The sequence below is a fragment of the Ornithorhynchus anatinus genome, chromosome X1 (genome assembly GCF_004115215.2).
Source record: "Ornithorhynchus anatinus isolate Pmale09 chromosome X1, mOrnAna1.pri.v4, whole genome shotgun sequence".
NCBI lineage: Eukaryota > Metazoa > Chordata > Mammalia > Monotremata > Ornithorhynchidae > Ornithorhynchus > Ornithorhynchus anatinus.
In genome coordinates, this window is record NC_041749.1 from 83,126,243 (window position 1) to 83,684,116 (window position 557,874).

Here is a 557,874-nt window from a genome sequence, read left to right on the forward strand (position 1 = left end):
TCTTTAAAGCCCTACTGAGAGCTCACCTCCTCCAAGAGGCCTTCCCAGACTGAGCTACCCCCTTTTCCCTCTGTCCACCCGCCCACCCTCTGCTCCTCCCCCTTCCCCCTACCCCTCCCCTCAGCACTGTGCTCATTTGTATATATTTTATTACCCTATTTATTTTGTTAATGAGGTGTACATCCCCTTGATTCTATTTATCTTGACACTGTTGTCTTGTTTTTGTTTCGTTCTGTTTTGCTCTGCCGTCTGTCTCCCCCGATTAGACTGTGAGCCCGTCATTGGGCAGGGATTGTCTCTATCTGTTGCCAAATTGTACATTCCAAGGACTTAGTGCAGTGCTCTGCACGCCGTAAGCGCTCAATAAATACTATTGAATGAATGAATGTACACATAGTAAGTGCTTAACAAGTACCATTAAATAATAACAACAACAAAAAACCCAAAATGGAGATTACATTCTACAAGGGGAGACAGGCATGAATATAAATAAATCACTTTTAATGCATGATTTAAATAGGGGCATATAAGTGCTGTGTGATGAGGGTGGAGCAGACAGCAAAGGCCCAAAGATCCAAGTGGGTAAAGGACTCAGAAGGAAGGGAGCTCGGGGAAAGAGGGCTTAATCCGGGAAAGCCTCTCAGAAGAGATGTGACTTCAATAAAGCTATGAAGGTGGGGACAGTGGTGGTCTTGTGAATCTGGAGGGGGACGGAGTTCCAGGCTAGGGGAAGCGTTTGCAGAAGGGGTTGGCTGGGAGAGACGAGATCTCCCTAAAATCTCCCCTGCTCTTCTTCAGTTCCCTCCCTCCTCCTGCACCTTCTTCAACTCCCCCATCTTCCCCAGCTGTGTTTCAAGAAAAGATCTCCTGCCTTTTATCAAAATCCACCCCCTCCATCTGCACCTCTGACCCCATCCTTTTGTGTCTTATCAAACCACTTGCCCCCTCCCTTCTTCCCTCCCTGACATCCATCTTCACCTGTTCGCTCTCCAATGGCTTTGTCACCACTGCTTTTAAACATGCTCATGTCTTCTCTAAAGAAAAAAAAACACTTAACCCAAAGGCTCCTGCCAGTTATCACCCCATTCCCCCTCTACCAGTCTTCTCCAGATTCCTGGAGCGAGTTGTCTACACCCATTGTCTCCAGTTCCTTGCTTCCATTTCTCTCCTTGCCTGCTTCCAATCTGGCTTCCATCCCCTTCGCTCCTATCAAAAGTCACAAATAATCTCCTCCCAAATCCAATGGCCTCTACTCCAGCCTAATCCTAACCTGTTAAGCGTTTACTATTGCTAAACGCTGGGGTGGATAGAAGCAAATCGGGTTGGACGGTCCCTGCCCCACTTGGGGCTCAGTCTCAATCCCCATTTTACAGATGAGGTAACTGAGGCACAGAGAAGTTAAGTGATTTGCCCAGGGTCATACAGCAGATAAGTGACAGAGCTGGAATTAGAACCCATGACCTTCTGACTCCCAGACCGGTGCTCTAACCACTACAGCAGGCTGCTTCTCATCCTTCCTGTCTCAAAAGCCCACAACCTTGGCGTTATCCATTACTCACCTCTGTCAAACAACCCACGATCTGTCACTAAATCTCGTCGGTTCAACCTTCACAACATCACTAAAATCCGCCCTTTCCTCTCCATCCAAACCGCTACCGCATTAATCCAAGCATTTATCCTACCCCGCCTCGATTACCGTATCAGCCTCCTTGCCGATCATCCCGCCTCCTGCCTCTTCCCACTCCAGTTCGTACTTACCTGTTTCTGTTTTTCTACAAAAACATTCAGTCCGTGTTTCCGCACTCCTCCAGAACCTCCAGTGGTTGGCCATCCACCTCCACGTGAAACAGAAACTCCTTTCCATCAGCTTTAAAGCACTCTGTTACCTCGCCCCCTCCTACCTTGCTCTGCTGCTCTACTACAACCCAGACCGCACATTATGCTCCTCTAATGCCAACCTACTCGTTGTACCCCGATCTCATTGCAAGACTGAGCTCCTCATCTTCCCTCCCAAGCCCGGTCCTCTCCCAGACTTCCCTATCACCGTGGATGGTACGACCATCTTTCCCGTCTCTCAGGCCCGCAACCTCGGTGTCATCTTTGACTCGTCTCTCTCATTCACCCCTAACATCTGATCCGTCACCGAAACCTGCCGGTCTCACCTTTATAACATCGCCAAGATCCGCCCTTTCCTCTCCACCCGAACGGCTATCTTACTGGTACAGGTTCTCGTAATATCCCGGCTGGATTATTATGTCAGCCTTCTCTCTGCTCTCCCTTCCTCCTGTCTCTCCCCGCTCCAGTCTATTCTTCACTCCGCTGCCCGGATCTTCCCGCATCTTCCCGCAGAAACGCTCTGGGCATGTCACTCCCCTTCTTAAAAACCTCCAGTGGTTGCCTGTCAACCTCCGCAAGAAACAAAAACTTCTCACTCTAGGCTTCGAGGCTCTCCATTCCCTTGCCCCCTCCTACCTCTCCTCCCTTTTCTCTTTCCACTGCCCACCCCGCACGCTCCGCTCCTCTGCCGCCCACCTCCTCACCGTCCCCCGTTCCCGCCTATCCCGCCATCGATCCCTGGGCCGCGTCGTCCCGCGGTCCCGGAATGCCCTCCCTCCTCACCTCAATCTAATTCTCTTCCCCTCTTCAAATCCCTACTTAAAACTCACCTCCTCCAAGAGGCCTTCCCAGACTGAGCTCCCCCCCTTTTCCCTCTGCTCCCTCTACCCCCCCCTTCACCTCTCCGCAGCTAAACCCTCTTCTCCCCCCTTTCCCTCTCCTCCTCCCCCCTCCCCTCCCACCCCCTCAGCACTGTACTCGTCCGCTCAACTATATATCTTTATCGCTCTATTCATTTTGTTTAATGAGATGTGCATCACCCTGATTCTATTTAGTTGCCATTGTTTTTATGAGATGTTCTTCCCCTTGACTCTATTTATTGCCATTGTTCTTGTCTGCCCGTCTCCCCCATTTAGACTGTAAGCCCATCAAACGGCAGGGACTGTCTCTGTTGCCGACTTGTTCATTCCAAGAGCTTAGTACAGTGCTCTGCACATAGTAAGCACTCAATAAATACTATTGAACGAATGAATGAATGAATGCCAACCTCTCGCCCGCATCCCGCCCCTGGCCCGGAACATATCTTCATATCCCAGATTACTCTCCCCGCCTTCAAAGCCTTATTGAAGGCACATCTCCACGAGGCCTTCCCTAAGCCCTCGTTATCTCTTCTTCCGCTCCCTTCTGTGTTGCCCTTCTTTTTGGATTTGCTCCCTTTGTGTTCACCCCTCCTTCAGCCCCACAGCACTTATGTACATATTCGTAATTTATTCATTTATATTAACATCTGCCTCCCCCTCTAGACTGTAAGCTCGTTGTGGGCAGGGCATGCATCTACCGACTCTGTTATGTTGTACTCTCCCAAACTCTGGGAATCTAGAAAGGCTGGGGTGGGGCAGTAGCTGATTGGACAGAAGCCCCACGGGGCCCCCTTCAACCTCCTGGCAATGAGTGGGGTTAGCAGTCGTGTTGGGGGCCTGCCTTGCTCTCCCTGCCTGCTGGCCTCATTTCCGCACCCCCAGGTGACCCCCGCCCTCCCCGCAGCCAGGATCCCACCTCCCAGCTGTCAAGCCCCCACCCCCTCACACCCTTCTGATAGGGAAACAGGAAGGCAGTCGCTCAGGGCAGGGGGTTGAATGAAGAATTTCCAGATCTTACGTGAGAACTGATGGGAACATTTGGAGCAGATCAAAAGTCAGGTGACCGCTTTGGAGCATGTGCCTATCTAGAAAGGATAAGGTAGGGCGGGGCCGAGGATTAAAGGTGGGAAACGGCTGCCAGGAAATGTTTTATTCTTCATATAGATGACATTCGAGGCAGCCTGGTCTAGCGGGAAGAGCGTGGGGCTGGGACCCAGGAGACCTGGGCTGTCGTCCCAGATCGTTCCCGGCCTGCTGGGTGACCTTGGGCACGTCACTGACCCTCGGTGGACCTGTTTCCTCATCTGACAAATGGGGAGAGTAGCGATGACTGTCCCTCCCTATCCCACAGGAGTGTTGTGAGGATAAAATGTAGCCACTGATGTGGAAGGGCTTTTGGGGCAAAATAAAGGCCCTCTGAAAAACCAGGTGTCATTATTTTAGATAATGCATATTTATTGAAAATTTTCTCCACCAACAATGGTGAAATCAGGACCCAAAATTACAAAACATCATGACATTTGGTATTTATAAAAATAAACGGAAGGATTATGTCTCTGATTTGTGCCGTTTTCCCTCAAATCTCTGTGTCCCTTTGACTTTGTAAAGGAGATGGCTATAAATTCGGTGGCTCTTCGTGTTATACTATTAGAAAATGGCATGCCATCCCCCCAGAAGAGAATATAGTTTTGCCTCCAAATAGCACAGGTCCTTAAAGTGACTTTTCCAACAATAAATAGAGAAAATAGCCTTTAACAAACACACTCCTGCGTGGTCAGTTTGTGAGTTTCCTTCCAACAGCCTCTGAAAGTCCGCGAGCCTTTGCCGACTTAGGCTGCTTCAGATGGAGTTTGACACCCATCCACCTGTCCGCAGGGATCCAGTGGCCACTAGACAGTACTACAAGGGAGTCACCACCATCCCCAGGAAGCTCATTCAGTGCACCGTAGATGAACATGGTGTATTCTCAGAGGGCCACCTTGTTCCCGGAATCACTGATGGGAGTAACTTCCTGTCCCCTGGAGCCATCAGAGAAGGCTGTTTTTGGTGCGGGAAGGGAGTGGGGTGGGGGGCTGGGCCGGTCACACAGAAGGGGTCTTTGGTGGGTGAACCTGCTGCATCAGTTGGGGGCGTTTTACTCTCGGTTTCCGTCTCTTTGGCCTGCTTTTAGCTTTGTTGATCTGTACCACGAAAAAAGCCAGAACCACCATAGCTCCCAGGAAAGCAAAGACAGGAATCGTCTGTCCAACATCTTGGTTGTAGCGACCGGGCATTATCCCTGCAAACAAAGGGGCAAATGAAGAGTTAGCCACCCTCGTGACAGAGACGTGCTTACGACAACGTTCTACAACAGTCTCAGACATTCTTCAAGAGCCGCTTGCCTGACAGACGGACCAAGCATGTGACATTCCTGGTCGCGCCACAGCGTCTAAGCAACGCTCACCCCGAAGAACAGGCGCACTGCTGTGTCATCGCTCCAGCGTGCGGGTGACACTCTCTCAGTGCAATTTAGACATGTGCAGTTACAATCGGATGGTCAGCGGCACCTCTTTCGGCTCATTGGACAACTCTCCTATTTTCATCAACACCATTCACCGAAGGGGAAGCGATACCTAACCACTCATTTCTTCTTCTCCTTCCTTCTTGCTTTATCAGGGGTCACTCATCCCAGGCTTTGAATTTAAAGCCATCTACTTCAACGGAGTTCTACCACTGGGAGGTGAAATGTCCTATTCCCCCACACACCCCGTCCACCCCAGTAGGAGATAAAGAGATGATTACAGTCACTTTGAGAGAGCAACCCTCTTAGGCCTGAAAAGCACGAGTCGAGGGAAGAGATTTTTTTTTCCTTCGGCCCTCCCCACCTCCAAATAAATGTTCAGACCTCCCCACTCTAATCACCAAGATCGTTATGCCCTAGGAATTTTACCATCATCACTTATCAGGAGCACCACAAACCTTGCCTCAGAGCAAAATAAATTGACCTTTTTTCCCACTAGGAAACAAAATCTTCACTCACCAGTTTTGAACAAAGGACCATCTGTTGTGAGGGGACACTAAAACCTTTAAGCCCTTACCTCCAGGAATGTCCCAAGCCCCGCTTTCTCCAGGAGACAAGGGTCTTACTTGGGGTCGATTTGATCGAAAGTTGGGCAAAGCCACTTTATCCAAGTCAACTGACAGGAGCTTTTGATGTTTCCAGAGATTGCTGGAGGAAATAAATGCAAAGCATAAGCAGTTACAATGGTCTGGGAAATTGAACAAAGAGAGAAGCAGCACGGCCTAGTGGCAAGACCATGGGCTTGGGAGTCAGAGGATGTGGGTTCTAATCCCGGCTCCACCACTTGTCTGCTGGGTGACCCTGGGCAAGTCACTTCACTTCTCTGAGCCTCAGTTCCCTCATCTGGAAAATGGGGATTAAGACTGTGAGCCCCACATGAGACAACCTCAATACCTTGTATCTACCTCAGCAGTGCTTGGCACATAGTAAGCTCTTAACAAATACCAACACTATTATAACTACAGAGAAGCGACATGGCTTAGTGGAAAGAGCACAGGCTTGGGAGTCAGGGGACATGGGTTCTAATCCCGGCCCCGCCACCTGTCTTCTGGGTGACCCTGGGCAAGTCACTTCCCTTCTCTGTACCTCAGTTCCCTCATCTGGAAAATGGGGATTAAGACTGTGAGCCCCAGGTGGGACAACCTGATTACCATGTATCTACCCTAGTGCCTAGAACAGTGCTTGGCACATAGTGAGCGCGTAACAATAATAATAATCATCGCATTTGTTAAGTGCTTACTACAAATACCATAATTATTATCATTTAGAAATTCGCTGTAAAACAAGGAGGCCCAACCCCTCAGCTGAAATGCAGCAGGAACAGCTAGGGATTATTAGGACTCACTTCCCAAATTTCAGTCCTATTTGTGAAAGACAGTGATCTAAGACGGGACCTCTCATCTGTATTCAATAAATACTACTGAATAAATGAATCTGTCTGTACACCCCTCCCCCCCTTTTTTTTTTAAGACTCCAGTTCCTCAGGGAGCTGGCAAAAGGGAAAGATTGCTGTTGGCAAGTTCTGGTGCCTTTGTCCTGCCAACATCTACTCAAGGGTCAAACCAAACACAAAGCCTAGCCTGGTAATGGATGCACTAAGATTGGCTTCTTCCTGAAGCCAACCTCCCACAAAGCCTGACAGAAAACCATTACTCATGATGCAGGGACATCCAGCCAAATTTAAGCTCTAGCTGCAATCCAATTTAGAGACCTCGCTCACCAACGGACACCCACGGGGGAGCAGTGGGAAATATTCACCTGGGTGCGGTTTCATTTAGAGGCTGTGGTTTGGCCCAGGACAGGTGGGGGCAGGCGGGAAGTGGACGAGGTTTGGGATCTCCCAAATGAGCCTCCAGTACCTTTGAATAACGATGGAGATGATTCCCTGTGAGTACAAGCAAAAAACACAAAGAGATAAAAAGGAGAGCTACTGCGACTTCTATGACTCTGATGGTTGTTGATGTTGTTGCGGAGTACCTCAGGAAAGAAAAGATCAGGGAAAAACCATCCCCAAGAAAGACTAATTAACCCTTCCTCAAGGACACCAACACACCCACACCCAGACACCCACACACACGACCGACCGTATTTTCCGGCTTCTGTATCAATAGGGAAAAGCCAGAGAGGTTTCATATACATAGCAATAGCCCCAAGGATGCTTACAGTGGCCCGGATCACTTCTGTTCGGGGGTTATTGTTAAGATTATTCTGGTAACAACATATTAAAGAGTTATAACAGTTCCAAATGATCAGTGGGTTCAAGAATGTGTAAACACTGTGATATGATAACCAAAAAATGGAGCCACGAAGGACTTCTTGATTTTAAAAATTTGTCAAGCACTGGGTAGCTACAAGTTAATTAGGTGGGACATTCAGGTGGATAAACCAGGAAAAACTGGTTTCAAGACCTGATTCGCGTATGGACCTCTCGCCGTGTCAGAGGGCTAAATCGAATCCTAATTCCACATCCAACCTAAAGCAGGCAATCACCCTACTCACCTTCCATCCGTTCTGGAAGAGCAGAGCCAGCTCCACTTGGAGGCCGCTGCCTATTTTCAGAGTGGCTGAAGCTTGGAGGAATTACACCATAAGCAGTGTATTGGAGAAGTGAATCCAGAAGCCAGAAACAGTCTGGGGATTTAACAAAAGGAAATATCATCATTCACTCTCTTCTTAGAGGTCGATTTTGAGCTTAAACAGTATGTGCTAGCTACAATTCCCCATTTCAAATCTGTTGCAGGATGGTGAGCCTGTTTCAGATAAAAATAATCGCATCTTTTGAGTTTCAAGGGGTAAAAACTAGGGCTTTGAAAAGCAGGGCTGCTGCATCTTGCCTTCACCCTTCTAAGTTTCATCATCCTTGGTTGGTTCCTGCCCTCTCTTCACCCAGCCAGCTATCATTCCTCCTGTCCCACCTTCCCCAAGGGACCTCTTCCCTGCGGCTCACCTCTGCCAGAGCTGTCCTAACCCCATGAGTCGGTTACTGCGGAGGCAGCTGTGGGACACCGGTTGCTCTGAGGGATCGGAAGTGGAGCAGAGAGGGGTCCTGACCCTCTTGCTCCGGCCACTGCCTGGCCCCACAGCTCTACTGCTGCCTCACCAGTGAGTGGTGGCCAATCTTTTTAAGTCCGAATAAAGACTTCCACGGAGGGCCGTCCCCAAACTATCCCCAAGCCTCTGAGGAACAAGGTCGCTCCAGCCTCATCACGGACAAGGAGGGAGTCCAAAAGAGATGGCAAAAACACTTCAGTATTCTCCTAAACACACTCTCTAATAAAGAAGATAAAACTCCGCGAAATACAGAAAATCCACCAACCCGCGAAGACTTGGCACTGGTCTCGACTACTGAGGAAGTGTCACCCTGGCAGTCACCCTGAAAAATGGCAAAGCACCTGGATCTATTGGCATGCCCACTGAGATCTTCAAGCACGGAGGGGAGGCACACGCCAAACTTTAACACTTGCACAGACTTTTCTTCAACACAGGGAACTCTCAGGATATATCACAGGATCAAAGATGATAGCAAATCACTGACCCTTCCAAGAAGGAAGGTGAGAGGACAGACTGTGGCTACTATCTAGGCATCTCTTCAGGCTCCCTTGCAGGAGAGAGCCTTCCCAGTCAAGTTCTAGCCCTGCTACTGAAGATTACTGTTAACCAGGAGGTTGTGTGTCAAGAAGAGAAATCGTCACACCATTCCTCCAAGCATCCTTTGGCGACACTGCTAGAGACAGAATTCTGGGCTGGATGGATCCTGGATCTGATCCAATCTGGCACTGCTTCTATTCTTAGATTTTTTCAGGCCCAAAAGACAAGACTTGCCTTTTTTTTTTTTGGTGAGAAATTAGAGATTCTAGGTTCTACTGGCACCTGCGATTTCTTCACTCTCCACTCCGGCTGCTAACTGCAAATACCATCAACCCTAGTCACAACCACCAAGTACTTTCTGCTCACTCAAGAACACTCACCACTGTGCACTTATAGCTTCCAAGGCCCCTAAGAACTGCATTTGAACTCTAAGGAGGAGTATAATCTTTGTTATATTTCTAACAAGGATCGTTCTGGAGGACTTCTCCTCTCAAAGTTCTAGTTGGTGGAAACGAGGAACTAATCGTCTTAAGATGGGTGCCATGAGGCCAATCCTATTCTACTGCACTTGGCAAGAGTTATGAGATAGGTCGTTTAGAGGGTATACAGTTTGCCGCTCTATAGTTCAAGTTCTACTACGGTTTTATTTACGTTGAGTTCTTGGTACCTGGCCCAGAGCTTTCATTTCTAGTTGAAACATTTCGGCTAATCAATACCCTATTGTTTCCCTAGAGGACCAGGAACTGAGCACACTGAGACTCACCATAGGGCAGTGGGCTACAAAACCCACTTTCACTACAGAGTCTCGCTGGGGAATATTGCCCTCCTTGTACCTGGTAGGGCTAATGGACAAGTGGGGTTGAGTGCCAAGGGTGAGGGGACGAAACCCAAGTGATGGGAAGGTAACCACAGGTGTTTACCCGATTTTCAAGGCCTCGAATGCTGCCGGGAACTCAACGGAACCGAGTGCTTGGGAAATGATCATTTAAACCAATTCTTTGGCAAAGAGCACTCGTTGCTTACCCTTTTGACGGTGACTGTCGTCCAAGCAATTAGAGTCTCCGTACAGGACTAGACGGCCTCCGCCTTCAGAGGGGATCTGGTAAAGTCCCAAAATGGGAACATTTTCAATAACTGCTGTCTCCTGTCTCAATACTTCCAGACCTAGAGGAATAAAGGAAACGGGTTTGAAAAAGCAAGCTTAAAAAACTCTTGACATTTAAGAAATTTTGTCTGTGAATGCATCATTTTGCAACTCCCTCTAACTGGCTCTGATTTTCAAATGAAGTCATGGAGCCTTCAGAAACGGGGCTAGAGATATTCCATTTCAGGAAGTTCCTTTCCCCTTTTCGGTCCGAGAAAGCCTCATTTCCTTCAGCTTCTGAGTGTTGCGCAAATCCCAGTTTTTGGTTAATATGGACAGGCCCTGGTGTGTGAAAGTTTGTTTCTAATTACTACAGTTTTATTTATGTTGAGCTCTTGTTCCTAGCTCAGGGGCTTCATTTTTATCTGAAACATTTTGGCTAATTAATAAAGGGAACTATAAATGATTAAGAAATGTATTGCTTGAATATTATGGTAGTAAGCCTAGAGACCTCATGGCCCACTTGGGTACCTGTGCAGTCAGGGAATCACCACAACTTCAAGAAGTGTTTGGGTAAATTCAAGGATGATGGGCCCATCAGAAGATATTAAGAGGAAAAGTAAAGCCCATCAGATGGCTCATCTAGAAGCATGAGGATCATCACCCCGTTCCTCCAAGAGACTTCGGAATTATGCCCCAGCAACCAACAGTGACATAAAAATGGATACCTTTGTTAAAGAGCCAAATAAGGACTTACCCTACAAAGAGGAACAGTAAACAGCACTGGAAGATTGTGGGCATTAATTCTGGCTGCCAAACATGACTGGGAGTTGGGGGATGTTGTATTAATGATATAGGAACACATGGCCCCTGAGATCGAGAGCCAGTTCGCAGGCCCGAGTGGCACCGTAGCACAGTGTCTCTGAATTCCCTTCCACCCCAGACGCTCCCCCATCGCCCCCCCGGGCCCACACGGACTCGGGGAGAGTCTGGTTGTAATCCACATTTCCCACAGGGCCAACGGAAACCCTGGGATGGCCTCCCGGCCCTACTTCCTCACCCAGGGCTGCCCCTCCTGGGCATCCACCCGCACCTGAGAAGCCTCAGTCAGAGGAAGACGCTCCCATATGAGGGTCATGGGTCCCCCAACGCCCCCAGGGCCGATTCCAGATGCTGAGAGCGAATCCCAGTTAAACTGATGGGGATCTGAGGTCCCTAGCTGTTGTGACAGCCTGAGGTGCTTGGTCAGTGTTTCTGCAGAAACACCACAGCCTTCCCATGGGCTAGCACTTTGGATGAAATCCCCTTTGCCCTCACTGCTGGAGTGCCTACCACATAATTTTCTCTGTCTCTCATGGCCTGGGTGACTTAAGACGAAAAAGTACTATACCTTGGTCCTTAAAAGTCTGTGCAATGACTATGCCATCTTCAGGAAATTTTGCAATGCTGCAACCTGATGCATAGTACACTGAAAAGTAATTATTCACAGAGAAAAAATTGAAATGTGATCAAAGAGAACAGAAAATGAAATGAAGTATGCTCATAGACTCTGTTTTCCCGCCCCGGCTACGTCACCACAACCTGCCCACCGGATCAGAGTAGTGAACGGTTTTCTCCAGTTTACATTAGGCCTGGAAAAACATGCACTAGTTAATAAACTCACTGTCATGGTTTGCCAAGGTAAAATCTCCTTCATAAAGGCCATCACTGAATCCCATGTTCCAGACAGAGAGAAGATCATTTAAAGCTGGAATATTAGCACCGCCAGTGTCTGGCATCCACCACTGCCTGTAAAGGTAAGAAGGCAATCCATGAGGATGCAGCAAACCCACACGGAATGGTTTACATCTGTAATAATAATAATAATGGTATCTGGTAAGTGCTTACTAGGTGCCCAGGCACGTACTAAGCAGTGGGGTAGACACAAGATAATTCCGCCTGAGGCTGGGGGGAGGGAGAACAGGTATTAATCTCCATTTTACAGATGAGGAAATGGAGGCCCAGAGAATCAATCAATGGCATTCATTGAGAGCTTACTACGTGCAGAGCACTGTACTAAACACTTGGGAAAGTACGATACAAAAGAATTAGCAGACAGGTTCCCTGCCCATAATAAGCTTACAGTCTAGAGGAGTTAAGTGATTCGCCCAAAGTCACACAGCAGGCCAGTGATGGAGCCAGGATTAGAACCCAGGTCATCTGACTCCCAGCCCTGTGCTTTTTCCATTAGGCCTTGCTACTGATCTCCTCAGCAAATCCTTACAACAATTTGTTCATCTAAGAGAACCATCCTCTGACATTCAGAATTTGGCTCCGCACCAACTTTTCAGAAAGATCTGTTTCACATATCAAGAGTCACCCAAAGTCTATTTTAAGGAGTAAGAATCAGTGAGCACTTTAAACCAAATATGTCTCACTGGAGAGGAGATGCCTAAGATAATACAGCAGAATGTTAGTGTCCCGTTGGCCAAGAACGTGAGATTTCAGACATCATGTTTCTAATAAAAGAACAGAATTTTACTAAAGGTCAAACAACCACTCGATTATCCCCAAATCAAAATTTATACCAAGCATGTCTGGTTAGCAGTTCAAATGTCAATGTAATAATAATGTTGGTATTTGTAAAGCGCTTACTATGTGCCGAGCACTGTTCTAAGCGCTGGGGTAGATATAGGGTAATCAGGTTGTCCCACGTGAGGCTCACAGGTAATCCCCATTTTACAGATGAGGTAACTGAGGCACAGAGAAGTGAAGTGACTTGCCCACAGTCACACAGCTGACAAGTGGCAGAGCCGGGATTCGAACTCATGACCTCTGACTCCCAAGCCCGTGCTCTTTCCACTGAGCCACGCTGCTTCTCTATACAGTGCTCTGCACTCAGTAAGTGCTCAATAAATACGATTGGATGAATGAAGATACAGATAATGATAAAGAAGTCACTCAAGATGTAGAAACAGAGGAAATTCCATCCTAATTTGGCATCTTTACCTCTCTTTCAAAAAGAAATAACAAGTGGAGAGCAAATGAAGACTCACGCTCAGTTAAGAGGGTAAACGGCTTGAGAGTCTGAGGAAAGATCCAAGTGATATTTTAATAAAGAAGATCTCTCAACCTCTTACCACACGACTCGGTTCTGGGTCCCCTACTCTTCTCACTCTACACTTGCTCTTTCGGGGACCTCATCCGCTCAGGAGTCTTCAATTATCACCTCTATGCTGACAACTCCCAAATCTTCCCCTCTAGCCCTGAACACTCGTGTAATCTACAAACCCTCCTAAACTCCCATCTCCTCCGACAAGCCTTCTTCACATTTATTTACACCCATCCTTAGCACCAGTATGTCTATTCAATTCTTTATTCGGATTACTCTCATTGAAAAGATATTTTATTATCCTTTCTCCCCTATTAAAAGTGTAAACTCCTGTGGGCCGGGAACTTGTCACTTTTCTGTTGCACCCAAGTGTACAGTACACTGCAGTATCCTACTCCCTAAGCAAATCTTTGGATAATCACATTTTTATTAGCATAGGCTCTTCCAAAGCAAAAAAAAAAAACCCAAAAAACCCTAAATACACATCTCAAGTATTTTTGTTTGCCACAGTTCACCCTCTTTCCATTCGCAAGTGCATCAGTACCTTGTATTTTCATCATAAAACTTGACTTTTCTCATAACTGAAGTGTTGTACCAGTCGCTGAACACGATGAGCGAAAGACCATTATCAACATCCCTCCGCAATTTGGTGATTTCTTCAGGAAAGTATTCTTCTTCGCTGTCTACCATTAGTAAGGTTCCTGCATGAAGCAAGTTTCATAAATGAGAATTAGCAAGTCTGAATCCCTGGATTCTGACCACTATTATACAGAAGCAGCGTGGCTCAGTGGAAAGAGCCCGGGCTTGGGAGTCAGAGGTCATGAGTTCGAATCCCGGCTCTGCCGCTTGTCAGCTGTGTGACTGTGGGCAAGTCACTTAACTTCTCTCTGCCTCATTTACCTCATCTGTAAAATGGGGATTAACTGTGAGCCTCACATGGGACAACCCGATTACCCTGTATCTCCCCCAGCGCTTAGAACAGTGCTCTGCACATAGTAAGCGCTTAACAAATACCAACATTATTATTATGGACTTAAATAGGTAAATATTTGGCACAAAATAGTACCTTGACACAGCACAAAATAGTACCTTGACTCATTTATTCTGTTGTTCCCAAAGAACGCTATCCTTACGCAATACCGGTGATCAATCGAAGGTATTTAACGAGGGTTTACGGTACTAAGTGTTTGGGAGAGTACACAAGAGTTGGCAGACATAATCCCTGCCATCAAGGAGATTACAATCTAGTGGGGGAAAGAGACATTCATACACTGGATAAGGGGAAACGGCAGAGTATAAGGACATGCACAGAAGTGCCGAGGGGCCGGGGAGGGGTATCAAAATGCTTAAAGGGTACAGTGGACCTAAGTGCATCGGCGACCTGGAAGGGAGGGCGAACAGAGTGGGGGGGAACAGTCAGGGAAGGCCTCTTGGAGGAGGTCTGGTTTTAGCAGGGCTATGAAGGTGGGGAGAGTGGCAGTCTATCAGATACGTAGGGGGAGAGAGTTCCAGGATGTGAGCAAAGGGCTGATGGTGAGAGAGTCGAGAGCGAGGTACAGTGAGTAGGCTGGTGTTAGAGGAGCCAAGTGTGCGGGCTGGGTGAGAGTGGGAGATGAGCAAAGTTAGGTAGGAAGGGGAGAGCTGACTGGTGATGGGAATAGTAACCAGTTCCTCTGGGAACAGTCCTACTGAGTCACTGGCTTATTTAAAAACCTGCATATGGTTGAGGCCAGGAAGTCTGCACAATCTACAGAATCTCATGGGCACCCGCAAATCCCATCACTGGTTAATAGTCACAAACGGGGGTTATTATGGGTTGTATCATTATTTGTACATTATTTGCTAAACTGACCACTCTATTTACACTGGAAAATATCCTGACTTCATAAGTTCAGACACTTACACATTGAGGTTATATTTTGGAGAAGGTGACTCTACCAATCAATTTGAAACCAGATCCTAGATTATACCATCCTTCCAATCAGGAAACTTGTTTTTACACCTACCCTGCACTTCTCTTCCTACCCTATAAGTACAAACTAAACGTTAACCAAGTCATTCCATTACATTTGACCATCCTTTCAAAGTGCAAGTAGGAGCACAATTAGAAATAAAAGAGAACTTTTACTCAAGAAGCATTTTGTTTCCAGTTCATATTTCTTTATATTTGCCTGGCCGCCTCTTCCACTTTGTGGGAAAAACGTTTAAAGCATCAGAATTGAAGAAGAGACCAATCTTTGTCTGGCCATACACTGTTTTGGGGGTGTTTTTTTATGGTCTCCCCTTCTGTAAACATTATCGGCATAAGCGCATGCTCCATTGGGGCAACGGGAGTTTTCCTAACTAGACTTGCTCATCCCAGGACTCTGACAAGGCCCGAGGAATTCCAATTGGGGCTGAAAAACAGCATGGCCTAGTGGAAAGAGCCTGGGCCTAGGACTCAGAGGACCACGCCTCTAATCGCAGCTCTGCCACCTGTCTTCTGTGTGACTTTGGGCAAGTCACTTCACTTCTCTGTGCCTCAGTTACCTCATCTGCAAAACGGGGATTTTAAGACTGTGAGCCCCATGTGGAACATGGACGGTGTCCACACTGATTAGCTTGTATCAGCCCCAGAGCTTAGTACAGTGCCTGGCACATAATAAGTGCTTAACAAATACGATTTAAAAAAAAATGAAAAGTCCCCAGATGGTGGCTTTCTGATTTATTGACTCTTCTACCCATGACCCTGATCATTTGTGAATGTAAGCACTTTTCTGTTTAGTTAAAAATAACTGATCACAGCATATCCCTATCCATGATCCTCCTTGTTCAAATTTAGCAGCTTCCCTTTTAGATACAGGGAAAACAAGCTCAATATTTACTTACCATATTGACTGGCATCAAAACATGTGAAGGGAGAGCCAAGGACCTCAACAAAATATCCCATGCTTCTCAGATGCTGGTACATGTCCCTGAAGTTTGTGTGGATGTGATCGCCATTCCTGAAGAAAATACATTTACAAATGTCATTTTAGAAACTGCTTAGACAGAATCCAAATTAAAATCTAGCGAGCTACAAAAATCCCTTGAAGACAAGCTGTAGCTCTTGTACCCTAGAGATAGCATGTCTCACGATGAATTGGAATACAGTTAAAGACAAATTGCGATTAAAATGTCAACTGGATTGCTTAATCTATTCATTAAAAAGGCATCATTTCTATGTTGTAGAAACCGAGACTGAAATTTTATTCTAGGTTCCCATCCTGGAATTGGCCTTTTAGTTATAATAGATAGTCCTTTTCCCAACAGTGAAATCTACGTCAGGAGCTGAAATGGGGAAAAAAAAGAGAAAAACAAACTCTACTTTACTTTTTCCGATACATCAGTGCTCTTCATGGTGTACACAGATCTGCTGACAACTGCTGAATTTGGCAGTCAACAGGGACATGGTGACTGAGCAAGCCATTGTTCCCAAGACAGAGATAACTCAGAGGGGCTAGGCAACATGTAAGTGAATCCCAGTACCTTCTCTGGGGTTTAATGCAATCTTCCTCTGGATCCTTCAATCCAGTATCATTAATAAAGTCTAAACATTTCAATTAAAGGAGGGGGTAAAAAGAGATGCAGGCAGACCACAAGCAGGGTTTAATGGCAGAAAATATTAGCAGGTGGCACCCATTCATTCAATCATATTTATTGTGCTCTTACGGGGTGCAGAGCACTGTACTAAGCGCTTGGAAAGTACAGTTCGGCAACAAATAGACAATCCCTATCCAACGGGCTCCTCTTCTAAGCTTGCCAAAAGCCCCAGTCTCGACTGAAAATAGGAAGGTACTAAGTCCCTCATTACATACAAAGTGGGACCACCATTCTCCACGATAAATACCAAGCAAGAGGGTGCCGTGTGTCCTACTTCATCAGTCTCCCCAGCCAAGAAGTATATAATCCCAAGAAAAAGAGGGCACACACCAGTCCAGGGGATCGTTTTTCATCCTCAGGTTGTCCCTGGGGAAGTACCCTGGTGGGTAGCGGAGATTGTGATACTGATCCCAGAGTACTCGCTTGTTTCGAGGAGGAGTAGGAATAATCTTCACTTTAATTGGGAGCTTCACAGTGGAAATCTGTTCTGCACCATGTTTATCCTGGAAGAAAAAGCCCCAAAAGGTTAGGAGTTTCATTTTTGATCATAAACGTCAATCCCGGATACTTACTCCCATCGAATCTACTGAATCTCAAATATCAACACTTCCAATTCCACTGCCAGCAATAGAGATGAAGGATTGTATTCAATAAGTTACGCTGGCAAACTCCATCCAAAAGCATTCTGATCTTCAGAGATTCAGTTTATTGAAATCACTAGCCAAAAAACTCATACTTTGGGAAGATGCGTTAAACATACGGAGACAGACCTGCTGCCTTAGCAACACCCTGAAACCACACCACCAACTTACATTACACAGACACTGAGGCCCACAGAAATTAATACTCGGAGTCCTCCTGTTATAACACAACTAAAATACTGTATCGGCCTCCCCACTATGTCTATACTACATACAAGAGAAGCAGCGTGGCTCAGTGGAAAGAGCACGGGCTTGGGAGCCAGAGGTCATGAGTTCGAATCCCGGCTCTGCCACTTGTCAGCTGTGTGATTGTGGGCAAGTCACTTAACTTCTCTGTGCCTCAGTTACCTCATCTGTAAAATGGGGATTAACTGTGAGCCTCACATGGGACAACCTGATTATCCTGTATCTACTCCAGCACTTAGAACAGTGCTCAGCACATAGTAAACGCTTAACAAGTACCAACATTATTACATTCTGCTGCCCTGCACTCAATCTCTCCACTCCTCAAATCTCTTAGTGGCTGCCCGACTCCCTCTGCTTTAAGCAGGAATTCCTCACAGTTGGCTTCAAGGCTCCCCACCAGCTCTCACCTGCTACTCTGTAGCTCACACTCCCTGCTCCTGCCAAGTTCACCATCTCTTTGTACCCTGCTCTCAACTCTCACGTCCAACCCACAGTCACTCCACACCCTTGGCTTGGAACTCCCTCCCCCTCCAAGAAGCAGCGTGGCTCAGTGGCAAGAGCACGGGCTTGGAAGTCAGAGGTCGTAGGTTCTAATTCCAGCTCCGCCACTTGTCTGCTGTGTGACCTTGGGCAAGTCACTTGACTTCTCTGTGCCTCAGTTACCTCATCTGTAAAAATGGGGATTAAAAAAAAAACTGTGAGCCCTACGTGGGACAATCTGATTACCCTGTATCTACCCCAGCGCTTAGAACAGTGCTCTGCACATAGTAAGCACTTAACAAATACCGTAATTATTATTATTATTGTTAATCCCTCAGACTACAGCTCTCCTCAATCGTCAAAGCCCTCCTACAATCCCTCGTCCTCTAGGAAGCCTTCTACGATGAATTCACTCTACAAGTTGCATCAACCCAAGGGCCTGTGCATTTTATTCCCATCTTTAACGTATCTATCTGCAATTCTATATTCTGTTATTTATCCAGCTATTTCATCTGGACATATTCACATCTTTTATAGCCCCGCTCTTCCTCCTGCTCCTACTATTTGGAAATCATTTTTGTCTTTCTCCCTCATTAGCCTCTCAGCTCCTTGAGGGCAGGGAATGCATGTCTTGCCTCTCTTGTCCACTCCCAAGCAATTAGTACAGCGCTCTGCACATGAGAAGGTGCTCCATACAGTGCACTTGAAGTGAGTGGCTACAAAACCCCCGGGTTTTTAGATGAATAAAGCTTTACGGCCCAGACCTTGGACACTATCAATCAAGCTGAGTTAGTGCTTTCTGTGTGCAGAGCACTGTACTAAGTGTTTGGGCAAGTACAATATAACAGCATAACAGAGCTGACAGATACATTCCCTGCCCACAACAAGCTTAGAGAGGACGAGCTTACTTCCCTGTCCAATTTGAATGGCATCTCTTCGGGGATACCAAGAGCCAGAGGGTTTGCCAACATAAGCAATCCTTTCTTGGTAAACTCCTGAGGTGACGGATGCTTACTTCAATTTCGGCTGGCGATGATACTGTGATCATGACGTGCCCCTGAGCAATACCTTCCCAAGTGGCAGCTTTCTTTGTCACAGAAATAGAAATTGCAAGGTACCCTGACCAAGGCCATAACACAGAAGAATAAGAGAAAGCAACTTCAATATTGTCTCCATTCTGTGGTAAATAAGGTTGCCAGTCAGGCTGCAGAGGAAAAGAAAGACGGTTAATGTAAAAACAATATCTGGGGGACAATATTTCTAAGCAGATAAATTAATCCCAACTCATAGCTTGCCCAAATAGCCCACCGAACCTCTCTCAATTGTTGGAACTCATATCGTAAAGCTAAGTACAACTGAAAATTGAAACTGGGTGCTCATAGCTAATGAGCCTCCTCTCCTCCAAATGACTGAATGCCCAGAATTGGAACAGAGTAAGCGCTTAAAAAATACCACAATTATTATCACCATTACTATTACACTCCTCCAAAGGCCTGGAATGAGTCTCTCTGAATATGCTAATGGGAGTGGGAAACCATCACCGATTCATAAAAATAAAGCTTAAAAAAAACCCAACAAAACAAAACAAAAAAAAAAAACACCCTCCGCAGCAAGAATAATTTGCTAGATCAGGCTTAAAACCATGATTTCCCCAAAGAAAACGCAGGCACGCAGGCACCACTCAAGAATTCTGGAAGCAAGATCAGTAATGAACAAGTAAAACGTGTTGACTGTTGGAAAAACTGAAGCCCAGCAAGATTAAATGGCAGATCCAAGCAACCATCAGGTTGGCCAGAAAACTATTTGGGTTCACCTTGTCTACAATTCTCCCTGTGACTCCCATGCCGTTGAGGATGGTAACGTTAACAATGGTTGGCATTCCTCCATAGTATATGGGTTGGGAGCAGTATGGCCACATATAGGGACACTCAGTAAGATCAATGTAGCTTGGACTCAAACTGAAAGAAAAACATTCAACCATTAGAAGACCTAAGGAAAAGCAAAGGAATACTGTTATCTTTCCACGCTGAATCTTGAATGATGCTCAAGGCAGAAAAAGCAAATTCAAATGAACAAAAGGCAATTATCTGGTGAACACACATACACTTCAGACAGGATGAATACACCTGCTTGTAAGAACACTTACCCTACGAAAAGACTGGGCCTCATTTAAGTGAAAAATGTGACCGGACTCTACCCCTACTTTGAGACAAAAAGGACACTGGTCTTCTAATGAAGACTAATATACATCACACATTAGCTATGTGTTCTGAAAACAGCTCTAATTATAAAAACAAGGAAAATGAACTGATTCAATTTACAATCATTTACATTTCTGAAGGCTTTCAGCCAAGCATTTTCCTTAAATGATGCTTCCATTTGGGATCTCTGCATTTATTTTGGCCGGTGAAATAACTGAATCCACAAAAGAGAGGGACTCATTTACCCTCAGTTCATTTGGCTATTTGCTCATATTTTTCAACAGCCTGTTACTGAAAACACAAGACCTAAAACAGCCAGGACAAGAAGCTAAACATGAAGAGACTGTTCTTGATATATTTTTCTCTGGCTCCCTGGACAGATATTAAAAATAAAGTTAGATCATTTGCTTAGCCCCTGATTCAACAAAACTCTAATAATGAGGAATAGATTTGAGTTGGAGAAGTTTACTAAAGTAATTCAAGGCCCTTAAAATTTATAGGTCTAAAAATCTAAAATCTATTGGGCATTTTACAGGCCTAATTTTTAAGTGGCCTGAAATCAACTTTGAATTTAGCTCCAAAATGTGCATATCCAAGTCCTGCACATACGAACCCCGACAGGGGTTTGTGTGCACAAAATCGGTGGCCATGAATGAAAAGCCATCCCTCAAATGAACAGGACAAAATCTGTTCAGCCCCCTACAGACCTCTTAATATACTTTTATTTGAGATGCTACGGGAATAGTAGAACTGAGATTGTCACAGGTGGAGAAGATCGGGTGGGAGGAGCAGACTTATGTGGCCTAGTGGGAACGGCGTGGAACTTTAAGTCAGCAGTCCCAGGGTCTAACCCCAGCCGTGCCACTGGCCGCTGTTAAGTCACAACCTCCCTGTGCCTCAGCTTTCCTCACCCGAAAGGCAGCATGGTCTAGCGGAAAGATCACAGGTATGGGAGTCGAGAGGTGTCTTGTCAGGAAGGCTAGCCCAAAATGGCTTGATTCTTCCTTCCCAGAGACATGAACTCTCTCCACCCAGTACTCCAAGTCCTTTAAACGCTACCTCTGTTTGGTACTGAAGTTTGATATTATCCAGATCATCTGGCTCCTCCATTAGCACTGATAATCAAGGGTTGAGAGTAATAATCAACTCATAAAGAAGGAAAACCAACCTTGCTTGTGGTTTGTAGCTATTAAGGATCTGATAGGCTCTAAGAAGATCAAGCTTGCCATGTCCTTGCTCAAACATATTTACTCCAGGAAGTCTGCGTGCTGACGCAATCAAAGCCTGCTTCATGCTGGCTGGATTCACCATTTCACGCTTCTGAACGGTGCTGAAAATCAAGTTTTTGCTTAGTAGATTCCACTTATACAACCTCATGCTAGAAAGAAATGGTGTCTCGAGACATCCTAATTCACCCACTGTAACAGGTCAAAAGTGGGCAGAACAATATGCACCCACCCCCCTAAGGGTGGTTAAATAGCCTCGGTGAGCCATTATGTCTAGCTGTCCGCTCCTACGCAAGACAGGACATCCGCCCGCACACTATCACTCTCTTAACCATGGCCCAAAACCACAGCCTCAGCGCACCACGAAGGGCAGATCTTTGCCCTCCTTCTTGCCTCGTATTTCTAAGAGCCACGCTAGACCACACAGAGCACCTTCGGAAAGGGGGATGGCGAGGGGGAGATAGAGATTTTGCTCTCAACCTGCCAGGTTTTGAGGTGGCCTTCAAATGGTGCTGTGTGTATTGGGAGACGCGAGGTAGATGGGATGAGAATGGGATACGAATTCACGGAAACCCACGGAGGTCAGTGGGAGTTTTGAGTTCTCTACCTACTGAACACCTTTTAACCAACACAACCGCCCTTGGACTCTTATTTTTGACATGTGCCTGTATTTTGTTAAGCTGTTGAAAACTCACCTCAGTAGCAAAGTTACAGCACCTGCAACCACCGGAGAAGCAACACTTGTTCCTGAGAGAGAGCGGCACCCACCCTTCATACCAGAACCTCTCACTCCAGAACCATAGGTGACAATGTCAGGTTTCACTCTACCATAGCCTCCTGGGAGTTCCTATAAACACAAACAGTTCCTTTTTCTAATGTAGGCCTTGTATTAGAAAACTTGGCATGGATGGTTAATGAAGCAATAAGCATTTGTGCTCATCAAAAGAATGTGAATCTGCATTAGCTCCTTGTGGGCAGGGAACGTGTCTACCGACTCTATTGTAACTGTACTCTTCTAAGTGCTTAGCTGCAGTACACGGTAAGCATCCAATAAATACCACCAATTGATTACTGAACATGCAGTGGGTTTACATGCAATCAATCAATAGCATTTATTGAGTGTTTATTCATTCATTCATTCCATCGTATTTATTGAGTGCTTACTGGGTGCAGAGCACCGTACTAAGCACTTGGAAAGTACAATTCAGCAAGAGAGAGAGACAATCTCTGCCCACAACGGGCTCACGGTCTAGAAGGGGGGAAACAGACATCAAAACAAGTAAACAGGCATCAATAGCATCAATATAAATATATTTATATTGATATTGATATATACACATCAGAACAAGTAAACAGGCATTAATATAAATAGAATTGTAGATATGTACAAATATACACAAGTGCTGTGGGGCGGGGAGGTGGGTAGAGCAAAGGGGGCGAGTCGGGGCGATGGCGGGGGGGGGAGCTGAGGAAAAGGGGGGCTTAGTCTGGAAAGGCCTCCTGGAAGAGGTGAGCCTTCAGTAGGTCTTTGAAGGGGGGAAGTGTGAATGGCGGATTTGAGGAGGGAGGGCATTCCAGGCCAGAGGTAGCAAGTGGGCCAGGGGTCGACGGCGGGACAGGCGAGAACGAGGCACAGTGAAAAGGTTAGCACCAGAGGAGCGGAGTGTGCAGGCTAGGATGTACAGAGCATTGTACTAAGTATTTAGGAAAGTACAAGATCCCTACCCTCAAGGAAGTTAGACACTAAAATAAATTATAGGTAGGAGAGAGCAATACAGTACGAAGACATGTACCTAAAGTGCTATTCGTGTGGCGGGGGGGAGGGAGTGTATACCAGGTGACCAAAAAAATCACTTCAGAAAACTAGAGGTTTTAACCTAGAATTTATTTATCCCAATTCTCTAGGATTAAGCTCTAAGGAGGTATAGCTAAGGAATGGTCCTGGAGCCCATCAGAATGTGAGCCCCTCAGGGGCGGGGACTGGGTCTAGTAGTAATATTGAGTATAACACACTGTACTAAGCACTTGGAAAAGTATATCAGAGAGAAATGCACCTTCCCTATCCACTAGGCGCTTACACTCTAATGGTCTGGGACTCCTATTATATGTTCCCAAAGTGCCCAGTACAGTAGTCCGCACACAGGAGATATTCAACAAATGCTCTTCGAGATGATGATGATGGAGGAGAGTGGAACCTCTCTGCCCTTCTCAATCGGTGGTATTCACTGAGTGCTTACTGTGGGCAGAGCATTGAACTAAGCACCTGGGAGACTAAAATGCTCCAATTCTGTGACTGAAATGTATGCATCCACCTACTGCCAGTACTTAATCGCCAACCTGGGTAGGGTCACTTGACACTCTCCCACACTTCCTAGCTACGGCTGTTTCGAGGGAGTGCAAAGGCCTGACTGGAATCCTTGATTTAAGAATACCTCAGGCCTACCAGAGAGCTGGGGTGAACTTGGGCCAGAGCACCCGAGTCCAGCCTTGCCTCCAGATGAGCTTAGTTGTGCCTGTTACCAAAACCACTAGCTTGCTCACTGTGCCTTCATCTCATCTATCTCACCGCCGACCCCTTTTCCCAAATCTTGCTTCTGGCCTGAAACTCCCTGCCCCTCCATATATGCCAGACCACCACCTCTCCTCACCTGCAAAGCCTTATTAAGGCCTTCCCCGTTTAAGTCCTCTTTCCCCCTATTCCCTCCCCACTCTGCGTCATCTATGCACTTCAATCTGTACCCTTTAAGCACTTGACATTCACTCCATCCTCAGCACTTATGTACCTATCTGTAATTTATATTAACGTCTGTCTCCCCCTCTAGCCTGTAAGCTCGTTGTGGGCAGGGAACATGTCTATCGATGCTGTAGTACCGTCCTCTCCCAAGCATTTAGCATAGTGCTCTGCACACCATAATGACTTAATAAATACCAATACCAATGACTGATCAAAATGAGGAACTCATGCTTCCACCTGTGAACAGCAGACACAGTGGCCTTCGCTCACGGTCCTAAATCTCACCACAGCAGTCCAGGGCAAAGTTTTTGAAGCAGGGGTAGTTCAAAGGGCTGAAAGGGATTTGGCTGTTTTGGCAGCGGCATCGGCTCCTGCCTCACCCAAGGTGCTTCTTGGTAGACTCCAGGAGAGACTGGGGACCCCAGCAAGAAGCAGCCCTGGCAGCAGGAGGGAGGAGGAACTGTTCCTGATGCTTCTGTCTTTGGAACTCCCTAGAAGCACCAACTGCCGGGAGCCAGCAGCAAGCAGCCACCCCACTCCCTTGTCTCCAACTCCGAGGAATATGTCTGTGTGGTACAGGCGTGGCTGGGTGGTGAGGGAGGGCAGGAGAGGAGAGTGAGGGAGCTAAGTAGCTCAGGTCAGATCTCAAGACTACAGGGCTAGAGCTTCTAAAAAGGTCCAAATAGCCTGGTCACGTTCACCTAAAGACTGGATTACCGCAGTCCCTTCTCTGTGAGACTGCAATAATCCAATTCAATGGGAATGGATTGGGAGAAACCAATGGGAAGTTTAGACTGATGAAAGATATTTCTGGTTGTCTGCTTATGGCTGCTGCCCTCAGGAGCAAGTCACTCCAGCTTGACTACCCAACTGCTTCTGAGTGTAATTCCTAGACTGCCAAATCCCTCAAATACAATTCTCGAATCTGGATTCAACAGAAAGAGCCTCATGCTTTTCTACCAATGGCCCCTAGAACTGTACTCTGGGAAGTCCAAAGCAAGACACTGGCCACGAAGATAGGGAACCAGAAGAACTCCCAACCCATTTTGGCCTGAAGGAACCCATGTCTGCCCAACCTCCTTTATCAAAGTGTTTTATTGCTGTTAAATATTAATGTCCGATAGCATGGCTTATCATGTGGCAATTAAAACACCACTAATGCTTATGGCTTTATAAATTTTACAACTGGCATTCTTAAACTAAGAAAGGATTTTTTTTTTAAATGGGGAAAGAGTAAAGAGACACTTACCCAGGTGGTCATCCCCCTAGAAGAAAACCGAGCGATATTATTTTCAAAGTCAATTCCACCAACTCCTATCACATCCATCTGATCCGCAGGGTTATTAAGTGTGCTGAACAGGAGTACAAAAGTGGGAAGGGAGGGGACAAAAAAGGGAGAGCAATCAGAAAATGAATATTCTCTCACAGCAAAATCCCACCCAGAAGACCTAGAACCTCATTAAGGTTCACAGCCTACCACAACCTTCCCTGGATTGGACAGTGTGCTAGGCCCTTGGCAATTATTGCAATTGAGCTGCATTTCCCCAATGTTTTCTGTCATACGGAAGTTTCAGGTACAGGGTGTTTGGTGGGGCAAAGCTGTGACTGTCAAGGGGCAATTTCACAAAGCTGAATTTACACACCTTTTAAAGTAAGGAATATAAGACTCCTAGTCTCAATAATGATTTTGGGACACACGGACCTTATCTAAAGATCCAGAACAGCCCCCTTAGGCACCCCAATCGTCCAGATATCTAGAGGCCCATCTACATTAATTGTATTTTCAATACAGCCAAAGGAAATGTCCTGAAATCTTCCCAACCCCCACCTCTCCCTTTGGAAAGCTATAGCTCAATGGTTCTGGCAGTGGACGGTAGTCGTCGTCTTATTTACTGAGCCCCTACTCAGGGATTTGAAAGGCACTCTTCTTAAACCCTCAGGAAGTGTAATGTTAGAACCATTTCCTGCCCACCAAGAGCTTACACTCTAATGGGGAAGACAAACCTAAAGATATTTACAGATAGAACAGTAGGGGTATATGCAGCTTAATTTACATCTTCCCTGCATCCAATATGCTTCTAAGAAATGTCTCTGACCAATTTGTCCCAGAATATTAGTGAAGCGGCAAAGATCACTGATGGGAGAGAAAGAGAAGGTAATGCAACAAAGAGAGGTACAGGATGGATGTGGGAAGAACTGAGTGAACAGGAAGCACTATCCCACTTCTTCGGGCAACCCCAGATCTGCTTTTTACTCAGTTAGTTTGGAAAAGTGTGGTTTTTACTTGACCACCTTGTAAAATGGTTTCAAAGTGGGTTTTTAGGACTTTTAGACTCTTGGGCTCACCTAATAATTATCAAACTGGCAGCATCTTTACTACTATATCACTTCTCAGGCGAAGATCACAAAACCCCTTACTAACAATTAAGTCTGATTAACCTACTTGACAAGTGAAATGCTGAAAAACAGCAAGTCTGTGATTCACCCGGAGACACGCAAATCAGTAAAAGAATTGGAAAAATAATCTGGGGCTTCAGACAAATCTAATTTATCCTTCAAGAGCAAAGAGACTTCGCTTGGTTTGCTGATGTTTTGAATGGGAAGCTGCCCGAGGTTACCAAATCAACAAGATGTGTCCAGGTAAACAATTCAAGAACCTGGTGTTTTTGTAGATATATTTTCCTGTCGCGTCACAAACTGACAAGAGGTAATAGCCAATCCATGTGAAAAAAAACCCTTAACCTGAATATGGGGGCTAGCCTATAAACTGATTATTTTGGGCAAGAATAAGGTATTTTCCACGAAAACAGCAATGTCTGTGGAAAAAAGAAATGACCATTTTTATGACAGTTCTCAAGCTACTTACCCATACAGAGGCCCATCATTGCCAATAGCAGAAACCATAATCACATTGTTAGCTGTCAATTCCCACACCTGCAAAATTGGCAGATACATTTTGATGAAATTTTACTGTAGCTTTAATAGGCATTGTAGATAATTTTTCAAGAGCACCAACACAAAATTAAAAAAAAAATAACTAGGGGAAAAAAAATACCTGTAGACAAATCATGATTTCGTGATTAGTAGTCCTAAACTAGGCTGGTAAATGGATGTAATTATATCAGTGACATTCAAGGTGCCCTACATAACCCCAAAATTGGCTCTGCCCACTAAGCATCTGTTGGAATTTGAACGCAGGATACAGATCCGAGAAAGACACCAGAAAAGAATGGTATCAATGTTGACTTAATATCCCCTAATCCCTATTTTACGTATTTCTGATATGTTGAATGTATAAAATGCAGGACACTACAAATTAATTGAACTGAGCTTCCTTTTTCACAGAGTAGTGGCTTCTCAGCTGAGAAACCACATGCCGCTCTGGAAGAAGGACCAACGGTTAAAAGAATTATCACTGCATTACACGTAGTTTCTGCTAGATTTATGCCCACCAGGATACATAGCCATAAAATAAGAAATCTAGGTACTGGGAGAAGACCAAAGCAGTATCAGTATTTAAGAAAAGAAGGTCTTGTAATTGTGACAACCAGCCAATTAGTCATTACTTAAAACATACTCAGTGACATTTGAGGGAAAATCTAAGAAAGAGCAGAACAACCAGCAAACTCTGAGGCTGGGTAGACACAGGATCACCAATATTCTATGAAGAGTCGATTGCCAATTTTCCATGCCAGTGGAGGGAAGCAGACGGCACGGATCAAACACGCTTCTTCGCTCCACTCCAGTGTATGGCCTAAGCCTGGTAGGTGTGATGGGAGGTCAGCAGGGACCCAGCTGGGTGTATTTGGAGAAGGGAGGAAGGGAGAAGACGGGAAAAATATTCCTTTCAAATGCATCCCAGAAGAGGCTGGCCATGTTCATTTACCTTCCACATCCTCTCACATCCACTCAAAATAAACAACGATGAAGAGGAACTTGGGAGACCGATGTTCTAAGGTGGGTGGACACTGTTGTCTCTCTCTCTCAACTCTTTATGGATCCTCCTCCTTCAGCTCACAACCTTCCATTTATCTCTTGCTATACAGTAATTATTACTGCCTACTAAATTTACTTTACAGTGAAAGGAGCTTTATGTAAGATGCAAAAAGGCTTAAGGAGCAACAATACACTTTGCTTTGGAATTTACAGTCGACATTCTGGTATAAATTGCTTTGGGCATGGCAACTTGTGGGGGCCTGGACCCAGATAAGCAGCAGTGAAAAGGGTTAGGGTCCCCCTGGGGATTTCCCAGGGCCGACTGCCTCTGAAAAGTCCAAAGAGGAAAAGATGCTATCCTACTTTTTTAAAACCTGAGCAGAAACCGATCAGAAATATGGATGATGCTAGAGAACAGAATAGAGCCAATGAAACTACAAGAGCAACTGCAGGCTGGGAAGATGACCTACAGGGAGGTATCGCTGAACAGAGATGTCTGGATGGCCGACAAGAAAAGGTGGTGGGAATTGATCCAGAGTAGCTCTAAAGCCATCACGGCATGATGGGGAAGTCATTGTTTCTTCTTCACAAACCTTATCAACGAAAGGATGATCCATGAAGTCGGGGCCCCCAATACTGAGGTTTAACACGTCAATCTTCTTTAAAATAGCATAGTTGAAAGCATCCAAAAACCAAGATGTATATGAGACCTGTTTAAAAATCAAACCCCCCCCCAAAATCCCTTTTAATATTCCAGCACGGGTGTAAGAGAGCTACAACAGAGCTTAAAGAACTAGAACACAGAGGGACAAAAGGATAGAGCATCCACAAGGTTCAATGGAATTTTTAACGCTTGCTGGGATCTCGATATTTTACATTTGGAGAAAGAAGGCTGGGTATAGCTAACTGGAACAGAGTCACTAGACTAATAATAATTAAGGACTGACAATAGAAAGCAATCTGGAAACGAGTGCACATGTTTTATAAACGAAAGAAAGTTTTAGAGAAAGCACATCAATGGTAACAGGAATCTTATAACCCCAAAGCTGGGCCATTTCCTAATAGCTTGTATTAAAACATAATGATTTTTTAAAACCTCAAAATATCTACCTGATTGTTGGTGAAGACCCTGAAAATATGCAGTTCTGCATCTGGAGCAAATCCCTGGCATTCCCTCATGCTGGCTATTACACCTGCTACAAATGTCCCATGGCCCAAACCTGTTGCCCATAAGTAGAAATAAGAAATTAAACAAAAAAATTGGTTATTTGTTCCCCCAAAAACCAAACATTTCAAAAAGGAAGGAGTTTACACAGATTCCATTTCCAGAGCCCTTGCTTGAGCACTTCCCATGAGTCTTTTGTGGGCCAAAAATCGAGGGCCTGATCCAGCCTAAAAACTGGCCATGCCCTCAGCCTATGGACCGTCCAGGTGGGGGAGGTGGGGGGGGAAGGTCTGGGGATGCCATCATGCATTGCGCATCCACTGTCATCCCGGTACACATGCAGGCGTGTCCACCCATGTACAAAACAGCGCATCTGTGGTGCGGTGACCCAGCCCCCAAGCTTGCCAGGAGCCATGATACCCCTTAATCGAGGTCCTAAGAGGCCCAAAACAGGGGAAATGAGGGAGGAAGCAAAAGAGAGGGAAGGGAAGAAAGAGGGAGGGAAGGAAAAAGGGAAGGAGAGAGGGAGGGAGGAGATAAGCAGACCATCTTGGCCCAAGTCTGGAGCAATCCTTTCTGTTGCCTGGCCCTGGGCCAAGCAAGGCTCTCTGGCTTAATGCCTCACTGCCCTCTGCAGAAAGCTCAAATAGCTGACGAAGGGCTTCGAAGAGAAACCACACCTGCCTATAGTACCTTTCCGATTTCTCCCCTGAAGCATACGAATGACCTCCCTCTAGACACCCCCTACCTCTCCTTCTCCTCCTCCTCCTCCTGACATCAGCCACGGCGTCGCTGCCCCTCAAGCTTCCCCACAGCGTTCCAGGAAGGCCTCCCCAGCTAAATAGGACGAGACAGTGCTGTCTGCCTTTGACCCTATCCCTCCTCTTATATCCAAGTCAATCAAAAAAGCATAGTAAAGCATCATCCGCAGATCCTTACTATATGCTTTTTTCCCTCCTGCAAAGAGGAAGCCTGAACCAAAGTAAAGCTGAAGACAGTCTTAAGTGACCTCCGCAGCTTTATGAAAGATGGAGAGCAATGAATACTTTCACCCACAACGGCCCTACGCAGAGCAGCCCTGCAGCCCAGTAAGGGCCTCAGCCAAAGGACTGGGAAATATGCTTCCCTGGCATTTTTCTGGATTTTATTTGTGTTGGAAGAGCCTTGCACGGGCCCCAAATCCTGGGGTCCAGTCTGATCACCACAAGAGGGGACACTCATCAGCTCTAAACCTTGGCTGGAGTTACTACCACTTCTCGGTGGGGCAGAGCCATGCTTGCACAGGGGCAGGGGGTGGGGTCACTGAAGGATGCTGGGGCTTGAAATCCCAACAAGCTCACAGAGACTTCTGCAGAGAAGCAGGGGAGACCAGGACGGCAGCCATCGTGTCTCTGGGGAGTCAGCTGACTCCAGCAGCCACACCCTCTCCCGTCCAACTGGGGCACCCGGGCACCCGGGCCAGCCGGAGCCCAACCCCTGGCCATTCCCCAGCCCGATTTTGGCAAAGGTTCTGTTTGCTGGCTCCTCTGTCTTCCACCCAGGACCTTTTTTTGTGCACACGCTGCGTGTGGTCCGGAGGCCGGGGCTCTTGGTTACCTGGAACCATTCAGTGGAGAGCCTGGCTTCAACAGCACCTGAGCAATTTTTTGGTTGCAGCCAAAGAATTCAGCAAGAAGTTGAAAGCGTGTCTTCTCCCTCTTCGGTTCCGAGGGGGTAGACTGCGGCTCCGCAAGTGGCAACCGGGGGAGAGATTCAAGGTCGCTGATGCCTACTGAGCGTACGGCACTGCGTTTGACGCTAGGAGCTAGAGAGCGTAAATTGGACTTCATCCCGGGACTCGAAGAGCTCACAAACCGCTGAAGGAAGTAACGTGAGCAACATAAACAGACCACGTAATTACAAGATTGTGCCGTGGAGGAAGGGAATTTGAGCTTGAGGGTTGGTAGTGGGCTGATAGAAGTCAGAGAAAGTTTTCTGGAGGGGAAGCGAGTTGCAGCCTAAGAAAGGGATCGATGTGCCTTGGAGGATGGGAGCAGAGAGGAAGTTGGACAAATGAGGAATAACCTGAACAATGGTTTTATTAGGTGGAAGAGGGAGGACGTTAAGTAGGGAACTTCAAGAAGGCTGACCTGGAGTGTGGGGTGGGCGGGGGTGGGCTTGGATTTAGCGAGGAATAAAAACTGTTAAATAAAAGCAGTTACATGGGACACAGCAAACTGGAACTCCCCATCAAGAGTGTGCATTTGCTCTCAACAAAACAAAGAACTTGAAATGTAAAAAAATTACCAAAAAAAAAAATTACATGCGGTCCATCATGTTTAGTTCTATAACAAGCTCCTAAAGAGCCGGGATGGTGTTTTGACCTTGTTCTGGACCAAGGCTACATGCTACAAATGATCCAGCATCAGAACATCAAAAATTACAAGTAACTGGGGTCGGGAGAGACAAATTTCAACACCTGGCATCAGACCGAAATATCAAAAATAGACCATCTGAAACCACGCGCCCCCTCTATTTCCAAAATTTTGCTTACTCAACTTACCGTCATCTAAGGTTCTCTCATTAGTCCAGTTGGTTCTCTCTTTGACATTTTTGAAGTGAGGGTGCTTTTCGCTCAGCCCAGTATCAAAAACAGCAACTCTTACACTAGCACCTATTTCAGGGGGAGATAGGAGAAAGATATTTACTTGTCAAGAAATCACTTTCTTGGCTTGGTATTAGTATGGGGTAGCTTTTCAGTGATTATGAGGAGTAGGCATGTTTCCAAAGTAACATGATGGTTGCCCTTTGTTTGACCTTTCACCCATCTATCCGACTTCTAATTACCTGACATCAACCTTCCCCAACAGGACACCGATCTCTAGTGGGATGATGGCAAGCGAACTTATCCACAAGACCGAAGCTTATTCTTTAGCATCATCATCGAAAAGGTATTTAATGGGTCCCATTATCCTCTCCAAATCCAGGAGGCCCTGGCTAAAAAGCCCTTTGAGCATGGAAGGGAGACCAAGCACAAGGCTTAATCCTGGATGGAGAAACCAGTTCAGTCTACAACAGAGGGAAGCACGGCCTCGCCTAAAACAGCCTAAACTCTCCTGGGAAGGAACTGCCACAGATATGATTCACCCTACCTGACATGCCACTCCCCTTTGCGTTCGTGCCCTATATAAAGGGAGGAGGAAAGGGGAAAAAGGCTCCTCCTCTTCCACGTCAGACACACGAGGATGTTCGGGGCAGCTTTATGAGCCACTTGTTCGGCTTTAATACCCTTATGGGACTCGATAGAACACGGGCCTGGGAGTCAGAAGGAGCTCTGCCACTTGTCTGCTGTGTGACCTTGGACAAGTCACTTCACTTCTCTGTGCCTCAGTTACCTCATCCGTAAAATGGGGATTAAGACTGTGAATCCTGTTGGGGACAGGGACTGTGACCAACCTGATTATCTTGTACCTGCCACACAGCAAGTGCTTAACGAATACCATTTAAAAAAACAAAAGGGATGAGTTTGGCCAGATCTCTCTCCCCGCTGAGCTTGCCACTCCAACTTCTCTCCTCTTTTTTCATCCGCCAAACCACAATCCTCTCGCCTTAAGATTTATTTCCTGCTAACTAGGCAGCCCTGCTATCTGTTGCAGCGGAAAGAGCACAGCTCTGGGAATCAGGTGACCCGGGTTCTGGTCCCAGCTCGGCAAGTGAGGGAATGCTTGCTGAGGCTCTGCTGTCGTTGGTGAAGGTTTCTGACAGACGAACCCCTTAGGGTATCCAAGTAAGATGGTCAGGCCCGGAAGTAATCCTGAAAAATAGCTAATGTGGGAGGTGGAGGATGCAGTGACTCCAAAAGCTGGGAAGCAGCGTGGCTCGGTGGAAAGAGCATGGGCTTTGGAGTCAGGGCTCATGAGTTCGAATCCCAGCTCTGCCACTTGTCGGCTGTGTGACTGTGGGCAAGTCACTTAACTTCTCTGTGCCTCAGTTCCCTCATCTGTAAAATGGGGATTAAGACTGTGAGCCCCACGTGGGACAACCTACCCCAGCGCTTAGAACAGTGCTCGGCACATAGTAAGCGCTTAACAAATACCAACATTAAAAGCAACCAAAAGTAATAATAATAATACTAATAACTGCAATATCTGTTAAGTGTTTACTGTGTGCCGGGCACCACGCTAAGGGCTTGGGTAGATATAAGATAATCAAGTTGGACCCAGTCCCTGTCCCACACAAGGCTCATAGTCTAAGTGGGAGGGAGAACAGGTACTGAATCCCCATTATACAGACAAGGAAACTGAGGCACCGTGAAGTGACTTTTCCAAGGTGACAGAGCAGGCAAGTGGCGGCGCTGGAAGAAGAACGTAGGTCCTCTGACTCCCGGGCCTGTGCTCTTTCCGCCAGGCCACGATGCCAGTTATGGCACTCTGGCATGGCATTGGCACTGTGCTGTGGTCGCTTAAGCGGTAAATGGGTCCTACGTGGAAAGCAATGTCTGTAAGCACATACAATGTGCTGCACGCCCTGCTCATCTACTCATCTGCTGCACTCTACTCCAACAGGAACAGAGCTGGATGGGATGGTAGGGTGCAAGTGGAGCTGTGAAAACTACCGGCACCGTATTCGACTCCTTCATGCGAGTTCTCGGTCCCAAGAGCTGAAGACCAAGGCCTGTCCACAGCAAAAAACTCAATTCTCATCCCATATTACCAGCCTTCGGCATAAATTCAAACTAATGTATCTTTAACTGTATGCGATGAAACGCAGCGTAGCTCAGTGGAAAGAGCACGGGCTTAGGAGTCAGAGGTCTTGGGTTCTAATCCCGCCTCCGCCACCTGTCAGCTGTGTGACTTTGGGTAAGTCACTTCACTTCTCGGTGCCTCAGTTACCTCATCTGTAAGACTGTGATTAAGATTAAGACTGTGAGCCTCACGTGGGACAACCTGATGACTTTGTATCTACCCCAGCGCTTAGTACAGTGCTTGGCACATAGTAAGTGCTTAACAAATACCAACATTATTATTATTATTATTATTTAATAAATGTTAAAGGACAGCACAGCCTAGTGGAAAGAGCTCGGGCCTGGCAGTCAGAGGATTTGGTTCTAATCCTGGCTCCACCCCTTGCCTGCTGCGTGATCTTGGGCAAGTCACTTTTCTCTACCTCAGTTTCCACATCTGTAAAATGGGGTTTCAATACTTGTTCACCCTCTCCTTTGGATTGTATGCTCCATGTGGGACAGAGGCTATGTCTGATCTGACTTCATTGTATCTACCCCAGAGTTCAGTACAGTGCTTGGCACATAATAAGCATTCAACAAATACCACAATCATTATTAGACTGTAGAATCCCCCTCCAGTCTGTAAGCTTCTCCTCTAGATTGCAAGCTCTTTGTGGACAAGAAACTTGTAATACCGTTATACTGTACTCTCCCAAGCACTTAGTACAGTGCTCTGCACACGTAGTAAGAGTGCAAGTACCATTGATTATTATTATTATGGGGTGGTGGAAGTGTGGCCTAGTGGACAGAGCACGGGCCTGGGAGTCAGAAGGATGTGGGTGCTAATCCCGGCTCCACCACTTGTCTGCTGTGAGACCTTGGGCAAGTCACTTCACGTCTCTGGGCCTCGGTTTTCTTAACTGTAAAAGCGGAGATTAAGATCGTGAGCCCTACGTGGGACAGGGTTTATGTCCAACCTGATTATCTTGTATCCACCCCAGCGCTTAGAACAGCACCTGGCACATAGTAAGTGCTTAACAAATACCACAATAATAATTATTACCCATTATTATTATTATTAAGTCACGGGTGATAAGACGGAGGGTTGTTAGACGGACTATACGTCAAAATGTGTAAAATCTGGGAATAAGTTATCAGTTAAGAACGGCACTCAAGTAAATAGCTTACCTGTATAACCCATTTGCCAGAGCACATCGGCCTGCAGTGTTTGAGCAACTTGACGAGGGATGGCTCTCAATAAACGCCTACTCGAATGCCTTCCTGTTGCATGCCAAAACCCAGAGCCAAGGGAGAGACTCGCTCTTCTAAGGGGGCGTGATGATTGCCATTTCTGTGTCCATCTTGTCTCGTTGCAGGGCAATGGAGGATCAGCTAGGCAGAGAGGAGAAATATCAGGAGAAAAGAAAACCCTCAAGGCTTTAAAGAACGATACCTTTTCGTTTCAAGCTTCTAAATGTACACGATGGACTAAATAGAACCGTATCCTTTAGCTGTAGTCCAAAAGTGAACATCGCTGACAACGGAAAGGCTGTTGAATGGCCTCAGTCGGCAAGTCAATAAACCCAAATGTACTGACGCACTGCCAACCTCGTGAAGAGGTTTATGAAATTGAACTGCCCAGAGGTTGGGCCTCTCCCTCTTTACAACACCCCTTCAGGTGAGAAGCCTGTTAAGTATACCTGTCGTATTTGTTTTGGCTCCGGTTGCATTTGCAATGTCTCATTTTATTGGGCAATAATTGAACAACTCAGAGATTTCTATGCATTTTAAGGTATGTGGTAGCTAGTGGGTGGCTCTAGGACTAAAAATTCAACCTCAAAGCCTTTGTTGGTTTCAGAATTTCGAGGGAGTTGAGGTCTCGAAAAAAGCAAAGTCGGTCAATCAGTCAATCGATCGTATTTATTGAGTGCTAACTGTGTGCAGAGCACTGTACTAAGTGCTTGGGAGAGTATAATACAACAATATAAGAGACACACTCCCTGCCCACAACGAGCTGACAGTCTAGAGGGGGAGACAGACACTAATATAAAGAAAATAAAATCACAGATATGTATGTAAGTTCTGTGGGACTGGGAGGGGGGATGAATAAAGGGAGCAAGTCAGGGTGCTACATAAGGAAGTGGGGGAAGAGGAAAGGAGGGTTAGTCGGGGAAGGCCTCTTGGAGGAGATGGCTACTCTGGACCAGGCCACTCCCTTTCGTCCTGGGTACCCTGGAGGGCAGATGCTGTTTTTAAATCCTTCTGGGGTTTCCAGGGAATATAACTGGACACCTCACTTGGGCCCCTCTAAGCTAAACAGAACTTCCAGGGGCATCTTGGAACCAAGCCTCCATCAGGGGTTGTTTGGACTTGTAGCAAGTCTGGAACAGATCCTTTAGAGGAGGCATGTTAAACTAATTCCTGTGGGTGGATTAAATATGCGTGCGTGTGTGTGTATATGTATATATCTATATATAGCTTTTTAAGAATGTGGCCCTATATATATATACACACACATTCTTAAATTCTTAAAAAGCTAAAAATAACTAAAAATAATTTGTAAAATCAGCATCCTATTATTAAACAAAAGAAAATGAGGTTGGTATCGAACAGACAAGCTTCCATGGGGATGGGGACAGTGCTTCCAAATTAGGGAAAAGTGGCAGAAAAGAGAGACGAGAGCCACAGAGACAGATGGAGAAACAGCAAGAGAGATACAGAGATGAACCACCCGCAGACATACGCACACAGACGATTTTCCTCTGGTCAGCAACAGCAGGAGAGAGAGAGGATTGCTAAAACCCACCCTTTTCTCTCCATCCGAACTGCTATCATGCTGATTCAAGCACTTATCCTATCCCGCCTTGACTACTGCATCTGACTCCTCGCTGACCTCCCGTCCCTCCCCACTCCATGCGAAACCTCACTCTGCTGCACAGGTCATCCATCAACAAAAACGTTCAGTCCATCTCTCCCCACTCCTCAAGAACCTCCTCCTGCCTCGCATCTCCTCCTGCCTCCAGGACGTCTCCACCTGGATGTCGGCCCGCCACCTAAAACTCAACATGATTAAGACTGAGCTCCTCATCTTCCCTCCCAAACCCGGTCCTCTCCCAGACTTCTCTATCACCGTTGATGGCACGACCATCCTTCCCGTCTCTCAGGCCCACAATCTCGGTGTCATCCTTGACTCGTCCCTCTCGTTCACCCCATGCATCCTATCCGTTACCAAGACCTGCCAGTTTCACCTCTACAATATCGCCAAGATCCGCCCTTTCCTCTCCACCCAAACGGCTACCTTACTGTTACGGGCTCTCGTTATATCCCGGCTAGACTACTGTGTCAGCCTTCTCTCTGACCTCCCTTCCTCCTCTCTCGCCCCGCTCCAGTCTATTCTTCACTCCGCTGCCCGGCTCATCTTCCTGCAGAAACGATCTGGGCATGTCATTCCCCTTCTTAAACAACTCCAGTGGTTGCCTATCAACCTCCGCTCCAAACAAAAACTCCTCACTCTAGGCTTCGAGGCTCTCCATCACCTTGCCCCTTCCTACCTCTCCTCCCTTCTCTCTTTCTACCGCCCACCCCGCACGCTCCGCTCCTCCGCCGCCCACCTCCTCACCGTCCCTCGGTCTCGCCCGTCCCGCCGTCGACCCCCGGGTCACGTCCTCCCGCGGTCCCGGAACGCCCTCCCTCCTCACCTCCGCCAAACTGATTCTCTTTCCCTCTTCAAAACCCTACTTAAAACTCACCTCCTCCAAGAGGCGTTCCCAGACTGAGCTCCTCTTCTCCCTCTACTCCCTCTGCCATCCCCCCTTTACCTCTCCGCAGCTAAACCCTCATTTTCCCCTTTTCCCTCTGCTCCTCCACCTCTCCCTTCTCATCCCCACAGCACTGTACTCGTCCACTCAACTGTATATATTTTCGTTACCCTATTTATTTTGTTAATGAATTGTACATTGCCTTGATTCTATTTAGTTGCCATTGTTTTTACGAGATGTTCTTCCCCTTGACTCTGTTTATTGCCATTGTTCTCGTCTGTCCGTCTCCCCCGATTAGACTGTAAGCCCGTCAAACGGCAGGGACTGTCTCTATCTGTTGCCGACTTGTTCATCCCAAGCGCTTAGTACAGTGCTCTACACATAGTAAGCGCTCAATAAATACTATTGAATGAATGAATGAATGAACCCCCAATGGCAGCCCATCCACCTCCACATCAAACTGAAATTCCGTATCATCGGCTTTAAAGCACTCGGCTCGCCCCATCCTACCTCGCTCATCTCCTACTACATCCCAGCCCACCCACTCCGCTCCTCTAGCTCCAGCTTCCTCACTGTGCCCCGACCTCGTCTATCTCGCCACAGGCCCCTTTCCCACGTCCTCCTCGAAGCCTGGAACTCTCTCTCGTCCATATACGCCAGACCACCACTACCTCCACCTTCAAAGACCAATTAAGGTCACAACTCAATAACAAATACATTATTATTATTGCAACCCCTCCAAGAGGCCTTTCCCAATTAAGCCCTCTTTTCTCCGGCTCGCTCTCCCTTCTGCGCCGTTTATGCACTCCAATCTGCGACCTTTGGATCCTTGATATTCGTCCCACCCCCACAGCACTTATGTATATATCTTTAAATTAGATATGATAAATTATCTAGTCACATGAACATCTGCCCCCCCATCTAGACTGTAAGCTCGTGGTGGGCGGGGTATATGCCTACTACTTCTGTTGTACTATACTCTCCCAAGTGCTTAGTACGGTGCTTTGCACATATTATGCACTCAAAAAACAGGATTAAGAGAGAGAGGAAGGAGGATGGAGAGACAAAGTGAGGGCACCCCTCCCCTATGATTGCTGGACAGAGTGGCTCCTTGTTCGGGGCTGAAGATGATGTTGGGACTGCCTGTCACCATTCCCTAGACTTTCCAGAACTGCGCTGTGCCAGAAGGGATATGGGAAAGAAAGGATGGAGAAGAAAGGGCCGGCATATGGAGCCATCCTAGAACCCCCAGAGATTAGCATCTCTTGATTCTATTTATTCTTGATTCTATTTATTTGCTATGGTTGTAATGAGATGTTCATCCCCTTGATTCTATTTATTGCTATTGTTCTTGTCTGTCTCCCCCGATTAGACTGTAAGCCCGTCAAAGGGCAGGGACTGTCTCTATCTGTTACCGATTTGTACATTCCAAGCGCTTAGTACAGTGCTCTGCACATAGTATGCGCTCAATAAATACTATTGAATGAATGAATGAATTAGCAGGAGTGGCTCCTTCGGGCAAGTGAGCCAGAAGCTGAGCTGAGCTGCCAGGGGGATGGGACTTGGGCAAATCACTTCACTGTGCCTCAGTTACCTCCTCTGTAAAATGGAGATCAAGACTGTGAGCCCCACGTGGGACAGGGACTGTGTCCCATCCGATTCGCTTGTACCCACCCCAGGACTTAGTACAGTGCCTGGCACATAATAAGTGCGTAACAAATGCCACAATTGTTATTAGGCGACTCCGCTGTGCCATCCTCCTCCTCCCCCCACTATCCCACTCTCCTGGGTTTCCAAGGATCTCGAGTGGCTCTGCAGACAAGGCCTCGCCACTCTGGAAACCCAGGAGAAGCAGAAATAGCAGCTGCTCCCTCTGGGCTACCAGAATGTGGCAGCAGGCCACAAGCAGCTCCCAGCCCGTGAGCGTGACATGCCCGTCTCCGGGCATCTGTGGGTTTCCTGGGCCCAAAGCAGTCCTAGGAGACTCTGGAGTTGCCCTGGGATCTTGGAGAGTCATAAACATGGCTATGCTGTTCACCAGGCTACAGGGAATTACAAACTCCCCAGTGAGGTTCTTTGGGTTTTCACCAGGTCACAGGCCAAGATTATTAAGGGGTAGAAAAAAGGTGGAAGAGAAAAGGAGTAAGGAATGAGCTTCATCACTGACGCATCTGACACATAGAGAGGTAGCTTGGCCAAATGGAAAAAGCGGGGGCTTGGGAGTTAAAGGACCTGGGTTCCAATCCCAGCTCCGTCACTTGCCTGCTGTGTGACCTCAGGCAAGAATAATAATGCTGGTATTTGTTAAGCCCTTACTAGTGCCAAACACTGTTCTAAGCCCCGGGGTGGATAGAAGGTAATCAGGTTGCCCCATGTGGGGCTCACAGTCTTAATCCCCATTTTCCAGATGAGGTAACTGAGGCACAGAAAAGCAAGTGACTTGCCCAAGGTCACACAGCAGACAAGTGACGGAACCGGAATTAGAACCCGTGTCCTCTGACTCCCCAGCCCGTCCTCTTTCCACTAAGTCATGCTGGACCTCAGTTACCTCATCTGTAAAACAGTGCTCTGCATACAGTAAGCGCTCAATAAATATCACGGATTGATTGACATCAAGTTTCTCTTTTGAACAGACTTCAAAGTTCAGTTGCTCTTTTGAAGCGGCGTGGCTCAGTGGAAAGAGGACAGGCTTAGGCGTCAGAGGTCATAGGTTCTAATCCCGGTTCTGCCACTTGTCAGCTGTGTGACTTTGGACAAGTCACTTAACTTCTCGGTGCCTCAGTTACCTCTTCTGGAAAATGGGGATGAAGACTGTGAGCCCCACGTGGGACAACCTGATTACTCTGTATCTACCCCAGCGTTTAGAACAGTGCTCAGCACATAGTAAGCGCTTAACAAATACCAAAAGACATTTAAAAACATAAAAAACTGATTCGGTAACTTTTGCTTTTTAAATAGATAATTCCTCTTTTTTGAAGGAGAAAAGAATCACGATAACAAAAACACATTAAACAAAACCAAAAAACCTAAATCGGAAAATATTTCAGATAGACTGGAGGTAATAAACCTACTACCGTTGGGTTTCCGATTTGATGAAAAGGGGAAAAGGAAAATATTCATTCATTCATTCAATAGTATTTACTGAGCACTTACTATGTGCAGTGCACTGTACTAAGCGCTTGGAATGGACAATTCTGCAACAGATAGAGACAATCCCTGCCCAGTGACGGAAAGAATCAATCAGTGGTATTTACTGTGCAATTACTGTGTGCGAAGCATTGTACTATGTGCTTAGGGGAGTAAACAGACTAGCAGGGGAACCAGACAGTAAAATAAATTACAGATAGCGGAAGCAGCAGAGTACAGAAGTGCTATGTACAGAAGTGCTGAGAGGATGGGGTATCAAAGTGCTTAGCAGATCCTCCTCCAGGAGGCCTTCCCAGACTGAGCCCTCCCTTTCCCTCTGCTTCTCCTCCCCCTGCTCTACCTCCTTCCTCTCCCCACAGCACTTGTGTATATTTGTACATACTTATTACTCTACGTTATTAATGATGTGTATATATCTATGATTCTATTCATCTATTTTGATGGTATCGATGCCTGCCTATTTGTTTCGTTTTGTTGTCTGCCTCCCCCTTCTAGACTGTGAGCCCGCTGGTGGGCAGGGATTGTCTTTATCTGTGGCCGAATTGTACTTTCCAAGCGCGTAGTAATAATAATAATAATGTTGGTATTTGTAAAGCGCTTACTATGTGCCGAGCACTGTTCTAAGCGCTGGGGTAGATATAGGGTAATCAGGTTGTCCCACGTGAGGCTCACAGGTAATCCCCATTTTACAGATGAGGTAACTGAGGCACAGAGAAGTGAAGTGACTTGCCCACAGTCACACAGCTGACAAGTGGCAGAGCCGGGATTCGAACTCATGACCTCTGACTCCCAAGCCCGTGCTCTTTCCACTGAGCCACGCTGCTTCTCTATACAGTGCTCTGCACTCAGTAAGTGCTCAATAAATACGATTGGATGAATGAAGATACAGATAATGATAAAGAAGTCACTCAAGATGTAGAAACAGAGGAAATTCCATCCTAATTTGGCATCTTTACCTCTCTTTCAAAAAGAAATAACAAGTGGAGAGCAAATGAAGACTCACGCTCAGTTAAGAGGGTAAACGGCTTGAGAGTCTGAGGAAAGATCCAAGTGATATTTTAATAAAGAAGATCTCTCAACCTCTTACCACACGACTCGGTTCTGGGTCCCCTACTCTTCTCACTCTACACTTGCTCTTTCGGGGACCTCATCCGCTCAGGAGTCTTCAATTATCACCTCTATGCTGACAACTCCCAAATCTTCCCCTCTAGCCCTGAACACTCGTGTAATCTACAAACCCTCCTAAACTCCCATCTCCTCCGACAAGCCTTCTTCACATTTATTTACACCCATCCTTAGCACCAGTATGTCTATTCAATTCTTTATTCGGATTACTCTCATTGAAAAGATATTTTATTATCCTTTCTCCCCTATTAAAAGTGTAAACTCCTGTGGGCCGGGAACTTGTCACTTTTCTGTTGCACCCAAGTGTACAGTACACTGCAGTATCCTACTCCCTAAGCAAATCTTTGGATAATCACATTTTTATTAGCATAGGCTCTTCCAAAGCAAAAAAAAAAAACCCAAAAAACCCTAAATACACATCTCAAGTATTTTTGTTTGCCACAGTTCACCCTCTTTCCATTCGCAAAGATATGTCGCCAAAGAAAGCCATGGCAATTGTCACCTTCTCTTAAATTTCATAAGTGAAAATTCTCTAATTTGACATTAAGAGTTAAAGTGTGGGTGAATTTCACTCCCATGTTAATTATTTAGCGCTCCAATTCTGAAACTAATCACTATAATCTCATTTGAACTTTTCCAGGCTAAGCCCCAGAGGGTGTGGTGACACTAAAAAAATACCATAGTATGTACTCATGTCAGTTTCCACTAAAGAATTATTTACATAAATTGGGATTTTACTTCATTAAAATGCCCACAGTGATTCTTGGTGCTAAATTTGGATTTCGTATTGAAAATGAAACATTCTGGATGTCCCGAAAGACCAAAAAAAGCCCCATGTAAGTGTGTGATCTAGTAACATCAGCTGAATTTGGATCTGGTTTTCAGTTGTCACTCTTCAAATGCTGAGAAAATAAAGAAAGAAGAACAGGCTAGAAGATAGGGCACAGAAGTATCTAGGTAACTGAAGTTTCATAACCGATTTCCACATTTACAGGAGCAAATTATTTAACCTATAATTGGTCTGAGCTTCCACATTTATATGGACAGAGGATCTCAGTTTGGGTGCCTGGTGGACAACGGAAGAATGGAAAGAAAGGAATAATTTTTTTTTTATTTCACCATGAAAACCTTTGATCTCTCTAGGGGTATTGTCATTAATATATTATAAAACATCTTGTGTTCTCAGAAGGCGCTGGAGTGTAAATTCTCTTCTTAACCCACCTAAGGACACCCTAGATCTGTGTCAATCTGAAAATGAGTTCCACTGAAACTATCTTCTTTCAAGAATACTTAGGCCCACTTTTCAAAATGTAATTTGGTTAATTAAGCTCGTTTTGGGCAGGGAACTTGTCTACCAACTCTTTTGATTTGTACTCTCCCAAGTGCTCAGTACAAGTGCTCTGCACACACTAAGTGCTCGACACCACTGATTGAAAAATCAGATTTGGCCACAAACACAAGATAGAATTTTAGGGGAAAAGTCATCCAAATCAAACCTACAATTTATATGGCAAGAAGGAGAATGATGAGCTGAGAGCACAGAGAGCTGGAAGCCAAAGAGTGGATGTATTCAGAGCTCCTCTAATCCACACCCTGGACAGCTGTGCACATACTGTTTCATCGTTCCTGAGGCTGACCTGTCTGTGGACTGGTTAACTCCAGGAAGAGGCCAAAACTGAAATAAATTGCTTTTTCTACAATAAACCATCTCTTTGAAGCAAGGACACAGGTGCAAGGAGAACTCAAAAGCATTTTCAAGTACTATATTTGCTGCGCCGAGAAGTTCACTGGTGCGTTCATGGGTGAAAAACGCTCTCTATGAAACTCTTCGGAAGAGCAGTGATTTTGTGGAATCCGAACACAACAAAGCCTCATCTAAAAACATGAGATACATGTGAGTCTAAATGAACTCAGTTGTACTTCCATCTTAAAATACTCACATTCAGCATATTTGAGAGAACGAAAGACTTTCCTTTGGGGTGTTACTCTTTTGATGGTTGGGTGATCTTCAAGTGTCAGCACTCCAGCTTTCTGGTTCTCTTTTATCTGGATTACCTCAAAGTCGCTAGGGTAGTCGCTGGCTGGATTGTTGCGAGGTACAATCCTCCAATTTTCTATTTCACGGCTCTTCAGTGCACTTGAAATAAACTTACTTCTAGCTTTGGCTGTAAAGTATCCATTGAAAGCCACGATATATTCTGAAATCAAACACAATAAAACTAAGCATGCCATAATGTATATAGGAGCTAACTACAGAGTCTGAATTTCCATGTTTACCCCTTCAATCCACTGTATTTATTGAGTGCCCATGTGCAGATCATTGAACTAAATGTTGAGAGAGTACAACAGAATTAAAATCCAAGATCCCTACCCTCACAGACCTTACAAGAGAAGCAGCATGGCTTAGTGGCAAGAGCCCAGGCCGGGAGTCAGAGGCCACGTGTTGGCTGTGTGACTTTGGGCAAGTCACGTCACTTCTCTGGGCCTCAGTTACCTCATCTGGAAAATGGGGACTAAGATTGGGAGCCGCACGTGGGACAACCTGATTACCTCAAATCTACCCCAGAGCTTAGAACAATGCTTGGCACATAGTAAGTGCTTAACAGATACCATCATCATGATTATTATTATTATTATTATCTATCCCTTTCACTGCCAAAAGTAATTCCCTCAACACAAAACCAACCAAAAAATTCTGGACTTTATCATGAACAATAGAATTTATAATTTATACTGTTCTGGTGGGGGGTACTAACTCAAACACAATTTATGAGCCCTGTATTCCAAAGCAGGCACTCGTGATACTAAAACATTTTCCAATCGTGTTAACAGTGCATTTGCCGCTTACAGTAATAGATCTAAAATAAAACTGCCTTATGGGAATATGTGGTGATGAAAGGGAGCTAGGGGGAAAACGTTAATTTTTCACAGGTGAGAGCTGGTACCGAAAATATTACCTAAAATCCCTGCCTCTCTCTCTTTAGAACATATTCAGCTTAAAAGTGAAACTCAGCAAAGAATCAAGGTACTGATAGCATTTATTAATGTAAGTTTCCTTGACCACTCACACTGGCTGCACTCAAAAAGAGGTGGGGGGGAGGGGGCAACAAAAAGAGGTCATTGGAATAGCATGGTACTATGCACAGGCCTCTGCTAATTTCATTTTTGCAGTTAATATTAAAGGAGCAAGGTGGTACCTTTTGGCCAAAGCTACCGTGTCAGTTTAGAAAAATGATACAACTCTGCATTTTCAATCTTTAAAACAACACCATTACCATGTTCCACAACTGTTGAAGAGAATTCCACCTTCAAAGTCAGGCGGGAACAGCCTGGGCACAAGTTGGCCTCATGGGAGGTGTTTTCCAGTCGGCTGCCCAGGTGCTTTTTGCCACAGAGTAAAACCACAATCAGCAGCAACCAGATGTTTGCAAAATTCATGTTCATAAGAGGATATGGCCTCAAAATGCCATAAATACAAATCAAGCCTTTCTTCCTGGTCTATTAGTTCATTTCGGTTTCAACAAAATGTTGTCATTCCTGTGCTGTTCAACTGGATAATCTTACAGTTTTGTCCAATGTAAATAGAAGTTAAATTTCATGGTCTTTTGTGCTTTAGCCTAGAAAAAGGCTATCATTTCTTTCTTCGCTTCTTCTCCATTTTGGACTGAAGGCTTCCCTCACGCGGGGTGTGACGACTGAGTCCTGTACTCCATTTGTTTGGGGGAAGCAAGACACCAAAGAAGAATCACCAAGATGTCTGCACACCAAGCTATTGGGATGGGAAGGTAGAAAAGAGAGGATGGAAAAAAAAGAAACAAAAGAATCCATGACACATCAGTAGTCAACCTGACAAATTTTAGATGTGTTTCTTACTCTAATCACAGAGAACAAGATTGGAAAGGAAACCTTATTCATTCATTCATTCAGTAGTATTTATTGAGCCCTTACTATGTGCAGAGCACTGTACTAAGTACTTGGAAGGTACAGTTCGGCAACAGATAGAGACAATCCCTGATGGTGAGAGTCAGGGCTGGGCCTGGACATATAAGCCTGTGATTTTGATTTTTTTTTTGCTTCCACCCTGCTTTCCTTCCCTTCTTTTCCTCCTTCCCCCAACCCTCCCCACTTATTTTGCACCCTTTCCTCCCCAGTGTGTTTTTGTTGCTGTTGTTGTTTTTAAAAGAGTGTTGTGCTGCCAAGCTATCAAGCAATACTTGGTGCAGGGAGAGGAAGGAGAGAGGGGCACAGATGGGTTACCCACATCTGCCTTAGTTGGGTTATCCCTCTCCTCAAATGTCCACCTGCCCTTTTCCATAGCAGTGGGGTGTAGGATATTCTTCACACTCCCCAAACGCACAGCAACTGCTGCAAAACTGCACGCTCCGCATACCACTAGGATTGACTCTGTCAGGAATGATTTTACTTCTCTCCAGGGAGAATACACAGTTCCAATCATTGAACTCGGATGCGAAAGCCGCTAAAAACAAGTTTATTGGAAGGAGCTTGTTCCAAGGAGTGCCAAGGAAACCCTGGCTCCCTCTTGAAATTCCTAATCCCAACCATATCGTCTCCAGCTCAGGCTCCGACTCGCTCAGTTCCAATCCCCAAGTAATCATATCTCACCCACAAATCCTGAGCCCGCGCAACTCAAAAGTGGCCACACTGCCTCGAACTTCTGTCTTGCCTTATCCACAACTGCTTTCCGGGCCATCTGTGTGAACAGAAAACCTTCGGGATAATTATAAGCTCTTCACTGAATCAACGTGTAGCCCAGCTCTCCCGGATGGCATATGTACATTCCTCCATACCCAGAGGTCCCACTGACCTCAAGTGTTTGAAGATAAGCACTGCTATTAAAGCAGCCAACTTCCTTACAGTGTTGACTGATTTATCCTTCCAGAGACAAAGGTGGGGTTGATCAGGCTGGAGTATTATCACTAGGCTTGCACTGATGATGTGTGTGTTTAGCACTCAAACGGTCTCAAATACCAGACCCTACCCTCAAACAACATAAAATCTATATGAGACACAGATAGACACTCCAAGGGATCAGAGAAGGATGGTTAGTAATATGCACAACCTAGGTTTAGTTATACTTCCAGGCAGTATCTTACATCACTGGGTGGCCCCACTGCAAATAATGATTTACCGATGAAATCTATTTTCCTCTTGCACGCCACTTCCCCTCCAAACTGCGGAGGGTCTGATCTTCTGTGGATTTGGAGAACAACCAATCGGTATCCTCTTCACAAATCCCTTCATCTACTTGAAAGTAGCTAAGTCATCCACTGCCTTCTCTTCTTCAAGCTAAACAACTCCAATTCCTTGAACCTTTCCTCTCAGAACCCATTTCTCATCATATTTTTGTCACTTTTCTGGCCCCTTTCCAGTTTCTTCCTAGCCTTCTTAAAGGGCAGTGACTAAAACGGAACACAATATTCCAATAAGGCTCTGAACAACACAGAGAACAGAAGGATGGCTGCCCAAACTGTGCACGTCACGCTCCAGCTAACACATCCCGGTAGCATGTTGACCTTTAAAAAAACAAACGAGGGGGAAAAAAAAACCACACACACACAAAAGAAAAACCAGCCACATTGTAGGCTCACACTCAGATTTTGGTCAAACTGCAAACCCCGAATCCTTTTTTGCTGCATGGGTGCCTATCCTCTACTTGTCTATTTGTCCCAGTGAATTTCATATGGCTTCTGTTGAAACAATTCTTCCTGTTAAATACAGGAGTTTTTTGAGCTTTGTTTGCATCTGCAAATTTGAGCCGCATATGCTGAATTGCCAAATAGCTAACAGGAAAAAAATCAAAGTAAACAACAGACTGTAAGAATTGTAGGTTAGTTTACTGATTGGTCTCTTATTCAACCTCAATTACTTACAATATTTTAATAGTCGAATGATCAAATTAAAAGATGGGGACTAAATTCTGAAAAATGAAAAAATTTGAAGACATACTATTCCATAACTACACTACTTAAAAAAAAAAAAAAAGGTCTTTCCTTTTCTGTCTGTTTAGGAACAAAATCAGAGACCCTAAATTAAACTTTCCTCGCAGGACATCTTGCTCTGCAGTAGCACTTACATAAAGTACGTATAACCACAAATCACAGACTTACTCAGACTGGGCGTGACTGCACAGTGTAGTTAGTGGCTAATGGCTACTTGTAGTTCGGAATACATTACCCTTAAAATTAATGGTGGCTCATTTCAAGGAGATCAAATTTCCTGTAATCTCGTTTTAACTGGGACCTTTATAAATCCAAGGTATTTCTGTATTATTACGGGCGGATCTCAATTCTACAGATGACCTAGGAGTATATCCAAGCTGAAGACCTGGTGATCTGGGACCCCAAAATGCAACACTAGCACCCTGGACATCCCCACAACTCTCCCCAGGCCATGCCACCTCCCAAAACAGCAGGAACAAGCAGGGCAGCAAACCTACCTGCTGGCTTCCTGTGGTCACCAATGCAGGTTTCTTTATCCCTGTAGCTCCTGCAAGACCATAAAAACACAAGTAATCTGAAAGTGGCGCCATGAAAGCTTGGGGGAGCTGTGCAGTTTCTCCTAGCGTCCTTGTCAATAACCCCTGCCACTCCCTAAGGAAGCATGGGCAGGAAAGAATGCTGGCTGATGCCCAGGTCAGCAGGATGGCTCCTCAAAGCTCTCAAATTCCAGTTTATTCCAGGTCCCCAGCTACACAGAGGCTTCCAGAATCGGTGCCACTAACTCAGGTATTTTCCACTCCCCCGGTCACATTCATGGTTGCCCAAAGGGCACTGGGAAAAGTGGCATGGATGGATCCCAGCTGCTCCCAAAGTATTGCTTACATTGATTTCCAACCCCTGATTTAAAAAAAAAAACAAACCCATCCTGGAGTACAGTCTAGGTAAAAGAACGTCAGAGGTCAGTAAAACTGAGATCCTATTTTATTTACAGTGATTTTCTTCCCAAGCATTCAAAGCTCTTTCATTTTATCATCACAACATCCCACTGAGTAGTCAGGGCTAGGAATTGCTATCCCCACTTAGAGAGCCACTTAGCACATACCAATTACTGGAAAACAAATCCAAAGATAGAAAACTGGAACAAACCAAAGCTTTTAGGAGATTACTTACACTAAGACCAATGAAATTCAACATGAGAAAAAGCATGGTCTAGTGGAAAGAGCATAGACCTGGGAGTCAGAGGACCTCGGTTCTAATTCTAACTCTGCCAGTTGCTGGCTATATGACCTTGGGTGAGACAACTTCTCTGTGCCTCAGTTCTCTTATTCTCCCTCCTACTTAGACTGTGACCCCAGGCGGGAGAGGTGCTGTGTCCAACCTGACTTGTATCTACCCCAGCTCTTAGAACAGCGTTTCACACCCAGTATGTGCTTAACAAATACCATAAAACAAAACAGAACAAACATGAGCTGTACCCGAACAGGATTTCTTTTAGTTTTTTTTCTATATGTGATGCTAAAAGCAAGCCATAGATGGTTGCAATCAAAATGGTGAATAATAGGATGCAAATGGCATTTTGAAGATAGATCAAAACAGTTGAGGAAAACTGAAAAGACCCAGCAACCCCAAGGAAAGGGCTCTGGCAGAAAGAAGAGGCAAGTAGACAAAACAGTAACATTGTCTAGTCTCACTTCCAGATCACACCTAATGAGCAAAATAATTGTGTCACTGGCTCATCCTCAAACCGAAGCATGTGTCTATTTTACAAAACTGGACTGTGAAGGCGGTATATTCATGTCCCATGTACGATCACCACACCGTATTGCTGAAGTACAGTACAGTCAGCTCTGCTATAATGTATGTTTGCACTACATCTTTTGGATAGAACACAAATGCAGAATTAGGATATGTCCTTCCAAAAACACGCCTCTTGCCTGGAAACGGTGTGATATGCTGGTCAGAAAGAAACTTGTGTATGGGTGTGGCATCAGACACTAGGTATGACAACCTAAGTCTATTTTGACACCGGTTTCTGCAAAAATAGAGCTCTCACATTATAGGAAAACTATTTTTATAGAGCAACGTGCATGATAGCCATGTCTATATCAGCAAAACAGTACAGACTGAACTAAGTACACTGTCTTGGGCGGGGGGGGGGGGGGGGGGGGTGTCAAAACCCACAGCAATTTGAGTTTACTAAACATACAGCATGCTGTCAGCTTTGCAAGAACACGGGCTTCCAATACGCACTTTGGGTAAAATGCTGTTGAGGAATTAGGGGATGCTTTTCAGACAACAGGCATCTATCTAGATGAAACATGATGCGATGTCAGAATAAACAGCTGGCATCATCTGGCCCGTACCACCAGTCAAGGCATAAGTAGGATGGGATTTCTCCTTCCACAAGGTTCCTTGAGATTGCATCTTCCGGGTCAAAGGAGAACTTAGACGGTGAGCCCCAAGAGGGCCAGGGACTATGCCCAAATTGATTCTCTTGAATCTACCCCAGGGCTTAGATACAATGCCTGGCACGTAGTAAGCATTTAGTAAGTATCATTAAAAAAACCAAACAAAACCCAAAACACCTGACTGTGTAGTGTTAGCCCCACATAAATATGAACATATTGTTCACTTGGGCTTTGTAGACAACACAGCTAAAGAATCTCAGAAGCCCTAAAATGAACTATTGGCCCAATACAGATTCAGTTCTAATACATAATAGCATGATGAGTGCTCTGTACACAGTAGGCATGAATGACTGATGACAGAACATGGCATCCATAAAATGTCATTAAATCACTTGCTTTAATTACAAAATTTTAAGAGCTAACACATTTTTAATGCATTCTGATCCTAAAATGACAACCTGCCAACTTGAAGCGAGAGAGGAAATCAATAACCTTTTAAAGCAATAACCTGTTTTGAAACTGAGGCTTGGGGAAGTTAATCACTACATGAAATGATTATGAACTATGTTATACAGGGCAACCGAGATAACTACTAAAATTTGATACCAGACCCTACCAGGAATCAGACCTCGAAAAGATAATTTGTTTTTAAAGGTCAAGGCTAGTTTGTTACGCTAAGATAGGGTTAAAGTCTATTAGACAAGAAAAAGTTTGATGTTTAAAAATCTACTGACTCATACTGGCATGCAAAGAATCAGATATAACACATTACAGAGAGAAGACATTACCCAAATCCAAAATAGTTTATTATGCTGCTCTCATCACATTTTTAATAATAATAATAATAATAATAATAACGGTATTTATTAAGCACTTACTATGTGCAAAGCACTGTTCTAAAGCACTGGGGGGGGGGGTACAAGGTGATCAGGTTGTCCCACGTGGGGCTCACGGTCTTAATCCCCATTTTACAGATAAAGGAACTGAGGCTCAGAGAAGTGAAGTGACTTGCCCACAGTCACACAACTGACAAGTGGCAGAGCCGGGATTCGAACCCATGACCTCGGACTCCCCAGCCCGGGCTCTTTCCACTAAGCCACGCTGCTTCTCATGCATCTCTGGCAGAGACTGGATTAGCACTTATTGAACATCGTATAGTTCTCCTACCGAGGTCACACTTGCCAGAGGCCACTGCCCAGGGCCCAAGGAGGCCTGAAGCGGGAGCTGAGGGATACTGCGGATCACTTCCCAATAGCCGCGGAGAAGCAGCGTGGCTCAGTGGAAAGAGCCCGGGTGTCAGAGGTCATGGGTTCTAATTCCGACTCTGCCACTTGTCTGCTGTGTGACCTTGGGCAAGTGCCTGCACTTCTCTGGGCCTCAGTTACCTCATCTGGAAAATGGGGATGAAGACCGTGAGCCCCACGTGGGACAACCTCATTACCTTGTATCTACAGTGCCTGGCACATAGTAAGTGCTTAATAAACACCATCATTATTATTATTCCCAGCCCCGGCTGAACCGACGCATCTGAAACGGGCCCACGCGGGGCTCCGGGCTAAGGGGGTTATAGGAGAAAACCAATTCTGCCATGCAGGCCTAACTAACCTCGGGGTTTTAGCTGCTCAAAAATATCTTTCCTTAGGATTGGACCGGAGGTGATGGGTCGCACTGCGTGTCACACTCTGCTCTGAAAGATATCGCAGGTACATACCTAGATCCAGACATACAAAGCTTCCACCTTCCGGGTCCCTATCTTGCTCCCATTGTGGCCCCTCTCTATTTCTCCAAGGCTTTACTCCCTGCGGACCCGATCCTCTAGCGTAGCTTAGTGGAAAGAGCCCGGGCTTGGGAGTCAAAGGTGGTGGGTTCTAATCCCGGCTCCGCCACTTGTCTGCTGCGTGACCTTGGGCAAGTCCCTTCACTTCTCTGGGCCTCAGTGACCTCATCTGTAAAAATGGGGATTAAAAAATGTAAGCCCCACGTAGGTCAATCTGATTAACCCGGATCTCCCCCAGCGCTTAGAACAGTGCTCTGCACACAGTAAGCGCTTAACAAATACCATAGTTATTATTATATGCCGCTCAATATTCCCACTTTCTCTCCCCTTCTAAAAACAACACGTTGTTGGGCACGGATCGTCTCTATCCGTTGCCGAATTGTACTATTTCAAGCGCTCGGTACAGAGCCCTGCACACAGTAAGCGCTCAATAAATACGATTGAATGAATGAACAACTCCTTAGATTGGGAGCTCCGCGGGGAGCAGAGACCGCGGTCCGATCTGAATTTCTCAGCGCTTAACACATTGCATATATTACTAATAATATGAAGCCCCCCCCCCCAACACACACACACACAACCCTCTCTCCGCAGCAGAACTGTAATATCCCGAACTGATCCGGCGTTTTTCTTCCCAGCGCTTGGACCCTCCCAAAGCCTCTCTGGCAAAGGACGAACTTGGGAGTCTAAAGGATTAAGAGACACGAGACATGGACTGCGTCTCAACCGATTTGCTTGGATCCACCCCGGCGCTTAGTACAGTGCCTGTCGCATAGTAAGCGCTTGACAGATGCCCCGATCACTATTATTAGAGACGAAAATGCGCCAGGGGTTCTCACTCGCACCGACTCTCAGGTCCCAGATTTTTCCTCAGCAGACCGCACTCCCCCCCACCCCAACCCCCGCCAGGCCTGGGATCCCCGGAACCGGGAGATGCTACCTCGGGGGAGAGGAGGGCGACCGAGGGGAGCGGGAGAAAGAAATCGGGACCAGGGAGGACAGCCCGGAGAACGTAGCGAAGTGCAGGAGGGGGAGGATGCGGTGGAGACGAAGAGACACGGAGGGGCAACACTGACAGCTAACACCGCACGATCCTTTTGACCCTCCCCCCGCCCCCCGCCGCACCAACCGCAGGCCCCGCTGCGGGACGGAGCGGCGAGGTGAAGGAGACAGCAAGCCGGCCGGCGTCGGCCACACATTCCACGGGGGGGGGGGGGGGGTGGAGCTGGGAACGGCCGGGGTCGAGTGGAGGAAGGCGTACCTGCTGCTTGGGTCGGTGACCAAACGGCCCCTTTAAGCCCCGGCCCCCCGGCCGCGGGCTAACGGAGCGGCGGCAGCGCACGCACCTCGCCCCTCCATTTTGGGCTGTTTACGACCAACTCTCGCGAGACCCAGCGGCCGGCCGAGATGACACAGCGCCGCCGGCCGCTCGGGGCCCAGGGCTCGCGACGGTGCGCGCGCCCAAAGCCGGCGCCGGGCACGCCGCCCTCGGCCGACTCACGTTCTCGCGATGGTCTGCGTCAGGAGGCAGGGCCAGTGGGGAGCTGCCAAGTGGATTGGGAGAAGCGATCGGGCTGGGGTAATTGGCTGCCCTTAATAATAATAATGTTGGTATTTGTTAAGCGCTTACTATGTGCCGAGCACTGTTCTAAGCGCTGGGGTAGATACAAGGTAATCAGGTTGTCCCACGTGGGGCTCACAGTCTTCACCCCCGTTTTACAGATGAGGTAACCGAGGCCCAGAGAAGTGAAGTGACTTGCCCACAGTCGCACAGCTAAGTGGCAGAGCGGGGATTCGAACCCATGACTCTGACTCCCAAGCCCGGGCTCTTTCCACTGAGCCACGAAGGAGTGGGGCTCGTTGCTGCTTTGGCCCCAGCACGCTCTTTTCCCTATGAGACACCTCCAAAGTTAAAGTCTAACATCCCCCCCACCATACACACTTCTGTACCTATCCTCACGGTTGCCTCCCCTACCTGTAACTTCTTTTAAAGTCTCTCTCTCCTTCTAGATTGTAAGCTCCTTAAGCGCAGGGATCATATCCGCCAAATTCTGCCACTTGGCTGCGTGACTGTGGGCAAGTCACTTGACTTATCTGTGCCTCGGTTACCTCATCCGGAAAATGGGGATGAAGACTGTGAGCCCCCCGGGAGACAACCTCATTACCTTCTATCTACCCTAGGGCTATGAACAGTGCTTGGCACATAATAATAATTGTAATGTTGGTATTTGTTAAGCGCTATGTGCCGAGCACTGTTCTAAGCACTGGGGTAGATACAGGGTAATCAGTTTGTCCCACGTGAGGTTCAATGTCTTCATCCCCATTTTCCAGATGAAGGAACTGAGGTTCAGAGAAGTTAAGTGACTTGCCCACAGTCACACAGCTGACAAGTGGCAGAGCTGGGATTTGAACCCATGACCTCTGACTCCCAAGCCCATGCTCTTTGAGCTATGCTGCTTCTCTAAGTAAGCGCTTAACAAATACCATCATTATTATTCCATTGTAATTTCCTAAACAATTAATCACCGATATTTATTGGGCCCTTATTTTGCACAGAGCATTGTACTGAGCGCTTGGGAGAATATCGCCAAAAGTCCTAAGGTCCCCTAGTGAAAGGGCTGGAGACAGTAGCCAAGACCCTAAACAGGTCTGACATAGTCCTTACCCCCCCCCTTTTACAGATTCATTCATTCATTCAATAGTATTTATTGAGCGCTTACTATGTGCAGAGCACTGTACTAAGCGCTTGGGATGAACAAGTCGGCAACAGATAGAGACAGTCCCTGCCGTTTGACGGGCTTACAGTCTAATCGGGGGAGACGGACAGACAAGAACAATGGCACTAAACAGCGTCAAGGGGAAGAACATCTGGTAAAAACAATGGGAACTAAATAGAATCAAGGCGATGTACAATTCATTAACAAAATAAATAGGGTAACGAAAATATATACAGTTGAGCGGACAAGTACAGTGCTGTGGGGATGGGAAGGGAGAGGTGGAGGAGCAGAGGGAAAACATGAGGAAACTGAGACCCAGAGAAATAGGAGGGTAGTAGGACCTATTGGAAAGAGGATGGGCCTGGGAGACAGAGGCCCTGGGTTCTAATACCCACTCTGCCATTTATCAGCTGGGCAACCTTGGGCAAATCACCTTAAGTTTTCTGTGCCTCAGTTCCCTCATTTGTAAAATGGGGATTCAATACCTGTTTTCCCTCCTACATAGACTGTGAGCCCCAAGTGGGACCTGATTACCTGTATCTGCCCCAGCACTTATTACGGTTCTTGGCATATAATAAGCACCTAACAAATGCCATTATTATTATCATTATTATCTGACTTGGTCAAAGTCACACAACGGGCAAATGTCAGAGTTGGGATTAGAACCAGGTACTCTGATTTCCAGGCCAGTGCTCTTCCCACTAGGCCATGCTGCTTCCCCTTCTGCTCCAACTTTGCTTCAGTGGGAACTGGCTTAATATAGGAACTGTGTCATCTTTGAAAAATAAAAGATTACATGATCTTTAAATGCAACCTAATTTGATGTCCAGTGTTTTTGTTTTACTTGTTATATACTTCTGAATTCTATCATCGGGCAATTTAAAGGTGTGATTTAAATAGCTAGTTTCACCTTTAATTGTATTGTTAAAACAGGGAAGCAGCGTGGCTCAGTGGAAAGAGCCCGGGCTAGGGAGTCAAAGGTCATGGGTTCGAATCCCAGCTCTGCCTTGTCAGCTGGGTGACTGTGGGCAAGTCACTTAACTTCTCTGTACCTCAGTGACCTCATCTGTAAAATGGGGATGAAGACTGTGAGCCTCACGTGGGACAATCTGATTACCCTGTATCTCCCCCAGTGCTTAGAACAGTGCTCTGCACATAGTAAGTGCTTAACAAATACCAACATTATTATTATTTTTAACTTCCAAATGAAATGCAAGTTGTGAGTACAGTGAGAGCGTTGGCAGGTAAACCCCCAACACGACTTCAGGCCAAAATGAAAAGAAGTTTTCCAAGGCTGAGAAAAATTTCATACCACCCACATTTTACATAGTGTGTACTCAAAACCCATTCTAAAAACTTGTTAGCAGGAAATGAATCCATCTCCACAAGACAGTACAGTAATACCTTTCAAATTAGGTATCAGAACTAAGAGTGGTCAGAAACAATGGGATGTTCACTTAGGGATAAAAATCCACTTCGTTTATAAAGTTGAATTGTAAAAACATTAAATCACTAAGTAATCAGCTGGTGTCATCTTACATTTTAAGCTTGTCCTCTCGACTTTAGACTCCTTGTGGACAAGGAATGTGTGTTTATTGTTGTATGGTACTCTCCCAGGCACTTAATACGGTGTTCTGCACACGGTACTCACTGAAAAAATATGAATGACTGACTGATTCCCACAGCATTAAGTTTCCAAATAAGATTATTTAAGATCTGAATCAGAAACATCACCCATTGGGCATCAAAACCAACCTGGTCTTAAACCAGGTTTGTACTGAATCACCGTTTTCGCTCCATTTACTCTCGGAATGCATTAATCACACAAACTCAGAGTATGCTTCTAAATGTTTATTTCAGACAATACATTGACACAGTGATTCCATATTTTTAGCTCACTAAATAATTGTGTTTATGCCAGAACCAAATGCTACTAGAATAAGCTACTACATAGAAAACTGACAAATTACAATAAGGCTCAACTTCAGTTGTAAAAATCGGCTGCAAGTTGAAATTACAAGTAACAGAAGAATCGGGTAAAAGAGACGCACTCCTTAGAATACCTCTTTAACTCTAGAAATGAGTGTTAACTACATAGTAATAATACCGTACAGAACAGATAGATGATAACGTTAAAAGTCTAAGGGTAATGCTAGCTATACAAAATTAAACGGGATTGTCATCAGTGAACAGAATTTAAACATCTTTAACATTTAATAAAGCTTCATCTTAAATTACTTTAGAGTTATCTTTTTAAATGGATTTACTAATAAACAATGCTTCGGATATATCTCCCAACTTCTTAATGAAATATGCATCTTAACATTTAAATACAACCCTGTAAACATAAGGAAAAACCAAACATTGTCATCTGAAGGGATTCCTACAACAGAAGCCATAAAACAATTTTTAAAATACATTCTAACAGCTTTTCCAGCTGTTTCTGAAACCCCAGATTACTCAAAGGAAAACACGTGATTTATCTTAAAAGAAACAAACACCTAGAATACAAAGATGGGACCTTTAGCTTACTTCACTAAAGTATACAATCAAACTGAAATGTACTGTCTTCGTTCACAGCACAAAATAGAAACCCATTCAACTGCTTTAATATTTTACAGAAAAGAAAGAATTATTACAGGCTGGATTTCCTGGGTCATATCCCCCAAATAATCAGCATTTCCTCCGGTGATAAACTGTAGACCTGAGTCAACTTTAGATATTGTCAACATTCTTTAAAAGTACCTAGTTTCCCCAATAATTGATTAAACAACATGCTGGGGGATGAATTAAAATGACTGTACAACAAAATGCAAATGAAGTTCTTCCAAAGCTCTAAATACTGTAGGCTGCAGTAGCTGAATTGGCAACTTCCTAGATGATATTCACGATTCACAATCTGTGGGAAAGGGCCTCCTGACGCAGTGAACTGTTGAGAATATTTGCTCCCCACACCCAGAGCCATTCTGGCATGTACTGTGCAAAAATAAACTAAAAATGGAAGGAAGAAGTTACTGTCAATATTAAAAGAGATGGAGCTCTTTATATATATACCACTTTAGTTTTGGAAGCACAACGTATTTTCTACTCAGCAAAATGTCAATATATAAGCCAAACCACACCTCGCCACGGGGAGGGGGGGTGGGGAGTGAAGCAGCTAGAGGTAAGGGAATGCCTCCTGGTGACAGGCCATAAGTATCGAAGTTTCTAACTGAAGAACTACCTAGGACATTTCCGTGTGGTTCCTGGACTCAGCAGGGATCCTGAAAACAGCTAACACAGGTAACACAGGTAGGAGGCTACCCCGAAAACTGCCTGCTGGTCTACGGCACAGAATCAGCCCTATGTAGCATTTACTTAGGCAATATATGGATTTTCTATGTGAAAGGCAGAGAAGCAGTGAGGATTCAGCATGGGCCTGGAAGTCAGAAGGACCTGGGTTCTAATCCTGGCTCTGCCACTTGTCTGCTGTGTGACCTTGGGCAGGTCGCTTGACTGCTCTGTGCCTCAGTCACCTCATCTGTAAAATGTGGGACATGGACTGTGATCAACCGGAGTAACTTCTACCTACCCCAGTGGTTAATGCAGTGCCCGGCACATAGTAAGCACTTAACAAATAACATTAAAAAAAATATTCCATGCTGGCCCCAGCTGGTTCACGACTGGCAGGGGTAGAGCCTGTGAATAATAATAATGATGGCATTTGTTAGGCGCTTACTATGTGCAAAGCACTGTTCTAAGCGCTGGGGAGGATACAAGGTGATCAGGTTGTCCCACGTGGTGTTCACAGTCTTAATGCCCAGTTTACAGATGAGGTAACTGAGGCACTGAGAAGTGACTTGCCCAAAGTCACACAGCTGACAAGCGGCAGAGCCGGGATTTGAACCCACGACCTCTGACTCCCCAGCCCGGGCTCTTTCCACTGAGCCACGCTGCTTCTGCACCAACCACTAGTCCCTTAAGCAATTCCCTTGCGCAGGTTCGCAGTCCTAAACCTGGTCCATTGTTTCCAGTGGGAGATTCCACCACCGAAAGGTCTATCCCAGGCTACGACACAGTGATGTTACTTGAAAATGGAATGCATTTGCTTATAGACTTCCAGGCAATTACTTAGGAGCCATTCCAGAACCAGCCCCAACACACTGACCAAGTACTGCCAGTAATTAAAAATTGCATTGTACATCCCTCTCCTTTCTGTTCCCAATGACTTTTCTGCCCTATAATAGTAGTAATAATTACAAATTATGGTATTTAAGTGCTTACTATGTACTGTACTAAGCGTTGCCCAAACACTATCCCCCCTGGTTTTCCCCTCCCACTCCAGTCTCAAGCACCTCCTGTGTGGAGAGCACTGAACTGAGCCTTCACATTCATCCTGCATAAGTATTACTACACCAGATTCAGTGCTTTAGCCAAATCATTGGAGGGAGTCAGTCTGCAAGATGGCATTACAAATTCCTCTCTAGACTTTAACTAAGCCTTCAACCTTACGCAGCACTTGGAAAAGTGCAAGAAACCTACATAAGAACGCTGAGTTCGTTTTTGTTACCTGAATGGAATGGGACCAGTATCCCGTAGTCCTTTTGGAGATTCCAAGAGTTGAAACTGCATGCTGGGCATAAACTTTAGGTGAAGGCACCAACCACGGGTTGCTATGCAGAAAGCCACTAAACGTGTTCATATTAGTAGCTACATAGAATGGGATTAGACTTTGGACAAAGATTCCTTTGGAAGCGTATTCATACTGTAGTGCTCTGCTGAAGTGGTCCAAATAAGCCTATTAAAGTATATGCCAAAAGAAACAGAAAAACCAAACTTAGGTTTCCAACTTCTGCACTGTTATTGTTTAACCAAGAATATTAGCCACATGTTCTTTTTAAAGGGGACACTATCGACACTGTATTTTGCATTACCTTAGACGCCGAGTATGCAGTCATCTGTGGAGTCGGTTTGCAGCAAGAACCAGAAGAGATATTCACAATTGCACCTTTCTTCCTATCTACCATTCCTGGCAATACTATATGAATCATAAAATTCGCTGCAGCGATATTTACATTAATAATATCCCACAGTTTGTCCTCAGGCACTTGGGTAAAATACTGTGGATAGGGGTAAAATACTCCTACATTATTCACCAAGATTCCAATATCTTTGTCTCTCAGTGCTTCTCTAATGGGTGAGTAAATCTCACGACCGTTGCTGAAGTCGGCAACAATGATATCGGTTTCCACTTTATAGACCTCAGTTATATTTTCAGCGACCTTTTCCAACTTCTCTTTGTTCCGGCTGATTAGGATAATATTAAGACCATGGCTTGCTAACTCCTCAGCATAAGCTTTTCCAATACCATCTGTGGCACCTAGAGTAGGAAAAAGAACGGGAAAGGAGTTGCAACAAACACTGTAAGGATCCTCGTTTATCCTCTAGACTGTGAGCTCATTGTGGGCAGAGAATGTGTCTACCAACTCTGTTAGATTGGACTCCCCAAAATGCTTAATGCAGTACCCTGCACACAGTAAGCACTCAAGAGATATGATTGGTTTGGCTTTTTACATTGGTCATTTTTACTTTGAAGTGACATTTCCATGTGTCAGTTAAAAAATTAACCCCTTCTTCAATAAACTGATCTCCAATAGCATTAGAAGTTAGTTAAAATGCAAAATGGGAATCCAAGCTTGATTACACTGCTGTATCAAAACAGACACTTACTGGGCGACTCTAGGAAACAACCTAACAATTGTATTTATTAAGCATTCACTGTGTGCAGAACACTATTCTAAAGCACTTGGGAGAGTACAATTTTACAGATTTGGTAGACAGGTTCCCTGCCAAGGAGCTAGTAAATTAATCTCCCTGAGTTTAAAAGCTACCACTTGGGGAAATTAAAAAAAAAACCCACAAAACATACGTATGCTATTTAGTTCACAAAGATGTTGTACTAATCATTTGATAAAGAACTTATGATGATTTGCTTTAAAATCCTTGGATGAAAGGCAGCATACCTTAAAATTACCAATCTTTGCAGGGTTTCCTATCTATTCTCGTAGTGTCATTGGCTAAAGAGGTGTCTTTCCCTGAGTCTTCCTCTCACTCACCTTCTCATAGATTCACACTCAAAGTACTCGTGAAAAGAGGTACGCAGTGGCACAGGGGAGTGAGTGAGGGAAAGGATAAAAGCTTTTTCTGGTCAGGTGGTGGCAGGGGGTGGGGGAGAAGGGGAAAATTGGGCTTTGGTTGTGTGCTGGAGGCTGGAGGCCATAAAAAGACTGAAGTTTTTTTGTCATTTGGGGGATGGGATGGCTGTTGTCACATAAGGGGAATTTTGGGGAAACTTAATAATTCTACCTTGGAATATCTTCACAAAATATCAGTGCCATACCCGGTTTCAGTGGGTAGGAGGGCTCTTTCCTAACAACGATACATTAAAGAGACACACTGAAGGTGACATTGCCAAACTCCAACAAGTGCATTTCATTTTGTGACTATTAACTATTTTAAGGAATTCAAACAAGGTCCTCTGATAGACTAGAGTTATGTACTGTGAAAGGATCAAACAGTAAAATCAAAGGCCTCCAAAAGGAAATATTACCACTTCCTAAAACAAGAAATACTGAGCAGCAAATGCCATTTGGGTTCTGCAGTACCGTGCTGACATTTCAGGTTCTTACCGCTTACTACTGCCCATCTTCCATATTGCTTGATGAGATCGGCCTTGCTGACCAGTCTAGGAATGAAATGCAACCTGATCAAGCTGTAAAAATCATGAATAATGGTGATGCTTTTTCTGGCCGTGTACCATGCTCCAACCAAAGCTAGAGCCTCCAAATAGCAATTGCAAGACCGGGCAATTTCCCTGTACAAGAAGTAGAAACTATCAACGGCAGCCATGGCCAATAGCAACCTAGAAAGCAAAAAAAAAAGAAAATAAAAAAGTTAGGTGTTAAAGAAAGTACATTTCTTAGCAGATTTCATATGTGCTACAGAACAGAAAAACAAATATACCTGCCTGAAAAAATACAAACTTTTACCCTTTTGCATCTGTCCAGTAATGGTGCCTTCAGAGTATATGAAATCTGTGAGGTCCATTTAGGTCTCCCAAATATTTGGAGACACTAAATGTTTTCCCCCCAGAGAAGTAAATGATTAAAATGGATTAGAGGGAATTCAATTTAACGAAAATCCCGGCTCACAAAGTATTTACAATCTGGCCAGGAAGGCTGGCACAAAAAAAATAATATATACAATATAAGCAATTTTCCTTCTTTCCTAAATTACCTCAAGGCTTTAAAACATAAAAAATAGGGGCTCAACAACTAGCATTGATGCTTTTTCCCTGACTTCTATGGCACTGGTCTTATTGAGGCATCATCTGTAGGCCTTCTGTTTCAACTCATCACATTATGAGACAAAAGCATGAAGTGGAGCATCGCAAGCAGGATATTCCCAAGGCACAAAGTCCTCGAGCACACCTCCCTCAGGTCTCAGGTGGCCACCTGACGGTAGCTGCTGTCTCCCTGACAACCCACCTGGTCTCTGGCTCTGCTCTGAGATTTTCAGCAGGATGGCAGTGAGGTGAGGAAAAGTTGAAAGGTAAGGAGATGCTGATTCCTAGGGCAAGCTTGAAGACACGTGAAAGGTGGCCTTAAACATTAGTCCTGACTGCCTGGCTCAATCACCATTGGGTCGGTGCTTAGGGTTAGTAGAAACAGAAATAGAAGTAAAAGTATTTAAGGAGAATCTACTGACTGTGAGGCACTTTACTACGCCCTTGGGAAAGTACAAAGCCAGCAGAAGTCATATTCCCTGCCCAAACAAGCCTACGATCTGATGTGCTGGGTTTGTACTGTGCACGTTTGGATCCTGAAAGTCACTTTCTAAATGACACTTCTCTTGCAAAGTTACACCCTTGTAAAAATGACCAACTGCGTTCTTAAAGGTGCCTTATTTTGAATGTAAAATACAAGTTCTTTTCACCTTCAATAGTTATTTATCCTATTGACAGTTCTGAAATGCAATCTAGCCTCCTTAAATTGAGTTTTAATTGCAAAAGCTAATAATCTTCACTTCCTGTTCTAAACTCTCACAACATCACTTATAATAATAAATCCTAAACTGCAATGTTCACTTGAAGAATTCACACTTCAACGGAGTGAATAGATCAATGTATTATCATCAGTGGCATTTCTGAGCCCTTGCTTCAGGCAAAGCGCCAAATTTCAAGATAGGAAATTTCAAAAAAAAAAAAAAGGACACTAGGCACACAAACATATTCAGAGTCATTAAAGCATTTTGGTGTCAAGTTCACATAGGAATGCTAATTAAGCTGTGATCGAAATCATCATTTCCACATGCAGTCATCTCTCTGATTATGTTCAAGGAGGTGAGCAGCAGTGCGGAACATTTTTAAAAGTCAGGAAATATGAGATGTGAGCCGGGCAAGTAGTTCCAGAAATGGTGTGGGACCCGGCATGTGCCCAAACTGCAGCCAGAGGCTTCAGTGCCAGCCAGGATAACTTGATGTGCTCCTCTCCCGCGCACTGTACTGGGAGTTGCCGACGCTTAGCAGAGTGTGTAGTATTTGCCATGTAGTAACAAGCATGCATAGTTTTAATGCTGATTCCAAGCAAAAGGAATCAAATTATGGAAAACTGTGAGATCTGTCACAGGATCTGTCAGGGTGATGGGGAAGGTGACTTTGGGCAGGGGAGAAGCTCAGAGAAAAAGCACACTGGCAGTTGATGAAACTCTCAAACTCTGCCAAGGAGAGCGCACTCAAACTCTGCCACAAAGAACACAGTCACAGATTAATGAAAATGCACTAAAACTTGCTTAGCAGGAATTCTCAACCCCCCTAGATCTCACAGTTTTCCACAATCCGTTTCCTTTTGCTTGGAATCAACATTAAAACTATGCCTGCTTGTTACTACATGACAAATACTACAGACTCTACTAACCACTGGTAACCCCCAGTACAATGTGCAGGAGAGAAGCACATCAAGTTATCCTGGCTGGCACTGAAGCCTCTGGCTGCAGTTTGGACCCACACCATTTCTGCCACATCAACCCTCACTTCTGGGATAACTGTCACCACTCTGGTGTAGTGCATCACCATCCAATGGCCCCTGCCATTCCCCTCTGATTATCCTCACCTCTGATCAAGCAACAGTGGGGGGGGGGGGCCTAAGAGGGCAGAATGGAATCCCAGAGGAGAACCTGGAAGTGGCAGCATCACGATCACAGAGCCCACTGGGAAAGGAGCACGTGCCCCTCCTCAGCTCTATAAGGAAACCCTTCCCCGACCCTCTCTTTTCCTGCTGGAACAGAACTAGAAAGAGACCCACAACTTGCCCGGGTGACAGACAGGCACACTTGGGCTGGGAAAGGCCCAGGAAGGCACGCACGCAAACACGCCCGCACCACCGGGGATTCTGGGAAGGAGAGATTGGTGATTCTCACTTTTATACCTAGAAAATGGTTAAAATTGATCATTAGGTTTAGGATCAGAGAGCAGTGAGAAAAATAGGATTCTAAGGGACAGGCGACAGGGTTTCTGAAAAGGAAATCGGGCCTCCATCTAACGGAATTCTCTAAATGAGTCAGCAAGCACATGGGCGGGGGAAATCAGTGGACATAACACATTTAGATTTGAAAAAGATCCTTTGACAGTTCCACACTAAAGACTTTTTCAAAAAACTAAGTGACACGGATTTGGTGGGACTGTTGTCGTGAACAGCCAACTGGCTGAAAGATAGGAAATAAAGGGTAGTGCCTGTTAAGGGCCACTTAGAAAGGAGAAGTGGAAATGGTGTAGTCCCCCCGGGGATCAGGGCTAAAACTGGTTTGATTTCACATCTTCGTAAAAAACATGTAGAAAAGAGTGTGGGACAAAATCTCCAAGTCTGCAGGAGTCACCAAGCTCGGCGGCAGTGAAATGCCCCACAGATGAGGGTAACCCTCAGGAAGACATCATAAAGCTGAATGTGAGGAACAAAACCATGGCAGATGAGCTTCACCAGGAGCACGTGGCAATGTAAATGCACCTGGTGGAAACAAAAAATCCAACTGCAGTTACACGATGATGGGCTCCGAGCCACGGTCATGACTCAGGAAAGAGATCTTCAGAGTCACTGTTGACTGCTCCTTGAAATTACCGGTCCAAAGTGGGGCAGTGGCCAAAAAGGCCAGCTGAATACTGGGCACCATCAAATCGGGAAGGGGACAGAAAACACAACAAAAGTGCAGTTCTGCTGCTCAGTATAAAAAAACATGGTATTCCCACATCTCAAATACTGCAAAGAGTTCTGGCCATTATATCTTAGCAAGGACAAAACAGAGCTGAAAGAGATACAGAGAAGGGCAACCAAGATAACCAGGAGAATGGAAATGTTTCCATCATCAGCAGTAGACGCATCAGCGTGCAGAACACAGTACTAGGGGCTTGGGAGCATACACCCAAAGTTTCTGCCCTTGAGCTTACAATCTAATGGGATAAGCGGACCAACTTGGATGGTATCTATACAATGGGAATAAAAGGGCACAAGGATACAACTAGTAACAATGAAAATACGCAAAAATGAATACGTGCATAAATAAATCAATATCCACAGAAGTGCTATGGGTGACTAACGGGATGACCCCATCAGAAAGGTAGTAACTAGTCAAGGAATGCCTCCTAGAGGAGGTTTTCCAGTGGAGGAATATGAAGTTGGTTTGCTTCGGCAAATTGTGGGGACGGGGGAGGAGGATTCCACTTACGGGGTGTAACGCAATGGGACGGAGGTGGAAAAGACAAGAGGACCTTCATATAAGTTTGAGGGTGGCAGTCCAAAAGGAACAAAGAAATACTGCACAGAACAGGCGGTAAGCAAATGAAATTTGTTACCACAGAAAGTTGTGCAGGTCAAAAACATCAGCAAGTTCAAGAGAGGTCTGGATAAATTTCTGGACAAGAGGTCCATTTTAATGGGTTGGTTACTAGAGGGCAAGTTAGGACTGTAGAGGGAAAACAAATTTAGGGATGATAAATGGTACATACCTATCCATTATGATGGATGTCAAGGAGAGCAACCATCACTTGGTTCCTCCAAGCATCCCGCTGTTCAAAGACGACTCCCCTGATGGTGAAGTTTACCTATGGGTGGGTGCATGTGCCTGAAGAGGACCATTTGAGACTGACAGGTCCATTCACACCTTGCACACACCAAAATCATCTTTTGGTGTGCTGTCGCTTTTGCTGCTTGCAGATCTTGGTGTTGTTTTCTCTTCTATTTCACGGGTCTCTCAAAGATTCTGCTCAAAAAGAGCTTCCGCCGATTTCTTCACTGCAATGTGCCATGCTGGCCTGTCGGCTGAAGCTGTCACTCGGCTTCCAGGTGTGAGGCCATACTGACTGAGACTACACTTTACTCCACTCTCAAAGTTTCCTCCACCTCCTCTTGCTTTCAGGTACACCATTTCAGTTCACTACACAGCAGTCAGTTGTTTTGATATCCTAAGGGTATCCATTCTCCTTGCCCGCCCATCTAGTGAAGCGGTTTTGAGTTGAGCATCGCTTCAGCGCTATTAGATGTGTTTCATTCCAGGACCATTCATCCCACTTTATGTTAAGAATGGACAATAAGCAACAGTGATCAAACTGTTCAAGGAGTTGGATGGCTATGGTGTTTGTGATGGGTACAGGTTTCAGAGAGCACTACAGCTCCATAGATCTTCAGCTTAGTCTCAATCTTGCTAATGCTTTGACATTACGGTCTGACAATCTCCCACAGGATATACTGGACTCATTGATACAATATTTTGTTTCCTTATCTATCACTGTACTGTTGGACAGTGGACTACATAGGTAATGACAGTGTGATGACAATTTGGTTCCACGTTGCCAAGGCAACATGGTCGTGGTAGGGCAAAACAGTCTCACCACCAGCAGCGTTTTCTTCAAACTGAAGGACAACCCTACTATTAATACTATTAGGGCTTCCACGCTGCAGGCTAAGCTACCTTGCATTTCTTCAGACTAATCATCAGTCCTTAGCATCAGGCTGACTCTGTGAAGGAATTCATAATCATCTGCATGTAATTGTGTCACCTAAAACCCAAAGCTTGTCATCACGCCTTAGTTTATTTAAAAAAAAAAAAGTGGTCTCATTTATGTAACGGCACCACTAAGGCGAGTTCACTTTGCACCCTATCCGGGCTGCAATGTTCAAATAGATTGAACAACACACACTTGAAAAAAAAAATATTTACAAGTACAGCCAGTTCTAAAACACTAGGGTTGAGTTCACCAAACCCCACAATGGAGAGGCCTGTATTGTAATATTCACACGGTCTATCACCATACTGTACACCCGAGTCATTTTTCCCAAACCCTGACATCCTATATTCAAACAGGATCCCACTGCTGGGTGAACTTTCCCTAGTTCCCTAGCCGAATTCTAGCCACAACACAGAGTGAAAACCCATAATTCTGGCTGAAAGGGGTGTACTTCATATTAATTTTTTAAAGTTGTGGGGCCCTTTTTTTTTCCTGAAAAATTGCTAACCCACCTCATCTTGGAAATCTGCTCTAGGGACCTGTAAGGGTCACTGAGAAATCTGCCATTATTCTTGTCTATGTGCCTCTAGAATATGGTTAACCGCATACAGCTCAAATGTCTGTCTCTAGGATTTTTAACGATATCCCTAGCCGGTTGTTGAGAGAGTTTCGCAACTGGCTAGGGATATTGTTAAAAATTCTAGAGACAGATCTTAGAAATAGTCTACCACCAGCTTATTATATCCTCCAGTGTGGATACATAGAATGCATTGAACAGAACTGGGCCTACTACACGGGTGCTGGGAAACTGCTCAGATAAGGGACATCCACTTCTGCCGCCGTCACTCATACTGTCTCACGATTCAGTCTCCAAATCTTGATGAAATTTTCCGGGCAACCAGATTTACTAAGCTTTTGCCAGAGCCCCGATTTACTGATGCTTTGGTGAGGTCTATGAAAATTGTCTAGAGGTCTTGGCGCTGCTCTCTGTACCTCTGTCTGATGTGCTGCAAAGACCAAATCTGCTGGACCATCCTGAGGTCTGAAGCTGCACTGTAATTCTGGGAATGGGTAGATAATCCGATTTTTCAGTAGCCGCTCCAGAAGTCCCCCGGTGCGGTTCTTGCCGCCAATGGAAAATAATGGGCTGCCTCGAGAGTTGCCACGGTATAATTTTTCACCTTTCTTCTTAAAGAGGATGATGATGGCTGAATCTCCTCAGTGACCCACAGCCAAAGCGATTGTGTCAGGAGAAGACAGAATTATGACATTCCTTTAGTGCTTAGATAACATCATCAGACCCTTATGCCTCTGGGCAGATTTGGAAGGCCTGATTCCTGTGACTGTCTGAAAGTGCCCCCGACAGCCACTCTTCTGAAAAAGGAAATCTTTTCTATACGAAGATCTATCCGAGACCGCTCTCTGTAAGTGGGCCATCATCAGGTAGTCTAGTGGCCAGTTTATGTGCCACGAGTGCATTGGTTCTGTAGTTCTTTCTGGGGAGCGACAGTTCTAATTATGTAGGGTCTTGAAATCTGTGAAACGATGGTCATTTTCTTAGCGCTAAATCTTGTCTGTATTTTCAGCGTAAGTATAAAGCTCTTCAGTGGTGATTTACCCAGTTTGGATAGGGTGAGGCAAGCAATTTTTAGGGACACGTTTTCTAGCCTCCTTCCCCATTCAAAGAGAGCAATGCATTCTTAAATTGTGCTGCTTCTTCAGAGAACAACCAAGGACCTGTACTGCCTACTTGTGAAGGACTTTTGTTGAGGGTAGCATACGGGACATCCCCCCACCAAGAGGACACGCGTTGGAGTAAGTTTTTCCGAGAGCGGTGATGGGTTGCACTGAGCCATTCACCCACTCTTGCCCGGTCCCCCGTGACCAACAGCATACATTGTGAGGTAGTCGGTTTGAGTAGCCATGCAGTTTCTGTTCACCCACTTCAGGAGCAGACACTACTATGCGTTCATCCAATTTATAAACCATTGTTGCGTAAGACACTCACATGCAAAGTGCTGGAATCTTCACTGAGTCAGGTTGTTGGAGACAGATTACTGGGACGGACGGACGGACTATTGGTCTGATCCAGGAGTGGCATTTCTTATGCTCTTATACTCTTAAACATTGTGGGCCCCTAGGTGTCTCTATCTTCTTAAGGGATCTGGAGTGTTTCACACTGTGGCTCACTCTCCAGACAGTCCTTGTAGGTTTCACGTTTCTGGAGTGTGGTAAATATTTCAAGTGTACCTTTAAAAAAAAATCTAGAATTTCAAGAGAAGAAAGCTCATTAACTTGTCAAACTCCAATCATGTTGAAAAGATTCAGTACATACAAAAAGGCTAAAGTGTTTTCACAAATGATGAATTATAGCCAAGAACAGATTCATCCAACCTAGAGTTTGAAAGAGGACTGAATGCCACTGATCACCCTAGCCAACGTGCACATACAGCGAAGTCTCTCCCTCACTTCCGGTTGACTCTGATGTCCCCCAGCCTCTTCTCTACAGGTGTACAGAGAGAAAGGTTCTTGACTTTCACTAATGTCCTCTTTAAAAGTACAGAATCCGATCACTGGCCATCGAAATCCCACCCAATTTAAGTCCTGAGGCAAATTAATATCTCGAATAACTGCCAGCGAATCAGAAGTCCCTACTTCCTTTCATTCATTCATTCAATAGTATTTATTGAGCGCTTACTATGTGCAGAGCACTGTACTAAGCGCTTGGGATGAACAAGTCGGCAACAGATAGAGACAGTCCCTGCCGTTTGAAGGGCTTACAGTCTAATCGGGGGAGACGGACAGACAAGAACAATGGCAATAAACAGCATCAAGGGGAAGAACATCTCGTAAAAACAATGGCAACTAAATAGAATCGAGGCGATGTACAATTCATTAACAAAATAAATAGGGTAACGAAAATATATACAGTTGAGCGGACGAGTACAGTGCTGTGGGGATGGGAAGGGAGAGGTGGAGGAGCAGAGGGAAAAGGGGAAAATGAGGCTTTAGCTGCGGAGAGGTAAAGGGGGGATGGCAGAGGGAGTAGAGGGGGAAGAGGAGCTCAGTCTGGGAACGCCTCTTGGAGGAGGTGATTTTTAAGTAGGGTAGCTTCCTTCCCAAGCTCTGCCACTAATTCATTTTGTGAACTGTGGGCAAGTTTCTTTGGTTTCCCTTTTAGTATTTGGGGGTACAGCTATTTGGTATTACCCTCCTTTTGTGCCTAATAAAGGTAATTGAAGGCATAAGTTCATGTTTTTTAGGCACCTTGCAGTAAGCACCATGGGGAACCAACAATTGATCATTCTTGAAATTGTGAGGCAGAGATAACAGACAACTTCTTTGGAACATTTGGGCAAAGCCACAGGAAGCAGTCACCTATGCTGTGCCCACTAAATACAATAGTGTCCCTAACAACAAGCTACTGATTCTTCTGTTACATTTCTCAGTTCTGAAATAGGAACTACAGCTACTAGAGAATACATACATCTAGAAAAGTTAGGAGACTATGAATAGAAAAGACTAGAACTTATGAAATGGGGGGAGAGCAAAGAGAAAAATGATCTAGGTTGAATGGCAATGATGGAGGAGAAGGAAAGGAAAAATGAGCAATAAGTGGACAGAAAGAGAGTACACCTAGTACTGCAGGGTAAAAAGAGATGTACACAGCCAGGTGTTTCCCCAAACTCCTCAAGCTAGCACTACATTACACAGATTCAAATTGAAATCAATAGTTAAGGGTGAGAACGGTACGAAGCAAGAATAGGAATGGGGGCTGCTCTCAGTTTTACCCCCAACTTCCACTGAGGATGTCCAGGATAAAAGGGGCAGGGGAACCACTCTGTAGTCGGAAGCCTTCCCCTAAAGATTTGGGGAAGGTTGCTCCAATGGAGTTTGGTCCTGCCCCTGGGGATGGGGAAAAAAAAAGAGAGAATTCTCACTCCTGCCTCCCCAGGCCTACAGCTACTTAGGCCTGAAGATCCTTAGGAAAAGGATCTAATCTGTAGGCTCATAGAAGGAAAAGCAAAAGGTGGGGGGGAGGGGAGGGAACTTAACCCCTGCAAGGACCAAAGAAATGGAGGCTGAAGTGGGCAGGGGAAGGAAGAAGAGAAACTTTAGACACCCGTACCTTGGATGAACTTGAGCGGGAGAGTTGAAGGGATGGGGTTTTGAGGGGGAAGGTTGGAAGGAAGAGGAGGACGGAAGAGAGACGTGGGAAAGCAAAAAGGAAAGGGAGGAAAAAAAGGAAAGATGAGGGGAAAGAGGAGGTGGGGAGGGAAGAGGAAGGGAAGAGGGTACTTACCCTCCACTGCTCCGCCTTCTCTTCCTCCGCCGCCTCGGCTGCCATCGCCAGCCACGCGGCACCAACTCCAGTGGCTCCAGGCTGGGAAGTGGCACAAAGGGTGGTGCCGACTGACCCCGCCACCGAGGCCAGAGTCCCAACACCCACCTCGTTACCAGCACTTTCCCCAGGGAGTCTATCAGTTAGGGATGAGCCACCAGGTCTGTCCCCACTGGGCTCCAGGGCTGGGGTCGAGAGCGCCTCCGGCTCAACCCCAGAGCCCCGAGAAGTTAATGGGAACCACGCAGGAGCTGAGCCTGGGATAAGAAGTGAGGCATACATCCTGGCTCCACTTCTCACCCCTTCCCAGCTCTAGGGCACTGAAGGGGCTAGCTAGCTCTGGCTACCCACCCGGCCCAAATAGCTGTGGGGACAAAGCCATTAGTTTTGCTCCCTTGCCTTCCAGTAAAACAGTCCCTTCAAGCTCTATAGTTATGAATCTTCCAAGCATCTAGGAACAGATACTCCAGATATCATCTGGCCCTTATCGCTCACACGGAAAGAACTCTCGGCACAGCAACTGTATAAAGCAAGGACAAGATGAAGGGACTATTAGTGAGAGCAGGGGAAAAGGCACCATAAAACTGAAGCAGGACCTCATAGATAATGGCAAGGCATGGAAAGGAGAGAGAAAGGTCAGAGGGGTTAACGATAATTGTGGTATTTGTTAAGCACTATCAATATTCTTGTTTTTGTTTCCTTCTGTTTTGCTCTGCCATCTGTCTCCCCCGATTAGACGGTGAGCCCGTCACTGGGCAGGGATTGTCTCTATCTGTTGCCGAATTGTACATTCCAAGCGCTTAGTACAGTGCTCTGCACATAGTAAGCCCTCAATAAATACTATTGAATGAATGAATATGCCAAGCACTGTACTAAGTGAAGGGGTTGATACGATATAAGCAGATTGGACACAGTTCCTGTCCCATATGAGGCTCACAGTCTTAAGAGGGAGGGAGAGGGAACAGGTATTGACTCCCCATCCTACAGATGAGGAAACTGAGGGCCAGAAATTTAGTGACTTGCCCAAGGTCACACAGCAGGCAAGTGGCAGAGCCAGGGTTAGACCCCAGGACCTGACTCCCACCCCCGGTCTCTTTCCACTAGGCTTCTCTGCTTCTCACACTGCTGTCAAACAAAATTAACACAGTGTTCTGAATAATGGGGTCAAAGCATCTTTTCGGAAAATCAAGGAGTGTTCACCCCAGGCATAAATAACGGCACATTATGACTCAATCAGCAGATTTAGCTCTTATTTTTAATATCTATTTGATTTTTGAATATATGTATGTGGATAACAGGCAGGGGGAAAGCTTACGGTAAAAGGGAGGAAGTGTGAAGGGTAAGAAAGTATTTGATCAGTACCCAAAAGAATGAAAATAAGGTTTCAGGAGGCCTAGATGTTGGGCTCAGCTCCTTGGACACCCTGAAAAAGTAGTTGTGTGGAAATTTGATAATTGGGATAAAACAACGATTTTTGGTACCTTTTTCCAAGACTGTAAAACACTTCATATTTACCATTTATCCATCCAGGTTTCAAGGAATAAATTCCAAAATCCTCATTTTCAACACCTGGAATCTGAGACCATGGGGAGGTTAAGTGAGTTGCCTCAAGTCACAGCTAGTCAGGGTCAGTGTCCAGACTATGTTTCAAGACCACCTTATTCCCAGCCAAATGCACTTTACATTCCCTTCCAGTAGCATACAACAAACACTTTTGATTTCAACTCAAAATACACTGAGCTTTGGACTGCTACTTTTGCCAGAGACAGTGAATCTGAGGGTACAAATCAGAAGGAAGAACATATTACATTGTTGTGTACCCAAAGCCACACCGAGTCAGTGGACCCAAAGATGAAATGAGAACACACTATCAAATATATTGTTTAGCACACTAAGATAAGCTGGCAGCTCCATGAAAAAATCTCAACACCTTGCTGCTGTTAAAATATCACATAATGGGCCTGACTGTTATCATCCTGACCTTCTTCAAGTCATCTTGAGGCCAACCCTCAAGGCACCCTTGCACGACAACTCTAAGAGCCTGAGTTGGTTCTGGAGCCATGCTGGTCCAAAGCCACTTGGGAAGTTCAGGTTCAGTACCCAACTGGTGGCAGTGGCCTAGGGATCCCTAGGTGCCCAGAATGAAACTCTTCAAAATGGCCTCAGACCCAACGCTTGCAGTTTGGGACTGGGCTGGAATTTCTTAAGCACCCTCCCCCGGGACCCAACCCGAGTTTGGTTTCACACTTCTGAAGTTGTCCAGGAAGAGACACAAACTCTAGGGCTATTGGGTGATGAAGTCTGAACATCTAATGTGTATCAGGCAGTGGAACACTCCTTTAGCCCAGGAGTTGACCAGTATATGCCACAGTGGCATAAATTGGAACATTCCAGCTCCTACTGGAGTTCCAACAGCTCAGGCTAATTTTTTGAAATCCTTTAAAACTGGATGCAAAAGCAGAAACAAGAGAGCAACCATTTACTAAATATACATTCAGGTAATAAGGGCATGTTACCTTTGGTATTACTCTTTACCTCTCCTCCTTGAGATGTGACTGAACCGCTATATATGCTATATATGTCAATTGCCCTAAATGGACCTGGGAGCTTGAAAGTATAATTGGACATAACGCAATTATTCATCCCCGGCACTAAACTATTGTCTATTTTAATAGATTGTGTCAGAGGGTCCTGGAAGCAGAGAAGCAAGCAGAATTCCACCAGATTCCTTCTCTTCTCTCCCAAGGGAGATCCTAATTTAAGATTCCAAATCCAGCAGGGCTCAAACCAGTTCCGTGTCTTTCTTGGTCTAAAACTTACAGAAGACTGGATCAGCTCTAGGACCTCTCAGGGAGGTTTAGATCTGCTGCCCCCTCCAGCCCAGGGATGCTCTGTAGAAGTGACCCAAACACCCTAGGAAGGTCCCAAAACTACCCCAGTCCTGAGCACCTAGAATGGACCACAGCTGATCTAGAGCCCAGGCCAGGGCCCCATCTAAACCCATGCAGTTCATGCTGAACCAGACTGGCCTCTAGACTGCTGGGAGCCAAGCGATAAGCCAAATGAAAAGCATTCATATCTCTGCTTCTGGCTACCAGTCAGTCAGGCTCTGATTAGATTAAGTGGCTTTTGAGCACACTCCAAAATAGTGGCTGAAATGCTGTTTATTCTGTAAAATACACAATAATTTACAGTGTCCCTTTTATCCTAAGCAATAAATTACGGCTCTAAAAAGATACATGGTCTAAACAGGGATGCAAGCTAAGAAAAACTCTAACCAGAATGCTGGGGGTCTCCCCCCTCCTCCCTTCTTGGCCACCCCCTTCTGCCTCCACAATCTCCATCGCCCCAGAACATCCATTCACGGACTTTTCCTTATACCGGGGCTGAGATCAGGCCAGTTCCAGCTTGCTTCCAGCACTGGGCCTAAAGTAAGGGGAAATACATGGCTTGCCCAAGGCTAACTCAGGCTTGCCAGAAGGCTTAAATACATCCAGTGGTCAAAAACAAACAAAAAAAACCCCAACTCCCCCAATTTTAAAAAAATCTCTATTCAAACCTACTATCACGGTACTGACAAGTAATACCCTGAAAACATACATTTCTAGTGATAAGGTCTGTATTTCCTACCTCTAATAAAAGTTTTCTTAGCCGCTCCCTGATTTTTTTTATAAGCACTAGTTTCTTTTAGACCCTGATAATTTGCACAGCTGAACTAGATGAAATGACATCTGTAAATGTCACACACCTTGAGTAGAATGTGCTATCGTAAAGGAAAATTGCTTTTGATATATTGCCCAGCAATGTTTAATGTAAAAACCATTAAGGTTTCTAAAATCCCACCTCCACAGGAATCTTGCCTTAAGTTTCATCCTCCCTATCAACTCAGCATTCTCCCTTGCTAGACTGTAAACTCTTGTGGGCCAAGACCATTTTTTTTTCTTACCCTCCCTCTAGGCTGTAAACTCGTGGGCAGGGACATGTCTTACCAACTCTGTTGTACTGTACTCTCCAAGCGCTGTGAGTTCAGTGCTTTCCGCATCGTAGGTGCTTAATAAAAACGACCGATTGACTAAAATCATTTTCAGTCCCTTACCATTTTGTGAACAAACGCTTTCCCGGCCACGACATTTACCATTATGGAAAAAGTCCATTATATTCATTGGAAAAAATGAGACCGTTTTAAAAAGTCATCCATCCTCAAAACAGAGCACGTAAGCAAAAGCAAGCAACCTTTAAGGAGGGTCTCGAGCCAAATCCAATAGTCTGTAAAGACTAATGGAAAGAGCTCCCGGGACTGACCGACATTGGCTAACTTTTGTCCTAAAGCACGTCCCGACAACTCTCCAGGTGCCGAACTTACGCAGTCCTCAACTTCCAGATCTGGAAATTGAAGGCCACAACTTCCACTCCCGACCTCTGGAGAATACGGGGAGGCACTGAGGTAATAGCTATTAAAGCTGAGCAAAGACAGATTATTATCGCCATTATGGGCTTTCAATAATTTAACCCCGCCAGGAAACACGGCGTGCTGAGCGCAATTAACAATATTCACTACCCCGATCGACTAACCCACGGTATCAGCCCCCAATTTGCCTTACACACCCCTTCCCCTCGCACCTATTTGCGGGTTGGGGGTTTGTCTTTTTTCTAACGATCTTACGACCGGGGAAAAAAGGGTTGAGAAACAGGGGGGCTCATCATCTCGTCGTTCACCCAGCCGACCCAGAAGGTGAGGGATCACAAGATACCTGGGGGTTAAGGAGGGGTGGTGAGATGCTGAAAGGGCGGGGTGAGGGGGTGGGGGGGATATGGCGGCGAATCACACAGGAGGTGGTCGGGATGGCGCGTGGAAGGGGAAGAGGGGCTCCGAGGGGAGACGGGAAGGGAGCCGGCTTCCGAGGGAAAGTCATGGTGGTGGGGGGCGGGCCCTGGAGGGGCGGGAAGGCCCTGAAGGGGCGCGGCTAGAACCGGGGCGAGGCCCCAACTGAGGGCGGAGGAAGGAGAGACCCCGCGGCGGCAGGGCCCAGGGCGCCGAGGGCGACGGAAGAGAACTATCGAAGGCCGGGGGGGGTGGGGGGAGCGCAATACCTGCAGAAGCGGCGGCCGCAGAGCCCGGGCCTCGCGCGCGCCCGGCATCCGCTGCGTTGCCGACGCCGCCCCCACGTGACCCGACGCTCCGCGCTGGGTGGAGCCGTTGCTTGGCTCAAACGTCCGGAGGCGCGCGGCGCCGGCGTTGCCGTGGCGACGGAACAAAGCTTTGAGCGCGAGCCGTGGCGCCCCTGGGCCACTGAGCCAGAGCCGACGGCTGAGGCGGTAAGGCGAGCGGTCTTCTCCCGAGGGAGCCCGGCCTCCCCTGAGGATTGAAACCGAAAGGGCTTTAGGGCTCGGGGTAGGGCTGAGGAGGTGTATCTTAGTGTGTCTTCCCACTTTCCTCATCTCCCACTCCCTTTTGCGTCGCCCTCACTTGCTCCCTTGGCCCTCGCCCCCACCCCAGCCCCAGTGTCCATAACTGTCATTTTATTGATTGATAGTAATCATGATGACGATGGTATCTGTTAAGCCGCTTTACCGCGTGTCGAGCACTGTTCTAAAAGGCTGGGGTAGATCCGAGGTCATCGGTTGTCCCAACGTGGGGCTCACGGTCTTAATCCCCATTTTCCAGATGAGGTAACTGAGGCCCAGAGAAGTGAAGTGACTGGCCCGAAGTCACACAGCTGGCAAGTGGCAGAGCCGGGATTGGAACCCACCACCTCGGGCTCCCAAACCCGGGCTCTTGCCACTGAGCCACGCTGCTCTCTCCCTTTGCTCTTCCCCCCTCCCAGCCCCAAAGCATTCATGTACATAACTGTCATTTATTTATCCCTTTGCTCTTTCCCCCTTCCCAGCCCCAAAGCCCTTATGTACATAACTGTCATTTTATTTATCCCTTTGCTCTTCCCCCTGCCCCGAGCCCCAAAGCCCTTATGTACATAACGTCATTTTATTTATCCCTTTGGCTCTTTCCCCCCTCCGAGCCCCAAGCACTCATTTACATAACTGTCATTTTATTTATCCCTTTGCTCTTCCCCTGACCTGAGCCCAAAGCCCTTATGTACATAACTGTCATTTTATTTATCCCTTTGCTCTTTCCCCCTCCCAGCCCCAAAGCACTTATGTACATAACTTTCATTTTATTTATCCCTTTTTTCCCTCCCCCCACCCCTCCCAGCCCCAAAGCACTTATGTACATAACTGTCATTTATTATTCCTTTTCTCTCTCCCCTTCCCCCCGCCCCCCCCCCCGACCCCAAAGCCCTTATGTACAAATCTATAACTTTATTTACTTGTACTGATGTCTGTCTCCCCCACTCCAGACTGTGAGCTCATTGTGGGCAGAGAATGGCACTGTTTATTGTCGTATTGTACTCTCCCAAGCGCTTAGTACAGTGTTCTGCACACAGTAAGCGCTCAATAAATAAATTGAACAAATACATTGGCTGTCCCCAGCACTCCCTACCCACCCCGCTTCATTCATTTTCTCCCCCTACCCTCTTCACAAAGGCTGGCCAAGCCCCTGTTTCTGCTGTCTTGGTGGTACCAGAGGTAGTTAAGTTATGAGTAAGCTCTCAATAATGTCTTTGAAAATGTGAGGATGAGTATACATTTACTGTTCTGGAAGTAATTGTTCTTTTTATATATATATTACACACACATACAGTTTAGGTAGCCTAAGCGGCTAAATGGTGCAATAAAAATGGACCCAATATTAAAACGTGACGAAGGAACCCCAAACCAACGATGTGACCTCGGTGAGGAGCCTGAAAGTCCCCAAGAAGCATGGAACTGGGACTGCAAAAACAAACACTGAAGGTAGGTTCCATAGTGAGGAAAGTTGACTGAGTAACTTCACCTGTGGGATCCATAACCACTGCTAAATTTACTTTAATTTATTGAATTACTAAATCTTTTGACTGGTATGAGTTTCGCTGTCTATCTTCTTCCCCAGCCTCCCCTAACTTTGTAGATGGCAACCACCATCCTTCCTGTTTCACAAGCCTCTAACCCTTGGGCATTATTCTTGACACCTCTCTCTCATTCAACCACATATCCAATCCACAACTAAATCCTGTCGATTCCATGCTTCACAACATTGCTAAATCCATCCTTTCCTCTGCATCCAAACTGCTACGACATTATTCCAATCACTTATATATAATAACGCTATCCGACCCCACCTTGAATACTGCAGTAATAATAATAATGGTATTTGTATCCACCTTGATTACTGTAATAATAAAAATGGTATTTGTTAAGTGCTTACTATGTGCCAGGCACTGTACTAAGTGCTGGGGAGGGATGCAGAGCAAATCACATTGGACACAGCCCCTGTCCCACATGGGCTCCAGTCTCAATTCCCCACTTTACAGATGAGGTAACTGAGTTTATAGCAGACACGATAGGTAGTGGAGCTGGGATTAAGAAACCATGACCTTTTGACTCCCAGGCCCCTGCTGTATCCGCTGTGCCATGTTGCTTCTCATCAGCCTCACTTTGCTGACTTTCCTGGCCTCCTGTATCTCCCCACTCTCCCACCCCAACTTCACTCTGCTGCCAAATCATTTTCCTACAAAAACGTTCAGGCCATGTTTTCCCACTCCTCAAAAAACTTCAGTAGTTGCCCATCCACCTCCACATCAAATAAAACTCCCAATGGCTTTACAGCACTCAATCACCTTGCCCTTCCTACCTCACCTTGCCACTCTCCTACTAACCCAGCCTGCACACTTTGCTCCTCTAATACTCACCTTCTCACTGTACCGTCAACCGTGTCTATCTTGGAAACTCTCCCTCCTTATCTGACAATTAACTCTCTCCCCTTCAAAACCTTATTGAAGGCATCTCCTCCAAGAGGGCCTTCCTGAAAAGGCCCTCCTTCCCTCTTCTCCCCTCTCCCTTCTGCGTCACCTTGACTTGCTCTATTCATTCATCCCCCGCTCCCAGCCCCACAGAACTGATATACATTTCTGTATTTACTTATATTAATGGCTGTCTCTCCCTCTAGATCGTAAGGTCATTTAAGCAGGTAATGTGTCTGTTTATTGTTATATTGTTACTTTCCCAAGTGCTTAGTACAGTGTTCTCACAGTAAGCGCTCAAGAAATACGATTGAATGAAAGGTGTACATGAGCATCACATTAATTTGAGCAGTGAAATAGCCAAACTGGGAGGTAGCAGAATAGAAAAGTAAAGCAGCGTGGCTCAGTGGAAAGAGCCCCGGGCTTGGGAGTCAGAGGTCATGGGTTCTAATCCCTGGCTCCGCCAGCTTGTCAGCTGTGTGACCTTGGGCAAGTCACTTAACTTCTCTGTGCCTCAGTTCCCTCATCTGTAAAATGGGGATGAAGACTGTGAGCCCTACGTGGGACAACCTGATTAATAATAATAATGTTTGGGTATTTGTAAGCGCTCACTATGTGCAGAGCACTGTTCTAAGCACTGGGATAGATACAGGGTAACAGGTTGTTCCACGTGAGGCTTACAGTTAATCCCCATTTTACAGATGAGGTAACTGAGGCACAGAGAAGTAAGTGACTTGCCCACAGTCACACAGCTTGCCGTATATCTACCCCAGCGCTTAGAACAGTGCTTGGCACATAGTAAGAGCTTAGCAAAAGTAACTAGCAAACATTATTATTATTATCATTATTATTATTATTATTATTAAAGAAAGCCATACTGAGATTATGGCAAATACGGCCCTCACCACACTCTCACACTCTCAGGAGGCAGTCATGAAGCCTCCATTCCTGGTCAGGAAAGCCCCCAGCTCCATCCCATTTCACGAGAGGAAGACAAGAAATGAATAGCCCAACCCATTCTAAAATGGGCCCTAGAAATGCCCAAAAGGGTGTGGCCCCTTCTCCCTTCCCTAGCAGAAAGCTGGTAGAGGGCATGGGAGAAGGTACTCCCACTTGAAGGAGGCCAACTTTGGAGCTGTCACATAAATGACAATAATTACGGTAATCGTTATGCCCTTTACTATGTGCCGACCACTGTACTAAGTGCTGCGGTGGTATAAGATACATGTGGTTCAAGTCCCATTGTTAGAGTACATTGGACCTTGTGACATAGGAAGGCAAAAGCAAACGCACTAGGCAATGCCAAACAGCACAGCACACAAGGGACAGCCTTTCTGAGGTCACAGTGAGGCTGGGACTGGTGTGGGGCAGGGGTGGGGATGGGGCACAATGGCTTTTTAAGTCACACATACACCCAGAGGGAGATTTCATAGTCAATGACATCTTCAAATAGGCAAGGCAAGTATACACACATTAGGCCTGGGGAAGAACAGAATGGACTGCAGGAGAAAGGATGCGCAATAGGAGCTTCTTGCCCTTTCTAGGCAACCAGAGGCAGTGTGGGCTAATGGAAACAGCATGGGCCCAGAAGACAGGAGACTAGATTCTAATCCTAGCCTGCTCTGTGACACTTGGACAAGTCACTTAGCCTCCTCTGTATAATGGAGCTAAGGTAACTGTGCTCTTCCTCCTCCTCAGATTGGGAGCCCTGCGGGGGACACATAGTAAGCAAAAAATAATAGAAACAGACTCCCATAAAATCAAGACAAAAGAAAAGAATGCATTTGCTGTATTTCTTTTAGGCCTAGTGTTTAGTTTTGTGGCCATTATTTTTTTAGGTCTACTGTTTATTTTTGTGGCCATGCCCTATTTATTTTAGGCCCGAGGTGGTTATTTTGGAGGGCTGTTTTAATCCTAGTTTTGAGATATTTTTTTTTCCAGAATACAAGATCGAGAGGCTGGCATGAACAACGTACTGAATCCCAAGTACCCCGTTAAAAGTAGAATATAGAATCTAATTTCCTTTTAAATGGACACACTTTAACTTGTTTCTGCAAACGTTATTTTAGTTCTAAAAGTTTTGAAACCCAAAATAGTAATTTTAAAATATACTTTAATGGGAAGTTTCACAACAACAAGCTGAAGAGTGATCAAATTGAGTTCATTCAGGACTCTTCAAGGAACCCTTACTCACCCACTCAATCTTCAAACCACTCCCCATGGGTTACTTGAACTACTGTTGGATGGAGACAGGCATTTTTCTGAATATAGATTTTATTCTCACTAAACTTCAATATGCAATGTCCAATACTCCCATAATTGCCCTCCTCAGAGAGCTATAACAAAATAAACATTCACATGCATAAAAGGCTTATTTATCCCATGACTATATGGCCCTTATGATCTGAATTTCACCCCAGCTATATCACTCCCCTCCTTCAAAGCCTTCTAAAAAGTCATCTCCATAATGTGGTAATTGAGGTTATTAATGAGATGATAATTGCCTGACTGATTTACCCCCCTCCCCCCACCCTGTATCAGCCCTGCCATTCTCTCAGCATGTGGCATTCAAATATCTCTTTTTGAACTTGATCTGTTTCTTATTCATTTATCGTACTACTTGTGCATTGTATTTTGAATCTGTTCTAACGTTCTTTAAGAAGCTAGCTGCACTGCCAACCCAAGATGTAATTCCAGAAAGAGAGAATAAAGGCAAAGAGAAACCGGAAGGCAAGTAACTAGGCAAAGAAACCCTACCGTTCATTTCGTAAAACAGGTACGCAGTGGAGAATAGATTGTTGATCAGAGTACCTATCTTCCTAGTACAGTGCCTCTTACCCTATTGATGATATGGTGGGAATGGTGCCATACACATGGACTGCAGGAGAAAGGATGTGCAGTAGGAGCTTCTTGCCCATTCTAAGCAACCAGAGGTTAGTGTGGGCTAATGGAAACAGCATGGGCCCAGAAGTCAGGAGACTAGATTCTATCCTAGCCTGCTCTGTGACCTTGGACAAGTCACTTATCCTCCTCTGTATAATGGAGCTAAGGTACTTGCTCTTCCACCTCCTCAGATTGGAGCCCTGCAGGGGACACGTAGTAAGCAAAAAGTAATAGTAACAGTAAAAGAGAGAAAGAAGAATGGGAGGGAGAGAGAGAAAGCAGTTGGGGGGCGGGGGGCAGAGAGGGGGTAATTCACCTGGCCACAAATGTTACCAACCTGGCCATCACTCTAACTGAACTGACCATTTCTGAGAGAAATATATTTTAATCAAAGACTTCTTCAGGACCAAATATCTGATTGCCCTTGTATCTACCCAGCCTTTAGTACAGTGCTTGGAACCAGTAAGTGCATAACAAATAACATTATTATTATTTTTGTTATTAGCATTAGTAACAACTACAATAATATGCAGTGATTGATGATACTGTGTATTATTATTGTTGTTATTATTATTGATAATAAAAACTACATAAGCGTCACCTTAGGTGGGAAGGGGCATTGCCAGGGAGAAGAGAAAAGAAGGGGGGAAGTGGGCAAATGGAAGAAAGGGGCATAAAGGCAAAGGAGAAAAGTGGGACAGAGAGAGAAGGGCAGCAGAGTGGAAAAGCCCTCTCCTGCTTCCTCTACGGCCCTGGTGAGCAGTTCTTTCTTTCTTGGGGCCAACACCACTACTTCTGCCTGAGATAAGGGAACGACCATGCTAGCCCTGGGGTAACTGACCTGTGTTGACTTCTAACACCCCTGGATCTGCGGGATGGCTCTGGCAGTTACAATCCCTGGCAAGCTTCAGGCCCAAAGATCCAGAAGTTACATAACCCTAGGCCTCTGGGTTTACTGGACCACCCTTCCCTGTTTTGTTTTTTAATGGTATTTGTTAAGCGCTTACTATATGCGAGGCACTGTACTAAGTGCTGGGGTAGAGACAAGCTAATCGGGTTGGAACACTCCCTGTCCGGCACAGGGCTCGCGGCTTTTAATCCCATTTATAGATGAGGTAACTGAAGCACAGAGAAGTTAAGTGACTTGCCCCAAGGTCACAACAGCAGACAAGTGGCGGAGCCGGGATTAGAACCTAGATCCTTCTGACTCCCAGGCCCAAGCTCTGTCCCCTAGGCCATGCCGCTTCTCCCTATCTTCCCTCACAGCCCCTTCCTCTCTCCACAGTAGTAGTAATAATGATAATAATGATTGTGGGATGTGTTAAACCCATCTGTGTGCCAAGTAGTGGTATTAAGCACTGGGTATGCAAGACAGTCGGGTCCCACGTGGGGCTCACAGGCTAAGTAGAAGGGAGATAAGGTATTGAATCCCGTTTTGCAAATGAAGGAACTGGGGCACAGAAAAGTTAAGTGACTTGCCCAAGAGCACACAGCAGGTAAGTGATGGAGCTGGTATTGGCTCAGATGGGCACCCCCTCGATCAGCCATTTTTATTTCTTTAGGTTTTATGGAAACTAAAATGGCGTTCTGAGAACCTAAAGCAAGGTGGGACACACCTGGAATTTCAGGTCTGCCCTGTCTAACTCAGAATATCTAGTTAATAATGTTGGTATTTGTTAAGCGCTTACTATGTGCAGAGCACTGTTCTAAGCGCTGGGGTAGACACAGGGGAATCAGGTTGTCCCACGTGGGGCTCACAGTCTTCATCCCCATTTTCCAGATGAGGGAACTGAGGCACAGAGAAGTGAAGTGACTTGCACACAGTCACACAGCTGACAAGTGGCAGAGCTGGGATTCGAACTCATGACCTCTGACTCCCAAGCCGTGCTCTTTCCACTGAGCCACACTGCTTCTCTACCTTAACCTAGTTACAAGGAGTAGCAGAAACAATTTAATATTTCTGTAATTTAGCTTTCTCCTCTCCTTGGAACTGAAAATACTTCCACTGAATTAAAAAAAAATCCAAAAATATATTCTAAGTGTCCTTTTCTAAAAGTACAGACATTCTACTCTTTTAGAATTGGAGAAAGTTTCCGGTGTACATATCTCACCCTCATTGCTATATTTTCTTTTTTTTTCGTCCACTTGCAAATGTAAAGGACTTGCCACTGAAGAGAAGTCCAAGTATCCTATGGCTGAAAGTTGCTCTTTAACTGAGCGGAAGTATAGGTACGTTCAGCACCCAAAAAGTATGCACCAAAGGAAAGCCACGACAGTGAACAGCAGAGTTCCTCCCTAGGTAATTGCTTTATGAATGCCTTTTTCCGCTTTCATTTAAATGTAGCCCCAACGAGGTTAGAGCCAGGGGATGTGGGGACTATGCCTCATAGACTATGGACTATTCCCAACGGGGACGGGAAGGAGGGGTGACCTTTCTGCCTCTTCATGGCAGTGCTAAGGCATGTTACAGAATTTTTGGAAAGTCCCTTGCAAATAGTATAAATGCAATAATAGCAGTGACACTGGGGAAAGCTTTAAAAGCCGCAATGCAGGAAGAAGTTAAACGCTGCCTGTTATCAACAAATGATATTTATTGAGCACTTACTGCGTGTGGAGCACTGTACTAAGCGCTTGGGGAAAATGCAATGCAATTGAGTTGGTAGACATGACCCCTGCCCACAAGGAGTTTTCCAGTCTCGAGGGGGAGAGAGATATTGAAATGAGAGATCAGCAAGGTAAGAGAGGAGCGGGAGAGCTAATTGAGTGCCTTAAAGCTTTTGGAAAGGAATTTTGTTTGATGCAGAGTTGGCTGGGCAAACCCTGGAGGTTCTTGAGGAGTGGGGAAAGGTGAACCGAATGGTTTTTTTTAGAAAAATGATCTGGGCAGGAGAGTAAAGTATGGACCGGAGATGAGAGACAGGAGGCGGGAGGTCAGTGAGGAGGCTGATGCGATACTCATCGCAGGATGTGATAAGTGCTTGAATCAGCGAAGTGGCAGTTTGGACGGAGGAAGAAAGGGTGGATTCTAGAGATGTTGTGGAGGTAGAACTGACAGGATTAATTTTGGAGTATGTCTCTGAACTTACAATGTTGAAAATAATGTAATTGTTCATACTTTCTCAATATTTCAGAATGACAAAGGAGTTCCTGCGAAGACTTTGCAGAGAACAGCAGCTGTATATGACACCATCGCTGAATGATAACCTTTACTTACACTACAAAGGTAAGGCTCACAGATAGAGTATGGAGGCCATACTATTCCAGGGTAGCTGTCTACCAACTCTGTTGTATTGTTATATTGTACTCTCCCAAGCACTTAGTACAGTGCTCTGCACACAGCGCTCAATAAATATGATTGATTAATTGGTTGATATCATGCCAGCAAGACTCTCTCAGTGTGTTGGAATTACGCTTTCGGATTTTCTGGAGGCCATGAATTTCACTTCTCTTCGGGAGATGAAGGTGGAAAGATGAAGGCGGAAAGTGAAGATTTCACTTTAAGCAACCACCCCTCCCCCTTTTAAATGTATTCTACACTGAATTTGATGGAAAGATGAAATTGAATGAATTATTCTCGGGCACACCAAAATTTGATGCATTCCTATCTGACCTATGCATATCTAGCGTATTTAGTTATGTGAAATAAATGAAATTTGGGGTACCTGGCTGCTAAATGCCATCATTATTATTATCATCATCCAGTAGATCTAGTAGATCCAGTAGATCTAGTAGATCCAGGAGATCTTTATGGTGGTCATTCTATAGCTGTGTAAATGCATAGGTGAAGCATGGCTGAACTAGATGTTGTAAGGCATCGTTCCTCCACGATGTAAGTCATCGTGGGTCCGCTAGTCTTTGACCACACCACTGCTGCCCCCCGCCGTGAAGACTTTGACTGGCCGAAGGAAGGTTTCCCCCTCCCCTCTCAATCCATTCCCCGTAGATGAGTCCCTCGATCCCCTCGAGGGAGTCTTGTCTCGGTTCTCAGGCTGATAAGTTGAAGAACCACTACTGTAAGTGATGTGACCCCAGTGGCAGTGAGATTAGTAGACAGAGGGGAATAGAGGCCCACGTGAGAAAAGGCTTGGGCTCAGCTTTGGCTGAGGCCTGGTCTCTCTTTCAATCAATCAGTCGTATTTATTGAGCGCTTACGCTGTGTAGAAGCTGTATAAACACTTGGGAGAGTACAAAATAAGCGAGTCGGTAGATAACGTTCCCTGCCCACAACCTTCACTCTGCTCTCTCTCCATCTCTGACATCTGTGGATTGGTGTGCTTGTATGCGTGTGTCTGTGCGAGATGGCAGGGCCGGGGAAAACGTGTCTTCTGCAGCAGCAGTGGTGCTGGTGTACATGAAAGGTATATTACCTGTGCATTTGTCCCTGTAAGAGAACGCTCCTCTCCCTGGAAGTAAGATTAAGACACCCACCCGGGCCCCCAGCCCCTTCGGCCTTGTAGGGGGTTGGACAGTGCCTGGGTTCAGAGGTGAGGTTCAGCTGTCAGGGGGCCAGTCTAACCAACTTGCAACGACTAAAAGTAGAGTACTTGACTGGTGTAGGTCAGTTATGATGTTAAATAGACATCACAGCCCATACCGCTCTCCTCCAAGTAAAATAAGGTTACGAGCAGCTGAAGTAATCCTTGCATTTTATAGCCATCTTACTTCCAGTGATGAAATAAATATAACCATATCTGTATGGAAAAACTCAGTCCAGGGTACCGTATCTGTGTATACTAGTGACCCTTTGCTCAGGATTCTGGATCAATGACTTTTTACAGAAGAACCCAGTATTAGGCTAGACTTAAGAGAAACACAGTTGGGATTACCTGTGAGTTGGTAGGTCCACCAGGCAATCTCCTGTTGGTGTTTTTATGCCATGGCCCCCTTCCTCGACTGAAGGCTGCTGAATTGCACCCTTGCCCTCCATGAGAGCATTTTATAGCCGGGAAGAGTTTGACAAGGCCAGCAGGGCCAAACGTTTCCACCATGGTTTTCATTGAGCCAAAAGCCTACTGTGAGCCCTTCGTTGGGTAGGATTGTCTCTATTTGTTGCGAATTGTACGGTCAAGCTCTTGGTACAGTGCTCTGCACACAGTAAGCACTCGATAAAGACGACTGAATGAATCTATGGAAGGAAGTATGGCATCCATTTTAGCTCACCGAATATCAGTGACCCCTTTTGACCTCCTGGACTTCTCACTCCCTGACTTTGTAATGGAATTCAATGAGGTACATATTTTGCTTCTTTTATTTTATTTTTAATTCTTCGAATTCTGTGCACTATGTAGAACTCTTCTTTTCCTCATTGGCCTTTGCACTGCTTTGATATTTCCTGCTCTCTTGAATTCTACTTTTAAGTTTATTTCCCTCCCCCTATTCCCACTGTTTGTTCTCTCTAGGTTTTGACTATATCGAGAATCTAGAAGAGTATACAGGGTTACGGTGCTTGTGGTTGGAGTGTATGGAATACAGAAATAAACTAATTTGGATGCTCAATTGAATTGCGTTGCCTTTACCTGCAGTTAAATTTAATTCAAAAGATTGAGAACCTTGATCATCTGAAAAAATTGGATTCACTGAATCTCAGCAACAATAGCATCCAAACCATTGAGAATCTGTGTAAGAATGCTCCGTGTGCTACATTTTTCCATGTACATCTTTCTGGGCTTTCTCTCATGGCTACTAGACCTCAAACATTTGTGGACCAGAAAAGAACCTACATATTAATTGTTTAATTCTCTTGTCATTGTCTTTCAGCGTGTCTTCCCGCTCTAAACTCATTGCAGATTGCTCACAATAATATCGAAACTGTCGAAGATATTCAACACCTCAAGGAATGTCACAGCATTAGTGTTCTGGATCTTTCATACAACAACTGGAGGATCCGCACATCTTGTCTGTCCTGGGGTCCATGCCAGATCTGGTAATAAGCCAAGTTTTCATTCATGTTAACTGCGGTAGACTTAGAACACTAAATCTCTCTTACAGATCCTCCAATAGTTCTAGAAGATATATATCTGTCATACTAGCTTTCAAACTTCTGCAAAATGTGTCTGGAATGGAAAACCTTGGGTTAATGTGGCTCGGCAGATAAAGTGTATTTCTCCACATGGTTGGTTTTGCTCTTGTCTAGAACTCCTCTGCCGCTAACCTCCTCACTGGGCCTCGTTCTTGCCTGTCCGCCCGTCGACCCCTGGCCCACGTCCTACCACTGACCTGGAATGTCCTCCCTCCTCACATCCGTCAAACTAACTCTCTTCCCCTCTTCAAAGCCCTACTTAGAGCTCACCTCCTCAGGAGGCCTTCTCAGACTGAACCCTCCCTTTCCTTCACCCCTCCTCCCCTCCCCATTCCCCCATTCCCTCCTCTGCTCTACCCCTTCCCTCCCCACAGCACTTGTATATATTTGTATATATTATTATTACTCTATTTATTAATGATGTGTAGATATCTATGATTCTATTTATTTGATGGTATTGATGCCTGGCTACTTGTTTTGTTTGCACTCTGTCTCCCCCTTTTAAACTGTGAGCCTGTCGTTGGGCAGGGATTATCTCTGTTGCTGAATTGTAAATTCCAAGCGCTTAGCACAGTGCTCTGCGCACAGTAAGCGCTCCAATAAATACGATTGAATGAATGGATGAAAGAGCGGTTAATACCGTTCCAGAAATGTGGGAGGCAATGGGGAGACATACAAGAGCTGTTTGAGGAAAGATACAATCGGTCATATTTACCGAGTACTTACTGTGTGCAGGGCACTGTATTAAGCGCTTGGGAGAGTTCAACGTAACAGAGTTGGTAGAGCACGTTCCCTGCCCACAATGAGCTTACAGCTAGAGATTCAAACACAGGGAAGCAGCGTGACAAAGTGGCTAGAACAGCCTGGGTCCTGGGTTCTATCCGGCTCCACCACTTGTCTGCTGTGTGACCTTGGGCAAGTCACCTTAACTTCTCTGGGCTCAGTTACCTCATCTGGAAAATGGGATTAAGGACTGTGAGCCCCATGTGGGCATGGCCTGTGTCCAACCTGAATTACCTTGTATCTACCTTGGTGCTTAGTACTGTGCCTGGCACATAGTAAGCACTTAGGAAATACTATTAAAAAAAGGAGCTGCTCTCTTTCTCCTCGCTGAGGCTTGAATTCGTTCACAGAGGATCAAGAAGACTCAGAAGGAGTAGCACTCCAGACAAGTGGGAAACTTCAGGCTTTCTATATTAGCAAATTTAGCCATAGCGTCAAGTTAGTTGGGAAAAAGAAACGATGCCTCAGCAGGGCAGCGGGTTGAAAAATGTCAGAGAATTTGTAGCTCTGCGCACAATAAGTGCTCAATAAATGCGGTTGACTGACAGCTCATTTGTTAGCTAGTTCATATTAGAGGAATTTGCTGGTCTGATTTTTTTTCACAATTCAGTGCAAGCTGTCTAAAAGTATTAGGTTGAGATCAGGCTGAATCTTTTTTCCATAAGGTAACATCCTAGCAGTCAGTCATATTCATTGAGCACTTATTGTGTCTAGTGTGTGTCTCCCGCTAGGGCCAAGGAATATAAGCAGGAAACAGTTGATTCTTGGGGATACTACCTCCCTTTATCCTGTCACCAACCTGCCTGGGCTCTCCCTTTTTTTAGGGCTGGGAAGTGGAAAAGCCCAAATTCTAGCCATAGAATGACACACATGTGCTGCTATCAAGATGCCCACAGCAGATCTGAGGTCTTCAAAATGTCTGTTCTGTCTGCATTGCACACTCTCCACCACTGTTAACTTGGCTTGCACTATTAAGCTTGCTCCATGGAGAGTTAGATGAAAGCAACATTTTCTATGAAAATTATCTTGAAAAAAAATGATTGACCCTTGTAGACTTGGTCAGTGTATGAATCAGACATCAGATTGATTTCAGAAGACCAGTTTGGAATTAACACTCATAACAACTGTTATCATTTTCCTTTGTGTCTTTTTGCCTTCTCATTAGCTTGTAATCTCTTAAGAGATGGGGACTGGATCATCTGGGGTAATTTTTGTATGGGGCTGGTAACATGAACACTTTATAGTAACTAATTATCAAATGTGGTTCAAAATAATTGAAGGAAATAAAAAATGATAGTTGTGGAATAAACAAATATTGTCCAGTGGTTACTTTGGAAGCAGGAATCCAACATCAAGTCTATACACCCAAATTAAAGTGGAGGTTTGTTCAGATATCTTAATAATTCTGGCAGAAAAAATGCACTTTTGCATCTATTATCTGGCATTAAAGTTTTTATGCAAATGTGTTTCATTCATTTATTGATTGCACAGTAGAGGAAAAGTGTTTTCATATAAATGTTATTCTAATACTTTCTTGATTATACTTTTTTTGTTTATAGCGGGTACTTAATCTCATGGAAATTCCGTCGTCAAGAAAATTGCTAATTATAGAAGAACCGTTACATCTGCTTAAAAGAGCTTACATACCTAGATGATAGACCCATTTTCCCCAAAGACAGGTAAGGAGTAGGAAGGCTTTTGGATCAAATTTGAATAATTGAGCCACAAATGATGATGTTTGACTAATGATATTTTCATATTTTCTTAGATGGACTATATCTCAGCCTAAATTTGATTTCTCTGTAAGCCTTACTACTGTACTTTTTTGGTAGTTGTCTTCATTTAAATATTAACATTCAGAGCTTTGTTTTCCTTCGTTACCAAAGAGGTCCTATGCATCATAATATAGTCTTAAATTAATTTCTTTGATAAGAAAAAAGGGCAGTTAAGTTTGAGAGGAGAGAAGCAATTTAGGACAAACTCCTGATACAAATAACTGGTGTAAATACTAAGTCTTCAGCTGAGCTAGATAAAGGCTGAGTTTTTCCTCTTTCTCACTCCTTTTCCCCACACTTTTGCTCTTTCTTTTCCTTTACTCTCTTCTTGTAACCTGTCCAACACTTCTCTCCCTGCCAACCGGTCAATCTATCAAAGAGGCCTTCCTCGACTAAGTCCTCACTTCCTCTTCTCCCTTTCCCTTCTGCATCACCCTTGCCCTTGAATTTGCACCTTTGATTCACAGTAACCGTCCACAACACTTATGTACATATGCATAATTTATTTATTTTAATATCTGTCTCCCCTCTAGATTGTAAGCTCATTATAGCAGGGAACATGTCTACCACTCTGTTGCTTGTACCTCCCCAGGTGCTTAGTACAATGCTCTGCACACAGTAAACGTTCAAGAAATATGATTGATTGATGGTATCTGTTAAGCCCCCGCCGTGTGCAAAGCACTGTTCTAAGCTAGAGGCCAATTATATGAACCCTGGCCTCAAGGACAGACCCAGAATAAATTACCAATTGGAGGAAAAGAAGAATGGAAAGCTAGATAGAACGAATAAATACTTAAGACAGTAGAGAAGGTCACTTGATAGGCACGAAAGGGCTAAGGGTGGCTGGGATTGCCTACATGCTGAGATAGTAGTTGGGAGGAAGTGGAAACAGCGGGTGTAAACAACCTTTGGAACTTTGGACCAGATTGGGAGCAAGGAGTTGAGGTGATAGAGGATGTGGGGGATCCAGGCCCAAGAAGGGTCCAGGAGCCCAGAAAAAAGTGGAGCAGCAGTAGCAGGAAAAGGTACAAATTCCAAATAATGCTCTCACTGCCAATACAATGGCTGCCATGGCCAGAATCCTCTTTCAGGGTCTGCTCCAAAAGAGAAAGACAATCCTCTTTCACGTCATCTGCTTGGAGTGGGGGAAGGGCAGATAGGAGAGAGAGAACCTTAGCTGACTTCAACAATGGGGAGAGGGGAGAGAGAAAGAAAGAGGGAGAGCCTTAATTGAGCCTAAAGTTCAGAGGAATAGGAAAGGGAGGCTCCAAATCAATGAATCAATGTTATTCATTTAGTGCTCACTGGGCGCAGAACACTGCACTAAGCGCTTGGGAGAGTACACTATAACAAGTTGGTAAGCATGTTGCCTGCCCACAACGAGTTTACAATCTAGAGCTGGGGAAAATAGAAAAGGGGCTGCAAAGAAGGGATGGGGTGGTCTTAGTAAAGGACTTTACATGCAGATAGAGCTTAATAATATTATTACTAAGGAGGCAGGAAGGCCATGAATTAATTTGGAGCGGGGGATAGATACAAATGATCGCGTGGAGAGCGAAACACTATATCGTATTCGCCAAGCACTTAGTACAGTGCTCTGCATACAGTAAGCACTCAATAAATACCATGATGATGGTAACAATCCAACAATATTTCATCAAGGTCTGGAAATTTGGGGGGAGTTTTTTTTGGAGGGGTGATGCTGCTGGGTTTACCGGCCTCTGCCTCCGCCTCAGAACTTTGTGTTTCTTTGGGGTTTTGCCACCTTAACAGTATTTCAGGAAAATGATCACTAGTGGCAAAGGGCATTTTGCTAAACGGGGGAATAATAATACAGGACTTTGTACACACACAAAAAAAATCCATCATGATAGCATCCTCAAGCCACCTACCCTCTAGACCGTTAATTCCCATTGAATCAGGGTTACTATCAGTAAATCAATCAATCAGTGGTATTTATTGTGTGCATACTGGGTACAGAGCATTATACTAAGCACTTGGAGCAGCACGCGTGGCCTAGTGGAAAGAGCACGGGCCTGGCAGTCAGAGGACTTGGTTCTAATCTTCATTCTGCCACATGTCTACTGGGTGACCTTGGACAAGTCACTTCTCTGTGCCTCATTTTCCTCATTCGTGGAGTATATAAAGGATTTGACAGTCATCTTATAGTATGAATGCTTATCTGCTTTAAGATTTTGAAGAGTGTATTCAGTCAATAATGGTTACATAATGTCTTCAGAGCCGGTACTCGTAGGCATTTTTAGATGAAAGATGATCAGGTGCTCACATTCGGGAGTAGACAAGACTGAGTGGGGACTGAATGTGATTCTTGACATTGGTGCTTTTGATGCCTGTCTTCTTGTTTGTTTTGTTGTCTGTCTCCCCCTTCTAGACTGTGAGCCCATTGTTGGGTAGGGATTGTCTCTATTTGTTGCTGAATTGTACTTTCCAAACGCTTAGTACAGTGCTCTGCACACAGAAAGCACCCAATAAATACGATTGAATGAATGAAGAAAACGGGAATTCGATATCTGTTCTCCCTCCTACTTAGACTGTGAGCCCTGGGGGGGGTCAGGGACGGTGTCTGACCTGATTAGCTTGTCACTTCCCAAGTGCTTAGAACAATGTTGGATGCAGGAAGCGCTGAACAAATACTACAATTATTATTATTACTATTACTAGCGAGGGTACAATTCAGTTGGTAGACCTGATCTCTGCCTTCAAGGAGCTTACAGTCTAACGGGATTTTCAACACAATTTTCCCCATACATTACACAATGGTCTTTAAGAACATAACCCTCGTGTGATAGAACTAGTGATTTTCTTTCAGCTAACAGATGTTCAGGCCGCTCCTTATCTAGCAGCAGGAATATTTGAGAAATTTTGATTCCTTTTCTCTTCAGAGCATGTGCAGAAGCCTGGGCTAGGGGGGGCTATCAGGCTGAAAACGAAGAAAAAATGAAATGGGAAACAAAAGAAAAGAAGAAGATCGAGGACAGCATTCAAGCGTTAGCTTCAATAAAGCAAAAAGCTGAAGAAAGGAAAAAAAAAATAAGAGAGCAAGGTATACTATATTATTGGAATGAAAAATTTCAGGAAAATGCTTGTTAGAGTTATGCTGCTATTTGGCTCAGTTCCTGTAAAAACCCAGGGCTTTATTTTTCCTGTAAGAATGCACAGGAATGGAATTTTTAGTAGCTCTGGTAGTGGAGGAAGTGAAAAATACATCGTAGGTACTCAATAAATGTCAAAAGTCACAACTTGGAGAGCTGCCTCTAGCCTGGCAAAGATAAGGGAAATGTTTTAGAGGTTTAAAGGTCTCTCCTGCTCTTTCCTACCACAGAGGCCGCGGTTCATTCGCGCCCTCCCACTTCCCCACCCCCCACCTCCCCGGCCGGTGTCCAGACCTAGTCCCAAACTCTGGTTCCACCTACCCACTCGTGGCACTCCATGCCCCAGTGGAAACATAACTGGCAGAGAAGAGAGACTGTGAGTGGTGCTGGGCAAACACTAGCCCTAGAATCCATTCCTCCACATGAGTTCTCAGTTCTGGAATCACAGACAGAGGCTCATCCATCGTTCTCTAAGGGAGACTCCATCAAATCGTCAGTCTCTTACATCCAGGCTTGAACCTGAACCAAGGCATAAGAATTCTCATTATAAAGTGCCTGCTGAAATACCACCCATGGCTGCATTTTGAAAATGTTATATGCTTTCATTGTGCTTTTTTCCTACCAAAAAACCCCAAATCCCAGAACTGAAACTCCCGGGAGTAGATTTTATTTAACTTTAATGAAGTAATAGCAAAGGACATGAATCTGCCATGTGGCTCTCTGGCTTTATTTTTTAATGATCTTCTATTTCCCATATATGTGGGGCCAGCTATCTAATTTAGATTGAAGGCACCCAAAGGAACCATCCCCATCCCTAATTCACTTCTAGCTTTCTTGCCCTAGAACTATTTGTCAATAACCAAAGTCATGTTATAATTTTTCATTATTTCCTCTATGAATCAGGCCTTTACATGTTATAACAATACAGTCAGTTCTCCTCTAGCATGGGGGTTGTGTTCCTGAAGAATTTTATGTTACAGAAAACTCATGTATTAGCACTCTTGCCATGTCCAAGGCACCCAGACAAAACCATTTCCTCCGCCCCCACATCGTGTGGTATCCAGACAAGTGGATATTGTCGGAAGAATATTCCCCAATTCTACATTAAGTATTCTGTAATACACGTACTGAAAACACATGCCATGGCAGACTGTACAGGTTCTAGGCGGGTACAATTTAATTGTCTTTGAAAATGGACACTCCTGGGTATTTGACAGCTAACCAGAAGTCCCACCTTTGGAACTGAGGGCAGCGTATAAGGAATTTCCAGATCCTTAAAATGTTTAACTAGAGTAGGCGCATACACCTCTTTCACCAAGATAAAAATTGACTTGACTTGGATGTATTTCAGTCTCCATGTGCATCATCTTGGAATATTTCTGTGTAGTGGAAAAGTAATATTAATAAGCCTCCCTGCATCCTTAAATTCATTCAACAGCAAAGTATCTGGTCGGTTAGCCAGAAGTTCTTTGCCTGTTAAAGACCACTTTCAACACATGTTGGGTTAATTATTATTATTATGGTATTTGTTAAGCTCTTACTATATGTGAAACACTGTTGTAAGCACTGGCTACATTGGACACAGTCCCTGTCCCTCATGGGACTCACAGTCTAAGTAAGAGGGAGAACAGATATTTAATCCCCATTTTACAAATGAGCAAACTGAGACAGAGAGAAGTGAAGTGAGTTGCCCAATGCCACACAGCAGGCAATTGACAGAGCTGGAATTAGAACCCAGAGCCTCTGACTCCTAGGCCCGTGCTCTTTCCATTAGGTCCCACTGCCTCTCATTTTTCTACTCTGGTGTTCATTCATGCAAATGAGGGCTAACTTTTCATAAACAATATTAGCATATATAATATAAATAACCCAAATAATAGTAAGTTGTATTTCACAAATGTCAATTTCTGATAAAAGCATAATTACAGTTACTGCATTACAAGCAGTACACATTAGTACATCAAACTATTCTACCAGATCAGAAGTTTCTCTTGATGCCACTTTAAGCGTTCTTTATATCTATATATTTGTGCATATATAGTCATACACATACCCATTCTGAAGATACTTTCCAGATTCACTCTTAATTTTTGCTTGTTTTATTTTTGTTTTAGAGATGTTACTGAAAAAGAGTGGGAAAGGCGGCAGGATAGAAATGGAAACCGTTTTCAAAGGTATGCAGAGATTTTCTTGGAACCCCAAGGAGGCCTTTGTCGAAGACAACTCCGCAAGTACAAGTGAGAAAAAATTTTCAGTGCTTGATGTTACTGAAGAAAATCTGAACGACATAGAAGAGATTGATATGTCAGTGAAAACAGGTAATGCAAGCCAAGATATTTACACATCAAAGCAAAATAGGATAACTTTGTGGTACTTTCAGAGAGTAATGTCAAAATATGCATCATCTAATGGTAATTGTTTCAGTGATAAAGGAAAAAGGTAAGATTTTTTTTTCAATCAAATGATCTCTTCGTGGTTTTATAATGTGAAGTCCATGCCTGGTTTTATCAGTCTATAAAATTAGCAGGCAATGTCTTGAATAGAAAGCCAGGTGTGGGTGTGGGGTGTTTTTTTTCTAAGCAGACCTGAAAAACACCTGCCTTGTTCTACATTCTGGTAAACAAGGTACAAGGTGGCTTGGAGAAGCTATAGGCTAACACTTTACTCCCCCCCTCCCCCACCATACACATATACACACACACCCAACTCAATTTTAAGACTTGGTGCTGAATGTGTCTCCGTTTTGGAAAGCCTGGCCCCAACCTCCTGTCAGTTCACCACATGTTGCTGAACCTCCCAAGGGACCTCACTTGTGGGAAAAGCAGCAGCTGCTCTGGTCTCAACTGTGTCTGGCCAGGAGCAGCTCAAATCTGTCCATGAGGAGGTGGTGGAGGTGAAAGGTTCTGGAATACAATATGGACTATGGAAGGGAGGTGGAGGTAAGTCAACACAAGGCGAGGAAATCTGGAGATGTAAACAGTGAAAGGAGTTGGAGAGAGTCAAGAAACTTTGCTGTGAAGAAGAGGGAATGCCTTAAATAATTTACCTCCCTGTAGTTTGCAACCAGTGCAATCAGTTTATGTCCTTTTAGTGCAGAGGAGACAAGTGAAATGTGGGTAGGTCGACAGATAACTCCAGTTAAAATGACTTTTTGTTTCTTACACCTAGGACCAGAGAAGATGGTTACAGATGACACAGTGCTTACCGACTTGGATGAAGTTGAAGACTTAGAAATTATTTCATGGGAGACAGAGGATAAGTTGTTCATTGAGGTACGTAATATGAGTGCACTTGGAGATTAGTAATGTTTATATGAACATCACAGTTAATATCACAGAGATGGGAGTCATCTAGTATAATCCTGGTCTTCAGGCAGAGGGATAGCACCAGGAATTCCCAGGAGGTCTCCTCTCCAAATACTAGTTGAATCTGGGGGTGCATTGCTTCCGAGATTAGAAAAGATGAACCTCATTCAGGCCAGTGATGGAAGAATTCATTATCCCCACATTCATTCCTTTTTCAATTTGCCCAGGAAACTGTCGACCAGATTTATTTTTCACCTCCAGGTAGGTTTTGTCACCAAGTTGAAGGCAGCCCTCTATCTAGACTGCCACTGCCTTTTTCACTTGTGTGTACAACTCGACATGTTTTCCATCCCTCCTCTCACACAATGTGGCCTAGCTGCAGACCCTGGGAGACAACAGTAGTAGTCAGACCAGGCGAGAATGCTGCAGCCTTTTGTGAGCAGAGGTTTTGGGAAGGTCAAGATAGAAAGAGACAAAATCAAAGACGGTACCAGACACTGTAAACAGCCATGCAATGGCAGTGGTGGACCTTTATGGGTGCAGAGTAGAAAGAACTGAGAAGCAGCAAGGCCTAGTAGAAAGAGCCCGGGCCTGGGAGACAGAGGACTGGGTTTCTAATCCCGGCTCTGCCACGTGTCTTCATTCAGTCAGTCAGTCGTATTTATTGAGCACTTATTGTGTGCAGAACACTGTACCAAGGACTGGGGAAAGTACAGTACAACAATAGACAAGTGACATTCCTTGGACAAGTCACTTCATTTCTCTGTGCCTCAGTTGCCTCATCTGTAAAATGGGGATTAAGACTGTGAGCCCCATGTGGGAAAGGGACTGAGTCCAACCTGATTAGCTGGTATCTTCCCCAGCTCTTAGAAGAGTACTTGGCACAGAATAAGCGCTTAGCAAATACCATTTTAAAAAACGGTCAATCAGGTATCCCTCTTTTCAGGCACATGCACACACAGCCTGACCGTTAGTAGCATGAGCCTGTATATTTTTGAGAATATACCTGAAGGGCTCCTCCAAACTCAAATTCAGTAGTTTCGTAGATGAGGTTCTGTAAGGTCTATTTCCTGTTGGGTTTTTTTAATGGCATTCGTTTAAGCACTTACAAATACCATTAAATGGTAAGTGCCAGGCACTGTTCTAAGCACTGGTGTGGATACACACTAAACAGGTTGGACACAGTGCATGTTCCACATAGGACTCACAGTCTTAATCCCCATTTTCCAGATGAGGGAACTGAGGCCCAGAGATGTGAAGTGACTTGCCCAAGGTCACACAGAAGACAAGTGGCAGAGCTGGGATTAGAACCCAGCTCCTTCTGACTCCCAGGCCTGTGCTCTATACACTAGGCCATGCTGCTTCTCATCTACTGCTATCCAGTAGGGACCCAGGTTTAAGGTTACTACAGACTTCCCAGACAGTGAGGCCCTCTCCTCCCAAAAAGAGCTCAAACTCTTGTTCACACTGGCATTTATATCCAGTCTGCCCTTTGTCTTACTCAGTAGCCCAGCCCAAGTCCTTTTGTCCTTAGGGATGGTTCCTGATTGACAAGAGCACTGGGATATTCACATGCTTTATTTGAGATGATATTAATTTATAATTTGGATTAAGTTCTGGGTAGAGTACTGTATGATTTCACGAGTGAAAAATGTTAATCGCGACTCATTAATTTCCCCCATGGTGCAAAAGAAAAAATTATCTTATTAAAGTAACGTTGACATGGATTTGCAGCCATTTGTTTTTGTCCAATGTTAATGAATTTTGTAATTGGATTTCTCAGGACCTGCCTGAGTTAGAAGATGTAGATGATGAAGAAGCATCAGCAATGGAAGATGTCGACACACAAGTGAGCTTTCTTTTTTAAAGTACTATAATCTGTCCTCAATATCGAGCCATGAATTCTGTAACCTGATATTAATCCATAATTCTGAAATTCATCTTAATTTAGTCTTGTTTACTTCCAGGTATGTTTCTGAACTATAGTATAAGGGCAATAAAACACAGGTCTATAACTTTTTCAGATGTAGCGGTTTTTGTAAATTAATTAGTTAAATATAAATTCTTTGGGGGCCTACTGTAAAACAAAAAGAAATGTGACCATTAGTTGCTTCAAAGTACAGGTCTTTTATAATTTTAAAGTTCTTTAAAATAATCTGAATGAGCTATTTGGGGTTCACAAGAAAGCATATTGCATCCCTCCTGTATTATTTCAATGCATGAAATATTGTAGAAAATTATATGAATGTTCATTGAGGATTTCTCCAAAGATGATCTGACAGATAATATTAGCTCTCTGGTAGTCAAACTCCAGGTCTCTTGTGAGCTTAGATTGTGAGCCCCCAAGGGACAGGGACCATGTCTAAATTCCCACGTGTATATTCTTTCCTGCTGCTTAGTACTGTCCTCTGCACACAGTAAAGACTTAATAAATACTAATTCTACTATTACTATTAGTGCTAGAAACAGCAATAACTTTAGCACCTCTCAAAAGCCCTCCTCCCCACCCCCCAAGAGCAATTTCCCTCTTCAGCAGATCAAGTTCTCCCAACTTGGGGAATGGAATTCATATAGCAAAATAGTGCTTTGTGGATCATAGAGCCAACTTCAGGATTCTAAATGTAGGTCTTCTCTAGTGGTTTGAATAAAAAAGATGCATTTTTCCCACTCGTTTGTTGTTGTTTTTTCAGAAACCCAAGATTGAAGTGATTGCAGAGGCAAGTAATGCCCCTGAACTTCCAGTGGAGGACAAGGCTAAATCGTCGACTCAAAAAGGAGTGAAAAAAGAAACGACAGATTTCCTATCAAGTGTATTTGCCCTGTTCAAGGGCAGTTCGCAGAAGGCAGTAGGAGCTGTAGCAGAAAAACCGGATGTGAAGCCAAAAAAAAATTGGAAAATCAGAATTAGGCAAGCAATGGCTTCAAAGCCAATAATTCAAGAAATTAGTGACAACAAGCCTGAAGATGAAGGCAACAAACCTGAAGATGAAGACAACAAACCAACCTCTTCGAAGGCAAAGGCAGCCAAAGAAGGTAATCTACTTTCATTCAATTCACCCAATAATTATCATCATACGAAACTTGAGTATATGGTGGGGGTGTGGAAGGAAGATGGGATAACGACAAATAAACCTCACATTTAACTTGGGGAACAATGTCAGTCTCTCTGAGGATCACTTTTGGCCAGTGGTTGTGGAAAGTTAATTCAGTATGGTGAGCGTGCCCTCCTGAAAATTGGAAACATATATGCAGTCATAATTTCAAGCTGCAAGCCAAATTCTGAGCCCAGGGGCAGATTTTGGACCTGGGAATGACTATAAATATGACTTCTTTCTACATTTTGAATTTATAATATATAATCAGCTAAATACTGATGATATGGGTGCTAATGATCTGGTTTCTGAATGATCTGAGCATTTATTTCTCTTCCTTCCTTCTACTTTCTGCCTTTTGGTTATTTCTAGAGTACTAGAGCATAAGCAGAATTAAAAGCTGAGAAAGTCAAACACTTTGGCTAGTTGTAGCACCCCTGGTTAAAGCTGGGCTTTTTTTTTTTTTGCTTTTTTTTTTTTAGCAATGACTTTTTTAAAAAACAAAGGCAGACAGATCCAGTCCAGCTCAGAATGTTGTCTTAGGAGCCAAGCCTGTTGGAGCTGGAGGGGTGTCATGTTTTCTGACCTTAGCAAGACATAGAAGACATGTTTTTTGCAGCTCATCAGCTTCCAGTAAGAAGCAGGAGCATGACCAGGGCCTTTTACACAAGTCTTGAAAAGATCTTCAAAGACGCTGGAAAAATTTCATTGCCCACCATTTTCACCAATCCCTTCCACTCTCACCCACACTATCCCACCTCCTCCTCCTGGGTCGATTTGGTTTACCATCACCCTTCCAGCACTCAGTGAGGCAGGGTCTCCCCCTTGCCCCTTTGCCGAAGTCACTGGGAGGAAGTTGGGTACCTAGGGAGGCTTGTTCACCTTTTAAAGCTACTGCTGTATGCAGCCCCAAATCTTCGGTGGCAAAATGAGAAACAATGACTGCTTCAGCCGGATACTCTGTAATGGTGCGTTCCTGGACAAGAGGAAAATACTATGAATAAGATACAGATGTTACTGAAAATGGAGGGTTTGCTTTAAAATTGTAAATATTCATCTGTCTCTTAATGGGAAGAAAACCAGATTAGAAAATGTAGAAATGTACCTTTTATTTTTCAGTAGGTGACAGACTCTCACAATTTTATGTTCTAGTGGAAGCAAAAAGTGATAAGCAGAACAAATAAAGTGCAGTTTTAGAAGCCAGAAGACTCACCTGATGTGGAAATCAAGAAAATAGGATTTCAACTAAATTAAGAAACAGAAGCAGACTCATCACCGGTTATCATACCTCTGCTAACCAGCCAAATTGTCAACTCTGCACTAGGCCATTGTGTTACCTTAAGCTGGCTTCCAATTTAGCCTTAATAAAAACTGCTTGGTTCATTCAGTCGTATTTATTGAGTGCTTACTGTGTGCAGAGCACTGTCCTAAGCACTTGGGAGAGTACAATACAATAGTAAACAGACACATTCCCTGCCCACAAAGAGATTACAGTCTAGAGGCGGGGAGACAGACATTAATATAAATAAATAAGTTACAGATATGTACATAAGTGCTGCGGGGCTGGGAGGGGGGGATGAATAAAGGGAGCAAGTCAGGGCGTCACAGAAGGGAGTGAGAGAAGAGGAAAGAAGGGCTTAGTCAGGGAAGGCCTCTCAGAGATGTGCCTTCAATAAGGCTTTGAAGCAGTAATTGTCAGCCAAATCTGAGGAGAGAGGGAGTTCCAGGCCAGAAGTAGGACATGGGCAAGGGGTCGGCGGCAAAATAGGCGAGATCGAGGAACAAATGAGAAGGTGTTGGGCTGAGTGAGAATTTATTTCCTTATGTAATCCTATTCATTCATTCATTCATTCATTCATTCAATAGTATTTATTGAGCGCTTAATAAGTGCAGAGCACTGTACTAACCGCTTGGAATATACAAATCGGCAACAGATACAGTCCCTGCCCATTGACGGGCTTACAGTCTAATCGAGGGAGACAGACAGACAAAAACAATACTAATAGTGTTAACACGTGTGGAGCTAATGATAGTAATAATAATGATAATGATTGATTCTACAGGCCTAGATGAAAGCACACTGAGACTAGACATATTCCTTAGTAATGTTTGATAAGCGTCACAGATTTTATGGAAAAGTCTCTGGCCTAGAGAATTCACAGCTCTCCAATCGTGCTGCAGAATAGCCCTCTCTTAAAAATGGGAAAACTATCTGTAAGGCAGAGTTAATAAGAATAATAGTGGCATTTGTTAAGCACTTACTATGTGCCAAGCACTGTAATTATAATAATAATTATAGTATTTGTTAAGCCCTTATTATGTGCCAAACACTGGCACTGAGGTAGATACAAGTTAATCAGGTTGTCCCACGTGGGGGCTCACAGTCTTAATCCCCATTTTACAGATGAGGTAACTGAGGCCCAGAGAAGTGACGTGACTTGCCCACAGTCACACAGCAGACAGTGGGGGAGATACGAGATCATCAGGTTGGACCAGTCCCTGGCCTATGTGGGAGGGCTCACATTCTATGGGAGAGGGAGAGAAGGTATTTTACAGGTGAGGAAACAGGCTCAGACAGGTTAAGTGATTGCCCAAGATCACCCAGCAGGCAAGCAGAAGCTACTTGGAAAAAAGGGACTGACCAATTTGGAAAACTCTGAGTCGCCTTCAAACCCAGAGAAGCGGTATGATGTAGTGGATAGAACGTGGGGTTGGGAGTCAGGAGGTCATGGGTTCTAATCCCCACTCCGCCACTTTTCTGCTGTGTGACTTTGGGCAAGTCACTTCTCTGTGCCTCAGTTACCTCATCTGTAAAATGGGAATTGAGACTGTGAGCCCCCTGTGAGGTAGTGACTGTGTCCAACCTGATTTGCTTTTATCCACCCCAGCGCTTAGTACAGTGCCTGGCACATAGTAAGTGATGAACAGATACAGGAATTATTATTTTTCAGCTACCATTTACTCTGGCTGTAAAACTGGGTCCTTCATCTCCCCGAGTTTCCTGTTGAGTCTGCAGCCTACCTAGTACTATACTTAGGGGCAGTCAGAGTACTGATCTTCATGCACCCCCAAATCGTCCAGAGTTATCTGGGACATGCTGCTCTGGCTAGGAGAGTAGGGGCATAATATCTGAGGCAGAAAAACACTTATAATATTAACGCCACTTCCCTCCTCACTCCCTCAAAATGACCCCTGTCGGGTCGGGGATATAGGAGGAAGCTCGGGTGATCTGAAGAGATGGAGTGAAAGCCTCATCTTGGTAGAGTCAAGATGCTCGCTTGCTTGAGAAGCAAGCGTGGCTCAGTGGAAAGAGCCCAGGCTTGGGAGTCATAGGTCATGGGTTCAAATCTCCATTCAGCCGCTTGTCAGCTGTGTGACTGTGGGCAAGTCATTTAATTTCTCTGGGCCTCAGTTGCCTCATCTGTAAAATGGGGATGAAGACTGCGAGCCTCACGTGGGAGAACCTGATTACCCTTTATCTACCCCAGTGCTTAGAACAGTGCTCTGCACATAGTAAGCGCTTAACAAATACCAACGTTATTACTAGAACCCTGCATAGTCCCAGCCATGGAGTGATGGAGCTAGGCACAGGCTGGCCTGACTGCTCCCATTTCAGTCCCCCTCCAGGACCGGCATTTTTTGGCAAGGACTCCCCCTCCCACCCCCATCCCCAGATCCTGTATGGCCTCAATTTGCACCCACTGCATGCGTACACAGGCACCCATAAAACTCACTCTGACCACAGCCATTGGAGGCGAACAGGCCTAGGGCTGAACCCATCCTGGCTTCTCTGGGGGTTCAGCAATGGCCCAAATCGGCTGGGTTTGTCTTGCCTTCCCTTTAGCCGTCCAGTCGTTTCTGACCCATAGCGACTCCATGGACACATCTCTCCCAGACCGCCCCACTCTCCATCCAAAATCGGCTGGGCTTGTACCTGGCCCTGCAGTAAATACTAATAAAGTATTATTTCTCCAAATAATGAGCTTTGTGGCTCAGTGGAAAGAGCTGGGCTTCGGAGTCAGAGGTCATGGGTTCGACTCCCGGCTCTGCCACTTGTCAGCTGTGTGACTGTGGGCAAGTCACTTCACTTCTCTGTGCCTCAGTTACCGCATCTGTAAAATGGGGATTAACTATGAGCCTCACGTGGGACAACCTGATTACCCTGTATCTACCCCAGCGCTTAGAACCGTGCTCTGCACATAGTAAATGCTTAACAAATACCAGCATTATTATTATTATTATTATTATTTGTTAGGAACATACTAGGAGCCAGGGGCTGGGCTAGATGCTATATAATCGGATCAGACACAGTCCCTTGTCCCCCATGAGGCTCACAGTCTAAGGAGGAGGGAGAACAGGCCACGAACCCCCATTTTACAAATGTGGGCCAGACAAGTGAAGTGATTTACCTGAGGTTACTCAGCGGGCAAAGCCCAGAGCCCAGGTCTCCAAACTCCCAGACTCTCCTCTTTCTACTAGGCTCCACTGCTTCTCATTGGACCTCCTCTGGGCGCTAGCAGCAGTAATGACACTGTAAAATCCTGCCAGGAAGAACTTAGGGTCTTGTAAAAGATTACTGCCTGGAGGGCCAGAGGAAAAGTAGAATAATCTATATACGAGTATTTATATGTGAAGCAGCATGGCCTAGAGGAAAGAGCACGGGCCTGGGCCTGGGAGTCACAGGACCTGGGTTCTAATCCTGGCTCTGCCAAATGCTTGCTGTGTGACCTTGGACAAGTCATTGAACTTCTCTGTGCCTCAGCTCCCCCGTTCTCCCTCCTACTTAGACTGTCTCCATCTATGCTCACTCCCTTGGTGAACTCATTCACTCCCATGGCTTCAGTGATCATCTCTACATCTCCTCTCCTGTTCTCTCTCCCTCCCTCCAGGCTCCTATCTCCTCCTGCCTTCAGGACATCTCCACCTGGATGTCCGCCCGCCACCTAAAACTCAACATGTCCAAGACTGAGCTCCTCATCTTCCCTCCCAAACCCTGTCCTCTCCCTGACTCTCCCATCACTGTGGATGGCACTGCCAACCTTCCCGTCTCATAAGCCCACAACCATGATGTCATCCTTGACTCCGCTCTCTCATTCATCCCACACATCCAATCCGTCACCAAAACCCGCCGGTCTCACCTTCACAACATTGCCAAGATCCGCCCTATCCTCTCCATCCAAATCGCTACTTTGTTGGTACAATCTCTCGTGATATCCCAACTGGATTACTGCATCAGCCTCCTTTCCGATCTCCCATCCTCCTGTCTCTCCCCCTTTCAGTCTATACTTCACTCTGCTGCTCTGACTATCTTTCTACAGAAACGCTCTGGGCATGTCACCCACCTCCACAAAAATCTCCAGTGGTTGTCTATCAACCTCGGCATGAAGCAAAAACTCCTCACCATTGGCTTCAAAGCTCTCCATCACCTGGCCCCTTCCTACTTCACCTCCCTTCTCTCCTTCTACAGCCCACCCCATACACTCCGCTCCTCTGCGGCTAAACTCCTCACAGTGCCTCGTTCTCACCTGTCCCACCGTCGACCCCTGGCCCACGTCTTACCTCTGGCCTGGAATGCTCTCCCTCCTCACATCCGCCAAACCAGCTCTCTTCCCCCCTTCAAAGCCCTACTGAGATCTCACTTCCTCCAGGAGGCCTTCCCAGACTGAGCCCCTCTTTTCCTCTGCTCCTCCTCCAATCCCCATCGTCCTGACTCCCTCCCTCTGCTCTACCCCCTTTCCCGCCCCACAGCACTTGTGTATATTTGTACAGATTTATTATTCTATTTATTTTATTAATGATGTGTATATATCTATAATTCTATTTATTTGGATGCTATTGATGCCTGTCTACTTGGGTTTTTTTGTTGTCTGTCTTCCCCTTCTAGACTGTGAGTCTGTTGTTGGGTAGGGATTGTCTCCATCTGTTGCCAAATTGTACTTTTCAAGTGCTTACTACAGTACTCTGCACACAGTAAGCGCTCAATAAATATGATGGAAGGAAGGAAGGAAGGAAGGAAGGAAGGAAGGAAGGAAGGAAGGAAGGAAGGAAGGAAGGAAGGAAGGAAGGAAGGAAGGAAGGAAGGAAGGAAGGAAGGAAGGAAGGGACATGAACTGTGTTCAACCTAATTAACTTGTATCGATCCCAGTGTTTAGAATGGTGTTTGACAAATAGTAAGTGCTTAAATGACATAAAAAATAAAAATAAAAAAGGGTGTAGGTGAAGAGTCATTGGGGCCAGGTCCTGAGAAGCAGTGTGGCCAGGGAGTCAGAAGGACCTGGGTTCTAATCCTGGCTCTGCTATTTGTCTGCTGTGTGACACTGGGCAAGTCACTTCACTTCTCTGTGCCTCAGTTTCCTCATCTATAAAATGGGGATTAAGAATATGAGACCAACATGGGAGAAGTAATAATAATAATAATAATAACAATAATAATAATGTTGGTATTTGTTAAGCACTTACTATGTGCAGAGCACTGTTCTAAGCACTGGGGTAGATTTACAGGGTAATCAAGTTGTCCCATGTGAGGCTCACAGTCTTAATCCCCATTTTACAGATGAGGTAAGTGAGGCACAGAGAAGTTAAGTGACTTGCCCACAGTCACACAGCTGACAAATGGCAGAGGCGGGATTCAAACCCATGACCTCTGACTCCCAAGCCCATGCTCTTTCCACTGAGCCATGCTGCACTGTGTTCCACCTGATTAACTTGGTAGATACCCCAGCGCTTAACACAGTGCCTGGCACATAGCAAGTGCTTAACAAATACCACAGTGATTATTATTAGAAGATAATCCCTAGATACTTGTGCCTTGGGGACTTGGCTTCCTACACCTCCCAACAGGATCCTGTTATTCCAATCCCCTACCAAGCAATCAGTCAATCAAGTGTATTTATTGAGCACCTCCTGTGGCAGAACACTATATAGAGTGCTTAGAAAAGAAATAAAAGCAAAAGACATTACAGACTAATGAAGGGAACAGTTCCAAATTGTTTCCCAATTAGCAAAAGTGCCCAGTGTTGCCTGGCAAAGATTTGCTTAAAATATGGTGCGTGGAAGAAGATGACATAGCAGGTGAGGCCCACTCTCTGCATAGAGTAATAATAAGAATAATTAAAGTGGTCTATGTGCCAGGCACTGTACTAAGCATTAGGGTGGATACAAGCAAATTGGGCTGGACACAGTCCCTGTACCACACGGGGTTCAAAAGTCTCAATCCCCATTTTACAGATGAGGTAACTGAGGCACAGAGAAGTTAAGTGACTTGCCCACAGTCACACAGCTGATGAGTGGCAGAGCTGGGATTCAAACCCATGACCTTTGGCTCCCAAGCCCGGGCTCTTTCTACTGAGCCACGCTGCTTCTCGGCATGCTTAACCTCTCAGTGGCCCAGTTCCCTCATTTGTAAAATGAGGATTCAATACTCATTAACTCTCATACTTAGAACATGAACTCTAATTGGCGTAGGGACTGTGTCCGACCTAAATACCTTGTATTAACCCCACTGCTTAGTACAGTGCGTGGCACGTAATAAATGCTCAACAAATACCATGCTTATTGTTATTCTGGAGCTCACAGTCTTAATCCCCATTTTACAGATGAGGTAACTGAGGTACAGCTCTTTCCATTCGGCTGTGCTGCTTCCCCTTCTCTGTTTAGAAGCTTCTGCTGCTCTGGCATTCATGAGCCCAACGCCTGGCTCTTCAAGCCTTACATCCCTTTGGGAAGCAGGATAATAATAATAATAATGTTGGTATTTGTTAAGCACTTACTATGTGCCGAGCACTGTTCTAAGCGCTGGGGTAGACACAGCAGAATCAGGTTGTCCCACATGGGGCTCACAGTCTTAATCCCCATTTTACAGATGAGGTAACTGAGGCACAGAGAAGTGAAGTGACTCGCCCACAGTCACATAGCTGACAAGTGGCAGAGCTGGGATTCGAACCCATGACCTCTGACTCCAAAGCCCAGGCTCTTTCCACTGAGCCACGCTGTAGTCTAGTGGAAAGAGCAAAGACCTAGGAGTCAGAGGACCGGGGTTCTAATCCCGACTCCACCACTTATCTGCTACGTGACCTTGGCTCAGTCACTTAACTTCTCTGTGCCTCAGTTCCCTCATGTGCGAAATGGGGACTCAATGCCTGTTCTCTGCCTCCTATGTAGACTATGAGCCCCACGTGGGACCAAGCACTGTTCTAAGCGTTGGAGTAGATACAAGATAATCAGGTTGTCCCAGGTGGGGCCCACGGTCTGAATCCCCATTTTACAGATGAGGGAACTGGGGCCCAGAGAAGTCAAGTGACTTGCCCAACGTCACACAGCAGACAAGTGGCGGAGTTGAGATTAGAACCCACGACCTCTGACCCCCAAGCCCGGGCTCTTTCCACTAAGCCACGCTGCTTTGCTTGGATCCACCCCAGCGCTTAGTACAGTGCCTGGCACATAGTAAGCACTTAACAAAAACTCCTCAAAGCAGTCAATCACTTTGCCCTCTCCTACCTCACCTCACTACTCTCCTGCCACAACCCAGTCCGCACACTTTGCTCCTCTAATGCCAGCCTTCTCACAGTGCCTCAATCTTGCCTACCTCGCTGCCGACCCCTCGCCTACCTCCTGCCTCTGGCCCGGAACACCCTCCCTCCTCAAATCCAACAGACAATTACTCTCCCCCACGTCAGAGCCTTACTGAAGGCACATCTCCTCCAAGAGGCCTTCCCAGATTAAACCCCCCTTGCCTCCTCTCCCCCTCCCTCTGTGTCGCCCTGATTGCTCCCTTCGTTCTTCCCCCCTCCAAGCCCCACACTTATGTACATATCTGTAATTTATTTTTATTAATATCTGCCTCCCCCCTGTTTAGACTGTAAACTCATCATGGGCAGGGAATGCTATTATTATTATTACTATTATTAATTATATTTATAGAGCGCTTACTGTGTGCAAAGCATTGTACTAAGCACTTGAGAGAGTACAATATAACATCAAACACATTCCCTGCCCACAACGAGCTCACAGTCTAGAGGGGGGAGATGGACATTAATATAAAGAAATAAATAGACAAATAAATCAAATACAGATGTATACAGATATGTGCCATGGGGAAGGGAGAGAGGATGAATGAAGGAGCAAGTATGAGCGGCATAGAAGGGAATGGAAGAAGAGGAGAGGAGGGCTCAATCAGGGAAGGCTTCCTGGAGGAGATGTGCCTTTGAAGGCTTTGAATATGGCTGTTTATCGTTGCATTGTACTCTCCCAATTGCTTAGTACAGTGATCTGCATACAGTAAGTGATCAATAAATACGACTGAATGAATGAATGAATGCCACAATTATTATTATTTCTGGGTGGGCATCAGCTTGGAAAGTGAAATGCTGCTTCCAGTCCCCAGCTCCAGATGCTCACCCCAACTCTGAGCCGAGGCCAGGAGCTTCCCACCCCCGGCTCCAACACTCCAGTGGGAGCAAGTCTGCAGGACAGTGGGGTGGGGTCGGCCTCCGCTTGCAGCAGACCACAGCCCCCAGGGGGAGTCTCTCCTTCTGGTCACCTCCTACCCTGCAATCCTCACAGCATCATTTCTAGCAGGAATATGGAGAAATTTATAATAATAATAATAATAAAAAGCTGGTATTTTTAAGTGCTTACTCTGTGCCGAGCACTGTTCTAAGCACTGGGGTAGATACAAGGTAATCAAGTTGTCTTACGTGGGGCTCACAGACTCAATCCCCATTTTACAGATGAGGTCACTGAGGCCCAGAGGTGAAGTGACTTGCCCGAAGTCGCACAGCCGACAAGTGGCGGAGCTGGGATTAGAACCCACGACCTCTGACTCCCAATCCCGGGCTCTTTCTACTAAACCACGTTGCTTCTCCTAATTAAGAGGTAAGTGATCTAAGAAGTACTGTATATAGATGGATAAATACTTAAGTGCTAAATATTGTCAAAACATAAGTATCTGGGAGGAGGGAAAAGCACCAGCTGGGGAATAGCGGGTGAAGAGAGCAGATGTGCAGCAGGTAGAGAGAGCTGATGAAGAGCCTGGGAGCCAGTGGTCAGGATCGATTATCAATCAGTGGCATTTACTGAGTACTTACTATGTGCAGAGCATTGGACTAAGTGCTACCAAAAAAATAGAGTTCGTAGGCACGATCGCTGCTCACAAGGAGCTTACAGTCTAAAGGGGGAGACAGGTATTATGATTAATTACAGTTGAGTGTAAAGATAGGTGCATACGTGCTGTGGCGCTGGGGTGAGTATCAAAGTTGTTAAGGGGCACCCAGTCAAGTGCATAGTCAACTCAGGGGGAAGGTGGATAGAGGAAATGAGAGCTTAGTTGAGGAAGCAGCATGACCTAGTAGCAAGAGCTTGGGAGTTAGAGGTCATGGGTTCTAATCCCAGCCCCACCACTTTTCTGCTGTGTGACCTTGGGCAAATCACTTCACTTCTCTGTGCCTCAGTTACCTCGTCTGTAAAATGGGGATTAAGAGTGTGAGCCTCACGTGGGACAGGGACTGTGTCCAACCTGATTACCTTATATTTACCCCAGCACTTACAAGAGTGCTCGGCACACAGTAAGTGCTGAACAAATACCATCATTATTATTATGTGATTTTAGGAGGGTTTTGAAGGTGAGGAGATTGGTGGTTGTTGGCTATGAAGGGAGAGAGAATTCCAGGCCAGAGGAAGGGTACGGGCAAGGGATCAGTGGCAAGATAGATGAGATCGAGGTACAGAGAGTAGGTTGGCCTTAGGAGAGCAGAGCGTGCAGATTGGACTGTAGTAGGAGATCAGTGAGGTAAGTCAGGTAGGAGGGACGGCGCTGATTGAGTGCCTTAAATCCGACGGTCAAGAGTTTTTTTGCTTTGTTTTATTTTTGGATGCCATGGGAAATGGGTAGCCGTTGGACGTTTTTGAGGAATGGAGCTATGTGCTGAATAGCAATGTTGGAAGATAACCCAGCCAGCACAATATAGTATAGACTAAAGAGGGGAGAAGCTGGAAGAAAGGAGTCCAATGAGGAGGCTGACACAGTAATCGGCTCGGAAGATGACAAGAGCCGGAAGCAGGGTTGTGGCCTTTTTAGTTTGAGAGGAAATACCGTGGAGGGAAAGTCAACCTGGTTTAGTAATAGACTGAACATAAGACCTAAAAATCTGCGAGGAATCGAAGTGACAACTAAGACTGTGGACTTCTGGGACAGAATGATGGTGGGGCAATCAAAGGGGAGAGGAAAGGAGGGGATTATGAGTTCAGTTTCCAATCCAGTTCTAGCTCCCTCTGGTTTTGGACCTATCTTCTCATGCAGTGTTTGGAGGTGTCACAAGGAAGAGGGTCAAGGCCAGATAGAACTGAAGAAGAGAGGAGGCAAGAGTAAAGGTCAGAGAGGGTTCACCCCTCCACCCCCACCCCACCTCACTTTTGCCCCCTGAATCATCGCTTTGCTATATCTAATTCTGTAGTTACACCACACCCTTTCTCTCAAACAGCATGCCTGCTCACTACAGCAGGCAAAGGAAAGCTGAATTGCTGCAATTCTGGTAAAAGAGGAACAAGACCATAAGGTCAGAACACAAGAGCTAGGAGAGCTCAATGTAAACCTTGTGCCCCATTGTCCAGCCTTCTTTGTTTGCTTGCCCTGTGGAGCTAGCCCCCAATTTCACAGGCCTTAATACTGCCCATTAAGGTAAGCTTAGAGGTCTGGCCCATAGAGCTTACCATCCATCCGGAGCCAACCCCTGTAGAGGTGGGCGGTCTAGAAGTCTCCCAATCCTGCCCCACACCCCAACTGAATCTGGATTCCTCTGTTTCACCACAAATTGAGACTTCCTTCTTCTGCCCTGCATATTTATGCCCTGGAGAGACCTCTCAGAGGTTACTCCCTGACCCTATCGACCCAACTTCTCCTACTTCTCCATCGATTAAGCAGAGGCCCCAAGCTCCATATTTTGGGCCTAGGTCAATGTACCAAGTTCAGCAGCTGTTCAGCTTCCAAATGTCAAGGAAACCTGAATTTATTTTTTAATGGTATTTGTTAAGTGCCAGGCACTGTACTAAGGCTGGGGTAGATACACGATAATCAGGTTGGACACAGTCCCTGCCCGACTTGGGGATCACAGTCCTAACCCCATTTTACAAAAGAGGTCACTGAGGAACAGAGAAATGACATGACTTGCCCAAGGTCACACAGCAAAGGATGGGGTCGAGCTTAGAACCCAGGCCCTTCTGACTAACAGGCCCGTGCTCTATCCACTAGGCCATGCTGCTTCTCTGTGTTGCCACTGTATAGGAGGGGTGGTTTGGGGTTACGGGGTCTGATCAATTCTCAAACAAAGAAGTATCTTGAGATCTGGGAAGCTATCTCTCTGCCACCAGGGCCTCCCCAGCCCCACTCCCACTCCTCTTGTCTCCAATAACAATAATAATTATTATGGTACTTGTTAAGCACTTACTGTGTGCTAAGCACTGGTGTAGACACAAATTAATTAGGTTGAATACAGTCCCTGTCCCTCATGAGGCTCACACTCTTAATCCCCATTTTGCAGATAAGAGAACTGAGGCCCAAAGTAGTTAAGTGACTTGCCCAAGGTCACACAACAGACATGTGGCAGAGCCAGCATTAATAATAATAATAAAGATATTTGGTAAGCGCATACTATGTGTCAGGTACTGTACTAAACACTGGAGTGGATACAAGCAAATCGGGTTGGACGCAGTCCCTGCCCCATGTGGGACTCACAGTCTCCATCCCCATTTTACAGATGATCTGAGGCCCAGGGAAGTGAAGTGACTTGTTCAAGGTCACCCAGCAGACAAGTAGGGGAGCTGGGATTGAGAACCCAGTACCTCTGACTCCCAGGCCCACGCTCTATCCACTAAGCCCCTCTGCTTCTCCAGTAGGTTTGAAAATAGTAGTGCTAGTGCTATGTGCAGAGCACTGTACTAACCGCCGGGAGAGCATAGACAAGTGGGAATTAGACATGGTCCCTGCCCCTCGGGGGGCTCTCCTAGTATAACCCACCTTGCTCTTCAGGAGCTTCCTGGGGCTGGTTGTAATTGGGAGGAGCCGTGGGCAGGATGTGGAGGGGACAGGTAAGCCGTCCAAGCCCCTGAAGGGCAAATAAATGGGTCTTGTGGTGGTGGGGAAAGCCAACACCTAAGGGGGGGGAGGGGGCGGGGGGGCGAGAGTAAGGACTCACAGTCTTAATCCCCATTTTACAGTTGAGGTAACTGAGGCCCAGAGAAGTTGAGTGATTTGCCCAAAGTCACACAGCTGACAAGTGGCGGAGCCGGGATTTGAACCCATGACCTCTGACTCCCAAGTCCGTGACAACCTGATCGCCTTGTAGCCCCCCCCAGTGCTTAGAACAGTGCTTTGCACATAGTAAGCGCTTAACAAATACCTTCATCATCATCACTCCCCAGCCACCTCAGCATACTCTGCGGCCAGTTCAGATAGAGGACTGAGAATGAAGTTAATAATAATAATAATAATAATGTTGGTAACCACTAAGGGCTTACTATATGCCAAGCCCTGTTCTAAGCGCTGGGGAAGATACAGGGTAATCAGGTCCTCCCACGCGAGGCTCCCAGTCTTCATCCCCATTTGACGGATGAGGGAACTGAGGCACCGAGAAGTGAAGTGACTTGCCCAAAGTCACAGCTGACAGGTGGTGGAGCCGGGATTAGAACCAAGTTGCTAAGTGCAGCGGCAAGAAGTAGCGTGGCCTAGTGGAAAGAGTCGCGGGCATGGGAGTCAGAGGCCCTGGGGCCTAATCCCAGCTCTGTCACTTGCCTGCCGAGTGAGCTGGGGCAAGTCCCTTAACTTTTCTGTGCCTCAGTTTCCTCATCTGTAAACTGGAGATTCGATGCCTGTCCTCCCTCCTACTTACAACGGTAAAACCCATGTCGGGCAGGGATTGTGTCCAAACTGATTATCTGGTACCTACCCCAGTGCTTGGTGCAGTACTTGACACAAGGTAAACGCTTAACAAATTACCACGGTTAGTAGTAGTATCATTAGGATCGAGAGAAGCAGAATGGCCTAGTGGCAAGAACATGGGCGTGGGAGTCAGAGGACATGGGTTCTAATCCTGCTCCGCCACTTGTCTGCTGGGTGACCGTGAGCAAATCACTTCACTTTTCTGTGTCTCAGTTACTCCATCTGTAAAATGGGGATTAGGACCGTGAGCCCCACATGTCACAACCTGATTACCTTGTATCTACCCCGGCATTTAAAACAGTGCTTGGCACATAGTAAGTGCTTAACAAATACCAGCATTATCATTATTATTATATCTACCCCAATGCTTAGAATAGTGCTTGGCACATAGTAAGTGCTTAACAAATACCAGCATTATTATTATTATTATTATTGTAGCAGCGTGGTTTAGTGGAAAAAGCACAGGCTTGGGAGTTGGAGGTCCAGAGTTCTAATCCCGGCTCCGCCGCTTGTCAGCTGTGTGACTTTGGGCAAGTCACTTAACTTCTCTGTGCCTCAGTTACCTCATCTGTAAAATGAGGATTAAGACTGTGAGCCCCACGTGGGACAACTTGATTACCTTGTATCTCCCCCAGCGCTTAGAACAGTGCATGGCACGTAGTAAGCGCTTAAATACCAACATCATTATTATTATTATTATGATTATGATTAACGGGGCAGTGAGGAAACTGGCCGCCTCCTCCAGGGCACTTCTCCGAACTCCCAGCAGGTGGCGCTCGGGAGACCTGTCTCGGAACGCTGCGGCTCACGCGCAGGCGCAGAGCGGGGGGGGGGGGGGCGCGCGCGTTGCCGTCTCCATGGTGACGGGATGCCGTCCTAACCGTCCGTTAGCTTCCAACCGTCTCTTTCCTCTCCCCTTCGCCGAGCCCGTCTTCGCCTAACTTCAAGGACTCCCCTCTCCCCCATCCCTCCCCATCCCCGAGGACTTGAGACATGGAGCTGTTAGTGCCCGGAGAGGCCGAGGTCCTAATCCAAAACCTGCGGATCTTCCGTCTGCGGGATACCGGCTCCAAGGAGTGAGGAGGGCCCCGGGGGTCGGGGGGGTAGGGACAGAGACTACGCAGGGTGGAGGGGAAAGCGGTTAATTGGGGAATTGGGGAGTTCGAGCGGGGGGGGGGGGCGCGGAGAAACGGCTCCTCAAGATGAGGGGAGAAGTCGGATAGGATCTTGGAAGAGGAAGAATCCCAGGATCAGATTTCCAAGTTGTGGGTCCCACTCGGCAATTCTCCAAAGTCCGGGACCCTGGTTTAGTGGCAAGAGCCCGGGCTTGGGAGTCAGACGACGTGGGTTCATTCTTCAATAGTATTTACTGAGCGCTCACTGTGTGCAGAGCACTGGACTAAGCCCTTGGAATGGACAATTAGGCAACGGATAGAGACCATCCCTGCCCAAAGACGGGCTCACAGTCTAAACGGGGGAGGGACAGACGGCAGAGCAAAACAGAATTTGTCCATTCCAAGCGCTTAGTACAGTGCTTTGCACATAGTAAGCGCTCAATAAATACTATTGAATGAATGAATAAATGAGAACAAAACAAAAACAAGACAACATCATCAAGATACATAGAATCATGGGGAGGTACACCTCATTAACAAAATAAATAGGGTAATACATAATATATACAAATGAGCACAGTGCTGAGGGGAGGGGAAGGGAGAGGAGCAGAGGGTGGAGGGAGGCGGGGGGCTCTAATCCCGGCTCCGCCACTCGTCTGCTGTGTGACCTTGGCCAAGTCACTTCATTTCTCTGGGCCTCAATTACCTCATCTGAAAATGGGGATTAAGACTGTGAGCCCCACGTGGGACAACCTCATTACCTTGTATCCACCCCAGCGCTTAGAACACTGCGTGGCACATAGTAAGGGCTGAACAAATACCCTATTTTTTTTCCCCAACAGCTGGATGAACCTGGGTAGTAGTTTCAGTTTACCTCTTTTCCCCCTCCCTCCTTTTGATCAGGTGGTGCCGACAGCATGAGTACATCGAGAAGCTGAACATGCAGGCCATCATGGATGCTACAGTCAGTCAGGGGGAGCCCATCCAGGAGCTGCTGGTCAACCAAGGCAAGGTACACGAAAGAGCTACTGAGCTCAAAGGCGGCGAGAACATGAGATCTAGGCACATCCTCTTCCTCTTCCTGTCTATACTACACTCAGCTGCCTGAATTATCTCTCTAAAATAACGTTCAGCACACGACTCTCCTTCAAAACGATCATAAATTCCTTCATTCATTTAATCGTATTTATTAAGCGCTTACTGTGTGCAGACCACTGTACTGAGTGCTTGGGAAGTGCGATACAATAAACATTGACAATCCCTGCCCACAACGAGCTCACAGTCTATAGGGTATTACCTTTATCGAGTGCTTAGTCTGTGCAGAACTTTGAACTAAATGCTTGGGAAAGTACATTTAAATTAGTAAACGTGATTGTAGACACGATTCCTGCCCTCAAGGAATTTACAGTCTAGTGGGGGAGACCCACTAAAATAAATTACAGATTTGGTGAAGCAATGCATTGTGAAGAAGTGTTAGGGGTGGGTGGGGAACGAATAGCCAAGGGTTTAGGGGCTCAAAAATCACAAATAGCTACCCATTTGCCTCCACTGCAAGCAGAAACTGCTGACCATTGGCTTCAGCGCACTCCATCAGATCTGTTGTTTTTATCGGCTTTCTCCGACTGCTACACCCCAGTTCACATGCCAAGCCACACCCCGGTTCACACACCACATTCCAGTTCACACCCCACACCCCGCCCCACTTCACACTCTTCACTCCCTCCTAAGCGAGTTTTATCATTCTACCTCGCGCTCAACTCTCCTACCTCCATCTAGTTACTCATGCCTTCCTCTTGCCTAGAACATCACCATCAATGGTATTTGTTGAGTGCAGAGCACTGTACTAAGAGCTTGGGAAAGTACAGTACGACAAAGTTAGCAGACACGTTCCCTGCCCATAACGAGTTTACCCATAACGAGTTTACAGTCTAGATCTTCCCCCACCCCTTTCAAATTCACCAGACCAAAGCTCTCCCCATTTTCAAAACCCTCCTGAAAATCTGCCTCCTCCAGGAAGCTTTCCCCAGTAGTCATCTTCCCAAGTCATATCAAACAGCTGCCCTTAGCACAATATTAAGCATTTATGTATATGCTGATTTACGTGAATTTATTCACCTATTTATCCTTCCATGCTCCTGCTATCAAGAACTGGATCATTAACCTTTCTCCTCTTCCCACTCTTTGTAAATAATCTGTGACTGCTTGTAAACTGGCTTGTAAACTCCTTGAGGGTAGAGACTGTGTCTTTTACTTTTGTCCTACTCTACCAAGTGCTCAATACAGTGCTCTGCCTGCCACCGGGACTCAGTACTACTGATTGACGGATTAATCGATTGGTCTCCCAGGGAACACCATTTATTCATCTCCCAGGGAATGATGGGCCGTTCTCTGTCTGCTCTTCCCTAGCTGGTCCAACATATACCATTTGATCTTATTTCCTTACTATCATCCAGCTCCCTCCCCCCGAATTCTTTTTCCTCCTCTGACGACTTGGTAATGTGAGGAGTGGAACAAGATGTCAGTAGTGTGTGGAAGCACAGGGCCGCGGGGGTGGGAGAGGGCAGTAGGATCGTCAGTGTGGATGTTGCAGTCTTCAGGGAAAGAGAGATGAAGAAACGGGGGTACAAGAGATTAGATGATTTGACTCAGTCATCTGGCAAAGCAGTGGGGTTGGCGGGGGGAGGGGAATTGAGCCCAGGATGGCTAAATCCCACCCAGACATGTGCTCTAACCATTTACCTCTACAGCCTCTTTCTTAGGGTCTCATGGTACTGAAGAGTTTTCCTTTTCTGGAGTCAAACTCCTCAAGATGGAGATCTCAACCTTCCTCCTCTCCATTTTCCCTCTAGATCCCGATACTGATCGAGGAGCTGATCTCAGTGGAGATGTGGAAGCAAAAGGTGTTTCCCGTGCTGTGTCAGCTGGAAGATTTCAGACCCCAAAACTCCTTTCCCATCTACATGGTGGTGAGTGCAGAACCAACCCCAATTCCTCCCATTCTACCTGTCCTCTATGCCTGGCTCAGGTTGTCCTGCAAGGCAGGGCCTCTGTGCTATTAAGCGTGGCAAGAAGACTCTCCCTCAGAAGGCTGAGCCCATCAGCCCATCAGGGGCCTTGATGCTTCCAGGGGCAAAGATCAGATCCTTAGAGAGCAGGTAAGGCCGGCTCTGCTACAGTAATAGCCCAGCTCCTTCCCAATCCTAGGTAACAGTGCCGTTTCCCCTCTAAACTGTAAGCTCCTCGTGGGCAGGGATCCTGTCTGCCAACTCTGTTGTTTTGTTCTCTCTCGAATGCTTAGCAGAGTGCTCTGTCCACGATCAACACTCAGTAAATACCACCGATTGATCAGGACAGAGACCTAGAAGCGACCTTGCAGGATATACTAGGATTCCTCCTCAAGGGGAGGAGGTTGGGGCGGTTGGGAGTACCAACCCGGACTCTCCCCCATACAGGTGCATCATGAAGCTTCTATCATCAACCTCCTGGAAACTGTCTTCTTCCACAAGGTGAGTCAGCCTTGCAATCCCCATCCCACTTCCTGCCCAGTCCCTGAGAAGGGGAAACACTTGGTCCAGGTAGCCACCATGTGCCTGGGACTTTGGACCCAAGTTGAGAAGCAGCATATCAATCGATCGGGCGTATTTATTGAGCACTTACTGTGCAGAGCTCTGTACTAAGAGCTTGGGAGAGTACGAAATAACGGAGTCGATAGACTTGTTCCCTGCCCACGACGAGCTCATTAGACATTGATAGAAATGAAAATAAATTACAGACATGTACATGGGTGCCGTGGGGCTGAGGGAGGGGTGAATAAAGGGAGCAATCCAAGTGCACGGGTGATGCAGAAGGGAGTGGGAGAAGAGGAAATGAGGGCTTAGTCAGGGAAGCCATACAAATCATGTCATGAAGATATAAATTATAGCAGAATAATGATAATCGTGGTATTTAAGCACTTATGATGTGCCAAGCCCTGTACTAAACACTGGGGCAGATACAGGAGATGCAGAGCCAACACAGTCCCTGACCCACATAGCGCTCACATCTAAGGGGGAGGAAGAATGAGTATTTCATCCCCCATTTTACAGATGAAGAAACTGAGACACAGAGAAGTAAATTGCCCAAGGTCCCACAGCAGGCAAGTGGCAGAGCTGGAAGTGTACAGTGCTCTAACATGGTAGATGCCCAATAAATGCTCTCAGTGGAGCTGATGATGATAAAGATCATATGACTACCACATGGTGCTTAGTGTTCTGCTTGGGTTCGGGGCCTGGCTAAGGAGAGACCACTGACAGTCAGTTGCCCCTGGGGTTAGGCCCTCCTCACTTTGCGTCGGCTGGAAGAATCGGCTCCTTCCCCTCACCCTTCTCTCTTGCCTCCCAGGAGATATGTGATTCAGCTGAGGACACCATCCTGGACTTGATTGACTACTGTCATCGAAAACTTACACTGGTTGTGGCAGGAAGCACCAAGGCGGAAACCTCAGATCCCAGGGAGTTCCCTGATGAGAAACCCATGCAGGTTTGGGAAGGGAAGGGCTCTCTGCATGGCACAGGCCAGCAGAAGAGGTCTGGGATATGTAAGACTGCTAGGAGAATATTAAGGTAATTCTGTCACTCCACCTGGGTGATTTTTTTTAGGATCAAAGGTGTAGCCCTGTAAGTAATGATAATAATAATAACGTTGGTATTTGTTAAGCGCTTACTATGTGCCGAGCACTGTTCTAAGCTCTGGGGTAGATACAGGGTAATCAGGTCGTCCCACGTGAGGCTCCCAGTCTTCATCCCCATTTTACAGATGAGGGAACTGAGGCACCGAGAAGTGAAGTGACTTGCCCGAAGTCACACAGCTGACAGGTGGCGGGGCCGGGATTAGAACCCATGGGGTTCTAAGTACCATAGGGCTGATAACCAGGTTGAGGTGGGCTTTGTGGAATGGACTACTGGGCTACCCCTCTCCAGCTCACTCCTTGGGAGCCCCAGATAGAAAAGCTCCTGGTGGAAGCCCCCCACGTCAGCTCTGGCGGTAATTTCACGGGGACCTGGGTTCTAATCTCAGATCTGCCATTTGTCTGCTCTGAGTCCTTGGGCAAGTCACTTAACTTCTCTGGTGCCTCAGTCACCTCATCTGTAAAATGGGGATTAAAACCATGAGCCCCATGTGCGACATGTCCAGCCTGATTAGCCTGTATCTAGCCCAGGGCTCAGTACAGTGCCTGGCACAAAGTAAGCGCTTAACAAACGCCATACAAAAAAATTCTCTGTGGTCACCTTCAAGGCCAGGGAGGTCTGAGCCCTAATGGGCTAGTTTCAGGACTTAATTTGAGCCGGGAGTTTATCCTCTCTGGGACCTGTCCTATGGCACCTCTTTGGTTAGATCCCAGGAGGCTGTTGCAGGCAGCAGTGGGGAGGGTCCTGGCCCGGGCTGCAAGCTGTGGTAATGGAGGACAGTCACCAGTTGCCAGCCAAGCTGGAGCAGGAATCTGGAACCACCAAGAGGAGTTGCCTGGACCCCTCCCAGCGACCCCCACCCCCTGAGAGCTGAGTGATAAAATTAGGGATTATGCATTCAGCGCCAGGAGAAGAGGAGCTTCTGCTCTTCAGGCCCCGTAACCCCTCCCCCCCCCCCCCCCCCCGCAGGCTGGTCTGGGGAAGGTCGGATTGGGCAGCAATGGGAGAACTTCTGGTATTCAGTGACCCAACACTTTTCCCAGCACAAATTTAGCATCGGCTTGTTTCCCTCAGGAACTGCAGAAGCAAGCTCAGGTGATGGAGTTTGAGATTTCATTGAAGGCCCTTTCTGTACTGCGCTACATCACAGACAGTGTCAGTAGGTGAGTGATTTCAGACCTGAGCTGAATGGATCAGGAGCCCCGTGGGGGACGTGGACGGGGTCCAACCTGACTACCTTGTGCCTACTTAGTGCGGTCCTTGGCGGATAGTAAGTGCTTAACAGATGTCATTATTATTATTATTGTTGCTGCTGCCATTTGCTGGAACAGTGTCTGAGACACAGCATCCTGCAGTGGGGCATCCTTTCGCCAAGGAACAGTACATTGGATATTGGGTTGCTGTGAAACTGGACAGAGGTGGAAGCGTCCCCCTTGATTTGCCCTCTCCAGCTTGCCCCTGAGCGCAGTGACCCGGATGCTGGATACCCACAATGTGCCCTGTCTCCTGGTGGAACTACTGAGAAACTGTCCGTGGAGCCAGTGGGAAGGAGGTAGGGCTCAGCATGATAAGTCACATTTCCAACCAGAGTACGGTTGGATCTTTGTCGGACGGGCCCACGAGAGGGTGGGAAGGAGCGTGGAACAACTGAGGTCTTTCCTATGGGGTCTGAGGATTCTTTCCGGGGGAGGGAGCCTCTCTGGCCAGCTTTTTGCGAGGGTGCTTTTTCTCCCCCCCAGTTCACGCCTAGTGATGCCCCACAGCCTCCAGGATACACCGACCGAGCCATCCCATCCCCTTCGACTCCCTTTAACCCTCTCAGTTGCCCTTTTCCTCCAGGCAAGCTCAAAAGGTTTGAGAATGGCCGGTGGCAAGTCATGGCCCCAAAAGACCAGCAGAAGATATCCAAACTGGATGGGCAAGTGTGGATCGCTCTGTACAACCTGCTTCTCAGTCCTACGTGCCAGCACAAGTACAACTATACCAGTTTCAACAAGGGTCAGCTGCTCAAGGTACCAAGAAGGTGTAGGGCCAGAGAGCTGCCTTTCTCCAGGTGGGAGGAGGTGGGGTGGGGGACAGACCCACGGAACAGAGAGCCTCGAGGATTGAGGCATCACCCTCTGGCTCCCAACCGTGGGAATACCCAGCCTGGATTCTTCTCTCACAAGGTTTCTCCTCAACTTATTCTCAGCTCCGGGCTCTCCTCAATGATGTGCTGCTTGACCAGCTGCCCAGCCTGGGAGAACTGCAATGCTTCCTGGGCCATTTGGCAATGATAGAGCCCATTCCGCCCAAGAAGGACCTGGTGTTGGAACAGGTATCCTTCGTGTTCGACCCCTGGGATCGGGCCCTCTGAGCCGGTGACCCGTCTATGTAGGCAGCACACCCAACGCCCGAACCCTACCCCCATGGACCAAAGGCTCCCCTCCCGGGGAGCAGAAGCTTCTCAAGGGAGGTTAAGCAGGCCCTGAGCAGCCCGACTACTTTGACAGTCAGTCATTAAGCTCTGTGTCTTAAACGTGACACTGAAGGAAGAGACGTAGACAAGATTTTGAGACACCAAGGTTTCACCTGACTCCCCCGTCTGTTCGCCACCTAAAGGTTCTCAAGTATGCTTCCTCCTCAACACCTCCTCTTCCTCCTCAGACCCCGGAAACCAGAATTTCTATGTCACTTTCATCTCAGGCCCCCGTTTCCCCTTCCGCCCCCCGCAGTGACTTTTTCCCCCTCCTCCGGCTACCTCCACAGATCCCAGAAATCTGGGACCGCCTGGAACGGGAGAATGAGGGCAAGTGGCAGGCCATCGCCAAGTACCAACTGAAGAATATCTTCAGCCTCTCGAAGCACGACCTGCGGCAGCAGGCACAGAGGTGAGGGCTCGGGGGCAGAGACTCAGAAACCTCTGTCTGGCCCCCAGGCTGGGGCAGGCAGGGGCAGACCCGCGACACACACTTTGTGCTGTGGACCGGCACGGCTTTTGGGGCTGCCAGGAGGCTGGGATGCATCCTAGCCAGCTCTCGGACTCCCTCCCGTCACAGTGTTCAGCCCAATGTGGTTTCTTGCAGATGGGCAGACACCTACAAACTGGACATGCTGGAGGCTCTGGCTCCTGAGAAGCCCAAGTGTGCTCTCTGCAGCTTTGAAGCCAACAAACGTTGTTCTCGTTGCCGGAACGAGTGGTACTGTAATCGGTAAGAGCCCGCCACGTCTTTCCTCACCTGTGCCCTAGCCGCGGGCATCGGAAAGCCGGTGCGAATACCCGCTCCCGGCAACGGGCCACGGCTCCAGCTCCGAGCCCTCGGTCCTGGATCCCGCCAGTTTCCTCAGTTTCCAGAACAGAACCGCGTCCTTCCTCCCATCACTGGGATTCATTCCCCTCCAAGGCCCACTCGGTTCCTGGCCGCTTCGCTAAGAGACTCAGCCGATGCTAGCCGAGTCACAGCCCCCGTCCGCTCATTTCATTTTCAGTCTTTCCCGACCGTACCCCGATTCAAGCCTCTTCCAGGCTCGGTCCTGAGCCTTCAGGCTTCTCTTTCCTCTCCTCTGCCCAGGGAGTGCCAAGTGAAGCACTGGAAGAAGCACCGGCATGCCTGTGATATGATGGCGGAGGCCCTGACCAATTTAAAGGAGGAGCTCAAAGTAGTGGAGTCAGAAGTGCCTCAGCATCCCTCTTCTGAATCAGCAGCTCAGCCATAGGGGCCCCCAGCTAGCAAACCCCGGGCCCCCAGCTAGCAACCGCCCCCCCCCTTCCCTAGTCCTGCCTGAGGCCTCTGGCCATAAATGTTCCAAGCTCGGCTCTGGGCCTCCTCACTCTTTCCATTCCCTTCTCCCGCCACACCACTGCCACATCTCCACTCCCACTCAAGGGAAAACCGTTCAGTACTTTGCTCGGCTGCCACTCCCACAGTCCATCCTTCTCGCCCAACCCAGGTTCCCTCTACCTTCCTCCCCCTCCTCCTCCTCTCCCTCAAGGGCCTCCTCCCGTAGCCACCTACCCTCGTTGAGTGGATCGGGGCCCCCGCTTTAAGTGGTCGCTGACGGCTCCTCACCACTTCCTCTCTCAACTCTCCGTGGAGGGGGCCAGCCTTGGGGGAGAGGAGGGTGGATGGCGTCGCTTAGGAGAACTGCGACCCCCGGGCAACGGGAGGGTGCAACTTCAGCCAGAGACGACGACCCTTCTCTCTCTGGGGGAGATTCCTCTCCGGGATGAAATCTGGTCAGCCCTCTAGGGAAGGAGACTGGCCGCTGGGACAGAAGAAGGAGGGGCCGGATGTGGCTGATGGGTTGAGTTGGGTAGTATGGGGATGTGGCTCTGACTCCCTTTGTGGTACAATAAACCATTTCCCTTGAGAAAGAAGTATTTGTTTCGATTGTTTCTCCCCCACAGCCCTGCCAGGGATGGGGCTCAGTGTCCCACCGACTCCGAGCCAGGGGTGGGGCCCGGATTTGCCGATGGAAGACGTGTGTCATGCCGTCCCGAAGCCAGAGGCTGTTCGGCTCCAAGGGAGGGAAGGGGACTTGGCTCTCCCCACTCCAGAAAAGCAGAGCAGGTCCTCCGGGGCCCTAGCGAGAGCCAAGTTCAGGTTAGAAGTGCAGAGGCACGGAGATCTAGGCACAGAAATGAGGGGCGGTTGGCAAGGGGTTGTTCCAGCCACCGTGCTTTCTAGCCTACTCTCCCCGACTAACATCTCTGTCCCAGGTGGGATGAAGGAATGACCTCTGGTGTCCCGCATGACTCCCACGCATACGCCTGTCGCCTGGGTTTTTTGCTCCCTCGCGCCGGCCTGGGCTCAGCCGGGACGCTGAGACCCCCACCCACTTCTCTTTCCCTCCCCGCCTCCCCCATGCAGCCTCTCTTACCTACGCGTTTTCTCCGTCCCGAGACCCAGACCGCGACCGTCTCTGTGCCTCTCTCCCCGCCCCGTTCCCCTCAAGGTCTCGAGTTTCCATTGCGCTACTCTGGCTCCGGCTCCCGGGTCCTTCCGGGCGCGGAGTCGGGCTGCGGGGCCACGTCTGCAGGGGTCCCCCGATCCCCGCCCGCGCCCCCCCCCCCCGCCCGGCCCCGACCGTCCCCACTCACTCCACAGCTCGGGAGGCCCCGGGCCGTTTCTCCTCGGCCCGTCGGGGCGGGTTGCCCCGCCTAGGCTCGGGCCCCGCCCCGCTCCTCGGATCCCGGCCCGGGACCCTCCGAAAGGAGGCGGGAGCTGCAGGTCGCCCCCCGCCTCCGGGCTCAGCTCGGGCCCGACCCCGGGGGAAAGGGGAGATTCCTCTGGCCGATCTGGCTCCTCCGCCGCGGCCGTTCCGGGCATCCGCTCTCCCAGGACCGAGCGGAGTCGGGGCAAAGGGCGGACGGAGGGAGAGCCCGGCGGGGAGGGCCAGGCAGCCCCAGGCATGGACGATTCCGACTGACGGAGCGCGATGTCGACGGAGCCGGAGCTGATCGAGCTGCGAGAGCTGGCCCCGGAGCGACGGGCCGAGCTGGGCCGGGGGCCGCGGGGCCCCGGACGCCTGGAGCGGGCCAACGCGCTGCGCATCGCCCCGGGCCGCGCTCTGGACCTGCTGAGCAGCGGGGGCCAGGTCCGCCTGCCGGGGGGCCATGGCGACCCCCGGCTGACGGCGGGCCCGGGCCGCGGCCACTCTTTCCGCCCGTCGGGGCCCGGCACCCAAACTTGGTGCGACTTCTGCGGGGACTTCATCTGGGGCGTCATCCGCAAGGGACTGCAGTGCACCCGTGAGTACCGGGGGCGGGGAGGGGACTCGGGGACCCTAGCGGGACCCCCTTCCCTCTCCCCCTCCCAGCCTGACCCTGGGGGCCGCGGGTAAGAGAGAGGTGACGGGTGGACACGGGCCTTGTGCCCGGGTGATGCAGGCCAAGCCCTGCTCGGGAGAAGCGGGCCAAGCCCTGCACGGGAGAAGCGGGCCAAGCCCTGCACGGGAGAAGCGGGCCAAGTCCTACACGGAAGAAGCAGGCCAAGCCCTGCTCGGGAGAAGCGGGCCAAGTCCTACACGGAAGAAGCAGGCCAAGCCCTGCTCGGGAGAAGCAGGCCGGACGCTTCACAGCGGGCACGGTCACAGCCCCGGCCCCGACTGAGTGGAGGACCCCCGAGTTGGAATGAGTGCAAGTGTGTGCGTGTTGGACGGATCGGTGGTGAGAGAGAAACACTCAGCGCGGAGTTCAGCACATAGTAAGGGTTCAGTAGAGACCGCCGATGACGACCGTTAAGCGAGGTGCAGCACGTGAGCAACCCAGGGGCCTCCTGCGGGTGTTAGTGTTTAGGTGTTCATTTGTATGCCGTGCACGTATGCGTAAGAGGGTGCGTGGTGGAGAATACGCATGTCAGTGTGAGTCGGCGTGAGCATGTAAGCGAAAGAGAAGGCACATCTCTCGATGGCAGATTCTCAGAGGGCAAGGACCAGGGATTTTTCCCTCCGTGTTTCCTCGTAGCGTCCAGTATAGGATTGTGCAGGGACATCCGATTCGTATCCGGGTGTCGATACGCGTGTTTCTGTCAGAGCGAGTACATCCTTACGTGTGCGACACGAAACCACGCAAATGCGGCGAGAGAGGCCTGCTGTTTTTATTCCTCTCTCCACCTACTGCCCACCTATCCGATCGATCGCTAAATCCTGCCGATTCTCTCCCCTGGTCCATTCCTCGGTCCGCCCCCTCCCTCTTCATTTCCACAAACGCTGCCTTGGTCCGGTGCCGCCGGGGAGTGAACCCGCATTCGCTCTCCCGCCGGGGCCTCTCGGTCCCACGCACGTGCTCGCACACTAAGTACTGTGGCCCGGTGGATAGAGCACAGGTCGGGGAATCCAAAGGACCTGGTTTCTAATCCCTGCTCCTCCACTCGTCTGCCGTGTGACCTTGGGCGAGTCGCTTCACTTCTCCGGGCCTCGGTTCCCTCGGCTGGCAAATGGGGAGTTAGACTGCGAGCCCCATCTGGGACATGGGCTGTGCCCAACCTGATTAGCTCGCATCTACCCCAGTGCTTAATACAGTGTCTGGCACATAGTAAATACTTAAAAAATACCATAAAAAAAAACCCAAAGACAAAAACAGAAGCCTTGTTGCCTGACTCCTGGTCAAACGCCTGACTTCAGCCTCTCCTCTCCCCACTCCAGTCTACCTTGCGGCTTCCTCAGCTCTCAGTTTAATCATGCCCATCCCCCTTTGCCTAATCCTAAACAGGCTAAAAGTCGCATCGACTTCTAGGTCCTACGTTAATACCTAATACCTGCCGTTATTACACCTCCCCAGTCTGCATTCACTCTCAATCCCTACCAAACCAACCTGCTCATCAGCTTCCCACAATAGACACTTTCATTTTTCCATCCACCGTTCCCCCATCTAGCGTGCCCTCCCCTCTTCTCTTCACCAAACTATGTCCTTTCCTTCCTTTAAAATTGTTTTCAAAGCTCAACTGCTTTTTGAAGTCTTCTCAGACTAATCCACTGTAGCTTGGATCACACCAGTCTCCCTCAGCCCTTACATAAATCTCTGTACTAAATTGTTTATATGTTTCTATCACTTAGGTTGTGGTCATCTCATTTGGTAGAAATATTATTTTTGCTTGAGTTGGGGTGGGGGGGCGGGTCTCTCGTGCCTCTTTCATTAGACTATGGCAGGGACCATTTCTTCTTCCCCTGTCACTCCTCACACAGCACCTAGTTCAGGATTGTGCAGGTAATGGGTGCCCAGGACAGACTGCAGGGAAGGCCCCCGAGGCCTCCAAAAGGGCCCATTTCAAGGATATGTGTTGGATACAGGCCCTTATTTGGGGTGCTTAGCTGGTCCCGTGGCTGGGTATGTAGGTATCAGTGGTGTAAATGTGCGTGTCCTTTTGTGCGTCTGTGCCAGGATGTGTAATGTCAGTATTTGCGTGAGCATGGGTGTAAGTGTGCTTGTATTAGCCTAATTTGATGCAGTCTTTCCCCAATCCCTCTAAAATTTTGTTTCTGGCCAACCGGGTCGTCAAGCTCATTGTTTGTGCCAATAACATGGTGAGCAGTTGACCTGGAGAGTAAAAGAGTCTAGCGGGCCACCCACCCTTCCTAGCTCCCTTCCTCCATATTTCTTCCAGCCATCCACTGGAGGGTCCCGTTCCAGGATTCAAACTCCCCTCCTCCCCCAGCTCCCAACCCCATACTCTAGGGGCCTCTCTGAGAGGAGAGGGGAGATTAGAGTATGAGGAATGGGGAAATGGAGTGAAGGATAAGGGAAATTTAGAAAGCGAAACCCCCAAATATAGGGTGGTTGAGTCAGGGGGAAGACATGAGGTCTGGAACCCTCAGAGCAGTCGGACAGAGATCTTGTCCCTGGGTCAACTTATCAACGTGTCAAAATTGCAACCGGTCCTCATTGCGCTAAGATCCCGATATGCAGTGGACAGGAAGGAAGCCAGATTTAGAGTGTGTGGGTGTGGGTGTGTTTGTATGTGTATACTTGTGGCACCCTCCCCTCTTTCTCTCCCTTCTCTCTTCTAATCCTTCCTAGGCTCAGTTGGTTCCCAAGCAGTATTCCCGCCAAGTTCACCAGGGAAGCACATCAGAGCTTTGAACTCAGAGCTGGGTTGGGATCCCATGTCCATGCTTTGGCCATGGAGGATGCTGTTTGCCTTAGTGCTGCTTCCCCCTTTCCCCAGACTGCAAGTTCACGTGCCACTATCGCTGCCGTGCCCTGATCCGTCTGGACTGCTGTGGCTCCTGGGACCCGGGCTCTGAGCCTGCACTGGAGAGAGATACCAATGTGGTATGGGCACCTTCATGGTGGGCAGTGGGCAGGGGAGGGTGAGTGAGGCTACCCACTCAGGGGATGAGAGACAAGAGGGACATGGGGACTCTCTAACGTAGCAGCAGCGGAGCAGAGAAGCAGCATGGCGTAGTGGACAGAGCACGGGCCTGGGAGTCAGAAGGTCATGGGTTCTAATCCCGGCTCCGCCACGTGTCTGTTGTGTGACCTTGGGCAAGTCACTTCACTTCTCTGTGCCTCAGTTACCTCATCTGTGAAATGGGGATTGAGACTGTGAGCCCCACATGGGACAGGGATTGTGTCCAACCCGGTTTGCTTGTAATCCACCCCAGTGCTTAGTACAGTGCTTGGCACAGGGTAAGCGCTTAACGGATACCATCATTATTATTATTATAGCTCAGGCTTACGTTTGGAGGCTCCTAATTTCAGGAGAGGAACGCTTGGGGTCTGGGGTTGGAGTAGGAGCCCCATAATCTTTGCATTAGATAGTCTTTGAATCAAAATGTACGATTCTCCGGCCAGGATGCCTTCTCCCTTAGGTACACACGTATATTCATCCACACACAGTCGCCGCCTCCAGCAGCTATGGTGGGAAAGAAGGATGGGATGGACGCACTGTAGGATGGTGGGACTCAGGCCTGCCCTTACTCAGGTGTTTGATCAGATCTTGGGACTCAGGACAGAGAAGGGAGAAGTTTGCGGTGCAGGGCTTTCATTCATTCAGTCAGTCATTCATTTGTATTTATTGAGCACTTACTGTGTGCAGAGCACTGTACTAACCTCTTGGGAAAGTACAATACAACAACGAGCTCACAGTCTAGAGTGGGGGAGACATCAATACAAATAAAATGACAGTTATGTACAGAAGTGCTTTGGGCTGGGAGGGAGGAAGAGCAAAGAGATAAACAAAATCAGAGATATGTACATAAGTGCTTTCCTAAGCAGGGTGCCTGGTCCGTTCTCCCCATGCTCCTCAGAGGACCAGGTTGAACATTCTGTTACCCCATGAGACCTCAATAGCTGAGGGGATGAGTTTTCTTTTGGGGTGGGGGCCAGGCATTTCTCCGACCTCTGTGGACTATGAGAGTGAAAGCAACATATTGGCCTACACCCTTTCATTCCATTCATTCACTTGTATTTATTGAGTGCTTACTGTGTGCGGAGCACTGTACTAAGCCCTTGGGAGAGTATAATATAACAGTAAACAGACACAGTCCATGCCCACAACAGACTTACAGTCTAGAGGGGGAGAAAGACAGTAATGTAAATCAATTACAGATATGTACGTAAGTGCTGTGGGGCTGGAAGGGGGAAGAGCAAAGGAAGCAAATCAGGGTGACGCAGAAGGGAATGGGAGATGAGGGAAAATGGGACTTAGTCTGGGAAGGCCTCTTGGAGGAGATGTGCCTTCAATAAGACTTTGAAGGGAGGGGGACAGTAATTGTCGGATTTGAGGAGGGAGGGCGTCCGAGGCCAGAAGCACGACGTGGGCAAGAGGTCAGCGGCGAGACAGGTGAGATCGAGGCACAGTGAGAAGGTTAGCACTAGAGGAGTGAAGCATGTGGGCTGGGTTGTAGAAGGAGAGAAGCGAGGTGGGGTAGGAGGGGGCTAGGTGATGGAGTGCTTCAAAGTCAATGGTGAGGAGTTTCTGTGTGATGCGGAGGTGGATGGACAACCCCTGGAGTTTTTTGAGGAATGGGGAAACATGTCCTGAACGTTTTTGTAGAAAAATGATCTGGGCAGCAGAGAGAAGTATGGCCCGGAGTGGGGAGAGACAGGAGCCTAGGAGGTTGATACAGTAATCAAGGCGGGAGAGGGTACGTGACTCTATTAACGTAATAGCAGTTTGGATGGAGAGGAAAGGACGGATTTCCTCCTCATCCTTGTCCTGAGCCAGGTTTCTGGTGTGAGAGAGTGACGTGCCACTTGTCCGGGTGGCATCAGGATTCAGCCCGGAGCCAAGTGTAGCCAAGAGTAGCACAGAGAGCGTAGGGAGGAATTGAGCCCAGCCCAATTCTCCCACACCACGCTAGCCGTCGCCTCAGGACTCTCTGGTGGGAAGGCCAGTAGGTGCTCCAGCCTCAAAACCCTTCCTACCCATAACCTCTGAAGCCCATGAGCCAGGGTAATGGGGAAGACTTTGGCATTGCTTGGGGGTTTGGTGGGTGAGATGGGACCTGGGTGAATCTGTGACTTGAACCTGCCAGGGGGCAAGGGAAAGTGGAGGAGAGGTTCTACTCAAATAGTTCAGTTCCTGACAGATATAGATGTCTGTTTACCTTCTGTCTGGGAGGGAGCGGGTTAAATGGCCTCTTGGCTCCCACGGTCAAGAGCGTGCTTATACTGCTACGGCATCATATACACCCATGCACGCTCATATCCATGCAGCGTGGCATAATGGAGAAGCGGCGTGGTGTAGTGGATAGAGCACAGGCCTGAGAGTCAGAAGGTTGTGGCTTCTAAAGCTGGCTCTGCCACTTTGCTGCGTGACCTAAGGCGAGTCGCCTTACTTCTCTGTGCCTCAGTTACATCATCTGTAAAATGGGGATTGAAACTGTGTGACCCCCACGTGGGACAAGGACTGTGGCCAACCTCATCATTCATTCATTCATTCATGCGATCGTATGTATTGAGCGGTTATTGTGTGCAGAGCCCTGCGCTCAGCGCTTGGAATGTACAATTCGGCAACAGATAGAATCAATCCCTGCCCAACAACGGGCACACCGTCTAAAAGGGGGGGACCTGATTTGCTCGTATCCACCCTTGTGCACAGTACATGAGTATATGAGAAGCAGCGTGGCTCAGTGGAAAGAGCCTGGGCTTGGGAGTCAGAGATCATGGGTTCTAATCCCGGCTCCGCCGCTTGTCAACTGTGTGACTTTGGGCCAGTCACTTCATTGTGCCTCAGTTACCTCATCTGGACAATGGGGATGAAGACTACGAGCCCCATTCATTCATTCATTCAATAGTCTTTATTGAGCGCTTACTATGTGCAGAGCACTGTACTAAGTGCTTGGAATGTACAGATCGGTAACAGATAGAGACAGTCCCTGCCCTTTGACGGGCTTACGTTCTCATTGGGGGAGACGGACAGACAAGAACAATAGCAATAAATAGAATCATGTAGACAACCTGATTACCTTGTACCCCCCCCCCAGCGCTTAGAACAGTGCTTGGCACATAGTAAGCGCTTCACAAATGCCATTATTATTATTATTATTATTATTACAGTGTCTGGCACCTAGCCAGCACTTTACAAATACCACGATCGTGATGATGATTATTTGTGCACGCATCCTTCCAGTCGGGTGCATCCCGACTCTGCCACCTGTCAGCTGTGTGACTGTGGGCAAGTCACTTCACTTCTCTGGGCCTCAGTTCCCTCATCTGTAAAATGGGGATGAAGACTGTGAGCCTCACGTGGGACAACCTGATGACAAATACCAACATTATTATTATTATTATCCGCAAGCCCTCCATGTGGGCACAAACCCCCTCTTGTCGTCTTGTCGATAGGTGTTTGGTGATTCTCCCTCCTCCCGCCCCGCCCAGTCGCTTCTCCCGGCCTAATCTTCTCCTCGCCCCCACCCCCCCCCCCCCCCGCCCCGGCGCACGGGCATAGCAGCCCTCCCTGCCTCCCGCGCGCACACAGCCTCCCTCCCCCTCGCGCACAGCAGCCCTCCCTGCCTCCCGCGCGCGCACAGCCTCCCTCCCCCTCGCGCACAGCAGCCCTCCCTGCCTCCCGCGCGCGCGCGCGCCGAGCTGCCGAGGGGATGAAGTCAGCGTTAAGCGGGCGGAGGCCTTGAAGTGGGTGGATCCCGGATGCGAAGCCCTTCCCCGCCGCCGCTCCTCCCCCAATCAGGTGGGCGCTGGAGAGCCGGCTGTCGACGTTTCAATCCTAACGGCTGCCGGCTTGCGAGAAGTGCTCTCCACGCTTCGCGGCACTCTCCCCGGCCCGACCGGCAGACGGAACGACTGACCGCCACACCCCCCCACACACATTCAAGCGAGGCCCGGGAGCCGGCTGGCACCCCGGAAGGAACGCGGCCAAGTCGGGGCGCGCGCGCCCTTCGGCTCGAGCCCCGTCCGGCGCAAGCCCGCCCGCTCCCCAAGAAGGTTCGCGGCGGCCCGCTCGGGGGAGAGGAGTGTGAGGGGGGAGTTAGGAATGAGCGAGGCAGACGTGGGCACCCCGTCTTTCGAAATGACCTGGAGCAGCACCACCAGCAGCGGCTACTGCAGCCAGGAGGACTCGGACTCGGAGCTCGAGCAGTACTTCACCGCCCGCACCTCGCTCGCTCGCAAGCCCCGCCGCGACCAGGTGAGGCGGGAGGGCCCGGGAAAGGGAGGGGGGGCCGGCGAACTGGAGACTGAAGGCCCCCCCCCCCCCCCCCCCCCCCCCAAGCCCGTCCCCGGCGGCCGAAGGGTTAAGCCGCCGGGTCCGGGCGGCCGACAGGGAAATTCCTGCTCCTCCCTCTCCCCTCCGCTTCCTGCCTCTCGCTCCGCCCGGAAAGGGGGATGGGAGGCCGGGGCTGACCGCCGTGCCCTGCCCTTCGCTCCCCCCTGCTGGAGCCGCCCCGGGATCCGACCGACTCTTCCCGGACCCTCCGGGGGACGGGGACCCTTTCGCCACATGTCACCAGCGTAGGCTCGCCAGCTGCTGCCCGGCCCTCCCCTCGGGGATTTTGCTTTGCCACGCAGGCTGGCAGAGCTATCAGGCAGGAGAGAAAGTTGCTGTTCGGGAACAGATTCGCATTGTGCCGAACGCTGAGCCCACCTTGTCACACGTGACCCTTCTCCCCTTTAATAATAATAATGATGTTGGTATTTGTTAAGCGCTTACTATGCGCCGAGCACTGTTCTAAGCGCTGGGGTAGATACAGGGTCGTCGGGTTGTCCCACGTGGGGCTCACAGTCTTCATCCCCATTTTACAGATGGGGGAACCGAGGCCTAGGGAAGTGACTTGCCCAAAGTCACACGGCCGACAAGTGGCGGAACCGGGATTAGAACCCATGACCCCTGACTCCTAAACCCGTGCTCTTTCCGCTGAGCCACGCTGCTTCTCTTAAAGGGTCTCGGTGACCCCTTAGGTGGTCCCCGATTCCTCTTCGGGAATCTTGCAGGCTTTTTCTGCGGAGCCTTCTGCCACTGGCCCTAGAAGGGCCATCTGCCTCTACCCGGGCACCACGCTGTAGACGCTGTCCCCAACTTTCAAGCTTCCCACCCTCAGGCGCCAGGATTTGTGTATTTTGAACGTGTCTTGTATCATCCCCCACCGGGATGCCCTTTAGGATTGGGGTGGACATTTTGCATTCCTGGGTTTTACTGAAACTTTCCAGAAATGGCAGGAAATAGAGGACCCCCATTAGGAATCGGGGATTGGAGAGTGTCTACGGGGCCTCAGGTGTTGAAGGACCCTCTGGAGAAATAGTGTTGGCGTACGACTGCGGCAGACGGATAAACCCTGGCGTTTTGATGATCATCCGCGCTCATAGCTTCAGCAGCACCACCCTTCTTTCAACTTGACACAGCAGCTGCCGGTTTTGAAGTTATTGATGCCTTCCTTAATTCTTTCCCTAACCAGACAGTCAGTTGCCCTCTTTGATCCCCGCTTTGATCCTTTTTGTCCAAATCTTGGACTCACCGCTGCCTAAAACTTAACTAGAACAGCCAGTTAATTGCGTCATCAAGGTCACATAAGGATCTTAGCTGGCCTCCGAACATGGGAATCGGCCACTGGAGGAGTAGGAGGAACTGGTTATGGCTTGGCGGCTAAAGACCGGGGCTGGAGGGAGGAGTCGGTGGCCTCGTTGGGTGGTGTGGGCAGAGTGAAACCCTGATTTAAAGTAGGGGAGTGATGGCAATCTTTTGTTTGCTCTGCCAGGAGACCTCGAATTCTGAAGCTTGAAAGCAGTCCCATTCTCTCTCTTCTCCCCCACCCCCAACACACACGCACAAGACCAGCCATCCGATGTCCCTCATGTGGATGTAATGGAGAGGCCCTGGTGGCCTAGGAGAAGTAGACCCTGAGGACGTGGCTCTAGGAGCAGACATGCTTATTCATCTGTGACTAAGGCTGACAGTGCTGTTGTAACGCAACCCGCCTGGGTCCCAAGAGACAAGGAAAGAGTGAGGAACAGGAAGGGGGGAGAAAGCTGAGAGAGGATGGGACTGAGAAATGTAGGGAGAAGAATGTAAGGCATACAGAGAGAAGAATGCATCGGAAAAAGTAAGGGAGAGCCGGGAGTAGAGATGCAGATCAGGGTAGGCGGCAGAGTAAGGGAGAGGCGAAAGTAGAGATGTAGATCAGGACGGGAGCACGTCGGCTAGGCTGCAAGTTGTTTTTCTGGCTATTAGTTGCTGGGCTCCAGTTAAAGGGCTACGATTGATATCTCATATAAGGAAAATTCCAAGGTGGTGGTTGAAAAAGCTAGAGCGAAGCCGCGGATGTCCACTTTTTCCCCGAATCGGGTCATGCCTGTGCATTGGCCTATGACCAAAGGCAGCAAGTGAAAAATAGCGTGCCCAGTGGTTAGAGCTCAGGTCTGGGAGTCAAAAGGATGGGTTCTAATGCTGCTTCCATCACCTGTCTGTTATGTGACCTTGGGCAAGTCACTTCTCTGTGCCTCAGTTCCTTCTACTGTAAAATGGGCATTAATACTGTGAGCCCCATATAGGACATGGACTTGGTCCAACCTAATTAGCTTATATAATAATAATGTTGATATTTGTCAAGCGCTTAATATGTGCCAAGCACTGTTCTTAGCGCTGGGGTAGATATAAGGTAATCAGGTTGGCCCACGTGGGGCTCACAGTCTTCATCCCCATTTTACAGATGAGGGAACTGAGGCACAGGGAAGTTAAGTGACTTGCCCAAAGTCACACAGCTGACAAGTGGCGGATCTGGGATTAGAACCCACGACCCCTGGCTCCCAAGCCCATGCTCTTTCCACTGAGCCATGCTGCTTCTCTATATCTACTGCAGCGCTTAGTACAGTGCCTAGCTCATAGTAAAAAGGCCAAGAAAGTCCAGGTTGAGAGGCATGGTTAAATCCTGAGTCCCAGAAGGCTACTGTGAGGTCAGTTCTTTCAGGGACTATTTCTAAGCATTTCTGTTGTGGAAAACAGTACTTTTTTTTCCCAGATATATGGTTAAAAGTAATGGGTTCAATGGAAATTTGGCGACAGAACTAGGTGAAGAACAAAGTTTCCAATAGTCAAGACACTAGACTACTGATCTTCTTCACTAGAAGATCTTATAGCATTTATGGAAAGAACCAGTCACTTCATCTTATATAAAGCAAAAGATCTAGTCCAAAGTGAATCAGCAAGTGTCTCTGGGACCCTCATTACCCAGTGTCTAAGTTTTCACCATTTTCCAATGTGGAAAGAAGAGAACCACAGAATTGTTCCAGCCAATCCAGCAAAATGACTCCCAAGCCCCAGTACCAAACAGCCAACTGCAGCTGAGGAGAGAGTAGGGAACTCCAGAAAGAGTGTGAGAAAGGAAGAAAAAAAAATCTGTTAATCCAAGGAACAATGACCTCTGAACTGGGGCTCATGAGAAGGGAAAAGTCTTTCAGAGCTAATTCTGATTGAGTTTCAGGAACAGAAACGGTGAACGAATCACTGATCCGATTGCTGTTTCCGGCTCCCGATGATGTAACCAGACTGAGTTCCTGTACAGAAGCCAGAATTTGCAAGCTGATATATACAACCCCTGTTCTCTGAGAGGATCCCAAACTCTTTGGGTTCGAGTTGGGATGGGCCTGGCCTGGAACTTCGGGGGTGAAGAAGGGAAAGATGCAGGGGAGAAGCCTGTGCCCATTGATAGCTGATCCTGAGCTCTTAGTACCATGCTCTGCACAATAAGCGCCCGGTGAATACGACTGATTGATTGGTTGGGCATTCGGACCAGTCTGAGTTCTTTCGGCTCAAGGGAATCCCCAGATGAACCAGGCTCATGGAAAGAAACCCCGATCCAGGATTGTTCTCTGTTCCTAACAACAGAAGTCGATGCCCAGGGAGAGAATTTTAGCAGTGGCAGGCCAATCACTGATCTTCTCACTATTTTCTATGGGATGCCACAGTGCAGGCGAGGCTAATGTAGAAAAGAAGCGTTCCCCATTCTTGGGGTTAGCAACATCAGGGAGGATGGGTAGGGTTTTGCTCTGAGGTGTTTGCTGTCAGAGAGAAGGTGAATTAGTGCTGCTATCCTAGGAAAGTCTGCCCCTGCGGCGCTTAACTGAACAGTTAAGAAAGTTTCCTTTGTTCTGTAAAACAGGATGCTGCTGTCTCCTGCCTCTAATCTTAGAATTCTACTCTAAGCAAGCCTGGCATTACATTCTGTCCTCGCTGCTTCCTGCCTTCTTTTTCTGAGAATCCCCCAACTTGCATTTGGTATCTTGGACAACCCTTGGACAATTCTCTCTCTCTCTCTCTCTCTCTCTCTCTCTCTCGCTCTCGCTCCCTCTCCCTTTTCCTCTCCCCAGTTTCTTCTTACTAGTTCATCCCATAACACCCAATCTTAGAGGATCGACACATGGTACTCTCTCCTGCTTCTTGAAGCCTGAGGCAAATGCAGTTCTATGTTCATTCATTCATTCATTCAACGTTTGCCAAAATGACCTCCTGGGAATTCTTGGGCAGTAATTGAACAGTAATGCCCCTCCCCCTCATATACACACACGTGCGTGTGCACGCGCACACACACTCTTACACACTTGTTTTTTTCACCCCTAAAAGGGAGCCGCTTCTGGGGCCGAGTCCAGCTTTTTTGTAAAAATACAATTGGAAACAGGATGTGAAGGGGGTGGAGCGTCCCGTAAACCACAGTAATTGCAAAGCCCAGTGTGGTATATTTGACCCTAAATCGGAGCAGCCCTGCTCGGGCCCCCTCTAGTCCTTTTCAGTCAGCTCTAGAGTCAACAGCTCTAGACCTTCCCCCACCCCACTCTGAGCTGGAGGTGAGTACTCTTGGTCTGCAAGTTAAGGGACTGCCTGGCAGTTGTCACCATGCAGTATTCCCCTGTGGGAGTCTGGCTGCCCTTAATGCTGGGCCCTAGCGGTGCTGCTGTGAGCCGAGCTGACCCGATTCGATCGTGGGGCTCTCTGAGGGACGGGAAGGGAGGTGGTTCCCAGGATTCCCTTGTGGCCCAGGCTGACATTGGCTCTTGGTGATCTCAGCTCTCCCTGGTAGCTCCCCCCAACCCTGCCATATGGCCAGGGTCTGATGTCAACAGGAAATAAGACTGATGCAACCAAGTGCAAGAAAGCTTGGTGAAGGCTAATTCAGTGCACACTCTCGTTTCTGCCCAGATCTCCACCCTTCTGATTTTAAAAAGCACCAGCGGTGCTGAAGGAAAGGAGGAACTGGCTGACTAGCTGTTAGTGGACAGGGATTGGCTGGGTAGACTCCAGGCTCTTGCTCCAGGCTCTGGAGGACGGGAAAGGAGAAAACTACATCTGGTGCCCAAAGCTTTGGCGAGTGTGGGGAGGGACTAAGCGCTATTCATCTGGTGTGCTACCCACCTACTTAGTGGCGAGCAGGAACCTGGGGAGTTGGAATAGCTCTTTGACTGGAAGAGGATCCTGATTTCTCCCCCCGGCCCCACCCTACTTTTCCCTCCCCTCCCAGGAAATCATTACTCCTCCCAGCTTTCTCTCTGGTCCCTTGAAGCATTCTTTTGTCAAATGTGGGATGTTGGTCCTCTGGACAGTGGCTAGGTTTAAGTCTGCTTTCCAGTAATTGAGATGAAGAAATGCTTGTAATGCATGTCAGGAGGCTGCCCTCCTCTGGCTAGATGATTCACACCGCTGCACCCCTAGTCACTGCTATCCCAGAAGCGGCCGGGGTCCACGCCTCCTCTCCCTCCCCTGCTTTCAGCGTTAATAACAGGATAGTGGCCACCTGCTTCCCACCCCCAAGCCCCGAAGTGCGTCAGAAGGCCACCACCCTTCGACATTGCTTCTTTCCCAGGGAGGGTTGCCGAGTGAACTTTGGTTTGCTTTCATCGTAAGGGACACACCTTGCCCTACCTTTAAGGAATCTCTCCCAGTTGTTCATCTCCCACTTGTAGCTCAGCAGTGAGATCATCAGGGTGTGGAAGGATGCCAGCCTCGGGGAGGTGAGCTCACCTAGCCGGGGGTTGGGATTGGGCAGGCCAGTGAGAAAAATGACTTGATTCAAAACGCATCCTCATGTGGCACGCACACACACACCCTACACCCTAACTCCCCTGGCCTCAACTCCTTGCTGGCCTCAATTACTGACTTGAACCATTCAGACAGTGCTACCTGGCCCCTGGGGCAACCTAAGTGATGTCATTGTGAACTAAGTGGGCCTCAGAGATCAGCATCCCTCCCCTCCCTTCTCCACGGAGCAGGAGAGGAAGTGGGTAGGGTTGGATTTGTTGTCGTCCTGGGGCTGAATGTCATTTTGGAAAAGTTGTAATGTTCAGGGTTCCACTGGGCCGTAGGGAAAATCCAACCTTCACCGTCGAGAGCCAGATATGGAAGAAAGAGATGATGATGATAATTGGGATACTTGTTAAGCGCTCACTATGTGCCAAGTCCGTTCGTACGGACTGTCTTCCGGGGGACAGTCGTGAGTTGGCGAGGAATTCTAAATGTCTAGATGAAGAAATTAAGGCTGCGAGAAGGGGAAGTGGCAGTCTTGGTAATAGAATCTTGGAGCGCCGCCAATGTACGTCAAGAGTGTTGCCTGTTCCCCACCAAACTGTTTGCCTTCAGCGTGAAGCAGCTGCTGGACCGCCGCCGTGTTCCTAACGGGTTTTTTTTTTTTAACCCCTCCCAGGATGAGCAATTGGAGTGCGAGAAGAAGGAGGAGAAAGAGAAGCCGGTCTTATCGCAAAAAGAGATTGAGCAGAAGATCAAGGAGTACAACAGCCAGATCAACAGTAACCTCTTCATGAGCCTGGTGAGTCATCAGGCCAAAGCCAAGGCAGGCGGCAGGGGGGAGCAGGGAGGGGGTGGGAAAGGAAAGTGCAGCGGATCGATCGGGTCTTGAGCCTCCTCTGGCTCTTTTCCTCCCCACACTGTCCATTCCTCACTGGCGCCTCTGTCTTTCAGAGCGTAGCGCTCTCGCTCTCGCTCTCGCTCCCTCCCACTCATCTCTACCTTGGCTTGTACAGTACTCATTACCTCTGTTCCTTCTCCCCAGAACAAAGATGGCTCCTACACCGGCTTCATTAAGGTGCAGCTGAAGTTGGTGCGCCCCGTTTCCGTGCCCGCTACCAAGAAGCCGCCCACCCTGCACGATGCCAAGCGGCCAGCTGGGAAGAGCCAGGCTGTGAAGCGCCGCACCTCCTTCTACTTGCCCAAGGACACAGTCAAGCACCTGCACGTGCTCTCCCACACCCGAGCCCGTGAGGTCATAGAGGCTCTACTCCGCAAGTTCCTGGTGGTGGACAACCCCCGCAAGTTCGCCCTCTTTGAGCGGGCTGAGCGCCATAATCAGGGTGGGCCCTCTCCCTGGATCCCACTCCCTCTCCTCCTCTCCCCCAGTTTTCCAGAACTTTCCCTCCACCTAACTTTCCAATCTACCATCAGCAGAGACTAACAGGCACACAGGACAGCTTCTCTTGGGGTAGCTGGCTCTCAGTCATTGGGCTGGGCCCCTTAGTGGGAAAAGAGGGAGGAACCAGGTTGGTGGTGCTTTCTTGTATTTTAGGGGTGGCGGGGGAGTGGGGGAGTGGGTAGGAGTACGGTTGAGTTTGGGAGCGGGGCCGGTTTGCGGGGTGGGGGTCGAGTGTCCGTGGGAGTGACTGCTTTCACCTTGCAGTGTACCTGCGGAAGCTGGAGGACGACGAGCAGCCCCTGCGCTTACGCCTGCTGGCTGGGCCCAGTGACAAGACCCTGAGTTTTGTCCTGAAGGAGAATGAGACAGGGGAAGTGAACGTGAGTATGGCGTCTGCTGTGAAGGGAGGTCCCTAGCCCTGGCACCACCCCTTGTTATTCATTCAATAGTATTTATTGAGTGCTTACTATGTGCAGAGCACTGTACTAAGCGCTTGTTACCCACAGTACTCGTGGGTACTAGTGGAAAGAGCACGGGCTTTGGAGTCAGAGGTCATGAGTTCGAATCACAACTCTGCCACTTGTCAGCTGTGTGACTGTGGGCAAGTCACTTCACTTCTCTGTGCCTCAGTTACCTCATCTGTAAAATGGAGATTAAGACTGTGAGCCCCACGTGGGACAACCTGATTCCCCTGTGTCTACCCCAGCGCTTAGAACAGTGCTCTGCACATAGTAAGCGCTTAACAAATACCAACATTATTATTCAGATTCTGTTCCATCTTGCACATCCCTTCCCTTCCATGAAGCCTCCAGTGGCTCCCAGTTGCCACTTAATCACACTTAAGACTCCATCTGCCACCAGGCCCTCCTCTTAATAATAATAATGCTATTTGTTAAGCGCTTGCTATGTGCCAAGCACTGCTCTGAGCACTGGGGTAGATACAAGGTAATCAGGTTGTCCCACGTGGGGCTCACAGTTTGAATCCCCATTTTACAGATGAGGTAACTGAGGCACAGGGAAGTTAAGCGGCTTGCCCTAGGTCACACGGCAGACAAGTGGCAGAGCCCGGGTTCTCTGACTCCCAAGCCTCTGCTCTTTCCACTAAGCCACGCTGCTTCCCCAACCTCCTTCGTCTGCTGCATTCCCAGTCATGTACCCTGCTCTCAGCCAAGCCAGTGTGCTTATCTGAGTCTGCCAACACCTCTGTCGTTGCCCTTGCCTGCAGTGCCGTCTCCTCTCTCCCCACCTCCTGCCCGATCACTTTACCAAATCGTACCCTGTTTGAGTTCCAGGGGCCGTGGTTTCTGAACTAAACTGTGTGCATGCACAGGGCCTTGAGCAAGGAGTACTACAGTGCGAGTTTTCTTAATATGAGACCTCACGAGAAGACTTTATAGGAAAATTGGGCACATGTACCATCAATTAATCAAAATGCCCAAGGCCCCTGGACATACCCTGATCTCCCAGTTGTCTTCTGAACTGGTACCGACTTACGACCAGACTTTAGGATCTCCCGGGTTTCGGCAGGTTGCGTCTTTAGAGAAGCAGCGTGGCTCAGTGGAAAGAGTGCGGGCTTGGGAGTCACAGGTCATGGGTTCGAATCCCAGCGCTGCCACTTAGCTGTGTGACTGTGGGCAAGTCACTTCACTTCTCTGAGCCTCAGTTACCTCATCTGTAAAATGGGGATTAAGACTGTGAGCCCCACGTGGGACAACCCACTTACCTTGTATCTACCCCAGCGCTTAGAACAGTGCTCTGCACATAGTAAGCGCTTAACAAATACCAAAATTATTATTATTATTGTTATCTCTCTGTACCAAACATGATCGTTCTGATCCAGACATCCATTATAATGAATGCCTGGGTGTGGGAGGTATCTGTTGACGCAGGATTCCTCAAGTGGTTCAGTATGCCCAAGGGAAGGGGACAGGAAGGGTTTCGGCGTCAGGTTTAAAGATTTGCCCCTGTAGTTGCAGTAAGGAGTCCCAGTGCCGCCTTGCTTTTTTCAGTCATTCCTTCATTCAGTAGTATTTATTGAGTGCTTACTAATAATAGTAATAATGGGATTTGTTAAGCGCTTACTATGTGCAAAGCACTGTTCTAAGCGCTGGGGAGAATACAAGGTGATCAGGTTGTTCCACGTGGGGTTCACAGTCTTAATCCCCATTTTACAGATGAGGTAACTGAGGCACAGAGAAGTTAAGTGACTTGCCCAAAGTCACGCAGCTAAGTGGCGGAGCCGGGATTTGTGCAGAGCACTGTACTAAGCGCTTGGGAAAGTACAACACGGCAGTAAAGAGTGACATTCGCTGCCCACGGCGAGCTTACAGTTTAGAGGGGGGAGGCAGACATCAATGCAAATAAATAAAATTACAGATATGTACCTAAGTGCTGTGGGGCTGGGAGGCGGGGAAGAGCAAAGTGAGCAAGTCAGGGTGACACAGAAGGGAGTTGGAGATGAGGAAAAGTGGGGCTTAGTCTGGGAAGGCCTCTTGGAAGAGATGGGCTTTCGGTAAGGCTTTGAAACGGGGGGAGAGTCATTATCTGTTGGATTTGAGGCAGGAGGGCGTTCCAGGCCAGAGGCAGGACGTAGGCTAGAGGTCGGCGGTGAGACAAGTGAGACTGAGGCACAGTGAGAAGGTTAGCACTAGAGGAATGAAGTGTGCGGGCTGAGTTGTAGAAGGAGAAAAGTGAGGTGAGGAAGGAGGGGGCAAGGTGATGGAGTGCTTTAAAGCCAATGATGAGGAGTGTTTGTTTGATATGGAGGTGGATGGGGAACCACTAGAGTTTTTTGAGAAATGGGGTGACATGACCTGAATGTTTTTGTAGAAAAATAATCCAGGCAGCAGAGTGAATAATAATGATGGTGTTTAAGCCCTTACCATTTCACAGATGAGGTAACTGAGGCAAAGAGAAGTTAAAATGTTGGTATTTGTTAAGCGCCTACTATGTGCAGAGCACTGTTCTAAGCGCTGGGGTAGATACAGGGTCATCAGGTTGTCCCACGTGAGGCTCACAGTTAATCCCCATTTTACAGATGAGGTAACTGAGGCACAGAGAAGTTAAGTGACTTGCCCACAGTCACACAGCTGACAAGTGGCACAGCCGGGATTCGAACCCATGACCTCTGACTCCCAAGCCTGGGCTCTTTCCACTGAGCCACGCTGAGGCTGGGAGAACTGCCAGGAGGCTAATGCAGGAATCCAGGCAGGCTAGGATGAGTGATTATATTAACTTGGTAGCAGTTTGGACGGAGAGGAAAGGGCGGATTTTACCGATGTTGTGGAGGTGGGACCGACAGGATCTGGTGACAGATTGAATATGTAAGTTGAATGACAGAGAGGAGCCAAGGATAATGCCAAGGTTACAGGCTTGTGAGACAGCAAGGATGGTGGTGCCCTATACAGTGATGGGAAAGTCTGGGGAGTAATTTGCCCAAGGTTATGTGGCTGCTATGAGGAGCAGCATGACTTGGTGGCATGGCTTGGGAGTCAGAGGACGTGGGTTCTAATCCCGGTTCTACGACCTGTCTGCTGTGTGACCTTGGGCAAGTCACTAAACTCCCCTGGGCCTCAGTTACCTCATCTGTAAAATGGGGATTAAGACTGTGAGCCCCACGTGGGACAGGGACTGGGTTCAATCTGATTACCTTGTATCTACCCCAGCACTTAGAGCAGTGGTTGGCACATAGTAAGCACTTAACATATCATAATTACTGTTTTTGTTATTATTTTGTGAACTGGGAGCAGGGCTTCATATTCTTAGCTGCCTCTCCTGCCAGAGAAGAAGGTGGAGCGCTTATAATGGAGCCCACGAATCACAGCCCAACCTTTAGGAACCTGCCCCTCCCTCCTCCGTCTTTCCTCATTCTCCTGGAAACCCAGAAGCCGCAGGTCTCTCCGGGCGGGGGCAGCGAGAACTGACCCCATTTGCATCTGAGTGCCTTTATTGACTTAGTCTGTGCTTTGCTCTTTCAGTGGGATGCATTCAGCATGCCAGAGCTACATAACTTCCTGCGCATCCTACAGCGGGAGGAGGAAGAGCACGTGCGGCAGATCCTGCAGAAGTACTCCCATTGTCGTCAAAAGATGCAGGAGGCATTGGGGGCCCGCCCCCTTGGATGAGCCCTTCCTCCACCTCCACGTCAGGGTACCTTGCAGGCCTAAGGGGCCACCGGACCAGGCGGATGGAGGACAGTACACTGGGGGGCGGGGGGGCTGCGGGGGCGGCGCAGAGTGGGTGCCGGATGAATGTGGCAGGGCCTGAAGAGTGTGTGTGCGTGAGGACCACCCCAGACCCAGGGGAGCTGGCCAAGTGGGATGAGAGGGGCCTAAGGATCCTTGAGCGAAGACCCTGACTGCTGGCGGGGGATGGCGGAGGTTAGCGGCCATAGCTGGCTGCTTTTTCGAGAAGCGTTCCTCGCCCCTGGGTCTTGGGAAGTGACATGGGGATGGTGACAAAATCTGGCCCTGATAAACGAGAGGGGCAGGAGAATGGAACTCCCTGAATCTCACTGGTCTAGTTGCCAAGGCCGTGACAGAGTTTCGAGGGTATGAACCCCTAGAAGAGCAGGCAGACTCCCCCCACCCTCCAAGGACTCAAAAACCCCTGGCTGTCTAGGATGCGGGGGTGTTTTGCGAGAGATGGACGGGGCTCAAGGAACCTGAGCTGGTTGCCCCCGTAAGAGGTGACTGGAGGCTAGGCGTTTCCTTCGAGGAATCCGAGGGTTCAGTGGAGGGAAATGAGTTGCAGTGATCAGGTTGGAATCCTTCGGGATAATACATGGTCTCAGGAGAGCTCCTTTGGACGACAGGCCAGGGTTGGAGTGTCATTAGGAATTCAAGGTAGGGATTCAGGGCTTTTCTGGGTGCTCTGATCAAGCACGATGGATCACCCCAGGAGTGGGATGGGATTGCATGACTTAAAGTGAATGACAGGGTGAGGGAACCCCTTCCTGACAAGGGGCTTCAATGCAGCTGATGGCTTTTGACCCTTCCTGCAGTTGCAGTGCTCTTTGGGAGTGGGGGTTGGCAAAGGGGATCGCCCAGGATGCCAACCGGAATGAGGGTTTCCCTCATGGTAGTTGTTGTGATGACATGTAATGTGTGTAATGTTTATCGGTCTCAGCTGAATGTCTTCCTGTGGGACGCAGCGGGTGTGGGGCCTATTACCTAAGAAATGTACTCCTTGTATTCTCCCAAGCGCTTAATGTGGTGCATTGCACACAGTAAGCGTTCAATAAATACTATTGATCTTGCCTCATGCCGTCGAGTCGTGTCTGACCCATAGCGGCGCCATGGATGCATCTCTCCCAGAATGCCCCGCCTCCATCTGCAGTCGTTCCAGTAGTGGATTCATAGAGTTCTCTTGGTAAAAATACAGAAGCGGTTTACCATCGCCTCCTTCCACGCAGTAAACTTGAGTCTCTGCCCTCGACTCTCTCCCATGCCGCTGCTGCCCAGCACAGGTGAGTTCGGACTTGTAGCAGATTGCTATCCACTTGCTAGCTACTGCCCAAGCTGGGAATGGAATGGGTAGGCCTCTGCTTGACTCTCCAGTACTGGTAAAGGACTGGAAACTCTCCAGGTGCCACCCTGAGAGAGGAAATATTATTGATAAACAGGAAAAAAGGAATTTTGGGGGGTCGTGGACTCAATATTTGTTACAGTTTTAATGCTGGAGCCCCTCCTGGTTACCTACTCCTAATTTGGATCATACAGAAGTGCCTTTTTACCACCTTCCTGAGGCAAAATGCTCTTAATCACTGTTTACAGGACTGGGCAGTAATTGGCCCAAGGTTGGGAATAGACTCCCAGAGAAGTACTAGGATTCTGGGGTCAGTGTGGCCTTTCAATATCAAATAGGTTTTAGCAGAACACCACTATTGTCCCCTAACCTTTCGGAAATTGTGCGTCTGGCTGTCCACCCACCCCTCCGCCCCAAAACCTGTTTATTCTCCTGAGAATAAAATTGTCCCACAATTTTAGATTGTGGAACATGTGGGACAAGGACTGTACCCTATCAGATTACTCATCTACTTCAGCACTTTGGAAGTACTTAGCACAGTAATAGTAATGAATGGTCTGAAAAGGGATGCAAAAGCCAGCCCAATGGGAGCTGACCCTTCCTTCTCCATTCCCTCCAGTTCCTAAACCTTGCCAAAGTGGCTGTTCACAGGATTTAAGTACAGCCGATTCAGTTTAATGATTTGGTTGCTGGTAGAGCCATTTCAGTTTACAGCATTGGTTGCTGGAAAAATACACTGTAGCAGTCAATCGTTTATTGAGTGCTTATGATGTGCAGAGCACTGTACTAAGTGCTTGGGAGAGAACACTATAACAGACACTGTCCCTGCCCACAATGAGCTTACAGTCTAGAGGAGGAGACGGACGTTAAATTACAGATAGGTACATAAGTGCTGTGGGGCTGGGAAGTCAGGGCAATGCAGAAGGGAGTGGAAGAAAAGGAAAAGCGGGCTTAGGGAAGGCCTCTTGGAGATGTGCCTTCAATAAGGCAGGATCCAGAGTTACTGACTCTCTGAAACCAAAGCATAAAAAGAGGGTTCAGGAAGACAAGGAGGTTGTTGTTATTATTTGGAGATTCACAAACGGAAATGTCGATTCTCTTCACCTGGCATTTGGAGATGAAGGGGCAGTTTCTCAAGAAAGATCCCGCAACAGAAAACTCCTACACAAAGAAGATGGAAGGTAAGGTCTGGTAGCTCAAGGGCACCTTTCTTTGCCCTTAATCTCCTCATGAATGCCAAAGTCACCACAAGCACGAGTGGGCTCAGTTGGATTGCAGCCATTTCAACAATTCTACTCCACATCTTGGGAAGGTGAAGGAAGCTCTGAGGTTTAGTGCAAAGTGACCAGCCTGGGAGTCAGATGACTTGGGTTTTAATTCTGGCTCTGCCATTTGCCTGCTGTGAGCTTAGCCAAGTCACTTCATTTCTCTGTGCCTCAGTTTCCTCATCTGTAAAATGGGGATCCGATGTCTAGTCAACCTCCTGCTTAGACTGTGAGCCCCCCTGTGGAATAGGGATTGTGTCCAATCTGATGAATTTGTATTCACCCCAGCACTTAGAACTTATCAAATAACATTAAAAAAAAATTTTTAAAGAATTCCACAAAATAAGCATGGTATATTAAAGCATCCCAGCACCATGCTGACCAAGTGGAGTGCCTGGGCCAGTAAGGCATACATTTCCATACTGGGGTCTCAGTTTGGGATGGTGCCGGCTCTCATGGTTATACTCCAGCACCTGTACGCAGCTCTTGCCTTGCCCCACCACTTCCCTGAGGTCTAGGGGCTCTAACCCCTCTGGGATTTCCTTGTTAGGGGTGCCTTCTGCAGGTGCACATGTGAGATAAACCCATAACCTAGGCGTTATCCTCTCTCATTCAACTCACATATTCAGTCTGTCACCAAATCCTCAGTCCCACCTTCACAACATCGCTAAAGTTCACCCTTTCCTCTCCAGCTAAACTACCATGTTAATACAATCAATCATTTTATCCCACCTGGATTACTGCATTAACCTCCTTGCAGTCTCTCTCCACTCCAGGCCATACTTCACTCTGCTGCCCAGATCATTTTTCTACAGAAACGTTCAGGACATGTCACCTCCCCCCACTTCTCCCCCTTCTAGTGGTTGCCCATCCACCTTCGTTTCAAACAAAAACTCACCATTGGCTTTAAAGCACTCCACCTTGCGTCATCCTACCTCACCTCACACCTCTCTTACAGCCCAGCCCACACGCTTCAATCTTCTAGTGCTAAACTTCTCACTGTGCCGCGATCTCGCCTGTCTTGCCACCGACCCCTAGCCTACTCTCTGCCTCTGGCCTGGAACACCCTCCCTCCTGAAATCCGACAGACAATTACTCTCCCCCCACCACCACCCCCCGCCCCACCCCCTTCACAGCCTTATTGAAGGCACATCTCCTTCAAGAGGCTTTCCCAGACTAAGCCCCACTTTTCCTCATCTCCCACCCCCTTCTGAGTCACCCTGACTTGCTCCCTTTGTTCTTCCCGCCTCCCAGCCCCACAGCACTTATATACATATTTGTAATTTTATTTATTTGTATTGATGCCTGTGTGTTCGTTCTCCGCCCCCCCCCCCCCCCCCCCCCCGCTCTAGAGAAGCAGCATGTTAGAGCACGGACCTGGGAGTCAGAAGGTCATAATAATGCTGGCATTTGTTAAGCATTTACTATAGGCCAAGCACTGTTCTAAGTGCTGGGGGAGATGCAACATCATCAGGTTGTCCCACGTGGGGCTCACAGTTTTAATCCCCATTTTACAGATGAGGTAACTGTGGCCCAGAGAATAGTAATAACAGTGGTATTTGTTAAGCGCTTACTATGTGGAAGCATGGTTCTAAGTGCTGGGGTAGATACAAGGTAATCAGGTTGTCCCATGTGGGGCTCACAGTTTTAATCCCCATTTTACAGATGAGGTAACTGAGGCCCAGAGAAGTGAAGTGACTTGCTCAAAGTCCCACAGCTGACAAGCAGCAGAGTTGGGATTAGAACCCACGACCTCTGACTCCCAAGCCTGGGCTCTTTCCACTGAGCCATGCTGCTTCTCTTATGGTCATGGGTTCTAATTCTGGTTCTGCCACTTGTCTGCTGGGTGACCATAGACAAGTCACTTCACTTCTCTGTCACTTCAGTTCCCTCATCTGCAAAATGGGGATTGAGACTGTGGGACGTGGGACAGGGACTGTGTCCAACCTGATTGGACTAAGCATCCCCCAGTGCTTAGTATAGTGCCTGGCACGTAACAGGTGCTTAACAAATAAAAAATAAATAAATGGTGGTATTTGTTAAGCGCTTACTATGTGCCAAGCACTATTCTAAGCACTGGGGGATACAAGGTAATCAGGTTGTCCCACATGGGGCTCACAGTTTTAATCCCCATTTTACAAATGAGGTAACTGAGGCCCAGAGAAGTGTAGTGACTTGCCCAAAGTCACACAGCTGGCAAACGGCGGAGCTGAGATTATTCATTCAATAGTATTTATTGAGTGCTTACTATGTGCTGAGCACTGTACTAAGCACTTGGAATGTACAAATCGGTAACAGAGACAGTCCCTGCCCTTTGACAGGCTTACAGTCTAATCAATTACGCCCGACTCCCAAGCCCCGGCTCTTTCCACTGAGCCACGCTGCTTCTATTTCAAATAAATAGTCCGTGCTCTATCTATACCATAATAATTATTATGATCATTCATTCAATAGTATTTATTGAGCGCTTACTATGTGTAGACCACTGTACTAAGTGCTTGGAATGTACAAATCGGTAACAGATACAGTCCCTGCCCTTTGACGGGCTTACAGTCTAATCAGGGGAGACAGACAAGAACAGTAACAAATAGGATCAAGGGGATGAATATCTCATTAAAACAATAGCAAATAAATAGAATCAAGGTGATGTACATTTCATTAACAAAATAAATAGGGTAATGAAAATATATACAGTTGAGTGGACGAGTTCAGTGCTGAGGGGAGGGGAAAGGAGAGGGGGAGGAGCAGAGGGAAAGGGGGGAAAAGAGCGCTAAACTGAGGAGAGGTGAAGGGGGGGGTAGAGGGAGCAGAGGGAAAAGGGGAGTTCAGTCTGGGAAGGCCTCTTGGAGGAGGTGAGCTTTAAGTAGAGTTTTGAAGAGGGGAAGAGAATTAGTTTGGCTAGATTGAACTGTAAACTCCTTGTGGCCAGGGATGGTCACTGTTTATTGTTGTACTGTACTTTCCCAAGCACTCAGTACACTGCTCTGCACACAGTAAGCACTCAATAAATATGAATGAAGGAGGTGTCCAAACCCCTCTCTAGTCTCTCGTCTAATTCCAGTGTCCAAGGTCAGGCTGTTCAGGGAAACTACCAAAGCCAGACCGGTGCTTCTCAGGTAGCAGCAGCTCACTACTCCCCAAACAGATGATGGAATAATAATAATAATAATGTTGGTATTTGTTAAGCACTTACTATGGGCAGAGCACTGTTCTAAGCACTGGGGTAGGTACAGGGTAATCAGGTCGTCCCACGTGAGGCTCACGGTGTTCATCCCCATTTTACAGATGAGGTAGCTGAGGCACAGAGAAGTGAAGTGACTTGCCCACAGTCACACAGCTGACAGGTGGCAGAGCGGGGCTTCGAACCCATGACCTCTGACCCCCAAGCCCGGGCTCTTGCCACTGAGCCACGCTGCCAAACGTCCTGACTTCTCCGTAATAAGCTCATGGAGAGGCGGAACGGTGCGGGGCGGAGGGGGGCTCTTCCCAGTATTTTCCGGGCCGAGTGTTCGTCCTTGAACCCTCCACCCCTTAGCGTGTGCTGCTAATGAACGAATGCGTCGGTCGCCCCCCGCTCAACCTCCTCTGAAGATGGCAGGGAGCCGGAATCAGAAGAAGACCACCCTAGCCCCCCCAAACCCACCGGCTCCAAGCCCGAGTGCCGGCTGTCGGGCGAGAAAAGAGCGATCCCCACGGCGGAGGGAACCGCCCTGCCCTAAACGGAGCTTGGATGGCCGGTACCTGAGAGGGCCGGGGGAGGGGGCGGGACTTCAGCCGCAGGGGTTGCCGGGATTTGTAGTTTCTCGGTCCGGCCGTAAGCGCCACCCTCCCGACGGACAGGCGCGGGGGCCAATTGGCGGGGCGGAGGCGCCTCGCGCTGTGGAGCCGGAAGTGAAGTGCCCTGGGAGACTGCAGGGACGAGGGGCCAGACGGTAGTGGGCGAGCCAGCGAGCGGGCCTGGCTAAGCCGTACCGTGAGCGGTACGTGCGGAGTGGCGGCGGACCCCCGTCATGCCCTGAAGGCCCTGTCATGGGCACTAGCGGCTCCAAGTCCCGGGGCCTCTGGCCCTTTGCGTCGTCCGCGGGGGGCAGCGGTTCGGAAGCGCCCAACGCCGCCGGCACGGACCAGGCCCTCACCCGGGCACAGGGGTGCCGGAGCGCGCCCCCCTTCGTGTTCACCCGACGCGGGTAAGAGGAGGGATGGCGAGGGCGGGGGGGGGGCAGAAGCGGCCGGGAACCGCACATCCCATTTTTCTCCTCCTCTACCCCCGTCCGGTGCCCAGATGAAGGCGCCGCATTCGGGGAGGCTCGCCACGCCGTCTTTAGACACGAACCCTTTGCCCCGCTTAAAGATGGGGAGAGGGAGGCGCGACCTGGGGCAGGTGCCTGTTCAAGGTCACGCGGCCAGAGATGAAACCGAGTCCTTGTGACTCCCCAGTCGGTGTTTTGGCCCTTAGACCCAGTCCCCTCCTGCCTTCCCCCTCCCTAGCTTTCACCCCGTTATTTTTGCTTCTGTGCTCTCCCAGGGAGCCCGGAAAACCCAAACGCCTGTTACGCCGTCGGGGCCTCGGTCCGTTTAGGGAACGTTGCCCCCCAGCTCCTCCCCCCAACACACCCCCCAAATCCAAGCCAGAGCCTTTCCTCTCTCTTTGAAAGGAGGAGCTGATGTGGGCATTTATGGCATCGCCCGTCGGGCCCGACCGGTTCCAAGCAGCTGAATTCTGTCACAGTAGACTTCCAAATCTAATTGAGTAATCCCGGTAGTTTGAGCGGGGAGAAGGAAGGGGGAAATCTTGGGCTCAGTTGCCCTCTCCTGGTGACACAGCAGGACCATTCCTAGAAGCGCCCCTGTCCGTGAGATTGGACGGGAAACCCGTGGTCTGTGGAAATACCGTTAACCAACAGAACCTCCAAGGAAACCCAAGACTGGAGGGTGGCTTTTATCACTAGAGGTGTCGCCAGCTTTGGCGTTCGTATTCTCCGACAGGTAGGAACAGAAGAGATGTGAAACGCCCCGTGCAGTGGGTGAAGGGTCGAGCCTCCCGGTTGGTGGCACCGGGTTCAGAAGAGTCTGTTAAATTTTGAAAGATACACTGTACAGAACAAAGAATGTCGACTCCCTCGCTTCTGCCCAAGTATTCTCTCTCTCCCAATGGAACAACCAGTTTCTCCTGCAAGTAGGAAGTGGGGGATGGTTCTGGCAAACAAGACATCACTCAAAACGGGGGTCACTTTTAAGTTTACCCAAAGCGATTGAGTTGTCGTCCCTGGAGATGTCTAGACCAATTTAGTCACTCGACTTTACCAGAGAACTCCCAAGTCCCTGCGGCACTCCCCACCCTCCAAAATTTGAGTTTTCGTCGTTGTCCTGCCAGCCCCATAGGAGGAGCGTCGAATGGCTAGGTCTTCATTTTAACCTCACCGGGCCCCGGGGGTGAGGGAGGGGTGGGCGGGGCACCATGGTTTGGTTTGGTTCCCGGTTAAGGATTCAGCTTCTTGAGGAACCGGGTTGGGTTCTGTGACGATTCCTTAAAGTAGAACTAAAATAGAAAGAGGGTGAGTTCGGCAGTGCGGCCTGGGAGACCGGTCAGCATCTTTCCGATTCACAGTTCACTAGGCTGGAGACAAGTGAAAAACCTTCAGTTTGGGGGTAGGTTTGAAGTTGGTATTGCTTGATAGGAGGTAGTCAGGAGTTTAGATTCAGTGACTCCCAGCAGCCTGCATGGGGAAAATGAGGGACGTGAAGGCCGTGATGAGATTGCAGCCCAGGGGCTGCTCAGCCTGCCTTAATCCCCGATTTGGCCTTTGTCCAGCCAGGTTGCTCCTGGGGGAAAGTTGCCATTGAGCGAATACTCTTTGCCATTCAACCTAATCCCAGGTTCTGTCAAGAGTCAGTCGGCAGGGGCTGGTGTAGGCCCCCCATTAATTTAAAACAGGGATCGGGGTTCTGAGATTAGATTCCTTCAAGGTGGACTCTGGGCTTCTAGCAGGAAGTTTTCCAGAGATCCGGCTGAACTGTGAGCCGTAGTGCCTGGGGAAGAGTTCTCAGACTCGAGTTTGAATCGAAGGACTTTAAGGCCAGGCAGCATCATGAGGACCTGGAGAAGCAGCGTGGCTTAGTGGATCGAGCAGGGACGTGGGAGTCAGAAGGACCTGGGTTCTCATCCCGGTTCTGCCACGTGGCTTCTGTGTGACCTTGGTGCAAGTCACTTAACTTCTCTGTACCTCGGTTATCTGGTGTGTTAAATGGGGATTAAGACTGTGAGCCTCATGTGGGACAGGAACTCTGTCCAACCTGATTAATTTGTATCTACCCCAGTGCCTTGGTACATAGTAAATGCTTAACAAGTACCATAATTTAATTTATTACTACCAGGGGTTTGAACTGGCCATGCTCTTTGTGGACTTCTCTGGATATTTCTTGAAGAAAACCTAAGAATCCTGGGTCACCAATAGCATTTCTACTCCCCAGTCCAAATTTTCCCTGTCCCTGAAGGCCGAACTCACCTGCAGGTGATTTGGCCTGGTGTTGTCTTTCAATGGGGAAGAAACCAGGGCCAACTCTACACTACCAGGAACAAGCAGCAGGTTGCCCCTTGAGATGCTGACCCCCACCCCACCCCTGGAGACCAGTTCCAAGAGAGTTTAATCTCTAAGATGTCTGCCATCCTCAGTCTACTGGCTGAGAAATGTAACAGAGTTTGAACATCGCAGTGGGAAGATGGATGACCTATGCCCTTGTTTCTCTGGAACCTCATCCAGCAGCTTTCAGGACATCACACAGGCCTGATGAGCTGAGTCACCCCAGTCCCAGGTCTTATCTTAACGGTTGATTAGGAGCTGCTACCTGGTCTGAGAGATATCCAGCTGGCCTCACTGCCCCTAAGCCATGGGGACTGAGGCCTGGTCCACCTTCCCAGCATCACCTGGGAGAGGAGGACACACACTCACACATACACTCTGTCTCGCTCTTTCCCTCCCCCCCAAACCCTGCAGCCTCAGCAAAGTGATGAGAACCTAGCAGAGTGTTGTGAAAATGTTGAACTCCTGAGGCCCTGGGCGGTTAGCTGCACAAGCAGCATGGCTTAATGGATAGAGCAGGGGCCTGAGAGTCAGAAGGATGTGCGTTGTAAATCCAGCCTCCGCCGCATATCTGCTGTGTGACCTTGGGCAAGTCATTTCACATCTCTGGGCCTCAGTTTTACCTCATCTGTAAAATGGGGATTAAGAGCGTGAGCCCCATGTAGGACAGGGCCTGTGTCCAACCCAATTACCTTGTATGTACCCCAGCGCTTAGAATTGTGCTTGGCTCCTAGGAAGCGCTTGACAAATACCACAGTGGGTTCTGGAAGGACTGTGGATTTTTTGAACTGAACTGTTTCTGATTTTCTTGTGTCTGTTGTTGTTTTGTGTGGTGAACGCTATTAGTAGTTTTTGTGAGTTGGATTATTTTTTGAGCGTGCGTCTCGCCTGCCATTTTAGACTGTGAGCTCAATCAGTCAATCAGCCGTATTTCTTGAGCGCTTACCGTGTGCAGAACACTGTACTCGGCGTTTAGTTTGGTGCTCTGCACCCAGTAAGCGCTCAATAAATAGGATCGAATGAACGAATGAACACTGTACTCAGCGCTTGGGAGAGTACAGGATGAGAATAACAGGTACGGCCCCTGCTGCCAGCCAGCTTACGTTCTAGAGGTCCTCAGGGGCCCAAAAGCGTCTGCTATCTTCCGTTGTGTTTCCCCTACCGCTTAGTACAGACACCGGCCCGCTGTTATAGTAATGGGAGTAGTGGGTGGCGGTGGTGTGCTGAAGAAGTGATCTTGGTGGCGACAGGGACGCGGCTTTGAATTTCCCCGCCCGGCTGGCCCTGGGATCTGGCTTGCCCTAGTAAAAAAAACCGCTGTCTCTGGCGCTCACTGTACTGCTTCCCCCCCTGCAGTTCCATGTACTTTGATGAAGATGGCGACCTTGCACACGAGTTCTACGAGGAGACGATCGTCACCAAGAATGGACGGAAGCGCGCCAAGCTGAAGAGAATCCATAAGAACCTGGTTCCTCAGGTAAGCAGCCCACGACCCTTGCCAGGCCTGGACAATTTAAAAGCTCCCCCCTGTTCCCCCCTCTCCAGAGGGAGGCGAGCTGGAGGGAGCTGGGGATAACCGAGGCCTCGAGGGTCTGGGAGACGGAGTCGGTGAGCCGGCCATTTCCAGCCGTGCCGCGAGAGAAGGTCAGACTTTTGGCTTTCCCCGGCCGGCGGCCGCTTTCCAAAGCAGCTCTTCGAGATCCGGGCCTCGGTTCCTCCCCTAAATTTGCCCACGCGGAGCCCCTCTCCCTCCCCACCCCGTGCTTGCTTCGGCTAGAGTGAGACTACTGTGCCTCCTGCACTCCAGATTTCCACACGGTGGAAAGGGCGGGAGGGTAGGCTGGCGGGGGAGGGAGTGTGTTGGTGAGAGATGGGAGAGGATTAGACTATCCCAACTCTCCCCGCTCCCTCCTGCCCCAGGACTGCCACGAGGCTAGTCAAGGGTGGCTGCTGCTCCAGAGCTCCTTCAGGATCCCCCCTGAATCCCAGCTCTCTTTATTGCAAGGCACTGGGCACCCACCGGCCCCTTTGCCTCACTGGCCTTTCTCCTATCACAGGGCATCGTGCAGCTGGACCACCCCCGCATCCATGTGGACTTTCCGGTCATCATCTGTGAGGTGTAAGCCTCAGCACCCCCCTCCGGCTCCCTGCCTCTCCCACCCCCAGAGAGCAGCACGTGGGGAACACAGACGCATGGGCGAGAGGGAGCCAGTGGCCAATGGGCAGAGGGAGTGGCGTTGGCTAGAGGGGGGCTCCCTCGCCCTCCCCGACTTGGACTCGGTGGGCCGGGGCCTCTGCTGCTCCATTGGTCTGTGTCCCCGGCCCGCGGGATTAGGGTGTGGCCCAGCCGGGCCCAGTTGAGGGAACTAGGGACTCCTCACTTGGAGCCCAGCGTAGGTCTGGGCCTCCACAATGACCTCCCCGCTGCTCAGGGTCCCAGTTAGCCCCAGGCCGTCCGCCTTGTCTTCTCCCCCTCCCCGGCCCCCACCAGTGAGTCTAGAAAAAATGCGGGGCCAGGACCTTCAGGTGGACATGGGGGTGAGCGAGCTGGGGGTGGCAGGCAGGCGGGGGCTCAAGGCCCCTTGATTCACTTGTGGGCTCTTCCAGGGTTAGGGGGGAATTGGGGGGTGCGATGATCTAGGAAGGAGGGTTACTGTCCAGGCCTCGGGGTAGAAAGGGGGCAAGGGCTCGGTTGCCCCATCTTCCAAAGTTCTTATTCCCTGCCCTTAGGGAGTGTGGTTGTGGGGTGGGGTGGGGGGTCGTCAATTTCAGGGTTCAGTTTTAATTCTCTTAGTCTGTAGCTTGTTTGTGTCTCTGCCTCCTACTGCCGCTTCCCCGCTCCCACACATCTGCCCTCCTTCGCCCCCTCCCCCTCCCTCCCTCCTACAGCCGGGTTGAAATTTTCTGTCTTCCCTGGGTGGGACAGAGCAAGGCAGCGCTTGCAGCCATAGGGGTGAACCCTCGTCCCGAAGGGGAAGCCTGGGGGCAGGCATGTGGTCTCAGGGCCTGTTTTGTCACTCTTAGGGAGTCAAGGGGACACAGTGCACTTTACAAGGGATGATGGTGGGGGTGGGAGGGGGAGACATGCCCTCCCCTAGTCTGGCCTCCGCCCAGCTTCTCCTCTACTTCCCCTCCCTGAGTGTCTACCAGGAGAGCGGAGCTCTGGGGAGCTTTGCTATGCACAAGTGGGATAGACCCCTGGGGCTCCCCCCCCCCCACCCACGCACCCCCTCCCCGCCCCCAGAAGTCCTCTTTGAGCATTTCAGCAGCCGTTTGCTACCTCTATTCCTTTCACGGCCAGGGTGGGGGGTGGGGGGTGGGTGCTGGGGGAGGCTGGGGACTGCACCGGCTGGTCACACCGAATCCCACCTTCCTGACTATTAGCTCTGCTCCCATTTTTCTTTCCCGCTTCCTCACAGCAGGGCTCAGCTACCCTGCGACCATCACGGCTGCACGGTGCAGAGCCGATCCTTCCGCCCATGCCCGGAGGAGGAAAAGAAAGTTGGCACTCCCTCAAGTGTAGTCAGAGGACGAGAAGATCCGTGGAGGCACTGGGTTTGCCCGGATAGGAGGGGGAAGGGTTCTTGGTGTCCCCGGAAAGGAAGGTAGAGGGTCAAATGGGAAGGAGGCTTAGGAGAGAGGCTCGGCGTCCGGGAGGGCCCGATGCCCTGACCGGACCCAGGTGGCATTAGGGTAGGGGAGAGGCAGGGGAAAGGGGGTGGCCTCCTCCTGTCTTTTTGGCTTCCAGGGGCACTCAGCTTGAGAAATGCTTGCCTTCAGAATGGTTCGCTTCCTCCTTCCCAGAAGCTTCCCCAGGTATTCGGGGGCAGGTTTTAAGCACTACATTTCATCAGCCGACCGACCGATCGGTGGTATTTATTGAGCACTTACCAGGTTCAGAGCACTGTACTAAATGTTTAATAGAGGACGAGAGAGATGTGTGGCCCCTCCTAGCCTGTGCTCTGCCTCTCCCCACCACCCTGGCCAAACCCCGAGGAAGTCTCTGGCAAGTGGGCCTGAAAGAGCACCCTCCACCAAACTCCAAAAAGGCCACTGGGCCCTGGACAAGTGGAGGTCCCCATGCCATCTTCCCACCCAACCATCTGTCAGTGGCATCTGAGTGCTGACACCCGGGGCACAGCACTGTACTAAGCGCTTGGGAGGGTGGAGCACGAGCAGAGTCGGTAGACCCAATCCCTGGACTCCAGTTGCTTACAGTCCTGACATTGGTCTAGCCTCTAGTCCCGTCCCCCCCCCCCCGCCCCCCCGTGCTCCCCCTCCGCCCCCTTCTCTCTCCTTAGGATGCTCACACTGTAGGAGTATAGGGGGGACCCCCATTCTCCGCTGTTCCCTGGCCCCCGTCCCCACTGCTCTTGAGGTAGGGGCCCCGAGGGACCGCAGAGATTTACAATGTGAAGGTTTGTAAATAGTATCTATGTTCATTAGAATGTCGGAGCAGAAAACAGTCCGTTTCCTCTGAGGTTTAATTTTTTTTCTTTTAAATCTCTCTGTGCAAAATGTGTGCTTTAGCAAGTGGACGAGGCAAGGAGTCGGAGCGCAGCCCGAGGCGGGCTCCTTATCCACAGCACCCCTAGACCCTGAAGGAGGGGCTAAGATGTGATGGTCCTGCTCCTTCCCCCACCAGCCCAGTGGGGTCGGGGTTTCATTTTGTTCTATTTCAATAAAATTATTTGTAGAGCCTAACTAGCCAAGAGACCTCATTTCATGAGGATTTTGCCGCACCTCCCTCTGGCTCTAACTCGGCCGTCTGTTGAGCGCTTCTTACTTGTGACATCGTCCCGGGCGCTAGGAAGAAATAGTGGAGGCGAAAATCGGGGGGATGTGTCTGCCCTCGGGGCTTCTTCGTTCCAGCCCCCGCTCTCCTGGCCTTTGACCCCCTGCTGGCCCAACCCACCTTGGGTCAACCGGAGCGGTGCTTGCTGGGGCACTCCTCCCTACGGCTTAGAAGGGGGATATCGAGGCAGGAAGAGGCATTTGCCTGAGAAGTCTGGGAGAAAGCCTGGCCTAGGCTCTTTATGCCCAAAGCGAAATACCGGTTTCAAGGGGTGGAATGGTGGAATCGCGCCCCACCTCCCCCCCAAGTCACTTGAGCAACGGCAGTTCCTGCACCCTCGTCATCGCATTTTAAGAGTCTCACTCCTGCCAGCCTTGTCCTCTCACCTTTTGCCTCAGTGCTTGGGGAGGGGGAAGGCCTGGCACCTCCCTGCCCACAATGCGGCGGCAACTGGCTGGAGTTACATGGCACCAACAGGAACAACCACTCGGCCGCCGCCTGAGGAATCTGGGTGCCCCAGGGGACCTCCCGGGTGATTTCAGCCCCCTCACTGTGCCTTGGCAGAAGGGGAAGTCTCTACCACGTAGGGGCTATTATCCTTGGCCCCAGTCCCCGTCCATGGCGATGGGTCCAAAAAAATCCATCAGTGGCGTTTATTGAGTGCTCACTGTACTAAGCGCTTGGGTGAGAACAATAGCGATGGTTGGTGGACACAATCGCTGCTGCCACGCAAGACGTTTCCCATCTAGTGGGGGAGATGGACAAGGAAATAAATTTAGATAGGGGAAGCAACAGAGGATAAGGATGTGTACGGAAGAATGGGATGATACGGTGCTGATACACTCCAGCTGAGGGGAGGGAGGTGTTTCCTGCAAAACACCCCCGTTCCCCACTCTGCCCCCTTGAGCTGGGTGGGGCTGCTAACCCCAATCCTGGCAGGACAGGGCAACGTGAAGTCACAGCGCTTATCCAGGCGGGAACTAGAGGGCTCAGAACTGGGGATCGCCTGGCTTTGGGTGTGGGGAGGCTGGGACATGCAGGCTGCCATCGCCCTCGCCCCCACCCCCCCCGGATGTCCAGCACTCGGCTTTTGAATCACGAGAACTAAATGCTGCCAGTCGGCCCCTGGCTGAGGAATCTGGGTGCCCCAAGGGAATGAATAATAATAATCAGGCCTTGGAGCTCCCTGACTGCCTGCTTCCAAATCTCCTCTGCCCCGGCCCTCCCCTCCCCCTGCCTTTTGAGAGTGACTGTGCCAGCCTGCTCACCCAATTAGCAGGCTGTCCAACTCAGTGCTAAGGGCAGTGCCCTGGAATGAGATCAGAGGCCTAGCAAACACACCACTGCCAGGCCAACTGGGTGGAGGGCAGAGGGGAGGGCCCAGAGCTCAAGTCTGGAGAGCAGGAGGTTGAAGGAGGGCGAGGAGTTTGTTTCCTCCGAGATCCAGCGCCCTTCCTCCCCTTCCCCTTCCCCTTCCAGTTCTTGTATCTACCATGTGCACACCCTCCCAGCTGGCTCTTTCCTGTCCTCTTTTCTGGCCTCTCCACCCATTCTGCTAATAGTGGACATTGTCACCCCTTCCTCCTCCAATTACCTCTGCTCTTGGCTACGGCCCCTCAGAGTCCTTTTCCAGATGAATAGAAGAAGTCATGGTATTTATTAAACACTTACTCTGTGCAGAACTCTGTACTGAGCGCTGGGAAAGAGTACACAGGTAGGAATTAGACTGGGACCCTGTCCCTTGAGGGATTCCCAGTCTATGAATGTTGGTGGGGGAGAGGACTGGAGACAGGCACAGTGGGAACAATGAAACAATAAACCCTTAAAACAGCATAAGAGGTGGAGACAAACACACAATCCACAAAGTGTAAACAAAAGTCAGAAGGGAGCTGGAGTTAGAGGAGAAGAGTTTCAGCCTCCAGAGTCCACAGTGAAGGCCAGCAGGGGCAATACTCTGGCTAGGGAAGCAGCCCGGGCAGCATGGCAGAGCTGGGGAGAGAAAGAACATGCTTGGCAACTGCCTAGCAGGAGGGATGGAAAGGGATAGCAGGGATGGGGAGGGAGGGGGGCGGAGGGGAGGGGCTGGGACAGGGTGGGGAGACTCACGTCCACTGCCACTCTGTGGGCATCGGCAGGTGGAGGTGGAAGGCAGCCGTAGTGGTCCAACACTAGATTGGGGCTGAGAGCGGAGACCAGTCAGCCTCAGAAATAATGGCAGTGGCAACACAGCCTGTGCCGGCCCCCATTGCTGCCTTTGAAAATGACAAGGACTCTTCGGAGGTGACAACAGCTGCTGCCGTCCCAGTTTCTGTCTCTCATTGGGTCCCACTTTAGGCCTGGTTGGGTAGTGTGACTGATTTTCTGCCAAGTGCCCAGGCACCTTCAATCAATCGGTCAATCAGTGGTATTTATTGAGCACATACAGTGTGCAGAGCCCTGACTAAGTGCTTGGGAGAGTTCGATACAACAGAGTTGGTAGGCACGGTCCCTGCCCACCAGGAGCTGACAGTCTAGAGGGGGCAAGAAGGAGCCTCGACAAGAAAGTTCTGTTCCCTCAGAGCAAAGTCCACCTAACCAACACCCCACTCTCCTCTTCGGCTGCAGCTGCTCCTTGGTGGCCTCCCTTCCACGTGTGCCCCTGCCCAGGTTGCACCGGTCATCAGAACAGCACTTCTGGATCCATCCATATCCTCCCTCTTCTGCTTCCCCTCCAGCTCCTGCCCAACCTCCTTCCTTTTCCCCTCCACACATCCCCTGCGCGCACCCCCTCTCACCTGGCTCTTCTGAGAACTCGCTCCTCTCCAGCTCCTACTCTGTCGGCTCCAAAGAAACTGCTCTTGTCAAGATCACAGGTAGCTTCCTCATGGCCCAATTAGAGAACCTCGTTCCTGCCTGATCCTCCTCTACTTCCGTATTGTGGGTCTTAGTACACTCCTCAGGACCCTTTTGGACTTCAGTGTCCCGTCCCTGCCTCACCTGCTTTGATTTTCCAGCTGCTCCTAGAGTGTCTCCTAGAAGGCTACTCACCAACCCCTCCTGAAAGGAGCTAGGAGCCCCCAGTTTCAGTACTGAGACATCTGTTCTTCCCATTTGCCCAGACCTTCAATCACATCATCCTTTTCCACAGATTCAACTCACAACCCCGATGTCTCTACTTTGGCCTAAGTCAGTGGCATATACTAACTTCACCTAAACACAACACAGACACTCGGATTTACTCTTCATGACCCACCCAGTGTCAATCAATCAATTGTATTTATTGAGCGCTTACTGTGTGCACAGCATCGTACAGAGCGCTTGAGAGAGTACAATATAGAAATATAATAATCATCATCATAATGATGGTATTTGTTAAGCGCTTACTATGTGCCAAGCACTGTTCTAAGCGCTGGGATAGATACAAGGTAATCAAGGTTGTCCCACTTGGGGCTCACAGTCTTAATCCCCATTTTACAGATGAGGTAACAGGCACAGAGAAGTTGTGACGTGCCCAAAGTCACACAGCTGACAAGTGGTGGAGCTGGGATTAGAACCCATGACCTCCGACTCCCAAGCCCGTGCTCTGGTAGGCCCATTCCCCGCCCACAGCAACCTTATTACTGTGGACGATATCACTGACCTCCCAAGCAATTAATCCTCAGTCATGTTTGACTCGTCCCCATCAACAGTCATTGCAGTATTTGTTAGGCGCTTACCGTGTGCCGACCACCGTATTAAGCATTGGAGTAGATACAAGATAATTAAGTCCCACACGGGGTTCACATTGTAAGTAGGAGGGAGACCATGTATTGAATCCCCATTTTTCAGATGACACAGAAAAGTTAAGTGACTTGCTCGAGGTTACATGGCAGACAAGTGTTGGATCTGGGATTAAAACCCAGGTCATCTGACTCCCAGGCCTGTGCTCTTTCCACTAGGGCCACGCTGCTTTGCTAAATTCTGCCATTAGAACATCAACATCTGTCTGTAGCACCCTTTCGAGTCCAGATCTTGGTCATCTTGCTGGACTATTGGAGCTGACCCCTCTTAGCACTCCCAGCTTCTGGGGAGCTGGGGGAGCCTATCTGAAACCCCTTCCCCACTCCCTTGTTAAAATAAGGAATCCACAAGCACTTCCCTCCTCTTTCCTCTCTCAGTTACAGTTGCAGCCTTTGGACGTCTGGGTCTGTTTGTTAGCGAAGGGGTGCTATCCGCCTCTAGGTCTTTGTAGTCAGTGTGAGCGTGTGTGCATCTGCGGTAAGAATGAAAAGAAAATAAAAAGTTTCCTCAAGAACCTCCAGTGGTTGCCTATCCACCTCTGCATCAAACAGAAAGTCCTTACCATTGGCTTTAAAGCACCATTGGCTTTAAAGCACTCGATCACCTTGCCTCTTCCTACCTTATCTCCCTCATCTCCTGCTATGCCACAGCCTGCACACTTCACTCGTCTAAAACCAACGTACTTAAACTGTACCTCAATCTCCTCTATCTTGCTGCAGACCTCTCGTCTATGTCCTGCCTCTGGCTTGGAACGCCCTCCCTCTTCATATAATAATAATAATAATGGTATTTGTTAAGCACTTACTACATGCCAACACTGTTCTAAGCACTGGGGCAGATACAAGGTCATCAGGTCAGACACAGTCCCTGTCGCGCATGGGGCTCACGATCTTAATCTCCATTTTACAGATGAGGTAACCGAGGCCCAGAGAATAACAACAATAATAATAATAATAATAATAATAGTATCTGTTAAGCGCTTACTATGTGCCAAGCACTATTCTAAGTGCTGGGGGAGATACATGCTCATCAGGTTGTCCCATGTGGGGCTCACAGTCTTAAAATCCCCATTTTACAGATGAGGTAACTGAGGCCCAGAGAAGTTAAGTGACTTGCCCAAAGTCACAGAGCTGACACGTGGCGGAGCCAGAATTAGAACCCACGTCCTCTGACTCCCAAGCCTGTGCTCTTGCACATCCAAAAGACTCTCCCTACCTTAAAAGCCTTATTAAAAACACATCTCCTCCAAGAGGTCTTTGCCCACTAAGCCCTCATTTCCTCTTATCCCTCTCCCTTCTGCCTCGCCCTTGCACTTCGATTTGCACCCTTTATTCACCCCTCCCTCAGCCCACAGCGCTTATGTACATATCTGTAATTTACTTATTTATATTAATGTCTGCCCCCCGACCCCCAGACTAGGCTTGTTGTGGGCATGGAACTTGACTACCAACTCTATTTTATTGCATTCTCCAAAGTGCTTAGTACAGTGCTCTGCACAGAGTAAGTGCTCAATAAATACGATTGATTGATTGATTGATTGATTGATTGATTGATTGATTGATTGAAGACTGGATAGGGAGGCTGTGGCAAGGAGGGGGAAGTCAGGTGGGATGGGAAGGGACCAGGATCATATCCAGGATCTTTCAGTGAGGCATCTTGACCCAAATGCTCTAGCCGTAGACTCTCTCTACCCTGTGGGGGCTCCACCCAAGGATGGAGATGGAAAGGGAAGAGGATGAAGCGCCTGCTGGGGTAGGGAGTTGCTGATGGGGCTGACACATAGGAATGTAGGGACCCGTCCCCAGGGCCCCAAAAGAATGGTTAGGTAGGGGGTCACAGCAGCTGAGGGAGCTTGGAGTTTCTGCCTGAAAGGGGCCAAATAGCCTAGAACTTCCTGGAGAGTGGGGGGTAACAATCCATCAGTACTATTTAATTGAGCACAATAGAGGTAGTAGAGAGGATCCCTGCCCTCCAAGAGCCTTCGGTCTAGTGGGGAAGACAGATGTTAAAATAAATTAGAGATAAAGGAAGCGATAGCAAATAAAGGTAGGAATTTAAGTGCTATGGGTTGGTGAGTACTTAAATGCTTAGGTGGCACAGAAGTGCACACCCCCACCCAGATACTGGCACCTTCCACCCATTGCTGTCTCTATCCCACAGGCTGAGAGGTTGCCAGTCCTGTCCCCCACCTTTAATTCTAAGTATCACAGAACGGGAGCTTGGGGCTCCCCTGACCCAAGTGTCTCCCCACCAACAGCGGATGGAGGACACTCCCAAGGGAGGGATTGCTGCATCTGACCCTTGGAGCTGCAAACAATGGGGGTCAAAGTTGTGCTTCCCTCCCTACCCCTGCCGGTCTGAGCTCATTTCCTTCCTGCTCCTAGGGAGCCTCCCTGCCTGCCTAGCCCCTTCCCCAGCCTAAACCTTACTCCCCTCGTTGCTTTTTTTCCACAGTCTGGGTCCTGGGCCTTTGTGTGGGTCCCTTCCACCAGCTAAGATCCCCAGATCCCCTCCCAGCCACTCGGCCTAGGGGTCTTGTGCATTGGGTGCCCCCCTTCCCTAGGCTCCAACCTCATTCACTAATTCCCCCAATCTCAGTCTTTTTCCTACACCTCCTTTCCCCTCACAGCCCTTCCCCACCACTCCCTTGGGAAGCAGGGTCAATTGTTCCCATTTCACAGCAGGGGAAGCTAAGGCACCGCAAGGGGAAAAGGGGTCCACTGCTGCTAGCCAGAGTCAGGAAAAGAGTCCAGGCGGGGTACGGCCATGCTGCTTAGAGAGGAGACTCCGGTGGATTAGACGGGGCTCCAAGGGTCAGACAGAACCAACATCTTCTTGAGGAAACCCCTTCCACCTCAAGACTTGGGACATCTCCCCCTAGGGCTAGCTGGATCTGAGTTTGCCACCTCTCCCTTTTTGCCTACTGAAGAAAATGAAGTTCACCTGGTCTTAGATGTGGGGCGAGACCCTGGCTGGCTGGTTGGGCAGAGTCAGGGGTCCATCACACCCAGAGGGAAGGAGATGAATTCCCACCCTCAAGCACTCACAACCTCATAGTCACATGCACTCACAGACCCAATGATACACCCACTCAAAGTAACATACTCTTCAGCCTTATCGTCATGTTTTCTCATTAATGCTCTTTACACCCCCAAATATACACACTTGAGATACACACACATGTAGACACACACTGGCTTGCACACACACACACACGACACTCAGGATGGAATTTCCCTTCCCATCTCAGTGGAAAAAAACTGAGTCAGCTTCTGGAAGCTCCAGCCACCCCCACCACAGACAGACGCAGCTTTCTTTCTTAGTGAGCTGCTGCCAATTCTGCTCCCTGCCAGTAGCTCCTGACTTGCCAGCACTGCCCAGCGAGGGTCTGTCTGCCTGCTGTTCCTTGTCCCACAGAGCTGGTGCCACCTAAGCAGTGCCCTGGAGCCTCGGGATCTTAGGGAGCCTGGCCCCCCTTTGGTAATTGAGTCTTCTGTGCCCAGTGGCTCGGCACTGCTCGTCAGTGAACCAGGGGCTGCTCCATCCCTACCTGAGACAGTTCACCACGGGTCCCTCTCTGGTCCTGTCCTCTTAGCTTCCCTCTACAGCCCCCAGTGTGTGGGAGTATTCCGCTCTGGATCCCAGAAACCAGAGGCCCTTTGGATGGGGAGGGCGAGTCTGGGGAATCGATGGGGCCAGGGTATTGAAGATGCTACTGTAGACCCTCATTCTCGCCGAGTGAACCTCCAGTCTGATCCTGGACTCTGCCTGCTTCCTCCATTTCTACTTGCGTCTGATGACAGGATACAGATGCAGCTAGATAGTTTGTGCCCTTCCCACCCTCCCCCCACCCCCAGCCCCACCACTCAAGACTGCCCCGGGGCCTAAGAGCTATCACTAGGTTTGGGGCACACCTCCTCCTCTTCTGGCAAGGGAGGATCTAGGGAGCCCATCTCAGCAAAGGGAGTGGCTTGAGGGCAGAGGACTGGAGCTTGGAAAGGACCTGCTGGTGAGGATGCTAGAGGGGATGCCGGAGGGAAGTACTGTCCATGTGTCTAGGGGAGGAGGTCACTAGGGTCCCCTCCTAATCCTGGATTCTCATAGTCACTGGATCGCATCCTCCTGGACAGCCAGCAGGAAATGAGGCTTGGTTCTGGGAGAAAGGATTTCCAGGGGATGGGGAGGGGAGGAAAGAGGAGGGGAATAAACCAGAACCCTCAGCAGAGGGGAACAGCCCATACAGAAGGCAGGAGGCAGCAGGGTGCACTCTAGGGACCAGGGGAGTGGATAGAGCGGGGAAGAGAGCAGGAACAAAGGAATTGATCTGAATAACAGAAGAACCAAGTGGAGGCAGAAGGAGTAGCAGGAAAATCGGACCTGGACTAGGGAATCTAGGTCAGATTGCAAGACACTCCTGCCTCACCCCAGTCCTGGGTCCACTTGGCTCTCAGCAGAGAGGCTCTTCAATCCAGCTGGTGTCCAGGACATCAGCTCCTCCCTCCTACAGAGAACACAGGTCTCTGCTGACTCAGGTGAGGAGTCCCTGACTTGCCTTGGGGGGAGGGATGAGGACACCAACTACTTTGCACCAGGAAGCCTGGCAAATGGGCATTGCCCGAGGGACAAGGTGGGTGATGGTTCCAAGCGTGCCCAGCTTCTCATCAATCGAGTAGTTGTGGTTTCCCCCCACCCCCCAGGATGGGTGAGGGGAAACAGGACGGAGGGGGCCTCCCTGCTTTAGACGGTCAGTCAATCGTATTTATTGAGTGCTTGCTGTGTGCAGAGCACTGAACTGTTTGGGAGAGTACAATGCAAGAATAGACATATTCCCCATCCACAACGAGCTTACAGTCTAGAGGGGGAGACAGACATTAATATAAATAAATTACAGGTATGTACATAGGTGCTGTGGGGCTGGGACGGGGGATGAATAAAAGGAGCAAGTCAGCGACGACGCAGAAGGGAGTGGGAGAAGAGGAAAGGCGGGCTTAGTCGGGAAAGGCCTCTTGGAGGAGATGTACCTTCAATAAGGATTTGAAGAGGGGAGAGTAATTGTCTGTCGGATATGAGGAGGGGGGATGTTCCAGGCCAGAAGCAGGACGTGGGCGAGAGGTCGGCGGTGAGATAGACGAGACTGAGGTACCGTGAGAAGGTTAGCATTACAGCGAAGTGGGCTGGGCTCTAGTAGGAGAGTAGCGAGGTGAGCTAACAGGGGGCAAGGTAATCGAGTACTTCAGCCCCTTAATTCTGGATGGAAACTTACAGTCCCTGGGGCCTAGGTTGAAGTCATCATTCTGGAGGCTCAAAATCCCTGCTTAGGGAAGGGCTCGGGTGGGGAAAGCAAAGCAAGGGAGAGTGCAACCCTCAGGTCCTGAGTGGGAGTTCTTGCCCATTTCCTGCCCCCCTACCAGCGCCTCTGCACAGGAAGCCACTCTTCCCTTCCCCATTGTTCTGGCTGAGGCCCTAGGCTGTCAATGGTCCCCCTCCCCCTCACCACTCCTCGTGCCTCCCACCCTTCCAGCGGGGATATGAGGAGGAAGGGGCCCATTAAAGGCAGTTCTGGAGGTGAGCTGGAAGTGAGGAGGAAAAGAAGAAAGATGGATCCATGCTCAGTGTAGGGATACTTTGGTTTGGAGCTGAGGGCTGGGACATTCCACAGGGAAAGACTTGGATGGGTTGGGCAGGTGGGAACCCAAAAGAATCAGGCTGTGCTGGGCATGAAGGGAAGTCGGGGAGATGGAGGGGAATGGGCCTCAAGTTTCTCCCTTAAGCAAGGAGACAGCAACTGCCCTGGGGCCCTCTGATTTTCCTTCCGAAGGGGTCCTTGCAGCAATAAATAGCCACGGAGGGGGTGAATTCAAACTTGGGTAACCACCCAAGTTTGAGTGGTTACCACAGGAAGCAGGGTGCTCAGTGGAAAGAACCTGGGCTTCGGGGTCAGAGGTCATGGGTTCGACTCCCAGCTCTGCCACTTGTCAGCTGTGTGACTGTGGTCAAGTCACTTAACTTCTCTGTGCCTCAGTTACCTCGTCTGTAAAATGGGGATTAACTGTGAGCCTCTCGTGGGACAACCTGATTATCCTGTATCTACCCCAGGGCTTAGAACAGTGCTCTGCACATAGTAAGCGCCTAACAAATACCAACACCCACTCAGCCCCATACTCTAGGGGCAACCTAACTCTAAACTCTAGCTCAATGCTAAACATTCTATTTCTTCGACTTGTTTAAACTTTTCATTCTTAGAAAGGCCTGTTTGTCTATGCCGTTAAAGTGAAAATAAGATCACCAGAGCCTGCAGGGCTGGAAGTGATAGGGCGGGTGGGGGCAAGGGGAGGAGGCTGGGAAAGGACACGCTGGCAAGTTCTTGAAATGGGCAGGGGTTGGTCCCTCTGCCCCATTCCTTGGGGTCAGGCTCCTGTCATTTTCAGGCCACCCCCTCTGTCTTGCTGAGGCCGGTCTCCTCCTCATTCCAATGCCCCCCAGGCGGCCTGGTGATGCCCATTCGATCTCCTCAGTGGGATCCCAGGCTCAGCAACCAAGCCTGGGGCTGAGAGCTCCAGAGATGGGGTACGCATGGGAGATGACCCAAAGCATCGGCTCTTCCCGGGAGAGGAGGGGGCTAGCACCCTAATAATAATAATAATGGTGGTATTTGTTAAGCACTTGCTATGTGCAAAGCACTGTTCTAAGCGCTGGGGGAAGACAAGGTGATCAGACTGCCCCACGTGGGGCTCACAGTTTAAGCCCCATTTTCCAGGTGTAACTGAGGCCCAGTGAAGGGACTGGCCCGAAGTCACACAGCTGCCAAGCGGCGGAGCCGGGATTCGAACCCATGACCTCCGACTCCCAAGCCCGGGGTCTTGCCACTGAGCCACGCTCCACCGCTGCCTCAGAGACCCTTCTCAGGCCCAGCCCACTGCCCTTTGTCCGAGGCCCAACCTCGGAGCGCAGAAGCTGAGGCAGCTGGTTATCCCCCTGATCCGGGGACTCCATCGATCCCGTCGCATTCGAACACCTCCCCCATCCCCCAGATGCCCGGTTTCTTTCTTTAAATGACTAGAGTCTCGCTACAAGGTGGACCGTACCATCGGCGTCCAGCTGGCGGGAGGAGGGGGAAATGCAGTCACACGGTCGCGCCTCCCGGCTGATATTCCGGCCCTTCGAGGTTGCCGCAACTCTTGGTCGAAGGCCGGGGCGTTAGAAGTCGTAAGGTTTCCTCACGGGGAAATCCCTTCGGGCCCGCGGCTTCCCTAGACCGGGGAGATCTTCCTCCCCCCCACCCCCCGCCGCCCTTTCCCGCGAACCGACTGCCTTCCTTGAACCCGCCCCCTCTCTGATTTTTAAAGGGGCAGCGTCGCGGCCCGACGAGTGGGCGGGTGAAGCGGCGTGGGGCGTGGGGGTCCCTTTAAGAGGCGAAGGGGGACAGGTTGGGGCTGCGCTCGGCTGGCGGAGCGGGTAGAGGGAGGGGGGCGGGTATGGAGCTGGCCCCCCGCGTTCGGCGCTAGGTGAGTTTAGGAGCGGGAGGGCAGCCCCGCTAAGGGGGTAGTCGACGTACCCCCGTCCCCTTCCCAGCTGGGACCGGGGCCCCAAAGTCGGCACTGCCCCCCCCCCCCGCCCCCGCCCGCCTCGGGGGCTCGATCTGGCTCTCCTGGGCTCCCGACGAGCCCTGGCCGGCTCCTCGCCCTCTCCTCCTCCTCTGCCCTGTCTCCCCCCACAACCGCGCAAGTCCGGGAGCCGGTGGCGGAGGGTGCGGGGGAGCTCCCCAGCCCCCCTCCCCCGGCCCGGCTCCCAAGTTTGCTCCGGCGGCTCGGGACCCACGTGCAGTAGGGGGCGGGGGGAACGTAGCCGCCAACAAAGGGGGCTTGTTCGGCCGAGGGGCCCGGAGAGGGAGATCGGGGCTGGGGGGTCCAGGGGAGCCGGGGGGGATCGGAGGGCTGGAGCTGGGGGGGCGGAGGAGGGAGGGGAGGAGGCGAGGGGGCCGGGGCGAATTTAGGAGGCGGCGGCGGCATTCCGGGCATGTTTGCTGGGAGCGCAGCGCTGCCCCGGCCCGACTCGGAGCGCTCCCTCCGTGGGAGGTCTATTCCCGCACCCGCTCCCCTCCGTTCCCAGGGGATTCCCGCGCCCCTCGGAGCTGAGCGATACCTCCCACCCTGATTCCTGGAACTTTGTGCTCCGGTAGTCTTCTTCCCCCCTCCCCCCACTGGAGGGAGGGGCTGTGAGGGGCCCGGGGAGGGGGGGGGAAGCCTGATCGGTGGGGGGGTGGGAGGAGGAGGAGGAGGAAGAAGAGGCGGCGGGGGCGGCGGTAGCCGCGTTGGAAAGAGGGAACGTGGACCAGAGACCCGTCCGGGTCGGGTCCGCTAACTCCGGCCTCTCTCCCCGCAGGTCCTGATCTGGCTCCCAACCCCTTGGGCCACCCCGTGACCCTCCCTCTAGCTGCCAGCCGACTGGCCAGCCGGCGATCAGGATGTGGACAAGCGGCGGGCCGGTGCTGGCGGTGCCCTGGCTCCTGGCCGTGGCGCTGGCCGGTCCCCGGAGTGAAGAGGGCAAGCCCACGGCCAACCCCATCTTCACCCGGCGGCCCTTTCAGGTGGCCTGGAACGCTCCCACCCAGGACTGCCAGCCCCGCTTTAAGGTGCAGTTGGACTTCAGCGTCTTCGACGTCCAAGCGTCCCCGAACGAAGGCTTCGTGGACCAGAACCTGACCATCTTCTACAGGGAACGGCTGGGCCTCTACCCTTTCTACGACACGGGGTCCGTAGCGGTGCACGGGGGCGTCCCCCAGAACAGCAGCATCGAGAAGCACCTGGACCGGCTGCCCGACGGGGTGAAGCGCTACATCCGTTCCTCGGAGCGGGAGGGCCTGGCCGTCATCGACTGGGAGGATTGGCGGCCCGTGTGGATCCGCAATTGGCAGAGCAAGGACGTGTACCGCCAAGCCTCACGCCAGCTGGTGGCGTCCATGCACCCGGGCTGGCCAGCCGATCAAGTGGGCAAGCAGGCCCAGTACGAATTTGAGTTTGCCGCCCGCCAGTTCATGCTGCAGACCCTGCGCCTGGCCAAGGACATCCGGCCCCGCCAGCTCTGGGGCTTCTACCTCTTCCCCGACTGCTACAACCATGACTATGTGCAGAACCGGGACAGCTACACGGGCCACTGCCCCGATGTGGAGGTGACCCGCAATGACCAGCTGGCCTGGCTGTGGGCGGAGAGCACGGCCATCTACCCCTCGGTCTACCTGGAGGAGGCACTGGCCTCCTCATCCACCAACGTCTGCAAATTTGTGCGCTCACGAGTGCTGGAGGCGCTGCGGGTGGCCCGGGAGCACCACCCTGTCTACTCCCTGCCTGTCTTCGTCTACACCCGGCCCACCTATACCCGCAAGCTCACTGGGCTCAGCGAGGTAAAGCTGGGGGAGGGCGGCGTTCGGCGGACCGAGGGCACCACGTTCCCCGGCCTCGCGTGCGTGTGCTTGCACGCTCCCCTGCTCCCCGCTCTGCCCGGGGTCCGACTAGCACACGGGGCTGGGAAGCGAGTGCCCTTCCGACTGGGCGGGGAGGTCTTTCTGCAGTATGTGGGCCCCCCACCCGCCCCCCGGACCGTGTTTGATGTGGCCTTTCCATTTCCCCGGGAAGGAGGGGGCTGCTAATGTCCTGTCGGTGCCAGCCTCGGTTGGCCGGCCACCGTCTCTTGTGGTCCTCCTGGGCCCTGCGCTGGCAAAGACCCTGAGGGAGATTCCCACAGTGGGGTTTTCTTGTTGGAAACCACCCCCTCTTTGGATAATAACAGTATCTGTGGTATTCGTTAAGCGCTTACTATATGCCAAGCACAGTTCTAAGTGCTGGGGTAGATACGAGGTGATCAGGTTGGACACGGTCCTTGTCCGTCATGGGGTTCACAGTCTTGATCCCCTCTGTACAGGTCAGGTAACTGAGGCACGGAGAAGTTGAGTGACTTGCCCAAGGTCACTCAGCAGACATGTGGCAGAGCCAGCAGTGGAACCCACAACCTCCGACTCCCTGGCTTGTGCTCTTTCCGCCAGGCCATGCTGCTTGCTCTTGGGTACCAGTGAGGACCCAAGGAGACGTGAGGTCGGACCCACTCTCCCACTTGGCTCCCAGGCTGGTACATGGTAAAGAGCTGTAGGGTGGGGGGGTTTTGGCTTTGTTTTGTTTTTTTAAATGGTATTTGTTTAGCGCTTCTATGTGCCAGGCACTGTACTAAGTGCCGGGGTAGATGCAAGCTAATCAGGTTGGACACAGTCCCTGTCCCACATGGGACTCACAGTCTAAATTCCCATTTTACAGATGAGGTAACTGAGGCACACAGAAGTTAAGTGACATGCTAACGGTCACACAGGAGGCAAGCGGTGGAGCCGGGATTAGAATCCAGGTCCCCTGACTCTCAGGCCCGGGCTCTTTTTTCACTAGACTACGCTGGTTCTCTGGGGGCCCCAGCGGTTCTTCTGGAGGGACACAGTTTCTCGCTCTGAGGAGCGAGGTGTCTACTTGCTGCCCCATCTCTGGCTCAGTGAGGTTTGGGGCCCAGGGAAAATAGGCTGTTGACATATCCGGCTTGAGTTTGCTCCCTCTCTGGTGCCTTCCCTGTGGTCTCACCACTTCCTATCCCAACCGTGCAATTTAGGGCCCATCTCTGGGGCGAGGGTGCCTGTGAAAGGGCTGGAACCCTAGCAGTCTACTTCCTGGGTGTCTTCCCCTTCTCAGCCCGGCCCAGTTCCCCAGAGCTCTGTTGGCAGCATATCTAAATGGGCAGATTCTTGGAGCTGGCCCGGCTGGCTTAGTCCTCGGTGTCTGCCACACCAGTTTTACGGGTCAGCCTCATTAACTCTCCCCCCTTCTGCCACTCCTCCTCTCCCCCCAGCCCAGGCTCCCAGGCCCGGTTCGTGCCCTGACCTGCCAAGCGTCTGGGCCGGCTCCCGATTCCGGCTCCAGCCTTTGCTCTTTGGCAGCCTTGGGCCTGGGCCTGGGAGGTGAGGGTTGGGAGGTGGGCTCCAGGGCTGTCCCATGCGTGATTAGTTGGGATCACAGTCCCAGTTTTTTGAGGGTTGTGTGTGTGTGTGTGTGTAGGTAGTATGGAGGTGGGAGGCGGCTTTCTACACACACTCTTCCTAATACCACGCCCCCATTGGTCAGGAAGATGAGGGTCCTTCCCTACGGGACAGCCTCGGGCCCCGGTGACTAGCTGAGGGAAGGAAGCGTCAAGGGTATTTCATTCAATAGTATTTATTGAGCGCTTACTATGTGCAGAGCACTGTACTAAGCGCTTGGGATGAACAAGTCGGCAACAGATAGAGACAGTCCCTGCCGTTTGACGGGCTTACAGTCTAATCGGGGGAATGAAAGTGCCAGGTATTTGGGAAAGAAACCCAGCTACCCATTCCTCTGCCGAGCTCAGCTCATGTGGGCCAGCGGGGCACGCAGGGATGAAGAAGAAAGGAGCTAACGGAAGGGAAGAGGTAGGCGCCGTGGGGTTCGGCCATCGGAGCCCCTGGAGCTCGGCCAGAGCTTATTATCAAGTGCCGTCGAGTCATTTCCGATTCGTAGGGACTCTAAATGGTGCTTCCCCACCTCCCGGGGCCCGCGGGACATAGCTGCCTAAACATAAGGGAAGGAGGTGGTAAGAGGGCCGTGCGGGCTGCCTGGCTCGCAGGCATCACAACTTGAGAGGAGGATTGACAGCCGAGTTGGGAATGAGGACTATTGCTCCCCACATTGCACTAATCTCCTTTGATCACTGGTGCTAGGCTGGCGGGCCTCTCCTTTTCCCTGTCCATCCCTATCTTCCCTATTCCTCTGGAATGGAGGAGGGCCCGGCGAGGGCTGGGGGGCTAGGCCGGGCACCCTTTCATTTGGACCTTACGTGATGGGCAGGGGCTCCTCTCCAGTCTGACCTCTTTTCCCCTTCCCTCCTTTCTTGTCCTCCATTCTTCCTCTCTCTCCTCCCAGATGGATCTCATCTCCACCATCGGGGAGAGCGCAGCCCTGGGGGCGGCCGGCATCATCTTCTGGGGAGACACAGACTACACCAAGAGCCGGGTACGTGAGAACCGGGGACTGCTTCCCCCGCCTGCCGTAGGGAGCAGCCTGGGGCTGGAGCAGTGAGGTAGAGGGAGAAACCTTTCTGCCGAGGGGTGGGCTGGTTCCCTCTTCAGTGCCGACCAGGCTCCTCGAGTGCTGAGCCGAGAGAGCCCGGGCTAGGCTAGGCTAGGCCAGACGTGGGCAGCCTCTCCACCCGTATCTTGGGCCTCCTCCAGCTTGGCTAGGAGGCAGCAGTTCAAATGGACCCACTTCCGGCCTCGCTCCTGTCCCTGCCCAGAAGCGAGGCAGGGCTTCAGGTCAGGTAGGGGCTGACCCTCCCCGGGGTTCGGTTTGGGCCAAGCCCCAGAATTTCACCCTGGGCAGGGCAAGTCTGCTCCTTGCCCTCCATGACTGGATGAATTGCAGCTGTTGTCTATTGCCCCCTCCCCCTGCTGAGCCATATGGGTTTCACATCCCTGGCCCTAGGGGATCCATCCACTTCTCCCTGCTGTTTGAATCCCGTCCAGGTGCTGACTCAGGGAGGGGCTGGAGCCTGCCCATCCGCAGAGAGGAAGGGGAAGTGCTGTAGCAGCTGCTCCTCTGCTCTGCCTTCCCCAGGGCAACTGGCAGCCTCTTCCGGCCTAGTCTGGGTGCTTTGCTCTAGTCCTGGGTGCCCCTCCCACCTCCATTTCTTCTCCCTTCCTGCGCCGGGAGGAAAGCCAACCAGACGCTTGGCTTGGCGTATCCGGGGTGTGGGAGCTTTTGAACCTGAAAAAGCGGCTGACTGGTTCTGGCGTGGGGCAGTCTCCCTGTCTGTCTGTCTGTCTCTGTGTCTTTCCGTTTCTTTTTCGTCATTTTTTTCTTTCTCTTTCTCTTTCTGTCATTCTTCCCCCACCCCCCAGGTTTTAATTTGGAAATGGGGGTAGGGATTTTGTCCTGGGTGCCACCTATATAGGAAGAAGATGGGTGGCATCAAAACAGCCAGGGCTGGCTTTAGACATTTGCGCTACCCCTCCCCCTTTTCCGTATGTGATGGAATGTGTATCATGCATGCGCCCAACATAATATAATGACATCATGTACAACTTTCGTGTTTCCCTGTCGCCATACAGTCCCCACAGCCCCCTCTCTGTTTCAAGACCCCGGGCTTTCTACCTGCTGAGAGATCCCTTCTGTCCCCTTGCCACCGTCTTTGGGAAGGGCAACGGCACTACCATCTCCGGGAGGGACTGTGGTGCCCCGAGGCAGTTGTTTACCTCACTTACTACAGCTTTGACTAGGGGGCACCTATGGATGGGGGCTGGGGTATTTGGGAGATTGCTGGCTTTATTCCTTTACTCTTTAAACCCACCCGCCCTGCCCTCAGCTCCGGGAGGGACCCTGCTTCCTGCCCTTAATTAAACCTTCAGCCAGACGTGGTTGTCTCTCAGGCAAGCTGGCTGGTGGGAACTGCTTGCCAACTTTTGTGGATTCATATTCTCTCTCCCTCCCTCCCTCCACACGTGATTTGAGTGCCACAAGCTCTCCTATTCTGAGGTTGGAGGGCCAAATCGTTTCTCCGCTTTAGAGATGAACGAACCGAAGTCCAGAATGGCAGGGCCTGCTTCCCGGCTCTTGCGTTACCTCCTCTGCCTGATTAACTCTAGACTGTAAGCTCACTATGGGCAGAGAACGTGTCTACCGTGTCTGTTGTATTGTACTCTCCCAAGTGCTCAGTACAGTGCTCTGCACACAGTAAGCGCTCAGTCAGTACCACTGATTGACTGATTACCTTTCTGCCCTCCCTCTGCTCGCCCCAGGAATCATGCCAGAGCATCAAGGACTATCTCGAACACAAATTGGCCCCATACATCGCCAACGTCACCACCGCTGCCCAGCACTGCAGCCTGAACCTCTGCCTTGGGCATGGGCGTTGTCAGCGGCGCGATAGCAACACCAGCACCTTCCTGCACCTTAATCCTGCAAGTTTCCGCCTGCGGCACAGAGCCAACGTTGGGGAGCCCCTGCTGTGGTTCGAGGGCCAGCTCTCCTCTGGTGACGTGGCTGGCCTCCGGCTCCACTTCCGCTGTCAGTGCTACCAGGGCTGGCATGGGGACAAATGCCAGCACAACCAGAGTTCTCGTGGCGGGGCGGGGCTGGGGCAAGGTGAAACTTCTGGACTCCTGGCATTGCCCGCTTTGACCCTCCTTGCCTTTACTGGGGCACAGTAGACCCAAACTCCCCCTTTCCCCTGACCCCCTCCGGGGCTGGTGTGACAGCAGAGTGTGCAGTTGGGCAAATGAGTCCGAGGAGGCAGAATCTAGAAAGGGCGTGTGTTGTAGCAGAGATGTAGTTGGGGGTGGGGTGGTGTTTTAGAGATGGCCCTTATGGTCAGGGCCAATGGGGAGGCATTTGTTCCTCAAGCAGAGAGAATGTGAGGTGGTCCCTATGTCTTGCTGCCCAGGCTGTAGCGGGGAGGGAGCTGTTTTCCCGCTTCCCAGTGCAGTAGGCCCCAGAGCTAGGATCCTGCTTTGGGGGAGGTAGGGGAAGTTAGGCAAGGGTCCCCACCGTGCTGCCTACTCTTACCCCTGTTCTAAGGGGGTGCCGTGGAGGTCCTCAGTGTGGCTTGCTCTGACCAACCGCAAGCAGCTGGGAGGGGGAAGGCAGAGGGCCCTGGGGCCAGGGCATCTCTCATTTGAGACTGCTGTGCCTGTCATCTCTCATGCCCCTAGGGTGGGGATCTGTGTCTTTGGGGTGGGGGTTGAGGAGCTGCCCTCTGCTGGCCAGCGGGGGGCCTGGGTGCGGCAGGGCCGCAAGGGGGTGGGGGTGGTGGCCTGGTCTCTTCTCCCCCTCCTTATTTTATTATTTTTTGTAAATTAAAAACAAAACTCAAAAATCTGTTATTTTGGAATAAAGGTTGTTAGTGGGGGTGGCTGAGAAGTGTGTATTGGGGGGGGGGGGCGGAAATCCTGGGCCAGGGGAAAAGAGGCTGGGAGGGGAGTCCTGCCGTGATAATGCCTGCCTGTGTGTGTGCTTTCCCCGGATCTGGGCCAGAGCCGCTGTCCACCCCCATTCATGTCTCAGGAAGGGGCCGCCCCTGCTCCATCATCCTCCTTCCCTTCCTCTGTTCCCCCGCTCCTCCCCTCCTCGGTCCGTGGGCCACCCTTCCTGATTCCGGACCAGCCCCTACCCACTGGGAGGGAACGCCCACTGGCCCGCTGACTGGTTCCCCGCACCCCGTCAACCTGCCTTTTGGGGGGATGGGTTCGGTCTACAGGGGCGAAGAAGGTGTGGAGGGGGATGAGGCAGTCGCTCTCTAGCACCTTGTTCCCCTGGCGGGGAGAGCTCGATGGGAGGTCTGGGGTGGAGAGAGGGGGACAGTCAATCCTGCCATCCACTGTAAGGGCCAAGAAAGGGGAGGGGGCCCTCTTTTGGCCCTAGACCAGGACTTGGAGCTTTTCCCATGAGAACCGTGCCCTTCCGCTGTTTTCTCTGGCCCCTTCCTGCTTTGTTCCCAACCGGGGTGCGGTGCCCAGCCCCTAGTCCCCACCCAGTAGGCCTCCCAGACCTTTTGTTCGGCCACAATGGGCCGGGTGGGCCGGGGCTGGGGGTCCCGGGACAGCCCGCTCCGGTCCGCCTCAACCCCTGTCCCAGGCACGTCTACCTCTCCCGTTTGGGACTGGAAGACTGCCCATCCCTCCCATCTGCAGCTGTGCCGCCTCCTTCCCCCATCCATCCGGCTACGGGGCCAGCAAAGGACGCCCTCTTCATCCCTGGGGGGAACTTGGAGGCTCGGGAGGAGATAAGCAGCGTGGCTCAGTGGAAAGAGCCCGGGCTCGGGAGTCAGAGGTCATAGGTTCGACTGTGTGACTTTGGGCAAGCCACTTCACTTCTCTGTGCCTCATCTGTAAAATGGGGATGAAGACCGTGAAGCCTCACGTGGGGCAACCTGATCACCCTGTATCTCCCCCAGCGCTTAGAATAGTGCTCTGCACATAGTAAGCGCTTAACAAATACCCACATTATCATTATCTGTATGCCTCCCGCTCTCGCCGCGTATCATGCCGCTCACGGTCCCGGGGAAAACTCGTCTCTTAAAACGTCATCTGGCCGCCCTCTGGGATCGGCTGGAAGGCGGAGAGCCCGGGGGAAAGGATGGGCCGGGCTGGCCCTCCCGGTTCCGCTTCCTCTCCCGGGGCCCCCGGGAGGAGGAGTAGGGAATGGGCGGAATCTCCGGGGAGATACGCCCTTCTCGGCCCTCCCGAGATCTCAGCTGCGAGGCTGGAGCTGGGAGGTCCCCGCCGCCTGGGTTCCCTTCCCGGCTACCGTGCCGGCTCTCTGGACGAGGGTAAAAAAAAAAACCAGAGGAAAAAAGTACCCCTCCACCCCCCCTTTCTGGCTCAGTTTCTTCCTGGGGTTGGGGGGGAGAGAGGAAACGGACCTTGAGGGGAGGAAGGTGGGTGGTCGGGAGAGTTCAGAAGCCGGGGGCGCGGCTGCTTTGGAAGGAGAGTCGGTAAATGCGATTAACTGCAGGAGGCCGAGTGGATGGGGATCAAGTCCCCGGGGGGACCGGACGGAGGTGCTTCTCCCTTCCCCCAGCCCCGGTGCTCAGCCGGCGATTAAGTCTCCCGGGGCCTCCGGGCCGGACAGAGGGCGGGGGGTTGGGGCACGGCTCCGGTTACGACCACCCCGGGGTGTCCCAGCTCCCTACCGGCGGCCCCCTCCCCGCAGTGGCTATCCGAGTCATCTACCAGGCGCAGGGCTCAGCTGCCCAGCCAGGGAAAGGCAGGCCTGGAATGACAACAACAAAAAGCCGAGGCCGGGCACTAGGAGTAGCCCGCGTCTGGGACGGGAGGCTGATGTCCAGGGAGGGGTTGGGAGCAAAGAAAAGAAGGGCCGCCCTCTAGAAAAGCCACAGTCCACGTATCACCCATAGACGGTGCCGCCCTTCGCCAGCCCTACACCTTCAATCGATCAAGGGCATTTATCGAGTGCTTACCGTGTGCAGGGCGCCGTACTAAGCTCTTGGGAGAACACGGTGCAAGAGAGTTGGGAGGCAATCTCGGCCCCAAATGAGTTTACAGTCTACAGGGGGAGGCAGACATTAAAATAGGAGAAGTGGTAGAGTATAAGGATGTGGACGAGTATAAGGATGTGGACCTAGGGGTTGGGGTGGGGTGAATATCTCAAGGAGCTTAAGGGGTACAGACCCAGGTACATGGGCGATGCAGAAAGGTGGGCAAACGAGGGGAAAGGCGGGGTTCATCAGGGAAGGCTTCTTGGAGGAGTTACGATTTAATGAGACTGTTGTACTCTCCCAAGCGCTCTGCACACGGTAATTATGAATGGATGAATGGGGAGAGGCGAAGGTAAGATGGCCTCATTCCCAGCACGGGGCTATCCCCACACAACGGAGCTTCCTGAGGTCCCTTCATGGGTATCGGACCTGGCATTGAGCTTTTTTCATTGCTGCTTCTTAGCGCATCTGCTGCCAACTGCTATTCCCGGCCCGTGCCAACTGTTGCCGGGCCCGGGAGCTGCTCTTTTAGTGCCCAGTCTGGGCCCGCTACTGCCTGGCCTGGGGGCTCCCCGAGCAGTGTCTAGTGTGTGCCAGCATCTGGCAGCCCGGGAGCTTTCTCAGTTGTGCTCAGTTTTTGCCAACCGACAGCCAGCCTGGAATTCCTAGAGGGAGGCAGCAGGGAAATGCGAGGGTCATCTTCTTTCTACTGCCTTTCCCCTCCCCACCTACCATCCCCATCCAAACTCCTTCAAGTTAATGAGGTTGGACACGGTCCCTGTCCCACGTGGGGCTCATAGTCTCAATGCCCATTTTACAAATGAGGTAACTGAGGCGCAGAGAAGTGAAGTGATTTGCCAAGATCCGCCCTTTCCTCTCCATCCCAACGGCTACCGTGCTCCTACAAGCTCTCATAATATCCCTACTGGATTATTGTGTCAGCCTCCTCTCTGATCTCCCTTCCTCCTGTCTCTCCCCACTCCAGTCTATTCTTCATTCCGCTGCCCGGATCACCTTCCTGCAGAAATGCTCTGGGCATGTCACTCCCCTCCTCAAAGACCTCCAGGGGTTGCCCATCAACCTCTGCACAAAACAAAAACTCCTCACTCTTGGCTTCAAAGCTCTCCATCACCTTGCCCCCTCCTACCTCACCTCCCTTCTCTCCTCCTACAGCCCAGCCCACACGCTCCGCTCCTCTGTCGCTCGCCTCCTCACGGTCCCCCGTTCGCACCTGTCCCGCCGAAGACCCCTGGCCCGTGTCCTACCGCTGTCCTGGAATGCCCTCCTTCCTCACGTCCGCCAAACTAACTCTCTTCCCCTCTTCAAAGCCCTACTGAGAACTCACCTCCTCCAGGAGGCCTTCCCAGACTGAGCCCCATCTTTTCCTCTGCTCCTCCTCCGCTCCCCATTTCCCCTTCTCCCGCCCTCTGCTCTTTCCCCTTCCCCTCCCCAGACTGAGCCCCATCTTTTCCTCTGCTCCTCCTCCCCTCCCTATTTCCCCTTCTCCCGCCCTCTGTTCTTTCCCCTTCCCCTCCCCTCAGCACTCTGCATATTTGTATATATTATTTATTACTCTATTTATTTTGTTAATGATGTGTATATATCTATGACTCTATTTATCCTGATGATGTTTTGTTTTGCTTTGCTGTCTGTCTCCTCCGTTTAGACTGGGAGCCCTTTATTGGGTAGGGATTGTCTCTATTGGCGAATTGTACATTCCAAGAGCTTAGTACAGTGCTCTGCACATAGTAAGCACTCAATAAATACTATTGAATGAATGAATGAATGAATGAATGAAAGAAAAAATTTGCCCAAGGTCACAGCAGACAAGTGGTGGAGTTGAGATTCAAACCGAGGTCCTTCTGACTCCCAGGCCTGTGCTCTATCCACTAGGCCCTGCTGCTTCTCACATAGCTGCTGGGTGACCTTGGGCAAGTCACTTCACTTCTCTGTGCTTCAGTTACCTCATCTGTAAAATGGGGGTGAAATGCCTGTGCTCCACTCCTCTTTAGACTGTGAGACCTCTGTGGGACAGGGACTATGTCCAACTTGATTATCTTGTATCTAACCCAGTGCTTAGAACAGTGCTTGGCATGTAGTAAGCGCTTAACAGATACTATTATTATTATTATCATCATTATTATTGTTATTCCTCCCACCTACACAGCCATGTTCCCCATGATTGCCCCCAAACAACACTGCCATTGCTAGTTCTTCCCTGCCTTTCCCTGGCAGGTACAGACACCTCAAGCTCCAGCACACGACTGTCCCCACGCGAAATGACTTCCTGAGGTCCATAATGAGAAATTTTGCTTTCACAGAGTTTGGGAAGATATTGATGGCATCACTCTTGCTTTCCATCGTAGTACCTGTCTATGCCAGCGGCCGTGTCTGGCCCTTAGCCGTGCCAAGTGCCGTCCAGCTGCCCCCCGCCCCGAGCCTGAGATCTCTCCCCAGATGCCTAGTCAGTGCCAGCTGCGGCCTGGCCCGGGAGCTTCCCCCACTGTGCCCAATCTGTGGCAACAGTTTCTTGACTTGGGGAACCTCCTTCCCCTCTCCCCCACCACCGTAGATGTCCTGTCTGTCCCTCTCTGCCTGCCCCTGCACCCACCCCCACCCCTTATTGTCACTTTGACCTCCCTTATCCTTTGACTGATGAATGATGAATGTTTAACTTGTGCTCAGAGCGGACAGGCAGGTCTCTGATCTGCAAACAGTGTTTTCCTGGGTCGGGTGACTAGGGGGATCCCCCCCGCCCCCCCATAGTAGGCCCGGGCATAGTTCAGTGGAACAGAAGTCGGGGTGGAGAAAGAGAAGGCACTGAGGCCAAAGCTGCTAGGGAGACAGCACCTTAGGGCCCCAGCGGCCTCCGGGACTCTTGTCCCATCTGGTGGCATCCTGTCAGGGGATGTGGCGGACGGACGAGAGAAAGCCAGGAGAGGAAGGGGCGGGATCCTCGGGCTCAGGAAAAAAACAGGTGTATGCTGCGGATTGGGCAGGCTCTGGAGTGCCCCAAATCCCACTTCCGCGTCTCTTCAGGCCTTGAACTTGTGATTTCCCCCGTGTCAGGACTCAGAGGCCTCCGCGCTGCACGCTATGGCCCTGACCACCTTCCTGGCTGGACTGCTGCTGCTGCTGCTTCCTAACTATGCTCTCCTGTTGATCCTGCCCACCCGAGGCCACACGCCTGGGGGCCCAGTGGTCCCCAACCATCCCTTTACCACCATCTGGAATGCCGACACTCACACCTGCCTGGAGAAGTTTCATGTGGACGTGGACCTGGATGTCTTTGACGTGGTCGCCAACCCTGGGGAGGCGTTCATGGGCCGGGAAATGACAATCTTCTACAGCAACAAGCTGGGCCTCTACCCCTCCTACACCTCCAGCGGGCAGCCGCTCCATGGGGGACTGCCCCAGAATGCCAGCCTGGCAACCCACCTGGCCCAGGCCCAGCTGGACATCCAAGCAGCCATCCCCAAGTCGAACTACTGGGGCCTGGCGGTCATCGACTGGGAGTCCTGGCGCCCACTCTGGGCGCTCAACTGGGACTCCAAGGATGTGTACCGGGAGCGCTCGAGGGCCTTGGTCAGGGAGGAGCACCCCGACTGGTCCTCGTGGCAGGTGGAGGAGGAGGCGGTGATCCAGTTCCAGACCGCGGCCCGGGCCTGGATGAGCCAGACCCTGCAGCTGGGGCAGACCCTGCGCCCAAGAGGCCTGTGGGGCTTCTATGGCTTCCCCGCCTGCTACAACTATGACTTCAAGAACCCCAACTACACGGGGGCCTGCCCTGACGGCATTCAGCCCCTCAACCAGGAGCTGCAGTGGCTGTGGAACCAGAGCCGGGCTCTCTACCCCAGCATCTATCTACCTTCGGAGCTGGAAGGCACGGGGTACACCTGGCCCTTTGTCCGGGAACGTGTGCGGGAGGCATTCCGAATGGCCATGGGCACTGGGGACGCCAGCCTGCCTGTGCTGCCCTATGCCCAGATCTACTACGATAAGACCAACCACTTTCTACCCTTGGTGAGGATGTCTGCTTCTCCTTGCCCCCCTTCTGGCCAAGCCTACTCATCTCCTTCATCCATCCCTCCCTCCTGCCCCCCTCCCCCCCTCCCTCCTTTTGTCTTTCCCTCCCTCCGTCTCCCCCTCTCCTTCCCACAATTCCCATGTATCACTGGGACTGCCGGTACCCACCAGCCAGCAGTGCAGACACCAGTCCCCAGAAGGGTTGGTTGGGACCTGCCCGAGTCGGGGGGAGAGGCAATTGACCTGCGGCTCCAGCGGGGAAAAGGCCATCTGCCTCCTTCTCCTTCCCTCCCCAACCCCTTTTCCGCATAGGAGGAGTTAGAGAACAGCATCGGGGAGAGCGTGGCTCAGGGAGTGGCCGGGGTCGTGCTGTGGGTCAGCTGGGAGGACACCCACACCAAGGTGAGTCCCGAGGGCTGGGGTAATCAGCCCAGGCACTGGAGGAGGGGCTGACACCGGGAAGAAGGGCTGGCCTAGGGAGCAGGGGCTGGGCTGGGGGTGAGATAATGATAAGAATAATTATGGTAATTGTTGGCGCTTACTGTGTGCCAAGCGCTGTTCTAAGCGTGGGGGTGGATTCAAGTCCATCAGGTCGGACACAGTCCCTGTCCCACATGGGGCTCACACTCTTAATCCCCAGTTAACTGAGGCACCGAGAAGTAAAGTGACTTACCTGAGGTCACCCAGCGGACGTCTGGCGGAGCTGGGATCAGAACTCAGGTCCTTCTGACTCGCAGGCCCATGCTCTGTCCACTAAACCACGCTGCTTCTCTAATTTGAGCCGCGAGGGATAAATCCCTTTCTGGAAGGGTGGATGGTCTAGGGAGGGAGTACCAGGACTCTGGGAGGTGCCCGCAGGCATCGCTGAGACGTGAGGCCGCCTTGTGCCCTGCAGGAGTCATGCGAGAACATCAAGGACTACGTGGACAGCACCCTGGGACCTTTCATCTTGAACCTGACCAGCAGCACGCAGCTCTGCAGCCAGGCACTTTGCTCAGGGCACGGGCGCTGTGCCCGACGGCGGGACCACCCCCATGCCTTTCTGTACCTTAACTCCTCCAGCTTCTCCATCCACCGCCCTCCGGGCAGCCGGCACTTGGTGCTGACGGGCAAGCTTCCCAAAGAGGACCAGGCCAGGATGATGATAGAATTTGAGTGTCACTGCTATAAGGGATGGAGAGGGGAGCAGTGTGAAAGGAAGGAATGACATACACAAGCATATACCTGCCTGCCCAAGACACCTGAACACACACACACAAAAACACACTGTACCCACACCCTGAGCTGTACACGCATGCTTGTACACACATGCATCCTCCCAAATGCCGTCATTCCTCTACACACACAGGCTTACACACCCACCCATTTCCCACATAAACACACCAATGCAACCTTTGCCATTCACTGATGTATCTAACCTGTGCCTCAGCCCACCATCTCTCCCATATGCTCATGCATTCTAGGAATCCGCCCGCTCATGTGTGGCGTACACACAGACACACACACACAAACACAAGTATTCACTCACATTCCTTGTCCATGACCCATCGGAGTCACTCAACCCGCAACCAAGGAGCAGGGGACAAGCTAGTCAATCACTCCTCCAGTTCCAGGTTTTGGCCGGGGAAGTCCTTGTTTCCTATCCTTATTTCTGATTGGTTAATATAGACATCTGGCTACTCTGGGCTGCTCTGGAGAAAGAACAGTAATGACCCAAAAAAACCTGTTGGATCCCTCACCCAACCCAGATCCCAGAAAGCGGACACATAATAAAGCAAATGTCTGTGAAAGACTTTCAGGATTTTTTTGGTTTTTAATGGTATTTGTTGAGCGCTTACCGTGTGCCAGGCATTGTACTAAGCACCGGGATGGATACGAGATCATCAGGTTGGACACGGTCCCTGTCCCACGTAGGACTCACAGTTTTAATCCCCATTTTCCAGCTGAGGTAGCCGAGACACGGAGAAATTAAGCGAGTTGCCCAAGGTCACATGACAGACCAGTGGCAGAACTGGGATTAGGACACTGGACGTCTGATTCCCAGGCCCGAGGTCTTAAAGGTTGTAACCTCCTTAGGAGATGGAGAAGGTTGTGGTATGGACTCTGGCAAGGGTTTTGTAGAGACAGTGGCCCAGGGTGCTGTTGGGTGGGAAGAGAGCAAAAAGCGGATGTGAAAGAGGGCGACCAGCACACTGTTCCTTCAACTAGCCCATTGACACTGTTGCAAGAAGCAGAGAAGCAGCATGGTCTAGTGGAAAGAGCACGGACCTGGGAGTCAGAGGACCTGGGTTCCAATCCCAGATTTGCCAGTCGTCTGCCGTGTGACCTTAGCTAAGTCACTTGACAACTCTGTGCCTCAGTTTACTCATTTGTAAAATGGGGATTAAGTGCCTGTTCCCCTTAGGTTGTGGTTCAGGGACTGGGTCCAACCTTGTATCTACCCCAGCGCTTAGTATAATACTAGGCACATAGCAGATGCTTAACGGATACCACAATGATAATAATTTTTTATTAGCAGGAGATTAGTGGGCTGGGTGGGCATAGAGCTGACCCAGAAAAATGCTTAAGATCTTGCCCCCGCCCCGCTAGATGCTGGAAGGGTTCGGAGCGGCAAGCGTTAGCCCCTTCCTCTCCTTGCCAACGTATCGAGTTGGGGGAAGAAGGGCCGCGTTGCTGGACACAGAAGTGCCCGTGTCGGTTGAGAAGCAGCATGGCATAGTGGATAGAGCACAGGCCTGGGAGTCAGAAGGCTGTGGGTTCTAATCCTGGCTCCACCACTTTTCTGCTGTGTGACCTTGGGCAAGCCACTTCTTCGTGCCTATTACCTCATTGTAAAATGGAGATTGAGACTGGGAGCCCCACATAATAATAATGACATTTGTTAAGCGCTTACTATGTGCAAAGCACCGTTCTAAGCGCTGGGGATAATACAAGGTGATCAGGTTGTCCCACGTGGAGCTCACAGTCTTCATCCCCATTTTACAGATGAGGTAACCGAGGCACAGAGAAGTTAAGTGACTTGCCCAAAGTCAGCTGACAAGCGGCTGAGCCGGGAGGGACTGTGTGCAACCTGATTTGCTTGTACCCACCCCAGCACTTAGTACAGAGCCTGGCACACAGTAAGTGCTTAACAAATACCATAATAATAATAATAATAATAATTATTAAGTCACTTCACTTCCCTGTGCCTCGGTTACCTCATCTGTAAAATGGGGATTAAAGCTATGAGCCCCAGGTGGGACAGGGACTGTGACTAACCCGATCTGCTTGTACCCACCCCAGCCCTTGGTCAGTGCCTGGAGCACAGTAAGCACTTAACAAATTGTTGTTGTCTTATGCCATCAAGTCATGCCCGACCCATAGCGACGCCATGGACACATCTCTCCCAGAACACCCTACTCCCATCTGCAGTCATTCCGGTAGTGGATCCATAGAGGTTTCTCGGTAAAAATAGGGAAGGGGTTTACCATCGCCTCTGTTCATTCATTCAATTCTCTCCCGTGCCGCCGCTGCCCAGCACAGGGGACTTTTGACTTGTGGCAGATGGCCACCCACTCGCTGGCCACTGGCCCAGCTAGGGATGGAATGGACAGACCTCTGCTTGACTCTCCCTCCCATAATCGAGACGGGTAGAGGACTGGAAACGCTTCAGGTGCCACCCCGGGGGGTGGTGCTTAACGAATAGCGGCGTGGCTCAGTTGAAAGAGCCCGGGCTTGGGAGTCAGAGGTCATGGGTTTGAATCCTGGCTCTGCCACTTGTCAGCTGTGTGACCCTGGGCAAATCACTTCACTTCTTTGGGCCTCAGTTACCTCATCTGTAAAATGGGGATTAACTGTGAGCCTCACGTGGGGCAACCTGATTACCCGGTGTCTACCCCAGCACTTAGAGCAGGGCTCTGCACATAGTAAGCGCTTAACAAACACTAACATTAATTAATAGCATGATCATTATCCCGCTTTTCAGCGTGCCTCAGTGGAAAGAGCCCGGGCTTGGGAGTCAGAGGTCATGGATTCGAATCCCGGCTCTGTCACTTGTCAGCTATGGGACCGTGGGCAAGTCACTTCACTTCTCTGTGCCTCAGTTCCCTCATCTGAAAAATGGGGATTAACTGTGAGCCTCACGTGGGACAACCTGATTACCCTGTATCTCCCCCAGCGCTTAGAACAGTGCTCGGCACATAGTAAGCGCTTAACAAATACCAACATTATTATTCTCCGGGCCTCAGTCACCTCAACTGTAAAATGGGGGTGAAGCCTGTGAGCCTCACGTGGGCCAACCTGATGACCCTGTATCTCCCCCAGCGCTTAGAACAGTGCTCTGCACATAGTAAGGGTTTAACAAATAGCAACATTATTATTATTATTATTGTTTTCCCCTCCGCTGACGGTCGGAAAGGCAGGAAGGAGGGTGGGCTGGAGGCCGCGGGTGCGGTGGGTCCTCCGGGCCGCTAGGGGGTAGGGTGGGGCAGGCGCGCTCCGGGGCCCACGAGAAGGGGGCGGAGCGCGAGGAAGCGGCGGCGGTTTCCTTCGAAGAAAGGGGGACCCGGCGAGGCGCGTTGTAGGGAAACCGTTAGCATGTCAGTATCGCCGCCGTTCCTTCTCGTACCTCCGTGTCCGTTTGCCTCCCCCTCCCTCCCAACCGTCGCCCGTCTCCCCCTCCCTGCCTCCCAACCGTCGCCCGCCTCCCCCTTCCCCAAGACCTCGGGTGCCCCCGCCTCCCCGCGCACCATCACTCCATCCACCTCCCTCTGATCTTTCCCTTCCGTCCTTCTTTCCTTCTTTCTTTCCTCTGGGGGAAGGAGAAGCGGGGGCCGCACTCTCCGGGAGATCGCGGGGGACCGAAAAAGGTACCGAGGTGGGGGAGCCCCTCCCCACCCCGCCTTCGGGACCCGCAGCAAGTATAATAATAATGGGATATCTGTTAAGTGCTTACTATGTGCCGAGCGCCGTACTAAGCGCTGGGGGGGGGGGAGCAGCGTGGCTCAGTGGAAAGAGCCCGGGCTTGGGAGGCAGAGGTGGTGGGTTCGAATCACGGCTCCGCCGCTTGTCTGCTGTGGGACCTCGGGCGAGTCGCTTCACCTCTCTGGGCTTCCTCAGCTGTAAAATGGGGATGAAGACTCTGAGCCCCACGTGGGACAACCTCATTACCTTGTATCGACCCCGGCGCTTAGAACAGTGCTTGGCACATAGTAAGCGCTTAACAAATACCATAGTTATTATGCAGAAGCATCAGGTCAGACACAGTCCCTGTCCCACATGGGGCTTACGGTCCCAGGCGCGTCTCTGGGCGTGTCTGTGGGTGGAGAACAGGTATTTTATCCCCATTTTACGGATGAGAAACAAACAAGCGCAGAGAAGTGAAGTGACTGGTCCAAGTCACACAGCAGGTAAGTGGCAGGGCCAGGGTTAGAACCCAGGTCTCCTGACTCCCGGGACTGGGCTCTTTCCACTAGGCCACGCTGCTTCTCTAGTGTTGAGTTGGGGCCAGCACACAGGCCTCCTGGAGACTGGGGGAGGAGAGAGGGGAAAAGTGCCAGTTCCCTGCTCATCACACCAAAGGGAAGTTTGGCCATTCATCCTATTGACATTCAGAGAGAAGCCACTTGCTTTGGGGTACATTTTTGAGAGAAGAGATGGCCCTGTCTTTAGGGAGCTCCCCGTCTGTTAGTGGAGGCAAGATAGACTGAATGATCTGACATTCTGGAGTGATAATAATAATGTTGGTATTTGTTAAGCGCTTACTATGTGCAGAGCACTGTTCTAAGCACTGGGGGAGATACAGGGTGATCAGGTTGTCCCACGTGAGGCTCACAGTTAATCCCCATTTTACAGATGAGGTAACTGAGGCACAGAGAAGTGAAGTGACTTGCCCACAGTCACACAGCTGACAAGCGGCAGAGCTGGGAGTCGAACCCATGACCTCTGACTCCGAAGCCCAGGCTCTTTCCACTGAGCGTGTATGTGTGTATATGTATGTATACACACACACACACATATATATACACACATATATATGTGTGTATATATATGTGTATATATATATATCTCCACAGTCATGACAGGGAACAAGTGAACTTTTATTTTAAAAGAGGTAAGAGACCAGGCCATTTTCCAGCCCTCTGGCAGCGGGTTCAAGTGGCCAGTTCTCTCAACCAGCACCGAAGGAGTTAAACCCAAATTGTCTGAGGGGAGAAAAAACCGTTGCTGCTTCCTCCTGCCAGAACCTGAGCTGGTACAAAGCAGAAGCAGGAGGAGGTTGCAGGGTCATAACCAAAGGCTCCCATAGGGCAGTTGGGTGGGCTTGGCGAGCCAGGTGGAGGCAGAAGCTACAGCCTGGACAGGTATTGTCCCTTTTCTTGTTCCTTTTCCTCCCACTTCTCTGCAGGGCCCACCTCTCTGTTTGTGGTCCTCGAGAGGAGGCTGTTGGCGGGACTTTGGGGTGAGGGGCCGGGAGGAGGCGGAGCATGCTCTCCGGGCAACGACTACTATGGTAATTGGAAACTTAGAGCTGAGACTAGCAGAGTGATTCCTGACTGGTGGTTGACCGATTTGACCCACGCTTTATTGGGAGCCAGATGGAGCTGGCTCTGCTCTGAGGACAAGGGGGGAAATCTGGTCTATAGGGGCAGCCGTCTCGCCAGGCCTGTAGTGTGGGATTGTTGGATGAGGGTGGGGCTCAGGGCTTGGCGGGGGTGAGGGCACAGGAGGAATGAGGGGGAATGGAGGGGAGTGGACTGTTGAGCCTCTGCCCATGAGGGGCGGAAGCTATGTGTGCTGCCTAGGCCCTGGCTGGGGCTAGCTGTGCAATTCCGCGAGCATGAAACAGAAAGGGCACTCGGCAATGAAGCGTCCCTTCTGGAAGGCGGAGGCCCTGGGTCTTGTCCTCTGAGAACTCTGTGAAGACCCTCTGAGCACCCGGGCCAGTGAGCGAGATCTCGCCTTTCAGCCAGCCGAGCTCAAGACTGGGCCTGGTGCCTGCTCTCGGGATCTTCATGGGGGAACTGTGGGGAAACAAGTGCCCTCCCGGCCTTCTGCTGGGAGGCCGGGTTCTTGGCCCCAGCCTCACCTCTGGGTGCAGTCCCTTGCTCAGGGCCTCTGACAAAGGGGATCCCCTCCTGATGAGGTCTCTAAGAGGCGTGGAGGGCCTCAACCAGAGCCCTGAACCGTTTCCTCTTGTGAAACCCATAAATGCAAGTCAGGGGGGATTTGGGCGTCAGAGGATCCTGGGGTGGGGCCTCCCCGGGGCTGTGGAAGTCAGGCTGAGGGTACCCCAGGTAGGACCCTGCTTCTGTTGTTGACTTTCAGGCCTCCGGTCCTTCTCTCGGGAGCACTGGGCTGAGCCAGGACTAGGTTGGCACCAGGGCCCAAGCTGCCTGTGACGGGCAGCCGTCCCTGCCGGAGAGAAGATGTGCTCGGCCCCCGAGGGGCTGACGCTGGAGCCGCTCCACAGGCACCCGGACCTGCTGGACGCCTGCGTAGACCTCATCAATGAGGAGTGGCCGCGCAGCCGGGCCTCCCGCCAGCACACCCTGCGCCAGTCTTCGGACACCTTCCCCCTCTCCCTGGGGCTGCTGCAGGCTCCCTCGACCCCCGGAGCCCCCGTTCGCCTCCTGGGTCACGCCCGCCTCTCCCGGGTCATGGGCCAGCCCCACAGCCTCTTTCTGGAGACGGTGGTCGTGTCCCGGGCCTGGCGGGGCCAGGGTTATGGCCGCCGGCTCCTGGAGGCCACGGAGGGTTACGCCCGGGATCGTGGCTTCCGCCAGCTTCACCTCACTACCCGCAACAAGCAGCACTTCTATGCTCACCTGGGTTACGTCCTGAGCACACCAGTGCAAAGCGTGGCTTTCTGCAGTACTGCCCTACCCGCTGCCTTCCTCCAGGCCACCTCCTGCCCGGCCTCCTTCCCCAGAGATCCTCCTCGGGGGCCTGATGGTTTCAGGCCTGGCCCCCCGAGCCTTCCCAGTGCGAAGGAGGGGCTCGGTCTTACTCCCACATCACTTGCCGCAGCCCCTCCCCCTCCCCCTCCCCTTCCCCCATCTTCTTCTTCTTCCTACGCCATACATGTTCCTCCTATCCCTCCACCATTGCCCCCAGATCTCCCTATTAGTTATTTCCAACCCCCACTTCTCTCCCACCCTGAGCTCGTGTCCTGTTTGGGAGAGACCCTCTGGAAGACCCAGTACCAGGACCTGCGGGGCCGCCCCATCTTCTGGATGAAGAAGGATATCTGATGGCTGCGGGGGCTCAGGAGGAGGACTTCCAGCTGTCTGCCTTCACCCCTCGAGCTGGGCAGTTACAGGGTCTTGTTGTCGGGGGCCCCTGGGGAGGCTCCAAAAGAACCCAGGCCGTGCCAGCTTCATGGCGCGCTCTGCCCCCGGGCAAAGGGATGCAGAGGCCGAGGAGCCCGTGACTTGGGCAGGGCCCTCTGAGGAGCTAGCAGTCTGACCCTTCTGGGATCCACGAGTGGCCATCGCCGAGAGCTGGAGAGACCCAAATTGGAATCTTGGACCCCCCAGCCTCGGTCTCCCTAGCTGCCCTTGGCAGGGAATCTGCAGCAGCCCCAGCCACTCCCTGGTGGGCCCAAACTACCCTGCAGCTGCCTGGGAATCGGGGGGGTGACCGGGAGATGGGAACCAAGTCCTTTCCCCTAGGTGGCCCCTGAGTCGCTCTGTTTAGGGCCATGCCAGTCCACAGCGTTGAATGTGAATTGCTGGAATAAACCTGGTCCAGGAGGGTTAATGACTTGCCGTTGTTTTGGTTTCATGTTTATTGGGCATCCACTAGATCAACAGCATCTGTTCAGCACTTACGGCGTGCAGAGCACTGTGTTAAGTAAGCCCTTGAGAGAGTACAGTAGAGTTAGTAGACACAGTCCTTGCCCTCAAGGAGCCTCCGACCTAGTAGGGAGTGGGGAAGCAACAGGGTTTCAAGATGTGTACTTATAAATCAGTTGAACGCTTACTGTGTGCAGAGCACCGTACTAAGTTCTCGGGAGAGTACACTGTAACAGAGTTAGTAAACAAGTCCCCTGCCCACAGCAAGCTTACAGTCTAGAAGGGAAGACAAATGTTATATATTTAGAAAATTTGGATAGGGACGGAAGTGGTGCGGGGCTGAGGGAGGGGTGAATAAGGAGCAAATCCAAGTGTAAAGGGTGACACAGAAGAGAGTGAGAGAAGTGCTGAGTGCTTTGGGTTCTCACCCCCTGCATTAACACCCATGTCACTCTGATTTGTCAATTTTCTCTCTGAGGTGAGGACCTGCAGAGAGGGAAGACTCCAACCTACCTAAAATGAGCTTATTGTTGGGGACACACACACACCCACCCCCCGACCTTGGGGACTGGATTCCCTTTTATCCCGGTAGTGAAATCACCCATGTTTCTGACTCAGCCTGGCCCAGGGCCTGTCTCCGTCCCACAGATCCCCCCCAGGGTAGGATAGACTCCCTGGGATTCAGCCCCCTGGCCCTGTTGGGAGTCACTCAGCTCCCTGCTGGGGCCTGAGATCCCAGAACATCTCCAGAAGGGAGCGATGTCTCTAGGTAGCACAGAGCTCTCTGCTTAGTTTAGCTCACCTGACATCCATGCAAACATTTTCCCTGTCCTGCTAGTAATGGAGTCAGCCTGAGTTCTCCCGGACGTGCCCCCACATTAAAGGCTCAAGCCCTCCCTGCTTGGCCATCTCATGTACTCTGTTCCCTAGCCTAGGGTCCCTGCCAATTGGCTGCAGGGGAAATGGTCCACGGAAGGGTTAATGAATATATCGCAGAGTTTCAGGCTGCCGGGCTGTCCCAAACGGGCTGGAAAGACCCAAGGGGTGGCAGAGGTCTCGCTGTCTCAGTCCTCAGAGGTTTCCTGGGAGCCAAGGAGAGAAGGTGGAAGCCAAAGGAGAAGACTAGATGGGGCCGGGGAGTGGAAGGATGGAAGTGAAAGAGGAATTGGAAGCTTTGGTTGTCATCGACAGCACGGCCTAGTGGCAACAGCATGGGCTTGGGAGTCAGAGGATGTGGGTTCTAATCCTGGCTCCACCACTTGTCTGCTGTGTGACCTTGGCCAAGTCACTTCACTTCTCTGAGCCTCAGTTACTTCATTTGGAAAATGAGGATTGAGACTGTGAGCCCCATGTGGGGCAACCTGATTACCTCGGATCTATCCCAGTACTTAGAACAGTGCCAGCGAGTAATAAGCGCTTAACAAATATTTTTACCATTATCATTATTATCGACGGGATTTATTGAGCACCTAATCTGGAAAAACCACCTCTTCGGGGATCAGAAGACCTGGGCTCTAGTCCTGGGTTCTGTCTCCTGGGCCTGTGCCACCAGCGGTGACAGTTTTGGACCGAATCACCCCCTTGGGTGTTCTGTGTCAGGGGCGGGCCCAACAGGAGTCTGCAAAAATACCTGGCCCTGGTAAAGACTGTGGTGGCTATCAAGATGTCTGCCTTCTGGGTTATGGTGCTATGGCCTAGGTTTGGCACTAGGCAGTGGTCACTTTGGCTATAGTTGGGCCCGATGCTTAAAAATCCCTCCACAGGTACCATGTTACTTTCCTACATTAATAATAATGTTGGTATTTGTTAAGCGCTTACTATGTGCCGAGCACTGTTCTAAGCGCTGGGGTAGACACAGGGGAATCAGGTTGTCCCACGTGGGGCTCACAGTCTTAATCCCCATTTTACAGATGAGGGAACTGAGGCACAGAGAAGTTAAGTGACTTGCCCACAGTCACACAGCCGACAAGTGGCAGAGCTGGGATTGTACTCCATGCCCCAGCGGTAATGTTAACTGACAGGGAAGAGAGAGTGTGAGTAGCACTTTGCAAACCACTGTCACGTATAACATTATTATTATTATTATTATTTATCATTATTATTATGAATAATAATAGTATTTGTTAAGCACTTACTATTTGCCAAACAATGGCATAGATGCAAGACACAGTTCAAATCAGACACAGTCCCTGCCACACATGGGGCTCACAGTCTGAGGGGAAGGGAGCACAGGTATCTATCCCCATTTTACAGGTGAGGCACAGAGAAGTGACTTGCCCATGGTCACACCACAGGTGAGTGACAGAGCCTAGATTAGAACCCAGGTCTCCTGACTCCCAAGCCCGTGTTCTTTCCACTAGGGCATGTTGCTTCATAATACTTAATCCTATATCATTTCTCCCTGCAGGTCCTCAGCCCTGCAGTCTGCTCTATCAAAGCACTGTACTAGTCGCTTGGAGAATATGCAATAGAAGTAAAAAAAATTTGATCTCTGCCCTCCAACTTCCTGAGGGAGACAGTGTTTTCTGCCTCAAGCGTTCTGAGCCAAGCTGGGTGCTACGTGGGGTGACTGTAAGCTTGTTGTGGGTGGGGAACATGTCTACCAATTCTCTTTTATTGTACTCCCCCAAGCGCTTAGTACAATGCTCTGTACACAGTGAGTGCTCAGTAAATGCTATTGATGATGATGCTAATGTTGGTATTTGTTAAGTGCTTACTATGTGCCGAGCACTGTTCTAAGCGCTGGGGTAGACACAAGGGAATCAGGTTGTCCCACGTGGGGCTCACAGTCTTAATCCCCATTTTACAGATGAGGTAACTGAGGCACAGAGAAGTTAAGTGACTTGCCCACAGTCACACAGCTGACAAGTGGCAGAGCCGAGATTCGAACCCATGACCTCTGACTCCAAAGCCCGTGCTCTTTCCAGTGAGCCACGCTGTAATGCTAGTGACTGTCTCTCCCCTGTGGAGACAGGAGAGGGAGCAGGCGGCTGCCTTCTCGCTCCCAGAGCTCCTGTCATCGAGGCTTTTGGGATGATCTGGAACCCAGAAAACAGAACAATACACTTTAGAGGTCATCATGTCCATCTCTTGTCTGGGAATCTGAAAACGCTCTGGGAAAAAAAATCCCACCAGCCCCGCTCTTGAGCAACTCCCATGTGGGCTCCCCTCCCTGATATTGGCCAGGAGGAGTTCTCTTTGGGGTATCCCAGTTGTGGGGAAGGCCCGAGAAATCTAGGATTGGAGAGGGCCTCGCAATGAGGCCGTTCCAGATGTAGGAACCGGAGAGTCCTGGCTCCCTCTCTCAGAAATGGGCGGCGGGGAGAGAGTGCTGTGTGGGGACTGGCTGCCGCAAGTTTCTCCTCTGCCTCTCACGCCCCCTTTCCTCTCTCCCTGCCAGGTGTACGTTTCCCTGGAATGGCTGGGAGGCCTGGCCTCGCCCTCTGGGCTTGGGTGGTCCTGTGTGTGGCGAATGGGCGGGAGACCTCGGGGACGCCCCACCGCCCCTTCATGGTCGTGTGGAATGTGCCTTCAGCCCAGTGCCAGACCCGCTTCGGGACGCCTCTGCCCCTGGCATCCTTTGGCATCCTGAGTAACCGGGCCCAGCGCTTCCGGGGTCAGAATGTCTCCATCTTCTACAAGAACCAGTTTGGGCTGTACCCCTACCTGGCACCCTCGGGGTCTCAGCAGAACGGAGGCATCCCCCAGGCCGCCCCCCTGAACCGACACCTGGCACGGGCAGCGAGGCAGATCTGCCAGCTGCTGCGTGGGGATTTTGAAGGCCTGGCCGTGGTGGACTGGGAGGAGTGGCGCCCCCTGTGGAGTCGCAACTGGGGACCCAAGAGGATTTATCGGGAGGCCTCCCTGGCCTGGCTGCAGCAGAAGTGTCCGTGGCTCTCCCCAAGCCAGCGGCTCCGCGTGGCCCAGGCCAGTTTTGAGCAGGCAGCCCGGGCGTTCATGGAGGACACGCTGCGGCTGGGACGGGCGCTGCGGCCCCGTGGGCTCTGGGGCTTCTACAGCTTCCCCCGCTGCTTCAACCCCTGGCAAGCCGGGCGCAACTACACGGGACACTGTCACCCCACCGACAGGCCCCGCAACGATCGTCTGCGTTGGCTCTGGGAGGCCTCCAGTGCCCTCTACCCCAGCATCTACCTCCCCCCGGGCCTGCCCGCGGCCCAGCGCCAGCGCTACGTTGGGCACCGGCTGGGAGAGGCCTTCCGGGTAGCTCAGTTTGGGCGCCCGAGCCCCCTGCCCGTGCTGGCTTACGCTCGCCTCTCCCACCATAGCTCTGGCCGCTTCCTGTCCCAGGTAATAACAATGATGATGATGATGATGATGATAACAGTTGTGATGTTTGTTCAGTGTTTGCCAGGTGCCAGGCCCCGAGACGAGCGCTGGGGGAGAGTCAAGATCATGGGGTCGGATGCAGTCCCCATCCCACACGAAGCTCACCGTCTAAGGGGAAGGGAGAGCAGGCATCTTATCCCCATTTTACAGCTGAGGAAAACATAGCAGTTAAATGACTTGCCCAAGGTCACCCAGCAGGCAGGTGGTGGATCTGAGATGAGAACCTGGGTCTCCCAACTCCCAGCCTTGGGCTTTTTCCACCAGACCAGGTCACTTCTCGTAACCATCCGAGTAGCTGAGCTCCCTGGGAGAGTGAGTTTAGAACAAGAAGAGAAGACCCAGAACGGTTAAAAGGGTGAGGGAAGGACAAAGACCCAGCCAAGAAGACCGAGTAGGAACCGTAGGAAAGGAACTGGAAGGATACTGTGTCAGTAAAACAAAGGACAGAGAGAGGTTCTAGGAGAGGGAGTGGCTAGCAGGGTCAAAGGCAGGATTAGAATAATAATAATGATTGTGGTATTTATTAATCACTTAGTTTTTGTTTTTTAAAAACATTATGTGCCAAGCACTGTTCTAAGTGCTAGGGGGATAAAAGGGCAGATAAAAGGGCATGGGGCTCACAGTCTTAATCCCCATTTTACAGTTGAGGTCACCAAGGCACAGAGAAGTGAAGAGACTTGCCCAAGATCACACAGCAGACAAGTGGCAGGGCCGGGATTAAGAACCCAGTGTGACTAGAGAAGCAGCATGGCTCATTGGAAAGAGCACGGGCTTGGGAATCAGAGGTCTTGGGTTCTAATCCCATCTCTGCCGCTTGTCAGCAGTGTGAATTTGGGCATACACAAGTGCTGTGGGGCATGGAGTGGGGTAGAGCAGAGGGAGGGAGAAGGCACGATGGAGAGGGGAGGAGGATAAATGCAGACTATGTGTAGACAGCACCCCCATCCTTCCTGTTTCACAAGCCCGTAACCTCATTATCCTTGACTCTTCTCTCTCATTCAACCCACACATTTGATCTATCCCTAAATCCTGTCAATTCAACCCTCACAATATAGCTAAAATCCACCCTTTCCCCTCCATCCAAAACTGCTGCCACGATAATCCAAGCACTTAGTATCCTTAGTATCCTGATCCCCTAGCCTTAGTAGTAGTAATATCTGCAATTTATTTCTGTATAATAGTGTCTGTCTCCCCCTCTAGACTGTAAACTCATTGCAGGCAGGGAATGTGTCTGTCATACTGTACTCTCCCGAGCATGTAGTACAGTGCTCTGCATACAGTAAGCGCTCAACAAATAGGACTGATTGATTAAGAGGTGGGGTAGATACCAGATAATCGTATCAGACATAGCCCCTCTCACATAGGACTCACAGTCTAAGAGGGAGGGAGAGCAGGGATCTTATCCCCATTTTTCAGATGAGGACGGAGAGGTTAAGTGACTTGCCTAGGGTCATACAGCTGGCCAGAGGCAGAACTGGGATTAGAATCCAGGTCTCCTGATCAAAGTCAATCGTATTTATTGAATACTTACTGTTTGCAGAGCACTGTACTAAACTCTTGGGAAAGTAATAATAATAATGTTGGTATTTGTTAAGCGCTTACTACATGCCGAGCACTGTTCTAGGTGCTGGGGTAGATACAGGGTAATCAGGTTGTCCCACGTGAGACTCACAGTCTTACTCCCCATTTTACAGATGAGGTAACCGAGGCACCGAGAAGTCAAGTGACTTGCCCAAAGTCATACAGCTGACAGGTGGCGGAGCCGGGATTAGAACCCATGACCTCTGACTCCTAAACCTGTGCTCTTTCCACTGAGCCATGATATTAAAGAGTTGGTAGACACTTTGCCTGCCAGCAAGGAGCTTACAGTCTAGAGGGGGAGACAGACAATAAAATACATTATGGCTATGTACATAAGTGCTGTGGGGCTGAGAGTGGCGTGAATAAAGGGTACAACTCTAACTGCAAGGATGACGCAGAAGGGAGGAGTAGGGGAAATGAGGGCTTAGTCGGGGAAGGTCTCTTGGAGGAGATGTGATTTTAATAAGGCTTTGAAGGTGGGGAGAGCGACTGTTAGATACGAAGAGGGAGTGAGTTTCAGGCCAGAGGCAGAACATTGGCAAAGGGTCGGCGGCGAGGTAGACGAGATTGAGGTACAGTGAGTAAGTTGGTGTTAGAGGAGCGAAGTGAAGGTTCACGAAGTGAAGGCTGGGTTGTAGTAGGAAATCAGAGAGGTAAGAAAGGAGGGGGCAAGGTGATTGAGTGCCTTAAAGCCGATGGGAAGGAGTTTCTGTTTGACGCGGAGGTGGATGAGCAACCACTGGAGATTGTTGAGGAATGGGGAAGAGAGGCAGTGTAGGCAGTGGGTGTAGACAACTCAGTCAAGGAGTTTTGAGAGGAATGGCAGGAAGGAGATGGGATAATAACTGGAGGGAGCCATGAGGTCAAGGGAGAGTTTTTTTTCCTGACTCCCGGGCTCCTGCTCTTTTTCCACTAGGCCTTATTGCCTTCCAGGGAAGGCATCCAAGGAACCAGTGGCAGAGCCAGAACAGTGAAAATGATGATAATGATAAAGATAACAACAATAATAATAATAATAATAATGATAAGCCCCTTGGATTTATTTTGTGCCTTCTCAACAACTCAAAGCACTTTAACATCTACGTAGGACTCTTCCTGGCTGTGATCCCATAACACTAGGACTCGGTAGACAGTTTGTCCCAGATCAGTTGCAGTAAAGTCTATTTATTTGCCAACTATTGAGCCTTGTGGTGTGGAAAGAAGCAGCTATGTGGACTGTCCTCAAGGATAGGCAAAAGGTAGCAAGCAGAGCAAGTTGGGAGGCAAGAGGCCAGGGCCACGGAACTCCCGGCAGGGCAAACACACATACACACATAAACATACCCCTTTGTCTCCCTCTCTCCCCCTCTTTCTCATTTCCTCCCCAGTCTTCACATTTTCATACTCAGTGGTTCTTGGTATGAGGTCCGGGGTGAAAATGAGGCAACATTAGAAACCCCTCCCGATCTAAGAATAAGGTGGGGAGAGGGGGACCGACAATAGTGAATCAGGCAGTCGATGGTATTTATCGAGTGCTTACTGCTTGCAGAGCACTGTACGAAGAGGTATGAAAAGTACATTATAATAGAATTGGTAGACGTGATTCCCTGCCCACAGGAAGCTTACAGTTTAAAACGGAAGACAGACATTAGAATAAATTACAAAAAGGGGAAATGGTAGAGTCTAAGGATATTTACATAAGTGCCGTGGGACTGCGGTGAGTATCAAAGTGCTTAAGGGGTACACAGCCAAGTACATAGCACAGAGGGGAAGGTGGGTAGGGGAAATGAGGGTTTAGTCAGGGAAGGCTTCTTGGAGGAGATGTGATTTTAGAAGGGTTTTGAAGGTGGAAAGAGTGGACTGTCGGATATGATGGGGGAGGGAGTTCCAGGCCTGAGGGAGGATGAAGGCCAGGGGTTGGTGGCGGGATAGATGAGCTCAAGGTATGGAGAGTAGGTTGGTATTAAAGGAATGAATTGTGTGGTTTAGGTTATAGTAGGAGATCAGTGAGGTAAGGTAGTAGGGAGAGAGCTGATTGAGTATCTCAAAGTTGATGGTAAGGAGTTTCTGTTTAATGCAAAAGTGGATGGGCATCCACTAGAGGCTCCTGAGGAGTGGGGAGACATGGATTGATCAGCTTTTCAGAAAAATGATCTGGGCAGCAGAGTGAAGTATGGACCGGAGGTGGGGAGAGACAGGAGTCAGGGAGGTCAGTGAGGAGACCGATGCAGGAGTCAAGGCGGGATATTATAAGTGCTTGGATGAGTGTGGTAGCAGTGTGGATGGAGAGAAGAGGGAGAATTCTAGAGATCTTGTGAAGATGGAATTGATAGGATTTCATGATCGAACGTGCAGGTTTAATGAGAGTGATGAGTTGAGGATAATGGCAAGGTTACGGGCTTGTGAGACAGGGAGGATTGTGGTGGTGTCTCCGGTGATAGGAAAACCAAGGGGGAGGTCAGGATTTGGGTGGGAAGATGAGGAGTTCTGTTTTGGACATGTGAACTCAGAAGTGTCAGTGAGAGATCCACGTAGAGATGTCTTGAAGGGAGGAGGAAACCCAGAACTGACCCTTAAGGGACCCCACAGTTAGAGGGTGGGAGGCAGAGGAAGAACCTGTGAAAGAGACTGAGGAGGGGTGGTCGGAGAGATAGAAGGAGTACCAAGAGAGAACAGTGTCAGTGAAGCCAAGGTATAATAATGTTTCCACGGAAGAGCACATAAAAGACACGTAAGGAAGTTAAAACAAAACAGACACAAAACAGCTTAAAAGATAAATACAAAAATAGTAGGCCTGTGAAGCAGGGAAGGACAGGAATTATTCTCCTCCATTTCTCAGATGAGGAAACTGAGGCCCGAGTAGGTTGAAGGACTCGTCCAAAGAGTCAGAACCTGGCCTAGAACCTGGTATCCTGACTCCTAGTCCAGTTGCTGGGCTTCCTGTTCCCCACCCCAGAGTTCTTCAGTTCCCCCTCTTGTTCTAAAACAGGACCTTGGGGGTCGATGTCCACTATATTTTAAATGCCTTGTAGACAGGGATCATGCCTACCATCTCTATTGTATTGTACTCTCCCAAATGCTTAGTCCAGTGCTGGGCACACAGTAAGCGCTCAATAAATACCACTGATTGATAATGTGGAATGAATGTAATGTCGGTAATGTCCATGGCTCAGGTTATTATAATAATAATAATGATAATAATGATGATGATACTTGTTAATCACTTACTGTGTGCCAAATACTGTTCTAAGTGCTGGGGTAGATACAAGTTAATCAGGTTGGACACAGTCCCTGACCCACATGGGACTCATGCTCTTAATCCCCCTTTTACAGATGAGGCAACTGAGGCTCAGAAAAGTGAAGTGTCTTGCCCAAGGTCACACAGCAGACATGCAGTGGAGCTGGGATTAGAACCCAGGTCCTTCTGACTTCTAGGCCTGTGCTCTATCCACTAAACCACGCTGCTTGCAGGTCCTAATCGTCTGACCTCCACGAATGAATCCCTGAACACTAAGGAAAGACAAATGCCCCATCCTGAGATGAGAGCAGAAACTTCCCTGGAGTGACAGAAAAGAGTAAGGCAACTGACAGAACGGAAGAATACTCTCCCAAAACATTCAACCCAGGAAAGTTGTAGAGGCATGTAGTCCTGGGTTGGGCTTATAGTGTGAGCCTGCACTATTTGATGCTCTGCTTCACTTGCCTTCAAAATTCGGCAAGGGGAAGCAAATTCAAGTCAGTAAAGGGTAGGTAGAGGGCAGGGTTTTAAAAAGGCAGTGCTAGTTAGTGTTCAATCTAATTAACTTGTATCTACCCTGGCACTTAGAACAGTGTTTGACACATAGTAAGCACTTAACAAATATCATAAAAAAGTGTCCCATCACCTCCTCACCCCATTTTCTGGGAGTGGCAGGTACTAACTACCATAGGGACCTCTCTTCACTCCCACTGCTATGTGACACTGGGCATTGGCCAAATCACTCAATGAGGTAGGCCAGGGGTTGCCTGCATAATGAGGGTGGTTCCAATGGCTCAATTCATCAATCCATCAATGGTATTTATTGAGTGCTTACTGTGTGCAGAGCACTTAAGCACTTGGGAGAGTACGCTACAATAGAATGACATCCTGCTCACAAGGAGCTTAGAGACTAGCAAAGGAGAGACATCAGTAAGTTATTTATGTGATGTGGCTTTGCCTCCTGATGTTCTGGGTGACGCCTGGGTCCCATCTCTCTCTCTCTCCCCATTCAGGATGATCTAGTTCAGACCATTGGCGTGAGTGTGGCGTTGGGGGCTGCTGGCGTGGTGGTCTGGGGAGATCTCTCCTTTTCCAGCTCAGCTGTGAGTATCCTCTCCCCTTTGCCTGGACCCCTCTTTTTCTTCTCCCAGATGTCTCCCTTGTCAATCCAGGGGCTGAGGTGTCCTCTCTCATTCTGGGTCTTAGCAGTAGGCTCAAGAAGGAGCCCTGGATAGACCCCGAGAGCTGGGACCCCTCTCCAGGGGGCTGGGAGGGAGGCAGGGCGAGTTGTCTGGGCACCACAAACATGTCTCCATCTTCCCCTCTCCCCATCACAGGAGCAGTGTGGGCGCCTCCGGGATTACGTGATGGGTACACTGGGCCCCTATGCGCTCAATGTGACCAGGGCTGCCCGCGCCTGCAGCCGTCAACTCTGCCATGCCCACGGGCGCTGTGCCAGACAGGAGCCAGGGCACCTTGGCACCTTCCTCCATTTACAGCCTGGGGCAGAGAGTGCTTCCTTAGGTGGTAAAGAGAACTGGGCATCCTTTCACTGCCACTGCTACCATGGCTGGATGGGCAAGGCTTGTGAAATGCCCATCCGGGGCCCTGAGTGAGGGTCTTCTGGGGAGGGGGTCTGGGGCGGGAATCATTGCCAGTGCACCCCGGACACCCGAGGATGGCACCTGGGCTTGGGACGGGGATTCCCCATCACTGCTCTGTAGGGAAATTCAGGTTCCTTACCGGTAGCCTTTTGGGGTCGCTCTATGTGTCACCTCCTGCCTACCCTTCTGGCACTGGGAGGCTCAGCTTCACTCAGGTTTGTCCTACCCTACCCCAAGACCCAACCGCTCCCCACTGATACCCACCCCACTCACTTCCCATCTCCCCTACAACCAAAGTTTTTTTTCTGTACGAAAAAGGTCCCATATTTCTGAATGTCTGGGTCTGACTCAGGCAGTGGGATCGGAAGAGGGGATGTTAGTTCCACAGATTGGGTATGGGGAGCTCTGGACATCTGTTTGGAGGTGGGAAACACCTTCCCCCGACCCCCGCAACCACCTTCAGCATCTTCTCCTATGCTAGATGTTGCCTTTCCCTGCTGTTGACTTGACATCTTTTGACTTTCCCTTTGAGAGGTTCCAGAACCTCCTATTCATTTCTCAGGGAAAAAAAAGGCTTGGCCAGCCCAGAAGGGAGAGACAATCCCCCTGGGGACCTTGTACTTGTCACTCAGTGGACCTGAGGGAGAGTGACCCCCCCCACTCCTCCCCCTGAACTCTGGATTGCCCATCTGTCTGTTCCCTTGGGCGTCAGTAGCTACTTATGCACATAGGTGGGCGATTTTAAGTAAAGAGCCAGTGGGTTCTGCTCCCTCACCAAGTAGCTGCCTTGGCCAGAATATGGGGCTCCCAGACTTCTCTTTTTTTTCCACTTAGGAGTTTCAATCGCATGAGCCACATTGACTTGCTGAGAGACCCCAGTGCGAGGGCCAATACCCTGTTCTTTGGGGGTAGTCGCCCTTGACCCACCTTGCAACCTTCCCTCTCTCCCCACCCCAGAATGAGGTCAGGAGCAGAGGGCACTGCTGTGGTTTTAGTTTGGCTAGCTACGCTTCAGTCTGTACAGCTATTCCTCACTTAATGTGGTTATAATAGTGATAATAATTATGGCACATACTAAGCGCTTACTAGGTGCCAAGCCCTGGGGTAGATACAAGATTATGAGTTCAGACACAGTCCCAGCCCCAAACGGGGCTCACAAATCTATCTTATCCCCATTTTACAGATGAGGAAACCAGTGTAGTTATGCGCTTGAAAAATATGACAAAGTGAAAGAGGTCAAGCCATCTCATTTTCTTCCTTAGGAATTAATGAATATCGGAAGGCAGGGAGTGGTGATGTTCCAGAGACGCTTTATCCCCAGATCAAAGGCATTATCTACACACATTGTAAAATGTTTAAATAATTTCGAACAATGTAAGTTACTGGAGGAAACATTCTAAGAAGCAGTAAAGTGAAATCTCAGACAATGTGACATCTCCCTTGAAAGCTGGGAGACAACAGCAAAACAGCAACAGAATACAGTAAGAAAAAGTAGCTTTTGTGCAGGTATAGGTGTGGTACTCCAGTGTTCGACACATAGTAAGTGCTTAACAAATGCCATCGTCATTAAAGTGTTTGCGGCACCAATGCTGTGCCATAGCACTATGACCTGGTTTAGGTATCTGCTGATGTCTTCACCACCCATAACAGCCAGCTATTTTTCAGAATTGATTTTGGGCTTGTCCAGCTTAGGCTCTTCGGTCAGAAACCTTTTCTACTGGTGGCAGAGCCCCAGCAGACAGAGGCAGAACTAGAATCCAGGTCTCCTGGTTCCCAGAGCAGGGCTCTTTCCCCTGGGTCAACGGTCCGGCTTCTTTGAGTATAGAGGACAACTATATAATTTTCTAAAGATGATCATGAAGCTTGGTGAAGTGATGGAGTTGGAAGACATCAATTACTGGTACCCAAATTAATGGCTTCCCTGGTTTTCCTATTAGTAGGTACTTTCACTATCATTTGCTGAGCATTTTTGCCTTATGATGATTGAGGGATGCCATCATATTGAACTAGAAATGTTCAGGGAATACATGTATTTGTTTTCTGTACAAAACAGTGGCCGCCATGATGAAATAGGAGCATCCCTTGGCTTACGATGCAGGTGGCTGTGGCCAAGCAACTTGAATAGGCTGTTGGATGACTTTAAATATCAGCTCTTAATGGGACGTTAATCAGGATGACCTACAGTGAGGAAACCCGGTAGCTATGCATTAGCTTTAATAAAAATATATATATTTTTTTCTTTGAAACTGTTCGTGTGTCATTTCCGACCCCAAAGGCATGTGCCCCACTTCCCTGCTTCTCCATCACTGATGCTGATCTCATCAACCATTCTGTGGACAAAACAGAGGGGCAACTCGATGGTGGTGGGGCAAGCGGCAGGGCGAGGGGGCACATGGAGATCCGTTCTAGTACCAGGCACGTGTCACGTCATTCCTGCAGGGCTCGGACACGCCTCCTCCCTCAAGCGCTTAGCCCAGTGCTCGGCACACAGCAAGTGTTCAATACATTCGGATCGAATGAACAAAGGCATGCTGATGGACCGCTGGTCAGAGCAGCCCCCTTGGCTGTTTGTTCTCAGGTGATGAGATCCTCCCTCTCTCCCCGCTTTCCATGGGCCTTTGCCACCCAGGGTGGGAATTGCTGGCCAAATTCATTCATTCATTCATTCAATAGTATTGAGCACTTACTATGTACAGAGCACCGTACTAAGCGCTTGGAAGCCAAATCGTCTCAGCCGCCATATTCTCCCCCGTCTTCCACCCCACGGGCACCCCTGGCCCGGAGCAGGGACTGCAAACGGACAAGGGGAGCCTCAGGACACCTGGTTCAAGGATCTGCTATGTGACTCCTCCTCCCTCCCCCCCCACCTTCCCCCACTTGGTGGCCACCAAGGTGAGGAACTGCCCAGTCAACCAGCCGTCAAGGGTAAGGAACTGCCGACTGGGCCAGCCACTTCACTTCTCTGGGCCTCAGTGACCTCGTCTGGAAAATGGGGATTAAGATGTGAGCCCCGCGTGGGGCAACCTGATGACCTCGTATCTACCCCAGCGCTTAGAACAGTGCTTGGCACATAGTAAGCGCTTAACAAATGCCATCTTTATTATTACTATCATCAACCTGGAATAGGTGGAATTAGAAACACTTCCGTTGGTACTTTTGTACAGGTCGGGGTAGCTGTTTTGTACCTGTTGGCACCGGTAAATCCGCACTGGTTTTTATTTTATATTGATACTATTGATGCCTGTCCACTTGTTTGGCTGTCTGTCTCCCCCCTTCTAGACTGTGAGCCCGTTGCTGGATAGGGATTGTCTCTATCTGTTGCTGAATTCTACTTTCCAAGCGCTTAATACAGTGCTCTGCACACAGTAAGCCCTCAATAAATACGATGGAATGAATGAATGAATTTTTGATATTTTAACACTTACTATTGTTCTTTTTATTATTGTTCTTGAGCGACTAGGAGCTAGAAGGATTCTGAAGGTGAATTGACAGGAAAAAATATTTAGATGATAATTACGGCATTTGTTAAGCGCTTACTGTGTACCAGGCACTGTACTAACTCTCTTCCTCTCTTCAAAGCCCTACTGAGAGCTCACCTCCTCCAGGAGGCCTTCCCAGACTGAGCCCCCCCTTTCCCTCTTCTCCTCCTCCCCTCCCCATTCCCCCCCCTCCCACCCTCTGCTCTCCCCACTTCCCCTCCCATCAGCACTGCCCATATTTGTATATAGTATTTATTACTCTATTTTGTTAATGATGTGTATATCTCTATGATTCTATTTATCTTGATGATGTCTGGGCTAGAGTGCTTGTTTTGTTTTGTTCTGTTTTGCTTTGCTGTCAGTCTTCCCCATTTAGACTGTGAGTCCATTATTGGGCAGGGATTGTCTCTATCTGTTGCCGAATTGTACATTCCAAGTGCTTAGTACAGTGCTCTGCACATAGTAAGCGCTCAATAAATACTATTGAATGAATGAATACTAAGCGCTGGGGTGGATATAAGCAAATCAGGTTAGACACAGTCCCTGTCCCACATGACGCTCACAGTCTCAATCCCTATTTTACAGATGAGGTAACTGAAGCACAGAGAAGTGAAGCGACCTGCCCAAGTTCACACAGCAGTCATGGCAGAGTAAGGATTAGAACCCACGACTTTCCAACTCCCAGGCCTATCGGCTCTATCCGCTACAGCGTGGTTTTCTTAATAATAGTAATAATAATAATGATGGCATTTGTTAAGCACTTACTATGTGCAAAGCACTATTCTAAGTCCCGGGGTAGATACAAGGTAATCAGGGTGTTCCACGTAGGGCTCACAGGCTTCATCCCCATTTTACAGATGAGGGAACTGAGGCCCAGATAAGTTAAGTGACTTGCCCAAAGTCACATAGCTGACAAGTGGCAGAATAATAATAATAATAATGCTGGTATTTGTTAAGCACTTACTATGTGCAGAGCACTGTTCTAAGCGCTGGGGTAGACAGGGGAATCAGGTTGTCCCACGTGGGGCTCACAGTCTTAATCCCCATTTTACAGATGAGGTAACTGAGGCACAGAGAAGTCAAGTGACTTGCCCACAGTCACACAGCTGAGAAGTGGCAGATCCGGGACTCGAACCCACGACCTCTGACTCCCAAGCCCATGCTCTTTCCACTGAGCCACGCTATTAGAACCCACGACTCTGACTCCCAAACCCAGGCTCTTTCCACTAAGTCACGCTGCTTCTCCAAGGGGGTGGCGGTCAGCGAAGGGGTGTTCTTTACTCTGTGTATGGACATGTTCCGAGGGGGTGGCAGCAAAAGTGTGTTCTTTTTTCTCTAGGGCTACCACTGGCCGGCCTTCTTAGGAGGACCTGGGACAAATCTGCAGGTGAGGAATTTTTTCTCTGGATGGTCGTTGGAGGGGAAGAGGAAAACGGAAAATAGCATTCGAATTTTCTGGATAACAGAGGGTGAGGAGCGGGGAGAGGGGACCGTGCGGAGACAGGGGCAGAGGATGAAGAGAAGAGAGGATCAATCGATTGACCAATCAATCAATCAATCAGTCTACAACATTTATTGAGAACCTACTGTGTGCAGAGCACTATACTAAAGCACTTGGGAAAGTATAATAGAATTAGCAAACATGATTCCTGCTCTCAAGGAGCTTACCATCTATGGAGGGAGATGAACACTAAAATTACAGATAATTGGAAGTAAGAGTTATAAAGATATGTACATCAGTGCTGGGGCAGAGTGGGTATTCAAATGCTTAGGAGGCACCTTCCATACAGTGGAGCGGTGAAAATAACTCCCATTCTCTCCTAGACCCCCTCCAATCTGGCTTCCGTCCCCTCTACTCTACCGAGACTGCTCTCTCTAAGGTCAGCCGTGACCTCCTTCTTGCCAAATCCAATGGCTCCTACTCCATTCTGATCCTCCTTGACCTCTCTGCTGCCTTTGACACTGTCGACCATCCCCTCCTCCTCCATACCTTATCTCACCTTGGCTTCACGGACTCCGTCCTGTCCCGGTTCTCCTCTTACCTCTCTGGCCGGTCATTCTCGGTCTCCTTCGCGGGCGCCTCCTTCCCCTCCCATCCTTTAACTGTTGGAGTTCCTCAAGGGTCAGTTCTTGGCCCTCTTCTGTTCTCCATTTACACTCACTCCCTCGGTGAACTCATTCGCTCTCATGGCTTTGACTACCATCTCTACGCAGATGACACACGGATCTACATCTCCGCCCCTGTCCTCTCCCCCTCCCTTCAGGCTCGCATCTCCTCCTGCCTCCGGGACGTCTCCACCTGGATGTCGGCCCGCCACCTAAAACTCAACATGAGCAAGACTGAGCTCCTCATCTTCCCTCCCAAACCCGGTCCTCTCCCAGACTTCCCTATCACCGTGGATGGCAGGACCGTCCTTCCCGTCTCTCGGGCCCGCGATCTCGGTGTCGTCCTTGACTCGTCTCTCTCGTTCACCCCACACATCCTATCCGTTACCGAGACCTGCCGGTTTACAATATCGCCAAGATCCGCCCTTTCCTCTTCACCCAAACGGCTACCTTACTGCTACGGGCTCTCGTTATATCCCGGCTAGACTACCGTGTCAGCCTTCTCTCTGATCTCCCTTCCTCCTCTCTCGCCCCGCTCCGGTCTATTCTTCACTCCGCTGCCCGACTCATCTTCCCGCAGAAACGATCTGGGCATGTCACTCCCCTTCTTAAACAACTCCAGTGGTTGCCTATCGACCTCCGCTCCAAACAAAAACTCCTCACTCTAGGCTTCAAGGTTCTACATCACCTTGCCCCTTCCTACCTCTCCTCCCTTCTCTCTTTCTACCGCCCACCCCGCACGCTCCGCTCCTCTGCCGCCCACCTCCTCACTGTCCCTCGGTCTCGCCTATCCTGCCGTCGACCCCCGGGCCACATCCTCCCGCGGTCCCAGAACGCCCTCCCTCCTCACCTCTGCCAAACTGATTCTCTTCCCCTCTTCAAAACCCTACTTAAAACTCACCTCCTCCAAGAGGCCTTCCCAGACTGAGCTCCTCTTCTCCCTCTACTCCCTCTACCACCCCCCCTTCACCTCTCCGCAGCTTAACCCTCTTTTCCCCCCATCTCCCTCTGCTCTTCCCCCTCTCCCCATCCCCTCAGCACTGTACTCATCCGCTTAACCGTATATATTTTCATTACCCTATTTATTTTGTTAATAAAATGTACATCGCCTCAATTCTATTTAATTGCCATTGTTTTTATGAGATGTTCTTCCCCTTAACTCTATTTATCGCCATTGTTCTTGTCTGTCCGTCTCCCCTGATTAGACCGTAAACCCATCAAACGGCAGGGACTGACTCTATCTGTTGCCGACTTGTTCATTCCAAGGGCTTAGTACAGTGCTCTGCACATAGTAAGCGCTCAATAAATACTATTGAATGAATGAAGTGAATGAAAATCAGTGGAATGTGTGCTTACTAGATGCAGAGCACTGTACTAAATGCTGGGGAGAGTGCAATAGAGTAAGTATTCATGATCCCTGCCCTCAAGGAGTTCACAATCTAGGGGGAGGAAAACATTAAAATAAATTACAAGCAGGGGAAGCAACACAGTATAGGGTTGTGTACATAAGTGCAGTGGAGGAGAGGTGAGTATCAAAGTGCTCTTGGGGGATACAGACGAACACATAGGTGGTGCAGAAGGGAGGGAGAATAGAGTGGGGAGATGACTGATTAGTAAGGGACTTCCTGGAAGAGATACGATTTTAATTGGGCTTTGAAGAAGGGGAGAGTGGATATGAAGGGGAGGAAGTACCAAGCAAAGGGGGGAGGGTGTGAGCAAGAAGTTGGGGGCAGGCGGGGGTTGGGGGGTGGGGAGGTGGGCATACAGCAGACGAGAACGAGCCAAAGTGAGTAGATTGGTTTAGAGGAAGGAAGAGCGCGAAGCCCATTGTTGGGCAGGGATTGTCTCTATCTGTTGCCGAACTGCACATCCCAAGCGCTTATTACAGTGCTCTGCACACAGTAAGTGCTCAATAAATACGATTGAATGTATTGGATGTAGTGGGAGAAGAGTGGATTAGCAGCGTGGAGAGAACTGGTTGAGTGCCATAAAACCAGTCATCCAGAGTTTCTGCTTGATGCAGAGAGGAAAGGGCAACCACTGGAGGTGAATGAGGAATGGGGAGACATGAGCAGAATGTCGTTTTAGAAACAATGATTTTGCTGTTGCTCAGACTCTGGCTTGCGTGCAGCAGATCGTACTAATCTCATTCATTCAATAGTCTTTATTGAGCGCTTACTATGTGCAGAGCACTGTACTAAGCATGCACCAATTTAGTACTGGGAAAATGAGGGGTCGGGCCAATAGGAACCGTTTGCCGAATCACAGGGCAAATTGGTTGCCCCAATTTGCCATTTTCTAAGGACGGCCCAGCACCCCCAAAGCAAGATACCAGTGATGGGGTGGTGTGGTACAGGAAAAAGGGCAGGAGTGCAACGAGGGGTGAGACTGGGGCACATCCCCACCCTCGGGCACGGTTAATGGAAAGAGCACGGTCTTGGGAGTCAGAGGTCTTGGGTTCTAATCCCGACTCCGCCCCTTGTCCGCTGTGTAACCTTGGGCGAGTCACTTCACTTCTCTGGGCCTCAGTTCCCTCATCTGTAAACTGGGGATTAAGACTGGGAGCCCCACGAGGGGACAACCCGATGACCTGGTATCTGCTCCAGCGCTTGGAACAGTTCTTGGCACATAGGAAGGGCTTAAGAAATCCCATCGTTATCGTTTATTATTCTGGGACTCAGTTCCCTCATCTGTCAAATGGGGATTAACTGTGAGCCTCACGTGGGACAACCCGATGACCCTGTATCTCCCCCAGCGCTTAGAACGGTGCTCTGCACAGAGTAAGCGCTTAACAGATACCAACATTTACTTACTAATAAAAAACGATTTAGCGTGTGCCCTTAGCCATGCAGAAAAATCGGGGCGGTTTTTCCACCGTGGGCGTGATAGTCTCCGCCTTTTCCCGTCGACCGCGCCCCTTCTCCTCCCTTTTTCCCCTCCTCTTTTTCCTCCCTCTCCGATGAGGGAGGGGGCGGTCCGTCGCGGAGCACGCTGGGGATTGTAGTTGCGGCCTCCTTTCCGAGCGAGGGGGCGGGGAAGGCCGAAGGAGCAGGACTCTGTTTCCCGACGGCCCGTGCGGCGACGGGGGCGGGAGGGGGGGGAGGGAGAAAGAAAGAGGGTGGAAGGGGGCGGGGTAGAGAAGGCGGAACTCCAGCTGAAGATGGTGGCGCGTGCAGCGTGCTGCTCTCTTCTGTCAGTCGCCTTTCCGAACCGCGTGCCGGCCCCGTCTCCGACCCCTCCGAAGCTCGGGCCGAAACCCCGGGCCCGGTTCTGACAGCCTCCTATCGACATGCCCCGCGCCCGCAAGGGCAACGCGCCTGGGCGGAGGGGCCGGCCCCGAGCGGGGGGTGAGCGGCGGCGAGGACCCCCGAGCCCGGGATCGGGGTGGAGGGGGGGGGGGGGGAGGTCGGTCGAAGGGGCGGGAGCGCGTGAGAGGAAAGAGCGGGATTCCTTCAAAAGGCGTGCGGTCTGAGGTGGGGGGCCGAGGTGTGTGTGTGGCGGGGTTGCTTTGAGGGTCGGGGCCGAGAGGACGGAGGTGGGGGGCAGGAACCCCGGGGAGGCAGATGGCCCGACGTTTCCTCGGAGAGCGAGGGCGCAGCCCCCTCGGAGCACTGACAGGTCCGAGGATCCCAGGTAATTGGGGTCCCCACTTCGGGACGATCCCCGACCAAAGAGATCGGGGCAGACGGCCACGCGGCCGGTGAACTTGGGCGAACTTTTGGGGCCTGCCCTCCCCGTCCGCACCACGGCACGTGTCGTGGCGGCGGCGTGGGGCTGGCAACTCGTCCCCTTCTCCGGGTCCTCCCACCGGTAAACTGGTCGGACCAGGTATAGGCCTGCCCGGGAAGCTGGCTGGCTTTCCTGTCCCTTGTGGGCCAAACCCAGATCCTCCCATTTGCGGCGGCAGGGAACTAGGCGGGAGGCCAAAGTAGAGGGAAAGGTCAGTGAAGCCATCGGTCGCTGCCGGACGAGAGAGCCACCGGAGGACCGTATCTAGACATATGGGGACTGGGAGGTGTTTGAGCAACTGAAGTAGGGGAGGCCGAGTCCTGGGGCGGGAAAGCAGAACCTTATCTATAACTGCCAGGTGGCTTATGAAATGAGCTGAGGCCCCAGGCGTTCCAGAACTGCTACAATAGCATTTCTAAGGCTGAGGAAGGTAGGGGCCCAGGTTCCTGAGGGTGGTGATTCTTGGCGTGGAACCCCTCGCATTCGCGTCGACCTGTCTGATGCCTCTCACATGGTGAATCAGTCGGGCAAGCGGACCGAAGAGTCTAGGGTGCTTACAGACCTGGGTTTGTCCTGGGTTTCTATGGGTCTACACAGACTCCTTGCCTTTTCCCATCTCCTTTCGGTCAGTCAACCGATCAGTCGTATTTATCGAGTGCTTGATATGTGCAGAGCCCCCCAGCTGTCCGTCTGGTGGTTTGGGAGGGCCGTCGTTCCCCCACAGAGAGGGGCTTTTGCTTCCCAAGGGGGTTTCCGTCCCCAAGGCAAGATGTATCAGTAGCTCTAGGACGAGGCTCTTAATTCCTTTTTTTTGTTTTCCTCCTTGCTTCCAGTGGAGGCTGATCCTACAGACAGCGAGCACCTTCTACTCTGTGTCTGGCCCATCAGTGCCACAGGCTGCGAGAGAAAATCTGTTTTGCTTCCAGGGTTGCTCTAAAGGCTTTCCCCATCACGGGGGGGCTCCTGTTTCTCAGTGTCTGCTGCCCTGTGAGCTGCAGGCTGGCCTTTGGCTACCCCTTAAGTGGGGGCAGAGCAGGGAATGACTGCCTTCTCTTCAACCATGATCCCGAAGTACTAGAGAAGCACTTGTTCAACCCTGTAACCCTTTAGGTTGCATCAGTTTTGAGAACAGTTTTGTGGAACCAGTAGTGTTAGCACAAGGCAGAGCTCAGATTGGGTCACTCAATCGATTAATGGTATTTATTGCGCACTTACTGTGTGCGGAATACTTTACTAAGGGCTTGGGAGTGGACAGTGCAACACAGTTGGTAAACACCTTCCCTCCCCTAAGGAATTTACCATCTAGCGGGGGAGACAGACATTAAAATACATTACAGATCTATCTCTGTAATGTGTTTATCTCTATCTGTCTCTATATGTTGTTTCTGTTGCCAAATTGTACTTTCCAAGCACTAAGTAAAGTGCTCTGCACACAGTAAGCACTCAATAATTATGAATTAATGAATGAATTGAATGAATTACAGACATGTACAGAAGCGCTGTGGGGCAGAGGTTGGGGTGAATATCAAGTGCTTAAAGGGGACAGATCCAAATGTATAGGTGAGGGAGTAGGGGAAATAAGGGCTTAGTTGGGAAAGGTCTCTTGGAGGAGATGTGCTTTTACTAAGGTTTTGAAGGTGTGGAGAGTGGTGCTTTGTCAGATATTAAGCGGGTGGGAGTTCCAGGCCAGAGGGAAGACATGGGCGAGGCCTTGGCAGCAAGATAGATGAGATGGAGGTACAGTGAGTAGGTTGGCGTTACAGGAGCTATGTGGGCTGGGTTGTAGGAGAGCAGTGAGGTAAGGTAGGAAGGAGTGAGCTGGTTGTGGGCTTAAAGCAGATGGTAAGGAGTTTCTGTTTGCTATGGAGGTGGATGGGCAACTGCTAGAGGTTCTTGAGGAGTGGAGAGATGTGGACTGAACAGTTTTTTCAGAAAAATGATCCGGGCAGCAGAGTGAAGAGTGGACTGGAGTGGGGAGAGACAGGAGTTAGCGAAGAGGCTGATAACAGTAGTCAAGGTGGGATATGGTGATCAATCAGTGGGATTTATTGAGCACTTACTGTGTGCAGAGCACTGTACCGAGCTCTTGGGAGAGTATAATACAACTGAGAAGCAGTGTGGCTAAGTGGAAAGAATACGGCCCTGGGAGTCAGGACAGAGTTGCTAATCCCAGCTCCACCAGTTGCCTGCTGTGTGACCTTGAACAAGTCATTTAACTTCTCCGTGACTCAGTTTCCTCATCTGTAAAATGGGGATTGCTAACAAGACAATCTGGTTGGACAGTCCCTGTCCCACATGGGGCTCACATTGTAGGTAGGAGGGAGAACAGGTATTGAATCCCCGTTTTTCAGATGAGGGAACTGAGATACAGAGGAGTTGTGACTTGTTCAAGGTCACACAACAGACAAGTAGCAGAACCAGAATTAGAACCCAGGTCCTCTGACTCATGGGCCCATGCTCTTTCCTTGTTCCCTTTCCATGTTGTTTTATCCCTGTTCTCCCAGCTCAGGAGCTCTTTAACGACTGAGTCTGAAGCCTCAGAACTGACCTCTGCTTCTCAGAAGCTTCTCTGGGCTCATGTCCAATATTTGAGTACAGTTTGCGGGTCCAAGTCCAACTGGCTTGCAGACTCCCTCTCCCTCCACCCCCTCCCTGTCTCAAAATCTGGAGAGACTCACACACCCCCCCCCTTCCTCCTGCCAATACTTCCATGGCTCTCCCATTTTAGGCCGGAGAAACACTGTCACATGGGCTTAGGACAGGCTGTGGGAGCCAAACCCTTTGGACTAGGCTTGGGTGCCCCCCTACAGCCTCTCCCTTTTGGGAGCCATAGCATGGTGGGCCCCGGAACAGAAATGAATAGGACAAAGCCAGAAGTGGACTGAATTCCATTTCTAAGGGGCATTGTGATGCATGGTAGAACCCTTGGAAATTAGGTTCTAGACCAGTTTTGGCTTGGTGTGGCACACTTCCAGTTGGGTAGCACTCTTACTGCCAATCTGACAGGCTGGGTCAGAACCCAGATTTCAGTTTTGGGCAAGGCTCTTCTGTGGCATCTGGGTGATTTTTCTGCAAGTGTGATGAGTTTGTTGGTGCATGGCAGTTGCCTTATGGACTGTTGGAGTCGATAGTCCTGGCAGCCTTCGGAGTTGCCTGGTCTGCATGAATTCCTTTCCAGGGAAGCTGTAGGCTCCCCTTCCTCCAGCCCCTTTTGCCCTCTTCCCCTCCCCTTGCTCACCTTCCTCCCCAGTCCCTGGAAACGGAACTTGGTCTTAACCAGGCCCGGTGTTTGGTTGGGTCTAGGTGAGGTATGTCCAATCTACGCCAGGCTCAACCAGGGTGCCTATACTAACACTAGAACAACAAGATGGATTCTAGGAAGGCAGCCGACGCGTCTCCCAGACCCCTAGGAGCAGCTGTTCAGGGGGAGGAGGAGCCATTACTGAAAACTGCTCCTGAGTGTACCTCTTCATCTGGGACAGATTCCCAGAGCAGAGAAAGGCAAGGTAAGGAGTTCCCTGCCCTCAGCAGATTAATAATGGGAACAGTGCCTGATTTTCCTCCCCTCAAAGTCCAGGCACATCCCTCTATTTCCTTTTGCCCAGACCCTTGCTCCCCAGTTTCTTCTACCCTTCTTGCTCTAAGCCTGTTCGCTGTCTGTTGAGAAGGAGCAGTTGGTGAGTTAAGTCCTCAATAGTCCTGCAACTCGTCTTCCTGGCATTCAGGGAGAGGAAATAGGTGGGATGATGACTCTCTGGGCCTGAGGTGAAAAGAGTCTGGGCCTACTGGCAAGAAGATCTTGTCTCTCTGCCAGCAGCAGTTTGTCCTGGCAAGCCTAAGTACCTTTGTTAACCTCTTAGTAGAACACCCCATCACTGACTGCAAAGCTCCGATCGATAGTAGGATCCTGAGCTGGTCGACAACATAGGGAAGAGGAGTGGCTGGGATGAGGGCAGAAGTTGGGGTGGGGAGGGAGGGAGGATGACGGGGATTGGGAAAGGAGGTGAGGAGGAATGGGAAGGAGATGGAGATAGGTGATTCTTGGCCTCTGGGCCTCAGATGACCTCTTAGTGATGAGCGTAAGAGGGGGAAAGTGGGCATGAATGTCTGTGACACCCTCTCAGCTCTTCAGCTGCAGGATGTCAGGAGAAACTAAACCCACATGGGTCACTGGGATTAAGGGGATTAAGGGGATAGAGGCCAGATTTGTCTTCTCAGACCCCAGGCCGCCCATAGGTCGGTCCAGTGTTCCTACTCCTTGCCAACATAGGAGTTTGCAGCTCCGGGTCCTTGCTTCAGGTCTGTAGAATCACGGTTGATCGGAGATTCTCTTTGGCGCTTTGAAATGTCTGTTGGGGAGTCTCCCTGAGAAGTACCCCCAGGTGGTTTTAGGGGTTGGATCCAGAGAATGGAGGGGGAAATGAGAGGGAATTGCCTGATCCCCAGGGCTGACCCTCCGGCCTTGCCACCCCGACTTTCCCAGGAGCTCGGAGCAACGTCCAGCCTGAGTCTCCGTCCAGCGACGATGAGGCGGCCAGTGAGGTGTTGAGTCACTACAGTAGCACCAGTGAGGTAGCCAGCGTCACGGAGGAGAGCTCTGGTGAGGAGGGGTCATAGCGGGGGGGGAAAGGGGGAGGGAGCAGTGAAATACGCCTCCCCATGCCCTTTTTTATTCCCTTGCTCTATCTTCCTAAGATGGCAGAAGAGACAGATGGTGCCAGGCTCTGCCACCCTCTGATGGCCCAGCTGCCTGCTCGTTGTGTTGGTGGGGAGGAAGTTCTGCTCTGCCCTGCACTGCTGGTGCCCCTTCTCCTGGTTTGGAGAGGGGGAGGGCTTTAGCTGGGAGTGACATGGCTTGTTTGGTGGTTGCAGGCAATGATGTGGTGGATGATCAGGCCCAACAAGAGGAGCTAGAAGAGAAGCTGAAAGAGTGCATTGATAATGTGACTGACAAGAGGTATAGGGCAGCTCTCAGCCTCCCACCCCCTTTCCCCGCTCCTCAGCTTAGTGGGATTGTCCTGGATCGGACTGAGGAGGCCACTGCAGGCTGAGGCAGAGGGAGAAAAGACTTCTTCACTCACAGACTGTGATCCCTTCACTCCCAGCATATTTGTGTCTGGGTTGGTCCTCTCTCCGCCCTGTCTGAAGATGGCACCAGCTGGGTGGTAGCAGTGGCCCAGCATTTTTTCTTGGGTGCAGCAGCCCGAGAAGGCAGATTTCCCTCCCTCCATGGCTGGTCCTTTTCCCCAACACCTCAGCCGTGAGAGGTTTTCTCCCCCGGCCCCTGTCCTAATGCCAAATTTGCCTCTGGGATCTGCCCGTGTGTGTCTTTTGGCCTGGATTGGTTTCCAGGTGCCTCTGGAATAAATCAGGTGCTAAAGAAAGAGGTATGGAGGTGGTGGTGGTGGTGGTAGTGGTGGGTTGGGGGTGAGACCTGGGGTTGCCCTCAAACTCTTTTCTCCCCCCAGCGCCAAGACCCGGCAGGCGGCCCTGGAGAGTCTGCGTCTGGCCTTCTTGTCTCATGTGCTCTCCGACCTCCTGTTGGACTGGCGCCTCACCCTCACTGACTCCCTCGAGAAGTGCCTCAAGAAAGGTCCGCCTGGCTCTTGGTCTCTCAGTCCATCTGTCTGTCTCATCCCTGGCCAGGCACCCTCTTCCCACTCTGTATTCCAAGCGGGAAATCAAGACAGCCTGGTGCCCAAAGCTGGGTCCCGGAATCAGGAATGGCTGCTGGGAGAACAGATTGGGTTGTATGGTTGGTGATGTAGGGGTGGGGGAATGGACTCCCCAAGGCTGGTGGCTTGCCTCGTGATCTCAAGCTTGACAGTGGCCTGGTTGGTTCCTTCCCGTTGCTGCAGGTAAAGGAGAAGAACAGTCTCTTGCTGCTTCTGTGCTAACCCTTCTGTGCCTTCAGTTGGGCTCAGGGCCTGAAGGGGAGGAGCTTTTTCATAGACTCCGACCCCTGCTCATCTCCATCCTCACGGACCCCTCAGCCAGCCTTGGTGCCCGAAATAGTGTGAGTTTTGACCTCTCCCCCAAACTCCTCCCCCTCCCTCCCACATCACCCTTCCTTTCTCTTAGCCTCGGGAAGCCAACTGCCTTAGGGCCCCAGATGCCCCAGTTAGCATTATCAGGCCCTGACTTGGGGCACGGAAGGGTGGGAATGCTCTCTCCTCAAGGAAGGGAGGTTTTTAAAGTGACGGAGTGCCGATCCCCATGCATCCTGATGCCTTAGGCCCTGGTGGGGATTACTGCATGGAAGGAGGTAGATTTGTCGCTGCCCAGAGGGAGGCCGCATGAGCCCCTGTGTGACCCTGGCCTCGGTGGGCCTGGGAAAGACAAGGACGTAGGCTGGCTCTTCCCCTCCCAGCGGCTTGCGATTAAGGTGGGTGCCAAGTTGAGAGGTCAAGAGGAGTCAAAGCTCTGGTTTTGTGCATCCCGAGCTGGATGTGTGGAGAATTGCTAATTGCTCAGGCTGGGCCTTGGAGACTGGGGACCTGACCTGTCGGGGACTTCCCGGGGAGTATGTTTCTGGGAATCCCCTCCCCAACCCCCTCTTCTCCACAGTGTGCCACAGCCCTGGGGATGTGCTGTTTCATTGCTGCTGTTGAAGTAGAGGTGAGTGAGCACAGCTCCTTAGTATACATGACTCCCTCCCCACTCACTGTACCTAGTGGTCTGCTGAGAAGTTGCCAAGGCAAGTGCATTTTCGCCCCTACCCCCTCCCTTCTGAGCTTTGCCTGGTCTCCCCTTTTGGACCTCGAGGGACATGAGCCAGACCAGCCAACTGTGTGGTCCTGCAGCCTCTGCTCCCTCAGAGGAAGAGAGACCTGCCACAGGAAGCAGAGGCCATGGGGCCTGCAAAACCCAGGTCTTGGGAAGTGGGCAGCTGTCCCTGGATCCCTACCCTGATCCCCCAGGCACCCCTATCCTCCTACAGGACCTCATCTCGTGCCTCACCTGCCTAGAGGCCACCTTCACTGGGGCTTGTGGGGAGGAGGGGACTGTGGCCCTGACCCCGCTCCAGCCACTGCACTGCTGTGCCCTCCAGGCCTGGGCCCTCCTCCTTACCATCTGTCCCAGCTCCCACATCCAAAGAGTCCTGCGCAGGTACGTAGACCTCCAGTTCGGAAGGCAGTCTAGGAGATGGTTGGCAAGAGCTAGCTGAGGAACCTGAAGCCTCCCTTCTCCATCACTCTCCTCTCTCCCCCCTCCCCTTCCCTCTACCCTTTCCAGTACTCTCCCACCCCTATCCATTGATCTCTCCTTTCCCTCCTCCCTACCCCCTCTCCTCGCTTGTGCTGTGACTGCTCGGTTAACCTCCATGCCACTTGCAGACATCCCCTCGAGACATGGGTTTGGTTCCCTCATTTTGAGGAAAATAAGTTGTGTCTCAGCTCCTCAGGACTGTGGAAGGTTGGGGGCATGTAGCTGGCAGAGGAGTGATGGTGATTGCCGCATCTCAGCAGGCGGCAGTTCGGAAGCCTTTTGGAAGCTCCACTTGATGCAGCGGGCGACTATCCCCTTTCCTCCTAGGGACTGCCTGGTTTCCTGAGTACAACTCACAGGAGCAGCCTGTGAAAGCTTAGAGGCTCAGGCGCCTGTTGATCTCCCGTTTCCCCACAGCTCCTCCGAGTTTGAGCTTCGGCACACCGAGTCCACCCCTAGACTGATTGGTGGTATGAAGTTGGCATAGGGAGAGGACCAGAACGAAATTACCAGTTCTTTGGGAACTCCCTGTAATGGTTTGTTCCCAGGTGGTGCCTTGCTTGTGGGTGGCACCCCAGGGATACCCAGGTGAGGCTGACCTCTTTCCCCCTTGCGGGGACCCCTCCCCAATTCTGTGTTCCCTTTTCCTCCAACAGTCAAATGGCCCAGTTGCCCCGGCTCCTCTCCAGTGACAACGTGCACCTGCGCATTGTAGCAGGGGAGACCATAGCTCTGCTGTTTGAGTTGGGCCGGGACCTGGAGGTACGGGGTGGGTAGGGTGTGGTGAAGGTGTGAGGGCCAGATTGGTGGGTGTAAGGGGCTGGTTCTTGTCTGGTTCTGGGAGGTGGGAGTGACCCAAGGAGCAGCTGTGTGACTTTGGGCAAGTCACTTAACTTCTCTGTGCCTCAGTTACCTCATCTGGAAAATGGGGATTAAAACTGTGAGCTCATTGTGGGACAACCTGATTACCTTGTTAGAACAGTGCTTGGCACATAGTAAGCGCTTAACAAATACCAACATTATCATCATCATCATTATTATTATTATTATTATTATTAAATGCCTTGGCAGATAGGCATCTGGGGTGGGATGATCAGGGCTGCTTCCCACGCAGTTGGGTGGGAGGTGGAGGAGCTGAGTCGGAAGGTGAGGCCCTTCTCAGCCCTCCTCTATCCCCAGGAGGATTTTCCGTACGAGGACACCGACTCACTGTGCAGTATGCTCCGGGACCTGGCCACTGACAGCAACAAGTACCGTGCCAAGGCTGACCGGCGTAGGCAGCGCTCCGTCATCCGTGATGTCCTCCACTTCATCGAGGTGGGGCTTCCCTCCAGCCCTTAGAGAAGGGGACTCTTCCACCCCCTACCCTCTCTCGGACTCTGGGCCGGGGACCTGCTTGGGACTCCAGAACTCGGATCCTACCACCCATCAGCCTTCCCCCACCTCGACCCTCAAAACCAGCCTGAGACCTGCAGTAAGACTGGGGACTCCTGGGTCCTCCTTGCTAGGGACTGTCTGACTGTTCTGCTTCTCAATGTGGCTCCACAGAATGGGGAGTGTCATGAGGAGACAATCAAGTTTGGGATGGAGTGTATGTACGTGGGTAGCTGGGCCCGCCGCCGCACCTACACCGCTTTCAAGGAAGCCCTGGGCTCCGGGGTCGGCCATCACCTGCAGGTTTGAGGGCCCCAGGTGGTGGGGCAGAGGTGGAGGGAGGTTGGCTCACCACAGCAGGGCAGGGGGCAGGATGGGGACGCCTTTCTATCCTGGAGCCAGTGCCCGGCGATGGCTGTGGTTCTTTTTCTGTCGTGCCCAACTGCCCTTTCCTGCTTCTCCCAGAACAACGGACTGCTCCGTGACGTCTTCGATCTGGGCCCCGTGTTGGTGCACGATGCTGCTGCCATCAAAGCCAACAAAATCTCCCGCTTTGAGAAGGTGTGAGAATGAATCTCCTCATTCATATCCTAACCTTCCCCCTTCCCCCCAACCAACTGCCGGTTTCCCTTCTTCCCATCCTTGCCTCTAGCCCCAGACCTTTGCCCAATGATGAACACTGAGATTTATCAGGAATGGAGAGGCCTGGGGACTAAGTGGAATCCCCACCCTTCTCTATCCTCATTTCTTGAGGATAGGTGCTTGTTTCTCCTAGCATCCCTGGTGCACTGTCCCAGGGGACCGGGGGTGGGACAGCGGGCCTGAACCATCCATTGTTCTCCCTCCTCCCTTCCTCTCTATTGCCCTGGCCTGAGACTGAGCTGCACCTCTCTCTTTCCCATTCTCCCGTTCCAGCACCTTTACAACTCTGCTGCCTTCAAAGCCCGGACAAAGGCACGCAACCGTGTGAGGGACAAGCGAGCGGATGTCCTGTGAGTGGAGACCCTCAGCAGCCCCTTGGGGCTGGATGAGAGGGTTCCACTCCCTATCCCTGGTTTTTTGTTGGTCAGTGTAAAGACAATGCTGCAACACTATCTTCCATGTGGCCTGGTTCCCTGGGGCCACTGTTTTATTTTTTTTTTTTAACAACAAAACCAAATAGAGGTATGGGGAGGGGATGGGAAAGGATGGAAAGACTGCCTCAGAATTGCCGGAACGTCCCTATTTAAAGGGAGGTTTTAGGCACCTTCTTCCCCCCCACGGCCCCTTTTACTTCTCCCTCCCCTCTACCCTTCTCTCTGGCCAAGGTGCTCTTAGACCTGTGGACTTACCCCCTGGTTCCTCCCTCGCCTGGTTGAAATGGATGTGAATATAGGCTGTAATGAAAAAGGTGGAATTGGAAATCCCCATCCTATGGAGTGGGGATATGTCAGGGGAGGGTGTCTTGGATTTCTGTTTCTGCCCCTCTCCATCCATCTGTTGGTTAAATGCCCTCTGCAAGCATGACAGGGACATCCTCTCCTCCAGGGCCCAGATAGACCTCAGAGAAGGCCCCAGCTAGGGTGGAGCAGAGGTTTCTGACAGTCAGGCTGGTCTCCCGACCTCCAACACTGACATATGTTTATGTTGATCTTATAAGATTAATTTTGGAAATAATTAGAAAGAAAACACTCAGACCACCTGCTGCCTTCTGTCCTGGTCGGTGCTGCCAGTGACTCATTCGCTGGAGTCTCTAGAAACCAAGCATTCTGGTTTTCAACTACAAGGTGAAGTCAAGGCCCCCCTTTCATCTCATCATTGCCTAGCGAGGAGGTCAAAGAAGTGATCGCCCTCCCTTACCCTAGGAGGAGGATGTTTGCTAATCCTTTCTTCTCCCCTTCTCCCTCTACGCCAACCCCCCCTTAGCTTGCGGGAGGGGACGGCAATTCAACTCTCTAGAGTTTCTGTTCCTAAGGCCAAGGGTGCTCTGTGGTGTTCTGGGGAGGAGCACGTATTTGTATTGATTTCCAGATTGCAGTGGGGGCAAGCATGGCCAGATGTTAGCATACAGAGGGACCCACCCCCTCCTCAGCTCAACGGAGGCTCAGGAGCCCTAGCCCTCTCCCCATTTCCCGCTTCCAGGAGTTATTTGGATGGAGCCACTGGAAACTGGGAAAGGTGTCCCTCTCCTATCCCTCCTCCTTTGGTGTGTTTCACTAAGCCGTCAGTATTCCTCCTCCCCCTCCATTCCTGCCCTTGCTTCCTTGCTCCTCTGCTGACTTCCTTCAGAGTAGTGTGCCAGGGTGGCTTCCAAGTCATTTTACCTTATTCCTCCAGCCCTTCTTGGTTCCTCCCAGCTAAACTGAGCTCCAGCCCACGTGGCAGGCCCTGGAAAGCGAGAGGAAAGCCGACCCTCTCGCCTCTGCAGGCCTCCTCGTCTTCCCTCGGTGTAAGGGACTTTGAACCTCTGGAGCAGGAGGCTTGGTTAGTCAGGTTGGGTCAGGGAAGGGGGGAGAGTAGTTATTTTGGGAAAATGAGGCTGCCTACTCAGACAGTGCCACGCTATCTGGGCAATGCAGACGGTGTGGGGTCGGGGGAGTCACTGGGGCCAAGGAGGGATGATGACGGGAGCGAAAAGAGCAGCACCGCAGCGGGGCTCTGCTTCTCCCCAGCCAGGGACCAGGCAAGCTGGGCTGTTTGGGCCCTTCCTTGTCTTCCCGAGATGCTCTGTGGGCTCTAGGCCCCTCGCCCCTTCTGCACAGCCCCTCGGGGACCAGGGATGGGGCTCGGGCCACAGGGATAATCTGGGGCCAGGGCAAGAAGGCCGGTTTACAGTCAGGGCCTGGGTCGGTCGGTGCTGGTTGAGCCTGAGCTCTATCCCCTGCCCTGCCTTGAGACGAAAAGGACGAACCTGTTTGGTAGCTGGTTGTTGGTTTGGCCAGCCTTACCGGGCCCCCGGGATCAGGATCGCCATGTGAAAGGGCCAGGTGCAGAGGCCGTCTGCAGTTTATTTATACAAAAATCACCCATGGCAAGAAGCGGATAGAGGCATAGGGATGGTGGTGGGGGAGGGGGATGATGGGCAAGAGGGGCAGGCATCTGCACCCTCCGCATGGAGGAGGGGGATAGATTGCAGGACCGGAACCCGAAAGCAGGCTCTAATCTGCTCCCACGAATCCCACCTCTACCCAGGGTATATGTGGGGCGGCCACCACCCCCAGCAGAGGCAAGTGGGAGAGGTCCTCGGCCCCGGCCGGTCTGTGCTGGGTGGAGGTGGGGGAACCGGTGGGGGAAGGGTGTCTTAGCTGAGACCTCGGGCTTCGCTGGCATTGAGCCGTCTCCACTGGCTGAGACTAGCCAGCCGCAACTTCAGCACCATCTCCTCCTGGGCCTGCAGCGCGTGGGCCACGACCCGCAGGGACTCGCTCTGCAGCACTGGGGGGAGGGGGAGAGGCCTCATGGGGACCCACCCCCCATTTTCCTGTGCATTCCACCTTCTCAGCCTGGAGAGCCTTCCTGCTCTCCTGTTCCCTCTCTTCCCCCACTCTGTCCAAGTCTCCCACAGGCACCCATTTTCACTCTTCCCGTGCCCCCTCCCCCCCACGGTGCCGCATACCACTCAGGTAGACAGCCAGGATGGCAAGGGCCAGGCAAGTGAACACCAACAGAGCCAGGAGCAGCAGGAAGGCCCCACGCCCTTGGGCAGGGCTGCAGCCGGCCTGGGTACAGAGTGATGGCGGTAGAACGCCCATCAGTTCCTCCCACTGCTGGGTGGCTGGGTCCTCCTCACCCAGGTAGGAATGCAGGGGGCCTGGGAGGGACAGACAAGGATCAAAAAACACCTTCCCTGGACACACGTTCCCCCAGGGGCATATCAGAGGCCCCTTAACCCCCGGGGGCCTGGAAGGGCAGCATAGGCATTACCTCCGCTGTGCAGATCGCTGATGGACTCCACGGGGTGCAGGCTGACCTCTGCCAAATGGCTTTGGGGCAGGGGGACCCTGCTCCCTGGACTCACCGTAATAGGCTGCATGGCATCTGTTGGGGGGGAAGAGAGAAGCAGCCCTCTAGTGTCCACCTTCTCCTTCCTGCAGGACCTCTGTACTGGGGTACATGAATCTCCACCTGGTCATTTTCTCTTCCCTCTCGGTATACCTGCAGCCAGGGTGCCTGTAGCTTTTCTCTCTCTCCCCCCTGCTGGCCTCACTGCCTGGACAGGCTCTTTCCCCATGGGCTCCCTTGCCTCTTCTCCCTGGGACCTTCCTGTCCCAGGTGGCAATAAACCCTGGGCTCAGGGCTACCCTCCAGTAAGGGCACTGCCCAGAAGCTGGGGGCACGTGGCCCTTGTAGTTTGTAGCCTCCAGCGAGTTGAGTTGCAGTGCAGCAGCTAGAGCAGCAAGGGAGAGTTTGTTTACCCTCAGGGCTGCGGGGGAAAAGGCAGAGGAAGAGGGTCAAAGAGAATGCCCGGAGCCCCTAGAGGTAGCCTTTCCCTTCACAGGAGCTGGGGAGCTGAGCCTAGAGCAAGAAAGGACCATTCTCATGTTTACATAGGCAGTGGAGGAACCCAGCAATCTTCTGACCAGGGCCTTGCCCAGACTGCCCATAACTTCAGGGGCTAGCCTTTAGACCGGCCACGCTGTCCTCCCTGCCCTCGATCAGTAAGGAGACTCAAGGGGCGGTAAGTTCCCCATTTAGATATTCCATTTATTTCATCCTCTCCGTCTAATGGAGAGGAAGCTCAAGCAGACCAGTCTAGCCCCACTGCAGGGAAAGCAAGTTCCATGATGACACCCCCTTCCGATGACCAAAATTCAGCCCATTTCCCTGGGACCTCCCAGTCAGCCCAGGTGTCCTTGCAGATGGGGTAGGATCGGAAGGAACACAGATGCTAGAGATTGAGTCTAGAATGCTATGCCTCCAGCTGTCTGGTTGTCAGACTCCTCCCCTGTTCCTTGAAGGTAGTTACCCCATCCTCACACTCATTGCCGTCACCCTCCCCCCACCCAACACAAGCATACTCACACACACATATGGAGAAGCAGCGTGGCTTAATGGAAAGAGCACGGGCTCAGGAGTCAGAGGTTGTGGGTTCTAATTCTGGCTCTGCCACTTAGCTGTGTGACTTTGGGTGAGTCACTTAGCTTCTCTGTGCCTCAGTTACCTCATCTATAAAATGGGGATTAAGACCGAGCCCCACGTGGGGGGCTGATTACCAGGACCTGATTACCTTGTATCGACACCAGCTCTTAGAACAGTGCTTGGCACATAGTAAGCACTTAACAAATGCCATTATTATTATTAATGTCCCTAATAGGAAGGCAAGGAGCAGAGCTAGGAATGGAAGCCAGGCTTGCTCACTCCCAGCACCAGGATCAGACTGGACCCAGGATTGAGTTTCCAGGCCCCAGAGCAGCTAATCCCTGGAGTTTGAAGCTGACGGTGTGCAGTGGGAGGGCTGTGCTAGCTAGACCCAGGGTCGAGGAGAACACCCCCTTGGCTTTTGCAAGGGTTGCAGTGGAAAGCAAAGGCAGCTAGGGTCAAAGGCAAGTTGCCTGCTCACCACCCTCCACCCCAACCCTTAGGAAAGGGAGGGGAGGGCCTTCTTCCATACTTGGCCCCTCCAATTTGCAGCTTTAATACCCTGGCCCAGCACAAATGCCCAGGAGACAACCCTCCTCCCAGCAGCTTCCCCCCCTGCCCCCAGCATCCCTTCAAGCCACCCCAGCACCAAGATCATGAAATCCCATAATAAATCAAATGCTCACCTCTGGAAATACCTGGGGCTGAATCGTTCCAGCTTATCCCCTCCCCGCTAGTCCTCCAGTTTCTCCAAACAGTGGGGACCTGGCCAGTTCCCACCCCCATCAACCCCTTACCTTCTCCAGCTTCCTCAGGCATGGCCGGAGGCCCTGCAAGCAGTGAGGCTAGGTGAGTGGGCACCGACTGGGTCATGGGGTGGAAAGGGGGAGGAGTGTAAGTGGCCGGCAGCCGCCTCAAGTCCCATCAGCTGAGTTGGGTCACGGCTGCCTGTGCCCAGGGCCTAGCTGCCTCGGCCCAAAATAGGCATGAGCTCAGCCTGAGGGGGCGGGGGGATATATTTAGAGGGTTGGGAACTAAGATGGGCGGGCAGAGCTAAAATCCCTGGAGAAGAAGCACCAGAGATGGGAGGGCAAGTGACGCCTGATGGAGCAGGGGAACAGCCAGGTTCCGGGGACACCTTTGCCATGCCTCTCCGAGTGGCACTTACTCTGACATTTTGGCTCCCCCATCAGGGCCTGCACCACTTTCAACACCCCCACCCCACCCATTTCTCAAGGTGTGTACTCCCACCTGGGTTCAGTACCCACCTACTCCTTCCTCCCAGCTTTTCCACTGTGCTATGTCACCTGGCCCACAGATTGCATTCCTGATCTGAAGTTGCTTTCACCTCTCAACCACACCCTTTTTCCTTCTACATTTGCCCCCAAGTGCAATTAGCGTGCCACTTAGGTAGCCAGAGTTTCCTAAGGCCCTCAAAATAGGTTCCTGATCTGGAACCACTGCATTCCCATAAGATGTGGGCCCTCAGGGAAGCGAATCAGCAAAATTGCTTGAGGGCCCCATTAGGCTATTTCATCTGCTACAATCTAGGGTCACAATCATCTACTGACCCCCTGTTTCCACTCCCCGTTTCTTGAGTGAGTTGATACCCAGTTCATCTTTCTGTCTTCCCAACACCCAAATCCACAGTGCAGCACCCTCATTGTGGTGCACTGTGTTTTCCACCCCCAGCCCCACCACCAGTATCAGCCCCGCTTTCCCCACCTCTAGCCAAGACCACAGAGAAGCAAAGGTCCTTCCCGACTAATCACCTGTGTTTTATTGTGTTAACTTAGTACACTTCTTCTGGGGTCCCCCGCCCCCACCTTCTTTCCAGTCTTCCCCATCCCTCTCCTCTCTAGCCTAAGGGGAGAGGTGCATCCCCACCACAGTCCCTTAGACGTTTCCAGGCTTGAGGCAGATCCCAAGAGGAGAGATGGGTGTGAGCCAGGAGCCTGCCCCCTCTAGAGCCCCTGGTGCCGTGGGGGGATGGAGGCCGTATCTTCCCCACTATTTCTCCATTTGGGCCCAATCAATGTCCAGTCCGATGGGCAAGGGGAAATGACTGCCTGGGGCACCTCGAGGGCCCTAGGGTAGGGAGTACTTGGACAGTGCCAGTTGCCCTGTCTCCCCCTGCCATTGGCTCAACTTGGGCCTCAGCAATTCATCCCACTTGGCCGTTCCAAACCATCAGGTATGAGGCCAGAGCCCTATTGGCAAGGACTTCAGGCTCATTCCCCCCACCCCCCACCCCCACTTTCCCTCTCCATGGCAGGATGCCCCTCAGCCCTCCCCCATGGAGTTACATTCATCGGTTACAGTTTGTTAATAAATATATCAGTGGTTGCACCTCCCCCTCACCCCAGGCTCCTTGGGGTTGGGGAGGGCTCCCAGGTCCAGTCCCTTGCTTTGATCAAGTTCTCCCTTCCCCCCCACTCCCACCCCAGCAAGACTGGGAAGCCCTCCCTAGGGAATGTGGCTTACCAGTGGCAAGTGAGGGCAGTGCTCTCCCCTCTGGCACCTTGGTCCCTCGATTGCCCATCCCTCCCCCGCCCCCCCCCTCCCCCAACCCCCAGTCTCAGTGGCTGCAGGGCCCTGGGCGGGATCGATCACCAGCGGATGGCGCTGCGAGGCCCCCTCTCAGCCCGAGGCTCGGGGTGGGTCCGGCGGTTCCGTCCCTTGCGCTTCTCCAGGTGCTTCCACTTGTGCCCATGAGGCCGAGGCCCAGCTGGCTGGAGCCCGGGCGGCGGGAGCTGGAACTCTTTGCGACTCCACAGCTGCTCACACATCTGGCCCATGCTACCCACCGGCTCCACCAGCTGCAGGAAGTCCCGGTACCACAGCTTGTGACTGGCGGGGGACGTGGCTCCAGGGCCCAGCAACTCCTCCCGGGCTAACTGCTCAGCGTGGCGGGTCCCCAGCACAGTCAGGGCCAGGCGGCGCAATGGCTGGGTGAAGCTGTGCTCCTGGGTGTGGCAGTGATAGACCCCAGCATCCAGACGTCCCAAGCTCCGCAGCAAGATGCCCCGCTCGGTCTGTACCACCCGCTCATCCAGGTGCACCTGGCAGGGAGACAGTGTGGGGGTTATCACTTAGGCTTATGAGGCTCAGAGTGGAAGGACCAGGTGGAAAATAATAATAACAATAATTGTATTTGTTAATAATAATGATGGTATTTGTTAAATGCTTACTCTGTGCAAAGCACTGTTCTAAGTGCTGGGGGGGATACAAGGTGATCAGGTGTCCCACGTGCGGCTCACAGTCTTAATCCCCATTTTACAGATTTTACAGATGAAGTAACTGAGGCCCAGAGAAGTTAAGTGATTTGCCCAAAGTCACACAACTGACAAGCGACAGAGCCGGGATTAGAACCCTTACCCTCTGACTCCCAAGCCCATGCTCCTTCCACTGAGTCATGCTGCTTCTCTGTTTAGCGCTTACTATATGCCAAGCACTGTACTAAATGCTAGGGTAGTTATATGATAATCAGATCCCAAGTGGGGCTCACATTCTAAGTAGAAGGGAGAGCAGGAAGAGAGATTACTTGGGAAGGCAACAGTAATAATAATAGTAGGTATAATGTGGTATTGGTGCAGTGCTATGTGCCAAGCACCACACAAAACACTGGGGCAGATACAGGATAAATGGGGCAGATACAGTCCCTGCCCCACACGGAGCTCACAGTGGATGGGAGAGGGAGCTCAGGTATAGAGAGCTTCTTCTGGGGGAAAGACCAGGAAGAAGGAGGAGGTGGAAAAAAAAGGTAGAGGGGGTTTTGGAGAAGAGATGAGGGCTGGGGCTGGGGAGCTCACCGGGACACGGGGGCTGTCATTACTGCGTTGGTAAGTCCACAGTACTTGGGCCTGGAGTGACCTGGGCTGGCACTCCAGGAAAGCACTGCTGCCCTCCACCCCAAACACCTTCTTCTCCAGCAGGGTCAGGCGGGGAGGATCTGGGGAAGGAGAATGGGAGGGTTAGTTTGGCCCTCACCAGGATTCAGGGGGAAAGGAGTAAGCCCAGGAAAGGGGTGGAAGGGAAGAACAGAGGAGAAAGAGGATGACAAAGAGGGCCATTCCCAAGGGAGAAGGGGACCTTGCCAAAACAAAGGGTTGGGTGGTGATGGAGGTGCCCAGGGCAGGCTTCTGACTGAGGGAAACCATCACTTCTGGGAACCGGGGAGTGGGGGCGGTCGCCCGGGACTTTCCGAAGATGGGGACGGGATGGGATGGACAGAGGTGGTTTGTTGAGAGGGGTAGGTAGAAGTCAGAATTTCGGACCCAAGCTCTCTAGGGCGCTCGATCAAGGGGTGATGGTGGCAGTGGAGAAACACTTGTGCGAAATGCTGCACATGACATGTTACCTGTGATGTGTGCGCGTGCCCAGTATGACCTGATGGCATTCATTCATTCATTAGGTCGTCTTTCTCGAGCGCTTACTGTGTGCAAAGCACTGTACTAAGCGCCTGGGAGAGTACCCTACAACAACAGACACATTCCCCGCCCATAACGAGCTCGGGCATCACACAGAGTTGGGGGGTGGACCTTTCGGCCCTGACTTAGAGTGGCGGAATGTCTGAAGCTGGCCCTGAGAGTGCCAAGAGAACAGGAGGGTATTTGGGGGAGGGGAGGACACTCAGGAGATAAAGAGTTCCTGAAAGGAAGTTTTCATTCACCTCCAGAGCACAGGGTGTTAGGGTCTCCATTTCTCACATCCTGGCGCCGAAACCTCCTGTCAAGGAAAGGGTTGTGGAGAGAAGGTTGAAGCCCACTGGAACCCTTAAGCCAGCCCCAGGCCCATAATATTAATATAATAAACTGTGGGATTTGTCAAGTGCTTCCTCTGCACTAAGTGCTACGGGAGACAGCACTGGAAACACCCCTGTTCTTTTAACCCCCTTGGCATTGTCCACCATGCCACCCTCCATCCGGATGCCACAGATACCGCCACTCCCAACCTCCCCTTGGCAGAGTCAGATGGCAGCATGGCCACTGACCCTCATCCAGCCTTCTTCCCTTCCCTGCTTCTCTCTCAAGGTGATCACTCGGTTTCTCCCCTGAAACCTCCCTGTGCCCTGGCCCTCCTAGCAGCAGAGACCTCTTGGTGTTGGGCAAGTAGCGGGTGCAGGCAGCCCCATCCCAGGCACAATAGGGGTCTCGTGCCAGGCAGCATTCAGCACAGGCCCGACCATAGGCGCTGCAGCGGTGCAGAGGCAGCTGGGAGAGCGAACTCCTTGAACCCACGTAGAGCTGGTGCTGCCAGACAGATGAAGTAGGGAAGGAAGAGAGGGAAATGGGCTGTTTATTATAGGTCCGGTCTGGCCAGGGGAAGGTCGAGATGACAGGGAAGGGGAAAGAGAAGAGGGGGAGATGGGAGAAATGGAAGAGTGTGGTAAAGAGGGGGAAGGAAAAGGGAAGAGAGGCTGGGGCCTCAGGAGAGGAGATGGTTACAAAGGAGAGTTGAACCTTTAACTACTCCCACCCCACTATGTGGCCAAGAGCATGGGTGCTCTGCCAGAACTGGGCTTCCAGGGGCACGGTTGGCATGAGGCACGCCTAGGGATGGATGGATTGCTCGCTCCCTCCCTCAGCCCCCCACCCCTCCCATCCTAGGGCGCTTACCCTTTTGGAGGAGATCTGCATATTGGTAATAGCTGAAGAGTCCTGCAAGGGGAAACAATGGTGCGGTCAAGGCAGAGGAGAGGGAAGGTCCTGGTAGGAGTCCGCAAAAGGCACCAACCAAAGGGGGTCTGAGTGAGCAGGCTTATCCTGAGTTAGCACAGTTTGGCAATGCCTCCCAGCAAAGACAAAAAGCGAGGTGTGTGTTTGCACTCCAGCTGGGTGGACAAAGCAAAACACTGGGACATGGCATAGCAAGGCCTAGAGTAGGAAAAGTTTAAAGACAGGAAGGAAGAGAACTCTGGTGACTGCCCAGAGTCCGGGGGTTGGGGAGGCAGGGAGGGAGGTCCCAGGTGAGTCCTCTTCCAGGTGCCTCCCCACCCAGTGCTCACCTGGAACACCTGTAACTCTTCCAGGAGTAGGCCTTCCATGTTGGCTCCACTGTCCCCAGGGACTGAGATGACCTTCAGCACTGTGCCAACATCTGCAGGGGAAGAGTGGGTGCCAACCAGGGATAGAGGGCAGGGAGTTTTCTGCCTGGGGTCCCAGTGGGGAGGAGACTGCCCTGCAGGGTGGGTTGGGGGATGATTCGGGGAGCGCTCACCTGTACCAATGAAGAGAACGTCGTAGTGCCCATCGGCAGCCGCCACATGGTCGGCCACGATCTGGGTGAAGGTGTAGCCGGTACCTATACGCAGGAAGAGTGGGCGCCCGCCCACGGGCAACACTGGAGAGTACATGAGAGGGTGGTTGCGGGCAAACTGGATCACATCGTCTGGGAAGTCCTTGGTGGAGCTGAAGGTGCCAAAGGTCTTGCTGGGGCACTAATGGGTGGAGGGGGGGTGGGGGCAAAGTGAAGTGTGAGCTCTTTTCAGACACCAACCTTGGCCCCCTTCTCCGGCCCTCCAAGTCCAGGCGTTCCCTCCAGTCTCTCCCTTCCTCCCCCGGGCCCTGGTGGGCCCAGCACATACCATGCCTGGGCGGGGGTAGGGCACACGGCCTTGATATGACACCCACTGGTAGTTGGGCCCCTCTTTGTGGGCAAAGGGACCCAGGAAGGCCCGTCGCACGTCGTTCATGCTGTACAGGCATACGGCCGAGCCCTGGAAGATGCTACTGTTGAGGGAGAAGAGGGGAGTTGAAGCGAGGGCTGGCAGGGGTTGGAGGAGACAGCCTTTACCCAAAGAAACCAGATCAGGGATCTTGGCTCCCCTGAACCGGGGCCTACAATGCTGAAGGCCCCCCCCCCCCCCGCCCCCCCCCCGCTCCCCCCCCCCCCCCCCCCCCCCGCTCCCTGGAATTCCTTACCTCCCAGACTTCCTCCTCTGCTAGTTGCGTCTCCGGGAGCCAGAGGCAACCGAGTGATCAGAATGTGGTTCATTCCAACTAATCCCTAGGCTCGGGATGTAATTGGTCTGGCCTAGGGACTCCCCTGCTGGGGGGGACTGGGCGTGATGGTGGCAGGCTCCGATGGGACAGAATCCCCCCAGGGAGATGGATCAGTACTAGCCCTTCCGTGGGGGGAGGGGTTCATGTTGCTGTATGGGCAGGCCGGGGTGGGGTCTGGTTCAGCCCAGTCCCAACCCCCAGGCCCAAGAGGTAGCTGAGGAACCAATCTTTCACTGGGAGGGAGGCAGCAGTCAAATAACAACCAGGTATTCCTCTTTGCCTCGGAACCCCTGGGTTCCCCCATCCTAACCTCCTCCCGGAGGCCTTCCCAGACTGAGCCCCCCCTTTCCCTCTGCTCCTCCTCACCCCCTTATCCCCCTCCCGCCCTCTGCTCCTCCCCCTTCCCCTCAGCACTGTGTTTATTTCTATATATTATTTATTCCCCTATTTATTTTTTTAATGAGGTGTATATCTCCATGAATCTATTTATTCATTCAATAGTATTTATTGAGTGCTATGTGCAGAGCACTGTACTAAGCGCTTGGAATGTACAATTGATCTTGATCATGTCTGGTTTTGTTTTGTTCTGTTTTGCTTTGCCGTCTTCCCCACTTAGAACATGAGCCCGTGATTGGGCAGGGATTGTCTCTCTGTTGCTGAATTGTCCATTCCAAGCGCTTAGTACAGTGCTCTGCACATAGTAAGCGCTCAATAAACACTACTGAATGAATGAACCTCCTCTGGGGTCCCCTCCCCTTAAGTCTGACCTGGAGGTGGAGAAGACGGCATAGAGGAGGGGGCTGCGGCGGTCCCGAGAAGGCAGCAGGAAGACATCGCCTGAATGGGAGATTGGGTAGGGGTGAGCCTGGGGTGTGAACTCTACCCTCCCCCCAAAGACCCTAACCTGAGGCAAACGGGCCCTCAGGCCCCATCCCTGTGGGCACTCACGGAGCTCATCAAAAGTTGTGTCGCTGGCACCATCTGTGCCAAGCACCGAGCACACCAACCGCGCCTTCAGAAAGGTTGTCCATTTGTTCACCAGGCTCCTCTGCCCACCTAGGTCGTTCTGCTCGGGCGGTGGGGGGCGAGAGGAAGAAGAAGGTGGGGGGCGGTAAAGTGGGAGGGTTCTCACTGGCCCGGGGGGATATCCGGCCCACAGAGCACCTACTCTGGGGGGAGGAGGGGCAGCTCACCAGAGTCTGCTGCACAAAGAGCCCCGCAACCCAGGAGTCCCAGCTCCTAGCTGGCATCCTCGGCCCCCGGTCCCTCCCCACTGTGTGTCCTGTTCTCTAGGTCCCCTGGCCAGCAGCCTGCTGCTGAGGGGGCCGATCCGGGTCGAGAGGTGGACGGATTATTGTGTGTGGGGGAGAGGGGGGCTCACCCTGCAGATCTGGCCGATGCGGGCGACGGGGGACCGGCCCAGCCCGGGGGGACCCTCCACCGCCGTTTCGCGGAAGAAGAAATAAATCTTGTCGTCGTCGGGGTTTTCGCTCTCGGGGATCCAGAAAACCTTCACGAACTTGGGCTCTGTGGCCCCCTCCCCGGATCAGTGGGACCGGGCCGGGCGGCCCAGGCTCGTGCCGCACCCCGTTTCTCCAGCCCCCGGCTAAGCCCGGCCCCGTCGTGAACCCCAAAGCCCACTCCCTCTCGCCGCCCGAGAAGCCGGGGGCCTGCCAGTTCCGGAAAAGCCCACCAGGGGGCAGCAGGCGCTCGGCTCGGCCTGGGTTCGGGGCGCGGGGCGAGGGGGGGAGGAGGAGGAGGAGGAGGAGGAGGAGGAGGAAGGGATGGGGACGGGGCCCGAATGCGGGCCAAACAGGTGGCCCAGGCCGGAGGAGCCGGGCTCTTTTGTCTGCGCAGAGCGGCGACTGGCCCTCGCTCGGGGGGTAGGACGGGGACACCTGGGCCAGCGGGGAGCTGGAGAGGAGGGGCGGGCGAGACCGGGGGATCCCCTCCTCCCGGCCGCTTCTCCCCACTCCCCTCCCGACGATTAGCCGGGGGGCGCTGCCCTTCTAGACGCCCCCTGGCCGCTCTCACCGTTGAGCCAGCGGGAGTCATGCTGCTCAGTGCGGAGGGAGGGCCGGCGGCCCAGGCTGCGGAAGATGGTGAAGTCCCGTCCCATCAAGTCAGTGGCCACTCCCGAGTACAGCTCCTCACCTGGGGGACGGGGGACCCGCCGGGAAGGTCACGCCGGGCGGGACGCGGGGATTCCACAGCCCCATCCTCCCTCTCTCCCGCGGGGTGGGGGGGGGGGGGACTTCGCCCTCCGGGCCGGCTGGGTGGTGTGGGGGCCCGAGGCTTGGGCGAGGGCGGGCCCCCGCGGCGTCCCTCTCCTCTCCTGCCAGGCCGAGCAGCGGCGGTCCCGGCAGGGCCAGAGGGCCGAGGAGCCGGGAAGGGGAACGGGGGAGGCCCCGATCTAGGCTTACCTATGAGCACGGAGGCAGCCCGGTGCTTGGGGTCGTACGGGCTCTTGCCCTTGCCGTCCTCCAGGCTGCTTGGCTCCAGTTTGAACACGGGCTCCTGGGGGAGGACGTCGAGCAATTGAGGGGGCTCGCCCCAGGGGGGCGGGATGGGTGGTGGTGGTGGAGGAAAAAGGGGTGGTCTCTAGAGTTGGGATTTCCCCCTCCCTCCACCTCTCAAGGGGGCTGGCGTGAGTGGGCGCCAGGTGAGCCCAGAACACCCGTGGGCCTCCATGGGTACATGGCTAGTTAGGCAGGCCCTCATCCAGACCAGAGACAGCACCCCCTCCTCCCCACCCCCAGGGCCACCCTCCCCGCTCCGGGGCTCACCTCGATGCGGTGCCCCACCTCAACAAAGCCACAGGTGGGGTGGAAGGCTCCGGTGCCACAGGCGTACAGGTGTGTGCGATTGTAGAGGTGCAGGATCTTGATGAAGTTCATGCACTCCATCTGGGAGCAGAAGTAGGGGAGTGAGAGACTCCCCAGTCCTTCCCCTTCCGGCAGTCCTCCCACCTCCTCTCTCAGATTACTGGGAAGGTCTGGAAGCCCAGGTATCTTAGCTCTATTCCTGCTCTATCAATGCCCCTGCCTGGAGGTATTGTCCCCCTTGGGACTCCTTGCCACCGGCCCCTCTGTGTGCCCCCCTACACCCTCAAGGGACTTCTGAGTCTTGTTCTCCAATCTTTAAGGGAGCAGAGGGGGGACCCAGTCCCTTTTCCCTTGGGGGCTCAGCTTCTCCTCCCCCTAATTGATATGGGGGCCAGGTGGGAGTGATTCCCTTGGCCCAATTAATTTATTGATAATTATTAGGCACTTTCTATGTGCCAAGCTCTGTGGTAAACATCGGGGCAGATACAAGGTAATCAGATCTGACAAAGTCTGTCCCGCATGAGGCTCACGGTCCAAGAGGGAGAAAGAGCAAGTATCTCGTCCCCATATTACAGAGGAGGGAACTGAGGCCCAGATATGTTAAGTGACTTGCCCGAGATCACACTGCAGGCCAAAGGCTGAGCTGGGATTAGAACCCGGATCCCTTGACTCCCAGCCCTAGGCCCCGACCACTAGACCTTGTTGCCAGCCCCTCCTCAGGGTCCCTGAGCCAGGGGCCTAGTTTTCCTCCCTATTCTCCTCGACAACCCCACAGCCAAATGTAGCTGAGCTGCCCTTCCCCACGCTGCAACAACCTGCAGCTTCTTCCCCAGGCTCCCCTGCCTCTACCTGCCCCTGTCCACCACAGTTCTCATGGGAAAGCAGAGCCGACCTGCCCCCCATCCCCTCTACCTGGCCACTGGGGACTCTCCTCCCCACTTAGCCAAGATGGCTCAGAACTGTGCTGCTCCTCTTCCTCCCCACCCGCTTTAGCCAAGCCCTGTCCCCAAGGTGAGAAGTTCGGGTGTTTGGGCCCGGGTGAGGGAGGGGAGCCAGGCATCCTTATCCCCTGCAGCAGGGCAGGTCTGAGCTCAGTCTCCCCCTAACTCCTCCTCCTGCCTCCCCCACCCCACTCCACCTGAGTGCCTCAACCTCCCGGCTCCCAGACCGCTGTCATCATCCCAATCGCTCAGCCTCAATCATGTGGAAACACAAATAGCCCTGGGGGCGGGCTGGCCTCCTGCCCTCCTGACCCTACATCTCCTCCCCGTGAAGGGCTCCCCCTTCCTCCCAGGGGAGGTATCTTGTCCATCCCACCCTGCAATGGAGGCGGGAGGAAAAGGACACAGGAGGTAGCCATTTCACCTGCCCCTAGGCCTCGGTCCCAACTTGCTCAGTGTGGGATGAGGGAAGGGGAGGAAACCCTGTTTTGGGCTCCTCCATCTTCCTCTGCCCAGGCCCTCTCTCTTTCCTGGAGACTTACTCCCCTCAGCCCTCCCTTCCCCCAACCCTCCACAGACCTTCCACCTGCCCCCTGCTCCCACTCCCTCTTAGGAGACACAATGGCCCTTGTCTCAGCTCCTTTGTCCTCCAGACAGAGACCTGAGTGGAGGGGGAGTGAGGGAGTGAGGCCTCTATGGGGACTGAGGCAGTGGCATTGGGGTCAGTAAAAGGCTGGGAGCTCTGACCCCTTCACCCCGGGGGGCAGGGCTGAGGGGAGATGGGGCTTGGGAAGGGTAGAGTTGGGGGAGGGGGGACAGGGCTGGGGGCCTTTAAAGAACCTAGAGGGAGGCTCAAACAGGACCCTCTCCAACTGACCAGAGAGTTTCCCTGACTGCTGCCCGCCCTCCACCATTTCAGTAGAGGAGAAACAGAGCCCAGAGTGGCAGCAGGGAGTGACGCCCAAATCAGCTGCTGCTGAACTTGGGCCACTGGGCAATAGACCTGCGCCTCTATAATTGGTCTGGGCAATTTGGAGGCTCTTACGTGGTTTGCTTTCTGGGGTGGGCTGCTCTGCCCTATTCTGGCTCCAGGGCCCCCAAGGGGAGTTGTACAATGGGGAGGGGTTCGGTTCTGTCCAGGGCCATTGGAATTCACCCAGCACTCCCGCCCCCACCACTGTCCCCTCCCCTTTTCTCCCTTTTCTCCCGGGGGTGATGGGGTCCCCTGGACTGCCAGCAGTCAAAGGCTCTTGGGTAGCTTGTGGTGACAAATCTCCCAACCTTGAGCACGGAATAATTTTGTACTTGGCAACCGCACCTGGGGTCGATTGTCCAAGCCCCTCCCCCAACCTGCTGATTCTGAAAATAGACCCCAAGCAGTCTGCCTCCCTGGATGGGGTTTCCAAACCAGCATGGCCTCCTTCTCACCTCCGTCCCCAGGGCAGGAACTCTTCTGCAGCCTCCGCAGGCCTCTGCATGTCCCTCCTCTGCACCATGAGCCGGGTCTGATTCATCTGCCCATCCCCCTGCCCGGTGGTCCCCAGGTTGGCCACCCCACCCCACCCTACCCCACCACGCAGACTCGGAGTCCCTAAAGCATGTCCGCCCGGGTCAGCCGGCTCCTGGTCCAGACTGCTCAGGGGCAGCCCCTAGGCCCTGATGATACTGTCCCCTCCCAAGCACTCTGTCCAGTGCTCTGCACACAGTAAGCACTCAATAAATATCACTGATTGATTGTTGGAAGGATGGTCACTCACACTGATGTCCTTGCCTGCCCAATTGCATTCTTCTCTCCACTCCACAGGTGCTGGCCAGTACAGCTAGGGGAGAGGGAGACAAGAGAAGGGTCTTGGTGAGAAGGGTGGGGAAAAAGAGGGGCATATGGGGTGCCCACTGGAGCTGGGCTGCCCCATGCCTCGCTCCCTCTGCCTCCAACCCTCTTGGCCCTGGAGCCCCCCTCTAGACTGTAAGCTCGTTGTGGGCAGGGAATGTGCCTGTTTATTGTTGTATTGTACTCTCCCAAGCGCTTAGTACAGTACTCCGCACACAGTAAGCACCAAATAAATACGATTGAATGAATGAGAGGGGGGTAGCCAAAGTCCCGTAAACTCATTACAGGTGAAATGGCCCCTAGCCCTGGGTCACGAGTGCCAGTGCTCCCGACTTCGGGGGCAGAGACCGGGCGCCGAGCAGCGTGGTTGTGGGGAGGACCAAATCGGGGGGTCCTGGAGGAGGCAAGGCAGAGCAGCCTACGGATGAAGACTGAGGGAGCCAGTACCTTCTTATCCTGCAGGCTGATATTGTCCAGGCTGAGGGAGGCCAGGTGGTTCTGGGCGCCTACGAAGAGCCTGCCCCTTTCCTCATCCAACAGCAGCGTCTCGTAGCAGCAGGAGCGTTCCAACTGGTAGGTGCGGAGGCCGTGACGGGCCCGCAGCTCTGGGCAGGGGAGAGAGACACGTGGGATGGGATGAGGGCTCTGGGATCCTCTCACCTGGGTATGTCAGGTTCAGTGGGAGGGAGCACCAGAGTGGATGGAGTCTCCCGGCAGGAACGACAGGTGAGCCATAGTCCTGAAGCCTCAGCATGGAGAACCTGCGCAGAGGAGTCGACCCTAGGGCTAGTAGCTTGTCCAACGCCACCCATATGCTCTCAAACAATCAATCAGTGTTATTTCTTGAGCGATTACTGTGTGCAGAGCATTGTACTAAGCTTCTCGGGAGAGGACAATCCACTAGCGATGGAGACCGCAGTTGTCACTGATGGCCACGTTCCTACCGGGGCGTGGAGGACAGCGAGCAAGTTGGTGGGCAGGGGTGCAGCCCGTCACCAACGTCGACAGAATCGGGATGAGAACCCAGGACTACTGCGTGTCCGAGCACCGTTCTTTCCACCAGGCCAACAGCGGGGAACAATCAAGAAAAGTAAAAGGTCAGGACTAGGGCTGCCTTTCACCCAAATCCCAGGCTGAATCACCACATGACCCTGACCTCTCTCTGCCTAGGTTCCCCGCCCCTCAGACCATTTTACTCCCTATACACTGTTGTCCTTTGATTTCAAAGATATCCTATTGATGGTGAAGTTTACCAATGAAGGCAGGACACAAAGACTATCCTTTGTTGTGCCTTGTCTGCTTTCTGCATCACCTGTTTTTGCTTTTGTCTCAGGATTCCACCCCGCCCTGGTCAGAATTATACTTCCAACCATGGGATGTCCCGATTTTTGAGCTAAAGAGGTCTTGGAGCCAGGCCCCTAGGGCCCTGCGTTAATACAAATAGATGGGAAGGAGAGAAGGATCCAGTCTGGGCTGCAGCAGACGGGCACCTAGAATCCCCTCTCTGCTCCCCCTCGAATCCATGGGGGCAGGAAAGAGAGCCCCTTTCCCCTGTCTCCTCCCTCCCTTCTAAGACAAACACTGGCTGGGTCCAAGTCACTCAGAGAGGTGGGGAAGTGGGTAGAGAGGGTGGGGATAAAAAAGGGCCTGTTGAGAGAGAGAGAGAGAGAATGTGTGTGTGTGTGTGTATATGTGTATATAAATTTTTCTGGAATTTCTCTGAATCTGGGTTTTGGAGGAAATGGGTGAGGGAGAAAGGGAAGGAGAGTGTGTACATATGAAGGAAAAGAAAAACCCAGTTCTAGAACACAAGAGTTGCATTCTTGCAGAATCCCACGTCAAGGAAAACTGGTGTGGTAGACCTCACCTGTTTCTGACATCATGTGCCTGAGCACATCTGTTTCTTCCAACACTCTGTTGCGCCATATCCAAACGGACATGCACTATTGGAAGAATGTTCCCTAACCCCGCTGTTGGGGTCTAACCAAAATGCGTCATTCCTATTGGCAGAATAAGTGCATAAGGGAAAGCAGAAGGTTCAAAATTGATTAAAGGTTCAAAATTGAGAAGCAGGATGGCACAGTGGATAGAGCATGGGCCTGGGAGTCAGAAGGTCATGGGTTCTAATCCCAGGTCCACCACTCATCTGCTATGTGGCCCTGGGCAAGTCACTTCATTTCTCTGTGCCTCAGTTACCTCATCTGCTCATCTGTAAAATGGGGATGAGGACCGTGAGCCCTATGCAGGACAGTGACTGTGTCCAATCCAATTTGCTTATATCCACCCCAGCATTTAGTACAGTGCCTGGCACATAGTAAGTGCTTAAAAAATACCATAATAATAATTATTATTATTATTAAAGGGATGGGAAAAGAGTGTGCTGGGACAGTTTGAAAGGAATTGGGGCAGTTTTGCTTAGAGAAGCAAAGCGTAAGGGGTGACTCGATAGCTGTCTTCAAGTGGATGAAGGGTTTTACTGTTGATCTTGTCCATTGAAGATTGAACTCCCTAAATTGCCAGCTTCTCGAGGGCAGGAGTTGGGGTCTTCTAAATGCAGTGCTCTGCACAGAGCGGGTGCTCAATAAATACTCTTGATGGATTGATTTAACAAGAGGAAACGGATAGAACTTGAAGCAAGAGAAAGTTGGGTGAGACACAAGAAAGAACTGCTCAGAGTTTCCGGGAGCTGGCAGGCCTGGGTGGGTTTGGGGTGGGCAAGTGTGCATCTTTACCCACACTGGCCCATCTGGACCCAACGTGCCATGTGGTCAGATAATGAAAGGGGCCCCTGTAGGTGTCTGAGTCCCCTGAGGGTCAACCTTCCCCAGCCAGAGAGAACTAGGACAACTCAGAGCGGGCCATAAAGCAGGCATCCTGGGGGCTTTGGTCTTCCCCCTTCCCTCTGACCAGTCATCAGGAGTCCTGATCCAATTTCTGCTTCTTCACCCCCACCGAGCTCCCCACGCTCAAAGCCGACTCCAGCTTAGAGCCCCCAAATCCTCCATTCTTTCCGGCAATGGGAGCGTCCCCAGGATGGGGGGCCGGCGGGCTCTGGTCTTGCTCCTGCCCACAGTTGTATCCCTCCCTGGCCCACACCCTGCTGGCCGTGGGCGCTGAGGGCCTGGCGGCCACCGCGGCAACCAGCCCGCCAGACGCCGCTGCCTAGCAACCCCCGTGGCCGAAGTGGCCCCCGCCTCCCTTTCTCTAAAGAGGCTGCTGTCGCCTGAGAGGGGGTGGAGGGCTGAGCTGAGAAGGGGCAGCTGCTCTTGCCTAGCCCTGGGGCTGGGCCATGGAGCTGTGGGAGTCAGGGGGCACCAAATGTCAAAGGTGTCTGGCTTCTCTCCACCAGGCTTGGAGCATGGACCTGGCCAGTGCCCCCACCTCCAGCCACCCTGAGACCTGGATGGGGGGCTGGGGGAAGAGGTGTGTCATCCCCTCTTCTCCCTACTCCCCCACCCCCTCCCCGAGGCAGAGGAGCAGGCTAGAGACAGCACAGGCTGTTACCTTGGAAACAGTCATCGTTGGGGCAGGGTGGGGGGAGGAGAGGGGAGAGAGATAGGGGAATCCCACTTAAAGCCCTGGCCCTCAGGGCTCATGGCAGGGACGTGGTTAATCAGAGGGGGGAAGGAAGAAGGCTGGAAACACTGTATTGGCTCCAGAGTGTCCCCCATTACTGTCCCAGTACTCCCCTAGTGTACTCTCCAATATCGCTTCTAATATGGCCATAACAAATCTCCCGCCTTGCGCCCTCCTCACCATCTCCTCATGCCCCTTCCTCAGGCCAGTCCCAAATTTGTCCCTCCCCCTGACTCCCTGTTCAGCCCCAAACCCCTGCTGATCCATACACCACCCACCCTCCCTCACTTCATCTCCTCCTCTCCACCCGCACCACCTTATCACTTCCATGTCCCTCCCCACACTGCCCCTGGCTGGTTACTGGCCCAAACTAGCGAGGGGCTTATAGTCAAGAGCTTATACAAATGGGAAAACTACTACCCTCTGTGCCCTCCTCCCCAAATTCCCTTCACTGCTTATCCCCGCCCTCTCCCCCTTTGTTCCTTGGTTCCCACCACTGTTCCCTTCTCACTCCCCTGCTCTGTAGGGTTGGGCCCACAACTTCAGGGCACAAGCAAAAAAGGAACCCACAGACCTAGTCTCTCTCTCTCTTACACACACATACACACAGTGCCACCGACACACCCTCAGACCCAGTCTTACACACCCACCATGAACCTGACACACACATGAGCACAAGCCTGTGCAGATACTCTTAATTACGACATTAAGAACAAGCTCATACAGAAACACAGTCACACACATATGCACATGCTATCCAAGACCCACAGGCTCCCAGTTATGGGCATCCAACAACTGTCAGATACCAAACACAGCAAGCACTCATTCTGAAACCTGTCCTCCATAGCCCTCCCCCACCTCCCACCCAGCGCTGTGCTTGTCCCCTACCTTGGAAGGAGAGTCTGAGCCGGGGGTGGGAGTTAGAGCTGGCCGAGTCCCCCTGGCCCCACAGTAGCAGGCCCCAGAGCAGTGCCACGGTCTGGAGCATAATGGTGGCCACCGTCCACTCGCTCGCTTGCCCTCCAGATGCTGCCGCCAACAAAGAGAAAGGCTCGTCTGCTCCTCGACTCTGCTCCTGAGAACTGGAAAGGGAGCCTGAACCAAAGTGAGAGAGCCAGAGACATATACAGAGACAGAGAGAGAGAGACACACACACACACAGAGATATTGAGAGAGAATTCTTGTCAGCCCAGTGGGATCAGGTTACAGGGATTTGGATGCTGGGAAGAGAGGATTGGGGGGGTGGGTCAGAAACTGAGGCACATTTCTTCATCTCCCTCCATCTCTCTCCCCCATGGAGTTCCTCTCCTCCTCCTCCTCCCCAAGATGAATTCCCCAGATAAATGCCCCATCCCTGTCCCCACCCAGTGTCAGGCCAAACTCCTCATCTTTCATGCCCCCAGGCCTGAACCTGTCCCAAAGGCCTTGGTCTGTCCTGTGGAAAAGCCTGTGCAGATTGCATGGGCTGGTTCTGGAGGTGCCAGTTCAGCATCAGCCCCACCCTGCAGACACCAATCAGTGCTCCTCCTGGCCACCTGCCTCCCCCGGGGGATCTGATGGTCAGAGCTGAGGGGGAGATCATTGGGCATGCAGGTGTGTAGGGGTTTGTGTGCATGTGAATACACCTGTGAGGACAAGAGTGGATCTGGATAGGTGTACTTGTCCTTCTGGGTGGGTTTGCATGTGTGTGGGTACTTTTTATGGGATTTGTTAAGTGCTTACTATGTGCCAGGCAGTGACACTGGGGTAGATACAAGGTAATCAGGTCAGATACAGTCCATGTCCCACAAGGGGCTTACGGATCCCCATTTTACAGATGAGTTAACTGAGGCGCAGTGAAGTGAAGATCACACAGCAGACAAGTGGCAGACCTAGGATTAGAATGCAGGTCCTTCTGATTCCCAGGCCTGTGCTCTATCCACTAGGCCATGCTGCTTCTCAGTGTCCAGTGTGTATGACTGTATACACACACATGCATATGTGTGAGTCCATATTGGATTGTTGATATGTATATGTGGGTGTGTGGGTGTCTTAACAAAACAGCCAACAGCCCTGTTCTGTGCCTAAACCAGCATCTCTCCCTTCCTGACCCTACCACTGGGACCTCTGTGATCTGGACTAATTCTCTGGACATCCTGGGGAGCCAGGGTTGGCAGGGGGCAGAGCAAGGGATTCTGGGGGTTTGAGTTTAGGGAAAAGGAGGCAAAAGCCTAAGGATATCATGGGATCCTGATTTAGGATGGTGCCAGAGTTTCCACAGCTCTCGGCTTGCAGCGAGGTTCCCCACCCCTTGCCCCTCTTCTCAGCATGTTGCCTAGACCACCCTGGCTGGCCCGCCCTTGGCTCCTGGGCCCTAAAAACGGGTCCTCCCAGGCTCTGGTCTGATATCCCCAAGGTTTGGGGACAGGGCGGGGGGCGGGGGCGGAGCGAGGGTGGCACAAACAGGCTTAAAGCCCAGGAGGTACTCAAGCCATAAAATAAATGAAATCAGCATTCTTTGTTCCTTGTTCAGCATAACAGTACTGACCCACAGTGAGTGGGTATTTTCAAGTTTGTTGGGTAATTATTCCCTGATGTCACTTTCCTGAAGTAACCAGGCCAGGGGGAGGCCAGAGAGGCCCCAAGGGGCTTGTGAGGGAAACGAAGGGACCTGATGCCTCTGTCTCTAGCTCAGAGGTGAGCCTGGGGAGAAAGGCGGATTTGCCCGGGGCTCTGGACCTCCCCTCCACCCTACATACACTCCACCAATCTAGGCAGAGAGCAAACCTGACCCTGGATCAAGGGTTTGTACAGAATATGAGTAAGTTGTCAGTGGGGGTATGGGGTGGAGTTGGGGGCAAGGGTGGGCTATGGGGTCAGAGGGAACTATTTAGATCCATGGGCAGGACAGAGTCAGCACAAAAGACTGAGAGCCTAAACTCCTGGGTTCTATTTCCAGCTCCTTGCTGGGTCAGCCTTTCCTCTACCTTTTCCTCTCTCCTATCTCCCTTGTCTCTAATGGAGGGTTGGGGCCCACAACCTCAGGACACAAGCAAAGAAGGAACCCACAGACCCAATCTAGTTCTGGGCATGGCCAACACCTGTGGCAGAACGAGGGGAGGTGGTGCTTCCATTCAGTCATCCCTGTCCTGGGCCACGGGCCATCCCCCCATTTCACTGGAGAAGCAGTGTGGCTTAGTGGCAAGAGCCCAGGCTTGGGAGTCAGAGGTCGTGGGTTCTAATCCCGGCTCCGCCACTTATCAGCTGTGTGACCTTGGGCCAGTCACTTAACTTCCCTGTGCCTCAGTTACCTTAGCTGTAAAATGGGGATTAAGACTGTGAGCCCCACGTGGGACAACCAGATTATGTTGGATCTACCCCAGTGCTTAGAACAGTGCTTGGCACATAGTAAGCGCTTAACAAATATCATTATTATCATTAGCCTCACCTCAGGACATCCTCTCAATCTCCATTACACCCTGTGGAGCCGAGGTTCTGCCAGGATGGCAAGCCCCCACATGGTGTGTCCTCTGCTAAGGATCCCTGTCACAATACTATGCTACTTTCCATGACATGCCAGTGGTAGGCAATGCCATACCAGAGCATGATCCCTCTTTAGGACACTCTGACCAGAGAACTGAGAACCTGTGACTCCCATCCCTGCAAGGGGACACCAGCAAGCACCTGGACCAAGGTTGTTTGGGCCCCAACTGGGAGACTGGCATTGTCCCCTCTGACCCCATGATCTCTTCGGTCCTGGGCAGAAAGTCCCCTATTTGGGGGAAGTTACCAGTCCCATATGTGTGGGCCTCACTTCGGCCAGGCCTGATTCTACCCAGCATCCTGTGAGTGAGGAGGGCAAGCCAAATGTTAAAAGGTATCACCTTCCCACCCCAGCTCCTCCAATGTCAGGACCCAAAGAAACCCTTCCTGTTACTACATACTGCATACTGTATCCCTGGCCCTGCCGAGACTTAGCTCTGTGGCCCTCCTGCCCCTAAAGGGCTGAGTGGGCAGAGATGTTATTCAATCTAGAACACCTTGCCCCTCTTCCCTCTCCTGCCCTGGAACTCGCAGGCCCCAAGGAGCCACAAAGTTTCCAAAGTCCGAGAATTCCTTGGCCTGGCTGGGAGAGTTTGGCAGCTGGGGATGGAGGGATGGACCCACAGGATTTTTGGAGATCCTTTCAGTTCCCAGGGTGATAACAGCCCACAAAGGGTGGAGCCCAGCATGAGCTCAGATTGTTTGGGAATAAAGATACTGCTGCCAAGGCCACAGGATCCCCCTCCACCACCCTCCCTGCCCCAGTTCTGCAACACTGTCCCCTCTACACCTTTCCGGCTACATTGTATCTACGCAGGCCACAATGTTCTCATCTCACATTGGCTCCCACAGATTCCCTGCCACAGTCCTCCCATACTCTTCCCTGCACACACAGTTCCTTCCCCTCCCATCTTCCCCTACATTGCACCCTCCCCTGGTTTTCCACACCCACCAACTCCCTAATATTGTTCTCTACATAATCCTTTACTCTAATTTCCCCCCTCCTCACACCTACTCCCTTCCACATACTAGTCACTCACTCTTGGGCTTACATCTGCAGCCTCTGTCTGTCTGTCTGCAGCATTTTTTTGCTTGGGGCAGCTCTGTCCCTCATCTCCTCTTAGATTGCCCTCTTCTTAGTCCCTGAAGGCATGGGGGATTGTTTGCTACTGGGACTGACATGACTGCTAGGGTGGCCATTTGCCCAGGTTTAATGGTAATAATAATAATAATAATAATGTTGGTATTTGTTAAGCACTTACTATGTGCAGAGCACTGTTCTAAGTGCTGGAGTAGATACAGGGTAATCAGGTTGTTCCACGTGAGGCTCATAGTCTTAATCCCCATTTTACAGATGAGGTAATTGAGGCAAAGAGAAGTGAAGTGACTTGCCCACAGTCACACAGCTGGCAAGCGGAGGATCCGGGATTAGAACCCATGACCTCTGACTCCCAAGCCCGGGCTCTTTCCAATGAGCCATGCTGCTTCTCTAATAATGTTGGTATTTGTTAAGTGCTTACTATGTGCAAAGCACTGTTCTAAGTGCTGGGGGAGATACCAGGTGATCAGGTTGTCCCACGTGGGGCTCACAGTTTTAATCCCCATTTTACAGATGAGGTAACTGAGGCACAGAGAATAATAATAATAATAATGTTGATATTTGTTGAGCACTTACTATGCACAGAACGCTGTTCTAAGCGCTGGGGTAGATACAGGGTAATCAGGTTGTCTCACGTGAGGCTCACAGTTAGTCCCCCTTTTACAGATGAGGTAACTGAGGCACAGAGAAGTTAAGTGACTTGCCCACAGTCACACAGCTGACAAGTGGCAGAGCTGGGATTCGAACCCATGACCTCTGACTCCAAAGCCCGGGCTCTTTCCACTGAGCCACGTCCCTCCCCTGTCTGGTCCAGATACAGCACTGGATGCCATTCTGTCCAGTAGTGCCAAGCCTCCCTCCACCTTGGATCCCGTGGCCCGGTTCTGTGGCTCAGAAGTTGCATCTACATTCACGGTCTGAGAGGGGAACGTAAAGGCTCTGGAGCAAGGAGGAGAGTTGGGATTCTTCCAGGAGTAATGCTCTAGGTTTGGCTGGCCTCGGCCTCTGTTCGGCATCATTATCGGATGCTACGTGCGCGGTGTAACGTGTGCCTGCTGTAATGCGCACAGTGCCACATGTTCCTGGCTGTCTGGTATCTGCGAGGGCCATCGGGATGCATCCTACCCATGGGCCTCATGGGACATGGGGTTAGTCAGGGTTGCTCCAGGTGTGCCTCCTGAATGCTCCGGGGGCCATGTCCTTCCTCTGGTATCACCCATCTTCCTTGTGCCCAGCTGGTATTGGCATAGAGGCAATGTTACAAGGTATCACCTCCCCACCCCATCTCCTCCAGTGTCAGGACCCGAAGAAACCCTTCCCGTTACTGCATACGTATCCCCGGCCCTGCCGAGACTTAGCTCTGTGGCCCTCCTGCCCCTAAAGGGGTGAGATGCTGCAGGCCTCCAAAACCAGGCTCCCCAGATTGCCCAAGCAGCATGGTTTAGTGGAAAGAGCACGGGCTTGGGAGTCAGAGGACATGGGTTCTAATCCCAGCTCCGCCAAGTTTCTGCTGTGTGACCCGGAGTGCCTCCGTCACCTCATCTGTAAAACGGGGATGAAGACTGTGAGCCCCACGTGGCTCTGCAGTGGGGTAATCACCTCATCCGATCACCTCGTATCTACCCCAGTGCTTAGCACAGAGCTCGGCACATAATAAGCACTTAAATGCCATTATTATCATTATTATGCTTCCTCGCTCCCCAGAACACCACCGCCTCTTGGAATCCCATTCCCTTCAAAACGTCACTCTCCCGGGAGTGCTCCACTTCCCAGAATGGACCGCTCTGGATTTCGGGAATGAGGCACGGAGGATGGGCCAAGCTCCGCGGTGGAAGCCTCCTTCCTCTCGGTGCCAGCAGCTCTTCCCTGCCGCCGGTTTAGGTGAGGGAGAGCTAATCTCGACCCCTGGCTGAGGACAAAGCCTCCGATTAGATTTTAGGCGGTGGCAGGCGAGGTAGGTCCTTGCCAGTGCTGGAAGGCGAAAGCGACGGAGCTCCCAGGCTCTGGAAAGAGAAGACTCTAGGCCGGTTGAGTGTCCTGCTCTCAAGGGCCGGCACTTCTCCCGCTACTCTAGTAAACCGGCCCCGCTCCGGCTGGTTTTTCTCCCAACTGCAGGTGGCTGCCCTGCTCTTCAGCTTGCGGGCCCCGAGCTCCCTCCCTCCCTCCGCTGTCCCCCGCCGGCCCTCAAGGTCCCCATGGGACAAACGGCTGTCCCAGCCTCGAGTCCCGGGGACTGCAGCGGTCCCTGGCCCCTCTGCCCGCCTCTCCCGGGCGGGCTCTTTTAACGACCAAGCCGGGCCCCGGGGCCCGTTGACCCAATCGAGTGACAGCGAAAGGGAGGAAAGCCCCGACCCTCCCGTCCTCTGCCTCGGCTGGGTCACCCGCCGGTCACCCTGGCGACGGGAGGGAGACCGACGGGCAGCCGTTAAAGGCCCCGGGTGATTCGGGTCGCCTGGTCTCAGTTTCCCCTGACAGCGGGGTGGCTGGGAGGGAGGACTTTGGGGCCCAGGACCCTTTCCGTTCTCGTTCCTCTCGCTAACCTCCTCCTTCCCTCCCGCCGCACAGTCGTCCGGGTCGGGAAGGGATCCGCTGGAGCAGGGTGCCTGACCCCACTGCAGACGGGCCCATTCCTGGGCGCCCGCTCGCCCTGATGCCAGTCCAGAGGGCCCGCCCCTCGCTCAGGTCGTTCTCCCGACCAAAGTAGGACGGCCGCAGGTGTCACCCCTATCCACTCCCTGCGACACTGACCGGCTCACCCGGCCTTGGGGAAACTAAGGTCGCTGGGGCAGGACGTCTAGCACCGACACTCCTTCCGGGAGCCCAGGAAAGAGGCGAATGCCGTTAGTACTCTTCGAGGACATCCGCAGCCTCTTCCCACGCCTCCTACCCTCCACCCCCCAGAAAACAAAAAAACAACCCGAAACAAAATTAAAAACTGGATCCCCAAGGCGTGGTACCCACAGCAGAAGCCTCGAACCGGGCGCCCGGGACGAACTGAAGGGGTTTGAGGTAGATGAGGGGAGCCCGTCTCCGAGGATCTCCAAGCCCCCCCCCCCCCAATTCTCCCTCCGACGCCCCTACGGCCAAACCTCTCGGGAGCCAGGACTCTCACAATATCCTCGCCCCCACCCCTCCCCTCACCTGGTGTGGTTCCTGGTGGGGGAGGACCCCCCAGGACCCGGTCCAGCCGCCGAGAGCAGTGGGGGCGGGGAAGGGGTGGGGGAGTTCCCGGACCCGGCGACTCCTCCGGCCCTAGGAGCGGGATGCCAGGCAGGCGCCACCCGAGTGGAGAGTCGCCGCTGCCACGAACTCAGCTCCGGGCGCCTCCGGGTACGCACAGCTGGATTTCACCGCTGCCAGATGTTGCCGGAACCTCCTGCTTCCTCCCTCCGTCCACCCCGCCCACCTCACCCTCCCTGGCTTCGGTCACAGCAGCCCCGAGCTCTCCTCCCCTGCCCTCCCCCTCCTCTCTTTGGCTCCGCTGATCTCGGCGCAGTCCGCCGGGGTAGGCGGCAGAGAGCCGGGAGAGGGAGGCGGGAAGGGCAGCGCGGGGCAGGGCAGGGCAGGGGAGGGGACGGAAGGGGGAGGGATCGGGGCGGAGGGGCCGGGAGCAAAATCCCGCCCGAAGCGCGAGCCACGCGGCCCCGAAGCCCGGGGAGACCCTGAGCGGTGGAGTTGTGTGTGTGTGTGTGTGTGTGTGTGTGTGTGTGTTTGGGCGGGGGGGTGGGGGGGGTCTTGCTCGGGGATGGGGGGTGGCGAGGGGCAAGGACAGACACGCATCAACCAACACATTCGATTACATGGGTAAGTAATAATACGTTACATTATCGTGGCACACTAACATTTCCACACACAAAAAGGAGGAGTCTTTGCAAAGTCCAGCTGCTCTGCCAAAGTTTCTCTGTCCCTGCTGCCTTCGTTCTCTCTATCTCGCTTCAGCCAAAGCTGGAGCGTGAGATGGGGCGAGGTGATCTGTGGTCAGATACTGACTTTTAGATACACAGTTAGAACCACATATAATAAAACACTCAAACTGGGTTACAGTTCACCCATAGGATTACCCACTATCCCAGCCCTAACCAGACCCGTGGAAGAGCGGAGGGGCAGAGAGAAATTTCTCCAAGAGGAATTTAAGGCGCTAAACCTTCTTTACTTCTCTCTCCCTTTGGCCCATCCCCGTCTCCTGCGCTGGCCCCAGTCTCTTGCTCTGGCCCAGCCCAAGGCATCACATCTGGACATGATTCTCTGTGTCAAGGAGGGCTGGGGTTCTTGTAGGGGTGAGGCAGGGACACCCTATATGGTGCCTGAGCTGGTTCCCCAACACAGTGGACTTAACTGATGCAAAGCTGGATCTCCTGCTCACCCTGTTTCAGCCTCCTCCTGACCTGGAATAACCCCAGGAGTGGGGTGACCTTGTTAACCCCTAATTCAGTACACTCAAGATCCACAGGACGGTGACTGTGCCAGCCTGAGCTTCATCCTTTAGTGGCTGGACTCTGATCTGTGCCATGGGAAGAATGCCAAAGGGGAGGAGAGATGTCAGGGTCTTCCTTCTGGACTGGCATCCTAACTCTCTTGGAGGGGCTGGGTGGGAAAGGGATTGCCCTTTGACAGTTTCCATGTCAGTCACAAGGGAGATAAGAATAGTAGTCTTGTCCCGGCTCTGGAAATCTACTGGAATGGGCTGGTGGGCAGGGAAAGGGAGTAAGTGCCTTGTGAGCAGGGAACACCTCGCCGAAGTGTACTTTCCCAAGAGCTTAGTACAGTGCACTGCACACAGGGAGTACTCAATAAATGCCTTTACTCCTATGAGGGGTTTGTGAAGTTGGTTGGGGCGGGGGGGGGGGGGGGCGGGGAGGAGGAAGGGAAGTCCGCAAGTGTCAGGCAAGTGTGTAATTCTCACATGGTTGGGCAGGTGTGGCAGGAGCCTAACCTTGCTTAAAATCCCTAGGCGGAGATGGTTTGACTCAGGAAAGGGGCACAGAGTGTGTGACGGAGAGGAGGAGGGAAAGGGAAGGTAATCCCTGGAAGGCAATTCTTAACCCAGTTTTCAGTGGTAAGAGGGTTGTGTGTGTGCACATGCATGAGTGCATACAGACAGCTGTCCCTACACGGTCCTTCCTCTCCCTCCGCTCAGCTGTCTTGCAACTGCGGGCCCCCATCCAGCCCCACACAAACAAAATTCTTTGACTGTTTCCAGTTTTCCACTGTGAGCTGCCAAGATCAGCAAGTGCTGTCCACTCCCTCAACCATCCCCCCTCAACCCCCCAGCCCAAGACCTCTACTCCCAGGGGTAGTGACTACTGCTCCTGGCGCTTAGGGTTCCATGCCCCTGGACACGCAACCCTTCCAGAAGTGTCAGGAAGGGGACAGGGGCTTCCATGAGGGGCCCCAGCCCTCAGAAAGATGAACTGGACAATTCTCATCTTGGGGGGCCAGGTGGCTTGGGTTCAGGGATGATGACTCAAAGCAGATAAGGGCAGTGCCTTCGTTTCATTGGAGGTGGAGCCACCACTACCACCAACAGCCTGACCCCCCTAGTTTCCTCCATTTCTGTAGCTTCAGAGTTTAGTCCTGGACTCAGTCCCCAGTCCAAAGACCCTACCAGGGTGTGGGCTTGTGCTTTTTGCCTCCGATTCCCCCTTTACCTTCTAGGTCTTCCACAGCCTGCTCCAAACATTGCTTCTCAATACAAGTCCATCTCCCAGCCCATAGGACAGGCTCCAGCTCACTGGGTCAGGATGGGGGAAGGCTCTTTTTGCCCCAGAGGAGGAGAAAGGGGGAAGGAGCCCAGGGGCCAGGAGGGTGGCTCCTGGCCAGGGGATGTTTAGGCTGCAGCGGCCTGGCCGAAGGTCTCTCTCGCTCTCCCTCCTTCCCCCAGAGGCTCGCTCCCCAAGGTCAGACTGGAATTCCCAGGGCCAGGGGCTCCTCCTCAGGGTGGGGCTCCCTGTTCCTTGGAGAATGCAGAGCTGCACATACTCTCCTCTTTCCAAGTCTTTGGCTGGAGCTCAATCAATCAAGGATATTTATCGAGCGCTTACTATGTACAGAGCACTGTACTAAGCGCTTGGGAGAGCATACTACAACATAATTACCAGACACGTTCCCTGCCCACAAAAAGCTTACAGCCTAGAGGGGGAGATGGACATTAATATGAAGCTGCGACTCCAACCTCTCCAGAGGGGGTGAAGGATCCACTCTCAACTCAAGTGCCTCTTGCTCCCACTGTTCCCAGAGCCTGGAACTCCCTCCCCCCTCCATCTTTAAAGCTCCCACTAATATTCCACCTCCTCCAACAAGCCTTCCTGGACTTATTATCAGCACCCCAAATCTTATCCATTCAGCTGCCTCTCGCACCTATGCATTTCTTTATATCTATCCTGGGGCCTTGTGTTTATATACCTATTCTAGACTGTAAGCTCACTGTGGGCAGGTAACGTGTCTGTTATATCGTTATACTGTACTCTCCCAAGTACTTAGGACAGTGCTCTGCACACAGTAAGCGTTCAATAAATATGATTGACTGACTATTCCCTCCTCATATCCGACAATTACTCTCCCTGTCCCACATGGGGCTCACAGTCTATGAAGGCGGGAGAACAGGTATTGAATCCCCATTCTAGTTGAGGAAACTGAAGGACAGAGAAGTTAAGTAACTTGCCCACGGTCCCACAGCAGACAAGTGGCAGAGCTGGGATTAGAACCCAGTCCTCTGACCTGACCTCTGACCCATGGGGTGCCCTGTCAGTTGAAACTGTATCGACAGGACTGGCGCATGCATGTGCCCACACACAGACCTGAACTCTGGCAAACCCCATTTAGGGATCAGTCCTGGAATGGGAGGACGGACTCCTGGATTTGGGTCCCAGCTTTACCCTTCTCCCACTGCCTGACTATGCAGATTCTTGTGCTGGGCCTCAGTTTATCCTCTGTACAATGGGCATAATGAGTCCCAGCCCTTCTCAGCCAGGGATGACTGGGCAGGGTTAGCCCGCTGGGGAAAGGGGTGAGTTATTCAGGGCACCTCAGCCTGGACATCTTTCCCCAGATCACCATAATAATTAATAATATAATTATGATCTTTTGTTAAGCGCTTACTATGTGCCAGGCACTGTACTAAGAGCCGGGGTAGATACAAGCAAATTGGGTTGGATACAGTCCCTGTCCCGCAGAGGGCTCACAGTCTTCATCCCTATTTTACAGATGAGGTCACTGAGGCACAGAGAGGCAAAGTGGCTTGCCCAAGGGCACACATCAGACGAGTGGCGGAGCTGGGATTAGAACCCATGACCTTCTGACTCCCAGGCCAGTGCTCTAGCCACTATGCCATACTGCTCCTCCTCCATACGCTTCCCCCCACCCCCTTCCAAATCCCAGGGCAACAGCCTCAGGGTACCTTTGCTTTCCTGCACCACAGCCCTTGAGTACCACCCATCCCACTTGGCCCCTATTTGCTCCCACCAGACACACAAAGGCCCCTGGGCATCTTTGTTATCATTTCTAATATTCCACCCCCCCCCCATTCCCTTTCCACACGGAGTGGGCATTGCTCTGAAAGGTCCTTGAGGCAGTAGGGGTTTGGCTGAGCTGGGCACAGGGTAAGGCAGGTGAAGCAGGCACCTCCTGCCTCTGCCTGAGCTCTTCTTATTATGAGGATGCTGCATCTGAGAGGGCTGAGATGACAGGGAAGTGGCAGGGCTGGGCAGGGCAGGCTCGTGGCTCATTCCAACCACATGTAGGCTTGCCCAGCCTCAGGAATGTGAGGCTGCCTCCAGCAGACACCTGCTTTAGCCATTAAGGTCAGCGGTTCCATGGCCTCCCTCTCCTGGGGCACCCCAGACCCCACCCAGAGCCTTCTGAGAAGAGACAGATCCTGAAATTGGGACAATGACCCCTGGGGACAGAGAACCATTCAATGATAGAGGTAGATCTTGGGGTGGAGGTAAAGTGGTCTCTGGATTGGGCTCTAGGTTTTGTGGAGTGTAGGTGGGTGGGACTGGAGATGGAGTTTGTTGGTGAGAAGTGGGCAGTGATGGGGCCTGGGATTGGAAGATGAGGTACCATATTTTGGGAGAAAAGGCTAGAGGAGGACCCAGGGAAGAAGACTATAGGTAAAATGTCTGGGGAGGCTTCCCATAGAGGGGCAAATACTTTCCCAAGTGCCCCCCTCCCCAAAAGGAAAGATATTTCCCTTCATTTTCCTCTGCTGCCCCATCCTTACTCTCAGGATGCAAGAGGCTCATAGCCCCTTGCAGAGAATCAGTCTCTTAGGGGGCTCTGGGCCTCCGCTCAAAGCTGCTCTCCCTTCTTAGTCTGGAGTTTCCCTTTCCTCCTGGAGCTTGCAACTCCCAGAGGGGAGAGAGAAACGCTGTGCTCTCAGCCTAGCTGACACAACTGTCCCCAGTGGTCTCTCCTAACCCAGGCTCCCCCTAAGTTCCATCGGGGTCCCAGATCCCTCTCAGATCCTGGTTTAGTGGGGTTAGGGGGGAACAATGACAGGGGGAAGAGTTGGGGAATCTGTCTCAAACTTTCCCACCTCCATATTCTTCCTGTCAGATGGCTATCCCGGCTCTGCCACTTGTCAGCTGTGTGACTGTGGGCAAGTCACTTAACTTCTCTGTGCCTCAGTTACCTCATCTGTAAAATGGGGATTAAGACTGTGAGCCCCACGTGGGACAACCTGATTACCCTGTATCTACCCCAGCACTTAGAACAGTGCTCTGCACATAGTATGCGCTTAACTAATACCAACATTATTATTACTGAAATTTTTCTGGTTTACTGGGGAGGAGCTGGCCTTCTCCCTCCCACCGTAATCCCTGGGGACAGATAGGATCCAGCCCTCCCTCCCTACCCCCCTGCCATCAACTCCTGGACCAATATCAATCTCTTAGCCCTGTCCACTTCTGGGGTTTTCTGGCTCTGCAGAAACAGGCAGGAGGGAATCCAGGGAAGAGGAGTGAGGGTGGGGAGGGGGATCAGGGGGCCGTGACCAGTGCAATGAGCGGTGGGACCAGAGAAGACAATCAGTTCTGGGACAGAAAGCTGGTGGGGTCTGGGGCTCAGGAACAGGCTGAGGATAGGGTGGCCAGGGCCAGGGCTGTGGTGGAGGTGCTGATGAGGAAAGGAAGGAGGGAGGGAGGGAGAAGAAGAGGAAAGAGGGAGGGAAGGTGCCACTAATGACAGTGCCTGGGGAAAGCAGTGAGCAGCAGCTCAGCCCATACCCCCACTTGATAGGGTCCCCGCCTCTTGGCAGCCCAGCTCCTGCACATTCCTCCCAGGGTGAGGTCAGCCCCGGGGGGAGCACCAGCCACATCACAACTTCTTCTTCAACTCCTGTTTTCTCCATCTGGGCAGGGAGGGGGCCTGCCAGGCGCAGGAAAACAAGTGCATGGTTGGGAGGAAAGACTGGGCCAGGCCACTCAACTCTCACAGCTCATCTCCTTTCCCAGGCAGCTGACAGGAGCTGGGTTCCTGGAACCAGCGTTTCAGGTGGAAAATCCAACTGGTTCCCTCGTCACCCCTCTCCTCCCTGGATCCTCTGTTGTCTATATCCCCCTCCACTCATCCAGATAAGAGATCAAAGGCCAACGAGAGGGCATCAGGCTAGGCTCTGGGCAGTACCACCAGAGGGTCTGGGTTCCACAGGTTGGGGCCAAAGGGGACCGGTAAGTGTCCTTACCAGGGGTATTGGGGAGGGGGAAGCAGATACTAAGGTAGGAGCAGGGAGGAGAGACAAGGGAGGAAGTCTCACAAATCTCGGAGATTTGGCTGGCACTCTACCCCGTGATCTTGGAAGAGAGGAACACCCCAATGACAAAGTAACCTCTGTGTCATCTCGTTCACCGTCCCTTCCTGACAAGTCTGAAGTAGGTTGGGCCTAGGGCTGGGAGTGGGAGAGTTAGAGAGGTGGGAGGCAGGGTCCGAGGGCAAGAGGCTGAGGGGGGTCAGGGCTTGGGGGTGTGAGATCAGAGCCTGGGACCAGAAGGCCTGGGGAGGGGGAGGAGCTGGCTAGGGGAGAAAAGGTCACTAGCCAGCTGGAGACAGATGAAGCAGATCACCCAGCACCAGCTCCCACCCCATTCCCTGGGCATCTCTGGCATTCAAGGCAACTCTTAACCCTTTCCACACCAGTTCTCTTTGGGTCGACTTGGTCCTCCATGCACATACACAGGCCACAGGGGAGGGGAGCGGTGAAGATCCTAGAAGAAACTGAGGGGGAGGAGGTCTCTCAGAATGAAGCAGCAGGACCTGGCAGAGAAGTCAGGCATCCTGACCAATCCAGATCAGGCAGGTAATCCCATGGCTGTGGCCAGAGCCTTTGAGGAGGCCTTGATTTCCCCTTCTGTTTGCTTTCTTCTCAGGGGGCGGGGGGTGGGGGTGGGGTGCGCGGAGGCAGGTGATGAGTCCACTCCTGATGTCCAGATTAACTCTTTGCCAAACATAATGCTCTAGCCCCACTCTATAGATAGGGAAACTGAGGACCAGGAAGAGGAAGAGACCCAACCAGGTCTCAGTCCTTCCCCATCCTCAATCTTTTTACCAAGGCTTTGACCCAAGCCCTGACTGCCTGATTCCAGATCCACTACTGAATCCCTTTTCCAAGCCCAGCCTCTAAAGAGTTAATCTCTCTTTGCCCTCCTCACCTCCCAGACCAAGATCCTGTGGACTGGGAATGCTGACTGATCAAGTCATAATAGTAGTGGCATACTAGTGCACACATATCCTCAGGCACACACACACGTCCACATGCAAACCACACAGAACCCCTCAATCCCACCCCTCTAAACCCTTCCCATGCACACCAAGCAGAGAGACGCTGTGCCCATCCCTGTGCCCAGATTGACACTGCTTTCTAAAATCCAGAGGCCTTTTTCCCCAGTCAGTGGGGGCCACTGTTCATCATCAGCTGATGTTTCTTTCTCCAATACACATCTCCATGACTTTTCCCCTGTCCCTGGACTGGCCTGGGCTTAATCAATCATATCTATTGAGTGTTTACTTTGTGCAGAGCACTGTACTAAGTGCTCAGAAGAGTACACTATAATAGAGTTGGTAGACACGTTTCCTGCACACAGCGAGCTTACAGTTTAGATGGGGAGACATAATATAAGCAGCGTGGCTTAGTAGATAGAGCATGGACCTGGGAATTCCAAAGGACCTGGGTTCTAATCCTGGCTCTGTCACTTGTCTGCTGTGTGACCTTGGGCCAGTTACTTCACTTATTTGGGCCTCAGTTACCTCATCTGTAAAATGGGGATTAAGAGTGTGAGCCCCATGTGGAACAGGGACTGTGTCCAACCTGATTAACTTGTATCTACCCCAGCATTTAGAAAAGTCCTTGGCATATAGTAAGCGCTTACCAAGTACCATTATCATCAACATCATCATAAATAAAATACAGATATGTACATAAGTGCTGTGGAGATGAGGGAGGGGTGAATAAAGTGTGCAAATCCAAGTGCAAGGGTGACGTAAAAGGGAATGGGAGAAGAAATGAGGACTTAGTTAGGGAAGGCCTCTTGGAAGACATGTTTTTTCAATATGGCTTTGAAGGAGGGGAGCGAGGTGGTCTGTCAAATATGAAGTGGGAGGGTGTTCCAGGCCAGAGGCAGGATATGGGCAAGGGGTCGGCGGTGAGATAGACGAGATCGAGGTAGAGCGAGTAGGTTGGCATTAGAGGAGTGAAATGAGCGAGCTGAGTTGTAGTAGGAAATCAGGGAGGTAAGGTAGGAGGGGACCAGGTGATTGAGTGCTCTAAACCAAACGGTAAGGAGTTTCTGTCTGATGCAGAGGAGGATGGGCAACCACTGGAGGTTCTTGATAAGTAGGGAGACATGGACTGAACAGTTTTGTAGAAAAATGATCCAGGCAGCAGAGTGAAGTATGGACGGAAGTGGGGAGAAACAGGAGGCAGGGAAGTCAGCAAGGAGGCGGATGCAGTAATCAAGGTGGGATAAGTGCTTGTATTAATGTGGTAGCAGTTTGGAGGGAGAGGAAAGGGGGGATTTTAGCAATGTGAAGGCTGAATTGAGAGGATTTGGTGATAGATTGAATATGTGGGTTGAAAGAGAAAGGAATCAAGGATAATGCCAAGGGTATGGGCTTGTGAGACAGGAAGGATGGTGGTGCTGTCTACAGTGATGGGAAAATCACAGGGAGGACAGGGTTTGGGTGGGCAGATGAAGAATTCAGTTTTGGACATGTTAAATTTGAGCGTCAGCAGGACATCCAAGTAGAGATGTCCTGAAGGCAGGGGGAAATACGAGACTGCAGAGAGGGAGAGAGATCAGGGCTGGAGATGTAGATTTGGGAATCACCTGCATAGAGGTGGTAGTTGAAGCCATGGGAGTGAATGAGTTCAAGGGAGTGGGTCAGCCAGTCAGTAAACTGTATTTATTGAGCACTTACCCTGTGCAGAACAATGTACTAAGTGCTTGGGAGAGAACTAGTGCTTGGGAGAGTACAATATAACAGACACATTCCCTGCTCACAGTGAACTTACAGTCTAGACGGGGAGACAGACATTAATATAAACAAATTACTGATATGTACATAAGTGCTGTGGAGCTGGGAGGGAGGATGAATAAAAGGAGCAAATCAGGGTGATGCAGAAGGGAATTGAAGAAAGGGAAAAGAGGGCTCAGACAAGTGGTGGTAGATGGAGACTAGAAGAGGCCCCAGAACTGGGCTTTGAGGGAGTCCCACATTTTTGGGGTGGGAGTCATTCATTCATTCATTCAATAGTATTTATTGAGTGCTTACTATGTGCAGAGCACTGTACTAAGCGCTTGGAATGTACAATTTGGCAACATATAGAGACAATCGCTGCCCAGTAATGGGCTCACAGTCTCAGAGGAGGAGCCCGTGAAAGAGATTGAGAATGAGCAGCCAGAGAGATAGGAGAACCAGGAGAAGACAGTGTCAGTGAAGCCAAGGTTGGATAATGTGTCCAGAAGATGGGAGTCATCCACAGTGTCAAAAGCAGCTGCGAGGAGAAGGATTAGGATGGAATAGCGGCCATTGGATTAGGCAAGAAGATCAATTACCCCTATTTTGGGAGTCCCCCACCTCCACCCAACAAGGCTCAGGGGCTTTATCCCAGGAGCCCCAGCCCCATTGGGGACCCTTCTCCTCTGGGGTGCCAGTGTAGAGCCATTTCCAAAAAGGAAATCAGGAAACAAACTCGTAGCCTAGATGCTCTCCCCAGCCCCTCCCACTCATATCTGCCAACCTTATCACCTTTGTGGTTTCAGGCTCAGTGGAGACTCCAAAATGCATTTGAGGGATCTTACCCACCATGACCTCAAGATCCTTTCCCAGATCCAACCCAGCCCACACCAGTTTGGTGCTGTTCCTTCATATCCATCCCCACACCTTCCTGGAATGACCTGCCCTGCCCCACACCCCGGGTTGTCCTAGTGTCCCCTGTTCCATTCATCGTCCACCCCCTCAGAGGGGGCCCTAGTCCCATTCATTCAATCATATTTATTGAGCGCTTCCTGTGTGCAGAGCATTGTACTAAGCACTTGGAAAATACAAATCGGCAAGAAATAGAGACAATTCCTACCCAACAATGGACTCACAGTCTAGAAGGGGGAGACAGACAACAAAACAAAACAAGTAGACAGGCATCAGTAGCACCAAAATAGATAAACCAAATTATAGATATATACACATCACTAATAAAATAAATAGAATAATATGTACAAATATATACAGGTGCTGTGGGGTGGGGAAAGAGGTAGAGCAGAGGGAGGCAGTAGGGGAGATGGGAAGGGAAGGAGGAGCAGAGGAAAGGGGGGGCTCAGTCTGGGAAAGCCTCCTGGAGGAGGTGAGATCTCAGTAGGGCTTTGAAGGGGGGAAGAGAGCTAGTTTGGCCGACGTGAGGAGGGAGGGCATTCCAGCCAGAGGTAGGATATGGGCCAGGGGTTGATGGTGGGGCAGGTGAGAACGAGGCACAGTGAGGAGGTTAGTGGCAGAGGAACGGAGTGTGCAGGCTGGGCTGTAGAAGAAGAGAAGGAAGGTGAGGTAGGAGGGGGCCAGGTGATAGAGAGCTTTGAAGCCAATGGTGAGGAGTTTTTGCTTCATGCGAAGGTTGATAGGCAACCACTGGAGATTTTTGAGGGGGGGGGGTGACATGCCCAGAGCTTTTCTGTAGAAAGATAATTCAGGCAGGAAAGTGAAGTACAGACTGAAGCAGGGAGAGACAGAAGGTTGGGAGATCAGAGAGGATGCTGATGCGGTAATCCACTTGGGATATGATAAGAGTCTGTACCAACAAGGTCGCAGTTTGGATGGAGAGGAAAGGGGGGATCTTGGCGATGTTGTGAAGGTGAGACCGGCAGGTCTTGGTGACAGATTGGATGTGTGGGGTGAATGAGAGCTGAGTCAAGGATGACACCAAGGTTGTGGGCTTGTGAGACGGGAAAGATGGTAGTGCCATCCTCAGTGATGGGAAAGTCAGGGAAAGGACAGGGTTAGGGAGGGAAGATAAGCTCAGTGGGCAGAGGTCATGGTCAGTCTGGCTTATTAATCTCCCTAGTCCAGGCTCTTCCCACTGCTTTGCCCTCCTTCACGCACTCCCTTCCTCCCAACACCTCATGAATCCGACTTTTAGGGATTCCATCTTCTGCCCATCTCCCCTCAACCACTTTTCCCTCACAAATATCTGGAATTGCCTACTCCTGCTAGGATGCTCCCTATAGGATGGACATAGTCAGCTGGGTAGAGCTGGCATGGGGCCCTATGGTGGGGTGGGGGTGGGGGTAGCAAGAGAGAGAGTGTGAGTGTGAGTGTGTGTCACCATCCGGGGTGGGGGTGGGGGGTTGCTCAGACTCTTTCTTTCCCCACCTTAGCATTTGGCCTCTTCAGGGTAGGGGCGAGGGGAATGAACCACCAGCACAGTCTGACTCTCGGCAGCTGGCCATGGCAAAAGCCAGGCTGTGCTCTCTCAGACCGCTTTGCTGGACACCAGCACAAGCGGTGCCTCTTCAACTTCCACTGGGTGGTTTGCTTCAGTGCTAAATTCCCCTGTGGAAATGTGCAGCCCCTGGAGGTTAAACCGGGGGCAGCCTGCCAGGACAGAGCTCCCCACCCCCAGCCCTACCAGCTCTCCTTCGCCTGGTGTCTCCCTGGAGCCCCTCCCCACGGCCAGGCAAGGCAGCCCCCAGCACAGCCATCACGGGCACATTCCTGCCGGGATTACCCAGCTCTGGGGATGGCCCCAAGGCCACCCGACTGACTCTTAATCCCTTTGTGACTCCCCTGGCCTGGCTGGGGGCGGGGGGCACGGGGGAGGCAGAGGGCACCTGGACTGGTGGGGAAAGGGAGTGAGTGGACACTGCCCCTGCATCTCCTGCCATAGACTCTTGCTGTGAGCTTCGCTGGGGGAGGTGGAAGCAAGAGACCACCAGAGACAGGGGAGCGGAGCTGGTTAAGTCGGTCCTCTCCTGGTTTCCTGGGGCACAAGCTCCCTAGAACTACTGCACCATGTATACCTCTAATCTCTGAAATTTTCCATGTGAGGCAGGGCTCCTCACTGTCCCTTTAGGCCCCTTCCTACCCTCATCTCCTCCTTCGCCTCATTGCCCAGTCCTCACTGCCTCACCACTCTCCCATCTGGTAGCATTATTAAGAGGCAGACCCAGGTGATTCAGGAACGGCAGGGGTTTTGCCCAAACCCTCGGGCTTGAGGTAGGCCCAGACACTCTGGGGAGCAGCATGGCCTACTGGAAAGAGCGCAGGCCTGGGAGTCAGAAGACCTGGGTTTTAATTCCGGCTGAGTCACTTAGCTTCTGTGTGATCTTGGGCAAGTCACTTAACTTCTCTGTGCCTCAGTTTCCTCAACTGAACAATGGAGATAAGATGCCTGTTGTCCCTCCCCCTTAGACTATGAGCCCATGTGGGACAGAGACTGTGTCCAACCTGATGAACTTGTATCTACGCCAGTGCTTAGCCCATAATCAGCACTTAAAATTATTATTGTTATTTCTTGAGGGGGCTCATGTCCGTGGGCAGTAGATCTTGGCTGTCTGGGAGAACCCTAGCCCCCAAATTCCAAGTCATTCAATCAGTGGTATTTACTGGGGAGGCAGCATGGCCTAGTGGCAAGAGCACGGACTTGGGAGTCAGAGGACATGGGTTCTAATCCTGACTCTGCCTCGTCTGCTCTGTGACCTTGGGCAAATCACTTAACTTCTCTGTGTCTCAGTTATGTCATCTGTAAAATGGGGATTAAGACTGTGAGCCCCACATGAGACAACCTAATTACCTTGTCTCTACCCTAGCGCTTAGAACAGTACTTGGCCCATAGTAAGCGCTTACCAAATACAATAATTTTTATTAGTGTTATTGAGTGTTTACTGTGTACAAAGCACTTTACTAAGTGCTTGGGAGAGTGCAATATAACAGAGTTGGTAGACACATTCCCTGTCCAAAAGGAGTTTATTACAGTCTAGAGGGAGAGACAGATCTTAATATAAATTATGGATATGTATATAAGTGCTGTAGGGCTGAGGGTAGGGCAAATATCAAGTGCTTAAAGGGTACAGATACAAGTGCAGAGGCAATGGAGAAGGGAGAGGGAGTTGGGGAAACCGAGGGCTTAATTGGCTAAGGCCTCTTGAAGGAGATATGATTTTTGAAAGACTTTGAAGATAGGGAGAGGAGTGGTCTGTCGTAATATGGAGGGGAAGGGAGTTTCAGGCCAGAAGGAGGGTGTGGGAAAGGAATTGCGGCGAGATAGACGAGATGGAGGTACAGTAAATAAGTTGGCATTAGAGGAGTGAAGTGTGTGGATTGGGTTGTAGTAGGAAATCAGCGAGGTAAGAAAGGAGGGAGAGAGCTGACTGAGTGTTTTTAAAATCGAGAGTAAGGAGTTTCTCTTTGATGTGGAGGTGAATAGGCGACCACTGGAGATCTTGAGGAGTGGGGAGAAGTGGAGTGAATTTTTTTTTTTTTAAGAAAAATAATTCAGGCAGCAGAGTGAAGTGTGGACTGGAGTGGGGAGAGACTGGAGGTGGGGAGGTCAGTGAGGAGGCTGATGAAGTAGTCAATGTGAATTAAGATCAGCTAGCAGCAGTTTAGATGGAGAGGAAATGGCAGATTTTAGCAATTTTGTGAAGACAGAACTGACAGGATTTGGTGATAGATTGAAGATGTGGGTTGAGTGAGAGAGATGAGTTGAAGATAATGCCAAGGTTATGGGTTTCTGAGATAGAGATAATAGTTTTGGAAAAGGAGAGGACATTTGGGTGGGCACATGAGAAGTTTTGTTTTGGATGCATTAAGTTTGAGGTGTTGGCAAGATATCCAGTTAGAGATGTCATTTAGGCAGGAAGAAATATGAGACTGCAGAGAAGGAGAGAGGATGGAGATTTAGGTTTGGGAATCACTGGCCTAGAGATGGTAGTCAAAGCAATGGGAGTGAATGAGTTCTCCAAGGGAGTGGGTATGGATGGAGAATAGAAGGGGATCCAGAACTGAGCCTTGAGGGACCCCCACAGTTAGAGGGTGGGAGGCAGAGGAGGAGGAGCCTATGAAAGAGACTGAGAATGAGTGGCCAGAGAGATAGGAGGAAAACCAGAGGGATTTTCCCTCTTGTCAGTTTGAGCATTTGGCTTACAGTTCCATGAGCCCCATAGGGTCATAACCCTTACCTCCTGGGAAGCACAGATACTCCCGAGTGTCGCCTCAAGGCTTAATAGAAAGATACCAGCCTGGGAGTCAGAGGACCTGGGTTCTAAACCCAGCTCTACCACTTGCCTGTCGTGTGACCTTGGGCAAGTCACTTAACTTCTCAGTGCTTCAGTTTCCTCATCTGCAAAATGGAAATTTAATACCTGTTCACTCTCTTAGACTGTGAGCCCCATATGGGACAGAAACTGTGTTTGCCCTATTACAAATGCTTAACAAATAACACAATTATAATAATAATAATTATTATTATTAGGCACCCTCAGGTCTGGGATTATCTAGGCTGATCCAGATCACATGGACCCATCAAGAGAGCTCCAGGCCAGACTGGTTTTGACCAAAACCCATTGAGCTTGGGTGAGATGGGTCCCTGGCCCCTGACCTGGAGGGAAACGGCAGCTGAAGGTCCTTTGGCTGGAATACTTCCTTGTACGCCACACTCTTTTACCTGACTGGGACCGGCTCTCTCCTGCTCTTTCCCACTTGGAGGAGCACAGTTGCTGAGCCGGGGTGGAGGAGGAGGCACCCACCCTCAGCCTTGGCAGCCCTCCCACATTGAACCTCATCCATCACATCCTACCCCCACCTGATTCCCTGGTCATAACCCTCTCCCCCTAACTCCCTGGAGCAGGAGAAGAAAGAGGAGAAGGAGGAGAAGAAAAAAGAGGAAAAGGAGGATAAAGAGGAGGGGGAGGAGGCAAATGGGGGAGGAGGAGAATGAGACACAGCATGGCATAATGGACAGAGCCCGGGCCCAGAAGTCAGAAAGTCATGGGTTCTAATCCCAGATCCACCACTTGTCTGCTGTGTGACCTTGGGGAAGTCACTTCACTTCTCCGTGCCTCAGTTACGTCATCTGTAAAATGGGGATTGAGACTGGGATAGGGACTGTGTCCAACTCAATTTGCTTGTATCCACCCCAGTGCTTAGTACAGTGCCTGGCACCCAGTAAGTGCCCAACAAACAGCATCATCATCATTATTATTAGTATTATTATTGATGGGGCAGAGGATAATGGGGGAGGAGGAAAGTGAGAAGCAGCAAGGCATAGTGGATACAGTATGGGCCTGGAAGTCAGAAGGTCATGGGTTCTAATCTCAGCTCCAGCACTTGTCTGCCATATGACCTTGGACAAGTCAGTTCGCTTCTCTGTGCCTCAGTTATCTCATCTGAAAAATGGGGATTGAGACTGGGATAGGGACTGTATCCAACTCGATTTGCTTGTATCCACCCCAATGCTTAGTACAGTGCCTGGCACGTAGTAAGAGTTTAACAAATAGCATTATTATTTTTATTGTTATTATTATTATTATAAATGGGGGAGGAGGAGAATGGGGGAGGAAGAGGAGGAGGAAAAGGAAGAAGACGAGGACGGGCAGGGAGAGGGATAGGAGGAGTTGCTGATTGAGGCTTCCCCCTGCCAAGGGGAGCGTGGCGAGAGTGTGGCGGGGATCTCTCTGGGGAGGTGAGTCAGTGAGGCAGGGGAGGGAGTGTGGTGGGAGGGTCAAAGAGGCCCACAGCCTGGGATGTATTAGGAACTGCAGCTCTGGCAATCTCCCCGGCAGCAAGGAGAGACAGATTGGTCCCGGGAAGGGAAATGTGGGTCAGAGAGAAAACAGGGAGGCACGGGGGACCAGAGGGGCAAACTAGGATGGGTGGAGGAGAGTTAGGGTGGCAAATCAGGGGTGTCTGGGGCCTTCAGAACCAAAACTGCCCCCTTGCCCTCCCCAGGAAAATCTCCCCAGGAAAATCCCTCCTGTACATGGTGATTCACAGGTCCAGCCCTGCTGGATCTATCCAGCCTCTCTCCCCATCCTTCCACACCCTGTTCCCTTTTGTCTCTGATGACCGCTGGGGGTCTCCTGCTGGGTTGGAGGGCACTGAACAGGGCATTGAAGGATAAACTGGGTTGGAGAACGTCACCCTTTCTGCCCTGCATTCCCTATATCCCCAAACCTGTCTCTCAACTCCTGCCCCAGTGGGTTCATGCTGTTTGTTCTGCACACAGAAAGCGCTCCAGCAATATCATTGTCTGACTCATTAATTGATTGGTCAATTGCTGGTCACAGCTCAACCCAGAGACCTTGTCGTCATCCTCCACCCTACCACCTCAGACCCCCGCACCCACTAGGGACCCAGAGGGTCCATTCTTCTAGGATGGGGATTTTTCTTGGTGTGGGGGAAGTTGGGGAGAGGAGGGCTCAAACTAATGGGGACAGCTGAGTTGTCTGAGAGTTCTCCTGTCTAAATGCCCATGGGGGTAGCACCTCCACAGCAGCAGAGCCCCTGCTCAGGCTCATCCATCACCTACATGTCACGGGGGAGTGGGTGTGTTCAGAAGACCCTGCACAAGGACCACTTCCCTCTGGGCTCCCTCTCCAGGGAAGGCCCTTTGCCCCACCAACCTCTCTCCGCAGCTGTTGGTATGGAAGCTGGAGCTGGGATATGGTCCCTGGCTGGGTTCTGCTTCCCATCTGCTCCCGGCAGGCTGTGTCACCCCACCAGCCTGTTAAAAATAGCCTGCCCACCACATCACTACCGCCACGTGGGGCTGGCGGCGCCTATTTTAGGGCTGGGTGGAGCTGGGCTGGCAGCAGCCCCAGGGAACTACTCATGCCACATACATTGTCGAACTCTGCTCCTCTTGCTGACCCGGTATCTGGGGGCACTGGGCGGAGGGTGGCCGGGGGTGGAAGGGAGAACAGGATGGGAAATGCAGCCTTAATTTCTGCATTCATAAGGCCTAGGGCAGCTGAATCAGTGGCAGAGACTGGAGAGCCACCAAGCTCTTGCCCCAACTTCTCCAGAAGCCTTGGGATTTTGTTTCTGACTGGGCGGAGGCAGAAGAGGGAGAGAGAAGTGAGGCGTATTTCACCACCAGCATCTATTAGAGTCACATTCAACTAAGAAGCTGAACCATGGAGGAAAAGAATTGACTCACTTCCTCGGTTCTCCCATCCGCTGTCCCCAAACTGAGAACACTGATGCCTCTTCTCCTTCAATGGCTGCTCTCCTCCTTCCCCAGCTGCCACAGAGCTGGTACTAACAACTCTCCTCTCCCCAGCCCCCAAAACTGCTCCCTTACTTCCCCACAAACCCCAGGAGCAGCAGCTGGTGAGGCCTGGTCTCTCTCTCAGTGAGCAGCCCAGTGAACTGGGCCTGACAGCGGCTGGGATGCGGGGGGGAAGGGGGGGGGGAGAGCCAGAGGCCCCAGCTTCCCTTTCTGACGTCTACCGATCCATCCCTCCCACCCCGGCAGGGCCAGGACATGGCCGGGCCACGGGAGTCACCCAACTCATTAGCAAACATACTTCTGCAGGCAGCTCCCGCAAGGCCTGGCAGTCTGTAAGTCTGAGGATCCTTGCTGGGTCCCCGTGTGTGGGATGGTGGGGTTCTTTGCAGTCATGGAGAAACCACACCCCCAGGGTCCAGACACACACACACACACACACACACACACACACACACACATACCAGACACCAACTTGAAAGTTGGCTTTATGTCTCTACTCCTCAGATCCCGAGTTGGGCTGTGTCTAACTTGGGGCTCAGGGCTTAGCTATCCGGGCATCCCTGTATATATCCTGCAGTGCTGTGGCCACCAAGGTGGGGTGCTCCGGAGGCTAGCAGCTCAGGTTATGAAGTCCAGGTGGTGGGGGGATTTTGCTGAGGGCCTTAGCCCTGCTTGGCTTAATTAACTGGATCTAGTTTATAGTCTCATCTTTCCTTCCAAACCTACCTCACCTCCTAACTTCCCCATCTCCATTGACACCACTATCATCCTCATGTGCCCAAAGCCAGCAGACTTGGAATCATCCTCCATTCCTCCCTATCATTCTGCTCTCACACCCAGTCAATCAATAAATACCATTGATGATGATCAATTAGTGGTATTTATTGAGCGCTTACTGGGTGCAGAGCACTGTACTAAGCGCTTGGGAGGGAACAATACAACAGAGTTGGTAGATATGTTCCCTGTATACAAGGAGCTTGTTCCCACCTGCCATTTTTTCCTCAGAAACATCTCGTGGCTCCTCCACTTCTTCCCCTCCCATACAGCCGCCACCTTGGTTCAAACGCTCATTGTTACAGCAGCCTCCTCTCTGGCCTTCCGGCATCTGGCCTCTCCTGAGCATGGGCCTGGGAGTCAGAAGGTCTTATGTTCTAATTCTGGCTCTGCCACTTGTCTGCTGTATGACCTTGGGCAAGTCACTTCACTTCTCTGTGCCTCAGTTACCTCATCTGTAAAATGGGGATTGAGACTGTGAGCCCCACATGGGACAGGGACTGTGTCCAACCTGATTTGCTGGTATCCATCCCAGCGCTTAGTACAGTGCCTGGCACATAGTGAGCACTCAACAAAGACCACAGTTATTATTATTACTCTCCCTGTTTCAGTCTATGTTCCCTAGAATCTATGTTTCCCAGAACACCTTCCTGAAATGTCGCTCGGCACACATTTCCCTTCTTCTCAAAATCCTCCTGTGGTTGTCCGGCTCACTCCACATCCAGCCAAGATTCCATATCATCAGGTTTAAAGCCCCCGCCAGCTATCTTGGCCTTATTGGCTGTCTTCACCCACTTGCTCTCTTCACTCTTTCCAGCTGTACCCTGCTCTAGGCTTGCCCACCTCCTTGCTGACCTTTCGCTCACGATGTCCCTAAGGCTAGGAAGCCCCTTCCTCTCCCAATCCACCAGTCCTTACCCTTCCTTACCATCAAAGCCCTCCTAAAATCCTAACTGCTCCAACAAGCCAGATGTATTTATGCCCATCCTTAGCACTTATGGGTATATTTGTACAAGAAAATAATAATTATTATTATGGTATTGTTAAGCACTTACTATGTGCTAAGCCCTGTTTTAGGCATTGGGATAGATACATGGTAATCAGGTTGGACATAGTCCCTGTCCCACATGAGGCTCACAGCCTTAATCTCCATTTTACAGATGAGGTAACTGAGGCACAGAAAAGTGAAGTGATTTACCCGAGATCACACAGCAGACAAGTGGCAGAGCCATGACCTTCTGACACCCACGCCCATACTCTATCCACTAGGTCATGCTGCTTCTCTGCTGTCTCCCCTGTCGGGGCATATGCTTTGTGAGGGCAGGAACTTCTTCCTGTGCTTCTGTTGCACTCCTGAAGCATGCAGTATAGTGCACTGCTTTCAGTAGGCCCTCAATAAATACCATTACTACTGTTCTAGCCATATGCCTATATATAAAACTGTGGTGTTTATTATTAATAAGCACAATGTTATTTATTATAAATTATATCCAGTCTCTCACTCTTTAGAAATAACTATATATTTGCCAATTGACAGCTATGGTCTTCATTAAACTGCACACTCCCAAGTGTCTGACTCTGAGTGCTCAGGACCTAGTAGACCCTCAATAAATACTGTTGATGACGATACACTCCATTACTTGGGGCCCAGAAGCCCATGGGGCTTGGGGGCCCATACAAACCTCAGGGAGGGCACATTCTCTGTGCCCCGTCTAGCCACAGACTCCTTACCCCAGGCTCTAAGGCTGGGTCAACAATAATTACCTGCTGACACTAGCCTAGAGGGTCAGACATACACTCAGAAGGGCCGCCCGGATGGTCACTCCCATTCTACTCCACCTTTCCCCTCACCCCTGGATTGTAAACTTCCTCACTAGACTGTCAGCTCCTCAAGGGCAGGGATTGTGTCTACTGACTATTGTCCTATTGCATAGTACCCTGCACACAGTAAGCGCTGAGTATATGTATATTGAAGCAGTGTGGCGCAGTGGAAAGAGCACGGGCTTTGGAGTCAGGGCTCATGAGTTCGAATCCCAGCTCTGCCACTTGTCAGCTGTGTGACTGTGGGCAAGTCACTTAACTTCTCCGTGCCTCAGTTCCCTCATCTGTAAAATGGGGATTAAGACTGTGAGCCCCACGTGGGACAACCTGATTCCCCTGTGTCTATCCCAGCGCTTAGAACAGTGCTCTGCACATAGTAAGCGCTTAACAAATACCAACATTATTATGTACCATTGATTGACTGAATGATAAATTATCTCCAGCCATACCTCTGGATCCCCCGTCCATCCCTGTACATCCAGGTACAGTTTCCTTCCAGTCTCCTACCCCTCAACCCTCCTTGTGTTTCCTCTCTTCCCTCCCACTACCTCAGAGGTCTTTCTGCCTCTCATCAGAGAGCCCCTGGCCCCTAGGCCAGACCCCACCCCCCACCTATCCCTGGGGTTCTCTTTGAGGCTTCTTGAGCTTCCTTGACTCCCAAGATCCTGGCGCCCCCCCCCCCCCCGCCTTCCTTTCCTGTCCCCAGCTTCCAGATCCAGTTCCCCAGGCAGACAGCTCTCTTGAGCCATGGGGAGGAGCCTGACAAAGCCCCCTTCCCTAAACAAGGGAGCCTTCTAGCTGTTTTCACAGGGTACTGGAAGGAGAGGCCAGGCACTCATCAGCTCCTTATTGGAGCATAGCGTCATAGGCTTGGGAAGAGGCAAAGTCCGTCTGGGGATGGAAGCGGGGAATGTATCATGGCTGAGAGAAGGAACAACAACCCTCCTCACTACTGCTCAGAATCATCGTTCCTCCCCTCCCCCCTGCCATGCTGCTGGTTCTCCAAGGGCCCCAGAGGACCCTAATTGCCCAACATTTAGCCAGTCAGGGTTAGCTGATCTCTGGAAGCCAAAATTTGGTCTGAGCCCTCCAGTCTGCACCCCCAAACTCCAGAGGCCCCTGAGGTTGCCCAGAGAAACAAAGGTTTTCCCCCAAGAACCTTGCAAAACTGCCCTCTGGACACCCACAGGGGCTACCCAGAAAGAGACCAAGCCCGGAGAGGTTGCAGCCTGGCCTGGAGTGACTCGCCTCAGGACAGACCCTGTCTGAGAGTTCCTCGGAAGACTCTGGAGCCAGCCCAGGCATCTGGCATTCACACACCCCACCCCACCCCACAGCCTCTGCGCAGGAATGTTGACAATTCACCACTTCAGGCCCGGCAGTCAAGGGGCCCTCAGCAGCAGCCGCAGGTGGATGGGAGGCTTGCCTGGGATCCCCAGATTGGTCCAGACCCCTCTGAGTGGGGACATCCGAGGGGGTTCAGAGGTGACCTTCCCTAGCTCCACAGGCGTGGGGTCTTGTTGGCCGAGTACCAGGGTGAAGGGACACCCTCTCTTCCATCCCTCCCACTCCCCTCTCTACTCTCTCCCTCTCTGGTCTCTTCCCACTGCCCCATCCCACTCCTTTCCCTGCCCCTCTCCGTTCTTCCCCTAGCAGTCTGAGACCCCGTCCCACGGCCCGCACGCCCCAGCCCACGGGCCCACGGCCGTTGGGAGTTTCCCTGGCTGGGCTGCCCACAGGCGAGGATAAAGGGCCCATTGACACAGGCCCTGTCCCTGTCCTCCTGGGACAATGGGGCCTTGTGGAGGGGCCAGCCCTAGGCGCCGGCCATCCGCTAGCCCCTTGCACTCCAAGCTAGGGAAGATTGCCAGAGCAGGCCTGGGCTGAGAGCCACCACCACCACCACCACCACCACCGCCAGTGGGCTGAGTTGGGCTGGGCCTTCACAGCTCCAGGTCACCTGTGGCATCATCCCAGCCTTCCCTGGGGAGTTGGGGAGGGGAGAACTGGGGGGATAGGGAGAAGCCAGCCAGAGTCCTCTCCCTGGCCCAAAATAGCTCTCAGGGGGCAATCCAGCTGTTACCCCCAGCTCCCTCCGTGCCCTAGCTCCAGATGGGGATGTGGCCTGGCCCTGCTTGGAAAGCTGGCTGCAGAGTGTAGGGAAGGAAGGTAGTAGGGGGAAGGAGAGAGCCCCCAAACAAGTTGCCTCTTCGGGCAGAACCAAGGAGGGAGAGGGGAAGGAGAAGGAGATCTAGACTCACCTTGCTGGTCCACCTATGTGCCAGACGCGCCCTTGGTTGCTCACCTGCTAGCAGGCCTATGTACCAGGACGGCCTCCAAGCCCCTCCCGCCACAGGCCGGGGGCGGACGCAATTAAAGCCTCCGGAGGAAGGCGGGGGTGGCGGGCCCAGGCAGGAGGGCGGGGACAGAGGCCGGTGGCCGGCTCTGGGGCTAGGGACGTGGTGACTCAGCAGCCGAAGTTCTCTGGGGAAGGGGAGGCTGGCGTACACCCCCCTCCTTTAAGGCATCGTAGGTGCCGGTGGGGGTCCAGACCGGTTTACCCTCTCCCAGTCACAGGATCTCCAAACCTGCTTTCTGGTCCTTTCCCTACCCCCATCCCATCTTTGCTCACTGGTCCCTCCCTCCCTGCCCTTCATGCCACCTGCCTGTTGCAGGGAGTAATGGAGAAATCAGAGGTCTCAGTGGTGAGTGTTGTGGCCCCTCGCACTATTTGCTAAAGCCCCACCGGTCTGTAGTGGCTTCCGTTGTTAGGCAGATGGCTGGGATTGGTTCTGGTTGCGGAGTGGGGAGGATGGGGCCGCAGGCTGGGGTGGACAGAGAGTAATAATGATAATAATTGTGCTACTTGATGAACACTCTGTATCCGGACTGTACTAAGTGCTGGGGTAGATAGTGCAGTGCTGTGCACACAGGAAGTGCTCAATAAATACGATTGGTTTATTGATACAGATAATCAGATCAGACACAGTCCCTGTCTCACATAGGGTTCACAGCATAAGGAGAAGGGAGAACAGATATTGAATCTCCATTTTAGAGAAGCAGCGTGGCTCAGTGGAAAGAGCACGGGCTTTGGAGTCAGAGTTCATGGGTTCGAATCCCAGCTCGGCCACTTGTCAGCTGTGTGACTTTGGGCAAGTCACAACTTCTCTGTGCCTCGGTTACCTCATCTGTAAAATGGGGATTAAGACTGTGAGCCCCACGTGGGACGACCTGACTCCCCTGTGACTACCCCAGCGCTTAGAACAGTGCTTGGCACATAGTAAGCGCTTAACAAATACCAACATTATTATTATTATTATTTTACAGATCTCTGGAAACCGAGGCACAGAGAAGAATGATTGGGGAGGCCTGGGGTGACTGGATGCAATCTGGGTCGGTGGGTCTAGCAATGGGAAACCCAGAAGAGGGCTAGGTCCCCTCCTGGACACTAATGCCCGCTTGAGCCCCAGCCAGAGACTAGCAGGAGACTGGTGTATGGGTTGGGGTGGGGTGCAGAAAAGTTGCCCAAGGCTATGTTGAAAGATTCTCTAGCTGTGGGGGGCTGCAGGGCCGGGTTTCCTGAACTGCAGGAGCTAAGATTGAGAGTGGAAACACTGTCTGGTCAGCTCCTCAGCTACCAGAGGAGGAGGAGGGTGCGGCTTGGCGATGTCGGGAACCTCAATGAGCCCTCTGTGCCCCCCTGAGTGTCGCTCTGTCCCAGAAACTGCCACTGGGGAGGCAGGCTTCCTGGGACTGGGTGGAGAGCCAGCTAACCTTTGCTCCCCGCCGGGCATGGCCACTTCCCCTTGTGATTTCCTGCCTGATTGCAGGGCAGGCAGATGCCAGGGGAGTAGACCCATTCCATCTCTGGGTCTGTCATGGCTTGGGGGAAGGGGACACAGGGTGAGGGAAGGACAGGGAGGTCTCTGGGGTACCCAAAACAGGACTCACCTCCTCTCAGCCACCGATTCCCCTGGAATCTACTATACCCTTCCCAGTTGGCAGGCGGGGGTGCAGTGGGGGTGGGGGGTGATCTGGTCTAGATTCATTCATTCAATCGTATTTATTGAGTGTGTACTATGTGCTGAGCACAGTATTAAGTGCTTGGAATGTACAAGATGTGCCTGTCACAGCTGGTTCATTTCCCCTAAGGAGGTTGGACCCTCAGGTGGAGCTGTGAGAAGTCGGGGGTGGCACCCCAAGGTGAGATCTCTCCTAGGGACATCCCCCACCTCCCTCTCCCCTCCAGTCCATGGAGTTGGGACTCTAGGGCTGGGTGGAAGCACTGACGAGAACTGGGGAAACCCCAGGTCCTGGGAGCAGCAGGAACAGGCTTCAGGAAGGGGGTGGGGGAGCAGCTAATCCCCCTTCCGCTCTCTGGGGGACAGAACCTCTGATCTTCTGCCAACATCCTGCCCACAGAGGAGCCTTCAGGAGGCAGGTGGAGAGCTGCACCCTGGGGCGAACCAGAGAGAGGCCAGGTGGGAACGGGGAGCAGCAGCATGGATGGCAGGTAGGGACTGGGCAAGCTTGGAGCAGGGGAAGAGATTGGGGAGAGGGTAGGATGACAAGGGTCAGGGGCTTTCAGATCTACTCATGCCTCTCTGGGGTATCTCAGAGGGGTGAATCCTGGGGGAAAGCAGCCATAGAGCCTGGCCAGGGGTTGGGAGGAGGAGCACAGTGGTGAATGTGTCTGTTTATTGTTATATTGTACTCTTTCAAGCGCCCAGTACAGTGCTCTGCACACAGTAAGCACTCAATAAATATGATTGACTGATTGAGCTCGTCTATCTAGCCGCCGACCTCTCGCCCACGTCCTGCCTCTGGCCTGGAACGCCCTCCTTGCTCAAATCTGACAGACAATTACTCTTCTCGCCTTCAAAGCCTTATTGAAGGCGCATCTCCTCCAAGCAGCCTTCCCTGACTAAGCTTTCCTTTCCTCTTCTCCCTCTCCCTCCTGTGTCGCCCTGCCTTGCTCCCTTCATTAATTCCCCCTTCCAGCCCCACAGCACTTATGTACATATCTGCAATTTATTTATATTAATGTCTGTCTCCCCCTCTAGACTGTAAGCTCATTGTGGGCAGGGAATGTTTCTGTTTATTTTTATCTTGTACTTTTTCAAGCGCTTAGTACAGTGCTCTGCATACAGTGAGCGCTCAATAAATATGATCGATTCTGGAGGATGGGGGGAGAGGGCTAGGAGAAGGTCGGAGCAGAACCAGAGATCTGGATGAGGCTAAACTTTCACCTTCCCCCACCCCCCTCCAGACCCCCAGGTCATCCAAACTCCCAGGCTGGTGAGGGAGGCAGAAGATGAAGTTTGCCCTGGGCCCAGAGAAGCCAGTTCCTCTCAAACTCCTCCCTCACAGCTGGGACTTGGGTTCTGAAGGTGGAGGCGGGAGTAGGGGCAACACTGTCTCCTCTGTGGCAACAACGAGGGGGAGAGGGAGCGAGCAACAACAGAGCCTCCATTCTTACTGAGCCTGGCTCCCCAGCCTTGGGGGTCAGGGGCATGGAAAGGAGGGGAAGAAGTGGGGGCAGGCACTCCTGGGAGGGAAAACTGAGGGGGAAATGGGAAGGGGGGAGGGGAGGACAACAGGGACTAGAGGGAGGGCAGGGACAGCAGTACTTCTAAGCTTCCAAACTCGTGAGGGTGGTGGTGCCCACGACCATTGCCAGGGAGTCAGGAGAAGAGCCAGCAGGAGTCCAGACTTTCCAGGAGGGCCAGCTTCAAACATTTGTCCGCCTTGAGACAAGAAAAAGTTTGCTGGCTCCCCTGTTCTGTACAGTGACGCACCCGTAACATTCTGTATGATCTGCGGATGTTGACTCGAACCCCCAAACCTACATGTCTTAATGCTACTACTGTTACTATTACTCCTACTGACTGTGGTAGTTGTTCAGCGTTTACTATGTGCCAAGCACTGGGGTAATCAATCAATCAATGGTATTTATTGAACACTTACTATGTACAGAACACTGCACTAAGTGCTAGGGAGAGTACAACAGAGTTGTCAGACACGTTCCCTGCCCTCAATGAGCTTACTTTCTAAAGGGGGAGGATCCAGATATTAATAAAAATAAGTAATTTATTATATATAATTTATAAGGGCTGTGGGATTGAGGGTGGGGTGAATATCAAATGCCCAAAGGTCACAGATCCAAGAGCACAGATGACACAGAAGGGAGAGGGAGCTGAGCAGGAAGGCTTAATCGGAGAAGACCTCTTGGAGGAGATGAGACCATAATAAGGCTTTGAAGGTGGGGAGAGTGGTGGTCTGGCGTATGCGAAGCGGGAGGAAGTTCCGGGCTAGAGAGAGGTTGAGGGAAAGGGGTCGGTGGCGAGATAGATGGGATTGGGGCACAATGAATAAACTGGCACTAGAGAGGAGTGTGCGGGCTGGGCTGTAGTAGGAGATCGGTGAGGTAGGATGGAGCGAGCTGACAGAGTGCTTTAAAGCTGATGGTAAGGAGTTCCTGTTTAATGCAGAGTTGGATGGGGAGCCACTGGAGGTTCATGGACTAAACTTTTTTAAGAAGAATTATTTGGTTAGCAGAGTGAAGTGTGGACTGGAGTCGGGAGAGACAGGAGGCCGGGAGGTCAGTGAGGAGGCAGGTACAGTAGTCAAGGTGGGATAAGATAAGGGCTTGGATCAGCATGGTAGCAGTTTGGACGGAGAGGAAAGGATGGATTTTAGCAATGTTGTGAAGGTAGAACTGACAGGATTTGGCGACAGATTGAATATGTGGGTAGAACGAGAGAGATGAGTCGACGACAAAGCCAAGGTTACAGGCTTGTGAGATAGACATAAGTGGGTAGATACAAGTTAATCAGGTCAGACACAGTCCCTTTCCCACATGTGCTCGCAGACTAAGTAGGAGGGAGAGCAAGAATTGAATCTTGCCATAGTTCAACTACCAATTCCCTGATGAAACCTTTCAGAGTTTCCAGGCTCTTAGACTGTTTCTGCCCAACCTCTCTTCAGCTCTGAGCCTTTTTTTCTCCTCTTTCCCCCCCCAGCCCACCCCGCCCCCAGTCCCTAGACTCAAAAGGAGTCTGGGAATGTGAGCCCATGGCTCCTCCCCTCTTATTCCCACCATCCCCTCTTTGCCCCACAGCCTCCTCCCTGAAGCTAGGGAGCCCAAAAGAGAGACACCTCCCCAGTGCAACCCTCCCTTCTCTCTCTCCACCCCTGCTCCCCAGGTCAGGATCCCAGTTAGGGGTTGGGTGGCCATGCCTGAGGCCAAGTTCCCAGGCCAGAACCCAGAGGTGACAGAGGGAAGAAAGGCCTTTGTGTGTCTGGGCTGGCGGTCACAGACAGGCCCAGAACCCGGCTCCCAGCCCCACCACGCTGCCTGGTACCCGGAGTGAAGGCCACCACCCTAAGCTCATGGCAGCCATGCTTTGACTGCTGTCATCTCCCAGGATGCCTGGAGTTGGGGAGAAACGGCCTAGGGAGATGGGTGGGGGCAGTGATGGGTCAGGGAGACTGGGATGGGGCCACTTGGGACTTAGGTTGGGAGCACCAGGGTCTGGATTGGACCCGGACGGAGGCTGGGGAAAGCGTGGATGAAGTTGCTGGGGCCAGGGGCTGGGCCCAGGCTGAGACACCTGGAGGGCAGGAGGCAGCTGAGGTGCAGGATGAAGGGGTGGGCCCATTGAGAGCATGGAACACAGTTGGGGGGCAAGGAGGGAGGGATAACCAGACTAGGGGGCTGGGTGTCTTGGCGTCTTTCCTCCCCATTCCCTGGGGGAGCAGATGGTCCGGTCAGGATCAGTAAGGATCTACATTCCCTGTCTATGAGGGGTTGCAGGGGTCAAGACTGGCAGAACGGCTCCTCCTACTCAGCAGCCGGGTCGCTGCCCGGATGTGCCCAGAGGTGCCCGGGCAGGATAAGACTCTTTTGTCTGCCCGGGGTGGCTGGGCGGCTTTGGGCACAGGAACGGGGCAAAGCCGTCTGACCACCGCCCGTCCTACACAATGGGCTCTTGTGCTTGTGTCCGCAGCACCCCTACCCCCACCCCATCCTCGGGAGGGCCCTCTGGGTAGATGACATCAGGTCCCTGGCAGCCCCCCATGCTCCCCCCACTCCTTGACTCCCAAGCCCAGCAGCCCCCCTTCCCTTATTCCTATGCCCCAGGGCCTTTGGGAGGCAAGGGAAAGAAAGGGAAGGAGGGTTCTGGTCCTGGGGGAGGTGAGCAACCTCCAGAGCTGTCAGCTGAGTGGCTGGGACCACCTGCTTTTGCCACTCAAACCACTTTCACCAGCTCTCCCTCTCCCTTTGGGTTCTGGATCCCCTCATTTCTTTTCCCAACCCCCTGGGAATATGGGATGAATTGCCAAGCAACTTCACCTTTCCCCGATTTAGTGACCCCAAGGGCTGGAGGGTGCTTAGAGTCAACTCTGTCAACTCATCCACCCTCTGCCTCCAATCAGGACAGTCCCTTAATCAGCCCAAACTGGAGAGATTCTCTCTGGGAAGTTCTCCCTGGAGCCCCAGTTCCTCTGTCTCCCTTCCAAAGCTCCCTGCCAGGACAGCCTTCCATGGTGTAGAGGATAAGGCGTAGGCCTGGGAGTCAGAAGGCCATGGGTTCTAATCTCGTCTGCCACCTGTCTGCTGTGTGGCCTTAGCCAAATCACTTCACTTCTCTTTGCCTCAGCCACCCCATCTGTAAAATGGGGATTGAGACTGTGAATTCCACGTGGGACTGTCCAACCTCATTTGCTTGTATCCACCCCAGCACTTAGTACAGCGCTTGGCACATAGTAATTGCTTAACAGATAGTAGTATTATTATTATTAGATTCCTCCCCTGCCTTTAGGGCTGCAATTCCGGTCCCTTTGCTCAGATCACACTATCTTCTCAGACCTGCCTAGGGGCTCTGGTCACAGGCACTGGGAAGCACAGCCGTCCCTCCCAACCCTGCCAATGACCCATCCCCTGATTTCACAGCCTCCCTGCAGGACAGCCTGCTTTTTCACCTCCCTGCCTTAAGCCCGCCCCCACTTACCCCTCCGCCCTCTTATCCCAGGGAGCCTTTTGTCTCCCTCCTGCCCCCTGCCCCACACCTCCACCTTTCCCAAACAAATCGGAGCCGGAGGAAGGAGAAGCAACAGTAGTTAAACGGGGGCTGGGATTGCCCCCTGGTGCTCAGAGGTCGTCACCGCCGTTGATTTCCCCACGGGCCTTGGGGGTCACAAGGGTCGGGGTGGAGTAGGGAAAGTTTTCAAAATCATTCGGCCCCCGAGTTCGACATCTCCTCCACTGCCCAATAACCACCCCACCTCCTGCCATCGTTACCCCCAAGACCCCTCTCCTGGTGCCCAATTCACTCAACTGAGCTGAGACAGAGGCCCCGGGACTGACCACATACCTAGAGAAAGCCTGCCTGTCGCATCTGTCCCGGGCACGGATCCAGAGCGGCCCCTGGCGACCCTGAAGAATACCCTCCCCCCTCCTTTTGCTCGCTGCCCCCACCACAGTACCGTCCAGGTGACAGGCTGGTTGGCTGAAAACCAACTCGTCTGGTTTACCACCCTCAACAGTCCTCATGGGAATCCCCCACAGAGGGAACAGATAGCTTAGGAAATTCCATCAGGCCCAGTGCTTGATTTCTTTTCACCTTGCCGCTTTGTTTCATGAGATAGTTATCATCTTCTTTCCGCATCACCTATGCACTTGGATCTGTACCCTTTAAGCACTGATATTCACCCCATCCCTACAGCACATACGTACAAATCTGTAATGCAGTTTTGTATCTGTTTCCCTCTGAACTGTAAGCTCCTTGTGGGCAGGAATCATGCCTACCAGCTCTGTGGTGTCGTCCTCTCCCAAGTATTTAGGTTTTCATTTTTTGTATTTGTTAAGCATTTACTATGTGCTAAGTACTGGGATAGATACCAACTAATCAGTTTGGACACAGTCCATGTCCCACCTGGACATCACAGCCTTAATCCCCATTTTACAGATGAGGTAACTGAGACACCTAGAAGTTAAGTGACTTGCCTAAGGTCACACAGCAGACGTGGCAAAGCTGGGATTAGAACCTAGATCCTTCTGACTCCCAGGCCCATGCTCTATCCACTGGGCCACATTGCTTCTAGTCCAGTGCACTGCACACAGTAAGCACTCAATAAATACCACTGATTGGTAGACTGCTTGATGGATGGATTTCACCCCCAATCTTCTTCCACTAGATCCACAGCACTTCTTTTTAGAGTGCTGAATGATTTCATTTAGGCCCTGACCATGTGCTAACTTTCCCTGTGAGGCTAGGACCCTGGTGGTGGGTGTGGGTTACCCTACCAGCTGATCTTGAGCTCACGTGCCCAAATGGGGTTGGCCGGTTACAGGTGGCAGGAACTCTCCACTGACCACAGAACCTGGGATAGAAGGTAGAGGAGCACTGAGGCAGAGGGCTTTGCCATCTGTCACTGCCACAGTGGCCGTTGGTCCGATTCTCAGCTGGTGTGTCCCCTGTCTGGTAGGGATCTGATCCCGGCGCCTATTGGTCTATTAGTTTTATTTTTGGCACTGAGCCTCCTCCACTGCGGCTACTGCACTACCATTGTGTTCCACCGCTCAGACGCCACATGCATGTTCTCATGGACTTGGGAGGGGATGCAGTAGCTCTGGAGCAAGTGGGTCAGGGCTGCTGTCGCCTTAGCCCTTCTCAAAGCTGGTCATGCCATGCCGCTGTCCCTTCTCAAAGATAGCAGGGAGCCAAAATGATCCGTGAGCCTGGCAGAAGTCGGGTTTTGGAGAAGAATTACTTGGAGTGCTAGGTTGAGAGGTGACTGTAGTGGCAGTGTGGCCACCCATTTCATAGCATGGCACCATGGGGTGGGGAGGAGGGTGATGCCCTTAACTTTGCCCCACAACATTTTGGGGTGGGTGGCCAGAGAGAGTTGGTCCCTTGGAACCAAACGGGGACAAGAGGTGGAGGCGATATGGTGGTTCCATCGCCTACCCCCTGCCACCAGGATGATGGGGCTGCTGCAGCTGGGTTTCTGGTCCCAGTGGAGTAGGGTTCCTCTCACCTCTTCCTGGGGAACCCGCTGGGATGGGGCTGGGCACCCATCTTGCCCTGTCCCCAACTAGGGGCCCTGGACAGTTGGGGGCAGGGGTTGGCTCACCAGAGTCATTGTGGGGCAAGCCCTGTGGTGTTGTCGGGGTACTGGAGCTGGCGCCGCCATTGTCGGACAGGATCTGCTGCCGCAGGAACGGCCCTGACCATGACCATGGCTGGGGGAGGTCCCAATTTAGGTCCTATCTGTCTCACCTATGCTTCACCTCCCCTCCTCTCCAATGACATCTTCTACCCCCAACACCAGGGACTCTGTATGGGGATGCCAGGCTGAGCTCTGTGAGCAGCACTCCCTTGTGAGTAGCTCTTCTCTTCTTCCCCTTCAAACAATGGGCTCCTCTTAAATCAGAGAGCTGGGAGGGGCCTCAAGAGATCACCTGGTCCAAGTGCCTAAATCAGTGGTACCCAAAAGAAGTGCTGAGGCACACGAAGGTCCCCCTAGTTCTTTGAACATTGATATGTTGAGGCCCTCTCTGTTCCCACTGTTGGGCAAGTGTAACCTTGGGCAAGACACTTCACTTCTTTGGACCTTAGTTTCCTCATCTGTAAAATGGGGATCCAGTACCTCCTCTCCGCCCACCCCCTTGAGTTTAGACTGCAAGCTCTATGTAGGACAGAGACTGGGTCTGACTTGATTATCTTGTATCTACTCCAGCACTTTGCTCAGTGCCTGGAACATAGTGTGCACTTAGTAAATACTGCAATTATTATTATTATTGCCCCGGACCAAGTGTAGCCATTTGGCTGCCTTGAGGCAGGGAAAAATTCAGGGTTCGCTCCCGTTCCATACCATCTTATTACATTTTGCCGTGTGGCTTAGTGGATAGAGCATGGGCCTGGGAGTTGGAAGGATCTGGGTTCTAATCTCAGCTCTGCAACTTGTCTGCTGTGTGAGTTTGGGAAAGTCACTTAACTTCTCAGTGCCTCAGTTACCTCATCTGTAAACTGGGGATTAAGATTGTGAGCCCCAGGTGGGACAGGGACTCTGTGAAGCCCGATTAGCTTGTATCTCCCTCAGTGCTTAGTACAGTGCCTGGCGCATAGTAAGTGCTTAACAAAGACCATTAAAAAAACCCATCATGACATCATCTGCAACATCAGGCAGAAGTCCATCCAAAGAGTGTTTGCTCTGCCGCAGCCCCACTCCCCTCCCCTTCACCTGCTGCCTCTAGAGGTAATGATGTTGGGCAGTGATGAGAACCCCAAAGAGTACAGCTCTGAGACCCCGACTTCCATCTCATTAATGTAACACTTTTGACCTGCCTCATCTTGGAGAGGTGCAGAGGGACGGGAAGCCTCTGTCATCTTTGCTAGGGGCAGCTCTGGCCCCCCACTGCCTCCCTTTCTGGCTATCTTACCCTGAGAAGCCAAATCTGCTCCAATCCCTGCAATGATGATACTAATAATAATTGTGATATTTGCTAAGCACTTACTATGTGCCAAACGCTATACTAAACACTGAGGTATATACAGGGATAATCAGGTCAGACACAGACCCTGTGTCACATGGGGCTCACAGTCTAAAGGAGAGGGAGAACAGGTATCGAATCCCCCTTTCATAGATGAGGCCTAGAGAAGTTAAGTGACTTGCCCTAAGTCACACAGCAGGCCAGCCGTGGAGCCGGAATTAGAACCCAGGCCCCCAGATCTATGCTCTTTCCACTAGGCCATGATGCTTCTGGTGATTTGGAACATTATTCTTTTCAGATAGGATTGCTTTTACTTTAAATTGTCTTAGAAAGTATCTGGCAGCAACCAGAAATGGAGTATATACGTTTCTGTCTTTAATTTGGCTCGATGTGATTCTATAATTAGTTTTTATTCAAAACCGTCCTACTAAAAAAATATTTGGTGGAGTTGAGCCCCCAGGTGTAGGCGAAAGGGTTGGGGGGAACGGTACACAAAGAGGTTGGGACGCCCCCGGGGTTTATTCAGCCAGGATTTACCTCCATCCTTCAGGACACCCGTGTTCCAGTCGGAGACAGATTCTGCTTCCTCCGTCGGGCCCGGGTGGCGTCTGTTCAGATCCCAGTGGGAAAAGGGAGTTGTTTTGCAATCTCAAATGCGGCCAGCAGGGGTCAGCACAGACCACGTTACTGCCGCCGGAGCGGCGAATGGGGCCCCTGCCCTGCAGAGGAGACATTGCTAGATGTGGGGAAAGGGGAGCTCAAGAGAAGGTCTTTCTTTTGGGACCGTTTGAGGGGGGTCTTTCGGCTGAGTGGGGGCTCTGCGTTGCAGGGAACCGATCTGGTTCAAATGCGGGGGGTGCGGGGGGAGTAGTCTGTCTCTTTGTCACAACTTTCAGCCCTTCCTTCATGCCCCACCCTAAGGCCCTCTCTCCACCAGCCCTACTCCCCGCCTAGCTCTCCCCACGACTCCCTGTCCTCTTGGCCAGTGAACCCGGGGTCAGGTCCTCCTCATGTGAAAGGCCAATCTAGTGGGAATTTGGGAAAGTTCGGGAAGATGGAGAAGGATATTTTCAGCCATCACCCACTATTGGTCTTGGGCAGCTCCCCTGGGTCTCTGCCTAGCATAGTACCACCCAACCCTCTCCCCATGACCCCTTCCTTCACAACTCACCCCTCACACCCTTTTCAGCAAAACATTGAGAAGCAGCATGGCCTAGTGAAAAGAGCATGGGCCTGAGAGTCAGAGGACTTGTATTCTGGGCAAGTCACTTGACTGCTCTGGGCCTCAGTTGTCTGATTTGTAAAATGGGGATCAAATCCTCCTCCCTCCAAATTGGATTGGGAACCCCGTGTGGAACAGGGACTATGTCCAACCTGATAAATTTATATCTACCCCAGTGCTTAGAAGCAATAAAAAAATGCAAAAAATACCCCCAATTGCTGGCAGTCTGTGTGGCCTCTAGGGCTGCATCCTGGGGAGAGGTCAGCCTGTACTGTACCTCACCTCTGGCCTTGGCCCTAGGGAGGTACAGGGTCTCCCGGGACACAGACGTCTGGTGCCATTTTGTTCCTCCTCCATTCTTGAGTAGGGAGTAGGTGGTGTGTAGGGCAGGACCTTGGCAGCCATGACAGGGACTTCAGGGGGAACCCGCTTTCTTTAGTCTTCTGGTCAGGAATGCCTGCCTGCTCCAGAGTTCATGACAACACGTTGTCTGCAGAGCCCATTACGGAACAGGATCTGGAGTTCTGATGCCACTCCAATACCTCCCTGCTGAGGGCATTTGCTCCTTGTTCTGGGTCTCAGTTTCCCTTGATAAAATTCTCAGATTGTGTCTGGTGTCCTTATCTTAGGCCTCACAGTCTCGTCCAGAGATCTCCCGTCCCACAAGATTGTGGGGGAGCAATTCTCCATCTAGACCCTTGAATGTGGCAGCTCAGCCAGTGGGTGAGAGGATTGGGAGGTGCAGCGGGGAAGGAGACTAAACTTTACACACAGGAATCTTGTCACTTCTTCCTAGCAGCCAACTTGATCCTCAGCCACAACAATCATAGTTGAAAGAGGGATCTGGCAGTAGGAGCCTGAGTCATCTTTGACCAAAGTGAGGCTGAGATCTGCCCAGTGCCCAAAGATACCAAAATGGCTGAAACAGCACTAGAGAAAATCATCTTATCAGGCCCACAACTGCAGGACAGAAAGTACCTTTCCTTCTTGGTTCTCCTGTCCCCTACCATGCTCTCTCCCCCCTCTCCTTTTTAGTTGCTCTAATTACTCACTGTCATCACTTGGTCTCATGGGGTCCACAGCTGGGGCACCTATGGTCAACAGGTTGTGTTTCTTATTCACATCAATTCACATTTTGAAACTATTGTTCTAGCTTTGCTGGGTCTTTTTGTGTCTCCCTCTGGTCTAGTGCTCCGCACCCAGCAGCAGCTCATTGAATGCTACTCATATTGAGGATGGTGTGTGTATATGTATGTACACGTGCATGTGTGTGCTGAGGTGTTGGAAAGAGCACGGGCTTGGGAGTCAGAGGACGTGGGTTCTAATCCCGCCTCTGCCACTTGTCTGCTGTGTGACCTTGGGCAAGTCATTTAACTTCTCTGTGCCTCAGTTACCTCATCTGTACAATGGGGATTAAAAGTGTGAACCCCATGTGGGACAACCTGATTACCCTGTATCTACCCCAGCGCTTAGAACAGTGCTTGGCTCATAGTAAGTACTTAACAAATACCATCATTATTATTATTTTGCATGTATATTTGCTCCCCCCCATAAAAAAAGGGAAAACACAAAATTAAATGTGTGTGGTTGTGATGGTGGGGGGGGAGACAAAGACAAAATAAAGATGGTACAAAGGGAGGTCGCAATGCCTACTGAAGAGCAGTCCAGTGCTCTCAGAGGGGGAGGAAGAGGAAGAAAGGAGGGAAGATGGGTAGCTGGATCCATGGTGCAGACTTTGCTAACCAGCTCCAAAAGCATCCCTGAAATCTCTACCGCTTCACCTCGGCATTTCTAGGTAGGGAGATCGATCCAGCAGTGGGAATTTTTTACCAGGTGGTGGGAGTGAGGAGGCGAGCTCGCTGCTAAGCATCAGAATGGGTCCCAGGGGCCGGGCTGGAGACAGCTATAGCCAGCACAACTCTTCCGCTCCGAGAATGCTAATAAAAAAAGGCAGGCAGAGCCACTGGGGATGTTTTCTCTCTACATTTTATTATTTCAAATCATGTGAACAATTTGATAGAACGTGTGATAAAAGCGAGAGGCTGCATCCAACATTCTCAACTACAGGGCCCCATGTCCAGCGCAGGGTGGGATTCAGAGCGGGTTACTTCCATACAGCAGTATTTCCTACAGTTAGAGCTAAGGAACTATGGTTAACATGTCTCACAGCACTTGGAGCAACCTCAGGGTAAGCTCAGACTCTGGGATGGGGAAGGGAGGGAACAGAAACTGGAAGGGAAGAAAGGAAACTGGAGGGAAGGGGAAAGGAGAAGGGAAAGGCAAGGAGGAAGGAAAGGGAAGTGAAGGAGAAGAGGAAGAAGGAGGGGGTGGAGAGGGGGATAAGGGCAAAGGAAGAGAAGGGCAGGAGTTACGGGGACGGTTTTGAAACGGAGAAAGGAGCTCCCGTTGACAGTGACTGTTTCTCAGCTGATATCAAACAGCCCTTGGGAAGTGAACTCTGCAGCTGTGCAAGGCCAGGGTGGGGCCCCTGTTGGGAAGAGAAGGCCGGGGAAGTGGGGGGGGGGGTGTTAGGAAGCTGCACGCACCATCACTGCACTGGGAATAGGAATGGGATCCAGGTGTGGGAGGGGGAGGGGGATACCACTCCATTGGAAACAACACGATCGAAGCAAACTATGAAACAGGTGTAAACATACAGACATGCTCAAGGCACAGAATTGACTGTAGATCATCTGTTTTTCAGGACAACATAACCATTTAGTACTTGACATTTTTAAATAGGTTTTTTTTTTAGTTTTTTTATTTTAAAAGCAAGGTAAAGAAGCTTTTTTTGATTTGAAATTTCTTCAAAGGAATGTTTGTGTGGTTTTTTTTTCCCATTTTTGCTGCTCTGGGCAGAAAGGGGTATTGAGGTGAGGTCCTTTGGACCCACCCCACCCTGCATCTCTGGCCCTGAGAGCAAGAGGTTAAATGTAAACATTTGGAAACAATTTTTTTCTTTTCTTTCTTGCAAAGCAGACACCACTGTGAGAGCAATATTACATTTCCACCATAAAACATTTGCATTTCAAAACCACTAACATGTGTATACGTGTTTCCCGCCCCTCAAGACATAGAATAAAATAAAACCCAAACAATTCACCCCGATTTGAGCTTCTGCCCTTGAGTTAAGAATGAGAAGGCTGTGGGTGTTGTAGTCGGGGGCGGGGGGGGAGGGGAGAGGGGCCGGGAGGTGGGGGGAAGGAGGGAAGAGACAGGGTTCAAACACAAACATCACACTCAGCGGGCAGCGGTGGGGTGGGGTAGCAACCTGGAAAGCCTTGCATTCTTTACCAAAGTCTCTCCGTTAGAAAAAAAAAAGACAAAAAGGAAACGAGAACAAAACGAGAAGCTGATATTGTTAAAATGGCGCAGTCCTTTCTTCCTGCATCTTCCTCCTTAGAACAATTCAAGTAATCCTGGGGGGTTGGGGGGAGAGAATAGAGAGACCGATTAGTGCTGAGTTTTGAGGGTGACCTCTCCTCTCTTGCGGAGCAGCAGAGCAGATGCCCTGAGCGGGATTACTGGTAGGGATGGTGTCTCACCCCTCGAAAGCTCCTAGAGCAGAGTTGAAGCTTTAAATAAATTCTAAGAGCAGTCACTCCTAGCTGGCTGGCCTCTTTTATTTGCCTTTGTCTTATCTCCTGTAGGTCTCCCTTCCTCTCTCTGTGCACTCTGTGTACTCTAGATACTTTCTGAACAATAACCCTCTGCATTGCCAGGGCCACCACTGGCCTCTTAGAAACCAGCAGCTGGTTGCCAGGTTACGAGGGGCCTGCTGGGGACTCTGTGAAACTGGGGGATGGCAGGCATGGGCTTGGGGGAAGGGGAGGGAGAAGGGGGAAGGAGTCACAGCCCCTTCCCCAGATCTAGTCTGGCCCAGTTTATACCTGCTTAGGATCCAAGAGGCTGGGGGAAGGGTGTGGGTGGGTGCCTGACCCTTCTTCTTGTGCTCTGGCTGCCCCGGTCTAAGCCCAGCCCAGGGCCCGGGTCCTTACCTTCCCACACTGCCTTTCAGAAGAGCCCGCAGTCCTTCAGGTTGTTTTTGATGATGACATCGGTCACGGCATCAAACACGAACTGCACGTTCTTGGTGTCAGTGGCGCAGGTGAAGTGGGTATAGATCTCCTTGGTGTCCTTCCGCTTGTTCAGGTCCTCAAACTTGCTCTGAATGTAGCTGGCCGCTTCATCATACTTGCTGGCCCCTATGGGGAACGGAGTGTGGGGCGGTGAACAGCAGAGCTCCCGCCACCCTGCCTCCCCACTGTGGCTGGCCCCCACGCCATCAGTAGCATCCATCCACTCCCCGAATTGGTTGTTTTCTCTGTCGCCTCTTCAGTTGCCACAAATGACACTGAAACCGCTGCCTCCGGACAGCCCGGAGGCCCCAGTTCTTCTCCCCCACCCCCCGTGGCGCTAACCGGATCTCCGCTTCGGAGCAGCCGCCGGGGACCTGCTTGGAGAAAAAGCCGCGTGGAAGCAGCTGCCTGGTAGCCGCTGTGGGGAGGCATTACTGGGACCCCGTCTCTGCTTTCACCTCTGCTCCATCCCTGGGAAGGCCCTGGGTATCAGTGAGAAGGGAGCTGGGTGTTCCAAATGTCTGGGGAAGGCAAGGTTGGGGAAACTGAGGTTCTCGACCCCACTACCCCTTTCCTGGCTCTGACATTTCCACCTGATGGAAATCCTCGAGGGAAGGGGAAAGGGAATAGGCACAGATTAGCAAATTGGAAGTCACGAGACCTGAGTTCTAGTCCTGGCTCCACCTTTTAGCTGATGTGTGGCCCTGGGTGATCGACCACTAGCATTTACTTTGTGTGGAGCCCTGTATTGAAGCGCTTGGGAGAGCACAATATAAAAGAGTTGGTAGACATGATTCCTGCCCACAAGGAGCTTTCAGTTTAGAGGGGGAAACAGAAATTAAAATAAATTACAGATCAGAGAAATAGTAGACTATAAGGAAATGGACATGGGTGTTGTGGGGCTGGGGTGAGGATCAAAGTGCTTAAGAGGCCCACAGCCAAGTGTGTACATTTTTTTAAAAATAGTATTTGTTAAGCACGTACTATATGCCAAGCACTGAACTAAGCATTGGGGTACATACAAGTTAATCAGGTCAGACAAGGTTCATTCCCACATGGGGCTCACGGTCTTAGTCCCCATTTTACAGATGAGGTAACCAAGACAGAGAGAGGTCAAGTGACTTGCCCAAGGTTACACAGCAAAGTGATGGAGTTGGAACTAGAACCCAGGTCTTTCTGATTCCCAGGTCCATGCTCTATCTACGAGGTCATGCTGCATCTAGTTAACACAGAGGGGAGAGTTACTTAGCCTTTCTGGGCCATGCCCTGGATTCTTGAAAATGTGGATAAGATCCCAGCTCTCCCTCCTTTTTAGACTGTGAGCCCTGGGTGGGACAGGGACTGTGTCCAATTTGATTATCTTGGATCTTTCCCAGTGCTTGGCACATAGTAAGTGCTCTGAATAAATAACAGCAGCAACAGGAACAGCAGCACCAGGGGCCTAGGCAGACTCTGCTGCTGCCAATAAGCAGCCAGCCCTGCCTTTCTGACCTCAGCCACCCCAACACGAGGCAACAGCTTTTGTCCCTTTGGGGGCTTCAGCTGTTTCATGGGGAGACTCGCAAGAGGTGATGCTGGGCTCAATAGGTTCCTGCTAGCCCTCCCAGTTCAGTGAACCTATGGCTTTTCCCTGGCCCACTCTCTCCCCTGGGGGAAGGGCTGGCTTCAGCTCCTTGGGAATTTAGTGAGGGTCCACAAAGGCTGAGGTCTGTGTGTGTGGGGAGGGGCAGGGATCAGGAAAGATGGCAGGCCTCTATTCTGTCTCTCATTCATCTACCCTTCAGCTCCACTAGCCATCCTTCTGTTGGGGGTCCAGGGTACTGGACCTGAGTCCTGAGCAGTGGGGGCTGTGCTGGGCAAGCTGCCCACTCACTCTTATCCAGCTGAAGGATTTCAGGGTCAAGAGGAAGCAGTTCACCTTCAAGACCTTCCACTGCCCTTCAACGGTCCCAGCAGGTCTTGGGGTGGGGCTGGGATCTGGGGTTGATGCCTCAACCCGACCCATAGTCCTGATCTGTTTCCTGACATCCCTGGGAGTGCGAGGGGAGTCCAGCCAGGCCCTCAAGATAAGACAGAGGTCAGCAGACCTCCCTCCAGAGGCCTCCAGGTCTCTTGTGGGTCCTGTTACCGCCAGATGCCAGGGTAGATATAGGATAATCAGGTCAAACACAGTCCTTGTCCCACATGAGGCCCATAGTACAAGTAGGAGGGAGAAGAGGTACTGAGCCCACAATTTACAGGCTAGGAATTGGAGACTGAAAAGTTGAGTGTATCGTCCCAGGTGACACAGAAGGCAAATGGTGGAGTAGGGATTCAAACTTGGGTCCTCTGACTCCCAGGCCTGGGCACTTTCCACTAGGCAACACTGCTTTTCCAAGACCCTCTAACACCCTTCTGGCTCTGGCTGGAAAACAGCACCTCCTTGTTTGGATCCAGAATGCTGTGGGATCAGCCCCAGCCTGGAGGTTGGGACTCAAATCAATCAATCCATCATTGGTATATATTGGATGCTTACCGGGTGCAGAGCACTATACTAAGCCTGTGGGAAAGTACAATTCAGACTCCAGGGCTCTCTCACCAACTCTCTGGTGACCAGACAACTGCTACCCAACTTTGTGTTCTTCAGTTTTCCCCATCTGTAGAATGGGAACATAATCTCTCTCCCCACCCTGAGACGGCTGTGTGCAGCTCTCAAGATGAGAGAGAAAAGGAAGTGAGATGGTCTGTATATAGTTTCAGTGAAAGAGATCAGGAAGGCTAATGGTTAAACACATTGGCAGCAGCTGCTGGGCTCCCACTGGACCTGGGCAGAGGTCAGCATGCGCCTGGGGGCCAACAGGGGTAAGTACTCTGTGCTGTTGAGGTGAGGGGCCAGAAACAGGCCAAGGTAGGAATGAGTCCTCTGAGGGGCTTCCCGCCCAGCTCTGGCATTTGCCCAGGCCAGGCAGTGAGACAGTTAAAAAGCCTCTTCTCAATCTGGCTCTAGCCTGTGCTGCTAGAGGCTCCGGGGAACTCCACGGGGCCGGGAGAGAGGGTATAGAGAACACTATAGTGCTGAGAGGGTCTTTGGCTCTGATTGGGCTTTGGATGACCGGCAGGTGGGATCAGTCAGAAGGAGCCCCTTGTGGCCCCAGGCAGGGTCCTGGAGTCAACAGTCTAAGCCAGAGAAAGCCAAGTCACTTTCAAATTCCCCTAATTGGGGTTTCTTGCTCATGAATCCACCTCGATCACTTTGATTCATCTTGACCTGGGGGTTCCCGCCTGGCTATTGGAAGGCTCTCCTCATGGGGACTCCCCTCCCCGTGCTGCTGCTGAGTTAGCAACAGTTTCTGCTCTCTCCTGTGCCTAGGTCTAACTGGGGGTAGCTGGAACTGTTCTCTCCCCCCAACCCCCACTCCATCTAATAATGTTGGTATTTGTTAAGCGCTTACTATGTGCCAAGCACTGTTCTAAGCGCTGGGGTAGATATAGGGGAATCAGGTTGTCCCATGTGGGGCTCACAGTCTTAATCCCCATTTTACAGATGAGGGAACTGAGGCACAGAGAAGTTAAGTGACTTGCCCACAGTCACACAGCCGACAAGTGGCAGAGCTGGGATTCGAACTCATGAGCCCTGACTCCAAAGCCCATGCTCTTTCCACTGAGCCACGCTGCTTCTCATCTAGGGTAGAGGCCTCTGGTGGCTGGTTAAAACCATCTAGAATGTGTTATCTGGAAGCACCTGCCGACTCCATGTACACCCATTTAGGCCTTTAACTCGAAGCCTGGACCCCAGGCTCTGTGCCCCTATACCTGTGTACTCTGGGAAGCAGATGTTGAGGGGGCTGTGGAGAATCTTCACTTCAAACAGATCCTTCTTGTTGAGGAAGAGGATGATGGATGTATCCGTGAACCACTTGTTGTTGCAAATGCTGTCAAACAGCTTCATGCTCTCGTGCATTCGATTCTGAGGAGAGAAGCAGATACAGGTGCTCACCGTCCAGCTGCCAAATATCCCAGGGCAGACGAGATGACTGGCAGTTGTCGGGCCTCATTGAGCCAGATCCAATGACCACCCCGTAATCCCAACCCAGGTCAGGCAGGTCTTGCCTGGGTGTCAGGGAGCCAGGGCCTGGACAGTCACACTTGTAGAAGGTGTGAGGGCAGTGAGTGAGCTAGTGGAGGGGTTAATTGCGGGGGCGGGGAGCAGCCTGATTCTCTGCCTGGGGTCGCACTGGCCCCTGGCTGAGTCTCAGGCGACTCGGGGACACTCAACATGAAACAAGAGGAGGCTGGGTGGCTGGTGCCAGAGCTGGCCAGGGCCGGGAAGGTCGCAAGCTTCATCCTAACCCCCGGCAGCCTGTGCCATGCTGACAAGGCCCATTAAGGGCTCGGCACCGAGCATCAGGATATCCTCATCACCCGCTATCTGGCTGCAGCTGCTTGGGAACAGCTACCCCAGCTGGCTGCCAGCGGCGGCTAGAGCAGCGTGGTTTTGGCCTCCGGCTGAGTTCCAGCATACTCACAGGGGAGCCTGATAGAGGCAGGAGTGTGCCTGGGAAAAGGGCAACCCACATCCATTAGAGCAGACAGCTCCACGTGTCATCCGAGCTGGAATTCCGCTCACTGACCAGCTTGTAAAATCGAATCCGCTAAAGCCTGTGGCGCTAATTGGACAGTGGAAAGATAAACACAACTCCTAAGCTTCTCCTGCCACGAATGGCACGAGTCATCGCACCAGCGAGGAAAGTGCAGAAGGTTCCCCACACCTAGTTGAGTCCCAGACTCCCTGGGGAAAGCAAGTCTGCTCCTCAGGCCGTTGGGGAGCCGGGAAGGGAGAAGCAGAGAGTTGTGTGTGTGTGTGTTGCGGGGTGGCGGGGAGGGGAAGGATGGAGAGAGGTCCTGGAATTGGGATCCGGCAATTTCTCTTGCAATCGGTCCTGGCAAATTCTCTTGTCCCTTTCTTTTGAGGGGCCCAAATACCTTTCCCTCCCCTGAGTTAAATTCTCTCGCATAAGGAATTGGGAACCAGAACCCAGGAGTCCCAAGTCTCCATCCAGTCTCCCTAACCCTGTTGCTTTGCTTGATGGGATTAATCCCTGCTTGGAGGGCACAGTCTGTGAGAGTGTGTGTGCGAGAAAGTGAACATGTAAGAGTATGTGTGAGAGACTGCATGCATGAGTATGATATTCCTAGGGCTGCGGAGAATGTTGTGTCAAGGTGGGAGGAAGGGGGTGTCCCATGCTCCTTACCATCTCCTCATCTTCAGCCAGCACCAGATCGTAGGCACTGAGGGCCACACAGAAGATGATGGCAGTCACCCCCTCGAAGCAGTGGATCCACTTCTTCCGCTCAGACCTCTGGCCACCCACATCAAACATCCTGTAAAGAGAACAGCCAGGCTTAAGCCTCCCCTCCTGGGCCTAGGCTTATAGGGCTCTTTGCTTGGAGAGGAGCTGCAGCCAACCGGAGGCCAGGTTTTGTCCCTAGAATCAGGCCCCTGCAGAGTCTACTCGTCTTTTGAGCTCCAAATTCTAGGTGGCTCACAATATGCCTTGGCCCTACTCACAGTGGAACCAACATATTGCCACTCCTCCCAACCACCTCCTCCTCCTCCTGTTCCCTCATGCTGTTCTCCAAATCACCAGCCCAGTGGCTGAACATCAGCTTTCCGGCCATGGTGGACATGCTCAGAGCTCCCTATTAGACACAGACTTCCAAGAAAATCAACCAAGAAAGAAGAGAAAAGGCAGAATGTGCAATTGCTTTTAGCTTGATTCTCATTAGGCCTGTGGGAGGCCTGGGGCATGGGGACGTTTTTCTGTGGCTCAAACAGCCTTCTGGGAGCCAGCTGTACAGGGGGCCGGGATTAGCAAGCACTGCATTCACACAGCAGGTGTTCAAAAGGTAGTGCTGATGCTGATTCATCCACCGGAAATCCAAGGGGTGACTCAGGCTCACCCTGTCTGGGAGAAGCTCAGAGACTTGGGCAAGTGGGGATGGAGCCAGAGTCAACCCCATTGCTTTAGTCCCTGGTTTGTTCGTGCCCTGGTAAAAGGTCTGTGTGTGGGCCCCCTCCCAAGCCGACCAGGGTCTCGGACACGAACGCTGGGCTTGTCCTCTCCATTCACCCAATCGAATGTTACCAAGTGGCTCATTTGAACACCAGCCTTTTCCACATCTCAATCCAGGAGGCAAGTGGCCCAGGCCAAGGAGGAAGGAGTCTCTGGCATCTATCTTTTGACAGACAGGGGAAGGGTTTGCTGGGAGAGCAGTTGAATAACATGGAAAATTCACATGAGCCACACAGGCTGCAGAGTTGGCATGGCCAGGGCCAGCTTCTCCCACAGGTCGCTGCTCTGGGAATAGGAGGTGGGGCCAGTTCCTCAAACAGAGATAGTGGTTAAATAGACCTGGGCAGAGTTACCAGGCAAGTCAGTGGGAAGAACACTATCTACCAACCCTGTGGCAGATCCTGCTGAAAAATCCATTTGCGTTACTGTGGGTTTGTCGGGGAGACTTCCCCACTGCCATCCCACACTCCCAGTTCAGAGAGAGACGGAGGGAGAGAGAGGTGGAGGTAGAGGGAAATAGAGGAAGAGAAAGATGGAGGGAGAGATGGAGACAGGGATTAAAGTGGGGGTGGAGGGGGCAGAGGGAGAGAGAGGGGAAGGCAGTTTCCCCTTGTACCGTAAAAATGCCAGCCACTCAAACGCCCTTCTGCAACTGCTGGCCGAGGTCACTCTGGAGGTCAGCATGCCAGACCTCCCTTTCCCCAGATGGCCTGCTCTCCCCACATTGTTTCTCAGAGAGGCTGGGGGATACCCCTTTATGCCAAATGTATTCCATCCATGAGGAGGTCTCAGCTTTGTGGATTAGCTGTTGCAACCTGCAAAGCTTCTTCATGTTCTAGGAGTTCTCCAAGCACCCAGGGATGGGACAGAGCAGTCCCTGGGCTGTTGGAAGCAAATGGGGAGCAGGCACCTAACTGGGGGCCCGGATGCTCCCTCCCCCCCATTTCACACCAAGGATTGCTGAAGGTCAGAAGCCCAAAGTACTATTATTATTATATTACTATTATTATAATAGTATTTGTTAAACACTTACTGTAAGCCAAACACTGTTCTAAGCTCTGGGGTAGACAGAAATTAATCAGGTTGGACACAGTTCGTGCCCCACATGGGGCTCACAGTCTAAGTAGGAGAGAGAACAGGGATTGAATCCTCAGCTCAAGTGTTCAGATGAGCCTCACTGGTCTCCCTGTTACAAATGGGGAAAACTGAAGTCCACAGTGTCAACCGAGTCACAGTCTTAGTATCCCTTTACCTCTCACCACCAGCTTCTTAGCCTCTGCCCATCCCTCACCCCCCCAACCCAGCTCAACTTCACCTGGAGGAGGGGAGGGATGAAGTCCTGTTTCTGCAGGACCAGGCTCCCATCGCAGTTGTGTTTAGGGGGGAAGAAGCTGCCCTCATTCAAACCAACCACTGAGCGAGCCACTTGGATTGGAATTCCTGGGTTAGTGGGCTGCCGGGATGCCAATGTTTCCTTTTGGGCAGGGGAGAAACTTGGGGTGGAAGGCAGTGAGGGCTGGGCAAAGAGTGGAAGGAAGAAGGGCGGAAAATGTGATGGGGGCAGGGAGAAAAGTAGGAAGGTGGAGGGGGATGAGGAGAGGGGAAAGCAAGGAAAGAGAGTCCTTACCCCTTCACCTGATGCCATGGTCCCCAGTCAAGCTGCAACAGCTCTGGCAAGGGTCTAGGATGGACTAGCTGAGGGCAGAGCTGCTACAGCTGTTTGGGCAGTGGTGGACCAACAACAACCAGGGCTGGTGACTGGAGGCTTCGGGTTGGAGAGTTGTGCAGTGGCTGTGCAGCCCCATAGCGTTGATGCAGTCACTGCGGAGACTCTGGAGCCCCATCTTCCACCGGTCCCTACAGCCACACCCAGCTGGCCTGGACGGACTGCATGTGAAGCAGGTCCATAGCTTACCCTCTCTGGGTTCCAGGGCTGAGGTGGGCTAGCTTTCCCCCCGACCCCAAAAGTTGTGGGGACTTTGCCCCCTTCTTGCCAATCCCACTGGGGAGATCACAGCAACAGAGGGTGCCACCTCCACAGGGGCAGGGAGAGGGGATCACGAAGTGTAAAATACAACCTCTCTGAAATGCCATGAACAGGCACCCCTCCCTCCCCTCAATTCTGATACCAGAGTCTGGAAAGGATGGTAATGTTCTATACAAACAGCACAAGCACTACACTGTCCATACTGGGCAGTTATGATTCGATCAAAGTCTTTGAGACTGCTCGGATCACTCATGGGAGAGTGGGACTGAGGAAATAGGTCTAGATGCTATACACACTGGACCAGCACTCTCCCCACCTTCAAAGCCTTACTAAGGTCACATCTCCAAGATGCCTTCCCAGACTATGCCTTTTTCCCCCACCTCTCTCTCCCTTCCGTGTCATCTATGTACTTGGATCTGTCCCCTTTGGACATGTGATATTCACCCTACCCTCAGCATGCACATACATATCCATTATTTATTTATATTAGTGTCTGCCTCCCCCTCTACCCTGAAAGCTCACTATAGGAGGGAATGTGTCTACCAACTCTGTTGCACTGTACTCTCCCAAGTGCTTAGTATAGTGCTCTGCACACAGTTAATTGCTCAATAAATACCACTGACTGACTAATTCATTCAATAGTATTTATTGAGTGCTTATTATGTGCAGAGCACTGTACTAAGCACTTGGAATGTACAAATCGGCAACAGATGGAGACAGTCCCTGCCCTTTGACAGCCTTACAGTCTAATCGGGGACTAATTGATCAGAGCTAGGTCAGGAGAATGCAAAGGGAAGAAGCATGACTTCAGATATCCCTGAGAAAATGGCATGGCATAGTGGATAGGGCATGGGCCTGGAAGTCAGAAGGTCAAGGGTTCTAATCCCAGCTCCGCCACATGTCTGCTGTGTGGCCTTGGGCAAGTCACTTAACTTCTCTGGACATTAGTTACCTACTCTGTAAAATGGGGATTAAAATTGCCCCATGCGGGTTCACAGGGACTGTGTCCGACCTGATTTGCTTGTATCCACCCTAGTGCTTAGTACAGTGCCTGGCACATAGTAAGCACTTACAAATATCACATTATTATTATATCTCAGATATAGATGCTTTTCCTCGGGCCCTGGAAATATGTGGTAACCAGCAGGGAGGAAGAGTCTGAGCTAAATTGAAAGAGAAAATGAGCACTTGGGGGGGGGGGCAGTCTCTGCCAGGCAGAGCTCTCCGCTGAGATTAGACCTGCACAACTGGCCTTGAACAGACTGTCAAAGTGACCAAGGAACTGGACTAATAAGGGATGGGGAACAAACTGCCCAGATGCTGGCTGGAATAGCAACCCGCTCCTGGAGCAGTCTAGGGCCAGGTGTTGGGGAATTCAGCTGGGGGGTGCACGGGGTTGCCAAGGGGGGCAGTTGTCTTTGTGACTCTCTCCTTGGCCACAGGAAAGGCTTGGCACAGGTCAAGCAGGCAGGCAGACAGGCAGGCAAAGGGGCCATCGGCTGAGAGAACTCGAAAGAAAGGGAAGAAAGACTTAATCGGAACAGGCAGGGAGGTGGAGAGACAGTCCCACCTTTGGAGACTCTGTCCCTGAAAATCTGTAACTTTCCAGGGACAAAGCCCTAAGGTGGGGTGGGGTGGGGTGGGAGGTAGGGGAACAAAAATTGTTGATTTGGATCTCGGAAAACTTCAGCAGGTCATTGCAGAAGCCACCTTCCACCACCACCTGGGGGGAACCTGTTCCTGTGCTTTCAGCAGACAGTGTTGCCTCAGCACAGAAAGGGCCTAACGACCTGTCAGCAGAACCAGTTCTCCCACATTCACTCTTGTTTTATAAAATGATTCTCCCAGGTCTAGAGACCATCACACATAATATTAGCATTCAGGGCAAAACATCCTATCACCTGCCAGCTGCAATCCAGAGGATCTCTGACCCACGCACAGGTGGAAAAAGAGTCACACACATCTACGATCTGGATGACTCCGATTGCCAAACTGAGGAATGTTTTTACAGCAAGTCAGACTGCAATCTGTAAACACCGGTCATTAACACCAATCCCTGTTGCAGATCACCGAGGAAGCTTGAGGAATACTGCACATATAAATCCTGCAGCAAAATCTGCAGCTAAATTATAATAATCGTAATAGTATTTGTTAAGTGCTTACTATGTGTCAAGCTCTTCTCTAAGCGCTGGGGTAGATACAAGTTAATCAGGTCGGACCCAGGCCCTGTTCCACGTGGGATTCACAGACTAAGGGGGAGGGAGAACTGGAATTGAATCCCTATTTTACAGATGAGGAAACTGAGGCACCGAGAAGTGAAGTGACTGGCCCAAGGTCACACAGCAGGCGGGTAGCAGAACGGGGATTAGAATCTAGGTCCTCTGACTCTCAGGTCCAGGCTCTTTCCACTAGGCCAATAGCAAATTCCGCCTTAGGAGCCCAAAAGAGCTGCATGGGACCTACCTCCGGGGGCAGAACTAGGCCAGACAAGCAAAGAAGCTGCCTTTGTCCCAGCCAGATTTGGGGGGATGCTAGGGGTTAACCATGCGCAGGTGGGTTGGTGGAGGGTACACTTTTTCTTTTATTTTCTGGGGCCCAAACTGAATGGCTTTAGGAAAGCAGGTAAAGCTAAGGCTTGGAGATCCAGGAGCACCCCTTTACCCCCTTAAGGAAATTTGGGTGGTGAGGGAGAAGGTGGGGGGTTAAGGGAGGGGTGGGAGGCACCCAAATGCTCCAGACACAAAAATCTGCCTTGGGCATAAAAGAATCCAATTACACCCCTGCTTATCTATATCACAGCAGCCAAAATGATGGAGATTAAACTGTGCCTGACTTTTGGCCAGAGCAAGGCTTGATGTTCAAGATGAAAGGTTTGTGACAGAATTTCAGGAAAGCATGGTTGTTCCTGGATAATTTTGAGTGACAAAAATTACTGTAAATAGACCTGAAGGAAAACTTCCTTGATAACAGGTATAGGCCTTGACGGATCACGAACAAAACGAGCAAAAATGCAAGATGAAAGTTGAATGACTACCGTGGGTTCTAATCCTGGCTCTGCCATTTGCCTGCTGCATGACCTTGGCCAAGTCACTTCACTTCTCTGTACCGCAGTTTCCTCATCTGTAAAATGGGCATTCAAAACCTGTTCTCTCTCCTCCTTAGACTGTAAGTCCTGTTTGGGACAGGAACTGTGTCCAACCTGATTAACTTGTATATACCCCAGGATACTAAGTAAGCACTTAACAAATACTACAATTATTGCTATTATTATTATTATTAGCTTCTGTGGATTACTCCAGCAGGTAAAGTCCATTACATTTGAAGAGCCTTAAGGAAGGAGCTGTATCTTTTACTTCTGTTATATGTTTTCAGGCACCAGTTCAGTGTTCTGCCCACAGTAGGTGCTTAATAAAGGCTGCTACTCACAAGAAGGTAGACTAAACTTGCTAAGATTGGACAGCAGTACCTAACAAACCAAAAGATTTGGGATAACAGACCAGATATCTTGTCTTCTCAACTTACATATCGACACTGCTGTTCTCTTAAACAGAAATATCCCAGTAACATACACAAAGGCGAGAATGAAATATGAGGGTCTGGAGGAGGGACAAACATACAAACGTGGAGTTTGAAGTACACTGAACTCAAGTTGAATCATCATCTCAGGGAGTGGGGTGGGTGGATCTGAACACACTGAACAGCTTCTAAATGTTGGATTCAATTCCCGAAAGCTGTACATCTGGACTCAATTCTGAAAGCTGTATATTTGAACATGCCTTTTTCCACAGCATGTTTCCACTGCATATTTTGAAGAGCAGTGTAACCTAATGGAAAGAGCCCAGGTCCGAGAGTCAGAGGACTTGGGTTCTAATCCCAGTTCCATGACTTGCCTGCTTTGTGACCTTGGGTAAGTCACTTCCCTGGGCCTCAATCTTCTCACTTGCATAATGGGGATTCAATGCCTGATCTCTCGCCTACTTAGATTGTGGTCGCCATATGTGGGACAGGGACTGTATCAGACCTGATGAACTTGTATCTATCCCAGCATTTAGAACAGTGCTTCACACACTAAGTGCTTAATAAATTCCATCGTTAGTATTATCAGACCATGATAACAAAATTAGGGAATGCTCTTCCAATACGATTGATTGATTCCAGTGAGACTCGTGTCTATCTAGATACCACCCAATGCAGGGGTGGCAGAAACAGCTGTGCCCATGTACGTGGTGGAGGTACCAGGGAGAGTTCCCCTAATGAAGCCTCCCTCAGGAACACCATCCTTATGTTACAGAACCCACCGGACCTGTCATACCACCAGGAGACTCTATCACATCAGGAGATTATTATAATGCCTGTATCATTAAAATGTATAAAGATCAGATTCACCCCAGCAATGAAAAAAAGTGGTCATTACAATGCCTCCTTCAAACCTTTTTTCCATGGGCTTTACATGCCACTTCACTCCACCTTCACTCCACCTTCACTCCACCTTCCAGGAGGTAGGCACGTCAGAAATGATTTTCCCTATTTCACAAGTGGCTCAACCGAGGGTCTGAGGGGTAAAGGGACTCGCCTCAGGTCACCTGGAATGTCAGAGGACGAACGGGGATACGTCTGAGCCTCCTGACCCCCAGTCTAGTGCCTGATGCTCCCCTGATTACATTGCCTCTTTCTGAGGTATGGACCCTCATAGAGTCTCACAGCTCTAAAAGACAGGGGCCACAGGCTAAACATTAGAGGCGACAGCATTCATTGAATGTCTCCCGTGTGCAGAGCATGGTAGTAAAGTAGTAGAGTATGCTTGGGAGAGTACAATAGCAGGAAAAGACAAGGGTCCCACCCATAAGAGGGGGCTTATTAAATCCCTTGCTTCCTGCTCGCTTCAATCTTCACTAGGGTGCACCCTGGCTAAGACCTCATCTGAGGTCACCCAGGATTCTGAATTCAAGGACCTCCTTCGATTTGTTTTCTGCTAGGGAAAAGGATCAGATTTCTCCCCTCCATCACCACTGTTTTTGTACATGTATCAGTTGTCTCTACTTGCGTGTTATGTACCAGAGCAATAATATCACTGCCCATCTGCTTTATGAAGCAATAATCTGGGTTCCCAGAGGATAAGGCATGGGGCTGAAGGCAAGAGGAGTCTATCCCAGCAAGGAAACTGGCTTATTGTTTTGTACACCAGAAGGGCAGTGTTGATCTCGTTATAAACATTTTCCGTTTCTGAGAATTGTATTTTTCATTACTTGGCAGTTAAGGAGGTGGCTAAAGGCATTCCCAGGACTCCCAGAGGGTCAGTCAGGAATCTGTTACCTTCTCATCCCAAACATTTGAGGACAGGTGCCATGGAGGCAGCCAGAAGCTAGTTTGGAGAGACCAAAAAGACTAAAAAACCAAAAAGTGTGTGTGTGGTGGGGGGCTGTGGGGGGTGGAGGAGGGGGCAGCGGCAGATAACAGAACAATTTGAGAATGGTGCTTAAGAAGATGCCCAGAGCCCATTTTGTTTTTTTGTCCTTTTGATGACCTAAATAGACTCAGCGTCAATTAGCCTGGCTAAGTGGGGTCTACTGTAACAGCATCCAGAGGAGTAGGAGAACTTGCTAGTTCTGTTGTACTCTCCCAAGTGCTTAGTACAGTGCTTTGCACATAGTAAGTGTTCACTAAATACCATTGATTGATTGGAGTAAGAAGACTGTTATTCTCTTCCCCCTTCCCTTTCAAGCATCTCTCAAACCAAGCTTCCGGATCCTATGGCAATGCACAGGAGCGGCACAGGGAAGAATTAGTGCCCCATTTTCGAGGATTTGTTTGCATTTTCTCTTTCATCTATTTTGGTAGTTCACTTTGGAGAGGAGGCTTCAGATTCCCCCCATCATGCCCTACCACCCCAACCCAACACACACACGCACACACACACCAAATTTGCTAAAGAGTCAGGGAAAAATCTCCTCAAGTGGTCTAAGGCCTTCATCATCTAGAGAATCAACTGATGGACTCAGCGAGTCCTCCAAAAGCCAGGCAGCAGGGGAGAAGGTTACAGATCAGGGGTCTTTAGGAGGGCTGTGCTGGACTCAAGATCAACAAGGGAAGAACTACCCTCAAGTTAAGCAGCAGGGACCCCCAGGAACCAGGAGAGGCACATGCTGGGAAGAAAGAAGAATCTCCTGGGGTCAACAGACTTCCATATCGGATGGCGGGAACTGAAATATTCAGCCTCTGTTGTAACATCCTTTCCTGGAATTGCTTTCTGGCAAAAATATTTCAAAAACCCTGCTGTAAGGCTACAGACCAATGGGGGAGGGGATGAACTCAACAAGACCTCACTCTTGAAACAGCCACAGAGCAGCACATTTCTCCAGGCAGCGGGTTCCCCAGTGGGTCCAGCCAGGGCCTTCTTAGAGCAGAGTTTTCCATTTTCTTTAAAAACGGTACCCTGCTGTCTCCAGGTTTCCCCTGCAGCAGAGCATCATCCTTGCCTTCAGTCGCTTGCCTCTCGACACCCCCTGCCCCCACCCCACTACCTGCCCCTACAAGAGGATCATTCACTAGCGTGGAGTAGATAGAGCTGCTAGCTTCCCAGAAGTTACTTTAGGGAGCTGGTGGTAATGGTTGTGGCAGGAGTAATTTCTCCTCCCCGCCCACCCCACTTCTTGCTGGGCCCCCAGAATCCTCACCTCACCCAGGAGCAGTGTGGTCTGGTGGAGAGACAGCATGGGCCTGGGAGCCCGAGGATCTGGATTCTAATCCTGGCTACACCCCTTGCCTGCTGTGCAACCCTAGGCAAATCATTTCACTTCTCGGAGCTTCAGTTTCCTTATTTGTAAATGGGGATTCAATGACTGTTCTCCCGCCTACTTAGACAGAGCTTCATGTGGGACAGGGAAAGAAGAGGAGGAACTAGCTAGCAGTCACAACACCTTGCACACATGTAAATCTTTGTGCAACCACGGGGGATGAGTTCCAGCAACTTCTGGGGATATCTATGCCCTCCCCTACCCCTTCTCCTGAGAAATGAAGGTGGGTTCAGAAGAGTACAGGTCCACCACTTGGGGAGCTTAGCTACTGTGGGCCCAAGAAGAATTCTGGTCTGTTTTATTTCCTCTAATACTTTCTCGCTTTCCTTCCCTCCCTGTCTGGCCCACCCAATCTCTAAGGACATCCACGCTAGTTCCTCTTCTTCTTTTCCCTTTCTTGGCGTGGAAGTTCATCTTGGGGAAATACCACCACAATCCTTCTCATCACACACTCCAATGGCCAAACCTGGGTCTGGGACCTTCAGCCCGTGCTACTGTTTCCCTTCGAGAGTCAGCGGGAGTCAGCGGGAGAACGAGGAACAAGCACAGAATCCAGGCAAATGGAGTCCTGGGCCTTGAGCCAACCTCTCCCCTTCTCCCTCTGGGGGTTGGGCTGAGATAGCAGGTCAGTGCCAAATTCCTTTCCTTAGCCTCCTGGAAACAGAATGCCCAAAGAGACTGCTAGTCCCTCTGAGGAGAGCAGAAAAGGTTTGAAAGGCAAACTCTCTTTCTAGAGATCTGAGCTTCTGTGCCCCTGGAGTGAGGCCCCCAGGAAAATGAGCTGATAAAGATCCCCAGTGCCAGTCCAGAAACTCTCATGGCAGCAAAGGTGCCTTTCAAGGTGCTATTTTTCCAAACTGGACCTTGTCATAAGCAGTGCCCCTCTGATGGCCAGAATACGGGCGGCCAGTTATAGCCTCGGTGGGGGCTGCCATCACTCTTGGGAGGACTCTGGGTTTACTTCTCAATTCAAGGGCCTCTCTCTGTCTGCTAGCCCCAGCCAGGGCACTAATGGGGAGACTCCGTACTGGGCCCCAAATCTGCCAGGATCCTATCCATTGCAGTAGGGAAGCAGAACCTGGGGAGGAGGATGCAGTACTTTTCTTTGGTGATAGAAGCCAATCTATAAACTGTGCTCTCCATCTGCACTGCTCCACTTCATCCTTTCTTCCTCCTCTGTAGGGGGAGCTGTCCACACCATATACCAGAGATGGCCTGGGGAGACCGAAGCAGGAGCCAATTCACTAGGACACCCTGCCCAGGGAGTGAGCTTCAGCAACCAACTCATTTAGTAGCCATCAAAGTGGCTCTGGGGCGATGGAGACAATCACCAGCAGTACAGTTTCCTTCTTTGGCCCTACTCCAGGCAGGCTCTACTTCACTGGGCCCAGCTGATTGGAGAGGGTGAGAAATACCTTTAAATTGGCCTAAAACCCACACTGGACTACTCTCAACTCTCTCAACCAATCAGCCACTCCTCCTCTTATGGGGTCATAGGCATAGAGTGGCGAGGGGAGAACCTGGCACGGAAGACACTCCTGCAGGACAACCCAGGGCAACACAGGTCTCTGAAGAAGGTAGAGAGGGAGAGGGCACCCAGAGCAGGGAACAGCATCGTCAGTAGAACGCCCATCACCTCTGAGTGATAGTTTACTGAAAACAATTCAGGGTCTTACCTAATCATCCTGTTGGGAGCTCAGCAGAAGGGAATTCAGAGGACCAGAGAGGGAGGGAATGGGCTGTTCTGAGATCAGACCCTGAAGGCACCAGAGTCAAGGATTCCAAAGAAGTCAGAGCTGGGACCAGGGCTCCTAACTCACTGAAGGCTGCAGAGATTGGGACTATTTGAATGGGTCCGCTGGAAGGATTTCGGGGGGGGTGCCAGTGCCCTGTCCGATGAGGACAGTCACCTGTTACAGAAGCAGAGGTGCACGGAGGCACCTGGCAAGACACCCGAGTTTGTTTGGCTTCCGGCTGAGGGGAGAGCAGCAAAGCTCTGTGCCGACTAGGGATCAAAACCACCACAAAAAGGGGCTTGTTCCCTTCCTGCTCTGACCTTGTTAAACTGGGTTCAACTTAGTCAGGATTGGCACGGGTGCAGAAGCTCGGGCCAAGTTGGATGGCTCAGAATGCCACTGTCTGCTGAGTATAATCGCTCCTTTAATCTGTGGCATTCTCGTCACCCCGTAAAACCTGCTCTGGGCACCGACACACTGTGTCCAAGTGGCGGGCAACCCAACTCACGCTGCCAATCAGCGGGGGGTGGTTCCCGTGGCTGCCTCTTGGTGGTGGTGAGGTGGTGGGAGAGGAGCGGGCAGGCTGCCAGGCAGCATCTACAAAATCAAAGGCAGAGAGGAACCGGTCCTTTTGGTTTCCCCTTGGAAAGAGGAGATTTGCTAAGGCTTCCTGTTTGGGGAAGCGGTAGCCAGGAATATAGCTCTGAGACTGGCAAGATGAGCAAGAGCAATACCTGGCAACTACCTCTGGCTAGAGTGTCAAGTCTGCAGAAGGCAAGGGAGGAATTGGTGGCAGAACTCTTCCGACAGAGACAGAAATTCTGGGCCCCAGATCGGGTCTGACAGCATTTGTTTTCTCCTAGATTGGGTCTGACCTAGCTTCCAGGAAGAGGAGGAGGAGGAGGTGAGAAGATTCAAGCGCAGCCTCCAGAGTGTGGGGACTGCTGCAGATGACAAAGCAAACACTTCTGGTCTATACCACTGCACCCCGGTGTGGACCCAAGCCACGGGAGTCGTAGTGGCAGCCCCAAGGATGCAAACCACACGGCTCCAGACTGCAGGCTGGATCAGACCAAGGCCCTGGTCCTGAGGGAGCTCGAGTCAAGGATTCTTAAGACGCCATCAGCACAGCATCATCTTTCCGGGTCAACACAAGGCTGCATGTCTCAATGAGACACCCCTTTCTCCCCCCAGACCCCATCACAGGTCAGCTGAGCTGCCCTCTAAAAAAAGGGCTGTTACTTTAGTCTGCTAAAAGACAGGTAAAGAGACTAACCAGAAGAGAGAAGAGGAAAAACCCTTTCGGAAGTCGAGGAAAGAATGCCTATCTATCTGTTGGGCACTTAGGTACAAAATTCCAGTTCAGAGCTTGAGGGCTCGCAAGAAGCAGCTGGATTTTCTGCCTTCGTTTCTTCATTTTTCTTGGATGGGCTCCATCGGGTGATTCCCACGTCCCCCTGGGGACACTGCTCCCGAGGAGGGGTGCCTTCCTTTGGTACTCAGTGGGGGCTCCATCTCATCTGGTCCCCCTTGCCAACTCTGGTTGGGTGGGGCCACGTCCTGGAGAGACTCTCAGTCTCTCTCATGGCAGCCATGGACGTGGACCTGCTCCACGGCGGCCTAAGATGTCCATTGGACCGACCCCTTTGGGAAAACCCTCGGCTGTTCCTCCAAGCCCTGTGGGACCTGCGCTGAATGGTTTGTCTCCAGAGGATCTATTGCCATTCTGCCTCTCCAGAGCATGGCTTTTTTTTTTTCAAACCGAATTCCGTCACTTGATTTTTTAAGGGGGAGGAAAATTTAAAAAAGTGAAGTAAAAACTGCTTTGCACAGGGCTAATTATTTCCTCCTTAATCCTGTTTCTGCCACTTACAAACGAAGCTGGCACTCTGTCCACAGCAGAGCTCCAGGCCAGAAACCTGCTAGGCTCAGCAGTCCTTGGGCCCACTGCACCACATGCTCTGGGCTTGGACCACAAAATGCGAGTCAGCAGGTCTTCTCTGCTTCAATCAAGAGACTGCTAGGGCCATGTTGCCGACTGTGGCGGCTGTGGTGAGGGTGGGGGGAGAGGTAGGAGAGGGAGGTTGATGGGGAAGAGGAAGTCCAGGCCCGGGAAGAAGGGCACCAAGAAACTCTGCATGTACGACAACGGAGCAACGAGGAGTGGGGCAGAGCCTCTAACTCCCAGCAAAGGGTCGGACCCCTTGGCACGTCTATACCAAAGTTGGGACTTCTTCTCCAGCCAGTCCTGTGCCCGTGATCTAGAATCCTCGTCGCTTCCGCCAAATGAAGAGATCAGCAAGCGGTTCTTTGATGCCTTCTACTGGGGTTGAGAGCCCCTCCCCATTGGGGTCAGATGGGGGGAAGGCAGGCCTTCAAGGCTCCTGCCTCCCACATGGGAGAGGGATGGGCACATGGGTCTGGGGACCCAAAGAAGGGGAAGGGGCCCACTCTCCAATCATGCTAGCCCCAGGCCAGCAGGTGGCCTCTTGTCATATGACCAGAGTGGTCTCAGGGACCCCAGAGCTGGTCAGCACCTGGAGCTGAAGGGGGCAGGCTCAGGAAGAGACTTACTTGAAATGCAAGTCCTTGAAGGTGAAGTGGGTCTCTACAATGCCCGTGGTCTTCACTCTGGTCCTCAGAACATCCTGCTGGGTTGGAATGTAGTCTGCTCTGGATATCCTCTCCAGATCATTCAGATAGCTGCAGGTGGGAGGAAGGAAGAGGGGGGAGAGAGGGAGAAAAAAATACACAGGGACCACGTTAGGAAGGCCGGAGAGCCAGGGGGTGTGCGAGGGGGCACCAGCAGTACCCAACATTTGCCCCCTTGGTCACCAAAGTACCCTTTGAAGCCAAACCCAATCTTGCCGGGAACAGGAAGGAGGGAAGGAGGGAGAGGAAGAGAGAGAGAGAAGGAGAGAGAAAGAAAGAGAAAGAGGGAGAGGGAGAGAGTAACAGAGAGCAAGAGACAAAGAGCAAGATAGAGTCAGGGAGCAAGAGAGAGAGAGTGAGAGAGAGAGAGAGAATGAGAGACAGTGAGAGGGGAAAAATAGAGAGTGAGAGCACGCCACAGAGCATTCCAGAGAATTTCAATTGTCATCCCCGGCTTCTCTCACTATCCGCCTGCCCCTTCACCTGCCCCACATGTCCATGTAGACTCCCCGGCAAGGGAGCCTGGGAGTTGCAGTATCAAAATATTTTCCTCTGTGCTTTAAAGATAAACGAGTCCTGGGGCTCCATCTCACTGGCCAAGGATTTCTGAGCAGAAGGGCAAGGTTTCAGGACTGGCCCTCCAGGGCCTTTTCCCAGAGGATCCCATAGGACTTTAAATCCATCCTGTAGGGGAGGGCCGTTGGCCTTACTTTGCAGATGAGGAGATGGAGGAATGGAGAGAGAATGTGGCCCTTTTCAAGATCATTCACAGCCTGTTCATGGCAAAACAGAGAATGTGACCCAAAGGGTCCCAGCTCCTGGTGAGCCTCACCAACAAGCATCTTATTGTCCTAGAGTAAGATGTATTCTTGGGCCCTTTGCAGTTCATTCAATTGTATTTATTGAGCATTTACTGTGTGCAGAGCACTGTATTAAGCTTTTGGGAGAGTACAATAATAAACAGTCACATTCCCTGCCTACAACGAGCTTACAGTCTAGAGATGATCTTAGTCTGCCCAGAACTTGGCTGTTGGTCTTGGGACAACCGCATGGTTGTGTGTGTGTGTGTGTTTGTGTGTGTGTATTCACATGTGTGCAAAGATGGGGATGAGAATGGGTGGAGGAAGCACTGTCAGACAGGACCCCAAAGTTTGGGGCCACTCCTTCTCCCCCAGATTTTCAGAAGCAGGGAGCAGACATAGGGATGCAGGGGTGGGCTAATCCCTCTGCCCTTGTGTTGGACTGCACAGGGGATCCCATAGCCTTGTGGTCCTCACTCAAGAGGGTTGCCCGCCATCTTGGGACCGAAGCAGAGGGCGGGTGAATGATGACTTTATGCTTACTGAGGGACAGGGAAAGGTAGAAAGGGGACGGGAAGGGGGGGTGGAGGTGGAGATCATTATCTTGCTGTGAGTGATCTTGCCAAGTTGTAAAGTGCTCTGAGTCCCTCCCAACACCACTTAAGTTTCCACCAATACCACCTCCTTGAGAACTCGGACAAGAATTGTGTATTCATTTTCCCTCCTGAGTTCTCTGTGAGGTCAGGAGGAGCCTGTCCCAGGCTGACAGGAGGGGAAGCAGGACTGAGAGGTTAGATGGCCACAGGGGTATCCTGGCTGCCTGACCAATCAACCATAGCTGTCCCTTCCATTTCCCAGAGAGAGGGTCGGGGGGACTTCCGAGGCTGCCAGGTCAGACCAGGAGGCCGGCATCCGGGGCTACTTACGCTGCTCCCCTTGCCTTCCTGCCAGCCAAGGTGACTTGGGCTCAGCCACGAAAATTAATCAGGTTAGTATAAACAGGCGGGTTTGGTGTAAATTAGGCAGCCGCTCATCAGGGAATTCTCTGGGCAGTAATATGGCAATTAACTGTGCTAAGTTTCACTGTGACAAATACCCCCCCAATCCCCAGAGCAGAGGGGCCAGGTGAGGGCAAGTCGTGGCATGCCAGAGAATGCTGGGCAAACTCACAGCCCCATTAGCACCCACTAATTTGCACGGTGCGTCATCTCACCTTTGGGGAAATGGCAGCCAACACCTGCTCGTGGGAGCATCGCACTCCCTTTCGCTCAACTAATTAATATAGATTTCCTCTCATTAGAAATTAAATGCCTCATTGGAACAGCTGGCGGGTGGAAAACCATAACCTGGCCTAGTGCTCAGAGTGAAGGTTTGAGTCCTGGGCCGAGCAGGGAGGGCGACCTGTCGAGCACTAGCCTGCCCAGCGGGGAGGTTTGGGTGGGGCGGTCAGCTCGGCCACATCGGTGGTCGGCTCAGCTCTGCGAACAGAAGTGGGAATGCGTCCCTAGTGCTGTCTGCCCTGTAGCATTCAACTCATCTCTCCAATGCTCCTCTTTGGAGGCCAGAAGCAGCTCGGGGTTAGCGGCAGCTACTCCCCATTCTCCTAAAATGGGGCGATGTTCCCGCAAGATTCCTCATTAGGAAAAACATACCCCCTGCGACTCGCAGCGCCCGATGCCACACGCTATGTGCACAAGCAGTTTCTTCTGGCACCAAAGCATCCCGTATCGAAGCAGATTTGTGCATGATAGGACAAACACCCCCTACTTTCTTAACAGCGCTCCAGCCAAAACGCACATTCCAGCTGTACTGGGTGCACTTGCCCCAAACCCGCTGCTTGAAATCCTGTGAACATGCCAACAATCCTATAGGAGAGAAAATCTCCATCCTGAATTCTACCCTGCCTGGAATTCTGGCCTCCTTGCTTCCTGCTGTAACCTCTAGCCCAAGCAGCCTCTTTGCAAACTCTAAGCTGATTTTGGAGTTAGCTAGTTTGCCCATACCAGAGCCTCATGGCATTTTACAGGGCCCTCATGGGTGCTGGGGGAGTAGCTGAGATCAACAGAGCCCCCAAACACACACCTGTGAACATGAGCATTCGAGGGGGAGGGGATGGGCTTGGTTCCTAGAGCTCAGGCTGATATGTCCTGGCTGGGCCCTCTTTTTTCCTCTCCGGAGAAACACCAGGCTCCTCAGACTTCTGTATTCAACTCGGAGGCAACTCTGCTATGAGAGTGAGGTGGCTTGGAGCAAAACGGAAATGATCTCAGTGGAGCAGGCACACAATGCAAAAACAGGAAGTGAAAAGACAAGCTGGGGGGAGGCTGCACTGATGCAGAGGCTGCTCGGCTCCTGTCTGTCTGTCTGTCTGCCTGTCTCTCCCACCCAGCTTCTCCTCCCACTCCCTGGTTTCTGACAGCACAGTTCCTGGGCACTCAGTAGCACCCTGCAGGAGATGCCATCCATGCTATCGGTTTATGAGCCAAGCCCATTAATTATAGTAATAATAATAATAGAAATTATGGTACTTACTAAGTGCTTACTGTTACTGTTATAAGCGCTGGGGTAGATACAAGTTAATCAGGTTGGACACAGTCCCAGTCCCACATGGGGCTCACACTCTTAATCCCTGTTTTACAGATGAGGTAACTGAGGCTCAGAGAAGTTAAGTGACTTGCTAGGATCACATAGCAAAGCCAGGATTAGAACTCAGGTCCTTCTGCCTCCCAGGCCTGTACTCTCTCCACTACACCACACTGCTTCTCTTGGGCTGCATGGAGCCTTTGGCCCAGCCAAGGATCCCTGGAATTTGGAGTCTGGAAGCAGAGCATTAGCCAAGCAGTAGGCTATGAAGCTGACTGACGTACATGTCGCCTCCAATTTATGGTGACTACATGTAAAGTCTGAGCAACAGAGAGAAAAAAATCCATTATATTTGTTGAGCGCTTACTGTGTGCAGAGCACTGTACTAAGCGCTTCAGAGGGCTGCATCCTCACTCTTTTTTCTCTGGTCCAGTTTGCTTCACCTCTTCTGCCTTTTTCCATTTTGCCCTCTGCCCCACAACCACATCATCTCCTCTCCTGGGGCCTCAGTTTCCTTTCAGTCAAATGAGGATCAAGAACATTTTTCATCCAGCTTTGGCTTGGGGTCTAGGATGATAAATGAGAGTTGCCTGCAAATCCTTCCTGGGATCAAAGTTCTGAATCCTTAGCCAAGAAGATGAAGAAAATATTTAGAGTTTACCAGATAGGAACTTCCAAACACAGGCTTCGGAGCCAAAAAAGGAGGCAGTGTGGTTTAGCAGAAAAAGTCCTGGGCTGGTTGGCAGGAGGCTTTAGTTCTAGTTCCGGCTCTGGTGCTAATAACAACTGTGGCATTTGTTTAGCACTTACCATGGGTCAAATAGTGTTCTAAGTGCTGAGGTAGATACAAGATCATCAGGTAGGACACAATCTCTGTCCCACTTGGGGCACAGTCTAAGGTGGAGGGAGAAAAGGTATCGTATCCCCATTTTACAGATGAGGAAACTGAGGCCCAGAGGGGTGACTTGACCAAGCTCACATAGCGGGCCAGTGGCAGAACCGGGATTAGGACCCAGGGTCCTGATTCCCAGCCCTGTGCTCTTTCCACTAGGTCATGCTGCTAACTCCCTGTGTGATCTTAGGGAGATAAGGGGAGAGAGAGAGGAAGAGGAAGAAAGAGACTGAAAGAGTGAGGAAGAGGAAGAGAGAGACTGAAAGAGAGAGGAAGAGAAAGAGAGAGAGACTGAAAGAGAGTGAAAGAGAGAGAGCGTACATTTCCCCAAAGCCCCCTTGGCACGAGATGGCTTGCCCACAATTGACCCCTGTGGGACTGTTGCCTTAAATTCCAACCTTAGGATGTCATGACGGAGCTGAGCTCTTCCCAGCTCCAAAAGGAGGGAGTAACCTGCTCTCAGACCCCCAGTCAAAGAAAGGCTGGCCAGGCTGAAAGCCATTTCTGAGCACCACACAACACAAAACCAGGAAGGGTGGGGGCTCCCAAAGTTCTCTCTTATCAGCCCAGGGCTGACGCAAGCCCTCTCCAGCAGCACAGAACTTGCCTTCTGCTTCTCTCACCTATGTTGAAAGCAATTAGTGTTGGCCTATTATCGCCACTAGCCTATTAGTGGAGTTAGGATAACAAGCTCTGCCAACAAAAGCTTTACTTGCCAGGGGCCTCTTTTGCATAATCCCCATCAAATCACACACCCTCTGGACTGAAGCATCTAGATCAGTTAGTTTCAAGCCCAACTTGAGATGTTTTGATTATTATTATCTTTTTAAAAATTCATTCATTCAGGCTTTCAATCATATTTATTGAGCGCTTACTGTGTGCAGAGCACTGTACTAAGCACTTGAAAAGTGCAATTCGGCAGCAGATGAGACAATCCCTACCCAACAACGGGCTCACAGTCTAGAAGGGGGATCTCAAATAAAAGATCTCAATCTCTGCTAATCAATCAGTGGATTCGTTTTCGGCTCCTTCTCTCTTTCTTGAAGGACCACTGGAAAGAAGATGGAACAAACTCTTGAGTTCTCTTCTACATTGTTGAACCTGAAGGGTTACTTTTCCTAGGTGCTAAAGCAAAGGAATGTTTCCAAAAATTTGCCTCAGTGAAACTCCCAGTCACATGCTATCTTCTGCACACAATAAGCACTCAATAAATACCAGTGATTGACTGGACCATTTAATAATCATTTTTTTCCTCACTTTCTCTCTAGACTGTGGGTTCATACGCTGGTTTTCATTAAACAGAAAGAGGGTTAAAATATTTAGCATCTAGTGCCCCGCCAAGACACAATTTTTTTTTTTTTCTACTGATAATGTGAAGAGAAGGTTTAGATCAATCCAGCTGATTTTTGGGGTTTACTTCACCACCTGAACAAGTTCCCCCTCCTCAAAGTTCTGCCTGCGTCAAACTCTTATTAGCAACTGAGACAGCAAAAACAACTCCTCACTAACGCTGTGAATTGCCGTGTTCCTAAAACCTTGTCCTCCTCCGAGATCCCCACCATTTCCTTCCCATGTGCCGTGGCGACATACTGGAATTTCAAACTCTAAAAATAAGATTGCCTACTTCCTTTCCTCCAACATCCTGCAAAGCTGGAGGAGAGAAATGTGCATGACCCTGTCACATTGTTTGTGTTCATTTTTCACTCTCTTAAAAACAAAGAAAAAAAAAAGGAAAGGAAGCAAGAAATAAGAAGTGCTAATCTAGATTGAGAAAAATGTCTCCAAAATTGACACCTCTCGAGGGAGGGGATGCATTTTTCATCAGTGACCTCCCAGAGCCAATTTACTCTGTGGATGAGTTACGAGCAGAAGTTTCAAATGGCTTAAATTGCTACTGGCTTAAATTGCTACCCCATCCTCTGAGCCCCACTTGGTGGCAGCTCAGCTAGAGTCCTTGATCTTAGGGCAGATTTTTTGGGCAATGGGCCACAGCTCTACTCAGTCACTCAAAACTCCCCTTTCTATCAATGGCAGCTACTTTCAGGGATCGTTCTGTTGGGCACTAAATTTCCTCCTCTTAGTCAGACTGTGAGGTGGATGGGATGCAGGATTATCCCTATTTTCCAGATGGGGAAACTGAGGCCCCGGACGGATCCAATAGTAAGTCAATGGAGGGGGCAGGAACAGAACTCCGAGGCCTAGTGGATAGAGGACGGGCCGTCAGAAGGACTTGGATTCTAATCCCCGCTCCGCCACTTGTCTTCTGTGAGATCCTGGGCAAATCACTTAACTTCTCAGTTACCTCATCTGTAAAAAATGGGGATTAAGATGGTGAGCCCTATGTGGGATAAGGACTGTGTCTTACATGATTTGCTTGTATCTATCCCAGCTCTTAGTACAGAGTTTGGCACATAGTAAGTGGCTAAAAAATATAATAATAATAATAATAATAATGGTAATAATAATAGAGTCCCAACTGCCAGTTCAGGAATCTAATTTTCTCGATCTCATGGCCCCTGTACATGGAAAGAGAGTAATAGAATGCCAACTGGGAGTGTTGTGTATGTGTGTGTGGAGAGGTGGGGGATTGTTGAAAGTAGCTCATCTCTTGAGGGGCTCAGTGTCAAATGCAGTCAATTCCAAAGTCACTTTGGCCGATATCAGGTGCAGGAATTTTCAGAATTTTAATAAGATATCTTTCTAATAACACAATTAACCAAGTATTTAAAAAATAGTCTCATTTAAGGAGAGAGGGGGTAGATACTGAGAGGTACAGGAAATTTATTTCATTTTATTTTATTCCAGCCCAAGAGCTGAAGTTTGCCTTCCCAAGACTCATGTGCTACATACTCTGCAAAGTATAGATCCCAGCGGAAGAAGAGCCCTGAATATGGGCAAGAAAACTCAAGCTACTTCCTTTTATACAGGACAAAACACTGTACTGCCTCTACTCTTCCAGACTGGACTTCTGGGTTCCCTTCAATTCCACCTTTGCTTTTCTGGAGGTCCTCCTTTCTACTTTGGTTTACCCCTTTCTACAGGGGCAGCCAAAGAACCCTAGTGGAGCACCGCACTGCATAGGTGAAGTACCTAAACTCCCTCATCCTGGAAAATTCACCTTGTGCTCTACCAGAAGCAATCCCGATACAGGGCCCAACTGTCGGTGTACTTACATGAAAAAGCCTTTTATAGCTAGAGATTGCACAATCCAGCTCTTTCCTTGTTTCATCCCAACTTGGGCTCCACTTCCCAATCCTTTAACCTGGCCCCTTGTTCTCTCTTCCTCTTTTTGCCCACAAAATCAGTCAATGGGGTTTACTGAGCACCTACTATGTGCAGGACACTGTACTACGTGCTTGGGAGAGTACGCTAAAATTAGATGACATAGTCCCTGCCATCAAGGAGCTTACAATTTATGGGAGAGACAAATAAGATACAAATTATTTATTAATCATGGGTGTAGGAGAAAGAACAAAGACATGACTGTTGATAACAGGCAGGAGCATGGAAGATAAATGTGTAAATTAACATGCTGCCATACACAGAGGTGCTAGCGACTGGTGTATAAGCAGAAGTGCACAGGAGGTTGCTAGATGGACAAAACCTAGGAAAGAGGAGATTGATCAAGGAGGGTTTCCTGGAGGAGGTGAGATTTCAGGAGAGTTTTGAAAACGGGGAGAGCTGAGGTCAATCAATCAATCGTATATATTGAATGTTTACTCTGTGCAGAGCACTGTATTAAGTGCTTGGGAAAGTACAATATAACAGACACATTACATTCTAGAGGGAGAGACAGATATTAATACACATGCATAAATTACGGATATATACATAAGTGCTGTGAAGTCCAGGAGTGCCAGGTAGGAGGAAGGGCTGTGAGCATGGGGTCGGAGGTGGGTGACTCAGGAGTAAGGCACAATAAGAAGGCTCAATTGGCAAGATAACGAAGAATGCTATCAGGGGTTGGACTGGTAATCAATCACTACTATCAGGCCTTCCAAGTATACCCGGGGAACAAGTGACCTTCTGATGACACTTAGTTCACCCCTGCCTCCATCTTCACCACACATGCCTCCATCGATGATGAACTGCAGTAAAGAAAAAGAACGCTTCTACAGAGACTTCGATAGATTCAATGCGGCAACATCTGACAAACTGATTGGAATGGGAGGTTTCAATGCTTGAGTTGGTGGTAGCACTGCCCAAACATGGAAAAAAGGAATGGGCCAACATGGGAAGGGCAAACTAAACGGTCCACTTTCACCCTATGAATCTGCCAAACATTATCTTGGGATCTCCAACACCTTCCTTCTACCTCAAAAATAAAAGAAAAGCCATCTGGGATGCAGCCACAATCTGAACAATGGCACTTCGTGGACTAAAACCACAGCACAGTAGGGAGACCTGAAAGACAAATGGATTCAGGCAGCTATGTGTATAGCGGCTAAGCAGACCACCAAACCAAGAACTTCTTGTCTAGCCTTATGCCAGCGAGTCGTCTCCGACCCATAGAGACTCCAGGGGCGCATCTCTCCCAGAATGCCCCACTTCCATCTGCAGTCGTTCAGGTAATGTATCCATAGAATTTTCTTAGGAAAAATACAGAAGTGGTTTATCATTGCCTCCTTCTGCGCAGTAAACTCGAGTCTCCACCCTTGACTCTCTCCTGTGCCACTGCTGCCCAGCACAGGTAAGTTTTGGCTTGTAGCAGTTTGCCTTCCACTCGCTAGTCACTGCCCAAGCTGGGAATGGAATGGGTAGGCCTCTGCTCGACTCTCCCTCTCGTAGCCGGGACTGGTAGAGTACTGGAAACTCTCCAGGTATGAACCTGAGAGGGGCAAGAACTTCTACAGACCACAAAAAGATGCTACATGACCCGATCACAGCACCACAGATGAGGAGAGAACCCTGAGGCAGCAGCAACATTTCAATTTCTCCCAGGAACACACCTACCGAACAGGAGGGCCTATAAAGCATAGAGAAGCCACCAGCAACAAGACAAGACTCTTGTCCCAACTCTTGAGGGACCCACGGAGTTAGACAGAACCAGGAAAAATGGCAAATTCCCTGGACTTCCTGGCACACCCATTGAGATGTAGAAGCATGGAGAGGACACCCTGCTTAAAGACATGCACAAGCGCTTTTTTAGCATATAAGAACACTATGGAGATGCCATGAGCTCCCAAAGATACCACCATCATCACCATTTTCAATAGGAAAGGCAGAAGATCAGACTGTGCTTTACTCTCATGGAATCTCATTGATCTCCAAGATCCTAGTCAGAGTCCCATGTGATCTGGTGTAGAGCCAGTCCTGGTCAGTGTTCAGTAGTGTTCAGATGAATGCCTTCCGGCAAGTTTGGGCTCAATTTGGTGTCATCTGGTGCAAAACCTGGCCCTAGATTTTTAAAAGAGTTTAAAATGGCAAAACTCAGCTTTGCAGATGGTCATCTGCCCAAGGTCCCTTTTGATTTAGCCCATGCTGGTAGTCCAGAAAGTTGATGTTCTTCTTTACTTTAGAGAAGCTGTGTGGCCTAGTGGAAAAAGCATAGGCCTGGGAGTCAGGGGACCCAGGTGCTAATTCCGGCTCTGCCACTGGCCTGCTGTGTGACCTTGGGTAAGTTGCTTAACTGCTCTGTGCCTCCATTTCTTCATCTGTAAAAATGGGGATTCAATGCTTGTTCTCACTCCCCATTAGACCGTGAGCCCCATGTGGGACCGGGGACTGTGTCCGACCTGATGAACCTGTATCTACCCCAACTCTTAGAACAATGCTTGACCCATGCTGAGCACTGAACAAATACCATCATCGTCATCTTCTTCATCATTGTTCCCTAGGAAGTGAAGAGTTTAGTTAGGCAGCTTGGGAGGCCAGTAACATTTTTATTCTTATCCTCAAGTATTACTATTGGGACTCAAGGTGCAAGTGTGAAATTGGGAGCTAGAAGTGACAAGAATCCTCGAAGCAGATGGTGGGGGAAGGAAGAGGGGAACTTAAAAAGGAGGCTTCATGGGACTTACAAAGTAATGGCTACTGGGAAAAAAAAAAACACCACAGACCTGTTCAGGGAGAGATGGAAAGGGGCATATGCAATTAGTCTCTGCTCAAAGATGACCAACCCTGATAACCTAGTACAGTACTCTGCATTTAGTATGTAGTATGCAAACACTGCTCTTGCTGATGGGCTTAAAAACTCAGGGGACCCCCACTTCCAACAGGAACCCTCAAAGCTCCCCTGGATGTGGTCAGTACCTGCTCAGGAGCACAAGGCCAAGGCCACCTTGGGCATCAAGCTTCTGAGGGTGAGTGGAGAGCAGAAAGAATCTCTTGGGAACTCTCAGCAGCAGATCTAAGACCTGGGGCCTGAATTTGGCATCTGTTGATGGTGCTGAGAAATATCCAGGTCCTGGCACCAAAGCCCAGAAAAGGAGAGATCCATTCCAGAAAATGTAAAGTTGAGGACAAAAGGCTTCATTCAGACCTCAAGGACTCCGCTGCATTCTAATGGCCCGGGTATGAGCGTGCTTGCTCAAACTCTTCCGAGGGCCATTAATCTTCCCTTCAAATCTTGGGTGACGCAGGCCTGGCCCACAGGAGGATCTCTAGAAAACAGGAGCAGTGGTTGCCAGCTCCCGACACTCTGCATCCTGCTCCCTGACTGACAGAAAGGCTGAGAAGCAGCGTGGCCTAGTGGAAAGAGCATGGGTCTGGAAGTCAGAAGACCTGAGTTCTAATTTCAATCTGCTATTTGTCTGCTGTATGACCTTGGACAAATCACTTAATATCTCTGTGCCTCAGTTACCTCTGTAAAATGGACATTATGACTGTGAGCCCTATGTGGGACAGGGACTGTGTCCAACCCAATTATCTTGTATCTACCCCAGTGCTTAGCACATAGTAAGCACTTAACAAATACCCTACTGAGAGCTCACCTTCTCCAAGAGGCCTTCTCAGACTAAGCTTCCCCTTTTCCCTCTACTTCCTCTCTGCCCCCCTTCACCTCCCTTCAGCTAAGCCCCCTTTCCCCCTTTCCCTCTGCTCCTCCCTCTCTCCCTTCCCCTCCCCTCAGCACTGTGCTCATTTGCTCATTTGTATATATTTTTATTACCCTATTTATTTTGTTAATGAAGTGTACATCCCCTTGATTCTATTTATTGCTATTGTTTTTGTCTGCCTGTCTCCCCCAATTAGACTGTAAGCTCGTCAATGGGCAGGGATTGTCTCTATCGGTTGCCGAACTGTACATACCAAGCACTTAGTACAGTGCTCTGCACTTAGTAAGTGCTCAATAAATACTATTGAATGAATGAATGAATACCATTGTTTAAAAAAAGGCCATTCAAGGGAGCAGCAGGATCTGGTGGAAAGAGCCCAGGTCTGGAAGTCAGGAGAGGAGACACCAGGGTTTTAGTCCCAGCTTTGCCACTGGCCTACTGTGTGATCTTGGGCAAATCTCTTCACCTCTCAGGGCCTCAGTTTCCTCACCTTGCAAAATGGGGATGAGATAGATTGGGGACAGTGACTCAGTCCCACCTCATAACCCTTTTTTATGGTATTTGTTAAGCACTTACTATGTGTCAGGCACTGTTCTAAGCACTGGGATTACAGCAGTATCTCTTAGTATCTCTGCCAGCGTTTAGCACACAGTAGGTGCTTAATCAACACCAGATTACTAATTATTATGGGGGAGGGAGGGAAATCACCAAAGGACAAAGGGAAAGATGAGAGCAGACTGCAGGATAACAGTAACCTGGGGTGCCATTTGCAGAGCTTCCACTCTGCTGGGGAATGTTCTGTCCCTTCTCTGTGACTCGATGGCCTTGTTGGTAAAATCAGGGGGAACCTTGGCCCTACTGACCCCCCATGGTTTTATACAATGCCCTCAAATGCCCATAGCTCTCAGGAAGCGAATCATCCCCGCCATTTGGCATTTTCAATTTTCAGCTGGGATGACCTGGGATCCTTTTTAGGGCAACCCAGAGCCTTCTGGACCAGCTTCTTTTTTCTTTAAGGGTACTTGTTTTGCTCTTACTCTGTGCCAAGCATTCTACAAGATAATCAGGATGGGCACTGTCCCTGTCCTACGTGGAGCTCAAGTCTAAGGGGGAGGAAGAGTAAGTTTGAATCTCCATTTTACAGGTGAGGAAACTGAGGCACAGAGAGGTGAAGTGACATGCCCAAGGTCACATAGCAGACAAGTGGCAGAGGTCCTCTGAGTCCCAGGTCAGTGCCATTTCCAGTAGGCCATGCTGCTTCCCACCTAAAAGCATTTCTGTGGGAAGTACTACCTGCCACATCATGTGCTTAGCAGGCAGGCATTCCAAGACCCACTTCTCAAGAAGGGAAATGGAATTCTGGGCAGTTGGGTCACTTGCCAAAAAGACTTTCTCCAACTTCATTCACACCACAGCTACAATCAGTTGAGGCCCAGGGGAGAATAGTCCTCTGGGTCTCAGAGGCAGAGATTGTTGTCCACGGAGAGTCTACTGTTCCAAGTTTCCTCTTGCTCAGGGCGGGTCCCTGACTTTGTGCCTGGAGCCAGTGTGCTCGGATCTTCAGTGAGGGAGTTAAAGAGGAAGACTTCTGGAGCAGGCAGACTTCTCTGGCCACAGTTTTCAAAAAGACCGACCTCCAGCCACCAGCACAACTGGATGTGACCTGTCCACGGACCTCTCACACCTCGCTCTGACAGTCCCTTTGGGTGACCACCTGGGGCCCGGCCCATGGCCAACTATAACCTGAAGCATCAATTTCCCAGGTTAGGTGGCATAGGTGCACATAGCTGCTCTCCACTGTGGCTGTGGGGAGGGCTAACTTCCTGTTCCTAGGCTGTTAAAATGGAAATGATGCACCACTGGCTATTTTCTTAATGGGTTTCCTTGTCAGGAGCAGGAAGACTGGATGAGGAAGGTCATATTCAGAAAGGTGCTGGCAAGGTCTGGGTAACAATGGAGGAGCCTTGGGGCACTCTACTGATTACACACAGAAGTTTTCACTCCCCCGTTATCCTTCGGCTATTTTCTATGGCTACAAAGAAGTTGGCAAAACCCTGAATGGTGACAAGGAGTCTACTACCTTTATAAACTCCGATCTCCCATTCCAAGCAAACCCTTGATCCTATTTATTGCTATTGTTCTTGTCTTTCTCCCCCGATTAGACTGTAAGCCCATCAAAGGGCAGGGACTGTATCTGTTACCGATTTGTACATTCCAAGCGCTTAGTACAGTGCTCTGCACATAGTAAGTGCTCAATAGATACTATTGAATGAATGAATGAAAAGCATGGGTGAACAAGTGAAAAAACCAAAAAAACCAATGTGGAAAACCCATACTGAACAAACAGATTCACATCAAACCCAGATTCCTTACCTTCACTGGCTATCTAACTTTGACTCCTAGGGACAGGCTTTCTGTCCCAATTTCTTCCTACTCACTCTTTTTGTGCTCTCCTGCCATGAGGTGCTGTTACCTGAATACATTCTCTTACTTTTCTGTGGGCACCAGGCAATTAGCAAGAAACCAGAATTGTCATTTGCAGACACAACCTGGGTTTTGCATTTGTCCCCCTCAAACTCTGACTGAAGTCTTGGATTTCTGGTATCTCTGTGCCTGGATCTGCCCAAGCTAGGGCAGGGCCAAAAGCCTATAGACACTGGACCACTGATCCATAATTTGCCTGCTGTTTGACAAGCCAATAACACTCACCTCACAAGCCATTCCTACTCTGGTGTCTGGAATGGCACTGATGCTCACTTGAAGAGAAAGATTTCTACATCTTATTGTTTAGTACATTTCCCAACCAGCCCCATCTGTTTGAAAAAAAGCAGTCATTAATCCATTTGGGCCCCAAGGGGACATCAATATCTCAGTAAAGTCTATGGAAGGCCTCTCTGCTTCCACTTTAGCCACCTTGGCCGACGTATAGGAAGAGGATGAGGAGAGACCAGAGTCAGAGGACCAGGTTCTAATTCCCTCTAAACGATAAGCTTGTTGGCAGGGAATGTGTTTGTTTATTGTTATAATGTACTCTTCCAAATGCTCAGTACAGTGCTTCTGCATACAATAAGCACTCAGTAAATACAACTGGATGAATGAAGAATTGAATGAATAATCCCAGCTCCGCCACAACGTCTCTGTGCCTCAGTTACCTCATCTATAAAATGGGGATTAAGTCTGTGAGCCCCATGTGGGACAGGGACTGTGCCCAACCTATCTTGTGTTTACCCCAGTGCACAGTAGAGTGCCTGGCACATAGTAAATGCTTAACGAATACTTTTTTTTAAAAAAAGTCAATCAGCAGTTGAGTCTCCCTTAGCTAACTATAACCCTGAGAGACAAATCTCTTTAAGCTAACCAGCCCTGCTCTTTAAACACATCATCATGGGGTGAAAGAAGAGTACACAGAGCTTTAAATAGTCCAGATAAGGTCAGTGCCACTACAGAGGACAGGAGGCCAAAGAATAGACCCGAAGTAGAAGGAAAATACAAAACTGATACACAAGATGAACAGAGTGTACCAGAGAGTACTTGAGATGCAGTTTGTCTAGTAAGCAGAGAACATGTAGCTCTGGAGAGAGCCTCAGAGAGTTCAGAAGCATAATGAACTTTATTTAATAAGGGAGGGAAATGTTATCTATCCAGCAGCACAAGTGAGAAGAGAAATTCCAGAGTTTAAACTTACTCATAATAATAATAATTATGGATTTTGTTAATCGCTTACTATATGCCAAGCACTATATTAAGCACTGGGGTGGATACAAGCAAATTAGGTTGGACACAGTCCCTGTCCCATGTGGGGCTCACAGTCTCAAACCCCATTTTAGAGATGAGGTAACTGAGGCCCAGAGAAGTGAAGTGACTTGCCCAAGGTCACACAGCAGACGTGGTGGAGCCAGGATTAGAACCTATGACCTCTGACTCTCAGGCCCATGCTCTATCCACTACATCATGCTACTACTCATTCTGGGTAGTAGCGTTTTTGCTAGAAAGGGTTTCAGTAGAAACTCCCAACCCACTGGAGGTGGAGGTTATGGAGAGAAGAGGAGCGGAGATGCAGGGTGGTCGCAATTAACCCCTTCTCACAGTGTGGGTGACAGAGGTGCAAGTGGAACACACAGGTTGCAAAGGAGGGCCCTGGGTATTCAAACTGGTGGGAGTCCTCTCAGTGTGACATTCTATCTTTGGCTTCAATCCCCTGCAGCTTTTTGAGCTAAACTCCCATTCTCACTCATCCCAGGTCTCTGACGCAACCTGAGAGTTTCCAGCCAATGTCAAATCATAATAATAATAAGAAGAAGAATTATAAAAATGTGTTAAGCACTTACTATGTGTCAAGCACTGTACTAAGCACTGGGGTAGATACTAGATAATCAGGTCCCACATGGGGCTCACAGTCTAAGTAAGAGGGAGAACAGGTATTGAATCCCCATTTTGCAGATGAGGAAACTGAGACACAGAGGAGTGAAGTGACTAGCCCACGGCCACACAGCAGATAAGTGGCAGACTTGGGAGACTCCCAGGCCCAGGCTCTTTCCATTAGGCTACACTGTTTCTCCAAAAGTCAAAAACAGCCTTACAAAGATGGCTTTCTGGCCTGCTAGCTCTTTTCCAATCAATGGCATTGAGCACATGTTGTGGGCAGAACAATGGACCATTCAATTGGGAGAGTCCAATAAAAAGGTTTTGAAGCAGCAACGGCCTACTGGAAAAAAGCATGGGCCTAGGGGTCAGAGGACTTGGATTCTAATCCCAGCTCTGCCACGTGTCTGCTGTTTGACCTTGGGCAAGTCATTTAATTTTTCTGTGCTCAGTTGCCTCATCTGTAACTGTACCGACTCCCTCCTAGTTAGACTGTGGGCCCAATGTGGGACAGGGATACAAATTAATCATTTGTATCTACCCCAGCCCTTAGTACAGTGTTTGACACATAGTAAGTGCTTAGCAAGTACAATAATAATAGTAATAATTATAATAATAATAGTAATAATGTTATAATAAAAATTATTATTAGTATGGTACTTGTTAAGCGCTTACTATGTACCAAGCACTGTTCTAAGTGCTGGGGTAGATACAAGTTAGTCAGGTTAGACACAGTCCCTGTCCCACATAAGGCTCAGACTCTTATTCCCCTTTTTATAGATGAGGTAACTGTGGCCTAGAGAAATGAAGTGGCTTGCCCAAGGACACAGAGCAGACATGTGGCATGGAGCCGGGATAGAACCCATGACCTTCCGACTCCCAGGCCCATGCTCTATCCACTAAGCCACCCTGCTTCCCCTCATCATCCCTTCTAAAATCCCTGTGCCACTTTTTACCCCCACACTCAAAATGAAAAGTTGGCTCAAAAATGACTCAAGAATGCAAAAAGTGACCCACACTCTAAAATGTAAGCTCCTTGTGGGCAGGAATTGCACCCACTGTCCTCTCCCAAGCACTTGGTAAAGTGCTCTGCACAAATACCATTAACTGACTGACTAATTGAAATGCCAGACTTTGGTCAGAGTGAGGAGGAGGAAAATCCTCAAAGAAAAAAATATTGATGACATTTAATAACGATCAAATCACATTCCAAAATACCATGCTGTTTCCTTCGGTGATGCTGCAATATGGACAATTCAATACACAAATGTGCTCAATTGGCTTAAGTCTACAGCGGCAGGGTTTGGGTGGATTTGTATATCAATTTAAATTTCTCTTAACACTTTCAATCAGTGGTTTTTATTGAGTGCGCTTGGGAGAGTACAGCAAAAGTATGACTTTATGCACAAGAGATCACAACTTTCATTGTCTCTATATTGGGTTCTAGGTCATGGGTTCTAATTCCGGCTCCGCCACTTGTCTGCTGTGTGACCCTTGGCAAGTCACTTACCTTCTCTATGTGTCAGTTACCTCATCTGTAAAATGTAGATTGAGATTCTGAGTCCCACATGGGACAGGGACTGTGTCCAACCCAATTTGCTTGTATCAAAATGTAGTACAGTACCTGGCACATAGAAAGCACTTAACAAATACCAGAATTATTATTATTTTATTATTAGACTCTAAGCTCATTGTGGGCAGGGAACATGTCTAGCAACACTGTTATATTGTACTCTCCCAAGTGCTTGGTACAGTCCTCTGAACACAGTAAGCACTCAAAAATACAATTGATTGCCAAAATTAACACAAGTTTAAAATAGCAAATTTTGGGGTGGAGCTGGTAATTTTTTTTTAAAGATTCAGAAGTAGAAATCAAGTTAATTGGATAAAACCCTAAACATCCATAGCCTACTTGGATAAAACCCTAAACATCCATAGCCTACCATTAAGCCATTGTTGAGACTGGGGGCGGCTGGGGAATTGGTTGGTACTTTAGGGGAGAAACTAGAAGGACAATGGATTTAAGAGGATGGCAATGAGATCAAGGGCCTGGAGCACTGTCCAAGGAGAAATCTCTCTATCAGTTTCACTTTCTCATGGCTCTAATGCTGCCTCCTGCTTCTCCTCCTCCTCCTCCTCATCTTCCTTGTCAGCTGTCAGGAGGAGATCTCTCACCAGCTCTCTAAATCTACCCCCTTTACCTATGCCTCTGACCCCATCCCTTCTCAGCTCTTAAAAACACTTGCTCCCACTCTCTTCCCTTCTTACACCACTATCTCTTCAACCTCTCACTCTTGGATGGTTTCTTTTCCTCTGCCTTCAAATATGCTTAACTCTTAAATATACTAAAAAAGTCCTCTCTGGACGTCACAGCCTCCTCCTGCTGTCATTGCACCACCTCTCTCTTCCCATTCTTGCCCAAATGCCTTGAAAAGGTCACCTACATTTGCTGACTCCAATCCCCCTCGACCACCTCTCCTTCTCGACCCACTACAATCTGGTTTTTGCCCATTCGCTTCACTGAGACCGCTTCTTCTCAATGTCTCACTCATAGCCAAGTGCAGTGCAGTCTTTAGTTGATTCTAATCCTCTTTAGCCAGCTTCTACACCAGGGACCACACTCTTTTCCTTGGAACGCTACCAGATCTTGGTTTGGCCGATACAGTCCTCACCCAGTTCTCGTTCTACCTCTCTGACTGCCCTTCTCAGTTTCTTTTGCTGGCTCCTGTTCCACTTCTCATCCCCTAACTGTGGGTATCCCACAAGGCTCAGGTCCCTGGCTCTTCTTGATCTGTGCTCACTCTTTCTGCTCAATAAAAACCCTTACTACTACTATTTCTCTCTACAGGCAATCCTTGGACTTGTGATACAATTGGTTCCTGAAAGCTGTGCCTTAAGTAGAAACATAAATTGGAACACATTTTCTCTCAGGAACAATGCTACAAGTGAGAGCTTGATTCCTGAATCTATCGGATTCCCAATGTTTACCAAAATTACTCAGACCTATGTGTACTCAGGTATAGATGAGCAATACAGCGACACCAATATAGTCACATGAAGTCTGAGAGCTTTCGCGATAGGGAGGCCAACTCTTACTTCATTTTTATTTTAATGGCATTCGTTAAGCACTATGTGCCAGGCACTGTATTAGGCACTGGGATAGGTACAAAATAATCAGGTTGGACACAGTCTATGTCCCAGATAGGGCTCACAGTCTTAATCCCTATTTTACAGATGAGGTAACTGAGGCACAGAGAAGTGATTTGCCCAAGGCCACATAGCAGACAAGTGGTGGAGCCAGGATCGGAACCCATTTTCTCTGACTAGGTTCTCCTTGGTTACTCTGAATGATGATCAGGTAGTGTGTTCTCCCTCCCCATCTCCCACACCAGCCTCTTCTCTTCCCAATCCCACTCCTCTGACCATCAACATGGCTTTTAAAATTGTCTCATTTACTCCTGGCTCCTGTGCACACTTTCTCCCCACTGTCACCTGTGTCCCTGGAGCTGGTGACATAAAGGAGACCACTGTGGTAAAGTCAAAACCAGTGGGTTGGAAAGCTAAAAGGGTGTAAGTTTAGAAACGTTCCAAGTGCACTTTGCCGTAACTCGAAATGTCAGAAGTCGAGGATGGCCTGCATCTATGTAAACACAAATCAACAGCACCGACACCTGCATCAAAAGCAGAAGCCCTAGATTTTTCAAGTGTTTTCTCATAAGTGCTCTACACATCTAAGACCTCATCAGATGTTGATTGGTTGAGCTATTCTGCACTGCATCCGGAGGGGGGGGCAGAAGAAAAAAGTGGTCACACCCTATGTGGGCAAGAGTCCCTGCCACCCACCTTCTTCTCTCCTGAATTGTTTTAAGTGTCTCAAATAATGAGGTTTCTAGAGGTGGGCGGGCAGCACCAGGAATTCCCCAAGCAAAGACAGAACTTGGCTGCGCCTATCCATATTGCCTGTCTCCACTTAACAGACACAACAGGGACAGTTTGGAATTACACTGCTAAAACATGGGAGCATCTGTCCTAGATTTCCTAAAGGAATAGAGGGAGTGGTGAATGGTTTGAGATGGGAAGAAAAGTAAGGCATAGGAAGGAAAAGTCTGGAAGGCTTCAGTACACGCGATGGTTCTAAGATGCTTCTAAGTATAGTCTGTCAAATTCCCGGTCCCGCTTGTGATGTTAAACAGAACTGACATGTCTTCCTCTGCTGTTTATCTATTTGGGCTCTCTCATAACTTCCTGTTCTACAGGAGCTAGAGGAGTCCCCTTCAGTTAGCATAAGGGCTGGACTCACTCTTTCTTCATTAGAGTTAACAGGCGCCTTACAGTGCTTCAGTACACAGTCATAACTGCTGTTTCACACTGACAGAAGAGTAGGAGAGAAGAGACTTGGGAGGGAGGTCAAATAACCTAGTCTCTTGCCTCTGGGAAGATCTGCCCCTTAAGGATGGGAGTCAGTCCTTTGTGAGAGATTGTAGATTGTTAGACTGTGAACTCCTTGAGGGCAGAGGCCCCCATCTTGCCTTGTTGCTAACTCTAGCATACTGATAGATCATAAAAAAAGATGCCATAATATCCTTTTCCAGAGAAAGCAAGTATACCATTTTCAATTCACTAAAAAAATGGAGTTCACTGAAGGACTGCAGGGGACCAAGGTTTAAAAATCAGCTGATGGTATTTCGGGAACAGGCTGTGACCCTTCTGTGAGCTCAGGGAACTCAAGCCCAGCCAGTAATGTTCCATCAGATCCAATTTTCCTGAAGGTTCATAGTATGAGGGATCGGGAATTTCCCAGGACTCCTCAAAAACAAGGACCTGGAGAGCACCAGAAATCAGAAAACGTCTGATGCGGGGGTAGAAGTGGAAGAGGAGAAGCTCCTCAACGGGGAAATGTCTGAAATGCAGAAAATGGTGACAGCACTCTAGCCATCCAGGATGGGATCCCGGAAATGTAAAGATTTCCCCATGAACATGAAGCATCCGAGGAGCTAGGGAACTTGATTTTTTTTAAAAAGCAGCTCCAGGACACTTTTTTGGCAGCTTCAACTCTCAATATTTATTGAGCATCCTCGCATGCAAGGTGCTACACTAGGCAGTTGGCAGAAGAGAACAAACCACAGCCCTCTACTCTAGGAAGCCAAAGTCCTAGTGGAGAGAAGACTCAGGTCTCGGCCTGGGGCCCACCCACTTTGGATCCTGCTCTTTTAAACAATAGCTCAAGGAGGAGGAAAAATTGGCCCAGGTTTCCCCAGCCAGACAAATCCATTTAACAGCCCACTGGCAGCAGGGAGGGGAGGCTGGTGTTGATTTAGAGCAATGTTTTCCTCCCTTGGAAGATCCAGGTCTAGTGTGAGAAGCTACAAAAGCTGCTTTCCCCTCAGCAGCCATCTGGTTAGAGACACCCTGATTTAGCATCTTTCATTGGTGGTCACCTCAGCAGTCTCAGAAATAGCCACTATCTAAACACAATTCTTCGCCTCCAAAAATCTTTCTTTTTTAAAATCATATTTGTTAAGTACTTACTATGTGTCAAACACTATTCTAAGTGCTGAGGTAGATACAAATCAATCAAAATCTGAATTATAGAAAGCCAAACCCTGATTCTCCTTGCCCCAAGAAGGCTGGGTATCCAAGAATCACCGGTCTGGAAAGGGCTTCAAAGGGAACAGCCTATCCTCTGGGCAAGATTAGACCTGAACATCCTGGGACACATCCTGCTCCTGCTATTTTCATAGCTCTCTGGCATGGCCCTTCCTTGACCCTCTCTTGGTAACCTCTTTTAGGGTTTATTTTTCCCTGCTAGGAAGTTCCTCCTTTTGTCTAATCTACATCACTTCTCCTGCACCAGGGGCAGAACTTGGTAAAAGGTCATCTGCTAAAAGTACCCCATCCCATTTCCACGGCCTTCCCTACCACTGTCCCCTAGGTAGACAACTCCTCTTCTCCTACACCTACCTTGGTGGAGTTGGCAATAGTAAATACCATGAGGGAAGAGAGGGATGGAGGCAGAAAAAGGAGTGAGCCCATTCTGTATTCACTGAGTCACCACTGCTAGTCACTCTGTGGGAGGCAGGAAAAAACTGGCCCTGGTACTTTTCCCTTTCTGCTGACCCTGAGGCAGCTGCCCCAGATGTACCCTGGAAAATCCTCTCCTGACTGAAACTAACTCGTTTTCTCTATTGTCTTCATCCCCTTAGAAGACAGAACTAAAGATGAATGGCAAATTACTGACTCTCACTCCCAGGCCACAACCCCTTAAATATGGTGAAAAAAACAGGGTCTTTTTATGGTATTTGTTAAGTGCTTACTATATGTCAGACACTGTGCTGGGGTAGGTAAAAGTTAATTAGGTTAGACACAGTCTCTATCCCGCATGGGGTTCGCAGTCTAAGTAGGAGGGAGAACAGGTATTTAATCCCCATTTTACAGTTGAGTGAGAAGTTGAGAGACCCTCTGTGTGGGTCTGTGTGGGTCACCACCCAGTTTCCTTCAGTTCCTCTTTCCCCTCTCCAACAGCATGGGCAGACAATGCTTCTCCTCCACGGGTTCATCGACTCAACAAATGCAATGTGCACTGAGATCTGTGTGAAAGGCCTCTTCGGAAGACCGACTCGTGATTAAACCCTTCTCCAGCGGGGTGAGTTGGGGGTGCAGTAGAGTCAGGAAAGAGGGATTGTAAAGAGGTAAGATGGGGAGACGTAAAGGGACTGAGCGGGGCTGGAGTAGGAAATTGTAGGAATAATCAGTTTTAGATTTAGATGGAAAGCAGTGGGGAGCCACTGAAGACTTGTGAAGAGGGGAGTGATGTACTCTGACCATCTTAATTAAAAAGAGGATATGTGCAGCTATATGCATAACTGACTGAAGATGGGAGACAGCCTAAAGGGAAGGAGGCTGCTACAGTAATCCAGATGAGGGGTGACAGATCAGGGAGCTGGGGAAAGAGCAGATCTGTGAAATTTCAGAGGAAGAACTGGTAGGGCTAAAGAGACAGACTGACTGACAGACAAGGGGTGTCAAAGATGATACCAAGAGTGCGAGCTTCTGGGATAGGGAGAAAGGCAGAGGTTTGGGGGATTCTAATAGGAAAAGAAGAAAGAGGAAGAGAAAGAAAAGATGAGGAATTCAGTCTTTGCCATATGAAGTTTAAGGTGCCGGCGGGTCTTCCAGATGGTGATGTCCTAAAGATAGGAGAATATGTGATTGTAAACTCATTGTGGGCAGGGAATGTGTCTCATATTGTTACATTATACTTTCCCAAGCACTTAGTACAGTGCTCTACACAGTAAGCTCTTAATAAATACGAGTGACTGACTGACTAGAACAGGTGAGTGGCCAGGGCTGGAGATGAAGAGTTGGGAGTTTAACCATATAGAGGTAATTCCTCAAAAGATCAAGGGTAATCCAGAACTTAGTCTTGGGGGACACCCATAGTTCAAGGCTGAGGAGATGAAGAGTCAAAATGGAAACCAAGAAGGATTAGTCAGAGAGGTTGGATGTAAATTAGGAAGAATACAATGCTGTCAAACCGAGTTAATCAATCTATGGTATTTGAGCACTTACTCGGTGCAGAGCACTGCACTAAGCATGTGGGAGAGTTCAATTCAATAGACTTGGAAGACACGATCCCTGCCCTCAAGGAGTTTACAATCTAGTGGGGGAGATGGGCATTAAAATAAATTTCAGCTAGGGGAAGTACCAGAGCATAAGTACATGTATAGAAGTGCTGTGGGGTTGGGAGGGGTGTGAGTATCAAAGTGCTGATACATGACACAAAAGGTCAGGCCAGTGTTCCTAGAAGGAGAGAGTGGTCAACTTTACTGAGAGTGACAGAATGGTCAATAGAGATCGGGGCAGGGAAGAGACCATTACACTTCACCAGAAGGAGGCCACTGGGGATCAAGAAGAGAGTGACAAGAGAGGAAGCAGAGGCAGCCCATTTGAAGAGTTAAGATAGGGAAGAGAGAAGGGAAAAGAGGTGATAGCTGGAGGGTTTAGGGGTGTGTGTGGGAGGGGTCAAGGTTTTTTTTTCTCCACACAGGGAAGATTTGGGCATAAATGAAGGGATCAGATAAGCCAGAGGAGAGAGATTGAAGATAGTACTAAGAAAAGAGAGGAGGGTAGAAGCAAATATTTTTAAGAGGTGAGAGGAGATGAAGTCCAAGGTGCAAGTACAGGGGCTACATTTGAAGACAGCTGGGAAGAAGACAGTGGCGGTAGAAAGAGAAAGGCATTAAAGAGGTCAAAATCACTTCTGGGAATGACTGTGACACAAATGGGCATAAGTTCTACTTAGAAAGACTGTTGGCCACCTGGAGGTGTCATTTGCTCTTTACCCTGGCCTACCTCTCAAACCCAAATTATCTGAGGTCACAAAGAAGATTTCTGGGCTGTGAAATCCAAATGGCAGCCAGCGGTTCAGGAAGGACATCAGGGAAACTTATCGATTAGACTGTAAGCCCGTCAACGGCAGGGACTGTCTCTATCTGTTGCCGACTTGTTCATTCCAAGCGCTTAGTACAGTGCTCTGCACATAGTAAGCGCTCAATAAATACTATTGGATGGAATGGAATGGAAACCAGAGTTTCGTACTCAGACGACAGCTCTATTCACTGCGAACACTTGATTTCTTAACAGGGCTGGGTTCCTGGGCTTTCCCACCTTCATCTCCTGAGCCTGAAACTATCTCTGCTCAATTCTGGTTGGGAGAGGGAGGGCTATTTCCTTCGGATGCCAGGAAAGGGACAAGTCACTGATTTTCTTGAAGCTTACACAAGGTCTGTTACCCAGGTGACCAGAAAGTATGATGTAACCCTGCTTGGAGACTGGGGAATGGACCAAGTGACCTCTCAAAGTCCCTTCCAGGCAAGGAGTTGAAAATTCTTTAAGCTGAAAAAGAGATGGAGTTTCCAAGAAAAGTGCTGTGGCTGCATGATGTTACTCTGGGTAGCTGAGAGTTAGCAAGGACAAGCATATTTGTGGGAAGGGGTGGGAGGGGAGTACAAACGGCCCAAGAGAAAAACAAGGTATCAAGTGGCTCTTGAAATCATGGGTGACTCTGCACTGGGCTGAGGAGTTCCTTACTCTGTACCCAAAGACTCCGTTTTGAGGAGATTTGGCAGATTTCTTCCTCCCTCCCTCCCTTCTCTCTGCTCCTACATAGGGGCCCTGAGAAGGTTGGGTTATTTCCTCATGTTCACACAGTTTCAGAAGAGAAATGTTCCATAAATGTAAGGGACAAAGCTACAGAGCACCTCTGGAGTCTAATTTCTGAACCGGAGATTCTGAGGCCCTTATTCCTAAACCCAACCCCATCAAGTGATCCTGGCCAAACCATCTGCAAAGGTAAAACACATAAACAAAAATACAAAAAAATACAAAAAAAAATTTGTTTCCATAACCTTCCGGTTTCCTCATCCTTAAAATGGGGATTAAGACTGTGAGCCCCATGTGAAACAGGGACTGTGTCCAACCTGTGTCCAACCCCAGTGCTTAGTACAGTGCCTGGCACATAGTAAGCACTTAACAAAATTAAAAAAAAATTGGACACACTGGGGTTCACTGTGGTGGTCAAAAAAAATTGGACACACTGGGGTTCACTGTGGTGGTCAGGCAAATCAGAAACAGGAAAAATCCAGCCTGCCTGAGCTGGGAGGCACCTTCCCTCTCCCCTAGCAAGCCCTGAGCTGTCACAGCCCCAATTTAAAAGGAGAAGCAGGGCCAGTGACATTCCACCAGTTTGGCTTTCCAATGAGGTTAAGTTGGCAGAGACCACATACTTGCCTTCCCCTTGAAGGGGTGAAGGTTACAGGCTCCTGAAAACCCTCTAAAAGGATTCCCGGGTTTTCCCCTTTAATTAGTTGGGCATGCATGAGGGAAGGGAGACCTGGAAAAGGATCCCTCCCTGCCTCCTGGGACCAGAAGTGGATCCTCCTGTCAGCCGAACTTCAGGGCACCAGGAAAAGATGGAACAAAAGAGATTTGTCTTCCTTTGTCCAGTGTTCTACCTCCCTTTCCTTTTTTTCCCTTAAATGGCATTTTTAAAATGCTTACTATGTTCCAGGCACTGTACTAAGCACTGGGGTATATGCAAGACAACCAGGTTGGACTGTCCATGTCCCACATGGGGTTCATACCATTTTACCAATGAGGGGCCTAAGGCACAGAAGTTAAATGACTTGCCCAAAGTTATACATCAGACAAGTGGTGGAGCCTGGATTAGAACCCACGTCCTCTGATTTCCAGGCCCGTACTCTTTCCACTAAGCCATGCTGCTTCCTTTGGCTCAGACCTATGCTGAACTTTCAAGCAACATGAAGTGGCTCCTTCTATCCCTGAGCACAGACCCGTCTGAACTGGCAGATTGGGGATTTTCACCACAGAACCAAGCCGGCCATTAAAAGCAAAATATCTTTCCACATAAGTCAGGGGCCATTTTTATTACTTGCTTCTGAATTCTCTCCAAATTTGTCAAAAAGGAGCTGCCTGGCATGTTCTTCATGGGATCCTGGAGCTGGAAACTGAACAGAAGCTGAATTGTTTCTGCCACTGACCAAGCAGACCTCTTTTTTCCTAGGTGTTGAGAATGAACTCTGCAGACATCAGGCTATCAAGTAGGCTGGCCTCTGACACACCCAGGATGGCAGCTTGTACCGGTATTTTTTCTTATTCCTCGTGGCTTGAGGAATTACTTGAATCATTAAACGACTAGGCAAATCAGCAGCACAATTTCCCCGTTTAATCCCCAATCAATCAGTGGTAGTCATTGAGCGCCTACTGGGTGCAGAGCACTGTACTAAGCACTTGGGATAGTACACTACAACAGAGTGGGTAGACACGTTCCCTGCCCATCAGGGGCTTACAGTCTCTTCCCAACACATGATGCTATTGTTCGGATCAAAGGGGGACAAGGCCTCTGGGAGGGACTAATGACATCTGCCCATCTCTTCCCACCCATAGCTTTTCGGCTAAGGTGCATAACCAGGGGCCCAGTGAACATCGAATGAAGCAGAGCTGCCCTGTTGGCTCGGTCATGGAAAGCAACATGGCCAAGTGGAAAGAGCAGGGACCTGCAAGTCAGAGGACCTGGGTTCTGATCCCAGCTCTGCCAACTGCTTGCCATGTGACCTCAGGCAAGTCGTTTAACTTCTCCGCGTCTCACTTCTCCTGTTCTCCCTCCTACTTAGACTGTGAGCCCCATGTGGGGCAGGGACTGTGACCAGCCTAATTATCTTGTACTTACCTCAGTGCTTAGAAAAGTTTTGGACACATAGTAAGCACTTAACAGATACCCAAAAAACCAGCCAAAAACCAAAGGCTGGACAATTTGAGGCCTCGGAAGTCTATTCCTGCCTCCGATAAGGATGTTGCTGGGTTGGGTCCCTCTGTCTCCCTGCCTGTTGGACTGGACTAGAGGGCCAGCTGCCTCCTACAGGGGTCAGTCTCAGGAGGCTGAGCAGATGAATAAACTGTGATGGAAGCGATCTGCCCAATAAAGAATGCCACACCAATCACCCCAACAGCCTCTGAGAGGTTGCAGTGGTTAAACCATTTTGCAGAGCAGAAGGGGCCCAGAGGGAGAAGCTGCTGAGCCTTGCTTTTTTTCTCTGGACCTTTTTTTAATATAGATTTTAGGATTGTTTATGGTAGGAATGAGGATGGTTCCCTGCACACAGCAGATCCTTTTGGGGTTAGTCACAGCTTAACCACTGGAAACAACAGCCTACTTGCAGGCATGAGGACCTGGGAGTGGAAGGACAGGAGGGAGAAGAGGCTTCCTGGCTGGCTTACTGGAAGGATTCTCAAGTTACTCGGTTTCATCTTCCCACTCTCCAATTGACCAAATCATTCTGGCCTGCTGATTTGGCAGCCTTTGGTCATTTTTCTCTGTCATTCCCCACCCCTCTACTGGCAGATTTAAAGAAACACAGCGAGCCTCCCCATACCCCCAAGATCTTTCTAACTGGAGTCGTCCCTAGTGTCCAACATGCTGAACACTATTCAGCAGGGGAAGGTCTTTCAGGCCAGGGGCTTAACAAATACCAAGAGACAGACGGGGCGGGGAATGCAGTCAGCCCTCTAAGGGGACAGCATGGGAATAAACCTGAGGGTGAACTGGGGCGAAGGGGAGGGAGTGGCACAGACAGAGATCAGCTGGACTGGGCTGGATCTTGGACAGTTCTCCTCCCATGCTTGGGAATTTCAGGGAGGGGCTGGCATGACAGTTAGTGGGCCACTGTGCATGTGTGGGTAGCTCTCCTGGACTGCTGAGCCTGACTTTCCCAGAAGCCCCAGGGGCATCAACATACACAATGAAACATTTTGCCTGCAACTGGCTCAGTGGCACCACGTCACTCACCAGCTTCCAGGTTATCCACCAGACAAACGCCCTGACAGTGGGAGGAATAACTGGCACGCACCAGGGACATCTGTTCTCAGCATTTATTGAACCTGAAGACCACTTAATTCAATAGCTGCCCCATTTTGGAGGGAAGCGCTACCTGGCCTAACGGGCCTACTTAGGTTGGAAAAAGACGAAGGTTGGCAGAAGCAGAAGGGTGCAAGAGGAGAAAGGAATTTATCCAGCTCAGATTTGATTAAGGAACAAAAGTCCTCAGGGTCTTTCATTTAAGGAGGGAGCCTAACTGCTTCAGACAGCTGCACAAGGCAGTGGATACAACATCTCCCTGCATAGAGAGTCTAAGCTGCTGAAGTCTGTGTTCTGAGCAGGGGAAGAGAAGGAGATCCAACAGAAGGAAATGGTCTGGCAGCATCTCCCCTTTTGAGGTTGATTCTTGCTCCTTGTGCAATGTGCAGGAGGTGGGGGGGAAAGGAGGCACGGAGGAAAACACAGGCAGTCCAACAAGATGCCATGGGAACAACCTCAGGGTTTCACAGCAGTCAGTGGGCCCTGGGTAGCCCAGACGGGTAGGAGTGCCATGAAACCATTCCGACTGTTATGTTTCTGGGCTGTCTCCATGGCAACATAGAGTTTTTGTGCAAATATCAGACGGCCCTCGGGAATCGTGTTGGGTCCAAACAAGCAATTCATCTGGTTATTCTACCACTGACCACAAATGGGGGCTGGTGCATTCTGGGATCATGCCCTGGCATGAGTTTCTGCAGGGTGGCAGAAGCTTCACTCAGCCCAGCTGGAGGGAAATGCTGCAGCCAAAGTGGCATGAAGCTGAAGCATACATCCGTGACGCTCAAATGCTTGGCTCAGGGCCCCTTCCCTGAGCCAGCTGATCTCTAACTCTGTCTGTATTTTCCCCTCACCTGGCCCCCCCCCTTCAACTTCACCACAAGTTTATTCCCATACATCACCTCACAAATGTCAATAGAGGGCCAACTAGGGCAGTGGGGGTTGATGAGGCCAGTTTTTGCAAAGGGTTTCCAGATATAGGGGGAGGAAGTCACTGTTTTGATTGGCTTCTCCCCCACAGCCATTTGGGCCGGAACTCCCGGCCTTGCTCAGCCCAGATCTCCGACAAGATCCTAGACCTTTCTTTGAGCCAGGCTGAAAAGTGTTAAGTTTCCAAGCGGGGTTGTAGAGACCCCAAATTGGGTTTGACCGGTTGGCTTTTTGAAGCACGTCTGCCGCTTGCACAGGCTTCATCCCACCTGTTCCCTCCCTAAAAGCCCCAGTCCCTGTACTTAAAATTAAAAGGTGGCATTTATGGAATGCCCCAGCTTTGCTGAGATGCTCTTGGGAAAGGAGGAGATCTCCAGCCCAGGCACACAATTGCCATCCATATCTCACTTCTTGCTCCTTGGAGGCTGGGCTCTTTCAAGGGACCATGTTTACAGGGCACGAGCTGGGCTGTGGCAGCATTTTGTCCAAGCCCCGGCTGACTCGGTGACATGAATAAAAACCACTTTCATCTGGTCTCTGCCTGCACAGATGGGGAGCGCTTTGAAAGTGTTCTGCTACAATTATGCAAAGGTGAGGGCCATTTGTTTGACTCTGGCTGGGTTTCCCTGCCAACGGGCTAGGTTTTAATCTCATTAAATACATTAGCGGTTCATTTCCATGCTGCTGTCCCTGTACATTTAAACCCTGTGTGGGAGAAAAGACAGTTTAATTCAGCTGGACCTGGGGCAGGCGTGGGTGGCAGACTCATGCCAGATCCAGGTAAAGAAGGATCTCTCTGGCCCAAAAGAGAGGGGTATGGAGAGGCAGGGCTTCATTTAAAAGTAAAAACCAAGTCCGTTCAACACACTAGAAGCTGATCAAGGGCTGGGTGAGCCTAGGAGAGGGAATGAAATAATAGCATGAAATTAAGAGTGGGCTGGGTGGCCTGCCTAGAAAGTTCTGGAGGTGAACCCCTTCACGATAAGAACGTCTGCCCGAGATGAGGGGAGCCCAAAGACAGGCAGAAAGAGAAAGACTTGTACCACTCAAAGTGATCTTTAAACCGGGAAAGAAGAGGGGGAGTCAGTCTGGGGTGAAGTGTGAGCAGTGGTAAGGGAGAAGTTGGGGAGACTCTTGTTGCTGGGATCTAACACAATCTCCTTCTCCCAGCTTGAAGGGCTCTGAGTTCAACTCCTCAAGAGGAGCAATAGTAGTAGAAGTAGTGTGACAATATTTCTTAGGTGCTTACTGTGCACAAAGCACTTTACTAAGTGCTGGGAGAGGATACACAAGTGGGAATCATGGTCCCTGTCCCTTGGAGGGCTCACAATCTAAGAGTATACTTGGGGAGAAGGGGCTGGAGACAGCCAACTCTAGAACGACAAAACAATAAAGTACACCGCAGACAAAATAAAAATAAAATAACAAAATAAAATCAGAGGAAGCAGTGTGGACTGGTCTACTGTTTTGAGGCTGCAATCAAACAATGGTATTTCTTGAGTGCTTACTGCATGCAGAGCACTGTACTAAGTGGTTGGGGGGGTGTAATACGACAGAGTTGGTAGACATGTTCCCTGTGTACAAGGAACTTACAGTCAATGCCACAAGAAATATGCAGGACACGAGAAAGACCCGTTTTGATGAGGAGTCCTCTGACCAGGCCTCAGTTGCCCCATCTTCACATCGGAAGGGCTATCCAGCAGAAACCATTACATGCTCTGAGAATCTCAGTGAAAGGAGTCACAACAGTCAGAAACCGGAACTACAAGTGAGGCTTTACACTGCAGTAAATGGAGACAAGAGCGGGAAGAATGCTATCGGGGATGGCACCTAAACTTGGCTGTCACGGATCTGGCTCAGCCCGAAAACTCCAAAGTTCAGGAGGAGAGACAAGACCCACCCCCCTTTTCTAGAACTCATTCGGTTCCTGAACCAAATTCAAGGTTTCCCCAGAGGCAGGTTTTGAAACCCCAAATCCTTTCCACCCAATGTCTCCTTGGGGTTAAGTTCAGAGAATGTCTTTACTCTTATTGAGGAACCAATTTCCACAAGTTGCAGAGAAAATCGTCACAAGAAGCAGAGAGGCGAACGGGTCTGTGAGCAATCAGAAATATGAATGTGAAGAGAGCCGGGCTGAGGTTTCCCCAAAAGGGCAGGTACCCGCTGAGTACCACTCGTCCCCGTGCCTTCAATGATCCCTTTGTAATCCCAATTTCCAAAATTTTGGAACAGATTTTTTTTTAGGGACAGCATCTGGGGGCTGGGGGGGGGAGAGAGGAGGGAAGATGCTGAGCATTGCCCTCATTTTGTCCTCAGAAAAAACAGAGCTGAACTACTATGCATGCATCTTAAAAGAGGAGAAGAGAGACTTTCAGCAGAGCCCAGAGACTCTTGTTCTGGCCACAGTAGTTACAGCAGAGGTTCCTGCAACTGCCAGTGAGCTGCGTCAGTGACAGCCGTAACCTGAGCCCGGCAGAAACCAAAGACCAGTCCCACTTAGACTCCCCTTTCACATCCAGGCCCCCCAACCCCAGGTGAAGCCCTCCGTCAAGGGATACTCACTACGCAGCAGAGTCATTGAGCTGGTACTCGCGGGAACGGCTGAAGCAGGCCTGCACGCCGTTGTCTGCCCACAGTCTCAGGATCACACCAGCCAGGTCATCAGGCAGGATGCCCTGCTCCTCCGCAGTGCAGGAGAGCGCAAACAATTGACGGGCATCATCCTGGGGTGGCAGGGGGGAGCAACAAGAGCAAAGGCACAACAGTTAGAATGGCTGGTCATCTCCACCTGGGAAAGGGAGCAACCCCTGACCCCAACCCGACTCTTTCCCTTAGTAAGCAGCAAAATCTAGGCTGAGAGATGGGAGTTGGTACTACTGATCCCTGATCACCCCACTGTCGTATGAAATGAGGCGGAAGTGCCCAGCTTCCCTACTGCACACAAGACGAAACAGGATATCCAACCCTGACCTGTGGAGATTAACTAATAAATGACTACAGCAACAGTGCTGCCCAGTTTACACCTGTAGCCTAAGAGAATTCCGGTAGTGAGTCTGAAAGAAACTGAATAAGCTCCGCCACTTTGTTTTATTAGGTTTTCACAGGTGTCTAAGTTTAGTGGGGGTCATCCTGAGAACACTGAATCCAGGCAGATGCTGGGGCTCTCTGAGTAATAATAATAATAATGTTGGTATTTGTTAAGCGCTTACTATGTGCAGAGCACTGTTCTAAGCGCTGGGGTAGACACAGGGGAATCAGGTTGTCCCACATGGGGCTCACAGTCTTAGTCCCCATTTTACAGATGAGGTAACTGAGGCACAGAGAAGTTAAGTGACTTGCCCACAGTCACACAGTTGACAAGTGGTAGAGCTGGGATTCGAACTCATGACCTCTGACTCCAAAGCCCATGCTCTTTCCACTGAGCCACGCTGCTTATCATCGCCTGGGGGTCAGCGGAAAAGGTGGGACTGTAAGACTGCAAGCTCCTCCCCTAGACTGTGAGCTCCTGGTGGGCAGGGAACAGGTCTACCAACTCTGTCGTACTGTGCTCTCCCAAGCTCTCAGTACAACGTTCTGCCCACAGTCTATGCTCAATAAATGCCATCGGTCAACTGACTGATGGATTGATGAGTACCACTACCCCTGGAACTTAAATCAACAGAACCTGAAACACTGAGATCATGAGTGTTTAAAGGTAAACTCCTTATATCGGAAGACTCCTTCATTCCTAGCCTCACTAGTTTGGTGGAGACACAAAATTCTCAATTCCTGAGAACCTCCACTGCCCCGCTTGTCTGCTGATGTTCGGAAGCACTTTTCCTTTACGTAGACCTATAGCAAGATTTGATCTTCCCAGTGTTCCTGGGCAGGGGTGAAGAGGAAGAGGTGGGGGAGAAAGACTGGCTGAGGGTCACACAGCCAAGTCAATGGCAGGGCTCACCTAGTTCCAGGAGGTGGGCTCAATGGTGCACTTGTGGGTGAAAAGATGATACTTGGGTTCTCCCCAGTATGCAAATGCAAAACCCTCAGAAGGAGCGTGGGGCCAATTTATGTGACTAGAACATGGAATTCAGTGACTGCTACTTCTTCTTAGCTGGGTGTCCCCCCTTCTTTGAGGGTGCTGTGTGGTCTGGGGTAAGGAGGATGCAGGCCCAGATTCATCCCATGTGTAGCTCCATCCTGGCCTTGAAGATACACAGCCTAGAGTTCCTTGCAGATGGGGCCAGAAACCTTCTTGAGGTGACTCCCCTAAGCTGGCCCCGAGGACATCATGCCAGAAAGCCGAGCAGGATTTCTCTCCTGGCTTCCAACCAGGCCACGGTTTCCCCTCAATCCAGCATTCCTGCCCCAGAACTACTGAAACAGCCACAGAAGTGTCCCAAGGTTCATGTGACTTGTTTGCACACAAACAGGCCTTAGGCCAATTCCAAGTTAGAGAATTGGAATGGAGGGGTGGGGAGAGAGTCCTGAGGCTCAAATCTTGGTGGGCTTGGTCTCCACGGGACCAGTGAGCTCTCCATTGAGCTCTCTCAACGAGAAAAGCTCCAGACAAGTTACAAGAGCCAAGACCCTGGCTGCAGTTCCACAGTTGTTTTCTGGACTACAGACTCCCAGGGACCTCAGTTGCTTCACTTGCTTCAGTTGCCTTTGGCAGGGCCATATGGCACCATGGGATCAGCTATGGTGTCAAGAACGGCTACAGGCCCTAATACCCAGAATCTAAATCCATTTCAATTTGCGGTGATATTTTCCCTTTTTTGCCTCTATTTTCCCTCTTTCCCTCTATAAAGTCACCCCATATCACAGGGAATCCTATCCCAGAGGTCTCCTAGATCTTGGGTTTTCCTGCACAGTAACAAGCCAGTGGCAAGTTGGCAGGCGACAGCTAAGAGTGGTTTAGACAGAAGGAGGGGCTTTGCTTAAGCCTCTGCATTTCCAACTCAACAGTGGATTCAAATCAGTGGAGGAACAAGTCCTCCACTGGGGCACGGTTCTGGGGCGGGGATCCTGCCTAAGCTCCCAAGGAGCATGTTCAAACCAACCCTTAACCTGGGAGTATAGGGGCTTTACCACAGCAGACCCAAAGGACTATAAATTGCTCCTCTACAGTAAAGAATGGATCCGGCCCCACAGCTGCCCAACGGTAGCTTCATCTCTGCCCCAGACTGTCAGAGCATTTTCTTGGGAGGTCTGCACTCTGCATCCTTCAAGTTGAGCTCCCAGAATCCTTTAGAATCCCCAAGAAAACGGAATAGCAGGCCCCAGAACTCTCTCCCTCTGGCTGCAGTCTGAAGCAGCATCAGCAGCAACTCAGGAAATGGCAATAAAGAATTGTAATAGCCCTTCCTCTGCAAGGGGATAGAACTCTGGTGTCCGCAGAGAGCTCTAAACTTTTCTAATCTCCCCGAGATCAAAGCTTTCTCCTCAGACAAGCACAACTGGTTGGGGCCCTTATTACATTGAAAGAAGGCCTGTGCTCTGAGTTTGGCTGCTCTGGTCTCTTTGCCTTGTCCCTAAATATACTCCAGGCCACCTTCTTGAGAAGTGAAGCCCTCTGACTACTGGATTCAAGTTCTGAGTCCCCTCTGTGGGTCTAGTTTGCCTCTGCTGGTACAGCTGCTAACTGAAGGGACGGATCACATATCTTACTGGGTCTGATGGTGACTGAAGTGAGGAAGGGGGGATTCATGGACTCTCTTTCCTAGTATGAGGCCCCCCTCCTTGCAAGGTGTCAGCACCAGCTACTGGTGGACCTCGACCGAGGTATGTTTCGACGATACCGTGACTCACACTATATGTGGCCCCAATTTCCGTTCTTTCAAAGAGCTTAAAATTCCTCTTCCCACCTTTCCACACAGATCTGCTCAAAACTCAGACTGGTGAAATGACTGTCATCTGAGGGAAGGGAAGTGGGATTCGCTGGTCCACCTGGTCTCTGGATGGCCAATGAGGGAAGTCCTCGGTGCAATGGGAAGCCCCGCTGAGCTCTAGCAATGTGTGAACTAAAGTGCGGGGATCTGGAACAATTGTCTTACATTGGCCTAAGAGAGGAGCAGTCCTGGTGGTGGGAGGGTACAGACTTCCAGGAAGAAAGGAGCCCCTGACCACAGGCGGCAGGAAGGCTGGAGACTATTAACTTTATCACCGATGCTGGCCCTGTCACTCCTCTCTGGGCCTTCTTGTCCTCTTGGTAAACTAGAGCTCATCATTCTGTCTACATGGGGTGGCAATGGGTGATAGTGTCTCTAAACAATGGCACAGCAGTTAACAGAATTACAAAGGGCTACAGAAATGAATAACAGCCATGTTGGCAGCCAGAATAGACATCTGCCAGACTTGCAAGCAAGCGAACTGCATCTGGAGTTCACTGGGAGAAGAAGATGTGGAACCCCAAAGGGCCAGGGTTTTTTTTTGGTTTATTTGTTTTTTAAAAAACGGAGCACTCTAACAGGGAACTCCCACCACCCCACCCAGCACTGCTGGATCCTTTTGGAATCGGAGGTTTGTGACTCCAGAGGCAAGCCAAGATGGCTGTGGTTTAGACAACATCTGCTGGCAATTCCACTAGACTGTAAGCTCCTCAAGGGTAGGAATCGTGTCTCCCAACTCTACTGTATGGTACTTCCCCATGAGCTTAGTAAAGTGCTCTGCACAAAGTAAGTGCTTAATCAATACCACTGACCGACTGAATTCTAGGAAACCTAGTCTATGAGGAATGCCTGAGCAGCTGTTCCTCAAGATGATACAAACTAATTCTGAGCTGTAAATTGGAACAACTAGGGGAAGGCTCACTTCTTGGGGCCAGGTGGGATCAGATGCATGGAAGGGCTGGGGACAAGGAAACATACCGCTCTTGAAGGGTCCCCAAAGTCAATCTGAAGATTGCCCATGGCCTTGATGATGGCCATGATCGATTGGATGGTATTGCTGTAGACCACTGCCCTGTACTGTCTGCACTCTTCTTCTGTGTAGCCATCTTCATGGATGATCCTTGGAAAGAAAAGGAAGAGTTGAGAGTCTTATTACAGCTACCGACAGTAATCATCTCTTTAGATGACTGAGTACTGGAATCTCATTTGGAAAAATGATCAAAGGGTAGAGGCTGTTGAGTAGACTCTCCCTTCCTGCCCAGCACTTGTCCACTGGGTGGCTGGAATCATATCTCCCCCTCCAAGAATCTTCCTGGAATTGTTCTCACTAAGGAACAAGCACTCTGCTGTTTTGGAGTTGTGGATGAGCAGACCATTTCCAACATCCTGGAAGCGACAGAGAAGAGATGGAAAAGCAGCAGCTGCCCCCACTCAGTTAGCTTCTTCGGGGCTTTCCAAGGTACAGTCTGTGGGGCAAACAGATGTAGGGTCAAAGGGAAATACCCAGTACCCAGAGAGCATGGGCTCCTAAAATAGGATGCCAGTTGCAAAAGGGGAAGCAACAGAGACGCCTGGATTAAAATGTCCTGGGGTCTTGCTGCTCTCTACTGATGGGGGAGTTGGGGTGGGCTTCTGTCTCATGGCACCCCTCCATCCAGAGGCACTGGTGCCAATGATGCCTTTGGGATCAGGCTGGCAGAGGGGCATCATCATTAAAACCACATTCTGAGGCACGCTGGGATCTGGACCTGTTGCTACCTGCCCAAGAGCCCAGGAGGGAGATCAGCACCTCAGAGAGCAATACACCAAGGAAGAGAAAGAGACTAGGGGAAGGAGGAAAGGATTAGAACCGAGGTCATGGTGGAAAATCTGTACTGAGATCATAATTTTTATACCACGGGCTGCAGGGATTGGTAGCAGCTGCCTTTTGATTAATCAACCTCAGTTTACAAAATGGAGATCACATGGCAAGGTCTTTGCTAGCCTTAACAACACTGTCACCAGGTTGCTCAAGTTAGGTTCTTGGTGACCAATCTGACTTTCCACCTGACCGTGGGCTTGTCACTTCCCCACTCCATGCCTCAGTTTCCTCATTGGAGAGTAGGAAGATTAATCCCTGCCACTTATTTAGTGCCAGAGTAGGGTGAAAGGAACAGGGGAGGGGGAGAAGGGCGGGGTGCAATAGTGACAGAGCTAACATGTATGGAATGCTTGGTAATTATAGAGTACTTTTCTGAAGAGTTCACAGTGTTGTTGTATTTTTATCTTGGATGTGGAGCTCTGCTCTATTATTAATAATAGAAATAATCTGCCAGAAGAGGATTTCTTTGTGTGTTTAGTTCATTTTACAAATCGTCCCAAAGGTTGAGTTATTTTCAATAGAAGTTATTTTAAACTTATTCTGTCCTCATTATATTTCTAAATCTGGTCAATATGGTAAACTCTACATGAGGGGTTGGGTTATTAATATGATCATTCTTTCAAATAAATGACTGAAAGGTGTTAGACCCAAAGGAAAAAAAAAGACCTCCGAGGACACATTGAGAACTGAGGAGACGGGCTCACACCCACCCCCTCATCCCCAACCCCTCAGCAGTGACTTCTGGAACCATAAGGAATGGTTAAACTTCCAGCATTTCCCCTTTCAGCTTGGGCTGCCTTGAAGGGGGCCAGTTCTTCCTATCCAGGTCCACAGCACACACAGAACTCTCACTTTCTGGCTCATTCCTTAAGGCAGTCAATCACCGTCCACACTCCTAGGGTAGGGATGGAACTCAAAAGACACAAGCCATTGCTAAATTGAATTTGTTAGGGAAGGGAAGAGTCAGTCACAAGCATCAATGTTCAGAAGGGAGAGATCAGATTCTGGGAAAGTGAACCTTTTTGTTTGGGACTCAGTCGGGGGGAGGGGGAAAAGAATGAAGCACAAGCAGATCACTGGTAACCCTGACAAGGGTGAATTTCACATCAGTGGTGTCCTCTAAGAGTTCGAAGGACAACCATGTGTCCAAATGTCTTTATCAGGCCTCCTTTAGTGAAGCCACAGTCATAGCAGCAGTTACAGTAACAGCAATCCTTCGCTCTTCTATACAAATTTACATATTATTTAGATATTTATGTACTGTACTGCTTTTCTCTTTGTAGCTTGAACACATTATCCTATTTATCTTGTCAACATCCCTGTGTGAGGAGGAGAGAGGGTGGATTCCAGCTCTGAAAATAAGCACTAAAAGCCAAATGTAATCAGCCAGAGTTTCTATTTGCCTATCACATACGCTGTTGCTCTCCCTAGGTAGAAATATAACAGCTATATGCCAGAATGGCTTATCCTCATCTTAAATGAGGGGAAACTAAAGTTCTGAAATGCCTAGCCTTCTCCCTCATTAGAAGTCCAAATTCTTAGCCCTCTAACCCCAGGCCCACAAATGCTGCCTTTCTCCCTAAATTTTCAGATTCAGAACCACTGACTTTAGATTTGCATTCAATTGATTATCTTGCATCTCTCCCAGCGCTTAGTACAGTGCTTGGCACACAGTAAGCACTTAATAAAAACCATTGTAAATGCCATTATAACTACTGTAGTCTCTGGAATCTATGTGGTGGATCCCCACTGAAATCATTTAATTGAAAACTGAAGGATTTAAAAAGAAGCGACCAAGACAGAGAGGGATTTCTCTGGAAGAACAAAGCTGCTGTTAATAGCATTTAAATGAAATGGACACCACTACTGCTGGGTCATGTTTTAATCACCCCCAGCAACTCTTGGATTTTAAGTCTTTGGCTAGTACCAAAGTAACCTACCTGCCTTAATTTCTGTCCCAAATGCCTCAGAATAAGGAGTTCTGAGGCACCAGTCCATGAGTACTTTGTCTGATCTTGATTTCTGATCCCTCCCCATCTAGTCCTTGTGGGCAGGGATCGTGTCCACCAACTCTGTTGCACTGTGCTCTCCCAAGCACTTAGTTCAGGGATCTGCACACAGTTGCACTCAATAAATATCATTGATTGATTGTAAAAACAAACAAACCCCTCCCGCAGCAAAACTAAAATCAACATTCCCCCACCATCCACCCTCTAGCCTCCACTGGCCTGTCTTGGTTGCTGAGACAGAGGTATGGTTCGGCACCACAGCAGAGTAAACCTTTCCTGTTGGCTGCTGTGCCTTATAGTCTGGCTAGCTAAAACGGCCACCACCACCACCATCCTTTCAAGTTTGGTCTGCCCAGGATCCTGCAGGTAGTGCCGAGAGATGCTGCACATCTGGGCTGCTCTATGGACAAAGGTGGTTTGGGGCTGTGGCACGGACCATCGGACAAGGGCAGGCACAAGAAGGGTGGAGAGAGACCTGCAATGCCAGGATACCCAGGGCAGGTTCCCCAGCCTCTGGGCATTTCTGCAGAGGCACTGCACACCAGAGGAAGCTAGGTGTGTGAGGCTCGTGGAAACACTCGGTGAGTGTTTGCTGCTGAGTGGCAAAGGGGGACATTAGGGCACACCCCGTGGAGTCAGGTAACACCCCAGTCAGAGGCAGGAATAGTTTCTCCAGGCAGGCCCAGCCACTGAAGTTGGAGTGACTGGCCACATGAAAAATGGATCCTTCTGGAAACTGAAAATTCCATTATCCCCACACAGGCAAAAACGGTCAAAGAACGATGCTTACTTCATCTGCTTTACAATCGTGCTCTTCCCGGACTCGCCAGCACCTGCACGAGAGAAGAAAAAGACAATAGGTTGGAACACTGGATAGGAATATCCCATTGTAAATCAGACAGAGCAAGCGGGGTGCTGAACGATGGCCTCCTGTGCCTGCTCCTGGTCCCACAAGACACAGTCCAAGGAAGCTTGGGACCCGCCCTGGGTCCAAGGAGCCTGACTTGGGGCGAAGTTGGCTTTCCCTGGGATCTGAGGCACCAGACAACACAGTGCTGCTCTGTCGGCACTCGGGAAAAACAAACTTGATGGCTCTAACCCAACATCTGCTCCCCTGGCGTCCATGCGACAAACATTTCCCAAGAAATGTAGGGGAAGACAGGTCCCTCGATCTTGTTGTTTCAAGGGTCAATTTTTCCAGGATTGGTTGGGACTTCCCAGAGACACCTGGGGTAGTCTGAGGCCAGACAGCCCAATGGGCCTTGAACCATGGTCTGGGTCTCCATGGCTTTGGTTGGGTGAGCTGGCCAAAGCAGGGCATGCCTCTCTGGTCCAATCCCGGCTCCTTTCCAACCCACGTTTTGCACGTACAACGTGAACCCACACCACAGCCCCACGAGATAGGCTACTGCATCTCAGGGATGGAAAGGGCCCGGAGGCAGCTGGCCACAGTGAAGAGTAGCAGGGGTCAGGTGAGCAAGCAGGTAACAACCAAACGGCTTGAGTTTATGGGCCGGCTCCACTTGGGTCGATTTCTCACCCTTGCGAAGTCTTTGACCTTGGCTAAGGGGCAAAAGGGAGAGGTCAAACAGACCCACTATGGATGAATATCCCTGCTTCAGGAGAGGGAGCCCATGGTGTACTAGAATCACATACAGATGGAACAAGCAGCTTGGCTGACAATCGCTGGCGAACCATTTCCTGTTCTATTGACTTTTCCCTGGCAGAGCCAATCTGGCCTCCAACCCTGGAGAGCCACGCAAGCGCAGAGAGGGCAGGGGACTTCCAAGAGTCTGTTCGCTGGACTTCCACAAGCAGGACGGCAGAACCAGAGGCCGAGGCTCAGCCCGACTTTCCAAGTGTAAAGCAGAACTAGTTTCCTGCCCAGGGCTATTCATCCACAGTGGCACAAATAACCCCAATCCCTCACCACATCAAAAGGGAGAGTTTCTGGAAATGTCACAGAAACATTCCAGTCACTTCCTTCCAAGGGTGCTGAATTACTCTCTCCATTTTATTTGAACTGTTAGGAAATGGGAGTCAAGATCCATGGACACCTAGTCTTGATTTTTTTATGGTATCTGTTAATCAATCAATCAATCGTATTTATTGAGCGCTTACTGTGTGCACAGCACTGTACTAAGCACTTGGGATAGTACAAGATAACAGAGTTGGCAGACGCGTTCCCTATCCACAATGAGCTTACAGTCTAGAGCGGGGAGACAGACATTAATATAAACAAAATTGTTAAGTGCTTTCTTTGTGCCAGACACTGTACTAAGCAGTGATTTGCTGGGTGGCTTGGGTAAGTCACTCCCTCGATCGAATCCCTCTGTTTCCTTCACCTGCAAACAGTGAAAATGAAGTCACCCTTTCTTACCCTGAGCTTTAAACTTTCTGGAGAACTAGGTCTTGGACAAAGGGGGCGGGGGTTCCTACAGTTTTACCACTATAAACTCATCCTCATGTCCAGAGTCCTCTTCTCCGCTGGCCGGCCTCAATTATGAAATCATCTTAAAATGGCCTGGCACCACTTCCTGACTTCCTAGTCATCCACATCGGGCTTTTACTGAATCCTGGTGGCTGTTGGGGTGCTGTAGGGTGAGCCCCCCCCCCCCCCCCCTTAAAAACTTCTGCAACATTTGGAGCTGGCCCTTAGGATTTTATTTCCTAACTGCCTCAAGAAATCAGGCCAGGTGTGATGTGAACACCAGAGAAGTGGGCTGTGGTAAACCTGGGCCCCGTGTTGTGGAAAACTAGAGGGTGGGTGAGAGATCGAATAGTCGCTTAGGTTGGCCTGGCTCTGGGCCAGCTGGTTTCCGGCCAGCTTGTCAAAGACCCAGAAGACAGAGAAGGGGAAAATAAAGCCATGTTACAAGCCATTCTCTATTTATTTAGGCTAGAAGCAGAAAGGCTACAATTTTCCTGTCCCGGGGAAAGCTGGCAGTGGCCACCACACATGCTGAGTGCACTGCTCTGTTTTCCTCTCATCTCAAAAGCTCAGAGGGAAACAGGGGTGCCACCTCGCTCATTCAAGGAAACCACCTGCTGGGCCAGCACCCAAAGCCAATAGCTTCCTCCTTGTCAGCCAACTTGGTTTCTAGCTCTGGAAGCCCCATTTCTTGCTACCTGATTTCAATATTGTACAGTGCCAGGCTTATGGTACACAATTCCAGTGTCCTGGGGGGTATAGCAGCATGGTGGAGGGTACAACGAGTAGGGAGGTAGGCAGCATAGCCTACTGGAAAGAGAACAGGCTGGGGAGGACCCAGAAGAACCTGGGTTCTAATCCCCGCTCTGCCACATGTCCGCTGTGTGACTTTGGGCAAGTCACTTCACTTCTCTGAGCCTCAGTTACCTCACCTGTAAAACGGGGATTAAGATTGTGAGCCCCCTGTGGGACAGGGACTGTGTCCAACCCGATTTGTTTGTATCCACCCCAGTGCTTAGTACACAGTAAATGCTTAACAAATTCCACCATTATTATTATTACTGTTATGCAGTGGATGGGAAACAGCTCATATTTTGACCCTGAACAGCATCCGAAAGGTTTGGGTAGGGGGCCTCTCTGGAGGGTGTTCTGCACTCCTCTGGTATAACATGGTTCATTGCCCCATGGGGCAATGGGGTGAGCAGTCTGGAAGTCAAGTGGTTGAAGATTCAGGTGTCTAGGCTGAGGTTCCACTTAGCATGTTCACCCACCCACCCTTCCTGCCACAGACCCCTGCATTACCATCAAGACTCAAGGCTTGTTGGATTCTCTCTCCAAACCAGGAAGCCGGTACCGGTTCCTCCTTCAGTTAGAAGGATGAGAGGAGAAAGGAGCTATGCACTTACTTGGTCCATCTCTCCACGCCACTGAAGCCTGGTATGTACTCAGCTGCCTGAAGTTCCTGGATTCTTTAGCGCCACAATCCTCCCAATACCTATTCGTCTTCCCCACTGTTCAAGCCTAATTGGCTTGTTCTTCCTCTACTTTGGCCCAGGCAATGTCAGAGCTTGGCTATCCAATTATAAACTCTCTTCCCTCTCCCCACACCCACTCACAACTGCTTTGTTTTTACAGTGTCACAAATGTAACCTCCCCTGGCAGAAAAGAAAAATGTCACCCTAAGGCTTGAACCAATTACAAACCAACCTTTCAAATCCAGCCAACTGGCAACACAGTGATGTGGTGCCACGAGCACAGTCACACGCAGGCCTGGGATTCAGTTTAAATTGGCGGGGAGTTGGCCCACTTCTCCACTGAAAAGAGTTTGGGGCTGAAGTTTCCCAGGGCAAGCTGTGCAAGTCTTCAAAAGCCTCATCCTCACGAAGAATTTACAACGTAGTCATAGGGCACAAAGCATTACACTGGTTCTGTTTTGACCATCAGGGGAAATCCCCTTCTGAAAAGGACCTGAAACGAACTCTGGCCAGATAAGATCCAGAGCTCGGTCTGAGGACGTGGCAAGTTCAGTTGGCTGGTTGCCTTTAAAACTAGGCACTACGAGTACCACCTATGTGTCTCTTGATGCCATCCCTGGGCGACAGTCAGGGCTTTCAGTTAAGAGTTCAAGGTGGCTGAGCCATCCCAACTCCAAAGGAAATTTCAGAGCCCAAGGACACACTGGTCTACAAGGGAAAGAGATTCCTTAATCAGTGATGAATATACTTGAGGCATTTGCCTGCAAAATGGTCTCTAAATGCAAAACAAGACTAATATGAGGGCCAGACCTAATTTCTTTATGAAAGCCCCTGACGTAGTCAGAGGGAAAATATGTTCCCGGGACCCAGCCCCATCTCCACTTCCATGTGTGGCAAAGGAGTACCCTCCCTCTCCAGACCCAGGACAGATGGATGAGTGTCTTTATTTGAAGATCTGGAAAGACAAAGCCTCAGACAATACTGCATCCCAGCCGAAAGCCGGGAGCCAATTGCTGAGGACAGGCCTTCATGGTGCACTGCCATCGAGAAGGGAGTAGCTCTCTTGGAGCAACAGCTTCACACAGAAAGACATGGAGGCAAAAAGGAAGACACAGACATTGAGCATACCACTGACAGCACAAGAGACCACCTCTTTGTGTGGCCCACATGGGTGGGGCCATGGATCCTACATTGACCTCTTTGGCCACACACGGGCTCCTGTGTGAATTTCACCATCAGTGTGTCTCCTTTGGCTGTGAAGGACAACTATATTCCCAGCCACCTCCCTGGGTTGTGGGAGAAGATTTGGGCAAACCCATAAGCATTGAGAGACAATATAACTAAGCCCAGGGGACCTGGTGCTTATAACATCAATTATGCCATCAGGCAAGGGCTCTGGGCAAACTGGGCATTGGGCCAAAAGAATTGGTGCTAGATCTTCCCTGAGACACTGGCTAATGGTTACCAGAGCTCCAACTCTTAGAAAAATGAGGCTGAATCAGGAAGCAGCTCTCTTTAGCATCCCAACTGCCCTTCAAATAAAATAAACAGGTCCACCACCGACAACCTTCAGTGACCTTCAGAGAGTGAGATTCAAGAGCAGGAGGCTCCAAGGTATTTCAATCCAAATAGTCACTTTCCTGCTCAGTGTCTCTAATGTAGCAGAAATAGTATTTGTGGAGCACCCACTGGAGCCAGGGCATTGTTCTCACAAAGCCCTTGGGAAAGAACAATAGAAGCACAAGGCATGTTCCCCACCCACATTGAGTCTGCACTCAATGTGCACTCTGGTCTTACTGAAGGGTAGACAAAGCCCACCATGGAGTCTCAAAATAAATCAATTCTGCTTATTAGAGTCTCCCAAGTGCTTAGTACAGTGCCGAAGGGTACACAGTGAGTGCTCAATTATTATCATGGCATTTGTTAAGCACTTACTATGTGTCAAGCACTCTTTTTGTTTGTTTTCAATGGTATTTGTTAAGCGCTATGTGCCAGGCACTATTCTAAGTGCTCGGGTAATACAAGTTAATCAGGTTGGACACAGTCCCTGTTCCCCATGGGGCTCACAGTCTAAGTAGGAAGGAGAATAGGTATAGAATCCCCAATTTACAGATAAGGAAACAGAAGCACGGAGAAGTGAAGTGACTTGCCCATGGTCACACAGCAGGTGAATCATAGAGGGGGGAGTAGAACTGAAATCTCTCCTAACTCCCAATCCTATACTCTTTGCACTAGGTCACCCTGCTTGTCAATAAATACCACTGATTGATGAAATAAGTGGCAAAAGAATTACCAGTGGGGGGTAGGGAGAGCTGTGCAGACATTCATGTTAATTGCCTCTCCTTCCTCTGAGCCATCTGGGAAACAATCCCACTTTTCTCTGCATAACTAGACCCACTGGCATCTCCAAGCCCGGCTGAGTGCCACCAAAACCCCAAGCCAGCTCTGTCGTTTTGGGTCCAAGGGCCTCCTGTCTGCCAGCCCGCCGGTCCGGCTGCCTGCCCTTTGTCCCATCTTTTCTCCGTGGTGGGCTATACCATGGGGAGAACCCATCTGGGGGGCAGGCCAGCTGCTGCGAGGGCTCGATCAAGATGACATAGGCTGGGAAAGCGATGTTCACGACGGACCGAATGCTCAGCCTTGCTCTCCGTGGCAGTGATCTGGCTTCCATCAGGATGTTATTTATACAAAAAGCCAGAGACACAATTTTGGAATCTCCTTAGAGGGGAAGAAGGCTCAATGGGTTGAGGAGCTGCATTTAGAGCACACGCAAATGGGGCAGCCACAGGGCCTCCCCACATGCAGTCTGGTTTCACGCCTCCCAGCCAGCTTGGTGCCTCTTGAAACATTTCTTAATGAGAGAAGGAGTGGCCTCGCCCTGGGGGCGCCATGTTGATATTGCATGGGGAGCTGGCTGGTGCCAGGCCTGGCCTGCAGCTGTTGCCTCCTTCCAAGAGGTGTGGTTGTCTCTGATCAGAATCAAGTATCCAGTGGTGTCTGCCTGTGAGGACTGGTAGTGGGGGGGCGGGAGAGAAAGCCAATCCTGGTACCACCGGCAGCTCTGACAGCCTACCTGGGGAGAGTGGCAGGGGTCGAGAGGGATGGAGAGAGCAGCTGCTGAGAAAGGAGGATTTGGTTTTCCCTGAGAATGAGGTCTTTTGGGGGAAGGCATGTCATGCTAAATTGGAGTATTTACTCACCTTGGTAATCCTCATAATCACCCTGTGAAATCGGGTGGCATCACGGTGCGAGGGAGCCTAGGGGAATAGACCCTTATCCTCCCCCCACGCCATAAACTTGCTGTGACCTGAGACTAAGCCCCTCCCTTCCTTGGGTCTCAGTTTCTTCATCTTTAAAATAAGGGCATTAACTCATCCCTCCTACCTCCCCAAAGTGCTTCCAAGGAAGAATGAGATGCTATCTGCAGTGTCTTTTGAGATGCTTGGGGAGAAGGCACAAGGTGTCATTACTTTCATCTGCCAAGGCACTGTTGACACAGCCAAGTTTGACTAACATTATAATTAAGAAAAGTAGCAGCTGATGGAGAGATTGGTATGCCATGGAGGCTGAACTAAATCATGGGCCTAACCACTCCAACTGGCTGGTGCATCTGTGGCGTGCGGTTTCTCTGGGGGCGATGCCTATTGGGGCGAGTTGTGAGTGAACGAGGCACTAGTCTTCTCTTTGCCATCCCATGAGAGTAATGGAAGGGGATTAACCAGGACACCCCGCTCAGTGCAATCCTGGACTACAGACATGGGATCAGACTAGACTTTGGATCCCCCTGAAGGACCCAGCTCAGACACCCAAAGAAATAGTTTCATGATCAGGCTTCACCCTGAAGTACTTGGGCTACCACATAAGCTACCAATCTAGTGGGGAGGACAGAAAGACACAAATTATGAACAGAAAATGGGTAGAGAAAAACTGATATTAAACCTGCTGAAAGCCAGGGGAAGGCAAGATAAAAGGAAAAATAAGTGCATATCAACAGGAGGTCAAGGTGAAGTTTGGTGCTAAGGATCGGTGTGTGCATACCACTGACACCAGGAACAAGGGCTGAAGGCAGTTGTTGGGGTTGATATGATCTGTGAAGGGGATTAATCAGGGAAGGTTTCCTGGAGAGATGGGCTTTCTAGAGGGATTTGAAGATGGGGAGAGCAGTGGTCTGCCAGCTGTGATGGGGGAGGGAGGTTCAGGCAGGAAGACAGTGTGAGCAGGGGGTGAGAGGCAGAAGAATCAAGATTGAGGTGCCATAAGGTTAGCATGGAAAGAGTGAAGAGTGCAGGGCAGTTATAGTAGATGAAGAAATCCAATAAATGGGAGGAGGGAGAGAGAGCCTTTAAGTCCATGGTCAGGAGTTTCTGCTACATGTGGAAAAATGGATATCCGATGGAGGGTTTGGGAGAGGAGATGGGTGACAAGCAAGAGTGGTGGTGCAGTTTTAGGGGAGGAGAGGGTAAAATCCCAACTGTAAGGGACTGTGAAGGGAGCTGGAAAAAAGGGAAATTGACAGAAGAGGCGTTCAGGGTACTGAAGACATGAATGGAAGGCAAGAGATCAAATGGGAAGGGGCTGGGGCACAAGCAAGTGAACTTTTCCAAAGAAAGGAGATTTGAGGGTGTTTAAAAATGTTGAGTAGCTAGAATTAGGGATCATGCCAGTCAGGGAGATGAATAAGGATGGTGGGAGTATATTTTCATGAGGTGAGAGGGCCCAGTGATAACAGAAGACTTGTTTAGCTAACCAAATATTTCAGGCTTCCTAGGATACTAGTAATAGTATTTATCAAGCACTCACTGTATTTATTAAGCCCTGGGAGAGAATACACAGGTGGAAATTAGATATGCTTCCTGGGCCTCAGAGGTCATGATGTTCACTTGTCTTGCAAACGCCTCAGGCTGGGCCCTTGACAACCAACCCTGTCTTGAAGAACACTTCCATCTTCTGGGGAGCTTCAGATGGTCCTAGTCCTTTATAATTGTTACTACTTCTTGGAATAGGTTTTTAGGAGCCATTGTGAGTAAGCCAATGAAGACTCCAGCGGGAACTCATGAATTTGAAAGTCAGGACATTTCCCTTCTCACCTGAGCTTCGAGTCCCAGTGACCTGGGCAAGCTAAAATAAAAGACATTGCTAATCTTTCACTTTCAGATGCCAGCAGAGTTTGCGAGTAAGCTGCTTGACTGGCTTAATGCACAGAAAATTAGCACCATGGTAGGTTGTCTCTCACACGCATTCATAGGAATTCTGTACACTAGTGGCTAGGCACTGCCTTTAAAGAAGGACTGAGCACAGGGCAGAATAAGAGTGGATGGTAATAGTAGTAGTAATAATAATGATTGTGGTATTTGTTAAGTTCTTACTATGTGTCAAGCCCTGTACTAAGCGCTGGGATATATACCAGATAATCAGGTCCCACTTGCTGATCACAGTCTAAGTAGTAGGGAGAATAGGTACTGAATCCCCATTTTGCAGATGAGGGAACTGAGGCACAGAGAAGTGAAGTGACTTGACCAAGGTCACACAGCAGATAAGTGGCAGAGCGGAATTAGAACTCAGATTCTTTGACTCCTAGGCCCAGGATCTTTCCACTAATAATAACAATAATGTTGGTATTTGTTAAGCACTTACTATGTGCAGAGCACTGTTCCAAGCGCTGGGGTAGATACAGGGTAATCAGGTCATCCCATGTGAGGCTCACAGTTAATCCCCATTTTACAGATGAGGTAACTGAGGCACAGAGAAGTTAAGTGACTTGCCCACAGTCACACAGCTGACAAGTGGTAGAGCTGGGATGCGAACCCATGACCTCTGACTCCCAAGCCCAGGCTCTTTCCACTGAGCCACGCTGCTTCTCATACCATGCTGCTTCTCTGAGGACTTAAAAAAGAGCCTTCCAATCCAACAGCCTGATTTTTTGAGCGGCAGCCTGGGGGGAAAGATTAATGAAATGAAAATGATTTTGCAGGGACCCATTCCACATCCCCAGAATTCAACTTCAATCAGCAGGTCACATTTTATGCTCATCTGCTTTCCTCCAGCCTCGCTGTGCCTTCCTCCATGAAAAATTGACAGCCAAATTCCATGGCTGCCAGGGAAATCTGTTTCTCCTAAGGTCAGTAAATGGCTGCCAAGGAGGCAGGGATGTTGGAAATGGAGAGTCAGCACTAGGAGATCTTGAACCATCAAGCCTCCCCTCACCCCCCAAACCCTGCTTTATTCTCTCTAGAACCAACATCCTCTAGAGAATCAGCATGACCTAGTGGATAGAGCACAGTACTGGGAGTCAGAGGACCTGGGTTCTAATCCCCACTCCACCACTTGTTTGCTGTTTGACCTTGGGCAAGTCATTTAGCTTCTCAATGTCTCAGTTACCTCATCTGAAAAATGGGGATTAAGACTGTGAGCCCTTTGTGGGACAGGGACCGTGCCCAACCTGATTATCTTGTATCTACTCCAGCACACAGTACAGTGCCTGGCACACAGTAAGTGCTTAACAAATGCCATTAAAAGAAAAAAAAAGGCATGGAGGGTGGAAATCCAGTTTCTGGCTGAAGAGGAAAGGTGCCCTGACTGACCGACTGGGTTAAGGGGGAAGTCACTGCAGGTCACTAGAATGCCAATCACAATTATTGGTATCTTCCTTGGAAGTAGCCGACCTCCTGCCAGCAGCAGCTAAATCCATCAGTGTTATTTACTGAGTGCTTACTTGAGCCGAGCACTGTCTTAAGCGCTTGGGAGAGGAGAATCCAATAGAATTGGTAGACATGATCCCTGCCCACAAGGAACTCACAGTCTACAGGACTGTCCTCAACTATCTTTAGTGTCAGGAGAGCTGACACCAAGAAAGAGGTTCTGTGGAGCAGGTGTCAACTGGTACAGAACAATCTTGCTGTTTCCTTAATGGAACTCACTTGGAATGGGAATCAGAATTGACTAATCACAGGAGAAGAAACCAAATCTTGCAGCTCCCAGTTTAAGAGGCTTCCAAGTTCCTGGTTCAGAAATTCACCAGGCTGCATTAGGCCAGTATTTTGGATCTTCCCAGTTCATTCTGTGTTCCTGCCAATATTCAGGGAATTGGCTAGTCAACTGGTTTCTAACGGGAGAGAAAGCTGCTGACAGCAGTACCACAGGGAGTGGTGGGCAGGCGTGTTCCTACCACCAGCCCCATGCAGCTTTACAACTGCGACAAATTCATCAGGTGCTGACACTTGCCTGCCTGCCTGCTCTCATCAGATAGGAGGAGAGGTTTCCACCGATCTCCAGACTACCAGGCACCAAAAGGCCAAACCCGTGGGAGCTGGGACTGTGGAGAGGTTGATTTTGCTACATGACTCACAAAGAGTATGAAGACAGTCCACCGAGGGACAAAGAACTCAAACTGGATTGAGGGTTGGGATTTTACTCCCCAGGTCACTCACTAACTAGCAGTGTGGCAAGGGGCCAGATCTTGGGCTCCCAGATTGGAAAGCGGGGAGGATAACCTTTTCTGTTGGGAGTTGAGAGGGATAGTAGCTCCGCCCCCTTCCTTCAGGCATTCCAAACTACATTTCCAGTGAGAAAATCAAAGACCAGAACACAAAGGTCTAGGGGGGTGTGGGGATGTGTGACTGCTTTGCAGCATCGATCCCACAGAACCCTAGGAACCCAAAGACTTTCTGGGGCATCAACAAACCTCACTTCTGCCTGTAGTGAAGTAAAAGCTTCCTCTGTGAAGGAGGCTCTCTCTGCACAAAATAAGCACTCGATAAAGGCCACTGATTGATTCAGCTGGTTACAGAGCAGAGCTGTTGCTTACAGAGTGCTCCCAACTTTGAAGGAGAATCAAAATGGCCTCCCCTGATTAATAGGAGAGGCTGTAGACAGTGTGCCACAAAAGGCACACAGGCACTTGCCAGAAGAAGGTGCCAATGTAACAGGTGATGGCTTCACATCAGCCTAGATCCTTTCCTAGGCCCTGGGAGAAAAGCAGGGGAGAGAAAAGAGGAATAACCTCACAAAAGCTGCCAAGGGAGTGGAACAGCTGGAGGAGGAGGAAAGAGATTCCCAGCAGGGTGGAAAGTTGAAAGAGGACCTCCCTTACCCAGCTCCAAATAATAAATATTTTCAGGGTGCTCCAGGGTGCCTGACATTGTACCACTGAAAAATATTTGCATATGCACACCCTCCAGAGGAAAGGCAGCCCCATACTATTTTCTTACCTAGAGGGACAATAAAACAGTATTTCTTTGTACTCAGATTTCTTTCTCCTCTCTCTATGGTCTCCATACACTGTCCCTGGTACCCTGTTCCCTCCTCTGTTTGTACACAGAGGGACCTCAAGAGAAAGCCTGTCCAAGTCTCTTCTGGTGATCAATCAATCAATCGCATTTATTGAGTGCTTACTTGTGCAGAGCACTGTACTAACCATTTGGGAGAGTATCATATAATGGAGTTGGTAGAAATGTTCCCTGCCCAAAAGGAGCTTACAGTATAGAGGGGGAGACAGACATTAATATAAATAAATTACAGATATGTGCATAAGCGCTGTGGAGTTTCTACTGGCCCATTGAGGAATCAAACTCAGGCATCCTCTCTGAGATGGGGTTCTTTCCACCAGATCACACCGTTTATAGCCAGGGAGCAGAACTAAACCTCCTTACTGTCTTGCTTGTCTCTTTCACTAATGAACCCTTGCTCACGCTCTCCCCCTTCAAACTGGCAGACCACTGGTCTCCCCACCTCCAGAAGCTTCTGCAATCACACTTCCACTTAGAGACTTTCCCTGATTAACTTCTCATCTCCCTACCATTTTCCATCCCCCAGACTCCCACAGCTGCCACTGTGAATTCCTTGTGGGACAGGGACTGTGTCTAACCCAATTATCTTGTACTTACCCCAGTGCTTAGTATAGTGCTTGGCACATAGTAAGCACTTACAAATACCACAATTATTATTCAGCACTTTCAAGACACCTGAGTGCCTGGGTACACACCTCACCCCTGCCCCCACAGCACTTAATACACATCTTTAAACTCTGTTGCTTCCCCCTCCCTGTAATTTTAGCATCTGTCTCCCCATCTAGATTGTAAGCACCTAGAAGGCCGGGATTGTGTCTATTAACTCTATTGTACCTTCCAAAGCACTCAGCACAGGGCTCTGCACAAAGTAAGCACTCAAAAAATATTATAATTATTATCATTTAAGTAATTAAATCTGTATCAGAGGAAAAGATGATGCAGTTTTGTGTTGCTAGAGGAAAAACAACTCTGTTAACCAAGGAGATTCAAGGCTAAAGGGACGGCTGTCAAAGTTAATGGACAGCACAGGCTTGAACCAATCAGGAACTAGTCAGGAACTCATCAGAATCATGACAGCTAGAGAAAAGATGGTAGTGAAAGAGAGAGGATTGACAACCAAAAGAACTAGCCTCGGATGAAGTGGTCTCAAAAAGACAAAAGTACCTCGGTTATTTCCTACATCTAAATCCCTTCTGGATATGGTTTTAAATCACAATCTCGTTACAACCTGTCCCAGATAAGCCAGGCCCTCAGGCTCCTAGCAATGGTGCAATATCACCCCCTGGAAGTTGTCTGGGGAAAAGAGCCCATGAGTGCACATGCCCAAGTACACACACGTGTGCGCACACGCGCACACACACGCACCCAACTTTCAGTAACAGATGGCACAAACATCCTGAAAGCTACTTAGGTAGCCCAGTAAGGCCCAAATAAACCGTCATGGACAGCAACTGCCTTTTAATTGATCCCTTTGGGACAAAAAAGTGGCTAATTCTCCTTTAAAAACACCCTATACTCATTTAAATAGACACACACACATATACACACACACACTCCCCCTTCCCGCCCCCCCCCCCAACACTCTCATCCATCCTCTCCTCTTTCCGGCCCCCACCACCCAGTTTAATTAATCCTAGGAGCCAGCCAAGCCAGGATAAGTTTACTTCAAAGAATTTACTGCTGCTCTTGGGAATATCAAGCACTCCCTCCTGCAAATAAATCCGTCTTCCTCCACAAATGAGGTGTCACGATCTCAGTTCTTATGCCACGGGCAACCCAAATTCTGGCCCAACTTTGCTTCCAGGTACTGAATGCAAATTAGCAGCTTCTGCCTGCCAGCAGTCTAAGAAGGAGGGGTCATGATCCCCAATTTTACAAAGGAGACTTAGAGATGGCCAGCAGGCATAGACCCACCAGCACCCCAGGACCGTTTTCCTTAAGTGCTGACTGCCCGCTCAGCGCCAAGCTGGAATTGCCAGGGGGACCAAGGCTAGCTCAATAATGCTAGCCTTAATTGGAGCTGGCTAGGAGCTGCAAGCTCCATGGGCGACTGACCATTGGAAGCATGAGCCAACAGGCTAAGCTGCTCCCTGATTGCCTCTAAGCCTGGCTTTCAAAGAGGAGGGTTTGAGAGGAAGAAGAGCCCAGGGAAGAATCTGCAATCAGTATCTGACTTCATTGAAGAGGCTTTAAGATGGCCCCCCTCCATAGTCCCTGATCAGGAACAGAAAAATTCCCGCAGGCATTTCAGAGATATGAAACCTTCCTGCAGAAGAGCCCAGAGCAAGTTACAAATGTTTGCTAATTAATCATCACCTGCTGGAGGGAAAAATGCTGCTTGTGGATAAAACAGCTGTTGCTTTCCAAACACACGCACACAGAGCCATTTTTACTCTGACCCTTTCTTAATTTGCAGGTGTCAGTCCTATTTATTGAGCACCTACTATGTATAGAGCATCATACTAAATGCTTGGGAGAATACAATATAACAACAAACTGCCCACAACGACCTTACAGTTTAGAGGGGGAGACAGACATGAATAAATTACAGATATACAGGAGGGAAATTGAGTTTATTCTTCTCTAGTGCAACCAATCCCCTCCTCCAGAGGCATAACCCCATGGAGGTGATGGGCCAATCATCTCCACAGTGATGATTTTGTCCCCAAAACCTCTTGAGCAGGGTGAGCAACTTAAGCTAGCCCAGCCTGGCCGTTGGGGGCCAGAAAGGGACTACAGGTGGAGCCAAGATGGCCATGCCACCTTTTTGCTCTGGGGTAAAAGGAAGAGGACAGAGCTGGTTGCTGCTGCCACCTCCTGGGTCCCCAGTGGGCGGGGGGCCAGGGGGCTCCCCCAACACTGAGGTCCCTTGGCAGTTCTCTCAGGCAACCTGGGACAGGGCCCAGGGATGGGGTCAGCGCTCTGGAACTGTTATGGGTTATAAGCATTCTCTGGGACTACATAGGCCCTGCCGCCCCTGAAGAGGGGCCCACAGCCACACATTGAAGCCGTGTTCACATGGTCCCATGGGATGCACGCACCCCAACCACTCTGGAGTGCTGTCTCTTGCTCCACAGTAGACCTCCCGGGGAGCTCGGGTAGTTTGGGCGGGTGGCTATGGGATCGGGGATGAGAGAAACTGTGTTGCCTTTCAGCTGAGTCTGCTGGCCCCGGGGCCTGGCCTGAGGACCGCAGCTCTGGACACTAGCCCTCACTCCCATTTCTGGCTGCCGGAGTGGGCCAGACCAGTAGATGTCCTGCCTCCCCATGGAGCCCATGGGCAGGGGCAAGGCCAGCGAAGACCCAAAGAGGCGTGGTGGTGGAGACTGGATGAGGAGGAGGCAGCAGAGGGAGAGGAAGGAGGAACTCTGGTCAGTATCTATGCCTTCCATTTCCTCTTCCTCCCACCTTCCTATTTCCCACTTATCTTTTTCCTTCCTCCTTTTCTTCGCTTCCCTTGCTTTTCCTCCCTGGTCTCTCAAAGCCCCCATTGACCCTCTCCAAAATGTTCTGCTCTCTAATTCGCCCACAAAGTCAAAATGAAAAGCTGGCATCTCTGCCCACCCCTGGGGCTGCCATCCTCTGAGACCGGACATAAGAGACCAGTGATGTTTTCTGGACAGTAAATCTCAAAAGCGGGAGTGGATGCTACTGCCAGCAACATCCTACCTGAGAATGCTTCTGTGGACTAAGTAGCTCCCTGTTCTGTTCTGCTGCTGGATTCTGGTCTCGACACTGCCCCCCTACCCCACCCCTCCCCACCCCCAACTGTTCAAACAGCATGTGAGATGGATCTGCTTGGGGCCCAGCAGGATCCTGCTCTAGAGGTTGCTAGTTTCTATAGGAACAGCAGAGAGCCGCAGACTTTGATCCCTTGAAAAGGGACTCTCTGCCAGACTCCAATTCTCCAGCTCCCCGTCTGCCAGTAAAGTGCTCTGTATTCTCCATTCTGTTGTGATGTGTGATACCCACTCCCTAACCAACATACCCACACCCACCACACCCACACACATTATTTGAGGTTGTTCTCCCCACTCAAGATGCCATCCACATCCATGAAGGCTAAGCACACTGGGAAAAAAAAAGACAGCAGCAACCTACTCTGACCCATGCAATCACTTTCCGACGAGGGTTTCGGCCAAAGAAGAATCAATCAATCGTATTTATTTAGTGCTTTCTAAGGATGAGTGAGAATTGTTAAGTGACCTTTTTCCTGGGGTTTGATGGACTTCAGCCTCTTTCTGGTGACCCAGAAGCCAAATCCTCTGCTACGGGGTTTGCCAGAGGGTCTGAAGCAAAGGAAGTAAAGAGTCAATATCTTCTCAAGTGCATGTTGTGGGAAATGAGCAAGCAGGGCTTTGTACTGAGCTCAGCCAGCTGCGAACTTCAGCTTGGGGTATGGTTGTAAATCTTCTCTAAATTGGTGGCCTGTCCTACATTAAGTGTGCAACCCCTGTACATTGAGATAATAATGTTCAAGTCGACACCCAACCTCTCTACCCTCTCAGTCAATATTTATTCAGGAGGCATAATAAATCCTGGCTGCCACCCAAATGCAGTCAATTCCTAGGTCATCATCATTGACTTTACCACCCAGCCTCAGGGATCAGAATTCTGGTTAGAGACAAAGCTTCAAGAACACTAGGGATTTCTAAATCACCATGTTCTTACCTGGGAAATCAGGATGGAGACCGTAATACCCACATTGGTTATGTCTAAAGTAGCCATACTGCAACACGTTCTCCCCCTCACTTTTGAGCTCTGAGAAAACACCACCTGGCCCAACTTTTTTCATTTGCTGATTCAGAATCATCAGCGACAATATTTATTGATCACCAGCTGTGCACAGAGAATTGTACTGTGTACTTAAGAATATGCAACAATTTTTTTTTTCAAAAAAGGACAAATTCTCATCCTTAAGGTTCAAGCTCTGTAGCTTGAGGTCCCCAAGGAGTCAGAGAGATAACCCAGCAGCCCACCAGCATTTCCCCTCGGACGTTCAGCAGAGTGATTTAGGCATTTCCTTTACCCTTACTCATGGCTACACAGAAAACTGGGGCTGGACAAAGAACAAGGTTAAACAAGGTTTAGGAGCCAGAAATGATGGACTGTCCTAGATCAGCTCTGATCTCAGCAGCTTTCAAGCATTTCCCTAACCGTGAGCAACCAAGGAACATTTCCATGAATAGTGTTGACTTGGTCACTTTTTGTGTTGGAAAATTCAGTAGCCTCATGTTTTTGTTAACTGCTTACTATGTGTCAAGCACTATTCTAAGCACTGGGGTAGATACAAGTTCATCACGTTGGACAGAGTCCCTGTCCCACATGAGGCTCACAGTTTATGTAGGAGGGAGGACATGTGCTAAATCTCCATTATACACATGCGGAAACTGAGGCACAGAAGTTAAGTGACTTGCCCAAGGTCACACGGCAGACAATTGGCACAGCTGGGATTACAATCCAGATCCTCTGACTCGAAGGCCCATGCTCTTTTCATTAGGCCACTAAGCTCCTCTCATAGCCTCACTTCTGCTCTTGGGACTTAGTATATCACACTTCTTCCATTGCCCCGGTCCTTGCATTGCCCTGGAATGAAGATGGGGCTGTCAGCCCCCAGAACACGGTTGACCCTACTGGGGAAATTCATGAACACAACCCTAACCCCCTCAGGCTCAGGGGGGCCATCCATCAATGTTTCTCAGTGATTGCTTAATTCCTCTCATAAGTCAGAGAGCTACGGAAATGAATCCGGCAACCCGGGCATTCAAAACACAAGTCACGTCTTTCCAAAGGGTTGATCTCCTCAGATTTTTGCTAGAAAGAGCTAGAAAGCTCAGTATGCCAATGTAGCAGTCACAACCTTCATTATTATTAGGGTCCTTAAATGCTTACTGTATACCAAGCACTGTGCTAGGTGCAGGGTTAGATCAAGGTGATCAGATCATACTGCCACATGGGGAGAGCACAGGTATCTTCTCCTCGACTTTGCAGGTGAGGAAACTGAGTCCTAGAGAGGAAAAGGAACTTGTTCTAGGTCATGCCGCTGATTAGAGGCAAACCAGGGGTTAGGTCCTGGGTCTCCTGATTCTCAGCACCATGCTCTTTTTCATTAGACCATGCTTCATCCCATCCTATGTGTAACACAGACACACAAACATATACACGTACACACAGTGAGGCTCATTTATTATAAATTATTTATTTATAAGAATGTCGGATTCCCCCTCTAGATTGTAAGCTCGTTAATAATAATAATAATGTTGGTATTTGTTAAGCGCTTACTATGTGCCGAGCACTGTTCTAAGCGCTGGGGTAGACACAGGGGAATCAGGATGTCCCACATGGGGCTCACAGTCTTAATCCCCATTTTACAGATGAGGTAACTGAGGCACAGAGAAGTTAAGTGACTTGCCCACAGTCACACAGCTGACAAGTGGCAGAGCTGGGATTCGAACTCATGACCTCTGACTCCAAAGCCCATGCTCTTTCCACTGAGCCACGCTGCTTCTCGTTGCGAACAGGGAACGTGTCTGCCAACTCTGTTTTACTGTAGTCTCCCAAGAACTCAGTACAGTGCTCTGCACACAATAATAATAATAATAATGTTGGTATTTGTTAAGCGCTTACTATGTGCAGAGCACTGTTCTAAGCGCTGGGGTAAACACAGGGGAATCAGGTTGTCCCACGTGGGGCTCACAGTCTTAATCCCCATTTTACAGATGAGGGAACTGAGGCACAGAGAAGTTAAGTGACTTGCCCACAGTCACACAGCTGACAAGTGGCAGAGCTGGGATTCGAACTCATGAGCCCTGACTCCAAAGCCCGTGCTCTTTCCACTGCGCCACGCTGCTTCTCGTTGCGAACAGGGAACGTGTCTGCCAACTCTGTTTTACTGTAGTCTCCCAAGAACTCAGTACAGTGCTCTGCACACAATAAGCACTCAATAAATGTCACTAATGATGATAACAATACCTGAAGTTCCAACCCTCAGTTCTATTCACTTGAAATTGGCTTTCAATCAGCCTGAGATTCTAGAACCCTCCCCCAAATCTGCCAGCAGCAGCTTATACATCCTCAGGCCACTGAAAAAAGCAAAAACCTCCATTCTCTCCCTTACTCATAAACCCACCATAAACCCACCCCTGCAATATCTAAATCCATCCCCATGCAGTATGCAATGGTAAATTTTCAATGTACCATGACATATAATACCCTCTGTCCCTTCCAGAAGCAGCTAGTGACGAAAGTTATACACATTACATTATGTACGAGGAATTGTAATTTTATAACCTCCATGGGTTGTTCCTGCCTGCTGGAAAGAGATGGGTACAGTCCCAACTCCCTGTTGTGACATAAGGCTTCTAAAATGGCATCCTGGAGGGTAGAAAGCAAAACTGCAAACTACCTGGGTACAGCTTACTCTTTATTCAAAGCAGATCTGATTTTCAAGAGAGAGTCTGTGTAAATTACAGACTTATGAGGAGCTGACTATGAAATCTGACTTCTTACCCCAGGCTCTATTCTGAAGCTGTTGTTTGGGCACAAATCTCCATTCCATCATTACTGGGGCTTTATTGGCAGGAATAATAATGACCCAAGTGGCAATTCTACTTGACAGTTAAGGGAAGAAAGAAGTGTGTGTGTGTGTGTGTTTATGTGTGCGCGTGCGGGAAATATGCACGAGACACTGTAGTGTAGAGAAAATGGCTCTCAGCCCATTTCGCCTATTCTTGCCCCTAACACTGTCCCTGTAACTGACTAAATCATCAGGGTGCAGTATCCCCATATAGGCTGGCATTTTCTCCAATGTGGCCTCAAAGAGAAGCAGTGCAGAAAGGTGCAAGATGAAAACAGAATGGGATTGTCAAGACAGCACCCTTCCAATCTACTTCCCTGAATATCAAGCTCTCGCCACAGAGGTGGGGAGATCGTCTTCAATGCCACATATGTGCAAAAGTATTCTCGATGTAATTCACTGAGGTTTCGCCACAGATTTCAGAGAGCCAATTTCCTTGGGAGAAGCTTTTTCCCTGTTTCATATGGGTCAGAGACCAAAAGAGTCAGATGAAGTGTGTCGGAGGGGAATTATCCAGTGAACCCAATTCCACAGGCTTGTCCCACCCAACTAAAGGAGGTGGGTGTGCTCAAAAATGATAAGGCTCAAAAAAGCTCAATTCCACAAGAAATCCAGAAAAGTCCCAAACCATCTCCTCACTTCAATTCTTTTGAATGTGTGTGTGTGTGGCAGGGGGGTGGGAGTGTGTGTGTGTGTGTGTGTGTGTGTGTGTGTGTGTGTTTGGGGAGAGCTGGACCTCCCTTGGGGCACAATCCAAGGAACCACAATGGCAGACTGATGCAAAAAGAGTCACTCAGAGCAGTCCATGCAAAGAGAGAAGCAGCAAAAGGGCACTGGAGGGGCGACTGGCATTCCAGCCATTTGAAAACATGTTGTTCTGAAGGAGGTCAAGAAGCTAGAAGGGAGCAGGTCGGCCAAAATGTGGGACTTGGAGCAATGGGAAATGATGGAGAGGGTAGAGAGTTACAGGAGGAGCTTGTGAGGAGCCTGCAAGAGCTTAAATAAAAATGAGGCTTCCTTGGCTTGGCAAGCTGTCTCTCTCTCTCTCTCTCCCTGCTTGGTTCAGAATTCCCCATCACTTACACTCCCTAGGTAACAGTGCTCACATCTACCTCCTGCAGAGGCAGCAATGCAAAGCTCAGGCAGAATCTGGGCTCCTAATGACCCAATTACCTTCTTCTTATGTGGTAGGATGACCTCCCATTATAGAAGCCAGTTAGTATCAAACAGTGGTATTTGAGTGTTTCCTATATGCAGAGTACTATACTAAGCACTTGGGAGAGTGCGACTTGGTAGACATGTCCTCTGCCCACAGTGAGCTTATCTAGCCATGTGCCCTAACTAGCCATCTGCTCAAAAGGCAGGTGCAAAGTGCGAGCCGCGGCTATCCTGGCAGGGCAGCTGGGGAAAAGGCATCCACCACAGAAATGGCAGACCCACAACATGGAGGCAGATCAGTAAAGGACAGGGATTACCCCTTCCCTTTCCTCTTCAATAATGCCTATCCCCAAAAGGGGCTGGGGGAGAAAAAAAAAATTCCACTCATCTTCTCCCTCAGAGTGCTCACTGCCAACCACCCCAGTTTTGAGAGGACAAGCTAAGGCTCCTTTGCTTCCCCAACTACAGACTGTCTCTAAAAACATTATCTGGGTAAAGTTGAACTACTGTGAGAACCATGGGGCTATCTCAAAGCCAGATAAACCTGGGAACACAAAAGGTTTTCCACGATTAACACAATTGGCCAGAGGTTTTCAATTAGGGGTAAAAGTGGTGCTGGAGATGCTTCAAAGTATCTTAAGGGAGAGGGCCCTTATGGGATGAGGTGAGAACTCCAGGGAACCAAGCAAGATGGCCAACTCATAGGGTTTCAAGGTATTTGCCCATAAGCCTCTGCAGGGAGCACAGCAAGAAGCAGATCTAGGGGCTTATGGGCACAGAGCCTAGGGAGTGGCTGGCAGCAGCTGTAGCGGTTGGAATGTTTTCTTGTTTCATTTTTCACCTACCCTGCTCCTTTGCCTCCAGTGAGGTTTTCCTTGAGGTGGGTGAGTGAAGAGGTGTCTAAAAAGGGGATCTGGGCCTCTGCAGGAGGATTGAGGTGGGAGAAAGTGATAGGGAGAGAGGGGAAGGAAAAGGCAAGTGGTCAAGGGAGACATGGGTGAGAACAGAGCAGGGGCGGGGTGATACTTTAGGGGAAAACCTGAGACCATAGGGGTACAGTTTCCCAAAATGGTTGAAAACAGGGCTCCGAGTTGTGTAACTGCTTTCGACCCTTCGGCAGAGCACACCCCAGCCCCAAGAGACTATTTGTAAAACCCAAACAATTTCCACAGGGCACGTGGACTGGGCTGGGCAACACAGACAGAGCGAATTGGCAGCCTGGAGTCCCCATCCAAGCTAAATCACAGCCCTTGGCTATATGATTTAGGTCAGACAGTGGCAGCAACCCATGTTTAAAATTGGCCTTGCCTTTTGTAGAAAAAATGGACTCCAAATGTCTAATGATAGGGCTGCCAGATCACATGTCCTAGAGAGGAGGTATTATAGGGAATGGGGCTGGGGGCCGGGGGGAGGGAGAGAAATTAGGATTATGCTAAAATTAACCTGTTGTCAAAATACAAGTATTCATTTTGCTGAAAAATGTTAATCGAGAAAAAATGGGCTACAAAATGGGCGCAGGCCAAGATAGCCCAGAGATGCATGAAGAGGGAGAGAGGGAGAAGGAGAGAAAGGGAGAGAGAAAGAAAGAAAGATCATATGTGCGTGTCGGGGGAATCCTGAAGGGAAACAGAAGCAAAAGCTGTACGTCCCCTGCGTGGAGTGGCTTCAAGGCTACTTCTTAGTGAGGCTATTATCCAGCCAGCCTTCCTTCCTTCCTTTGCATGTGCTTGGTTAGGGCGGGGAGAGTCCAAGAAACACTCAGAGGCTGCCTGGCCTCAGGCTGCTTCTTCCAGACATTTCTTTCCTTCCCGTGCTCAGTGGGCATGAAGACACTTCCAAGTGGGAACAGAGAACGCTTGGGATTTTTTGCTCAGATATAGGGCACAAAGCACATTCCAAAGTCCCTCTGCAAGGACCCCCCACTCACTTAACTTGATGTTATTTGGCCACAGGCGGGAACATGCAATTCTTGTCTACCCACCACCTTTAAGGGTAGAGACGCCTTCATTTACAGGCCCTCATTAACGTACAACCAGAGAGCGATAAGCAGAGATCCGATTTCCTTGCTGCTGTCAGTCCATGCGGGCTCCAGCCAGTTCACACCAGTCACAACCTGGGCTGCTTTTGCCTATTCCCAGCACATTCACTGATGACGATGCAGCACGAATTGCTATGTTGGGGAGATGTCAGACTGCACAAACTTCGACTTTGGCATTCTTTTTGCAAACAGAGAATCTTTAAATAACCTGACCAATTCAGGATTTGTTTAAAGCAGGAGTTCCCAAGAGTGTGCAGAGTTGCCCTGCAGGTGATAGGTGGGCATTTGCAAATTGTAGCCATTTTGTTAGAGGGACGTTTGTGAGGTGTGCCGACAACTCCTGGCACTTTACCGTCTCACTCGCTGCCTTTTCCCGCCACCCGAATGGTCCCATTTCTGGCTAAGAGTCAGGTTTCAGGCTCGAACTCCACCTTGACCAAAGCTACCCTGATAATTCAAGACAACCCTTTGCTCCAGGGAAAAGTCCACAGAGATCCTGTATGAAGGCACCAGACTGCCACTTCACAGCAGATGGTGGCATCCTGGAACCTGAAGTGCAGGTAGCCACCAGCCCCTAAAATAAACACCAGACATCAAAGGTTGTCAATCTGCTGCAAGAAGATTTATAAGGCTAAGAACTGAAAACTTGATGAAGAAAAAAAAACAAACACAAAAAAACCACCTCTCATATCCCTTGCACTCACAACAGTTCTCTTCCATAACTCCAGGCTCGTCTGCTGAGAAGCTACTTTTAGGATACTCAACATCAAGACTCACAGAGCTTCTCCAAGTGGGGAGGGAGAATTCCTTTAGCTGGAAATGCTCTTTCAGTGGCTTTTTGAGCTCCCCTTGCTTTGTCTCTATCATCACAGCTACAAGTCCAGGCCTCCCCACATCACCAAACCACACTCTCACATTCTTGTGGATGGGCTGGGCTTCAGAAAGATGCTGAGCTGCTGTGGAAATCAAGGGAGCCCAGTTTCATTTTCAGTCACTGATGAGATGGAAAATCCCCCAAGGCCCCGGACTCAGAAAGGGAAGAGGGAAAAGAAAGAGGGAGAGAGAAAAGAGAGAGAAAGAGAGAAAGAGAGGAGAGCCAGGCACACCTCCGCAAGTTGGTAGGTACAACTTTGGCTCTTCGGGACCTCCAGTACTACATACAGGAAATGGCTGGGTGTGTGTCATTCCCAAAATTGCCATTTTGCCAAGTTTAGCCCAGCAGTAGCCTGGTCCAGATTTAGTTTTATACCTGATGCCCACACCTCAACCCTCCTGAACCTTGTTAGCCTTGGGCGGCAGTGGCATAGTCAAAAGCAAAGTAGCCAAACTTAATGCCCAGTCAGGGGGCATCCTGCTGGGGTCTCTTGCATTTTTTCTCTTTGAAAGAACACAGGGTGCTGGTTCGATGCCCCAGCAAAGGGTTCACACCATTCTCTGCGGAGGAAGCCTTTAGGTTCTGGGGTGAAACTGCCACTAGAGGATGCCTACCTGCAGGGGCTTCCCCCAGCCTTGTGTTGGGGCCAAATTTGTAATCCATTAATGGTATTCAATGAATGTTTGCTATGTTCAGAGCGCTGGACTGAGAACAATAAAGTTGGTAGACAAGATTCCTGCCTTCAAAGAGCTTACAGCCTAGGGAGAGCTTACAGAACAACCCGACGCCATAAACACTGCCATGAAAAAGTAAGCCTAGGCCTGGAAGGCCAAGACTAGCTCATATTTCAACACCCCTCCCCACCCCACAAACCCTGGGTTTCCTCCAGGACAGGCACAAGGGCAGCCATGGCAGGAACTTGCAAAGGCTACAATAGTGCTACTGTCTACTAGAGCCAGACCAGTTCCTTACAGCAATATCAGCTGGCCTCGAGTCTTCATTCTTGGCAGAAGGGGCTGAGCTGCTGCTATGGTTCTCTGTCGCACCCACTTTTAGCCATCCCACGTACCTGCCATTAAGTTTTCCCCAGGCAAAACTACCTGCAACCTGCCAGTTTACTGGTACAATGGAAGCAAGAGCCCAACTGGCCAAGACCAGGTGTGAGATGCTGGCCAGCGGAGCTTTAGTGCAAAGCCTGGAGACTACATCCATACCTTGTCACCCTACCCCAAATCTGCCAGGAAGCCTGCTAACTGTAAATCCATCTAGAGACAGTGAAGAGATTTCTTTCCTACATTTTTCATTTCATTCCTGGGTGGGGCAAATTACATCTTGGGACCAATGGGACTGCAATTGAAGTGGGGAGGTGGTGTTTCTAGCAAGTGAGCCTGCTTTTCATATAGTTGGTGGCCCCAAAATTGAAGCTGAAGCACCAACCCTGGACTGACTCAACATGTGGAATGACTTCACTGGGACCTCTTGACCCACGTGGCTGGCCCAAAATGGCTTCACTTGAGCCAATCCAAGGGTGATCCAGTTGCCACAAAATCCCCCTGCTTGTCAAGCAGTCCCATCTTTCAAGCCCCATGGGGTACACTGTTGTTCTGGACTTGGAAGCCAGCACCAGCACTGCAGGTCAAACAATAATAATAATAATGATGGTATTTGTTAAGCACTTACTGTGGGCCAAGCACTGTTCTAAGCGCTGAGAGAGATACAAGGTAATCAGGTTGTCCCACGTGGGGCTCACAGTCTCCATCCCCATTTTTCAGATGAGGTAACTGAGGTACCGAGAAGTGAAGTGACTTGCCCAAAGTCACACAGCTGACAAGTGGCGGAGCCGGAATTAGAACCCATGACCTCTGACTCCCAAGCCTGGGCTCTTGCCACTAAGCCAAACACGCTGCTTCACACAAGTGAATAGGTCCACTTGAACCTCCACACCACCTTTGTTTGCTGGTAGGAAAATACTTTTAGCTAGACTAAGAGTCTGAGGATTCATCTGAGGTCTTCTAATGTGGCCTACAAGTCCACTGGTCAGAAGTAGTGGTATTTGTGGCTTGGAATTCTCTCTCTGAGAATGAGGCAAAAAGGAACAGGGAAATTTGGGGCCCCAATTTTTTCCAAGAAAAAAGGATGACAGTCTAATAAGAGCCCCAGTTCTGTAGTGGAATGACAAGATCCTGTTTTTGCAGAATACCACTTTGTTCACTTTCTAAGGATTGGCTACCTCCTGAAGACCCAATGGTATTTATGACACGCCTACTGTGTGCAGAGCACTGTAGTAAGGGCTTGGGAAAGTACAATCCAACAGAGTTGGAACACACGATACCTGGCAGGAACTTATTGTCTACAGTGGGAGACAGACATTAAATTACAGATAGGGGAAATGGCAGAGAATAAAGTACGTAAATGTTGTGGGGCTGGGATGAGTACCAAAGTGCTTAAGGGATAAATAATCAACTGCGTAATCGATGCAGAAGGGAAGGCGGATATGGGAAATGAAGGCTTAGTCAGGGAAGGCCTTTTGGAGGAGATGTGATTTTAGTAAGGCTTTGAAGGGGGGGGGGGGGAGTGGTGAACTGTCAGATATGCAGAAGGAGGGAGTTCCAGGCCTCGAGGGAAGGCGTAGGCAATGGATCGACAGCAGGATAGACAAGATTGAAAACATTCCTCAGATACGGTGTTGTGGATAGAGCCCGGGAGTCAGAAGGTCATGGGTTATAATCCCGGCTCTGCCACTTGTCTGCTGTGTGACCTTGGCCAAGCCACTTCACTGTGCCTCAGTTACCTCATCTGAAAAATGGGGATTGAGACTGGGAGCTCCACATGGGACAGGGACTGTGTCCAACCCGATTTGTATTCACCCCAACACTTAGTACAGTGCCTGGCACATAGTAAGTGCTTAACAAATACCATTATTATTATTATTATATCCTACATGAAGAAGAAAGCAAAATTCAAGCAAAAAGGAGCCTGAACACCACCTCTGGGTGAATTCATAAAGTTTCAAAACTTAGCGCAATGGTAACTAAAACCAAGAGTGGTTGAGGGCCAATGGTTTGGCTAAGAACTGGAAAGCCCATGGCATTATCAAGCTGCCTCAGGACATGAGAGGGATGAGAACTTGTAGGTAACTTGGGGGCACCCCTACTCCTTTGGGTGGTCAATACAGGTCTTCAAAGGAAGCGTCTTAGAGGTGAGGGACACCAGTAGCATTGTTCTTACAAGGGACCTGTTGGCCACTATTGGGCTCCGCGCATTACTAATGAAACTTGCCCTCTTCGACCACCCCCATACTGGGGGGAGGGAATGGCGAGAGGAAAAGAGAGAGGCCACTAGGCAACAAAATACAAAATTTCCCAGTCTAACCACTGTTCAATTTCTTCAAAAATGCATTGTGGTGTTTGAAGTTTATCGGCTGATCAGTTTCTTAATCTTGTGGTTACTTCCAATTTCCTCAGTGCTTTTAGATGCGAGAATGACTAATACCAAAGCTAATCCTCATTAATCTCCAACAAGAACACATTAATTTAGTTACAACGTGAGGAAAACTGTCAGTTCAATATAACATCAGGAGCCTTGGGTCTGGCCTCCTACGTCAACCCTCTGCCATTCGTAAATGGAAAAGACCTTCATGGTATATAGTTTGACAGGAGTGGTTGATCCAATCTACCCATTCCCTGGCTTCCTGTTTTTCTCTCCTGCTCTCTACCCCCGTGTCAGGAAAGGAAAGAAGTAGCGAAACTCAAAATCAACGATGCAGTGGTTATAAAGAGGCATTGATAGGGATGCTGAAATTGGAATTATTCTTTGGGTAACCTGAGCTGCCTCCCTCCATATGCTTAAGCTGGGATGAAATCTTCCTCTCCAGGACAGACTGAAAATGTCATTTGGGGGAATGGAAGGGAGGAAAAAAAACAAAACAAAACAAATCTCAAAAGCAACAACGGAAACATTCAATGCCTTAGTGGAAAGAAACCGGGCTTAGGAGTCAGAGGTCATGGGTTCTCATCCCGGTTCCGCCGCTTGCCAATTGTGTGACTTTGGCAAGTCACTTAACTTCTCTGTGCCTCAGTTACCTCATCTGTAAAATGGGGATGAAAACTGTGAGCCCCACGTGGGACTACCTGATCACCTTGTATCCCCCAGCGCTTAGAACAGTGATTTGCACATAGTAAGCGCTTAACAAATACCACCATTTTTTTTTTTACACCAGTAACACTGCAAACATATCCATCTGAGGAGATTAGTAAATTCATCCATTTTCACAAAGTCCCGGAGAGACAAGAGTGAGTCCCCCACTTCACAAATGAGAAAACTGAGGGCCAGGGGACTCGCCAAGTCTCAATCTGTGGTGGGTTTGAGGCCAGAACTGACAGTTCCCGACTCCTAGTCCAGTGCTCTTCTCTCAAGCCTATGTAGGCCCAGGAGGTGCTGATGGATCATTAACTGCCTAATTTGGCCACCTTTGTTAGCATAATGGTATGGACGAAGGAACTGCAGCTGAGCTAAACCCACTAGCGTCACGTGTGAGTGTGCGTCTGTGTGCAGGCATGCCGCAGTACAAAGGGACAGCGAGGCACTAGAAATGTGGGCAGAGAATAAAATTAGTATCAACCTGGAAAAAGTATGATGCAGCTGGGGAAAATTATTCAAGAAGCAGAGATTTCATCAGCGGAGAGATCTCCGGCAGAAAGCATACCAGACCCGATCTGGGGGAGATAGTCAACGGCAAAATGAAAACTGCCCAAAGTCGGTATGATCCCAATGCCGCACACACAGAACAACATGTCATCAAAACAGGAAAGCAACAATCTCCTTATAAATCACTGACAAAAACTGCCTGGAGCGCTGCATTCAGTTCTGGGCACTAAAATACCAGAAATATGTCGCCAAATCGGGGACGTGCAGAGCAGAACAATAAAAATGATTGAGGAGTTGAAGAAACCTTAAAAGAACTAAATATGTATAGCCTAGCTAAATAATGACTACAGTGGGTCTTTGAGGACTGTGGAAAACAGTATCTGAGAGTACCATCACCCAGGAGGGAAAAGAATCTTAGGCTGTTTTAAAGATGTTATCTCCCGGACAAATAAGATGATGTTAAGCAAAAGGCCAAACAAAGTCTGCTCACAGGGAAAATAATTTCCCAACACATTCTTTCACAAGAAGCTCCATCATTTAGGTGACTTCAAAGGACCCTGGAAAAGTACAGAAGACATACTGTTCCACAGGAGATCAATAGGCAAACCTAACAGGTCACTTAGGATACATGAAAACTGGTCAACAGCCTCAATTGCTGGCTTCCACAGACCCTTCCCCAAGATGGCAGAAAAGTGACTCTATTGGTGTGGCTCCATTGCCCCCTCCACACACTCCCCTCCATACACTCCTCCATGGAAGCCACTTTGAAATGCCAATCAATCAACTGTATTAATTGAGTGCTTACTGTGTGCAGAGCACTGTACTAAGCATTTGGGAGAGGACAATACAACCGAGTTGGTAGGCATGTTCCCTGCCCACTGTGAGCTTACAGTCAGGCTGACTTCCTCTTTCGCTCTGACTTGAAGCCCCAACTTGGCCTCGGTTCCAGTTTGACTTGTCCATGTCAACATTTCAACCCCAGCTGTAAAGAGAAACCCTACTCCACCCCAGTTCAGCTGGCTTCATTTTTCTTTCCCCTCCCCGTTTTCCATGTAGCAGGTGTGGGTGGGATCCCTCTCTGTAAGGCAAGACCATGCTGCATCACCCCACGCTCCTGCATGCATTGCGTGGTTTCAGGTTAGTGGGAGAAATGTCGAAATGGTCAAGACAGCTCTTTCACTTGAAAGAGAGACGAGGTAGCAGCATTTCAGGTTCCAACATTCTCCCAGCTCCAGAGGTGGCAGCAGCATAGCCAAGAGAGCTCTATCCAATGGTTGTCATGGTTGGCATTCACATATCCCCAAATCAACATCCAATCGGCAGCAGTTTTGATAACCTAAGCCTGAGACCCCCTCCCAGCTAGGGGATAAGAACAGAGAGGCATGGAGCTAATAACTGTGGTATCTGTCCAGAGCTTCCTCTAGGTCAGGCTCTCTGCTAAATGCTGGGACAGATACAAGATAATCAGGCCGGGTGTGGTCCCTGTCCCTCACGGGACTCCCAGTTAAAACTGCCCTACGCGTTTTCTTCTTCACCAAGATGCCACTCAATGCTTTGTCATCTGCCTTCTGTCCCTGAAGAGGCCGGCGAGTCTTATTCTTCCCAGTTGCCAAGAAAGAAAATGAGGTGAAGGCAAGGGGGAAGACAGCAGAAGAGCCTGGAATGGAACTCCAGATTGTCATTCTTGTGCTGCCACTACTAAAGGAACCAAAGCACTGTCATTTCTGGGTCAGACCAATAATCCATCCAGCTAGGTACAGTATTGGGTCTCCATCAGTGCCCACAGGATTCTTGGAAGAATTATGTGAGCTGCCCAGCCTTGACTTACATATTCTTGGTTAGGGATGGCCCAGCTCATCTCTCTGAAAAATTTCCCGGCTCCACTAGCTTGGACAGACATTGTATGGCTCTTACGACAGTAAACCTATATCAGAGGGAGAGTTCAGGAGGAACAGCAAACACTTCTGTCACTCAGTTACAAGATTTCCAAGAGATGTGTCTGTCACTCAGCTGCTCCGCAAACCCATCAAGCAGAGATGTGGCAGAAAGAAATGGGTGAAAAATAAATTCTGCTTCAGGCAAATCCAGAAACAACATAGCATTGGTTATCTCCCTGGCAATTACCAACCTCAGATTACTTTTATGGGCCACACACCTTCTTTGGGTATAACTTTGGCTAAACTCATAATGTGTTTGCAGTGAAACTGGTCCCACTTCTCTTTTCACTTGTTGCTGAGGTACATTAGAAATGAAGAATGTTTTTCTGTCATGTCACCGTGTCTAACGTCCAATATAATCTACAGAAGGACTCCAGAAAGGAGGGGAGGAACAGCCAATCAATCATTGGTATTTATTGAGCGCAGAGCACTGGACTAAGCATGTGGGAGGATACGATAGAGGTGGTAGACATACATCCCACCCTCGAGGAGCTTACACATATAGTAAGATTTCCCAGAACTCCTCCCTTCATAATGTTATGCACCAAATGTGAGAATGGAAAGGGGAAAAGAGGAACAGAGGGAGGGAGGAAGGAGTGGAGTGGAGGAGAGATGGTGAAAACCTGAGAGGCTCAGGAATGTTGAAATGCTTATCTCGGAGCATGTGTATTGGGAGCTTCCTGATCTTCCAATGCGCTTGCTCCTAGTGCTGAACTTGGAAACCTCGGAGTTTGGGGAGTCACCATGGCCATATTCTTCACGGACAGGACCCATCTGTGGTCCTCAGAGGAGCCTTTCCATTTCATTTGAGCTAGCTGACAGATCTTCTTTCTGAATCTTTCCAGCTGTGCAAGCTTTACATAAGGATCTGTGCCAGCTCCCCCTGGATTAGACTCTGCACCCATAGACGTTAGAGATTTCAGAATCTGCTTTCAGCCCCGTGTTGGCTGAGTCCTTTTTATTTCCAAAAAACTTCCTATAAAAAATGCTAGTGATCTGTGGACCCATTTAGATTTGCTTTCTTTCTGGATCAGGCAGGTGGGTGTGGAGGAGGTGAGGGAGAGGAAGCAACCAACTCTCCAAGATCTTTCATACCCAAGTTGGGATTGTCATAAAGAAGAGAGGCACAGCATCCAGTGTGAGAAGGTTTAAACACTCCAAGTGGAAGAGAGAAATCAGGAAAAGGTGGTGGAGACTGCAGGGTCTCCCATAACACAAGGGGATACTTGCTAATGAGAAGAAAAATTATGCATGAAACTTCCCCTCCAACCATGCCCCCCTGCCACCTCACAGGAAAAATGGACTCTGAAGCACTGGACAGACATCAGGTATTTTCAATTTTCAACCAGCACGTTTTCCCAGCACCGAAAAGCCTCAATTGCCTGAGGTTATGATTTCCGATAGCTGTAAAAACAAGAGCATCTGTTTCTAATCGTTTTCTTGAGTGGTAATTACCGCAGCCTGGGCTGGAGATAGACGTCTGCTCTTCACTAATGCATCTGCTCATCATCCTCTACCTGCCTACATGACAGAACAAATTAACCAAAAAGCTGTCATTGTTGCCGCCAGCCTCTCCCATCACAACCTCAGCTCTGGAGCTCACAAGAGACAAGGTTTCAAGGAGCCCCGGCAGCTTGCTGATTTCTGATGAAACAAAGACGTGACTACAGAAACAGAAGGAGAAAATGCATTGTTCTTCAGAGAGGGTGTTACCAAGAAAAATACAGGCTGGCGAGAGGCTAGGGCCATGCACAGTGGAAAGGCTGTGGCATCAGCCAAACTTCAAACCAATCCCTTTAGCGCTCCCCACCCACACACCAATCATCATTTCAGATTTTTCTCGGAATCATCTTGACTGGATTGTCTAGATCTGAAGGGCCTACTTCAGTTATACTTTCTCTTGTAGCAGAAACTTTTAAATGGTGTTTTTGGTGAGTAGAGGGGAGGGAGTTTGAGGGGTAGGGCAAGACTGGGGCATTAGTTCCTGACAACCTCTCACTACTGTTTGGGTTACAAATCGCCATGTGTTGCTTCATCTGCCTTGCCCCACTAAGGGACTCTACACTGGAAGCTCTTTAGGGGCAGGGAACGTGTCTACCAACTCTGTTATATTGTACTCTCCCAAGTGCTTAGTACAGTGCTCTGCATACAGTAAACACTCAATAAATAAATAAATATATTGACTGACTGCCCAATCAACAGTTTTCCTGGTTAACCAGTGGAAGAAATATTGCAGAGAGAAGGGTGAAAGGGGATTTGATTAAGAGTACTCACAGCCAAAGACACGATGACCATCAGAACTCAGATCTTTTAGTTCTTCAATTCAGTATTTTGCACACAGTAAGCGCTCAATAAATACAACTGACTGAATGCATGAATGAATCTTTTAGGGCTTCAAGGAGACCACGGCAAATGAGAAAATGGTGCCATAGACATAGGATGAAATTCAAGGGGGACAGATATAAGGTATTACTCTTGCTGGGGTAGGTGGAGGGGTGGAGGGAAGTTGGGAATACAATACAGGATGGGACAAGACTGGCTGGGTACAAGAGAAAAAAGAGTCCTGGAGGTCACATTCAACTATAAGCTAAATATGAGTTTGGGGAAAAGTGCTATTATTTTAAAAGCCAACATATCACTTGGATGTTTTACCAGGAATACCACAGACACAAGTCATACCATAATCTTTCAGCTACGGTCTGCACTGGTCAGACATTTTACCAGCGAATTTTGTGACTGGATTTGGTCTAGTTATTTTAAAAACTAGGTAGAGAAACTTGAGTTCTGAAAAGCCTGAAAAAAGTGATTAAAGGATTGGAAAATAGGTCCCATAAGGAAAATGAATTGAGGTTGTTTAGCCTGGAAAAGGGAAAAACTAAAAGGGAGGCTTAATGGACTTAGAGTACATGAAGCTTTCAACTGTGATGCTGCACTGTCTGAGCCTGCACTCTACTGCTTCTTTAAAGTCTTCCCGGCATCCTCTCTTGCTTTTGATCACTCCATTTAAGCTCACCATAAAGCATCTGTTTGAGTAGCTTACTGTCACCCCTTCTTCTCACATCAGATGCCACCCTCCCAGTGAGGCTGTAGGGAGATGCTAATACACTGACTTTGTCCAGGGCTTTCTGTTGTTTGTGGACCAGCCACACGTTGAGTACGGACCCTAAGTGATATTGATGGAACCGCTCAAAGAGCCGGACTCAAAGAGACATCAGGGGTGGGTCCAAGCCACACAACCTCATAGACCTTCAGTTTAGCCTATAAAATGGTGCCACCTGGCCACCACTCTATGACAGATTTTCAAACGATATGTTGACCGCCTCGATTCAATTTTCTATGTTCTCGTCTATTGCCGCATCCCTGTGCAGCCCTGCCCAGATAACAATTCTGTAACTGCAATCGGCACTCAATCAGAGATCCCCAGATCCTTCAGGTCCATCTGCTGTACGACAAACAGTCAATGAGATGTCACTGGTCAGCTCATGGGAGCATCCAAGGTATCTTTCTTTTGTTGGATAGGCAGAACATGGTGTTGGTGAATATGAGAGAGTGCTTAGCAAATTCACTCAGTAATTGTAGCATATTGAGGTTTAGTTTGCCGATCACATTTTGTTCTCTTCCCCTCCATCCAACAACCCCCTCCCCCCCCAGCCATATTTGGGCATTGCTACCAACCCAAGAGCTGAAACCTCCCGTGGCAATCGGCTCCCCGAATGTCATAATCTGACAAGGAATTTATCCAAGTCTTTGTAGGAGCTTCTTGTTTGTTGCAGTTCGCCACCATTCTCAGCACAAAGGCCCCTACAATGGCAAAATGTTTTCGTATCAGCAGAGATGTGGGATCACAAACCTCTGAGCAGGTCTGGAAGGCACAAGACTAGTAATTGCAAATCTAATACCGGACCACCACCCCTCTTATAGGGGGGAAGGACCTCTCCGGAAGGTGTCTCTGGCATCGGCCTCCTGTGAGCTATCCATCAGGAAATCTCATTTGGCTTAGCCTTGAGATGGGTTATCTGGCCATTTTATAACTAACAAGCACTGTTCTTCCTAGGAAATGACTCCTCTCGTCGTCCTGTACCGGCTTAATGTTCCATGAGCTAATGGTTATTTTCTCAGTGGAAACCTGGCACATGGACCTTTAATGCTTACCCACCTCCACTTTTTACACCACCTACAACCATCACTTCCCAGTGGTCCACTTTCTGATCCCCAAACACCCAATGATCTGTACCATGGATGTTAGCATCTCAGTCAACAATGGTGTACAAAACAAATGAGGGCCAAGCAGTGTCTGCTGTCGAGGAGAGTGCACAGAGCCATTGTGGCCTACAGCCCAGATTGTATGTCCACTCCACCCAACAATCTCCCATGAGTCCCACTGGCTGTGGCGGGGTTGGGGGAGATGGGGCTGTGTGTGGATGAAGCAGTGCCACTCATCACCATCACCACAACTCAAGTATATGCCCTACAGATGGGCAGTGTGTGCCGGGGGGAGGGGAGCAGGGGGAAATATTCTCTTCCCTATGCAAAAGCCCTACATGAATAGGCAGCCCAGGATATTGGTCACCTGGAAGCTCCTTGAGGACAGAGATTGTGTCTTCCAACTCCATTGTATTGTACTCTCCCCAGAGCTTAGTACTGTGCTCTGCCCACAGTAAAAGCACAATAAATACCACTGATTGACTGTATGACACAGCAGTGTCCAGGCATCTGAGCAATGCTGTTTAGGAGTACACTACTCACCCACAAATGGGGAAGGAGTTTCTAAAAACTGCCTGCCTACCCTCAACCAAACTGGGCTCACCAGTAGACTGTGAGTGGTGAGTGTTAAAACTGTGGGCTATCGTTTATAGAAGAAACAGCACTGGGGAAGTTCTTACTTTGGGTACCCTCCAGAGTGGGATTCTGATGGGCTTAGGAAAATCATGAAAGAGCCCCAGCTCCTAGGGAGTCCTAGAACAGGAAAAAACAATCTAACCTGGAACAGAGTCCCTCCTGGATCCTTGGCGGTTCACCCAGGCCCAACCCAAACCCCTAAAGTTGCTGCAGGAATCTGGGGAGCATTGAGAGGCAAGGCTGTTGGCCTCCCATGTAAATTTAGTGGTAGACTTGCTCTCTGCCTTTGCCTTCTGACAGAATAACCCTATTCACGCACCACTGGAGACTACAGTGAGCTGTTTTGAGCCCCACACTTGATTAACCAGAAAGCAACACTTGAAGGGGACCTGATGAACATCAGAAACCTATTTAGCAGCGTCATCCTTGGAGAGCTTGGCTCAAGACGCAAAATCCTTCTAACCTCCCCATGGCCCGCAAGAGTCATAGCTGACTTCCCATGCCTTCCCTCTGAGTAGGCAAAGCTACACAAAAACATCCTTCAGGATGAAAACCTAGTCAGAGGCTCATCACAAAAGCTGTCAACCAAATGGCTGGAGGCAGAAGGGAGAAGATACTAAACATTTCAATGCAATTCCAAGTAGCTATATCTTTTTTTAATAGCGCTGAAGTACATATTCTCGGGAGGCTCTGAGGTATAAAAAATAGCTCTGAAGAACCAAGAAGCGTTTAGCATCCAATGCAGTTAACAACAGTGCAAGTTTGTGGCATTAAATTAAGGAAATCTTAGTAGTGTCGAAATAGGTTCAGGGCCTCTGTACAAAACAGAAATGGGCATTTAAGGCAGGCAACTCTAAACTACACTAAGTGAATCTGGTTTTCCACTCATCACCAAGAGCCTTTGTGGAGAAATGATGCTCCTTTGGAAATACTGAGCAGCATTGCCTAGTGGAAAGTGCACAGGCCTGGAGAACCAGAGAAGATGGCCACATAACAGGGTACGGTGCTTAGTACAGGAGCTTGGTTCAGTGCTCTGCACACATTAAGAGCCCATAAATACGACTGATAGGGTGCTGCACAAGGCAGGGTCTAATTCAACTGCGTCAACGACAAAAATCCATCTCTTCCCCTCCAACTGTCCAACCAAGGGTGCTGACGGCACTTCCCATTTTCTTGTGCCTGGCCTCTCTCCCTCCCCACCCCTAATCTCATGTCTCTCACAAGAGGGGTTGAGGGCTCCATGAATATACCCCTGGAGGAGGGGGAAGAGAGGAAGGTGGTATCTGTGTGGGATGCTGTTTACCCAGTAGGCTCAAGACTTCTCTTCCTACTGAAAGGTATTCTAAGCTAATATGCGCCCACCTCTCTGAAATGGGGGTGAGGCCACTTTCCACCCTTTCCACCCTTGCCTGTGAGTCACCACTAGTGCATTTCTTAAAGAAAGAATCTTAGCAAATAATCAACACCACCCTCTCTGAGTGGTGTTTTGACTTCTGGGAAAATGGAAGTCTACAAAGGGGTGGGGAGATTGGTTTCTTCTCCAGCTACTTTCCCTGTTGCCACAACATACACACAACTGTAAATCAGTGGTGGAGTTAGAAATGGAATCTAGGAGTCATTACTCCCAGGAATGATTTCCCAGATCAAACTCGCTTCTTGGAGACACTGGCACCAGGCTACCTAAGTTCCCAAGGTTGGGCAGAGAAGGGGGGCATCAAACCCTGACTCCTGGGATGTTGAACAAGAGAAGCATGGACATTACAGCTACCGCTAGTTCTTGGCAGGCTTGGGTTTTTTTCTGAGGCTTCTAGAGATCATGGAGTTAGGTTAGATAGTTCACATTTGGCTTATTTGTTTGATTCAGATTCCTTTTCCCTACCTCCCAATACACACGACTATGGTCCTCACCCCCAGTCACCTTCCACTTCCCCTCTGCATGCAAGTCTCAACTAGTTCTCTCTGCCATTAATTTGGAAAACCAAGGTGTGAGGTGCTCGGCTGGCTGACGCTTGGGGGAGTTAGTACACACAGACCCGCCTCAACCTGTATTCCCATTGGTCTGCTTTGCCTGATTTTACACTGGTTTGTGTGTTTCGACTTTCCACCCTTGCCAAGAACTGATCACTTTCAAGTCTGTTGTTCTGCCTCAGCTCCCGAGCCATGATGGGTGGAAAGGGAATTGAGAAGCCAGGCTGAGAATTCTCAGTAGCCTCGAGAGAAAACAGTATCATAAAGGAACAAGAGACAAAACCTGGCCACCACAGGCACACTTGGGTTTCGAAAAAGGACCTGATCACCCAGGTGCCTTCCCTCCCTAGGAGCCTCGCTGGGGAGGGGCACACACAGCCAGTGCCAATCTGGCTCATTCCCTGAATTCTTCCCTGCAAACCTTTCCATCTTAGAATCCAAATTCCAACAGCCATACCCCGCTTGTACATTGGTTGGGTGGGTACACTCAACAATCCTTGAGGGCAAAGATCGTGTCTACTAATTTCTAGGGTACTCCTCCACAAGCTTTTAGAACACTGCTCTGCACAGAGTAGGTCGCAATAACTACTACTGATCGACTGCTCGGCCTGCAATAGGCACCCAATAAATACTATTGATCAACTGAGCAGTGGAGACCCTGAGAGAATCATGAAGGCTCTTTCATGGAAAATCTGTACCAAGAGAAAGACGTGGATCTTTGGCCTTTTAATCTAGTGCTCTGTTTTCTAGCCAAGGACAGAATGGAGACAAACTCCCTCATAAAGATATAAGCCTTGAGAATTTGGGGGTTCTAGCAAATCTGACTGGACCAGGCCCACAGGGGAACATTCCCAAGTCTGAGAGCTTGGGCCTGTACCTGTTTAGTGCAATCCAAGATGGCAGTGCCTATGGACTTTGCTGTACACACAACCTGCTTCTGGAAATAACAGTGGGCACAGGTGGAGAGAGTGTGCCTACAGGCTGTTCTTCCCTTTTGGGGTGTGCCCCCCCCCCACAAAAAAAAAACTGCCGGGAAGCACAAGGCTAGACCATGTTACTCTTTTACACACTCAGCATGAAGCATCATTACGAACCAATGAGCCCAACATTTGAATGAAATCAGTAAAATATGGTTCCCCAGCTGGGACCAAAGGTGTTCACCTACTCAAAGCTCATTTCCCTTTCCAGGGGACAGATATATACCCCTAGGAGGCAAATCTCATACATTTCCTTTTGGAACACATATTTTACTTGCCTGAGTCTTTACGAGGCCTAGGCATAGCTTCAGCATAAGGCCACCCAAAGATCGCTCACACAATGATTCATTTATTTCTTCATTTTCAGCTTCCTATGGGTCTTATCAGTTGTATTTAGGTTTTCACTCTTGTTCCTCTTGTATTCCCAAAATATATTTCTCAGCCATTCTATTGTAGGCTCTTTTAGGGCAAGGATTGGGGCTTCTAGTTGGCTTTCCCCAAACATCTACTACAGTGCTCAGAACCTAACAAATACTGTTGAGGACATTTCTGATACTGATGCAGACAATGAAATCAAAGTCCTGGTGTCCAGAGAGGGCCTAGCTTTGCTTCCCTTTCCACAACAATTTCTACCTCAACCCCTTCCCTCCTGGTTCCACTGGATGCTTCCCTTGCGTACCCAGCTCTCACTTAACTATAGCAAACAACACATCCCTGTGCTTTCCCCTTGCTGAACTCCAGAACAAAAGATGCTTTAAACAGACCCTGGAATGCAAGTGGCCAGTAGGATGCTGAAAATTAATAAGAGGACTCCAAACGGGGCTTAGTCAAACCCAAAGGATTTCTACGGGTTAAAGTGTCAAAAATGTCTTCAGCCAGGAGACACAGAACCGTCTAGAGCTTAGCACTCCAGCGCTCCTTCTCCAGGTCTCCTCTCTCTGCCTCACTGATGCCTTTAAAATGATGGAAATGATGCCCGCTGCGTCCCAGAGGGGCGATGAGAAGCAAGCAAGCTTACAAAATGCTTTGAACTCCTTAGCTAGTAGGATGATGACCAGCAGCAAATAGGAGCACTGATCTTGGCATCTGTCTTAGCATGAAGCTTACCCTGAATGCAGACTTAATTTAATAGGCCAAAGCCTGGGGAGAATGTTACTAAACTGTAAATCTATTAGAGCCTCTTCCTACGATGTAAGATCCATTTTAACTTCTAACAGAGTCTCTGTCTCCCTTCATCTCACCCCAGAATTACTCCTTATTATTTCAGGCTGTAGGCTAACAACTCCATATTCATGCTACTCTTCTTTATTTCCCTCTAACTTCTTCTAGCGCCTTCATTTTAACCTCACTATAACCCAGGGCCCACAGCGGCTACAATCATTACTTGTCTAGACACGGAAAAGCTAATAAATTTTCCCAATAAATGTTCCATTTCAATTAATTAATTTAATCACTTAAGTCTTCTCCTTTATTCCTAATGGGGGGATGATAAAGTAAACCTTGGTGATAGAAGAGTGGAATTATGTTGCATGTTCAGCATTTTCTACCTAAAAATCAAAAGACGGCACTTTTTTCCTGGCTTAGCTGTCCTTTCTTCCACTGACTCTACAGTGATCTCATTCACCTTCCCTACACCCTTCAGAGGTAGAGAGGTGGTAGCCATACTCTTGATGGGGATGTGGACACAGCCCAAGGTCATTCAGAAGGGTTCCAGAGGAGCCAAAGATCGAGTTTAGGCTTCCCGACTCCTCATGCTCGGTCACCAGAGGAAGGACAGAAGACCAGGTTCTAATTCCTGTTTTGCCATGACGTTTTAAACAAATGATGATAATGATGACAGTGATGGTGTTTATGAAGGGCTTACTCTGTGCCCAGGACTAAGCACAAGAGTAGGCACCAGATCACCAGACACAGCCTCTGTTGAACATGGGGTCAGAGGGAGAACAAGCACTTTTAACCTCATTTGGCGGATGAGGAAGCTGTGACCTAGGACCCAGAGTGATTAAGTGACTTACCCAAGGTCACACACAACAGGCAAGTGGCAGAGCCAAGACCAGAGGGAGTGTCTCCCCTCTGGACCGTAAACTAGCTGAGGGCCAGGAATGTGTCTGCCAATTCTATTGCACTGTACTCTCCCAAGTGCTTAGTTCAGTGCTCTGCACATAGTAAGTGCTCAATAAATACCACTGATGATGACGACAAGAGAACTTGGGTCTCCTGACTCCCCTTCCTGTGGTTTTTCCATGAGTCACCTGTCCTCTCTGAAATGGAGCTCCTTACCTCTATATAACATGAGGGCCCTCACAACTGTGGGTGAGGAATACTTAAAGAAGGAAAAACAGGTTCTGAAAAGGTCAGGCCTTTAAAATGTTAACAATAGCATCAGGAATGGGGGGGGGGGGGGGGAGGAAGGGGAGGGGGAAGAGAGAGCGCATTCAGAAAAACAGTCCCTGACCTGCCTGCCTGAGAGTATGCATGTGGATACATAATGATGTCTATGTGAGGTTGTCCCATTTCCCCATCTATGTCCCTCAGCTGTTGACTATGATGTGCCCTCTGCCACCCTCCTGCCCCTTCCCCAATTCTATCTCACATTCACCCTGCAGGTCTTTGAAACCTCCATCTTTGCGGCTTTGCCGTACCTATCTCTCAAAAGTGCCTTGTGACTGACTTCAGCCAATTCTCTGGGCCTGTGGCTCTCCTGTGCTCCATAGTACTGGGCTTGCTTTTTTCTTTTTTCTTCCCCAAATTGCCCAGTCCCTCCTCTACATCAGTGCAAAGACTGCTAAAAACCACAGGAGGTGGTGATGCAGGAGAGCTGCAGGAACAGAGGTTAGAAGGCGGAGCAGGGAGCCCATTTGCTGGTGGTTGTGGGGGTGTTGGGTGTGGGTGGTGTAGACGATGAAACAGGATGAAATGCAGAACACGTTGCATGGGCGGCATCATAAAGTCAAAGATGCCACGCTGAAGTGGAACTGTGTGGGCACATACACCACCTTTTGGAGAGGGACTGAGGAGATACCAGCTTCTCTTCCTTTCAGTAGGAGTGCTAGCCTGAGAAACAAGACTGCTTCCTACTTCCAGAGTCAGAGAAGCTCAACATTCCTCAGGAATGAAGTCACTGAGGCCTACACCAGGCACAGTGCAGCCTGCAAAGGCCAGGCCTCAAAAGGCCTGCCACACACAAGACCTCAACTCTTACCCCCAAATGCCGCCCCCCCAAAAAGGGAGGGAATACGGTGGGGAGAGGTTTCCCCCAATTAGGTAAAATTCAGGGACCAGTCTGCTGCTGCCTGCCTCAGCAGTGGTTTCTGCTACGGAAGGACAGCAATTCTGCAAGCCAGCTGGGAAGTAGAAAATAAACCTGGAGTCAGAGTACATCTTGCTACTGCTCAACAAGGCGCTACATTCCTTTCCACATGGTCATTTTAGGGTAAACCACGGGCTGCTGCAGCACACAGCTCTTCCTCTCTGTAGAGCTTACTAGAGCCTAGGAGAAAATAAGGCACTGAAAGCGTAAGCCATCACCTTCTCCAAACACCAGAAGACAACCAAATCTAAAAGCCAGGGACTTTAAGGGCTTTCTGTAAATATACATGTCAACTATACAGTGACAAGGAAGAGAAATCTATCTCCACTGCTGCAGAACAGGGGAGTAAATTAGGTTTTCAAATATCTCACTAAAAGGCTCCTTTATTTTAGCAGGCCAGCAGCCTCTAGAAAGGCCAGGGGGGTGGGGGCTTCTGATCCAGAGACAAGGTCTGTAAAGCAACCTGCGTGGAAGCTCTGCAAGATGGTCCTGAGAACAGAGCCTGGAATTTTACACTTTGGGTCACAGGAGTTAGGCCGCAAGGGTTGATCTGTATTTACTGTACAATCCAGAGCGAAGTGGGCAAGAGAAGGTGAGTGGGTCAGAATTCCAGAGAGATTGGGCTTCAGTCACCCAATCAATGGTATTTACTGAACACCTGGGAGACACAAACCCCCTACTTTCAGGGAGTTTACATCTAGTGGACAGGCAGGCAGACATTCAAATAAATAACAGCTAAGGAAAGGGGCAGAGTGGAAGGATGTTGCCATCATAAAGAGCAACGGGAGGAAGAAGGAAGAGTTACTTACCGTAACCCGAGTTCTCTGAAGGTTTGGAGACATGCCAGATGATCACTCTGGTAGCTGTTCTGGATACCCCTGGACTCGTCCTTGTAAAGCTTGAGGGGCTGCCTCCCTAAGTAGCAGGCAGCCTGATTCTGATCAGAAAGGGCTCAGGCTCCACCCTCCCACGTTCCTCTCCTTTCCAGTTCCCCGACAGAGCAAGAAGAGATGAGGTCCCCACTTTCGAGAAGGGAGGAGGGTGGATCCGGTGTGCCTCCACACCTTTGGAGAACTCAGGTTACTGCCAGTAACCCCGGCTTCTCCCAAAAGTGAGTAAGAGACACCCTGCGGGATCACTCGGGTAGGTTGTGTTGCAGTCCCTGGAGGGCCTTGGGAAACGAGTGGGTGCCACAAGGTGGATTCAGCAAAATTGGCCTTGGGCCCAGAGGCCCGATCCAAGCATGGATGAAGAAGGTAAAATGGATCTTCTGTGGATACACTGCTCAGGGTGATTGGCTGACCCCTAACAGAGTGGTGGAGACCAACCCTGGGAGGGTGAATCCCACCCCTTCATTATAGAAATGACTGCAGGTAATGAGCCATTTCATAGTTTTTTCATTTTAACGGGCCCTGCAAAGCCTGGGTCACATGAGACCAAGAGCTGCCACCAACCCTACATACTTTGGAGAGATCTGGGTAATAAGAGACCACCTTCCAGACACCTGGGGGGTGCAAAGGACGTTTTCCCCAGGATATTCAGAATTCAGGAAGAAGGAAAGGGAGGGGCAGAATAATCTCCTCGTTGACGTAATGACTACAGACCACTCTGGGAAGAAAACCCAGATAGGTTCACGGGTCTACTGTGTTCTTGAAGATCTTGGTGAGGAGAGAAGCAATGACTAACACCTTGAGCTTGCCCATGCATCAGGAGGAAGTGACAGCCATTAAACACATCCTCCTGGGGAGGAATCAGAGGTCACAGTTACGTAGGGGTTCGAGCAGAGGATTGGCTGGTGAGGCCCTCTGGGAACTGGATCTGGAGAAGATCCAGTATGGAGGACCCTCCACCAACCTCTGCCTGAAAGGATGCTCAAAGGCAGAGATGGTCATCAAGTGCAACCTGTTAGAGAGGCCCCCTCGCCCCCCCAAGATCTGCCTGGTCCAAGTGAGAAAAGGAGTAAGGGGTGGACAGGACAAGGCACTGGAATATGCTGGTGTTCCTAGGACAGCCCCAAACAGAGAGGGATGCCCACATGGATGAATAAGTAAGCCTGGTGGTATGCTTCCTGGTTGCCCATGAGATCCTGGACACAAAAGCCATCCGCTCAAAAGCCAAGTCACTAGCAACAGTGTCCAACGGAACCTAGAAGTCATATTTGCCCTGCTCCCGGGGCAAGCAGAAACTAACTGCAGCCCAAGGGAGTTGGCAACTTGGCAACTCATGGGAGCTGCTCCTTCCTGGCCTAAAGCTGTGGGGCCATTTGGAGTAAGCCCCCGTTTTGTGCTTCAGTTTTGCCAGAACTTTGACCATAAGGGGAAGGGGAGGAAGGTTTTCTCTCCTTTACATCAGAGTCCCAGCATATGTTGCTATTTCCCCTGTACTTGGTGACTTCGCACGGCCACTTTGTGGTTCTACACTGAGGCAAAGACTTTTTTTTTTCCAGGACCACCACCTGAGAGGGCCCTGGGGACTTGAGTAGGGGCAAAAATGCCCACTTCCATTGCCATCCGAGGGTTAGCTGTAAAGGGCGCATTCCGAGGCTTAAGGAAAGGCAGTGAGTCAGAGCTGTCAAGAGGACCAGGAGACAGAGAGCCCCTCTTGCGCATACTCAACTCCATGCCACTGAAACATCTCGGTCCTGCTTTCACAAAAGATGTTGCCAATGCCCAGGTGCCCAGTCCTTGAGATGGAACTGGCCTAGAATTTAGGAGCTGGAACTTGAAGCTCCAGTTAGAGCAGTGCCAAGGTACCCTCCACGTCCTGGAAAGCAGACAACATGGACGCATTCTGGATGGGTCAATCACCCAGGAAAAGGAAAGGATGGAGGCCCTGCTGTCTGAGCTAAGCCCCAGGAGCGGCCAGTCCTTTCATGAACATTCACAAGGCCGATGTGAGCCCAGAAGAAAGGGAACAAACTGGAAATGATAACAAACCAGTCCAGGAATGGAAGAATCTTTGGTGTATAGGGTGGGAAGGGATGAGTAAGGGTCTTCCAAATTGAGGATGGGCAATAAGAAGAAAAATCTCTCAGATCCCTCAAACTTTTCTTTCACTGTTGCCAACTCAGCTCCCTGGACAGGCCATAGATTATCCAATTTCTTGGGGACTAAACAGAAGAGGAAATGGAATCCCTGTCCATTTTGATGGCAATATGGCCTCCATTTTTTTTGTTTTAAACAACAACAAAAAACCCCCCACACAACACAATCTGAGCTTCTCAAAGTGCTGCTGAGGGGTCATTTGGAGGGGGTGAGGGAGGGGCTTATGATTCTCTGTAGGTCAATCAGCCAATGGTATTTACTGAACACTTACTTTGTGCAGAGCACTGAACTAAGTGCTTGGGAGTTATCCCAAAGAATAACGTTTAGAGTCCCAGAGCTGGAGAAAATGCTTGGCTACTAATGAAAAGAACAATTCAGGCACCAGGATGTCCTTCAGTTAGGGAGGTGGCCAGGAACACCTGCTTGCTAAAGCACTGCTGGGGATCTAATTGGCCCTGGCTAGAACCACAAGTCTCATTTCCTGCCTCTAAATCCCCTGTTCCCTCTAAATATTTCTTACGGTATTTATTAAGCTCTTACTATGTGCCAAGCACTGGGGTGGCAATTGAGCACTTGCCTGTTTGGTCTGTTAACAGTGACCCTGGTTATGATGAAGAACTCCTGGCAGAGCACACAGCACCCAACAGAAGCCCTCCTCCAGGATCTATCTGAGTAAGGAAAATAAAAAGTGGGGGCGAGGAGGGAGCCAGGATAACATATGCTTTTTCCATTCTGCTAATCCTGGGAGAGGCTCCCCCAAAATGCCTTGCCCATTTGAGTTAAGATCTCCTACCCTGCTTGTGCCATAGCAGGTTTAAGTTGTTAGCCTCAGCCAGGCAAAATGCCAAGAGCCAATCACAACAGTTACTGCATTGTCGGTCTAAACTAACAGCGGGAGGCATCGGCCGGATCTTGGCCGGCATGACTCACGGCTTGCACATCCCCTTCTGATGGAAGGGACAAATGGCCTCTGGAGGTATTTAGTGTTTTCTGCTGGTTCCCTATCAATCGGGCCAAGTAGCGGGCCATTCTGGCTGTGGGAATTGGCGTGAGCAACGCACTACTGGCTCCGGGGCCAGGGCGCTGACGAGAGATAGGGTCCAGTGAGCTGGATTCCACATGAGCCTCTCCACGTCAACTGGCCCTGCCCAGGGTGGAAACAAGCCCGTGGCCCGTGAGGCGAAGGAAACTCAGGATAAAGGGTGCCGTCTGTCTGCCTTGTTGGAAGATGGGTGGCCGGCCACCAGCATCCTGAGGGTCCATGTGGTCTCCACTTCCCTAGGAAACCGTGACAGGGCATTTCTGGGTGCCAAGTGGGAACAGGCAGGCTCCAGGGACAGGACAGAGGAAGGCCCCCCCTCTGGGCCCTCCAGAAACAGTTTAAGTACTCCTGTCTGCTCCATCTTCAGGTTAAAGTTCACAGAGTTGGACACTTCCAACGTGCGTGGCACCTTCTCCATTCCAGAAATCTTCACCTACAAGTCATCCCCATCCCAGGGAAGAAACTCTTGCTTGAAACAATGGGAGACCCAGTATCTTTCCAGAGTGATCTCCAGAGGCAGTGAAGCCAGAAGTCCACTAGTCTGCTCATGAAATCTGCTGACACTGAATGTAAACCTGAGCTACCCCAGGTTTCCTGGAGTCCCCAGATAGGGTGAGAAGTGGCATATTCAAATAAGCATGGCCAGTTTCTCAGGGGCCAGCGCCCTGCTAGCACCAGCAGACTCCAGATGAGTCTCAGATTTGGTCTAGAATGAACACTTTGCAAAGGAAAACATTGCTCCTCTCTTGGGAGGCGGGGGGGGGGGGCACGGGGGGAATATAAAAAGAAGAAAATCAAAATCTGTTTTATCCCTGCCTCCCTTTGCCCTTTTTAGGGTGGTGGGGGGGGCAGGGCATGAGCAACAGGAAAGTGCTGTGTGCGATGGAGAGGGGGACCACAGTATTCTGGGCTCTTTCATCCATTGTGACTAGGTAACCTCATTATCCACAAGGCAGACAACAGGCGAGAACTCCAAGCTTTTGGGGACTGGAGGAGAAACTAACCTTAACTCTTGAGCTTCTAAACTCTCCCCAAGTCTCTTTGTATGCGTGCAAAGACAGGGGCAGACCAGGGCTGCCATCTGCCTCTCTGTCCCATTGCCCCTCCACCCCTCCCCCCAAGGCAGGCAGAGGAGGGTTGGGGAGGGGCTCCCACACAGAGGGCAGCAATACATGAAGAGGAACATGCAGAGAACTCAATGGGGGAAGGGCAGGGGGTGGAGAGAGGAGCTGGGCTAGGCTGCTGCTTCCTCCCCAGAAAAGGAGAGGTTGGGGGGTGGGGTGGGGGGTTTGACTGGGGAGGGAGTCCTGTTAGTGATGGACTGGGGACCCTCCCCTAGCCCCAGAGTGCTCAGAGGGCATGGTTGGGGGAGAAGCCAAAGAAGCCTTAATCTCTGAGGGAACGACAGCTTTGGTCTCATTCCCTTTACTTCTTTTCTCTTTTTCTTACTGAGGAACTCCTCAGCACTTCCCCAATCCAAGGAATCCTCTGACGGGGAGGGAGGCCCACTCTGGCCCAGGCAGACTACATTTAGGGAACTCCTCCTGGGCCTGCCGGCTTTAGGTTGGGCATTCCCCTTCCCACCTGCCCTAGGGCATAAGGAGAGAGTGAAAGGGGCCAGCATTAATGTGGAAGAGCTAGAGCCCAGCAGGCTTTTCCGGAAGGAGAACCCCATGAGTCGCATCAACGGGCAGGTTGGGAGTGGAGGGTGTAACTTACTCCACCAACCCAGGCCTTTGGCTTACCTGAAGTGAGTCTCCGAGGTCTTCGCAGCAAGGCATCAGGAAGGAAACTAGATAGGATAGGGGCTGCTGCCCACCAACACACATGCACATACGTAACATGCTCCCCAGGGACAAGGGGAGGGGGGCAGAACCTAACCTCTTTCTGGCCAGATTACCTGCTATCCGAGGAGGCAGCTCCTCCAGCTTTAAAAGGTTGAGTCCAGGGGTGTCCAAAGGTATCCGGGGGCAGCCACCAGAGTGATCGGCCTGGCGAGTCCCTTACCCACCTTTGGAGAACTTATGGTCTTAGTACTTTCCGGGGGGTTGTGGTAAACTCTGAAGAGGTGGGTCGATCTGCCTCCGCTCTGGTCTTTCCTTGTGCCTTGGTCAGTGATTCCTCTAGCCAGCCCAAGGGCCCCAAGGAGCTTGGGTATCCATTTAGAAAAAAAGCAGTTACTTGAAATAGGGAGTGCTCCAGTCCAGCTTGCAGTCTGTCTAAACATGCCAGCTTGCTAGTGGATTAGGATTTCGGGCCACACTTCCCCTCCAATGGCCTCAGTCTTCCCACCTGTAAACAGAGTCAAATCTCATTTTCCAGAATACCTTTTCTTCGGAAAACCCCTTTCTCTTGAAAGTAGTCTCCATGGTCGCTGCCGTATTTGCTGTTCTCCACTCCCGCTGATGCCATTGATCTTGCTTGGTGCCGAAGAGGTTGATTGCATAGATTCCTGAAAAGCTCCAGGGCGAGGTAGATGAGTTAAGCATGAGATGCCCAGTTCCCAGCCCCGCAGAAAAGGGGCCCCCCAGCCACTCTCTAGAGGTGTTTAACTGGCATTCCAGTTCTTTGGAAAGCCTCATTAAATCAGAAAGATCTCGACTCCTAACCATTCCGGGTTAGTGACATTTACCTAGGTCCTGGCATCCTAGCCTCCTACCTCTCTCTCAAGAAGTTGGAAATGATAGCGTATGTGTGCCAAGCACTTAATTCCCTTCTGCAAAAAGATGGCCAATATAAAAGAATGGGTGGTTTCTAAAGTGCCACATTTCACTGAACTTCTAGTCAGAGCTAGGGGGCTAGGTGAGTGACCAACCTCTCTGGACAACAAAAATGAAGACCCTCGAGGCATTACATCCAGCCTCAGGGTAACCACTAAGAAGTCTTATCTGGGAGACTGGGGGATGAGGCTGATCACTCTATTCTGGGGCTTGAAGTCCTGGCACTCAGAACAGGCTCTGGCCTAAGTCAATTAGCAGCTCTACAACAAAAGCAGAATCTCAGCAGTATTCATTTTTGACTCCAGTACTACTAGAGTGTACTTTGATACTTTCGGGGCCAAACAGTTATGATCACAGATCACGCTCTAACCACTTCCTTCCTGTGTGGCTGAAACTTTGACTTCTGTGCCACCTGATTCCAACGGGCACTCTTCTTCTCTGGAGTCCTCAGCTATCTCGAAACTGTTGATTTTGGTCATCCTCCCTCATGCCTATCCAGAATTACCTAATTCCCCCACCTTCCCGATCATGCTAGCCCATCAGCTGCCTCAGCCCTGATGACTCTGATCTATTATTTATTCATTCATTTGTTTAATTTATTTCTAGTCTCCCCCCCGATTAAATAATGTATTTGTCCATTTATATCCTTTGTTGGACTCAAAGTTTCTTAAAAGCATGAGTATGACCTTTTAAGTACGTTTCCAGGTGCCTAGTACAGTGCTAGGCCCACACAAAAATACTACGGATACCAAAGTGGCTGCTGACGGCTCTCAGCCCCCAGAAAGATACATGAAACATTACATGCACTGCATCAGGCATGCAGTATAACGATGTCATATGTGCTACCATTCTGCAAAAACTCTCTCCGAGGCCACCTGAACCTAAGACGGTTTCCTCGTGGGACCCCTGAAATCTCTCCCTCCCACCTGCTCCAGGGCTATTCTGTTCCCCTCCCAGGTCCTCACGAACAGGGGTGCTGCTTCTGAGCCATGAAACTCAGCAGCAGAAGCAAAGGTGGAGGGAGGCTGCATGCTGAAAAAAAAATCATCATATCGGACATAAAGGCACGCAAATGGACAAGGAATAGAGCAGATGAAAACTGGACTATCTGATATAGAATTGTCAGTCTAGATTAGAGAGTCTGTTATAGAACCGGATGAATGGTTACCCTAGTTGATACTGAGCTGGGTGCGGTGGACTGACATTTAACAAAAAAAAAAAAAGAAAAAGAAAAAAAGAGCTACAAGAGAATTCCTGACTCTGGTCTCCATATTGTCTCCTGGCTCAGTTACCTCAGCTTCCTCATCCACAAAATGGAGGGAGCTTTCCTAACTGACTTTGTGTAGCTTATAAGGAAAAGAAACAACAGTCCTTTGGATTTGCAACAATACAGTGCTAATGGCAAATCGTATCGACTTCTAGTAGAAATATGACTGGTCCAACAGTGGATCAGAGCATCGACTGAGCTACGTTATAAACAGACACCACCCATCTTAAGATCAGGCGCTGGTACAGCAAACAACTCTGAGTTCCCATTGCTGGCCACTATGGAAAAAAGCCTCTGGAGTTTCCAGGTGAATTGAATTGAATTTCTCCTACAATGTCCCTGGCTACAATGAAGAATTTCCCAACTATTGTCTGTGCAGTTTAATATCTGTCCCTTGACAGACACCAGTCCAATACAGTCTCTCCTCCCCCAGAGCAGAAAGTGACCCCATTCAGAAAAAGGAACAATGAGCAGGAAACTCACCAGGTGGCTTCCCCAGGAGCAGCCTTTTCCCAGAACGGGGAAAAAGTTGGACTCCAGAACAAAAGCAGTTTCCTATCAAACCCAAAGCCCCGGAGTAAAGTGAGGTGTAAAAAAAAAATCCCCATTGGCTGCATTTTCGTCCTTCCTCCAGATGGGAGGAGGCTATTTTTATTTTTTATTTAGTCAAAATCCATTGAAGACCAAAGAATTAAGCCCTGGGTATAGTGAGGAAAGGCCTCCCTCCTTCCCACTGTCCTCTAATTTCTCCATTCTGAAGTCCTCCAAATGAAATAAGCAGAGAAATAGGACTATTGGTACTATGGAGAAAAAGGACTACTAGAGGATGGAGTATATGGTATCTCTCTGTGAGGCAGGATCTGGGTCACCCAGATAATTTGCCTTGATCCAACTTTCCATTGGATCTGGAGACCAAAGGGTAGCAGCTTTTTTCTTACTCGGGTGGTCCTTCACTAGGAAGTGACTCCCCAAATACTTGAAATTAATCTCCCATACTCAAAGTCGAGCTGAAGAATGATGTGGTGTAGTGGTAGCTTGTCTGGACAGCCTTCTCAAGCAAAAAGCTTTTGTCAGCACAAAATTGAATGTGGGGCCTTGAAGAACCCAAGCACTGCCGTTACCGGGTCCAACCAGTCTGCGATTCTGTCTCTGACGATGGCAACAAACTGCTTGGAGGAACCATGGTTGCCTCCATGGTGTCCATCTTTCTTTTTCCATTTTTCCCAACACTTAGGGGAACGTGGTGATCATTTCTGCATGGGGAAAGGGTAATTTTGGAAAATAACTTTTTGGTAGAAATACCTCGTCTGGATCTAGGTCTGCAAGGCATGAGCCTACATTCAGTCACCTATATTGGCTGGGCCTGAGCCAGGCAGATAGGACAAACACGAGGAATTTGTGTACCACTTCCAGCCTAGAAGGCTTGCTCCAAGATCCCACTGATATCGACTCGAGAATGACAAAGTCTTCCAGGCTTCTTCCACACACACCCTAGTCCTGACCTCCAATCCTACTCCTGCCATCCTGAGTGGTGCCAGGGCAGCAACTGTCCATCAAGTTGATTCCTGGGCCAACTCGAGGGTGGGCAGGACACAGAAATCCTGTGCATTCAAACCTCCTCTTCTGCCCAATTTAAAAGTACCATTCATTCATTTATTCATTCATTCAATTCAATCGTATTTATTAAGCGCTTACCACTTTATTCAAGCCTACTGTGTTAGACTGCCATGCAAGTACTAATAGCAAATCTCCCTATCCTTAATTGGCTAATGAGTCTGACACCATTACCACTGTTAAGAGGATTTGTTGAACTTTATCTTACCTGCCATCAGGTTTGCCTTGGACAGACATGGTTGTGGGTCTGAATTCAAACTCGGGAACACCTGCTTCCTAAACGTTAGGCTCCTTAGCCTTGCTGGGAATTCAGGCTGTGAGAATGGCACATCCCTGGACCCTTTCCTTCCCCTTGCACAATCACTCCGTTCCAATTTAAGAGCAGATGCAAGACTCTATGCACCATCTGGAATCGGCCAGTACCTTGGCTCCTGGCTTGTTCCTGACACGAAGGTCTCTAGGGCTCAAGGGAGCCAATGAAGCAGTTATTCTCCTTTCCCAGTTGGAGATGAAGACCAGAGCGGAAAAGTGACTTGCCTGGGGTCACACAGGCTCCTCCGGAGTATCGTCTTCCCTCATTAGACAGTAAACTCCTAGAGAGCAGGCACCGGATCAGTTCCAGTTTCACGATAACTTTCCCAGGGTTCAGTATGGTATCGTGCACATTGCAGGAATCTGATAAATACAACTGGTTCACCTATGCCCGCGACAGTGCTGTTGGACCGGGAGGAGAGGAAGGGGGGGGGGGGGGGTGGAGGCAAAATCCTATGTTAAAGAAAACTTGTGGCAGGATACAGACCCACATCTGGCACCACGCACCATCATTTCTTCCAACATCGCATTACGCTGGATCCACATCAGATTCGGGAAATCAGAAGAAGGCTCCCTAATTCGCTAGCAGCATTCTAGTGAAAGCACTTGCTGAAAACTCAGGCTAAGGCCCAAGCACACACTTAATTCATCGATTTAATGGAGGGTTTCAGAGCTGGGAGCAGAGCCTGGGGAGTGGTCTGTCCATCCACTCCGCTAGGCACTGGTCCAAATTACCTGGCCACCAACCGCACTGCTACTGTCTTCAGAGTGCTGAACATTTAAGGTGCATTTCCCACCACCCCTAGTTACAGCTTCTAACACTTCCTTTCATGAAGCTGTGACATTTTGTGAAATATTTAATGTCTATGTACTCATGCCTGAAATGGCAAAATGCTGGAATCGGTGAACGGTGGCTCCCTTCCCAACATGTTATCTTGCTCCTTAATTAGCGCCTCTGTGCGTCACCATGATTTGTCACTGAAGAGAACCACGACTCCTCTGTCTGCCCGAGAGACACTGTGTGGAGTTTTCCAAATTCCCCTCAGACATTAGTCAGTTCCAGGTCTCCCCAGCCTGCTCTGCTGGAAGCCCAGCTCGCAGAGCTAGGCCATTAACCCCTTTCACCCCCACCGTGGCAAATGGATCGGCAAGAAAGAGCTGTCTCTCCGGGTCAGACGGGTCTTGTAGAACCTGTTGATCATGGCAGCACAAAAAGGCACTGACAGCTGACCATGGAGAAGTTGCAGAAAGGCAAAAGTTTAATTTGGCTTTAGGCATGACTGTTCAGTCATCTCAGTGGAAATGGCCTTTTCCATAGACCAGGTTTGATCATGATCCCATCTGGGTGGAGTCAGGGCTCTGCTTAAGCACAACACAGTGAACTGGAGGAAAGGTTGAGCAGAAGCAGTATGCAGTCCTTACTAGAATTACCACCGGCCTTGCTAACTCCCTTCCCTGCCCCTCCAACCCACCCTGAACGCTGTTTCTTCTGATATGGTTCCTGCATTGCCTGACGCCAGTGGGACAACTTTTCATTTTACTCCAGGGGGTGAGAATGGGGGCAGGGATTTTAGAGGACGAGGACAAGGACTGGAAGGGAGTAGGCTTCAAAGAGCTAAAAGGACCAAAAGCCACCACGATGGGTCTTTTCAGCCCCACATATAAACTCTCAGGTCGGGTCAGAGACTTGGGATGAACGAGGGCGGAAGCCTGGCTCAAAAATCCGTAGGGGCCATCATCCCGCCAAGTGGGCACCTCTGACCTGTCCCTTCCACCCCCTCCCTTGAGCAGCAGGCCCGACTAACACGTGATAGCTCCAGCCCCAGCAACTCCTGTCCATGACTTAAGAGCCAATATTCTTGGGCATGGAGAGGCTGGAACGATCCCTTGATGGGGGCTCCAGCCAAGAGGTACATGTTGGAGGGCGATAGCAACCATTGTGCCATATAGGACAGAAGCCAACAAAGGAAAAAAAGAGGATGGTCTTAAATGCCTTATGGCATAGAAATGTTTTCTCTGGCACAGACTGCTTCAATCCAGGGCCAGATGGCAACAATTTTGACGCAATACTTAAAACTACTGCTTACTGGCTCTAGAGTCCAGTCTGAAGTCACCTTTCTCTACACCTGACAGGGCTTTCATAAGGCTTAAATATACCTCTCCTCAAAATAAACAGGCTTAACCCTTCACACACACATACAAAAAATCAATTTCCAAGATCCACACTTCCCCATGGAGCTGCAATAAAACCAAAGCAGGCTCCCTCCCACCAAGGCTTATCAAAAAAAAAAAAAAGCCCCGATACAAAATGTTTCTACAAGCCTCAATCTGATTCATGGACAAAACTGGCAAAACGAGAAACACATACCAACCTTCTCCTCCGCTTACAAAAATCACAGGTCTCCCAGGGAGATTATCTGTTTTGAGAAAAAGCAATGAAGGGCAAAGCCTCTCTGGTAGCGCCCCACAGTGCCGAGAAGGGTAACAAATTAGAACACAGAAGTGGGAGTCAGGACTCAGGGGCTACATTCCCCCAGGTCACTTACTTCAATTAATCAATCAATTGTATTTATTGAGGGCTTACCGTGTCAGAGCACTGTGCTAAGGGGTTGGGAGAGTGCAACACAAGAGTTGGTAGACACGATCCCTGGCCACGGGAATCTTACAATCTAGATGGGGAGGCAGACATTAAATTACAGAACTGTATGTAAGTGTCATAGGGTTGGGGTGCGTGAATATCAAGTGCTTAAAGATTACAGATCCAAGTGCATAGGTGATGCAGGGGGAGAGAGCAGTTAGGATATATGAGGGTTTAGTCAGGGAAGGCCTCTTGGAGAAGACACGCTTTCTCACTATCTCTGCTTCCCCAATCTACAAAATGTGGAGGATGAGGCTCCCATCCTGCCTTAGGGGATGGGTGGGAGAGGAGGAAAAAGGTCTAGGAATCCAGGAGACGCTTTTGCAACCAAATTTTCCCAACCCACCCCTCCAAAAAAGAGAGAGGTTGAAAAACCCAGTGCCACCTTATTCAACATGATTACCCCTGATATACAACTTCATAATCCTTTGGATACAAGGTCTGGGAAGGAGGTGTGGAGTGTTCTGATTTTAGAGAGGAGGGAAAACAGGCATGGAAAGGAGACAGGTCATGGAAAAGCCCCAACCACAAGTCCCTTCAGAGCAGGGAGTCCAACCAAGCCATCTTTCAGCCCTATGGGGGTTCCCGGATCAACTGGGACACTGTGATTTAACTTGAATAAAAACAATTTCAATCCATGGAATTTTTTGAACGCTTATTGTGTGCAGAGCACTATACTAAGTCCTTTCAGAGATGGCAGACATGATCTCTACTCACAAGTTGTTTACAGCCTAGAGGAGGTGCTTTTTTTTTTAATTGTTTCCTTTAGGTTCAGCTGAGGTTTGCAAAATAATTGTTCAGATTCAATCCCAACTGGAGGAACACGAGGCATAGACTGGTTTGGGGTTCACAAACACCCAGCATTTAAGGTTGGGCAGATGAGAGTCCCGATCTGAGAATAAAGAACGAGTATGACTGATAAGAGATTCTACCTTGGAAGAAGAAAGGCTCTCTACAGTTCCAGACCAAAATTCAGCAAGTAGGCCAAGCTGCTGGCCACCTGTCCCCTACAGAGACCTAGACATTTGCCTGATACCAGGTCACCCTCCAACCCAAGACCCTGTGACTCACTGCCCCAAAGCAGAGCAGTTGAAAATCTCAAAAACAGTGGCCTTACAGGTAATCAACCTGCATATGTGATCTGCATCAACCTGCATCAACCTCCAATCTGGCTTCCGTCCCCTCCACTCTACCGAGACTGCTCTCTCTAAGGTCACCCATGACCTCCTTCTTGCCAAATCCAATGGCTCCTACTCCATTCTGATCCTCCTTGACCTCTCTGCTGCCTTTGACACTGTCGACCATCCCCTCCTCCTCCATACCTTATCTCACCTTGGCTTCACGGACTTTGTCCTCTCCTGGTTCTCCTCTTACCTCTCTGGCCGATCATTCTCGGTCTCCTACGCTGGAGCCTCCTCCCCCTCCCATCCTTTAACTGTTGGAGTTCCTCAAGGGTCAGTTCTCGGCCCTCTTCTGTTCTCCATTTACACTCACTCCCTCGGTGAACTCATTCGCTCTCACGGCTTTGACTACCATCTCTACGCAGATGACACACAGATCTACATCTCCGCCCCTGTCCTCTCCCCCTCCCTTCAGGCTCGCATCTCCTCCTGCCTCCGGGACATCTCCACCTGGATGTCGGCCCGCCACCTAAAACTCAACATGAGCAAGACTGAGCTCCTCATCTTCCCTCCCAAGCCCGGTCCGCTCCCAGACTTCTCCATCACCGTGGATGGCACGACCATCCTTCCCGTCCCGCAGGCCCGCAATCTCGGTGTCATCCTTGACTCGTCCCTCTCGTTCACCCCACACATCCTATCCGTTACCAAGACCTGCCGGTTTCACCTCTACAATATCGCCAAGATCCACCCTTTCCTCTCCACCCAAACGGCTACCTTACTATTACGGGCTCTCGTTATATCCCGGCTAGACTACTGTGTCAGCCTTCTCTCTGACCTCCCTTCCTCCTCTCTCGCCCCGCTCCGGTCTATTCTTCACTCCGCTGCCCGGCTCATCTTCCTGCAGAAACGATCTGGGCATGTCACTCCCCTTCTTAAACAACTCCAGTGGTTGCCTATCGACCTCCGCTCCAAACAAAAACTCCTCACTCTAGGCTTCAAGGCTCTCCATCACCTTGCCCCTTCCTACCTCTCCTCCCTTCTCTCTTTCTACCGCCCACCCCGCACGCTCCGCTCCTCTGCCGCCCACCTCCTCGCCGTCCCTCGGTCTCGCCTATCCCGCCGTCGACCCCTGGGTCACGTCCTCCCGCGGTCCTGGAACGCCCTCCCTCCTCACCTCCGCCAAACTGATTCTCTTTCCCTCTTCAAAACCTTACTTAAAAATCACCTCCTCCAAGAGGCGTTCCCAGAGTGAGCTCCTCTTCCCCCTCTACTCCCTCTGCCATCCCCCCTTTACCTCTCCGCAGCTAAAGCCTCAATTTCCCCTTTTCCCTCTGCTCCTCCACCTCTCCCTTCCCATCCCCACAGCACTGTACTCGTCCGCTCAACTGTATATATTTTCGTTACCCTATTTATTTTGTTAATGAATTGTACATCGCCTTGATTCTATTTAGTTGCCATTGTTTTTACGAGATGTTCTTCCCCTTGACGCTGTTTAGTGCCATTGTTCTTGTCTGTCCGTCTCCCACGATTAGACTGTAAGCCCGTCTAACGGCAGGGACTGTCTCTATCTGTTGCCGACTTGTTCATCCCAAGCGCTTAGTACAGTGCTCTGCACATAGTAAGCGCTCAATAAATACTATTGAATGAATGAATGAATATGTGAGTGGCTCATTTCAACTCTGCAAGATTACAGCACTGTAAAAATTAGAACTCCAAATACTTGAGTGAGAAAAGACCATGCTAACAAAGTAACCTGATTATTTTCCTGTAACAACAGATTGCACAAACCCACATAGAATTTATTAACCCTGGCACAGTATGGCTTCTCCCATTCTCCTGACCACCCAATAATAATTATGGTATTTATTATGGGCTTAGTATTTGCTAAGCACTGTGTTCAATACAAACTATCATGGTCTCTATCCCACATGGTCTCATTTCTATCCCTTCTCTAGGTCAGTTAGAGGGATTCCTCGCTTTAGGCTGGGAATTAATTTGGGGGGTGGATGCAAAATCCATCAAGAGTTTAGGTACTCGAAGGAGAGCTGGGCTCCAGATTCTCCCTGCAAAACACAAAAGTGTAAATGTCTGTATAAGACAACCAGCGTACGAAGCAAGGATCTGTAAACTCACTGTGGACAGGGAACATGTCAACCAACTCTGTTATGTTGTACTCTCCCAAGAACTTAGTACAATGCTCAGTACACAGTAAACACCCACTAAATACGATTGATTGATTGTTGCAAAGGTCTCTCAGTAACCACAGTTTAAAGGGAAATCCTGAGCCCTGCAGAAGGATGAGCTCTCACCTTGTTATCCAGTGTCAGAAGCCACCCGATATCCTTAGAATTGACCAGTGAGGTTAGGAGATGACCTTAGAACTGGTGTAAAGCTACCAAGTGGCTTACCCCTATTTCTTGACTGGTTTTGTGGTAAGCTCTTAAACAAATGGCAAAAACTACTTTAGCACATACTAATTTTAGACATAAAGTGAGGAACATAGTTGGGGTGTGGTGGGGAATAGTGGTGACCTATCAGCACCATCTTAATACCTTTCAACTTCTTCTGAAGACACAGCCAGTATAGCAATGTCACCTGGCAAGTTTGTGCCATGTGGTGAGAAGAGCTAGCCCTGAGATTACCCATTTCTAGACAGAAAGCCTGGTGTGGGCAGGGCTTGTCTCTATTGCTGATGTGCTTTCCAAGTGCTTAGTACAGTACTCTGCACAGAGTAAGGGCTCAATAAATGCGATTGAAGGAATGAATGAATCTCTGGCGATTTGTCCGAAGGAATCAAATGATGGTATTTAGACTGTAGGCTTGTTGTGGGCGGGGAATGTGTCTGTTTATTGTTGTATTGTACTCTCCCTAGCTCTTAGTACAGTGCTCTGCACACAATAAGCACTCAATAAATACGAATGAATGAATGAATTGAGTGCTTAGTTTATAGTACTGTGCTAAGTGCTTGAGAGAGGATAATAAAATGGGGGCATCCAATCTAGCCTGGGGATTCCTTGCTTGGAATTATTGCTGCATCAGGTCCCTTTCAATTTCCTGGAGTTTCTTCTGCTCCTCCTAGCCACCCAAGTCGCGGGCCATAGTGAAACTGGTCAGTTTCAACACTAAAGCCACCACCTGGACAACATCGAGACGTCCAGGTGAAGCCCTAGAAGAACTCACTGAAGCCGCTCCTTGCCAATTTACTAATGACCTAATCGGATCCTTACACACTTCTACAATACTACCTCCCCATTCGGCTTTCATCTGCTCAGCCGCTGATTTGTCTGGATTTCATCGCAAGGCAGGTTAATGACGCCGAAAACTTTTTCCTAAGAGGCAGGAGGAAGGGAAAGCAGCATTGCCTAATGGATAGAGCGCAGGCTGGGGGGGGGGCGGCGGGGAGAGTGTTGAGGGGGGAAGAGTGAGAAAAAGATGAGAAAAGAAAGAAAGAGAGAGCAACATAGAAAAGAGAGAAAGAGCGAGAGAGAGAGAAAAAAAGAGAAAAAGTTTCTGTACTTAGCTCTTTACACTTTCAAATACTTTCTTTAACTCAGAGAGTCCCAGCCAATCCGAAGTTCTGCCTTTTCTCCAGTAGAGGAAACTCACCCTTTAGTGAAGTCTGCATTACATCAGAACACAGATCCTCTCTACAATACAGCCAGGAGCTCCTGGAGGCTGGGAACACGTGGGTGGGGGCCAAGTGGCACTGAAACAAAAATAAACTCCTGGATGGGGGTCGAGGGTGGAAGTTTTGAAATGGTAAGGTTCTTATGCACAGCTGTCTGAACTGCTTCCAGGGGAAGGAGAGCGGGGGAAAAAATTTCACCTGGTCATATCACCCCATCAGCTACCTTAGCACTCCTTTACATCGAGTTTCTGGCTATTGATTTAGTTCCTTAACTTTGGTTTTTATCTATGGTCCGATTCTTTTTAACCCCCTATATTTGTCAAGGTGTCCCTGTTTTGTCTCCCTCTCTGAACTCTAAGCTCCTCAAGGGAAGGGACCTTTTTTTTTTCTTCAAACTTCTATGGTATGCTCTGTGCCCAGTACACACAGGGTGAGCTCAGTCAATATTACTGAAGATAATGGATGCAATGTCTTAAAAACAGTTTACAGGAACAACCAAAGCATAGTTTCATAGATTGTGTGAGCCCCTCAAGGGACAGGGTCCATGTCTAATTCCCATCTTTGTACTTTTTCCCAGCACTTAGTTCAGAGCCCTGTAAAGAGTAAGCACTTAAACACTATTACTACTTCTATTACCACCACCATCACCACCTAGGGCCTTTCCTCAATCAGTGATATTTATTGAATGCTTACTGTGGGTAGAACACTATTCTAAGTGCTTGGGAAAGGACAATACAACAGAGTTGGTAGACACATCCCCTACCCACAAAGATCTTACAGTCTAGATATCCCTAGTATATAAATTCACAGAAGAGAATCCCTCTAGACTGTAACCTCCTTGCTTACAGCTTAAATTTAATAATGCTATGTCCCACACGACAGAATCCACATCCCCAGTCCTCTCCCAAGTGTACTAATTCTGACTGAAGTGCTATGCAACTTCTTCCAACACGGCAGTTCCCCTGCCCAAGTTGAGGGCAGAGGCCGATAGAGAACTGGCTTCTGGTTCCACTCCAGTCCTCTTCCTTTCCTGTCTTTAAGCAACAACAACAAACATTTCAAGAGGTGCTGTGTTCAGTAACTTCAGTGGAAGTGAGGGAGGATTACTCGGGGGTTTTATTGTTGTTGATTTGATTCTGTAAATGGCCATTCGGTCCCAAACCAAACCCATCTCAGCTTAAAAGTCACAACATCCAAAACAGTTCCCATCTCCAGTGCCTACTTAAGTTTTCAGTACACAGTGAGTGCTCAATGAATTAAGTTTGCCCTCCTTGCCACTTTGTCACTGCCTTGCCCTCTTCCTTATACCTCTTCCTCCCTCCTCTGGCAATGCTGCCACTTACCTTGACTTCACCAGGATACAGGGCTGAGCCAGAGGCTGTGCTCACCCCTGGCCCCTGTGAAGGGGAGCCATTCATTCTAAGCAGTTGTCCCATAACTTCCCTCCCCAGTCCTGCCACCGGCCCCCTGCAGTCATCAGTAAGCAGAAGCAGCATCGTGGTGGGGCCGGCTGGGCTGGCCAAACCAGAGTTGCCACACGACCCACATTTTGCTACAGGTCACGCTTCCGTGAAAGCTCAGCTGGCCCTGTCTCAGTGCCCCTGCTTTTTACGAATGACAGTGGCGGGGTTTTTGACAGTGACCCTGGGCAGGGCACAAGAGCTCCTCATGTCTTTCCTTCCAAGGAGCCAGGTTCAAGAGGAGCCTCTGGTCTGGTCCATCTGTGTGGAGAGGTTGACCAGAAGACTACAGGTCCCAGGGCCAAGGTGGTGGCCGCATTCCAGTCCCACTAACTGGGGGAAGCAGTGATGTCTCCACCTTGGCCCTACCTCTGTCCACTTTCCAGCCAAGGGGCTGGAGGAGCTATTGATCCTACCTCAAAAAGCTAATAACTCTGCTCCTGTGCTACACAACTCATGGGGGTGGCTGCTGTATTCAGCCCCAGGGAAGAGGCTCCTATGAGGGAACTCAAAAGGAGGAGAGGGAGGTCCCCTGGATGATGGGAACACAAATCTATTTCAGGCCAGGTAGGGTTTGAGGAAAATAAACAGGAGAGAAAAAAGTGACCGAAAAGAACGGAGGTGTGACTGCCAAATGGACAAGAGTAAAAGAGGGGGAGATGATAATGATGATTATAATAATAATAATGATAGTGGATTTCAAGCGCTATGTTTCAGGTTTTCAGCCAAATGTCCAAGGAAAACAGGTACTGAATCCCCCTTTTACACGAGAGAATTGAGATTCAAAGAAGGTAAGTGACAGGCCCAAGGTCACACAGCAGGTAAGTGGCAGAGCCCCAGGTCCTCTGATTTCCAGGCTCTGTGCTCTACTAGGCTATGCTGCTTGGTCCAGGAAAACAAGGCTAAAGTCTTTGAAGCCAAGGGTGAGGTATTCAGTCAACAGCTATACTTGTACAAAGAATAACCAGGATCAAGCTCTACCTCCTGGAGGGGAGGAGAAGGCAGATCTGGGACATCAAACAGTAAGGCAGTTAGAGTTCACAAAGTAAGTCAAGGCTATTCCCATCTCAGTTTAGCACCCTCAAGTAAAATATTCAGAGGGCAGAGAAAGAATAAAGACTGCAGGGACATTCTGAGAAGGAACAGTCCCTGCCCTTGAGAAGCTTACAGCTTACATTAGATAAAGGAGATAATGTTGCATATTTTATCTGGTCTGACTGGACATTACAGAGTATGTTTGTTCTCATTAGGAATCTTTGTTGGCCGAAAATGCCTACCAAGGACAAGAGTCCTCACTAAGGTATGAACTTCTTGAGAGCAAGGACCACCTCTAAATCAAACCTCTGCAAAGCCCTATGTTTAACTTCTAGGGCCTTGCACCCTGAGGCACTCACTCAGTGTAAAACACCAGGGGTAGGAAGGGCAGAGAAGAGCTTCCACCTTAATATCACATCTCTGAGCACGACTTCTGGCAGGGAGAGAAATTGAGCATGCACATGCGATGGACTACTGCCCACTGCTAGGACTGGGGCTGAAGACCTCCACCCAACAGGCCCAGACATTCTCTCCCTTTTTCATTGCCATTTTAGAATACAATGAAGACTTCCTGCTCCTCAGTGCTCAACCTACCAGGCTGAAGTGGGCTTCCCTTCCCCCGCTTTTTTAAAAGAAGCTGTACTACAATTTCCTGATATTCATTATTTTATACATTACTTAAAAAATCCATATGTTCATCAGTGCCGGCAGCCACGGCCTATTGTTCTGCAAAACAGTTGGCTCTGAGCTTCCTGCCTTGAGTTCAAGGTCTATTCTTGTTTGTCTCTTTTTTTTTTTTTTTGGTCTCTTTAGAGCCAAAGGAAACTGATGCCATTCAGGAAGGGAACTACCTCTGTGTTTGGTGAGGCAGCACAGACAATTCTGTGAAAGATCTGACAGGAATCAAAGTCCCAGGTTGCAAAATGTTTTGTGACATTTTCACAGGCTGGTGAGCTGTTTCTATGTAGCATTAGGAAAAAAAAAGCTCTCCTGCCTGGTTCTGTAAATGGTGTTTGAGATTGCTCACTGGAAGAGAGACAGAGTCAGACAGAAAGACAGAGAGGGACTTGGATACCATAGAATTGCTGGGTTTTAGCAGGTGGACAACCAGAGCTCTCTCAACCCATTCTCCACCCGCACTGCCACCCCCAAAGGGGCTGCCTCATTTTTTCCTGCTAGGATGTGTTCATATCATCTGGATTCCTGGGGAACGGCTATATAGCTAACACAGAAGGATACTGTGTGCTTACATTTGTTCAGAATACAGAGTAATTATCCACCTTACCCAAGACAATGTGTACAGGCTGTCCCTTCTCTGAAATATGAAACACACACACACACACACACACACACACCACTTTTGAAGGACAACCTCACACTGAGTCTGTGCCTGAACTCAAGTTACGGAAACCACCATTTCCTGTGTCAGGCAGACTGGGTCTCTGAGGATTAGGGCAGGGCTGCCAGTTTCCAGTTGATGGTTCCTCCTCAAAACCAAAAGTAACATGCCAAGGAGACTGTGGCTGGGCACCCCCGCCCGTAGCAGAAGCCATGACGACGTTGGGCCACGAGCATGTCTAACTCACATTTTGGCCCGTGAGGGCAGGCTGAGCTCTGGAATGGGGAGGTAGATCAGACATGGGCTGGCCTATCCACTTGTTTCAGGCTTCTTCTGGCCAGAGGAACAAGGGCTCCCAGCAACTGGTATGGGTTGAGACCTCCAAGTTCTTTTCCTTGATCTACTCCTAACCCCATGATTTTGGCTAACACAATTCTCTACTTCCAGCTTCAGTTTCCACTTAGAAAATGAGTAAATGAATGCTCATTCCCTTCCTCTGTTATTCATTGGACTGTTTATTGAAAGCTCGCTGTGCGCAGAGAGCACTATGCTAAGCAACTTGGGAGAAGGCACTACAACAGAGTCGACGGTCACATTCCCTGCTCAGTAGGAGCGTACTCATATGTTCATGGGTGTTCAGTAAAGTCCATCTCACCCACTAGACTATAAACTCCTCGAGGGCAGAGATCATGTCTGCCAACCATAGTGTCCAAGAGGTTGATATGGTGCTCTGCACACAGCAAACACTCAAGAAATAACACTGACGGACTGAATGACTGGCCCTACAAAGCAAGTTAAATCAGCTTCATCTCCGTCTTTTTACAGAGAGAAACAGACAACACTGATGTGGACAAAAATGTGGGTGGACACAGACACTTAGCAAATGGAACACAAGACAAAGAGATGACACACAGAAAATGTCAAGCCTAGGGAAAAAAGAAAATAAAAAGAGTGAAAAATGCAAGATAGTTTGGTTAGGAAGCATGACCGAGTGGAAAAAATGAGGGTCTAGGAGTCAGAAGATCCGGGATTTAGTCCTACCTCTCCCACTGGTCTACTGTGTGACCTTAGGCAAGTCAGTTCACCCCTCTGCTCCTCAGTTCCCCATCTGTAAAATAAGACTAAAATACCAGCTCTCCCTTTCTCTTAATACTGTGAGCCCCACGCAGGACAGGGACTCCGCCTGATCTGATCATCCTGTAACTAACTCAGTACTTTAGCACAGAGAAAGCACTTAACACACTCCACAATATTAAGTGGCATTTGTGCAGAGAAGTGAGAGAGCAGATCATTGGTTAGGCAGTGAGGTTTTAAGGAGAGGATTATCTGCCGTCATGGGGTGTTTTGTTTTTTTGTTGTTTTTTTTTTTTTACACCTTTGAGCACCTTAGAAGATAAATACAAAGGGCTATTAACTCGGATTAAGTAGGGCCTGGGGCAGCGGTTACCTTAGGAATGGCCTCTTCCTAGGAACCCTCGGAAAACCACAGTAGATCCTCTGGGTTTCAAAGCCATTTTACATGGCCTTTGGTGTTCCCTTTTCCTAGGCTTGGGGATTTTGTTTCTTAGAACTCTGGGGCCCAGTGTTGGCCAATGAGCGAAGCCCCCACTGCTCACACTTCCCCTTCTGGGTGCTCGCTCAACTTTCTTCATTGTTCAAATGGGTGAACAATAGAACTGTATAAGGTCTACTAAGTGTTCTTTTTTTTTAAAAAAATCACACACGGCAGCAGTAAGATGATGATTTCTGCCTCCTACAATCCCAGTAAATACCTAAATCAAGCTCTGGTGTATGTGACAAAAAGGAGGAAAGAGAGCAGGGGTGGAAGCAGAGGTCTCTTTTAAGGCTAGAAGATCCTCCTTCTTCCTCCTCCTCCTCCTCCACCAGCACTCAGGAAGCATGGCAAAACAGAAACAGGAATCCCTTGCTAACCTCTTCCTCCTCTTTTTCTTTTTTCCTTCCTTACTCCTGTGGAGGCCAGAGGGAAGGAGAAAAGAAAAAAAATAAAATCCACAAAAGAGTCCTTGGATGATACCTGCAGTTCAGGGGTATTTTTGACTGCTTAGACTGTGAAGCCCTTCCCAAGATTGGGTTTCACACCTAGGGCATGGTGCATACTTAAGAAATAATAATAATAATAATGTTGGTATTTGTTAAGTGCTTACTATGTGCAGAGCACTGTTCTAAGCGCTGGGGTAGATACAGGGTAATCAGGTTGTCCCACGTGAGGCTCACAGTTAATCCCCATTTTACAGATGAGGGAAATGAGGCACAGAGAAGTGAAGTGACTTGCCCACAGTCACACAGCTGACAGGTGGCAGAGCCGGGATTCAAACCCATGACCTCTGACTCCCAAGCCTGGGGTCTTTCCACTGAGCCACACTGCTTCTCTGTTAAAACCTCGTCACCTTGTGCAAAGTGGGGTCTCCAGTCTGTCACTTTCTTTGGCTTTTTGCTATTTTCAAGCACTGAGCTTCTTTATTCATAATAATAATGATAATACAATAATAATGCTTACTATGTGCCAAGCACTGTTCTAAGCACTGGGGTAGATACAAGGTAATCAGGTTGTCCCACTTGGGACTCAGTCTTAATCCCCATTTTACGGATGAGATAACTGAGGCACAGAGAAGTGAAGTGACTTGGCCAAGATAACACAGCAGACAAGTGACGGAACCGGGATTAGAACCCATGTCTTCCGACTCCCAAGCCCCTGCTCTTGCCACCAGACCAGACTGCTTCTCTAGGTCCCTTCATTTCAGCCCCGACCAAGAGCGACAGTGTTAGTCTTAGTGATAATGTCAGCGCGCGCACACACAGACACACACACACACACACATATTCAGCTTAGCCTAAACAAGCAGTGCTAGTCAATCGTATTTATTGAGCGCTTACTGTGTGCAGAGCACTGTACTCAGTGGTTGGGAGAGTACAATATATCCCAGTGTCCCAGAACTGGGCCTCGCTCCAGGTTAAACTGGTCACCCATCTCCCACTTTAAATCAATCCACTCAACCAGTCAATCAATCAATCCTCCCCACCCCAGCCTCTTTAAGGTATAAGTGAACTGTGGGCAGGGAACACATCTACCAACTCTGTTATATTGTCCTCTTAGTGTTCTGCACACAGTAAGTGCTCAATAAATACGATTGATTGATCAATCAAATCAATGGTACTTACTGAGCACTTCCTGAGTGCAGAGGATGTTCTGGGCTTGAGTATGCTCTTAGGATCCACAGCATTAAGCAACAAGTTGCACAGCATCCCAGACTGCCAGGGTGGTGGAGGTTTGGAGGAGGGGGTCTCTAACCTCATACTTCCCTCAATTCCCCTCCCACACACACACCATGGCCGAGAGTGAAAGAGAAGGTGTGCACAGTTTGAAACGACAACCCAATATTTAACAAACGTAATAATATGTGAGGTGCTCCTAGTTTTCAACAAAATAATCTGGCCAACATAGCAATCCGAACAGCAACAAGGAGGAAGGCTATCTTCTTTCCCCTCCGGACTAATCTTGCAGAGTTTCTGCTCCAGATAACAAGCAGGTGATTACCTAAGTACAAATTTCAGGTTTGTAGGTAGTCACCCAGAACCATTTTCTTCAAAACAACCATCTGCCATAGAAACTACAGCAAAAGTTGCCAGGTATGAAAAAGAATCTCTGTGGTGTGAAAACCAGCCCCACTCACCCCACCTGCTGCTCGAGGTGGGGTTTCGGTGGGTAGTAGAGTGAGTTTGTTGTCATTGACAGGCCCAGCAGAGGTGCATTTGGTCTAACAACCTGGCTCCAACCTAGGGAAAGGTTAGTGGGACAATAGCTGTTATTATTTCTAACTTGTCAAATGCCATTTGGTACAAAGCATGGCACTAAACACTGAAGAAAGGAAATCACGCATGGTCCCTGGCCTCCAGAGGCTCCCAATCTAAAAAGCAGGAGACACACTCCCGTTGGGAATGAAATCACTGGAAACAAGGGTCCCAACTTTTATTATGAGCACAGGAGTGCACAACTGAAGGGGTAGAACATGGGGAGAGAGAGCAAAGGAGAGGGAAGAAAAGAAGGGAAGAGGGAGTATCACCTTATCAATCTCGCCCACGTCCTGACTCTGGCCTGGAATGTCCTCCCTCTTCATATCCAGCAGACAATTACTCTCTCCACCTTCAAAGCCTTATTGAAGGCACATCTCCTCCAAGAGGCCTTCCCTGACTAAGTCCTCATTTCCTCTTTTCCAACTCCCTTCTGCGCTATGATCTGCTCCCTTTATCCATCTCTCCCTCAGCCCCACAGCACTTATGTACATATCCATAATTCATTCATTTATATGTCTAGACTGTGAGCTCACTGTGGGCAGGGAATGTGTCTACCAACTCTTGTTATATTGCACTCTTCCAAGTGCTTAATACAGTACTCTGCACACAGTAAGTGCTCAATACAATTGATTGATATTCACCCCACCCCCACAGCACGTACAAAAATATCCCATAATTTATTGTAATGTCTGTCTCTCCCTCTAGACTGTAAGCTCCTTGTGTTGTGTCTACCAACTTTACTGTATTTTGCTCTCCCAAGTGCTTAGTACAGTGCTTGCACACAGTAAGTGCCCAATAAATACCACTGATTGACTGAGGTAGAATGGAGGAGAGGGAGGAGAGAGATAAAAGCTATAGATTATCTAACCTGACCAAACACATTCTCCATCACATGCCCCGTATCTGGGTTTAGACTGTGCACATACTTCATTACGTCATCTATCCAATACCTACAGAGCCAATTAGATTGTAAGCCAACTGAAGGCAGGGACCAAGCTTTGTGTGCCCCCACCAACGGGGCAGTCTCGGCACCAAGTAAACTAGACACTCAATAAGCACATAGTGAATGGAATAAATCTGACACTTGGAACGACTATTGCTTCCACCTTTACTACAAAAGTCCAACAAATCTATTAAGACATCAAACCAACAAACTGAACTCCTAACGAACTGCCCAGAAAACACTGTGATCAAACAGCATACCAACCATGAAAGTCTTTGGGAGATGTTCTGATAAATTCTTGGGAAATAATGAGAGAATAAAAATGGAGAAAAAAAATAAGCTTCAGCAAAGGCCAGTGCTCCCGGTAGCAGTGTTCCTAGCTCAACGAATTCAGGCATTATAAACATATCAAAGCTAGATAAGAGATAACCTGTTGAGCCAACAAAATTGCACTGAGGACAGCATCCATCAAGGTTCAGAGATGAAAGAGGAAGCAGAGTGGCCTATGCTCTGGCAGATGGTAAATCATGCTTTCGTGTGGGAACTACCAGCTCTCCTGCACTGAAATGACTGAATAGGCCTGGGTTCTTGCTAGGGAGTGCCCTGTCTCTCCCCCAGGGAGAAACACACACACATCTCCCCTCCCCCTCCTCCCTCAGCTCCAGGGCCTCTTCCCTGAAATGGTGTCATCAAGAGGTTAGAAAGCCCTCTCCACAAATGACTGGGGCAGAGGTCTGTCTGTGTCAGTGCAGCCAATGGATAATCCATCCAAGGGACCCCAGCATTTAGGAAAAAAGCCATTCTTCATTCTAGTTGTAAATCACTGCCTGGACCTAGAATTTCACCCCCAGGGCAAAGGTGCTGGTTTTGTGCCCCCTATTAACTCCCCCAGGGGCACCACGGTTGGGTGGTCCCAGCCCTGACCACACACCAAGCCTTCTGACTGCGGCTTCTGAAGAGTGATGATCCTAGAGCGATATGGAGCTTGGGGACTTGCCCTTGGGTATTTCCCAAGGTGGGGGAAAGGGCAGCTGTGGGCCCAGAGGACTCCCCTGTCTGCTATTCTGAATGGGACAGGGGCAGGGGACATGCCAATGGCATGGGTGGAGGAAGAGTCACTCCCAACCTCTCTCTGTGCTTGAGACTGCTACTGGTTGTAGTCCCACTTAGCTCACCCTAGTTCTGTCACTGGCTCTGGGGAACACACACCCTTACAGTAACAGAATGAATAGTCATGTGGATCCCTCACTCCTTCCCTCAGGATTATTAGTCTCTCAGTCTTCACTGAGAGCCTACCTACATCATAGTCCTGGATCGGATGCTTGGGATTCATTTAGAAGATAGACGTGGTCTCTGCCAAAGCCCTATATGGGCCCAAATTTGGGAGTCCAATCGATTAATGATACTTCTTGAGAGCTTTCAGTGTGAAAGGCACTGAACTACGCTCTTAGAAGAGCACACGACAACAGAGACGGTAGGCACGTTCCCTGCCCGCAAGGCGTTTGCAGCCTAGTGAGGAGTTTACATCCTAGAGTCCAGCCCAATCTGACCTAACATAGGCCTAAACCCGGTTCCAGAATTTTGGGGCCATACCTGCCCAGAGATTGGTTGGCCTTGACCTCACTTCTGGAATGGAGGCAAAAAGCACACCAGCCCCACTGCACTTACGCACAAAGCCTTATATTCTGACATTTCCCCTATATGTAATTTATTTTAACATCTGTCTCCCGCTGTGGACTGGAAGCTACTTGTGATCGTAATAATAATTGTGGTATTTGTTAAGCGCTTACTGTGTGCCAGGCACTGTACTGAGCACTGGGGAGGATACAAGCAAATCGGGTTGACCCAGTCACTCCCAACTCTACTGAACTTTTCCCAAGTTCCTGGTACAGTACAGTTTCTTAGTACAGTACGGTAAGTGCTCGATGAACATCATCGATTGATTGAAAGAAGTACTAAATTTGCATTGTGAGTTCAGGGGAAATGGGGGGGGGGGGCAATTTTTGTGGCTCTGAGGACTGGGAGGGGAAAGGTTTCAGAGAGTCAATAGACCCACTAGCCATGGTGTTAGGTCTTTTCAGCCCTGACTGAAGAGATCCAGGTCTCGTCAGAGAGCTGGGACAAGCAAGTCTGGGAGTTCAGCTTGAAACACCACGGGGGCCATAGTCCCTATAGAGTGGTCACGTGGACCCCTGTGCAGTGCTGGGACTTGGTAGTCCCAGAAGGGGTATATATATTTTCTATATGATGTGCTACATCAGTCCTCCCCCTACAAGTGACTTTGCAGGGGTCTGGCTAATCTGGGACCCTTTGAAGAGTACATGATTTCCATTTTCCCCTAATGTGCAGCTTCCCACACCCTTGACAAGACATCCCCTAAATCTTATTTCCTGAGCAAATTACATGTTTCACCTTAAATAGGCTTTTTATGATACAATTTCCTGTCAACATTCAAATAAAGAGTGGCTATCCCATCTCTTACCATCACAGGAACTGGATCATTTCTTTGGACTTAAATTCAGGGGCAGAGCTAAAAACAATCTCCTTTATGCCCGGCAAGAAGCCCCGGAGTTCCCACAGTATTCACATATTACAGCAGAGGCATCGGGCCAATTTTGGTCACCTTCTCTTCTCTTCTAAGATGTAGCTGTCAGCCAGCTGCACGGAAAATATATATATATATATATATTTATAAATATACACATATACATAATGTGAATGTTAGGTACAGGGCTTGTCAACAAGTAAAACCAGAGTTAGCCAACCATGGCAATTTGCATAATAACATATGTCAAAGTATGCTGCTAGCAAGACAGTAACATTTATTCTCCCAAACCAATTTCACCGCCCAGATATTGTCTTGGCGAAAAAAGATACACGGGGTGGCTCCTGCTAAGCCTGGGGTCTTTGACCTGATTAGCCTTCAAAAACTGCAACATTTTCTCAGAGATTTGCGAGATCTCTATTTCAACCACGGCATTGGTACCCTCCAGGGCACCTGGGGACCCTCCCTCCCAAACTGCAACGCAAGAGTAGAAGTACTAATAGAATTGATTAAGCACTGTGTGCAGAGCACTGGACTAACCGTTGGGCAAGGATACATGGGTGGGAATTGGACACGGTCCCTGTCTCTCGGGTGGGGAGGAGTGCCCCAGACTCAGAACATCTCCCACACGTCAATTTAGCATCCCAAAAGATACTCAGCCATTGGCCTTCTGCCCAGAATCTCAATGCTCAGTTCCAAATGGTGGATGCAGGAGAGCTCAGTCACAGCACATCAACTACCCGTTCTCCAGGAGCATGCGATACTCAAGATGGTGAAGAAATCGGAGCCGATCCCACACTGGCACTACCCTTGGATCTCTCCACTTCCCAGTCAGCTCCCTGGCACCAAGAGAGCCTCTTTGATCTCAGATTCACCCCCCTGGAGAAATGACTGTGAAATCATGCTGGTGAGAGCCGTGTCTTTTGCCAGTGACCTTGTCGCCTACCCTACCATCTGTTGCCCTGGTTACCAATGTCTGGGCTGCAAACAATCTTTAATGAATGGATTTCAGAAAGGGCCATGGTCACTGCTTAGTAGTCTCTAGGTCACATCAGCATCCATATTGCAGCTAGGACCATACATAGTGAAATTCATTATTGATGAGGCTCCTTTGTCAACAGTGGAGAGTGTTCTGGTGACAGTAAATATGGGCCACTAAATACAGAAGTTGCTGGCCAGCTAGTTCCCTGTTTCTTCACCAAAAGATGGGGTTCTTGACCATAATGCATTGAGAAAGGATACAAACCAAGGGCTCTTAAATTATGTGTAGTCTCTATGATCAAATTAATTTAAGCACTCATCCACCCAGGATACTGTTCAAAACAAGTCAAATGGACAGAGTCCTTCTTAGGAACATTCAATTTAAAATTGCAAAAAAATTTTTAAGGAAAAAAACAATCACTGAAGGTCCACTTTGGGGCTTTTGGGTGTCACTGAAAACCATAACCAAAGACCTGGACATGCAGCTGAGATCATCAATTAGTAGTCCACTTTCTAGGAAACAAAAGAACACCCTCAAGTTGCCCAACTCAAAAAAAGGTGGATTCGATATGCCACAAATATTTGCTTTGCTCACAGTCTACATGGTGTTTCACTGAAGTGCTTCCTTGAACTCATCCCTTCAGACAAAACACTAAGGGCTGTACAGCTGCTAACTCTGCTGCTAGCTGCTAGGATTAGACTGTAAGCTCATCAATGGGCAGGGATTGTCTCTATCTGTTGCCGAATTGAACATTCCAAGTGCTTAGTACAGTATTCTGCACATAGTAAGTGCTCAATAAATACTATTGAATTGAATGAATAACTCCTGATTATGAACCACCCAACAATCTAGTGCTATGGGGCCAACTCTGTTCTTGTAGCTGATGCACCAGGCTGGGAGCCAGGATGCCAGAGTCCTAGATCTTGCTCTGTCAGTAATTCCCGTCAAATTCTTGAGCAAGACTGTTACCCTACACCTCAGCTTCCCCCATCCAGAAATCAGTGATGAGAGTAATTGAACCGGGATAGAATTTGGAGTCTGTGGCTTAATGTCCCCCACCCCCACCTCAAACAGGGTCTGGGCAGAAGCAGTGAATGGAGACAGTAGTCACCCCGATTTACTTGGTGGCAATCACGTCAAATAAATCTACTCCCCTGCAAAGTGTTAATAGCTTTTTGGAAAGATATCCTGGTTGCTCCATGCTTTCCAGCCAGACAAAGCCATTTCCCAATTCCTCTTTGCTGCTCCCGCCCTAAGAGTGATCTGATCAAAAACAAAACAAAGCCAAAAAAAAAAAACCCACAAAAAACACAAAACAAAAAAAAAAACCCCCACAAAAAAAAGAATACAGAGAGCCTGCCTGAAGGTCTGCTCACCAGCATCAGCTGACCTGAATTCCTCTAACCAAAGGAGAACTGTATATCTACACACCACTGACCACTGCTAGAAAAGTGGAACAACAGTTTAACTCAATAGCAAAGAGAGTCAGCCATTTCCAACCCATATGGGCCGCTTGGCACAGATTAGATTAAAAACAATCCATCATACATTAAAAAAGAGCAAGCAATGAGAAAGCAGAGTCCCAGGGCTAAAACTCATTTCTCAAATGCCAACTTTGAATATGGTTTATCAATTCGCCCGTGACAAACCCCGCTAAATTCCAGTCAGTGATCCCACTTTCCTCTAGACAAAGTTGCTTTAAAATGAGGGGGTGGGGGAGGGGGGTTGTCGGAGATGGAGGGGCTAGGCCTTCTGAATGCCTGTTGCTACCCTGTACCGATTCAAGTTATAATGAGCTCGCTGATGACAGGGATTCTGTCCTGTATGCATGGCTGCCTCAGCCTGGGACACGGCTTTGTGTTAAGAGAAACAGCTTACCATTCAAAAGGCCAGACCCACTGGTCAGCACATTCTAGGCCCATTCAGATGCAGTTCCATTCATACCATGCCTAGATTTCCAGGTGGGGTCACACGTTACTTTTCCCTCAGCAGTTAAAATGACCATATGAAAGGGGGGAGTGGGGAGCGGGAAGAGAAAAGCAGACTGATTACAAGGAACTTTCCGGACATACTTAATCAATCGGATCTAAAACGTGATCTAAATACTGACTCACTCCAACTTCCCTGGGCCTCAGAAGCTGCTCCAGAGTCCCGTCCCCCTACTCCTCCCAGCTCTCGTCCACTCAAACAGTGGTATTCACTGAGTGCTTACTCTGTGCAGAGCACTCTGTAGAGTCCCGGAGAGCCACTCAGACACTTGAATTTTCCCAAGGCCTCCTAAGCTTACGGAGAAAGTCCAAACCCTTTCTCTACAGTCTGGCATGTGTGCCAACTGTCTTGGCTTTGGAAACAAGCAGGTCCCCACCCTAAAGATGTGAACAGCCCGCCCTCCTTTACTCCAGGGCCTATTTGCTTTGAGTGGAGCACCCCGAAACAGCATGGCCTAATGGAAAAACCCAGGCCTACGAGTCAGAGGACCTGGGTTCTAATCCTGATCCACCGCCTGTCTACTGTGTAACCTTGGGGAAGTCTCTTAATTTCTCTGTGCATTTAGTTCTCTCATTTGTAAAATGGAGATTCAATACCTGGCCTCTCTCCTACTTAGACTTTGAGCCCCATGTGGGGCCTAAATATCTTGGATCTACCCAAGCACATAAGCACTTAACAAAAATCACAGTCCACTCTATTCAAGGCCCCATGTTGCAGGTGGGAACTATCAAGATCCTCATTTCACATAATTGAGAGTACTAAGTGCTTCACACAGTGCTCTGCACACAGTAAGTGCTCAATAAATACCATTGACTGATTGGCCACACTCGGCACTGTTCCAGGCATAGGCACTGGAAACCCAAACTGACAGTCACTATCCCTTCCCCTCTCCCAAATGTTGTTGCCCTGATTGCAAGATTCCAGAATCTGGGATACATCTGCACCCAAATTTAAACAGCAGATGTAATTTCTGGGTGATGGCATAGGATAATGTGTTTGCTTTGGCCAAATGGAAAAAAAGGGGAAAAAAATCTTAACTCCGCCATAAATGGCTCCTGGTATTTCTTTTGTCTGATTCTTCCTAACTCACAATGCACTTTTCTGGCTTCATCCCATTCATTCTCAGAAACTCTGTGTGGACAGAAAGGTACAAATCACCAGCCCCCCACCCCCCGCCACCCTTATTCCCCAAACCTTTTTTTTTTTTTTCCAGATTGGGACCAAGAAAAGGACCAAAAAACTCACACACAGTGGCCCAGCCAGGATTAGAACTCAACCAGTTTGAATCTGAAATTCACCCGCTGGGGTCCCCTGTCCCTACTCTCATATTCAATAGGAAATTCACAGTTCCAGAACTCTGATCAGCTAGGATATCTAGTGGCCATTCCGCCCCTTTCCCATGGCTCTTAGACTCTGGAAAGGAGAATTTGGGCCGGTCTGTTGATTTGCAAATGGTCTTTAAAACAGATTTATAGACTAATATCCTGAGAAAAAAATATCAAACTGGCACTAGACTAAAATGTTTACAGCACACTTGGGATATGATTATATTCAATAATCCATTTAAACAGTGCCATTCTGAAGATAGCAGGCTAGCTGTTCCCATCGGGCAGGGTCAAACTGGTCACTTAAGCTTCCCTTCATTCTCCACTCAGTCACTGGGGTCCTAACTGACACATGCAGCTTGCATCCCTCAGTGCCCTCAACCAAGCCAGAACCCTGCCTTCTGTCCCAATGCCTAAGCTGTCTCATTATATAGTTCCAGGGACCGCTACTGTTCTGATCTTCTTTCATCTCTTCTGGTGTTTGGCTTCCCAACCTTAAACAAGTTGCTCTCTCACCATTGACCTCTTCCTTTTTCCATGCAGACTGATAGAACATCTAGAGCACAATCATCAAGTGCTTAAGAGTAGGGATTATTTGAGGGGGGGGAGGATACTCATAGGAGGAAGATGTGCCTCTGGCCATAGCTACAGGGCCACTAGTTTGCCAGTCTGCCCTTCCTTAGGGCCACTAGTTCACCAGTGTGCATCTCATTAGAGCCCTGGCATCTCTTCTGAAACAAATTAAGAACCACTTAAGAGCATAAGGATGCCATTATTGTGTAACACCAATGGTCCATCTAGCCCATGGTAAAGAATTCTAGAACTTATTCCCTGATAGGTGAAGAAAGGATGCTTTCATTTTCAACTGACTACCACCTTCAGGTTTCAACAGGTGTTCCCTGGTTCTGATATTCTGGAATATTGGTAATTAACAGTTCCATGAATGCCCCGTTTACACAGGTCATGGTTTGGCAAAAGTCAATTGCACCCACTCTCGACCTTTGTCTTTCTAGACTGACAAATCTTAACTTTTGCAATCTATCTTCATATAGAAGCTTCTCCATTTCTGTTTGTTCATCTTTACTGCCTTTCTCTTACCTTCTCCATCTCTATAATGTCTCTCCTTAGATGCGGCAGGCGATCAAGGCGGCACTCGGTACTCCAGGTGCGGATGAACCATAGTTTTTTTTTATACAGTGGGCATCATCAGGAAAGGAATAGGAAATCAAAGGTATAATCTTGCCATGATATAAAAAAAAATAAAACCGTGGTTCACCCACACCTGGAATACTGAGTACAATACCGCTGATCTGAGTAATAGCCCCTATTTTCAGACATGGAAACTACGACAGCAGAGAAGCTTCTTGTCTCTTGTGAATTGGATGTAAATTACCGAGACTCATCTGTGCTTTTTCTATAGGGCCCTAGTCTTCAAAATTCTATTTCTTGATGGTCTTTAAAGTCATTTTTTAAAAGGAACTATCTTCAGCAGAGTGGTTCGTGAGACCCATTCTAGGATTTCTTCTATTTATTTTGGCTTTGCAGTGCCCTTGTACTCAGCAGACAAGATAAGTGCCTGTATCTTTAAAAAAAAAATCAGAAGCATGTAAGATCCTAAATCATTAACCACACAGGGGACTAGGTTTTCAAACACTTAGCCAGGACCCACAGATTCATCATCATCAACAGCATTTATTGCGCAATAATAATGATAATTATGGTATTTGTTAAGTGCTTATTATGTGCCAGGCACTGTACTAAGTGCTGGGGTGGATACAAGCAAATCGGGTTGGACACAGTCGCTGTCCCATGTGGGGCTCACAGTCTCAATCCCTATTTTACAGATGAGGTAAATGACGCACAAAAAAGTGAAGTGACTTGCCCAAGGTCACACAGCAGACAAGTGGCAGACCCGGGATCATTATTTATAATAATAATAGTATTTGTTAAGCGCTTACTATGTGCCAGGCACTGTACTAAGCATTGGGGTGGTTAAAAGCAAATCGGGTTGGACACAATCCCTGTCCTACATGGGGCTCACAGTCTCAATCCCCATTTTACAGATGAGGGAACTGAGGCCCAGAGAAGTGAAGTGACTTGCCCAAGGTCACAGAGCAGACAAGTGACAGAGCAGGGATTAGAACCCATGACCTCTGACTCCCGGGATTATGCTCTATCCACTATGCCATGCTGGTTCTACACAACTATGCGCAGAGCACTGTACTAGGTAGGCATATAAGAGATGACAATCTCTGCCCTCCAGGAGCTTCCTAACTAAAGGGAGAGACAAGCAGACAAAGCTGACCAACATTCAATAAGAAAGAAGAAGATCTTAGATACCAGTGATAAAAATAATAGTGGTGAATTAACGTAAATCAACCAGACACATGACTGCTAAGAGGCTGATGAGGAGACATGAATGGGAAGGTAATAATAATAGTAATGGCATTTGTTAAGTGCTTACTATGTGCCATTGTTGTAAGCACTGGGGTGGCTACAAGGTAATTGGGTTGTCCCACATGGGGCTCAGAGTTTTAATCCCCATTTTACAGATGAGGTAACTAAGGCACAGAGAAGTTAAGAAGTGACTTGCCCAAGGTCACACAGCTGACAAGCAGCGAAACCGGGATTAGAACCCATGACCTCTGACTCCCAAGCCCATGCTCTTTCCACTAAGCCAAGGAATTAATAGGGAAATGCCCCTTGGAGGAGATGGCTTAGGGGGTGGCAGAGTTTGGAGGTGGGAAGGAATGTGTTTGGCAGAACCGAGGTGCTGTTAAAAGGTTAACCTGGAAGGCATTAAAGGGAGTTGGGATGAGGCAGGAGAATATAAAGTAAGGTACAGGTAAGAAGCAAGACAGTCTAGTTGGAGAATCTTAAAAGACAATGGTGATGAATTTTATTTACCCTAAAAGAATTGGTTAGCCATTGAAGATATTTGAAGAGGGGAGTGATGGGCTCTGGATGGCATCTTACATGATACAAAGAGTTGTATAAAGGATAAGCTGAAGAGAGGAGAGGCTGGAGGCAGGGAGGAGAGAGAAGAGACTGTTATAATCAACCACTTGGATGATGTGAGCTTGAACTAGGGTGGTAGTTGCAAGGGTGAAGGGAAAGATCCATGAAGTATAAAGGCAGAAACCAGCAGGAATAGAGACAAAATGAATGTAGGTGAAAGAGAGAGGTGTCAAAGACAACATCAAGGTTGCTAGCTTCTGGGGCAAAGAAGATGGGAAGATAGAGTTAGAAGGAAGAAGAAAAGGAAGATGTGGAGTTCGCATTTTGGTCTACTGATTTTAAGATGAGGGGTGAATCATTCAATTGGAGATGACTGAGGCACAAAATCATAAGCCAAGTGAGAGGACAGGGGTGGTGAGGTGACCTGGGAGCCATCCACCTAGAGGTAATAGCCAAAACAATGCTTAAAGCAACAGCAATTCCTAGCTGCGCAAAAAGGGCAGCCTTCAACAACTGGGTGTTTTGGTTTTTTTAATGGTATATGTTAAGCGCTTACTATATGCCCAGCACTGTACTAAGTCCTGTGGTAGATACAAGCTAATTAGGTTAGACACAGTTCATGTCCCACATGGGGCTCACAGTCTTAATGCCCATTTTACAGATGAGGTAACTGAAGCACAGAAGAGTTAAGTGACTTGCCCAACATCACACAGACAAGTGGTGGAGTTGGAATTAGAACCCAGGTCCTCTGGCTCCCAGGCCCGTGCTTTATCCTCTTTTTGCTGGTTTACAAGCAATCCTAAACTCAGAGCTTGCTGAACAAAAGGTGCTCGATGCCTTTCTGGGGCAAGGGTGATATCAACAACCAAGGAGGAATCCAGATACCATGCTGGGGCCATTGTTGATCCTGAACAAATATTCACTGACAGGAACAGGGAAGACTGCAGCTTGGGGCCAACAGTCTCTTAAGAGGAAGGGAGATTTTGCATATTCAAAGGCTAGCCCAAGCCTCCCAGTCTCCTTGGGAGTGTTTACATTTGCATGTCAATGCCCACAAGCCAAGTTTTAGGGCCATTTCCTGGGGAGAGGAGAGGAAGAGGGAGGGAAGAATGGATAAAGAGACAACAGCTCTTCAGAATTGCACTCCAAAAATTAAAAGGTAACAGGTTTGCAGGGAGGGGCGAAAGTTGTGAAGAGAGGCTGCAAAAAGGAGTCTGCAAGGGATCCTTCTTGTGGGGGCAGACTTGGCCAAAGACAGAAAAAACGATGGTATTTGTTAAGCATTTATTATTATGTGTGCTGGAGTAGATACAAGATAATCAGGTTGAACATGGTAGCTGTCCCACAAGGGGCACACAGTCTAAGTAGGAGAGAGACTACGGATTGAATCATTTTACAGATGAGGAAACTGAGGCCCAGATAAATTCAGTGACTTGCCTAAAGTCACACAGCCAGCAAGTGACAGAGGAGGAATTAGAACCCAGGACCTCTGATTCCCAGGCCTGTTCTTTCCACTAAGCCACACTGCTTCCCAGAAAGCATTACATTGGCCAGTAGCTGCCAGTTGCCTCTGCTCACAGCTCCCTTGTGGAGGACAGGGGCACTTCACCACTCCGCCCCCCACTCCCACCCCAACACCCTTGCAGTTAGGTACATATCTTTATAATGTATTGAATGTACAATATATAATGTAGAGAATGTAGAGAAGCAGCGTGGCTCAGTGGAAAGAGCATGGGCTTTGGAGTCAGGGCTCATGAGTTTGAATCCCAGCTCTGCCCCTTGTTGGCTGTGTGACTGTGGGCAAGTCACTTAACTTCTCTGTGCCTCGGTTCCCTCATCTGTAAAATGGGGATTAAGACTGTGAGCCCCACGTGGGACAACCTGATTCCCCTATGTCTACCCCAGCGCTTAGAACAGTGCTCGGCACATAGTAAGCGCTTAACAAATACCAACATTATTATTATTGCTTTCTCCTACCTGTAATTTATTTTAGTAGCTGCCTCCAGGACCAGATTGTACCCTACTTTCAAGAAGTAATCATGTCTATTGTATTCTCCCAAAGGCTTAGTACAGTGCTCAACATAGAGTAAACATGATTAATTGACAGCTGGCAGCTGGTGGCAGTTGAAGAGAACACAGTAAGTGCCCTCTGACTCTTTCTTCTCTTCTTCCATGTTTCTAGCCCCTCTTCCCCGCCTCTGGGCCCCATCTTCTCTAGGCTTCAAGCCCAACCGGGTTGACCTCCTCCCAAATTCTGGTCATGGTACACTACTCACCTCCTCCACACCCACATTCACCCACCCCCAGTATTTCTTTTTGACATCACCACTCAGAGGGGTGCTGACAGTGAAGGACACCTGCAACCCCCCACCAACCCCTGATACATATACACACACATTTCCCCCCCACCCCACTTTAAGAGACTGCTCTCGCTCCTGCTGTAGCACTCAAGGGGCAGTTACCCTTTAATGCTTCCAAAAGCAATACTGGCACCTGCCAGCATCATGGTGCCTCCTGGCATAGTTTCATATTCTTTCCCTCTTTCTCTCTCTCCATCAGTCTGGCTGAAGGCAGGCAAAAGAGCTTTCCTACCACTCCTGTAAGACTAACCTCAAATTTCTAAAGCCCCAAAGTACTTCAATAAATCAATCCATAGCATTTTTTGAGTGTTTCCTGTGTGCAGAGAACTGTACGAAGTGCTGGGGAAAGGACAAAACAGTGTTGGTACGCATGTTCCATGTCCACAAAGAGCTTTCAATCAATCATCTTTACTGAGCACTTACTGTGTGCAGAGCACTGTACTAAGCGTTTGGGAAAGTACCATACATCAGAGTTGGTATACATGTCCCCTGCTCAAAAGAGCTTACAGGCTAAATGGAGAGACAGACATTAAAATAAATTACACATATGTATGTAAGTGGTTTATCTTAATGGTTCTCAAACTTTTCAGCCCAAGAACAATTTCAGTGGTGCAAAAGTCCCTCCCCTGGAGAAGGAGAACACCCCTCCCTTGCCTTCCTCATTTCCGAAGTGTGGGGGGGGGGTGCTCTGCTCCCAACCACCCACTTACCCAAGCTCATCTTCTGTCAGCAGGAACATGCGATGCTAGCCCCATTCTGAAAGCATCCCAGGGGTACAGAAGCAGATGGGGGGCCAGTAGGTTTTTGAGTCATAGGAGATCCCTTCAGAAATGAGCAGAACGCTGAAAACTACCAAGAGCAAAAGGGGACACCCTGTCTGAGAGGTGATATGTCTTTGGGAGTGGCAGCAGCGATGGCCATCACGGGGTCTGAGAAAAGCTGCACCAGCTCATTTGGTTTCACAACAGCCCTGTGATAGAGAGGGAGGATTCAATCAATAGTATTTATTGAGTGCTTACTGTGGCAAGAGCACTAAACTAAGTGCTTGGGAGAGTACAAGATAACAGAGTTATAAAAGAGTGGGCACATTCCCTGCCCACAACAAGTTCATAGTCTAGAGGGGGATAGTCATTTATATAAATAAATGACAGATATATACATAAAGGATTGTCTGTTTCTGAATAGGTTAGCTGTTGGTTAGGAAAAAAAAAAGAAAAAGAAAAGGGAAAAAACACATACCAATTTGTAGTCCTTTAATCCAGAACTGCATGTAATTTGCAGAGAACCACTGAGATTAATGCTATGGTAGGAGGAAGGAAGGGGGGAGTGCAGCGATTCAATCAACTTCAAGAGATAACCCAGTCCCTCCCCCCTTCACCAGAAATACAATTAGAGGGATTGTTGCCTTGCATCTAAGGGTGCTGCTTGGCATTTCAAACTCTTTAATAACCTTAAATTATCATTTTTTAAAGGAGCCAGTTTCATAGATGGGGAAAGAGTAACCCACTCACAGATCTAATTCTCTCCAAAACAAAAGCAGCAGGAGGAGAATAAAATGCTTCTTGGCAGATTTCTACCAAGAGTTATAAAAGAAAGAAAAAAAAACCCCTCACCCCAACCCCCCCTCAAGAATCCCTATGCAATTAACTACAGCAGAGAAGTTCATCTGTCTTTTGGAAGAAAAACTCGAGAAAAAAGAAAACACATAATATTTTTGACAATTTAGTACAATTACAATTCTGATGAAGAAAAACAATACATTCACTTGTTGCCTATTCTTGTAATATAACATTTTCATTCCAACACAGAATGTTAGAAACAGGCAGATTTCATGGCAAATTGAAGGGTGGGTGTGAAATGAACAGAGTAAACTACTTCTTAGGGCACAAGCCTTCCTAACCCCCACTCCTCTTCTGAACTAACCATTCTTTCACCAGATGTTACCATAGTGCCTTTCCCTCCCTCATTTAAAAATAACTTGGGGAACCAGGAGGAAACCAGTGACCACTTAAAAGGTCATCTGTAGAATGACAAAAACAAAAACAAAAAACCCACCCCAAAATGTATATCAGAAGTCAAGTGGGCTCACTACCAAGGCCAAATGGATCTAGTAAGATACTTGGGAAAACCCAGTGGAGGAGTCTGTCTACCAGGTCACTGGCCTAACAAGTTCCAAGCTGCTCCTTACTTGCTCAGAAAAACAAGGGTGACTGCCAGGTGGTGACATTTTTAAGACAGATACTTTAAGTGGAAAAAGATTTGAGACCGAATTTTTTCCAGCTTTTTCTTCATGTCAAATCACTTGCACAACAAAACCAGGAAAAGAAGTCCACCTTGTTATTTTTTTTTTTAATTATTCAAAGGTTAAGGAACAAAAGTGTATGTGTATGGTGGGGGTGTTGGGAGAAGGGGAAGATAGTTTTTAAAAGCTTGGAAACCTCACATGGGCTGTGTACAGGGGGTAACAACACTGGAACAATAATGAACTTGCCAAGGAAATTACAGTAGTGAGTAACTAGAGGGTATCAAGCAGGAACATAATCTATTGACAGAATAACATGACCCCTTTATCATTAGAGAGCTGATTACACAAATAGGACACCCTATGGCTGGTTAGAGGAGACACTTCACTCAAAAGCATTAAGCTTTCAATCCCTCCTAACTACCACCCAATTTACTCTGAAGGGAGTCTCCCTTGCTCCTCCAATATTAGAGCCCATAGTGGAAAAGTCAGATTTTTCTGGAGCCCTATGGGAATCCCCACTCGTCTTCTTTTAGCCACTGGAAAGAGCCAGGAGGCTCAGGACTCCCATGTTAGCAGAGTGGTTCCTAAGCATTTCTGAGCTCGGCAAAACCCAGATCACATGTCCCCTGGTGCTTTTTATGCTACACTGTCCACTCTTTACAGTGACAAACCAGTGCTGGGGAGGAGTGCTAAAAAGTACAGCACCTCCCATTCCCCCCTCATAGTATGTGCACAAGCACACTCCTCCCCCCCAATAGTATTTCTCTTTGGCATCACGGCTCAGAGGGGTCCTGACAGTGAAGGGCACCTGCAACCCATTCACACCCACCCCATACACACACACCTCTCTCCCACCCCACTAGAAGCGATTGCTCTCACTTCCATGGAAGCACATGGGGCGGGGGTGGAAGGGGTTACCCTTTAATGCCTCCTAAAGCAATTCTGGCACCTGTGTAATCCAAACCAACATCATGGCTCTAAGAAGCCCATGGCTCTCATAGTTTCATATTCTCTCCCCTTTTTTCTCTTTCCCCATCAGCCTGGCTGAAGGCAGGCAAAAGAGCTTCCTTACTGCACCTGTAAACCTAACCCCAAATTTCTAAAGCCCCAAAGTACTTCAATAAATCAATCCATAGTATTTTTTGAGCACTTCCTGTGCGCAGAGCACTGTATTAAGTGCTTGGGAGAGGACAATACAGAGTTGGTAGGCATGTTCCTTGCCTACAAGGAGCTTTCAATCAATCATCTTTACTGAGCACTTACTGTGCACAGAACACTGTACTAAGCACCTGAGAGTGTACAATATGACAGAGTTGGTAGACATGTCCCCTGCTCAAAAGAGCTTACAGGCTGAAAAGGGAGACAGACATTAAAATAAATTACAGTTATGTATATAAGTGGTTTATCTTAATGGTTCTCAAACTTTTCAGTCCAAGAACCATTGCAATGGTGCAAAAGTCCCTCCCCTGGAAAAGGAGAACATCCCTCTTGCCTTCCTCATTTCCCTGTGGGGGGGGGGGGGGGGGATTCCTGAGAGGATGGTGCTCTGCTCCCAACCACCCACGCTCATCTTTTGTGAGCAGGAACATACGACATCAGCCCCATTCTGAAAGCATCACAGGGGTACAGAAGCAGTTGGGGGGCCAGTAGGTTTATGAGTCATAGGGGATCCCTTCAGAAATGAGCAGAATGCTGAAAACCACCAAGAGCAGAAGGGGACACCCTGTCTAGGAGGTGAAAAGTCTGTGGGAGTGGCGGCAGCGATGGCTACCATGGGACTGAGAAAAGTTGAACTATCTCATCTGCTTTCACAACAGCCCTGGGATAGAGAGGGAGGATTCAAGGATTCGATCAATCGTATTTACTGAACGCTTACTGTGGGCAGAGCACTGTACTAAGTGCTTGGGAGAGTATAACAGAGTTGGTAGACACATTCCCTGCCCACAACGAGCTCACAGTCTAGAGGGGGAGACAGACATTAATATAAATTACAGATATGTTCATAAAAGGATTGTCTTTTCCCTTTTCCCTCTGCTCCCTCTGCTCCCCCTCTACCTCCCCCTTCACCTCTCCTCAACTAAGCCCTCTTTTCCCCCCTTTCCCTCTGCTCCTCCCCCTCTCCCTTCCCCTCCCCTCAGCACTGTACTCGTCCGCTCAACTGTATATATTTTCATTACCCTATTTATTTTGTTAATGAGATGTACATCACCTTGATTCTATTTATTTGCTATTGTTTTAATGAGATGTTCATCCCCTTGATTCTATTTATTGCTATTGTTCTTATCTGTCCGTCTCCCCCAATTAGACTGTAAGCCCATCAAAGGGCAGGGACTGTCTCTATCTGTTACCGATTTGTACATTACAAGCACTTAGTACAGTGCTCTGCACATAGTAAATGCTCAATAAATACTATTGAATGAATGAATGGTCTGTTTCGAAGGTGGGGCGAGGGGAGGTTGTTCAGGTCCAGAAGCAGGTAACTCATTCCCAGTCAGCAGGAGACACAAGATGAAATACAGGGCTACTTTTCCCTAGTCCTGATGGGATTCCATTGATCCTTGATGCCCAGAGAAGTGGGCCTCTGTAGGTGGCAAGTATTACTGTGACTTTTATTGTTTACATGGTGAAATGAAGGTGCCCCAAACCCTACACATGAGAAGGTGGTCAAGCCGAGTCCCTTGACCTTCAATCCCACAGGTTACCAACCAGCCTGCTTGGCCACTCTCCCAAACCAGCACCAAGGAGGTCCCGTAGAGAGCAGAAAGGAACCCACAGGGGCACAAAGAGAGTCATCCCAAATGTTCTTTCCTTTGTTGCTTTAAAATGCAGAACACCAAAACAAAAGCAATACATTCAAGCTGCTATCAATTGTCTTTCATACAAGCTCTATGGCTGGCTGCCCAAAAAAGCTTTACAAAATTAAAAGAATTAGAAAAAAAACCCTAACAAACAAAGATTTCTTTACGATCTTGGATCATTCTTCAGAGAGCAATTAAAAAACATTAAGAAGTCAATTGCTCATTTTAGTACAATGCAGGGAAAGAGAATGTCTATAATGCACAACATGATTACAGGACAGCCTTTTATTACTTCTCAAGCCCCAAGTGCATTTAACAGAAATGGATCCTGAGTCAAAGCCAACCTGTTTGTTTTGAGATACTGTACTTTTTTTATGATATTTGTTATACCACTTACTAAGCGCCATGCAGAGCAGCAGTGTGGCTCAGTGGAAAGAGCATGGGCTTGGGAGTCAGAGGTCGTGGGTTCTAATCCCAGCTCTGCCACTTATCAGCTGTGTGACTTTGAGTTAGTCACTTAACTTCTCTGTGCCTCAGTTACCTCATCTGGAAAATGGGGATTAAGACTGTGAGCCCCACGTGGGACAATCTAATTACCTTGTATCTACCCAGCACTTAGAACAGTTCTTAGCACAAAGTAAGCGCTTAACAAGTACCAAAATTATTATTAATTTGGACACAGTCCATGTCCCACATGGGGCTCACGGCCTTAATCCCCATTTTATATGCGAGGTAACTAAGGCACACAGAGGTTAAATGACTTTCTCCAGGTAACACAGCAGACAAGTGGCGAAGCTGGGATTACAGCCCAGGTCCTTCTGATTCTCAGGCCCGTGATTGATCCACTAGGCTATGCTGCTTCAGAGGAGGCCTAAGTGTCTATCACAGCCATGGCTTACAGCTGATACCTCCGGGTGTCCAGCTGCAGGTATAGAAATGTAATCTCGTCGTGGGCGGGGAATGTGTCTGTTCACTGTTTCATTTTTCTCTCCCAAGCATTTAGTATAGTGCTCTGCACACATAAGCACTCAATAAATACGAGGAATGAATGAATGTGACCAGACAAACCATTGGGATAGCTGGACATGGTCACTGAGTTAGAAAAGCGGAGTGACTTCCCCGAGGTCACAATTCTGTGTTTGTACCCTGACTCCACTGAAACCCCCTTATGTGCCAGATAAATCTTGTACACTGCTTCACTTTTTTGAAACGTACTGTGGTCCTCTGAGAAATGGAAATCATGACACTGACCGAACAGCTGAGGTTTCTGTGGGGAGGGACCCTTATAGTGAAAGGCATTATAAAAAGGCTTTGAAACAGATACACCTAAATAATTCACACCCAATTATAGAAATTCGAGATATCTCCCTTGAGAAGCTCAAAAATCCTTCGGACACAACCTCTCATTTTTACTCAACTTCCCTGTGAGGGTAGGAGGGAGAGGGGATCATCCTTCCCATTTTACAAATAAGGAAACCGAGGCCCAGAAGATTTGTCCAACGTCACGGAGTGTCCTTAAAGAAGATAGGCCTCGAACCCAAATCTCCAGACATCCTTGTAGATTCTCTGTGGCCATCCTGAGAATAGGGAAATAAAGTCATGGGAAAGTGAAATCCCAACAATGTGGATTGGTCTAACCCTCTGATAGTCCTGTGTGGAAGATTCTTAAAAACGGTAATGTGAGCGAGAATGATATTCACACTTGATAGTAAAATAACTCTTGGACTATATAGAAAGCAGAGCTTACTGAGTAGCTTCAGGAGCCCAGAAGTGAGTCACTGGCTCAGTTCAGACCTGGTCTTGGTTTTAACTCTGGCACACTGCTAGTGTGTGACTCAGACTGCTGGTTGGGGTGGGAGAAAGGTGGGGGGGTGGGGAGGGGCAAGCAAGCAGTTATCTCTACTGCCCTGAGTTGTTGAAAGGTGCTCTGGGTTGTTTGATTAGTTCACACAGAGGTGGTAGGTGGGCAGTGCCCCTTCCTGCCCCCCCACCATTTGGAAGGGCTACAAAAGGAAACTGGGATGTGCATACTCTCTGGCCTTCTGATTTTCCACTGGGAGGTCAAAGATCTTCTGTTGTGGTGAATTTGCCCCTGGATCAGGGAAATACAACACTCAAATGCCAAGAACATGGTAAAAGAGACACTCTCCCCTGTTGCTACTGTACCAGAAAATCAGAAGGGCTCAGGAGCAAGTCAGAGCCATCCCTTCTTCCTCTCAAAAGGGAAACCCACTTTGGGGACTGGGAGAAAAAGGGAAGGGTGGGTCATCTGACCATCCTAGATGAGCTGGCACTAATAATCCCACCACTACCGATGGCACAACTTGGCCACACACATCCATTCATCAGGCACCTGCACTCATCCAAACCCCAAAAGCACTGATCAAATGAGCAGTGAACAAACTACTGTGGGAAACAACACACCAGGAAACCTACCACCTCTTGCAAGATGGAGTTCAGAAGCATTTACTCACACAAGATCATATGTTCTTTACCCTGAAGAAACTTTGCTTCCTGCAGCCTGGTCATGCATCTGATGCTGTCCTGCTAATTCACATTTGCTTTAACTGAGCTCTCTGTTCCCCATCCCCCACCCCACCTTCCCCTGCCAGCCTCCCCACATCCTGCTGTCAGAATATGCATGCATCCTCAAACCCCTTCTCAATAACATTTGTTATGTCTCCCACTAGGTAGGTGTGCCAAGGAATGTGGGTATCCTAGCAGTCAAATCCAGAAGGGCTGGCATGCTACCCAGTTTGCCCTGCCACAGAAATTAGCCTTCATAAATTGTCAGATACTAGGGACCCAACTGGTTATTGCTTTCTTATTGCAAGAACAATTTTTGTTACTGTTCCAAACTACTGAATATACCTGCCTTTCCCGTTCAGAAACAGCGCTGCTGATAATGACATTCCATCCATTTCTGTGAATGGAGTTGAGAGACAATCTTTTCCATGCTGTGCCTGAGAAAATGGGATGTCACCCTTTTTGGCCTCTTACCATTCAGCCTGAGCAGTGCATAAATAGGGCTGTTCAGAAACCAAGGGTGCTATTAAATAGCATTGCTGTCTCTCCCTCATCAAGGGACCAGAGCCGAGTTGCCTGGGACTTGGAAGGGAAGAGGGGAGGTGATGGGTCTACCCTACCCCCTTCAGGACATGCATTTGAGTTTATTTTTTGCAGGGTTAGTGATGGCAAGCATTGAACCATCCACACTCTCTTACCTGGACTGCCTGTGTGCATTATAGTACACCCAGGATGGCCTTAAAAGCGTGGGGGTGGGCCATTTCCACTTACTTGCTAAAACGAGGATAAAAGAAAAGACCAAAATGATCAAACAAATGTATGCATTTGAAAACGGTCTCAAAATAGCAATACTGTTAGCATACTCCAATACACTCTTGGCCTAGTAAAACCATCTTCCAGACTAGAAAGGTAATGGAACTATCTAGCTAAATGATTTTGCCTTAGTTTTCTGTAATAAATTACATTTGTGAGCAGGGGAACTGTAAAAAAACCCTCAATTTCACAACTATAACTTTCATGCTTTAAACCAATCAGAATCTGGACTGTAAGCAATCAGAACTTTACAGGAACATTAAAACTGACGCTAAAGAAACCATTAAGAGAATGGTTTCCCTTCCCCTTCAAGATGCAAAACCCAATTTTGACTTTAAATATTCAAAATCAACACGAAGAGCCTGCAGAAATCCAGAGGGGGAGGTGTGCCTATGGGAGAGGAAGGGAGGGATTTACTGATACTGAAGTTCAAAACCAACATTCTGGAAACTGTAGGACACAGAACAACACACCACCTTGCCCTTCTGATTAAAAAGCTGCAGCAACATTTCCTTCACCCACTATGCCTGCCAATCACAGGAACAAGATTTTTAGATATTGACAGTTGGCTGAAAATCAGCAGCAATCTCTCTCCCAGGCTCCAGCTCAAAATAAAAACCCGTGGGTCCTGCTTTTTATACTCCTTAAAGGATGAAAAGTTTGACAAATCTCAGCACAATTTTAGAAACCCTAAGCATCAAAGTCTACATGCATGCCTCCTGAAAAATCTCCACCCTGCCCTAGATGCAGCCAGATGCTGGAGGCTGAGAAATTTTCAGGATTTTAATTCACTGGGGAAAATGGAGAAAAAAAAAATGGGGGAGAGACTTTACACAAAAAGGAGGACTTGATTATTTTTAGAAGGAGAATTAAACAAAAGGCCTGTCAGGAGGGGGACTAAGCACCAAACTCTTTAGTACTTTTTTCACAGACGGTCAAGATTTAAAATGGATGTAGATTACCCCCAAGAATGAAAATCTCCAAGGACAAAAATTCAACGGAATCAAAGAGTCCATTTTCAAGCAGAAGTGAGTTTCACTTCACTGAACATCACCGAGAGTGACATAGGACCAAGAATCCACTTTCTGAAAGCACCAGGAAGGCTGAACATAAAAAAAGTCTAGGGACACCCGCCACCCTTTAAGGGGGCAGGAATTCACGTGCCTAGAAGTGACTGAAGAGAGAGTTTAGATTGGACAGAGGAGCTGTTGAGCCCTCTACCCCTCTCCACTGCCACCCAACACAAAAGCAATGCTGTTTCCTCAAAGGTGCTGACTAGAGTGAGGGACAAGGAGCTGCTTCTTTGATTGCCACAGCTGCTCAGCTACAGCAGACAAATGTACTGATAAAGTCCCCCAGTTATGGCTCTATACTCCAGGAGCTCCAAGAACGACAGGCGCCCCCCCCCCCCCAACCCCCAACTCCACTAAAATATTTCAGCAAAGCAGGAACACAGCAGGCTCTTGGGGGGGGTCAGTGAGAGAGGCCCCACTAATATATTTTTAAAAACCCCTTTCAATTCAAGCCACCTGAAGAAAGAAAAAAAATTGGCCATACAAATTACCCTCTGGAGACACAAAATGATGTATCATGTTCCTATTGCCATCGTTGTCTATCCGAAATGAAACACCACAGCAGCTTGCAAAGAAAGAATAACTAACATGGGCCAATCCAGGTTTTGCTACCTCCAGAACTGCAGTCCATTTTCTTCATCAGTGAAGCTGCAACTACCAGAAACTTTGATGAAAATGTTCTCTCTGGCTTTGACATGCCATTAAGCAAAATCTGCCCTTTTCCTCTCCAAAAGTCATCACCTGTCAGAAAATTAAAACTTTTTTTTAAAGTAAAAAGCCTCTTAGAACTAGAGTTTCCATCTTGAAAACATTTGCTAATCTCCAAATTCTCTCAGATCTTAAAATCCAACTTAGTTGAAGCTACAGGCCTAACATGCAATTTGACTAAATTCACTTAGCTAATAATTACCCTGAAATTGACACATCGGCCCCAAAATTTACTCATAATTTGTCACTATCCTGAGAGAGGAACCTGTGTGACTCAATCATTTGCCACTGCTTTCTGTCTGATTTTTACAGCTACCTCCTGTTAACCTGGAAGCAATTTCGAGCTTCAAACTAGGGCAATAATATATTTCAAGACTTCAGCACTATTTGCACTTGAACAGCTGCTAAAAAAAAAAGAAATTCAGTTTATTGTGGCTTTTAGAATTCAGTCAGAATCCTCTGAGGTAAATATCAAGTAGATTGAAGATAACCCTCTCACTCACTCCTACCATGGGCTCAGGTAACTCCAGCCCCAACAGTATATTCCAGAAATAAGGGCAAGGAGCACACACCTCTAGTGTTTACTCCAAAAGAGAAAATCCGTCAAGATTGGTCACCCACATCATCATTAGAAAGATTAAACCAGTACTGCTTTTCAGTTACTCGATGGTCACAGGAATGGAACTTAAAAGCTATATTTCTTAAAAGGGGGATATTATACTGGCTAAGTGAAAAAAAAATCAGCCTATCAAATTAGAGATGTTAGTAATTAAATACGATGACAAATATCCTTGATGGATGGATGCTTATGTTACAGCTTAAATGCACAGGAAACAACTTCTGACTTTTCCTCATTTTCCATTTTAATCAACCCCACAGTAAAAGGCTGGCTCTCAATCTTTCCCTACAAATAAATTTGACTTGTGTCAGATCATTTTATCAATACCAGAACTCATGCAGCCCTAGAGAAACAAGTCTTTTTATGTACTCTAATTAGTTACAAGGAGCATAATCAAATACCCATCATCTTTACAACAAAGTGTAAATCTGGAGGCATTTGCCACCTCTGGCCAGAGTTCATTTGTAGTATGGAAAAAGGGTAAGATCACTACTCTATTCAGGGATGTATTCTCCAGTATGAAAATCGACATCCCTATCCACTCCATTGTAAATCCACAGGGCAGATTAAGGTCTATCCTAAAGGCCATGAGCAGCTGATTCACTCTGGGGGCATCAATACCTCCTAGACAAAAACAAGGGACTTGAGCCTTGAGGATTGGACAGTCACTTCTTCCGTCTTTTCAGAAGGCAGGAAGCATTCATGTCCACACAGAGAAGGGCAGCTGTTTTGTCACTACTCACTTCTCCAATCCCTTAGGGTTTGGTTGGGGGTGGGGGAGTGGGGGGAGAGGGAGGTGGGAGGAGCAGATTTTTGAAAGTTTTCATAACATCTCTTCAATTGGTTCTATCCCTATCTCCTTCCATCAACACTGCCCAGCAGACAAGAGACCCCCTGGAGCACAAGCACCTAAGCCACTGTGTATGGCATTGCTCCCATATACCAAATGACACTCTCCCTACCCTCCCACCCCATCCCCTGCGCCCAGAAAGTCGCAATTCAAACCAAAGCCCAGAACTGTTTAAAGGAGACCGCATAACACATATGTATGTGTGGTAGGTCAGTCAATAACAGGGCTTTACTTGTCACTCTACCCCGTTTCCTCTGTTCAAAGTTATGGAGGATGAGAGAGAGAGAGAGAGAGAGAGTTGTAGCTCCTTTTCCTTGGACAGCAGTGTCAGTCTCTCCCCACCACCTCCCACTTCCCTCCAGCGTCACCATTTTCCCCAGGGGCTAGGAGCATAACTGCTATCGCAAATTTAGAAGTCAAAATCCCCTCTTCCAGGAATTCAACCCACTCACAACTCAGAACAACAACTTGTTAAATATGCCAACACTGAAACGCAATAACTACTTTAATGCAACTCCCTGCTTCTCTGGACCTAAACAGGATGAAAGGTAACTACATAAAATTTAAAATCGTTTAGAATGTGGATTTAGAAGGCAGCCTGCATCCCTAAGACCCATGGTCTACTGCAGCACCCAAATATGTTTTTTTTAGCCCCAGAAAACTCTCCATATTTCTCTCTAATGAGAGCACTCCCGTCCCCAATTCCCCCCGCTCCCCGCAGCCTCTGGCTGGAGAAGAGTCAAAAGGCTCCTCTATCAGCCCTCCCTTTTCTAGTTTCACAAGGAGGAGAATCCACAACGCAGTCCTCCTTCGCCACCATGGTACTCAGCCCCCTAACCTCCCATAACTCCCTCTGGAATAAAGAGACGTCTCTCCCGACCACTTGAGGGTGGGAAGAATAGATACATGGAAGAGGGGAGAGTCGGGGCGATGGCGCGACGGGGAAGGAGGAGAGATTGCGGGGAGTGAAAGAGATTAAATAAGAGGACTGAATTGGGAAGAAAGGGGTGGAGAGATGTGGGCAACAGGGGAAGAGGCGAAGGGAGGGAAAGAGTCCAGAAAAGTCAGGGAGGTGGGGGAAAACGATGAAAAGGGGGAATTACTGCAGGAAGATCTGGGGAGTTGGGCGAGGGACGGAAGTCGAACCCAGAGATCTGGAGGGAAAGCGTCTCGGGAGAGGGTTTGGAGTAAAGGTGGGGCCGAAGGGAACAAGAAGAAGACCGAGGGGGGGGGGGCGGTGAAAGCGGATCTCAGGTAGAGGTAAGGAGTCATCGTAGAGGGGGAATTGGAGGGCGGAAAGAGGAAGATCGAGGGGTACGAGGAGGGAGGAAGAGGGACGGGTGGGAGGGACAGAGAGGGGCTCGGCTAACGACAGAGTTTGAAGAGGAAAAAAGCGATCGGGGAGCCAGAAAGGTCCGGGAGAGCAGGAGGGCGTGGAAAGAGCGGGGAACTGGGGCGGCAAGAGGAGCGGGAGATAGAAGGAAGTAGGGGAAGCGGGGGATCCCCGGGTCCTACCGAGGAGCAGCAGTTTCACCTCCCGCGCCGCTTTCTCGCCGTCCTCCCGCAGGTTCTTGTCGATCATCTTGGACCTCTCGGCCGCCGCCTTGTCTTCGGCGCTCACGGTGCAGCCCATCCCGCCGGCCCGGCCCGGCCGCCGCCGCTCCCACCCCCACAGCGTCCCCGGCTCCGGCTTCTGCTCCGGCTCCCGCTTCGGGACCGCTTCTGTTCTTCGCCGCGGCTCTTCCTCTCTCAGGCCAGGCCCCGGGAGCCGCCGCTCGAGTCGGGAGCTGGAGCGAGGGCGGGCGGCGCCTTCCCCTTAGCGGCGACCGCGGGCTGGGGGCGGGACCGGGGGCGGGGCCGGGCGGGGCCTGGGGGTGGGGCCGCGATCGGCTAGCTCCGCGTTGGGAGCCGAGAGGAATGGGAGAGTATCCGAAGGGATCCAGCTAGACCAGAGGGGCTCCGACGGGGAGAGACGAGGCACCCTGGGGGGTGGAGGCGTGGGGTAGGAGGGCGCTGACCTCAGAATCGTCGGGGAGGGAGCTGGACGGAGGAGTGAGAAGCAGGCCGGCCGATGCAGAATAGGGATTCCGAAGAAAGGGCCGGCCGAAGACCCTCCAGAATTAGATGGGAAGGAGTTTAGACTGTGAGCCCGTTATTGGGCAGGGATTGTCTCTATCCGTTGCCGAATTGTACACTCCAAGCGCTTAGTACAGTGCTCTGCACATAGCGCTCAATAAATACGATTGAATGAATGAATGAGTTAGGGCGTCCCTTTGAGGGAAGGGGCAATAGGGATCCTCTCCCTCCAACCATTTCTGGGACACGGGTATCTGGGAAGTGGGGAAGACAGCAGGGCGTGGAGGTACTTGAACCTCCTATGCTGCCCTGAGTTCGTGACAACTCTGGGACTGGGAGGAGAGCAGGGGCAGTGGGGGTTGAGAAAGTTCCGCCCCACCCAACACTTTTCCCATAGCATTGCCACTGCTAGGGGAGAACTTCTGGAAATTGATTGCCCTTCCTAGGATGGGGAATGTCCGTTGGCTTTAAGGCACTCGACCAGGGCTCTCCCTCCTACTTATCCACTCCACTTATCCACTTATCCCACTACACCCCAGCACACACTCTTTGTTTCTCTCACGCTAATGTTCTCCCTGTGTCTCTCCTTCTGCTGACCTCTTCCTCATGTCCTCCCCTGGAAAATGCAGCTAGGCAAATGCCCAGTCCTCTCACGGTCTCCAGCTTCCACTCCTTATCACACTGCCACTCGGAGCCTGCTCACCCAGATATCTCCAGACTTTTCCCTGAGCCTAGGGAGTGCTAATGTTCAATAGGCTGGCCCAGTGTAGAGCCCCCCAACTGGAGAAGTCAGTAAGGAGGTGCCACCAGCCCACCCACACTTCTCCCTCCAGATGGCTGTTTGTCTGGGGATGAAACCGCTTCCAGGTACTCAGACCCCATAAAATCAGACTATGGTCTGGCCAGGTTTCCTGGAGTGGAGTTTGAGGACCTTGGGAAAATTCACCAAAATTCACACAGGGGAATCCTTGAACCAGAAAAAAGCTCCCTTGTGTAGCTGTGGTAGGTTGGGACCAGGGAAGAATGGGCAAAGAGGAGCTGAGAAGTTGGGTCAAAGTGCAGTATATTAGGAGGAGATATCTGTGACCTTTCGGTGTTTGATAATCACCCTACCCTCAGCTCCACAGCACTTATGTACATATCTATAAATTAGATATTATAATTTTTTATATTAATATCTGTCTCCCCCACTAGACAGTAAGCTCACTGTGGGCAGGGAATGTGTCTATCAACTCTGTTGTATTGTTCTCTTCCAATTATGTAGTACAGTGTTTTGCATCCAATAAGCACTCGAAAAATACCATCGATCTAGAGGTATAGGAGAGAAAGGGCAGCAGAGCCCAGAGGTCAAGGAAGGAGAGTGGGGGAAGTGGAAGGAAAGAGCAAAGATCTGGAGTTCCTAGCCAGAGGTCATCAAGGGGTGGGGAAGCTTACAGTTAAATGGCCCTCATTATTCGCCCTTCAGGAATCAGGGAGCTCCATCTATTCAGATTGGCCTACACTGATGGGAGACTTCTGAATGTTATATGAGTCTTTAAATGAACTAGTCTTTGAGTTTGTCCTGAGATGCAATCAATCAACCAATAGACTAGAAGCTCAAGACTAGAATCAAAAATATAGGAGGGCAGGTCCTGCCTGAACCATTGAGTGGCCTTGGACACCTCTCTTTGAGTCTCAGTTATCTCTGACGCCTCCTTTTCCTAAAGGGTTAGAGGTCTCATTCGGTTCCCCGATCACAAACCACACCTGCTCTCCTGCTCGCATTGCATACTGTATGGATTGTGTAAGAGAGTGTGCATAACTCAGGGCAAGCCCTCTTCACTGCTGCAAACACACCTCCGATGCATGTCCTGCAGGCCATAGAATAAAACTCCTCTCCTCTCCCTTGCAACCCTAAGATAAAAGTCCTATGAAATATAAGCAGCCCCACTCTGGTCCCATGTTGAGGGAGAGACAGCAATACTGTTCAGCAAGCACCCGTGGTGTCTGAGCAGTCCTACAGCTCACTCTAAATGGCAAAGGGAAGAAGGGTTCCCTGACTTTATTTTCAAGGGCACAGCATTACAAGAGTGAAGACACTCATACTGTCAACAGTGTAATCTTTGAACATGGTGAGCAACTATATTTACAGGTTAAGGGAGAGGGAACAGCTAGACTGCCAATGCAAAGGCAAGAGACTCTAAACCTATGTTGAACTGATGGACAATCTTTTTGAATAGAGGAACTGAGGTCCTGAGAACTTGTCGAAGCCACAAGAAGGGAACAATAAACTTTGGGCAAATCACTTAACCTCTCTGGGCTGCAGTTTCTCTGCAAAACGGGGAGGATACTGTAGTCGAGGTCCTTGCCTACCTTAGGTCGTTTCAGTGAGCATGAACTTAATCATGACTGCAAAGTTCTTGGGTGACTTGGGAGGCAGGCAGTAAAGTCTAAGTGCTAAAAACTATTTTTGATCTGCAGCCATCCAGCAGAAAACAGCTCATCTGGATACTACCATTTTTAGAAGGAAGGGAAACCTGCCAAGGTTTCAAGCAGATGTGATTTAAAGTGATCCAACAGGAAAGCTCCAAAACCCCACGTAAGAAGGAGACCTCAGGTACGGCATCTCAAAAAGCGGATCTAGAAATGCATGCTCCTGCTTGTTGTTCCCTAAAGACAAGGGAGCAAAGCAGGGCTGGCAAGTAGGCAGGCAAATGAGAATGAAAAACTGAAAAATGGATTCCCTATGGAAAATCCCACTGGGCCCATTGAGGCAAAGGGAGCATTCTCCATTCTGTTAAAAAAGATTATCAACACTGCCTATTGTGTAGGCCCCCTCCTGGGTTTCTGTTTAGCCCTTCTACCCCATAGGACAACTATCTACCTTTGGAAACACTTTGCGGTGAGTCACATTTGATTCCAAACACGTTCTCTGAAGCAACAAAAATCAAAATATGAGTATGTGACCCATGTCCTAGACCCAGTTCCACCAAATTGCAATGCAACCCAGCCTGAGCCACTTCCTGTCTCTGGACTTCATCTCGCCTGATGAAGAAGGATCCCTGCTCTCATTTTGTAACTAAGGGCTTTGAGATCTTTGGCAGTTGACTTTTAAAAAATATGATCATCCCCTAATTTGAAGCAAAGAGCAACAACTCTTTTCTGGTCCTAGAAGAAGCAACCATCAGGAGCGGAACCTGCTACTTAGCCAGGGTTGTCTGCTGCTCCAAGAGCTGTTTACTCCCTGCAGCTGCAGCAAATACCAGCCGTGACCACCAGACTAAATGTTGTGCTTTTCCGTCGCAGGCAGGATTTGGGGGAGGTTTGGGGCCCCAGAATAATCTCCGCCCAGATGCCTTGATTGCAAACATTAATCTTGTAAATTCTTGATTCTGTTCTTCCTCTTTGTCAGTGCACAAAATGGGAATTCAGTCTTCAGTCCTCAGCCAGGAGCAGAGTATTTTTTTCCTCAAGCAAGCAGCACACAAGTGAGCAGCTGTGTCTCGGCAAATATCCAGATGATTGCCTGGACTGAACAAGAAGTTTGCTAAATGACTCTAATGAGAACACCTTGACCCTGAGGTGGGGCCGGCTAAGGGACATAGTTACTGGTTCCATAGCCACTTGGCTCAAGGGCTGACTGGGAATACAGCCTTCAGGGTTTTGTCCTGAGTTGTGCTGCCACCTTGCCTTGGATCCTTCATCTTCATTTGGACAGTGGCCAGACAAATGAAGAAGTGGGAGCCAGGGTACTGCAGAACAATGGCTACAGGGCCACTGGTCCCAATAAGGCCACCCCCTGAGCCATTGTGATTTACATAATGGTCTCTATACTGTATCCTTTCACTCTTAATGGAATCCCACCTCCCCCTTAGGTTTGAAGCTCCTCGAATGCAGAGACTATCTTCTTTTTTTTTTTTGGTTTGTTCCTCAAGTACTTAGTACAGCTCTCTCCACACTGTACAGGCTCTATCATCTTAATACACTGCCCCTTTCTGGGCCTCCATTTCTTTGCCTCTGGAAAGGAACAGAGGCTAAATGCCTGTGACCTTGCAGGGAAGAGGGAGAAGGAGAATGCAGAGTGCCTTCAGATCTTTGGGAGCAGAAACTGAGAAAACTGACTCGAAGTAATTCACAACACCCCATTACATTGACCCAACATCCACCCTAAGCACTTGTGTATTTTTTCCTACTCTCAGCACTTGTTTCCATCCACATAGTTTTATTTAGGCATATACATATGTAAAGATGATGGTGATAGTGGTATATAGCATTTAATGAGCCCCCACTTTTTTTTAGTGGTATTTGTTAAGTGCTTACTATGTTCCAGGCACTGTTCTAAGCTTTGGGGTAGGTACAAGGTAATCAGTTTGGACAGTTTCTGCCCTTCACGGGGCTCTCAGTCTAAGAGGGAGGGAGAACAGATATTTTATCCCCATTTTAGAGATGAGAAAACTAAGGCCCAGAGAGGCCAAGTGACTTGCACAAGGTCACAAAGCAGGCCAGTGGCAAAGCCAGAACTAGAACCCGGGTCTCCTGACTCCCAGGCCTGTGTGCTTTCCACTAGACTGCATTGCCTCTGTATATTCAATTATTTATTCAGCTGTTTCACCCTGAGCTATTTGTACTGCTTCCTGCCTTTTGTTCTTCCTCTAGTTTTCACGATCTGTGAATCATTTTTGGCTGTCTCCCTGTTAAAGTGTAAGCTTCTTGAGGGCAGAGAACATGAGCCTTGCTACTGATGTACTTTCCCAATTGCTCAGCACAGTACCTAGCATGCGAAAGGTGCTCAATAAATGCCCGTGATTGATTGATGGCATCATGAAGAACTGTTTCTGCCTCAGCTTGTTATGGGCAGGGAATGTGTGTGTTATTGTATTGTACTCTCCCAGTTGCTTAGTACAGTGCTCTGTAAGTGCTCAATAAATGCAATTGAATGAATGAATGAATGACTCTATGACTGTAAAGTTACAGCATTACCAGAACATTAAATGGGAGAATCAACTCATTCAATAGTATTTATTGAGCGCTTACTATGTGCAGAGCACTGTACTAAGCGCTTGGGATGAACAAGTCGGCAACAGATAGAGACAGTCCCTGCCGTTTGACGGGCTTACAGTCTAATCGACGGGCTTACAGTCTAATCGCCCCATCTAGTCTATAAGTTCCTTGTGGTCAGGCAGTATGTCGACTATGTCGACTACCACCTCTGCTACATTGTATTCTCCCAAGAGTTTAGAACAGTCTCTGCATACAGGAAGTGCTCAATCAGTGCCATTGATTAATTGATTGATTGATTCCCCCAGGACATGGTCAATCTTCTCCCTTCTTCCTAAAAGACTTTCCCTTGCCTTTGAAGAGAATTTTCTGAAGAGGCTTAATCATTCCACTTGCCCTAAATATTATAAGGGGACTGATGAAGGAGAGAGAGGAGGACAGCAGGACCCTGAAGGAGGCAGAGACATTTCCCAAGGAGTGGAACTCTGGCTGGATTCTGGGAGCGTGTTCTCACCCCTGAGGTCTCGCTGGCACTGTGACCTCACCGTCTCTCCCGCCCCCTACGCCTCCTGCTCCATTTAGAATCTGTTCAAATTGTAGGGTGGCTTGCCAAGCTGCTGGGTGTTTTGTTGGTCTCTCAAGGCAGACGGCAGAGTGTGGATCCAGAGATGGAGAGAAATCAAGAGAAGCAATATGGCCTAGTGGATAAAGCACAGGCCTGGGAGTTAGAAGGACCTCAGTTCTAATCCTGGCTCTGTCGCTTGTCTGCTGTGTGATCTTGGGCAAGTCATTTAACTTCTCTGTACCTCAGTTCCCTCATCTGTAAAATGGGGATTAAGACTGTAAGCCCCATATGGAACAGGGATTGTGCCTAACCTGATTAACTTGTATCTTCCCCAGTGTTTAGTACAGTGCCTGGCACATAGTAAGTGCTTAACAAATGTCATTTTAAAAAATCATGGAGGGAGGCCCACAGTGCCAGAATAACAGAAATCTGTCAGAATCATGAATCCCAGAATTCATGATTTTATATCCTTCTGGGCATGAGGCCCTTTATTCTCTAGAGAATGAAGTAAGCTGCAGAAATTAGTTATCAGGATAGGGAATTTGAGAAGAGATTGTCAACCGGAGACTCAGTAATCCTTCTATTTTACAGCAGGATAGTCAATAAAGCATCCTAAATAAATTCGTGAGAATCCAAAGTTTACTACTCATATGGTCCACATAGCACTCTAGTCAGTTTACCCAAAGAAGCGTAACAGATGACAAGGACTGTAGTCACACTCAAATACATACTATGTAAAACTTTAGATAGATGTCAATCAATCAGTGGTGTTTATCAAGCATTTTTTATGTGCAGAACACTGTACTAAGTGCTTGAGATAGTACAATACAACAAAGTTAGCAGACATGTTCCCTGTCCACAATGTGATATGTACTAAATAGATTGTGTTTGATCATAGGAAAATGCAAGGTCCCATTCCGAAATATGAATTGCAACACTGATTATTTTTTTTCCTTGAAACAAGAAACTCTCTTAAGTATGCCTGATTCTTTTAATTAGATCATTACTCCTATTACTATGTTAATTTGTTGTAATCTCTCATGAACAGCATAGTAGAGTACTTTGAAACATCAATCAATACTAAATTGCTGCTTGGGTCATTCAGAAAAAATGCCCTTAAACAGTTCAATATAGCTACTAAGTACAATAAGAAGAAAAAAAGCATAGAGTTTAAGATGAAAGATGTATCTACATTCGATTTCCACATATAATTTTCTACCTTTGAAGCAATTTTCCCATCACATCCCCCAGACAGCCTCTTTTCCTTCTTTAGCCCGGGACCAGCAGGCAGCCTTCCCTGATTGAGGAAATAAAGGAACCGGCAAACCATCCTCCAGCAAAGAGCATCACTTTATTCTAAAAGCCCTCCATTAAATGCTTGGATGTGTTTGTCTTATCTCTCTTCAAATATCTCCTTTTGAGGGCAGGGATTGCTGCTTCTGTAGATTCTGAAACATGTTTACAGCAGGGCGGTGTTAATAGGGTTGGACAATGATCTGATTTAACCAGTAAACAGAGGAAAAACCCAGGCTCTCGAGTTGCAGCTCTACTTGAGTAGAAATATGTGTTTCAGAGCCAGTGATCTTCCCCGAAATCTGTTTATGAGAGAGAAGCTAGGCAGGTCCCTTCTCAGCTGACCCAATCATGCCAGGCTCAACATCAGCACCTTAGACTGTGAGCCCTATGTGGGACAGGCACTGCGTCCGACCTGATTAACTTGTACGTACCTCAGCGCTTAGGACGGTGCTCGATACACAGTAAGCGCTTAACAAATACCTTTAAAAAATCACTTTGAATGTGGTGCTGGCAAGTGACTGTAGTGATCTCAAAGAGATCCCAGTTTTTCCAGGGAGATGGGAGATTTTACCCTAAATTTTATGGCTAGATCTCCAAGCCTCTGTTGAGAGGGACAAAGTCCAATTGCTCCCCATGAGGAATCCTTCAGCCAATAAAAGTTAAATTTACTTTTAAAACCAAGCTGGGGGAAGTCTTGGAGAACATAGCTCAGGGAAAATTCCACCATGGGCCCCCAAGGGATAAGCTTCACCATACTTGGGGACTCTCCCATTGATGCTGCCTCCAATAGGCACAGTCTGAGTAAAGCAGTCAATGTTCCGGTGGTAAGAGCACTGACTTGAAATTCAGGAGACTAAAGATAGAAGTCTGATTCTTCCATGGACTCCCCCAAAATCACATAACAAGTCTTCTAATCTCTCAGGGCTTCAGTTGTCACTGTGCAAAATAGAGAGGGATTGCAAGAAGGCTCCTACCCCCTTCTCCACCCCATCTCCGAGAAGAACAGCCCTCAAACAATCCCAGGCAGATAGCGGCCCGACAATCTTAAAAATCTCTGGGGGAGGAGATACCACCACCACCACTCTTAATCACCTGTTCGAGACCCCTACATCTGTGATGTAAGCCCATACCTGTTCCAACCCACCTCTCAGATACATGCAATTGAAAACAGTAACACTCATGAAGTTGCCTTGGAAAGAAACAGAAAGTACTGTAAATGATCAGCCAGTGATATATCATTTATTAGTACCTGGGCAGAGGAAAAGACAATTGGCCAAATTCAGACCTTCCACTGAGAGGATTAAGACTTTTGAACGAAACTCTGACCCACTAAAATGCAGGCTGGACCCAGCACAATTTCCTGTTTCTATAAAAAGGTTTCTGACGCCCCAGTGACTCTTATGCAACAAATTCTGACGAGTTTGAATTGGAAACAGCTGGATTCAGATGCCCTTGAAAAGTATAGGATTTTCAAATTAAGCTGGAAAAAGCATAGAGAGCCAAGTTATCTCTAGGCAGCGGCTGTCACTGTAACCAATTTGTCCAGGGAGGAGTCAAGAAAAACAAAGAACTATGGATGACAATATGAACTCTTGACTAACTGGGTGACCCTGGCCCAGTTACCTACTTAGCCTCAAGGTCCCTGTGTGGAAAAAGGGGAGAATAGTATTCTGTTTTAACCCCCAAAAGTTAACTAGCTCTTATTCACCCCTTATAAAATCCTTTCTTTCCAGGAACTCAGAAGCTTAAGACTTTTTATCCTTTTTAATCCTCCTCCCCACTGCTGTGGGAAACAGAAGTTAGACAAGAGTACCTTCCCACTAGAAGCTCTCATCAGTCCCATGGCCTACTCCAAGATAATGGATGACACTTGGCAAAGAATCAGAGGAAATATAGTTATATTTGTGTTTGAAAATGACAGGACTGATGGTGAGATTGCAACCACCTGTGAGAATACTGTTGCGAGACAATCTTTTCCATGCTGTTCCCTTGATAATCCAGAAGGTCACCTTTTCTGGCCCCTTGTTATTCAGAGTGAGCATTGCATCGTTAAGTATGTCGAGCTGATTATCTTGCATCTACCTCAGTGCTTTGAACTGTGCTTGACACACTAAGAGCTTAACAAATACCATCATCATTATTATTATTAAGTAGGGCTACTCAGACCCTGAAGGGGCAGTTAGAAGGCCCCTGCTGTCTCTCCTTCAGCAAGTGGTTAAAGTGGAACTGCTGTGCTTTCACAGGATTTTAGTTTAAGGTTGGTGGGGGAGAAGAGAGGAATGACACATCCTACTGCCAACAGGGCATATGCTTGAGTTGTTTTTGCAGCAATGGTGATGGTTTGTGTTGAGCCACCCACATTCTTTCACCCAGTTCCCTGTGCCCAGTAATATGCATTGAGAGAAAGCTGGCAAGGAAAGTAGGTGCAGTCTGTGGTCACGGAGCAGAATATCTTTGGGAAGCCTTCGTTGGCAACAGACATTGCTGTGCCCTCACCCATTTTTTCATAAACCATTGTGGAGAATGACACTTAGCTTGGTCTTAGAAACTGGGGGAGGGGAGTGTGTGCGGTGGTTAGGATTAGGGAGGTTTTTCCACTTTATTACAAAAACCAGGGGAAAAGCAAAACAAAAGAAAAAAAGTGAAACTACAAAACCTGCAAAAAAGACAGTCTAAAAAGGAAAACAAGAAGAAGGCAGAGGAGGAAAGGAACCTAAGATTCCCTAATTTTTGTTTAGAAATAACCATTTGAAAATATCTCTTCGTTCCACTCAGTTCTTCCATCACGTGTGCTTCCACTAGACATTTTGGGTAGAATGCTGTTAGGGACCAAGTGCCTATCTGGGTAAAATGCAGTGTGATATTGGAAGAAATGGTTGTGCATGTGCATAACATTGGCCAAGGGACACCAATTGTGGTGTGAATTTTCCTTAATGTGGGGTGTTTGTCAAGAACATAACTGTTGTATTATTAAGAGAACTGCACTGTAGGAGAAATGACTGTACTGCATCCCAGCTCCCTCCTCTATAAAGTTGTCCTTTGTTTTCAAAGATGAGGTAGTAGGTCCAGTAGCGGCGATGGTGGAAAAGGGTAAGACCCCCGCTCTGCCACTTGCCTGTTGTGTAACCTTGGGCAAGTCACTTCACTTCTCTGGACCTCAGTTACCTCATCTGTAAAATGGGGATTGAGACTATGAGCCTCACATGGGACTGTGTCCAACCCGATTTGCTTGTATCTACCCCAGTGGTTAGTACAGTGCCTGGCACATAGTAAGCACTTAACAAATACAACTATTATTATTATTATTGTTAATAAAGCTATTTGAAGTTCCATAGTTCCAATCTTTATGCTCTCCCCTACCCCCATCCCCCTCAAGATTTGGCGACTTGAGCAACAACACTGTTTTAGATCCACATCTCCTCAAAAGGCTAAGACCGGCAGTGGGGGGCCAACTGAAAGGGAAGATAGGACGATCCCTCGTTCCCATCTATGGAAACTGAGACCCTCAAAGGATGGGGCTTTGACCAAGAGACACAAGCAACATTTGCCTAAAAAAAAATGGTGGCATTTGTTAAGGATTAGTATGTGCAAAGCACTGTTCTAAGCGCTGGGGGATACAAGGTGATCAGGTTGTCCCACATGGGGCTCACAGTTTTCATCCCCATTTTACAGATGAGGTAACTGAGGCACAGAGAAGTTAAGTAACTTGCCCACAGTCACACAGCTGGCAAGCAGCGGAGCCAGGTTTAGAACCCATGACCTCTGACTCCCAAGCCCGGGCTCTTTCCACTGAGCCATGCTGCTTCTCAGTCTAGAGGGAATCTCCCGAGTTGCTGCTGCTGTCCTTGGCCACTGCCATCGTCACACCTCCCAGCTGTGAGACAGAGGGATCCAGACCCTGTGTCAAGCAAGAGGTTGCATGGTGAAGTTCTGGCCGAGAGGTTGGGAGTCCATCAGATCTGGAAGTGACCTGACTGAGAAGGCAAATTTTCCACTCCAAAACTCCAAAGGGTGACATGTGAGGAACCCTTTTGATCCCACAAACTAGCCTCTAGGAGTGAGTAAATCTGGTGGAGTCTTTCTAGCCTCGGGTAGACAGGGAAACCCACTTGGAAGGCTCGTTGTCTGGGTTGAAAATGAAACCTGGTGATCTCAGAGGGCCGAGACTGCAATGTATAGTCTGTAACATAACTTTCTGCCCAGTTACAAGACAGGAAAATCAGCTTCATCCTGTGCTCTAGGAACTGTGACTCATTTCCCTTTGTAAGGTAACGGGCCAGGCAGTGTTACGCACAGCTTCTCTTTCAGAGGTGGGGGGCCTTCTCCCAGACTTGCCTGGTCAGGATAGACTTCCGGGAGGAGATTGGCTGTGTAGGAAGGGGAGAAATCAAGGATCCTGGGAAACCACTCATAACAACTAACCCCCCTCAGGGCCCCCTTATATCTGTCACATCCTTCATGCCTGTATCATTCCAAGAAACTCTGGAATCACCATGCTTGGCACTGCAGAGCCTTGGCTGCTGCCATGTCAGAGGGATGCATTATTCTCTCACTGTTAACCACAAATGCAGAAAGAAGCTCTCCTCTGCAGTCAGCTGTCCCCAGGTAAGTCACTTGTGTTTTCTTTCCTTGCAGTGGGGAGGATAGTGGCTGCTCTTCTCCTGTCCCTGGGTTTGGGTTTAGCCAGGGCAGATCTGGGACCAACAGATGGGGACAGGGACAGGGTGGGAACAGCAGGACAAGGTTTGTTTATTTAAAACGGGCTGGGTGGATCTGGGTTAGGGGCGGGGAATCGGCAAGGCAGGGATGGGTGGGGTTTCCTCAAAGAAGGGGGCGGGCCAAGGAAAAGAAAAAAAATGGCTGACCTGGCAACAGCTGACTAACAGGAAGAATGGTAACCACAGAGTATACCCTTCTGACAAGGCAGCCGTCAGCTGCCATCTTCTCTCTTACCTTGGGTGAAAAGGGGGAAAAAAAGTACTAGTAGTTGAGCCCTATCCCCCAACTTTCTTAGCCCTCACCCCATATGTCCAGACAGTGCCTTCCTTTTCAGAAAATTAATGCCCCCAACCTCCTTCTTCAGCAGAAACTCATTCCAACTTTGCTATAGTGTTCAATGTGAATGTTCTCAGGAAAAGTATAAGGATCTGAGATTTCCATTTTACTTGGGCCTCTAAGCCAGTGGTTTTTAATAGCCTTCAGCTTTCTATAAGTCATTTATACTTTAATCTACTCCTTTCAGCCTTTTCCCAACTATGATCCTCATTTGATCATAGTTTCTTTCTGAAAAATTAAACATCCTTTGGTCGTTTTTTTTGGCCTTCCTTCCCTAGTGAAAATGTAATATTTAATTGAAGTGTGGTGACTCTTATAGAGGGGTTCTCCTACATATATCTCCTATACCAGATCCTGTCCAGTTCTCAGTATTAATCCAGTATATTCCCTCTCCTTGTGGATTTTGGGGCTAATTGTTCCAGAAAAGTTCCTCATCCTGTCCAAAACATACTGCCACTTCCCATCCTGATGAGTTATTCAGCCAATCTGTGCAAGGCTCATTGAACTCTCCTACTACCTGTCCTTGGTTTTCAGCTTCCCCAAACTCTGCTAATGTTTTCTTATCCCTTTCCTCAAACTGGTTAGGTGGTTAGTAGTAGGAAACTCACCTCTGTGTTTTAACTTGGAACACCTAGCAAAAAAGATTCCAGGATACCACATTTGTCAGGTAAGATTTTTATGTTATCACTGCTTATATTGTCTCTCAATTTCAGTGCCTCATCCTTGTCCTTACTCCCATCATGGTATTTCTGATAGAATTCAGACCCTGGCAACACTATATCATCAATGGTTTATACTGAGCACTTACTGTGGGCAGAGCACTGTACTAAATGCTTGGGAGAGTATAATTGAACAGCATTGGTATCCCTTTGTCCACCAAGTCTCAGCCACCAAGTATCCCAATTCACCCATTTTATTTTTTAGGTTTCTTGCATTTGTGCAGGGACATTTGTATATTTTGGACTTTGCTTTTTTGCCAGTTCCCTCATCAGTTAGTTTCCCCATTTGATTGGCAGCTTCATCTGCCTTCATTAATTTCCTCAAATACTTCTTTTGATTCTTTTTGGACTTCCAGAAGTCCCTTGATCGTGAGCCATAGCCCTCCCAGGATGGTGTCAATCCTGGGCATTAGGGCAGGGATGGAGTGATGGAGACAGGATGGTGGGTGGACAGAGTACAGTTTGTTAAACCAGGGAAGTGAGCAGCCATTCCTCATTTTGGGTCTGGGTGCACATTTGACCCAAAATCATGATAAATGATTGATGCCAGAAAACTATTAGGTGGTGAAAATGAATGAAACAGAGCAGTGGGCTTTGGACAGCCTTAGAGGCATGGGCTCAGTTTCTCTTCAACAGAGGTGGCTCATGAATTTTTCCTGGACTGAGAGTTACACAGCAGCCTGGCAAATTTCACTTCCTGATTAAGTGACTTACACATGGTATTCCATGTTATTGGATATACCCGCATCCAGTTACAAAACCATGGAAATGGCAGGCATAGGATTTGGGGGATCTGGGGTGTAGGGATGGGGCACTACAGCCATGGGGGAGGAACGGTGAAAATAGGGGTTGGGGGCAGCCCCTTCTCCAGCATGGCAGAGAGAGGAGACAGCGGCAGCAGTGTGCCTTTCCAATTAGTAGAGTATTGAGAAGCCTGTTGGCTGTGACTATGGCTATTGTGACTGTTGGGATTTTAAGTGCTGAGGACCTTAAAACTCCCCTTCTCCGGTCCTTTTGCCCATTCTCGGTACATTTTTATAGGTGTGCATTCTATTATTTGAATTACTCCATTCGTAAATATCTTTATGTCGGTCTCCCCATTAGAATGTAATAATAATGTTGGTATTTGTTAAGCGCTTACTATGTGCAGAGCACTGTTCTAAGCGCTGGGGTAGACACAGGGCAATCAGATTGTCCCACGTGGGGCTCACAGTCTTAATCCCCATTTTACAGATGAGGGAACTGAGGCACAGAGAAGTTAAGTGACTTGCCCACAGTCACACAGCTGACAAGTGGCAGAGCTGGGATTCAAACTCATGACCTCTGACTCCAAAGCCCATGCTCTTTCCACTGAGCCACGCTGCTTCTCTGTAGGCTCGTTGTGGGCAGGGAAAGTATCAGTTTTGTATTTTCCGAGCATTTAGTGTAGTGCATTGCATCCAGCGGGTACTCAATAAATACTATTTACTACTATGTTAGCCACAATACTCTGGTGCTCTTATTGTATTTATCATGTCTATATCTTTAGTTTTTGTGCTTTAATTATTTCCTTTCTCCTATGTGTCCATCTCTAACCTGCCCCCATCTTATTTTTAGACTGAGAGCTCCTTGAGGGACTGTGACTAGACTGTAAGCTCTCTGGACCTTAAGCTTGTTGTGCCAGGGAATGTGTTTAATTATCATTATATTATACTCTGCCAAGCACTTAGTACAGTGCTCTATACACAATAAGCACTCAATAAATATGATTGAAGGAATGAAAATGTCTAATTCTCATCTGTGTAGTTTTTTTCTCAGTGCTTGGTACAATGTTTTGCTAATGGTAAGCATTTAATAAATACTATTGGATGAATGAAGGAAGGAAGTGGGGATGGGGATGGGGATAGAGGAGACCCCTGAGAACATGAAGCGTGGAGAGAGTGGGGCAAGAGGAGGTTGAAAGAGGGGGGATGACAACCTCAACAGGGTAGGGCATGATGAGCAGCGGGCTTTGTCTGGAAATAAGGAAAAGTCTGCGCTGTTATATAAGTGGACTGAGCCAGGGCTCCCTCCCCTCTCTTCATTTCTTTCCAGAGTCCTCTGTCTACCAATACCCTCTCCAGTGGGCTTTTGTCCACTACATTCTCTTGCACCTCAATAAAACCATAGTTTCCTCTCTCATTGTCCAATTCTGTGAACTCATTCATTCATTCAATAGCATTTATTGAGCACTTACTATGTGCAGAGCACTATACTAAGCGCTTGGAATGTACAAATCGGCAACAGATAGAGACAGTCCCTGCCCTTTGACAGCCTTACAGTCTAATCGGGGGAGAAAGGCAGACAAGAACAATGGAAACCCCTCCTACCCATGCACAACCTGGACCTCTCTCTGACCTCCCTTCCTCCTCTCTCGCCCCGCTCCGGTCTATTCTTCACTCCGCTGCCCGGCTCATCTTCCTGCAGAAACGATCTGGGCATGTCACTCCCCTTCTTAAACAACTCCAGTGGTTGCCTATCGACATCCGCTCCAAACAAAAACTCCTCACTCTAGGCTTCAAGGCTCTCCATCACCTTGCCCCTTCCTACCTCTCCTCCCTTCTCTCTTTCTACCGCCCACCCCGCACGCTCCGCTCCTCTGCCGCCCACCTCCTCGCCGTCCCTCGGTCTCGCCTATCCCGCCGTCGACCCCTGGGTCACGTCCTCCCGCGGTCCTGGAACGCCCTCCCTCCTCACCTCCGCCAAACTGATTCTCTTTCCCTCTTCAAAACCTTACTTAAAAATCACCTCCTCCAAGAGGCCTTCCCAGACTGAGCTCCTCTTCCCCCTCTACTCCCTCTGCCATCCCCCCTTTACCTCTCCGCAGCTAAAGCCTCATTTTCCCCTTTTCCCTCTGCTCCTCCACCTCTCCCTTCCCATCCCCACAGCACTGTACCCGTCCGCTCAACTGTATATATTTTCGTTACCCTATTTATTTTGTTAATGAATTGTACATCGCCTTGATTCTATTTAGTTGCCATTGTTTTTACGAGATGTTCTTCCCCTTGACGCTGTTTAGTGCCATTGTTCTTGTCTGTCCGTCTCCCACGATTAGACTGTAAGCCCGTCAAACGGCAGGGACTGTCTCTATCTGTTGCCGACTTGTTCATCCCAAGCGCTTAGTACAGTGCTCTGCACATAGTAAGCGCTCAATAAATACTATTGAATGAATGAACCTCTCCCATTCCTGAGTGAAACTGCTAGGCCAAAACACTTTTTAGGAAGGATGGTTTCAGGAGCAGAAGTGCCTCTATTTTGGATCCAATGTGACCCCACCAACAGCTCCGGACCACAGGCCTGCTCTGACTTGGTATAGCCTATCAGTCAATGCATCAGTCAACAGTATTTACTGAACACTTAACTGTGGGCAGAGCACTGTATTAAACTCTTGGCAGAGTACAGTACAATAGAACTGGTAGACACAATTCTTGCCCTTAGGGAGCTTGCAATCTTCCCCACAAGTGCCAGAGTTTACCCTACTGGTTGCGAGTACAGGAATCTGTTAACCCCTGAACAGGACCAGAGTTTGTGTATGTCTGTGACTGTCAGATCCTCTCCATTTCCCTTGTTAATGAGACAACGTGGCTCCATTCCTCCAGGAATTTAGAAAGGAGTAAAACCAGTGGTTAATTTCACTTATGGTCTGTGTGAACGTCTATTCTAAGTAGGGGTGGCCAAAGGGGTTAAAAGGAAAGCAAACTAAAGGGGTTTCAAAGGTCAAGGCATGTTGAGGTGGCCCAGAGGACATGAGCTGTTCTAGATCCATGTATGGATGGGAGGAGAAATGCACTTCCCTGGAGACAACCCCCTTTTATTACTTTAATAGCAGTGTCTTGCCCTTCCTGCCTCCTGCCCCTGCCTAATTACCAGCCCCGCCCCTTGTTAGGAAAATTACATTTGTCTATCCCATTAGAATGTAAGCTCCTTGTGGGCAGGGAATGTGTCACTTCATTATTCTGTACTTCCCAAGTGTCTAATACAGTGGATGCTCAATAAATGCTACTCACACTCTTCCTCCTACATACTGGTGCCAAAGAGAGAAGCTCTTGAAAGTCTCCTTGGGCCACCCTGATGGAGGTTTCCAGTTATAGTGTCTTTCCCTTCAACCACTCTTTAGGCTTGTTCAGAAAAAGTTTTGGATTACTTTGCCTGTCCATCAAGTTAGCTAGCAGACTAATATATATATTCTCAGTGAATTTCTGGGGTCTTTTCTAGTTCATCGGCCCCCATCAGTGTTCTTGGCCTTCCAAACAATCAGTCAATCAAAGCTATTTATTGACCACTTACTGTGGGCAGAGTGCTGTTCTAAATGCTTGGGAGAGTACAATAGAGTTGGTAGACATGTTCCTGGTCCATAACAAGCTTACAGCCCAGAGGGGGAGAGAAATAAAATTATGGATATGTACAAAAGTGCTGTGGGGCTGAGAGTGGGGGGAATAATAGGTACAAATCCAAGTGCCAGGGTGATGCAGAAACAAGAGGGAGAAGGGGAAATGGAGGCTTAGTTGGGGAAGGCCTCTTGGAGGAGATGTGATTTTTAACAGGGCTTTGAAGGTGGGGAGAGTGGTGGTTTGTCTAGTGAAATTTCTCCTTCCTCTTCTCCCCCTCGGTCCTGCACCACTGTATATCTTCCAGCTCTCTGTTTCACACACCTTACTAGCCTCTGCATAGTCCTCCCCAAATCCCTCCATACTTCCCAGAGAGATATCCAGTCCCCCTCTAATCACCCAGGCTAAGCAGCCATCACTATCCATACCACCTCTAGATACTCTAATCAGTGAGCCAAAGGAAACAATAGAAGTAGGGAGGGTGAAAGCCAGAACTCTGTGCAGCTGACCACTTGAGTGCCAAATCCTGGAGAACAGAGCTGGTGCTCTCTTGTGTGTTCTCTGCGATACAGGCTAGGTACTCAGTTACTGTCAGCAATTCAGTTGAGTGGGTTTTAAATGGAGCCTACTCCAAATGGAGCCTACTCCAAATGGACCCTCCTTGGTGTGTTTAAATCAGTTCATTCATTCATTCCATCGTATTTATTGAGCACTTACCATGTGCAGAGCACTGTACTAAATGCTTGGGGGAGTACAATATAACATAAACAGATAAATTTCCTGTCCAAAACAAGCTTAGAGTCTAGAGGGGTGGAGAAGCAGCTTGGCCTAGTGGATAGAGCATGGGCCTGGTAGTCAGAAGGACCTCAGTTCTAATCCTGACTCCATCACTTTTCTGCTGTGTGTCTCTGGGGCAAGTCACTTCACTTCTCTGTGCTTTACTTCATCTGTAAAATGGGGATTAATACTGTGAGCCCCATGTGGGACAGGGACTGTGTCCAACCTGATTAGTTTGTATCTACCTCAGTGCTTAGTACAGTGCTTGGCACATAGGAAGCCCTTAACAAATGCCACCATTATTATTATTACCAATACAAAATAAATTACAAATATGCACATAAGTACTGTGGGGCTGGGACCGGGAAAGAACAAAGGGAGCAAATCAGGACAACACAGAAGGGAATGGGAGAAGTGTTTCTCTAATTTTGCCTAGGTGGCATGCAGACAGATGTGTGGCACACAGACCCAGAGACTGCTGCACTTCCAAGCCCGGTACAAAGACTTGGTTCTATAAACAGCCTTCAATCACCCAGGAAAGATCCCTGTGGACCAGACACACCACCCGGCACAGATCAAGAGAAGAATCTTTTGCCGCCCAGGGAAATATCTTCACCAACCCCAGTGAACTCTGCTTCTTTCTGCTGCTACTTACGGAAAGTGGCAACTCTCCAGTCATTCCTTCTCCTGTTGCTTTAGTGTAGCCACCTCTGAGTGTACTCAGCAACTGCCTTACCCCTAATACTCAGCAACTGCTTTATCCCTAATATAGTCAACAGGTGATGCTTCAGAGAGGGAGGGTGGAGAGCTGGAATGGGATGAGCAGAGATGGCGTGAGATAACACCCTGTCCTGTATCCTGGGCACTTGCTACCTGGAGCTGGCAGTGCAGGCCTCCTTCAGTTTGGAGACTTGGTATCAAGAGCCCAAGGTCTCATCAGCTTTCTCCTCCCAGCTTTCCTCTCTCTCTCTCTTTCCCTCTTTCTCTCCCTCTCCTTCCTTCTCCCTCCCTCCTTTCTGTCAGCTCTATAGAGTGGTTTCTGAGGGTTCTTTGCAGGCCCGGGCCAAGCCTGGGTGTTTTTCAATCCTCATGCTGTCACCACCCAAACAGACATGTCATCCAGTACTGATTATGGTGCTGGTCTTGCTATTCTGACAGCTTGGATGCCTCCAGAGGCCCCCAACCCCCCTGCCAACCTTTTCTTGGCTTTCCAGCTGCTGTTTATTCATTCATTCATATTTACTGAGCACTTACTATGTGCAGAGCACTGTACTAAACCCTTGAGCACTGTACTAAGTACTTGAATCACCCTTCCCCAACTGCTATGGGTGGGGAGAAGACCTGGCCCTGCAGGAGGGCAGGGTGGTGGATGTTGCAGCCACATCACCCACTGGGGCTCTGAGGTCCATAGAGGGGAAAGACAGAGAAGGGGGCTGATGCTCATGACAGTCTCGTCCCTATCCACCCACCATCTGTGGGAAGAAACCCTGCCCCTGGCAGGAGTGTCATCTGGGCAGAAGTCCCTGTTCAGCAGCTTCCACGCTGGGATGTCGTGGCGGTTTGGGTCAGGGGTCACCCCCGGCTTCGACACCATAACCGGTGGGGACCCTGACGATGTTTCCCTCCAGCAGTGGGGGGGCAGCGCTTCTCAGTGTTGTGACTAAGAACTCTATAGTTGAACCCTGGAAGTTCCTTGTGGGCAGGGATCCCATCTACCAACTCTGTTGTATTGTACTTTCTCAAGCGCTTAGTGCAGTGTGGTTACTCTGTAAGCACTCGATAAATACCACTGATCTCAACTGATTTTGATCCTGTTTAATTGATCATATTCGTAATTTATTTATTTATTTATGCTAATGTTTGTGTCCCCTTCCAGACTGTAAGATCATGTGGGCAGGGAATGTGTCTACTAACACTGTTGTCTCCCCACTTAGTACAATGTTCTGTGCACGGTAAATGCTCAACATGATCGATCGATTGATTATCCAGTGATTCCTTCCACATGGGTCTGTCCTCCCTCACCCCAGTATGCGAGCCCCGCTGTAGAGCAGAGACTGTGTCTGAATTAATTTCCTTGTATCTCTCCCCAGCATGTAGTGTGCTGTGTACAGCATAAGTGCTTAGTGTATATTATTTCTCCTTCTCTTCCTCCTCCTCACCCATCCTCTTCCTTCTCTTCCTCTTCCTATTACTAGTAAATCGGCTTTGCTCCTCAGTATACCTCCCGGGTTTTCAAGGCAGCTCTGTTCATGGTGTGAACACCTTCTCCTCAGCTAAGCATAGCTGGGTCCTTTCCCAAGAGAAGCGTGGAGCTTGAGGCCCCTCCAGCCTCTTGCCCAATCTCCCTTAGTTAGGGCACCGCCCACTTTGTACAAAGGCAGAAAGGGGATTCTCCTTTGGTGGTTCTAGTCTCTTTCCTTGCTGCTGTACAAGAGTTTAGTTCTGGTCCTGGCCCCACCCAATTTCCTTCAATCACCCCATGATGCCGGACTGTTCCGGGATGGGGCATGGCTGCCCTCTCCTGGATTTGGAGGAAAATTTCAGCACTGCGTTGATCTGAGTGGAAACTTTTGTACTCTAAAGCTCTCGTTCTGAGGGCTCTTTTGGTTTCATAATTTAGAACAGGTAGCAACATAAAGCAACCCAAAATCCTACTGCTCCATACCCTTCTTTGGCTTCCATCAGCAGCTGCTCCAGGTCGGTAGACCTAAACCAGTGTTTATGTTGCCAGGGGGAACTAGAGTATGCAGCTGAGGAAAAGCCAGTGAGAGTTGCACTAATCTTGGACCACCCTGCCTTCCGTGGCTTGCAGTGCTGCAGTTAACCTGGCCCAGCTATTCCAGTAGGTTGGACACACCTTCCCATACCCCATATCTAATACTCGACTCAACTCCTCACCTCCTTAAATCCCCATTTCACATGTTCTCATCTCCTTCACCGGTTCCCACTTCTTCTGTCCCTTCAGTTCAAACTCCCATTTCCCATCTTCTTCTCAAATCCCTCTCACCCTCCATCTTAAATTGACCATATTTTCGAGAGTTCCAAGTGGGTTGGGAGGAGAGGCTGGGGACCACACCTCCAAGGGCTGAGGGGGCTGGAAAAGCAAAAGAGGCAGAAAAAGAGTCAGAGATAGTGAGAGGGAGAAAAAAAGAAAGCAAAAGATAGAAGGGAAGAGACAGAAAGAGACAGAGAGTGAAAGAGAAAGGGAGGCAGATAAAGAGGACAGAGGTCAAAGAAAGGAGCAGAGAGGGGTGGGAGGGACAGAGTGGGATAGAGAGAAATGGGGATGAAGAGGGCAATGGAGGATAAAGAGGAATATGGAAGGACTAAGAAAGGAGGGCAGAAAGGGACAGGAGACAAAGTTAAGAATGGAGAGCAAGAGCAACATATACAGATAGACATACATGCATGCACTCACATACACAGGCATGCACACACACACACACACACACACACACACACACACACACGCACACACACACGATGGGGAGGAGGGCCTGATCCAGTTCCCTTGAACCACATTAATGTCCCTGGGGAACTTCATATAAACTAGAGTCCTGGCAGGGTGGTTAGATAGATCTATCTCACCCTGTAGCTTGACCAGCTATAAACAGGTACCTTGGAGGAAGAATTTGGGGAAAGGGGTTTGGGGAAAGATATCTGTGGCCTCTGTCCATAATTATCAGCTACTCCTAGCTAGGAAATCTGGAAAATGTAGAGCTTCCATGGCCACATACCAGGTTTGAGTGAAGGTAAACAGTTCCTGATTGAAAAAACCCAAGAAATGCATTTTGGGCTAGACTCATGGCACATTCAGCCCAGGATTTTGACTCCACCAGTGTCAACAGGAAGCTTGGAGGAACTGTGATAGCGGCCTTCCTTGACATCTGTCTGCCTTCAAACATTCTATTTTTGCCTCTATTGTCCATGAATCTTTCTAGATCCTTATGGAGCCTATAAGGATCCAATTTAAGATTGTTCTGAATGGAAGTTGTCTCCCTTGTTTTCAAGTTTGATTTAAAGAGAAATATACTCTCCCTAGGAGTAGCTGTGTTCAACTCCTAGGACATGAGGGGGTTCCCAATCTTATGGTGTCATTTGGACAAAGATTGAATGGTTGAAAATTTGGTTTCCAATCCCCTGCTTCCCAGGCCACCAGAGTTTCCTTTTCTGTCCTTGAGCCCATCGGAAGTAAGTCCTGGGATCTGAGAAGTAGTGTGGCCTAGTGGAAAGAGCACAGGCCTGGGAGTCAGAAGACCTGAGTTCTAATGCCAACTCTTTCATTTGTCTGCTGAGTGACCTTGGGTGAGTCACTTGGCTTTCCTGTGCCTCAATTACCTCAGCTGTAAAATTACCTCAGCTGTGGCCTTTTGTGGGACAGGGACTGTGCCTAACCCCATTATCTTCTATCTACTCCAGTGTTTAGTACAGTGCCTTGTACTTAACAAAATACCATAAAAAAAAGAAAACAACCTCCGGACACTCCTTTAAGGTACAGTCTAGTTTCAGCTCTGACTTTGCTCTATTGTCCTGTTTAAACCTTGTTTTATCTTCTCCCAGACTTTATTTCCGCTCTTCTATTCGGTACAGTCTGGCCTAAGGCAGCATGGTTGTAGCTAGGATTTCCGAAGTAGGATTGAGAGAAACAAAGAGCGAATTCTCTCTAAATGCTTTCTCTGGGCACTGTCTATAGTTCAAGCCTGGGGCAGGCTGGCGAGGAAATGGGGTTGTTCCCTGCAGTGTTGTCATTTTTCAGAAACCGTTACAGGGACTGATACACTCTTCCTCATGACCTGGACTCACTACCAATGTCTCTTCTCAGGAGCTAGAGGGAGAAAGGACATAGGACACGAGGCATGGGATGCATGTCATGGGACTGAGAGGATCCTTGTTTGGCAGAGGCCTTGGCCCTTGGCCAAAGTGAAGCAGAGAATGGAGGTAATTACCCTGTTCATCCAGGCCAGAGAGAAGAGGAACATTTGTCTGCAAGCTCTTTGAGGCCAGGAATTGTGTCTCCCAGTGCAGAGAAGGATCGTGGCCTAGTGGATAAAGCACGGCTTGGGAGCCAGAGGACTTGGGTTCTAATCCTGGTTTCACCACTTGCCTGTTATGTGACCTTGGGCAAGTCACTTAACTTCTCTGTGTCTCAGTTTCTGCAACTGCAAAATAGGGATTCAGTACCTGTTCTCTCTCCTGCTTAGAAAGTGCACCCCATGTAGGGCAGGGACTGTGTCTCACCTGATTAAGTTGTATCTACCCCAGTGCTTAGACCAGTGCTTGACACAAAGTAACAAATACCATAAAAAACACAAGACTCTATTGTAATGCACTTTCCGGAGTGTTTAGGCAGTCACAGTAAATGCTCAATAAATATCACTGATTGATTGATTATGTAAGTGCCACACCCTATACTTCACATTGACTGTGGAGACCCAGTCGCTTGGGCAAGGTGACCATCCTGACTTGATCCTATCGGAAGATCTAGGGGATCACAAGTCCCCTTTGCCTTCAATTTGGATTTCCCCTCAGCCCTAGGCCTGGGAGGAGGCGGCTGCAGAGGCGGGCTCAGTCCTGGTCCAACCTCCAACTTCCAGAGTGCCTGTTGCTTCTAAGCGATAGGCCTTGGATTCCTGCCAGGAAGCTTCTGCTTCCAGAACAGGTCTGACAAGGGCAAGAGAGTGCAAGCCACTACTATACTATACTCTGGACAGGTTCTCCATCCATTGTTCTAGACAGGCGACGCCATCATCATTTCCTGGGGGCGAGAGGGGAAGGAGCTGCCATCTGAAAGGGGTTTAATGCTCAACCTTGCCACATACCATGCCAATGTAGTAGTAATAGTATTAATAATAAAAAATATTTATGATAATAATAATAATGTCCTTGCTATATGCTCAACACTGTGGGAAACACATGATATTCAGATCAGATACAGTCCCTGTCCCAAATGGAACACACAGTTTAAGAGGTGGGGAGAATGGAAGCAGCGTGGCTTAGTGGAAAGACCACGGGGTTAGGAGTCAGAGGTTGTGGGTTCTAATCCAGGCTCTGCCACTTATCAGCTGTGTGACTTTGGGCAAGTCACCTAACTTCTCTATGCCTCAGTTACCTCATCTGTAAAATGGGGATTAAGACTGTGAGCCCCTGGTGGGACAAGTTGATTACCTTATCTCTACCCCAGTGGTTAGAACAGTGCTTGGCATGTAGTAAATGCTAACAAATACCATCATTATTATTATTGTTATTATTAATGGGTATCTTACAGATGAGAAAATTGAGGCCTAGAGAGGTTAAGTGACCTAGAGAGTTTTAGAGAGGGTGTGGTCTTGCAGGATGTCAGTGACAGAGCTAGGATCTGTAGCCGGGTCTCCTGACTCCCAGCCCTGTGTGCTTTCCGGTAGGCTGCACTACCTCTCTGTCTTCCCACAGTTTGATTTGGGTCAACTGGGTGTCAGTAGGATAGGATTAAGCACCTGTTGAGATTTCTCAGGGTTCCAGCTTTTGACTCTGAACCTTCAGGTTCAGGAGGGCCTGCGCTCGTCTATGGGTGAAAACTCTAAGAGTGCAGGAAGGCTTGGAGAGGAATTAGCTGTTGAACACCAAATAGCTCAGCCCTTGTTCCCCATTAGGGATAACCTTTCCCTAGCCTGGCAGCTGTCCTGTGAGATCCCATCCAAATTTACCTTGCTTTCCTCTGCTACCCTTAAGGATTAAGTTGGGTAAGAGTCACGGAGCAGTGATGAGGCTGCCAAGCATATCTCAGAGCTAGGCTCACATCCTCCAAGGAAGAGGGCAAGTGAAGATGCAAGGAAAAGACCCATAGGTGCTTATTAAATGGGAGTGAGGGCATGATGGCTCCTAGGGGTTGGCACCCAAAGCTTTTTGGGTAGGGTGACCAGTTGGAGCTAGCCTGCATTGCCCCCTGAAGCCAGAAGTACAACAGAGGTCCCAAGATGGTGGTTCCTCTTCTTCCCTTTCCTGGGAAGAAGAGGAGGAGGAGAAGGAGGAGAAGGAGGAGGAGAAGAAAGAGGAGGAGGAGCCATCTGCAAATGCCTGCCTTACCCTTGCCCCATCCATTCAGGCAGTCTGGAAGATCCATTTGGGGTGGGCTGGGTGGTGGGTGAGAACTCCAGAGCCTGGGCTGGGGAAAGGTAAGGCTCTTACAGAATCAAAGATCACAATTCCAATCCTTCCCAGGAGGGTAGAAAGCATTAGTAATTCCAAATGAGAAGAGGCACCCCTGGTTTCCTGCTTCCCAGTCCTCCATTTTGACCCCCCACCCCCCTCTGGGAATCCCAGAGCCTGTCACATGAGTTGAGATACTGTCCCTGTTCTGTTCCCTGGAGGATAAATATTCATTTCCAACATCTCCTTGGGAAATTCCCCATGGTTGGTACAGTTTGCTCACTGGAATTTCTGGGCAGAGGCCAGAGCATTTTGCTGCAGGAGAAGTGGGGAGGGAACATTGAGAGTCACCTCTAAACCAGCCTGAAGATGAAAGGGATGACAACATCTGCTTGGAGATCTGCTCTGAAGATTTGGTGCCTGTATTTCACTGGCAGGGGCTCTAGCTAGGAAGTTGAGTGAGCCAGGTTTTGGAGGTGGCCTGTAGAACAAGCATGCCTAGTGGAAAGTACCCAGGCCTGGGAGTCAGAGGACGTGGGTTTTTTTTTTTGTTGTTGTTAAGTGCTTACTATGTGCCAGGCACTGTTTTAAGCACTGGGGTAGATACAAGGGAATCAAGCTGGACACAGTCCCCGTATCACTTGGCATTCACAGTCTTAATCCCCATTTTTACAGATGAGGTAACTGAGGCACAGAGAAGTGAAGTGACTTGCCCAAGGCCACAGAGCAGACAAGTGGCAGAGCCAGGATTAGAACCCAAATACTTCTGACTTCCAGGCCCGTGCTCTATCCACTAGGCCAAGCTGCTTTTCTCTCCACAACCTGTCTGCTCTGTGACCTTGGGCAAGTCACTTCTCTGTGCTTCAGTTACCTCATCTGTAAATTAGTGATTAAATAACTGTTCCCCCTCCTACTTAGGCTGTAAGGTCCATGTGGGACAGGGACTTTATCCTGTATCTGCCCTAACACTTAGTACAATGCTTGGCACATAGTAAGCACTTAATGAATACCACAATTATTACTGTTAGAAGAGAGGCACAACTCTGTAGTGTGGAGACAAGCATAAACCAGTCTTCTGCTTTGTTAACCCTTCTTCTCCTCTTCCCCACCTGCCACCCCAATTGTTTTTAAAGCTGGGACAAAGAAATAGAAATGATCCAGAAGCTTCTTTCTTGCTAGAAGCCTGCATGCCCTGCCCCACCCTCTGAACATCTAGTCCACTAGTGGCCTAGTGACCTGTTTCCCCTCTTACTTAAACTGTGAGCCCCATGTGGGACAGGGACTGTTCCAACCTGCTGAACTTGTATCTGCCCCAGCGCTTAGAAAAGTATTTGACACAGAATAGGTGCTTAACAAATGCCATATTAAAAATAAATAAAAATTGAGGTGAGCAGAGAAGGTGGAGGGACAGGGAAAGCCAACTTACACTGAGGGAACATAGCTTGCAGGGCTACTTTCACCAACAGAATAGCTTGTTGTGGGCAGGGAATGTGCCAGTTTATTGTTATATTGTACTCTCCCAAGAGCTTAGTAGAGTGCTCTTTACATAGTAAACACTCAATAAATACTACTGAATGAAAAGAGCAGCTGGCCGAAGGCCCCAAACCAAGAGGGGCTCACCGTGCCTGTCATGAGACTCCACTAGTATGGATCCTTCAGCTCTGACCATTCTAGTAGACAGCCAGAATGCTGGGGAAGAGAGAGTATGAGGGATAAGGGGCACACCTGCTCCAAGGAGGGACAAAATCTGGGCCTTAAGAAACCCTTGTGGCCTGTTCATGCCCCTGAGAGACTAGCCACCAGGCTAGGTCCAAACGTTCAACCTGGGTTTATGGTTCTGGGTTTAGTTTCTCAATCCTCAACATGGATTGGGATGCAGCTGAAAATCAAGGAAAAATCACCTCTGACCCTTCTTTGCCTATGGGGTGGCTGGGAAGCTGGATGAGGTTATGTTTGTAAAATGTTTGGAGTTCCTAGGAAGAGAGGGGTCAGGGAAACCCTCAGGTTATTATTCTGAACTCCCACTGGGCATTTGTGAGCTGATGAACCCAGGTTCCGGCTGTGAGGCTCTGGCCTGCTCCTGTCCCCCTGTGGGGTTGGGAAGGGAATGAACTTGGCAGGACTTGAGACAGAATCCTGTGTTGTTCTGTCCCGCTTGCTTGGTGCGTTTCCTGTGTATTTATTTGATATGAGTACAGAGCTGCCATCACCCATGGCAGAGTGAGCCATTAGCAAAGACAATATTTTCTGTTCCAAGCAGTCACTCATTCCCCTTGCTGTCCAGCCTGTTCCTAAGGCTGTAGGGGAAGAGGCAGGGATCTCCTGGAGAGTCCTACATAGTGACAGCTGGAGCCTGGGGCTGGAGATGTGGGGAGGAGCTGGAGCTGCTAGAGAGAATGGCTTTATTCGAGGCAGGGCCAGGGTGCTGCCTATAGGCACATCAGACTTACCATTGGCTTTAAAGCGCTCAATTACCTCATCCCTGCTTGTCTTACTGCACTCTTCTCCGGCTACCACCCACCCCAGGCACTCTGTTACTCTAATGCCAACCTACTCACTGTACCTCGATCTAGACTGTGAGCCCGTTGTTGGGTAGGGATTCATTCATTCAATCATATTTATTGAGCGCTTACTGTGTGCAGAGTCCTGTAAAAAGTGCTTGGGAAAGTACAATACAACAATAAAGAGTGACAATTCCTGCTCACAATGAATCATAGTCTGGGGGGTGGAGACAGACAACAATACAAATGAACAGACATCAATACAAATAATAAAATTACAGATGTATACCTAAGAGCTATGGAGCTGGGAGGGAGGAAGAACAAAGGGAGCAAGTCAGGGTGACACAGAAGGAAGTGGGAGATGAGGAAAAGTGGGGCTAAGTCTGAGAAGGCCTCTTGGAGATGTGCCTTCAGTAAGGCTTTGAAGGTGGGGAGAGTGATTGTCTGGAGGATTTGAGGAGGGAGGACGTTCAAGGCCAGAGGCAGGACGTGGGCCAGGAGTCAGCGGAGAGAGAGGTGAGATGGAGGCACAGTGAGAAAGTTAGCACCAGAGAAGCCAAGTGTGTGGGCTGCATTGTAGAAGGAGAGAAGCAAGGTGAAATGGGAGGGGGCAAGGTGATGGAGTGCTTTAAAGCCAATGGTGAGGAGTCTTAGTTTGATACGGAGGTGGATGGGCAACCACTGGAGATTTTTGAGGAGCGGGGTACGTGTCCTGAACATTTTTGTAGAAAGATGACCTGGGCAGAGGAGTGAAGTATGGACTGGAGTGGGGAGAGGCAAGAGGTTGAGAGGTCAGCAAGGAAGCTGATGCAGTAATCTAGGCGGGATAGGATGAGTGATTGTGTTTAAGTGGTAGTAGTTTGGATGTAGAGGAAAGGGTGGATTTTAGTGATGTTGTGAAGGTGGGATTGACAGGATTTGGTGATACTGAATATGTGGGTTGAATGAGAGAGAGGGGGTTAAGGATACCACCAAGATTATAGGCTTGTGAGACTGGAAAGATAGTGGTGTCGTCTATAATAATAATAATGTTGGTATTTGTTAAGTGCTTACTATGTGCCGAGCACTGTTCTAAGCTCTGGGGTAGACACAGGGGAATCAGGATGTCCCACGTGGGGCTCACAGTCTTAATCCCCATTTTAATAATAATAATAATAATAATGTTGGTATTTGTTAAGCGCTTACTATGTGCAGAGCACTGTTCTAAGCGCTGGGGTAGACACAGGGGAATCAGGTTGTCCCACGTGGGGCTCACAGTCTTAATCCCCATTTTACAGATGAGGGAACTGAGCCACAGAGAAGTTAAGTGACTTGCCCACAGTCACACAGCTGACAAGTGGCAGAGCTGGGATTCGAACTCATGAGCCCTGACTCCAAAGCCCATGCTCTTTCCACTGCACCACGCTGCTTCTTTTACAGATGAGGTAACTGAGGCACAGAGAAGTTAAGTGACTTGCCCACAGTCACACAGCTGACAAGTGGCAGAGCCGGGATTCGAACTCATGACCTCTGACTCCAAAGCCCGTGCTCTTTCCACTGAGCCACGTCTATAGTGACGGGAAAGTCCAGGAGAGGACAGATTTTGGGTGGGAAGATAAGGAGCTCTGTTTTGGACATGTTAAGTTTTAGATGATGGGAGGAGATCCAAGTAGAGATGTCTTGAAGGCAGGAGGAGATGAGAGCATGGAGAAAGGGAGAGAGATCTGGGATGGAGATGTAGATTTGCATAGAGATGGTAGTAGAAGCTATGGGAGCGAATGAGTTCTCCAAGGGAATGAGTGTAGATGGAGAATAGAAGGGGACTGGGAACTGAACCTTGAGGGACCCCCACAGTTAGGGGGTGGGAGGCAGAGGAGGAGTCTGTGAAGGAGACTGAGAACGAACAGCCAGAGAGATAAGAAGAGAACGAGGAGAGGACAGAATCAGTGAAGCCAAGGTTAGATAACATTTCCAGAAGGGGGTGGGCCACAGTGTCAAAGGCAGCTGAGAGGTCAAGGAGGATTAGAATGGAATAATAATAATAATGTTGGTATTTGTTCATTCATTCATTCAATAGTATTTATTGAGCGCTTACTATGTGCAGAGCACTGTACTAAGCTCTTGGAATGAACAAGTCGGCAACAGATACAGTCCCTGCCGTTTGACGGGCTTACAGTCTAATCGGGGGAGACGGACAGACAAGAACGATGGCGATAAATAGAGTCAAGGGGAAGAACATCTCGTAAAAACAATGGCAACTAAATAGAATCAAGGCGATGTACATTTCATTAACAAAATAAATAGGGTAATGAAAATATATACAGTTGAGCAGACGAGTACAGTGCTGAAGGGATGGGAAGGGAGGGGGGAGGAGCAGAGGGAAAGGGGGGGAAAAGAGGGTTAAGCTGCGGAGAGGTGAAGGGGGGTGGTAGAGGGAGTAGAGGGAGAAGGGGAGCTCAGTCTGGGAAGGCCTCTTGGAGGAGGTGAGTTTTAAGTAGGGTTTTGAAGAGGGGAAGAGAATCAGTTTGGCTGAGGTGAGGAGGGAGGACGTTCCAGGACCGCAGGAGGACGTGGCCCAGGGGTCGATGGTGGGATGGGCGAGACCGAGGGACGGTGAGGAGGTGGGTGGCAGAGGAGCGGAGCGTGCGGGGTGGGCAGTAGAAAGAGAGAAGGGAGGAGAGGTAGGAAGGGGCAAGGTGACGTAGAGCCTTGAAGCCTAGAGTGAGGAGTTTTTGTTTGGAGCGGAGGTTGATGGGCAACCACTGGAGGTGTTTAAGAAGGGGAGTGACATGCCCAGATCGTTTCTGCGGAAAGATGAGCCGGGCAGCGGAGTGAAGAATAGACCGGAGCGGGGCGAGAGAGGAGGAAGGGAGATCAGAGAGAAGGCTGACACAGTAGTCTAGCCGGGATATAACGAGAACCCGTAGCAGTAAGGTAGCCGTTTGGGTGGAGAGGAAAGGGTGGATCTTGGCGATATTGTAAAGGTGAAACCGGCAGATCTCGGTAACGGATAGAATGTGTGGGGTGAACGAGAGAGACGAGTCAAGGATGACACCGAGATTGCGGGCCCGAGAGACGGGAAGTATGGTCGTGCCATCCACGGTGATAGGAAAGTCTGGGAGAGGACCGGGTTTGGGAGGGAAGATGAGGAGCTCAGTCTTGCTCATGTTGAGTTTTAGGTGGCGGGCCGACATCCAGGTGGAGACATCCCGGAGGCAGGAGGAGATGCGAGCCTGAAGGGAAGGGGAGAGGACAGGGGCGGAGATGTAGATCTGCGTGTCATCTGCGTAGAGATGGTAGTCAAAGCCGTGAGAGCGAATGAGTTCACCGAGGGAGTGAGTGTAAATGGAGAACAGAAGAGGGCCAAGAACTGACCCTTGAGGAACTCCAACAGTTAAAGGATGGGAGGGGGAGGAGGCGCTAGCGAAGGAGACCGAGAAGGATCGGCCAGAGAGATAAGAGGAGAACCAGGAGAGGACGGAGTCCATGAAACCAAGGTGAGATAAGGTATGGAGGAGGAGGGGATGGTCGACAGTGTCAAAGGCAGCAGAGAGGTCAAGGAGGATCAGAATGGAGTAGGAGCCATTGGATTTGGCAAGAAGGAGGTCATGGGTGACCTTAGAGAGAGCAGTCTCGGTAGAGTGGAGGGGACGGAAGCCAGATCGGAGGGGGTCCAGGAGAGAATGGGAGTTAAGGAATTCTAAGCAGCGATCGTAGACGACTCGTTCTAGGATTTTGGAAAGGAAGGGTAGTAGGGAGATAGGGCGATAACTGGAGGGGGAAGTGGGGTCAAGAGCGGGTTTTTTTAGGATGGGGGAGATGTGGGCATGTTTGAAGGCTTACTATGTGCAGAGCACTGTTCTAAGTGCTGGGGGTAGATACAGGGTAATCAGGTTGTCCCACGTGAGGCTCACAGTTAATCCCCATTTTAAGATGAGGTAACTGAGACACAGAGAAGTTAAGTGACTTGCCCACAGTCACACAGCTGACAAGTGGCAGAGCCGGCAGTTGAACCCATGACCTCTGACTCCGAAGCCCAGGCTCTTTCCACTAGAAGCCACTGGATTTGGCAAGAAGGAGATAATTGGTGACCTTTGAGAAGGCAGTTTCAGTGGAGTGAAGGGAAGGGAAGCCAGATTGGAGGGGGTCCAGTAGAGAACTGGAGGAGAGGAATTTGAGGCAGCGGGTGTAGATGACTTGCTTAAGGAGTTTGGAAAGGAATGATAGGAGGGAGATGGGGCGATAACTGAAGGAAGCTGCGGGGTCGAGGGAGGGTTTTTTTAGGATGGGGGAGACATGGGCATGTTTGAAGGAGGTGGGGAAGAAGCCATTGGAGAGTGAACCGTTGAAGATGGTTGTTAAGGAGGGGAGGAGAGAGGAGGCGAGAGTTTTTATAAGGTGCGAAGGAATAGTGTGCAATGTGCATGTGGAGAGGGTGGCGTTTGAGAGGAGGCAGGAGATCTCCTTTGGATACACTGCTGGGAAGGATGGGAAAGTTGAAGGGGGGGTGGGAGGGGGAGGGGCTGAAGAGGAGGAAGGGCAATTTTAGGGCACTGATGGTGTTCATTTTCTCAATAAAGTAGATGGTCAGGTCATTGACGGCAAGGGATGGAGGAGGCGGGGGGACAGGGGGCCTGAGGAGGGAGTTAAATGTCTGGAGCAACTGGCGAGGGTGATGGGCATGGGTGTCCGTAAGGGAAGGGAAATAGTTTTGCCAGGCAGAGGAGAGGGCAGAGTTATAGCAAGGAAGGATAAACTTCATAAACTTGACCTCATTTGTCTCCCGTCGACCCTTGCCCACATCCTCCTTCTGGCCCAGGACTCTCTCCCCCTTCACATCCAAAAAATCACTACTCTTCCCATCTTCAAAGTCCTAAAATCAGCTCTCCTCGAGACTGACCTCTCATCTACCCTCCCTCTGCGTCACCTATGCACTCGAGCTGTACCCTTCAGTGCTTGACATTCACCGCAACCCCAGCTCCACAGGACTTCTGAACATGTCCTTATATTCTCCCATTACCCTGTATGTAATTTATTTTAATGTCTGTTTCCCCCTCTAGACAGTCAACTTCTTGAGGGCAGGGATTGTGTCTACAAACTCGACTGTATTGTACTCTCCCAAGCCCTAAGTACAGTGCTCTGCACTCAGTAAGCACTCAATAAATAATGTTCATTGACAGACTGATTATTTGCTTGAGCCCTTTGGAAACAATTTGTCCCTGGCAGCTGCATTCCTGTTTGATCCAGCAGAAGGATTTTGACCTATCTGGCATAGTATATTATTTTCCCCCGTTAATCTAATCCGTGCTGAGTTAGACACAGCTGCCCCTCGAAAGGCGAGGGCCTAGGAGGGCTTAATTGGTCCTTCTAAATGAGGTAGCCTGGACTTCCAAAGAGGCCTGAGAAAAAGATTGACCATCATCCCTCAGGCTGGAAGCTTGAGATTCCTCAGACAGTCACTAGAGGACTCTGGAAACAAAATCGGGCACATGAAATCACTCCGGAGGGACTGGCATCACCTCGCACACTCACTCTCACATGACTTTCACTCTCACGTGCCACGTTACAGAGCTGGAAGCTGAAGTCACTGGGACTTGCTGGCTTTAACCAGTCAGGACTTGGGTTGGCAACCAAAGCCAAGAGTCACGCATTCCGGTGTTCGGTGAAGCTGTTGGTCTACTTGGACTCTTGATCCGGCCGCCCTGCTCCAGGGATTTCACCTTTTCCTTTCAGAGAACCCTGACAACCTTTGCCTTTCCTGCCCCTAAGCCCTATCCCCATCCAGTGTTGATTTCTTGTCCTCTGACCCTGCATGCAGAGATTCTACCCTTGCTGCTTTCTCCTCTCATTTCCCCTGGCTCCCTCTGGCATGCGAAGCAGGGCTGGGACAAGGCATAGGTGGATCAGGCTCCTTCAACCCCAAACAAACCCTTGGCTGCGGCTGCCCCCATTGTGCAATCCTTGCCTCCGTTACTTGAAATGAGCAGCCCAAGGCTGTGCCGTCACGGGTATTAGCTGCAAAGCGAAGCTGCCTCAAATTGCTGGAACGCTAACGAAAAGAAAGTTGTAGCCAAAAAGGAATTAAATCCCAGGTCTTGGTCTCTCTCTGTGCCTCTGGGTTTCTGGGTAGTTTTCTCTCTCTGCTAGGTCTCTAGCTTCCTAGATCTCTGCCTCTGTCTCTGTTTCTGTCTCTCTCTCGGTCTTTGGATAGTTTTCTTCTTGGCTGAGTCTCTAGCTCCCTGGATCTCTCTGTCTCTGTCTCTGTCTCTGTCTGTCTCTCCCTTTCTTGCTGGATGGTTTTCTTTCTCTGCTAGGTTTCTAGCTTCCCGCATCTCTGTTTCTCTATGAGTGTGTGAGGCCGGGGGCGTGGGGGGGGGGGGTAGGTGGGGGGTTGCGGTCTCTGGGCCTTTGGATCATTTTTTTCCTCTGCTAGGTCTCTAAGCCCAGTGCGGCTGGGATCCATGGCCACAGGCATTGGCCTGTTCAGACCCCCACTCACTCATAGATGAGCCTCCCCATCGGCTCCCTGGATCTTGTCTCTGTCTCCCTGAATCTCTGTCTCTTATCTTCTACCTAGTCCTACTTTTCTCACTGTTTCTGGGTTTCTGAGACTCTTTTGGTCTCTCTTTGGTGCTGCCTCTGGCTGTCTGCCTTTCAGGCAGTCTCAAATCTCTCTTTTTCTCTATGCTAAAATGACTAACTGCCCTACATTAAGTTGGATGATTGCAAATTTTGGGGCCCCATCCCTCCACACAAGTCACCTCTAGTGGGTCAGCTTAGAGCCTGGTTTTTGGCTGGACCAATGAGAGGGGTACAGCAGTAGTGGGGGGTAGGGGCCACAGATAAATGCATGTAAGGTCCTAGCCTCTGAGTCCTTTTCTTTTTGTTGCTGCTGGCACTCTACTGACTGTTTCCCAGGCTATTTCCTGGATGATTCTGGTGGGAGCATTCTGACATAGTTTCAGTCATGCTGGACACCATGCAGTCTGCGATGTGGACACCACGACTGTGGTGTGACCAACAGCGGCTGGAGTCATGGCAAGAGAGGAAACTGTGATCAGCTCCACAGCAGAGGAAGCAGCGTTGGTAGTGTGGCTTAGTGCTGTCCATGTACGTATATATGGGCTTGTGTTTGTGGGCAGAGGTGAATGGGTGGGTCTGTGTGTATACATGCTTGTGGGTTTCGCCCCACCCACTCCCATCCCTCTTTCTGTGTCTTTTTCTCAATGTCTCAATGTCTTTCCATCACTCTGTTTACCTATTTTTCTTCCTTCCTTGCCTTGTTCGTTTCTCTCCTCAGAGACCCAACTTCCTGTCTTAAGTGGACCAGATTTTGGAGGCTGCAAAGTGGGACTAGGGTGTAGCTGATAGGGGTGGGGCTTCATGAGAAGCAGGGTGCATAGTGGATAGACCCCAGACCTGGGAGTCGAAAAGACCTGTGTTCTAATCCTGGCTCCACCACATACCTGCTGCATGACCTTGGGCAAGTCACTTCACTTCTCTGTGCCTCAGTTACCTCACATGTAAAATGGGGATTAATACTATGAGCCCCACATAGGACATGGACTGTGTCCAACCTGATTAGCTTGTATCTCCCTCTGTGCTTAGTAGAGTGCCTGGCACATAGTAAGCACTTAACAGATACCAATAAAAAGGAGGGCAGGGTTGATGGGGGAGAAAGAAAAATGAAAAGGAGAGGGAGAGAGGAATAGAGGAAGAAGGAGAGAGAAAGGTAGGGGAAGAAAGGGGAGTGGGAGGGTGGGGAAAGGAAAATGAGGAAGGAAGAAAAGGAAAAGGGAGAGATGGGAAAAGGGGAAAGGGAAAAGGGAGCAAGATAGGGCTGATAGAGCAAGCTAGCAAGATAGAGCAAGATAGCGAGATAAGAGAGAGGGGGGTTTACCTACTCCTCTATTGCTGCTTGCCACTGGCCTGCTTCCCCACCGCCTGGTCCCAGCACTTATGCCAGAATCAAGCTGCCCCTACCACTGCTGCCACTTTAATTTTTTGCCTTTACCAGTCATCACCACTTGCCATTGCTGGGCTCCGGCAGTTCTTGCCCAACATGGGCAGTGGCAGCAAGCGGTGGCAAAGGGGGGTGGGAAAGACAGAAGGGGGCAGCAACTGTGGCTGCTCGACTGTGTCAAAACTAGCCCATGGGGCCATAAATAGAAGTTTCTGTTGTGCCTGGAAATGCATCACCCGGCCATATTGGAAATTCCTATTCATGCACCCAAGGGCCTGTTCTGCAGCAGCACCAAAGGCGGTGAGGGGATCTGTGGTGGTGGCATTGCCATCCGCTGTTATCACTGTGTACAGAGCACTGTGCTAGATGCTTGAGAGCGGAAAATAGAAGGTAAAGACCTGGTCCCTGCCCTTGAGGGGTTTACAATCTAGTAGGAGAAACAGGCAGATGACAGACTGTATACATACAGGGGAGCAAGATGAAAGATATAGATGTAATTACTATTTTCTCCAAGTCATTTGAAGAAGAGCAGGAAGAGAAACAATTCCCTCTTTTCTTCAGCAGCGACAATAGCCACTGCTGCTGCCTTTAAAAAAAATTATATTTAAGTGCTTACTCTGTTCCAGGCACTGTACTAAGTGCTGGGGTGGATACAAGCTAATCAGGTTGAACACAGTGCATGTCCAACATGGGGCTCACAGTCTTAATCCTCATTTTACAGATGAGTTAACTGAGGCACAGAGAAGTGAAGTGACTGTACTCATCTCATCTGTAAAATGGGGATTAAGACTGTGAGCCCCACATCTTAGAACAGTGCTCAGCATATAGTAAGCGCTTAACAAATACCAACATTATTATTATTATTACTTGCCCAAGGTCACACAGCAGGTACATGGTGGAGTCGGGATTAAAACCCAGGTCCTTCTGACTCCCAGGCCCATGCTCTATCTGCTAGGCAACACAGCTGACACCATCTTCTCTCTGGATAAGGGGTTCTGCTCCCTTATTGGGTCACACCTTAGGTTTATGGATAATAATGATAATAATGTTGGTATTTGTTAAGCGCTTACTGTGTGCAGAGCACTGTTCTAAGCGCTGGGGTAGATACAAGGTAATCAGGTTGCCCCACGTGAGGCTCACAGTTAATCCCCATTTTACAGATGAGGTAACTGAGGCATAGAGAAGTTAAGTGACTTGCCCACAGTCACACAGCTGACAAGTGGCAGAGCCGGGAGTCGAACCCATGACCTCTGACTCCAAAGCCCAGGCTCTTTCCACTGAGCCACGCTGCTTCCCCACGCTGCTTTATGGATGGAGAGACAGCCCTGAAAATTGCTATAGTCTTCCTAATCTAGGGTCTTCATCACCTGTTCCTGTTCTAGTTTGAGCTGTTCCCCAGATATGGTTGCCCTATCTGTTTCCATTTCCTCCTGGGCTGTGAGGGCCTCCGAGCAGTGGGACATTGGGGTGGGGGAAAGAGAAGCAAGACTGTAGGGGCCGGAGAACTATTGAGGGAGGACTATCACTGCTGTATGGAGGAGTATGGGATGTTGGAGTGAAAAAAGCACAGAAATCCTACAACGTCCAGATCTTGGAGAGTTAATCATGATATTTATTAAATGCTTACTTTGTGCTAAGCACTATGCAAAGCACTGGGGTAAGTACAAGATAAACAATTCAGACACTGTTCTTGCCCCACATGGGACTCACAATCTCAGAACCAAGAGGGACAAAATACAGAAAGGAACTATTATTCATTCATTAATTCAATAGTATTGAGTGTTCACTGTGTATAGAGCACTGTACTAGGTACTTGAGAACAAATAATAGAAGATAAAGGCCTGGTCTCTGCCCTTGAGGAGCTTACCGTCTAGTAGGGGAGACAGACAGCTACAGACCATATACATACGGTGGGAGCAGGATGAAAAACATAGATACAGTTTTGAGTCTCCCCAAAGCGTTTGCAGCTGAGCCTCTTGGCTTAGACCCTGATGTCTGAGGAGGTGAGACCCTGACTCCAAACTGCTCTTTGCCCTGGGCATAATGACCCTTTCTTTCCTTCCCCAGGGACTGCTCCCTTAGCATTGTCCCTGAGAGCAACTCTCCACCCAAGCGGTCCCAGTGCTAGACTTCTGAACTCGACAGCAACCTTGAACCCCCAAAGCCAGGGCCTGCAGTAGTGAAGCTGGGGAGTCTCCGTGGGGATATAAACCCTGCTGCAGGAGGATCTCTCTGGGATCAAGGCCTTCTGTTTGGGTTTCAGGGAATTCTGCTAGCAGGAGACAGGCTGAGAAACTCTTAGGGGCACACTGACTGCTTGATTGATCCTACAGAGAAGAATGAGGGGTTGGGGATGTGGCCAAGTTTGGGGTTTGGTAGCAATAATGAGAAGAATCCAAAATAGGAGGCTTTAGAGGCATTAAAGCTGGGCAGGATAGCAATGGGTGAGGGGCCTCTTGACCCCAGAGGCCCAGACAAGATGGAGCCAGAAGTAGAAATGTGGGTCCTAAGCCCAGTGGGGATGTTCCTCAATAAGGCAAAGAGTAACCCCTCATTTAGGAAAAGGGAGAGAAATCAATCAAGAGTAAGAGAGCAGAACAAGTGAGAGTGACTTTGGTCAACAGCCGAAAAGCTGCTCAGGAGAGAAGCCTTATAAATATGGAGATGATAAAAAAGTGCTTCAGCCAGAAGTTGGTCCTCACTGGCCAGGTAGGAGAACCCCTATCCATGTCCTGCTTGAGGTAAAAGATTCAGGTACCCACCTGATCAAACACTGGAGAATCCACCCTGCTGAGAAACCCTACAAAAGTGGTGAGTGTGGTCAAAACTTCTTCCTCCACTTCTGAGTCATCATCAGAAAATCCCCACAGGAGAAAGCACTTCGATACTCTCCTCAACCACAGCATTTATGAACATATCCTTACTCTCTGCTGCTTTCCCGATCTGTAACTGATTTTAATGTCTGTCTCCCTGACTTGTGTGAGTTCCCTGAGGCCAGGGATCATGTCTACCAACTCCACTGTATTGTATTCTCCCAAACACTTAGCACAGTGCTCTGCACATAGTAAGTGCTCAGTAAACACCACTGATTGATAGATTGATTGAGACTGTGGGAAAAGCTGTACCCAGGGGTCAGGCCTTGTTATACCTGATTGGGTGTACAACCAGCATATCTGCATGGAGAAGAGTCCTACAAATAAGATTACTGTGATAGTTATTTCTGACAAAGAATTAATTACATTAAACATTGGATCCACCATATGGGAGAGAGCCTCTCATGGTTCTCTGAATGTTCTACCCCAAACTGGACTTCTAGCACATCCTCTCAGACCCCAAGGGATAGGTCACTGGTTTCTCAATTCCCTCAAATAGTTCAACTCAGGTTAATCTCTGATGGCTCATTTACTATTATTATTATTATTATTATCTGTGGTATGTGTTAAGCACTGGAGTAGGTACAATCAGATTACATCCAAACCATCGCCAAATCAAATCTATCACTTCTCCTCCCCCAACTTCTCTGACTGCCCTATCTCCTTCTTCCCATCCAAAATGCTAGATGGCTCAGGAAATTCTTTAACCACCCCCGCATCTTGACCACTGAAATTCCTCCCCGTACCCTTACTATTTTTGCCTCTGCATCAATCCAGGACCAGTGGGCCTTCTTCTGGCAACCTCATTGCTCTTCTTCCTTTTCCACCCTGTCCCCTCCTTCAAGAGTCTCCTTGATGATCATGTCCCCGTGGGAAGGGGACAAGGAAAACAACCAGACAAAACTGGGTTCCCTTCCAAAACCACACACACACACACACACACTCTCACCTTGTCTCTTATTCGCTCTCTGTTCTGTCTTGAATTTGTATGTAAGCTCCAGAAAAGTGGGAATCAATGTGTTTACAGTGCATAGCACACTTAGGCCTGTTATCTACTTATGAGAATTAACATTTTGATCAAGGGGGATAGAGGAGAAAGAAGAGGGCAGAAGAAATTGGACAGCTCCTGTTCTGTCTCTGGCACAGAAAAGGTGTTTGTGAGCACCAGAGGGCACCACATGCCCACAAAAGAGGCCCAGCAGGACTAGCAAATCCTCCTCCCTGCTTACCGCCCCCTCCCTCTAGCCCCCCTCGCCTTGGCAGTTTTCTCTTCTTTTTCCTGCCCTCACATCCAGACGTGCACATGACTCTAGCCCCTAGCAGCTACCAGTGAGACGCTTAATGAAGAAGAGATGTCAGTCCCTCACATGGAATCCTATGTTAGCTGATGGGTGGCAGGGGGAAGGTGGAAGGACAAGAGTAGATTTGAGGAGAGCAGATTTGAGTACCATGGAGTAAGCTGAAGTGAAGCAAGTGAAGAGTTTAGAACTACCCCAACAATATGGCAGATGTGGTAAAGGTCACCTTCATCACACCTTCAGGGGCATTAAAGGGTGTCATTCAATCATTGGTATTTCTTGGGCATCTACTGCGTGCAGAAGACTGTACAGAGCTCTTGGGAAGGCATACAGTCCCTGCTCTTAAAGAGCTTCCAGTCCCCTGTAGCACTGCTGTGGCAGACTAGAAGAGGTGTGCACTTGGGGTGGGGAGTGAGCTGCTCCCAAGGTAGATATGCATAAATCCCTGCCATCATCAACACCTCCTTTCTCCCTGCATTGAGTATGCTGCCATCCAACTGAGGAGACAGGAGAATAGATCTCTGTCAGGGACGGGAAATGAGCACCCATTTTGTCTCCATTGTCTCCAATATGCATGCATATACATTTTATGTCTGACTAAATCCTCTGCACACAGTAGGAGCTCAATAGATACTGAATGAATGAATGAATGAATGCACATACATAAGGAAGCAGCACAATATGCTATTCACATAAGCTTCCACTATCCCTCCTGCAAAGCAAACTACCAAGCTGTTAGGTTGTAGTACTTAAAAAAGAAATCTCCTAGGTGATGCTACAGTCAGGGCTAGGCAACCAGCACAAAAATTCCTGGGCCCATGTTTTTTTCAGGAACTGCGGGCCCCAACAAGATGGATGTGTTTTGGTGGGCAGATTATTGGCAGGACCGGTCGTAGGGGCAGGTGATGTGTGGGTGGTCACTTGGGGCTGCCATTTCTGGGCCCCATCCATACTTTGTCTGCCCCTGCCCCTGGGAGCTTCTGCCAACGATCTCCCATTCTGATGGTGTGGGAATTTGGAGGCCACAGGCAAGTGGTCCAGGCTCAAGGGAGGGGCAAAGAGTGGATAGTTTAAAGAACAGAGCAGAATTACCTGCTGCTGCACTGGTTGCACTCCCTACCTGAGCCTGGGAAAGTATTCACTCCAGGAATCGAAGGCTCCCCAGTTCAATCCAGAGATAAGACAGCTTAAGGAGTGGAAGGAACTTCTGCCCTTTAATCCTCCCCTGACGCTGGTTTTCCTTCTGTGCTGCTGAAGGAAATGACAACTTGCCCAGGGCCGGCAGACTTCTTGCCACAGGCTAGATCATTGCTCTGGGACAAGGGGGCTGGGCTTTTGGCTCACCCCTGCAACTATTTCATCCTGGGCGTACCCGTTCCCTGTTCCAGACTGCGCCTTTTAACTAAGGGAGAAAGAATGATTCCTGCTCCCCAGCAGGAATGGTCACATCAGCTTTGTTCCCTGCTTAGCGCTTCCCTGAGCCAAGTGTCATCATGTCACTTAGCAGTTAGGGGCTGAGGCTCCTCTGCCTGGCTGCCTTTTTGCACCCATGCATCCTGAAAAGTGGCTGACATGCAGTTGATCTTTAATCAACTTCAAATGACACGAGCCTTTCTGTCTTGTTTCTCTCTCAAGAAGCCGAGAATGCCTTCCTCTTAGCTTATCCATCATTAGTGCTCCTAAGAGCACTTTGATACTCACCTCACCCCCCAGCTCCACAGTACTTTATGTACTTATCTTTATACTCTGCTGCTTCCCCCACCTGTGATTTATATTAATGCCTGTCTTCTCGACTAGACGGTAAACTACTAGAGGGCAACTCTGTGGTATTGTACTCTCTCCAGCACTTAGTACAGTGCTCTGCACACAGTAAATGCTCATTAAATACCACTGATTGATCGATTGACTGGAGGGTTGGAAAGGATAGGTAATATGCTCCCATTGTACAGGTAGAGAAACCAAGGCCCAGAGAAGGCGAGTGAATTCCGAAAGATTATACTCAGAGGCAGAGCTGAGAATGGAACTCAGGAGCCCTGGCTCCCTCCCCTGTGCAATGCTGCCTCCCATAAAGATGCTGTTTGTCAACCTCTTCCCAGCCAGCATTGTCTGGGTAGCAAAGGAGCCATGCAGGAAGCTCTTTCTTCAGGGATTTCCCGAGCTGGCAGCCAACACAGGAGGCTGAAACTGGATCTTTCTTGCCTTCTTTCTTCCCCAGCCTTGTAAGTGACAGGTGCCTGAAACTCCCTTTGTTAGAGCAGGGCTTGCACGGGGCACTAATGAGAAGTTGGTGCCAATGCCCAAAGCTGCATCTCCTTCTCCTGGGAGAGGGTGGCTCTTTCCCTGTGGCCACATTCCTGATGTTGTGGGGGAGGGGAAGGATTTGGGCCACTTACTGAAGTGAGGGCAGCTGGCCATTCTTGCTTTAGAATCCCCTTCCTCGGGTACAATCCTGGGGTCTCTTATGTACCCCCGACTCCTCCCCAGGCCACCTCTTTTGCCTCTCCATCCCTGTCTGAGGCCTATGCCTAGCTGACCCCTGGTGGGGGGGTGGGGGGAGACCTATCTTAAGGGCTGGGGGTGGTGGGACACTGGCGCCCCAATCTTCATTTTTCACACTTGAAAAATGAAGGGTGAAAATCGACATCACGGACCACCCCCAACATACTGGTCCAGCTGATGACTCCCAGAGCACCAGACCTCCCTGGGGGCCACTATTCCCACCACACCCTGCCACCCTCCCCCACCTCTCTGGCTAGTTATGTCTCAGACACAGTCTCACCCTTTTTGTTTTTCACTCTTTTATTGTTGTTCCAAAGATGGATGTTTTGTTGGGGGTTTTGCTCCCAAACAGGGAACTCACTTTGACATATTTTAAAATGAGATCTGTAGAAGACGTGGCCTACAAGAAAACTGCAACAGCAAGGAGCAAGATAGAAGGGTAACAGGGAGGCAAGAAAGAAGGGTGCCAATTTCAGAATCCTGCCCTGGGCCGTTTCCCCCTCCCTACCCAGGCTTAGCCTTAACCCCCATCCCTCCCCCTCCAAGAGCTTCTTCTGCTCCATTTCAGCCAGAAAGTCCCACTGGGAGGAGCCTAGGGTTCAGCCTGCCAGCCTGCTCCCTTCTTTTGGAACAGGGGATGCACCTCACGTTTGTTTTCCCCACTCACTCCTCTCCGTTTCCGGAGTCCGCACGCTCCCACCCTGAAGGCCTCGGTTATTCTCTTCCTGCTTCTACTTAAGCACTTGGAATGGCCCTCCAACCTCATTAATTACTCTGAGCTTCACAGCTCCCCCTGAGAGGCCAAGGAATGCCTGTCTCCTTCTCTTCCAAGGTTTGGGGGGAGGGGAAGAAACTGAGGCCCAGAGAGGGGAAGTGACCTGAGGTTGCATGAGAATTCAAATTTGTTCCTGAGCTGCCCAGTCCTCTCCTCTCCAGTCTTCACCCAGGCTCCCCTTTACTCCCCATAACTCTCTTCCTGGGCACCTGGGAAGATTCTGGGCTGCCTCCTGCTCACTGTCTGTGACCATATAAAGCTCAATGCCAGCAGCTGGCCCACCAATTTCCCCTAACTGTGGCTAAAATATACACTTGCAGCTAGAGAGCAATACAGAATATAAAACAAGGTCTACACTTATGTACAGTATTTATAAAATGTCCAGCAGCCATAGCCTGGACCAAAAAGGACATCTTTCATCCACCTTCCTGGATTAACCCCCAGCAATCTTAGGTACTTACTCTACGGTGATCACAGTATGTGAGCTTGCTTGTCTGTCTTCCCACCTTTCCCTCAGCCTTGCTTTTCAGCCCAGTGGAAAGCGCAGTGCTCTGACGAGCAGGAGTCCTGGGCTTTTGTCCCTACTTTGCAAGCAGCTGGCCCACATGGGCAGAGCTCAAACATGCACTTGGCAATGGGCTGCACCCCTGCCCATCTACCAGGTTGTTGCCTTCCATACCCCTGTGGGAACACGCCCGGCAGGGACAAGAGAAGAGAGTGGTGGTGGGCAAGTCACTAGCACTAGAATCCATTCTTCTGTGCAGGTTCTCCATCCTGAAGTCTCAGGACTGAGGCTTATCCGTTGTTCCTGATGGGAGATTCCATTTCCTACTCACCACTCCCTTATTCCTCAAGTGAAGATTGATCTTGAGTTTGTGACAGGTTGCAGTGATCCCAGAAGCATGGGTGACAAGGGACAGTGGCAGGAGTGTGGTGTAGTGGAAAGAGACTGGTCTGAAAGTCAGAGGACCTGGGTTTGAGTCCCTGCTCTGCCACTGGCCTGTGTGACTTTGGGCAAGTCCTTTAACTTCTCTGAACCCCAGTTTCCTCATCTGTAAAATGGGGGGAAAAGATCTGCCTTTCCCTACCTCACAGGAACACTGTGAAGATAAAATTAGAAAAGTAATGCGAGCGCACTTTGGGAATAAAAGCACGAGATTATTATTCATGAGACTTGGGGTGGGATGAAGAACAGGGATCAGGGGCAAGGAGAGGATAGCAGACTGCTGGCTGTCCTTTCCTCCTCCTCACCAGGACAAGGTTTCACTGCGATGTGAGAAGACTGGGTGGGGAGGGGCTAGGAGGTGACCCACTTCCCCCTGCCCAGATCCTGCCAGTCCAAGCCCTCCTTCCCTGCACCAGTCACAGAAAGAGAGGTGGAGAAGCCCTGGGCCTATATAGTTGATTGCACAGAGCGTAGACCCCTAAACCCATGGTCTCTTGGCAAGAGCACCAGGTCAGGAATCAAGAGATGGGGGTGCCAGTCCCAGGCCCAGACTCAGTCCCAGCTTCTTCTTGACCTACCTTCTAAAGGTAGGTCACCAACACTAGTTTAGGGAGGGGGAAGAGGGAGGGAAAAGATGGAACAGGAAGAGAAGGTAGCATCACTCCATTCCAGCTATGGGGGGATGCCCTTGAAGTCAGGGGACTCATGGAGGCAAGAGGAGGGTCTACAGCTCCCTCATTGTTTAGCTTGTCCCAACATGATGAAACAAACCCTTTTCCCTTGCCTTCAGACTGAGTTGCCAGTCACTCAGGCTCCAGTGGGTGTGGCGGGAGCTCTAAGGGAAGCAGTTGGGGGAGATGCTGGGAGGCTCAGCCTCAATGGATACCAGCACGCTCTCTCCACCCACCTGCATTGCCAGGCAGGGGTGGGGGGGTAGGGGGAGTGCCAGTGAGGGACAGGAAGTGATCTCGTGGGCCTAGGTAAGCCCCTACCCCTCAGATGGCTGCAGGTTGGACTTCGCTTGGCTGGATTTCACTGTTTCTTCCAAAATGGGGCTGTCAGCAAGTGACAGGGAGGAGATGGGGGCAGGAGGGCAGGTGGGAGATGCCTGGGGCCCAGTTTGTGTGGCCCTGGGGTGGGACTCTGCATGGCAGCTGCACCTGCAACTGGCTCGGTCCAGCCCTCCCAATCCCCCTCCCCCCAACCCCAAACGTCCTGATAAAGACAATAGTGAAAAAAAAGCACATAGAGTTCAGAGGTCCTTCCCTGCCGCCCTCCTGTTCTCTCCTCCTGCCCCCAACCAGTCGTGGGCTGCAGTGCAGCTGTACAGTACTATCTGGCTGGGCCAGGGGAGGGAGCGGGCTCAGCAAGGGGTCGGGGGGGACGAGGGAAGCCGGTCCAGCCGCCATGCCCTGAGGACGAGGTGGGGAAGACCAGGCCCCAGGCTCTAGTGACTGCCACCGCTCCGGCTGCTCCCGGTGGCCCAATCAATGATAATGAAACTGAGGCTCATGATCATGAAGAGGACACCAAGTCCCGCGAAGCACATGGCCTGCAGGGGAGAGAGCAAGGTGAGTCAGGGGTTTGAGTTGAGGAGTCAGGGTGTCTGGGTTGGTCCCACACCTGCCTTTTCTTCTGAAGCGTTGGAGCCTGGAACCCTCACTCTGACTCAGTTTCCAACCCAATGCCTATTCAGAATAAGGAGACCATCCCTTGCAACGCTCCCACATCCCTCACACCCTCACTCACCCTCCCTCTGGCACAGGTGACAGACCAGAGGAAAGGTTCTCGGAGCAGGGCGGTGTCAATTAATGGAGAGGAGAGAGTGTGGAGGTGGGAGGACGGGCTGCTGGCAAAGGGGAATTGGGATTGGTGGGGGAAGATGGACCCAGCATGCGTATTTGGGGCAGGGCCGTCCTAGCTCATTGAGGCCGGGGTTGGGGGAAGCATCATACCAGTATTTTGGGTGTAGATCTCAGGGGCTCCTTGTCCTTGGGCATGATCCGGATGTAGAAGATGGCAGGAAAGATGAAGATCAAGCAGGGGGCCGATGTAGCACCTAAGAAGCATTGAAGTTAGGGAGGGGGATGAAGAAAGGACAGAGGGAGAGAGAGCAGTCATACCACAGGGCACACAAAGAGCCTCCAAGGAGGCCAATGAGCACATTCTTTGTGATACTTAGGACTTTGGTCTGAAGTTGAGCAATGGACAAGGGGAGAGTGGAGGAAGGGGAGGATGAGAGGGAAAGAGGTAGCCGGCAATATAGGCACTTCTCCAGGGCACTGGGAAATCTCCCCCAAGAAACTGTTCAGTGGGACCAGTTTCCCCAAGGAATCTCCATTATTTCCAACTTGGATGGAGCTACATCATTGTCCTTGGCATCGAAGACCAACGACACTGCCGATGGGCAGACTTTTTCCAAGGGTGTGAGTATCACTGCTTACAGGTGGTGGTGGGGAAGGTTCTCAGGCGGCACATTTTGGGACCCTTGCCATTCTGGATGAGCACTGTTCAGACACCAGTGATTCAGAGGGCACTGTTTCAACCTACCTCCACTAGACCATAAGCTCCTTGAGGTCAGGGATCTTGTCTACCAACTCTATTGTATTGTCCTTTCCCAAGAGCTTAGTACAGTGCTCTGCACACAGTAAGTGCTCAATCAGTGTCATCGATTGATGCCACCAGCAGATCAGGCGCTTGAGTTGTTTTTGTAGCAGTGATGATGGTTTGCACTGAGCCATCTACACTCCCTGGTCTGGCCCCATGGGCTCAGCAGCACACATGGTACCACGACTTGTAGGGAGAGTGGGTGCAGTGGTCATCCCGGAACAGAATATCTCAGAGGCCACACCAGCAGGAGATGTCACAGGGGCCTCACCTGCCTGGTTTTTGCAAGAACGTGGAAAAGACCCCCCAACCCTCACTATGGAGATGCGATTCAATTCAGGCTGGGAGGAGACGGTGTAGGAGGTTGGACAATAAGGGACTTGTCTCCACTTTCATGGGAGGATTGGAGAGGGAAAAGAAAACTACACTGCTCTTGATTTGGGATTTCTCTCTGCCCCTAATATCTGCAAATACATCTGTATGGAGAACAGCACTTACAAAAAAGGCCAGGCCTTGGCTTGCAACACACAAATAGGTGTGCTTCCATTGAGTTTGAACGGAAAGCCTGTTCTCAAGGGAGGGCACAAAGCGATGTGTAAATCATGAGCTGGTAATGCCGTGCTCACCACCTGCACTGAGGGCCCAGAACAAGGGGATGCCATTAGAGGCTTTGTCTGTCTGCCGACGTTCCCACCAGGTTCCCCAGGACCAGAGAGGGGAATGGGATGGGGTACGGAGAGTGGGAATGCATTTCGGCCCCAGTGTCAGGGAATGGCAGAGGTCTGGATTTGGGGTTGGGGGGAACTTCACCGATGATCCCGAAGATGCCTAGGATATTCGGGGCAAAGATGACGAGCAGGTTGATGCAGGTGAGCAGGACAATGGCAATGAGACTGTGCCGCAACCAGCTGAACTCCTTATGTTGGAACAGCATCTGTTGGATGGCCCGGCGTACCTGGGGAAGGTGGCAGGGTGGCGTCACAATGACACAGCTGCCTTCTGGGTATCTGCTTCTCTGGGGACGAGTGTCACCATCTCTTCTCTCCTCCTGGGATTCCATAACCCACCACGAGAGCCCCCCAACCCCCCCGCCCCCTACTTCCATGCCCAGGCTGGGCCAGCACCTCTGCCAGGAAGTGGGATTTCCTTTGTTACCCTGTGACACTCCTCTGCCTGCCTGAGCCGCCCACTATCAGAGAGAGACCTGGGTCCTGGGGGTGCAGTAGCCTCACCGGGAATAAAACGATGGGGACCGTAAGGGTGACAGCTGTGAGCACAGCCACACGGACACACAGGATGAGCACGTCAAAGGGGTCCACGCTGTTGTAGGTGTGCAGGAGCTCTGATTCCACCTGGCCTGTGGGGAGGAGGCGCCCAGTGTTACCATCTGGACTGGATTAACCCAAGCCACCCGGACTGCAATGGGGGGAGGGGCGATGGCTACAGGACTGACACACAGCACATTCAGCTCCCTCCCTACCAACACATCTGGCCCACAGAGAGGCCCCAAAATACAGACACCCAACTTCTTTATAATGCTCCCCCCTACACCCCCCCCCCCACATTTCCTCAACATATCTGTCTTGACAGGGGTCAAAACATGCAACCCAGCCATTGACAAACAACAGCTATCTAGCTATAAATGGAGGGATGAGGAAAGGAAGCCCCTAGGACTTGGCCTGCCTTCCCCTCTCCCCTTGCCCAATAAACTCAACCTCCAAGGTCACAGCCTCCTCGAAATGCATCTGATTGGAGAGATGGGATCACTATCAGTGTCCTAAGTGACCCCGGCTGTGTTACTGGAGAAAGATCAGGATGGCCTCCGCCAGATCCCATTCCCTTGGCCCCATCAGTCCAAGACCATCCCCCCAGGATCTGGGACTTTCCCCTCTAGGGGAAGTGAACCCTGGCCTCCGCTGTCCCCTGAGGTCCCCAGACTTCCAGCCAGACTCCCACCCAGGCCAGGGGAAAGGACGTACCATAGAAGGTGAGGTAGCCAAAGAGCGCGGCCAGAAAATACATGACATACATGACGGCGATGGAGATGTTGGAAATGTGCTGCATCTTCTGCTTGGATGGGCTGCATGGGAGCAAAAAGCTGAGCACCAGAATGGGGACTCCCTTCCCGAGAACAAGTCTGAGCCCCAGACTTCCCTCCCCATGTCCCTCCTCCGCAGAGTCAGTTTGCTCCCCCACACTCTGCAGGAAAGAAGACGAGTTCACTAGGAAGGCAGAGCCGGCATGTGCCCAACCCAGAGGGCAGATGGGCATGAGGGAGGGGTTTCAGCATACTCACTCCTTGAGCTCGGTGTAGATAGGTAGCACCTCAGGGTGGCAGACAAAGGCGAAGGCCATGATGGGGATGGTGTACGCCGTCTGCAGAGGGAGACACCAGGGGTGGCATGTCCTTTGCTCATGCCAGCCATGGGCTCAGGAAACCCCACTGCCTAGTCCCTGGGAAATAGCATAACTCCACATCAACTCCTCAATCCTGAGGGCCCCTGGCAGCTGTGGATGGGTGGCAAGAAGGTTGGGCATGCTGGGATCTACAGTCTCTCTAAGGCCTCGTCTCTACAGGTCGAAGTTCAGCTACCATGCTCATTATCCACTCGACCCCAGCCTAGGGGGCAGGCTCTCCTCAGTAGAACCCAACGGCTCCTCCCAGCCCCTCAACACTCGGCCCTCCCACCAAACTTCATCTCACCTGCGTGTTGAGGGTGAATAGGCTAGAGGCACAGGTAGTGGCATCGGTGGCCTGAATATGGGGGTCTCCACTGGCATAATCAAGGGTGATGGACTGCACCAAACTGAAGTTTCCCGTTCTGTTGGTATCACGCTCGGGCAGTGGGCATGGGATCTGGAACTTCTTGTAGATGACCTGGGGTTGGGCAGGGAGGTTGGGGAGGGATGGAAATTATGCTTAACCCAAGTCTTCCCACTCCTAAGTAGCACATATTATTCTCCGAGGATGGTAAGGGTCGAGGGAGGCACAGTGGGCTGGCCAGGGAGGGGGACTCTGCCGATGTTCCCTTACTGCCATGCTCCCTGGCCTTAGAATTGTCAGAGCCCGGGGCTGCAGGGACATTCAGATTCCTCGTACTAACCATTCCTCCCGGTCATGACTCAATTCTCCTTTCCCAGTCCTCAAAATACCTCCCTGGGAGCTGAGCAGGGATCTGATCTGAGTAGGGATCCTGGCCCAGGGAATGCAAAATGAAAATCCGTGTGTGGAGTCATGTAGGGTAACAATGCCTCACTTCAGGAGATGGGGGGAGTGAAGGAGGGGGTGAGTTTGAAGAAAGGAGACTCAGCTGCTGTCTTCCCCTGACAACCTGCTCCCCAGTCCGCACCAGGGGATTGCAATCTCGGGCTTTAGGTTCCAGAGGGAAGCTGAGCCAGGGTTCCCCAGGGAAGCTGAGAAGCCAGGGAAGTCCAGTAGGAGGCTGGGGCCTTCCCAAGAGCTCCCCACTCCCATTCTGGGTCAGCTGGAGGCCAGGATGTTGCTTCCCACTCACCGAGATAAGAAAGAAGACCATACAGCTGAGAGAGAAGCCACTGGCGTAGCCCAGGTATCCTGGCAGAGGGGAAAGATAGGTGAGGCTTGAGTGGCTCCTATCCCCACATCCTATTTCTTCTTAGACCCTCTTCAGGACTCCCCTCCCCACTCTATCCCAGCCCCCAGAGGTTCAGCATGTCCTTCCCATGTCCCTGCCTTCCTAAATGATTTCCTCTTAATCAACCAATAAATCAATCAATCATATTGATTGAGAGCTTACTGTGTGCAGAGAGCACTGTACCAAATACTTGGGAAAGTACAATATAGCAGAGTTGGCAGACACATTCTCTGCTCACACTGAACTTACAGTCTACAGTCTCAAAGCTCCACACTCCTCCCAAGAGCTACCCCCTCCATCCATTCATCCAAGCCCCCACAGCTCCCTCTGAAGGGTGCAGGGCAGCTCGGGGATGAGCCTAAGGCCCAAAGCCTCCAGTCCCACTCCTCCCTGACTCACCAAGCTGCTTCATCAGCGCCAGGGGCAGGATAATGGTGACAGAGACAAGGATCACCAGATAGTTCCCATTCATGTACCAGTCCCTGGAAGGGGGCACAGAACCCAGGAGGTTAGAGCCCCCCACAGGGCTTAATGTGGGCCAGGACTTGCTGGGGCTCAGCTCTGGAATCTTGTGGCAGAGCCCCATGAACCACAGTGGGGGCAGGTGGTACCGGCCGACCTGGTCCGGATCAGGGGCCAGAACTGCCAGCAGCTGGGAAGGAGTCGGAGGGGAGTGACAGTCAGAAGAAGAGGAGCTTTCATTCCTCAAACCACCCCCTCCCCTCCCTGCCCTCTGCCAGGCTCCTTGCCCAGAGGCTACTGCAGAGTACAAGATTAGCCAGCCCTCTGGCACCTGAAATCGGTCAGTCCCCGCCACCCCCCCCCCCCGCCCACCCTCCACACACACCACACCCAACTGCCCTCCCCCAGAAACCTGGATCTGACAACTCCACTAGGTTGCCCGAAGAGAGTTCTGAAGGAAGGTGCGCGCCATCCCCGAAGTTAAGAAATGGCTCCGGTCTCCCAGGGCCATCTCAATAGCCCCGAGTGCCAAGTGGAGGCTGGCATTGGACTGTGCTGTGCCATCAGCCTCAGGGATCAGTCCTGCTTCGCTCAATAGGCTGGGGCTGGGGAGGGGAGAGGGGGCAGGGATGTCACTCAAGCTAATCCCAGGTTGGGACTTAACCAAGCACTAGCAGTGGGCAAAAATAGCAGGAGCTTAGAGCTAAGTCCCCATGGCAGCCCAGCCAGATGTCAGAATACCCTCTAGGGAGAGATGTAAGCCTGGCCAAGGGAAGCTACACTGTCCTGAGGTCTGAGGTGTTGCCCGCCCTGCTACCAGTGAAAGAAAGAGGGGCAGGGTTCTTCACCCCGCTGCCCCCCGACCTGAAAAAGCAGAATCCCAGGTTCCACAAGAACAAATTCACCAGGCTGGGGGTGCCGGGGAATGGAAGGCAGCCTGGGAGTGCAGGGACAGGTGAGGGGGCTGGGTTGCCAAGGGGAAGCCAGAGGAGGTATGGAGAGGGGCTTGACCCTGAACTAGGCTAGGCTAGCTGAAACAGGATTCCCCAGAAGCAGGACGCCTTCCTGTCTCAGCCAGAAATGGAACTTCTTGGAACGGAGGAACGGGAGAGGGGAGAAGAGTGAGACCGAATGAGTTAATAAGTGGGAGCAAAGGTACCAGGGATGGTATTAATAACTCCATGAGCCACTGGGCTGGGCAGTGGAACCTGAATTGTTGTCCATTAAAGTGACAGGCGCCAGCTCGGTGATCTAAGGGAAAAACTCCCAGCTCCTGGCCTGTATCCCAGTGGTGGGAGCCCAAGATGGAATGAGATGCCCAGCTCAGCAAGTGGAGCTATGGTTTGGCGTTTTAGGCAGGAAAACAAGATCTCAAAAATAACCTGGCTGTTCAAAGTTCTGGCTAGTGCTTCAACTCCCTTCCTTCTAGGAAGCCTAAAGTCACATTCTTGTGTGTGCACATGTGGACTCTCTCTCTCTCTCTCTCTCTCTCACACACACACACACACACACACACACGCATGCACAGACCCTCCCTCCCCCAGGATGCCACAGCACCTAGCAGCATGGACCCGTCTTCCTCTGTTCAATTCCAGCCATTGAGGCAATCTCCTCAGGTCACAGAGGACAGCTCAACAGGGAAAGGACAGTCCCTTCCCGGGGGTTTGGTGGTCAGGGAAGAGACACTCACGTGGTCTTCTCCTCCAGGTTGAGGAAGGTCTGGATCACCAGAGGCACCTCTGACTTCACGATGTACAGGTAACTTGACATGGCTGTGGGGAGGGCCCAGGGGTGACTGGGGAGGGGAGGCCCAAAGGGTGATGGGGAGGGGCAGTGAGGGGGCTTGTTGAGGTGAGGGACCCAGGAGGAGGAAACAGGCACCAGCCCACAGATGGGGGCAGGGGATGTGGAGGACAGAATGCCCCACAGTACCCTTCTCTCACTCCTTCCCAACCAGGTCGCTGGTATCAGGTTGCCAAGGCCTGCTGCGTCAGGGGAAGCCCTGCTTTGGCCAGGAACCCCAAGTGGGGCCTAAGAGCCCCAACTTCAGCAGAGCAGTGTGGCTCAGGGATTTCCCTGACAAATCCACTGCCAGGCTGAGCGCCGGCCTTACCTCCGATATTCTGCAGGGTGATGGCCGTGGCTGCAGCAAGCTTCCCAGGAGTCCCGAAGGCCCGAAAGCCCAGCTGCTCATAGGCGCGGATGCCTTAGGGAGAGCCACCATGAAGTGGGGGAGGAAGGGAATCAGAGTGGCCCAGGGAGGCATCTGGGTAGTGGTTCCCCCATCCCTGCCACAGGCTATACTCAGGGAAAAGTCCTTAAAATAACCTCTCCCTGGGGGTGGGTGCTGAGAGGATTGGACCCAGGAGAGATGGCAAGGGGGAGGAAAAATGTTGGCTGGAAAGTGGCATGGCCAGCTTCCAGGACCTCCAGCTGCTCTTGTTCATCTTTCTCCTCTCCCCTCTCTCCCACCCCCATCACCCTCAGCGAGATCCCAGGGTCCCAAAGATGGCATGGTCTACCTCTTTCATCATCATCCCCATATGAGCTTACCCACCCAAACCCTGGCCTCATAAAACTTAAAATCAAATAGAGAGAGAAACTCTAAGAGAGAGAGCCTCTAAATACACCAGAGTAAGTGACAGAAAAATGCAGGGTCAGAGATGGGGGGTAGGAGGTAGGATGGAGTGGGGTGATTCTTGGTTCATCAGGAGAGGTAGATTATAATTATTATCAGTATTATTATTGTTATAATTATGCTATTTGTGTCAAGCATTGTTCTAAGCACTGGAGTAGATACAAATTAATCAGGTCAGAAACAGTTGGTACCCCATATGGGGCTCACAGTCTAAGTAGGAGGGAGAACAGGTATTGAATCCCCATTTTACAGTTGATGTGGACAAGCCCTGAGAAACCTGGTCAGGAGTAAGGGCACTTACCCACAATGCCTGAGGACTTGAGCAGCAGGTGAATGGAGTAGCTGGAGAGCAGTGCAACTGACGTCAGGAGGAAGCTGAGGGGAGAGGAGAAACAGGAAGACTAGTTAAGAGGGGAGAGCCAACCCTGAGGGACAAAGGGTGGTGCCACGTGGGTTGAGAGTATTCCCAGAACTTGATTGAGAACTTGGAAAGTTTTACTGACTTTGGGCTAAACTGCAGCTGGCAGAGGCCCAGAGCTCCTGCATTCCGGGAAGCAGCCAGGGATACCCAAACCCATATAACCCATGTAACCTCAAGAAACTGGGAACCTGCCTGGACCCCCCCCCCCCCCCCACTCCCTGGCCCCCAGGTAATCCAGACAAAAAGGAGAGTCCCTATTTAAGTTTCCCCAACTTGACTGTAGGTTCCCTGCGAAATGTATGCTAATTTCTAGGGGATGCTCTCAAGGGCTTAGTACAATGCTCTACAAACGGCTGGTGCTGGGTAAATGCAATTGATTGCTAAATTGCCTAGGGAAGGGGCCATTGGCTCTCTTAATTTCAGTCAAGTTCTGCCTCTGCGCCCCTCACTCCGGGAAGGAGGAAGACACAGAGGAGGAGGAGGCCCACCTTCCAGATTTTTCCTTGTCATGTCTACAGAGCAGCCACCAGAACTCATGGAAAAGCACCCCCCTGAAAGATCAACTTCACCCGTCCTTCCTCTGCTCTCCCCACTTCTGAGCTGCAGATAGTTCACTAGAGGGAGCCTCTGACCCTAACCCAACAGCCCAGGCCTCAGGCTGCCTTTGGGGGCCCCCTCCTCTGAGGAACCCCCAGGACTTCACAGATAGACCTCCTCAATCCTCTCAATCTCCTGGATTTGTTAGCTCCATGTTACAGGTAGGTGTTTAATGGAGGCATTAGGTGTGGAAGAGATCCTTTCAGAATCCCACAGGCAGAACTTAGGGTGTTATGAAGTGTCAGAGAATGAATCTTCTCTTCCCCCATCGATCCAGTTGTCTTGTGATTTTCCCTCCCCAGTCCTGCTTGCATTGGCTCCATGGAGAAGCATGGGGCCAGGGCCAGATTCTCAAGAAGTAATGATCCTGATCTTTGGGTAAGAAATGCCCCTGTCTAGACTCAACCCCGGGAGCACAGGGTCCTGGAGCTGGGGACCAGACCTGGAAGTGGAATAAACTAGCTAGGTTTCTTGACCCTGAGGGGCACAGGAAAACAGATCCAACTGCCAGTGACTGGGAAAAGCCCCCTGGATGGTAAACACCTTTATATTCTAATGCTGATGACGTTGGGTTCCAACAAGTATCTCTTTGAGGCTGGGTTGTCAGGAGTCCATTTTGCTCGCCTACTCTGCTCCCTGAGAACACGCTCGGGCTGTGTGTTTTGCATAAAAACATGTTTTCTGCCTAGCACACACGTCCAGGGCAAGCCACTCACTGTTCGGCAGCTAAATGGAGGCTTGTTTTGCAGCCGATCTCTGTTTTTCTCATCTCCAGCCCTATTTTAGCTGTATTTTTATTTGAGGGTAAAGAAAAAAACACCTCTCTAGAAATAAACAGCCTAGGCAAGTCAACAACAACGAGACAGGTCTCACTCTGCCAATGCAACTTCTTAGAGCTGAGCTGGGTCAGAGCAGTAAGCATCACAAGGTGGGCTGGGCACCCACTGGGCCAGGCCCGCTCCCTCTCCAATCCTTCTGCTTTGCTCTGTTCAACACCCATCACCTTGCTTCCCTGCTGCAGCAGCTTCAACTTTCCCTAGTTTCCCTTCAGACAGATAGTTCCCTGTGGGCCGGGGTCCGACCTGATTCGATATCTTTGTATCTCTCCTCAGTGCTTGGAATGTTGTTTTGAACAAAGTAAGTGCCTCACAAACATTAGAAATGATGATGACGAAGATGATAACAATGATATTAGATTGTTTCTGCTAAAATCTGAGCCCCCTCCACTGCCCCCCTGATTTGGCTGCTACCACTGAGTCATGAGATGAGGATGCTTGGCTTTCTCTGGAAAACTAGTGTGACTCTTGGGGACTGCCCCCTCTCCCTGATGCCACGTTTGCCTTTAGCCTATCGGGGTCTATCCAGGTCCCCTCTCCAAAGTTGCTCTCCCTGTCTTTATAGCTGCTTTCCCTGTGGTCAGAGGAGGTGGCTTGTTTCCCGAGCTTCTGGCAGAGATTCCTCCCAGAAGGCCCCCAGGCACAGTGGTTTGTAGGTCCTTTCCCTGAGTTGTAGAGGGGCTGAGGCTTGGAGGGGGGCAGCAGGGGGCACTGAAGACTGGATCTTGTCAGTCAATACCCACCCCCAGGACGGTGGCCCACAAAGCCTGGGGAATATGATGAACCCCACTGGTCCTCACTGACCTGGGGCTACTCTACTCTGGAAAGTACCTGAGCCAGAAAAGGGAGACAGAGAAGTCGGCAGGTACCTTTGACTCCAGCTGCTCATGGCCCTGGCACTCCTTCGCTGTTCTGCCACTCTCCAGCCCTTCTCTCTCTGGTTAGCCTTTCCTGTGTTTTCTCCTCCTCCCCCTTCCCATTTCCTCCTTTCTTTGTCTTTCCTCCCTCTCCTCATCACTCACTCCACACAATTTGTTCGGCTCTCCACGAGGCGAGTAACACCTGCTGGCTGCTCATTAGTTTTCTCGGCCTGGTACCGTGTGTCTCCTTGTGACTGAGAGAGAGCCTTCCAGGGCCTCCCACCCCATTCCCTCCCTGGGCTACACTCTGAACCAAGCTGTGTTCCTGCTAGTGACAGATTCCAGGGTTCCCACGCTCTTCTCTGACTCCTCAGGTCCATGGTGGGAGGTTTTCCTGCATTCCCTCTCTTGATGAGGATCTCCTCTATCTTTCCCTGCCTGTGATGCTCCACCTCTGAGGTGGTTCCATTCCCTCAACAAAAGAGATGTGCTAGGGTCATGTCTCAGGGGCATGATGGGCACGAACAAACTCCATGAAACAAATCTGGGTAAGCACCAGCCTAGATTAATACCCCCAGATTGCTCTCATTAGTCCCTAGAGTAGCAGATTGGGAGTTGGGAGAGGGGCTGAGAGCCAATGCCTGCCTCTTCCCAGGGAGGGAGAGACAACCCCCTAGCAGGCCAAGGAGTAGTTGGAGAGGCTTACAGTCACTGGGGGCTCAGAAAGTCTGGGAGGGAGAGCACCTATGCGGGTGGGATTTGGAGGTGGCAGGAACTCACAGGAAGAGCAGGATGCCCGTGTTGGCCATGGCATATGCAAGCCCCAGGATGCCGCTGCCCATGATGGCATTGCTGAGGTTGAACACTGACATCCCAAAGGATGTTTTACCTTCAAACTGCAAGAGAAAGCATTAGTGGGGAGGAAGGCGAGGTGGGCCCAGGAACTGCAAGGCGCCCTGCTGTCCCAGCTCAGTGTCCTCAAGCTCCATGGTGAGGCCCCCAGGGACTCAACACTCAGACCCCCCACCGTGCCGATCCGCCCGGTCTAGATCTCCTGGGATGCCCACCCCCAGCCTCATGGAACCTCCCACTCTGGTGTTCAGGGGCTAGGGCTCTATGCTTCCACCATGCTCAGATCCACCTGCCCCAAATTCCTAACCATTCGGGTTCCCCTGTCCCTGCATCCAGTCTCTCACGTCAGTGAAGTGTGTCTGCTTGTCGATCCTTTGTGGCAAGAAGCCTTCCACCTCTGCTGGACTGGGCCTGTGCTCCTCAAATCTGTGGGGATGCGGGGGGCAATCATCTTACCCTCCAATTTCATGGAGCGCTCCCCACTCCCACCATAGCCCCAACGTGCCCCCCTCCCCTCTCCCTGTTGGTTAAGGAAGTGAATAGGCACTTTGGCCCTAGAATGGCATGAGTCAGTTCCCTCTGCTTACTTTCCAGACCCCTAATCCACATTGCCCAGGGCCTGGCAGGGCCTGGGTGCATTGTGGAGACATTGAGGGCCTCCAGGGTTGGATGAACAGCAGGGTTGAAGGAAAGGAGGAGGAGGAGGACACAGGGGCCAGATTTCAGTCGACAATACCTATCTGGTACCATCTCGCCTCCTCTGAAGAGATGGGATTTGCATTCTTTGCAAGTCCCATCTCTGCCACCTCCAGGTCGTACCTCTCACTCCCACTCGGGGGCAGGGCTCCGGGGTTCAGTCCCTCCATGGGCTTGCCATTGGGCACCAGCTCCACCATCTCCGTCTGCACGGGCACCTCCATGGAGCTCATCTCTGTGGGCTGTGGGTCCTGGCCGGAGTAGGGGAAGGAGTCTGGGTGCTCCTTCACTGTTGGTGTTCTGCTTCTGCTGCAAGAGCATAGGGTAGAGGCAGCAAGAGTCATTCCTAGGGCAAAAGCATGGAGATTTAATTTCTGCTGGCATGGTAGCCAGAGTGCCATGTCGGTCCAGAGGATAAAGGGGGCTTGGGCAGAGCAGAGGCCCAAGACATCTGGGTTCTCTCTTTGCTTTACTGAGTCACTTTGAGGGAGTCTTCTTCCAGTCTTTAAGTGCAGTGGGGATAACCTTGTGAATGGGAGGAAAAGACAACTCCCCAAGACAAACAACACAGAAATCCTGTCCCCAGCTCAGGACTCCTTCTGCTTTTCACTACCCAAACTGAACATTGCCTCCTTTCATTCACTCCGCCAGTCCATTCCAGTGGTCACCAATGGTTGCCGACTTGTCTGCCCGACCTGCTTGCTCTCCCCCTTTCTCTGAGGTGACCCACTGATCTGCCTTGCAAAGTGGCTGAGTCCCCCACTTTTCACTCCACTTAGCAGACCCCAGGGCTCCGTGCCACTCTTACTGTGGGATCTGGGTACGGGTCAGGGCAGAGGCAAGAAGGGGCCCAACTAGGGCCCAGCCATCCCCCTCCTCCAGACCAAGGATCCCCTTTCCCTGGATAGGGGCCAGAACTGGGAGAGGAACCTGAAAGTGTGCAGGGGTTCTTAGCTATCGATGACCAAGAGCTGCCCTTCTTCTTTTCTCCCCCATCCACTCCCTGGCCAGAGTGGGAGAGAGCTCAGCTCCCCAAACTGGTTCCACTGAGCTCAGGAGAGGAAGAATCCTCTCAGAGGCCTGATCAGGGCTCAGGCCTCAGCAGCACCCCCCCGCCCCCCCTAAACAAGGGACTACCTCATCAGGAACTTCAAACATCCTTTGGTTTGGAAGGCTTCTACCTCCTCCCTAGGGAAAGGTCTGACCTCCGGACAGGCCATGGAAATGAGGCTGCTGTGCTGGGTGGATCGAATTCTGGTCTGGAGACCAGGAATCCTAGGTTCTTTCTGTTGGTGCCCTGCTTTATCCCCTTAAAGAAAAGGGAAAATCCCCTCTGATCTCCCTCCTGCTTAGACAGAGAGCCCCAGGAGGGACAGGCACTGAGTCTGACCTGATTTACTTGATTCCATCCCAGCGCTTAGTACAGTGCTTGGCACATAGTGAGAGCTTGACAAAGACCACAGTGATTATTGGGCCCTCTGCCTCACAAAGGCAAGAGGAAATGAAGGAGACCTTTGCATGCCCCAGAAAAGTCCTAAGGAATGTGCTGTAAGGGCAAGCTAACCATCCACTCTGGGGCTCTCCCTTTGCAGGTAGCATCTCCCCAAAGTCTCAGTTTCCAGGATTGATACGGTCCTCTTAGCATCCTCCAACCTCCAGCTCCAGTCCCTTCCCCAGCTTTTTTCTCCCTACATGCTCCCATGCTCCACGAGGGACTGGGGGCCAGAGTCTCCCCCCAACCCCCAACACACATACACATACACTCCCCAAAAGAGCAAGAAGGAGAACAGAGAGATGGAGAGCCATGGTTGAGAGGGGCCTGAAGAGGGGGGAGGTGGTAGCTCCTCAATAGAGGGTTGGTACAGGGCAGTCTCTGTGCCAATCACAGAGTGGGCATGATGCCAGATGTGGGGAAAATCTAGGAGGTGAGGGCAATTGGGAACAGGGTCCCTGCCAAGAAAGTGGCCCAGCTGAGAGGGCATTCAGAGCTGGGCTGCGTTGGCAGTGGGAACAAAGCCTCTTCTGTGTGCTTCAGGCTGGGTGCTGGGAGACCGTTCCCAGGGCTGGTGTGGCCCCGGGCCTGGCAGCAGGTGGGGGTCTGGCTCTCTCTGGCCCCTGCCTAGGGGAAACAGACTCCCCTTCTCTGTCCCCACTGTGACTCAGGACTCCAGCTTCCATCTACCAACCTGAGAGAGGAGGTCAGGGGTCAGAGCAAGAGCTGGTGGTCAAGACTCCAGAGTCCTTTTGCTTTACTGCGTGATCTTGAGCAGAGATGTTTTGGTCTTGGGGCTCGAGAATTCCTTCCATAACATGGGAATCCCTTTCCATTCCCCTATGCCTCCCCAGGCACTTCAAGCAGAGATGGCACAGTCTCTGTCCAAACCCAAACCCAGGAAGCTTGGGGTCTGACAACAATAAGTGTGGCGGATTTACTCAGAGTTATGCACAGTTGAGGCTGTTGTCTCCCCCGTCCAGATTCAGGCAGAGTTCCCTAGAGGGCAGGGAGTTCCCCAGACAGAGCCTGAACTTGGAGCTCCGGGAGCTCAGAGCTAGGCCAGGCAAGGGCAGAGCATTGGCTATGGGGACGGGATGGAGGCAAACCTCTTGCAGTATCTGGCCCTAAGCCATAAAGACCCATGTCCAAAATGACCCCTGGACCTAGCTGCTGCTGGGGACTAGAGGAAAAGAACAGTGAAGCCTTGGGGACCTGCTCTCACCCCACCCTGCAGCAGCCAAGAGGCCATGGTTCCCTGGCACTCTCATCTCCCTTGGTGGAGCACTGAGCTCAGTGCACCACCCCCAACCACACTCATTGTTCTTTGGCTCAGCAGGGTCCCTGCCCCACCCAACGCTCCCTTTCATAACTGGAAAAAGTGAAGCCCAAGGAGAGCGAGGGGTTTGACTAAGACTGCTCTGACAGCACTGGAACTGGGGCTAGAACCCAGCTAGCTTGGATATCAATTGAAAGCACTTGGAGAAGATTGTCTGAAGGTGGAAAATCTGAGTAGTTCCAGCTGCTCTGCTGCAGAGAGAAAGGGAGAGTTTCTTGTCCCAGCAGACAGGTCCCTTAGCTCTGGTCAGTAGGCACCACACTGCCTCAAGTCAGTCCTACCCTGAGAGGAGCTCCATAGTTCCTCAAGGGGGCCTGAGCTCCACCATCCCCATGTCCCTTAGAGAACATGGCCAGCTCTTTTTTTTTTTTTTTGTATTTGTTAAATGCTTATGTGCAAGGCACTGAATTAAGCACTGGGATAGATACAAGCTAGTCAGGTTGGACTCAATCCATGTCCCTCGTGGGGCTCACAATCCTAATCCCCATTTTTACAGATGAGGTAACTGAGGCAAGGAGAAGTGAAGTGACCTGCCCCAGGTCACACAGCAGACAAATGGTGGAGCTGGGATTAGAACCCATGTCCTTCTGACTCCCAGGCCCATGCTCTATCCACTAGGCCATGCTGTTTCCTCTGCCCAAGTGCCAACCCTGCGGCTCACCCATCAAATGGAGACCTTCCTCTCCACCTGCGGTTGGGTCTCCTGCTGCCCCACTGGGAAGAAAGAGGGAGTTGGAGATCAAGCCGGGGAGAGGACATCTCCAGGGTGGGGAGCGGAGTGGGGTAGTACAAGTGTCCTTTCCTAAGGAGCCAGACATAGCAGCAGTGTGTTCTGAGAGTGAATGTTTGCCAAGAGGCAAAGTAATAGTAGTGGTAATATTAATATTTATTGAGTTCCCACTAGGTGCAATACACTCTACTAAGCCCTAATGAAATACAAAACAGAGAAGTGACACAATCCCTGCCCAAAAAGAATTTACACTTCTATGGGGTTGACAGACATAAAAATATTACAAATAGAATAAATTGATAAGTGAATGTACAACTGAATAAACATTTATACAAAAGAGCTAGGATGGGTATTATTAATAAGTACATTAAGTGCCAGAGTTGGCAGGTAAGTTACTATGACTTAGGATGAAGAAACTAAACTCGATGCAGGACGTGGCATTTTAGGAGGGCTTTGAAGATGGGGAGAGTGGTGTTATGTCAGATTTAGGGAAATGGGGAGTTTCGGACTGGGGGATCAGTGTGAGCGAGGGGACGGAGGTGGGAGAGGCAAGAGCAAGGTACAGCTACGTTAGCTTGAAAGGGGTGGGAAGAATGAGCCTTGAAGCAGAGTGTGAGGAGTTTTTGCTTGAGGTGGAGGGGCATGGCAGGAAACCAGTGGAGGGTTTTAAGGAAAGGAGAGATGGGGGGCTTATCGATACCCCAAGAAGAGTGTTCCATGCAGCAGTTGAAGAGGACAGAGGCAGGAGGCAGGGAAACCAGCAAAGAGGTTGATGCAACAGTCTAGGCATGATATGGCTCGAATTCAGACCGGGTTGTTAGCTGTTTGGGTAGATAGGACGGGACGGATCCAGGAACAACTGGTAGAATTTAACGGTAGGTAAAACATCAGAGTTGAAGAACATTGAGAAGCTGAGAATGACTCTGAAGTTTCAGACTTCTGGATAAGGGAGAATGGTGGTGTTATTGACAGAGATTGGGAAAGTTAGTAGGAGGAGTGATCTGAGGGGGAGAAGATGAGTAGTTCTGTTTTAGACATGCTGCATTTGTGGAGACTCTCCCCTACCTCCTAACTTTATAACTCTAATTACTTCCTCTTACCCGTAATTAATTTTAGTGTCTGCCAGGCTGCCCTCAATTGTAAGCTCCTTGAGGACAGGGATCTTGTCTACTAACACCACTGAACTCTTCCAAGTGCTCTGCCCACACTAGGTGCTCAATCAATCAATGGTATTTATTGAACACTTCCTGTATGCAGACCACTGTACTAAGCGTTGGCAGTACAATAGAATTGGCAGACAATAAATATTATAAATTGATTACCTCGGATGAGACTGCAGAAGATACAGCTTCAGGAGTCATCTCACTATCAGCCAGAGAGAACAACCCTCTGATTAGTATGGCTCTAGCCCCAGACTTAGCAAATGTAAGAGACTCCCTTTCTCTCCCTCTTAAGATAGCGCTTCTACCAGACTGATTCCCTTCTGGGCTTCACCTAATTCCAGGAGAGAAGCAGGGTGGCCTAGTGGGTAAATCACGGGCCTGGGAGCCAGAAGACCTGGGTTCTAATCCTAGCCCAGCCAAGTGCCTGCTGTGTGACCATGGGCAAGTCACTTAACTTCTCTACACCTCTGTTTCCTCAACTGCTAAATGGGACTTCAGTACCTGTTCTCCCTCCTCCTTATATTGTGAGCACCATGTGGGACAGGAACCGTATCCAGCCTTTTATCTACCCCAGCACTTATAACAGTGCTTGGCACTTAGTAAGCGCTTAAGAAATACCATTAAAAAAATAATCAGACTCAGCAAACTGACAGATTGCTGTTTGGAAATCTGGAAATCTGAATGAGGTCTGATTCTGTCTGAACCCTTTGGTCAGGGCCAGTCCAAACTGAGGTTCTCAAGGTGGGAAGGTACTGGGGTCTTATTCATTGGCAAAGAGCACAGGACAAATCCAGATCCAGATCATCCCTAGACCTGGGGCAACTGGGTCAGTTTATGGATTTCCAGGGCTTTGGGATAGACCCAATGTACCCTGTACAGAACTGGACCCAAAGAGCTGCAGAACAGCATTCCAGGTCACCAGGGAGAGGGGATGCCTGAACTGACCATTTTCATCAGGGTCAAAGAATTACAGAATCTGAGAGCCAGAAGTGACCCCTCATACTTGGATTTGCACCCTTTATTCACCCCTCTCTCAGCCCCACATGGGCTGAGACACATAGACACATATATACACTTCTGTATATTGCTGTAATTAATTAATTAATTTATATTAATGTCTGTCTCCCCTTCTAGACTGTAAGCTCATTGTGGATAGGGAATGTGTCTACTAACGCTGTTATATAGTACTCTCCCAAGTGCTTGGTACAGTGCTCTGCACACTGTAAGCACTCAATAAATACGATGGATTGATGGCCCCCCCCCCCCCCAAGAGGTCATCTCGTCCAGCTCCCAGCCCCCAGTCATTTAGTGAATGACTAAATCATCTTGGACAGATGGGTTTCTCTTCTGTTAATGATCTAAAGGGATGGATGCTTCATGACCTGGCTTGGTAGCTTGTTCCAGCATTTTTCACGCTGGTAATCAAGAGTGGAGCCCTAGTAGGATTCTTCTTTGTGTCCAATCTAACTCTCCCACTCTAATTTATGTCCATTTCTTCTGTTGGGTCTTCTGTGGGCACCAAGAACAACTAGTCAGCAACAACAGGTCTGTGTTTCTGGGGAGGTCTGACTGATGGGAGCAGGAAACCCCAGGAAAGACCAGTCCCAAAAAGAGCCCAAAGCTAGCCCTACAACTGCAGGGAGATCACAAGTTGTTTCCAGCTTCCCGTGGCCTAGCTGTGATAAACAGGGTCAGTATACCATCCACTTGATGTAGAGGGGGAGGAGGGTTAGGGTAGAGAGGCAGCTGCTTTTGCTCTTCCTCCCCCTGCCCACATCCTTCCAGCCTCTTTGTCCTGAATCCTCCTCCTCGCTTCACATCACCTGGACAACAAACTGGCCCCTCTCCCAAGCAAGGGCCAGGGGATGCTGGGACCCCTATGGGGGTTCTGCCTAGACCATGCCCGGAAGGTTCCTGGGCACCGTGTCCTGGCCAGAGAGAGCCAGGGGAAAGCCAGAGGCTCACCAGGGACACATCCTGGGTTGGCTCCTTCTCGAGAGCAAAAGGGATGGGTCCAACAAGGGCAGTGGAGAGAGCTGGGTGACAGGAGGGTGGAGCATGCCAACTGGCTATGCAGCCTCAAGTCTTGTTCTTAGAGCTGTGAGTCTCTGGAATGGTGACATTCTTCCTGTACCTCTTCCCTAGAACCTCAAAAGTCTCCTTGGGGGAGTCTGTCTGTTGGAAAACTGGGGCAGCACCCATGATTTGAATAATCCCCAGTCCCTCTACACTGTAAACTCACTGTGGGCAGGGAACATGTCCAGCGTGGCCTAGTGGATAGAGCATGGGATTGAAAGTAAGAAGAGTTTTAGTTCCTGCTCTGCCACTTGTCTGCTGGGTGATCTTGGGCAAGTCATTTCCCTTCCTCTGTGCCTCAATTATCTCATCTGTAAAATGGGGATTAAGACTGTGAGAACCAGGTGGGAAATGAACTGTGTCCAACCTTTCATTCATTCATTCAATAGTATTTATTGAGCGCTTACTATGTGCAGAGCACTGTACTAAGCGCTTGGAATGAACAAGTTGGCAACAGATAGAGACAGTCCCTGCCATTTGACGGGCTTACGGTCTAATTGGGGGAGAGAGACAGACAAGAACAATGGCAATAAATAGAGTCAAGGGGAAGAACATCTCGTAAAAACAATGGCAACTAAATAGAATCAAGACGATGTACATTTCATTAACAAAATAAATAGGGTAATGAAAATATATACAGTTGAGCAGACGAGTACAGTGCTGAGGGGATGGGAAGGTAGAGGGGGAGGAGCAGAGGGAAATGGGGGGAAAAGAGGGTTAAGCTGCGGAGAGGTAAAGGGGGGGCGGTACAGGGAGTAGAAGGAGAAGGGAGATTATCCTGTATCAATCCTGGGGCTTAGTACAGTGCCTGGCACATAGTAAATGCTTTACAAATACCTTTAAACACCCCCCCAAAAAACTCAGTACTTTCCCAAATGCTTAGTTCAGTTTTCTGCACCCACTAAACAATCAATAAATAAGATTGATTTATTTTCAAGAAAGCTGTGGGGCATGGATTAGCTGAATTGAGGGGTGATCCATCAGGTAAGGGGAAGGAAGAAAGAGATGGAAAAGAAGAAAGGACAAAAATTAGCCAATAGCATTTATTGAGGACTGTCTTTTGGTGTGAATTCCTGTTAACCTGAACTCCCCCAGATAGGCGCTTGGGGCCACTCCCCAAGGCCCAACTACTTCCCCAATTACCAATGGGGTGGTCCCATTCTGCCGCTCCATTTCCACTGTAGCTTTTTGCAGGGAAGACTCTGGAAAACTGGGGTTCTGCCAGCCCGAGCAGGGGAAGAACTCGACCTGGCTCTCACTTCACAGAGGCAGAAAATTCTTGGGTCTGGAGGAGGGCAGCCCAGGAGGCAGTTGGTGGGCTCCACTGGGGAGGCTGCTCAGGCTGGTTGCTCTGCCCAAGTTCCTCAATGCTTGGTTGGAGTTCGAGCAGGAGACCTGTCTGATCCCTCCTGGTCTCTCCATCACATACTGACTGCTCCAGGCAGCTCCCAGGCTGCTCCCCTCCACAATTAGGAAGGGGACCAGCACCTGAGGCTCATAGTGCCCCCCAACAGAGGGGTAACCCTGATCCATACTCTTTGAACCAGACTCTCAGCCTCACTCATCCCAGCTCTCTAACAAGACCTGAATGTTTCTAATCAGGACGGAAAAGACCTTAAATGGGGGCTTTTTCGACCTAGTAGCTCTTGTAAGCCTGTCCCCCTCCTACTTTGGGATGGCTACTTAGGGCACTCATGGATTCAGGATCCGCCTTTGCCGACCTGGCACCGGACTGTGGACTAGCCAGTGGAAAACCAGACTGTTCAGGATAAGGCTGGACAACTGGTCTCCCCTGGTAACCGGAATCCACAAATGCTAGCAATGGCCACCCTGATGCAGGGACTAGGTCAAAATCTGCCATCTCCGAGAACTAGTCCCTAAAACTCTCAGGGTTGTAAGTTGCAATGGGAAAAATGTGGTGGGCGAAGAAGTAGCGTGCATTGGTTATTATCCAATTCTGGTTGGATTCATCTCCTTTCAACCTGGCTTGGCTTCCCAAGTTCTGGCCTCAGCCACCCCCAGGGCAGGCTGGGACAGGCCCCCTAAAGAGTGCTGAGCCTGAGAGCTGTGCCTTCACTAAACAAAGCTGCTTGTTCTCTGTCTTAATACCTGGCTTTAGCAAATTCATTATGAGCTCTTGGCTCCAGCACGTGTGGCTGACTCTGGGGAAATAGCGGCCCCACGGACAACAGAGGAGGGAGAAGGAAAGAAAGAGCCAACTTCAAGCAACTAGCCAAAAGGCCCCTTCCCTTCAAGCCCCTTTTCACAGTCCTTGGCCTCCCTGTGCCACCCCTCACAATGTGGGCCTTTTTTTTCACTTCATGTGCCAGTCGCACTCCTCCTCCTTACAGCCACTTCGCTGCCTAACCTCAGCACCCTCTTAGGTGGTAAGCCCCCCGAGGGACAGGGACCATGTCTAATTCCCATCTCCTCCACACCGCTCACACCACTCCTCCTCTTCCTCCTCTTCCTATTATCTGGTTTTCAAGGATCTCAAAGCACATTTCAGTCCCCTATGACCACCAGCCCAAGAGGAAGCAGAGAAGGAGGACACTATTCTCCTCTGTTGTAGAAGGAGAACTGGGCCATGAATCAGAAAAAGGGTCTGGTCAGAGTAAACAAGCAAATCAGGGGCAGAGCCAGGACCAAACCCCAAGAACACCAGGGTGCTGACTCCCTGTTTATTCTCTACATTTGCTCCATATACACCAAGCTCCAAAGAGAGGAAATGGATGACCCGAGGAACTGAAGGTAGACATAAGGAAGATATATCTGACATGAAACTTGAGAAAGAGAGATCAGGGTGGGCAACTGAGGTAACTGTAGACCCCATTTGCCGGAGGTCTTTAAAACCTGTCTGGGATGGTGAAGGAACAGTTCTTCCTAGAGGTGTGTCTGGGGGTGTGATGATCTTCTCTGAAGCTTTCTTCATATTTGAGAATTCTAAGTTTGCCCTCATTTTTTTCTCCCTTCCCCTCCCTATGGGGCTTCCTTGACATCTTTGTTGGAATACGTCACCAAGACTATAAACTCCCTCTAGATTGTAAGCTTCTTGTGGGTAGGGAACATGTCTACCAACTCTGTTGCATTGTACTCTCCTGAGCGCTTAGTATAGTGCTCTGCACACAGTAAGCACTCGATAAATACCATTGATTGATCTTGAGTCCACAAACTGGACTCCTCACATCCACCCCACCCCCTTGACTTCTGTCAGGTTCCCCATCCCTTCTCCCCTCCTTCCCCAGATCCCAGTTCCACCCTTCGCACCTCCACCCCCACCCCACCAGCATTTTGCTCCAAGCCATTTTTCCAAGCCTGGGTTGGTTCAGGCTGCTCCTCTCTGACTGCTGATGAATTTTAAAATACCATTAAGAAAGCATCTAGAATGGGGAGAGGGGGAAGAGGAAAATCAATAGGACCAGAGTCCCTGCTGCTGTGAATTAACCCTCTTTGGGTCTCAGTGGAGGGGAAGAGGCTGCACAGGAGGCAAACAGACAGCAGGCTGCTGAGGGGAAAGAGGGGGCTTTGTGGGTGAGAGAAAATGGTGTGAATGTAAGTAAGAGTTTGTGAGAAAAGTGAGCATGTGCAAAAAAGGGCAAGAAAGAAGGAACGAGAATCCCAAAGAAATCATCTGACTGTGAGTGAGAGTCCAAAAGGGAGAAAGGGGATGTGTGTGCAAGAGATTGCGAGGGGTGAGTGTGTGCCAGGAGTTGGATCAGAGGAGTCACATGAAATGTTTTGTGAGGGAATATGTGTTTATGCAAGAGATAGAATGAGAATGTATGTGAGCACTTGTGGGAACAGGTGAAAATGGGTCAGAGCAGCCTCCTCTGGAAGATGTGCATGTGGGGAGTGTGTATGGGGAGAGTGAGAGTCTGTGTGTGCTGAGGCAGGGAGGGAGGATTAGTTAATTAAAGGTTGCTAAGTACTCTGAAAATCCGGGGGCTGCGGAAATGTTTAGGTTTCTCGAAATTACATTGGCTGGTGTGACTGGGAGGGAGGGGGTGAGGTTGCCTGGGTAGGTGCTTACGTGTTCGTGTGTGTGTGTGTGTGTGTATGCAGTCTATGTGGACTGCTGTGTGGATGCAGGCAGGTACACATGTGGTTAGGTGGGCCCAAAGCCAGGTGAGGTGTGAAAAAGGTGTGTGTGCATTTGTCTCACACTCTCTCCTCTTGATCCCTAGGGAACTATGGGTGATGTACTGTCAGTGCAGCAAAAGGACACTGAGACCAAGCAAAGAGATAAAGATGAACCAATCCCTATGGCAGAAAGGTGAGTCAACTTTTCCTAACACCCCCTCTTCCCCAGTTCCAAGGGTACCAATCACTTCAGCTTCCTCCACCTCATCTCCACTCCTTACCCTTCTGACTTCTTGCATTGCTCTCTTCTAATACACCAAGTTTGTGCACCAAGCTTTCCTTCCGGCATCATGCCATATTCGATCCAGACAGACGCACGTGGTTGGAAAAAACGTTCCCTAATTCTCAAACTGTGCTCTATTCAAAACGTGCATTATGAAAGAACCGGGGACATCCATATCCTGGTGTTGGATTAGTCTCCTGCATTAGATCATAATGAGGGTACCCTCTCTGAGGGTAGGAACTAGGTCTTTCTTTTCCTTTTTCTCTGGCGTTCCCCACAGTGCTCAGTTCAGGCTAGACATTCCACGGCTCTCAAGTCAGTGGGGTTGGCTGTCCGACAGCCCAGCCTGAGGCAGGACATTCCAGACCAAAGGGAAGGAGCAGAATTTGGCCAACAGATAGGGCAAATCCACTTGAGGAGGGAGGGCATTCCAGGACAGAGGCAGGACGTGGGCTAGGCGTCGGCGGTAAGATAGGCAAGATTGAGGGACAGTGAGAAGTTTAGCATTAGAGGAGTGAAGTGTGCAGGCTGGGTTGTAGGAGAGTAGTGAGGTGAGGTAGGAGGGAACAAGGTGGTAGAGTGCTTTAAAGCCAGTGGTGAGGAGTTTTTGTTTGATGCATAGGTGGATGGGCAACCACTGGAGTTTACTGAGGAGCGGGGTGATGTGTCCTGAACATTTCTGTAGAAGAATGATCTGGGCAGCAGAGTGAAGTATGGACTGAAGTGGAGAGAGACAGGAGCAGGGAATTCAGCACGGAGGCTGATGCAGTAACCCAGGCAGGATAGGATGACTGACTGTATTAACATGGTATCAGTTTGGATGGAGAAAAAAGGGAAGATTTTAGCGGTTATGAAGCTGGGACCGATAGGATTTAGTGATGGATTGAATATGTGGGTTGAATGAGAGAAGAGTTAAGGATAACACCAAGGTTACGGGCTTGTGAGACAGGAAGGATGGTCATGCCATCTACGGTGATGGGAAAGTCAAGGGGAGGATAAGGTTTGGGAGGGAAGATAAGGAGTTCTGTTTTGGACATTTTAAGCTTGAGGTGATGGGAAGACATCCAAATAGAGGTGTCTTGAAGGCAAGAGGAAATGCAAGACTGCAGAGAGGGAGAGAGAACAGGACTGGAGATGTAGATTTGTGTATCACCCACATAGAGGTGATAGTTGAAGCCATGGGAGTGAATGAGTTCTCCAAGGGAGTGGCTCTTGGCCAGAGAGGATTGTGAGTAATCCTATATGGGACTGCTGGTATGGCACATTAACTGTCCTGGAGCATGACCCTTCTTTTCTGCCTCCTCTTCCTGTGGTCCTCCCAGAAGAGAGTGCTCCAAAGAGAAAGGGAGTGAGGTTGCCCCTGGCTTTGGGACAAAGGCTGCATCACCCCCAAAGAGCCTCATTCTAGATGGGGAAATACCCCCTGAGTACCCTTCAGTCCCTCCACCATAGCTGAAGGGCAGTCTCCAGCAACAGGGATCGTATTAAGGCTTCGACTCCTTTAGAGGTGTACCTGCCAGAGATCACACAGAGCCAGGAACGACATTGGTAGGAATCTAGTCCAGAACTGAAGGCCACGAGGAGACTGTTCTGATCTCCATTCTTGCTCCCTCAGCCGGAGACCTCATTCAAACAGGGCAGGACTGGCAGGCTTAATTGTAGTATGGTGCTCTGTGGCAAGCGCCATAATAAGCGCTGGGGTACATGCAAGATAATCAGGTCAGACAAAGTCCCTGTCCCACATGGGGCTCAGAGCCAAAGTAAGAAGGAGAACAGGTATTGAATCGCGTTTTGCAGATGAGGGAACTGAGGCACAGAAAAGTAACGTGATGTGCCCAAGGTCCCACAGCAGGTAAATGGCGGAACGGCATTAGAACCCAGGTCCTCTTACTCCTAGACCCGTGCTCTTTCAACTAGGCCATGACACCATGTAGCCCCAGGGGAGAGATAGACAGACTTCATCTCAGGCTGAGTCCACCAAAACTCATTCCACTTGTGGCTCAGCCAAGCATTCTTCACCACAGACCCTCCTAAAGGGACTCGGCCTCTCATTAAATTTCAGAAGTGCCAGGCCCGTTCTTTTACTCCTAAAGCTAGAACTGGGGTCTGGAAGCAAAGTCTTTTCTTTCTCCCTCTCCTCAGGCCAGGCAGCCCTGTCCCACAAAGGTTGGACCTCACAGCAGTCCCTTCACAGACTAAACCCACAACTGCTGACCATCCCCAGAGCTGCTGACCAGTGCCTGTCCTGATGAGGCACCCGCACATGATGTCCTTTCTGATACCTTTCCAGCTACCATTCCCTACAGCAATGCCTGGCCATGATGTTGGTTTTTCTAAAAATACCCTGTGCCCCTTCCCTATTCCCAGACTGACCAATAGAAATGCTTGGCTTCTCTGCTCAGGCTACAGACACAACACTCTGCCCATAGCTGGCCTGACATCTGGATAAGACTACAGTCCCCAACATGCAGTGCTCCTGGGGAGCTGCTCAGTGGGCTTGGGAGTGCAGTCCCATGGGGCTACAGCTCCAGCTGACAGAGGGCCCTCGAAACACTCTCATATCCTTGATCTCCTCACCACAGATGAAACGTGGCACCCCCCACCTGCCTCTAGGGCAAGCACCTAGGGAAAGAATTTTCCCCAGAAGAAAATTGGAAGACACAATTCAATCAATCATTCAACTGTATTTATTGAATGCTATGTGCAGAGTACTCTCTCAAACACTTGGGAGAGTACAATGTAACTGAAACTACCATCTCAGCCCCTAATGCAGAGAGTCTTCTGGCTTTCGACACAAATGGTTCCTGAAAACTGTTTCTTAATTTGAAGTCGTATAAATAAGAACCAATTTTTTCTCATAGGGAAGGTGTTATAAATTGGAACTTGTTTCCCAATCTCTGCCCACAGGGAGTTTACAGTCTATCTTACTATGTGCCAGGTACTATACTAAACATTAGTAATTACAACATAATTGGGTTGGACACAGTCCGTGTTCTACATACATTTCACAGTCTTAATCCCCATTTAACAGATGAGGTAACTGAGGCACAGAGAAGTAAAGTGACTTGCCTAAGGTCACACAGTAGACAAGTGGCAGAGTTGGGATTAGAACCAGGGTCCTCCGACTCTGAGGTCTGTGCTCTTTCCACTAGGCCATGCTGCTTCCCTGTATTTGGTCTCTAATTCATATGCTTTGTCCCATTGGGAAAATCCTGGCAATCTTGGAAAAACTTCTCTATCTCACATACTATCCTCTTCTCACGTGCCATCTGAGAGAAGGTCTCCAGAGAAGCAGAGAGGCCTAGTCAAAAGAACATGGACCTGAGAGTCAGGATACCTGGGTTCTAATCCTGGCTTCGCCACTTGTCTGCAGTGTGACCTTGGGCAAGTCATCTAACTTCTCTGTGCCTCAGTTTCCTCATCTGTAAAAATGGGGATTCAATACCTGTCTCCCTCTTCCTTAGACTGGGAGTCCCATGTGAGACAGAGACTGTCAAATTTGCTTATACTGTATCTACCCCAGCACTTTTAAAGTGCTTGGCACATGGTAAATCTTTAACAAATACAGTAATGATAATTATCATTATAATTATGATAATTATGATAAGCAGGATAATTATAATAATCATTATAATACATTATGATAATTATTATCACTATTATTATTATTATTGTCTCAGCACCCCAGCATTAGGAGTAGCATGGGCTATGGACAGAGGCCTAGGGTCGACTCCAGGTTTCCATTCCCAGTTCCACCACTGACTCACTGGATGACCCCAGGCCAATCTTTACTCCAGTTCATTTGTGTTTGCTCTTCCTCCTCCTGAGACATGGGGAATTCCCTTCTGATGAGATCTGAGGAGAGCCCGATAGAAATGCAGTGTACACTTCCAAGTCAAAGCCACAATCAGAGGCCCCACTTACTGTTACTCTTTGGGAAGGGTGATTTGTTGTGGAGTGTGGACAGGGGATAATCCTGTACTCTGCTGCAGGGATAAGCTCTCCTGATCCCAGGACATCTCTCGATGCCCGTTTCGCCCCCCTGGAAACCCTCTCTCCTAACCCCCCTCAGATTCCCTGACAGGGACAGAAAACTGCAAAAAGTAGTTTGGAAGAGGTTTTCAGGTAGAATTGGAAAGGTCCAATTCTAACCAAATTCCTTTGGTTCCAGGCCAAAACAATCTGAGGGAGTCTGCCCCTGTTGGCTGTGGACCCTGGGAGACCAGACCAGTCCGGGTCAACCCTGGACCCAAGGACCCCCACAGAACTGGGGCAGGCAAAAGAGCCATCTGATCTCCCTGGGGTCTTTGGGGCCAGGAGATCATCAGGGACTGAGGGAACACAAAACCCCTTCACTAGATTTTAAGCTCCTTGAAGGCAGGGATCGCATTTATCAACTCTGTTCTATTTTACTCTCTCAGGTGCTTAGCCCAGTGATCTGCACACAGTAAGGGCTCATTAAGCGCTTACTATGTACCACACACTGTTCTAACTGTTGAAGTTGATACAAGCTAATAATAATGATGATGGCATTTGTAAAGTTCTTGCTATGTGCCAGGCACTGTACAAGTAAATCGAGTTGGACACAGTCTGTGTCCCACATGAGGCTCACAGTCTCAATCCCCATTTTACATAAGAGGTAACTGAGGCCCAGAGAAATGAAGCGATGTGCCCAAGGTTGGGCACCATCCATGTCCCACATGGGGTTCACATTTTTAATGCCCATTTTACAGATGAAGTAACTGAGGCACGGACAAGTGAAGTGACTTGCCCAAGGTCACACAGCAGACACATGACAGACCCAAGATTAGAATGCAGGTCCTTATGACTCCCAAGGCCATGCTCTATCCACTAGAACACACTACTTCTCTGATTGACTGATTGACAGATGGACTGACTGACTGGACCCAGCCCAACCAATGGGGTTAAGAGAGTCTGAGAGCCATGAAACACCAGATAGCCCTCTAGATGCTGATCTGTTCCCTGGGCCCTATGTCCTGTTTCAACACCAGTCCTCTCCACTACAGCTAGCTGGCTCCATCCTGCTAAGGGACTGGGAGCATCCCAAGCCAAATCCCTACTTCTTCCCCACTGGATCCCATTCTCAGCAGGTGTAACCAAGCTGTTTCTCTTCTGTGCCTCTTGCCTTCAAGTCTCCTTCCCATCCTGGGCTCTGGGCTCTGGTAATGGAACAGTCCCTGTTCCTCTTCTCCCCAAATCCTAGCCCCAAGCCTCCGGCCAGGTGACCAACAGTTCCCAACTGAGCCTTTCTGCCTGCTTGGCCATGACAGAGTCCTGCTAAAGGAAATGGCTCCACCTTTACTCCCAAACTCCCACAAAAGGGAGGCCCGAGGTCCTGGGTTAAGAGCTCAGAAGAATCAGGCACCCTGTTACCAAGTCTAGGGATCTTCCTTCCTCCATCTGTCTGAGGGGGAAGGTTCCAGGCTTCCCACACACCTGCTCCAACCTGTGGGGGGCAGAGCTGGAGACATGGAACACAGAAGTTTTGGGGTCAGAGCCTGGAGGGAGGGTGAGGGATCTGGGGAGCCCCGGTTTTGGAGTCACAAGCCCCTCAGGATTGGTGGAGTGCCCTTCCTCTGTGTTTCCCTGAAGCTGGGTTCTCCTGAAGGGTCCTGGGGATTGATCAAATATTTGAACAGCCGGCTACCTTGCTGAGAGGAAAGCAGCGATTTGGACTGAGGGCTGTTTTGACCAATACTCACACTCGGGCTTTCTGACACACTGCTGGCAGGGGACCAGCAGGGGACCTGGAGGCACGGATCTGGGGACACAAAGTCAGGCTTTTAGCTCTGGTTTCAAAGGTGAGGGAGTGAGGCCTAAGCACAGCCTCTGGGGTTACCAGGATACCTCCCGGGGGAGAGAAATGGGAAAGTTTTTGAGAGGAGAGTTATCCAAACACAGATTAGTTTGCTGGAAATGATCACTAAAGGGGGGAAGTCAGTCAAACAATGGAATTTGAGAGACTACTGATTGCAAAGCACTTTACTAAACACCTGGGAAGGTACAACAGAAGTAGAACACATGACTCTCACCCTCGAGGAGTTTACAGTCCCATGGGGCAGTAATAATAATAACAATAAGAATAATGGTATTTTTTAAGTGCTTACCGTGTGCCAGGCACTGTACAAAACACTGGGGTGGATACAAGTGAATCAGGTTGAACACAATTCCTGTCCCACCTGGAGCTCAGAGTCTTAATCCCCATTTTACAGATGAAGGAGCTGAGGCCCAGAGATGTGAAGTGATTTGCCCAAGGTCAAACAGTAGACAAGTGGCAGAGCCAGGATTAGAACCCAGGTCCTTCTGTCTCCCAGGCCATGCTTCTCAAAAATACCAGCTTTCAGCCTGCCCCTGCTTAATACCACTAATCTCTTTCATTGGCCTCCTCATTCTATACCTCAGTCTCCCTCTATGAAGCAAACTGCTTCTTACCTATTCCTCAGCTGCCCCACTACATGGGAGGCCCAGAAGACAGGCCCAGGAGACAGACTGCTATGACACCCTGGAGAATGTGAGTGAACTGTTGGGGTCCAACAGGACCCCAACCCAGCTGTGTCCTCTCCCTCTGGCTTCTGCCACATAGAAAAGAGCATTAGCTGTGAGCAATCAACTCAATTCCCATGGAGGAACAGAATGAGGGCAATTACCCTTTGCAATGAATCAATGTATCAATCGTATTTACTGAGAACTTACTGTGTGCAGAACACTGTACCAAGAGTATAACAGCTGGGAGACACGTTCCCTGCCCACAGTGAGCATACAGTCTAGACAGGGACACAAACATTAATATAAATTGTCTGCCAGCTCAGGGTGCTCACTGTATTCAATCACTCACTCAATCAATGGTATTTATTGAATGCTGTGCGCAGAATGCTGTACTAAGCACGTGGGAGAGTGCAATACAATAGAGATGGTAGACACGATTGAATTACACACAGAGATATAGCTGGAGCAACAACATTCACCCACTGGACCCATAAGTGGACTCATTTTGCAACCTTCCCCATACATCCTTCCTCCCTTCTTCCCTCCCTCTCCCTCTTACTCAAATTCTCAGTGGCTGGCAGGGGCCGATAGTATTCTCTCCCACTTTACTGAGATATAGAAACCTCAAGTGCTGAGCATGGATGAGGCCTGTTGCAACTAGCACCCAAATGACTTAGTCCCCCCAGGATGGGCATTCCATGCTCTCCCAAGAATGCAGTCTATAGAGAAGGTTATACAGAATTCCAAGACAGACCATTACGGTCCCATTGGAAAACTAAGCACAGGCAAAGCAGTCATCAATCAAAATGTCACCCCACCTCCTGATCCCAGCAGATACTTCTCTGGCCCAACTCTGGTGCACTGTTCTCTCCCAAGTGCTTCATACAGTGCTCTGCAGACAGTAAGCACTCAAATACAGTTGATTGGCCCCTGTAGCATGCATGTGTGTGTGTGTGTGTGGTGTGGGGGAGTGAAGAAGAGGAGAGGAATGAACAGAGGTTGAGGAGAGAGAATGTGGATACCAGATTAAGGACATTTTGCTTAGATGACAGCCTGCTGGGTCCCATCTGCAGTCTGGTGATACCCATAAGCCCAGACCAAGTTCAAATTTAAATACTGTTTGGTGCCTCAATTTCCCCATCTGAACAGAGTCCCAGCCTACTGGATATAGACTGGCCTGGTTCTTTCTGCTAGTGAGCAGGACTGGAACTCTTTAATTAGTGATGGCTCAAGAGTTCTGCAAACCTTTAAGGTAACTTCCAGGATCTTCCTGCTCCCTAGGCAAGTAGATCACAGATCCAGACATGCCAGAAAGCTATCCCTTCTTCCCTTGCTTGGCTCAGATGCTGCAGCTGACAATATTTGCAGGAGCCAGGCTGCAGCAGTGTTTGGGTCTTGGGTCCTCTCTGCCTCATCCAGCTATCACCCCCATTACGGCTGTCAGGTGAGACTGAATTGGGCACCCAGGTGCACAGCTTTAGGCCAGGCACTTCTCAGATAAGCATATCCTTGCCTGCTCTCTGGAAACTAACTGCCCAAAATGCTAAATACCAACTTGACTAGGATGGAATAACCTACCCACCCACCAGGCAGTGTTTCCTAGTTTCCCTCCTGTCCCTCCCTCAGGGCAGCTTCCCTATATTTCTTCCCCCACTGCCAAGAGCTCAATCTGCGTTACCCTCCCAACCAACTCCATCCATCTCCAAACAGCTATTCTGCCCTGGCTTGGCCTCAGTCTTCTCTTCTTGGGACTAACAAGCCCAACTCTTTCTAGTGCTCCTCTTTCTCCTCTTTAGAGAAGCAGCATGGCTCAGTGGAAAGAGCACGGGCTTTGGAGGCAGAGGTCATGGGTTCAAATCCCGGCTCCGCTACTTGTCAGCTGTGTGACTGTGGGCAAGTCACTTAACTTCTCTGTGCCTCAGTTACCTCATCTGTAAAATGGGGATTAAGACTGTGAGCCCCACGTGGGACAACCTGATTCCCTTGTGTCTACCCCAGCGCTTAGAACAGTGCTCTGCACATAGTAAACACTTAACAAATACCAACTTTATTATTATTATTCTTCTCCTTTATGCTACTTGCTTCTCCTAGGGCCTCCTCCTGGTGTAGAATACAGTAATTAGGAGGGCCACAAATCAAGCCCCATAAAATGGATATATTATCTGCAGAGGTGGCCATAGACTGCACCTCACATTCTCAGGCAATTTTCAAGTTAAATGTAATTATCCCCTCCCCCCCCCCCCCCCCCCGCGCTGTCATTTGTTAACCTTTTTTTTCCTCTTCTCACTTCCTTCTCACTTTCTTTTCACCCGCTGACATTAACCTAGATTCCCTACCCGAGAGGAGAGGAACCAGGAGATGCAGGGCAGGGAAGGGCAGATAGGGATGCTGGGGTCCAGGGTGGTGGGGGGCAGGGAAGGGAAAGAGATGCAAGAAGCCATGGGACTAGGGGAGAATGGCGAGTCTCCCAAAATCTTGGCCAGGCCACGGTTTGAATAGTTTCAGCAGCCCTTTGATTAACTTGGTGGTCATACTTTGCCCCCTCTCTGATCCCTCATCTCCCCCAAACCTATGGAGCTGTGCTGATACTCAACTCTAGATGAGGTCCTCTTAATGACAAATGGCATAATGTGGCCAGGTAGGCAGCTAGGACACCTCGGCTTCCTGCCCAACTGTGGAACTGTTTGGCAGGGTGACCTCAGCCCAAATGTTTTCCTTTCTCTGTATCCCTTGGCTGTTTCCATCTCCAGAAGATGGGGCAGAACACCAATCCACGTGGGGAAAATACCCGACAGCTCCAGGCCCCTAACAAACATCATGTGAGGATACCAAGTGGAAAGGGAAAAATCCAGGGGAAGGGGGGAGTATGATTATAACTGTTGTTGCTGCAAATTCCTCCCCATTCTGACCTGCCATTGGCGGGGGCCCAGCCAGGGGCTATTTCAGGAAATGTCACAAATTAAAAACTGCCATTAGAAAAATCATCCAGGAAAGAATTCTTTTAAATCTTTATTCCTGAAATTCTGCCCAGAGTCCACACAACAGCTTTTTAATCTCAAGGGCCAGATTAGGAAACTGACGGAAGCCAGAGCTCTCCCCAGGAAACTAAAGGGGCAGGGACATAGCCATGTGATTGCTCATGGAAGGAGGGGGAGAGGGTGGAGACTGTTGCCTGAAAGGTGGTTTGACTTCAGTAGGGACAGGTAGGTGGCTCGACACCTTCCCGGAGAGGGGAAACCAAGGCAACAAGAGATGATGGACCTTCTGTCCCTCCAGTCAGTAAATCAGGCTCATGACCTGATAGTCCAGTCTCTTCCTCTTCATCTCCTTCTCACTTTGCAAGCAAATGATTCAGCCTCTTTGTCCCCTTGCCTTTATGGACACCAGCACCTACTTCATATCAAGACCAAGGGGCACATCCCCCAGAAGGGAGAAGGAAGAGTTGCCAAAGCACAAATCAGAAAATTTCCTCTGGCTGGGGTTTCAAATAGAAAAATGAGGCAGGAAGAGGCACAGCCTCTGGGAATCAGCAGCCTCCCACTGGCTTTTTTTTCCCTCCGAAGCAGGCTCTCAGAGATCAGGAAGCCTAGCACCCTCACCTAGGATCCTAGGCTGGGTGCCTCAACTCCTAGATCCCATCTCCACCTCTAGCAGACTCACCAGATGTCCTTAGGGAAGTCGCTGTATTTTGCCTCAGTTTCCCCCTTCAGATGACATTTGCAAATACCCTCAAAATCATCCCTGGGGGAGAGAGAGACCATTGAATTGTGGAGTCCTAGGGATCTGGGAGCCAGGAATGCTGGCTTCTACGGCCCGCTCCATCGCTGTCTCCCTGGGGTAGTCTCAAGCACCTTTCCAACCTTTTCCACATTCACACCAGGAGGTGACTATTCCAGTCATAGTAGGAGGTAGCCAGAGCAGGGGTGTCCATGACAGTGGGGATGCTGGGATAGAGTGGGACAATCCCTAAAGGGTTTGCCTTAGATTGTAAACTCCTTTGAGTCTTGGATAGTCTTTTACCTCTACTGCATTCTCCAAGCGTTTAATACGGTGCTCTCTCTCTCTCTCTTGATTGGCTCCTGAGCGACAAGGTCAGAAAACCGGGGGAGAGGGGCTGGAGGGGAGAGGCCGGGAGGCTGACGAGCAGGAAAAAAGGGAGACAGAATCTTGCGGAAACATCTACACCTGTAGGGAAGACTCATTTCTCCTGAGGCCAGACAAGACTCCAGAGCTCCCACTTTGACCCTTAGGGTTTAAGCTTGGGAGGCTAGAACCATCCCCGTTGCGGGCAGGGAATGTGTCAGTTCACTGTTGTATTGTACTCTCCCAAGCGAAGCAGCGGGGCTCAGTGGAAAGAGCCCGGGCTTGGGAGTCAGAGGAGGTGGGTTCTAATCCTGGCTCTGCCACTTGTCTGCTGTGTGACCTCGGGCAAGTCACTTCACTTCTCTGTGCCTCAGTTAGCTCATCTGTAAAATGAGGATCAAAAGTGTGAGCCCCACGTGGGACAAGCTGATTACTCTGTATCCACCCCAGCACTTAGAACAGTGCTTGGCACAGAGTAAGCACTTAAATACCACAGTTATTATTATAGTGTTCTGCACACAGTAAGCGCTCAATAAATACCATTGAATGAATGCCCTTCCAAGAAGCCGAGGGCAAGTCCCCACCCTGACCCCCTGCCCGTCACCCGACTCTAAACGGGACGCTCGAAGCATGCGCCCTCGGCCCAGCCCGTGCCCTCTGAAGTGCCCCCTGCCCTTGCCGCGAGAATCAGGCTCAGAGTAGGGGGCAGGACCCCCACCCCGCCCCCGGGATCCACCCCCACGACTCAGGTATAAACAAACCCACATTCCTTTAGGCCAATCCAGGAGAGGGGGGCGGTTTTGTGCAAATGCCTATCCTCCAGAAGAGGTGCCGACTCCCCTGCGAATGCAGTCTTAAAGCGGAGCGGGCGAGAAGGAGTCGCGATGCCCAGCGCAACGTGCGCGATGCACTAGGCAAAATACAGCGTGCAATTGCCCTGGTCCCGTCCATCCGCACCCTAAAAATACCCGCCCTCTGGCCAGCGCCTTTGCAGTCGCCTCCCACGGAGAGCACAGCGACCTGCCCCCACCTCTTCACCCCGCTGTCACCCCTTCGCCGCCGCAGCCGGCGGGTTTCCCGCAGAGCCAAGGGAAACCGCGATAAATATATCCATCCCACTTACTGCCCGGGAAGCAAGCCCCCCGCCCACCGAGGAGATCGAGATTACATCGAAGCCGAGATTCTCCGCGTGCCAGCCTCATCCTAGGGCTCCGTCTACAAATAGCAATAGCCGGGTCCCCGGGGCTTCAGGGCCAAGGCTCCCCTAGGATCTTGTCCGTCCTAGGACGGTGCCCCCTCGTCGGAGACCGGCTCCGAACGGTAAACAACACGCTCTTGTCCGCTCCGGGCACCAGCTCCGCCTGCAGATCTCACACACACAAGCGGCTCCTGTCCTGACCCTCCGGCGGCGCCAGGAACCGATCGCCCGGCTACCTCTCCGCCCGGCCCAGGTAGCCCTCTAGGATCGTCCGAGAGCCGGGGAGCCCGAGGGTCGCCCTCGGCGTTTGGGGCGCCGGGACGAGGGATGAGGAGCCAGAGGGGAGAGTTAGGCTAAGTCTCTCTCCTGTGGCCCCTCCCTTGGGGTCGGCGACGGAGTGGGGGGGGATGACAGACAGGGGCGGGGTGTTCTATACGGAGCCCCGGACCGAAGCAACAAAGATCCAGGAAGGGAGGAAATCGAAGCGAGGGAAGGAAGGGATCCAACTGTGTATCCAGGGAGGGTTTTGGGGTGCGGATGAGGGAGAGACTAGGGATTCAGCTCCTGCCCCGAGAAGTGAGGTTCCCTGGGAAATTCCAACCCCCCCACGAGTGCTTCCCAATCCCCCCAACCAAGGACCTGAGAAGTGTTTCTTTTTAAAAAAATAAAATTGGTGGTCCCTTTGGCGCTGCCCCTCCAGACAGTGGGCACCCGCTCTCCTTCCCGTACCTGACGGTTCCGAGCTTCCAGGGGCAGATCGGCGATCCGGATCCGGCTCCGGCTCCTGCTCCGGGTCCGGGTCCCGCTCCCGCTCCTGCTCCTGGAGGGCGACGCTGCCTCGCTGCTCTCCGGGTCTCCTGTCTGCTCCCGAGCTGGCCAGCGCGCCGTCGGAAGGCTGGGATGAAGGGCGGCCGGCCCCGCCCCCATCTCCCCCCGCCCCGCCAATCTCAGCGGCGCCCGCCCCGGCCTCCCCCCTCCTCTTTTCGCGCCCCACCCCTTGAAGGGGTAGAAGCTAAGTAGCCGGGGAGAGCTGTCTAAACCTCCTGGTAATAATAATGATGGTGTTTGGTAAGCGCTTACTACGCGCCAGGCCCTGCGCAGGGCGCTGGGGTGGATACAAGCAAATGGGGTTGGACACAGTCCCCTCCCTGTCCCACGTGGGGCTCGCAGTCTCAATCCTCATTTTTCAGATGAGGTAACTGAGGCCCGGAGAAGCGAAGCGACTTGCCCCAGGTCACACGGCAGACAAGTGGCGGAGCCGGGATCCCCTACCACCCAGGGGGGCCAGCTTGGTGCTGGGGGCAGGGGAGCCGTGGGAGGGAGCCCTGGAGCGATTGGGGGTAGAGCACTGAGGAGTGGAGAGAGCTGGGTATGATGTCACTGGGCAGGGCAACCGTCTCACCCTTTTCTCTTGCCCCTAGATGGGGGAAAGGGAGGGAGAATTCTCCTTGAAGAGCTATGGTTCCAGCTATTTTCTCCCTTTCCAAGAAAAGGTCCTGGAGTTAGGAAACCTGTGGGAGTAGAAAATAGGATGAGGGCAACTGTGCTGTGGGCGGGCAAGGCCAGAGGGAGGACGTGGGGAAGGGGATGGTGGGGTCTCACCCTGGCCTAGAGGCCGCCAACTTCCCGATAGTCCGCATCTTCTAGCCAAGCTTTCCAGTCACTCAGCTGCATCCTGTACAGACTCCACCAACTGTCCCTAAGCTCCACTGCCCCAGGGCTAAAGGATTAATAAAGTCACTGGACCCATCTCCCTATGCCATGGCCTCCCGTGTGGGCCCTAACCTGGTCCTTTCCCTATGTCCTGTCCTCCTACCCTGGCCTTCTGTGTGACCCTGGCCTGGTCCCACCCTTTCCTTCCCTTTTTGATGCCTCATTTCCCAAATGTAAAATGGGGCAACTCCTCCACCAGTGATGGGCAGTGTCAAGAACCTGTTGGAAATAGTGACTAGCTGGGGCTGGGTAGACCTAGAGATGCAGAGTGTGACAGCTCTAAGAAAATGGAACTCTAATGAAGCTATTAACCTGGATGTTCAGGTAAATTTCAGAAATCCATTAATCTGCCAACATTTTTACCCGTCGGAGCACCTGTGATCTGAAGATGTGATGACTGATCTAGACCCGAAGGGAGAGCCAAACTTCCTTGGGGGGGGGGGTCCCTGAACCATCTTGTCTCCTCATAGTCTGAAATCAAACTGCGTGGTCTGTGTTTATGGCCTGGCTCCTCTTTTGGGTTTCCTATCCCCACCCCTCACCACTAAGCAGTGGCAAAGGCAGTCTGGGCAACTGTGCATAATAGCAGACACCAGCACCCTCCACCATGTTGAAAACAACCCTTGCAACCTTTACAGCAATGGAGTTGGGTTTGTCACATTTACATCCACAAGGTAGGTAGCTGGTGGGATGAATACTAAATCTTTAGCATTTAGGGAGCTGCTGGCAGGACTAGTACTCACCTGAACCTAAAATGGTCTCCTTGCCAAATCCGATGGCCTCTCAGCTGCCTTCGACCATATTGACCATCCCTGTCTCCTGGAAACGTTATCCAACCTCAGCTTCAATGTCACTGTTCTCACCTAGTTCTCCTCCTATCTCCCTGGCTTCTCGTTCTCAACCTCTTTCGTGGGCTCCTCCTCTCCCTCCCACCCCCTAACAGTGGATGTCCTTCAAGGTTCAGTTTTGGGTCCCTTGCTATTCTCCATCTACACCCACTCCTTTGGAGAACTCATTCGCTCACATGGCTTCAACTATCGCCTTCATGCTGATGATACTCAAAGCTACATTTCCAGCCCTGATCTCTCTCCTGTTCTGCAGTCTTGCATTTCCTCCTGCCTTCAAGACATCTCTACTTGAATGTCCCACTTTCACCTCGAACTTAACATGTCTAAAACAGAACTCCTCATCTTCTTACCCAGACCCTGTCTTTCCCCCCATTTTCCTATCACTGTAGATGGCACCACCATCCTTCCTGTCTCAGGAGCCCGTAACCTTGGCATTATCCTTGACTCCTCTCTCTCTTCAACCCACATATTCAATCCATCGCTAAATCCTGTCGGTCCCACCTTCACAACCATGCTAAAATCCACCCTTTCCTCTCCATCTAAACTGCTATGTTAATCCAAGCACTCATCCTATCCCACCTTGATTACTGTAACAGCCTCTTTGCTGACTTCCCTGCCCCCTGTCTCTCCCCATCCCAAGCCATACTTCACTCTGCTGCCCAGATCGGTTTTCTACAAAAACGTTCAGGCTATGTTTCCCCATTTCCTCCAGTAGTTGCTAATCCACCATCTCATCAAACAGAAACTCCTTACCATCCACTTTAAATCATCTTGCCCCTTTCTACCTCACATCTCTACTCTCCTACTACATCCCAACCAGCACACTTTGCTCCTCTAATGCTAACCTTCTCACTGTACCTCCATTTCATCTATCTCACCACTGACCTCTCGTCCACTTCCTGTCTCTGGCCTGGAACGCCCTCCCTCTTCATATCCAATAGACAATTACTCTCCCTCCCTTCAAAGTCTTATTGAAGGCACATCTCCTCCAGGAGGCCTTCCCTGACTAAGCCCTCTTTTTCTGTTCTTCCACTCCCTTCTGCGTTGCCCTACTCGCTCCCTTTATTCGTCCCCTCTCCCAGCCTCACAGCACTTATGTACATTTCATTAATTTTATTTATTTATATTGTCTGTCTCCCCCTCTAGACTTTTAGATTGTTGTGGGCAGGGAATGTTATATTGTTATATTGTATTCTCTGAAGTGCTTAGTACAGTGTTCTGCACACAGAAAGCGCTCAGTAAATATGAATGACTGACTGACTGGCTGATTGACTCAAGGTTCAGCCAGATCTGTCTCGGACTCAGATAAATGGATGTTTAACTTGTGGAGACATTTTTCTCAAGAGGCAGTGTCAGACTGGGGCACATCTTTTTTACTGTTTGCAAAATGCCTTCCTATCCACCACTTGATTTCTTTTAGACCTGTACCCATTTTTTTGCAGTCCATTGGCTAGGCTTTTAACAAACATATCCCCTGGAGGTGGCCCTTGTGAATGAAGTGATAGCTCTGGGTAAAATGCCTGACTCCAGTGTTCCCGATGTGAGAGCAGCTCAGCAGGCTTTAGGTTAGGGAAATTTGGAAACCTGACTCAAACTTTGGTACTGTGGTCTAGTGGATAGAGCAAGAGCCTGGACATCAGATGGATTTAGTGATAATAATAATAATAATGATGGTATTTGTTAAGCACTTACTATGTGCCAAACACTGTTCTAAGCACTGGGGTAGGTACAGGGTTATTAGGTTGTCCCACCTAGGGCTCACAGTCTTAGTCCCCATTTTACAGATGAGGTAACTGAGGCCCAGAGAAGTTACATGACTTGCCCAAAGTCACACAGCGGACAAGTGGTGGAGCCAGGATTAGAACCCATGATCTCTGACTCCCAAGCCCGTGCTCTTTCCACTAAACCACGCTGCTTATTGGGTTCTAAACCCAGCTCTGCCACTTGTCTGCTCTGTGCCCTTGGTCAAGTCACGTCACTTCCCTGGGGCTCAGTTACCTCATCTGTAAAATGGGGACTAAGACTGTGAGCCCCACTTGGGACATGGACTGTGTCCAAATTAATCAGCTTGTATCTATCCCAGCACTTAGCACAGTGCCTGGCACATGGCTTAACAAATACCACAGTTATTATTATTACCCATTATGGGGTTTAGGGAAGGAGAGCCACTGTCCTTAGCTCCCTGATTGGGATGGCATCTGGACCCATTGCTAGGGCGATCCAACTGTGTAAGAGCAGACGCAAGGGGAATTGTATTCACACACTGCACACTCACATAAGTAAATAATCAAGGAATCCCCACCTGCTTCTTCCCATACAATATTTTTCACAGCCACACCTTTGTCTCCGTCTTAACTGCCACCTCCTTCACTCAGATCCCAGGGCCGGATGAAGTCCTTGGGCCCAGGGTCAAGGAAACCCAGTGGTTTCACCTCCTCCCACTCCCTGCCACCAGCAAGTCCCTGCCTCTAAATAAGCCCCTTGCTCCCCAGTACTGTTGGGATTCTTTTTAGCTCCGGAACAGAAGCCACAGTGAAAATAAGGGGGAGCTGCTGTTGGGGGGTGGTGGGTGTGGCAGGGAGCCCCCAGAGGAGTAGTGATCCTGGGACAGCTATCTCTCTGGCTGTGTGGTTAATACAGTCCTGCTAGGTCCTTGTCCTCTCTGCTGGAGAAGGCCCCAATATACCCTTTGTACAAGTGTTCCTGCCTCCAGCCTCAATCGATCAATCAACTGTATTTACTGAACACTTACTGTACTAAGAGAGTACAATATAACAATATAACAGACACATTCCCTGCCCACAACGAGCACCTCATGCCTAATGAGCATGGGCCTGGGAGTCAGAAGTTCATGGGTTCTAATACCGGCTTTGCCACTGGCCTGCTATGTGACCTTGGGCCAGTCACTTCACTTCTCTGGGCCTCAGTTACCTCAGCCATAAAATGGGAATTGAGACCGTGAGCCCCACGTCGGGCAGGGACTATGTCCAACCTGATTTGCTTGTAACCACCCTGGCACTTTGTACAGCGCCTGGAACCTAGTAAGTGCTTAACAAATATTACTATTTTCCTGGCTCCCCACTGATCTCTGCCTCAAATTCAAACTCCCAGCCACACACTTCAAAATGTTCCTTTTGTCTATCTTGCCCTACCTTTATCCATTTATCTTTAAACCCATCCCCACCCAAACCTTCTGTTCTAGTCAGGCCACCTTTAGGCCACCTTCCCCTACGACTTCCTTGTCTGGTCATCCCCGGTCCGATTTGGTGCCCTTGCCCATATTGACTCCCATGACTGGAACCGTCCTCCAAACATTCATGTGGATTGCCCTGTGCAGACAAAGGTCAAGGTTTTGGTACCACAAATCAATAGTCCTGATGCACAGCCCATCTTGGAAACCCTGACATCAATACACCCCTCCCTACCCCTCTGAAGGACAGATACAGAGTCACATCTCTCCTACTCTTTTAAAGATCAGCTCAAAAATCTGTGTCCCCCAGGAAGCCGTCCCCATTCCAATATACATATCTATGTCTTTATCTATAGACTGTAAGCTCCTGGAGGGTGGGGAATGTGGCCACCAACTCTGTTACATCGTACTCTCACAAGTGCTTAGTACAGTGCTCTGCACCCAGTAAGTGCTCAATAAGTACCAATGATTGATTTTTACTCTAGGATTTAACCTTATATACATGACTATATGCATTGCCATTACTAGGTCTGACCAATGTCCACTAGTCAATCAATCATTTGATAAATCAATGGTATTTATGGAGCACTTAGTATATGCAGAGACCATTCTAAGCGCTTGGGAAAGTACAGCATAATAGAGGTGGTAGACATGGTCCCTGCCCACAAGGAGCTTGGGGTCAACAGGGAGGAGCTTACAGTTTACATTGCAGTATTCATGTTCTGATATAGACACAGGATGCTTGGAGAAACCATGTGATGGTTGCCCTCATTGACAGCCAGCCTACATCCCTAACTTTCCTCCTATGTATCTAATTTCCCTTTGATAACTCATTTTGGACCACTCATTCATGAATTTATCCAAAACACTCTGGAGCTTTCTTGTCCTTTCTATTTGTTTGCCCATTTAGCCCTAAGTATGACCTCAGTGATGGCCAGGGACCTTTTTTTTCTTTCCATTTTCCCACTTCCTCATCCCATAACACCTAGGATAGTGTCACATCTGTGAATGCTTAATAAATAAACATTAATTGAATTCACATTAGCTCAAGAAACCTGCTCTCAGTCATCTGGACTGACCCTCTCTCCTGCAGACACTTCCACTCTCACAGAGTTCATATCTGCACTGGGCAGATAACTAGTTATCATACCTGCACTGGGCAGATAACAGGGAATGTGTCTAGCAACCCTGTGGTATTATACTCTCTTAAGCACTTAGTACGGTGTTCTGCATACAGTAGGCTCTCAATAAGTGTGATTGATAATAATAATAATTTTGGTATTTGTTAAGCATTTATTCTGTGTCAAGCACTGTACTAAGGGCTGGGGGAGGTACAAGTTAATCAGGTTGGACACAGTCACTGTCCCACATGGAGTTCACAGTCTTAGTAGGAGAGAGAACAGGTATTTAATCCCCATTTTACAGAAGAGGAAACTGAGGCACAGAGAAGTAAGTGACTTGCCCAAGGTTACACAACAGGCAAGTGGTGGAACCGGGATTAGAACTCTGGACTTCTGACTCCCAGACCTGTGCCCTTTCCACTAGACCATATTGCAGAGAGGATTTGTTTTCCACTGGATATTTGTCCTTATTAAAAAACCAACCTGACCCTGGGATGTACCAGCAGGAGTGTGGCATGTAAGGATCAAAGGAAGCAGTGTTGCCTAATGGAAAGAGGAAAGAGTTAGAGGATCTGGGTTCTTATCCTGTCTCCACCACTTGCCTGTTATGTGGCCTTGGGTAAGTCACTTAACTTCTCTGTACCTCATTTTTCTCACCTGTAAAACAGGGTTTCAATACATGTTCTCACTCCTACTTAGGCTGTGAGTTCCATGAGGGACAGGAACTGTGCCCAACCTGATTATATTGTATCTACCCCAGCACTAACTACAGTGCTTGACACATAATAAGTGCCTAACAAACATAATAATAATAATAATAGAATTATGTGAGGAAGTAATCCTTCTGCTATGATCTTCCCTGACTAGACTCATATTAAGGGAACTGTGCCCAGCTTTGGATGCCGCACTTTCAAAAGGATGTGGAGAAACTGGAAAGAGCCCAGATAAAAGTGACAAAAATGATTAAAAGGATGGCAATTGGGTCTTAGGAGAAAAGGTTAAATAAAGGAAATGGACTGTTTAGTCTGGAGAAGAGAAGACAAAGAGGAACTGCCTTTAAGTCTAGGAAAGGCTTTTGGAGGAAGATGCCATCCAGTTGGTGTTTGTGTCCGCAAGGAATGGAACAAAGGAAATGGGAATAAGGAGAAATGTCTTGACCGTCAGTGTGATAAGAACCCTGGAAGGAGGTAGCTAAAGATGGGGTGAAGCCTCTAATCCCAGATATCTTTAAGAAAATCCTAATCAACTATCTGCCCCAGAGTGACAGAGGACTGGACCAGATGGCCTCTGGAGATCCCTTCCAGTTCTGTGATTTATGATTCAGATCTAAATCTACACAGGGCAAATCTATCCCTTGAGGCCAAACAAGCACCCGGGGTTCATGGGGATTGCCAAATTGCCCACTGAAGGCAAAGGTCAAGGTGTTGGTGCCACATATCAACAGCCCAGTCTCGGAGTCCATCACAGAAATCCCTGATATCAAAAGCACCCTCCGCCCCCACCCCCAATGGGCAGATACCGAATCTGGGGCTTTGCCAGCCCTGTTGCCTCCATCTTGCTGCCATGTCTGGGGGGCCTCGAGGCAGGTCTCAGCAACCTGGCAGGAGGGCAGTGGGGTAAGAGGAGCAGTCCAGGGCTGTCAGCAGATCTGGGCTGGGAATGTCAATTGAGGGTATCCCCAGGCCAATCAAGAGGCTCCCAAGAGCACACAATCTCAATGCCCCAAGACCCTGCCTGTTTGGCCTCAAATAAACAGCTTTCAGCCAATCTCTATAAATGAGACAAAAACAACTAGAACAAATCCCTCTCCTGATTGATTGAAATTGCAGTGGTAAACATTTGTATCATGAAGAAACATGCCAGTTGAGTTTTGTTTTCCAAATTGATGTCTAACCCCCTCTCATGGCCAGGAAAGTCTTCACCTATGGCGTTTTCTTCGTAATTGAAACCCATTTCCACTTGGTCTGGACTTAATGAAGCTAGGGAAAGGCTGGGCCCCATCCTCTAAATAATACCCACTGGCAGCCCTCTTTCTCTTCTTCTCTCCCACTCACCCCCCTCAGGCAACCTGGCAAGGGCCTGATTAACCCCCTGTGGATGATGCTGGGCATGCCTTCTACAGTCTGGGACTCTCAGTGCAGGAGAGTGTCCCCTCTCCCCAGAATTTCTTCCTGGGCCTCCCCCTCTCCCCTGTCCCAGTTCTACACTCGGCTGCTCCCCCACTAGACCTCTCTGAGGGTCTGGCTTAGAGACAAACCCCATTCAGCCTTTGGAGCAGACAGTTGACATGGGCCAGCTGGACTCTTCTCTGGACAGCAACTGGAAAACAAGGTGAAAACAGACTTGTCCCATGCCAGGAGGGAGATTTGGGGCTAGGCAGCTTGTCTGCCTATTTGGCTGACCCGAAAGATCTCTCTGCCTGTTCCTTTCTCCTCCTCCAATCCGGGTTTAAGTCCCAGTCAGGAGCATTCTGTTCCCAGACAGTTGCTTTGTCATCTCCTTCTCCTCTCCAGACACTGGCCTTGAATCTGATTATCTCTGGCCCTGGTTGGGTTATCTCTAGAAGCACAGGGGAAGACTCTGTACCTAGTATCAGGGCTCTCCCCTTACTTATGGACAGGTAGCAGATAGATGGATAACAGCCTCCTGCTGGGCCTCTGCCTGCAGAGTCGGAGGCCCCTCTGTTGACTTCTTGAAGAGAAACAGCACGGGCCTCACTCCACCAGGGCCCCAGAGGTCAGAAATTCTGGCTCTAAGATGGGCTCCTCTACTCATCCATTGCATGACCTTTTCCAGCCTCAGTTTCCCTCTCTTGAGAGTAAAGTGGGTGTTCTCTGTCCTCTCTCTCCATTCTGCACCTCGTTCTCACCTGTCCCGCTGTCGATCCCTGGCCCACGTCCTATCTATGGCCTGGAATGCCCTCCCCCCTGAAATCTGCCAAACTAGCACACTTCTCCAATTCAAAGCCCTACTGAAAGCTCACCTCCTCCAGGAGGCCTTCCCAGACTAAGCCCCCCTTTTCCTCTGCTTCCCCCCCCATCATCCCCACTCGCTCCCTTTGCTCTACCCCCTCTCCACCCCACAGCACTTGTGTATATGTACATATGTATTATTCTATTTATTTTATTAATGATGTTTATATATCTATAATTCTGTTTATATTGATGCTATTGTTGCCTATTTACTTATTTTGATGTTGATCTCCCCCCTTCTAGACTGTGAGCCCGTTGTGGGCAAGGATTGTCTCTGTTGCTGAATTGTACTTTCTAAGCGTTTAGTACAGTGCTTAGTACAGCACTTAGAAGCAGTGTGGCTTAGTGGAAAGAGTGCGGGCTTGGGAGTCAGACGTCGTGGTCCCAGCTCCATCACTTGTCAGCTGTGTGACTTTGGGCAAGTCACTTAACTTCTCTGTGCCTCAGTTACCTCATCTGTAAAATGGGATTAAGACTGTGACCCCCATGTGCGACAACTTGATGACCATGTATCTACCCCAGTGCTTAGAGCAGTGCTTGGCACGTAGTAAGCGCTTAACAAATACCATTATTATTTTACTATTATTATTACACTGCTCTGCACACAGTAAGTGCTCAATAAATACAATTGAATGAATTCTGGGAAGGTGAAGGGGATCCTGCATATGTGCTTTGAGATCCTAGAGGGAAGCCCAATCTTGATAATCTGTGGTTATGAGTAGAAACAGGGACAGGGGCATGGCTAATTAAAATTGATGGTTAACCCTCTTCCAACTGAGAGAGTCACCTTCCTCCTCCTCTTTCTCCTTATCCTCCTTCTCCTTCACCAGGACTGTTAGCAAGTAGCAAAACTGATCAGTTTGAATTTCACCTCCATTTCATTTTCCTCCATCTCTCACCTCTCCTTCTTCCCTCTCTCCCTGCTTCTTTCGCTTCCTCCCCCGTCTTTCCCTCTCTCCCTCTATTCCTTAATCCCTCCCTCCCTCCTCTCCTGGGGATTGTTGTGCAGAGGTGGGAGGGAATAACAAGAAAGGCTTTCATCATCCTTCTATCAACCATGAACAGAGAGAAGATGGTAGGGGGAGGTGAGGTAGGAGTGCGGGGGGGTGGTGGTGGGAGGGATAGGGGAGGGAAGAGGTAAGGTGGGGGAGGGCAGGATTCAGAGGCCCTGGTGTGGGGAGAGCACTGGCATTTTTGATGATTGTTGTTATTATTGAGCTCACTGAAGGGTCCAAGGCTGGGCCTCTGGGCCAGGCCCCAGAGCAAACACATACAGCAACGTTTACTCGGCACCCTGTTGACCATGGACAGACACCTGCAGATCCTCCCGTATTCAGTGGGCTGAGCCTGGCTTAACAGCTGGGCTCCGCCAGCCGGTCTGGGGGAAGCGAAGGGGCGAGGGACTAAATTCCTGAGGCTGCTGGAGATGTGGAAATGTAGGACAGGCAGCTCCCTGAGCATGTGCAGTAGCCCCTGAGAACCCCCTGCATCAGTCTCTCAGCCTGACCCTCCTGGTGAGATCCGCCATGTCCACCCTCCACTCTTGGCACAGCCCTGGGCATATCCAGAAACTCTACCCATCAGCCCAGGCCATCCCTGCCTCTCAACTTGGGCATTTCTCAGGCATCATCTCCTTCCTCCTTTCCCCCACACTGGAAGTTGGGGTGGGGATTCCACAAGTCATGGAGAAACCAAGGCCCAGAGAGGTCAAGTGACTTACCTCAAGTCACACAACATGGCAGAGGCAGGGTTGGGGGGGATGGAGGGAAACCCTGACTCCCCAGCCCATGGCTCTATCCACTCAGGTCCAGTCACCACCTCCCATGAAAACTCAAAATCCAACATCTTGACCTCTCACCACCTGCTGTGGGGATGATAGTGTTAGTGTCTGGCCAGGGTTCCCTCTCCCCAGGAGGAAGCTGATGAAGTCAACCCCAAGGCTCAGGCAAGCGTGCTTTTTCACAACAGTCCACATAGCAGAGGAAGTTTACCCTGGCAGCAGGGCAAGCCTGCTGGTCCCCTCAACTTGCTTGTTGCCCTCACAGTGGGGTTGGGGGTTGGGCGGGGGGGAAATCTTCTTGTTTTCTCACAGGCCACCCAGCAGGCAATTCCCATCCCAGTCCACAGCTCTTCCTCCAGAGTTCCAGGAAATCCCCTTCTGACCCCAAGATGACAACCATTATGTTTACTATTACAAGGCTTGCTAGGAGAGATATGTTTCACTGCCTCGCCTGAGCCCACTCCTCTGCCCTCTGCCCCATCCCGAGGTCTGGGCATGCTTCCGAGCCTCAGACGCTGTCCTCATTATGGGCAAATGGAACCCCCTCTGCCCCCTGTACACCTGTCTGGTGTCTTGGTAGTCAGTAGGGGCAGGGGTGGAGAGGAAGGGTAAATGACGCTAGGCATGGTACACGGCCACACTTCCTTGGGTCTTCCATAGCTGGGAGCCACTCCCCCAGTCCCCACACTATTAATTCAGTCATATTTATTGAGCGCATACTGTGTGCAGAGCACTGCACTAAGCGCTTGGAAAGTACAATTTGGCAACAGATAGAGACAATCCCTACCCAACAACGGGCTCACAGTCTAGAAGGGGGAGACAGACAACAAAACAAAACAAGTAGACAGGCATCAATTCTGGGAAGGTGAAGGGGATAAATAAATAAATAGAATTATATATATATACATCATTAATAAAAAATAGAGTAATAAATATGTACAAATATACACAAGTGCTGTGGGGAGGGGATCTCACTAGTGTAGTGTAGATCTAACTTCAAGGTGAAGCCCCCATAGACCCACACCAATGCCCCTGCCAGTTTTGAGGTGGGGGGAATTAAGAGGGAGAGGGGTTCTTCAGATGCTTATTTTGGCAAGGGGCAGGTTGGCAGGTATCAAGAGAAGGGAGGCAGTGAGTGAAGGGAAGGGATGGAAGGGATGGAAGGAATGGAAGAAACTGGGGTGTAGGGGAGGGCTCTAGGAGGTTAGCTTGCTGGAGGTGCAGCAGGGAAATCAGGAGAAGTACAGCAAAGTGGGTCAGAGAGGAACTGGTCCTAACCATCCATGCCTAACCCCTCCCCGTTACCCCAACTTTCCTGATCACCGTCATGGGACCTGAGCTGAATGCCCTCCAGGTGCTAGGTGCCAGTGATCAGAAGGGAGTCATCCAGGTCAGTGCCCATTCCTAGAGCCAGAAACCCCCCAGGGAGCCAATCTCCCTCAGAATAGAGAAATCCCTTCCAGGTGGTCGCTTCGGACTCCAGGACTGAACAGGCCCAGCCCCTGCCCTTGCAGCAGACCACAATAGTGCTGAGAGCCCTAGAGAATGGGATGGAAGGCTGAGAGTAATCAACAGCATGTGCCAAGATGTGACAGCAATAAGTAAATAAAGTATTGACCCCATGGGCAGACGATAGTGTTGGGAGTTGATGTTTCCAAGTCCTGGGCCACATGAAAGGACACAGGGGGTTGGGATGGGGGAGGAAATATCACCTGCGAGGCAGGAGACAGTGGAACAGGTTGCTGGAGTGGGTGAGGGGCTCTCCTCAGACCCCCCATCGGCTTGGGCTGGGATTTAAGGGCCAGCTGGGTTAGGTTCCTGCCAGCTCTGAAAGGTCAGTGTTGTTGGAGTGATGTCAGGAGTGTCCCTTTCCCATCCTCCTCCTCCCTCAGCACCACGCCCCTGAGAGTCCCAGCCCCAGATCCCTGGGTAAGCTTGCTGGACAACAGAGCAATCTGCACTCTGACCCCAGAGGGGTCAGGGCCCTCAGTGCCAACCAGCCTGCCTGAGCCCAGAGGTGTCCAGGGGAGGAAGCAAAGGCGCCAGCTTCTCACCACAAAAGTCCAGCTGGGGCTGCAACTGCCAAGAGGACTTCAGGGATGAAGTCCAGTCTGCCCACCGGTTCCCCAAGGCTGTTTGTCCTGGGTTTATTGCTGAGGGGTGGATCCTCTCCATCATCTGCCTCTCAGGCCCTGCCATGGGGAAACTGAGCCAGGGCACGAGAGCCTGCCTCCCAGATCTGCCATGGCTGCTCCATCACCAAACCCTCCCTTTGGCACTGGAAACATTATGGAAGAGGCAGGAGACCAGGACCGAATGTGACCTTCGGCCCCATCAAATAACAACTTGAGCTGCAACCTGAACAGAAGCCAACTGAAGTTTCTTGGGTCCTTGGCTCTTCTGGATTCCCTGGGACCCTGCAATCAGAACAAGCTACCCAGAGGTGTCTCTGGACAGACGGGTCCAACTTCTCACCCGGGGGCTTGGTCGTCAGCTTGTTGTGGGCAGGGAATGTGACTGATTATTGTTACATTGTACTCTCTCAAGCTCTTAGTACAGTGCTCTGCACATAGTAAGCCCTCAATAAATGCAACTGACTGACTCAGCTGAAATGAGACCTTTCTCAAAACGAAACAAGTTAAATGGCTGCTTGCTACATGCTAAATGCCTTTGTGACCCCCTTTAAGGTCTTCACAGTACCTTTAAGGGAAGTTATTCAGGTGATCTATCTCCATGGGACATAGCAACTGGATAATTATCATCCTCCACTTGCCTTGGCTGATGGACAGCTAGTCACTTTGTTCTCTGGGCCCTGATTTGGAACTGATGTGTTCTGTTTCAGCTCTGACAGTGATGCAGCTGAGGCCCTTCCCTGGGCTTCAGTTTCCTTCTCTGGAAATTTGGTGGGGCAATGGATTTCTGAGTCCCTTGAAATCCCCCAGTAATTATGGTCCTTGTTTAATGCTGTTCTAGGTGCTGGGGTAGATATAGTTCCTGTCCCACATGGACTCACAGTCCAAATAAGAGGGAGATCAGGTACTGAATCCCCATTTTACCGATGAAGAAACTGAGCTACTGAGAAGTTAAGTGACTTGCCTGAGGTCACACAGCAGGCAAGTGGTGGAACCTGGATTAAAATCCAGGTCCTCTAACTCCCAGGCCCATGCTCATTCCACTTGGCCATGCTGCTTCCCCAAGAATAGTTTAAAAACTTTTCCTTTCAGAAACATAGACAAGGTAGGTGGAGGTAGGGCCAGTGAGAAAATAGGACTGGGGGCACTGAGGGGTTGGAGTGAGCTGTGGGTAGGGGGACAGGATTCTCGGGAAGGGAGGGAATAGCAGAAGGACGGTGGAGTTGGATGCCAGGAACTACCGCCCCATAATAATAATAATTGTGGCATTTGTTATGTGCTTACATTGTGCCAAGCACTGTACCAAGTGCAGGGGAGGGGGGGATACAAGCAAATCTGGTTGGATATAGTCACTGTCCCACATGGGGCATAAGCCCCATTTCACAGATGAAGTGATTTGCCCAAGGTCGCACAGCAGACAAGTGGTGAACCGGGGATTAGAACCTGGATCCTTCTGACTCCCAGGCCCATGCTCTACCCACTAGACCATGCTGCTTCTCTAAGCCACTTCATTTTACTAGTGGTTTAGTGGAAAGAACTCGGGCTGGGAGTCAGAGGACGTGGGTTCTAATCCCAGCTCCACCATATGCCTGCTGTATGACCTTGGGCAAGCCACTTAACTTCTCTGTGCCTCAGTTACCTCATCTGTAAAATGGGGATTAAGACTCTGAGCCCCACGTGTGACAACTTGATTACCTTATATCTACCCCAGCTCTTAGAACAGTGTTTGGCACATAGTGAGCGCTTGACAAATACCATAATTATTATTATTATTTACCCCAACCCCCTTGTGTGGAGCCTTACCTTAGGTTGGTCAGTCCTGGGCCTCTATCCAACCCAGCTCCCCTGCCTGGCTTTCAGGAGCATTAAAATTCCTGAAATTCTTCCTTTTGCCATTCTCCCCTCCCTCCACCCCCCAACCTGGACCCCTACAAAAAAACCAACAACAAACTTTCCTCCAATTACTCTCTCTTGTTCTTTTTTATTTTGAGCGAAACTTCTTAATGAGCTGTCAGCTCTGAACCAGCTGCAATCTCACGGCCAGGCTGAGTCACATGGACCCTGTGATAATCTGTCACATGAAGAAGGGAATAATTAAAACGCACCCCTCTGAGCTCCCCACTGACTATAGCTGTACTCCCCCCCAACTCTATTCCCCAACCTAAGCCTGTGGTTGGCTAGGGGAAGCGAGGACAGGGAGTGAGAGAGAGTAAAGGGTGTTGGCTAGGGCATGAAAAGGGGTGCAAGAGGCTGAGGGGCCAGGGACCTCTGACGTCAGTGTGAGTTACCATCTACAGCAAGGTTCAGTGCTCTCTGCTTAATCTCTCATCAACCAAAAGCGTTGAGCGGCTTCTGGGGATTTGGAACCCACGCAAGGCCCCATCCTGGAGGAGCCTGGCTGGGTTGGGATTGCGGCGGAGTTACCTGGAGCAAGGAGAGAGAGAGAGAGATCGGGGGTGGGGGGGTGAGGGGGACAGGAAGTGGTTGGATGACTTCGAAGAATGTTGTGGGGCCTAACCCAAGGATGGAGCACAGCAGAAGGTGGAGGGTCAGAACTACTTGGAGGCTCTTGGAAGGGATGGGCAGGTCCTAGGGGAGAGGGGGAGGGTCCAGGTGCCAACTGCTTAATATGAGATCCACCATTTAGTATATGGTCTCACCTCCATCAGTCACTGGGATTTATTGGCTGCTTACTGTGTGTCGAGCATTGGACTAAACACTCGGGAGAAGTGCATCAAAGAAGGGAGACCCAATCCCTGCCCACATGGAGTTTGCACACTAGAGGGGGAGACGGATATTAAGATAAATTAGATGGATACATACATAAATGCTATGGGGATGGGGTGAAAATCAAAGTGCTTAAGGGGTATAAAGTCAGGTAGGAAGGCAACACTCAAGGGAGGGAAAATAGGGGAAGTGACTGCTCTTTCTCCCTCTCCACATACCCCTCTCCCATCTATGAGGATGTAACAACTAAGCTGCGTCACTAGGCAAAAAAAGCTTGCTCAGTAGATAAAACCTTTCCCCCTTACCTTGGGTCTACTGCCTCCTTTGCTTGTCTGTGTCTGGATGGTCTCTGCATTAGAGTGTAAACTCCTAGCAAGCAGAAATCATGTCATTTTGAACTCACTTTTGTTTGGTGCCCAGTAAAGAGTCCTCTGAACCTGAGGAAATAAAGTGGGAGGAGTGAATGTGGCAGAAATGAATGGAAGTGTGGAGGGGAAGGTGGGGCCAGTTGGTAGTAAAATGATGAGTGCAAGTGCCCTCTAAGCCATTGCCCTGAGTTCAGTTCCCTACAAACACAGTTGTATTATATCTATTTCTGGATGAATCCTCTCACCTTCTTGATCAGACCTCCTCAATCAGCCTTTCCAAAACTCAGGCATTTTTTTAGTAACGTATTTATTCACAAGTGTGCCTATTCAATCTATCAGTTGTAAATACTGCAGATACATCAATTAACACCCATTCTCTCCTGGATTTGACTGTAAGCACCCTGAGGGCATCACATTTCTATTTCTTTTGTATATTCCCCAAGGACAGCGTTCTGCCCACAGTGTATATACTCTATAAATCCTGTGGGTTATGATACTGATCGCCTGGCTTGAAACTGAATGGAAAGAGTCCAGACAGAAGGTGGGTGAAGGGAGGGCAGAGCCAGGAAGGAGACTGTGATTGGTTTCCTCTATGCCTGCTTGTTGCTCCTGGCAGCAACCGCCCCCTCAGTATCTCAGCTTCTGTATTACCTCACTCCACCCTCCCCTTCACTCCTCCATTCGTCTCTTTCATGGACATCCCTGCCCCTTCTTCCCTTTCCTTTCTATTTGCTCACCTTCCTCTCACAAACAAATGGAATCCAGCCTAATGGAGAGGCAGGGGTCTGGGAGCTGGGGCTCTTGGCTTAATGAGCCTGGATGCTGGGGGTTCTCTGGGCAGAAGGTACTGCTAGCTCCACTTTTGTGGGTGGCCTGGGGACCAGAGGTGAGCAGAAGGCATCAGGAATCCACTCCCCGATTCAATCCTCTCATCCCTCCCACACTCATGTGAACCCTGCCACGCTGGCAGTTCCCAGCTGAATCTGGCTTGGAATCTGTAGGCATTATTCTAGCCATGATTATAATTGATCATTATTATTGTTGTTGTGGTCTCCTGGGGGCAGGTGGGGCTTGGGCCTGGGAAAGGCTTTGGGCCGTGACTCAGAACTGGTTGGGTGTTCACCCCACTAATCACTCATTAATAGTCACTGCCAAGGAAATCCTTTGCAGATAGGCCAGGCTGCAAAAATGGAACCGTTTCTCCTCTATTCCCTGGCTTCTTGCCTCTGGCCCCCACTGCCCAGCATGTGGCCAACCTCCTATTATTATTATTATTATTGCTTTTGTTAAGCACTTACTATGTGTGTCAAGCACTGCTCTAAGCATTGGGGTAGTTAATCAGGTCAGACATAGTCCCTGTGCCACAAGGCATTCACAGTCTGAGGAGGAGGGAGAATAGGCACTGAATCCCCATTTAACAGATGAGGAAACTGAGACACAGAGAAATTAAGTGATTTTCTCAAGGTCACAGAAAGCAATTAGCAGAGTGGGGATGCTCTTTCCACTAGGCCATGCTGCTCCTGGAGAAGGATTGTGGGTAGGTTCAAAAATCCTGTTGTCTACCACATCTTCTTCTCTGGGGGCTGGGGTAGACCCCTCATTGGGGATGCCTAATCCCCACCCCAATCATATTCTCTTTGGTCTCCTGGCAGCCACCTAGATCCCCCATAGGTCTCTAGAAGACTTAGTCTCTCCTGACCCCTAGCCTTAGTTGTTGGTAGAGGATTGGGTGGATGACCACAGGTGGATGGGAGAATCTTAATCTTGGCCAGGCCTGGTCCTAAGGGAGAAAAGGAAGGGTATCAAAAGGAAAGCCAAACTTCAGCTGTGTCACTGAAGAGATGGTAGAAAGGGTCCTGAGCAGAGTTATGGCCCACCTGGGTTTCTTTCTCAGATTTTCTCTGCCTCTCTTTGCAAATCAAGGACCCAATCTGTACCTCATTTTCTCCCAGCTAGGCAACATAGGGGAGATGATGTGCTCATATATGGGAGAGAGACCATCTCCCTCTGTGGTTAAGGACAGAGTCCCCTGAAACCTACGAGCTACATAATGGAGGAGGGTGTTTGGCTGGGGGTGGTATTAGGATCCCAATCTTCTATCAGATTTCTTCTTCTCCTCTTCCCCAGGAGAAAGAGAGATTCTCCTTTAGATACCCATCCCCACCAAGCACAGGGGTCTGACAGTGACCCTTCTCTACCCAACCCTCCACCTCCAAACTCCTCTCTTCAGCTATTGTGAATTTTAACTTTCACCGCCCTGAGGTTGTCTGGTTTAGAGTAGAAGCACTAGGAGAAAAGGTACAGGTCTTTAAATTTCTTTGCCCAGGGCCCAGTGCAACAATGGGCACACTATGACATTTCTGCTAAGGGAAAGGGTTACAGCTGAACTGGCCAGGAATCAGGACACCTAGATTCTACCCCTAATGCACTGAAGGGAGCTGCTTTCTGATGGCACACCTTAGGTCTCCTGGCTGGCTGTGCAATTGTCCCTGAGGGTGGGGGCAGCCTCCTGGGCCAGGGTTAAAAGTTGATCCCTCACACTCTCAAACCCCTCCATCGCCGCTGAGAAAAAAAATCTGTGGTAACCTCGGCTTTCTTTTCCGCCACTGAGGGTCCCCATTCACTGTATGCTTGATGCCCCCCGATCAGGGGTAAAAGCTGTTACCTCATGCTTCCACAGCAGAAGGCCTCAACAAACCCCAGGAAATAATGATAGTATCTGTTAAGTGCTTACTATATGCTAAGCACTGTCTAAGTGCTGTGATAGATATGTTTATCAGGTAGGATACAATCCCTGTCCCACCTGGGGCTCACAGTCTTAATTCCCATTTTACAGATGAGGTAACTGAGGCACAGAGAAGTTAAGTGACTTGTCCAAGGTCACACAGCAGACAAGTGGCAGAGCTGGGATTTGAACCCAGGCCTCTGCTTTATCCACTAGGCCACCCTGTTTCCCCAAAATAGTTGTCATGCTTTAAGATTTTATCATTTCTGATATGTCTGTCTCCAGTCCTTTCCCCCCACTTAAACTCTTAGATTGCGAACCCCCAATGGACAAGGACCATGTCTAATCCCCTCCTTTGTATTCTTTACTAGTGCTTAGTACACTGCTCTGCACACAGTAAGTGCTTAATAACTTTTATTACTACTACTACTACTACTACTCTGGAATGAGAACCTGGTGCATTTCAAAGAGAGACCCTCCGCCTGTTCCCCCTACCTCCCCCATCTTTTCTCCAATAATAATTGTGGCATTATTGAGTCCCAGAGAAGTTAAGTGACCCACCCAAAGTCACACATTAGGTACATGGTGGAGTGGGGATTAGACCCCCTGGTTTTCTGACTTCCAGGCCTGGGTTCTTTCCACTGGGCCACGCTGTCAACTTCTGACGCTGTGGCCCCAGCACTGGGGGACTGTGAAGTTGGCTCAGTCACTAAGTCCAGAGGGAAAGATCCTCAAGAAACCTGACTCTTCCCTTGTCCTGGAGCTCTTGGGAGATGGGGCTGCCACTGTCCTATTGAGACCCCTGATCTCCTATTAGGTTTCTTTTTTTCTCCAGCACCCTCACCCAGACTGGGTCTTCCCCCACCCTTGGGCTTTGGGGGCCTCTCTCTCCTCTTGTACTGCCCCCCTCTCCATGCCAGGGGAACAGATCAATAAAACGGCAGGGACTCTGCCCCCGCCCGCCCCTTGGGGACTGGCAGTCATTGGCCAGAGACCTGTGAGCGGAGGCAGGGACCTTGTCCCTGGGGGCGGCTTGTCTCTCAGGGACTTGTCAACATTCCCTCCTCTCTAACACACCCCCCATCCCCCGTAGGCTCCCTTGTCACCCCAGTTTCTGTTCATTCACCCCTTGGCCGTTGACAGCAGACATATCAGCAGCCCAAAGGAATGCCCACTCCGAGCCAGGAAAAGTAGGAGCCCCTGGATCATGGGTGGAAGACTCACAGGCATGGGCAGAGGCTTCCACCCAGACATTAGGGATGCCTGGGTTCTTGCAAAAGCCATCAGGGACAACATCATCCCAGAGATGGGACGGCCACCTTTCTTCTCTGGATAGGCTCTGCCCTCCCTGAGCCTCAGTTTGCTTTTTGCTTCCCCTTCTTCCTTCTCCCTCCCCAACTTTTCCATGGGAGATGGATCTGAGCCCGCCACGCTGCAGCAGGTATTCCTCTCGGCTGTTTCTGTGGAGTGGGGAGGATGTAAGTTGAGGATGACAGGAGGAGGTGGGGAATGATGGGAGAGGGGAAGGATTGTCATTCAAGCTTGGGATTCAAAAGGAAATACCCACTGAGTCTGTTCTCTGTTTACTGCTCCTGCCCGGGGGATGTGGGACCTCTGCAGACTGTAAGCTCACTGCGGACAGGGAATGTGTCTACCAACTGTTATATCGTACTCTCCCAAGCACATAGTACAGTGCTCTACACACAGTAAGAGCTCAATAAATACCACATCATTTATTGATTTGGAGGGAGCCAGTAGGTGCAGTCAGGGCCTCGGCCACAGTTCCTCCTGCCCTCCTCTGTCAAGAAGGGATCAATGACCAACCCTGTTTATTCAATACTCCTCTCCCCACCAGCTTCTGAATGTCACTGATTCAGACAGATGCCGTTGCCCCCCCCCTCCCCCCCCAAGGGTGGAGCTGACTCAAGGGCAACTGCCAATCTGGTAGAGACTCAGGGCCCTTACCTCCCAGCTCTGTTTACCTCATCCCCTTTTCCCCAAGGGATGGTATAGGGCTGATGGGATATCTGAAGAGTCAGAGGGTAAATCCTCCATCTCAGGCAACCTCCCTTCAAAGCTGAGACAGGGATTCAGTGGCGGAGGATCTGCTTCCAAGCCCCTGGAGCCACCACAAGGTTAGATTTGGGGTGCCAGTTTTTGCCCAGCTGTTGGCCATCCTCTCAAGGCTCCAGGCAAGTAGTAGTACTACTCGGCATGTAGTGGTGCCATGACTCTCACATGGAGAGGACAGGAGGCTGGAAATCGGGCCACATGGGTCTCCACCCTACAAGAGAGAATGCTGTTTCCTAGGATGAGGATTCTTTCCAAATGGTTGGAACAACAGGCTGACGTTTCCCCACCTCCCCACTCTGTGGTACTCTGCAGCTCCTCCCACCAGCCTTGGAGGAAAAAGCCTGGGGAGGCAAAAAGCTGGAATCAGAGGAGATAGATCTGGCTGAGTTGGGAGGGAGGGCAGGAAGTGGGGGGAAGGAATAGGAGGATGCAGAAAGGACAGGGGTGGGGGAGAGGGAATAGGAGAAAAGAGCCAGATTGCAGATACCTCCAAGCTCAGTGTTGTACCAAGCAGCCCCTTCTGCAACTACCGCCCTCTCCAGGGGCTCCATGAGGCCCACCAGTCCCCACACTCCCCTCAGAGGGCAGGGAAACGGACTGCCTGTACCTAAGTAATTTGTTCCTCGGGCCCAGCTGGCAGGAGGACACATCTCCAGGTGGTTCAGGTATTCTAGTTGCAAATCCCTCCATGAACAGGATGTTCCCTGGAGACTGGAAGCCCTGAGAGGTAAATTGGTGATGCTCATCTCTGCACTCATAATGGGCAGCACCATGAACCTCCCTTCATGACCTCCCCTCGTGGTTTCCCATGTCCACAGGAACAGCCAGACTCCATATAGAGGCTCAGGCCTGAGCAGCAGTTGAGCTGCTAAGATTTCTAGCACCATTCCCTAGGCAGAGCCAGGAATGGGGAGTTGCAGACACTGCCCAAAGAGTGGGATAGAGAGCCCAGGACCTGCTGAGTCACTGAGACTGGCAGATCCTGACCCCACTCCGCCTCATTCTGACCGAGGTCCTGGTCTCAGCCAGAGTGAGGGTCTGTGAGGCATGGAAGAGTCTGAGTGTGAAGGACAGGTAGGGACAGGACAAGGCCCTTCCCCCCACCCCACCACCCCCCAACTATGTCCTCACTTCAAGGGGACAGGCAACAGGGACACAGCCTGAAGGAGCAGGACAGACCTGAAGGAGACTTGGCCAGGACCTAACTTGCCATGCGTGACTCACCTGGAGCTGAGGAGCAGGAGACTGGATGGGGGTGGGGGGAGGGGGAAGAGCAGGATGGGGAAGTCAGAATAGGGCCTTTGGTGTCTAGGAATGGGGCAGGGGTTGATCAGGGGGCTGGGCAAACAACTGAAACACAGACCATACTGGGACCAGCTTGGGCTTCTGCTAACACAGTAACCTTTAATTAAAAAGCCATTAATGATAGTACCCAAACCTAGGATTGGATGAACTCTGGGACCCACCCTAGCCCTCACTCCCAGTCTCCCCAGTTCCCCCAGGCAGCACAGCCAGTCCATCCAGTGACCCCCCCCCCCATCACCCCCACCACACACTTACCTCTTCATACCTCACATTAGCCTTCACCCATCCCCTGACTTAGTCACTCCTTTACTCCAAGGCTTCTCTCCCAGAAGCCTCCATGGAATAGGCCCTTCCCTCTCCTTACAGCTATATTGTGACCCTCACACATCAGATGGTCCTGGTGGGGGAACTAAGGGGCATGGTGGGGAGAGGGGGCTTCTCTGAACTCCTGAGACAATCTCCTCATCAGTACCTGGGATTGGAGGGAGCAGAAGCAGGTGGGGGCTGTGCCCCAAAGTCATGCCTTCTGGTGGCCCCTCCTCCTATGGGTTGCCAACATCACTGAACCCAGAGTAGGTAGATAGGCAATTACTGAGACAAGGTTCTACAGGTGACCCCATCTCCCACCTGGAGTCTCCTGTCCACTGGGGTTTTGTACGGGAGAGTCTCCAGGGGAAGAAGGGAGTATCCCACCTCCATTCACACTGGACCCCAAAAGCCTGTACTGAGTCTGGACTCCATTCATCCTGGTATGGTTTGGGGTCAGCTGAGGGGTGGTGGGAGAGGGCGGTGCTCAAAGAGGGCAGAGGGTGTACATGGGGAATGTTTCCTGGGGAGCCCCAGCAAGCAAGCAAAGGCTGGTGGGATGTAGCTAGAGCTATGGCTGGACTGAATGAGTGGGGAGCCACAGGGTACTGGGATCCAGTTGAGGGAAGGTGGTGTGGTGAAGGATGGTGCAGGTTGGGCAGTACAACAAAGGAAGGACTTCATGCCCTGGGCCTATGAAGGAGGGCTGAAGATGCAGGGAAAGTCGTTGGTTCAAGGTACATCTGAGTGAGTGAGAGACAGACAGACAGACAGAGAGGAAGAAGTCGAGTTAGTGCAAGCTGAGAGGAAGCAGAGAAAGGGGTCGAGGCAGGGGATGAGAAGAGATGGAGGGATAGAGGGAGAAAAAGTTGTATGGGGGAGCCTCGGGCGGGACAGGCACCATGTCCGAACTGATTGTCTTGTATCACCCCTGCACTTAGCACAGTGCCCAGCCCATAGTAAGCACTGAATAAATACGATCATCACCGTGAGAGAGAATCTGGGTGGTTGAGGGGACGAATAAGGCAGGAGCCTAGAATGGACAGGGTCACGACATCTAGAGAGTGGGGGTGGGAGTCTGCGGGGCCGGGGAAAGGATGCAGGGTGGGGGCTGGGGCCTGAGAGCTGAGAAGAAGCCGCAGGACTGGGGGCCTGGGAAGCTAGAGCTGGGGGCGTTGGGCTCAGAAGAGGCCACAGTCCTTGAGATTCTCCTTGATGATGATGTCAGTAACGGCGTCAAAGACAAACTTGACGTTCTGGGTGTCGGTGGCACAGGTCATGTGGGAATAGACCTCTTTTACATCCCGCCGCAGGTTCAGCTCCAGGAACTGCAGCTTGATGTAATTGCCAGCGTCCTCGTATGTGTTGGGGCCTGGGAATGGGCAGTCGAAGTGAGGGTCAGAGTTGGGGGCCCAGAGAGCCCCCTGCCTGGCTCCAGGCAGCCCCCTGGCTTCCCCCTGAGACTTGAACCAGGGGAGAGGACGGAACCCTGACCCCATCCAGCCCTTGGAGTGTGTGAGGTTGATCTGCCTTGGGACCGAGGGGACCAGTGTGAGAGAAGCTCAGCCCAGCCCAGCCAAGTAGACTCCTAAACACTTTGGAGGAGCTGGGGGGTCATCTAGTGGCCACAGTAGAGTGGTACCAGACTTCAGGTTTCCCGGGAGCGGGATTTTCAAAATGCGGCCACTGGGAAAAATCCGTGGCTGTGGAGCAGGCTGGATCGCCCCTTGAAATCCTGGCTGACCCCGCTGTCCACAGAGCCAGAATCTTGGATTCACTGGCCCATAGGAGAAGCCCAAATCACTCCATCAGCTAAAGACACATCAGTGAGAAGCGAGCTCACTTTATGTGATTTAGATCCATACCAACCAGGAAAATTTCCCCTAGGCAAGATCCAGGCTAAGGCTGAAACAAATACCCTGGGTTTCAGATGGGATAGGAGTGGAGGTTTGATGCTCACGTGCCATGCCTTGGATGGGGTGGGTGGAGAGGACTGGGTGCCGTCCAGGAGGCCTGGCTGAAACGTGGGCAAGTGTCTGTCAGACTTGGGACCCGTGTGTCCCTGACTGGGTTGGAGCAGGTCAAAGGTGGTCCACGTGTGTATAGGCTGGCATGGGTTATAGCCCCTGGAAGCACACCTGGGCAGCCCAACCTTGGGTTATGCCACTTCCATCCGTGTCTGGGCTCTGAACCTAGAAGGCTTCCTCACCATCTCGTGCACAGACATAGTTCTCTGTGGCCAAGGAGAGGGAGTAGAGCCCCAGGTCTCTGACAAAGAGGCACTCCTCCCCTCATAGTTTCCTTTAGGCCTCCCTCCTAGGTTTTCCCTTGTTCTCACCGTCGTAGTCAGGGAAGCAGATGTTGAGGTGAGCCTTCTTGATCTTCTCAGTGAAGACATCTTTCTTGTTAAGGAAGAGGACGATGGAGGTGGTGGCAAAGTAGCGGTGGTTGCAGATGCTGTTGAAGAGGTGGAGGCTTTCGTGCATGCGGTTCTGAGGGCGACAGAGGAAGGGAGCGGGTGGATCAGCACCAGTTGGAGATGGAGACCCTTTTCTCTCTAGATGACCTTAGGAAAGCCTGGATGGGAATAGGGGCCCCTAGGTAGGACTGGGATATCAGGGTCCCATGTGTGGGGTGGGGGGGCGGAGGGGTGTCCTGGCTACGAGGGGAGCAGCAGCAGCACTTACCACCTCGTCGTCCTCCACCAGCACCATGTCATAAGCGCTAAGGGCAGCGATGAAGATGATGCAGGTGACCCCCTCAAAGCAGTGGATCCATTTCTTCCTCTCAGAGCGCTGCCCGCCCACATCAAACATCCTGCAGGGCCAACAGGCATCTCCTGGGCACCCCGTCTGGCCTCCCTCTGGGGCCTGAGCTTTGGAGAGCTCCCCTCTCTAATTTCTAGGCCTGGTGCTGAACCTCCCCTGCTCAACTATCCCGTGACAAGCCTGACCCTCACCCCCATCTCACCCCATGTACCCAGGTGTTCAGTGCAACAGGAGGCAGAGGAGGCATGTGGAGGTAACAAACCAATAGTGGCAAAAGACTTCAGTGGAAGTCAGGACACCAGAGTTCCAGGGAGACCCTGACTTTCTCAGAGTCCCATCTTGGAGAGGTGTGTGGGTGTACGAAGGAGATCTCAGAGTAGGAAGTATGGGTTGAAGGGTATTGCTCTGAGGAGAGGTGGGGAAGGTCAGAAGAGAAGAGAGGAGGAGCAGGCTGGGCCGAGGAGGTGGAAGCTGGGGTCCAAGCTGGGGTGGGGGTACAGGGCATTGGGAGTCATGGTGGGGAAGGGAGGAGGGGCATATGAGGTGAGGACCCTACCTGAAGTTGAGGTCTTTGAAGGAGAACTGAGTCTCAATGATGCCCGTGGTCTTCACCCGGGAGCGCAGCACGTCCTGCTCCGTGGGTACGTACCCAGGGGTCACCAGCCGCTCCAGGTCAGACAAATAGCTGACCAATCAGAAAGCCTGGTTTCAAGGTGTGGAACCTCCAGGGCTTGGGTCTAGGAAGGAGCCTAACCCAGGGCCCCATGTACTATGTGCCTGGCACATAGTAAGTGCTTAACAAATGTCATGATTATTATGTGGAGCTCTAGGAAGAGGTACATAGGGATTCCACTTTGGGAGTCCCAGGAGTTTAGGGGTGAATGAATTGCTGATCGCGGGTGAGGAGGGAGGCACCCTGTCCCTGTCCTATCTCCGTACCCTTGTCTGCTTTCTGGTAGTGCTCCCTCCCTTGTTATTCCCATCATCCATCTGGGTGTGGGAAGAGGATTGAAAGGGAAAGGAACTGGAGCCGGGGGGGGGGGATCTGGTTGGCAGATCTCTGCCCTGGTCTCTCCCCTTATATCCCCATCTCTGCTGAGGGAGATGGCCACCCCTGACAACACAGAGGGCCGGCCACCTGGCACCATGCAGAGGTCCCAGTGAGACAGGGGTTGAGTCCTGCCTCCCTCCGTATGGTCCACTTGACTGGAGCGCCCCAGCCCTGCTCTCAGGAAGTCATGGCGCCGGGGCCCCCCAGGCATCTTACTAGCCAGCAGAATCGTTGAGCTGGTACTCAGAAGCACGGTCGAAGCATGCCTGGATGCCTGTGTCCTTCCACAGCCGTTGGATGATGTCAGACATCTCCTTGGGCATGGTACCTTCCTCAATGGTGTCCGCCATGTGCATCAGCTTGCGGGCGTCATCCTGCGATGGAGAGAGAGATTGGGTCCCAGGGTGGGAGAGAGCTGCCGCACAGTTCCCAGTCCCATCCACAGGGTGTGGAGGTGAGGCGGGTGGGCAGGGTCACTCTGCAGTTGGGGAAAAAGTGAGAATGGAAAAGGCAAGAATCCAAGGGCTGAAATGAGCCCTTTCCAGTCCACCCCCTACCATGCTTTGCTCAGGCCATGTCATCCATCCACCTGCTTTTCAGTAGGGCAGCACCTAGCCCATCCCAGATAAATGGAAGAGGAGAAGGAGGAAGAGCTTTCTTCCTCAGGGTAAGAGATTCCTCAGCCTACCTGGGCCACCCCTTCTTGTGTCCCTAGCAAAGCTTTACAGCCAGTGGCCCTTCCTCGAGTCAGTATCCATTTCCTCTTCAGTTCTCAGTAACATGGACTACAGAGGCCTCCTAGGGCCTTTTCTTCTGCAGGAGGGAGCTCCAATTCCACCTGGACAGGGCTCCACAAGAGGGCTTTGGGGTGGCTGAGGGGTTTCCCCAGCCCTCACCTGTCGAGCGGAGTCCCCATATTGGATGTTGAGAGTAGACATGGCCCTCACAATGGCCAGGATGGACTGCAAGGTGTTCCCGTAGATGATAGCAATGAACTCCAGGCACTCCTCCAGGGAGTATCCATCCTGGTGGATAATCCTGTCAGGAGAGAACCGGATGAGAGGGTTAGGGGACTCTGCCCAGTCTTGTACCACCCATGCAGGGAAAGGGAGGATCAAGGTGGATCGAGGGAGCCTGAGGAGTTTGGGGCAGTAACCCTGCAGAACCCCCAGGATAATCAGGATTTCAAGCCCAGAGTCTCCTGGAGGAACATTGGTGCTGACTGCAGCATAAGCCTCTCCCAGTGAAGGAAGCTGTGGAGAGCTACAGGATCGGCTCTCCCAGGAAGGGATGGTAGTGGGCAGGAGTGCGGGTGGAGGTGGGAGCAGTGTAGTACCCCTTCCTCCCAAGAAGGGGCACTGAAAAACAGGAACAGAAGGCTAGCCAAGGTGAAGGGAGTCACACTCACTTCATCTGCTTGACGATAGTGCTTTTCCCGGACTCACCAGCTCCTGGAAGAAGGAAACGGGAAAACAGCTCCGACATACTGGGCTGGGCTTTAAGCATATGCCTAACCTGAGCTGGCCAAATGCCTACCTGCAGCAAAATCCAGTGGACTGTACCCTGTCCTAATCCTCCTGGATTTCCTGGCCTCTTTTGTTGCTTCTGATCACTCCTTCTCAGACCTTGGTATTGCTTGGCTCAGTGGAAAGAGCCCGGGCTTTGGAGTCAGGGGTCATGGGTTCGAATCCCGGCTCTGCCACTTGTCAGCTATGTGACTGTGGGCAAGTCACTTCACTTCTCTGTGCCTCAGTTACCTCATCTGTAAAATGGGGATTAACTGTGAGCCTCATGAAGGACAACCTGGTTACCCTATATCTCCCTCAGCGCTTAGAACAGTGCTCTGCACATAGTAAGTGCCTAACAAATACCAACATTATTGCTGACATAGTACTGACCAATCAATCAATCAGTGGTATTCATTGGGCACTTAGTGTGAGCAAAGAGCCTTGTACTAAGTGCTTGGGAGGGTACAATAAAAAGAGTTGGTAGATATGTTCCCTGCCCATCAGGAGTTTACATTCTAGAGGGGAGTTGCAGCCAAGAGGGGAATTGCCCTGGTTTTCCTTCTTCTCTGACCAATCCTTCTCAGTTTCATTTGTTGGCTCCTATTTCACCTCTCATCTCCTAAGTGTGGCTGTACCTCATATTTTTGTTCTTGGTCTCCTATACTGGCATGACACTCCCTCTCACCAGAAGCTCATCTGTCTCCATGGAGCTACCACCTCTAGAAGGATGACTCTCAAATCTACCTCACTAGCTCCAATTTCTCTCACAATTCCTCTAGTCTCCTGGACATATCCACTTGGATGTCCAAACTCCACATGTTGAAAATGGAATTTTTCATCCTTCTTTCTAAACCAACTCCTCCTCCTCCAACTTTCCCAACTCTGTCAATAGCACCATCACCGGTCCCTAATTCAAGAAACTCAAACTTAGTGTCATCCTCCACTCCTCACTCTCTTTCAGTTCTTATATACAATTGATTGCTAAATCTTGCCAGTTAATAATAGTGGTATTGTTAAGTGTGTACTATGTGCCAAGCAGCATGCTCAGTGCTGAAATAGATACAAGATGTTCTTTCTGTACTACATTTTCCAGATCCACCCACATCTCTCCAACAAAACAGCTACCACCCTTGTCCAAACTCTTGTCATTGTGAGGCAGCCAATACAGTCATCTACTCGGGCAGACTCCAGCTTTTTCCCACTTCAGTCTATACAGCACGCACGGATTATCTTCTTGAAACATGGCTCGGCACACATCTCCCCACTCCTTAAAAACCTCCAATGGGTACCTGTCTCTCTCTGCACCAAGCAGAAACTCCTCACTGTTGTCTTCCCAGCTCCCAAGCTCAAATTTTAACTGAACCTTGCTTTCAACTCGCCATCCTCAGAAACCATGCTCATACTATTCTCCTGGCCTGGAACTCCCTCTCCCTTCAAATCCTCCAGACCACAGCTTTCTCTCTTTTTTTAAATGGTTTTTGTTAAGTGGTTACTATGTTCCAGGCACTAAGTGCTATGGTGGATACAAGTTTGGACACAGTCCTTGTCCCACATGGAGCTCACAGTCTGAATCCCCATTTTTCAGATGAGGTAACTGAGGCACAGAGAAGTTAAATGCCTTGCCCAAGGTCACACAGCAGACAAGTGGTAGAGCCAGGATTAGAATCCAGGTCCTTCTGACTCCCAGGCCTGTGCTCTAGGCTACTATACACACTGCTTCTTTTCAAAGCCTTCCTGAAATCACTTTAATGTTTATGTCTCTAGACATATACTTCATAGCCTTATTAAAAACACATCTCCTCCAAGACGCCTTTCCCAACTAAGCCCTCATTTCCTCTTTTACCACTCCCTTCTTCACTGTCCTTGAATTAGGATTTGCACCCTTGACTCACTCCTCCCTCAGCCCCATAGCACTTACGTATGAATCTGTAATTGAATTCATTTTTGTTAATGCCTGTTTCTCCCTCCATTCATTCAATCGCATTTATTGAGCACTTACTGTGTGCAGAGTATTAAGTACTAAGCACTTGGAAAGAACAGTTCAGCAACAAATAGAGAAAATCCCTACCCAATAATGGGCTTACAGTCTAGAAGGGGGGAGACAGACATCAAAACAAGTAAACAGGCATCAATAACATCAATATAAATAAATAGAATTATATATATATACATCATTAATAAAATAAAATAAATATTTACATATATTCACAAGTGCTGTGGGGTGGGGGGGTAGAGCAGAGGGAGGGAGTCGGGGCGATGGGGAGGGGAGGAGGAGCAGAGGAAAAGGGGGGCTTAGTTTGGGAAGGTCTTCTGGAGGAGGTGAGCTTTCAGTAGGGCTTTGAAGGGGGAAGTATGCTAGTTTGGTGGATGTAAGGAGGGAGGGCATTCCAGGCCAGAGGTAGGGTGTGGGCCAGGGGTCGACGGCGGGACAGGTGACAACGAAGCACAATAAATATGAATGAATGACATACATTACCCATCTTCAGCACTTGTGTGTATTTAATTGTACATTCAATTATTTACTCAGCTATTTCATCCTGACACTCACGCTCTTCCTATTTGTTATATTCTTGTTTTCACTTCTGCTCCCACACATTGTAAATATTTTTTGTCTGTCTCTCCCGTTAGATTGTAAGCTCCTCGTGGGCAGAGAATGTGTCACTTCCTCATTTTGCAAATGTCCCATTACTACTAATTATAATTGTGGTATTTGTTAAGCACTTACTATATGCCAAGTGCTATGCTAGATGCAAGATAATCAGGTCATACAGTCTCTGTCCCACATGGGGCTCACAGTCTAAGTAGGAGGGAGGATTGGTATTTCAACCAACCTCCATTTTACAGAAAAGGAAACTGAGGCCCAGAGAGGTAAGTGACTTGCCCAGGGTCACACAGCAGGCAAGTGGCAGAGTCAGGATTAGGATTTAGGTCCTCTGATTTCCAGGCCTGTGCTCTATCCACTAGGTCACTACTACTATTGCTGCTCCTCTTCCAAGCATCTTGTACAGTGCTCTGCGTACCACAGGAGGTCAACTAATGCCATTAATTAATACACTGAAAGTTGTGAGATGTGTCTGGCTGAAAAGAAGCTTGTTTATGACTCAAGGGCCAGAGCCAATTTTAGAAAAGTCCCAGGCCATAAGCATGTAGCTATCTTCTGACAATTTGGTCAACCTCCCCTGAGGCTCCTTCTGGGTGTAAAGGTGAAGTGGGTGGGGGGGGGGGCGGGGTTCTGGAATTGGGATAGGACTCCAAAGGTATCTGGGGAACCCCAGAGTTCAAACCCTTTCCCTAAGTTATCTGTAGGTAAGCAAGATTCCTTCCAATGGACAGAGGTTGAGGCCCAGTAACCAGAATGGAGCTGTTGGTTACCTGAGATTTGAATCTAAGTCTTCTGACACTCCTCAAGCCTGTGGTCTCTCTATGGAGTTCTTCATTTCAAAGGGGAAAGAGATAGAAGGGCAGCCACACACATGCTGCTTCATTTAAAAGTATTCTAAATGAAGGGTAGTGTTGCTAGTTTGACTTAAGTGGCCAAAGGTCTGGTCATCCTCCTAGTGCCAGCCTGGCAGAAATTGGGACACCTTAAGCAGGCTGGAGATGGGGCCAAAATTGGATGGGGAGGGGGAGAGAGGGAGGGGACTGAGCAAGCAGGGAGAAAGGGGAACCCGTTGTTGGGTAAGGATTGTCTCTGTTGCCAAACTGTACTTTCCAAATGCTTAGTACAGTGCTCTGCACACAGTAAGTGCTCAATAAATACGATTGAAGGAGTGGGAACAGGAGAGAGAATGGGAAAGAGAGGTGGGAGAGTAGGAAAGGGGAAAGAGGATAAGGGTGAAGGGATCAGGGGAATAGCAGGGATAAGGTTGGGAAGAAGAGGAGGGGACTTACCTCCATCCCTGGAGCTGCCCCCTGGCTCCCCACCCGGCCCATCCATTCTTCCTCGACCATTATTATTCTTGGCCAGTAATAATTTCTAGTTTAGCCAGATTGTGCATTTTGGCTGGGCTGGATATGCTTCTCCCCACCCGGTGGTGCTAGTGACGGCCACGGCAGTGGTGGCAGTTGCTTCTGTTGCCGCCATTGCAAAAAAGGCCTCATCCTCCTATTGGCAGTGACATTAACTAGAGGAGCCACCATGGCCACCATGGCTGAGGGATCCCATCTTCACATCTGGGACTTGGTTCTAATCCCAGTTCCACCACTTGTCTGCTGTGTGACCTTGGGCAAGTCACCTCCTGCTTCAGTTACCTCATCTGTAAAATGGGGATTGAGACTGTGAGCCCCACATGGGACAGGGACTGTGTCCAACCCAATTTGCTTGTATCAATCCCAGCACTTAGTAGAGTGCCTGGCATATAGCAAGTGCTTAATAAATACTACTATCCTCCAGACTGTAAGCTCACTGTGGGAAGGGAATGTGTCTGTTTGTTATATTGTACTCTCCCAAGTGCTTAGTACAGTGCTGTGCACCCAGTAAACATTCAATAAACATGATTGAATGAATGAATAAATGAATGACTCTAATGGGTCACGTCTTAGGATTTTCAGAGCTCACTAAACATTACGGTCCCATCCAAAGTGAAATGCCCGGTCACCTTAACTTTCATTTAATTGCCCTTATCTCTCCAGGACTTACACTGAATGTGCTCCCTGGGTGCAAAGCCATACAAGCTGATGTTGCAGTGTGAGAATTCCTGCCTCTCTCGACACTGCAGCCTCGGGGTCCCTTTGAAGCCTGGCTGTCCCAGTGCTGCAACATCCAGTGCTCAGTGGCTTCCCTCCCTCCCTCTTCCCCATCTCCCTCCCCACTTTTCTCCTTCCCTTCCTTCCTCCATCTTGCTCTGGCCCCATCCCTGCCAGTGGGAGTCGAGAGCAGAGAGGAGGGCTTGGAAGGTGAGAGGAGAGAGGAAGAGGCTGAGAGGAGAGTCTTCCAGACCTGAGTGGGAATTGGGTCCTATCCAGCACTATGGGCCACATTAGGTTGAGCCGGGGATTAATGCTGAAACACTCTCCATCCCATCCTTCCGGGCAGGAGGCTGAGGGGGCCAGCTCCGGGGAGAGTTAATGAGATCACTGGTTTGACTCCCCCTTCCCTCCTGTCCCCACACAGAAGAGGCATCATGGAGATCCCTTGGCCAAAGGGGGCTTCCAGTTCTGGATCCAAGAATCCTGGTGAGATAGCCTCCAGGGTCCTGTGACAGGAATGGTGGGGGAGAGGCATGGAGGGGAGAGGAAGTCCGGACTGGTGGAACTGAAAAGTGAAAGTGAGAGAGGTCCTGGGTCTGGGGGAGGGCAGGGACGATCTGGGCAAAGGCAGGAAATCAGAGACCACCCCGGTCTTCAAGGGGCTGGCTGGGCCCCTGGCACAAAAAAGCTCCCCAGAATGGGGATTCTTCCCTCCCAGGCTCCAGGGAGCCAATCTCCTTAGGGCACCTGGGTGTGGCTGGGAGCTCTCCGGTGGGCTGGGGGACTCCCAGCCCTCCTGGAGGGGTGACTCAAGATGGGAAACAGGGAGCTGTAATCACCCAAAAGCAGCAGCTTCACTGTCCGAGCGTCTTTCTCTGCATCCTCCTTGAGCTTCTTCTCCAGCTCCCGTGAATGTTTCTCCTCAGCACTGGCTCCTGCCCCCATTTTCCTGGTGGGATGGGGGTGGAGAGGGACAGAGCCTGGGCTCTTCTAGGGTTGGGGACCCTTGCCCTCAGGATCCCAAAAGGCCTTGGCCCTCCTCTGCCTCCTGGGATGGACCTATGGGGAATCCTCTTGCTCTTAGGACAGCGACTGCAAGACTAACAGGTTGCCTGCCCCTCGGTGTCTCTCTGAGTAGGGGGTGGGGGCAGGTGGCAGCTGCTGCTTAGGAGGATTTGGGGGCCAGGGGCAGCAACGGGCCAATCAGAGCCAAGGACAGGTGGATCGAGTCGGCTGGGCCCCTGCCCCCTCCACTCTGACTCTAATCGGGTTGGTGCTGTGCTCAGCCCCCGGGCTGGGGAGGGGAGGGAAGAAGTCGAGGGAGGCACACAGTTGCCCAAGGCCTCCCAATCCTTTCATTTGCTGACTCTGCATATCCCCTTTCCGGCTCTGGGCATAGAGGGGGGGAGGGTGATTTCCTCTTGGCCTCTTTCCCTGTAGAGGGGCCCCGTCAGAGAGTCTGCCTGCACTGAGGGTCTGTACCGGGAGCAATGGGAGCTTCCAACAAAGAAGGTCCAGCCTCTGCCCTCCAGGTGATTTTGGTCTACAAGGGGAAACAGACGAGGCTCACTTAGAACAAATTTAAGATCCACTTTCAACCCACTTCAGCTGTGGAGACACAAGGGCTGAGTAATCAAGGGAGAGATGAACAGACAAAAGGTGGTAAGGGAGAGGGTTACACCTGAAGTGGGTGGAGGGAGCAGAGCAAAAGGGGTGGAGGGTTAGACTGGGGGCAGCTTCCTGAAGGAGGTGGGTTGGACACTGTGAAGAAGAATTAGGAAGGGGGAATGGTCTGAGAGATGGTATAGGAATGGGAGGGGTAGGTAAGGGTAATGGGGAGCAGACTTGACTGAAATAGAGGGTACAGGAAGGGAAGAGGGATTGGCAGGTCAAGAGAGTAGGTGAATATGGGTGAGGCAGGGTAGACTTAGGCCCTGAGCTCCTACTGGAAGCAAGGACTAAGAAAGCGCTAAGGGGAGCTCTTGATGAGCTAGAGTGGGAAGAAAGCCTTGGCCCCAAATGCCCTGGACTCCTCTGCCATCCCAGCCTGGAAACCAAAAAGGAAACCAGTATGGGAATCTCTTAGCTCAGAGGTGTAGGGAAATAGTAACAGCATCTGTTAAGTGCCTCCTATGTGACAAGGACTGGAGTAGATACAAGATGATCAGATCCATTCCCTATCCCACACAGGGCTCACAGTCTAAGAGTGAGGGTGTGGAGAACAAGTATTTTGCCTCCATGTTACAAATGAGGAAACAAGCCCAGAGAAATCAAGTGACTTGCCCAAGATCACACAGCAGGCAAGTGGCCGAAGTAGAACCCAAGTCTCCTCACTCCCAGCCCTGTGCTTTCCACTAGGCCACACTGCTTCTATGTGGAGAGATGGGTAATGGGTAGGGGGGACTATTGTACCAAGATTCTGTCAAGCAATGATTGTAGCAGGATTTGGATTAAGGGAAAGAGAGAGAGAGGACCGCTGAGGAATTCAGAACCTCCTGGATGGTGAGCTTTCTATGTTCAGAGCCCCATTGATTAAGGCAGTAGTGTAAGAAACATGATATTTAAGGGAAGCAGCACAGCCTAGTGGAAAGAACAAGAGCCTGGGAATCAGAGTACCTGAGTTCTAATCCCAACTCTGCCACTAATCTGATGTGTGACCTTTGGCAAGTCACTTAACTTCTCTGTGCCTCAGTTACCTCATCTATAAAATAGGTTTCACAGCCTTAATCCCTAAGCGAACAGGGACTGTGTCCAACCTCATTATCTTATATCTACCCAGTGCTTAACAAATACCATTAAAAATGTGCGGATGCATATACATACATATTTATGCACACATGTTCATTCATTCAATAGTATTTATTGAGTGCTTACTATGTGCAGAGCACTCTACTAAGCGCTTGGAATGTACAAATCGGCAACAGATACAGTCCCTGCCCATTGACGGGCTTGGAGGCTAAGAGCAAGCCCAGAAGGTCAAGCCCTTCTAGGGTGCTCCCACTTGCCTCCAGGACAGCTAGATTCCACTTGCCTAGTGAGAAGCAGCATGGCTTAGTGGAAAGAGCACGGGCTTGGGAGTCAGACGTCATGGGTTCGAATCTCGGCTCTGCCCCTTGTCAGCTGTGTGACTGTGGGCAAGTCACTTAACTTCTCAGTGCCTCAGTTACCTCATCTGTAAAATGGGGATTAAAACTGTGAGCCCCACGTGGGACAACCTGATCACCTTGTATCCCCAGCGCTTAGAACAGTGCTTTGCACATAGTAAGCGCTTAACAAATACCACCATTTGTTTATTTATTTATTTTTTATTTATTTATCGAAGACTTAGGTTTCGTATCTCTGCTGGGAATCCAGCAGGACCCACATTTGACCACCAGAGGGTGCCAGAGTCATTACAATCTGGACCGGTTCCCTGAGCAAAATAATAATGTTGGTATTTGTTAAGCGCTTACTATGTGAGGAGCACTGTTCTAAGCGCTGGGGGAGATACAGGGTCATCAGGTCGTCCCACGTGAGGCTCACAGTTAATCCCCATTTTACAGATGAGGTAACTGAGGCACAGAGAAGTGAAGTGACTTGCCCACAGTCACACAGCTGACAAGTGGCAGAGCAGGGATTCGAACTCATGACCTCTGACTCCCAAGCCCGGGCTCTTTCCACTGAGCCACGCTGCTAAACAAACAAAATCCAACCCTGTTGGTCCCCGAGGAAAAAAAATCCATCCAGGACTTGGTGTTGCCTCAGAGCAACCTCCTCTCACCTCTGCCTCTGCTAACATTTATTCAGTTGCCACACCATCCTGGGCACAGACTGGAGCTCGTTTTGGGCAGGGAATGTCACTGTTTACTGTTGTATTTTCCCGAGTGTTTAGTATGGTGCTCTGCACACAGTAAGCTTTCATTACAATTAAATGAATGGAACCACGGGAGATCCAGGAAGCTTCACCAGAGAACTCTGTGGCAGCGAGGTCTTGGAGGAGGAGGCAAGGAAGAATGTTGGAGTCCCAGACGGTGACTAGGGGGGATTGAAGTTTGCTGTGGAACTTCTAGGGAGAGGAGGCGTGTAAGCGAGGGGTTGGGACTGTGGAAGAGTTTAGGGCTGAAAGAGAGTTTAGAGCTGAGGGGTGGATGGGTCAGGGCGGACGGAGGAGGTGGCTACCTTGAAGGGATGAGAAATGGATCCAGCTGCCTTGAAGAGAGAGGAGGAAAAGGGGGGAGGAGAAGGCAGTATGGGCAGGGGTTAAGAAGGCCATCCCAGACTCACAGATGGCAGTCGTAAGAGATGGAGAGATGGGATGAGCTTCTCCAGGGACAGAGATGGGAGAATATGGGGTTGGGCTCTTCTGGATGGGGAAGCAGAGGCCTGGATCCTGGCCATAGCCAATCTGAGAAGCTGAAGAAAGGTCACCAGATAAGAGAAATGGAAAGCAATGGAGATAAAGGTGAGGCTACGCCCTTAGTGGCAGCCCCAAGACTTTTTCTGGGACCCTAGTGGAGCATGAGTCACAGCTAGAGCGTGTGAACTAGTCTGGTTTCAGTGTCTAGGGAGGAGGGTGTGTACCCGGGGATGTTGTAAAGGTGAATGTGTTCCCTATGTGGCATTCAATTCAACTGATCTTCACTGAGCACCCAGAGAGTATGAAAATGTGCAGTGGAATGTGTGTGTGTGTGTGTGTGTATGTGAGTCTGGACTCGGCTCACATTCCTTCTCCAGAACCCCTTCACCCCCACCCCACTCCCTGCAAAGTTACAGAGCTTTGGCACAGAGTGAAAGATGAGGCCTGCCTGAAGGAGCCCAAGGATAGCCTGGTGTTGGGGATCCAACCCCATAGTAAGTCCTTACCTGATCCCCTAGGCCCCTTCTGAGCTCTCTCTGCCATGGTAGGAGTCTCTCCAGCTCAGGGGGCAGGTCAGTCCTTCCTTCGTCAGCCTTGTTTTCTGGGTCAAGGCTGGGGCTGAGATTGAAATGGAGACTGGCACTTGGCTCTGGGCTCTCCCTTTCTTGGTCGTGTCTTTAGGACAGAAGCAAACCTCAAGTGGCCTTGGGTGGGGCAGAGTGTGCAGGGGAGGGAACCCTGATGGAGGTGGGGGTTGGGAAGAGCCATTCCTACTCTCCACTTCCACCTCCCTTGATCTACAGTTCCCTTGGGCTGTTGTTTGCCCCAGCCACTGACAACCCCACAGAAGCAGCTGGAGCTCCAGTGATCTCTGTCTCGGGGCTAGGGTTAAGCACATCTGCATGTTTGCACAAGGCCCTACAGAGAGTGAGGATGGCACCGTGCACACCATTTAACATCAATCAATTCCTTCCCTCGGGTTCTCGATCCTGAAGTCTCATCGGTCATCCTGGCCTCTGCCCTGGTGCAACTCAGCCACGGGACTGAGCCGACGGCTAGTCCGAGACCTCTGAGGGGACCCCGAAGACGTGGACCCCAGCCAAGGAAGACACCAGAGGCTGTGCCCATAACCAGAGCCAGTGTTTATTAGCGCAATTCCATCCACAGGAAGTTCACATTACAGCACAGGGTGGGCTTGGAGTCCCAGGCACCATGCCCTCTCCCCTCCCTTCCCCACGGCGCAGTCTCCATTTACAACTATTTACAATTACTGGGTGGACGTGGGTGCTGGCCTCAGTTCCTGCCCCTCT

At 49.8% G+C, this 557,874-nt stretch overlaps 16 protein-coding genes, 1 long non-coding RNA gene and 1 other non-coding gene across 38 annotated transcripts; 9 read left to right on the forward strand and 9 right to left on the reverse strand.

Moving 5' to 3' along the window:
• Positions 1–4,125: 4,125 nt before the first annotated feature.
• MBTPS1 (membrane bound transcription factor peptidase, site 1) lies at positions 4,126–53,526 on the reverse strand. 3 transcript variants are annotated; one of them, XM_029050516.2, is made up of 25 exons: positions 53,408–53,526; positions 48,459–48,508; positions 46,625–46,712; positions 45,277–45,770; positions 43,942–44,199; positions 35,160–35,363; positions 31,812–31,922; positions 29,215–29,324; positions 28,698–28,814; positions 27,035–27,102; positions 25,418–25,520; positions 22,130–22,281; positions 21,377–21,538; positions 19,821–19,965; positions 19,023–19,211; positions 16,971–17,143; positions 15,888–16,003; positions 13,564–13,720; positions 11,592–11,716; positions 11,319–11,396; positions 9,868–10,008; positions 7,756–7,887; positions 7,015–7,141; positions 5,774–5,904; positions 4,126–4,974 (listed from the first exon to the last, which is right to left on the reverse strand). In XM_029050516.2, exons 4-25 carry the CDS (start codon positions 45,443–45,445, stop codon positions 4,778–4,780), a joined length of 3,165 nt encoding a protein of 1,054 aa, XP_028906349.1. In that variant the 5' UTR covers positions 45,446–45,770; positions 46,625–46,712; positions 48,459–48,508; positions 53,408–53,526; the 3' UTR covers positions 4,126–4,777. The 3 variants fall into 3 exon arrangements, with proteins under 3 accessions (XP_028906349.1, XP_028906347.1, XP_028906350.1); XM_029050514.2 differs by lacking the exon at positions 46,625–46,712; XM_029050517.2 differs by lacking the exons at positions 46,625–46,712; positions 48,459–48,508.
• A 3,173-nt stretch (positions 53,527–56,699) lies between these two features.
• On the reverse strand, positions 56,700–76,403 carry HSDL1 (hydroxysteroid dehydrogenase like 1). 5 transcript variants are annotated; one of them, XM_029051344.2, is made up of 6 exons: positions 71,201–71,917; positions 68,906–69,161; positions 61,532–61,716; positions 59,777–60,222; positions 59,413–59,640; positions 56,700–57,854 (listed from the first exon to the last, which is right to left on the reverse strand). In XM_029051344.2, coding segments are annotated over exons 2-6 (960 nt in total). In that variant the 5' UTR covers positions 68,908–69,161; positions 71,201–71,917; the 3' UTR covers positions 56,700–57,755. The 5 variants fall into 5 exon arrangements, with proteins under 5 accessions (XP_028907177.1, XP_016080806.1, XP_028907176.1 ...); XM_016225320.3 differs by having other exon boundaries at positions 61,532–61,764; XM_029051343.2 differs by having other exon boundaries at positions 65,899–69,161.
• Positions 76,404–77,944: 1,541 nt separating this feature from the next.
• Positions 77,945–101,430, forward strand: DNAAF1 (dynein axonemal assembly factor 1). Its single transcript, XM_039910388.1, is given in 18 exon segments — positions 77,945–78,091; positions 81,738–81,853; positions 84,120–84,189; positions 85,092–85,183; positions 87,360–87,419; positions 87,422–87,454; positions 87,457–87,579; positions 87,718–87,831; positions 87,834–87,883; positions 90,322–90,334; positions 90,337–90,387; positions 90,390–90,441; positions 93,441–93,601; positions 95,765–95,968; positions 96,819–96,922; positions 98,739–98,804; positions 99,646–99,988; positions 101,200–101,430. Coding segments are annotated over 16 exon segments (1,536 nt in total). The 5' UTR covers positions 77,945–78,091; positions 81,738–81,853; positions 84,120–84,151; the 3' UTR covers positions 101,232–101,430.
• Positions 93,971–101,172, reverse strand: LOC114806523. Its single transcript, XR_003754558.2, has 3 exons — positions 100,930–101,172; positions 95,704–96,814; positions 93,971–94,169 (listed from the first exon to the last, which is right to left on the reverse strand). It is a non-coding gene; the product is annotated as an uncharacterized LOC114806523 (long non-coding RNA).
• A 13,409-nt stretch (positions 101,431–114,839) lies between the features above and the next one.
• Positions 114,840–124,116, forward strand: ZMYND10 (zinc finger MYND-type containing 10). Its single transcript, XM_001505238.5, has 12 exons — positions 114,840–115,053; positions 115,996–116,104; positions 117,942–118,058; positions 118,545–118,598; positions 119,473–119,610; positions 120,834–120,922; positions 121,211–121,311; positions 121,599–121,771; positions 121,951–122,076; positions 122,508–122,629; positions 122,825–122,950; positions 123,311–124,116. Exons 1-12 carry the CDS (start codon positions 114,971–114,973, stop codon positions 123,453–123,455), a joined length of 1,383 nt encoding a protein of 460 aa, XP_001505288.1. The 5' UTR covers positions 114,840–114,970; the 3' UTR covers positions 123,456–124,116.
• A 788-nt stretch (positions 124,117–124,904) lies between these two features.
• On the forward strand, positions 124,905–145,309 carry RASSF1 (Ras association domain family member 1). Of its 3 annotated transcripts, XM_029051338.2 has the most exons (6): positions 124,905–125,490; positions 128,405–128,511; positions 139,326–139,448; positions 139,692–139,989; positions 140,313–140,428; positions 144,026–145,309. In XM_029051338.2, the coding sequence occupies exons 1-6, from the start codon at positions 125,178–125,180 to the stop codon at positions 144,170–144,172; spliced, it is 1,104 nt and encodes a 367-aa protein (XP_028907171.1). In that variant the 5' UTR covers positions 124,905–125,177; the 3' UTR covers positions 144,173–145,309. The 3 variants fall into 3 exon arrangements, with proteins under 3 accessions (XP_028907171.1, XP_028907174.1, XP_028907172.1); XM_029051341.2 differs by lacking the exon at positions 128,405–128,511 and having other exon boundaries at positions 125,379–125,490; XM_029051339.2 differs by lacking the exons at positions 124,905–125,490; positions 128,405–128,511 and adding an exon at positions 132,366–132,829.
• A 5,410-nt stretch (positions 145,310–150,719) lies between these two features.
• Positions 150,720–156,728, forward strand: TUSC2 (tumor suppressor 2, mitochondrial calcium regulator). The gene is made up of 3 exons (XM_029050896.2): positions 150,720–151,026; positions 154,777–154,897; positions 155,478–156,728. Exons 1-3 carry the CDS (start codon positions 150,869–150,871, stop codon positions 155,541–155,543), a joined length of 345 nt encoding a protein of 114 aa, XP_028906729.1. The 5' UTR covers positions 150,720–150,868; the 3' UTR covers positions 155,544–156,728.
• HYAL2 (hyaluronidase 2) lies at positions 154,810–176,917 on the forward strand. Of its 3 annotated transcripts, none has more exons than XM_029050892.2 (4): positions 154,810–154,897; positions 170,357–171,374; positions 173,938–174,027; positions 175,809–176,917. In XM_029050892.2, exons 2-4 carry the CDS (start codon positions 170,439–170,441, stop codon positions 176,217–176,219), a joined length of 1,437 nt encoding a protein of 478 aa, XP_028906725.1. In that variant the 5' UTR covers positions 154,810–154,897; positions 170,357–170,438; the 3' UTR covers positions 176,220–176,917. The 3 variants fall into 3 exon arrangements, with proteins under 3 accessions (XP_028906725.1, XP_028906727.1, XP_028906728.1); XM_029050894.2 differs by lacking the exon at positions 154,810–154,897 and adding an exon at positions 166,213–166,506; XM_029050895.2 differs by lacking the exon at positions 154,810–154,897 and adding an exon at positions 169,409–169,479.
• A 1,254-nt stretch (positions 176,918–178,171) lies between these two features.
• HYAL1 (hyaluronidase 1) lies at positions 178,172–184,824 on the forward strand. The gene is made up of 4 exons (XM_001509081.4): positions 178,172–178,336; positions 182,075–183,028; positions 183,344–183,433; positions 183,927–184,824. Exons 2-4 carry the CDS (start codon positions 182,102–182,104, stop codon positions 184,236–184,238), a joined length of 1,329 nt encoding a protein of 442 aa, XP_001509131.1. The 5' UTR covers positions 178,172–178,336; positions 182,075–182,101; the 3' UTR covers positions 184,239–184,824.
• A 2,703-nt stretch (positions 184,825–187,527) lies between these two features.
• Positions 187,528–191,773, forward strand: NAA80 (N-alpha-acetyltransferase 80, NatH catalytic subunit). Of its 4 annotated transcripts, none has more exons than XM_029052290.2 (3): positions 187,528–187,608; positions 189,417–189,521; positions 190,337–191,773. In XM_029052290.2, the coding sequence occupies exon 3, from the start codon at positions 190,438–190,440 to the stop codon at positions 191,260–191,262; it is 825 nt and encodes a 274-aa protein (XP_028908123.1). In that variant the 5' UTR covers positions 187,528–187,608; positions 189,417–189,521; positions 190,337–190,437; the 3' UTR covers positions 191,263–191,773. The 4 variants fall into 4 exon arrangements, with proteins under 4 accessions (XP_028908123.1, XP_028908125.1, XP_028908122.1 ...); XM_029052289.2 differs by lacking the exon at positions 187,528–187,608 and adding an exon at positions 187,668–187,878; XM_029052292.2 differs by lacking the exon at positions 189,417–189,521.
• Positions 191,774–195,214: 3,441 nt separating this feature from the next.
• Positions 195,215–203,614, forward strand: HYAL3 (hyaluronidase 3). The gene is made up of 3 exons (XM_029051104.2): positions 195,215–196,113; positions 201,964–202,053; positions 202,288–203,614. The coding sequence occupies exons 1-3, from the start codon at positions 195,223–195,225 to the stop codon at positions 202,564–202,566; spliced, it is 1,260 nt and encodes a 419-aa protein (XP_028906937.1). The 5' UTR covers positions 195,215–195,222; the 3' UTR covers positions 202,567–203,614.
• Positions 203,615–211,288: 7,674 nt separating this feature from the next.
• On the forward strand, positions 211,289–221,545 carry IFRD2 (interferon related developmental regulator 2). Of its 2 annotated transcripts, none has more exons than XM_029050198.1 (12): positions 211,289–211,486; positions 216,352–216,468; positions 216,741–216,825; positions 217,337–217,461; positions 217,727–217,884; positions 218,436–218,486; positions 218,809–218,978; positions 219,734–219,839; positions 220,257–220,394; positions 220,626–220,754; positions 220,917–221,012; positions 221,367–221,545. In XM_029050198.1, the coding sequence occupies exons 1-12, from the start codon at positions 211,429–211,431 to the stop codon at positions 221,445–221,447; spliced, it is 1,314 nt and encodes a 437-aa protein (XP_028906031.1). In that variant the 5' UTR covers positions 211,289–211,428; the 3' UTR covers positions 221,448–221,545. The 2 variants fall into 2 exon arrangements, with proteins under 2 accessions (XP_028906031.1, XP_001508967.1); XM_001508917.5 differs by lacking the exon at positions 211,289–211,486 and adding an exon at positions 214,610–215,374.
• A 1,875-nt stretch (positions 221,546–223,420) lies between these two features.
• On the reverse strand, positions 223,421–226,328 carry LSMEM2 (leucine rich single-pass membrane protein 2). Its single transcript, XM_039910267.1, has 5 exons — positions 226,307–226,328; positions 224,674–224,853; positions 224,355–224,468; positions 224,047–224,241; positions 223,421–223,865 (listed from the first exon to the last, which is right to left on the reverse strand). Exons 1-5 carry the CDS (start codon positions 226,326–226,328, stop codon positions 223,732–223,734), a joined length of 645 nt encoding a protein of 214 aa, XP_039766201.1. The 3' UTR covers positions 223,421–223,731.
• A 1,742-nt stretch (positions 226,329–228,070) lies between these two features.
• Positions 228,071–271,952, reverse strand: SEMA3B (semaphorin 3B). 5 transcript variants are annotated; one of them, XM_029050193.1, is made up of 18 exons: positions 271,874–271,952; positions 242,575–242,781; positions 238,558–238,715; positions 238,037–238,099; positions 235,300–235,419; positions 234,937–235,030; positions 234,548–234,667; positions 233,895–234,040; positions 233,462–233,579; positions 233,281–233,350; positions 232,096–232,240; positions 231,729–231,948; positions 231,517–231,608; positions 231,128–231,169; positions 230,604–230,761; positions 230,182–230,237; positions 229,322–229,461; positions 228,071–228,571 (listed from the first exon to the last, which is right to left on the reverse strand). In XM_029050193.1, exons 2-18 carry the CDS (start codon positions 242,672–242,674, stop codon positions 228,119–228,121), a joined length of 2,295 nt encoding a protein of 764 aa, XP_028906026.1. In that variant the 5' UTR covers positions 242,675–242,781; positions 271,874–271,952; the 3' UTR covers positions 228,071–228,118. The 5 variants fall into 5 exon arrangements, with proteins under 5 accessions (XP_028906026.1, XP_028906027.1, XP_028906028.1 ...); XM_029050194.2 differs by lacking the exon at positions 271,874–271,952 and adding an exon at positions 251,956–252,039; XM_029050195.2 differs by lacking the exon at positions 271,874–271,952 and adding an exon at positions 249,449–249,834 and having other exon boundaries at positions 232,096–232,237.
• A 13,349-nt stretch (positions 271,953–285,301) lies between these two features.
• Positions 285,302–438,458, reverse strand: GNAI2 (G protein subunit alpha i2). 3 transcript variants are annotated; one of them, XM_029050767.2, is made up of 9 exons: positions 438,164–438,458; positions 346,157–346,199; positions 342,475–342,616; positions 338,189–338,349; positions 306,557–306,685; positions 292,644–292,773; positions 291,205–291,358; positions 287,332–287,538; positions 285,302–286,752 (listed from the first exon to the last, which is right to left on the reverse strand). In XM_029050767.2, the coding sequence occupies exons 1-8, from the start codon at positions 438,279–438,281 to the stop codon at positions 287,348–287,350; spliced, it is 1,068 nt and encodes a 355-aa protein (XP_028906600.1). In that variant the 5' UTR covers positions 438,282–438,458; the 3' UTR covers positions 285,302–286,752; positions 287,332–287,347. The 3 variants fall into 3 exon arrangements, with proteins under 3 accessions (XP_028906600.1, XP_028906601.1, XP_028906602.1); XM_029050768.2 differs by lacking the exon at positions 438,164–438,458 and adding an exon at positions 393,295–393,389; XM_029050769.2 differs by lacking the exon at positions 438,164–438,458 and adding an exon at positions 392,868–392,951.
• On the reverse strand, positions 315,610–315,747 carry LOC114807109. The gene has a single exon (XR_003755162.1). It is a non-coding gene; the product is annotated as a small nucleolar RNA SNORA7 (small nucleolar RNA).
• A 44,151-nt stretch (positions 438,459–482,609) lies between the features above and the next one.
• Positions 482,610–519,842, reverse strand: SLC38A3 (solute carrier family 38 member 3). Its single transcript, XM_029050432.2, has 16 exons — positions 519,682–519,842; positions 496,125–496,310; positions 495,650–495,731; positions 495,234–495,349; positions 492,041–492,114; positions 491,215–491,307; positions 490,792–490,873; positions 489,039–489,121; positions 488,541–488,599; positions 487,730–487,903; positions 487,322–487,401; positions 487,005–487,105; positions 486,258–486,382; positions 485,836–485,980; positions 484,374–484,477; positions 482,610–483,970 (listed from the first exon to the last, which is right to left on the reverse strand). The coding sequence occupies exons 2-16, from the start codon at positions 496,232–496,234 to the stop codon at positions 483,866–483,868; spliced, it is 1,533 nt and encodes a 510-aa protein (XP_028906265.1). The 5' UTR covers positions 496,235–496,310; positions 519,682–519,842; the 3' UTR covers positions 482,610–483,865.
• A 22,324-nt stretch (positions 519,843–542,166) lies between these two features.
• GNAT1 (G protein subunit alpha transducin 1) lies at positions 542,167–553,724 on the reverse strand. Its single transcript, XM_029051469.2, has 8 exons — positions 553,068–553,724; positions 547,440–547,482; positions 546,928–547,069; positions 546,248–546,405; positions 545,537–545,665; positions 544,900–545,029; positions 544,551–544,704; positions 542,167–543,584 (listed from the first exon to the last, which is right to left on the reverse strand). The coding sequence occupies exons 1-8, from the start codon at positions 553,171–553,173 to the stop codon at positions 543,394–543,396; spliced, it is 1,053 nt and encodes a 350-aa protein (XP_028907302.1). The 5' UTR covers positions 553,174–553,724; the 3' UTR covers positions 542,167–543,393.
• Between the last annotated feature and the right edge of the window lie 4,150 nt (positions 553,725–557,874).

Bases quoted from the DNA above. Each gene is read 5' to 3' on its own strand.
- MBTPS1 (XM_029050517.2), bottom strand. From the start codon at position 45,445: ATGAACATGAATTTTGCAAACATCTGGTTGCTGCTGATTGTGGTTTTA. The intron at 21,539-22,129 runs GTGAGTTTTCAA...CTTGATTTTCAG, and splicing joins GCTGTAACTTTGCTACTGAG to CACCGTTCAGAAGCGTGAAA. The intron at 10,009-11,318 runs GTATAGTACTTT...TTATTCCTCTAG, and splicing joins ACAGACTTTTAAGGACCAAG to GTCTGGAAGTATTGAGACAG.
- HSDL1 (XM_016225318.3), bottom strand. The intron at 60,223-61,531 runs GTAAGAACCTGA...TTCCTACTCTAG, and splicing joins AAGATGGGCAGTAGTAAGCG to GTGCCACAGATGGTATTGGA. The intron at 57,855-59,412 runs GTAACAAAAACG...TTCCATTTTTAG, and splicing joins ACTGGTCCCATTCCATTCAG to TTTATTTTTGCACAGTACAT.
- ZMYND10 (XM_001505238.5), top strand. From the start codon at position 114,971: ATGGAGCTGTTAGTGCCCGGAGAGGCCGAGGTCCTAATCCAAAACCTG. The intron at 122,077-122,507 runs GTATCCTTCGTG...CTACCTCCACAG, and splicing joins AGGACCTGGTGTTGGAACAG to ATCCCAGAAATCTGGGACCG. The intron at 122,951-123,310 runs GTAAGAGCCCGC...TCCTCTGCCCAG, and splicing joins AACGAGTGGTACTGTAATCG to GGAGTGCCAAGTGAAGCACT.
- RASSF1 (XM_029051338.2), top strand. From the start codon at position 125,178: ATGTCGACGGAGCCGGAGCTGATCGAGCTGCGAGAGCTGGCCCCGGAG. The intron at 125,491-128,404 runs GTGAGTACCGGG...CCCTTTCCCCAG, and splicing joins CAAGGGACTGCAGTGCACCC to ACTGCAAGTTCACGTGCCAC. The intron at 139,990-140,312 runs GTGGGCCCTCTC...TTCACCTTGCAG, and splicing joins GGCTGAGCGCCATAATCAGG to TGTACCTGCGGAAGCTGGAG.
- TUSC2 (XM_029050896.2), top strand. From the start codon at position 150,869: ATGGGCACTAGCGGCTCCAAGTCCCGGGGCCTCTGGCCCTTTGCGTCG. The intron at 151,027-154,776 runs GTAAGAGGAGGG...CCCCCCCTGCAG, and splicing joins TTCGTGTTCACCCGACGCGG to TTCCATGTACTTTGATGAAG. The intron at 154,898-155,477 runs GTAAGCAGCCCA...CTCCTATCACAG, and splicing joins ATAAGAACCTGGTTCCTCAG to GGCATCGTGCAGCTGGACCA.
- HYAL2 (XM_029050892.2), top strand. From the start codon at position 170,439: ATGTGGACAAGCGGCGGGCCGGTGCTGGCGGTGCCCTGGCTCCTGGCC. The intron at 171,375-173,937 runs GTAAAGCTGGGG...CTCTCCTCCCAG, and splicing joins AGCTCACTGGGCTCAGCGAG to ATGGATCTCATCTCCACCAT. The intron at 174,028-175,808 runs GTACGTGAGAAC...TGCTCGCCCCAG, and splicing joins CAGACTACACCAAGAGCCGG to GAATCATGCCAGAGCATCAA.
- HYAL1 (XM_001509081.4), top strand. From the start codon at position 182,102: ATGGCCCTGACCACCTTCCTGGCTGGACTGCTGCTGCTGCTGCTTCCT. The intron at 183,029-183,343 runs GTGAGGATGTCT...TTTTCCGCATAG, and splicing joins CCAACCACTTTCTACCCTTG to GAGGAGTTAGAGAACAGCAT. The intron at 183,434-183,926 runs GTGAGTCCCGAG...TGTGCCCTGCAG, and splicing joins GGGAGGACACCCACACCAAG to GAGTCATGCGAGAACATCAA.
- NAA80 (XM_029052290.2), top strand. From the start codon at position 190,438: ATGTGCTCGGCCCCCGAGGGGCTGACGCTGGAGCCGCTCCACAGGCAC.
- HYAL3 (XM_029051104.2), top strand. From the start codon at position 195,223: ATGGCTGGGAGGCCTGGCCTCGCCCTCTGGGCTTGGGTGGTCCTGTGT. The intron at 196,114-201,963 runs GTAATAACAATG...CTCCCCATTCAG, and splicing joins CTGGCCGCTTCCTGTCCCAG to GATGATCTAGTTCAGACCAT. The intron at 202,054-202,287 runs GTGAGTATCCTC...TCCCCATCACAG, and splicing joins TCTCCTTTTCCAGCTCAGCT to GAGCAGTGTGGGCGCCTCCG.
- IFRD2 (XM_001508917.5), top strand. From the start codon at position 215,236: ATGGATTCTAGGAAGGCAGCCGACGCGTCTCCCAGACCCCTAGGAGCA. The intron at 216,826-217,336 runs GTATAGGGCAGC...TTCTCCCCCCAG, and splicing joins GATAATGTGACTGACAAGAG to CGCCAAGACCCGGCAGGCGG. The intron at 217,462-217,726 runs GTCCGCCTGGCT...CCGTTGCTGCAG, and splicing joins CGAGAAGTGCCTCAAGAAAG to GTAAAGGAGAAGAACAGTCT.
- LSMEM2 (XM_039910267.1), bottom strand. From the start codon at position 226,328: ATGCCTGAGGAAGCTGGAGAAG. The intron at 224,242-224,354 runs GTAATGCCTATG...TGTCCCTCCCAG, and splicing joins CAGCGATCTGCACAGCGGAG to GCCCCCTGCATTCCTACCTG. The intron at 223,866-224,046 runs GTATGCGGCACC...CCCTCCCCCCAG, and splicing joins CCTGGCTGTCTACCTGAGTG to TGCTGCAGAGCGAGTCCCTG.
- SEMA3B (XM_029050193.1), bottom strand. From the start codon at position 242,674: ATGCTCCAGACCGTGGCACTGCTCTGGGGCCTGCTACTGTGGGGCCAG. The intron at 235,031-235,299 runs GTGAGCCCCGGA...GTCCTCCCCCAG, and splicing joins AGGTGGGGCACCGCATCGAG to GAGCCCGTGTTCAAACTGGA. The intron at 230,238-230,603 runs GTCTCTGCTGCT...TTTCCTTGACAG, and splicing joins TACTTGCCCAACACCAAGAG to GAGGTTTCGGCGCCAGGATG.
- GNAI2 (XM_029050767.2), bottom strand. From the start codon at position 438,281: ATGGGCTGCACCGTGAGCGCCGAAGACAAGGCGGCGGCCGAGAGGTCC. The intron at 342,617-346,156 runs GTAAGCATCGTT...TTTCTTTCCAAG, and splicing joins ACGATTGTAAAGCAGATGAA to GATCATCCATGAAGATGGCT. The intron at 287,539-291,204 runs GTATAGGGGCAC...CGTTCCCCATAG, and splicing joins CTGCTTCCCAGAGTACACAG to GGGCCAGCAAGTATGATGAA.
- SLC38A3 (XM_029050432.2), bottom strand. From the start codon at position 496,234: ATGAGCTCCATGGAGGTGCCCGTGCAGACGGAGATGGTGGAGCTGGTG. The intron at 487,106-487,321 runs GTGAGTATGCTG...GCTCCCATGCAG, and splicing joins ATCTACACCGAGCTCAAGGA to CCCATCCAAGCAGAAGATGC. The intron at 484,478-485,835 runs GTGAAGTTCCCC...AATGCTTCTTAG, and splicing joins AGGCATCTTCGGGATCATCG to GTGCTACATCGGCCCCCTGC.
- GNAT1 (XM_029051469.2), bottom strand. From the start codon at position 553,173: ATGGGGGCAGGAGCCAGTGCTGAGGAGAAACATTCACGGGAGCTGGAG. The intron at 547,483-553,067 runs GTGATTACAGCT...TCCTTCTTCCAG, and splicing joins AGTGAAGCTGCTGCTTTTGG to GAGCTGGTGAGTCCGGGAAA. The intron at 547,070-547,439 runs GTGAGTGTGACT...CTCTCCTGACAG, and splicing joins ACTATCGTCAAGCAGATGAA to GATTATCCACCAGGATGGAT.